Source organism: Notamacropus eugenii, chromosome 1 (assembly GCF_028372415.1).
Source record: "Notamacropus eugenii isolate mMacEug1 chromosome 1, mMacEug1.pri_v2, whole genome shotgun sequence".
NCBI classification, from domain to species: domain Eukaryota; kingdom Metazoa; phylum Chordata; class Mammalia; order Diprotodontia; family Macropodidae; genus Notamacropus; species Notamacropus eugenii.
In genome coordinates, this window is record NC_092872.1 from 651,189,265 (window position 1) to 651,713,535 (window position 524,271).

Consider the following 524,271-nt stretch of genomic DNA (forward strand, 5'->3'; position numbering starts at 1 on the left):
TGTGTCCAACGTGATCTTGTTTGGACTAGACACAACAAGCAAGTCTACAGCTGTTTTGAGTCAATTCTGTTTGCTTTTGATTTTCATTCTGATTTTATTCCTGGTTTATGACCCATAAATTAACAGATATTTATTTGACATATATGAAAGGCTGTGGATGTTATAAAGCAGGAGAAGTCACTTTCCAGGTGAATCCCATTCCATCCAATCCAGTAACTATTAAAGGGTTTCTGCTTTGTACAAGGCATTATGGTAGGCAGGAGCAGCTAGGTGGTGCAGGAGTCAGGAGGACCTGAGTTCAAATCTCACCTCAGACACTTGACACTCACTAGCTGTGTGACCTTGGGCAAGTCACTTAACCCCAGTTGCCTCCTCCTGGGTCATCTCCAGTCATCCTGATGAATATCTGGTCACTGGATTCAGATGGCTCTGGAGGAGAAGTGAGGCTGGTGACCTGCACAGCCCTCCCTCACTCAAAACAAAGTCAAGTGCAAGTCATGTCATTAATTTCTCTGATGGTTTGGTCTTCTTTGGCAACGAAAGACGAACACACATATGGTAGGCAGGGGTAGGTGAAGATAAAGATTCCCTTTTACATTTAATGGGTGCTTTAACAGGTAATTAAATAAGTATACAACAGCATTTATGCATCGTACAGTATAACTTTTGGAATTCAACTATATGAACTAGGTAAAAAACCAAAACCAAATCAACAATTATTCAAATAGTGCAGGCAATTCTACAGCCATACCATCCTATCACTGAGTATATGTATGCCAAAGAGTGAGTGGGAGCTCAATTTGCTCCCCAGTACTCAATGTCAGGCCCTACCTTGGACCCTGACCCTCCCTTTGCAGGGCCAGAGGAAGAGGAGGACAATGAGGAGGGGGGATGGGAAGTAAGGAGAATGGAGCGGGGGCGGGGGGGGGGGGGGGGGGAGATGATGGTGAATCATTTAACCCCAATATGGGCAAAACTATACTTAGAAGCTATCTTGAAAGTTAACAATCTGGTGTGCTCACTTCCCATTGTCCCAACATGTCAGAGGCTGTTCCTTGTGGAGACCCACTGTGGAGAGAGGGTAATTTTGACTAGATGAGGTTTTAGCTTTACGAACCAATTTTAGAACCACTAAGATATAATTCTACTGTGCATGATACATGATGATTTGAGGAGGAAGGAGAGAAAAATAATGAATAGGGTGATTACAAATGACTTCCCATAGGAGATAGCACATGAGCTAGGGGATTGTTTCCCCCTAGACAATTGATCTGCATGGAAAACCAGAAGACAGGTCTTCGTGCCTGGTCCTCTTCAGTAGTACAGACCAGTATGTGCTGTCCATTCAGTGCTTACTCCACCTCTCACGTGCAGAACCCAACACCAGAGAGGAATCTGGGGTATCATCCCATCTCCTTGTGCCTCTTTCAGGCTCTCTGGTTGTGATTCTCCTCTTGGTTCCGCCCTTATATGGGTGGTGTCCCAGATTCTTATGTTGGTCTAGGGTTTGGCATGAATTTATATGATCAGATTATAACTCAACTGCCCTCATTCTACTCCAGGAAAACCCTACTTCCTCATTCCACCCCTGACATTTTATTAGAAGTCATTTACATTCACAAAGATTTATTGTTTCAACTTTTACTCAGAATTTTTGAACCAAATGAGAACAATTTAACATGTCCCTTGTCAGTGTGATCTTCCTCAGAGCTGGCATCAAGCCCTCTAGGGCCATAGAGCCTTATAGATCCCCAATCTGGAATCTCTAGTTTCCTCTATTATCTGATGACCATGGGAACTTGTCTTTAAATTGCCCCCCACTCCCACCCCAAGCTGTATGGTGGGGGCAGGGCTAAATCTATGATGTTTTCACTCACCCCTTTGCTCGTTTCCCAAGCAAGGAGCTGGTAAGCATATTTTCATTCATGGCAAAACATCTATGGCTGATTGGTGTCTAGTCTACTACATTCACTTGAGTCCTTGGAGTACCCTGAGGGTCTGTCCCAGAGAACAGGAGCAGAATAGGCAGATTGTGCCTGATGCTGCACTGGAATCTCTACTTCTTACAGATATTTTAGGAGTACTCTAATTTGGGCACAGAACAAGGATAAAGAGGAGGTTTTCCTTCACAGGGCACAAGTGGCCTGAGTATCCCAGGCCTGTGCAGGTGATGGGAGGTTATCAGGTTTTACTAACAGAACACTACTTTTAACTCCCTTCCCATGCATTCAGCTCAATTCTGTTGAATTACCTGTCCCAGCTTCCTCTTCCATGGCCATGGGAGCTTGGTTGGCCATCTGCCTTTAACTTGCCCCTTCTACTCCCATCCCAAGCTGTGCGGTGGGGGCAATACTACATCTATGACATTTTAACTTACCTAAGGCTTGGAGAGATTCTTAGCATATTTCTCCCATCCTCAGTAGACAGAGCACTAGACCCAGAATCTAGAAGACCTGAATTCAGATCCAGCCTCAGACCCTTACTGTCTGTGTGATCCCCGGCAAATCACTTACCCTCTGTCTGCCTCAGTTTCCTCATTTCAATGAGATACTTTCCGGAGCTGTGAGAATGAAATGAGATAATATTTGTAGAATGTTTTGCAAACCTTAAAGCACTGTATAAATTTTTATTGTTATGAATCCCCTTATTCCAACTGATTCAATAACTATTAAATTCATGAATAAGAACTAAAAGAGCACCTAGTCCTTAATCATCTAGGGGTTCGTAAACTTTTTGTGTGTGTCACAGACCTTTGGCATCCTGGTGAAGCCTAGGACCCCTTTCCAGAGTAACGTTTTTAAATGCATATACTAAAATAAATAGAATTACAAAAGACCCCAATGGTATTGAAACAGATGAATATAATTTTTTTTAAAGTTCACAGGCCCCAAGTTAAGATTCCTGATCTAGTCTAATGCCTTCATTTTTCAGATGAGGAACTAATAGGCAGAGATGTTGTAACTTTCTCCAGGTCATATAAATGTCTAGCATTTTCAAGGCTCTGTACTAGGGGCATGGAATATAGAGATAAAATGAGGCCCTATGATATAGTATAGCATAAAAAACATATGTATGCATATGTGTGTATACGTGTGTGTGTGTGTGTCCCTGACCTCAAGGAGTTTATAATCTGATATGAAGCATAAAGCATATAGGTTAATATCTGTAATACAAGGGAGAATACGATTGGTGCACAAGTTTGGTGCTGTACGAGACCTCCTTTAACCACTCAGAGCTGGCAACAGCAGAGGCATCCATAAAGGCCACGTTCATCCTTGTTCTCTAATTCTGGGGCAGACTTCCTCTACTCAATCCAATTCCATTCTAATTTTCCAGCCTTATGTCATGTTATTCTTCTCCACAACCTCTATACTTCATCTAAATTCTCTATCCCTTAAGAACATGTACTCTCCTACCTCTGCTCTTTTGCTTACTTCTCCCCTGTTCATGAAATATTCTACCTCTTTGCCCCCAGCATAGCCACTGCTTCTAGCTAACCACTGCCCCCAAGATCCAGTTCACATATTTGAATAGGTATGTTCTTGTACTCAATCACAATCATATCATTCGTTTAGCCCAAGACAGGACCACAATAGCTAGTCAATTGGAGGGCAACATGACCAGAATGTTTAACCATGGAACCATAGAAGAGACCTCTCCCTTGTTACCTAATCCCTTGACAAATCCCTTCTGTCTTTTTAATATTCATGATTTCTCTTATCGAATTACATCTTTACGCTATAAAAATCCATCTTGCTTTCTCTGTAGTTGTTCATTTCTCTTTGAACTTAGCCCTCTCCATGAGAGGCATCAATCTCAATAAATGCCTATACTTGGATTAGAGGTGGTTTGACTCTGAATTCTTTGAGATGGATCCACCACCGCATGTCGTGAAACCACAACAAGATCTCCCCAAGTCAACAGCAAAACAGAAAACAGAGAAAAAAATATAAGTACATATGTGTATGTATAAATATGTGCATTTATATATGCATATGAATATATGCTGTTGGGTATGAGATAGCTCAGTTCAACCAAGAGAGAGTCCCAAATCTTGCTTAAGAGAAAAAAAAATTCCCTAAATCTTAATGTAGCAAACTGATGAAAGAGACATGATAGAGATTTTCAGTTCCTCTCATGTTGATTTCTCCCCAGAATCTTTCTCTTCCTTCAGTAACCTGAAGAGTGGTTAATATTGTGTATCTTCTTTCTCAAAGTTTGAAGCCAGGAAAACCTCAGATCTCTTTCTTCTCTTGCCATTTTCTTCCCCTCATACAGGTGTAGAACATTGATCTCCACCAATGAGGGGAGGGTCCCATATCAATAGGCCTTGGGGTTCAGGTTGTATAAGGAACTTTATAACAATGAATCCTATCCAGAAATAGAACAGGCTACTTTGGGAAGTACTTGGGTTGTAAACCTAGAGCTGTTCAAGAAAAGGCTAGATCAGTAGTGTTGAATTCAAACAGAAATGGGGGCTACTAAACCATACATAAAGATCGTTGTGAGCCATATGTTGACTTAGATAGCCACACATGTCTATATAGTCTACATTACAAACCTTGGGAGTGTGGTGGAACATATGTAGCTTCATAGGCAGCATATTTGACACTTTTGGGCCAGATATCTGCTCACTGGTACAACTATAGAAAGGATTCCTATTTAGGTATAGTTTTTGGAATAGATGACCTCTAAGATCTCTGCTAACTCAGAGATTCTAGGCTGGTTATTCCACATTTGGGGCAATGGATTCCTCAATGGATTCAAATAAAAAAAAATCCATTTAATAAAAATGTTGAAATATCCCCAGGTAGAAATAATTTCCAAGGCATTAAAAAGTTCAGCAAGGTAGAAGCAGAAAAAAGCAACTAGAAAGGAGATTAGACATGGTCAGTAAAAAGGATTCTTGGGATCTCATGAGCTCCTTAACACTTCTATATTCTTCTTGCTTTTATATTTGTCTTGCCCAAAGGTTTAATACTTGGTCAGTCCTCTTGGGGGTAAAGTTAATGCTTACTGCTCCAGGTCTCCACCACTGTTTCCTTGATCACAACAGTCCTGGTGTTACGGTCTCATGAGGTGTTAACCCATTCTTTCTCATTTCTGCCAGTATCTGGGACATGTAAGGAAGAGGAAAGTAGGCTAGTAGCTTGAGAAGTTAAGTAGATAGAAGGAAGAATGACTTAATTGCTCAAGGGATGCTGATCCCTTGTTAATGGGACCTCAATTTGTTATCTTCTGTTGTCCCACATCCCATTTATCCAGAGGCTAGGGATAACTTTGGCAGCAACTTTCAACATTTCTTTGAAGGCCTTAAGGTGCTCTTTCTCAGTGCATTATCTTAATCTAAAACTTTGTGTCTCACTGAATTTAGGTTCATCAAGAGACTGTAACTACAATGATTAAATTTTGGAAAAACAGAACTTAGTAGTAAACATTAAGGAAAAGGAATTATTGGAGAAGACATATCAGTGATGTAAATTTTGTGCAAAAGCATAGAATGATAGAATCTTAGAGCTCAAAGCTACTTTATCGTTGATATTATCCAACCTCCTTGGTTTATAAATGGACAACTTTTAATCTGTCAGACATTGTATGCCTCTCCCCACACCATGTGGCATAGAAAGGAGAGAGATAAAGTTTTATCATCAGTACTCTGGAATCAAAGATTGCTAACTATTGATGAATTTAGTTATAGTCTTAACTGGTGACAGAGGCTGGTCTTTACAAGACCTCTTCTACACTTATAATTAAATCTTGAATGGACAAACCTTGTTAATTATCCTTAAACTTCCATGATTTGGGGAACATGTCTCAGCAGGCAAATTAAGAAGATAATTTGGTGGGGAGCTGTAGGAGGTGAGTGCAGAAGGAAGTATGGAAAGAAGTATTTATCAAGCACCAGACACTTTGCTAAGCACTTTACAAATATTATTTTGAGGTGACATTTGGCAGAAATTTTGGGGAGGGAGAATGGAGTCAGTCACTGGGCCATCACTGCCATGGCTCTACTGCCTTTGCAGCTATCTCTACACCCTGTGAAGGGTAGTGCAAGTGGTAGAACCTGTTTTGAAAGGCAAACATAAAAGAGTTTATACAGGTATGATATATTTAGGAGACCTGTCAGAGTAAATGTATGATAGAGAGGATTTATCCAGGGCCCAAGAGTCAAGGTTTTTTGTTCTATTTTCAAGTCCACCTCCTGCCTCCCATGTAAACAAAGAAGCAGATCAATACCTATTTTTTTAAGGTAATCTCCTATTTGTAGACAGTCCCTCTTCATCCTGGGGTACTCCCTTCCCTCTGGAACCTTTAATCTATAGCAGGGGTCTCCAAATTTGTTAGATCATTGACTCTTGACAGGAATTGGTAAATTGGCCAATTGATACTATACAACAGAACTGTCAAACGCTCAGGCCAACGCTCCCAAATGCAGCCTGAACTAGATTAAAATATAATTTGGAAATATTTAACTAAATAAAAATGCAATAAAACAGAGATAATATTACATTTTAAAACTAAATCAATATGGAGTATGCAGGGATCCTTATGGCCCCCCCTTTTCTATTTGAGTTCTATACTCCTGCTATGATACATGCTTATATATATTTTTGTTTTCCTGTTAGAGTGTAAGCTCCTTGCAAATAGGAGTTAATTCTTTGTACTTGTATCCCCAGCTTTTAGCACAGGGCCTGGCAATAAATACGTGTTGATTGATTTTGAGAATGTGACTCATATATATATATGTATATATGTGTGTTTGTTTACTTATAAATAATATATGCTGACTATTGTTCTTAATGCTGTGCATAATAAAAGCTATATAAGATATGAATTAAAAATGGATGAGCTAAGGATGATGTAATATTTTATCACAGAGTCACTAGGGAGCCACTAGACCTTATGATATGGTCAGAACTACATTTTAGGAAGAGCTCTTTGGTGACTGTGTGGAGGATGGATTGGAATGGGGAGGCACTTTTTAAAATGAAAATGTATTTTCCGTTAAAAGATATTTCTTTTCTCTCCCTCCAACTGTTCAAGTCTTTCCTCCTCCTGAAAAGAAAAAAAGAAAAAAACCCTTGTAATGAATATGTATACTCAAGCAAAACAAATTCTTGGATTGACCACATTGAAAAATGTTTGTCTAATGATGTGTATTCAGTTCAGCACCAGCCTGGTAGGAAGGAAGGAGCATTCCTTCCAATATTTCCCACACTGGTTTTATTCATGCAAAAACTTTTAAATTTTATATAATCAAATGATTCATTTTATTCTCCTTTGAAATCACAGTTAATGATTGTGTAGACCAGAGTTCTTAAGTCTTTTAAAGTTGTTTTTTACAATATTGTTAGGTAAATTGTTCTCCTGGTTCAGGTGACTTCTCTGTGCTGTTAGTTAATAAAAGTCTTCCTAGGTTTCTCTGAAATCGTCCCTTTTGTCCTTTCTTACAGAACAAGAGTATTCCATTATATTCCTTAAACCATATTTGTTCAACCATTCCTCAATTAATGGGCAACCCCTTTGTTAATAAAAAAGCTACTATAAATGTTTTTGCACATTCAAGACCTTATCCTCTCCCTTTGATCTTTTTCGAGTACGGACTCAGTACCGGTATCTCTGAATCAAAGAGTATGCATAGTTTAATAACTTTCTGAGCCTAGTTCCCAAATTGCATTAATGTGCTTGCTTCCCCATAGTCTTTCCAACATTTATTATTTTCCTGTTTTGGTCAACTTTGCAAATCTGATCGGTATGAGGTGAAACCTCAGCATGGTTATTTTTTGTATTTCTTTAATTAGTAGTAATTTGGAGCATTTTTTTTCATATAGCTCTAGATAGCTAGGTTTTGTTCATGTTCTTTGACCATTTATCATCTGGGGAATGGGTCTTATCATAAATTTGAATCTTTTCCTATATGTCTTGGAAATGCAACACTTATCAGAGAAACTTGATGCAAAGATATCTCCCTGGACCCCAGACACCCTGACTCCACCTCTTTGTGGACACAAGTAGATTGCAGATTTTTTCAGACTTTTCTGTGTATTTTATGCTGATTTTTTTCCTCTTTTCTTTTTTTGTCTTAAACATATTATTTGTTATATGGGAAGGCTCTGAACAGTAGGAGGGAAGCTTGCAGAAACTATGGTGATGTAAAAAAAAGACAAAATGCATAAATAAAAGTTTATTTAAAAGCACAAATTTCTGTGTATACAATATGCTCATCATAGCTTTAGGTAGTTCATTTGTATCTCCTTCCATTTTATGCCCAGTCATAGTTATACTTCTGTATACACTTAAGTTTTTTTTCCTTAGTCATACACTCTCCACAAAAATTCTTTTCCAATGACTCATTCTGGCATAGAAGTGACTTTTTGTTCCCCAAAGCTGTGTCATCAGAGCACACATTCTGATAGCTTTTACCAAGCTGGAAAGGTTCAAGAACAAGACCCTTGGCAGACCATTTTTCTGTTATTTGCAGAGCATGGATCTGGAGCTGGGGAAACCTCTGAAACTGTATAGTTACTGCAGAGAGGTTTATTGCTAGGTTGGCTTCAGGGTGGCAGATTGATTTTGGTCTCAGCTGCACCTAGATGGTACAGCAGATAGAGCACTGTGTTTGGAATCAGAAAGACTCATCTTCCAGAGTTCAAATCGATCCTTACACACTTAGCTGTATGACCCTGGGCAAGTCATTCAACTCTGCCTCAGTTTCTCATCTGTAAAATGATCTGTGGAAGGAAATGGCAAACCAAGAAAACCCCAAAATAGGGTCACAAAGAATCAGATGTGACTGAAAAACAACAAAAGAAAAAAGACAGTAGTAGAAAATCTAGTAGATCCATAGAGAACTGAAATCTTGGATCCTGGAAGTCTTTAGATATAGTCACAGTTAGGGTATATACTCTGCTGTCCTCATTTCAGGTGTCTTCACGCTGGATTTTCCAAGTTTCTTTGACATTCTTATGGCACTGTGGAATTCCTCTACTTAAAGTCATCATGGTATGGTAGTGAATTGAAGGACAAACCTTAGAGTTGGGGAAGACCTGGGTTCAAGTACTGCCTCTAACACATACTGTATGACTATGGACAAGGAGTCTGACATCTTGCAATCTCAAGTGACTCTCTAAGACAAGGGTTCTTCATTTTTTTTTCTGTCATGGATCCCTCTGGCAGTTTACTGAAGCCTAGGGATTCCTTGCAGTAAGGTTTCTTTAAAAAAACCTAATTGAGGAAAATGCTAAATTTCAACTAGAGATTAGCGAAAATAAAGATTTTTTTTTTTATTCACTCATGTTCACAAACCTCTGAAATCTGTTCATGGACCCAAGTTAAGAATCCCTGTTGTAGCGTAACAAGTTACAAATAATGTACAAATCTGCCCTCCAGGAGGAAGTCCCAACATGAATAAATAATTGGTAGGTTCAGAAAAAAAAAACATAGTTGAGTATGTCTTCTTATAAGCAGGCCTAATGAAAAAGAGAGGGGAGTAAAGCTCTGGAAGAGAAAGGGAAAACTTTGGGATTCTTAGAAGGATGGGTAAAAGAAGGAATAGGATGGTAAGAGGAGAAGATAAGATAACAGGGATAGGGTAAAAAGAGAAACAAAAAAATAATGAGAAAAATTAGATGGAGGGAAATTCACAAATAGTAATTGTAATTTTGAATATGAATGGGAGATTTATAGTTGCTCTCTTTATGGTGGCATAGAACTGGAAATGGGCAGGGATGCCCATTAATTGGGGAATGGCTGAACAAGTTGTGGTATATGATTGTGACAGAATACTACTGTGATATAAGAAATAATGAGCTCAATGATCTTAGAAAGGCTTGGAAAGACTTGCACGTAATCTATCTATTTCTATTTGTATCTAATGGTAACCATCTACAGGAAGGGTGGGGGAAAAGGAAGAAAAAAAGGAAAAAAAGAAATTTACATGATAACTTTATTATACATTTTAAAAGGAATAAAAAGTTGTACATAATAGATTGGCAGTTTTATGTGCAATCTTTTTTATTATACTATATTATGGAAATGTTGATTTTATTCCATAAATTAAAAATAAAATAAATTTAAAAAAGAAAATGGCAAATTTTGATTCTTTCTATTAAAATGCATTTGGAAGCTATCTGTGCACTTCAACTAGAATAACTCCGATTTATATAACATTCTAAGGTTTGCAGAAGGCTTTCCATGTGATACCTCATTTGATCTCTTCATGCTTTCCCTGACCTTTGTTGTCATAGCTGCTTTCTCTCAGTCTCAGGGCCGAAACAAAATGTGTTGATATTCCCTAGGGTTTATCCTGGAAATCCGTTTTCATAAAGATGGCTCAAGCTTCCAGATTGGGTTAGAATTCAGTGACACAGAATGGTTTCAGTGAACTACAGGGTAGCCTCTCTAAGCATATTCTGAGAGCTGATACTGGATGCTTGAAGTAGCCTTTACCCAGTAGCAGAGACAGAGGTACCTGAGGGTACATAAATAGCTCAGAGGTGAATGGGGCTCCCTCTTTGTGTCTCTTTGGATGAGCACACTTAGAACAATACCAACACGACCTTTCAGAAAACAAAATGTAGCAGCAATTCAGTTTTATTTTCCTAAAGAGAAGCATGAGGGAGTATGGGAAATATCTAAGATTGGAAAACTCGTTGCTATGTTTTTCATTAATTTTTAGATTGGTGAGGTCTGGCATCTCCTTCCCTCTAAAATGTCACTGTTGAAGCTAAGTGCGCAAATAATGAGTTGCAGTAAGCTGGCTGGATCACTTTGGAGACTGCTGTCATTCTCTTCATGTCTCCTGTAGTTAAAACAGTTGTGATGCCCAGGCTTGGCCACTAGCATAAGCTGAGTCACACTGCAGAATCTGCCAACTGAGACAATGAAGTTCCTCCTCCCCTGTTACTAAAATCTGACAACAGTCAGGGAGATGAATGGCCAGGATCTAAAATGTATTTTTTTGGAGTGTATTTTAATGAACGTGAATGTAGTGAATAGTGAATATTTAACTTACCTGGGTGGGTGTTATATTAAAACATCTCTCACTTGGGAAAAACTCTGGATTTGGAGTCAGGGGATATAGGTTGGAATCCTAGTTCTATCAGTTACTAACTTCCTTGCCAGTCTCAGTTTTCTCCTCTGTAAAATGGGGAGGGGTGGTAAGGAACACTAGATAGAACACTTTAAATGGAGTCAGGCTATCTGAGTTTGAACTCTTTTTCAGACATGTAGTAGCAGAGTCATCATGAGCAAGTCATTCAACTTCTCAGAGCCTCTGTTTCTTCATCTGTAAAATAGGGATAATAGGGATAATAGGACTTTACTTATTTACCCCATGGGGTTGTTGTGACAATCGTGCTGAAGTGTCGGGTAGGAAAGCATTTTGCAAACCTTAAATGTGATTTATTATTATTACAAGTATCTCTCCCTTACTGGGCTTGTTTACTTAAATGAGGGGGTGAGATTAGATGATTTTACCTTAGGATGGATAATAAAGAGATGTTACTAAGCCAGGTGCTCTATTGAAAGCCCCTTTTACGGGGGAAGGGAATTGAATAGGAAGAATATTTTGTTGCTAAGCAATATAGTTCTGAGAAGCTTAGATCCCATTTGGCTCAAGATTCTATGACCTTTCTAACTTCCCGGAGAGCTTGGCAAAGGATGAATTTTTATTGTAGATATTTAGTTGTTTTTCCCAATACTGCCACTCATTCCGTCTGAGTTATAACTTGCAATTCTAATGTCCAGGAGTAAGCACTGTGAAATGTACCCTAGGTAAGCAGCATGAAAAGGCCCCTGAAATCTAATTATTTAGACAAATTCAACTGGCGAGGTGGGTGGATGGGTGTGGGGAGAGTCCTTGGAGAGAGAACTCAGGACACAAGGCCCTTCCTGGCAAGGGAGAGATTTCAGAACATTGTCCCGTAAGTGGGAGAGACAGAGAATCCAGGAAACCTCAAGAATGATGTCAGTTCAGTTCTAGAGAAGGGCTAGGTAACAATTCTCCTTGAGTATGACTACTGACTGGGAGTATGGAGGAAGGAAGAGGCTTCCTATTTTAACCAGTTAATTTTGCTAAGGTTCTACGTTCAATTTTCCTTACCTATTGGAGGAATTCAACTGCTGTCAGCATCCTGGATCAAAGCTCTGATCACCCTGCCCTAGTTATAGCTGTGCCACTTGGGATTAGACTGCTGTGATACCCACAAATATTTCATCAGTGCCCTTATGACCTGTTCTTATTATCTTGCCAGAGGTATGAATCTAAAGTTCAATCATTTTCATCATAGAAGTAGAGCAGAATTCTCTCAAGCTAAGTCATCATAATAGCTAACATTTATATAAAATCCTTTAAGATTTTCAAAGCACTTTACAAATATTATCTCAGTTTATCATCACAATAACCCTGGGAGATATGTTATTATTATCCCCATTTTACAGATTAGAGAACAGAGGCAGAGGAAAGTTAAATGACTTGGCTAGAGTCCCACAGCTAGTAAATGTTTCAGGCTGGATTTCAACCCAGGTCTCCCTGACTCTCTGACACCAATGTTCTATTTAATTCACCATCTCACTGCATCAAATTTTTGTTATATAAGAATCTATAACACTTTAGGATTCATGAAGCACTAACCTCTTAACAAGCTTGGGAAGCAGACAGCCTTGAAGCCAACCATGTGATGAGGGCAGCTGATCTGGGGCAAATGGAAAAGAATGAAGCATCTATTTGTCTCCCCATCCATGTCTCTTCAGGGTCAGGCTGTTTTGTCTAGTGCTTGGAGTTAGTACTTTTTTTGGTATTTGTTTGAGGGATGGAATAAATAATAAAATAAGTAATCAAGCTGAAGCACATGCTTCCTAGGATAGTTTTACTGGGACCAACTTATTAGGAAATGCTGAATGAAAGCAGTTAAGAATCTACATGGGTAAGAACTGATGGCCTCAACACTCCATAAGGTTTCCCAGATTGTGCTGTTCCTGTGTTAACATCCTAGTATTTAGAAAAGCTGTGCCGTCATCATCAAACACTTGAATTGAATGCATCCTTGAAAGGTCAGCTAGTCATCCTTCTTTCCTTATATAGGTCCATGATTTAACCATTCCATATTGATAGATGGAGACCTTGATGAAAGAGACCTTTGGCAAATGATATTACAAAAGCTTCCTTGAGAAATTTAGAACATCATGATTTTAGGCTCTTTGTTTTATGCTCTATCTTCAGCTGAGAGAGAGAAGTGTTACTTCCCAGCCTCTGAATAATCTCCATATATTTCAAGGCTTCTTTTGCCTAGCTATCTGTCATGGTCTCATGTGCTGCACACAATCACAAAGTGTCTGGGATGCTGTTTTGAGCTGGGCCTGACTCAGGCCAGGCCCATGGTCATTTATATCTGATATTGAAATGAAGTGAGACACTCACAGGTGATTTACTTAGCCATATCAGGAGAAGGATGCTCAACAAGATGAGGACACCCTAAGCTGATTCAACTGGGCAAAGGTCCCCTGTCTCTGGGCTGCCCATTTTAGTCTACCAGTGAGAGCCCATAAAAGCTCACCAGAAACTTTCTCTTGGCTCTTTCATAATTAATCCACCAGGAAGTGATGTAAGTAGATTGTGTCTTTGGTACGAGGAGCCAATTAAATTTTAAAGATGGTTTCAATACCTTTTAAGGAAAAATTAGCCTAACTTTCACAGGGGTTGGGGGTAGGAGACTGGAGTAGTAAGGAGATTGGGATGAGATAGATACTAAGTGCTCTAATTGACTGGTTTACATTTTCCAAAAACATAATAGTGTTTAAAGAAAGTCACAAAATACTGCTCAATTCCTTATTGTTCTGAAAGGTGATTCCAATCAGGCATTGCCAAGTGGTTGTCCTCATCTTAAGCAAATATTAACAAAATAGATTTCAGAGGTCTGAAATCCCCAGGACTTAGTCTTATCAGAGATCAGATAACTTTAATTTTTTTTTTTCAAAAAATGGTTTGTGAAGATACTAACCATTTGAATTGCGTTTCATATTTATGGGCAGAATCAACAAAAGGAGACTTACTTGACCAAACAGGTTGTTTTTTTTTCTAGCTTGGACTGTTGTTATAGTATCAGTATCAGTGATACTATATATGTATATGTATAGTGATCAGTGAAAGAAAAGCTACTCAGTCATATCCATGATGACATTTCTCCAACTTCACATTTATTATTGAAAAGCTCAGCAGTACAAGAAAATTCTTTCCTCTGAGGGTACCTATTAGTGACTTGCTGATTTGGGATTTCAAACAGCTTTAGTTGGGAGGCTAAAAGAAAAGGGATCTAATACAAATGTTGGGTGTATATTGGATTTTTCCCCCGTGCTATACATTTCACAATTGGGTGTATTTTTTTTCAAAAAAGAATGCTTCATGTTGCAAAATGTTCTACTTTTGCTGTTTAAAATGTTTTTTTTTTAATAGCAATGCATAGACCCCATTGAATAGTTATAGTCTATAATATAATGAATTTATCCTCTCATCTTAAAAGATCTTCTGTGTCTTGCTTCCTCCTTATTTTCTCAGTAAAGTGTTTTCTATTGAGCTATTAGAGGATGTTCAGAGACATACTTAGGAATTCTGGCACCTGGGATCTGGAGAGAACCCAAGGTCAATGTAGGGAAGGGAATATGCAGGACCAGGTTGGGGAAAAACTCACTTGGGTTGTGGGTAGATCTTGGGATTACACCACTTGGACTGGCTTTCATTCCCATTGCTCCTAATTACCTTCCTCTGATCCACCTGTGATTGGGTGCAGCTAAGGGAAAGACTTAGAGAAAGCTGTCAGTTTCCCAAGGAGTCAGACCTGTACCCCACTGCAGTGCAACCAAGACCCTTGATTCTCAAAACCTCATCATCCCTGCCAAGATAGTTGGGAGGTGGGTGTGGCAGAGAGAAGGAACATCAGTTGTCTCCCTTGACTCCAAGGCAGCATTCACTGATTCCAGGACTGGGGGCTTGGTCACTTGGAGTGGTGACCAGCCTGTTGAGTAACCAGGGTTAGTTGCTACAGCTGTGGGGTAGTGGTGTCATGGGACCAGTGGTAACGTGGCCCAAGTCCTCAGCTCTTCCTCCTACACTCCAAGTTCTTGATTTCCCAATTGTTGATGTCCTCCCCCCAAATTTATATTGAATTATGTTGTTTGTATATGTTTGCATGTATAGTGCATGTATTAACTTTATATTTATGACATATATTTTTATGTGTGCTTGTTGTCTCCCCCAATGAAATGTAAGCTCACTGCAAGTAGGGACTGTTTCATTCTTTGTACTTATTTCCCCAAGTCCTAGCACAGTGTTTGACATATTCTAGAACCTTAATAAATACTTACTAATTGATCGATTGATTTGACCTCTACCTTCTGGGTTCCTATGATGGCCTGTCTTGCTGAAGTATCTTGGGCAGAAGCTGACAGTGAAGCTTCTGAAGCTCTCCTGAAAATCTTCCCTTCTGCTCACCTTGGGATAAGAGAATCCAGAAGGAATGGTGTTTGGTTTTTTTTTTTTTGGCTTCATTTTGTTTTTGCACTAAAAGATTGTGCCTCACCTAGAACTTGCCAAGAGCTAAGGCAAAGAGGGCTTTCTAATGATAGTAATTTTCACATCTTACATGACTCCCCTGCCCAGATCACTGTACTTACAAGGTCTTGGTGATGATGCGAATGGGATTGGAAACTGTGGAGAAGAATCTTTGGGGGGGAATTAACAGCTCTATAGATAGAAATAGCTGTCATAATTTCAGTTTGCTGAGGCTTTGCTATGAGATTTCTGAATAAATGGATATGCTCTTAAAGGTCCTGCTAGAAGGCAGGAGTGACAATCTACAGTACCCAGAGCAGAAGTTAGGGTCAGGCAGACCCATTTTAGACTGGAAACAAAAGGACAACACTCTTGATGATCTGCTTATTTTTAACATATAATACCAGTTTCTAAATTGTCTATGACTACCTCTTGGGGGAGGAAATGGTGTCCCTCTAAATTGCAGCACATGGGACCAAGCACTGCTTTTTTACCTTAGTTCTAGCTTTGGAGATACTTGTATATGTGACTAGAAAATGTCCATAGATCCATAAACTTCTATGTCTTTGGCACTGTAAGGTGGTATACAATAATTCCAGTGAAAGCCCTTTATTATTCAGAGATAGTTGAACCCCAAAGCCTAATTACATGGAATAGCTAGTACAGCTGTAGAGTTTTAGGGCCTTGATTATGACATGCATACACAAGTCCTTATGAATTAATTACCCTTACCTATGGGTAGCCATCACCACTGTGAAAACTCTTGCTTTTGAAATATTTCTCTGCTCCCAGCCCCCATGATGCACCCAGCAATCCTAGAGGCCTCAGCTCTCTACTTGCTGTCACCAAGGGCAGGAGGGGACTGGGACAGCAGAGGCTAATCTCACTATTGGAGCTGCAGCTACTGAGAGAGGGGGTTGCCATCGCCAGAGCAGTTACTTATTACCTCTGGAGGTAATGGCTTCTCCCTCACTGGAAGTCTTTAAGTAAAGTGAAGGTAACAACTTGTTAGATATGTGCCTGTCTCCCTGCCTGCTTCCCTGCTTCCCCCCTGCCTTCCTTTCTCCTTCCTCCTTTTTCCCTCCCCCGACCCTGCAGGGATTTTTGTTCAAGTATGGATTGGATTAGATGGCCATTAAAGACCCTTTCAACTCTGAAATTCTTTGTGTGTCTGTGCATGCACATATCTATGTTTGTATAACTGTATTCCTGCTTTTCTCAGTTCAAAATTAGCGTACATTTTGTTCCCATAGGAATGATGGTGGTTAAATTCCATATACTTATGTACTTATTTTACATTTATATCCTAGAGATGATTGGTTAAAGAGGCTTTTGTTTAAACAAACATAAATTTATTTCTATAGGGAGATATATTCTAAATTCCAAATAATTGACTTAGAATAAACTTTTGGGATGTATCTTGTTCATATGTTAGGTATTGCTATGCACATACACAAGACCATTGTTTAAAATCCCAGGGGCTATAAATGAAAACTTAGAAAATAGGCTAATCCTATTATTTGCCTAGCCTTTCCTAAAGCATTACATGAACCTTGAATTTCACATAACAAATGCTTACATAAGCTTATGTGGATGTTTCCGTGTTTATTATTTTATAGCCAAAGTTAAAACATCAAGTAATTTCAAGAGTGAGGCATACAATGTGTAGTTTGGTTTATTCTTGTTCTCTCCCTCTCCCTCTCTCCCTCTCTCCCTCTCTCCCTCTCTCCCTCTCTCCCTCTCTCCCTCTCTCCCTCTCTCCCTCTCTCCCTCTCTCCCTCTCTCCCTCTCTCCCTCTCTCCCTCTCTCCCTCTCTCCCTCTCTCCCTCTCTCTCTCTCTCTCTCTCTCTCTCTCTCTCTCTCTCTCTCTCTCTCTCTCTCTCTCTCTCTCTCTCTCTCCCTCTCTCCCTCTCCCTCTCCCTCTCCCTCTCTCCCTCCCTCTCTTTCTGCATATACATGTGTTTTTTTCCCCTGAGTCATTCTCCAATGCCTAAATGATTTATATTTTTGAAAGCCTAATTGGCAAAGAGTGAGTAATTTGGTCTTTGGGATCCTTGTTTGTTCTAGGGAATCAGCATTCCTGATGCTCCCAAAAAATCCAGAAAGACGGCTGTGTTAAGAATGCCTGACTGATCAGCTGGTGCTCTCTTTATCTGTGCTCTGAGCCTGACTGACATCTCTGAGCACTTTTGCATCTACTCAGCCTCAAGTATGTGACCTCATTCTATAAATATCAGCCCTTTACTAGTCCCTGTTGTTCAAATTAAAAAAAAAAAAGTCCATCAAATTTTTTATCCTATCCAGTCACAAATATATACTCTTGTCAATCAAAGGTATTCCTGTATTTGCCATGAGATTTAATCCCTATTTTGTGAAGTCCAGCACATATTAAATCATACTGGACCTGGAACAGAAAAACAAAAATGAAAAAAAAAAAGGTTATTCTTCTTCAGTAGACCAGACAGGGCCCACATCTTTTTGAAATTGTGGCTCTCACAGGGCCTAGAATGAGACTGAGGAAGAAAAGAATTCTCTTTGGAAAAGTATTAGCCTAAGAGATGCATCATGTGTTTTAGCTCATGAGTCTATATTTGTAATATAAAATAAGATCATTTGTGGGGGAAGTAGTGGTTGGTCTTCTTTTGTAAGTTGTCATTGGATAAATACTGGAATTTAAGAGGAAAAATAAATCCCAATGTTCAGATTTTACCCTTTCTTGGCCTTTCATTTGGGTACCCCATTTCAGGTCCAATGGAGATTATTTCCCCCCATTTTCCTCTTACATACTGGCAATATTTGAACTCAGGTCCTCTTGACTTCTGCACTGGTGCTCTATCCACTGCACCACCTAACTGCCCCTGGAATAGTGAAGAGTCAGGAATTCAGCACTAGGATTTCCTAACTGTGACTGTATGTAAGTGATTTATCTCATTACATAACCATCTAGAAAATGACAATAATGATACTTCCACTAGCAACTTCACAAGGCTATCATGAGGAAAGCACTTTGTAAACATGGAGGCATTGTAGAAATGTACTTATTAATGTTATGGGTTTTTGTACCACAATAGACTACCACCTCCCTGAAGGCAGGGACCATGCCTTACTGAAACTGTCTCTTCCAGTGCATAGTGCAGGGATTTGTACATAGTAAGTGCTTAATAAACATTTGCTAAATGAATGAACGATAACAGCCTACAAATCTGACAGAACATAAAACAGAATAGAATAAGTATATTTATTCTTAGTTAGAAAAACCAGAATATGTTGTATTTAATAAAAATGAGTCATGGGTATTCTCTGGAGATGCCTCATGCCTAGATTCTGCCTCTAGGCCTTTTCCCCCCTCTTGCGTTCCCTCATTGTCCACAAAAAGGCATTGATTGATCCCATGCTAGACTATGGGAAGCAACAAAGGTAGTATTTGAACCCAAATCTATTGATTTGCAAATCAGTGGTCTTTTTGGCATAAACTTTGGGACCCTTCACTCATATCATGGTCCTGCTACTGAGCTCCTTAGCTTATCAGTATGCCTTTTGAAATGAAATACTTTCCTTTCAACCACTTTGTGAGGTAGATAGTATATGTATCTATAACCCCATTTTACGGATTAGAGTTCAACACAGTGTTAGGACTAAAAATCCGGGTCTCCTGATTTCAAGTGCTTTCATCACATCCTGCTGCTTTGGCTAATGTGATAGTAACATAATGCTGCATTGGTGGGACAAGTATAGCAAACAGTCAGTGAATCCCCTTGGATTTGAGTGACTCATGGATTAACCAGTTTGGAGTGGGATACAGATTAAAGTTTTGTTGCATCTGTCACAGATTCTTGTAGGATTTCGATGATCACGTGGGAGATACCTCGTGTCTAGGGAGAGAGCACTAGGGATTCATTTTGCAAGTCAAGTGCTTTTTAAAAAAATCAACAATTGGTATAATGTTATCTTATATTTTCTCCATCGCTCAGTCATTTGTGTGACCATAAAGATGTGGCCCGCTATAGCAAATTGGAGTACTACTCTAAATGCAGAATAAAACACTTTCAAAGATACAACCATTATAACACAAATGTGTTTTGCTAAACTATGTTTTGTTTTTATAAGGGAGAGCTCTTATTTGGGATGAGTTGGTGGGAGGAATAAGGATAATGATACAAGAAAAAAGTAGAGAAGAAAGAAGAAAGTGTCATGCAATATTTAGAAAATATACAGTGGAGATGAAGGGACAGAAGAGATCATGGACAAATCGACAGCACATAGACACTGTTGGTGCTACCATAGAAATATAATGTATTTGAAAGGAGCATGCTTTATGGAATAGATTCATGATTTTATTATAATCCTCGTTTTCTGGCCTTGGGTTATGGAAATGTTTGTGCTTGTTGAAGAGTTTTTAGTTTATAGTACATTTTAATTGCCCATCTCTTCTCTACTCATGTTTTCATGAAAGATACTCGATTATGAGCATAGGCCATTTTCATAAATACTTTAAAGGGATACAAAAAGCAGAATATGACTGATAGTTGTTGATATTTCTTCAGTCTCAATTTTTTTCTTCTTTTTTGCCAGAACACAAAGCCTTGAGATTATTCTATTGAAGTCTTTCCTTCTGAGATTTTCTTGAGAATCACTAAACATCTTTAAAATGATGTCACCTCCAGACTGGATCAAATCCAGCCCACTTCCTGATTTGATCTTCTTAAGTGCCATTAGAGCTTGTTCCTGTAGAACATCAAGGTTAGAGGTAGTAGATTCAAAATGCTGTTTTCATTATCACTGCCAATGAAAAGAAATCATTATGAGTAATTATAGTGCGCGTTTACATTGTACTTGATAGCTTACAACAACCTTTTGAGATAGGTGGTTTAATCAGTATTATTCCCATTTTACAGTTAAGAGATCCAAGACTCAGAGAGAATCACTGACTTATTTGTTCAAGGTCATCAGACGAATGAGGCAGCATTGTAATTTGAGTCTAGACCTTTTCCTGCAACATGTCATGAATCATAAAACATCTACGGATAGGTTCTTTTCATCCTCTTCCCAATTTCATCCACATGTAATCTTTATTGGGTAATTTTTCCCTTGTGTGTTTTTTTTAATGTTTTGCAAGGCAAATACTGTTGCTAGTCTTCTACCCTCCTCCTACACGGATTTTTGCTATTGAGATAAACTTATACTGCCTTTGGCTCCCATGTCTTTCAGCTCAACAAGAGAATTAAGAGTTTGCTGAATGCAAATGGTTCCTGAGCTCTTTTATCCTCCTTGTCATGAGGACTATTTTCATGTTTGTTCAACTCTATTAGGAAATAGATAATGTCAATAATGTCTTACTTTTCTTCATTTTGGGGGGATTTTTTTGAGTTGACATTTTTAATCAGACTAAGTTGGAACTGGTATAGTTGTACAGTTTTATATTTTTTCTTCCTTCTAATTTGCTGTTTACTTTGACCTTTGCTCTAGCCAGCTGATGATTTGATTGAAAAGATGGCAGTGATTTCAACAAAGAGGCAAGGTGGCAGTGGTATGGTGGAATGCATGGTGGATTTTGATTCAGAGATCCTAGGTCTGAATCTCAGCTTTGTTACTTATTACATTAGTGACCCTAGGCAAGTCACTCAGCCTCTCTTCATCTAGATGCCCATAAACTGGGTCCTCTGTTCCTCATTTGTATAATGAGGTCAATCAGCTTTTATTAAGTGCCTTTTATTAAGTGTTCCAGGCATTGTACTAAGCACTGGAAATATGAGAAGAGACAAAAGACCATCTCTGACCTCAATGAGCTCACATTCTAATGAGTCAAACTAGATAGCATCTAAAACTTCCTCTAGCTCTAAATCTATTATCCCATGTCAGCTATACTTATAGCATGCCATTTCTATCTTAAGTAAGACTTAGTTAATTTCATTTTTAATGATGCCTTTTGATAGTTGCTAAGTTGTGTCTTCCAAAACCCTTTTTGAAGAAAGTATTCAATAATTGCACCATAAGAAATGACAAATATGAAGACTTCAGAAAAAGTTGAGAAGACCTAGTATGAACTGATGCAGAGGGAAGTAAGCAAAACCAGGAGAATAATTTTATACAATGACCACAATAATGTTGAGGTAAACAACACTGAGAAACTTCAGAACTCTGATTAACTTAGTAACTAATCGTGAAGTAAGTCTCTTGCCTCTGATCAGAGAGGTAGTGGTACAGAGTCAGGCATTCAATTTTAATAATCGACAGTATATTCATTTGTTTTGCTTCATTATATTTATTTGATACAATAGAAAATTCTATTTGAGGATCTATTGTGAAATATAGTGATGATAAAAGTGACAGAAGCATCAGTAGAATAAACCCAATACACTAGGAGCTATTCATAATGTGTATGTAAAGTTTCTGAAGTGTCTAAAAGTCTTTGACCTCTCATTTTTTTTGTTTTGAATATTTTTCCACATAATTTTTACAGTTCTTCCTTTCATCTGCATTTTTATTAAAGTCTCTGAGTATCAAAGTACATGTGGACCTAATTTGGAAGATTTTATCAAGTTTTCCATAAACCTCAGTTTCTTCATTCTCCGCAATTATATCTTTGGTGGTCTGTTTACTTTTGCTTATCATAAACACGTAAACACATCATAAACACCTGGCAAGGTGACCAAGTATTACATGAAATGATTTTTCTGTTGCCTTTGGGCACATGATGGAACTGACATCACCATCTCCTTTAATTTATATTTCTCCATTTAGTTGTGATTCTGTTCTCAGCAATGAATGTTTAAGAGTAGGTTGCAATCACTTCCGTAATAATTTATTTACTGAGGTTCATCATAGACACTTTAAGGCAAGGTGACCAAATACTCTATGAAATTATGTTTCCTATTGCCTTTGGGCAGATGGTGAAGCCAACACCCTCATCTCTTTATTTGTGACCCTCCATTTATCTATTTCTTTTGGTTTCATTTAAATCAAGAACATCACTAGAGATGTGGTTTATTTCCTCCAGGAGCATGTCAGTTTATTGGCTCTGGGACAAAGATGGTGAATTGAAATTATAAGCGGTTAAGTTCATGTTTATGTAGTCTAAGCACTGTCTACCTCCTTTTCATCACACTGCCTCTTCCACTGAGGACAAAGGGAGGGACTGAAGAGACTTCTGGCCATTAAACATTTTTGTTTCATGTGTGGTCAAAAAGTCAATCACTTGGTAGATATCTTAGTGGAAATGAACCTCTTTTCCCTTTGCTGGACTGGTCTTCCCATGACACATCAATACTATGGTCTATTTTGTCAGTCCTATACTTAAGGCCTTTCAACTTGGTAGGGCATGCCAGAGCTTATGCTCTGTTGCTACAGACTTTAATTATAGTATATTAGTATATTAGTTGTTATTTTAAATTAAAAGTTTGATAGATTCAGTGAATTTGAATTCCCTGTTCTCTGTCTCTTCCACACAAATCTCCTTGATTCTTTGGAGAAACTTGGGACCTATTTGGTCCTGACTGATCACTGCCTCTCCCAGACCATTATTTCAGGAAAGCAAGCCCCTGAATCCCTTCACTCTCCACTCTCCCATCATTCCCTTCACTTTCAACTATTTTATAACTTGGCATAAATTCTTTCCTCCCCTTCTCATCTCTCTATTTGTGGAACAATGAGCTATGATTAAATCAGCTCTACCATTGTTCCTGGATAGGATACATCCATTTATGCCCTCTATGGTCCTTACTCACCATCCCAGTAATTTTTAGGACCAAAATACCCCTCCCTGGCCACCATTCCTTTTTGTATATTATTTCCCTTATTAGAATCTATGCTCGTTGAGGCTAGACTATCTTTCTCTCTATATTTGAATCCTTGTATTTCAGTGCTTAGCATGGTTTCTGATACATATTACATGTTTGATGGTGGATTTATTTTTTCCCCATTCATTTAGGTGCTCTGGTTTTCAATATATTCCTTACTTTATGGGTACCTAGGCAGCTAGGTGGTACAATGGATAGAGCTCGGGACCTGCAGTCAGGAAGACCTAAGTTCAAATTCTATCTCAGAGACTTAGTAGCTGTGTGACCTTGGGCAAGTCACTTAAATCACTGTTTCAGTTTCCTTAAGTGTAAAATTAGAATTAGTAATAGTACCTACTTCCTAGGGTTATTGTAAAGATAAAATGAGATATTTATAAAGCTCTTTTTATAGTGACTAGCATGTAGTAGATGCTTAATAAATGCTCGTTTCCTTCTTTTGTTAATATTAACTTTAAGTCATAAATGCCACAGAGAAAACTTTGCTGGACTTTGCAAACTTTGTATAGTATATTCAGGGAGGATTAGCACCTCTGGTATGAGGGCTTGCTGAGCCCTTTTTGAGACTTCTCATCCACCTTTTGCATTTACCTGTCCCACATCTCTCACCGTGGCTCCAAGAAGCTGTAGCATGCACAGCAGCCACACCTCAGTAAAACTGTTTCATCAGATGGGCTAAACGAGGTTGAAGATAACTGACAGGTCTCAAACCCATCAGTGAGGTAAGGGGATGTCTGTCCCCAGCATGGAAAGACTACCTCAGCAGAATGGATAGATGAGCACAATTTGTTCCAATGGCATGAAAGTAGATGACACAGGTATTGTGGAGTGCTTGGAGCTTGGTCAGACATATAAGACACCAAGGTCATCCACTGAATCCTGGGCCATAGCTAGTCATTTTGACTTTTTGTCCTGCCACTGGATTTCAATGAGAGAGACTGAGGCCTATGACTTTGTGCAACTCTGACTCACTTAAACCCAATTAATTGGCAAGTCAAGACATCACCCCATGATGTCATCGGTCTTCTTCTCAAAGAAAGGACAAACAACAACAACATTAATTTTAATTTCTTTAGTATTTTAATGGAGAAGCTTACTCAGGCTTCACAAATATCTAGAGAAGCTACCACTTTTGATAACACTAAAGTTTCACAATTTATAGCTCTCCCACTTTGAAAACGCTATGACAAATTTGATTCATAAAGCACCTTAAATAAGCAGTTATCAGAAGATATTTGGGGAAAAAAATAAGACTTTTGGCCAAGTCTTAATGGTGCCAGTTCAGCCACTACAAGGTAAGAAGGAAATAATTTCAATTTAGTTAATGGCAGAATCAAAATCCCTAGCCAGAGAGCTGTCACTACCCAAATGCTAGTGGCTTACATCTATGTGCTTTATGAGGTGTGTTTATTACGAGGTAAGTAGTGCAAGTATCTGCCCCCATTTTAAGGCTAAGGAAACTGAGGTTGAGCACTATGTTAGAACTTTGAGCCCAGTGGAATCCTCTGATTCCAAAGGCTTCTTTCCACTGCCCCACCCTGTCCCAGCTGATGCAACCGTAGCACAACACTGAAATGGGGAGACAAGTTGCAACAAATGGCAGATGAATCTCTGTGGGTCTGAATGACTCACAGAGTAACCAGTTTGGAGAGGAGAATCCAGATTAAAGTTCTTGAGGGCTTGATGTGTTTAAGGAAGTAATGCTGTTCCTTTGGAATGTGATGGCAACTAAGGGTCACTGAGGAGCCAAGGTGAAAAAGGGAGAGGGAGTTGCAGCAGCAGTAAATCCTGTAAAGAGCAGAGGAAAGTGTTTCTGTAAAAGGTTGACTAGAACAAAGGTTGGGCAAGAGCAAGGAGCTCCAAATAGGACAAAAGTCAAAATTTATATGACCTGAGATAAGAGTGAGAAATGAAGGATTTGTTAGGAAGAAAGGAAAATTCATCCTTTGTGCTGTCTTTGCTTCCTTAGAAAGAACAGCTGAGCTTTGGTTCCCCATCCCAAGTAGTACCTGGAGTGATGGCACTTTGAGAGATCATAGCAAAGATTTAGAACTGGAAGGGAAATTAGAATCCATGTCATCCAACAGTTTTAAATCTGGAGTCCATGAACTTTTTAAAAATGTGTAACTGTATTGCAAAATAACTGGTTTTGTCTGTAACTCTATGAATTTTACTTTATGCATTAAAATATGTATGTATATATAGAACACATGTATGCATGTATGTATGCATCTTTGTATGTATATATTTCTACAGATAATCAAATGGGTCTAGGACACAAAAAATATTAAGAACCCTTGTGTCACCTAACCAATTCACTTTAAAGATGAGGAAACTAAAGACCACAGAAAATTAAATGACTTGCCTAAGGACACAAAGGTAGTAAGCAGCACATCTGGGCCAGGTAAATCCAACATTATATTGCCTTCCCACTGGAAATGCTAGACATATCTCATAGAAGAGAGATCAGTGTAAAAGAAAGTTCTTAGCTTATTAGGCCTATATCTTCCCTATACTTCTGCTTATATGATGTTTATAAAGGATCAAATATATTCTGAAATAGTGGATAGAAGACTGACTTTGGAGTCAGGGTGAACTGGGTTCAATCCTGCCTCCAATACATACTAGCTCTGTGCCTGTAGGCAAGATAAATTTTGTGAAATCATAAGGATGAAATCTGATATCTGAGATACAAGAACTGATTCAAATATATAAGAATGAGAGCCATTTTCCAATAGGTAAATTGTCACTCTAAGACCAAATATTACTTTACCTGTATCTCTTTTTAAATTTCTATTTTTCCATATGTTTTATAACATATATAATTGTTCTACAGCAATACATGTATACAATAGATAAATTGACTCTGTGGGTGTGTGTATACGCAAACTTTTTTTTGCTAAGATGTTCAAGATCAAAAAGTTCAGAGACCATTTCAATATGCTGCCTCTCCTCTATGTTAAATAGTATAAAATCATAACTAAAAACTATATACTTTTATCCACTGTAATGGGAGAATTTTTTAATCCTTCACTTCACAAGTACTATAAATGTGAGTTGGAAACTGATCGAGTCATTAGCTAATAAGGGAAATTCGGTTGGCTAATCTTTCTCCCTTTAATCAAAAACCATAAGGGTATCTCTGACAGATTCTAAAATGCCTAGTAAAGCTTACCTTCTTTCTCTGAGGTCCCTTCTAACCAAGATTCTGTGATCCTGATCTCATAAGTCTTCTCTTCTCTAGGATAAACATTCTCATTTCCTTTAGTTCATCCTCATAAGACGTGATCTTAGAGCCCTTTGCCATCCCAGTTACCTTCCTTTCTACACTCTCCAGCTCATCATTGTCTTTCTTAAAATGGTATCCAGAACTCCATTATTTCATCTTTATCTCTTCTTTTTAAATGTTTATTTTTGTATATGTTTTGTAATATACATAACTATTGGTCTGATCAGTTCATAGAACTATATACCATGATCAAGTCCTTTCTTATTCTGGATACTACATCTCTGTTAATGAAACCTAAGATTAAATTAGCTTTTTTTAGTTACATTGTTGACTCATCTTCAGTTTGCAATCCATTCAACTCCACAGAGATTTTTTCAGACAAACTTCTGTCTAGCCATGTCTCCCCCTTCTTTTACCCATGACACTGATTTTTTAAAGCCATATTCTGTTTTGTCTGTGTTCATTTATAGGAAGTATTTTAAGATGTGTGAGCCTTGTCATCAGTGTGACTAAGACATGAGCAAGACAAATGTGGCACATGGAGCACTAGTGTTGATTCTTAAATAAATCAGTGTGTCACTAGCATATGAATGAAACTTAAGTCTATGTTGACTCTCAAATGGCCTACAGTACAAGCATGTGACAGTGACAAAGACAACCAGAAAGAGAGAATAGAGTCTCTGACTCTGGGAAATTCCAAACAACAGATTCCATGTCTTTTTTGCAGCTGACCTAGTGATTTTGACCAAAGGATCAATTATTCATTTGGTCCCAAATATAGCAGATATTAAAATGCAGAGAATGTTGCCAGCCATCTTGATTGATGTCTCCTCAGTGGTAGGCAATGGTAAGAAAGAAGTAGATAAATTTGAGTTGGCTATTGTTAGAAAACCTTGCACACCAGAATTCAAGAACTTTGAGCTAGAAATAGGAGGTTAAAGATCAGATGGCATCTACAAATATTTATCATCTGAGACAGCTTTCTAATTGTTTACTAGCAGAAACACTTTCACTTTTGCAATATGGATTATACAATTGTACAAGTTTGATGAATTTTCCCCTAAATCGTTGGAATCATTGTAGAAGCATAAATACTATACTTGAATATTCTTCAAGCCAAAAGGTTTTTATAGCTGATTTTCCATAAATATGCTACAGCATTCTGTGATGAAACACTTGTATTTATCTCTTAATTTTGATATTGGTTACACATAATTCACTGGTAGCAGTAGGGTTTTAAAGAGTAGTAAGGATAACATCATTGAAACTTCCTTTCATAACATCTTGTTCAACCCCCCAAATCCTCCTAATATATATATACATCCCTCCTCCTCAACCCCCATGAGTTTTTGAGAAGAAAATTTTTAAAACTGTATAATTCTTTCCTTGATCCTTTTTCTGGTTAGAAACAAACACAAAACTGCCCAAAGGTACCCTGATAAATGTGTTCTATCTTTTGCTAAGGGTTGTAACATGTTCAGTTGAAGGCCTTTCACACTGGCTTCTAATTGGAGAAGAGCAGAACCTGGCACCACTCACTACTCCTTTTCCATATCCAGCTGTTTTTCCCTCTTCTACCTCCTAATTTCCAATTCTTCAATTGACCTTGGGCTGGGAGTACATGGAACCATAAGTGCCAACAGTACAACTCCAAGTCTGTGAAGAGACACAGACCATGAACTAGGGTTGTAGGAGGTGCCTGGTCCTTCCTCCCATGAACCAAAAGTATGTCATCCTCCAAACTCAATGTAATACAATTTCATAGAATTTTATTGTTCACCCACTGTATGCAAGATATTGTATTATGTATTGAGAGAGATATAAAGATAAATAGGACCTGGTCCCTGCCTTTCAAGAAGCTTATAGCCTAGTAGAGGAAATGGCAAGATATGTACTCAAATAAGTATAATACAAAGCAGAATTTAAGTATATGAGATAGGTTCAAACATATAGGTTTTCATTCTAATGACTCTAGAAAAACTGATGGAAGGAAGAAATGTAAAAGCCTCTGGGTTGTAATGAATGTAATGAATTTTAGATTCTGAATATTAAAACCACCATGTAAAGAGGCAGCAATCATAAGGGCATAGTGTTAGACTAGGAGTCATGGGACTTGAGTTCTAGTTTTAAGTTTCCAACTCACTAATTTTATGACCTTAATTAAGCAAGACACAGACACTCCCAACCTTAGTTTTCTTAATCTGTAAAAAACAATTTCCAAGTCACTCTTCTCTAGTAAATGGAAAACAAAATTCATATAATCATGAAATTTCAGGGCTGTAAGGGACTCTTCAAGAATATGATCACACAGTCATAAGTCTAGAGCTAGTAGGGAACTTTGAGAGACAATATGGTTGGAGTTGAGAAGACCGAGGCTCAGATCTCATACCAGACACTTGTTGTATGACCCTGGGCAAGTCACTTAGCCTATGTTTATTTGCCTCAGGTTCCTCATCTATAAAATGAGGGGGTTCAATTACATGACCTCTAATATTTCTTGCCCCTTTAAATCTGTGATCCTAGGAATGAAAGTTGTTGTGTGACTGTGGTTTAGAATCAGATACTTGCCTCTAGATTAGTGTATATGTAGTTAGATTAGTGTATATGTAGTTACTATGGAGCAAGATAATTATTTGAACAGTGAGTTTCATATTTTTGCAGGATAAGAGAGAAGAACTGACAAGAAAAATGGTGAAGTTTAAATCTAAAGATCTTCTTTATAATATTTTTAGCTAGGTAGATATGAATTATCCTGATCATCCCCCTTGTATGTTTAAAATGTATTCATGCCTTCCTTCTTCAGTTTAGTTGTATTGCTTTGTAACACATTTTTGTAGTCCAGGCAACATTGCTTCATTTACTAGCTTTATATTGGCTTATATAACAGCAACAACTGTGGCAATAATAATAACTAGCATTTATATGGAACCTACTATGTGCCAGACAGACACTGTGCTAAATGTTTATTTAATTACTAATTGATTTTAATTTTAATTTAATTTAATTATTAACACTAAACATTATCTCATTTGATCCTCACAACAACCCTGGGAGGTAGATGCTATTAATATCCCCATTTTACAGTTGAAGAAGCTGAGGTTAAGAGAAATTAAGTGATTTGCCCAATGTCACATAGCTAGTGGGACAATTTCTCGATGAAGAAGTCTTTCTAGGGTGAATTTTTTTAAGTGCAATGTTTCATCCATAGTAAGAGATGAAATACAGTATATCTACTTTGAAAATGAAAGTAATGACAGAATATGCTTTAATAGAACTAATCAAATGAACAAAACTAGGGTCTATATGATCCTTATGACCAATTTTTAAAAATGTTGGATGACGTCAGGGACATGTCAGAGAGAGGCTGCTAAAATTATAACAAGTTCTAATCCCCTTCTGAAGGAAATCCTAAACACTTGTTGAGAAGTATACCCTTCTTAAACCATAGTGTGTATTTTTGTACTTCTGTACATGAAATGCATATATAAGTAGTGTGTGCTTACTGGGACTGGTATTTGTTGGTTTCAGTATAGGATTTCTAGTTCAGATGCAGAATAATCAGGAAAAAAATTTTTCCTTTATTTTCTACATATTCAAACATTGCTTGGGGAGAGTTAACATTTTCTTCTTTTTTTGTAACTGTTGGCATTTATGATGTATTTTGAGAACCTTAGCTAAAAAGACATTAATCCCAAATGTGATGCAGTGGAAAGAGCACTGAGTCCAGAGACCTAGGTGCAAGTTTCAGCTCCGCCATTAACTAGTTGTGAGGCCTTGGGCAAGCCCCACCACCTCAGGAAAATGTTATTTAATTGATTACTTGAGAGACTGATGGCAGAAGCAATGGATATAAAGTCAGAACAACTTAGTTCAAACCCAAGCTTCTGCCATTGGCTCAAGCCCCCATTGATTGTATTCTCCCAATTTTAGAGGGTCCTCTGCATCCCAGTTCTACTTAACTATTAACAGTCAGATTAGCTTTTAAAAAGAAAGATTTGCTTCAAAGGTATAAAAGGAACAATCTGACAACCCCCCCCCCCCCCAATATCTGGGGAGGTATAATCCCTCCTATACCAACATACCATATATAATCTCCCTTATAGTTCAATCTCTGGGGAGAGGAGGGGAAGGGAATCATAGCCCTAACCTAACTTCTATATAACATCAGTCTCACAGAGTTCAGGTTCAAAGCCCCCCTGAGCCCATGTTCCAGCAATCTGGTTTCTCAGGGTTTCCTTGCTGAACCCATAACAACATCTTGCTTGGAATCCTGGCTTCAAAGTTACCATGATTTGAGCTCCTGAGTCCAGGTACTCCTGTACCTAGAAATCATAAGGACAAATGAAACTGCCCTAAACCCTAAACCTGTTTCTCAAGACATCAAGCCTTAAAGTGGCCAGAGGAAGATGGATGTTTTCTCCACACTCAGCTTAGTGCATGATGATCATCCTGTGGTACATGAATAAGACCTTTACCATTGGATGCAGATGGAAAGAGAGCAAGACTGTCCCATTCTGGTACTTTTAAAGACAGCCTGTTCTGCCTCTGTAGCCAAAGGAAAGAGTTTGCTTCCACCCACAGGGCAAGGGAACACAGAAGCTTTCTCTCAGAAGGAAGTTTCTACTCTCTCCCACATGGGTTCCTCCAGCTTGGGTGAGCCAGACATGTGCAAAGCCCAGCTACAATCCTACATAGTTGTTGGTGTGTTGAGTTCCCCATTAGATAGTGAAAGCCTTGAGAGCAGTGACTGTTTTTTGCTTAGCACAGTGCTTAGCACATAGTAGGTGCTTCTTTAATGTTTGTTGACTTGACCTAGGCCTCAGTTTCCACATCTTTAAAATGAAAGGGTAGACTTAAATGATCATTGGATCCCTTCTGGTTCTCTGAATCTATGAGTTCTTTCTTCCCTCTCTCTGTCATTCTGTGGACACGTGTAAGACAGTGGAAGATGGAAGTTTAGGAGGCTAACTTGGAACTCAAGGTAGGGAATCATGAAATAGGTACATGGTGGCAGATAAAGGAAACCAGAGACAGAATCACACATAAATAAAAAGGGAGTGTAGTCTCACAGACCACAGAGAAACAGCGTGACAAAATGCACCTGTTGATGGACAATAGACATTCCTTACCTTGTTTGTTTTTGTTTAAACATATTCTACCTTGACTGTGATGAGCAAGGAGACTTAGAGGTCATCTAGTTGCATACCCTCATTTTAGAGGCCACATAACTTGCCTTAGGTCACATGACTCTGGGAACTGAATATGGATACCGGCTGCCAAAACCACCATTTCCCCCACTGTACTAGCTGCCTTCCAAATAATTATAAAATGTCTTTTTTTTGTCTGAGGCTCTGTGATACTTTTGTCCTATAACCTATATTTGATGTCCATTAGTCAGCAATATTTAGGAAAGTGATATGTTTTATGTTCCATCATACTTAATATCATGTGAGGCCAAAGACCCATCTGTAAAATGAGACCACTGGACTAGATAACCCAGAAAGGACTGCCTATCTCTAAATCCTATGACCCTGAACAGTGAAATGGACAGGACAGAATTTCTCAGACTAGAAGAGCTAAGACCTTTTTTTTTCTCCATGAGAGGGATGGTAAAGGGAAAAGAAAAGGGGAGAGAGTGGGCAGCGAGTTGGATGAAAGAGCTGTTAGGGAGAAGAGAATGTAGCGTATACTTTAAAAGTAAGTCTACAGAATATGTCCACTATTTCCTTGGGTATTTACGGAAGCGTGGATAGCTTTCTTCTCTACCTTCCACCCAATTACACAACCACCAACTCCAAACCCTACTTCCCTTTTACCATCCATCATGCCAGTAAAAGTTCTTGTGGAATTGTCAGTTTAAGAGGGGGAAAGGACATGGACAACTAGGTGTTAAATTGGATTTTTTGTTTCTACATTAAGTTTGACCCTCTTGACTTTGGGGCAAGAGTTAACACTTATCAATTTTTAGGCCCACTGATCTCTGGGTTTGTGAAAAAAATCTCTGCAGAAATAGTAAACTACCATTTGATCAAATGAGATAATATCTGTAAAATGCTTTGCAAACCTTAAATTGTGCTACAAATGTGAGCTACCATCATCATCATTATAATTACTAGTTACATTTTTAGAAATATATTTTTCCTGAGGCACTTGACCTAATCCAAAGAGACTCCTAAATTAACGAGTACCTTATGTGCCGTGTAATTTACCCAACATTTATTAGGTACCCATTATGTGCAAGAAATTATGTTAAATAATGAGGCTATAAAAACAGAAGATGAAATAGTCAAGCATTTGAATGAAACATTCTCTGCCTTCAAGAAACTTACACTCTGTATAGTTCAGAGTCTATATTTCACGCAAATGGAAGGGAATGGGAAACAATGTAATCTGTCCTTTCAGTGAAGTTTAAAATGAGTTACTGCACAGCTGAATTTGGTGATCATCATGAAGATGGACATAGGTAAATCATCTTTAAAAGGAGGATAATAGTAAGAACACCTACCTCAGAGAGTTATTGTGATAATATGTTTGAATCACGTTGAAAATGTGATAATATGTATAAATCACTAAAAAATATGTATAAATCACTAAAAAATGCTAGTTTCTACTGCTTAAGGGAAGACTGAGGAGTAAAATAGAACCAAAGAGAATAGAAACTGACTCCATTTTACAATTAATCAGCACTTTTCCTATAGGAGATGAATGAATTAACAATCTATATCAATATAATCACAAGCAGGGGTCTTATTTTTGTTTTCTTGGCTGATACTGGGTGAAGTAGTTATGGACCCAGGACACTCTCATTTGTATGTTGAACTTCTACCTTATTTCTTATTTTATATGTCAGTTATGCAAAAAATACTTTGTTAGCCATATATCATGCCCATTGCAGAGCCTTGAAATTGGGAAAAAGCAGTGGAATTTCTTAACTTCTTTGCAAAAAAAATTGAATTGTGAGCTTTAAAGAAAAGAAATTTTCAGAAAATGAAGGTAAGATGAAAGGGTCACTACAGAAATACTATTAAAGGGACAGAGTCTACTCGTGTATTTATGGATGTGTGGCTATGTAACTCATACTTTAAAAAATTAATTTTTGAATGGATATTTGAATTCATTGACTATTAGGGGTAAACAAATGGGAGAGAAGGTGACAGGTTCTTTTTAAATAAATCTCTAAGATAGGAAGTTTAAAGAGAAAGGAGGACAATTCTGTGGATAAAAAAACATTTAGAGTTAGGTTTAGTTCTAATTCATTCAGGAAATATTATTGAGAACCTCTGTACCAGGCCAAAAGTGCTTGTCTGTCCCTCTCCTCCCTTCTGCTTTGCATAGAGGGTTATCGCTGACTGGCTTCACAAAGACCAGCTTCAGGGGGAACAATGTTTGAAAACAGTCAAGTCTATTTTTGGCACAGGGGCAGTATGGGAGAATGTGCAGGGAGAGAAGGCAAATAAGATACAAAAGGACGAGACTAGGCGTAGGAAGGGAAATGAAGAAAAGGTGGAAATAGGAAATAAAGAAACATAGACAGTTTGGAATACAAACACTGATTCTGTATAAACAGAGGTTTGGGTTTGGGTTACAGCTGGCATACATGATTCCTTGAAGGCTTTTAGTATCTATGTTTCATCATAGAAAGGAATTTCCAAATTTGTAGCTTCCATTTTTGGCAGAGCAATTTTCCCTCATTTTAATCAAACAAATTATTTCCTCTCCTGTGTTTCCCCAAAGCTTGTTACTCTATTGCTTCATGTCAGGGTAGGGTTAAGGAGAGGAACAATTCCATTGGTGGATCAGAGAATTGTGCAAGTAAGTTAAATGATTACACCACAGGAGGTGGAATAAAGCTTGTTTGAAGGGAGCAGTATTTATTTCTAAAAGCTGTTTGATATTTCTTAATGAGCATTGCTAGTAAGAAGGGAAATGGAATGAAGCTCCATTTTAGGCAAACTCAATAGGTGAAAATCCCATTTTAAAGGAACAGGTAAATTAACTACACAAGAGGACTTACTATAAAAAGTCCTTTAAATAGCAAGTTCCACTAGAACATTTAAAATAATCCCATTTGTCAAAATTCAATTTACTCATACATTTTTCAGGAACACATCCACAATAGAGGTGAGACCCATTCTTTAAGACAATCGAATGAGGTTTATTTCACAACTAATGTTTCTAAGAGCTGTTTTAGACAGAAGTACCATTACATTCTGAATTGTGGACAGTGAATCAACTTTCCATCTACTGACTCCACAAAAACGTACACAAGGTTTAATGTGCAATAGCACTTGGATGCTGAAGAGTCCTATAAAGAAAACTAAAAGCAATTAAATAATATCTAGTTTTTTTTATAACTCTACTTTAACAATATTATCTCATTTAATCCTCACAATAATCCTGGAAGATGGGTGCTATTATTATCTTTATTTTTGAGATGAAGAATTTTATCTTAAAACACAGATTGGTTAAGTTATATGCCCAGGGTCACACAACTAGCAAGTGTCTTCAGCAGGATTTGAACTCAGATTTTCCCGACTCCAGGTCTAGTGAGCTTTCCATTCACCACCTTGCTGCCAAAACATACCTTGTATGTTTCATATACTTAGCAGTTATTTTATAAATATTCTGTACATATTTCTATATGTACATGTATTCCCTGTTAGAATATAAATTCCTTGAAGGCAAAGACTGTGCCTTCTGTCATTGTCTTCTCCAGAGATATGGAGTAAGTGGCACCTGATAGGTGCTTAATAAATATTTGTTGATTAATTGATTGATAATGATCTATTTTTTTAAACTATTTAGGTTTTAAGAGTAATGATTTTGCTGCAACCACAAAACATTGTTTTCAGTTTCCACACTGGTTTTTCCTTGTCCTTTATTTTGTAATCAGCTGTTAATTTACTTCATGTAATCACTGGAAATTTCCACAACTACGCTGATGCATGTGAATGGTATGATAGCAGAGTCATAACAATGTGACTTACTGAGATAGAAGAGGGACCAGTGATAAGGCTAGAGTGGGAATTTTCAGATCCCACCACATTTTGTAGAAGGGATCGCATATGTTCCTCTACAGAAGTTCTCTGATGCCTTATCATGGCCTAGTGCTAGCCCTTGGTTCGGGAAGATTCTTTCAGCAGAGTTAAGCTCTGGAAGGTTCTGTCCAATTAAATTGAGTGGGAACCTGGTGATTCATGTATGTGTCCAAGGACCAGCCCAGACCACTTCAGAGTGGCTCATTAGCAGTGTGGCTACAGGTTGTGGAAGGAATACACATCCCAACAAAACCACCTAAACTTGAAGTATGAAAGTACTGTGTGTGTTACATATTTCTTAGTTACTCAGTGGCTTTGAATATTATTGTAGGACGTAATAAATTTTCATTAGTACGTGAGCCCAGCAAGAATCCCCAGAAATCAAATGAGATCCCAGAAATTTAACATATAAATATGTTAGCATATTGACCATGCACATTTGTTACAAAACAAAGGTTTTGTTTTTCTTTTTTTCAGTTGAGGAGGTAGAAGAGACAGGAAATAAATACTTATTAATTGAAAAAAGTTAAATTCAAAGTAAACAAATATATCGGCACAGTTTTAACTGAGTGCCTTTCTTCCAGAAGCTGGTTTGGTAAATTCAGCCTTTCCTCAAAATATGATAACCAAGATACCTAACTTGAGATGCTAAACTCTCCTTCCTTCCCAAACTCTTGCATTTGAAAAGGACACCAGAAATTAAATTCATGTCTTTGGTTCAATAGTTTTCCTCGACTTGCCTAGGGTCCTAAATAAGCTGCTAAACTAGGATTTGAACTCAGGTCTTCTTGATGCTGAGTCCAAAGCCCTAACTACTATTCTACACTTATAATACCTTCTACTACTAACACGAATAAAGCATCTTTCGGATCTTTGTGCTTTTACTTCATAAATCACTCTATCTATCTTACAGAACTATATGGAGGCAGCTAGGTGGTGCCATAGGGCACAGTGCTGAGCCTGGAGATAGGAGTTCAAATGTGGCCTCAGACACCTACTAGCTGTGTGACCCTTGGTAAGTCACTTCGCCCTGTTGGTCTCAGTCTCTCATCTGTAAAATGAGCTGGAGAAAAATATGGCAAACCACTCCAGTATGTTTGCCAAGAAAACCCCAAATGGGGTCATAGAGAATTGGACATGACTGAAACAACTCAATAACAACACAGAATTATATATTTTAAAAATTTGATACAAATCTATTTTAATTGTTAACTTTTAGTTAGACTTAACTATAAAACCAATTAAAGATACTTTTAGAAGACATTTATAATTTTTACATCCCTTCTATTTATTATTTTAATTTATGTGATATAGTTCTATGACATTGATATGCCATAATTCCTTCAACCATTCCTCAACTGTTGTACATTTAGATTTTTTCCTATTGTTTACAATACAAATAACATTGCCATAAATAATTTTAATAGCTCTTTTAGAGTACATTTCAAAAATGGGATCATTAGGTCAAAGGATATAACTAATTTTTTGTAATTCTTGTCTACTCTAAAAATTTCTACCAATTTGTCATTCCACCAGTGAAGTATGAAAATAACTATTTCTTCCATAACTTCCTATTATTACTAAGTTTTGTCACATTTAGATATTTTTGATAACTTCACGGGTGTGTGGGGGAAAGAACCCTGCTCTTATGCCTCATCAAAGGATGAAGATGATTTGGGGTTCTTGAAAACTATACTGGTGGAATATAATTATAGATTACACACTACTAAGAAAGGCTTTGATTACCATCCTGATAATGTAGTAGGTCTTTGGCCAAGGACCAACCTAGCTCTAAGTACAGAGTGTTTCATTACCAATAGATTGGACTCTAGATGGAGAATGTTTTGGCCATGGCCACTCATGAACCAAAGAAAGTAAAACATGCACTGTTCTATGGAAAGGCTTTTCCCACTCTGTCATAAATAAAAAAAAGAATGCATCATATCCTTTTAAAATCATTATGATTATATTTCATTTTATTTTTTTATGTCATGCTATTTGTTAATTTTATGAATACATTTCATTTTGACACAACAGTCACTCCTCAACAAATACCCAAACAGTCACCACTCTTAAGAACATTTTCTCCAAACCGTTTATCTATTGTTAACAAAAAGGAGAAGTTGTGCCCTTTTAACTCTGATGGTGTGATACTGGCATAGACTACTGTATTGGCCAGATATTGATTGCCTCTAGTTGGTGACTTTGTTTTATGTTGCTGTAAATATAACCTGCCTCTTGGCCAAGCCCAGGGGGATTGATACAGAAGCTTTGCTCATGATTAGCGATGTGGCTTACAACATTCTCCTAATTCTTGGAGTGGGGTGGGGGGAAGGGTCATGACCTTTTCCTTAAATTTAGTGAAGCTGGAGGAGATTGCATTTCTTGTCTTTCCCTTCTAGAAGATCATTCAAATTCAAGGGCAGGGGCAAATTGTTTTTTTCCTCCTACTTCTGAATTTAGGGGATGTTAGGTAAACCTTCCCCTCCTCCCCCACCCTACTGCAACCAGCGGGCAGGTAAGAACCTTAGCTCCTCAAGATAACCCTGTCAATGTCCTTGTAGGCTGTAAATAAAGGCTGGCAATATAATAGTATCTGACATCCATATTGCACTTTCAGATTTGCTTCAAGTGCTTAAAATTCATTATTTAACTGGAGTCTCACAAGAATGCTATGAAGTAAATAGTCCAGGCATTCTTATCCTCAGGGCAGCTCGGTGGCAGTGGATAGAGTGCCAGGTCTGCGATCAGGAAGACCCAAGTTAAAATTTGACCTTAGATACTTACTAGTTTTTTGACCCTGGGCAAGTCACTTAACCCTGTTTGCCTCAGTTTCCTCATCTTTAAAATGAGCTGGAGAAGGAAATGGCAAACCACTCCAATATCTTTGCCAAGACAACCCCAAATGGGCTCACAGAGAGTCAGATATGACTGAAACAGTTAAACAACAAAAATTCTGATCTTCAGTTGACAAATGAGGAAACAGAGGCTCATAGTTTAAGTGACTTGCTTAGGCACGACATTAAACATTGAGTGTGGGTCTCTTGTTCTACTTTCTCCATTTTACATTTCTTCATATAAAACTTTGTCTGAATGTTTCATATTTGTCTTTATGCTAACTTTTGGGCCTGTAGTTTTGTTTCCAGTTTTTAATTGTCACAAATAGCAAGCAATCTTATCACAAACATGCTGTTATTACAAATAATTTCAACTTTTTGAGAGCAAATATTGCATGTAATTTACCTTTGTGTCTAGGATCATTGGATCACAGTTTTAGACCTGGAAGGAACTTTAGAAGCCAGTGAGTCTAATCCTCTCCTTTTACAGAGGAAAAAATAGAAAAATAGACTGTTAAGTGATTTGCCTAAGGTCATATAGCAAGTATCTGAAATGAGATTTGAATTCAAGTCCTCTTCATGCTCTAACCACTACTCTACACTAAAATACCAGAAGCAAATTCAGCAAACAATTGTTAAATACTTTCTATCCATAATATACTGTGCTAGGTACTGGACAGCTAGATAGGGCATTCATGAAGCACTTACGTGCCAGGCAGTGTGCTGGGAATACAAACACAAGAAAGCAAGACAATTTCCCCTCTCAAGGGGCTTATATTCTAATGAGGGAAGACAACACATTAAAATGGGTTCTAGAAAGCAGGGAGAGGGCCTGGCAAGGAGACTTTGAGGAGATGCTTCAAGGCCTGAGTCCCAGGAAGATAAGGCTATCAGAGGTGGACGAGCCAAGTTTGAAGTCTACATTTTTAGTAGGGTAGAGATGGATAAAAGGAGTGCTCTGTCAGGGAGATTGGTGAGAACCTGCAGATAAACAGTTAGCAGAGTCAGCTTCATGTGGTGTATAGTTTCCTAAATAGACTGGTGACCATATAATTCATAATTCAGAGTTGTGAATTATGAGCTATGAATTATGAACCCTGAGCACATGGGGTCTCCTCCCTTATACCCTTCCCTGATAAGAGTTGTGTGTGTGTGCTTACTCTTCTCCGCAGATACGGAATTCCTTGATGGAAAATTCAGATTCAACTCAGGTTAAATTCATGTGTTTGCTTTAATAAGTTAGTGCTTGTGAATTAGTATTATCCATCCCCCCCTTATTGCTAACTAAATGGTTCTGTTTAATATCTAAAAGTTTCCTTATTGTGAATTGCTGCTTATATAGATGGAAGCGCACCTGTGAGGCCTCAAATACTAAAGTGGTGAGCAGTATGGGTGCTATCTTACTCCCTTTCCAGTTTTTCGTTTAGGACCCTGAAAGAATTTAAGTATTATCACTTGGTGGCTCTTCTGTGGGTGCCTAAACTTGACCACATGACAGCAGATTGAAGTGAGAAAGCTAGCCCAGAGAGTGACTGGTGTGAGGCCCTGTGGTCCTACAATCTTTATATCTGGTTTCGGAGACAGCTTGTTTCAATATTTAGATTTCAAAACAACATGTGCAGAAAATCTATATTCACCAAAAATACATTGTGAAGGAAAAGCTGCTGCTAGAGAAGACCTAGGGCTTGGAAGAGATATAAACTTAATGTACCAACTTCCCATCCTTTAAACTAACCATAGGCCAAAATGAACAGGATTGGTGCTCTGGCAGCTCCTCCAACCTGGAAGGTGAAAATGGAGCATTTGCTCGAGAGTCCTGATGAAGACAGAAGCAGTTTAACAATGGCTACAATACATGGTAACTTGCTTAGGTGGACACTGCCATGAAGATGAGAGATGAGCTGAGTGGAAAGATCTGACCTTGTACTTGAAGGTCAAGTTCACCTCCCTGGTTATAGCTTTACCATGGTAGGTTTTTTATTTTGACTTCATCTTTTGGTAGCTGACCTCAGGGTCAAAAAGGAGAACTATTTTAATGAGTCTTTACCTCAACAAATAGCATTAGCAGGATATTGGGCAACATCTGTCTGGTTTTGTCATCACCCAGATCAGAGTTTTACTAATATTTATACTCAGGTAACTGGGATTTCTTGCCAAATGGAAAAGTACCTGAGAATTGGGAGGTAAGAATGGAAATCATATTATAAACTTCAGAATGAACTTAGATGTTCATCCCTTCTTTATTTGCATGCTAGAACTTTTGATAATGCGTACAGTGTCTAAATGCTTTGTTCTTAAAAAATATATGATTTACAACTTTTTATATAAAAATGCAAAAAAATACTATTATAAGTGACCAAATTAACTATAAAGGACATGAGGGAAGATGCTATCTGCATCCAGAGAAAGAACTGATAAATAGAAGTACATATAGAATGAGTATACATATTCATGTTTAATGGTAGCCATCTCTAAGGTGGGAGGGGGGAAGGGAAGAAAAAATGGAAAAAAGAAATGTATATGATAATTTTATTATGTATTTAAAAGGAATAGCAAGTTGTATATAATAGATTTGTAATCACATGTGCAATCATCTTTTAAAAAAATTAAGTGTTATGGAAATTCTTGTTTTATTCCATAAGTTAAAAATAAAATAAATAAAAATTTTTAAAATGCAAATTTAAAAAACCTCTTTGAATCTAAATCCAATTCTGGTCTATCTTGTTTGTAGATGGAATCAATTTTAATGAAGTTATGCCCCTTATCTTAATCTCAATGTTAAAAAAAAAAAAAAGCTCTCAGGTACTTTATAGTTTTATAGGACAGATGTGAATGATAATGATAAGATAATTGTTGCCATTCAGTTGTGTCCTGCTCTTCGTGACCCCATTTGGGGTTTTTCTTGGCAAGATGCTGGACTAGCTTGCCATTTCCTTCTCTAGCTCATATTACAGATGAGGAACTGAGGTAAATGGGATTAAGTAACTTGCCCAAGGTCACATAGCTAGTTTGAGGCCGGATTTGAAGCCCTGAAGATGAACCTTCCTAATTCTAGGCCCAGTGCACTATCTACTATACCACCTAGCTCTCCCTAATAATGAATGCTAATATTTATATGACACTATTTGCCTGTACTGAAGTAAGTGCTTTACATTTATTATCTCATCGATCCTATCAACAACCCTGGGAGGTAGGTGCTATTATCCCCATTGTATTAGATGAAGAAACTGACGCAAACAGAGGTTAATTGACTTGCCCAGAGTCACACAGCTAGTAAGTATCTTGAAACTGGATTTGAACTCAAAATAAATATAAGTGTAAAACATATAAATATACAATCAAAACAATAAAAATGGAAGATTTTTTTTTGTGTTGTAGAAATCATTATATTGGAGTTCCTTTAAGGTCACTAGAGTCTCAGAGATGGTTCTGGAATATCCCAACTGTTCTTTTGAGTATTCTTGTCAAAATATCTCTTAGAAATTGGAAAAGTGGGATGAGAACTATCCTGGGTTGGCAAAGAGTCTGGAATTTAGGATTTATTATTGATAAGAAATTAAGTCTCTAAGCACAAGCAGTTGCAGTTTTAAAAATTCAAAAGCAATTTTATAATCCACTATCTCAGATATGTAACAATGTGTTCTTAGCTCTCAATATAAAGCCAATAAAATGGGGGCAGAGGAAAGAATATTATCATTTAAAAGCAAGCTATGCTATCAGTGAGAAAGTACATTTGATGCTCCATGAAATTTGGAAGTTACTAACTCAGCTGATTCGCTCCTGGAAAAATATCTTAGCAAAATAAAAAGCCAGATTTCATTCCAGAAGGCCACAAGAAAAAAATCTCTTAGGCACAAATGAAAGATTTATAATATAAAACTCAACACAAAAACCATTATTCATGCTGCATATTTTTTGGAGAGAAAGTGATATAAAATGACATTCACCCAGATTTATGAGCCCCTCACAATAATGCCAAAACTCACCAGAGAATTCTATTAGCCAGTATCTGGAGATACCCCAGCAATTCTCATTCTACCGAATACCTTTGAATTCCTTGGCCTGCCCTTGTTGTTGGAGAAGTGGGAGGCATGACCAAGGTGGAAAAGCCTTTGAAATAACCTCTCCTGAATGTGATCAGTCCATCATTCCACCAATAATGTACCATGATGTTTCTTTTTTCCCTGAGGTCACAATGTAAAATACTCAGAGCTTTTTAGAATTTGATTCTAAGTCAGATATAGCTCAGCCTCAAAAGGGTTTTACCTGCTTCTTTTCCTCCATCTCATTATGGAGATTGCTTACTCCATAAGTAATGGAAGTACCTTGATTAGACCTGTAACTGGTTCTGGTCTGCTACCTACATGATTAGGAGAAGCCTTTTCAGTTGGCTAGGTAAAAATTGGAAGTGCCTACAAAAACAGACTAGGGGCCAGAGGCTCAGTTATTCACCCTTAAACTACATCAGAGGGAAATAATGCTGCAAGAGTAGGGGCCTTGGAGGTGGAACAGACCAGAGAGTGACCCTGAAGGTAACAGAGGAGTAGGGCTTGGGCTTCTGATGCTATGATGGTTTCAGGTAGGGACTTAATCGATAACTGAGCAGGCCTCAGACTGGAGTCATCCTCAGGGGTGGCAAGGCAGCTAGTGCATAGGTGGGGTAGACCAAAGAGTGAGCCAGAAAGGAAGAGAGTGAGCCCTAAGAGTCAAGATGCCCTAAAATTCAAGTCTTGCATCTGATATACACTGACTATGTGACACTTGACAAGTTACTTGATCCCTTAGAGGCAGCTAGGTGGGCAGAGTACTGGGCCTGGAGTCAGGAAGGTCTGAGTTTACATCCAGCCTGAAATATCTATGCAGCCTATCTGCTTACTAACTGTTTGACCCTGGGCAAGTCACTTAACCTCTGATTGCCTCAATTTCCCCAACTGTTAAATGGTGATAATAATAAGAGCATGGATCTCCCAGGGTTGTAGTGAAGAACAAATGCGATAATCATTATAAAATGCTTAGCAGAGTACCTGGAACATAGTAGTCTCTATAGAAATGTTGGCTATTATTATGTTTATCTTAGTGTCCCAGGCCACTCTCTAAGACTATATAAATTTCAGAGAAGGCAATGGTCTGCGTTGGTAGAAGAAATTCCTTACCAGGAACTCACTTTACTGATAAAAGCACAGGTTCAGTTTTTAAAAAATGAACAGACTAGGTTCTTGTCTTTGAGAATATTCTATTCTAGTAGGGATGTCAGTACAGGAACATAAATAACCAAGGTGCAGTTCAGTATGTGGCAAGTGTTATAGGCAAGAGATCAAAATTAATTCCATGGGAAAACAGAGAAAAGCAAGATAGCTTTTACTAGGGGATCGAGGGTGACCTCATTCAGGGTTGTTGAGTGAGTCTCTGAATGACGTGTAGAATATCAAATGTGGGTGACTGTCTGGGAGGACGATAATATCACTGACACATATAATAATAATAGTATACCTTTGCAGAGAACCTTTTATTTATTTACTCATTCATTCTCACAATAACCTGGGGTGGTAGGTGTTATTATTAACCCCATTTTACAGATGAGGAAGCTGAGATTCAGAGATTAAATGATTTTGCAAGGACCACACAGTTAGCTGATGTTTAAGGTGGGATTTGAAAGTCATCCTCCCGGACTCCAAGTCCAGAGTTTTATTTGCCATACCATAGATAAGTAGTTATGAGGATCATCGAGGGAAGGGACCTCAGAGACTATTTTACATAACTTACTCATGTTAAGGTAAAGAACTGAAGAAAATATAGGTTAAGTAATTTGTCCAGAGTCACGCAGCTAGTAAGTGTCTGAAGCATCTCTTTCCGACTCGAAGTCTAGCACTCTATCCATTCCCCTTCTTATCTGTCTTATTACTGGTATGATCTTGGGGAAGTTACTTAGCCACTGTCTGCCCCAGTTTCCTCAAATAGGAAAAATTTCCTCAAATTTCCTTCCTATAGATATAATAATAGCACCTACCTCCCAGCTTTGTTGTGAGGATCGAATGAGATAATAATTGTAAAGCATTTAGCCTGGCACATAGTAACACTATATAAATGTTAATTATTATTTCTATTAAATGCTAGCAATTATTACTGGTTATTAAACAAATGTCAAAGGTCAAATTTGAACATGGGTCTTCCGATTCAAAATCCAGCATAATTTCCACTGTGCCTTTCTTCTTCTCAACAGAAATGCTGTTTAGTTTTGCATATACTGAATTTGAGGTATCAATAATAGCTACAAGATATGTTCAGTGGGCAGTTGGAAATGGAAGTCTAGAGCTCAGAGGAGGTTAGAGCTGGAAGTATAGATCTGAGGGTCAGTTGTTCAAGTTAACACTTGTAGTCATGGGAATGGATGAGATGACTAATGGAGAAAGTATACACACACACACACACACACACACACACACAGAGACAGAGAGAGAGAGAGACAGAGACAGAGACAGAGAGAGAGAGAAAGAGAGAGAGAGAAAGAGAGAGAGAGAGAGAGAGAGAGAGAGAGAGAGAGAGAGAGAGAGAGAGAGAGAGAGAGAGAGAGAGAGGAGAAGACAAAGGGGAGAAGTTTGGAGAGTCCATTTATTTAGAGAAAAAGGAATAGGAAAGAAAAAGCCAGAAAGAAAAGGGGAAAAAAAAAACCTAATATAGTTTGTTGTCATGGAAGCTAAGAGAGCAGAGTTTAAAGAAAAAGCAGTCAGCAGTATCAAATGCTTCAGAAAGGTCAAACAGAATGATGATTGCTAAAAGGTGATTTGACTTAGTGATTAGAAACCTGGTCATGGTTCATTGTTAAGAGGGCATTTTTTTTGTTCCTCTTAGCAGTGATGGGAAAGTCAGTATAAGATACAGAAGAATGAGAGATTAGGAAATGGAGGCAGCCTGTATAGATTTTTATTTTAAAGAAATCTGCTGAAAAAGGGAGGTAGAGAGATGGAATATGTCAGCACACTACAAGAAACAAACACAGTAGAGTAAGGTGGTGGGAGAGTGTAGGTGGAACCATGCATAGATAGCTCCTCTGGGACAGTTCTGCCTGTGGTTGTAGAGAGTATTTGGGTTGAGTTTCTAGCTTATTGCATCAGTACTCCTTAGGGATGCAAAAGGCAGTGTATTTAAGGGTAGGGAGTTGAATGATTAAGGTTCATATATTTTCAATAAATTGTCTATAGTTCACAAAGAAATTATACATAAGAATCGAGTAAGAGCAAGAGCCAAGCGAGACTTGTAATTGAGACCTTTTTGTTTGTGTTTCTGTACTTTGCTAATTGTCTTCCACCTGGAAATTTTTTCCACCTGAGAACAAAAGTATGGGAGTCACGGGATGTATGTGACTTCTGGATATTTGTGGTTGTCACTGTTATCTTAGCCATCATCATCATCGTTGGCCATGATGTTCCCTCTCTTGGAACTGTGTGTATTTTAAATTAAGATGATGGCTATCGTTAAAAATGTTCCCAGTGTCAGCAGATAGATTCTGTCCCTAAGAATACTCCCATGAGCCACTCTTTCATCCTAAGGGCATGCCTGTGCTACACATTACAGAGCCTTGTCAATCAGAGGTTAAAAGACTCTGACAAGGATAATAATGTCTGGGGGTTGTAGGGTCAAGGGAAAATTGTTTTCTTTTAATAACATGGGAGCCGTTAATATAGAAATAAGTTTTGCATGACTTCATATATTTAATCCATATCAATTTGTTTGCTTTCTTAAGGAGTGGTGTGGGGTGGGAGGGAAGGAGAGAATTTGGAACTCAAAATACTCAAAAATAATAGTTAAAATTTTTTGACATATAATTGGGAAATAATTAAATGAAAGTATATTTTTAAAAATAATAGTGGAGCCTTGATAATATCTATAGTCACAGGGAAAGGAGCCAGCTGAGAGTAATTAGACTTAAAGATGGAGGGGTGAAAGGGGATTTTTGATATGTTGACATTCAGGAGAGGGTAGGGAGGGGAAAGCATCAAGGAAATAGATATAGGGGTTAGTTTGTAAAGGAGAAGGAATATTTCCTCTGTAAAAGGAAGGCAAAATAAGATGAATGAAGAGTCAGATAATTTTTTATTTGAAGAGAAACCAAATTAAGGAAGCTTATTGAACCTTCTCTCCCTACCCCTCCTCCCAACCATAGCATTCTTTAACTGTTTCATGTATGTGCCTCTTGTTTCAACTAGATAGCGAACTCCCTGTAAATGGGGACTCTCTTTCTCTTCCAGTATTTTGGAATTCTCCCATAGTGCTTAACATAGTGTTTAGTACAACAAGGTAAAAACAATTCATGATTTATTAAAAGCAAATGCATTTGAGAAGGCTACCATAACTATATTTTCCCCAAGGCAAAATTCCCATTGCATATATTAGGATTTTTCTGTGTAGGGCTCTTAAAGCTAATGGATTCAATATGAAGAGAGGCTTAATAAAATTTCTACCAGAAGAATAAGCTATTCATATGCATGTAGTTGTATAATAAATATTAGGAGCAATCCAACTTTCTTTTGTAATATGGTGGCATAGATGATAGAGCACTGGGCCTGAAGTCAGGCAGATTTGAATTTGAGTTCTGCTTGTGACACTGACTAGCTGTGTGACTGTTGGATTAAGTCCTTAACCTTTCTCAGCCTTAGTTTCCTCATCTGGAAAATGACGATAATAATAATACCTACCTCATAGAGTCATTGTGAGGATGAAATGAGATAAAATGTGAAAAGCACTTGGCAAACCTAAAACTCTAAACAATGTGGATCATATTTCCTCCAAAATTTTTATGCTTTAGTACTTCCAAACAGATGGCTGGTGTAGAAAATTAGACAGTCTGGTTAACAGCTACTGAGCATTCAAGCATAGGAATCCATGGATTGTTGTTAATAACTTTAAATACATACATATATGTGTATATATATATATATATACACATACACAAATGCTTAACATATATACATATATATTTAAAGATCTACTAATCTCAGAGATGGTTTGTAGTTACCATATATGTAGTCACCATATGGGCAGTCCTTAGTTTATGAATGAGTTATAATAGAAAAAAAATCATTTGGAAATTGGATGCTTGGAACTGAGATTAGATTTTACCTTGTAAAATCTTATTAATGGCTGCTAGTTTTCCAAAATAACCCATTAAATCCCACAAATGTACTAATAATAGTCCTTTGAATCCTAGGTCAGGGAATGGAATAGGAAGGGAAGAGGTCTCATGTGGTTGACATAGGAGGAAAAATAATGTTTCTTCTCACTTTTGTGGTACAGAGCAGACCCACGATAAAATTATGAAATCGGTGGTTTGCTTTTGGCACCTCCCCATCTTCCTTTCTGTATCTCCCTTCCACATATTGGTGCCTTTTCCTCCTGGCTGTCAGAACCCTTTTGCTGCCCCATATCTCACCTGTAATATCTTTACTATGTGAGAAAGGACAGGTAAGTCTCCATTCAAAACCCTCATTTTTCTAGTGCATTTGAACCCAGCTAGATTATAAGGAGAGTAATATGATTAAATTAATTTTAGTTTCATTTTTAAATGACTCCCTCTTATTAAAGATATTTAAATAGAGCATATCTTGTCAGAGACGTGAATAGGGGATTCATGCATGGAATATAGACTGGGACTTTATAGTCTTCCAAGGTTTCATTCCACATTCTCTTCCTGGCTGTACTTCTGATTCTCTGGACTTTACTCCCCAGCTGCCTTCTCACTCTGGAACTTCCCTCAGTACCCTGGGGCCTTTTCACAACATCCCTCTGCTCAGGCCCCCTTACCTCTTTGATGAGTTCCTACGGAGAGGGCAAGTAGAAGGGTCTCTGTTTTGGGGAGGTGTCCAAGTCAACCATTCTTAATTCCTCTCCTGCTCATGTTCTTGAGTCTCTGGACTTAACCATCTTCTCCCCCGACCCCTCCACCCCCAACTTCTTTCAGCTCCCTTTTGTCTCATATTTTCTACTCCTTGAGGGCAGGGAACTAGCATTCTGCTTGTATTTTTCATTTTGTTATCTCCCTACAGTATCTACCATGAAGAGTCTATGATATTAATTCACCTTAGCGTACAAATTACTAATATTATTATTATAAATCTACTAGAAGTATTTGTATTTTTTTGAAACAAAAAAGAGGTTTCTTTTTTTTTTTAATTAAATTAAATTTATTTTTTGTTACATTTTAAGTTTGGGACTATCTCCCTCCCTCCCTCCCTCTCTCCCCAACCTATTCTAGAGAAGGCCACCATTTGACATACACACATGTATACATGCACACACATATATACAATTTATATATATTATATATATATATATACATATGCATACACACACATATAAAACCATACTATGCATATTTCTGATTATCAGCTTTTTCTCTGGAGGCAGATAGCATCTTCCTTCATAGGTCCTTTGTAATTGATTTGAGTATTTATAATACTCAGAATAACAGTCATTCAAAGTTATTTTTAGAGCAATATTGCTATTACTATGTACAACATTCTCTTGGTTCTCCTTGATTTACTTTTCATTATTTTATGTAAGTCTCTCATGTTTTTCTAAAATCAACCTACTCATCATTTCTTACAAGCATGGTAATATTCCAGGGGACGGTTCTTAACAGAAATAAAATCTCTGATTGATGGAATGTTAAGCAGGGTAACAAAGCAAAATTAACAATTTCAGACAGTGTGGAGGATGAAATAGAGGGGAGGCAAGGATTAAAGAAGAAAAACTAGGCCTGGGAACCTTCCAGCAGAGTCAGCTTTCTTCAGCTGTTCCTGCTTTTCATAGATTTCATTTCTTCTGAACAAACAGATTCTCTATAAGCTCTAAGTCCCTTCCCTCTCTCCCCCAATGTCTCTCAAAACAATGGATCCTGGGACAGTAATTTATAGGGGTGGATGTGTGACAATGCAGATATTTGAAATTCAGGGTCTACCTATAATTGTCTGAAAAACTTATTTCTTCTCCCCCCCCATATATGTGTGTGTATCCATATACATACATACATGTATATTCAAATATATCTGTATGTATATGTGTATATATATACATACATATATATATATATGTATATGTATATGGAAAGCAAATGATAAGTAACTCCAATGGTAAATGCTTCACTTTCCATATTCCAAAACAGAACTCATTCTCTTTGCCCCAAACCTTTTCCTCTTCTCCACTTTCCTTTTACTGTTGAAGGCACCATCATCTTGTGAGTCACCAAGGCCCACAACCTCAGTGTCATCTTCAATTTCTCCTTCACACTCACCCCACATATCCAATCTATTTTCAAGTCTTGTTCCTTCTACTTTTACAACATCTTTAGTATGTTTCCTTTTCTTTAGTCACACAGCTGTCACCTCATGCTTGAACTATTTGATTCTTAGATGCCTCATGCATCTCCTCACTCCAATCCATCTTCCACTTAGCTACCAGAATAATTATCCTGTCATGCAAGTCTCCCCTAATAAACTCCAGTGGCTTGCTATTGCCTCCAGGATTGAATTTAAAATATTGTGGCATTTATATTCCTTCACCCCCTGGCCCTTTCCTATGTTTCTAATCTTCTTGAAGTTCACTTCCCTCCAGACGTTCCACAGTCCAATGACATTGACTGATCCATCTTTATGCTGACGATTCACAAATCTACCTCTCCTGTCCCAAACTCTCCGCTGGCCTCCAATCTTGAATTTCCAACTCCCTTTCAGATGCTTTGAACTGAATGTCCAGCATACATTTTAAACTCAATATGTCTATAACTGAACTCATTTTCTTTCCCCCTAAATCCTTACTACCTCCTACCTTCCCTATTACTATAGAGAGCAACACCATCCTCCCAGTCCTCAAGCTCAAAATGTAGTCATCAACCTGGATTTCTCACTATCACCCCTCCATATCCAAGACCTGTCAATTTCATGTTTTCAACATCTCTCAAATAAGTCCCCTTCTCTCCTTTGACACTACCACTACTCTGGTACAGGTACTTATGTCTAGACTATTGTATTAGTTGCTGGTGGGTCTGACTGCCTAGACTCCCCATTCCAATCCATCCTACATTTACCCATCAAAGTTATTTTCCTAATGTGCAGGTCTGATCATGTTCTCAAAAATCTCCAGTGACTGCATCTAGGGTTAAATACAAAATATTCTGTTTGGTATTCAGAACCCTTTATAACCTATCTTTTTAATCATCTTACATCTTATCCCATGCATGTACTTTTTAATCCAATGACACTGGTCTCTTGGTTGTTCCGTGAACAAGGCACTGCATCTCTCAGCTCTAAGCATTTCCACTGGCTGTCCCTCATACCTGGAATTCTTGTCCTCATGTCTACTTCCTGGCTCGCCTGGCTTCCTTCAAGTCCCAGCTAATATCCCATGTTTTACAGGAAACTTTTCCCAATCCCTCTTTCCTTCCTTCTGTTAATTATTTCTTATTGATTCTGTCAATAGCTTGCTTTATGTATATATATATATATATTTTTTTTACATGTTTTCTCCACCATTAGACTGTGAGCTCCTTGAGATCAGGGCTTTTTTTTGCCTCTTTTTGTATCCTTTATGCTTAGTTCAGTGCCTGGCATATATAGGCACTTAAATGTTTATTGATTGATTCCTGAACATGACATTCCATCTTTGAACTCCAGGCATTTTCACAGGATGTCACCTCCCTATGCTTGCAATGTTCTCCTCTTCACCAACATCTCTTGACGTCTCTGGTTTCCTTCAAGACTCAAATTCCCCTCTGTGCAGATGTCCTTTCCCTCTGAGGTAACCTTTCATTTACACTGGATATGTTTTGTAAATACCTACTTTAACATTGTCTCTGGCACACAGTAAGTTCTTAATATATGCTCATTGAGTGCCTGGGTTATCAGCAAGGCAACTGTAGAGTTGATTGTAGGTAGGGCATTATATGTACTCTAAGGGTAACTACCAATGTGCCGTCCATTGCACACACAAAACACAATGATAAACTCTACATATAATTACAACAATATAGCTCTTCTGTTTTCCAGGTACTTTTACATCTGTTGACCCATTTTATTCCCACAGTCACCATGGAAGTTTGTCTTGTGTCCAGCTCTTCATGACTCCTTTTGGGGGTCTTTGGCAAAGATACTGGAGTGATTTGCATTTCCCTCTCCAGCTCATTTTTACAGATGAGAAAAGTGAGGCCAATAAAGCTAAGTAACTTGCCCACAGTCACACAGTAAGTGTCCGAGGCTGGATTTAAGCTCAGGTCTACCCAACTTTAGGCCTTGTGCCCTTTCCTCTGCAGCATCTAGCTGTCCTACAAAGGAAGGTAATAATGCTGATGATAGAGAGCAGTTGTCTTTAAAATTTGCTAATTACTTTACAAATATTATGTCACTTTCCCCACTCATGACGAGGCTGGGAGATAGATGCTATTATTATACTCATTTACAGGTGAGGAAACTGAGGCAAACATAGGCTAAATGACTCACCCAGGGTCACACAGATAATGAGGTCAAATTTGAATTCAGTTTTTTCTAACTCCAAGTCCAGCTCTCCATCCACTTGTCCCCAGGGAAACCAAGGCACAGAGAAGTAGTGATAGGATGTCTAACTCCAAGATCCATTAGACCACACAAGCCTGATCCCTAAGCCTATCAATGAATGTTATGCTCATAGGGGGAAAGGCAGAATTTGTCTTTATTTTGAGGAACTCAACTCTTGCTGGGAGTGCTAATTCCTTAAATAACACTGACTGCAACTACATGTTGACAACAACAACCATGGAGAACAGCTGTTGATACTTAGAGAAACTTATTTGTGGAAATAAGAACACAGTATGTAGAATGGTCCTCCACTAGTGAAAAGGTTTGAAACAGTGGTTCACATATTCTCTATTAGGCACAAGTACATAGTTTCCAAAATCAGCTGAATTACTGATTGTAAAGCTTTTTGATGGCGTTACCAGTAATTTGTTCTTTTTTTCTTTCTCCTTTGCTACTTTTTTTTTTTTAACAAGGTGGTTTTCTATATCTTTTCTCACCTTTGGTTGTTTCTCACTCCATGATCCTATCCCTGCCCGATCTTTCATGTTGCAATTTTCTCCTACACTGGAGCTGGATCCAGATTTGTTATCCTTACTTGGCTTTACCCTCCCTCCTGTCATCACATTCCCATGGTTCAACCTCACTGTAATTCCTCATTACTCTGCTTCCTTTGCAAGAACAAAGTGACTGGCCAGAGACTGTGCAGTAAATAGAGCTGCCAAGCCCTAAAAAGGCAAGGGTCCCTTGGGTGCTAAGTTCCAATGCCTGGTATGCCACTCATTGGCATCATTGTTAGGATTGCCTATCTCAGATCTTCCTGCTATTATTTCTGAAAGAATAGATGGGTGGGAGTAGTGAGTTCTAAAGTGAATTCAGTTTACATCTTACAACTGATTTTCCTGGAGGTAGAGAGAACATCTAAGAACTATTGTTATAGTCGGCATTCATGCTACAAGTTATCTTTGTTTAAGCAGTAAAGGATTCTGTAGATAATGAGTACATCTGCTCACCAGAAAATATTCTTAGTCATGTAAATATTTTCTTTTACATTTTTTCAACTAACAATCATTTTAAGTTCATCTGTTTCTCCTCTTATTGCCTCTTAGCTTTGAACAGATTGTTTTTAAAAAAATGAAAAATAAAGCCTTCAATATATAGCTATATAGTGTGGCCATACAAATTATTATCCATGCTGGAAAATATATTTCTTTCAACTTATAATTATTACACTGGCATTTGTTTCCTATGACTTAAAATTTTCCCATGTCTGTATATTTATCCCTCTTTGCCTCCCATTTATATCTTCTTTTTCAGGAGGTGAACAGCACATTTCATTTTCATTCTTTTGGGGTTTTCGCATCGTATTGATCAGAGTTTTAAGCTCTTTCAAAGTTGGTTTTCTCTATAATGTAATCATTGCTTACGTTGTTCTCTTTTTTCTACTTACTTCACTTTGCATCAGTTTATAGAGGTCTTCCCAATTTCTTCTGAAACTGTCAATTTCATCATTTTTTATGGCACAATAATATTCTAACTCTATTCACATACCACAGTTTGTTAAATCATCCCCCAATGAGAAAAGATACTTCCTTTAGTTTTCAATTTGTGGCTACAATGAAGAGATACTATAAATATGTTGTTTGTGTATGTGTGTGTGTACAGATATCTGTATATCCACCTATCTGTCTGTCTGTCTATCTATCTATCTCCTTATCCTCTTTCTTTGATTTATGTGATTTATTTATACTTTGCAATAGTATAGCTAGGTCAAAAGGGACATAGTTCCAGATTGCTCTCCAGAATGGCTAACCCAATTCACAGTTCCATCAACAGTATTCTAGTATTTTATCAGTGTTTTATCAGTCTCTTCAATACTTTTCTTCTTCCTATGCCACCTTTCCCAATTGGATTAGCAGTTTTAGCCCTCCATGGCACTCCTGTGTTAATAACTGATACCAAGTAGCCTAAAAAAATTGGAAAGTGGAACAGAACTTACTTTTTATCCCAATTGGCTCCAGGGTAATCAGTGGGTTCCCAACAAGTCATATTGAATTGAAGAGTTGGTTTTCTGTTTATGAATAATTCAAGACCCTCTTGATTCAAAACTAATTTGTTCCTTTGAGAAAGGGGAACATTGACTATCAAATATGCAAAAGCACAATGTTGCCTCCTTTTGAGGGGGAACCTCAAAATTGCTTTAATTCTTGTTGTTCAATTTAGTGATTTGAAGCATTTTTTTACAAGTATGGATAGTTAGACTATCTTCCTTTGAAAATTGCCTGTTCATATCTTTTAACCATTCATCAGTTGAGGAATGGCTCTTAGTCTTAGAAATGTGAATCAGTTCCTTATCTATATTGGATATGAGACCATTATTGTAAAAGCTTGTTGCAAAAATTTACCCCCCCACCAGTTAATCTATTTCCCTTCTCATTTTTACTACATTAGATTTGTTTATATAAAGTCTTTTAAATTTTATATAGCCAAAATTGTCCATTTCATCTTGTGTGTTCCTTTTATCACTTGTTTTGTCATAAAATATTCTCTAGCAAAAGATCTGAATAGCAATTTCTTCCTTGATCCTTTCATTTGCTTATTATTCAACCTATCCAGTTGAAGATTATCTTGGAAAATATATGAGATGATGGTTTAAACCTAATTTCTGCCAGACTGTTGTCCTCATGAAAATATTTTTAATTATGGTCATTTATTAGGGCAAAGTTGGATTGGTTTATTACGTGGGGTCTTATGAGATTAGAGACCCAAAGATGCCTAGCACAGTGCCTAGTATATAGTAGGTGCTAAATAAGTGCTAATTGATTGATTTCTGTGGTTTTCTACTCAGAAAGGAAACCCTTTGGCTATTTCATTTCTCACAGAGTCCACAGCATTTGATAGTTAGCATTATCAATGTCTTAACTACAAAGAACACTAATTTATTTATTCATTCCTTTCTTTAATAGGCATTTTATTAAACAACCATTCTGTGCAAGCTACTATTCTAGGTACTGGGATATAACATATACAGCAAGGGACTAGAGTTAGGGATTTTCTACACATAGTGACCATTAAGCAATCAGCAAAATGGGCTTGAGGAAAAACAGTCATCCTCCTGTGTGAAAAAGACAACAAGCATGAACTAGAAGTTAAGCCAAGTCAGAAGCTAGGATTTTCCAAAACACAAAATTTCTAGGCACTGATAAGGAAGAAAACACAGGGCTAGAAAAGAGAACCTCAATGTGGAGGACTGCCTGGCTCAAGAGGGATACTACTAGAAATGGCTGTGAAATTACTTTATCTTTCTCCATATACCTTTCCAAAGCTCTGAATTTTTATGGTAATTTTTCTTATTCCCAATGTCTTTCCTGTTCTGACATGCCACCATGGTCACAAAGCAGGTTCCTCAATTTCCTCATGACTAAGTAGTGCCAGGCAAGTTGTGGATTTGAATACCATCTCTCTTCCTTGAACTGATCCCTGGACTTTAAGGTAAAGGCTCAGTGAAATTCTGTTGATGGAAGACTTCTACTGATTCTGATCTGCTCTGATACTGATGTCCTCTCCTCATGTGAAAAGGATCTTCTAAGATTTTATAATAAACTTTTTTTTAACCTTTAAAGACTCTAGATTCTCCTTGCCTGAACTTTTAACTTCACAGACTCAGAAGTGTATAGTGGAAAACATCCCCAAGATATCCCTCAGAAGTTCTCTTAGGATAGACCAATTTCCCTAATGAATATAGAAGATTTCCCTAATTAATATTGATGCAAAAAATTTAAATAAAGTACTAGCAAACATTACAGCAATATATCACAAGAATCATATACTATGACCAGGTGGGATTTATACCAAAAGTTCAGGACTGGTTCAATATTAGGAAATCTATCAGCATAACTGAGCATATCAACACATTTGGTTATCTCCACAAATACCGAAAAAGTATTTCACAAAATGCAACCCTCATTCCTATTAAAAACACTAGAGAACATAGGAATAAAGGAAACTTTCCTTAAAATAAGTAATTTTATATAAAACCATCAGCAAGCATTATCTGTAGTGAGGATAAGCTAGAAACCTTTCCAATAAGATGAGGGGTGAAGCAAAGATGCCCATTATCACCTCTATTATTTATTATTGCAATCGAAATATTAGCTATAACAAGAAGGCAAGAAGAAGAAATCAAAGGATAAAACAAACTATCAGTCTTTGCAGAATATTTGATGGCATACTTAGAGAATCCTAGAGAATAAACTAAAAAACTAGTGGAAATAATTAACAACTTTAGCAAAGTTGCAAGATACAAAATAAGCTCACATAAATCATTAGTATTTCTATATATTGCCAACAAAACCCAGCAGCAAGAGAAAGAGAGAGAAATTGCATTTATAATAACTGTATACAATACAGTCCACCTGCCAAGACAAATCCAGGAACTATAGGAACACAATTACAAAACATTCTACACAAATAAAGTCAGATCTAAACAATTGGAAAAATATTGATTGGTCATGGGTAGGCCAAACCAATGTAACAAAAATGATAATTCTACCTAACTTAATCTATTTATTCAGTACCATGCCAATCAAACTACCAAAAATTATGCTACAGAGCTGGAAAAAAGCACAAAACTCATCTGGAAGAACAATGGGTATATATAATATATGATATTGAAGAATCAATGAAAAAAATCTAAGGAAGGTGGTCTAACTGTACCAGACCTCAAACTGTATTAAAGCGGAAATTATCAAAACAATCTGGTACTGGCTAAGAAATAGAGTGGCGTATCAATGGAATAGATTAGGTACACATTACATTGTAGTAAATTACTGTAATAATCTAGTATGTGATACATCCAAAGATCTAATCTTTTGGAATAAAAGCTCATTATTTGACAAAAACTGCTGGGAAAATTGGAAAATAGTATGCAGAAACTAGGTATAGATCAATATCTCACACCATATATCAAGATAAGGACTAAGTTGGTATAAGATTTACACATAAAGGGTGAACCATAAGCAAATTAGGAGAGCATAGAATATTTATTTCTTATATCTATGGGTAAGAGAAGAATTTAAAACCAAATAAAATATAGAGAATGTTACAAAATGTAAAATAGGTAATTTTAATTATATAAAATTAAAAAGTTCTTACACAAAAAACCCAATGCAACCAAAATTAAAGGGAAAGTGGAAAACTGGGAAAAATTTTTGCAACAGGTATTTCTGATAAAGGCCTCATTTCTCAAATATATAGAGAACTGAGTTAAATTTATGACAATACAAGTCTTTCTTCAACTGATAAATGATCAAAGGATATGAATGGGCCATTTTCAAACAAAGAAATCAAAGTTATCTATAGTCATAAGAAAAGATACTTTAAATTACTTTTGATTAGAGAAATACAAATTAAAACAACTCTTAGGTACCACCTCATACCTACCAGAGTGGCTAATATGACAAAAAAGGAAAATGATAAATGTTAGAGGGGATGTGGGAAAACTGGGACACTAACGCATTGTTGGTAGAGCTGTGAACTAATGCCAGAGAATGATTTGGAACCATGCCCAAAGGCCTATAAAACTTTTGATCCAGCGATACCACTACTCACTCTATATCCCAAAGGTGTCAAAGGAAAGGGAAAAGGATCTATTTGTACAAAAATATTCATAGCAGTTCTTTTTGTGATGGCTAAGAATTAGAAATCAAAGGAATATCCATCAACTGGGGAATGGTTAAACAAGCTGCAGTATACGATTGTGATGGCATATTATCATTCTATAGCAAATGACAAGCAGGATGACTTCAGAGAAATCTGGAAAGACTTAAATGAACGAATGCAAAGTGAAGTGAGCAGAACCAGGAGAATGTTGTATGCGGTAACAGCAATATTGTATGATGAACTGTGCATGACTTGGCTATTCTCAGTAATACAAAGATCTAAGACAATCCCAAAGGACTCATGATGAAGTATGCTATCCACCTCCAGAGAAAGACCTGATATTGTCTGAATACAGACGGAAGTATGCTATTTTTTGCTTTCTTTCATTCTTTTTCTATTATTCAAGTCTTCTTATATAAAATGACTAATATGGAAATGTTTTACATAGCTGCACATGTATAATGGATTGAATGCCATCTCAGGAAGGGAGGAAGGGAGGGAGAAAGGGATAGAATTTGGAACTCAAAACTTTAAAAAAAAAGTTTAAAAATTGTTTTAACATGTAATTGGCGAAAAAATAAAATATATATTTATGTACATATGTGTGTATATATGTATATGGACATATACATATATACACATATATTCTCTTAGTCAATCTGTATGTCTGGAAAAGGCTGGGCACTAAGATTATTAGCATTCCTCTAGGTCTCCTGGATTTAGGGGATGCCATAGCAACATTGTTCCAAAAGTAATTTTCTTTTATCTTCTACTCTTTAATTATGTTCCAATTATGTTCCAAGGCTTGCCTTTCATATTTTGTCCACCCCTAAATCCCACCTCCCACCAGTTATTCCTTACCTGGCAATTGTGCTCATCCTTTGTTGCTGAAGAAGACCATCCCATCAGAAATGATGACATGACTTGCATTTGACTTTGTTTTGAGTGAGGGAGGGCTGTGCAGGTCACCAGCCTCACTTCTCCTCCAGAGCCATCTGAATCCAGTGACCTGGCAGTGCTACCTTACTGGTATTGGTAATGGGGCCTAGACTTGGTAAATATAATCCAGAGAATTTCTCCCTAGTAGGAAATGAAATCTTGGGAACCTTTTTCCTCAGGCATGCCCACTGCATGTTTTGAATGTGCCTTTTCCAGGTAGTCCTTGGCAGATGAGTGTAACTTTTTTCCTAGTGAAAATATGGATTGTGCCAGTATTGCAAAGAGATTAAAATAAAAATGTTCTAAGATAGTAACAGAAATGTGATGAAAATATGGTTTTAATGAATGTATATTTTCTATATAAATATCATTCACACGAGATAAATGCTATAAATATATAGAAATATGATATGAAGATGCATTAACTGCAAAATGCTGTATTTGAAAAGACATTCTCTGCCATTAGGATTGGTGTTTTTTCAGGCCAAAAATATAACTCAGGAATTTTGTTGTTATGGTTATTTGTTCATCTTCAGCTATGTCTGACTCTTCGTGACCACTTTTTTGGGTTTAACGAATATACTAGCTAATCTCTCCTCCGTATTGTCATTTACATCCTTTCCAGCCTATGCTTATTGATTTATTTAGAGTTCACTACTTTGAAATCCATTTAATGCAGTAGTTCACAACTGGAAGACACTTAACTTGTGATAAAAACTTTTTGTTTCAGTCTTTGCTCGTTATAATCTCTCCTAAATGAATGATTCTGCATTTCAACAAAAAAGTAAAACACCTATTATGGTGGGGGCCACTGTGCTAGTTACTATGGCAAAAATGAAGCAGTTCCTGCTTTCAAGGAGTCTACATTCTACTGAAGTAAAGAGGGGGGAGGGAATGCAATGTATTTACACAGTAGTAAATATGAAGTATATAAAAATAAATACAAAACAATTTTGTGGGAGAGACAGAAACAAATAGAGAAGTAGGGAAAGGGTTAACTTGAGCTTAGTCTTAAAGTGAGTTATGGATTGAAAGTAGGAGAGGTGAGAAGGAAGAACATTCCATGCACAGGGAACAGCCAAAGCAAAGGCAAAAAAGTAGGAGATGGTAGCCAGTTGGAATGGTCTGCCATTTTGAGCAGAATATAGAGTACTTAAGAGTAAGTAATGTGAAATAAGTCTGGAAAGGTATGATGGAGACATTGTCAGTCTGTCAGTCAATTAACATTTAGTAAGTGCCTACTATGTGCCAAGCACTGTGCACCATGCTAAGTAATGAAATTAGAAAGAAAGGTAAAAGATGATTCCTCCTTTGAAGGAGCTCATGCATGTAAGAGTATGGGAAAACCTGCCCCAGGATGTCATTCTTCAATGTCGTACAACAGAGTCAATTGAGCAGGAACAAATATAAATAAGTACGTACAAGTATGCTATATCCAGGATGAATTAGAGAAAATCAACAGAGGGACGGTATTAGAATCAGGGAGAATCAGGAAAGGCTTCCTGTAGAAGGCGGGATTTTAGCTGGGAGTTGAAGGAGTCAGGAAATACAAGATGTGGAGATGAGAAAGGAGAGAAATTGAAGTGTAAGGTATAGTTTGTGAAAATGCCCCAGGTCTGGGGACGGTGTGTGTTGTTTGGAGAACACTTAGCAGATCAATGTCACTGGACCACAGAATACTTAGAGGTGAGTAAGATAGAAGACTGGAAAGGGGGAAGTGGAGAGTAGGTTATAAAGAGCTTTGAATGCCTAACTGAGGATTTTATATTTAATCTTGGAAGTGATAGGGAGCATTATTGAATTGACAGTAACATGGACAGAACTGAAAGAACTTTAGGAAGATTCATTTGATAGTGAAATGAAGGATGGACTGGAAGGGGGAGAGACTTGTGGCAGGCAGGCCAACTAGCGGGCCAGTGCAATAGTCAGTGGCGATGAGGACCTGCCCCAGAATGGTGATCTTCTGAATGGAGAGAAGGGGATGGATACAAGATGATGTTATAGAGGTAAAAATCAGCAAAAATTGGCAACATATTGGACATAGGGGCAGAGGATAAATCAAAGTAAAGGATGATTCTGGGGTTGCAGTCTTGGGTGACTTCAAAGTGACAGTACTCTGGACAGAAAGAAGGCAATTGGGAGGAGGGGTAAGTTCAGAAGGAAAGATAATGAGTTCTTTTTTTGATATGATGAGTATGAGTGTCCCATAGGACATACAGTCCCTTATGTGTCTAGAAGGCAGTTGGTGATGTGGGACTGGAGCTCAATAGAGAGATGAGGGTTGGGTGTATAGATTTTGGAATTATTTGAATAGAAATGATTGAACTCATGGGTTCTGGTGATGTCACAGAGAGTATAAAGGGAGAAGAGAAGAGGGCCCAATAAGGAGCTCTGAGCATATTTATATAGTGGGTGGGAAATGGATTATGACACAGGAGAATCTGGAGGGAACCGTGTCATAAAAGCCAGTTTAGTTTATTTTTCACTAAGAAGTATGGAATTCATTTCAACCCAAATGAACAAATATTTATTAAATGCCTCCTCTATGCAAGACACCCCTTTAAGTGGAGGGGATACAAAACCAAAAAAAAGTTTCTGCTTTCAGGGACTTTTATACTCTTCTGGAGCTTATGCTTTATTCAGCATCAGAGATCTCATACTAGAAAAAAATAGTTTATGGAGGTAATAGGTGTAGAAAAACCTTTGTCTGAGATCAAACCTTGTCCATCAGAGAACACCTACTGGAGAGAAACCTTACGGATGTAAGAGTATGGAAAAACTTGTCCTAGAAACACATGCTTTAATAGAGTACAACAGAGATTCCACAGTGGGGAGAGACGCTGAAGGTAATGAATGTAAAAAAGCCTTCAGCTATAGTTTGTAGGGTCCCTTAAACTATGACTGACACAATTCATACAGAGAATCTGATTTGTGGTTTCTATAATCTGCTCCCAACCCTGACTTTTTTAAACATATAAGGCTGTATATAAGCCTATTTGTTTCTTAGAATTTTATAATTCCAAGTGTCATTCTTCCTCGTTGGGGAATGTAAATGAACTGAGATTGCTTGCTAGAAAATAGGAACATTATATACATACACAAACATAACTATATTAATAACTAAGATCTTTCTCCCCTTGTTAGGATCTTTGTGTATTGGAAGTTTATTTTCCTTCCCTTTTAGAACCTGAGTTAACATTTCTATGTAAGATGTCTATGTAGAATCCTAAGAGGAAAAGCCATAAACCTTGAGGAGGGGAACCTGCCTCCTCAAGGCCACATGTGGGCCTCTAGGACCTCAAGTGTGGCCCTCTGACTGAATCCAAACTTCACAGAACAAATCCCCTTAATAAAAGGATTTGTTCTGTAAAACTTGGACTCAGTTAAAAGGCTGCAGCCAAAGACCCAGACGGCCACATATGGCCTCAAGGCCTCAAGTTCCCCACTCCTGTGAGGTCTTTGATCCTGTTTGAGAGATCAACTCAAGACCATTCAACTGGCACTGACCCAGAAATTTAAGAGGAAGAAACCTCTGAAAAGACCTTTGTATACCTATGGAGTTTTAATTATTTATTGCTTTGTTTTTCTTTCCCCCTAGAAACCTACTAAGGCCTCCCTTTGATTCTCCAATTATAACATCCATAGATAATGCCCATCTGAGTCCAAATGACCCATAGTACCAGGGATCATAGATACGATCCTCCACATCTCTTGTTAGAAAACCTTGAATAAATTGGGAAATACTCTAGTCTCCTATTTCCATTTTCCCTTAGCCAATACTGGACTCAAAGATCCCAAAGTATAAATCTGGAAGCAGAAATAACAGATAATACTTTATGCTCCACCAGTTGCCATCTTGGACCTCTTTCTTCTAAACAAAAAGGGAAACTGGGAAGCTTATTTGAAGGAGTTACCATATCATCACATTACCCTAATTTGAATGCAGATTTGAAGATGTGGTGGGCGAAAGATGAAATGACTGAGGAAACAAAGGTTCTATCTTCCAAGTGTATTCATTTACTAAGCAATAAATTCCAGTTGCCTAACAAATTGGGTCCAGGTCCCTTCTTCAGCTTAGGACTGGACCTCAAATACAGGGAGGGGGACAGACTTTTATACATTAAAAATAATGAATGGATTAAAACCAATAATTAAAAGGAAATAACCAGGATACAACATTAGGTAATCTGATTTCTAACTGATGGAAAGATTAGAGACTTTCCAAGTTGGGAGAGGGAGAGTGAACAGGTGTTATTCCCTGAAATCAGAAAAGGAGGTATTTTCTCCCTCTACCCCCAAGTGAACAATTCTGTGAACAGTCAAAGCAGCGTAGAAACAATAACTGATTGATCAGTATGGGGTCAGTTTTCAGATAAGACACATGGATTGCTTGAGATATACAACTGTAAGAAAACTCCTTGCATCAATCCTGGGATCTAAGTGGGTTTCTGGTTAGCATAACCTAGGTCCTTCATTAAGGGTCTCTAAGCAGCAGGTAGAAGTAGTCCAGCTTCCCAGCTATGCAGGGCTAGATTCAAACAATACAATATCACCCCTCAATAAAGTTGACTTGCTATACTGCTTTATTTGACCATGCTTCCTTGTACAATAACTTAAGTATTTCGAACCTTCCTAAGTCAGCATGTTTCATTTTCAACTTTCTTCTAAAGGTATGTTTTAGAAAAAAAATTATTGTAGGGTTTTGATCAAATGAGTTCCAATCATAAAAGGTTTAACTTTAGATTTATCTTTATAGATAGAGACCAATACTTTATTGGAGATGTAGTTAAAAATGAAAATGGCATTTTCTTGGAAAATGCAGCTAAGGTTTGAAAGTAATAAAGCGTCACCTCATTTTACTAAAATGTCCTGCTAAAATGCTTACAATGAACATTTTCTATTCTTTTTAAAATTTATGTTGTTTTGCCATTAAGTGAATATCCTTTCCAGCTGAACCTGCCTCTTCTAGCAAATTCTGATTTTATTGCCTCTGTGTCTAAACTTAAACACTTTTTTTGTTTATTCATTGCTTTCTACTAGTGTTACCAAGAAGGTCAGCATATTACTGAGAAAAGAATTGTTACTGTGGTTTCTTTCTTTTTGACTAAGTGCTGAAGCACAAGAGTATTTTATGAAAATCTAAAGTCAACTGAAGTTATTTTTAAAAAATCTATTGGATAATATTGTGGAAAATTTTAAAATATTATGAAAAGCATATTTTAGTTTCCTGATGATGCTGAAGGATGGAGAAACCTGTATGTGGCTTCAAATAAAGAAGAGGTTCCTTCTCATGAGACAAAAGGAAAGATAAGGCTTTGTAGTTAGATCAGGGTTCAGATCTTGATTCTTCTACTTATTTCCTGTGTGATTTTGGGCAAGTCCCTTACTCTCTTTAGGCTTCAGTTTTTTCATTTGAAAAATAAAGAGGTCGGACTAGATGATCTCCAAGCTCTGCTCCAGTCAATCTGCAAGCCTTTACTAAGGCACCTACTATGTTCCAGCCAATATTTTAGGTGCTGGGGATTCAAAGACAAAAGTGAAAGGGTTTAGACCCTTAAGGAGTTTACAATCCAGCTAGAGGAAACAATATGTTCCATTTCTCAATCTATGTGCCTCTGAGGATAGAATTAAGCAGACACTTCATACTAGATTGGGTAGCTCAAAGGTCCAGTGGAGAGAGTGCTGAGCCTGGAGTCAGAAAGACTCCTCTTTCTGAGTTCAAATCTGGCTTAAGACACTCAGGAGTTACGTGACCCTGGCCAAGTCATTTAATAATCCTGTTTGCCTCAGTTTCTTCATTTGTAAAATGAGTGAGAGAAGGAAACGGCAAACCATTGTAGAATCTTTATCAATAAAAACCCCCAAATAGGGTCATAAAAAGGCAGACATGACTGAACAACAAACAAAAACAACAATAATTCTTACTCGATTATTGCTATTAAATATGGGCCCAATTTAAGAATTGGAAGGTGAAGTGTAACATAATCAAGGTAGAAAAACTGGTTTTTACTACAAAATATTTTGAATCTTCATAATAAAACTTCAAATGATAAACTTCATAGAGTAATTAACTACAAAACCTCAGATTTAGCTAAATATTTTGCTACAGAAAAATCGCTAAGTACTTTGAGAATTTCCAGAGGTGTTTGCCCTATGTTTATAGTAAATTTAGAAGTCACACAGTAGATTTTTAAAGACAAACTAAGCATCAAAGCCATTATTGATGAAGGGGATATTTTAAGTTGAAACAGAAATGTATACATTCTCCTTCACTTTATCACACTGAAGATAATTAACTGTTTTTTTGTCAGTGCTACAAATGTGATTAAATTTTTAAAAAAATTTCTAGTGTATTTAATTAATTGAAAAAATATCTAGTAAGTTTGTTGAAATGCTTAAGCAAGCTTTTTTCATTTAGTCAATGTTTCCATTTTCTACCATATTATTTTATAATAAATTTTGGATGAATTTTCACTCAAGTCTGATTCCAGACCCTTTCTGCTGAGTCTTTGAAAACTGGAAACCCAAAACTAACCCAAACTCTCATAGGTCCTACCAGGCTGGAAAGGCTTTGAGTCCAAGCAAGATCAAGGACTATGTGTATGCCATTTGGGCACATCTGGAGACACTTATTTTCAGAAGACTGATTAAAGGGGAATAATTTTAATTTTCCCCACAGCAACTCACAAAGACCTCTCCTAAGGCATAAAAGGGTTACAATCAACAGTTGGAGAGAATCATAGATCCTGGAAGTCAGTATTGAACTATTTCTTTCCAGTCAAACACCACTGAATACTGCAAGTACTCCATTGTTTTGTTTATACTGCATGATTTTCTTTTCTTTTTCTTTTTCTTAAATTAAAAAAAAATTCTTGCCCATACTGGAAGTACAAAGGCTATTCACAGGTTATCCTCACTCTGATCTGTACAGGAACTTTGACGTGCTTCAGTTTCTGATCTGAGCCAATTTCTGATCCTGCTCACACAACCCAGAGTCATCATATTTACTGCAAATTTAGTGGAAACATCTTATGGGCCTAGTTCATTGTAGCTCAAAAGATCTGTCAGCCTCAGTAGCAGGGACTACAGGCATTAGTAGATATGACTAAATAGTTCATAATTTTCTAAAAACTTCTAATTGACTAAAAATGTTTACATTTGTTGTAGCCTTAATAGCAACAAGGGATGGATTGTTGTTGTAGAGTTGTTTTGGTCACATCTGACTCTTCATGTCTCCTCGTGGGGTTTTCTTGGCGAAGATACTGAAGTGGTTTGCCATTTCCTTCTCCAGCTCATTTTGCAGATGAGGAACTGAAGCCAACAGGGTTAAGTGACTTGCCCAGGGTCACTTAGCTAATAAATATCTTAGGCCACATTTGAACTCAGATCTTCCTGATTTCAGACCCTGTGCTCTATCCACTGCACCACTGGACTGATAACAATATAGTCATTAATGTTGTCATTATTACATTATGATAATCTAGTAGTATTTATTTAATTTTTATATGAAAGTCAGATTGTGTGGATTCTTCCTGAAACTGTTAGAAGTACAAATCCCTCATTACAGTTACCCTCTCCTTCTTTCTTGAAATTATTCCTCTTTGTTTTTCCCCCCTTTCTTTTCTTTCCTGTAACTTGTGTATCAGATCCTAGTCTCTGGTTCAACAGATTGGATTCAGACTTAAGGTCCTCTATCTGATAATTTCTGATAATTCCTATGCTGAATGACCTCACTCAGGGTTTCTCCTTAGAACATCAGTATCTGGATCCTTTTATTTCGTTATCGCATTGCCCTTCTCTAAGATACTTCTGCCTGATTATCTATGCTCAAAACTTTCTTTGTCCCCTCATTTATCCTTAGTTTAGGAGAGACTGACTTTTAGGGGTCAAAAGTCTGCTCTCCTACATAAAGGATAGAAACAAAAAGAAATCACCCTTTTTATGCCATATATACTTGTTTACCTTTCTTAGGTTTCATAGTATCCCAGAATTTTAGAGTTTGGAGGACTCTCAGTTGTGAGTTAGTTAAACCTGTACTGGAAGAGAATCTCTACAACAAAACATCAGATAAATGGTCTTTCATCTCGTTAAACCTATCCCTCCTCAAATCAGCTCATTCTATTTTGGATTACTTCTAAAGAATTTTCCCTGATGTAAAACCTAAATTTTTCTCTTTGAAACCTCTAGCCATTGTTCCTACTTCTTTCTTCTGGGCACAAAATGACCAAGTCAAAACTTTTCAATTGGCAGCCCTTGAAATACTTGAAGACAGCTATCATGTCTTCCCTCAGTTTTCCCTTTTTCTGGCAAAATATTCCCAGTTCCTTCTACCCATCTTCATATGGTATAAATTCAAAACTCTAACATCCTAGCTGCTCTCCTCTAGACACTCTTCGATTCATCAATTATCTTCCTAAATGGTGCTGCCCCAGACTGAAAACAATACTTTAGAAGTGGCCTGACCAGGACAGAGTACAGAGGGACTACCATCTCCTTATATCTGGAAGTTATACCTCACAGTTCATGATTTCATTATCCATTTTGACCATTGTATTGACTCATATTGAACTTGCAGTTCACTAAAACCCCCAGACATTTTTAGATGGACTGCTATCTCGCTATGTCTCCCTCACCTCATACCTTTGAAGCCAATTACTTTAACTTAAGTATATGACTTTATATGTCTTCTCTTATATTTGATCTTTATAATTTAGCCCAGTGGTCTAACTTAGATCTTTTAGGATACATATTCTGTCATTCAATATGTTAAATATCCCTTTAAACTTTGTGTCATAGGCAGAAAATTTCTTTTTTCTGATAAATTTTCATTTGAAAAAAAAATCAGCTCAACTCTAGCTTTCTCAACTAGAATGATTGAAGCCCACCTTTCCAGTCTTCTCACATCCTACACCAGGCCACATATTTCTCAAATCAGTAACACTGTCTTCCTTGTTATTCCACAAAAAAAGAGGCACTCTATTTTTCTTCTCCAGGATTTTTTTTTTTTCTGACTGTCCTTCATGCTTGAAATGCTCTCTCTCCTCATCTCTGCCTTCTGGCTTCTCTGGCTTCCTTCAGTTTCCACCTAAAGCCATATTTTCTAAAGAAAGCCTTTCCCAACCTCTCTTAATTCTAGGTGTATCAGGAAAGGCTTCATGCAGAAAGTGGCACTAATATTTCATGAAGCAAAAGGGAGTAGGGAAAATAGTCCAGGAATGGGGTGTAGGTCCATACAAAGGCACAAAGAAGAATATAAAGTATCGTGTATGAGAATCAGCAAAAAGTTCAATTTGGTAAGACCTCAGAACATGGTAAGGGAAATAATGCATAATGAGGCTAGAAAAGTAGATTAGGATTAGATCCTGAAGGATTTTAAAAGTCAAAGAGAGAGGCTAATATTTTATTTCAGAGACAAGAGGGAGTGACTGGAGTTTATTGCATAGGGAAGTGACATGGCCAGATCTGGACCTAAGGAAAATCACTTTGACTCTGGCGTGCTCTCCCCTCCCCCAAGGTTTCAGGTGCAGACTCTTTGCTTAATGATTTTTTTTTCCTGGGAGGTCAATGATCCTTAACCTGTCTTGCTAAATTCAATCTTCAAAGTCTGTTGCTTTGATTTTCTGTCCTTCCAATTTTGTTGATTTCTGATTTTGTTCTAATGTTTCTTGCTGCATCTTTGTATTTTTGTGCTTTATTTCTGCCATTCTTTTTCATGGAAGCCATGGTTTTGTTAAAATTTTCTGTCTTCTAGAAACTGTTAACTCTTGTGATCATTTTGAACTCTTCTTTAAGATATGTAATTTTGTTCTTCATTTTATCTTTCACTGTCTTACAGTGTGGTATTGTTGAAAGAACTGAAAACTGAACTTGAATTCATGGTACTGAAGTCAAATTTCAGGTCTGCCGTAGATTGCTTCTTTCACCTTGGGCAAATCACTTTATTTCTTTGAGTTACCTCTCAATTTGCTTTTCAGGGCATGGACTATGTGATTTCAAAGTTCCTTCCAGTGTCATGTTTCTGTTTTTCAAAAGTACAGTTATCCCTTCTACATCACACTTTCCTTATTGTACCTTTCCATATATCACGGGTCAGCATAAGAAATTAAATTGGAGTTTTTGGGGAGTTTTGTGGAAGCTGTAGATGATACAGTTTCTAAAAGTTTAGAAACTCAGAAATGCATAAAATATATGTATGGTATTATATAATATCAACAGATTTTATCTTTAGTACCATAATAATTCAGAAGGGTCAAAAAATTTTACATGGATTTTCCAGATCGTAGGGGCACTGTGCCCTTACCCCAATAATGTGGAAGGGGCAACTGCAGTTTACCACATTCTAGGCTTCTCAACCACATTGGAGGTTTTTAGCAGTTGTTCTATCCTATTTTCTAGGGATGTAAGTGTATCATTCCTTCTTTCCTTTTCTTTTACCTAACAATATTTTTCCCTTTGCATTAGTGAGTGAGTCAGTAAGTATTATTAAGTACCTACTATGTTTCAGACAGTGTGCTGCACTCCCAGGATACAAAGAAAGGTAAAAAACAGTGTACCTGTACTCAAGGAGCTCATACTTAATGGGAGAGCCAATATGCAAATTACTGTGCTTTCAAAAAACATACAATGTAAATGGAAGTTAACCTCAGAAAGACTGCGTTGGGGCAGGGGAGAACAGGGAAAGACCTCTCACTGAAGATGGAATTCAAACTGAGTCTTTAAGAAAACCTTGAGAGTTAGAGAACGGAAGCAAGAATGAAGAGCAAAAGCCATTGAAAAGGTGTGAAGTTGGAAGATGAAGTGCTATATGTGATAAACGTGTGACAAATAGTAAGTGTCTCTTCATGAGTTGGTCCCTTCTACCTTTCCAGTCTTCTTAAACCTTAGTCTTCCACAGACTCTGCAACTGAGTGACACTGATCTCTGTTACTTAGGTATCAAGAAGAAGTCCCTGCTCAGGGCCTCCTGAAGGACAATGCAGAAGAAAGAATACTGGATATGGAGTCATTGTGTGTTCAAATCCTGGCTCTTCTCCATACTACTTAGGTGCCTGTAGGAAGATTGTTGGACCTCCTGTTCTGTACCTATAGAATAAGGGTGTTGGATTAGATGCCTTCAAAGATTCCTTCTAGTCCTAAATCTGTTATGCTGACTGTCAGGTTTCCTCTCAGTCCTGCATACCCGAGGAGATGGCTCCTACTTCAGTTCCTATCTTCTCCACTCTTATTACCTTCCTATTATAATAAGATGGTGAAATTTGTTATTGTTCAGTCATTTCAGTTTTGTCTGACTCTTTGTGACCCCTTTTGGGGTTTTCTTGGCAAAGATACTGGAGTGATTTGGATACTGGAGTGATTGGAGAGATTTCCTTCTCCAGTTCATTTTACAGATGAGAAAATGGAGGCAAACAGGGCTAAATGACTCACCCAGGGTCACCCATCTAGGAAGTGTCTTAGGCCAGATTTGAACTCCGGTTTTTCTGACTCCAAGCCTGGTGCTCTATTTGATGTACCACCTAGCTCCCTTCTAGTGAAATATACCTTTTTCTCTAATTGGTCTGTGACTCCCCCAAAATTTCCAAAAGTAGAATCTCTCCACTGCTACAGTCAACAAATATTTCTTGAGCAATTTACCAGATAGAGGCAGGGTTAGGTGCTCAAGGACAGAGGTGTCAAATATGGTGGCAGCAGGATGCAGCCCACAGAACACCCGTGTGTAGCCAAATCAGATTAAAGTGTAATTGGGAAATATTTAACAAAATAAATAAAAATACAACGAAACATAGATGATATTTGTATGTGTTTTTCTAAGTCAACATGTATCCTACAAGATCCTTATGTATAGTTTAGTGGTCTCTGTTTCCATTTGAGTTTGACACCCCAGGCAAAGGGGACAGTAAAAAAATAGAAGACGTGATCTTTGTCCTCAAGTAACTTATCATTTAGTTCAGTGGTTCTCAAACTTTTTGGCTTCAAGACCCCACTAACACTCTTAGAAATTATTGAGAACCCCCAAACTTTTGTTTATCTGAGCTATACCTATTGACATTTCTTGTATTAGAAATTAAAAAGTCTTAGTATTATTACTACTATGACATTATCACACGATATTATTATTCTGAAAAGTTTTGACCTCACAGACCCCCTGAAAGAGTGGGGTTCCTGGCCCAAGCTTGGAGAATCATTGTTCTAAAGGAAGCAAAATCAATATTCAGGAAGTGATTAGATATCTAAATAGCCCAGTAATTTCGTAGGTACTTAATAAATTCTTGTTGATTGATGGATTCACTAAACCACTTGGCTAAAGTGAAGTCTGGTTCTAGGTGAACCTGTCAAAACATTTTATGTAATTTCTGACTTTAAGCTCTTATCAAGGAAGCAAGAAAAACCTTGGTTCAATTCCCAATTTCTTTTTCTTATTTTTTGAGAAGAGTTATGTTGACAATACCCAAGGAAAAATTTTTTGCACTTACTATTGAATAAATAAAGTCTGCAATTCCCATACAAGACCCTGATCCAGAATCTTCCATTTTAATAGAGAATTCTGAAAATTTAGATAGGAGAGTAGTCCCTGAGCAACATGTATTCTATGGAAAAGCCATATGAGTGAAAAATCAATTTGTAATGAATTTGTGTGTATATTTTAAGTGCATTTTTGGTGATACTTTTAACATTAACACCACCTACACTTTCAGTTAAAAGCTGCTCAGAGCTCAGTAGAAATCCCTGATTCCCTCCTACAACATATCTCAGTTTAGCTTTGGTGTGAGTTGTGGGTGGACCAATTTAGGATACTTGTGCCCTCTATCCAGAATAAACACTCCAGTCATATAACATGGGCAACACTGTATAAAATAAAGGCTTAATTTAAACATATTTAATAATTATATAAGTCAAAGAAAAGTGAACAAATTCTAGAACACTTTCCTTAATTTCTTTCCCCCATTTAGCCCTTATTTCCCAATCAGGAACTTGGTTTCTGTGGTTTCTTTATTGATATTACCTCCCTTTGTCCTATTCTCAGTATGATCATCCTATTTTAAGTGCATTAAATAAACATTAATTAAATGTCTACTGTGTACACCAGTACTTTGTTAGATGCTGGGAGAAATATAAAGTTTAGATAAGTTATAGTCCTTGCTCATATGGCACTTACAATTAGTGGAGGACCATAACGTATAAAGAAATAACTGAGAAGCATAATAATGTATGCATAAGAGAAAATACAAAGTGCTATGGGAGGTCCAACAGGAGAATGACCTTTACTAGGTAGAGGATTAGGCAATCGTTAATAGAGGAGGTCAAGTTTCAGTTGGGCTTCAAAGGATTGTGGGAATTAAGCAGGCAACTCTAGAGGTTGTTGGTAGAAGGGCCTTGGAGGAGAATGTGGGTAAAGGCAGGAAAGAAAAAGGTGCAGGACAGGTCCTTTTGTATCTGCATAGTGACAAGAATAATTTGGCTGCAGAACACAGCGTTAAGGAGGGACATGGTATGGATAAAGCAAGAATGGTTGGGTGGTGATACAGCAGTCACTTAACCTCTTAGCTTTTGTTTTCTTATCTGTAAAATGGGGATAACCATACTTTGACAATCTATGTTGTTGGGCTGAGGGAACTGAAATTGATAAACTAGAAAGCTGACCAGAGGAGCCCTTGGACTCCCACAAGAGTGAAGAGCCTTGAAATCAAGCCATGAAGATTAGTTAAAGGAGCTAGAGGTATTTAGCCTAAAGAAGACTTGGCTATGAGGGTAGGGAGTGTTGTGATAGTTATCTTTAAGTACTTAAAAAACAGGGATGCTGAATGAGAATAGAAACTCACATTTAAATACTGCTTTAAGGTTCCTAAAACACTTTTTCTTCACAACAACCCCAAAAGTAGGTACTATAAGTACAGGGTGGTCCAAAAGTCTTTTGAACCATTCTGTATTATTATCTCTGTTTTACAGATGAAGAAACTGAGGCTCTGAGAGGTTAAATGATTTGCTCAAGGTCAGATCTAGAAAGGATCTGAAGTAATAATTGAACCTAGTTCTCCACCAGGGCAAAATTAGGAGATGTGAATGGAAGTTACAGAGAAACATATTTAGGCTCAATATAAGGAAGGAATTTCCTAAAAATTAAGCTTATCAAAAAATGGAATGAGCTGCCTTGGTAGTGGTTTGCCTTGTATGGAGATCTTCAAGGAAAGAATGGGTAATTATTTGTTGGTAATATTGTAGAAAGGTTGTTTATCCAGGCATGCATTGGACTGAATGCCCTCTGACATCCCTTCTAACACCATGATTCTGTGATTCTGAAATAGCTATATGGATCACAAAGTGTTAAAACATAAATGCAAGTTTCATTACTATTATCATCCCTTAAAGACCACCTAAATTTGCAGTTATTACATGAAGATTTCCCTGACTATTTTAGACCACAACAGTTTCTCCATTATCTGAGTGTTTATGACATTTATTATCTGTCACACACCTTTTGTATTTGGTAAAATACTGTTTTATTGTTTTCTGGTATATAAGTCTTGTTTTTTCAAAAAACCTGTAAATTTTAAGGTTATACCTCTTAAGAATAGCTTCTTTTAACTGATAAGTAGAAGTATGTACGGAATGATTTCATGTTATATATTTATATATATTATACATATGTACAATATACATATATTAGACATATTTTTGTCTCTAATAGTAGCCATCTCCAGGGTTGAGGAGGAGGGAAGGAAAAGAAAAAGAAAAAAAAGAAATTTACATGATAACTTTATTCTACTATGTTGTGGAAATGCTTGTTTTATTTCATAAATTAAAAATAAAATAAGTAAAATTTTAAAAAAGATAGCTTCCTTTGGTTATCCAGGCTCAATAATTACTTGAATTGGGTCATTGGTATGTTTCACTTATGTAAATATGTATTAAATAAGACACTAATTCAATTAAGATGCATTATAAGTTATGTTATATATTTATTATGTATAGTATCATGTATCATATGCATGTTTATTAAATATCATATTGCATTATATTTATGTGTTAAGTAAAACACTAATGAGAAATGAAGTCAGAATCAGTCCCTACCTTTATTGTTGTGATACACAAAGCATCTCTCTTTATTGTACTTACTAGATCTGACCAAACACATACAAAATAAATTGATGCTGGAAATAAAACAATCATGAAAGCACTGAAGGATAGTTTTACAAATTGTCTCAGGGAAGGAAAGATCTGAATAGAAGAGTAAAAATATATGACTGGGCACCATGTAGAGAGACTTTGTACCCGAGGAATAGAAACTTGACCTAAATACAAAGGGTGTTAATGAACTGTTTGAGGATTTGTGGGAAATAAAATGAATTGCTGAAAGCAAAGAGGCAGAAGAAGGGACTTGCTGCAGAAACATCACTTCTAAACCTGAAGTCGTATTTGGTTCTAGAATTCTGTTGTCTATCTTGCCGCATTTTTATCACTGCTAGTGATAGTAGAAACACAGGAACCGTGGTGATGATGGTTTTCCAGTAACGCACTGAGGCAAACAGAGATTACATTAAGAGCTCCTTATATAAATGCTGATGTCACCCATGGCCCTGGGCCATCCATGGGGGTGAGTTGGGCTCTAGCTCTTGAATCAGGTTCAGTCTTGGGGAAAATATGACCCCAAAGATGTGTAGTTAGGCTTTTCTTGCATTCTGTGAGTTCTCAACCTTAGAATCACAGAAAAAAAATCTCTTTAGTAAAGCTTAGTTATTATACATATATAAGGTATCTCCAAAAGAGATGAACAGACGTTATTCTAAAAAAGTTGTCCAGTGTATAAAGTAGTAGATATCAGGTCTGAATATGATAGCTATTTATTTCCTCTACCACAAAAGAAATAAATAGCCATCGTATTCAGACCTGATATCTACTCCTCCTCCTCCTCATAGGATGGATGCATTAACATTTTCTTAAAACATAAACTATAAACTATCACCACGTTTATATTCTCTAGGAGGGAGAAAAGACTTCTAGGAGAAGGCTGGTGGGACCTCTGAATAGGCATTTCACTTTGACCTCAGTCTTTAGGGTCCAAGGAGCTATTTGGTCTTCTGACCAGGCAGGGCATGCTTTTTATTTTCTTTGTCCTTTCAGCTTCCAGGGCATCCTATCAATGGTCATCTGTCCTCTTCTGAAAAACTGTATGGTTCCCATCAGGCATCTGGAATTCTCAGGCTTTCAAACAAATTCACAAGGTAGCCACCCAGGTTGAAAAGAGCCATCTTTTAGAATTGTTGTTTGGTCCCCTGTGCTCAGGGAAAGAAACAGACAGTGGACAAGCCTTGAGGTCTAGTCTTTGGCTCACCTAAGCAAGCACATATTTTCACTGCCATGTTTGTATAAGCTGCCAAAGCTTCTGCTGGAAAGGGGAAGAGAAAGCCTTTCCCTATCCTCACTGGAAGTCCAAGAGAGAGAGCTGGCAGAATCCCAAGTGACATACTCAAACTAGAGGAAGTGAGAACAGAGTATTTGTCTTCTCCTTTTATAGCCTACGCAGTAGCCATGCTCTTCCTGGCCTATTTAACAACCCTCTTTGACAAAGCACCCAGTTATGAAAACTATTAAAGGATTTCACCATTGTCCTAGAGTACAAGTCCTTCAGACTACATCTGTATCCCTATGGAGCTAGTGCACACATGTCTACCCCCAACAGAAGAGCAAAGTAGGTCCTTGCTATGCTAATATCCTCAAAGGCCACAAAGAAAACAAACAAATAAAAGAAATAAATGAGACTTAGTCTCAAATGTCCAATTTAACACTTGTGAAAAATCTGCCTTTATTAACTTTCTCCCTGAAATTCTTGAACAAAAAAGTATTGATATAAAAATCTTAGTCTGAGAATTCAATATTTTAGTAACAGAAATACTGTTGCTGATACATAACTTGGATGCATATTTAGAAACATTTTTTTAACAGCTTATTCACTTTTACTTCCCCCTCAATTTAGGACTCTCCCTGTCTCCCTCAGAAATATTGAGTCATTTCCTCTCTTTAAATACAAACATTCTTCTATTTACTTTAGTTGTAAATGACTTATTCCCCAAAGAATTAGGTAATAAAATGTATTAAGATTATAATGTAAAAATTTTGAAGTCATGTAGTATCACCATAATTTATACTAATTCATACATTAAAATTAGTCCATCTAGATTTCTGATTTTTCAATGATAGTTTCCTCTTTTTGAAAAGGATCTTTAAGCATATGCAGTACTTTTTTAGTGCATCTTTTAAAAGATAGTTTATAGGAAGAGAAGAAATATTCTAGGAATTGAAGCTAAAATGATATTTTTTTAAATTACTGAGATAACCAACTCTGTTATTTGTAATATAGATATAAAGTTGGGGGTTGATCAAGTAAATAGATCAACTTACTCTATCCCAACCCAGCTAAAATGTTATGCTCTGATACTTTAACTAGGTGCTACATAGAAAAGAAACATGTGATATGAAACTGTAAAATATATATATATAATGTGTATGTGTGCATACATACACACTTCATCTAGGACTTTTTGAGTAGCATTTCAACTTTGGCTGAAATGAAAAAGCTCTGCAGTCAGGATGCTTTATCTTTTGACTAATATATCTGGCCTAGGCATTGGCTTTAATATTATCTTCCTCAAAGTGTTGCCAAGTCTACTCAGCTTTCACATTTTCTTTAAAAGTGAGAAACATGAAGCCAGGGAAAAGCAGCTCATCTAGTTAAATATATGATGATGCTGCATTCTCTCTCTCTCCCCTCCTCATCTCTGACTCTTTGTCTGTCTGTCTCTCCTCCTCCTCCTTCTTTTCCCCTTCCTCCTCCTCATCTCTCTGTCTGTCTGTCTCTCATTCTGTCTTCCCTCCCCTCCCCCCACCCCGTCCCTTTGTCTGTCTGTCTGTCTGTCTGTCTGTCTGTCTCTCTCTCTCTCTTTCTGTTTTTCCCTCTCTGACTTCCCAAAGTAGCAGGGGTAGGATTTGAGCCCAGGTCCTTTGACTACAAATTTAGCACTCTTTCTACTGTGTTTTCCTCTCTGAGAGCCCTTACAATTCTAAAATTCTTTGACGGTAAAACAGCTATCCTTTAAAATAAATCTTCAAAATATTATATTTTCTACTGATTTTCTTCAGATATCATGTATTATCTGAAAATAGCCAATTATTCAGTTCTGTAGCCAATTCCGAGCAATGATTTAGCGTGGACTTGTATGAATGTTAATTTTATTTGTATTACTACCAATGCACATATACAATAGAAAGAGAGCCGAGGCCCTGGGGTCAAACGTCCTGGGTTCAGATTCTGCCTCTGAGGTTACTCTGTGTCATTTTAGGGCAAGTCATGTTACTTTCCTAGGTTTTTTCATCTGTAAAACAAGAGGATTGGATTGGTTTGCCATAGTAGATGGGGTGCCGTATTTAAATTCAGGAAGACCCAGGTTCAAATCTTGCCTCAGACATTTGCTAGTTGTGTGATTCTGGGCAAGTCACTTAACCTCTCCTGGACTCAGTTTCCCCACTTGTAAAATCAAGGGGTTAGACTCAATGGCTTCCAAGCTCCCTTCCAGTTATAAAATCTATAATCCTATGACAAGATGGCCTCTGTGGTCCCTTTCAGTTCTCCATCTGTGATCCTTTGACCTCTCAGAGGTAAAAGAATTCATAGCTGATGATGAATTGTTTTGGTTCAGTCCTTTTTCAGTCATGTCCAAGTCTTTGTGACCCCGTTTGGGATTTTCTTGGCAAAGATACTGGACTAGTTTGCCATTTCCTTCTCCAGCTCATTTTACAGATGAGGAAACTGAGGCAAACAGGGTGAAGTGACTTGCCCAGGTTCACATAGCTTCTAAGTATCTGAGACCAGATTTGAACCCAGGAAGAGGAGTCTTCCTGATTCCAGACTTGGCACTCTATCCACTGCACCACCTACCTGCCTCAGATGATGATAAAATATATCATCAAATGCAATCTTAAGCCATAATTCTAAGGAATAAAAAAAAAAGCACACTATTTACCTCCTGATAGAGAGGTGATGAACTTAAAATGCAGAGACATGCATTTTTGGAAATGGCTAACGTGGCCATTTGTTTCACTGAACTACACAGCAATAACGAAAGTTTTCTTTTTCTTTTTAAAAATTTGCTCAGTAGGGATTAAAAAGGACAGATGAATAAAAATGCTTGTTAACTGAAAATTTTAAAATTTAAATTAAAAAAATTGGATCATAAAAATGTAAGTTGTTTTGGAAATTTTTTGTACCTACTTAGGAGGTTGAGTTAAAATGTAAACTCTAAATGATGCCATAGCATAGAGTACCATGCAGTTTCCCCTTTCTGAAGGATGAGTAAAGGACTGAGTAAAGAGAACTGTAATATTATGAAACTGACCCTTTGATTTTTGGTAATGATGAATTTTATACACACATATACACACATATGTATGTATATACTTACGTATGCTTTTTGTCCCTTTCAAAATAACACTTTAAATGTTTATCTGGATTTTAAGGCTATCAAAATAATAATTGTTATTCAAAATTATAATTAAATGTTGCTTAGTAACACAAATATTGCTAATACTTGAATGAGAATAAGCAACTGTTTTTCATGCTTATATACTCATATAACATCAGAGATAGGCAAAAGATATTAGTGTGCTACTTCCTCCTTGCTTAAATAGCTTCTTAGTTCCTTAAAACAGAGCATTATTTACTCAGATACCAGACTATGATTGAAACTGGAGTCTGGATTAAGAGAACTGTTGGGGACCTTTATCTTTGTGGTGCCAGTAAGGTCACGGGCATGGGGGAGTGTCCTCCTTGTCTGCCTTTTGGAACATATCATCCTGAAGGTTATTCCTTTCCCTCTCCCCTTCTCCCTCCACCCCAAATTTATTTCCACTTTTTTTTTTAAATCAGCTTACAATCAAATTTCAGTGAGTACCCCATCATCTTCCAATGAGCTTTTTGCCTGAATAGCAGAAACAGCTTCAGGAGTTACAGGAAGATGGTTAGAATGCTAACGGAGCATCTCTAACTGGACACACTATTTTTTCCATTTCAACACTTAAAAAGTTCTTTCTAGACTATAAAACAGAACTAAGTAAAAATGGAAATTTTAGTTCACCTAAACACATAGAAGTCCAAAGAGTTCTTTCTGAAAGGGAGAGAGAAATTTGGAATAATGCCTTCAGAGAGGGACACGGATAATGCTTTGATCTGGTCTAGGTTCAAATCCTACCGCTGATTCTCATTGGCATATGGCCACAGATAAGTTACTCACCTTTTTGGGGCCTTTTGCAAATCTTCATTAAAAGTACACATTCTCTTCTTGAAATTAAATTTGGGATATATAGATGCCACACAAGCAGATAGCATGTTAACTGAAGTTAACATTATGGCTCTGGGTTTCTGGGTGGTGGTGTTTTTTTTTTAATTTTAGGAACACGTTGTTATTGGAACACAACACTCCATCTCCAAACTCCTAGCACTTCCACTGGCAGACTCCCAAGCCTGGAACTTTCCCTCTTCATCTCTGCTGCCTAGCTTCCAGGTTTCCTTCAAGTAGCAGCTAAATCCCCACCTTCTGAAATCAACCTTTCCCAGGAATCTTTAATCTTACTGGTGTCCCTCTGAAACAATCCCTCATTTATCCTACATATATTTTGTCTATACACAGTTTTTTTGCATGTTGTCTCCTATATTAGAATACTGTGAGCTCACAGAGAACAAGGACTGGTCTTTCTGTCTTCAGCACAGTGCTTGACACATAGTAGGTGCCTAATAAATGCCAATTGACTGATTGAATTTAGAATTCAAGTTAAAATTCTCAAATAGAAGTAAAATACAATATAATGTCATTGTTTAGTCAATTCTTGGTTATAAAGTGACTGCTAAAACATATTATATATTGGTATAATATAGGATGGATAACAAATATATTAGTTAACATATAATAGATAATATAAAAATAAGAGGCAGCTTGGCATAGTAAGTAAAGTGCTGAGTTTAGAATGAGAAACACAAGTTTAAATCCTACTTCCATTTACTAAAGTGCCTCTACCTACCAAATTCACTTAGTACTTGTGATCTTGGAAAAGTCTCAAGGTCTCTGTCCCTCAGGCAATTCCCTAGGCCTTATGTACTAAGTCAAAAACTACTTGAGAACTATATTGGTATAGAAGGGCAGTTGGGTGGCACAATAGGATGAGTGCCAGGTCTGGCAGTCAGAAAGACTCATCTTCTTGAGTTCAAATCTGGCCTCAGACACTTACTAGTTGTATGACCCTTGGCAAATCATTTAACCCTGTTTGCCTCAGTGTCCTCACATGTAAAATGAGCTGGAGAAGAAAATGACAAATTACTTTAGTATCTTTACCAAGAAAACCCCAAAATATGGCCATGAAGAGTAGGACACAACTGAAAAACAACTGAACAACAAAGCATTGACAGAGAGTTCTCTAAACTGATGAAATCATAAATATTTAGGATGTTGTCTAGATCCTGAGATTTTTCTCTCCCTATTTATATTTTAGCCATTTCACTGTTTTTATTAGCAACTTCATCGCTAGACTGATCTTGGTCTATTCCACACTTATGAAATGTAATTTCTCCTCATCCGTATCTGACTCAGTAGAGATATCTAGGGTTTATATGTCTAGGGCCCAGGGGTGGGGAACCTGTGGTCTTGAATCTGAACCCAGGACATTTGACCCCAGGTGTGGTCTAGGCTCTCTGTAGTTATTGAGGTAGGGGGTATGAGAAATTCCTATAATGTGTTGTATTTTCCCTTTTTGTGGACAGGAGTATGTTGTTTTTAATCTTTGTTAAACCCTCAGTGGTTTGTGGTACACTTATCAAAAGGGTAGAGGAACTGAATTTGGATGGAGCAAGGTTAGAGAAAAGAGTCATTTTGGCAACTTATTAGCAACTCTGATAAAAAGTCTGATGAGGGAGAAAGTTGGAGCCATTAGTTTATGTATTCTCTATCTAGTTTTAACTTAATCAGTTCACCCTATTATAAAAAATATTAGAGCTAACTACTTCAGGCACTTAAAAACTCCATTTAGTTTTAAAGTTAATTTCATGAGGGAACTGGAAAGACTAAACAATGATCATACAAGAATGGGATCTCTGGGGAAAAAAGCAAAAGAAATTTTTTTAAGCTTTCAGTAGAAAAGGCTGAGAGAAAATAGTTTTCTTTAAGTTTATGGGAGACTGTAATGCAAAATGCCTAAAATTGATTGTGTGAACTCATCAGTGCTGACTATACACTGATAAGGCTAACACTTATCATTGCAGGTTGTCTCCCCCATTATACCATGAATTCCTTGAGGGCAAAAACTATCTTTTGCCTTTCTTTCTATTCCCAGAGCTTAGCACTGTACCTAACACACTGTAGACACTTAATAAATACTAATTGACTGACTGATTCATCAATGCACACTGTCAAATTTGATTGAGTATTCAATAACACAAACATCACACCCTCTAGGAACAATCACCAACTTCATTCCTAAAGATCCTGGTCATTAGTCTTGTATCTGGTGTGAGGGAGAAGGCTCCCTTTCTGCCCAGCCAGAGGCCATGTGCCTTCCTCCACGATGGCATTCTTGTAAATATCTATCATATGGCAAACAAACATGGAATGCTTAAATTTCCAAGTATGGGGAAGACCAGAATCTACTAGATGAGATCTAGGAGCAGGCTGATTGATGTCTGGTGCCCCCAGTAAGTTTTTATGATTCTAAGGGTGGTGCTAAGCTACTTCTCAGTTCTAATCAGTGATTGTTCTCTCTAAGGGTGGTTATAAACTACTTCTAAGTTCTAATTAGTGATTGATTACTGAAGTTAATGATGAAAGGAAACTATCAAAGCTTTGGTTTCTCAATGTCTGTCATGAGTATTTATCAGCTGTTTATAAGTTTTGGGGAATATACACAGTCATTAGCAGTTGTTTACCAGATATGAGGGACACATATATCATTGCCAAACCATACTACTCATGTCAGTCTGTCAACAAACATTTATTAAGCACCAGGTTCTATACTAAGTTATAGGAATATAAATTTGAAAAAGAAAGATGGTTTCTGCCATTAACCATCTAACAGTCTAATGGGAGCATAACACACAAAAGAAAGCAGGAAAGGGGTGGGGTGATGTCTAGGGTAGGAAGGTATCCAATTCTGGGTAGGGGATTTCAACCAAGTGGGAAATGAAAAGATGGACTCACCTTAAATGGAGGTTCTGGGTGAAGGGAGCCATCAACCATCATGACTCATTTCTTCTTTAAACTGCATTTTGGGTGCATTTCAGACTACTTCTAGCTTTCCTCTCCTCTGTCACAAAATCTAATACTCAATTTCTCCCTAAGGATGAGAACTACATTCTAGCAGAAAGGATATTCTCATATAAAGAAATTAGTATGTCAGGAAATGATTACTGTTTTTGGCTAAGAGAGAATTCCTATAGTTGTCTGGATAATAGAAGTTCCACATCACTTATTATTTCAATACTATTCCCTTATTCCAAGCTTAGGATGTTTCCTTAAATATTTACCTATATTTTCCTTCTATCCAACTAGTCTATAATGAACTGTGATAACAATAATGCTTCTTTTTCTATCTCTTTTGACATTCACCAAAATGCTCTCAATCACACATCTGCCATCTGGTTCCTGGATTTCCTCACCTAATTTTTTCTGTTAATATTTACTTAATATTAATATTTTAATATTTCCTTAATATGTTTTCCTTTTACAACTTATCTAACTTGCTCCTTCTAGAGCTCATGAGTATTCCACTCATAGGTCTCATATCACCAAGTCTCAATAGTGCCTATGAGGTCAAATTTCCTACCTTGCATTAGTTTGCCTTACTTCTTACCCATACTATATGAATTTCTGTATAGTTACTTGGGGCCATGGATTTTTATTGCTGGACACTTAGATTCTGTCTTTTGAGAATTTAGGGACTTCTTGACTTTTTCTCTTGATACATTTTCCCCACTCTATGGAACCCAGTTTTGTTGATAAACACAATTTTCTCCCTCCCTCATTCTTTTCATTTTTTATCCTTTGGATGAGATTTATGTTCTAACCAAATGCATCCAATCCTTGTTAGACCTAGGTTAGCCATTCTTAAATTTTAAACTATGAACCAAAAATATAAGCTCCATTTTCAGACATTTTTGCAACCAACTGTTAATTTTCCAAATCTGTCTTGCTTTTCTGAGATCCTTGCCTTTCTTTGAAGGCAAGGCATCTCAAGGATGATTACAACACTTGCCTGTGCAAGGTTTTCAGTTTCTTAGGCAAGACTTCATAATATTTAACAATACTCTCTGACTTTCTTCAGTCTGTGTCATTTGGGCTCACATAAAACACTGAAAGTAGTAGTAGTCATTAGGTTTATCAAGTGGGGTCTAGGGGTGGTTCTCTGCCATGTACTGGATACAGGCCCTGAGAAGACAGTAAACTCTTATTGTTATCGGCTGACAAAGAGCTGCCTCGGACCCCTCAGCACGGAGCCTCCAACCACCTTGACTCATTTCTTCTTCAGAATTCTTCTCTTTAAATCTTTTTTCTTCTGAAAATTGCAATTTTTAAGTTGTAAAAACATTTCTTGAATGTGTGCCCATTAAACATGTCGGATTTTGAGTTCCTCTCCTTTCTTCCTCTCCCCTCTCCAATTTTCAAGAATGAATTCAGAGAAACTTGAGAAGATTTATATAAACTGATACTGAATTAAGCAAGCAGAATTAAGAAAACAAAATAAACGACTATAAAAATATGTTTAAAAAAATGAACTAAACACAGTGTTATTAGTATAACCAAGAAGTTTGGCTGAATTGAAAAAAATGTACATCATACTCAGTCCTTTCTTTGAAGAGGTGGAAGACTACAAGTATGGAACATCACATATATTGTCAGACTCAAGTGATGTGTTGAATTTTCTTTTAGCTAAAGTGCTTCCCCCCCCCCTTTTTTTTTTTTTTTTAAATTTATTGTTATGAGTGATAGCACCCTGGGTAAGTGAGAAAAAAGGGATATATTTAGAAATGAAAGTGATGTAAAAACAAAAGATCTGAATAAGATTTTTTTCACAAAGAATGCTTTTCATACCAGCATCATAGAGATAATGAATAATGTAGCAGCCTAAAGAAATGTCTTACTATTGGAGAACAGAAATGATAGGAATTTTCCATTTGAATGACTGATTTACTTGTCTATTCTACGATTTCTTTTAACTCCTGTAGCAGAGGGGTAATGCCAATTTGCATGACTGGGCAAGATAGTCATACATATCTATAGTTCCATGTTAATTATAGTTAGAATGTAGAGTTCAAAATTCTAATGCTAAATTCATTTTCATAAATCAGTACCTTTAATTATATTTAAGATTCTAACTTAGGGATCTTAAATTTGCTTAATTTTGTTTCCTTGTAAGCATTTAGAAAAGTAGGGGAGAAAATACAAATTTGACCTGATAATTTCAAATGTGAGTACTGCCCAGCCATACCTCAAGGAGACCCCTTCCTCTCTCTTGTGTTTCCTTGACAACTACTTATTGCCCTTCATTGACTCAGGGCCATAGGTAGTTTACACACCTCAGTTGTACCCTTGGGTTTGGCCACTCGAAAAAGGCTACACCTTCAAGGGGGTTAGACATAAAGGAGGTTGGGGGAGAGAGAGGTCAGAGAGGCTACATGAAGACATTGACTCTCCAGTAAATGATGCAGTTCCAGGGATAATAGTGGTGGAGAAAAGAAGCAGAGGAAAGGACTGCAAGAAATCCATGGGGTGAACTGCATATGTCAAGAACATAAGCTGGCAGCAGTGGGACGCTCACTGGAGGAATTCCTGAACCAAGTTAAGGATCTGGATCAAGCTGGATGCTTCCGTTGCCAAAGTCAAGAAACAATAAGGCACCAGGCCATGATTAGGAGGAACAAACCCAGACTTTGACCTTCACTGTTATTGTGATTGTGGGGCAAGTTGGCTTTCTAGCAAGCAGCTAGGTGATGCAAAAGATAAGAGGACTGGGTTTGGAGTCAGGAAGATCTGAATCCAAATCTAGCCTCAGAGTTTTGATGCTGGATCACCCTGAAAAAGTCACTTAACCTCTGCTGGCCTTAGTTTCTTCATCTGTAAAATGGAGATAATAATATCCCCTATTTCTCAAGGTTGTTGTGAGGATCAAATGACATAGTCATTGTGAAGTGCTTAACCCAATGCCTGGCACACATTAAGTACTATACAAATGTTAGCTTACTATTATTAATAAATCTAAAATTTCCAGCTCTCATGCTCTAGATAGTGCTCTAACTCTAAAGTAACCATCCAGACCCCTAGGGACCCTTTGCTCTTGGAAGTGGAGTACCCTAGAAGTACCATTAAGTTAGGGGGGCTATTTATAAGTCCCATCAAAGCTGAGGATCACCTGGAGGGAGTGAAGGAGGAAGGGAAGGAATAATGGGAATATAGTGGGGGATAGGTTGGCAAATGTTTAATAACTAGCTCTCCAGGGAAAAAATGTACACAGGATGAACTTTGAAACTTAATCTTTTTTTTTAGTTGAACACTTTCTGTGAAATCTAGGCAATCAATGAAACAATAAAAAAAGTCCTGATTTGTAGCATTTGCTTTAAATAAAAGTTTCTCGAGTCAGTTAATAACTGGTTCCAGCACATCCTTGATAAGTATGCTTTTCCCTTACGAGGAGGTCCCATACATTGTAGTCCTATAAATGTAAATGTGAAATATTGTTCTTCTGCCATGTACTCCACTTGAATAGTCTTTGAGCATCTAGCAGGGGTGGGGAACCTGTAACCTCGAGGTCCTCAAGTGTGGCCCTTTGACATATAAAGGCTCCACTTGAGGACCTAGAGGGTCACATGTGGCCTCAAAGTCACAGGTTCCCTGTCCCTGACTAGGGTTACTATATACAATACAGGGTGTCCCAACAGTCTTAATGGAGTTTAAATCTTTAGTAGGTCATATCTGAAATATGGCTCAGCTCTGGGCGTAACCTTTTACCAAGGGAATAGATAATCTGGAATGTGTCTAGAAAAGGGTGAACAAAATGGTAAATGAACTTGATAATATGCTGTATGAAGATTAGATAAAGGCACTAGTAGTAATATTTAAATCTTTTCTTTTTCAAGCTAGAGAGAACTTAGTAGCAAGTTTCAAGCATTTGGGCTGTCATGTGGAAGAAGGATTAGCACTGTGCTAAGCACTTTTTACAAATATTATCTCATTTGATCCTCACAACTCCTAAAATTTTACAGTTGAGAAAACTGAAGCAAACAGAGGTTAAGTGACTTGCCCAGGGCGACATAGCTAATAAGTGTCTGAGGCCAAATTTGAACTCAGGTCTTCCTGATTCCAGGCCTGGCACTCTAGACACTATACTACTAGCTGCCTGTAGATTTAGGCTTGATAGAATGAAAAACTTCTTAACAATTATAGCGAGGTAAAAATAGACTGGTCTTCCTTAAGAGATTGTAGGACCCCTCTCACTGGAGTTTTTCAAGAGGAGCCCTTGTTGAGTGTTGGACTAGATGACCTCTGAAGGCCTAGAAGGCTTTCTGTCTGTAATTCTGTGACTTTTGTCACAGAATTTGACTCTAAGCAAGGTAACTTCTCCCTACCCAGAAATTTATACCCTGGTATCCAGGACAGTCACTTCATTTCCCATTCTTCATGGTACCATAGCAAAGTATCAAGGTAGCACAGCAGATAGAATATTGGAGGTTGAGTTGGTTGTGGTTCAATCATGTCCAACTCTTCGTGACCCCATTTTGGTTTTTTTTGATAAAGATACTAGAGTGGTTTGCTATTTCCTTCTCCAGTTCATTTCACAGATGAGGAAACTGTGGCAAACAGGGTTAAGTGGCTTGCCTAGAGTCACACAGATAGTAAGTGTCTGGGATCAGATTTGAACTCATAAAGATAAATCTTCCTGATTCCAAGCTCTTGGCCCTATCCATCACACTACCTAGCTTACTTGGAGTTAGGAGGATCTGAATTGAAATTCTGCCTGAAATACTAGCTAGGCATATGACCCTGGGAAAGTCATAACTTTTCTTAGTCCCAAACTCCTTATCTATGAGATGATGGTGGAAGCACTTACTTCATAGGACTGTTGTGAGCATCACATTAGATAACATATATAAAATGCTTTGCAAATCTGAAAGTGATATGTAAATGCTAACTATTTTTATTATTATATCAGACAGAACGAATCTTAAGCAGTTCTCTGATACAGAAGCCAAACCAGAATGTTTAGTAGTCTGTTCATACTACAGTTTTTTAATTCTGACAAGATAATATCAAAGATATGTTCACTCAATGAACACATCAGAAATTATCATGATTCATCAGTCAACAAATATTTTATTGTGTTTAATAATGTGCCAGACAGAATTTGCATTTGGCTTTTAGGTATTCCCATATTATAGAATATGAAAGCTGTAAGAGACCTTAGAATAATTTAATCTGTTGACTGAATTTTACAGATTTGGAAACTAAGACCCAGAGTAAATTAACTGCCCAACTTTGTAAAGTTAGTAAGGGGCAGAGCTCAAAGATTCTAAATCCAATGGTCTTTCCACCATATTCCAGCTGCTTCTCTTCCCATATGCTTACTAGCAAACCAAGTAAGCTGATTCCAGATGTTTCTGTGGAGTAAAAGGCAATTTTCAAATGATTATTATTGCTACATGTTTTTGTCTGTTACAAATTTTGTGATTTTTAAGCTCTCCTCATATCTTTTAGTTCTAGACACCAATTACCATTTATTCCTTACTCCTTTATTTAATTATACTATTAACAGTATGCAGATTCAATCATACTCTTAGGCACAAGTCAAATAATTTAATTTCTTAGAAATAGCTGAAATAATAGATAATCAAATATCACATGTAGCATCTTATATAAAATTATATATCATCATCATAGTTACAATTGTATTGTGCTTTAAGGTTTGCAAAGTGCTTTACGTGTATTATCTTGTTTGATCCTCACATCAACCTATAACATAAGTGGTATTGTTATTCTTATTTAACAGATGAGGAAACTGAGGCTTAGAGAGGCTAAGTGATTTGCCAAAGGTCAGTCTGACCTCAGTAAATGTCTGAGACTGAATTCAAACCCAGGTCTTCTTGACCCCAAGTATATCACTCTTAACCACTACTACAGGTGCTTTTGTTTTTCCATTTTGTTTTTGTTTTTTGGTAGGGTGGATAGGTGGGGGACGATTGACGGAACTGTGTTGTTTTGTTGTCTTTCTGTTAATTGCTACCGACTATTATTACAATGATCATTTTCTATGATGTCAATTTTTTTTTTTTGGTAAAACTTATGGATGAATGAAGACAAATCATCCTTTGAGACTATTTCAGTTGGAGCAAATGCAAAGGCAGACATGTGACTACAAGAATCTTACATAACTAAGTTGAAATTGATAGATGAATTGCTTCCGAAATTTCTTATGCTGCATCACTAATCCGTATACATAACTGAACATTTCAGAAGGATTTTAGCAGTTCAGGTTAAATTAAGGTTCTTGGGCAGAGGGTGGGAAAAGTTGAACTGCCACTATGTATCCTGTGTGCTTAATAGAAAAATCCATTCTACTAAAGAGCTTTTCTTCAGTACATTCTTATATGTACTTGTGTGCCTACATGTGGAATATATATGTGTGTGTGTATGTATATATGTACATATGAGAGAAATTTATATTTTTAGTGATCTGACACATTCTCAAAAGGATGTGTCCTCAACTTAGATGAACCTGCTAATGTGGATTGTCAGCCCACCCATGGCAGCCATTTCTATATGAATCCTGTCCATGTTTTTCCAGAAATTTACTCCAGGGGATCCACCTAACATGTGAAGGGCCTTTCCCACTTTTTCTGACTTTGTGTGTGAAGATACTGGTGGAGCACATGGGGTCTTTAATTGAACTATCAGACCAGCCTGTCTTCTTTTTTCTCGTTTTCATTTCCCCAATGATTCCTTTTACTTAGTTTTTCTTTGAAGATTGTTATTTGCTACATGTTGGAGTTCTTCATACCTATCACGTCTCATTCCATGACCCTCTGATCATAATATTCATTTTTAATTCTTCCAACATTGTGATATTTGACATCTGGAAGCATTACAGCAACACTAGTTGCTATTAAAAAAAAAAAAGATGTACCTTTGCTTCTGGAGAAGATTGGGCTTTAAAGAAGCTTTGCAATTTCCTAAAAGCAATTCAGGCAGCTCTTCTGATTAATCGGGAGGTCAATTCATTTTTCATTTGTATTGTCTTTCCTGGATATAGGTACTGATAGATAAGCTCTAGATGTCCCTCTCACTGCATGGTGTTATCTGGTTATTTATCCATTTATCCAGCTTTTCCTGTGTCGATTTTCCCCCCTTTCAATTTGATGAATAATTTATAAATGTATTTCATCAGTTTTTAAAAATCAATTCTTTAGCATGTCTTTTCTTTAAAGGGAAAATTTCAGAATCATCTTTATATCACTTCCTCTCTATCCCTGCTCTCCTCTTGCCTCCTCACCCTAGTTATAATCAGATACATTTTCCACAGAATTTTAGGGTTGAAAGGGATTTCAAAAGCCATTTACCTGGAAAAGACTCTGTCTATAGTATACCTGGCAAGTGTGCATCTGGTTTTAGTAGCACCAACATGCTATTCACAGGTCTACTGCACCCATGAATGTGCTGGCACAATTCTGAGTTGCGAAATACAACAGACTCTCCACATGGAAGACAGAACCAAAACATTTATTCAGATACCAGAAAGCCAAATCCATCATAGTAACAAAGAAATGTATACATAATAACAATGCAGAGGGCAACACCATCCCCAAGCCTTCCCTCTCTTAGGCTTCCCACCAACCAGCTTCCTTAAACAAAATCACAATCTCACTCAAACTGGCCAGCTGCCTTTCCCAGTTCTGATTGCTCTCTAACTTCCTCTCAGCTCTGCTCTAACCCCACTTCTTCCTGTTCCACCCTTCCTACTCCACCCCTTCCAGTTCCATGTGACTCAGGCTTCCAAGTGATTTAAGCAGGTCAAATGGGTCTATTAATGAATGAGAAAAATCTTCCCATTAAGAAGCAAAATTACATTAACAATAAGCAAAAATGCATTATCCATATACTTTCTAAAAAGGGCTCTAGCAAAGGGGAAACTGAGGATCCCAAATTAAGCCTATGTTTGCCTCTTTGTAAGTTTCACCCATGGCTCCTACTTTTCTGCACTCGCAGTCAAGCAGTGACATCGCTCCAGGGGTTCTCCGTTGTCTCCAGGATCAAATAGAAGATGCTCTGTTTGGCATTCAAAGCTCTTCATAACCCGAATCTTTACCTTTCCATTCTTCTTACCTCAGATGACACTGGAGGAGACAGTGAGGCTGATGACTTTGCACAGCCCTGTCTCACCTAAATCCAATTTACTTGCAAGTAAAGACATCACCCTGCTGATGTCATTAGTCCTGTTCTAGAACAAAGGACAAACATCAACAGCTGTCTGCCATGTACTTTTCTATCCAGTGACTCCATTTCTCAGCTCCGAACATTTTCTCTGACTGTCCCCCTTGCCTGGGACACTTACCCTTAATGACCTTACTGGCTTCCATTAAATCCCAACTAAAATACCATCATTTACCAGAAGTTTTCCCCAACACCTCTTAATTCCAGGGCCTTTTCTTAATTGGCTCCTATTTATCCTGTATAGAGCTTGCTTTGAATATCTTTATTTGCATGTTGTCTACTTCATGGGATTGTGAATTCCTTGAGGGTAGAGACTATCTTTTGCCTATTTTTGTATTACCAGTGTTTAGCACAGTATGTGGCACATAGTAGGTGCTGAATATATATTTATTGATTGATTGAAGGAGAACAAGTCTGTCTCTTCTACATTGTATGGAATCAAATAGTTGAAGATAGTTATCATGTCTGCAGTCTCTTTTTCTTCTGCTAAGAAATATGGTGGTGGATCAGTGGAATAGATTAGGTACATAATATATAGTATTTGAGAAAAATTGCTGGGAAAACTGGAAAGCAGTTTGGCAGAAACTAGGCATAGCAACCTCTCATACCATATACCAAGATAAGGTCAAAATGGGTAAATGATTTAGACATAAAGGGTAATTTTATAAGCAAATTAGGGGAGCATGGAAAAATTTACCTGTCAGGTCTATGGATAAGGGAAGAGTTTATGACCAAACAAGAGAAAAAGAAGATCACAGGAAGTAAAATGGATAATTTTGATTACATGAAATAATTTTTTTTACACAAACAAAACCAATGCAGCTAAAATGAGAAGAAAAACAGTTAACTGCGAAATACTTTTATAGCAAGTTTCTCTGATAAGGGCCTCACTTTTCAAGCATATAGGTAACTGAGCCAAATTTATATATATATATATATATATATATATAAAAAGAACCATTCCCCAATTGATAAATGATCCAAGGATATGAACAGGAAGTTTTGATTAGAAGAAATTAAAGCTATCTGTGGTCATATGAAAAAATGCTCAAAATCACAACTGACTAGAGAAACGCAAATGAAAACAACCTTGAGGTACCACCTCACATCTATCAGATTGGATAACAAGAAAGAAAAAGGAAAAGGCAAATGCTGGAGGAGATATAGAAAATAGGGACACTAGCAAATACCATTATTGGTGGAGTTGTGAACTAGTCCAACTATTTTGGAGAACAATTGGCAACTATCCCCAATGAGCTATAAAACTATGCCTATCCTCTGACACATCAATACTACTACTAGGTCTGTATTCTAAAGAAATCAAAGAAAAAGGAAAAGGACATATATGTACAAAAATATTTATAGCAGCTCTTTTTGTGGTGGCAAAGAATTAGAAATTGAGGGAACGTCCATTAATTGGAGATTGACTGAACAAATTGTGATATATGATTGTGATAGAATACTATTGTGCTGTAAGAATTGATAAGCAGGATGGTTTTTAGAGAAAAACTGGGAAGATTTATATAAACTGATGCAAAGTGAAGTAAGTAGAACCAGACCATTGTATACTATAACAGTAATATTGTACAATGATCAGCTGTGAATGACTTAGCTATTTTGTCATACAATCATCCAAGACAATTCCAGAGGACTTAAAATGAAAAATGCTTTCTCTAGAGAAAGAACTGATAGAGTCTGAATGCAGATCAAAACATCCATTTAAAAAAAAAACTTTTTCCCCTCTTTTTTCTGTCTGTTTTCTTTTGCAACATGGCTAATCTGGAAATATATTTTGCCTGACTGCACATGTATAAGCTATAGCAAATTGCTTGCCTTTTCAATGAGTGGGGGAGGGGTGGGAGGAGGGAGAGAATTTGGAACTCAAATTTTAAAAAAAGAATTTAAAAAATATTTTAAAAAAGAATTAAAAATTGTTTATGCATGTAATCAAGAAAAGTTAAAAAATAGATAAAATAAATTCAACATGTAACTTTAAAAAAGAGTATTCAGTACAAAAGGCCTCCAAAGAACTCTTCTATCCATCAGAGAATCTAGTATTATGCTGGGCACACAGTAGGTGCCCACTAAACATTTGTTGAATTTATTTTTAAAAAATGTTTTATTCTGAACTTAATACCAAATAAGATGAGCATTTTCATATAGAAAGAATAGAAAAAGAAGACTGTACATGATGCTACAAATATATATGCTTTACAGATTGCTCTTTTTAAAAAATATGTAATAAGTTCAACATGTTATTTAAAAAACAACAAAAAAACCCTGTGCCCAAAGGGCTAAAAAAAAGTGCACACCCTTGGACCCAATAATACCGCTATTAGGTTTATATCCCAAAGAGATCAAAGAAGAAGGACCTACATGTCCGGAAATATTTAGAGTAGCTCTTTTTGTGGTAGTAAAGAATTGGCAAGTGAAGGGATGCCTATTAGTTGGAGAACGGTTGAAGAAGTTGCTTTGTATATGTTTGTTTGCATGGGTCCCTCATTATGTTGTAAGCTCCTTGAAGGCAGGGACTGTCTTTTGCCTCTTTTTGTATTTGTGTTTGTATTTGTATTTTTGTATTTGTGTTTAGCACAGAGCCTGGCACGTATTAGGTACTTAGCAAATGTTTATGGAATTAAATTCTCTGAGCTAAACACTCCCATTCCTTCAACTGACCAACTGTGATATAAACTGATATCTCTTCACAATTCTGGTTGCCTTTTCACCTGTCTCCTAAAACTGTTTTTAATCACTTAAAAGGCAATATCAATGGGCACTGAAGTGACAAGTATTAAGGGCTATCTGGCTATGCCATGTCCTATGCTAGGACCCTCTCAAACTTAGAGCCTCCTTCTCTTCAAGGTCCAGCTTGGGCATCACTTGTGCCATGATGATTTCCCTGATCTCTCCATTCTCTAGCTGAAAGTGTTTTCTTTTCTCCTCAAATTTTCTTCCAGTCCTTTGAATCTCTCTTTTGTCCTTTTCACAAACTAACTTTGTATTCTACCTGTGTCCTTCTTGTACTCCCTGCTACCTCTGCTGTCATAGAAAGAGCACTAGTTCTAATTTCCAAACTTTGAGCAAGTCATGAAATATCCCTGGCTCTTGGTTTGCTCCACTGAAAAACAAGGGAGTTGGACTAGATGGTCCCAGAGGGCTTTTCTGTTGTTCCAGATCATTGTTCTGATGACAAGGGCAGTGGTGTTTTTCATCTTTTTATTTCCACTATTTAGGACAGTAGTTTGAACACAGTGGACCATCAATCAATCAGTCCACAAGACTTTATACTGGGCTACGTACTGGGGATACAAAACCACAAATGAAAGAGCCCTTGCATCTACATGTCCCAGTACATAGAGAAAAATCCAAAATGAATATGAGATAACTTAGGTGATGAGGCCACCGGCCCTTATATGCTTGTTGAATTGAATCTTTGAATTAAAGGCAAGTTACAATTGTGGGAAAGTCCTGGGCCATAAAGTTTCATAATTTATGTTTAATCTGCCTTAGAGAAGTGATCTGGCCAAGTAGAGAAGTTTATCATATTCACATACATGAAAAAGGATACATTCAACATTCCCTCTTCCTGGAATGAAACTGCATAGTCAATTTCAGCCTTAGTCAAGATCATTTACAAGAGTCATCTTTTGGACATGTTTGAGTTTTGTTTAAAAGATCATTCTGAATAACCAGCAATTCCCAGTGGCAAATGAGGGGGACACCTTGGAAATGAAGACTACATTGGAAACAAAGAAAATCTAAATTCCTAGCTTGGATACGTTGGAACCAGTTTCTCCAAATTTCAAGCATTGTAGAAAGTGAAAAGAGGGCCAAGTCCCCTCCTACAAATAAAGTGGAGCACTGAATGCACCCCGAGCTTCAGACCCCTGCAATCCTCAGCAACGTTTAATGACAAAACTGAGTTGGCTGGGAATGTAACGGGAATCTAGTTAGCTCCCAGACACAGGCAAAGGTCTTCCCGTTCGGCTCCCACCCTCCGCCCGGATGACTCATCTACCCATCATGTGAAAAGGCCAAGCGCAGGCAGGATGGGCTACAACGTCCTGGCAGGGAGGGAACCGCTCGTTCTCTCCTCCCCCCCCTCCCCCCCGCCCTCACCCCAAGGCTTTGGCGTCTTCTGTCTGCATCCCAGGTCACGGACTGGAGGGCACAGAGATTTCTTGAATATGGGGGTTAATTTTGGGGGGCTCCTCAGTGAGAGGAAGAAATCACTTTGGCATTTTTAAGTCTTTTAAGTCTGTCTTGTTTATTGAATTAAAAGACTCTCCCCGCCTCCAGGATCCATTACACCTATTATTTTTTCCAGTTCCGTTTTCTGCGAGGGAGGATTTTCCCTTCTCCAAATGCCTCCCAGTCCCCATATCGGGGTACTTCTCCCACCCTTTAACCGATAAACCTGCCCAGTCCAGGCAGCCAGCCCTAGCCCAGGCCAGCATCCCCAGGAGGCCTGGGCCAAATCCCCTGGTCCCTAAGCCCCTCCCATGGAACTTCACTCCCCTCCTCCCCTCCCGCGGCTAGAGTGGGGCTGCAAAGCCGGCCCCTTGGTTCCCCTTCTCGTTCTCATTGGACAGCTCTGCCCTTCTTTCCCCGGATCCCACCGCCTATTGGCTCGTGCTTTTCGCAGGCCCGGCCCTTCTTTTCGAGCCCCGCCCCGCCCCGCCCAGTGCCGCGTTTCTCCCCGCCGGAGTCGCGCCAAACTGGGCGGAGAGTGCCTTGGCTCTGCCATCTCGCCTCTCTCCGCCTTCCTCCTTCCCTCCCTCCTCGGTCTGGGCGGCGGCGGGGCCTGGGGGCTGGTGGGTGGCGCGGCGCAGCGCAGAGCAGCGCAGCTGCGGGCGCCGAGGCAGGAGGAGCCGACTCATTGTTCCGCAGCCGCCGCGCCCCTGAGCGCCTCTCTCTTGGAGTCTCTCAGTCACTCCCCGTCTCCGTTCCTCTCGGCGCTTTCCAAGAGAAAGCCCTCCCCGCCCCACAGCCTCCCTTCCCCGTCCCTCAGCCCGGCCGCAGCAGCATCCTTCCCAGCCCGGCCATGGAAGACCTGGACCAGTCGCCCCTGGTCTCCTCTTCGGGCGCCGCCGCGGGCCCGGCCCGGCCTCAACCAGAGTTCAAGTATCAGTTCGTGAAGGACCCAGAGGACGAGGAGGAGGAGGAGGAGGAGGAAGAGGAGGACGAGGACGAGGACCTGGAGGAGCTGGAGGTGCTGGAGAGGAAGCCGGCCGCCGGCATGACTGCGACGCCGCCGCCGTCCAACGCCGCCGCCGGCGCCGCGCCCCTCCTGGATTTCGAGAAGGAGCCGGTGCCGCCGGCCCCCCGGGGACCCCTGCCCGCGGTGCCCCCCGCAGCCGCCGAGCGGCAGCCCCGCTGGGAGCCCAGCCCGGTGTCCTCGTCCTCGCCGTCCCCGCCGCCCTCCGCAGCCGCTGCCGCATCCTCGGAGGAAGACGAGCCTCCTTCCCGCCCCCCTCCCCCTCCCCCAACGGCCGGCGTGGGCCCCCACCCAGATCCTGCGCCCCCTGCCTGGACCCCGAGCACCCCGGCTCCGGCCGCGCCCCCCTCCACCCCGGCCGCGCCCAAGCGCCGCGGATCCTCGGGCTCTGCCGGTGAGTGAGCGTCCGGCCCGGGGGGAGGTGGGGGAGGGGGGTCCCGCCCGCTGCCCTTCCCACCTCCTTGGGTGTGGAGCCCCCTTTCTGCCCCCCGAGAGCTTTGTCTGCCCCTGGCGGGAGCGAGGTCGGGGGAGGAGGGTGGGGCCGGGGGGGGCGATGGTGGTGGTAGTCATGGTGGTGATGGTCAGCCTGGCCTCCCTCCGACTTTATTGTCTGCGCCTGGGCGGCTGGGGCCATGTGCGTTCTGTGGCAGCCCCGCAGGGCCCCCACACCCTTCCCTTCCCTTTTCCCTCTTTGTTCCGGGCCGGGAGAGACCTCGGAGGATGCGTACATGAAGGAATGGAGAGGGGGGGCGGGGGGGTTGGATTTTAGCGTGGTGCCCGGACCCATGCTGGGGAAGGGGCGCCCTCCTGCCGCCGCTGCAGCCTGCCCTCGGCGGGCCCGCCTCTGGCTCCGTGGTGCCGGCAAGAGCGCCCCCAGCGGTGCCGAAGGGGCGGGGGGGGCCGTCGCCACCGCCCAGTTCTCCCGGACTGATGCCTATGATGTGGCGTCTGTGCTGGCAGCTGCTGGAGCCCTGGCTGGGTCGTGCCTTGGCAGGAGGGGCACACCTGCCGGCTGTCTGCCGCAGCGTGGGACGGGCTGCGGGAACCTGTACAGGCGCATGCGGTCCCTGAAAAAGCCAAAATGGTTGACGCTAAAAGACGAAGCAAAAAGCCCCCGAACCTGTGGATTCTTGGAATAGAACCAGCCAATCGAGAAAAATAACATTTTTGAGATGTCAGTGGTTCTTTGGGTAGTGGTAGATTTAAAGCATTTTTCTTCCTGTCCGGGCATTTGAACTGGTACTTCTCTTTGCAGCATTTTATTATGCAGGATTTTTTTTTATGTTGGATCGATTGGTAGCAATGAATTCTTTTTAGTTTAAAAGACTGAATTCTGTAAAGCTTGTGAAGATTACTTCAACTCTTATTTGAATACTTGAATATGTAGTACTTTTATTTTTTATGAATCTTCCATCTTAGCCAGGAGTTCCTTTTGAAAGGAAACTTAAGCTTGTTAAAAACTCAAGAAACTTCATTTGTTTATTGGCTTGGATTTTTTGATTAATACAAGATACTGCTGGGAAAGGAAGCAATTTTATCAGTATAGCAATTATGTAGGTGGTCAAGAACTAGCCATTGTAATCTCCTGCAGAATTTATTAATAAAACCATAGAACCCGTCAGGAGTTAAAGAGATTACCAAGATATTAACCTCATCTTACAGAAAGGGAAAACCAAGCCTCGGAGGAAAAGTGACTTGTTCAAGGTCACACTGTAGTATTTTTTTTTTTCCCTAATGAGAAACTAAGAAAAGACCTCTTTGAGTGTTTTGTATTTTGCTCAGACACAAAAGAAAATGTTATTAAGGTGTAAAGGATATCCAAATAATGAGGCTAGTCATTCACCTTCCTATATTTTGTATCAGAAACTTTTGGTTGTGGAGACTATCAGATATATTTGGGAGATGTCGGAAAAGATGGAAAAATAAAAGTATGAAAGAGAAGTAATTTGAAATATGGAGACAGTATACCTTAGACAAAAGAATATTATTTAGCGATCTTACAAAGACTTTTGGAAAGGAACTGAACTTATGAAAAGTGATTATTGATAAAACTCTCCTAGTATCCTGCTGACTTATGGGTTCAGAGGGCAAAAAGGGGAAGACTTGCTTATTTGGAGATGACCTTTATTCAGTTCTGTTTTATTAAAGATACACTGTGAAATATGCTGTGAGAGAGAGATACAAATTGAAAAATGACACAGAACCTGCCCTCTAGGAGCTTAAATTGGGGGGGGGGGGTGAGGAGGGGGGTGACATGAGGAATATGCAGATATTTGTAAGAGTGACATTAATATGACAAGTCCCACATAAATGAATGCCTGCAAACAATATTGAATCGAATTATAAAAAACATTACAGTCATCTTCACAGTTAGTGTTTGCCAAAACCAAGAGCAATTTATTTGGGAATGTTGTTTGTTCTTTGTTTCACATAGTATCATGTTTTATTAAACTAGCCCTGAAATCCATGGAAGTGTATAGAATTTAGAGCTGAATGAGACATTAGCAATCATTTACTTCATTTTATAGATGAGGAAACAGGCCCATAGTGGGTGTCAAAGGACCTTGCTCCACAAACACATAGTAAGTTAACAGGCCTTGGATTTGAACTGAGATCATTTCCCAATATAAAACTTTTTAAAAAAAACTATACCAGTTTCCCTTTGTGCTTTTATAAAGATTAAGTATCTTAAAATGAAAAGATATTAAGAGTAATAGTCATCATTATTACTGTGCCTGAATCAGATCCCAAGAACCATATCCTGAGATGGGTTTGAAGTGTTGAGAAGGGCTTGTTGCAGCTAGATAGAGTCAAAGATATGTAAGTCTGACTTAAAATTCTGCATTTGGAATTCTGACCTGTGACTTCTAACTCAGAAATTGTGAGTGTGGAGTAAAGGTGTGTAAGCAGGTTATCTTTTAACTTAGGCCTTTTACCTGGCCTCATTGCTTGGATGCCTTTATTGTACTGTTAGGCTCTCATAGCCTTCTTGCTTGTGTGTTCAACCTCATGGGGCTTTTTTTCCCGTTAAACACAATCTCTATTTCTCTTCTTCCCTCCCCCCCCCACCCCCAGTTTGACGTGGAATTCTGAGTAGCCTTCTGAGGATGACTCATTATTTTATCCAGTTTATATTGGTTAGATATTTGTAGAAGTATTTTTCCAAATAGGAATGATCAACTGCATTGTCTCTTGCATCATCCTGTGTATAAAATGGTGCCTATATCCTGAAGCATAGTGATAATGACCATTACAACTCTATTTTAGAAGAACTTTTAAAAATTTACCGAATTATATAAATTTGAGGCCTCCCAAAAGCTTTTCCTGGGGAAACTGTTCATTTTTTGACAGGGTAGTAATGGCACAGATATTAAGCTTTAACAACATCTATTTGTGGGGAGGGATGTCATTGGGTTATTTACTCAGTGTGGTCTACTTTTTCTAACTAACTACTAATGCATAATACTTTTGTGCTTACTAGGGGCTCTGAATCACTGACTCCTTCATCCTTGAATTGTCTTTACCTCACTTTATAACTTAATTCTTTTTTATGCTTTTTCTGGAATTTTGTTAAAATAAAATGAAGTTGTGACCCTTTAAGGGAACCCAATGACAAAAGTAGAATGATTAAACTGTAACATTCTAAGACACTGGCAGTAATTTAATGGCTAAGTTTTATCTTCACTTTTGAAGGTCATCAAGGCCTGGAACACTTTTAGTCTTAATTTTCCTTGACCTGTCTGCAGTATCTTTCACCTACTCTTTTTCGCTGTTATTCTTGAAGCCATGTGGTTTTTTCTTACTAGTATTCTTTTCTTTCCTTTGCAGTTCCTCTTTTTCTCTTATCAAATTTGAGTGTTGTCCAAGTTGTAGTCTTAAACTAAATGTCCTCTATATAGTATATTTCTTCAGAGACTTTCTAAAATTCTTTTATCTCTGTAGTCATTATTTCTGTAGAGAACTTTCCAATTCTATATTTAGTCACAATTTTTTCCTTAGACTTCCTAATTCTTAGTTATATATACTACTTATCTTCAGTAGGCTTGCTTACAACATCTTTGGGACAATCCATGAGTAGGCAGAATGATATAGTTGATATGTGTCTCCTCCTGTCTATAAACATGGTTTTGATTTCTTCTGTTTTTATATATTCCTGATGAACTTACACACAATTGACTGTTCCACTGTCAGTTTAAGAACACTATATCTAAAACTCAGCTGGTTGAAATAGTGAAAAGGATACTGAATTTGAGATTAGCAGGACCTTGGTTCAAATCTAGCTCTGACAGTTGCAGCTGTGCAAACTTATGTAAGTAACTTTATCTCTTAAAGCTTTAGTTGCCTCATATTTACAGTGAAGATAATGTTAATGCTTTTCTCATGACAATTCTGTGAGCTAGATAGTGTTTTGTAAACATTAAAGTGCTACAAAAATGTTGAGTAATATAGTGTTGTTGTTTCAAAACTAGCTCCCTCTGTTCATCTTGCTTGTTGTACTTACTGATATCACAATTCTCTATCAGTCTTGAAACATCAGTCATCTTTATTAATTTAGCTCATATTTTTCAATAGACAAATAACGTTCCAATAGAAATGTTTTAGGACAAGTCACTGTCATGCTATTATTCATTTGTATTTGATGTTTACTGATTGCAAGGTGGATAACATAACTACTTTTTTTTTTTTTAATTAATTTATTTAACTTTTAACATTCATTTTCACAAAATTTTGGGTTACAAATTTTCTCCCCTTTTATCCCCTCCCCTCCCCAAACACCAAGCATTCTAATTGCCCCTATGACCAATCTGCTCTCTCTTCTATCATCCCTCTCTGCCCTTGTCTCCGTCTTCTCTTTTGTCCTGTAGGGCCAGATAGCTTTCTATACCCCTTTACCTGTATTTCTTATTTCCTAGTGGCAAGAACATTACTCGATAGTTGATCCTAACACTTTGAGTTCCAACTTCTTTACCTCCCTCCCTCTCCACCCCTTCCCTTTGGAAGGCAAGCAATTCAATATAGGCCAAATCTGTGTAGTTTTGCAAATGACTTCCATAATAGTTGTGTTGTATAAGACTAACTATATTTCCCTCCATCCTATCCTGTCCCCCATTACTTCTATTCTCTTTTGATCCTATCCCTCCCCATGAGTGTCGACCTCAAATTGCACTCTCTTCCCCACGCCCTCCCTTCTATCATCCCCCCCACCCTGCTTATCCCCTTATCCCCCACTTTCCTGTATTGTAAGATAGGTTTTCATACCCATAACTACTTTTTATAAATGAATACAAGTATTGAGTTGCACACTCACCTTCTGTAAGCTTCCTATAAACATTTTTGGGGTAGTCCATCAATAAGATGAATCATGGAAATGATACATGCCTCATGATTTTGATTTCTGCTACTTTTACTACTAGAATCTTCATGCTTTCCCCCGAAATGTCTTTGGTTTGTCCTTTCTCGTCTTGACGGTCCTTCCCTCCTGGCCATTTTGTAGTTCTTTTTATCTTCAACATACTGGCTCTCCTGGGATATTGAAAGAATTATAAGACTTCCTGTTCTTAACTGGCTAACAACCTGATGAGATAAGATGTCCACGTTAAAAGTCAAAGCAGTATGTAATCATCCTCTTAATTCATCCTTCACGTAGCTACCAAATGGATATTTCTGAAATACAGATCTAACTGTGTTACTCCTTTCTCAAGAAGGTTCATTGGCTTCTTACTGCCTGTAAGATATAAAATCAACCAATTTCTTTGGCATATAAAGTCAAAGGAATCCTTACATAATGACTAGTCTGGCACATGATATCCATCTGTATCTGTGCATTCTGCCTGGAGCACTTTCCTTTTTCATCTCTACCTTTTGGAATCCTTAGGTCTCCAAGTATCATCTCATGTGAGATCATTCTTATTAACATTCTTCCCCATCCTCCAAATTACTTTGTATCTATTAGGATAATGTCTGGAGCATGGTAGGTGCTTAATAGATTTTTATTAAATTTAATTGATATGATATAAATGAGTGATAGTATATCACATAACATCCTTTTGTTTATCCTTCAAACTTCTGAGTGACTTTTCTATCTCCTCTCCCCAGTTCTGGTATTTGTGTAAGGGCACAAGTTTATTCTTTCCATAGCTTTCATAATTTTTTAGACTTAGATTACATCCACTCTCAGGTTTATCAAATTGCCCATCTTAAAGAATTTGTTTTGCTTTGTATGAAAGGGATAGAATTGTTCTCCTAGGAAAAATGACAGAATACCAGATTGATAACATCTATTGATAGATCCACTAATGAGATTTTTCCATTTTATCTGAGATAGTTTATTATTTAAAGAGTATAGATTAGATTAACAAATTTTATGAATGATGGCCCTTGGTTCTAATTTATTTGAGAGAGAAAAAAAATCCAGGAATACGTATGAAAATTTTCTTGCACACATCCTCATTAGAAAATTATATGGTTACCATAATAAACTTGACTCTGATTTGTAGAATCATAGAATTGTAGAGTTGGAAGGAGCCTCAACATCCATCAGGTGCAATCTGTACTTGAAAAGGAATTCTCACTAGAATATATCAGATAATTGGTCTTCTAGATTTTGCTTGAAAGGAGGAGGAACAGATAAACTTTCAAGGCAGCCTTCTCCATTTTTTTAGACAGCTGTAATAGGAATGTTTTTCCCCTCCTCAGAGAACAAATTCAAATTTGCCTATTTGCTAGATATAAACAAGTTTAATTTCTCTTCCACATGTTTCAATACTTGAAGAGAGTTTACATCATTCCATGACACCTTCCTCCCCCTAACCCCCATTCTAAACCCCAGGCTAAAATATTTCTAATTCCTTCAACCTATCCTTATATGAAATCCCATGCTGGGATCATTTGAAAATTTTAGTGGGCTGCAGTCTCAGTTTGAATTAGTATTATGATAACCTCTAACTACAAAAGAGCTAAATTAGGTGGAAAGACAGGTGAAGTATGTCTGCTGTAAAGGAAAATCACCACAAAATTGTATTTCTTTTTAGTAGAATAAGTATATAAAGGTCATCTTAAATTATCAGGTCACATTTAGAGTGTTTAGTAATACAGATATACTCTTGACATATATGTATGATGATAGAATTTTTCTTATAACAATTATAATTGTGTTTATCATTAATTTCCCTTGTGATAAAATTTTTCTAATGTAACATTCTCACAAAAATTATTAAGTATTTGCCATTGACTAAAGCCAGGAATACAGTGAATTCTAATGCTATTTTAATTTCTTAAACTTAAGTGCGTTAGTTTTTCCCTCATACAGTGAATTTCATTCATAGAATGGTTCCCCCCATGGTTTGGTTAAGAGTAGAAAAATGCAGATAACTAAAATTCATTTGTCTTTACTGTCATTATTTTACATCTGTGTTTTAAAGTAGAAAATACTATTTCGATTAGTGGCCACCATAGAGAATAGGTATTTTTTCTTGGTATAATGATTTGACAAACATTTATTAAGTGCCTGCTGTGTTCAGAACTGTGTGCTAAACAGGGAGGGAAGTATAAATCTTACTGTTTTTACATGATCCTTGTCTTCATGGAACTTAACAGTGTGGTAGAAAATTATAATGTACATTGACATTTGTAATATATAGTATTATGCATTGTTTCACATATATTAGTTGTGAAACTCTTTATGAAATATAATATAATAAAAATTCAGATGTGCAATGTTCTGCATCCATATTTGGTAACTGAATATGCAAGATGGAGAAAAAAGAATCAAAAGATTTTGACATGGGAGATTAGATGAATGATACCATTGTTAGCATACAAAAGGGAACTTGGTTTTGAATGTATTGTGTTTGAAGTTAGTGTGTGAAGTTAGTGCGGCGTTGACACAGAAGACCATGCCATCAGAGAAATGATGACATGACTTGCACTTGACTTTGTTTTGAGTGAGTGAGGGCTGGGTAGGTCACAAGCCTCACTTCTCACCCAGAGCCATCTGGATCCAGTGACCAGATATTCATCAGGATGACTGGAGATGACCCAGGATGAGGCAATTGTGGTTAAGTGACTTGCCCAAGGTCACACAGCTAGTGAGTGTCAAGTGTCTGAGGTGAGATTTGAATTCAGGTCCTTCTGACTCTTGCACTGGTGCTCTCTCCACTGCACCACCTTGCTGCCCCACTTGAGGTTAGTAAAGTGTTTCGAAAGAGATATTATACAAGCAGTTGGAGGTACTATTTTCTAACTTGAGACACACATAAGGGCTAGAGATAGAGATTGTGTGGAAGGTAAAGTTGAAACTGAATGATTTGACATTGCCAAAGGAGAGAATGTAAGAGGAAATACTAAATATTGCACCTTTGAGATTACCAACTTCTTTTTCCTCTGAGATCCATTTTGATAGCTGTAAATGGCAGAAAGTTAGTCTTAAGTGACATTCCTTTTGGTATTGTATTTGGTTTTTCTAGACCTAAATTCAAAGGCTTTTGTTTCCTTTTTGATTGCATTCTGAGACATCGTTCATGTTCAAATGTGTTTCAGTTCTAGTTCCTGTCATGATTTTCAAATGCTGTTAGGGCATAATTGTATTTTTAATATTTTCCATTTGTTAAGCCCATCAGGTCCAAGTGGTATATGTTATGACATTTGTAAAGCTGGTTAGTCCCTCAGTCCCACATTCAAGTTTGAGCTTTAGGGATGGAGATTCTGGGGAAGAAAAGGGAATAAGATGTGGAAGTTGATAATGTCAAAAGATGGACTGCAGTTGATGTAGACATGCACATTAGCTTTTTTTGGGTGGTGTGTTGGGGTGGGGGGATTTTTGTTCTCAAGTTCTGTGACTACTTCCTGCAAGAGCATAGTATCCTTGGAAATCTAGAGGGTGATACTTTTTCACAGTTTTCTGACAACTTTTGGAAATCCGGTACTTGTGTCCCAGATAACTTGTATTTAAATTCTAGCATTGGTTGCATTTAAAAGTGAAAATTTATTTGGGGGAGGGGGTTTGTAATTTCCTGAAGCTTAATGAGTAACATTGCTTTTACAATTGTGTATATCAGTACCTAAAAGCAATAAAGCTACATTTATTTAAAAATAATATGTAATTCAAATTTTTGACAGAATAATTTCCCCATCCTCCTCCTGAATTATTTTACTGTATTTCATTTCAGTAAGAAGGAGAAATGGATAAATATAAAACTGCCTTAAGGATTTGTTGGGAACCCATAGCTCTATTAGTTTGTTATTTGGTTCAGTTATTCAATTTCCAAATCTCAGTTTTATCTTTGATAATTAAAACAAAAGAAATATTTTGAGAACATAAAGAATTGGGTTAGACCTGTGGTTCATCCCATCTGATTATCATACCAGGGGGCATGTTATGGTTAGGAACAGCTGATTCCCTCGCCCTTAGAAGATGAAGATAAATACCCAAATTTAAAAAATGAAAAGACTGAATAAGCTAAAACTTTCCTTGAAACTAATTTAAAAATCATTCATAATATAGTGAATAAAGTACTTTATAAGCTGGAAATGTGTTATACAAATGTGACCAGTTAGTCTTTTATTGAAATTTCTTGTTATTCCTTACTAGAAATGGAAGTCTGTTGTGTTACATAGTACTTGATTTTTTTTTTTGTCCCAGATTTTTTTCCAGCATCAAGAGGTATCTAGTTTTCTGGCATGCACCTGGCTATTGTAGGTGCATAATAAATGCTTGTATATTGTTTGGAGAACATATATATTCACTCTACCCATGTCCTCCATAATTTTATGTGTAGATTTTCTTCATATCTGTACTCAGTCTCAGTCTTTACAGATTTGAGTCTGGTTTTCTTAATGTGTCGTTTAGGGCAATTCTCTTATCTTCTTGACCATTTTGGTTCCCTACTTTTAGGGGAGCTAGGTGGCTCAGTGGATAGAGTGCTGGGCCCCGGGATCAGGAAAGATTCATCTTTCTAAGTTCAAATCTGGCCTCAGACACTAGATGTGTGACTTTGGGCAAGTCATTTAATCCTATTTGCCTCATTTTCCTCATATATAAAATGATCTGGAGAAGGAATAGCAAATCTCTCCAGTATCTATGCCAAGAAAGCCCCAAATGGGGTCACAAAGTCTGACGTGACTGAAAAAATGACGTAACAACAACTTTCAGAGATATTTTACTAAATCCTAGATCACTGACCATATCTTTACAAAGTTGTACTCCAGGTGTTAGGAACATGGTATTATAGGTATCATAAATCACATAGGTACAATAATTAATTGAGAAGAGTGATGCCTTATCTTAAAATGTTGATATTTTAGTTTATAAAAGTTCTCTAACCCATACTTCAGTACGTATTTTAAAAACATTTTAAACACTTAACATTGCCTTTTTGAAGATACGGATTGTTTACATAAAATTTCATTAAATTTAACTTATATTAAACATATAGCTATATTTAAATTCTAGGTTTAATGTGAATTCATAGCCTTTTTTTTTTTTCCTAGGTTTTTAGTCTTGACTTTTTCTGTGTGGATGTTTGTGTCACAGTCTTGTGCTATTTCATTATGAATCAAACACTTGCTTGCTTCCTCTTGCTCCCAGTCTCCTTCCAACTATCTATCTTTATTTCTGCTGAGGTTATATTGTATTTGTTTTTCAGATGAGACCCTTTTTGCTCTTCCTGCTTCATCTGAGCCTGTGATGCACTCCTCTGCAGGCAAGTTCTTTCTGCTAGCTTTGTGTCCTAAGTATATTCTGTCCTTTGAATCTTTCATCTCATTAACCCTTTACAGAATAGTTTATGTTTACTAAAATTTAGCTTGAGTCCAAGAATATTTATATGTCACACTGTAAACTTGTAGTTTATATATTCAGGCTTCTTAGATGGCAGATGTTAAGAGGAAATGGGCAGATTAAAGGTAGTTGTATGGGAACTCTTGGACCTTTGATTTACACATTAACAATTTTTTCCAAATAGGTATGTTTTGTGACACATGAAACACTTTAATTGTTTCATTAACGTTCTTAATTGTATTTGTAAATGAATGCCCAGATTAGATCATTTAATTATCTAGTTGCTTTTTTGTCCCCTGTTCGCTGCCAATCTAAACCTCCTCTTTTCTAAAATTCGTTAAAAGTAATTTTCCTTACTTGTTAACACTTAAGTTGTTTTCTAATCTTTATTTCTATCTTTGCATTGCATGAAATTTCTTCTGTAGCCACATATATAATTTTTTGGTTGCTGGGCAGTAGCTTTAATTCAGTCAATAACTATTAGTTTTTAACTCAATTAATGTGCTTTTTATACTGTCATTTTAGCTAACTATAGATGATTTTTTACTAATACTATTTTGAATCTGTCGTAAAGTTTGCATTAACTTGTAAGAACACTTGCATTCTCTAACTTTCCTTTCTGTCCATGGTCACAGAAAAAGTTATGAACTTGAAGGAGCAGCCAGGTAGCACTATATCGGCTGGTCAAGAGGATCTTACGTCTGTACTTCTTGAAACTACTGCTTCTCTTCCTTCTCTGTCTCCTCTCTCAGCTGCTCCTTTTAAAGAACGTGAATCTTTTGGTAACTTTCCAGCTGTATTATCTACAGAAGAAATACACCAGACTACAAATGAAGTTTCTAAAGAATCCACAGAGAAAGAAAAAACTCCAGACAGAGACTTAAGAGGATTTTCAGAGTTGAAATATTCAGAAATGGGATCTTCATTTGAGGGGTTGCAAAAAGCAGAATTAAGCTTCAAAGAAATTGCTCCAGAGGAAATATTAGTGAAGGAACAAGATAAACAAGAGAATTTAGTCAGCGAGACCCCCCAGTGCCAACAAGAGTTGCCAATAGCGCTCATTAAATCAGAAGATAAGGACAAAGTTACCTATTCTGAAAAAACAAGATATGGTAAGGAAAGCGGTAGTGAAAGGGAAGTTACAGTACCTTTCAAAGAAGATGCTCCTCTGAGGGAAGAATATGTAGACTTTAAACCATTTGAGCAAGTGTGGAAAGCAAAAGATATTTACAGTGATGAGAGTAATGTAGAAGATGTTCGAGGTAGTTTAGAGAGCAAATTGGAAAGTATTGTGGATGAGAAATATGTTGCTGATAGCCTTAAGAAAAAGAATCATGACAAAGACAGTGAAAGCAGTAATGAAGATACTTCTTTTCCCAGTACGCCGGAAGCTGTAAAAGATGTTTCACAAGCATATGCTTCTTTTGAACCTGATGCGGTAACTGAATCTCATCCGAAAAAAGTTTTCCCTCTCTTAGAAGACCAAACTTCTGAAAATAAGACAGATGAAAAAAAAATTGCAGAAAAGCAAGCCCAAATTGTGACTGAAAATACTAGTAGTATCAAAGCAACAAACCCTTTTATTGTGTCTGCACAGGATCGTGACAGAGACTATGTCTCAACAGATAATTTATCAAAGATACCTGTCGAAGTTGGAGCAAGCATGCCAGAAGGTCTTACTCCAGATTTAGTACAAGAAGCATATGAAGGCAAAATTAGTGATGCTACTTCTACCAAACTGGCTTATGAAACAAAAATGGATTTGGTTCAGACATCTGAATCTTTACAGGAGTCACTTTCTACAGCCCAGCTTTGCCCTTCATTTGAAGAATCTGAAGCTGCTCCTTCACCAGTTTTGCCTGACATTGTTATGGAAGCTCCGCTAAATTCTGTAACTCCTGGTGCTGGTGCTTCAGCTGTGCAGCTCAGTTCGACACCATTAGAGGCTTTTACACCTGTTAATTATGAAAACCTAAAACTTGAGTCTGAAAATCCTCCACCATATGAAGATACCATGAAAATGCCCTCAAAAGAGGTACCAGAAATAAAAGAAGAAAAGAAAGGACCTGAATGTATTAGTCCAATTGTTGAAGAAACAGAAGCATCTTATATTTCTATTGCATGTGATTTAATTAAAGAAACAAAACTTTCCACTGAATCTGCCTCCCCAGATTTCACTGATTATTCAGAGATAGCAGTGAAAGAGAATGTTTCACAGCCTATGCCTGACCTCTCTGACTTGGTGGAAGACTCTTCACCTGAATCTGAACCAGTTGATTTATTCAGTGATGACTCAATACCAGAAGTTCCTCAAAAGGAAGATGAAGCTGTGCTGCTTGAAAGAGAAAATTTAATTGAAACTTCACTATCATCAGTAATAGAGCATGAAAGTAAGGAAAAACTCAATGCATCACCTGCTACCATGGGAAAGCCCTATTTGGAATCTTTTCAGCCAGTTCTGGATGCCTCAAAAGCAGCCACTGCTCTGTCATCTGAAGTTACTTTCACGGTGGTGAAGAAGGAGAAAATTCCTTTACAAATGGAGGAACTGAATACAGCAGCTTTTTCAGATGAAGACTTATTTGTTTCTAAGGAACCAAAAATAAGAGAAGCTGAACTCTTTGCCGATTCTTCCCCAATTCAGATCGTAGAAGATTTCTCTATAACAGTCAGCTCAAAAACTGTTCCTCCTGCTAAACTGGCTAGGGAATTCACTAATATAGAAGTATCACCAAAGGGGGAACGTGGTAATTTCCAAGAAGTAGTGAGCTCTTCACTTTGCTCAGAATTGCCCCATGACCTTTCTCTCAAGAATGTACCCACTAAAGTTGAAGAAAACATTCATGTTTTACACAAAGCTCCAGATGGAGTCTCCCAAGACATGCCTGATGTGTCCAAGGGGCTATCGTTGCCTACAGATGTTTCTGCTTTGCCCAGTAAGGCAGAGATAGTCAGTATAGTGAAGCCCAAAGTTAACTTGAAAGAAGCTGAGGAAAAAAAGCCTTCTGTAACAGAAAAAGAAAAAAGATCACCATCAGCTATATTTTCAACAGAGCTGAGTAAGACTTCAGGTAATCTTGTGACACTTTGTGCTTACTAACCAGCATTTTTCTCAACTGGCATGTTATGAATTTTCATGATACATTTTACTACATTCTATCTAATGTATTTATTATGATGCTTCCTTGGAACTTTCATATGAATTCTTAATCTTTTCTTCTCTCTCCAACCCTTCTCCCCCTCCCCACCCTGTTTTGGTACTTCATAAGTTTATTAGGTCAACACTTGTAGACTCAATACATATTCTTATCTAATTAAAACAGACTTTTTTGGTTTGCCCATAGTAAGGGCTATTTTTTTAAGACCTAGTTATTTAGTTCTTTTATAATAAAGATTAATGCCTCATTTTTAAAGAAAGAAATCTTAATTTACAATATTTTAAGTTGCTTAGAGTATATATAAATTAGTATTTATTAAATGCCTACTATGTAACAGAAAGTATCCTAGGCACTGAGGATCCAAGTACGAAGACTGAAATAATACAATCTTACAGTGATCTTACTTTCTAATGAGGGAGGTAACAAATGTGTATATAAGTACAAATAGTACACACACACACAGTGAATAAATTCAAATATACACAAAGGATTTAAATACAAGGTAGGTTGAGAGGGGAGGTCATTAGAAGCTTCCAGGATCAGGAAAAGCTTCATTCAGAAGATGGTGCCTGAGTTGCATTTTAAAGGAAGAAAGAGTGACCGAATGAGGTGGAGGTAAGAAGAAAGTGCATTCCAGGCATGGATGATGGCCATTGCAAAGCTGGGGATGGAGGATCATGAGTGAGGAATAGAGAGAAGGCCATTGTGAATGGATCACAGAATATGGAAGAGGGCTTAATGTTCATTGAACCTGGAAAGATAGGTTGGGACCATGTTGTGTAGGGCTTTAAAAGCTAAATAAAGTTTATTCTTTATCCGAGAGGCAATAGGAAGCCACTGGAGTTGCTTAAGAATGGGAGTTATGTGGTCAGATCTTTGCTTAAGGAAACTTACTTTTCAGTAAGATATATGGTATGTACTAGAGAGGGGAGAGACTTGAGACAGGGAAACCAATCAGGAGATTGTTGCAGTTATCTAAATGAGAGGGAATAAGTAAAGGCTTGATCTAAGGTGAGAGCTGTGTGAGTGGAGAGAAGGGGGTTAGATGCAAGAGATGTGGTGGAGGTAGAAATGGTAAGATTTGGCAACTGATTGAACATGTAGGGTGAGGGAGAATGAGGAATCCAAGATAATACCAAGATTTTGAACCTGAAACGCCAGGGTTTAGGGCAAAAGATAGTGAGTTTGGTTTAACAATGCTTAAGATATCTCTGGGACATCCAATTTGAATGGTCCAGTAGGCTATTAGTGATGATGGGACTGAGGCTTCAGGAGAGACACAGGTCATGCATCTATAGATGTGGAAGTTAATTTGTGTAAGAATGACAGTTAAACCCATGGGAAATGATGCTATTACCAAGAAAGAAAGTGAAGCAGGAGTTCTTAAAAAAACCTTTAGGCCTCTTTATCAGTCTGAAGTCTGTGTTTTTACATGCATAAAGTAAAAAAAAATTACAAAGGAAACCATTTATATTAAAATAGTTATCAAAATGTTAAAGAAATAGATTTGTGGATCCCCTGAAATCTGTCATTGGATCTTTAGGGAGGTGTAGGTCCCAGGTTTTGAACCCCTTTGTAGAGGGCGAGGAGGACCCAGGACAGAATCGTGAAGAACACCCTAATTAAGTGTAATAACCATCTCTTCTGCCACTGTAAGGAAGATAGCTCATTTTAGACAGCCAGTTAGTCTTTATCTAGTGTCTACTATGTACCAGGCACTACAGTAAGTGCTTGGGATACAAAGAAAGGTACAAAGGCAGTCCCTGCTCTCATGTACCAGGGACTCTCATAGACTGATGAGAGAAGCAATGTGAAAACAACTTAGGTACAGGTAAGAAATATGCAGGATAAATTGAAAACTGAAGGAAGACACTAGCATTAAGTGGGATAGGCTTCTTGTAGAAGACAGGATTTTAGCTGGGACTTGAAGGAAGCCAGGGGGTGAAGATGGAAGAGGGAGGGTATTCCATGCATGGGGATAGGCAGTGGAAGTACCCAGAGTTTGAAGATGCAAGGTCTTGTAGGAGGAACAATAAAAGGAGACCAGTGTCACTGAATCACAGAATATGCTGGGGGAAATTAAGATAATAGAAGACTGGCAAGGTAGAAAGGAGCCAGGTTGTGAAGGGCATCAGGTAGATTTCACATTTTACATTTGATCCTAGAAGTTAGAGGGAACTACTGGAGTTTATTGTATGGGGTATCAGAGGATGGGTTGTTGATATTGGTGGTGGTGGTAGTGGTAGTGACATGGTCAGATCTTTTAGGAAGATTAATTTGACAGCCAAGTGGAGCATATTCTGAAGTAAAGAGACACTTGGGACTGGAAGACCAACCAGCAGGCTATTTCAATAGTCTGTGAATAAGGTGATAAAGGCCTGTAATTGGTGGCAGTGTCAGAGGAGAAAAGGGTGTGTTGAGGTAAAATCAACAAGACTTGGCAACAGATTGAATATGGAAATAGGGAGAGAGAGAGAGAGAGAGAGAGCGCAATTGGGGATGACATATCACCATTGTGAGCCTGGATGACAAGAAGGATCTTGGTGCCCTTAACAATAATAGGAAAGTTAGGAAAGGGAGAAAGTTTGGGCAGGGGAAGAGGGGAAAGATGAGTTCAGTTTTGGATATGTAGCGTTTAAGATGTCTATGGGACATGTGTAATAGGCCGTTGGAGATTAGGAGAGAGGTGAGGGCCTGCATAACTAGATCTGAAAATGAACAGCATGGAAATGAGAAATGTAGCCATGGGAGCTGAGGAGATCATCAAGAGAAGAGGACCCAGGACAGCCTGGGAGACACCTGTTTTTAGCAGTCATGGCTTGGGTGAAGAGGAAGCAGAGGAAACCAGGAAGTGGTCAAACCGATGGGAAGAGAAGCAAGATTGAGAAAGTCAAGGGAATATCAGGGAACACAGGGTGACCCGCAGTGCCAGAGGTGTAAAGAGAATTGTAGAAGACACCATTAGATTTGGAAATTAAGAGATCGTGTGTAATTTGGAAGAGAGCTGTTTTGGTTAATGATAAGACTGGAAGTCAGACTAAAGAATCTTAAAAAGATAATCCGAGGAAAGTCCTCAAGGAGTTTAGCCACAAAAGGGAGAAGAGATATGGGATGATAAAGGGAGGATTTTTAGTGGATATCAGACGCTGGGGCTAGTTTGTAGGCTGTGGGGAAGTAGCCTGGGGTCAAGAAAGGATTAGAAATCTAGGCGCACTCCTTGTGGAAAAACTTTGAAATTCAAGTTACTTTTTTCAGATAATGATACTTTTGATGTTTTGTATTTTTAGAAATGTTTTTGAAATCCATTGCTTCTAGCCTTCTAAATAAAAAGCTGTCTTTTTTTATCCTCTGGGGGAGAAATATGTGGGAGAGTGGGTATGATTGGAGGGAGTGGAATAAACTTGTGCATGTATCCTTGTTAAGAAGAAGGGTCTCCTCTTCATGTGATAGAGGAGATAATGACATACATAGAATACCAGATACATTTCACATGATACAGTGGAAATTTGGAGTTTTTGGAATTTGGAGTTGGTGGAATTATTTTTGAATCCTGGCTTGTGTGACCTTGGGCAAATCACTTCCTTTTTCAGGCATCAGTTTCCTTCTCTGCAAAATCAAGGTTACATTTCTAAGCTCTCTGCTAACTCTAAAATGAACTTTCATTGTCTTGTGGGTATATTATGACTAAAGATAGAAATCACCTTATTAAGCTAAAGAAGAAATATAGTGTTGAATGTTACAGAAAAGTTCTCCATAAAGGGACTATTCATTAAGGCAGATTTTTTTACTTTTTCATAATTACTTGACTTTCATTATAACAGTATTAATGAGATTAAGGAAGGAGGGAGACAAATGTTTATTATGTTCCAGGCACTGCACTAAGTGCTTTATAAACATTACCTCACTTGATCCTCACAATTGCCATGTAAGGTAGGTGCTATTATTATTCCCCATTTTACAGATGAGGAAACTGAAGCAGACAGAGGCCAGGTAGTCAGGATCACACAACTAGTAAGTATCTGTCAGATATGCAATCAGGTCTTACTGACTGCAGGCCCAGTGCTCTATCCCAAATCCCTGAATTGCATGAAGATGAAGATCACTAAATGCACTCTGTGTTAGAGCAAGTGACTATTGCTTTGTTTTAAGACTGAAGACCATGTCTTGTTGGAATTAGAGGACCTGAGTCCTGGTCTTCTCTCTGCACATTATTCCCTGGGTGGTCTTGGACATGGCAATTCTCTGAACCTCAGATTTTTCACCTGTAAAATGAGACACTTATACTAGATGTTTTACTATACCCTGTGAGTTTACTGTATTGAATTACTCCCTTCACCCACATGCACTCCCTTGCTTGCTGTCTTTCTTTCTTTAAGCATTAATAGCCAGTTAAATGTTGTCCTTGAAATCTCTTGCCCCCTTGTTCTTGTCTTCTCCAACCCCAGTCTTGAATTACTCTTTAACGGCTTTGCTCTCCTTCTGTTTTTTTTCCACTCATTTGCTACTGAATGGTGCTGTTGGGAGTCAGGTAACTAACTGTTGATCGTGAACACTACTGTGCTTAAATCAAGGATTCACAGACCCCTGTGAATAGATTTAAGTGGACCTATAAACTTGCATGGAAAAAAATTACATCTTTGTGGTCCTCTAACTGATATTTAGCATTTGTCAGGAATGAATGTTGGCAACAAATATTTTTCTAAGAATTGGTCCATAGGCTTTACCAGACTGACATTGGGTCAGTGACACAAAACTATGAAGCCCTGACTTAAAGTCCTGCTTTTGGGAAATAGAATAATTCACATTTCTGTGAATGTTCCTACTGAGCTTTCAGCTCTTGTTGACAATGGCTGTTGGTGTGGGGTAATTATGTGGAGAAAAAACCACATTCTTAATCCATAACTCAAGCTTAAGGAATTTTTATGATGTGTGGGGGAAGCAGGTACTCATCCTCATTATAACCTATAAGTCAGCTTTCTTAGACATTGTTAGTCCCCAGATGGAAATTTTGAAGCAGAGTTTAGGTAAGTCTTAAGTGTAACAGCAGGAAATTTCTAGGCATGACAATTCATTTCCATGCTGTTTGGGAAATTGTAGGGATTGGTGGTTCATTGTAAAAGGAAGGTTTGGGATTTGGGGAATTGATGCCAAGTTTTCAAAATACTGCAAAAGAAAAATTAATTGCTAAGTAGAATCTACAACTACTAACTTAGGTAATATATGGTGTCCCAATGCCTGGTATTCCTGCACTGACTTCTTTATCTTCCTCACTGAAAGTTTCCTGTGGTAATATACATCTTTAGTTTTTCAATGCCATTCTTGGTATTTGAAAATGAGCCTATATATTTAATATCAGCAAGACATCTACATGAAGAAAAAGCTAAATTAATTGGTCACATTAAGATTGAACTCAGTAATCTCTTGTCAAATCAGCTAACAATAAAATTTGCTTGAATGAAACTCCCTTTTATGGAGAACTTTTCTGCTGTACTCAAATCTAATTTTTAAATTTTTGTTAGAAAAGGGTAAAGTAATATAACCTAACTAAACACTAAAGCTAGGAATTTATTGAATTTAATATTGAGCTTTATAATTTGTTCTCATTTTCTATACTTGTCAGTTGGCAGTTGTTATTGTAGTGTACTATAGATGGAGGTGTGATTGAGGAACAAGCTCTGCTCTCATGTTGCGTTATTTTCTCCCAGGCTCTCATGCCTTATGGTGTGGAGGTAACTCAGGGTTCTTAAAAACTATACCAGCAGAACTCAAGCTCTGCCAACTTGGACAAACTTCAAGGACAGTCCCAATGACAGACTGTACCTGCTGATCAAGGACCAGCCTACATACAGGGAGACTCTTTATTAGAAAGTTAGCCACTAGGTGATGCATTCTTTAGCCATGGAGACTTAAAAAAAATATGCAGTGTAAAATGGTCATTAATTCTTGGCAACTTTATTCTACTTCCATACAGACTGTTATATGTGTTGGAACAGGGGTGAAAAAGGTGTAAAGAATAAGTTTCTTGATATGCAAACACCAAGTTAATACATGCAATCTTTGTCTACCTACCAGCGCTTTAGTACTTTACTAGAGGAATCCCACATGGGTCAACCTTTCTGAGGTCAGTGAAATTTAAAGAAAAACGTAGTTGTAGCTAAATGGAGCAGTGAATCATAGACTATCCTGGTGAGGTGAATAAAAGAATTGTTGAAGTTAGTCATTGTTTGCTAAAAGGCAGCAGGAAAATATCATTTCATGGGATACTTGGTCATCTTGCCTGGTAATGCTCATGATGAGCATAAGCCTGGGTACCTCCCTGAAGATAGTTGTACTTTCAGTTGCAAAAAAGATGAAGTAAGGAAATTAAGTTACATAAAGACCTTGACAAGGCCTTCCTAGTGAATCAGTGGATAGAGCACCAGTGCAGGAGTCAGGAGGATCTGAGTTCAAATCTCACCTCATATACTTGACACTCACTAGCTGTGTGACCTTGGGGGAGTCACTTTACCACAATTGCCTCATCCTGATGAATATCTGGTCACTGGATTCAGATGGCTTTGGAGGAGAAGTGAGGCTGGTGACCTGCACAGCCCTTCCTCACTCAAAAAAAAAACCAAAGTCAAGTGCAAGTCATGTCATCATTTCCCTGATGGCATGGTCTTCTTCGGCAACGAAGGACAAACACACACACACACACACACACACACACACACACACACACACACACGTTTAATGTGAAGGTGGCCACAGGGGAAGATAGCAAAACATTACGGAAATTACTTGGGAATTAAGAAATGAAAGTATACAAAGGTTTGTCTCATGTTTTCCTCACCCACAGATGGGGAGAGTCAGAAGCTAATGGTTGTGGCAATTGCCAAGTAGTCCCCCAAAAAATAATAAAGTAAGGGATATTTTAATAGGATATAATTGAGTACTGACATGAGAATCACCTGGCTCTTGGCTCATTTAGAAACACTTGTCTGCATTCACCTCTCTTTTTTCTCATGCCTGACAAGTACTTGTTAGAATGAAGGTCAAAATCAGTTGAAGCAGGAGAAAGGATAAATAATAGTATCCATTATATGTAGGGTGTTAAAGTTTGCAAAGTGCTTCATTTGGTAGAACTATCCTGTGAAGTGAGTACTATTGGTACTATCCTCATTTTATAGATTAGAACACTGAGTAAGTAGCACAGGCAAAATTCACACTAGACTTTCCAGATTCCTATTCCTGTGTTCTTTTCACCTTAACAGCAGGATAATGCTGCATACCTCGGTGACTCTGACTTCCTCTGTTTAAACAAACTATTGGTTTTGAGCATTATAATTTTTCAGAGAAGCATAAAATCATGTAAAATAATCATGATGAGACCAAAAGGAGTACAGAAATTGTCTTGCATGGCAAATTCTTTATTTCCTTGCCAAATGGAAAACTATGGGCAACAAATTAGAACGTAGGTTATTCTGAATAGTGTGGAGGAGGATAACTGAAGGTTACAAGCAGTATTGCCTCTATAAAAGGATAATCAGAGGATGCAATAACAAACAGCTTTGTGTGAGATCCCACCTCCCTCTAGCCTGATCATCTTGAACATTGATAGAGAGAACTGGAAAAAGAATTTTGAAATGGAATAGATTGCAGCATATTCTCATTATTGATAGTAGTCACTCCACCATGTTTAGATTCCACTATTGAATGTGTTATGTGATGAACTTAATGGTACACTGGAATGAATATTGGCCCCTCCCTTAATGAGAGGAAGGTTCCTAGTTCAAATCCCTCCTCTAATGCTAACTACCTGTGTGACCTTGGGCAAATCTCTTCTCTCCTGGGTCTCAGTTTCCTCATTTGCAATATTAGAGGGTTGGACTGGATGGCCTCTGAGTTCCCTTTGAGCTCCAAATATAGGAATGTATGAACTTAAGAAGATGAAATTGAGAATAATGCTTGTACCTGCTCGATAACACACAGAAGATATGATGCATATCAAAGGTGGGAGAATAAAGGTACTTAATTTTAAAATTGTCTCCAAGGGGAAAGATTTTGGAAAAAAAGACTGGAAAAAGATCACAAATGATATTACTTTAAGAAGGCAACTGGTGACATTGTGTCTTGGAAGAGTAGGATATTTGGAGTCTAGGCTAAACATGTACTAGCCATTTAGCACCCCTGAACCTGACCAGCTACTTCACTTGCCTGGATCTTAGTTTTCTCTTGCTGTAATGAAAAGCTTGGCCTAAGTGGTTGGGGTGGGGGTGGGACTGGGATGATTTGATGTGTAGAAGCTACTAATCCATACATGAGGTTCCCTAAGGGTCACCTCTACATTTTGTTTTAAAATATAATAGCTACAGTTTGTCATATTTTTATTTATTTTGTTAACTATCTCCCAATTCCATTTTAATCTAGTTCACTGGGGAATGTTGGAGGCAGTGATTTGACACCTTTGGCCTAGATGTCCTCCAAGGTTTCTTTTAGCTCAAAAGTCTGACACAGTACCAACCATCCAAACCATGAAGATTTTGATGTACAAATATCAAAGATTTTGGTACAGAAATATCAAATATGATATATATATCCTATCAAATATTCAGTAAACAATTGCTGATAGATTGATTTGGTGCTAGTACAGTAGACAAGGTTTTAATAATTCTAGACAACAAGCAGTGTGGAATGGAGAGCTGCTGTTAAAGAGTCAAGAAGTCCTGACTTTTAAAGTACTTTTGCTGTTGAATCATTTCAGTCATGCCTGACTCTTCATGAATTCATTTGGGGTTTTCTTTGCAAGGATACTGGAGTGTTTTTTTGTTTTCTTCTCCATCTCACCCAGCTAGTAAGTGTCTGAGGCTAGACTTGAATTCAGGAAGATATCTTCCTGACTTCAGGCCTGTTACTCTATCCATTGTGCCACCTACCTGCTGGTTCAAGTAGTACCCCCGGCAAATACTATCCTTTTGACCCTAGGACAAGCCACTTAATCCAGTGCTCCAGACAGCTCTCTGGTAATAAACTGCATGTTTCCTATCTAATTTGATGTACAGAATTGCCTTATTTAGAGTTCCCCACAGAGGTAAAAATCACTGATTATAGTTCTTCCAGCATTTTTGTCTGTTTTCAGAGTTTGAAATGTGAAGCTTCGTAGTTGTTTAAATATGCATTTCTTCTTTTATTGATTAAAAAAATATATTAGTAATTCTTTTTTAAAAATTTAATATATTTTTAGTTTACAACATTCAGTTCCATAAGCTTTTGAGTTTAAAATTTTCTCTACCTCCTCTCCTTTCTCTGCAATCTGATATAGGCTCTACATATACATACTTATTAAACATATTTTCACATTAGTCTGTTGTAAAGCAGAATTAGAACAAATGGGAGGAATCATGAGAAAGAAAAAAACAAAAAAGGGAGTAAATAGTATGCTTCCCATCTGCACTCAGACTCCATGCTTCCTTCTCTGGATGTGGATGGCATTTTCCATCACTAGTCTTTTGGAGTTGTCTTAGATCCTTGGATTGCTGAGAAGAGCTAAGTCTATCAGTCAGTCATTGCACACTGTGGCTGTGACTGTCAACAATGTTCTTTTTGTTCTGCTCATTTTGTTCAGCATCAGTTCATCTAAGTCTTCCCAGGCTTTTCTGAAGTCCACTTGCTCATAACTTATTAAAGCACAATAGCATTCCATTACAATTCATATACCACAACTTTATATATACCATTCCCCAGTTGATGGCTATTCTTACAATTTCCAATTCTTGGACATCACAAAAAGAGGTGCTATAAATATTTTTGTACATGTGGGTTCATTTCTCATTTTTATGATCTCTTTGGGATACAGCCCTAGAAGTGGTATCACTGGGTCAAAGGACATGCACAACTTTATAGCCTTTTGGGCATAGTTCCAAAATGGTTTTCCAGAATGGTTGGATCAGTTCACAACTCCACCAACAATACATTTATGTTCCAATTTTCTCACAGCTCCAGCATTTATAGTTTTCCTATTTTGCCATGTTAGCCAATCTGATAGGTGTGATGTGGTAGTAATTCTTTTAAAAACAGTTCCTATCCTTTTACCAGTTATCTTTTGAAGAATGATTTGTAGTTATGTTTATGTTAATTCCCTATGTGTGTTAGATATAAAAATTTATTAATGTTATTTAATGAAATATTTCTCCTTAACGGCAGTGTCTCTACTTCATTGACTTTGTGAAAACACTTAAATAATTTTATATCATCAATTTTGACTCCACAGTCTCCTGCTTGATTAAGCATTCTTGTGCTCTATTTTTAAAATATTGCCTTTCTTTTCCTCTCAGGTTACATTCATTTTGAGCTTATTGTGGTTATATGGTATAAGATCTTGGTCTCAAGTGGAATTTCTTGTCAGATAGGAAGTCTTTCCCTATGTTCTTGAGTTTATGAAAGACTGGACTATTGTTTTTGTAGGATAATAGAGTTTTCATATTTATTCTATTTGTGTGACCTAATCATGACCACTAAATCTGCCTAACTTATTTAAATTTTCCTTTATTTCTGTAAAGAATGGAAATTTCTTTGATTTTTTTCCTCTTTTTTTTGTTAATATTGAAACAATGTCCACAAGAGTTACCAAGGGCTTTCTATTTATCAGACCCTTGCTAAGTTCTGGAATAACAATAATACTTATAATTGGTAATATTTATATAATGTTTGCTACGTACCAGGCAATGTGCTAAGCACGATACAATTTTTGTCTTACTTGATCCTCACAATAACCCTGAGAGATGGATGCTATTAATATTCCACAGGTGAGGAAACTGAGACAAACAGAGATTAAATGACTTACCCTGGAGCCAGGTCTTTTGACCCCTGGCCCACCAGAAAATGTGCCATCTAGTCACCTTTATATACAAATATAAGTATTTGGTATACAATATATATGTTCCTGTATACAAATATAAGCATAAAGCTAATTTCTGCCCTCAAGGACCTTACATTCTAATTTGTCAAGACAGTACATAAAAGAAATCTGTAAAAGGAGAAGGGAGAAAGACTGAAGGTATCTCCATTTCACCCTCCATGACAGGGGGAAAGGTCCAGAGTTCAACCTGCTGAGAAATGAAGACGATTGGCCTGGGCACCCTCTCTAGATAGAAGTTCTGAAAGGAACCATCCATTCAGAGGGAGAGGCCGCATGAAATAGTTATCTAGGGTGAAGAGGTTTCTGGGGTATAGTAGATAAGTTAGAAAGTACAAACTAATGAGATACGAAGGGCATAGTACTGCATAGACATACTGGTGATTTGTGTAGATTTATTTTGCATTCTAGGAATTGTAGCCATTACCTTACTTTCTTTGATTCACAGTTTCCTGTGTTATCTGCAGATAATAGTATTGCTGTCTCTTTGCTTGTACAGGGTGTTCCTGAGGTCTGTCACAAAAGTTTTACATACAGTAAGACTCTCCGGGCACCGTGTATTTATCCTTTAATTCTATCCTTCTATTGCTATGGTTAGAATATTTAGAACTACATCAAAGAATAGTGGCATGGAGGCCATTTTTTGCTTTATTTGTTTATATATATCATATTTAAAAAGAGCTCTTTGTGTATGCTTTTCCTATTTCTAACATAAATGAGAACTAAAATTTTCTTTTTGTGAGCATTGAAACAGTTGCATGATTTAGGAGAGGCAGTGTTGTACAGGAGGAAAAACTGGAGTCAGAAGACATGGACTCATATCCCACCTCTGACACTACTTGGGTGATCTTGTCAGGTGACTCTGTTGGGCCTCAGTTTCTTCAGGAGTAAAAATGAGGAGAGGTTAGTTTAGGTGTTACTGAGTTATGATTTATTTTGGTCGATTCTTTACTGTGTACATGCTAATCCCCCATATTAATCCAATTTAGTCACAATGAATTATTTTCTAGCTCTTTGCACCAGTATCCTTAGTGAGATTTGCCTCTGTAGCTTTAGCTTCTCTGATCTTGGGTTTGGATGTTGAGTCCATATTGGTTTCACAAAAAGAAGGAAACAAGCATTTATTAAGTACCTACTATATGCCAGGCACTGTGCTAAGTAATTTACACAGTGTTTCATTTGATCCTCACCACAACCCTTGGAGGTCCATGCTATTATTACCCCACTTTACAGATGAGGAAACTGAGACAGTTTAAATGACTTGCCCAGGGTCACGTAGCTAATTTGCTCCGATTTTGAGTTAATTTTTTGGAGTGTTTAATTATATGCTCTCTTGATTGATCCTATTAAAAACTGTCTTAATGCAGATTTTCAGAGATTAAAGTTTTCTTCTGAGGACCAGCTGATTTAACTGTTTTTATAAATTTCATTATTATCATTTTTCTTAACCTATTTAATTGTTTCTATTAACTCATTCATTCAGGATGTCATTATTTAGTTTCCATTTAATATTATATCTTTTATTCATATTTTCTTCCATCACATCGAATTTTTGCAGTATTCTGTTCATCTCTATTTTCTTTGTTTTTTTACAATTAATTTATTTGACTGAAAGAGGAATGTTAAATCTACTACTGTTTTGTTACTGTTGGTTATCTTTTTGCAGTTTACTTAGCTTTTTTATACCATCTATTTAATTTTTTTTATTGTCTGTGGTGCCCATGAGAATAATGTAATTACTCTTTTGATATCAATTTTTATGATTGCCTTATCCATGATTGCAGTGCTTCTTTTGTAATCACCAGAAATAATTTTGGTCCATTCCCTCATTTTTACTCGATTTTAAGATTGAGGGAAAGGTATTGACTTGAAAGGATAGAGTGAGATTGTTTATCAGAAGTTCCCTATACTAATGAAGTCATAATTCTGGTCAGTATCCCTCTGTGTATATATATTTTAAAAGTTTTTCTTGTTTGCAGAAAATTGTTGGTTAAAAAAAAATATTCAGGTGTTTAATCCATTTACATTTAGGGTTATAACCAATTATATTTTTTCAGCTATTATATCTTACAACTATTATATTTCTTTCTTCCCCCTTTGTCAGTATTTAGTCTGTGCATGATGTTTTCTTTGTACTCGTCTGATCCTAGTTTCTCCTTTATTATCCTCCCTCAAGTACCCTGCCCAGTCCTAATCTCAAATTTCATCTCCTGTCTCTTCTCCTGTCTCTTCCCAGTTCTGATAAAAGTATGGTGCTTAATCATCCTTATCTTTTCTCTTCCTGCATCATCTTTTTGCTTCATTTCATTGACATTAATTTATAATATTCTCTTTCAAGAATTGTTGCTTTCATTCCAGCTTGTTTCCCTTTCTAGGTTATTCTAGGATTTCTTCCCAGAATATAAATTCTCAAAGGAGGGAATGGTACTGTTGAGAGTGCTCTGAATCTTACGAGTTCTGGCCTATTCTTTCCCCTCTTCAATTGTCCTTTTTGATTTGATGTCATGGAATTCTCTTTTTGAATTTATGTCCTCTTGTTCAACCTTCTGAGCTGTCCTCCCCTAATGTCCTAACAGTTTTTTCCCCTTAGTTGAGGTTAGTTCTCCTAAGTTATGAACTTAACAAATGTTGACAAAAAAGGAACATTTCTGTACACAAAGAATAGAAAAAGATATGTAGAAGTACTTGTTCTAAGTATTAAAGATAACAGTACCAACATTATCTGTGTTCCTTTGTGAACTTTCTCTCCATTTTAAAAATGTTTTAAGGGCACCAGTTTGTTAGGTGAGAGATGAAACCTCAGTCATCTTGCTTTATGTTTCTTTTAATAGTGAGGTCTCTAGCCTGTTGACACTCCCTTTTCCTTCTGTCTCTGTCTGATTTTTTTTTTTAAATAAATGAAATTAAAACAAGTAAAAAGACTTCCCTTCCTACACGTTTACCTTTATCTCACCCACATGAAAAAAATATTTTGTTTCTTAGTCTTTCATTACGATTTGAACATGTTTAGCTTGTATTTAGTCAGTTTGCTTTTTTGAATACACAGTTCAGCTTTGGGTTCTTTTTAAGGAATGACTCATTCTCTCCTTCTACTGAATGCCCTATTATTTTCTCTGATTAGTCTGGTGGGGTTTTTTGGTTTTTTTTTTTAAGGATTTTTGAGGACCTAACGGAATCTTTTTTTGGAATAGCATTCCAACTTTTCCTTTGATTTTCAGGCAGCATAGTTCAGTGGAAAGCACTGATTGAAGTCAGAGCACCTGGTTTGAAAATCCTACCTCTCAACCTGTGTAACATTGGATAACTCACTTAAATTCCCTGGGCCAGTCTGTAAAATGGGGATTGGACTCGGTGGCCATTGAGGGTCCCTTTTAGCTCTAGATCGATAGTTGTATGTTTTTTACAAACTAGGAGCAATCCTGTGTTATGCTGATTTGTCATCTCTTTGGGAAATGAAAGCATTCTTCATGGTTGCTTGAAAAATTTTTTGTTTGTTGTAATTTTAAAGTTAAACTACAGAGTTTCTTGGTAAATTCAGCTTGGAGTATCTGTTGGGGGTCTCTCAATCTCTACTTTGTTACCAGTATTTTTGGGTAATATTCTTGTATGGATTCTTCAAGCATAGCATTCTTTTTTCTGTAAGATCTGTTATCCTTAGATTATCTCTTCATGTCCTATCTTAAAGTTGTTTTGTATAACTTTCATGAGTTCTTCCAATCAACTTTTAATTTTACTTTAATTTTAACTTTAATTTCTGCCTCTGCCATTTTACATTTAAATTTTATTTCTTTTTTCAGAGAATCTCATTTTGAAGTCTCTTTGTCTTTTATTCTACATTTCCATAACTTTTTAATTGACCTTTTCCTCTAGCTTTATTTTCTGTACTCATTTCTTTGACATTTCACTTAGTTCTTTGTTCTTATAAAATAATTTAGGCTGTTCTGAGATTGGCTTCAGTTTCATTTCAGAATTTCTCCTTCCTTTGCTTCAGAGTACTGATTCGTTGCTATGGCTTTTTCCTTTCTGTTCTTTTCTCCTTAGTCGACCTTCATATTTATCAGTCGCTGCTACTTTTTCCTGTGGTATCCTTGCTATAATCATGTTTCTTATTGCCGGTCATTTACCTTCCCAGCGCTTGCTGCCTTTTGCTTTCTTCTCTGACATGCCCTACAGTTGGATGAGATCTGTGATCCACAGGGAATATGGGGTTTTTCCGCTTGAAATGTTGTTTCAGGGAGACTCTAAAGACTGCTAGAGTTGAACCTATTTTCCATCTTTTCCATATCCACTTTTTTGGGGGCTCTGCCCTCCTTTCTGTACCTGACTTAAATCCCTATTTGACCTTTGGTTGGCTTGGTTATGAAGGGATTGAGAGGAAGGTCCCCCCAGGATGCTGCTGAAGGGAAGGTTCAAGAAGCCATCTTTTATTTCTTAGGCTGATTGGCTTTTTCCTTGTGGTCAGTTTTTTCTGTTTTCTTTTTCATTTCGTTGCAATTTTTGCTACTTGTTCTTTTCTTATTTATTTTGGAGGAGGGGGAGGACAATTTCTATCCTATATTACCTCCCTCTACTATTTTCCCAGGACCACCTACTTTTCCCTGATGCTCTTAAAAAAGAAAAAACCTGAACGGTGCCATTTAAATTTTTAGTTTAAAATCTTAAGAAGAGATTAGGAACTTGTGGTTGCTTATGTTAAAATTATATTGTGCTTTTTCAAATTGTTAGCTGGTCTTTGAAAATATCAACTATCAGTATGAGATTAAAGATATTTAAGACCTATCAGAAATCAAAATTAAGAGAACTGCTTTAATAAGTTGAGTAGAAATATCTAAAAATAGGTAATTCATCTATTGAAGATACTGTTAAGTGGTTTTTGTAAAGAGTTTAGAACAGAGTCTAGAGCTAGCCACAGGAGTGAGTGACAGTCAGACTTGTGCATTAGAGGTATTATTTTGGTTGGAGGATAGATTGGAGAGATTTGAACCAGGAGAGGAATTAGGAGGCCATTGTAATTGCCCGGGGCAGGGGAGGTGATGAGTAACTAAATTAGGCCTCAGCATATACAATAATATTTTACATGTTATTTGCTATTAGTTATTTGTGCTTATGCAACATATTCATCCATTATGTGTGTGTAAGTCCTCTTGCTCTCCTTTCCCACTCCCAGAGGTTCATGAGAACAATGACCATATAGTAGCAAAATGGCATTTTTTTCTCCCTGTAAGAATTGCATGAATTGAACAATTTATTGAAATGATATGTTGGAAAGCTTTACATTTATGTGAATTTCTCTACTGTATCAACTGGCAGAAGCATCTTTTCCCCTTGTCTATCCTTTTTCTTTCTTCTCCTTATCCAGTTTGCACCATGTTCTTGTTTATAAGTAGAAATACCAAAATAAACTTGTGGAGTTTTAAGTAGCCTCATGGCTCCTCTAGAAGATAGGTTTTGGTGCCCTCTAGTGTCTAAGGTAGAAAACTTCTTGTGAAGTGTAGTCATACTGTCAATTAAAAAACTTGCCCAACAAAGGCTAATAATTTTCTAAAAAAGAATATTAGATTCCTAGGATTTAGAACTGGAAATTATCTTCAAGGTCATCTAATTAAATTCCTCTCATTTTATAATTGAGGACGGATAAGCTTAAGTGACTTGCCTTTCAGGTAGTTAAGTAGAACAGCTAGGAATTAGAGTTGAGGTCTTTTGATTCAAATCTAACTGCAATTTTCTCTGTATTATCCTACTTATACTTTGTTGTATTTAGTACATACCAACAAATCCTTTCTGAAATGTCTGATTTTTAAAATACGAACAACTTGTATTTCAGGCTGAGTAATTGAGTCATTTTGTTACATTATTATGTATTCTTGTGAGCTCCCTAAACCTATATACTTTAGAAATATGAAGTAAATAATGCTTTTCATGGGAATATATAATTTAAAGATACTTACAGGTTTGCTTTAGATTATATAGCACAGAGATAACATTAAATTGTTATCCTGTTAAATATTACCTTTCTAATTTGATAACTTGTAGCTATTAATGTTGATTCTTTACATAGTTTCATGTGAAACTATTCATATTACAACTTGGTCAGATTTTATTTGGGGCTATTAACTTGAACTAGAATACCTTTGATTGAAATACTGTTTTTAAATATATTACATAAAACTATAAATTTAGAGCTGGCAGTGGTCATCTGAATGGCCCACCTTCTTTCTCTCCAGTTTTACAAGTAAGGAAACCTGATCACCGGTAGTAAGCACAAGAAGTAGAATTTAGACTTGCATCTCTAAATGCCGTATTCAGTACATTCCAGTTTAATACTGTTTTCTCTCCACTCATTAGTCAAAGCTGAAGTTTTCTAACTCTGCCCATAGAGGGTGTTGTATGACTGCATAAAACATGGCTTTCTTTTTGAAAAGCTTTTTTTTTTTTTTTATTAACAAAAACATAGCAAATGAACCATATCTGTGTCTTTCCTTAAAAGCGATCTGGAAGTGTACTTTTAACATTTCTGTGAAACAGTATGGTTTTTTTCTTTTTGGATTCACATTTATTGTAGGGTACCAGTTCTTAAACTCCTTACAGGTATCTCAGGTTGCTTTTACATTTATTAATGAAGTTATTGAAGACACCCCTCTCCCAGCCAAATAGACTTTGTGCATGTGGGTATAGCTATTGATGTTTACCATATTAGAAATTAAAACATTCCAGCATTATTATGAAAATAATTTTAGTCTTGTGGACCCCTCAAATGGTCTAGTTAGGAGACTCAGAGCTATGTGAATAGTTTTCTAAATAATGAATAAGCTTTATTTTATTTAGGCTCTAACAATGATATATTAAATTTTGTGGTTCATTAATTTGTTTTCTTTAGTTTAATAATCTCTTGCATTTGAAATTAGACAGCTGTGGACATCTTCTGGTATAATTACCAACCCTTAGAACTCACTTGAAAAAGTAGTTGCTTTCTCCTAGAACTCACATGTCTTTTAAAAATATCTTTAGGATGAAACTAATATAAAATGTAACAAATGTAAAGTAATTTATATTCTAAATAATTGTTGACTTTAAGCCAAGAGTTTTGTAAGGATGGAATCCTTTGGTCACTGATAAGGAAAACTGAAAAGTAAGAGATTCAGATATTTATGTAGACTTTTAACACTTGCAAAATAGAAATGGAAAAATGCATTATGTGTATCATTCCATTTGATCCTCACAATAGTTCCTGGAGGTAGGTACTATAACTTTTATTTCTCTTCATTGTACTGATAAAGAAACTGAGACTCAGAGGACTTATGAGGTTTAGCACTGATCACCTAGGTAGGAAGTATCCCAGGCATTCTTCTCCAGCTATCCCAGATATCCTCTCAGAGAATTTGTCAATGTTTTCCCAGAATTCTTTAGAGAGAAGCAGTTTCAGATACACCCACCCTGTCTAACTTTATTAATCTTGTCCTAAAAACAGTGTTATGGGAAAGATAGAGGAAGTTGCTAGTTCCAAAAGAAGAGTGTTTTTTTGTATACTGTCAGCATCAGGGAATATGTGACCTTGCAGCTTAAATGTTGTGGCCAAATGATGTTATGAGGAGGTTTCACAATGATTTGCTTGTGGTTTAATTTTAATATTCCAGCTCACTTTAAATATAGTGTAGCTAGAACCCTAAACTAATGAAGATTATATTTTAACCTCATTTTGCTCTCCAAATAAAGTTGTTAATGTATGGTTTGTAACAGGAATATGTTGAAGGTTAGGTTGTTTATGCCAGAGATGTCAAACTCATTGGCAGCCAGTGGCCAACAAAACTTCTGTGTGCAGCTTTAAAATGTAGTCAGTAAATGTTTGACAAAATAAAAACACGGCATGACGAAAATAATATTAGTTTCATTTTTCTAAGTCATTATATGATTGTCAGAGATTTCTATTTGAATTTGGCCACCTCTGATGTATAGGTATACAGGTTTGGTGGGATGGTTGCTGTGGAAAGGTTGCTTTTAATATGTTATAAAAATGATTCTTTGCATGAAATGCATTCTTTTATGTAAGAATGAGTTAAGGAATGTTAATAGTTTTTATTTTTATAGCACTTTTAAGGCTTGGATAGTGTTTTTTTTTTTTTTTAACAAAACAACCCTGTGAGATTAAAGTAGCCTATCCTCAGAAGAGGAAACTAAGCCCCTAAAAGGTTAGATAAGTGGTCTGTGGTCACATAGCCACTAGATGTCAAAGGCAGTATTGGAATCCAAGTCTTTTAACTCCCAAGTTCAGAGTTCTTTCTACTATGCTATGACAGAAGGACTGATTTTTAAAATCCCTTTTCAAAGAAATATTAGGGGTGGGATATGCAGAGAACTTTGAACACCTTTTTAAAAGAGACATTCCTGGGGTGGAGGGGAAGTCAGGTATCCTCTCTGGAGTGTAGGTAGCTCTCCAAGGCTGAACATTGCAGGGAAGGAGCCATTTCGAATTCGTAGAGGGTTTCCTCATCTGGGATTTTCTTGTGCCATTGAAGTAACAAGGTTAGTTAAAAATATGTAAATTGATTTGGAGTGAAATAAGCAGTCAGGAAAATAGTATGCCTAGTGCCTGCACAGTAGTGCAGATGTAGGAACCATGGGGAAAGTGTGATAATGACTACACTGTGACCGAGATATAGTTCATGAGACATTTAGAAATGAGTGTGATGTTAAAACAACATCAGTGAAGATAATTTCTAAAACAGCCATTAAAAAGTATCAGGATTTTTGGATGTACAGGTTTGCTCCAATGTGTTCTTATATAGTTTATAAATTGATATGGAATATCAGAGGTTCAGATTGGATCCTGATACTTTTTAAAAAGCAGTACCATTTCTAAATCTTAAATTTGAGATATGGTCTGGCAACATAGTTCTCAAGTTAAAGTCAGGTTGCAAAATATAAAATATAAATTTATGTATTTCTTTTTACTGGAGGTGAAACATCCCTTAAAAGTATTTTGCATTATTCATATTTGGTAGGTGGGAAAGCAAGAAATGAGTCATTGGTTTTTTTGTCACATCTGATATTTAAGGATTTTTCCAGCCCACATAATTCTAGGAAGTTCCAGAAATGTTCAAATTTCATTATAAGATTACTGAGTGTGGTATCTCAACAAAAATGAACTTTCAATCATAGATAATATTTCACGCAACACTGTCATTTCATGTATTTCTTTTAACTAATTTTATGACTTGTAAAGGTTAAATTTTAATTTTAAGTGTTTGTCCAGTGTGCTTACTTAAAAGTAATTAGCTATATATGACAGAAGCTTATATAATAGTATATATTCTTCAGTAAGGTAAAAGCCTTTTATTGATTTAGTGAAACTGAATTTACCAAATTTTACAAATTTTGACATAATTTGAAAGGATTTGTGTTTAAATTTTAAAAGTTCTACAATAAATCTTTGCATGTGTTCTCATAGAAGCTTCCAAAGGTTACTAAAAGGATTCTTAGCATGCAAATTTTCCTTTCCTCTGTAAAGAATTTGTCAGTAAATGAATCAAAAATTTGTTTTAGAGCGTTTGGATTGCATTATGCTAAACTATACAGAGACCATACTCCCATAAGTGCTATCCAATTTATATTTTAAATAAAGGACAAAATTAGCTATTAAATGTTATTGAAGGAAATCTGATTTCTAAAATGTGTCAAAAATAATAGTAAAACAGCATTTCACCATTAAATTAGTCTTCAGAACTTATTGATTCTGAGTAGCTCCATAGATACACTTAAGTATACTAGATGCTAAATGTTTAGCTGTAATGAATTTAGAGCAAGAAGATTTCTGCACTTGACAGGTTTGAAATGTAAACTCTGTCTCTTCTTTGGATCAGCCCATTTTAATTGTATAAGGTACAATCCTTGTGATAATCAGGTTATAATTTAAACTAAGCCTGAATACCCATATCATAATGTAACAGTCTGACCAAAAACAGCATTACTCAGACATAACAGATATGTGTCAGTAGCATTTCTGCCGTAGGGAAAATGAGATTTCCTTTATGTAGATTGATAGTCTTCCCTCACCCGACTAATAGGTTCTTTTTGGTCTGAGCAACAAGCCCGTGGCTAGAACAATAAGCAGATTGAACGCAGGCATTAGTGCTGAGGTATTAGTAGCCTAGTTACAGATTGCACTGCGTCAGTCTGCTCCACACCCAGAAGGCGTCAGGTGACACCAGTCCTGCAGCAGTGCAGCACATAAGACTGCAGACCTCTGTGGAGGAAACTGATGTTTTGTATCCCAGACAGTAGGTTTTTCTTTCTGCAGCTTTTTTCTTGCTATGCATAATTGATAATCCCAGCTGTCAACTAGATATTTTGAAGAGCCATGGACAGTCTGCAGAAGAATTGGAAGGACAAGGGTAAATCGGCTTTAAAATTTCCTTTTCTTATGCTTTTGTATGTGACCAGCCATGTTGTTTGGGGATTGCAGCTTGCAGGTTAGGTTTTTCGATTGAAAATGAAACTGAAAAGGCTTGAAATTTATCACCAAATGTGCAAATGGTAGAGGATTAGAACATAATAGCCGGGCAATGTATGTTCATACCTTTTGCTATTCACTGTAAAATGGCTTATTCTAAATATTTCATTGGTATTTGGTTTAGATTATTGCTTTAACCTTGTATTGGTTGATCAGTGTAGTTCTAAGCTGATTTGTTCACTTTACTGGTAACTTATCTTTGAATTTTGGTATAATTTATCTTTGAATTTTGGTAAACATTTACATTTCTGAATTAAATAGGTATCATTGAAATTCTGTTGATCTCATTTTCTTTTGACGTTTTAGATGTTAACAGTGTTATTGCTAAATCCCTTCTAATCAGATTATAATAGTGTTTTGAAACCTTAAAAAGATGATTGGCAAGAGCTGTTTTAAATAAATGTCTAGACTTGATTCATTAACCTTTGTCTTTGTAATAACCAATCAGTGGTCTCTATCCCTTTTCCTCCCCTCCTAAGCTCAGACCCCTTTAAAGTTTTCAGCTTGTGTAAGAATTTAACTCATAAGCTTTTATATTTTATAACTAACTGTAAGTATGCTCTTAAGATTTTAAGTTTAGTTAACTAGTTAAATGCTGTTTAAAGGAGAAAGCTTAAAATGATAAGCCTTAAACTTTACCCTTAAAAATTGATAGAATTATTTAAAGAAGGCCTTGAAGAATGCCTTCTCAGAATTGTCTGATTATTGAGTTAAGCTAAATTAAAAATTATCTGAATATATAAATACAATGGTAAGGAATCATTAAGGTTTTGCAAGTATTGTAAGTTGGTCCCAAGAATAAAATACCTTAAATCCTGGCACAGCAGGGTTTAGGTGATTGTGGGTAGGATAGTAAATCATGGAGAACTAATAACCACAGCACTAACTGTGAACTTTCTTCCTGGCTTAATTTGGTAAAAAAAGAAAATATGGGGGGAAATGGTGAGTGTGAATTCATAGTCAGTTACAAAATTGAATTTTAGGAATAAAAACAATTGAGCCATAGGGCTATACCTTTTATGTTAATTTACAACGTTAAAAGGAATTCTTTTCCTTTTAATGAGGAGGCCCATAACAGTGAGAAATATTATCAGAGACTCTTGTTTTGATGAATTTTTGGAGGGGATAACACAGTAGGAGTAATACCTTTGTGGAAACTCCATCCACTGATGCAGATCATCCACTCCTGTAATTTCTAATCTTAGAGAGTCGCCTGGGGACACTGAGAATTTTTAAGAGACACCTCACTCAGGGTCAAATAGGTTAATAGGGATCAAATGCAGAACTTGGAACCAGGTCTTCCGGCCTCTAGTACAGCCTTCCACTAAGTCACATACTCTCAAGGATGATGGTAGTGACCATAATAAATATAAGCCTCCACCCCAATAGGTGAAAATTTATGTCCAGCTCTGTTAAGGTATGTAATACCTTCATATTAATCTGTAATGCCAGATTAATAATTTGGAGTAAATCACTTCACCATTTTCAACTATTTAATAATATTGTAAGTTTTTAAGTTATCACTGTTAATAACTTTTTTCTGAATCTGCGACACTGGTGAGGTCATGAATCCAAATGAAACCTGCCCGTAGATTTTAAATTGTTCTTGAATTCTTCGTTATTTGTGCCAAATCAGACCCTTGGCTTTTGTTTTGGATTGATTTTTGGACAAAGGTACCTGTGTTGGGGTTTGGATATTTCATTCTCTGCTTTGTAAGATTAATGATTTCTGGTGAGAATAAATCTGTCCTAAATACATCTCACGGCTTGAGATGCCCCCCCTCCCCCCCAAATTAAAATAAAAAGTACTTTTGTTGTTATAGAGGGACTGGCACATTCATAGCAAACACCTTACCAGAAGAGCCAAAAAAGTATTGGCCTATCTTTTTTCTTTCCTGTCTTGGTCAGTATTTTAGTTACAATGCATCCGATGATAGAGCTTGAAATATAGAAAAGCTATTTCAAATAAAGTAATTGAGTTCTCCCCTCCCCCAACAGGCCTGTTACACTTTTATTGCCAAAGTTTCAAAGTAAGGCCTTGAGAGAATATATTTTATTAATTTGTATTGTTCTTACAATCTCCTGTCTGGATTTTTATTCCCTTGAAGTGATTCAGACCTCACTTCTGGGTTGGATTACATGCTTTCCAAAACTATGATGTTTTACCTAAAATGTCTATGACAAAATGAAATCTACATTGCTGTTATTTCAGTCTGTAGGTGATTGTTTCTCAAGAGGCTATAAAATGCAAGAGGTGCTTAATGATACAAAAAAAGTATAAGAATTAATTCTAATTCTCAGGGACGATTTAACAGGAAAAAATGACATGCACATAAAGATAAGTGGCGGTACAAGAAATAAATATTCATTTATTTGATAAATGCCAGAGGAGTGCTTCAGTCATTAAAGTGCTATAGGAATTCTAAGAAGTTTGTACTCTAGCAGAGTATTTAGAGATGGAGTAGAAATCAGTCAGAAAGATAAGGGAAAGTAATCAGGACTTGTGAGAAGGGAGAAGGGCAGAATTATCTGGCTTTATCATGCTGATTTTGTAAGATAATATTGGGAAATAAGATTGGAATTATATAGTGGAAAGAGCACTGGACTGAAAGTCTCAGGGAGGTGGATACTGAAAAAGTAAAGACAGGAACAGATGATGGATGTGAGGCCCTAGGAAGGACGAAAGAATCAGAAATGACAAAAGTTATTAAAAGGCCTTGAGGGACATTATTATACAAACAAAAGTCCCACCACTTCAGCAGGCTAACTCTTATTGCCTCATGCATGGAGAATAGCCCACCTGGCCAGTAGCCTACTGGTAGACCTGCCAGCCTCTCCCCATCCAATCCACTCTCTATTTAACCTCCAAAATGATTTTCCTAAAGTGTAGGTCTGATCATGTCACTCTTCTCCTTCCCTCCCTCCCTGCCCCCCAATTCTGCAAACTCCAGGCTCCCTATTGCCTCCAGGATCAAATACAAATGCTCTGTTTGGCATTCAACACTAAACCCAGCCTCCTCCTACCTTTCCAGTCTTCTTACTTACTACCACTTACTGTTCAGTCCAGTGACAGTGGCCTCTTGGCTGTTCTATAAACAAGACATTTCCCTCTCTCAGCTCCCCATTTTCTCTGGCTGTCCTCCATACCTGGAATGCTATCACTTCTTATCTCTGTCTACCTGCTGGCTTTCTTTAAGTCCCACATAAACACTCCATCTTCTCCTGGAAGTCTTTGCCAATCCCTCTTCACTCTAGTGTCTTCCCTCTTCATTATTTCCTGTTTATCTTGCATGTTACATGTTTGTATGGATTTGTTTGTATGTTGTCTTACCTGTTAGATTGTAAACTCCTTGAAGGGAAGGCCTGTCTTCTGCTCTGAATCTCCAGAGTTTTGCACATGGTGCCTGGCACATAGTAGGTATTTAATAAATGTTTATTGACTGGTAGGAAAGCTAGTTTCTGAAACTGATTTTAGAGGGATGATGACGAATTTAATTTTAATTTGTTGAGGTTAAGGTACAGCGTGTTGTTATCTGAGTGAAAATCATGCACCAGGGAAGTGGCTATGTGGAGCTCAAACCTGCAGAAAGAGAGGATAGGTTTACTGGCTGACTGCTAGGTCCTGTAGTAGATAAAATGCAGGACTTGGGAGCCAGGAAGACCTGGGCTCCAGTTTTGCCTCAGACAGTAACTATATCTGTATGACCCTGGGCAAATTTTTCATCCTCTGTCTGCCTCAGTTCTGTCATCTGTAAAGTGGGGATCATAATAGCACCCACCTCAGGGTTATGTGGATCAAATGAGATCGTGGTAGTAAAGAGCTCTGGAAATCTTAAAGTGCTAAGTACAAGCTAGTTGTAGTGGTGGTGCTGGTACCAGTGCTGATCGTACTGCTGTTGGTGATCACAATCTACGAGTTCCACACAAATGATTTTTGAAGCAATGACATTTTTAAGTCTGAGCGCTGAATCTTGGGGAACACCCACGTTCGAGCAGCAGCAGTAAGAAGAGGAGCCATTAAGGGAGCAGTGAAATTGGTGAGAGGAGGACAAGGAAGGTTAACAGCACTAAGAAGTAGTGAGCATGTTTTAAACAAAAGGCTGAGGAAACAGCTCGGCTTTTTGGTAACTAGTGAGTGAGTCTGAAGAGGGGAAGCACTTCTAAAATAAATTTATTTTGATATGCTTTGACGCAGGTATATTTTCAGGAGTTTATTTCCCCTAAAAGCCGCTTGTGAGAGCAGGGGTCTCAGATGCTGTTGAGAGGAGCTACTGTATTGAAGCTTAGAGTTCCTCTGTGTGTATGTGTGTGTGTATTTATTTTTGTGTGTACACGCTGACTATGAAACTCACCCAAGCAGGGTGGAGGATGTACTTCTGCTGGTTGTATTATTGTTCCCCTATTGGGAGAGAATACTCATATTCAGTACTTTGGGAGAACTTGGTGATGTAGAAGAAACCTCTTTGAAGATAATGCAAATATAGCATTGGAGTGAGAACTCTTGCCTTAAATTCTCAAGCTTAGTTTTTAGAATCCTATTAGATGTCTTCTCCAGCTAATAGAGGAACATAATGTTTATATGCAAATTGTTAAAACTCTTCAGTTGAATGGGAAGTTTTTATTTTGTCAGTTCTTGCATGTAGTAGTGAAGAATTTTAAGGGGGCGAGCAGTTCAGCAAAACTAATTGATCAACTAATAGTAAATGTGTTTCATACCCAAAGGGGGACCCCCATCCTCCTCTGAAAAGAAGGGAGGGAGATGTTTTCTTATCTCCTCTTTGGGCATGGTTGTTCTTTGTGATTTAACAATATTCTGTTTTGTTTTTCTTTTCTTTTATGTTTTTCTTGTGTTCCTGGTTCTGCTTCCTTTGCTTTGCATCAGTGCTTATGTCTTCTTATGTTTCTCTGTTTGCTTCATATTCATTATTTCTTCCATTCTTATAGTATTTCATTACATTCTTGTGCCGCAGTTTGTTTAGCCTTTCTGTAGTTGATTTAGCTCCCTCATTTTATAGATGAGGAAACTGAATTTCTGAGAGGTAAAATAGCTTATGTGGTATGACATAAGGTTAATTGATTTGGAACCCAGATCTTTAATTCTGCAATTGTCTTACCACCATACTACTTGCGTATGTGACTTCATATTTTCAGTGATGGAGTGGCAGTCTTTTCATTTTTACTCTATTTCTGCTTGAGCTTAAATAGCAAGATTTTTAGAAATGACACAGTAAAATGTTTTTATATACCAGCTGACTACACCTTTTTTTTGTGTGGTTTTTGCTCTGCATTGAAAGGTATGTGACACCGGTGTAGAAGAGGCAGGTTTGACAACTTCTGCTATTCAGCTGTGTTCCAAGGTCATACTAAAATCTCAAGGGGGTTGGGGGAAAGCTGCCTCCCGGGCCAGGAGTGAAATTTTTATCCATCCTTAAGGATTAGTTACACTCTTGGCCTTGGAAAGAACATTTAGTCAGAGTATGGAATTCAGACTGTCCTCTGGGTCTCCCTGGGCTCTTCTTTCATTCCCTTGCCCCTTGGGCTGCCCATACCAGGATTTGGATAGAGAGGAAAGAGTTGTGGAATGAGAAACAACAGCTCTATATACACTTGTACTTTGATCATAAATTTAATTGGGCTGCTGCTTGGGGCACATTGCCCCTCTCCCTCACTGTTCTAGAACACTGAACTAAGGTCAAAGTTTGCTGCACTGCCCTGCAATATAATGTAAAAAATGTTTTAGATGATATCTGAGATGTACATCAAGGGGTAAGTAGACTGAGTATACCTTTAAAAAAATGTGGTTCTCATGTTTTTAGCTTTTTTTTTTAAAGTCAAAATTACACTTAATGTCTTTATGTGAATTTTTAGTTGGTACTAAAACACTGCTGCTTTGACTTCCCATGATATATTACTGTGACCTTGTACATATTATTACATATTATATGTATACATTTAATCTCAAAGAACTTTATAGATGAACAGCATTAACCTGCCAAATTTTTATGGGAGAAAGAGAGAAAGAATTCTAATTTAAAAAATCACTTTTTTGGGATAGGAAACTTGCTGTACTAGTGTAGACCTCATTCTATACATGACTTATCTATAAGTCCTAGGAGGTTGTCCAAGATGCCAAGGTTGTGATTTATTTGGAGTCACACAGTTAATAAGATCCAGATCTTCTTGATGGCAGGCCTAGCATTCTATCCCCTACAGTCAAATGCTTGGAAGTTTAAAAACCACACATGCCTTCCATTCCCTAATGTTAGTACAACCTCTGTTTAATTAGTGCACAATCCAATTTTGAGTGCTTTTATTTCCTTGTTTTTGATCAGTATTATGAGAGGTTCTCAGCTAGTTTACAGAGGTTCTGTACTAGTTGTTGTTAAATAGAGTGTCAGGAGTTTTGCAGAGCAGAGCAAAATGGAAAATCATTTTGTTGAAAGAAATGTTCTCATATTTGTGTAAATGAGAGCTAACTTTATAAGTGAAAATTGTTGAAACTTGAATCTGGGCTAAGGAACTAGGGACTCAGTATCATTAAAGTACTAAGCCACATGATAGGTTTAGAAAAATGAATGAATTAAAAAAACCTTTTATTAATCACTCTGTGCAAAGTATTTGCACTAAGCCCTGGAAATAGGAAGAGAAAAGCAAACAGACCTTGCTCTCAGATTGGGGGCAGAACCACTAGTTTTAATTGTCTGGGTTTTTAAAAAATACTTTATATTTCAGTAGAGTAATTAGAAAGTAAAATCCTGAATTACTTTATATCCTGTTCATTGATACTTTTTAATAAAATGAAACTGGAAAAAATAGGGGGAAGGGAAAAATAAAAGAAAATCTAGAAAAATACATGAGCTGACATTATTAGGGAGAAATAACAATGTTAAATTTTAATTGAGGTGAAAGTTGATGGGAATCTTATGTTCTTTCTTTAGGAGAAACACGATCACTGTAAATGAAGAAGATAAATTTTGTCTTTCTGTGCTATATTGTAGCTTTATCTAATGGTTTTGTTGCTGAATTAGATGTTCATTTAAAAATTAAATTGAAAGTTATTAATGTGTTCTAAAAATTGAAGGTTAAAAATTAATTTTAGGCATTCTAAAAAGCTATTTTCCTTAGTGGAGTGATGAGTAGAATGTTTGAGAAGCGCCTGTGAAGTACTGGAACATCAATTTTAAGTTGTGTCCAAATGAGCACAGATAAAGTTCTAACGATAAGGCAAGATTAAATCAAGGGATTAGGCATTTATGTGGGGAAAGACTCAGTCACTTGTATCATGAGTTTGCTTTGAATAATGATAAGCAGTAATTTTATAAAAAAGGTTTGTTCTCCTTAGAATATCCTTTTCCTGGTGACATTAGTTATTTCTACAACTAATCTAATCTCTTTGTGAGTATAGTGAAAAAACTGCTCAGGAGAGATCTGGGTTTAACCTTTTACTTTCTTCATCTGAGGAGGATCAAATAGGAGTAGTAATACCTGTAATGCTTCCTTTATAGATGAATATATCAGATGTGATAAATCAGGTAAACAGGCAGCTGGTTGGCACAGCATGCAGAACACTGAATGTGGGCTCAGGAAGACCTGCATTCAAATTCAGCCTCAGACTCTTATTAGCTATATGATACTGGACAAGTCACTTCACCTCTGTCTGCCCCAATTTCCTCATCTGTAAGATAAGAATAATTATAGTGCCTGTTTCCCCGGGCTATTGTGGGGATCAAATGATAATATTTTATAAAGCACTACATAATTGATAGCAATAGTAAAGAACAAGATACTATATAAATTTCATTTTTACTATTTTTTCCACGTCCTTTGAGGCTTTATGTCAGTGGTCACTGTTATATGTCTTCTTGGATTTTCAAGGGATCTTGAATGATAATAGATACCTTGATGGAAAAGAACCTTTGAAGTAGTATTTTTATTCTACCAAATCAAATGCTTAAGGAAAAAAGAAACTAAAATGTAAGCACAATAGCATCTAATTCTCTGCATCTTAGAGTCACTGAAATGAAAGTAAGATGTTTCCTATGGAACATTGCTTGCAAATACCTGTCTTTTATTTACAAATCACCTTATCCCAAGTATGGCTGTGGAGATGATTCTCACACAATTTTATATTCATCTGTACCTTTTCATCTAAAAGTAAGCATATAAGTAAGTAGTTCATGTTCTTTCACTTTCCTTTTTATGGTTTTAAGGTCTGAGCTATCCTTTTTTCCCCTATAAGCCCTTGGTATGTTCCCCTCCACAATTGTGTTACCTCCAGCATGGATCTTCTCTTTATTACAGTTGGTCTAATCCAGTGGTGTTGATCAGATAGAAAAGGGACCTGTTAATCTGTACAAAAGGATCCCTGTAGGACTCATTGATTTAGTTTTAAAATGTAGTATTATCTATATCTTCTTACATTTTTATCCTATTAAAAATTTCCCAAAATATTTTAACCTGCTTTGGACAGCCCTCAGGTGGAACATGGAGTGCCAGTGCCTTCTTGTGTCTTTCCCAACCAGCTTTCCTAACTCCTTTTGTATTGTCTCTGCCTTTAGGTTTTAAGCTCTTTGAGGGCAGGGACTATCCTTTTATTAATTATTTCATTATTAATTGTATCGTCAATGTTTAGTACAATCCCCAGCATATAGTAAATGTTTAACAAATGTTATTGGGTAGTTTTGGATTTCTGTGCTTGATGGATAAATCAATTAAATATTTGTTGAATAAGTTGATTTTTTTTTTTTTAAGTTACTTGACTTCTTGGCTAGGCTTATAAAGGGAGAGATCCATGTTCACCAAAGGTGTTTTCCACGGTGATTGAGTTCAGTGCAGAGTTCATGTGGAAGAATTCCCAATTGATGATGAACAGAAAATCCAAATGTTTCTGTTACAGATAACATCTTGGTGATTGAATAAAGTCCTAGATCATTTCAGAGACTTCTGGCCTAGCCATCCCTACTTTGGGGTGGAAATAGAAAATTAATGTCTGTTGCCCAGAATATGCTGTATAGTTGGGTGGACTACCTGTGACGCTTCCCCATCCATAAAAATGAACAAGGAGTTGGGCCCAGAATTAAACAGGAAGAGAGTAGATTAGATTGCTTTCAGGAAATTACAAAGCCCTTTAAATAATACAAACAAAGATTCATGATTTTTGTGGTTATGTATATTTCATTGATTTTTGTATATTATTTTCTTGGTTTTGATTCACTCTGCTTCTCTTCATATAAGTTCTCAATGCTTTTCTGGATTCTTCCCACTTATAAGTCTTACATTGCGTTAATATTCCATTATCATTATATTCATGGACCACAGTTTGTTCAGCTGTTTCCTAGTTGCTAGGCTTCTGTTTTGTTCCTGGTTCTGCTGCAATGAATATTTTCTTTAATGCTGTTAATTAGAGAAACTTTTCATGAAGCAACATATAAGTATAGATAGGTGGAATAATGCACAGTGCAAAATTGATTCTACCTGAGATATGGTATTGGACTTTATTAATTAAAGCATTACATCTTTATCAGATGTACCAAGAGAGGTTTCATTATTTACAATTTCTTTACCTTTTCCTTTTGAGACATGTGCTTTGCGTGTGAGGGAGCATATTGATGCTTAAGTATTTTTAGGATGAAACTTAAATGTGACTTGACAATGAAAGCAAAAGCTTCAATAAGCAGCTGATTTGAGACAAAATGTAATTGGATGACTTTTGCATTTAAGGCATGCTTATTACAGGAACTATTTTTAGTTATGCCAGATGACAGTTACCAAATGTAGGCAGCTGCACTTACTCTGAAATGGTCCAGGAAAACTTATTTTAAAGAAAAGATTTCAGTGCACTGAATATGCTACACTATTTGCTTTAGAAAAAATTTTATTCCATTGTGTATCATATTATCAGTTTCACAGATTTATATTTTTTCTTTGATAAACAATAGCAGTTAAGAAGGAAGTGAGGATTTTAAAGATCAGAATAGGTTCTTACAGAGGAAAATTATTTGTGTTCAGATTTAATTAAAATCAAATCATGTTGTCTGATTTTCAGAATTTCAGAAATTGATATGGCATAAATTTTCTGCATAGTAAGTAACAAATATTAGTTTAATTTGACTCAGAATAAATTTCAGTAGTATATCATCATTAGATTATTATTTTTTCTGTTTTGTTTAACTGTTTTCTGTTCTGATTAACTCTTTGACATAGTAAAAGCTTTCTCCAGTGTATGCCTACTTGTAAAAAGTAGGGAGTTGGAGTAGATGACCTCCAAAGGGCCCTCCCAGGTCTAAATTTCAGTTCTGTTTGCATCTTAATTTTGGCCAGTTCAGTTATTAAAAGAGGCTAGCTGTAAAAAAGGAAAATGCCTAATAGATCAAACTACTTTTCTGAAGAACCTTGCTTAGATATTCATTGTCAATTACATTTTACCTTAGAATATCAGGCTGAATCTTCTGTTAGAGATAGGGCCTGACTTAAATGCTCAGTTTTGCCTTGATCTCAGTATAGATAGAACTGGTCTTCTAAGTTGGGTTCAAGTGTGTAAATTCCCTTTTCCTCCTTGCTGCTGCTGATTTCTCTCCTGCCATTTCTAAAGCATTCAGCCCTGTAGATCCTACCATTTTTCCATCTCACTCAGGCTCTTCCATTCTCTTTCCTAGTCCATTTTCTCCTACTTCTTACATCCCAATGTTACCTCTTTCTTCACTCTTTTGCAATTCTAGCAACTCTTTACTCCCAGCAGCATTAACATTACCCAGTATGCCATGAAAAACACATTAACAGAAGGTTCCAAGATTTTTGATAGATTTTTGGTTGCCTTTTTAAAATAAGCTATAAAGAAACCCAGCATATACGTCTTTTATATCCCTGTCCTCCTACCTCTAGAACTGTGTTCTGTCTCTTGCCATCTACCTTGTTCTAGTTTAGGTCCTGTTGAAAACCTCTTTCCCAGTTCACAAAAAAACTTTGCCAATGAATTGGACCTGAAGTGTATGGTGTGGGAGAAGACAGGAGTGGAGAATGCATGTGAGATTCTATCAGTCTATAAATGCTTAGTTTCATACAAATATTGTTATACTAGTCATTTGGGTTCTATATTAGACTTTTTGGGGGCCAGGCCTGGAACTGAATTACCATTTATAACAATGTTTCTAATGAATAAATGGGCTAGAAGTTTCAAAAAAAGATGGAATTTACAAACCAAAGTTGAAAATACCAGCAAGGCAGACAGCAGTTGGGGAAAGACCTGCTATTTGCCCAGCTATCTGAGACATCCTAGAAGTAGTTATTGAGTAAATAATAGGGTATGAGAGAGAAATGAGCTTGGAATAATTGAATGTGACTGGCGTAGATGTTGCATCTAGGAGAGTGAGTGAATGGGAAGGACTAGTACCTTGAGTGACCTTGGAGCCATTGTGGGGTACGTACTAAGTGTCATCTAGGGCAGGTAGATGGTACAGTGGATAGAGGACTGGACTTAGAATCATAAAGACTCATCTTCATGAGTTCAAATCCAACCTCACAACCTTATTAGTTGTGTGACCTTGGGCAGTTCACTTAGCTCTGTTTATGTTAGTTCCTCATCTGTAAAATGAGCTGGAGAAGGAAATGGCAAGCCACTACTCCAGTATCTTTTCCAAGAAAACCCCAAAGGGGGTCACAGAGTTGGAGACAACTAAACAACTATAACTATAAAAAGTGGCAACTAAAGCCAAACAGGAGTAAGAAGTGAACACCTATTAAGTTGGATGGTGGGAGTAGGGGACCTGGTTCCCTGTGGAGCATTACTAACATTTTGGGGAGTGAGGGGATGAGCCTTTGGCAGATAAGAGATATCCAGTATAGTTATGAGCTTCCAATAGTCTTTAGGTGGGAAGAGGGTTTTCTGTCATTTACCTGGGCAGAGAGATAAGTGATTGAGTGGCCCTGCCATAAAACTTTCAGAACATGCCTATAATCCTAGTTCTGCATGTTATCTGTTCACAGGCAAATAGCTTAACATTTCTGTAGACTAGACTGTTTTTCATCATTGCTCTCTAGTGTTTTTTTTATAAGACAATGAGACAGCAGCATTTTTACTCAGCTATTTTTTTGATAGCCGTTGTCAAATCTTTTCATATAGAACACAAGGGCATAGAAGACATCTTGATTTTATTTTTACTTTCTTAATCATAGCTAATATATGTCATAGGCTAAGTGTCTATTAGCAATCAATAAATCAGTAGGTTAGGCTTGTACTGACCTAATGGTTTGGTTTTTTAACTATAGCAACTATCTTCCTTTGAGAATAATTCATTCTGTAGTGCAGTGGTAGAGAGCTGGACCTCCGAGTCAAGACCTGAATTCGAATGTGACCTCTGATACCCACTAGCTGTGACCTGGGCAGGTCACTTAATCTCTGTATGTTTTTGTCTATAAAATGGGAATTTTATAGCACCTTCCTACCAGTGTTGTGAGGATGAAAACACATAATAGTTTTTAAAGGACTTTGCAAACCTTAAAGCTCTATGTAAATGCTAGCTATTATTGGGCCTCACGGCAAGATAATCTTGAATTGGGCAGATGTGTTTACTTATATGTATATATAGATATACACACAATATATGTATATATACTGTATATGTATGCATGTGTGTATGCACATCTTCTCCTTTCATCTCTTCCTCCACTCCCAAGAATGTAAACTGCTCAGATTCATAGATGATAAATTTGGATCTAAGAAGTCAGTGATTCTAATTTCCTCATTATGCAAATGAAGTAACTGAAGCCCAGAAAGGTTAAGTGGCTTACCCCAAGTCATCTGTAACTCCTGTCTGGTGCGGGAGTTAACATCAGATCTGTCTTATGCCGAGTTCATCATTCTTATCTGTGGACTATTTCAGTTTTGTCTTTGTATCCTCTAGTGCTAGACACAGTGTCCTACATATAATAGGTGCTTAATTAACATTTATTGAATTGAAGTTACTTGCTTTAAGTTAAGCAGTTAGTGAGAGCTGCAATTAGAATCCATGTCTGGTATAGATAAATCTTATAGGGGGCGGAGCCAAGATGGTGGAGTGGAAGGAGGGACCTGCTCTAGCTCTACCCCCATAGCCCATAAAATACCTGTAAAAAATGACTAAACAGATTCTAGAGCAGCAGAAGCCATAACTCTTATATAGAGGCATCTGGTGGCATGATGAACAGAGAGTTGGTCTTGGAGTCAGGAAGACCTGATTTCAAAAGTGACCTTAGATACTTTCTGTTTGACCCTGGGTAAGTCACTTAACTCTTAGCACATAATAGGCATCATGTAAAAGCAATTCCTTTCCTTTTTCCTTTCTCTCCCCTCACAGCCACTACCCTAGTTCAGGCTGTCATTGTGTCTCACCTTCTAATTCTCCATTCAGCTGGTAGTGATTTTCTTTAGGTCACCCCACCTCCCTTCCCCAGCTCAGTAGTGCTGTCTCCCTGTTATCTTCAGGATCAAATACAAAGTCCTCCATTTGACATTTAAAACTCTTTACAACCTGAACTCTTTTTACCTTTCCACTCTTTATATTTTATATCCTCTGTGTACTCTGATCTGGCCACACTGGTCTACCTGCTGTCCTTTGCACAGTGCCCTCCATCCCTCACCTCTCAGCTTTTGCTCCAGTTTTCTTCTTTGCTTGATATGTTCTTTTTTCTCACCTGTTTTCCTAATAGACACTGCACAAGCCTCGATTTCTTTCTGTAAGAGGAGTTTCCAGAACTTAGCACAGTGACTGCCACATAGTAAGCTTAGCATCCTTACCGACTCTTTCCCAGGCCACTGCCCTTTACGTACCAAGCCCCCATTTACCCGAAAATACAAGAATTGAAGTCAATCTCACTTAAGCTTTAAAACAGGCAGAACCTTTTCTGAGTCTTATTCACTATCATTAATGTTGTAGATTTTATTTCTCTTTAAAAAAACCTATTAGATTTTCCTTTTCTCCTCATCTGTTTTTTACTGAGGTTTTACTGTATATTCTATTTATGGTAATGAGGATAGTGGGGAAGGACTCTTGTCTAATTTCTAATTAAGTCATGCCATTTCACAGAATCCTACAGTCTTAGCACTGGAAGAGAACTTAGGAGGTAATAGCTAGTTCAGCCCATGCACACTTGAACAGAAAATCACTCTTCAACCTCTTCCTAACATGTTGTTCAGCTTTTGTTTGAAGGCCCCTAATACTTCACAAACTTAAATCCTTTGCACAGTATCATTAGGAATTTTTTCTTTTGCATCAAACTTGAAATTTGTCTTTTTGTAAATTCTATCCATCACTTCTAACTTCTTCCAGATGAGACCAAAGTTTTGCTTCCCTTTCCTCATAATTTTGACATCATATGTGACTAGTTCAATATACACCCATGACTTCCTAGTTGCCTTACTGCCTTTCATGCCCTGCCAGTCCTCAACTTTGGATCCACATCTACAATTCTGCTTCTTTACTGACTTGGCACTTTATTTATAAAAGTTAATTTCAGTGGGTGGGGAAATTAATATTACCGCTTGGATGCCCCAGTGACTAGAAAGGAAAGGCAGTTAGGAATCTGCCTGTGGTACTGGTTCCTGTTGTTTTAGAGAATTCCTAAACGTTCTCTTAACTCCAATTACCCTGGTCAAAAAAGAAAGGGTTGGATTTTCACCCTGTTTCTTATTCTTTTCCCTCAAGTCCTAAAATTAACTAGTGGAATGGGGCAGAAGAGTAAAAGGGGGGAGAAGTTGATTTGTTTCGGGGAACTTGGAAAGCAGTGTATACACATAAACCAGGATGTTGAAACATGCTCAGTGATTCTTGGTGACTTAAGCATACAAATAATAATAGCTAGCATTACATAGTGCTTTAAAAGTTTACAAAGTATCTTCTGTACACTCTCATTTGAGCATTAACAGTAACCCTATGATAGAGGTGCTACAAGTACTATTCTCCCCGCTTTATAGACTGGTAAAATGTGGCTTAAACGAGTTAAGGTTGGGTGCAGGATTAAAAACTGGGTCTCTCCTGTCCCTTAGGCCTGCATAGCACATTACCTCCAAAGAGTTCAGTGTAGTTAACTATTGATTTTTTTTTTGTTTAGTTATTGCCTCACTTAATTAAAAGTAACTTTGTAAATATTTTAAAAACCTGTTAGCCTAGACTAGTGTTGAGAACTTTTGACCTATATGTTCCTTGGAGTGAGTACAACAGTCTTATTCATAGCTGTTATTTTTAGGTAGAATGTCATAAATTTGTATTGATTGAGTGTATGTCAGGGTTCATATCATATGAAGTGTAAAGCCTTGATAAATCTGAAATAGGTTGTGATTTTTTTGTTGTTTAATGAAATTGAATAAAAACTCATCAAAAAATGATGCCCATTACTAGAGAGATATCATGAACGATGAAAATTTGTTTAATCACTGTTCCTGAAAATTGTGAAAGCAAGTGCTTTCAGTAGGCTTAAAATTTGCAATTGTATCTAAGATTACTTTGAATTCTTTTTTAAAAATACATTTTAGGTTTAGTTTACTTTAGTAGCCATAGATTTTTGTGTCACTTTTATAGACTCAACAATACTTATCTAATAGATAAAGCAAGGCATGCTAATTTTAGATTTTTTTTTAATTTTTAGTTGTTGACCTTCTTTATTGGAGAGATATTAAGAAGACAGGAGTGGTATTTGGTGCCAGCTTGTTCCTGCTACTTTCGTTGACAGTATTCAGCATTGTGAGTGTGACAGCATACATTGCCTTGGCCCTGCTATCTGTGACTATCAGCTTCAGGGTATACAAAGGAGTGATCCAGGCAATCCAGAAATCTGATGAAGGTCACCCATTCAGGTGAGATGATTGCCTTGTACAAAGCATATTTTTTGTAATATTATGTATGGAACATTTTGAGACTTTGCTGTATGTTGGTATTATTAGAATACTGGTATTTCCATTGTCATAAAATCCTGTAGGGCATGTATTCTTTTTAAAAATTATTTTAAAAATTAAAGTCCATGGATTTTATATTTTCTTAAAAGTAACTACAAAGAGAAAACAACTCCTTTATTGAAGTTAAGAGCTATTGATTACTTGAAGCATATATTAAATTAGCATTGATTTCTTTGCTAGAAATACGTTTTTCTTTTTTTAATAAGTATTTCTTAGAACAGACAACACTATTAAGTTGATTATTTTTTCTTAAAATGAAAGTATGTTTTTCTGACAGAGTTAGCATTAGCAAGAGCTTAAATTCCATATAGTCACTTAGTATAGTCAATCTTATTGAGTTTCCTTTTCCACTTCTTTGCCGACTATAACATGCCAGTTACTCCCTCTTTGTTCTTACTTTGGCATGATGATATAAGACCCAATACTTTCAAATTAAGTCCGAATCCTTATTTCTCCCTAAGAATTTATGTAGCACTTAAGTTATTTTGAAATGTGTTATATTTTTATGTAACTATAAAGTAAATTCCATTAGGACAAGGACCAGATTTTTTTTTTTGCACTTAACATTTTTTTTAATACCAATAGATGTTCATTCATGTGTTAGTAACACAGCTGTTAAACTATGTACATAGAATACTGTTAAATTGCTGTTAATTGATATCTTTTCAGTCTGTGAAATATAATTTCTTTGTAAAAGACTAATGATTAAGCTCACTGACCTTTCTTCAATATGTATATGTAATAAGGCTGCACAAATCCTAAAAGTATATTATGTTGTCTGTTTAGTATAGAAACCTCAGGTCTGTAAAAACTTTAAGGGAAAATGTTTATAATGTATAGATAGTTAATTATATAGATCCACAACCCTAAAATTAGATCTTTTTAAATGGGAAAAAACTGAAAAATGAGTATTGTTGTTAGTTGTGCTCCAGTTCTGTGCAAGTAGAGTTGGGAGGAAGCTAGACTCTTAGTAGGGAAATTAGAATCTTTGGTTTCACTTCCTTTTACCCTTAGAAGCATTTAATTCTCAGATCAGAGGCTCTTCATTCAATTATAGGTCATATACAACCTACATTAGCTGGTTTTAGCTTGCTACGTAATTTTGCCCTTTCCTTGCTTACTTCTTCTCTTGGGGCAGACTACCCTTCATAAGAAATAATATTCCTCTTGCTCATAGAGAGAAAGTCTAACTTCCTCTACTATAGTCTGGTAACCTGGATCCCAAGGACCCAAACTGAATTTGTCTCAGGTGCCCAGATTCCTTCTTAGAGCACCACATGCTAGCAGTGGATTGATACGGCATCAGCTGTGTAGATTTTTTATCTTTATGTGCCTTGGTCACAAACTGGTCTTTGAATTATATTGATTGAACAAAAGGTTTTCATAAATAGACATTAAGTTCCTTAAGATACCAATTGCTTAGGTATTTTAATGAACAGTTGACATATTTAATGACTATGTAGTCAGTGAACACATCAAAAATAACAATTTTTGATGAAGAGGGCATAATAGACTTTGAGATGTAGGATATTAAAAGCTTTCTAATTAGTATTCTATATTCCAGGAGGTGCCCAAAATGCTTTGAAGTATAGAAGTCATAGTGAAATTCCTTGAGGCTTTTTTTTCGCTTTTTGTTTTTGCTAAAAGTTCACATCATTGAAAAAAAGCTATTTATTTGATGAACTACTTATGAAGTGGTAAATTGAGAGAATGCTTGTGTCGGTCTTATTTTGTTCTGCTTTGCTTTGAAATTGAACAGTGAAATAATTTGTTAGCTTTATTTTCTCCCTTAGGGTCTTTTTTTCAAAATTTGACAATTTTAACCTATGAATATATAAAAACATCTGTCTTAACTGTTTTACTAGAATTGATATTATATATTTTCACGCTTGTGGAAATAGATTATTTTATTTATAAGTTTATTTGTGGAAATAAATCTAGTGACAGAGTCACTACTTATAACTTATCTAAAAGTTTGAAATTAAAAGGAGTAACTTGGAAAGAAGTAAATATGTGTTAGGAAAATTTATTGAGATTTCATATTGTTTTTTCCATGACTCAGTACATGAACGAATCTCAGCACATTGGACCATTAAAAACCTTTCCTTGTGTTTCATGTAAAGATATTATGTTTATTTAGTATTAGAATTTTGTTTATTGGTATGTTTTCCCTCGGATATATTTGTTACTAAATTAACAAACATTAAATCTTTCAGACTTTGAACTTGATGAAGTTCGCTCACTAACTGCTAGTGTATTCCTTTGCCAGGGCCTACTTGGATTCTGAAGTTGCAGTATCTGAGGCGTTGGTTCAGAAGTACAGCAATTCTGCACTTAGTCATGTCAACTGCACAATCAAAGAACTCAGGCGGCTCTTCTTAGTTGATGATTTAGTTGATTCTTTGAAGGTAGGTTTTTTTGTCTCTGCACACATTTCTTATTTAAGATTTGGTTTCTAGCTGGTTGTGATTCTTGTATTAGAAGTCACTAATATAGGAGATTAAAATAATATCTCAATTAAAGTTGACCTTTATCTTGTATAAGGAGATAGGGATAGGCACTAGATAGTGATTTCATTACTAGAGGGAAGTCTTGGATGAGGAAACTACTTTTGCTGATACAAGTCAGCAGCTCTTCTGCAATCTGTAGTCTTGGAGAGTTGCCCAGATCCTTGAGAAGTTCTGGGACTTTTCCTTTATTGCTCAGAGGCTTGACTTACGCATAAGTTTTTTAATCTCCAAGTCCAGATCTGTGGCCTCTTACCCAGTTATCCTCATTATGGCTGAGTCTACAAAGTCCTTTTTGTATTCTTTATCATATCATGGAGCTGATCCTTAGTTCTGCTGTTCTGGGCTTCTAAGTATAGTCCTAGCTTTCTAGCAAAGGAGAGAGGCTCATCTTTAGTCTGCTGCAACTGACTAATTTTATTTTTACTCTAAAAACTAGTGAAGCAACTGAAAAAACAAAATGGTCCCCAGGCCTGTACTTTGGTAGTGAAGATGGCAAAGGGAGACAGAAGGTTCAGAAGCACAGTTTTTAGAACTTTTATAAACATTCATTAGTTACTGGTACTTGGAAATCTTTGTTCATTGATAAATAATTGTATACAATACTGAAAGAACTGAATTTTATCGTTTTTTTTAAAAAATTGATTATTTAGTAATACTTACAAATATTTTCATTTTTCAGGGATTTGTATTATTATGGGATTTGATTTGTATTTTTCTTTCAGTTGTGTCTCTTTGTGACCCTATAAAAGGTTTTTTCTTGGCAAAGATGCTGGAGAGGTTTGCCGTTTCCTCCTCCATTGATTTGTATCTTATCTAAGTAAAGGAATACAAAAATAGAGAACTCCATAGAGTTCTCTCTGTATGGCTGTGCATCTTCTTTAGTAGATAAAAAAAAATTTAGCTTGATTATGCAGAAATTTAAAATTGCCTTGTGAAAAGCCGTGATTTTAATAATAGGGTTTGTTTTACATGGACTGATCATAATGAATTTCTGCAACTGAGAGATAACAGTAAATCCATTTTGTTTCATCTTGATCATAAAACAATAGACTTTTAGAACCAGAAGGGATATTTAAGAGATTGTCTAATCCAGTTATATCATCCTAAGGAAGCCAAATGCTTTTTCTCATGGTACGCAGCTAATAAAGTTATTTGTGGAACCAAGACTAGAACTCACATTTCTAGACTGCCATTTTTTCCCCCTCACCAGCGTGCTGCTTTTTCACTTCTTGGCCAACTTAGAAGACCTGCTCACCTTCTCTTCTCTTCTTCTACTCTACCTCAAAGAGTTGAAGTCTTAGGTGCAAGAAAAAGCAGATCAGTCTGTAAGGATGGGGAGACCAGGGTGTTGTTCCTGTTTGTGTGACTGTGGACAAGTCACTTCTTTCAAACCCTCATCTGTAAAATGGGGATAATAGTATTTGCAATGTTTATGTTATGGGGCTGTCATGAACAAAGTGCTTTGTTAACCTTAATGATGTAAACAGGTAACGTGCTATTGTTATTGGTGAAGAGTCCAACTAGTTAATTCTGTCCCTTCACCCCATTTTTTGATTTACTCATTCTCCTCGGTAACTCAGGGAAAAGATAGTGTTTAGTTCTAGTTATTGAGTTGGGTGAGTGCTATTTTTTTAGTGCATAGTCTTGTGCTCAGTAAACCTGAAGGGAGATGTCTTTTGAAGTTCACTAAGCTTTATTGGGGTAATAACTTTTTGATAAATAAGAAGAGACAAAGACTGGTTGGGGAAACCTTTAAAATCCCTTCAGTTGACAGGATTTTTATTGTGAAAAAGTTTTTAACACTTAAAAACACCTCAAGTAGGCCTTATAAGTTTTCTTAATCTTTTTTATTCTAGCCATACTTTGACTATTTAGAGTCTCACATGACTACCTAAACTCCCCAAAGCTTTGAGTTACTTCTCAGAAATTAGTGAGTAGCACACACATGTAAGTCTTAAGCAGTGGAAATTTAGTTTCCTTGAGTAAGGAGTTAGGTCTGCATTTTCCTTGATAATGCTTTTGGATGTATGTACAATTTAACCATTGTAATATACTTTTTGAAGCTTGGTAATGTTGAAAGTTTTTTCTTCCCAAGTATGTGCATGATGTAGCGAAAAGAGACCTGGTCTTGGAGTCAGAAGATGTGAGTTTCAGCTCAGGCTCTTTTATCTCTAACAGTATGTGACCTCAGGCAGCTCACTTCACATATCCTTAGTTTTTTCATCTTAAAATGAGGATAATATTTGTATTTCCTTTCCTCACTGAGGATATTGTGAGGAAGGCACACTGTAAACTTTAAAGTACAGTAACTGGAATGCAAGTTTATTATCATTACCATTACTACTGCCCCACTCCTAAGTTATTCATTGCAGAAATTGAAGATTGTAAGCTGTAGCTATCAGGCCTTTGGATCTCAGTGAAATTATTTCTGAATAGGACAGAGATGTAAGGCACATAAGCTGTTCAGTAAATGAAGAGCCAATACAACTACTTTGTTTAAAAGATGGTCTGACAGTCATAGCTTAATAGTTTGTTTTAGACTCCTTTGTAGCATCCTCTCCCCTTTGTATGAAATACACCTTATCTGTTAGTGATTTCACCGAAATGTTTGAAAAGTAGTATATTTTCCAGAGGGGCAACTTGGTTATAATTTTTTAATTAATTAACTTTCCTTTTAAAAAAGGCAAAAATATTTTTAAATGAATTAATATAATAGACTCTTATAGTCAGGAGTCCTAGAATACATCTAGTCCACCAGAACAAAAGGGTATATGGGATTTTGAGGTTTTGGGGGAGGTTTTGATGGTAATATAACTTCTGCATAGAGCATGTATGAAAGGGCAGCAGTAGGAAGATACTGTTGCAGGTTTTAGAGCCAAGTAGAGGTGGTTTTATTTATCCTGATAACCTTTGCCAAGACCTAGTACAGTGCTTTACACATAATAGATACAGAAATATTTGCATATATAAATGAACAAATGTGGCATGACCTTGCAGAATCCTCCGAAAAAACAGCTTTTGGAATGTATCAGTCAGAGATTGGGTGACTTAGCAGAAATGTTGTAAAAGGTGACTAAGTCTATAGAAATATTGTGAAATTTAGGAAGCCAAGAAACTCTCTATAAAATATGTCATTAAGTACAAACCAAAGGTCAAGCTTCCTGTGTGTTTGTTCTGTGTGGAAATGATTGCTGCTCAGCTTTGGTTATCTTAGTGGCATATAGACATCAGCCTTGTCAGCCAATGAAGACTCTTTTCTGCATGTAACTTAAAACTTTTGCTAATGGTAGAGGAGATAACTTTCCCATATAGATAACCTAAAAACCTTTGGGTGAATCATGTCTATCAGACTTCTTGTGTAGTTAATCGTAATTATTTTCTAATTGTCATTTATTTTTAAAAGTTCCATATAAAATACAATAATTAGGGTGTTGAAATTTTTATCTGTGGCAGGGCAAGAGACAAAATAAATATCTTCAGCGAACTTAATGTGAAGATTTTGTTAAAGGAAGAATATTTGAAATGACTGTTTTATGCAAATACGATTATAAAGAACAATTCAAACATAGGCCTTAGAACTGAAAGGGACTTTAGGGTCTGGACTGGCATCTAGCCTAGTCTCTTCAATTTACAGATGAGGAAAATGACTCACCCCAGTAAGGTATATAGCTAGGCAAGGGCAGCACCAGAGCTTGAACTACAGCTTTTCTGATTCCAAATAGGTTGGGTTTTTTTCATGCCAACATGGGGGGAAGGGAAACAGGCAAAGCTCATATAGAGAAATTGCTTCTAGGTAGGTTCCTTTTGATCCCGTTCTCTTTAAGGAGAAAAGAAAAAATTTTGAATGCTACTAAATAGATTTGGTTTTTGTTCATTCAAATTTTAAAAAGCCAGTTTTGTCTGTTTTGTTGAAAACTTTAAAAAGCTTAGAATAATGGTGTGAGTTTTGCTTGTGAAATCATGCAGGGATAAAAGTGAATTATGCAAGTTCTGACTCAGCTTTCCTAGGTTTTCAGTCAATAATTGATTTCCTGTCTAGATTTTGGCAGTAATTTTTTTAGTAGCATAAATCCTAGCCTCCTATAGTTTTACTTGAGTTACTGGTTTGTTTGTTGGGCAAGTATACATTAGGAAGGAGCTGGTTTGTGACTCATTTGGATGTCCTAAAAGTCTTAGTGCAGCTTTTAAGCTATTAAAGTTTTATTTATTAAAGCTTTCCTTTTCCAGGGTCTGTTACAGTGCATTGCACAATGTTCACATATTATCAATAAACAAATTTAACTTTGAAATGTGATATAACTTCAGTATCCTCAGAAACAGTATCATGTGGAATGAATCAGAGGTGGGGTGACTGAGCTAAAGTATAATATGTTTAATACTATTTCATTCTAAAATGTAGTATGTTTAAGCTTAATAGCTTCTAAACTGCACTAACACTTTTTGGACACCCTGCGTAAGTAAATGGTGATCCATTTAAATTTCTGAAGAGTAGTTGAGTTGCTCTTGACCTGTGGAGTCTTGACCAGCACATTACATTTACATTTTTAAAAAAATTTATGGGTATGGTAAATAACTACAAATAAATTAGACTAAAAGTGACTCTCTTGTTCCTTTATAATTGTACCTACTTGTTCCTATCCAGATTCAAAAAATAAATGAGATTGTACATATACCAGATTCTACAACAATGATTATAAATTCATAATCTTTTGAAGTGAAAAAATCTTCAAATGAAGAAATAGGAATCTTTTTAATGCCACAAGATGATGACTCCTCATCTTTTCAAAAAAGTAATATTTTGGTTTCCTGTTGCTTACATTTTGAGAATCAAAAAAGGTGAAAGTGGACCTGACCTTATCTTCCTTGAACATGATCAGAGTGTTTATATAGTGCTACAGAAAGATACCTTTCTGATAATCTTGGTTAGTATAAATTGAATTTGTATGTGTCATACCAGAGAAAACAATAATCAGCTCTAATCTTAAGAAATAGAATAGTGGTTACTTACATTTATGAAGACTCTTTGGGCAGCAAGGTAGAAACCCCAGTGTAGTGGACTTAAATGAGGATAAAGTTAAGTTTTGGCCCTGGAAACATTTTGGAAAGGCCCTCAGAAACCTTTTCTAAATCAAAATGATCTATTTGCAAATAATTATGGAGGAATATGATAACTGTGGCTAATACCTCCTCACAAACATCAGAAAGCTGTTGAAGGAAAAAGATGAAGTCTGAGAATTTGGCATGAGATTCAGATCACACACAAGAGCAGTTGTAGAAAGTTCTAAAGAAAGGAAAACCAGCAAGACAGTGAGTGAAACTAACCTATAGGTTTGCTTGGTCAGTGGGAAATGTTGGTGTTGGAGTCTAAAGCCCTGGGTTCCAATAGCAGCCCTGCTTCTTAACTGCCTTTATTACCTTGGCATATAAGGGTGAGCTGCAGGAACTATGGAACTTGTCAATAAATGTAATTTTAATAGACAAGAAGAAGTATAAAGTGGATTAATAATAAGGATGGATAGCAATGAGACCTGTGCTTTCCTTGGTATAGATGTGGAAATTTCCTCTTTCAAGGCAGGGGAAGAGCCTTTTCAGTAACCTGAGAGGGGTTAGATGATTTGCCCAGGCTCACACAGATGATGTGTCTTGGGGGCAAGATTTGAACCCAATTCTCCTGACTCTGAGGCCAACTCTCTACTATACCCTGTTGCCTTCTTGTCTATAAATAACAAAGTAAAAAGAAAGAAAAATGAACAAAAAATTCTAACTAATTGTATATATCTATAAACATATGTACTGATAACCCTGAAACAAAAAATACATATGTTTATATTGATCATAATCTAATAAGATCAAATGAACATGTTTGTTCTTATAACCTCTTTTAATTTTGTGTGTATGCATTTTGGGGACATGTGGCAGTAATACTAGTGACACTGCTTCATTTCACTGTGTGCATACTATGTTTTCTTTCCCTCTCCAGAATTATCATGTCTATCCAAAGAAAATTTTAGCTGGAAAAGCATGGACTTTTATAACATGATATTTGTTTATAAGGTGAAGTATATGTTGGAAATATGAAATTTTCCACAGAATACAGTATAATCCACCAACTTGCTCTGCTGAAGCATCGGGCTAGATTGGTGAATGTGGTGGTATTTGGGATTATCTCAGTAGAAGGGATTTTTCAAGTTGTGATGTTAAACTGAGATAATAAATCTCTGAAGTCCTCTAATGCTAAGGTGTTTTGATGATGGTTAGAAGATTTTTAAAAATCTAATTATTCATTGATTAGAATTCTTTTAATGGTCATTTGGAAGGTAAAATTAAGCAGTTTTGAAAACACAAGAACCCAAACCTTTTAAGGTATTATTTAATGAAATTTTGCTGTTTCCCTCTGAATATACTTGATGTTATTAGACTAACTGCTAATACTTCAGTGGATTCAGCATTTTACTGAATTATTATTCTCTTTCAAGTGTAAATAATATCCCATTTAAGTCTGCACATCTTATCTGGTTTTTGCACCTATTTTTCCACAAGTTCTTCTTAGCCGCTAGTGTCTTCTCCAGGTGTTATTCTTCTGTTCTTGCGCAGGCTGTATGAGAAATGCACCTTTTTCACTCATGCATGTCTTGATTGATGTCTCTTGAATTACATATAGTCAGGTCATGTTTGGTGATGCCCAGAAGCCACTTAAATTTTTACCCACAAAGTTGTACTGTTACCACAACTCTAGATTGCCAAAGGTCATGCCAATAGTCCAAATCTCTCATGAGTTCTGTCAAGCTGAAAAAACTCTGAATGCTGGCCCAGAAACAGATGGTGGCTGTAGCATGCCCCAAAGTGCCTCTTGAATTAAATGGCAGCTTGTCTGGTAGGTGATGAATTCTTTGGTGCACAACAACCTGAAGGCTACACCTGGGTTATTCCTTGAAAAATGGTTGTGAAAAAGCTCTTTTTTTCCTCTACCTACAGATGTTTGACTTTCTGTCATTTTCTGAATCACTTCCATCTTCTACTGCTCTTCCCCGCCTCCTGCCACAGGAAAAAAAAAATACCCCTGGAGTGCTTTTGAGCTTGGATTAGCAGTTCTCATTCTGTCCTTCATGTTCTATATGGAAACCCTAGCTTTTCAGGAGGGACTTTAGTAATCAGGTGACATTTGAGCCTTTGGACCTCTGCCTGAGAGTGACTGATTTACGTGGTCCAGGTGTGAAATCTTGAGATTCTCTTTTTGCGGGTTACAATAAGGCCTCATCTATGTTCTACGTTCCTTAGTGATTAATTACTGAATTGCTATACTGAGTCTAAACACATACTCTAATGTATGTTGTGTGATTGTAAATATATCAACAATGGCTAAAGTTACCTCTTGTCCAGTGTTGGGGGTTAATTGTGTTTCCTAATGAACTTCTGTTTCATGATAGACAAACACAGATTTGTGGCACCATGGCAAATTCACTGAAGTGTATGGTATATTTTTAGCTAGTGTAGCTATTTATTGGGGGAAGGGAGGAAGGTGCTGACTAGAGCCATGAGAAATCTTTCCACAAGTAGTTCACAAATGCTAAAAACATGACCACGTTTCATTTCTTGACCACTGCTTCACTAAGTGAGAGAGAATTTTTTTTATTGTAAAAGCTGCTTTTTTTCACTTTTTAATGTTTATTTATAGTTTTCAACATTCATTTCCACAAAATTTTGAGTTCCAAATTTTCTCCCCATCTCTCCCCTTTCCTCCCCCCCAAATGCCATGCATTCTGATTACCCCTTCCCCCAATCTGCCCTCCCTTCTATCACACTCCTCCCTTCTCTTATCCCCATCTTTTCTCTTGTCTTGTAGGGCAAGATAAGAGTGAGAGAGAACTTGAAATTCTGGTATTCAGGCCTACATTCAGTTCAGTTAGTTACAGGAACAACTAGACACTGCTCTTAACTCCTGAAGCCACTTTTCAAATCCAGAATAGCAGAATACAAAATGTTTTCTTGGTTAACTTTACATATGTCTCAATTGCAACGGGGATTTATCAGCTTTCATTTTTTAGATAACCTTGCAGATTCAGAGTTGAGGCTCATGAGTTGTTTGTGTTCTTCCCCTCCCCCCCCCCTTTTTTTCTACTGTCAGGGTTGTTGTGATGACTTTTCTAAACTGTAAAGCCCTAAAGCAGTAGAAAGAGTTCTTGTGTGTAGTGACTGTAGAGTGCTTTAGTGCAGTGGCATGGTGAGAGACTAAGTGTGGCAGAAATAGTGACTGGATGTTTGGGGACTTTGAATGGACTATGGAAAGCAAACTCTTCATGTGTGAAATGTAATAAAAACAAGACAGCGTATTGACAAGTCTACCAGAATGTAAATAGAATCATAAAATCTTAAAAGTTGGAAAGCTCCTTAACAATTATCCAGGCCAGTTTCTGACCCATGTAGCTTTGGTCCTGTCTTCACTTGCCTTGCCATGGCTATTCCATTGTTAAATAGCTCTAGTTTGTAGCAAGCTCTTCACATTAAACAGAAATCTACTACCCACTGGTACAAATTCTGATTTCACTGAACCTTTTAAACTGTTTGACTTGTCTCCTATGTACATGTCAACTTTCTGTGATTGTGCCAGTAGGTTACTTCCTCTGTCTGTGCCAGTATTCTTAACTCTTTTTATCCTTGGACCCTTTTGTCATTCTGGAGGAGTCTATGCAGGATTTTAGTTATGACTTTAAAGGAAGCTGAGGGAGGTCAGTAGTTGGAGGAAGGGGAGAGGGTTCCAGGCTTGGGGGACAGATGTGTACTGAACATCCAGTTTTACTATTCAGTATTGGAAGTCATCAGAGAACCAGATCAGGTATATTTGAGAGTCATTGGCATAGAGATGGTAATTAAATCCACAGGAACCATTGAGGTCATCAGGGGAAGTAGGATAGAGGGGAAAGAGAAGAGGGCCAGAACTCTGTGTGACTTCTTGAGGTTAGAGGGTATCATCTGAAGAAAGATCCAACATAGGAGACAGGGAAGGAACAGTCAGATAGATAGGAGGAAAACCAGGAGACAGTAAAAGCCAGAAGAGAGTATCAGGGAGGAGTGATCAGCAGTGTTAAAGGAAAATGTCTGGGAGGATGAGGACTGAGAAAAGGCCATTGCATTTGGTACCTAAAGATCATTAGTAACTTTGGAGAAGGCAGTTTTGATGGCATGATGAAATCAGAAGCCAGATTGTAAGGGGTTAGTAGAGGTAGAAGAGAAAGTGGAGGCACCTGTGCTACAACGCACAGAAAAGAGAAATAGGGTGATAGCAGGTGTGGAAGGGTTTTTTTTTTTCAGGCTTAGGGGAAACTTAAGGGATTTGCAGTTTTTTTAAGTTGGCAGTAAGGAGATGCTGAAGAATTGTGAATTGGTTAATGAAAGTTGTGGATTGGAATGATTAATCTTATATTAATAAAAGAATATTAATCTTATGTAAGATATAGGCTGGATTGGAATAGGGAAAGACTGTAGAGTAGAGGTTGTTTCATTCTTTGTATTTTTAACCTTCATGTAATGTCTGGAACACAGGTGAGTCTTAAAAATGCTTCTTAAGATTCATTAAATTATTTTAGGGTGAAATTACGAAATAGGGGAAACATTTCTCTACTTGATTTCAATTCCACAAACATTGTGCTACCCCCAGGCTACAGTGATAGTTGTCACTATGCATGTTGCCTCGACTTTTGATACTCAACACTTTCTCAGCCCCCTCAGTTGTCTCTGCTCTCTGATTGGAGGGATGGAGAGCAATTAACTCCTGTCAAAGTCTTCCTTTTATAGTAGAGGGCTCTGAACTTTCCAGGTATCTCTTCATTTTCCATCAACGATTGTGCTTAGTTTTGACTCCAGTATCTTTTGTGTATTGTCTCCCCCTCCTATAGGATTGTAAGCCCCTTAAGGGCAGAGACTGCTCACTTCTTTGTATCCCCAGCACTTAGCACAGTGCCTGGCACACAGTTGGCACTTAATAAGTTTTTACTGAATTGAAATGGAAGTATTAATAATAATTTAGTAGCTAATTCCTAAAAATAACAATAAATGAATCGGAGATTGAGGGTAAAGTGTTAGTTTTGTCTCCCAAGGTGAATGGGATGCATAGGTAGTACTCTTCATAATCTCAGGGAAGCTGAGGTAGCCATTTGCATTGACATTATCTGTGAGAAAGCAAATGCTTGAATGCACAATTAAGATTGGAAGCAAAATGTTCCATATGTCCTTAAAATTTTATCCCAGATGCCTAGTTTGGCATACCTCCAAACTAAGTTAAAGGTACTTTTTTAGTGAGTTAAAAAAAAAAAGATAATGCTTCTCATCTAGTGCATAGGAGTTGTTTTAGAAAGATTTTAATTCATGAAAGAATGACTACTGAAATTTTGCATTGCTTTTATACTTTTTGTTTTTCATTTATAGTTTGCAGTATTGATGTGGATCTTTACCTACGTTGGTGCCTTGTTCAATGGCCTGACACTACTGATATTGGGTAAGTCTATAAAATTATTTGGGGAAATAATTATAATTATTAAATACCGGAGAAAAGGAAAACACTGGTGTAGGGAATTCAGATGTTTAAGTAATGGATTTATTTCTTTTAAAGTTATGATTAAGCTGCTAGTCCTTCAAATCACTGTCAGCTTTGATTTTTTTCATTTATAAAGGTACACTTAGCATTAGTGGACCAACTTGACCATAAAAAAGTGCCTTTACCTGACACACTCCATAATTTTCCCTTCTTCCCTTAATTAACCCCACCACAAAAGCAAATGTCCTCTGACTAAACAATAATTCCCTCTCAGCAGAGGTCCTTGCTTCAGATTTTATAGAGCAAATAGAGGTCATATGATCCCGTGTTATTTTCTTCCTTTACTCCAGTCTCTGATGAAGAGTTGTTCTCCATTGTCCTCTGTTAGCTAGATCTTGTACTCTTTCATCCCCTTTCAATCTCTCCATTGCTAGAGAGAGCTCCTTCCCTAATCCTTAGCTCCATGCCCAGGTCTCTCTCATCCTCAAAAACAAAACAAATTCGATCCTACCATCCCCTGAAGCTGATATGCTAAATTTCCCCAGCCCAGGCTTTCACAGTCACATTCCTGAAAAAAGCTGTCTGTTTTTGTCTCCACTTCTCTCACTTTTCAACCCTGTGCAGTTTGCCTCCTAACTTTATCGTTCAGTTTAAATTGCTATATTTGTAAAGTGCTTTGCAACTTCAGATGTTCTGTAAATGCTTGCTATTGTTATTATTTCTAAAGTTAGCAGTTACCTCTGTCACATACACACAAAGGCCTTTTCTCAAGTTCTCATCTTTCTTTCCTGTTTAGCCTTGCCTGCTGATCTTGGGCAGATTCATCACCCATGACTTTAGGGGGAGTTATGCAAGTCTGTCCTGGGCCCCCTGTTTTCTTTTCTGTCATGTCTTGTCTTCCTTATCCAGGAGGCTTCCAGGCCTGTGCATCCAGCTCTCATGTCTCTTGTGACCAGTAGTCCCACAAGACCCACTGCTCTGCTGGATGTCTTAGGAGGCGGGGGGATGGAGGAAGGGGATGTCTGTATCAAGTACTCGTATTCAGAGAATCACTGTCGAGTTATATTCAGACTTGTCACTTTGAAAATTTTTGTGATTCAGCTGTCACAGAGTATTCCAGATATGAGTTTAAAATTCTGTTTCTCCATTACAGCTCTGATTTCACTCTTCAGTGTTCCTGTTATTTATGAAAGGCATCAGGTGAGTTTAAAGTAGAGGGCTTAAGAGAATAATCTCATATGGTGTGGGGTTTATGATAAGTTGTAGAAAGCCTTAATGAAACTATTTTCTAGGCATCTAGAGTTGTAGGACATTCACTTATCTTTAAGTTAACAGTGCCAATTATATCTGTCAACCATTTTACCTTGTGTTTGCAGACCCAGATTGATCATTATCTAGGACTTGTGAATAAGAACGTTAAAGATGCCATGGCTAAGTAAGTATTCCAGTCTTCTTTTCATAAAAAGACACTTTTGACTTAAAGTTGTAACAAAAATGTCCATACTGAGTACAAAAGGATGGTTTTTAGCAACAGCTTATTCCCAATTATTTGCTGCCAATACTGCTAAAATGAAATTTTTCTCTTATTTAGATCTTTCTTTTATATTTATGGCCATTGTGTTTGTAAATCCAATTTATAAGAAGAGAGTAGCTAAAAAAAGCTTATGTTTTGGCAGCTTAAACCTATCATTGTTGCAATGTATTTCTCACGATTTTATTTCAGAAAGAAAGACGACAATGGTCTTTTAAACTCTTGTCTTTAGAATTTTACTAATTTTTTTCCTTTTCACTTGTAGAATCCAAGCAAAAATCCCTGGATTGAAATGCAAAGCTGAGTAAAATCAGCAGCAAACACCACTAGGAATTCATCATTCAGGGGGAAATTTTCATTTGGATTCCATGGGGAGGGTCGGGGGAGAATGGAGCCTTGACATTGCAGAGCAGTCTCACAGATCTTTATTTTTTAGCACCGCAGTGTTTGAGGAAAAATACTTGTTTTGACTGCCATGTGTTTTGTCATCTTAAGTATCATAAGCTGCTATGTCTGGACTTCAGCTGTAATCATATTTGTTTATCCTTTGTGAGGGACTGGCTCTCACACAGCGATCTGAGAAAGCTGTACATTGTGCTTCTTTGGAGGTAGTCTTGCTGTGTTTCAAGAAGGTGTATAGCAGGTGGAACTGACAGGAGAACCCTTTCACAGTTTGTGCCCTGTGTATGGTCTGTGTAGAATGATGCAGATTTTCTAAAATGAAATGTTTAGAAGAGATCATACCACTAAAGCAAGAAGGAGAAAGCTTGCCTTCTTGGTATGAATCTAGCTGTTATTGTGATTTTACTGTTTTATTAATTGCCAATATATATAAATATATATAGTGTTTCACAAAGCTTAGACCTTTCAGCTGCCCCACAGTGCTTGATATTTCAGAGTTGATGGTTCTATGAGTAGCTCTAAATCACATAAGCTAGAAGAAGAAACTATATTTCTAGGAACACTACCATCCATTTTCAACATAAAACACAATTCCATGCCCATTGAAAGTCCACAACATACACTTCATTGCTCAAACCTATTGTAGTTGATTTCATCACACACTTGGGATCTATGAACTGAATCTAATGCTGAAAAAAAAAGTTGTTTGGAAATATCAAACATTGTTATGCAAGAAATTACAAATTAAGATTTATTCAATTGCGGTTTAAGCTGTACCTGAACTAAGTCTGTGGAATGCATTGTGAAATGTAAAACCAACCAAGTATCAATAAAGCTTAGAGACTTAAAATATTTTTGGTGTCTTGTTACCAATTATTCAGCAGTTGTTTTTGCTTATTTTTGTTTTTAAATAGCACCTTAAACTGAGGTCCAGTTGTCTACAAATTTGGGGATTCTTTCTACTGTTTGCTTCAGTGATTGGATGGGAATGTTCCCTTCCTAGCTTCCATTAAAGCTCACAGTCCAGCTCCTAGAAGAGCAGTGTCCATTATGTTTTTAGATGTACCACAGAGGCCAGACAACATGATAGAAAAACCAGTACAGGAGATGGGCTTAGGAGGAATGGGAGTGGGAATCTTGCCTCTGATAATAGCTGTGTGGTTTATGCGTGAGTGGTCAGTTGGTACACCTGAGCCTGATATCTCCTCTGTAGAATGAGAAGGATAATGCCCCAAGCCCTTACTTCATGGGGTCAGATGAGAATGTGGGGAAAGTGCTTTGTCTCCAGCTTTTGCACTACATACAGGTTGCCTGTTAAATTTAAAATGAGTCTATCAAGTTGTTGACAGTAAAAGTCAACATTGAAAATGTGTATGTAATCAAATTTATTTGACACATAACAAAAATGGTTTCAAATTGTGTTTTTTAAACACTAAACAATTGAAAAATAAATTCATGCGCCAGTATTTTAATTTACAGGATACAGTGCAGGATTTATACATAAAATCATACCATATAAATGCTTACAAATGATATTTTAAGTGTTTTCCTGACACACACAGACACTATTGCTCTTATAGTTTTCACATACCACCATTGATCAGTTCATTGTATTTTCACGTTTATTTCTATTTAAGGTACAATCAATATGAAAGGCCAACAGTAGTACAACATAGGCAAATGTGGTGATCACCCAGCATCGCCAGTTAAAATGGTTACATTATTAATATGGGGGTGGGGGAGATTAAACTAGTGAAGACTGCATAGGGACTCATTGTGGATCTGACAAACTAATTGTATATTAACATAAGGCATTAATAAATTTGGCATAGAAAAATAGCTTAATGAATGATGTATATCATTGAGAATGCTGAAGCACTTGTGATGTTAGAATCTTTATTCCTTAATTGAAGATATTTCATTTTGCTTTTTTGTCTCAACATGATAAAATAGCCAATAGCTCTTAAATTTCAGTAGTTTAGTTCAGTAAATGTATAAGGAATAGCTAGTGCATACGTCAGTACTGCCAGTCAATACGGTGTACTTATGCCTTCCTTCCCTCTTCATTCTTTGCCCTACCCTGTACTCAACAAGCATTTAGTAAGTGCCTTCTTTATGCAAGGCACTAGGTTAGGGCCCAGTGGTCCATTACTGACCATGGTTTATTTTTACCAGTAATGGATTACAATATAATCTTAGATGGTGTGGTTTGGGAAAGTGTTAAACAAAACTCATTTTATAAACCTGATAGGCAACTTTTAAGTTTTTTTTTTTAATTACCAAGACTTAAGTTGTATCAAGTACCTCAGGGGCTTAGAAATTTGTCACACAGGAGTTTTTGTTCTGGCCTCTTCCTGAAGCAAGATAATGGACCAAAAACCAACAACCCTAGCTGAAGGCTGCCTGCCAATTTTGAGAGGTGAGGAGTGAGAAGGGAAGGAGTGGGAATATGGGGAAGACTGAGATTGTTTGACCTTAGCTGTTATCACTCAGGAAATTGAGGCAGCAAAGATTTTAATTGACACTTAGCTATTTACCATCAAGCATAGACTGGAACATAAAACAAGTGAGTTTGGAGTCCATCGTGTGCCTCTGAAGCAGCCTTTTTCATTTTTAGAATTTTTGAAAAGTGTGATTTAGGATCCAGCCTATTTAGCGGACTAAGCTTAATGAAAATCTCAGTCATTCACCATCCACTCCACCCCTTCTGCACTAAAATAACAGTAGCTCACCTGGTTCCATTTTTTCCAAAGCAGACGGACTCATGTCATCCCATTACAAATTTTGTTTAAAAAAAAAGCAGGACAGGAATGAGAAACTACATATCTGCTAAGGGTGTTTGGTTAGCCCTCAGTTTTAAAGTTATAGCACCATATGTAGAAAGCAGGTATTTGTGGGAGGTGAGAGTAGCCCACATGACTCAAAACTTTCAAAGGCACTTTATGGATATAAAACTTTGCAAATAAAACATTAAAAAATTAACCTTTTTAACTTTTTTTGTACATGGCTCATTTGGTTTTTGAAAGTGTTTAGCTTTAGTGGAAAACTGTACTTTCAGCATTCTTTTTATCCCAGTGCATATAACTTAGAATTAATCTTGTTCAAGATAGTGATTTTGAAAAGGTGAACATTGCCTAAAAATGTGTGAAAACAGGACATAAAACATACTTTTAAGAAGTGACAACGTAAAGTAAAGCTATGTAATTGTTAGGGCAACTGAGGCTTAAAATTTTGTCAGTGGGCTACGTTATCAGATAAGATTTTAAGTGTGTGTGTGTGGTGGTTTGTATTCTTTAGGATTAGGGGCCACCAAAGTGGTTTTCCTTCTCCATGGGATTTATCAGTTTTGCAAATTCCAGGTTGTTAGAGTGATTCCTTAAAACACCACAATTGTGACTGCATCCTCTTACATCAATCATTTCCAAGCACCTGAAAAGGTAAAGAGGCACCTGGCCACAGCCTCTGAAGTGCAGCAATAATGTAATAACATTTCTTCAGGTTTTATGGTTTTTGTTCTTTGTTTTACAAACATCTCCACACGAATATACTAAAAAAAGAAAAAAAAAAGACAAATTAATTTATATTGGCAATTTTTCAACTGCCTAAGAGTCTATTGGGCAGCCAAAATGCAAATTTGCTTTGTTAGCTTTTCTTTTGTGTAGGTGGGGGACTGTTAGGAAAGAGGGTTTTTTTCTAACATCATTTGGGTGTGAGAGCAGTGCCTTCCGTCATGCCTTACAAGAGTTTGAATATCAAGGCACTTATTTCATTCCCTCAAGGCTTATAGCCCACTGTGGGCCTAACAGAAACCACCTTGTTTTTCCCTGTGAGGGTAAACTACTTACATCTACTTTTCCTCATTACTCAGGCATCCAGAAATTATTTAGCTGCCATGACATCCCATGTTACATAAGCTTGTACATCCCATGATATGTAAGATGGTTGGTTACTAGTATTGAGTCATTTTTAAAGGTTTGCTGAGTGCTGAGCACTGACCAAAGATGGAAGAGATAGAGAGCCTATGACCCTTCAGGCTGAGAAGTGATCTGGCCTCTCGGTAGTATTACAATTTTTAAGTAGGTTGGGGAGAGGAAGTGATGCCCCCCCCCCCCCCCCAAAAAAAAAACAAAAAACCTTGAAACAACTAAAATCCAAATGGCCTATCCTCCCTCATCAGTCCATGCGACTTGAAATATGCTCATGTTGTAGTGAGGTACATCATCACTGTAGGTCTCTTTCAAATACAAGTGAAGTGGATTAAGCTAGTCTTTAGTAACATGGGCATTCATTGGATGAACTTCAAGGGTCCCCCACTAAACAGGAAATTTCACTGAGTGCCAAACATAGAGGATATAAGAAAAAGGTCAAAGGGTTTACTATGGTTCTGGGACTAGGTTGAAAATTTTCCAAAGTATGGGTGCTCTGGGGATACATAGGGATCCTAATATCCTGCTGTTATGCCATACAACAAGCAGTCAAGAGGATGTGTTTAAGCTCATTCTAAATACCTTGACTATAATTTCGTGAACTATCTTAATTTAAACTGATGAACAATGCATATGCTTAGACGTCTGGATCCAAGGCCATTTACCCTCCTGTTTATCTATAAAGTTACATCCTAGATGCTATCAGCCCATGGAAGTCAACTAACCGTTTTAGATGAGCTAGAGTCAACTTGAAGGTACGGGGCTGATAACTGCATTCATTTGGTCACATGACCAGTGTTAACCAGTCACATGGCCCTTGGGGTACCCAATATTCCAAGGTTACTTTGAAGCTGTCCAAAGCTCTTAGAACTGGATTGGGACCTTGGACTTAGGTGCTACCATTCTCCATAAAAACTCAAAAGTCATCTACTGGCCTAGTTAATGAGCTCAGGCCTGGTGAGACTCAGGAGGCAGTCAGAGACCTGGTAGAAACAATCTCAAGAGTGGACCTAGGGGACAGAAGAACACCTTTATGAAGCCTGCATTATAGGTTACCTGCAGTCATCTCCTCCAGTACTGATCACGTACTTGTCATCATGAGAGAATCGGATATTAGTCACATGAGCCGAATGACCAAAGTAACGCTTGTGTTTGGCCTGTAAGTGAAAGTTAACACCAAGGAAATTGGATAAGGGTGTTGGGAGTATCCCTATCCCTCCCAGCAGTCACAAATACCTCAAAGCCGACTTCTAGGATCTCCCCAATTTTATGCCAATTTCCTCATTTACCCATAATACCACTTGGTCTGGTGACTTCTTCCTGTCTTTTTCTCTCTTGCTCTTCTCCAAGCCTTCTGTCTTCTTTTCCACTTTATTTCCCATATGTTTTACTTAGTTGACCTCTCCATACAAATAAAATTCATACCCTTTATCCCAGAAAGTGTACTTTCTATGATTATAGGGATATAAAGAGCTTCTAAGGCACAACTGAGCAAAAGCTATTTTTGTTGCCTCCAGCATCTTACAAAGCATCCTCTAAATTTAGTTATTGTCTCATCTCTTGGCTATAGGGGGATGGACCAGATTACTCAATGCTGTATATTCATTGTAAGGAGCTGCATATTGTACCCTAAAAACTGGCTTAAAATTAGACCCCTGATGGGCCTTTCATTCTTTACCCCTTAACTCCCGCTCTGCTCCTGAACATCTACTCCCATTCCTATGCATACCATGACTTGTGTACCAAAGGTACTAAGTAGTTAAAAACCCAGAATTAGCCAACTAGCTAATAGGCCTATAAGCACCAGAGAATTTGGGAAAAATACCCAGCACAGGCAGCTACATTCCAATGAAAACTCACAAATTTTTCTGTGCATGGAAAATCAAAAAGTTTCACCAGGCCAAAGTCATCACCAGTGGCAACATTCAGGCCAGCATGGGTCACACAGGCACAGTTGACATCAGCTTTGTCTGCATTTCGGGGCCAGATCCCAATGACTTCATCTCCTAGAATGCTATTCCAACCAGAAAATAGCATGAAATGGGAATAGGGATTGAAAAGGCACATGAGTGAATTTCCTGAAGTCCCTTAGGGATAACAAAGCCAGAGTAAGAGGAGAGCATCTTTTTATCACAAAACCCATTTTCCTTGTTCTTATTTTATAATTCTAGTCTGTAAACTTCTGAGGACAAACCAAAGGGCTCTGAAATTCTCAGTTCAGTTTTACCCACACAGTCAAGTTGACTAACAACCTCTTATTTTCCTTTTCCCTCTCAATTTTTGCTAATGCAGCAGTCTAGGAAGCAATGCTTTCCTCTTCTCTCTTTTCCGTTAACTAATATACTCGGTCCCTGCACAGTACACTCACTTCTGAGTATTTTCCTATATTGTTTCCCCACTTGATATGTTGAAGTCCTAGAACTAGCACTCCACCTCTACCCCCTACTGCCTATATAGGCTGTTATTCATCTTTTTTTCAGTTGTTTCTGACTCTTCATGACCCCATTCAGGGTTATCTTGGCAGAAATACTGGAGTAGTTTGCCATTTCCTTCTCCAGCTCATTTTACAGATGAGGAAACTGAGGCAAACGGTTATGTGACTTGCCTTGCGTCACACTGCTGGTAAGTATCTGAGGCCAAATTTGAACTCAGGAAAACAAGTCTTCCTGACTCCAGCTCCATCACTCTATCCAATGTATCCCCATGTAGGGGCAATGTGCTGGACCCCTAAAATTAGATCTTAAAAGAAAAATGTAGAAAAATACTGAAAAGTAACATTTATTGTAGATCATACCCAGATTTTATATCCAGGTTGTGAAGAAAATTCAGCCTATATTTGATTCAACATGGTAATTCTGGCAGCTAGGGACATTTAGTGGACCGTAAGGCTCAAGTCCTTGGGTCTGAATCTGTTGGGGAAAGTTATTTCTCCTGTACTCATTAAAGAGAATGGATTTCCTGTAAGAGTGGATTTCAAAAGAGCAAATTCTCATTTCAAAACTTTGGGCAAGTTCAGACTTAGGAGCCTAACTGATCCTGAGATAAGGAGAATACACTGTGATATTTTCCTTGGAGGATTTACTTTGAATTACCTTGTCCAGGTGGCCCAGGTGATATTCTCGACAACTGTGGCATCAGTCACCTGCTTCCCCAGTGGAACTTCGTGGACCTGACGCTTGTAAGACCCTGTTGAAACCTGCAAATGAATAGGAACCCACAGTGATCAACTTTTTTCTTGTCTGACACAATTTTGCACTGCTAGTGCATTTTCCCCGAAACACCTACCTAGCCTCAGCTCATTGAGGTCATCCAAGAGCTCTGTTCTTTATCCCAGGCTAAGTTGGAGCTAAGAGCTATGAGCTAACCCAGAGAGCTAAAGTGTCTGTCACTACATTCATCCTCTCAGAGGTGATAATAGCTGTCATCCACTTTACTGTGTTAATCAGTGTAATTCTAACAACCACCATAGCACTAGCTGGCGTTTATATATATTGCTTTAAGATTTGCAAAGCTCTTTACAAATATCCCATTTGATCCTCACAACCATCGTTGGAGGTTGGTGCTGTTGTCCTCAGAAGACTGAGTCAGAAAAAGGTTAAGGAACTTGCCCAAGGTCACACAACTACTAAGTATCTAAGGCAGGATTTGAACGCAAGATTTCCTGACTCCACTTCTAACACTCTATCCGTTGTGCCACCTAAGCTAGGGGCAGCTAGGTGGTGCAGTGGACAGAGTACAAATGCAGGAGTCAGGAGGGCCTGAGTTCAAATCTCACCTCAGACACTTGATACTCACTAGCTGTGTGACTTTGGGCAAGTCACTTAACCCCAACTGCCTCATCCTGGGTCGTCTCCAGTCATCCTCCTGAATATCTGGTCACTGAATTCAGATGGCCCTGGAGGAGAAGTGAGGCTGGTGACCTGCACAGCCCTCCCTCACTCAAAACAAAGGCAAGTGCAAGTCATGTCATCATTTCTCTGATGTCATGGTCTTCTTCGGCAGCAAAGGATGAGCACACATCAGGTAAGCTAAAGAAGGAGTTCCTAACTTAGGAAATATGAGCTCATTTTAAAAATATTTTGATAACTATTTCAATATGTAATTAGTTTCCTTTGTAATCCCATGTATTTGTTTTATGCATTTAAAAACATTATTCTAAGGAATCCCATGGGTTTCACCAGACTGCCCAAAGGGTGCATGACTCTAAAAGGGTTAATAACCCAACTCTAGACAGTGACTGCTTTCTTCAGTAAGTATTTATTGAGCACCTACTATATGGAAGACTCTGTGCTTGCACAGTGGTGAAAGCAGATGTCTCCAAGCAAAAGAGTTGTTTTCTCATGGAGGATATGTGACCTGAATTATCCAGGAGGTATTCTGTGCAGGAGAAAATTTGATTTTCAGGTTTTTTGCTTTCTTTCTATTTTAAGTACTCTGGGACTCTTTAGGGAAAATCTGAACATTTTTGCCATTGTTGTGGACACATCAAAAGACATCATTCTTTCCCCTTTTGCAATGGAAGCTTCAAAACCAGGCCATTGGGGGACCCCCACTATTTGCTGAAGGTGTAGAAGATCCAGATGCATCCTTTTCCCAGCTCTTCATCTGCTTCCTCCAGGAACACTACTAATATGTTTTCACAGTAGAGAAAGCTCCTTCTTTATGTGCCTAACTCTTTCAAATTCAGTCTCAAAGAAGGATGAGGCCAAATTCACAGGAATCTTAAAGCAAATGCCACTCTTGGAATTGATTAGTTTGAAACTGCAAGATTCTTATCAGCTCCTTTTTGGCAGTCTATAAATGAACAGGAGGATTTAGGAGAGATAAAGGAAAGGAAAAATTTCAGATGCCAGAAGTTCTTGGTCTCTGCTTTTCATAGACAGGGACTAATAAAACTTAATTTCTCACTTTCTATAATTATAGTAGATGAAAACCTATTCCACTAAAAGGATTCAGGCTATCCCAAGGAAAATCCTTTAGCTTCCTTCATCTAATCCTGAAATAATTCCTCTACCCTCAAGCCTATCCCTTACTGTTGGACCCTTGTTCCATGTGGTTATCCCTTCTTTCCCAGTCCTATTAAAAAAACAAAAAACAAAAAAACTAACAGCCTTCCTGTAACCTTTCTATTCCATTTGACCACTCTCCCATCTCTCTCTTATTCACTGCTAAATTTCTTGAAAAAGTTGTCTATTCCTGATACCTCCATTTTCTTACTGCCCACTTTTTCTTTAACTTCTTACAACTTGCCTTCTGCAATCATCACTTTCCTAAAGGTCACCAGTGTCATCATTGTAAAATGCAATGACTCATTCCTGGTCCTCATTCTCATTGACTTCTGATACTATTAACTGCCTCCCTCTTAGATACATTTTCCCTCCTTGTATTCAGATATCCACACTCTAATTCCTCCTTTTTTGTCTTTGTCTCTAGCTCATCGTTTTCTTCTCAAAAATCATTACAGAGTGTGTCCTCGGCTTTCTCTTCTCTCTGAATTCTATTTCTTGACAATCTCATTCACTCCCACAGTTTTAACTATCATCTCTCTACAGCCAGCTCCTAAATCTATCCCTCTTCTAAGTGCCAGACAGGCATCTCCAACTATCTGTTACTTAGTCTTCTATCTGCTATCTGCGAGTCATTTCCATGTGTCCATCCTATTGGTACCTTAAGCTAAATATTAAAAACTGAGTTCATTATGTTTCTCCCCAAACTACTTCTCTGTATGACTTTATAACTTCTATCCCTATTGCTACATCACCTTGGCTCACCTCGGCCATGGAACTGCTGAAGAGAGATTACTAAATCAACACTGTCACAAGAGACTGTGAAGAACCACCAGTATTTGAGTCTTGCAGGGTAATTGAAGGAGGAGGAAAGGTAGATCTTTCTATTGGTAGTAATATCAGTTGTTGTTCATCTTTTTTTAGTTGTATCTGACTCTTCATGAAAGTATGTTTCATTGTTCTCATAAGCCAAGAAGGATCATTTATAATTACTGAAAAATTAGCAGTCTGTCCTCTAATAATGTCTTAAATACATCTGTATCACCATGTATTTCTCAAATGCACACAGACACCATCATGATAAATAAATACTTGTTTGGTTGTGTTCAATTCAAGACCCTTTGGGAGTTTTCTTGACAGAGATACTGAGTAGTTTGCCATTTCCTTCTTCAGTTCATTGTACAGGTAAGGAAACCGAGGTAAACAGGATTAAGTGACTTGCTCAGGGTCACACAGAATCTTATTGCAGAACCTTACAACAGTTTCAGTTCTTTTTAGAGAACAAATCACTTCATCTCTCCCCTCCGTGCATTAGCACAAGCTGTCAGAAGTGCCAAGAATGCAAATGTTCTAATTTTTGAGAAAGCAGAAAAGAATGAAGTCAGCAGACTATAGACCACATTATTGCTTAACTTAGATTTCTTCCAATATTCTAGAACTAAAGGGTAGTCATTAATAGTTCAGTGTCAACTTGGAAAGAATACATTCGAGTTTCCCAGGCATCTGTGCCTAGCCCTATACCACTTCAGTAATTGGCATATAACTGCCAGATGATATGCTAATCAAATTTGCAGATTGCTCGAAGCTGGGAGAGAGGGCTAACCCACTGGATGATAGAGTCAGAATCCCAAAAGACCTTGACAGGTAGAACATTTCATATTCAATCAATTGCCAAGTCTTGTTGATTCTACTTGCACGACATCTTTTACATCTACCCCTTCTTAGTCACACAAACACTGCCATCCTGGTTCAGGTCCAGATTACCTCTCTCCTGGGGTATGGCCATACTCTCCTATTTGGTTTTCCTGCCTCAAATCTCACCCCTCTCCATTCCATCCTCCCCACAACCACCAAAATGACTTTCATAAGGCAAAGGTCTGGCTATGTCACTCCCCTTCAAGGACTCTATTAGCTTCAGAATAAAAAATAAACTCCTCTGACGTTTATTCACTATTATTATTCACTATTTGGCTCCACTCTAACTTCCTAGGCTTATTATACATTTTCCCCTTACTTATTCTACAGTTTAGTCAAATTGGACTTCTTGCAGTTCTGTATTTTTTGTACATACTTAAATATGTATATCTGCTGCCTCCTCTTTTAGAATATAAACTTCTGAAGGATAGAAATCCTTTCATTTTTACCTTTGTATTCCTAAGGCCTAACTAGACCCTGGCACATAATACTCATTAATAAAAGCTTAATAGGATATTTAAGAAGATAACATGTGATAGGGATAAATGCAAAATCATACAGTTGGGTTAAAAACATTAACTTCTCAAGTACAAAATGGGTGAGGAATCGATAGAATTCATCCGAAAAATATCTAGTGACTTAAGTAGATTTCAAGCTTGATGTGGCTCCTCCAAAAGCCAATGCAAATGCAGTCCTAATGGGTTGCCTAGGCACCAGATCACAGAGAGTTTGGAGGCCCTTCCCAAAAAAATGGAGAATTGTTGAACTAGGCTAGAGTATTCATAGACACCTAGGAAAACAAAATTTTGGAGTTCTAGTAAACTAAAGCAAAGGACTTCCACCTAAGTTTAGGGGTATCAGGCAGGGAAGTCAGAGAGGCATGTGGATAAATTTGCAGACTAGAGCACAAGAAAAGAAGAATGATGTATGGAAGGAGCAAATTAGAGCTCAGGCAAGGTTGAATTGATGCTTGTGGCAAATGGTGATATTAAAGTCCAATCAACAACCTTCTTCCTCAAGTTTTTCACAGCGCACAATGCTGAGAAAAATTCACATTTAAAGTTATATATAAAAATATTTCTTCAGCAACAATCACCCCCACCCCATGTCTGCCAGGTCACCTATGAGGTGAGCATAGCAGGGGAGAAAAGAGGTGCTGAGAACCCCAGCACAGTCTTTTATACATCATTTAAATATTAACTAACACAATAAATCACATGATTATAGTGATTTTTGCCTAAATCTATAATTCTGAGGTTTAAGAATGAGAGAAGGGAAGTAAGTTCATAGGAGAAAAGATTTTCCTGGTTTTATTCAGACAGGGGCCAAGCCTATTAGAGGAATAATCATTACAATAATTTTAGTAATTTATTGAAAATATTTCAGAGCATACTCATTATATTGCCTCTGTAGCCAGAGAAACAGGCAGTTAGGTGGTGCAGACAGAGCACTAGGCTTGTGATCAGGAAGACATATCTTCCTGAGTTCAAATCTGGCCTCAGACACTATAGCTATGTGACCCTAGGTAAGTCACTTAACCCTGTTCCGGAAGTTGCAAACCACTCTAGTGTCATTGCCAAGAAAACCCCAAAATGGGGTTTTGGAGAGTAGGATATGACTGAAAAAATGGAATGACCATCCAGAGAGATAACTAATAAAAAGACAATCCAGTAGTAGGGAAGGGTGGGTATTGGCAGAGTGGTCCCAGAGTATACCTGAAAGATATTATGATCATATGCCCACACTCCACAGACAAATATAGTGATAGGCTATATTAAGAGAGGTATATCTTCCAGGAATAAGAAGGTTCTGCTGTATCCTCCCCTGATCCAACTCCATTTCAGGGTTGTATTAATTTTTGGAGCCTCATTTGAAGAAGGACATTGAGAAGTGTTGGGACTGGAAGCTCAATTCCGTGTGGACAGTCTCGGGCAGGTAAAAGTAGGACTTCTAAATCTTAGAGTCTTACGAGGCCCTCCATGAACAGCGGGGGTTCGAGAAGGTCAGACCGAGCTAGCTCGGCTAGCTCGGGTATTTCCGCCTCTCCCCCGGAGATACCTGATGGGTGGAGTCTCCCTGCCCTCGAGGTCATCCCGGATTGGAGCACACCTAGTTACCTAACAGCATGGTATTGAGATGCAAACTGTGTGGCTGAAGATTAAGTAGGATTGAGGAAGCCAGAAAGCGCTCTTAGCACGTGTGGAGCCAAAGAGAAAAGTAGGGCTCCGCTTCTTTTCTTTCCTCTCTCCCCTCCCCCTCTCTCCCCGCTTGTACTTCTACTTCCAATCCCTTAAGCTTAGCCTCCTTAGGAAATCTCCCCCTCTTCCTCCTAAGGAAGATGTCCCTGCATTTGTAACCCGGACCCTGAAATAAAGCTCAACCCCTGTTTGACTCTGGAATGTCCTTTCTCTCATACGTTTATCCGGTTTGGCCAACCGAAGACCTGGACAGGTAAGAAAGACTCGGGTAGCCCAATACAGGCCTCTAGGCTTGGCAAGAAGGTGTAGGGCATCAGGAGGAATGTGGATAGGGGACCCATGGCTTGTGGAGAGGCCATATGATGATCACTAGAAGTGACGGCAAATAATTAGTCTGGAGAAGAGAAGATTTGGGGGAAGAGGTATGATAGCAGTCTTCAGGTATTTAAAGGATTGTCACAGGGAAGTGGGATTAGACCTGTTCTGCTTAGCCTCAGAAAGAAGAATTAGGAATATGGGGTGAAAGTTATGAAGAGGCAAATTTAGATGGACATAAGGAAAATCTCCCTTACAGGTAGAGCTATCCCAGGGGCATGGTGGTGCGCACTTGTAGTCCCTCTATGAGGAAGCTTGAAGATGGTGGATCACTTCAGCCCAGGAGTTCTGAGCTTCACTGTGCTGAGGCAATTAATTAGGTGTTTGTACCAGGTCTGGCACCAATATGGGGGCTGAGTAAATGGGACCAGGTCAGAAATGGATAAGGTCAAGGTTTTGGTGCTGATCAGTGGTAGGATTATGACCATGAGTGGACAATGCATTTTCAGACTGGATTACATAGGGTGACTCAGTCTAAATATATACATACATACATGCATACATGTATGCATATATGTATGTGTATATATATGAATATATATTTTAAAAGTGTTTTTTCTTTTAAAAAATAGAGCTACTCAAAAGTAGATCAGTCACCTCCTCAGTAAAAATGACCAAAGTCCTCCAGCCAATGCTGGAAAATTGGTTTTGTAGGTGGTTTTTTTTTAAAAGAATTGATTGAAGATGACTTGTGAAGTCCTTTTTGAATAAGATTCCTTCTGATTTCTTATAATTGATCTGGTTATGTTATTCTATAAAATCTTCAATGACTGTAAAATAAGGTACAGATTGCATGGCACTCAAGGCTTTTTACATTTTGATGCCACCCTCCTGGACAGGCATCCTAATGTGGAGGAAAGAATACAGAAATTCAAGGTTTGAATGCCCACTCTGCTACCTGTATAAATTAGACAATCACTTAACCTCTTGAATCTTTGAACACTCAATTATAAAATGAAGATGGACCAGATGATATTCAAGGTCCCTTCAAGTTTGAAATTCTATGATCCAACCTTTCCTCTTCATCTCATATCTTAAAACTCAAACTGTGCTGCTTTAATAATCTCAAACTTGTAAATTTTTAATTTCCATCTCTCCTTCTCCCTGGTACCCCCAAAGCTCTCCTTCTGTTCACTGTGACTTTAACTCATCCCCATTTTTCCATTCTGTCCTCTCTACCTTGGCCTCATATTTCATTTTCAAAGATTCCTCAACAGATTCCTTAGAATGAAATCCCCCTCCCTACCACCACTATGCATCTCTTCTTGTTCAGATGACCACTGGATGACCTGCTGTCTTTACACATGCTGTACGTGCCCCATGTATGTACCTCTTAGAATGCCAGACTTTCTTTAAGGCTCACCTACAAGAAGCTTTTCCTTCTCCCTCAAGTTGTTAATGCTCTCCCTCCACTCAAATTGCCTTGTGTCAACTAGTTACATGTTGCATCTCCTTATCAGACTGTGAAGTCCTCAATTGCAAAGACTAGGTTTTAGTGGGTGTTTCTTTTGCCTTTGTATCCCCACCACCTAGCATAGTGCTTTGTACATCAAAAACTCTTAAATGTTGGACTGAACCGAATTTCATATGTATGCTTTATTTTCCAACCCTGAATCATACCCTTCACTTTCACACCTCTGTGCCTTTGCTTGTATGGTTCCATATACTTCTAATGCCCTCCCTTCCCTTCATGCCTGTTGAATTCCTACCCATCCCTTAAAGTTCATCTCAAATGACACATCCCCCTGCATTGTGTCTTCTCTGATCAGTCCCTGTTATTAACAACTTTTCCCCTCAACATAAGTAAAATAGCTCTTATTTTGGTACCATGTATTACTTTGTAGTTATCTGTTTCTGTCTAGACTGCTCCATGAGGGCAGAGATTATGTTTTTTTATCAAAATTTTATATCTCCTAGCATCTAACATAGAGCTTTGCACAAATTAAGAGACATCCAGGTGGCACAGTGGATAGAACTGGACTTTGTGTCAAGAAGCCTTGACTTTTTTTTCCCCATTGCATAGCTACCCATTATAATCCATCTGAGACTCCAGTGAGACAAAAAAGAGAAAATATTGTGAAAGAAAAAACTCAAATCAAGCATATCATGATACTATTAGAATAATTTTCAAGACAGTAAATAATTCTCCCAGTGATAAGGGATGAAATCGGTTGCCTTTTGGAAATAATGAACTTGTTATACCAAATCTTGTAGTTAACAAATTCACTGAGTACTGAATGAGAAGTTCTAGCTCTCTTGGGGAGAATGGGAGGAGGGATACAATAGAAAATACAGATGATATAAAAGTAAGCGACATCACCAAAATGGCAGGGAGTCTTAGTAGAGAGAAAGGTGGCCTTTAAAGCATGGAAAACCTAGATTTAAGTCCCACTTCCGTTACATATTAGTTGTGTGATCCTAGGAAACTTACCTAACTTCTCAGGGCAAGAGAAAACTCTTCAAGAGTAGAAATTGAAGAAAAGATAACTTCCTGTATTGGTAGAAGGAGTTTCTTCCCATGGAATTTTCTCATAACATTGAAATCATAGGAATATTGATCATAGCTCTATCCAATCCTATTTACTTCTATTGTATCCTATACTATTCTATCTGTGTATGGAGGCCTTGATTTCTAATCTAGCCTCAGACACTTAGTAGCCATCTGACTCTAGGCCAAGTCACTTCATCTTTCTCAATCTCATTTTCTCATTTGTAAAATGGAATCATAATAGTCTTTACAGGATTGTCATGGGGAGCAAATGAGATGATTTATGTAAAGAATTTGTGAACTTTAAAATACTATGTAAATGCTATTAAAATGCTATCTTATATGATTGAAGTAAACTTAATTCAACTCAATCCTTAAAGCTAAAACATACCTGAATGTATTTGCTGTCAGCTGAGAAATCCATCTGAATGACAAAGCTTGGGATGTCTTTGCAATATCCAATTCGGTTCAAGTTTGTGCCTTGGGTGAGGTCATAGAAGTCAACAGTGTGTTCTGATGAGCCCACGGCTAAGTAATGGTTGTCTGGGCTCATTCTAGAAGAAACAAATCAAGGGCATGGTCAGTGGGGAATAAAAATCCAGGGGATAGTTTTTAGCTGGTTTTGAGAAGAGATTCAAAATCTGCTCTCACTTCAATCTGATAGATTTACTTAGTTAAGTCTGCCATGGAACTCTCTCTTGTTACAAACAACAAGACAGTTCCCAATATCATTTGTGGTCAATTCTGTCTTGTATCCCTACTCATAGTTACTGGATCATTGATCTAGATCTAGAAGAGGTCTTAGAGATCTTAGCTTGCTCCTAATGGTTCAATCATCTCCATTCAAAACCTTAAAATTCAATTATCTCACCATTTTTATAAAATGACATTGATTTACCAACCCTTCTTGTCTTGGCTGAAGATAGAAAAAAAAATTAGAAAAAATATTATGTGCCCCATTAAAAATTAGAAAAATAGAAAAAATTAGACAAAATAAAGATAAGATTCAAATGTAATCCCATAGTAATAAAGAGAAAATTTATGTAGTCTTTTGGATAATATTGTTATCTAAGCAATGATATATATCTCAACAAACTCAGTAGACATTATGAAATTCAATTAAAGTGTATTTATAATTTGTTCTGTTTTTCTTTCTTTCTTTTTATCAGTGACAGCATAAGATCCATATAAGCATCTGGTCAATACCCAGCTGACTGTTTGTCAATTTGACTGACAACTGAGTTCTTTCTGATGCCCTCTTTTATTGGCCAAAGCCTGTTTATAGTGACTAGAATCATGTCACCCATTAATACCTGATATCCTGAATAGCTGATTTCCGATCTCTTTTTTTCCCCCAGACTTTCAAGCTGTTCACCAATAAGATAACAAATTCTCCATTCTTCATGCCAATGGCTACCATGTCTCCATCAGGGCTGTAGGCAGCACACCTGGCTGCATGGCCCAAGTTGACCTTGTTCAGAAGTTTCTGCAAAGACATAAGCAATACTATTTAAACACCATAAAACTTCTTCAGTTGGTAATTCAAGGAAAATGCAATAGCTAAATCTGCCTTACTGTGATATCCCCAAGACATCGATTTCTTACAGAAAACTGTAACTAAATAGCTTGGCTATGTAGAAAGTTCTGTTAGAGGAGTGTCCTCACACCAGTGCACCATCATGAATGTGTTCTAGCTATCAGTGTTGGTGTCTGATCTTCTACTGAATGGACAACTCCATAAAGGCAGGAATTCTTTTCTATCTAAACTTTGCATTCCCCTTAGCATTCAGTGTAGTGTTTGTCACATGGCAGTGGCTTCAATAAATGATGAGCGATGACTGCCTGGCTCATAGTAGGCACTTCATACTTGCTGATTAATTAAGTGATGAATATATGCACGAATGAACTCCAGGTATTCATTCTGCCACACAGCTAGGTGGCACAGTGCACAGAGTACTGCACTTGGAGGAAGGAAGACCTCCGTTCAAATCTGGCCTCAGACACTAAGTGGCTATGTGATGTTAGGCAAGTTACTTCACATTTATCTGCTTTAGTTTCCTCATCTGTAAAATGGGGATAATAATAGCACATATCTTCTGGGGTCATTGTGAGATTAGATGTAAAAGCATTTTACAAATGTTAAAAGAACTATATAAATGCTAGCTATTATTATTGTAATATTGTAACATTATATAATATTTAAATATTTACTGTACTTTCTTCTGGAGACATAATGTGAAGATGTAACGGTGGCAGACAGAGGTCTAGCTTAAATTCCACCTGTGGAATTCCAGGCCAGATTTCTTCCTTCTTTAACAGTGCTTGGTGAATATACCACACCATTCAGTATATAATGATGCTCTTCTGAATTGTTCCCTAATTTTTTGTGTGTGGAAATCTTGTCTTTCCAACTCAATAATAAGTTCCTTGAGGGAAATAATTGTATTATGCTCTCATATCCCTCATAGAATTTAACACAGTGTACAGTCTCCAGAGCCTTTTCTGGTTGCCCTATTTTCCAGATGTTTAAGTTTGTCTATATCCTTCCTAAAATGTAATACCTGGAAGTAAACACAGTACTCCTAGATGGCCTGACTAGGACAGTGTATAATGGAGCCATGGCCTTCTTATTTTGGACACTAAGCCTCTCTTAATCCAAGTTAGGATGGTATTAGTATTTATTGGATAGTACTAATATTTTGGCTTCCCTATTATACTTTTGAACCATACTGAGCTTGAAGGTCACTAAAGCTCTTAGGTACAGAGTAAGAATCACAGAATCAGACTTGGAAGGGACCCGTTGGCCACAAATTTCTTTTTGGTTAGTTCCATTTTTGTATGAACTCTTGGATAGTCATGTCTCCCTTAATTTGCAGTTATGAAGTTAATTTTAAAAATATATTTGTAGAAATTGTATTTAAAGAAATACTCAAATGGATCTGTTACCCTTGGAGGATGTTGTCTCCAGGGATGCATACTGCAAGTCGTCTATGCCTTCCAATCCTGTGAAACTTTTCTCTTCATCACATTTCAATTTGGACTCTGTTGGACCTCATCAAATGAGACAATATCTATAAAGTGCTTAGCACAGTATCTGGTACATAGTAGGTATTTCTTAAATACTTTCCTTTGCTATCCTTCTTTCCTATCTCTTTCCTTCCCTCCTTCTCTCCTTCCCTCCCTCCTCCACTGCCTTTTTCCTCCTTCCCTCTCCCTCCATTCTCTTCCTTTCTTCCTTCTTCCCTTCCTTCCTCTTTTCCTTCCTTCGTTCCTCCTTTCCTTCCCTCCCTTCCTTTTTGACTCCCTCCTCCCTTCCTCCCTTGTCTATATCTTTCCAGAAGTTGAGGGGTCATTCAGTGCCAAGGGCCTTCCTCACTTTTCCTTGACATCATGAGGATATCACCCAGGCTATCCATTGGCCATCTCTTACACTCACCAGGTGATCAGCCTATTTTTTAAAATCATGTTTTTCTGATGACATACTTTACTTCGGACCTTCTTTACAATTGCTTATTTTGCATTGTTACAGCCAGAGCGCACCCACCCATGTGGCTATTCGTTGCTCTCTGAGCAAAACTCCTTTTTCATTCTTTTCAAAACAATGTTTTTTCCACAATTCATAACTACACAACAGTACTTTTTACATGGTTACAGATCTCTTCCAGGAGGTTCTGCAATGTTCCAAGGATTGATGCAACTAGTACTATGTTATCCACCAACAGGAACATCTGTAAGACCTCACTATCTATAAGGAAACAACACACTTCAATTTGGACTCTGTGTTGGATCTCCTCGATAATACTAAACCTTGGCAAAACCCCTTTGGCAAGAATATATCTCATTTTATTTCTTGTCTGGTATTAACAACAAGATGTTTGTTGTTCAAAGTTATCTTTTAAGGAATCTTGAATAATTTTGGTGAATGGATGGGAAGAGATATTTAAGGTGGTGTTTTGTTCTTTCAAATCAAATACTTTGTTATGCTAAATAAACAATAAACATGTGGGGATCTTATATTCTTGTATTTTTTTCAGCTGTTCATATGATGGTAAAAATATAGTCTGATGTGGAAAATGATTTCTGAAAGCCTTCCTGTAATGCCCTCATTATGGATACCTTTGATGAATAAGTAGATAATTCTCATAAAAATTTATTTAGATGGGAAATTTTAAATCTATCCCTAAATTTCTTCTTATTTGATTTGACCTATTATTCTAAATTTTCAAGATCATCTTGGATCCTGACCCTATTGTCCAACATTAGCCATCTCTCCCACCTTGTATCACTATCAATTTTTACAAAAATGGTTACATCACTTCATTTCACTCCCTGCTCTCAGGTCCCATCCTAAGTCCTCCATGGCCTTGCTAATCACTTTCTTTCTATGTTAGAGACCATGCTCTGAAAGAACTTCTTTCTTAGGGCCTCATTGCTCTGATTGGTGACTTTCAACTGGACCATTATTTCAGAAAAGCCCAACATTATATTTGTTTCACTTTCTATTTGCAGCTCTCATCCCATCTACTCCACAACTGGTCACTTTGTTGCCAAGTGAACACCCTTTCCTCTCCTCACCTCAAGCCCCTAGTTTTAGAACCATGAATCATGATCAAGTCAACTGTCACTTGTTCTTGAACAGAGTGTGCCAAATCTATTCCCTCTCATAACCCTGCTGTTTATGCCTAGGGATTGACTAGGGTGCTCCTCCTCCCTGGACTCCACCACTTCCAAATGGATATTGCCTCTCCTGCTAGAATACAAGTTCCTTAAGGTCAGGGACTGTCTTTGTTTTTGTATGTGTATCTCTACCTCTTAATACAGTGCTGAGCATATAGTAAGTACCTAATAAGTTCGTTTTCATTCATTCGTCTAAGCCATCGATAAAAATGTTTATTCTTTTAAAGTCAAGTATGGACTCCTATGGTGGTCCACCAGATGTCCACCAGACATCATCAAACAGACTACCTTTAAAAAAACAACAAGTTATATCCTAAATATATATATATTTTCCTAAATAAGTAAAAGGTAAAACAGACTATTCTTCCTTCAGGGAGGAAGCACTGGTGTCACTCATACACATCCCAGTCAATGGAATTGCCCTTGAAGGAGTATGATACTGGACCAATTTCTGAAATCAGACCCATTTGGAAAAGCAAGCAGCATTACTTACTTTGTCTGCTAGGTCCCAGATCCTAGCTGTACCATCATTGCTGGCCGAGATGAAAATATCCTTGGTAGGATGAGTGGCCAGACCCCAGATCTCCCCTTCCATGTGTCCATCAATCAACATGTTGGAAGCAGCATTTTTTTCTCCAACTTCAATTATTTCTCCATCTTTGGTTCCCACTAAAATTTTTCCCTATTGAAATAAAAATGCAGCTAAAATAAACTTGAGGAGATATGCTAAACATCCATGGAATTAAAAGAGAAAGTCAGGATTCCCCTTCTCCTCCCCAAAGCTACCTTAATTACCCATAGTGGCATTCCAAATAATCAAAAATCCACTAGTTTTTATCATTCACTTTCTTCTTGTTTTCTTATCTGCTTTATTCCTCAACTAATATTCTTTGGGCTAGTTAGAATAGTTTTCATCTATTCACTTCACTCATTCATAGCTCAGGTGACATATTTTAACTTCCCGCTACCAATAGGTCATTTTATTTCCTTGGGTTTTCCTCATTTCCCAAACAATCCAATTTGATTAAATTCAACGCAAAAAATTTTTATTAAGTGCCTACTCTGGGCAAGGAACTGAATTAGGAAAGCAGGGTCCTTCCCCTCAAAGAGCTGAGACTCCAGAAGAAGAGATAAAACAGAGATTCAAATAATTATAATGTTAAAATGCTAAAGGGAGACATAACATGTAATAAGAGTTTTGAGAAGAGAAAGATTGCTCTTTTCAAGCATTGGGGGTAAACTTTAGAAAGAAGGGTATAGTAGGAGATGGTATGAAAAGGGTTCAGTGAATTCAGAAAATTATGATTAGAGTAGTCTGGCTAGAACATGGTCCTTCAAATGGTAGAGAAGCCAAAAGGGGAAATTCCATTGATGTCTGATTCTCACCAAGGAGAAATTGGTTATTAGGGGTAGAAATGATGGGAACCTTGAGAGGAAATGACCACTCTATCTTAGAGTTTTTGACAGAAAGGAGAAAGCTAGGAATGTTCTGATATGCACCTTAGATTTTGTGAAAGTAGATTTCACAGGGTTCAGAGAAAAGTTTGGAAGGATCTCATGGCCTAAAATTATTCATTATTAGCTAGCATTTATGTAACATCTTAAGATTTTGCAAAGTGCTTTAAAAATATTACCTTATTTTATCCTCATAAGAACCCTGGGAGGGAGGTGCTGTTATTATCCTCATTTTACAGATGAGAAACTGAGGCAGAAGGGTTAAGTGACTTGCCAAGGGTCACACAGCTAACAAGTGTCCAAGGGAGGATTTGAACTCAGTTCATCCTGACTCCAGGCCCAGAGGCCTTCTATTCACTATGCTACCCAGTAATCTCAGGGGAGGGGTTAAGTGACTTCCCCAGTGCCACTAAGCCAGTATGTGTCAGGGGTAAGATCTGAACCCAAATTTTACTTCTCTTTTCTCTACCAATAAGAATATTGTAGAACGAGAGAGTACATAATAAACATGACTGATAGAGAGCTGCTAGACAGTTTTAGTAAGGTAGTAAGCTACCCTTGATAAATAGCAAGAGGAATGAATGTCACTGCCAATCATTTTTTTTACCACCAATCATTTCTGAATGATAATGGGGAAGAGGAGAGGTGCTGCAAGATTGAAGAAGGGCAAACATTGGTCAGACTTTCAAAAAACAGAAGAGATAATCTTTAAGCTACAGGCCAATGAACTTGACTTTTCTTCTAGTCAAAATTCTAGAAAATATTATTGAAGAAAATAGTTATTAGAACCTAGAAAAAGAAACAGCAGTCACAAAAAACCAGCATGGCTTCATCAAGAATAGGTCATGACATCTAATTTCCTTTTTTCATTGGTTTCCTAAACTAGTACTGTAGATGGAATAGGGGTGGATGGAGAGGTGGGTGGAAATATTGTAGTTAAAGTTTATCTAGATTTTGAGTTTGCTGTAAGGAAAATCTTAAACAATCTGAGTTATCCAGCAGTTAGAAAATAGTAGATTCTCTCTCCTGTGAGGTCTATAAACAAATATAAAAGGAATTTTTCTTTTCCAGTTGGAGTAGATGGTCACTGACCTAACTTTTAACTCTAACTTCTAACTCTTACAACTCATGATTATGTGATCACAGAGTACATAAAAGCAAAGAATGGAAAACTAAATTGGATCCAAGTTGTGAAGAATTTTAAGTGCCAAACTAAGAAGTCTGGGACTTCTGTCTGAGTTACTTGACTATACTTGCGAATACCTTTAGCCTGCTTATATATTCACTGTATCAAGGAGAAAGAAGGATGCTATCACAATTTTCAGGATGTTTTCCATGTGAAAAGATAATGCAGGAATCTCAGTGTACATGATTCTATATTTGTATGTTCCCACAATATCTAGCTTAGGGATTGGCATACAGGGGTGCTCAACATAATTGATGATTTCAATGTCATCCTACCCATAAGGAAAGAAATACATTGGTTAAGCTGTGTTAGGAAGCTGATTCAACTGGCTACTACTACCCATTTTTTGCTATTTCAGAAAATCATAAGTCCCGTCTTTTGAGGCTAATTTATCTTTTTCCAGTGTCATCTATTATAAACATTCCTGTTCCCCCAAACCATCTTTCTTAATCAAGTTCTTGAAATTTCACTTGGTCACTCTGGCCAAATAGCTACAGCCCATTGGCCTGGAGAGTACACTCAGTAGATCAAAGACCTAGTTCTTAATTTTATCAGATTTTCCCATTACGTCAAGCTAAGGTGATGTTGTTATTGTTGTGTGGTGAAATTAAGTATAAAATCAACCCCTAGACTTGACTAAAGGCAAAATCATCAACTGTTTATAAATTCAGAAATACAGAAATGGAAAGAACACTGCCCTAGCAGTCAGGAGGACCTGGGTAGATCTGCTCCTGACTAGCCACATGCCCTTGGCAAAGTCCCTTCACCCTTGTGGGTTTCATATTTCCTTGTTCATAAAATGAGAGGACTGAACCACTCAGATCCTTTTTAGCTCAGAGATCATATATTCCCATATATACTTAGAGAAAAATCTAAACATTTTCTTGACTTTCATTTCTGTTTCTTTTTGAATAATATAATCATTTGTAGCTAAAACAATAGATTCAGTTACACAGTACGGACTGGGAAGTTTATGAATTTCTTGTGAGACTCACCTGCCTTTCCCCTGCTTTCCACTAAATACTTATTTGCCTATGAGAACAAAATATGTCTCTTTTGGAGATGCAGGGTGCCATTATCACTTTATATACCATAAGTATCTGCCAGTCCTGAGTTATGACTATGGTGGATTCAGTACCAGCTATGTTTGAGTGAGGGCAAACTCTGATCCCCAACTATTCCTGGTTTTTATTTAGTCCTGGCTTTTTCCTAAGCTCAGTGGGAGGACCTGGGATGAAAGGAAGGACAAGTGAAGATGTTACTTTCGTCTCTACTTACTTTGCCTCTACACACTGAGCGCACACATTCGACCAGCTGTCCAGTCTCTAGCTGAAATGCCCGGCAACGCTTCATCTCCTGGTCCCACAGTTTCACAGCTCCTCCTTCTTTGGTCCTAAAAGGGAGTATTAGGAATACTGAGAATAAGACCCTCATCCTCACCCCCCACTTTCCATTCTCTTTACTAATCATTTCAGCAAATATGCAATCAAATTTTGATTCAGCTGGTCTTTGATAAATAATTGGCACATCTGAAAAACCATTGTCAAGATTTTTTTTTTGTGGGTTCTACTTTGCTGTTAGTTCATGTCCCTTTCAAGTCACCATGTAAGTGTCTAAGACAAGACTGAACTTAAGTCTTCTGACTTTAAGTTAAAGATATTCTATTTTGAGAGAAAAAAAAACATAATCTAAGAGAATCAGACTCTGGCATCTCCTAAATTCTGTCCTCTCCATTTGCTTCTTAACCTTGAAAGAGCTCCAGTAGGGAGTATTTTGTAAACACTAAAGAAATTCCATTTGCTTCAGGAGTCCCCAGTTATCTTTCAGGACCCTTTTACAATTAGAGAGTCTGCTATTCACTCAACTATCTACATCCAGGGTTTCTGAAACCAAACTCTACTGATCCTTCTGTTCTCTTACATCCTCATGGATCGTTTGATCTAGGAACCTCTTGGAGAACAGCAGGAATAGATCTCCTTCCTGGACATGAGAAACAGGAGAATGAATATGCAAGCATCCCTCCAGAGAAAATGCACATGTCCGAGGAAGACAGTTGTTGGCAACCCACCTCCCAGAAAAAGAGAGAAATAGTATATTTCTAGAAAATATATAGCTTACGGTCTCTCTTTTCCACCAGTGACTATCAGTCCATCTCGAAGAGTTGTATACATTGTAAAGACTGGGCCTGTGTGAGCTTTGGCCACCAGCCTGATAAGAAAATGGTCCTTCCAGACATAGACATCTCCGTTTATGGCGCCAGTGAAAGTGAGGTTGTTCTGGAAGCAAAACAAATGACCAATTTTCAATGCCAAAAATGAGCATGATGCCTTGAATAGCTATTTTCTTCATTTGCTCCGTTTCAGTAACAAACAGAACTATTTATAAGCAAATGCAAAATAAAAAAAAAAGTTCAACTCTTGAGCATCTGTCAAAATAAAGGCAAGTAAGTAATAGATGCAGATCATCCCGAACCAAGGATAATACAGAAATTCTTTAAATTTGCTTTTGGAATGCACTACACATTTGCTCATCTTTATCAGCCTATCTTGCTAATGATATTTTTTCCAGATCTCCGTTAAAATGAATTTTCATCCCAGGAGCATATACCAGCTGACAGGAGGGGAAGAAGACCTAGATACATGCTAGAGCACAAGGGAAAGCCATTTTGAGAGTCAATATTTTCTGTGGATGATCTATAAAGTAAATTTCCCCTGGGTCATCAAAAAAGTGAACATAACACAACGAAGCATCAGCTGGCTGAAAAATCACATCAGTTCCAATTTCACCTGTTCCTCACCTGTATCTACAGAAAGGTAGCACCTGCGCCAAAGCCCCCACTGGGTGAAAGAGGCTGATTCAGGACAGAAGAGACGTTGCAAAGGGTTGGGAATGAAGCCAATCATGATTCAATGGAGGAAATCATTTCCCCAGAGTACCTTTGTGTACCTTTCCTAACTGCTAGCTCAAAAAACTTTGAATTGTTAGAATGTAGTCATCCACAGTATGATTTTTATAGATATGAAGTTGAAAGGGACCTCAGAGGTCATGCAGCGCTTCTTAAACTGTGGGTCATGACCCTATTAAAAATTTGGCAACAGTAAAAGGTTTCTGAATGTGCAACAACCAAAAATTTATTAAATATCAAATGTGTGATGAATCTGAGGTGTTTCTGGCAGCGCTTGCCTGTGCTGCGCCATGTAACTTCACTACAGCCTTGGTTCTGAACGCAAAGCATGAGCATTTTGCACTGTGCATGCCGGCACATCACACACAATGTCGAAGAACACTGCTGAAACATTAAAAGGGGTCATAAGTGGAAAAAGTTTAAGAAGCCCTAGACTAGATTCTAGTCTAACCCCCTTGTGTTACAGATGAGGAAACTGATACCCAGGCAGGTTAGACTGTCATACAGTTGTAAGTGTCTAAGGTGAGACTTGATCCCAGATCCACTGACTTCCTTTGTACCACTAGCAAATCCAGGTTTGGAAGTAGAAGCAAAGGAAAAAAGCCCTTTGCCCTGGGAGAAACTTCCTGTGTGACACAGGTACTACTAGGAGTCTTGAAGATGTCTCCTGTTGACAGGGCCAGTTTTAAACCACAGGAGTACAGCGTTTGAACTTACAGCACCAAAGGCCACAGAGAGCATCGTCTGCATTTTGGCACCTTCCATGGATCCAATCACTCCTTTCTTGTAGAGCAGGGCACTGCCAGCCAGGGTCCAGAACTTCATGTGCTTGACCCCCACAGATACAAACTGTGTATCAGAGTCTGGACGGAACTCAACCACAAATATTCTCTCGAGGTGGCCCCCTCGGCTGGCAACTTTGGCACCTGCATTAATGAGAAACGTCAGTTAGGTTGTTCTCAATCCTCCTTTACCCAAAGCTCTCTTTCCGAGGAAATCTCACTTTCTGTGGTTTTTACTCTTTAACTCAGCAGTGAAAGGAACTTCTGCAAGAATGTCAAGGCCTTTCTACACTAGTCATCGGTGCGCCTTTAACATTGAGCATATGTTGTATTCTTCCTTTATCACAAAAAGGCCAGAGATCTAACTTAGCTGCAGCGGAAATGCTATTCCACCAGGAAGAATACTATTCTAATAACAGCTAACCTCTCCATACCCTTATTATGTGCAAGTCACTGGGCTAAATGCTTTACAAATACCTCATTTCATCGTTATAACCCACTAGGAGGTAGCATTATTATCCCTATTTTTTTTTTTACAGCTGAGGAAACTGAAGCAAACCAAGGTTAAGTGACTTGCCCAGGATCACATAGCTAGTATCTGAGGTTGAATCTGAACTCAGGTCTTCCTGACTGCATGCCTGACACTCTATGCACTGTGCTATCCAGTTGTCCCAAAACTATCCTGAGAATAATCAGAATAATAGCTTGCTAATAATAGTCATAATGGCTAATATTTATATAGCACTTTTGCGACTATTATTTATTTTATATAGTTATTTTTATATTTATTCTGTATTTATGTAGCTATTAATATATATAGCACTATTTGCTATTATTATTATTAATTAATGTTTGCAAAGTGCATTGATATCACAGTTGATCTTCATAATACTCTGGGAGTTAGGTGCTATTATTATCCCCATTTTATAGATGACAAAACCAAGTGAGGTCAAGTGACTTCTTCAGGGTCCTACTGCAGATAAATCTGTGTGTGTGTGTGTGTGTGTGTGTGTGTGTGTGTGTGTGTGTTCGTCCTTCATTGCCGAAGAAGGCCATGTCATCGGAGAAATAATGACATGACTTGCACTTGACTTTGTTTTGAGTGAGGGAGGGCTGTGCAGGTCACCAGCCTCACTTCTCCTCCAGAGCCACCTGAATCCAGTGACCAGATATTCATCAGGATGACCCAGGATGAGGCAATTAGGGTTAACTGACTTGCCCAAGGTCACACAGCTAGTGAGTGTCAAGTGTCTGAGGTGAGATTTGAAGTCAAGTCCTCCTGACTCCTGCACTGGTGGTCTATCCACTGCACCACCTAGCTGCCCAGATGAATCTCTAATTAGGATCTAAAGTCTAATCCAATTACAGTCTAATGTAATTAGAATCTAATTCTAGCTCTAACCTGAAAATTTAAGCTTGTGTTGAAGCTCTAACCAAAAAAGACAGTTATTCTCTTTACTTTTGCCTATGCCCTTATTTTTCTGTGTGATCGTTAGATAATCATTTCACTCCTCTAGTTCTCATCCAGAAAATAGGAGTAGAAAGTTTTCCTTGCACAGAGTTCCTGGAAGTGGAAAGAAAACACAGCCTCAACTTTACCTTCTTGCCATCGCCAGACTGTGATTGTATGCTCAGGGTCAACTCCTACTGACACCAGGAGTTTGCCAGTAGCACTGAAATTGATGTAATTAACCCCTTTTGAATGGAAACATCGAAGCATTGAAAGTGTCTGCTTGCTCATTGCATCCCATATGTGGATTGAAGGTGTAGTTCCTGAGAATTGAAGAAAATACAATAAAGAATTAAGGTTAAAGGATACTAAAGTCACCTGTTGATTTAAATTATAAACTTAGATAGTAGAAGCCTTATTTTTAAAAAGGAGACTAACTTAAGGGCAATTCCAGCTTGATATTAGGATCAAGAAGTCAACAGCTATTAAAATGTCTGGTAATAATTGGAAGAAAATGGGAAAACTTCTGTTGCTCATGGAAAGACAGATACTATGTAACTGACAAACAGTCATGGAGGATTTTAGACAAAGAAAAATCTGGGATGGTATATGGTTTGTATCTTCAGTTTATCTTGATACAACCAGCTGACATGAAACGTTGACAGGGTTTTGCTGTGTAGGTGAAAACTACTCACAGATGAAACCGCCTTACCTGAGATTTCCACAATATCACCTGCATTGTGTGAGCAATGGCAATGAGGAAGCGCCAAGGGAAAACAATAGCTAAAATAAGTCATATTTCTAATACTGAAACACTCAACACCAGCATCAGAAAGCACAAAATTAAATTATAAAATGGACATGAGCTCAATGAAAACAAGCAGGAATATTGGCAAACTAAGCTAAAAACATTATCCTTGAAATGACCGAGTGAAAAAGAATTTTTTTAGAAGAACAAATGTGAGTCTGTCAGGTCCACATTTGTAGCTGGTGGGTTCCCAGGGCACAGCTGTGTCAGGAACACTGATTTGGAGAGGCTCAGATTGAACTCCTCCTTATCCCCCCCTCCAGACCTCACCCTAGCAAACGATGTATTGTAATGACGGCACCGTTGCCAAGTGGAATCTCATAGGTTTGCAGATCTTATCAGCATTTCATTGCATATTTTAGGTCTGTTTGGATGGAGTTGAGAAATACTCCACACATATCTTTGGGAAAAGAAGTAACATATTTATTGTGGATCCATCCAGAAGACATACTTAAGTAAAATGTTCCAAGTCACCAACCTCAACAAAGAAAGAGTAAAAGGGGAGGTGACAAAGACCCAGATTCCATATATGAAATGAAAACAAAAATCCATCATTTCCAATAAATCAGTGTCCCTGATCATTTGGGAATATAGAATTTCTTGGTTAATACAGAGAATCTCCTACCTATCTGGCTGGTGGCTACCACATTTTTATACTTAGGGTGTTGGTTTACAGTCAAACAGAGAATGTCATCGGTGTGTTCCAGATAGAAACTCTGGCTTCCTAAGGAAAAAAAAATAGAGAAGACTTACTAGCAACACAAAAGACTTTTTGGAACAACCATTTACAAAATATCATTTTTTTGTATTAGAAGTGACTGTAAAAATATGAAGTATAAGATAATGGTCTCCAAACACGGCTCAAAAGAAGAGATATGACAGGTTACTTGAAGCCTATTTCTTAGCAAAAGGTCCATAGATGTGGCACAATGTACATGTTTTCAGACTTTTTCTATGTATTGATTGTGCTGATTTCTTCTTTTTTTTCTTTAAAAATACTATTTGTTATATGGGGTGACTCTCATATATGCATATGATGGGGGAAACTCTAATGACATAAAAAAACAAAGACATTCACAAGAATTAATTTTAAAAGATTATACTCTCATTTGCAAGTAGTCTACTGGAGAACTAACTGATTAAGCAACAAATATTTATTAAAGCCCTTCATAGTCTGATTCCTTCCTACTCTCCAGTCCTTTTTGTTGTTGCTTGATCATTTTCAATCACGTCAGCTTCTTTGTGACCCCATTTGGGGTTTTCTTGGCCAAGATACTAGAGTGCTTTGCCATTTCCTTCTCTAGCTCACTTTACAGATAAGGAAAATGAGGCAAACAGGGGTAAGTGACTTGCCCAGAGTCATATAGCTAGTAGGTGTCTGAAGCCAGATTTGAACTCAGGAAGATGAATTTTCCTAACGCCAGGCCCTGTATTCTATCCATTGTACCACTTACACCTCTGTCCTCTCTGACTGCTTCTTTATCCAGTGACACCTGGCTTCCTTGGGGTTCCTCACCCAAGACGCTCCATGTCCTGACTCTGGGCATTTTCCTTTGTGGTTCCTCATGCCTACTCTCCTTCCTCATCTTCAGCTCTTGGTTTCTCTAGCTTCATTTAGGTTCTAGATAAAATCCAACCTGCTGCAGGGAACTTACCCTTATTCCCCTTATTGCTAGTGTCTTCTCTTGAGGATTATCTCCAGTTTATCCAGTTCATATCCTGTTTATACATATTTATTTGCTTGCTATCTCCCTATTAGATTGTGATCTTCTTGAGAGTAGGAACTGTTTTTGTCTTTCTTTGTAGCCTCATTTGTTAGCATAATGCCTGGCATAAAGTAGGTGCTTGATATTTATTTACTTGTCTTGATTTATCTCACCAGGTACTATATACATTGGAGACACAAAGACAGAGATGAAAGAGTCCCTGCTTTCAAGAACTTATATTTCTGTTAGAGTATTCAACACACACACACACACACACACACACGCATAAGCACACACACCCCAATTAATATAAGCTTGATGTGTTCTGCACATATATGCTCTTTGGTACTCTTTCCCTGGAGAGTGAACAAAATTTCTTTAAATCCTTTCTGCTTCTTGATCTTGATCCTTAAAAGCACTAAGGATTCCAAAATAAGAAATATCTGAGTACTTCTCCAGTTTCAGGAATGTTGGGTCCAAGCTTCCCAAAAGTCTCTTTTAAGGGTTGACATCTCAAAAGACCATTTCTAGATAGAAAGCAAAGCTGATTCAATAATTTACCATTTTCCAGATACAAACAGATGTCTGCTATGGGAAATGTAGGAAATGATAAGGAAAAAAGTCAGTTGACTGCAACTAATTAATCCTTCCTTATTGCTGAGAAGGCAGTTGAAGGGAGCATTGGAACCAATCCTTAGTACTAAGGATTCTAGGCTATGCATTGATGGTAGTCATGGGATGGATCTTAGGTAACTTACAACTTCTCTGGGTCTCAGTTTCACATACATGAAATGAAGGGACTGGACTAGATGATCTTTAAAGTCCCAATTATAAAGTTCCAAGATCCGCTATTTTACTAAATGCTTCACCTCAAAAATGACAATTATAAAATAAAGGCAAATTTTGTTTTGCTCACACTGATAATTCCTCTTAGAAATGAAAAATTCCTGTTATTTTCCATATACTCTCCTCTTTTCCTCTGAAACTATTAACTTCAGCACAATTGATCTAAGAACAGAACTCTCAAGGATTCCAAAAGAACCATTACCCTCGCATCTGAGGTCTGTTGTAAGAGTTGACTTGGACTGAGATGGGGGGCAGAAAGAGGCTTCAATTTCTTGAAAATGTCTCTGAGTATGTTTCAAGAGAAAGCAGGTGGGATAAACTTGGGGCAAAAAGGAAAGACATAAAGGAAGATTTGGCAAGGGATTAAATTAAATTCCTATGACAACCACAAAAATAGGATAAATATAAAGATATTCCCGAAAATGATGCCTGTGTTTCGTATTATGAAGGCTAGTCTTCCTCTTAAATTCTGAATTTCCAAGATTAGACCCCATTTTTAATTACCTGTGGAAAGGTTTTGAACTATGCCTGCTGCTGCAGTGTGGAAGATTATATCGGCACCATCATTAAGGTAATGCAGGTTATTACGACAATCAAATCCTCTATAGCCAAAGACGTGATCTAAAGCCAGCTCCTACATTTATGGACAAAAATAAAAACAAAAATAAAAAAACAAAAACAAACCAAACAAACAGAGAGACACCAGAGAATGAAAGAATAAAATAATGTTAAGTGAAAACACAAGTATGCCTCAAGAATTATTTGGCAGACAGTTTGAAATATCAGTTGGCAAAAAGTCTTTCTTCTTGAACAATTTAGGAGAAAATAAAGGATTCCATTTTGCCATCTGTGATGCTACAGTTTGTTGGTTAAAATGCAAAATATCTTCTTGGTTTTTTAAACAAACCAAGTTTTTCTCCTGTTCTGATCTAATGTCACATGCAGTTTTATATCAATAAAATGCCCACAACCTTTAAATAAGTGGAATCATGGCATGAACTTAGAGGGGTTCTCAGATGATTCTGACAAACAGAACAGAAAAATACTGTCTATGCCATCTTGATTTTTCAACTGTGAACTTAACCTAAATGCATTGTCACTTTAACGGACAGTAGCTATGATTACAAGTCAAGGGCATTTTCTTTCTGTCTTGTCCATGCAAACAAGGAAACCTGTCAGCTCTAAGTCAATAAGACAGCATGTATCAAATTAAGAGCAAAACATCTGAATCCCCTCACCTCAACCAGTTTCTTTTTTTTGGTGATATTATTCTTCTGCAGTTTCTCTGGCTGGGGAGCTGCCCTGCTCACTGGTGGCCTGAAATAGACATTGGCCAAGAGAAGCACCACAGTTAGCGATGGATTTTTAGAGATCTTCCCATTCAGGACCACTAGCTGCGGGCAAGTGTGACCTTCTGAGATCACTTGTCCCATTTATTTCTCTTCTCCCTTTCTCTTTCATTTTGGGCTTAATGGTAGCAGCATAGGCTTGAGGGATCTCCCCATTCCTAAGCTACTCACTTTAAAGTGAAATGTTTTGAGGTAATCTCTGTTTATTATTTCTTACTTTTTCTATCGGAGAAGCCAGAAAGAATGAATGCAATTTCCAAAGGTTATTAACTTAAGACTATGGAGTGGACTGACTGGTCATGGAGAAACTCTGACATCCATTTAGCAGAACATACTTGAGGAGATACTACACTTTTCCATTATCTACTGTCTACGTATCAACATAAAGACATACTCTTTGTTTCCAGGAAGTCTCAAAACTCCAATTTCTATTCTTATCTACTTATTTTAGGGATAATGGCATAAGTTCAAGGGGGATGCAGTCAATGGAATTTTGAGAACCAAATATTTGTAGAACATGGATAAAATTCTAATCATCCAAAAAGGCAAAGAAGATTTTTTTAAAAAATAGTTTTGGTTTCAGTTAGTTATATGGCAATTAGATAATTTTACTCTATAAAGAATATGCCTGATAAGAAATTAAAATTTGCTTCATTAAACATCTAGGCTAAAAGCTCATTGTCTGTGTTCTATAGGAGGCTTAGGGTGTTACAACAAGTGGGGGAAGAATTTTGCTAAAAGAAGATTCCTTTATTCCTCAATTCATTCCTCAAATTTACTAAAAAACCAAAATAGTCTTAGCTCATATCTGGGCCCACATCACACTTACAAAGTCAAACTATTCATTAGCACTCCTCAAAAGCTATTTCATTCATCCATTTGGAGGATAAAATTTCACACAAACTAATCGACAGATTCTGTAATGGGATTCACCCATGAATCAAACATGAATTCCTTAAAAGTGAACCATTTTGAATGTGCTGTGTAAATAATTCAATAGTAATAATTCAATGTAGGCATGTCCTAAAATTTGCTTCTGCAATGACACAGAAAGAGGAAAGGTAAAAATGCTAAATCAGCTCATTCTGTATTCACTAAATACATCAGTTAACTAGTCTTGTGATACGTGAAGAGAAAATATTACCTGGATCCCCTTGTAAGCAGCAAATAAAACCAAGTGAAAAACTTAGTACAGTAGAGAGGAGCATTGGCAAATCATTTTATTCATGCACAAGCATTTGTCAAGGGAACAGACATTCCTGTGTGGCACAAACCATGCTTTTCAAGCATGCCAGCAAAGGACTAAAACAGAAACGAAAGAGTGCACCAGTCTACAAATGCAGAAAGCTCCTACCCTGGCGTCACTGGGCAAACTCTGCACTAAAGCGCCTACAGAATAGGGAGAAAAAAGGAAGCCCTGTCAATGCTTCCCACACACTGTACGTGAAGCTACTAACGCCTCCTATGGACTTGGGTTATTTCTGTGCGTGCTGTCGACAAATTGTTGTTGTCAGAAACATAATAACATCCTCCTGAATGCTGTGGATAGTTTGGGACAATGGAGGTTTTGTTTTCGATTCAAATCTAACTCATAATTTAGCCTAATAATTTCCAATGTTTACTAGTAGGCCAACTTGCTCGCTGGAACGGTTTGGCATTTTTTTTCCCACTGGGGAAAACAAGACACCTTTATTTTCTCTGAAACTGTTCAATCAAAACAGATTACGTAATTGTCAGTGATAATTGGACCAAATGGTACGATAGTAACCACCAAATGACGGGTAGAAAGCAATTCTCTGCACAGCTACATCCCCAGCTCACGTCACTGGCAGCTAAATCGAGGGAAATCAGGATGCTAGGGGCATACTATTTCACACAGTTAGACACTTTCTATCTCCACTTTAATTGTCCCTTCCCATGACGTCTGCTCTTTTTTCTGTTTTAGTAGAACTTTCAAATGAAATTCCTGGGTTTACTCTTTTACCTAAGGATGTTTAAGTATATGATAAAAGCAAGCCAGGGATTGTGATGAGAGCAAGAGGACAGTATGGTTATGGCATGGTTCATAAAGAATTATTTGATAATTAAATACATGGTTTATTTTCAAGAAACACACAGGCTGTGGATATATATGTACATATATGTATATGTATATATACATATATAATCTATTTAGAAAGAGTATGCATACAAGCACAAATATCATATATTTATATATACATGGATGTATATATATATACACACAAAGGCATTCAATGCATTTTTCACCTTTATATTCATTTAAAAAACTGAAATGTAAAGCAATATCAGAAAGTTTTTCTTCTTTTTTTTTTTCACAAGCATATGATCAAAGCTATATTGCTTCCAAACTGAAGATGAGAGGGGCAAGGGGAAGAGACCTGCATTGTAGCAAATTAAGCAAATTATAAGTAATTACTCTTTGGGATTTTTTCTTCATGAAAACTGAGTTTTGAAAATTCATGGAAAACCTGAGCTTTTCCAGCGTACTGTTAATACTTACTTGACAATTCCCTGCCTCCAAAGGAAAGCAAGTTAAAACATAATACAAGTATTAAAGCCTTCTTTCTAGTTATCCATAAAATTTCAAACACTGGATACTAAGAATTATTCAGTGGCTCTAAATCTGTGCAGATTTAGACTCCACCAGAGATGTGGCCTTGTAAAGGCTGCTCTTGGTGGGTAGAGTAGGGTAAGGGGGAATTCACTCAACTTAAACCAATGAACTTTTTTGTGGTCAGTGGGTTACTCCAAATTCCACACAGGGCAAGAGGTAGGAGAGCAAAATGCTTAGTTAGGGCACGTAAATGGCAAAAGTGCACAAATAGGGTAAGAATTATGGTGGTAGAAGGATGAAGAAAAAAGAAAGAATAGAAGAAAGAGAGAAAGAAATTATGGAAGGAAGGAAGAGGAAAAAGAAGGAAGAAAGAACAGAAGGAAAAAATCTTTATAGGAAAAATAGTGGGTCTCAGAGATATGGGAAGAAAAGGAGTGAGAAAGGAAGGACAAAGAGGAAAGAAAGAGGGACTTTACAGGAAAAAGAGTGGTTCTCTGAGAGGGGAGGGAGGAAAAGGATGTGAGAGAATTGTTTCATCAAATACTCAGCATAAAGAAGATAAGTAATTTAGCAAGAGAAAATGAAACAAAAATAAACACAGACAGATTAGAAGAAAAAAGAAAAGGTAGGTAAATCATAGAGAATACAAGAAGAAAGTAAGAAAAAGTAGACCCAGTAAGGGTTTAATTCTATATTTTGTCTAAAGCTTAATCTATTATATTTCCATAGTGAACCTTCCTCTGGCTCAGGACTGGAGCATGCAGTCTATGCAAATGGGCTAGTGTGGCACTCTTAAGAGCCCCAAGGTAAGAAGAGGCAGTGTTCCTATGGTTGCAATAGCCCACCCACAGGCCATGCAGAGATGGATGGCATAGTCAATATTGGAGCAGAAGCATGGGCATAGTTGAGATGATATTGACTTCCAACAGCTCTGTTGCTAAAACAGAAGACTTGAACTCCCTTCAAGGTAGACACAGCTTTCATAGCCCCAGCGTCTGGAACAGTAGAGGTCATTTAGTGCCACTCTCTCATTTTACAGATGAGGAAACTGAGACCCATAAGAAGGAAATGGTATGCTCTAGATATACAGGTAGTAGGCAGCAGTGCCAGGATTGAACCCACATTCTTTGACTCTAGATGCAATACTCATTCTATTCCTGAGCTGCTTTTTGACTCGAGTTGGTAGGATGTTTTCCCTAAATCTGCTTCTCTGTAGTATCTACCCATTTCTCCTAGTTCTACCTTGTATTCAAGTAGAGAGTGTGTATATGAATTTCCTTTTGTGTGACAACCTTTAAAATACTAGAAAAAGAGAGTTGTCATGTCTTCTTAGCCCTTGCTCCCACATTTTCTAATCCAGGCTAAACATCTTTGATTACTTTAACTAATCTTTATATGGCATTGTCTCTAGATCTCTAAAAATCATAGCTGTAATTCAGCTTGTCATTCCTAAAATGTGGCTTCTAAAACTGTGAGTGAAGATGTGGTATACTGAAGAGAGTGCTGGCCTTGCATTAAGGAAAGTCTTGAGTCAAATCTCACCTCTCACACTTAATAACTGCAGTCAATTTACCGCCCAATCTTGGTTTCCTCATATGTAAAATAAAAATAATCATATTTGTAGTACCCACTTCAGGGAGCTAGGTGGTGCAATGGATAAAGTGCCCAGCTTGCACTTGGAAAGACTCCTCTTCAAGAGCTTAGATATGACCTCAGACACTAGTTGTGTGACCTTGGGCAAGTCACTTAACCCAGTTTGCCTCAGTTTTCTCATTTGTAAAATGAACTGGAGAAGGAAATGGCAAACCACTCTAGTATCTTGGCCAAGAAAACCCCAGATGGGGTCCTGAAGAATTAGACACAACTGAAATGACTGACAACAAATTATCCATTTTGTAGTACTACTATGAGGATTAAACAAGGCAATATATGTAGAGAGCTTCATAAACCTTGTAGCAGTATACAAACGTCAGTTGTTAGTATTATTACCTGAATATAATACTCCAAATGCAATCAGGATAGAGCAAGTGTGGTAAGACTATCTCCTCCCTTGTTCTGACAATGATTTTCTTAATGCATCCCAATATCACATTAGTTTGAGGGGCTTTTGGGGGAGGGGTGTCATGACTCGTTCATCTGGGAGTACACCAGAATCCTCAGATCTTTTTCAGATCCACTATTTACTATCTATGACTCAGCTACAATATATTTTGTAATTATTATTTTTTAAATCTAAAAGTGGTTCTTAAATTTTTATCTCATAAGATTTGCTCCCTCATTCTAGTCAGTTGAATTCTCCTTCAATTTTGACCCTGAAATAGACTGTTGACTATATCTGGTATATGTTGGTAATTTGATAGGCATGCCATCTATGCCTTCCTCCAAAGCAGTTTTAAAGCACAGGGACAAGGACAGATCCTTGAAGCACCTCACTAGAGACTTCCCTTTAAGATGAAATATACCCTGTGAGTGGTCTATATTATGACAACAGATGATGGGTGATTGCCCAGGATTAATATAACATTTAGAGTTAGAAGGGATGCTGAAGCCAGCTCATACTAGCTTGCAAGAGCAGATTGTTAAATTTTGAGTGTGAGCATTTGTGCTTTAGAAATTGGCCGGTGCTACAAGGTGGGACTTGATTTATTGTTTTCCAGCCTTAAGAAAATGATGGAGAAAATGTCAATAATGGAGTTTAAACTTAAAAGTATGTTGTGCATACTTTTTTTTTAAATGGAGAGCCAGTTGTTAAACATTTGCTAGCACACCCTTGGTCCTAAGAAATTATTTAGTTTATTACTCTCGTTTTATAGATAAATGAGACCTAAAGTGACTATTTCCCCTTCCACTTCAAAATGAGAGTGGAGCTAACAAATGGAAGAATTGAGACAAATTTGCTATATGTAATATACATTTGGAGGAGAGTATGGAGCAAAGGGTTCATTGATAGAGAACAAATTATAGGGTCTGAATGGCCAAGAAATTGATCAAAATCCAAAGAGAAACCAACTGGAGAATCAATAGGGGAGGAAAAGTATTGAAAACAAAGGAAAATGAATTTCCACCAAGCTTTTAAAAGAGAAAAGGAAGTGTGGAGCATTTAGCAATTTTTTAAATGGGAGAAGTCAGGCAATGTATAAAAATCATCCCTCAGGAAAAGCCAAAACAAAATATGGTGCTCAAAATCTAAGTTGTGGGAGAAACTATTCAGAGGTTTTTTCAGAACGTTTTGTGAAACTTCATACTCCATCCTATTCTTGGGTGTGAATGCTTAACATACAAGCATACACAAGCATGCATATGTTCAGTTAGTCTCCAACATGATCGCAGAGAGGTCCATATCCAAACAGGTTCACATTCCAATGTCTTAGGCATGCTCTGCTTCCTTAACCAAAGGTAATTAGTTTCTTTTAGAGCTTTCTTCACTTCCTCCAGGGTTATAAAAGCTGCTTTCATTTTCCCTTCACACTAAAAAATGTAAAGAATGATGGTGAAATCAGATGGGAATGAAGACTGTGAACTCTGCTGGATAAACCTATCACCTTGATGTGACCACATGATAAAAGGCACTGGAGCTGAAATGATGAAGAATTCTTTACGATCCAAATGAGCATCCAATGATCAAGCGAAAGAGGATGAGATAGAAGCTTTTATACCAGATTTGATGGGGTTTACCAGTTAATCATTAACAAATATTTGCCAAGCATTTATAAGGCACTGGGCTAAGCCCTGGAAATACTAAAAAAAAGCAAAAATAGTCCCTGACCTCAAGGAGCTTACAGGTATGTAAGCAGCAGGTATGTATACAGGTGTGTTCCAGGTCCTCAAGAGAAGGTGAAGGGAGGGAATATGCATTAATTAAGCACCTACTAATGTGCTTGACAAATACTATCTCACTTGATCCTCACAATAACCCTATGAGGTAGGTGCTATTATTATCCCCATTGTACATATGGGAAAATTGAGGCAGAAAGGTTAATTTGTCCAGGGTCACATAGTAAGTATCTGATGCTGGATTTGAACCTGGGTCTTTCTGACTACAGGCCCAGCATTACTCTATCCACTGTACCAGCTGTCTATGGCCCCCAACTGGCCAAGGCATGATGTTCTTTAAATGTTAATGTGTTAATGTTCTTTTTTTAAAAAAAGTCAGGGAAACCCTCCATTTTAAACACTAACATCATTTTAAGCAACATGTGAGCTTTTAAATATATATGTCTACATATATATATCTATATGTCTACATATATATACATATATATACATATAGACATAAATCTCTTAAAGCAATATAAGAGCCAGAAATGCCCATTTAAGTTTACTTTGGGAATACCCTCTCAGTTATCAGATAAGTGGCCTATAATGCTGAGAAAAAGAAAAATAGTAGTCTGACATTGGAAGCAACTATGATCTCAGATCCAAGTATCTGAATGACCAGTTAGGTCCTTGATTAGAAGAAATATAAACCAACAGTTCAAATTTAGAGTACGCTCCTGTGAATACAGTTTGTCTTCTTCCAAATGAAAAATGCTTATTACCTATTTGAGGTACTTTTTTTCCTACTGTAAGGGTGGAGATTGAATGGATCCATCAATCAAATCAATCTCACTTAAAGTAGTCGACTAGACATTATATTTTGATACCTCTGTCATATGAAAACATGTCCCTATTTAACCAATCATAACTCTTTGACTAAGTGTGGGAAAGAACTTTATCAGTTTCGATGTCCTTGAGAGCCACTGGGTGAAATGGAATGACATTGCATAAAAATGTTTTCAGATTGGTTGAAAAAAACTTGGTCGTGCCTTATTAACCATTTCTAAAATAGTAGACAAGTTTGGAACCTAGAGATTAGAGTCTGGCAGCTTGGTGTGGATTACCTTCCAGCCAACTCACAGAGAAGAAAAGAGGGGAAGAAAACAGACTTGGAGGGGGGAAAAAGAGACCTGATCTTGACCAAGACCTTGATCTTGGTCTCCTTTCCCCACCCCCTCACTCTTGGAGATAAGAGAAGTTTATGAGCTTCACAGAGTATGGGAGAATTCAGATTTCCCATTGGAATCCTAGGAGTGTCCCTGGAACAGCTGATGGCAGTGTCTGTATCACGAACTGAAGACAGATTGGATGCCATGAAAAAATGCAGATTCAGAGCTCTACCAGGAACCCAGCAGAAATGTTACACTATACTTAATGGTAACATCTTGATGATTCTGTCAAAAGGACTTCTAGGAGCTGGATGCCACCTCCTTTGACAAACATGCTCTCGGTTTGGTTCAACATTCCATGATACTCTGTACACACTTGGGGCAGAATGTTTAGACTTTATGGGAACGGTTCTTCTCTGACCTTAGTAAATATTCCTAACTAAAAGCTAATTAACTCTGGCTGTCTAATATCAATTAATAATCATGAGGATAAACACATAAGTGGGGACTTGGAGCTACAGCATTAGGAGAACTTTTCAGTCTCTCAAGGATACTGTTAGATTTGTGAAGGAAGATTTAGTCAGTCAAGTTCTGGGAACCCAGGCTGATCACTGAATGAGAATTGGGTGAGAGCAGCCAAAAAGTCTATATGTACTAGGCTTGGCTGGATAGATACTAACTGATGGAGTGCGATTCCCTAGTTTTGCTCCTTCCCTCCTAAAGTTTGACACTCTCTCTGTAATTTGTTTCCTGGTGTCCTCTTCAGGGTAAAACAAAACAAGGTATTCCAAAATTCATAGTAAGTTTAAATCCTTTTTATGATACTAAAACCCTAAAACTATTCATTGTATAGATAACATTGCTTCAAACAACCCAGAAAAGGACAATAGAAAATGAATAAGTAAATTCAGTTCTAAATGTCACTTAATCTTTTTATTCTAAAATCAGATCACTATTTTAGAATTTCAATGGAATTATCTAGCTAGGTAACAAATTTTTTTCTTTTTTTTCAGGTGGGGGGTGGGTTTGAGCCTATGATTTTAATGGTTTGGAAACTCCTAGTAAGGAAATTCCCTCTATTCATGTAGACCAGCAACAATTAATCTTAGGGAGTCATCTGGGGACACTGATAGATTAAGTCCAAGTGTGGTTCCCAAGACCTTTCCAGGAGGTCAGCAAAGTCAGAACTATTTTCACAATAATGCTAAGGCATCACTTGCCCTTTTCACTCTCGTTTTTAGCCAGGAGTTTTCCAGAGACCACACAACCTGTGAATGAAAGATTTAGCTGCAAACATGAACACTGAATTAATAGCTCTTCTGCAGAACTGAACCTTTGCCTTCCAAGCAGATGAATCTACGGACATGGTTCGACTTGCAGATTTGCTTATATCAAGATCTTTTATATGAATGTTTGGCAACAATCACAAGAGGTGCTGAAATATTCACTGTTGAGCAACTTTTTTTGAATGTCATGGTTTATCCTGGAGCAATTGTTGACTTTTGCACTGATTGTGCAAAAGCAATCGTGGGAAAATCTGCCCGGTGACTTAGCACACACGAATCAATGTGTGGCTCTGTGGATGCTGCTCTACTGGACATTATATCCTTCATTGCCACGAACTCTTAATACAGCTAATATTTAATAATATTTAGCTAAAAAAAGATTCCACCTTTACCTAAGAATCTCTTTAATGAAACCATAAAAATCATTCATTTTTATTAAATCTCTACTCTAGTACATGTCATTTTTCTGTGAGATAAAAGGAGAAATTGGTATAAAACACTTCTGAGGCATACTGAGGTACATAGATGATCTCAAGGAAAAGCACTTGTGTGATTGTGAATTGGGAGCTGCTTTTTTCATGAAACATTAATTTGATTTGAACTGACACAAAATATGGTCATTCAGACTTGAGTATTTGGCAATTTCTTGGAAATGAAGAAAGTGAGCTTGTCACTTCTTGGGAAACGACTGACAGTAGTTGTTGTCATTGATAAAATTCAAACTTGCAAGTGAAAACCAGAATTTTGGAAAACATATCTGCTTCTTAGAATCTAAAGATTTTTTTCTGATGAGATTAGTGGCAATGATGATTATGAATGTGATTTTTTATGTAGCACAGTGAAATGTGTCAGCATTTGGAAGATCTGCCTAACTCAGCTGAACCAATATTTTCCAAGTGATCAAATGTATGACGTTATAAAGTCATGCATGGTAAAAGTCTACTTAAAATGCAAGCTAGTGTAATGGATGGTAATGTAATGAAGTGTGAAAAGTTCATTGATATGGTTTCAGAGTCCACATTGCAACTAATCTTTAAGATACTACTATTTACTTAGTTTTAGCAGTGTATCAAAGAATATCCAGAGTTATATGGAAAGTCTATTAAAATACTCTTCCCTTTTCCAAGTACTTATGAATAATCAGATGATATTCAAACACTTCAACCAAGGCAACATATCACAACATATTGAATCCAGAAACAGATATGAGAATCCAGTTATATTCTCTTAAGCAGAATTAGAGAAACTTGCAAAAATGTAAAACAATGCCATTCTTCTTACTACAATTTGTTTTAAAAAATAAAATTATTTTTCATAAAATTATGCTATTTATATTAACATGTAATGAGTGTTTTAAATCATTGTTTCAAATGATTCATCAGCCTTAATTTATAACATTACAGATATCAATAGCTATAATCCAAGAAAGCTCTTTGGGGTCCTCAATAATTTTATGAATGGAAAGGGTTCCTGAGAGAAAAAAATTTGGGAACTTCTAGATTAAGTGACTTGTCCAGTTTCACACAGTCATGATGTATCAGAGGCAAGATTTAACTCCAGGTCCTTTTGATCCTGGGCAGCTAGGTAGCACAGTGGATAGAATGTTGACCCTGGCATCAGGAGGACCTGAATTCAAATATGACCTCAGACACTTAGTTGCATGACCCTGGGTAAGTCACTTAACTCCATTTGCCTCAGTTTCCTCATCTGTAAAATGAGCTGGAGAAGAAAATATCAAACCATTCCAGTATCTTCACCAAGAAAAGCCCAAATGGGTATCATGGAGAGTCAGATACAACTGAATCAACTCAACCTCTTTACCCCATTATGTATTATAACTTTAATTCTTTCTAACACAATTAAATCAGTTGACTGATGGAAAGCAGATTTCTTATCATTCTCTACCTGTGTTTTAGAATTGTTCTGAGGGGATGTCTCCTAAAAACTGCATAGAGAGATGAATAAAACTGGTTGGCAAGATGGGAATGTCACATATGTAGAAGTACTTTGGAGTAGATGGTTGAACTTGCATGGGGGTGAAATGTATCATTTTTACATGTTTATATTTGAGCTGAAGCTATTCCCAAACTGACTGTTGCCCAGATCCCAATGGATACTAGATAGCTTTTGAACCCCTGGCCCACTCCCTGTTTCCTAACAGTCATGAGATAGACCCATTTACCATCCCCTACCTCCACACTCTTGCAGACATGGCCACTCACACACTTTGGAAGATCAAGCCTTAAGCCTAAGAGATGCACCCCAGGGATGCCTGGGCTTTTCACTGTGACACTGCATCCTAAGAAACACTGAGCACATCTCAGCTGCCCTGCAGCTGAACTCTCCTATTATGTAAAGTGAGCTTCTTGAAAACAGGGAGTGACTCACTTTTCTATTTGTACTCTCAGGACTTATCAAAGTGCTTGGCATATAGTAGGTGGTTAATAAGTGCTTTTTCATTTATTCATTCATTTATTTGTACCACATACTGTACTAAAGGTTCTCTCTACAATCAACAATGGGTGCTGGCTGAGCCCTTTGTCACTTTGTGGAGCAAATACAGGATAGATACTCCCACCTGAGTTTAAAATTTCAAGACAGAATTGAACTACTGATGACTAAAGAGCTAAGGAAATGGACCACACTAATTGAAAAGGAAGTGACAGTATCCTCTCTTTTGGTCACTGATATATACTTGAAAAGATCTGCAATTTCATCAGTGTGAGTATTTCCTCCTGTGGGGCAGATTGCAACCCAGCAATGCCTTCTGATCCTCAGCAATTCTCTATGTTCTTCATAGGTCTTTGACAGACAAGCTACACAACATGCTACAGGCTTTTCTCTAGCTCATCATATGTTTCTTGTATTCCAGTGTATTCCTTGGGCTGTCCATCCATATTCCCTCCCTTTTGGGCCCACTTCTCTTTCTGATCCGATACTTGCGTGAAGGTATCCCTTAGGACATTTTCTGGTGTATTGGCCATTGTTTGAATATATGCTACTTGCACTCTCTACAGGAAGTCGTTGAAAAAGAATGAAATTACAAACTATTTCAAGGACACAGAAGACACTTATGAAATATTCTGTGACATAACTTAGGTAACTTAGAATATCTAGATTAAAGAAGACCATACATTCTATTACTGAAATCAAGGTTTCCTCAACATCTTTTGGCACTAAATACAACTGTTTTCTTCACTTTTCTACTTGGCTTATAGAGATGTGAGAATGAACATGTGCATGAGATTATTAGTAGAATGTGCCCTTCCTCAGCAGTCTTGGAAAGTAGATTCAACTTGCTTTCCATTAAAATGCTGGACTTCTGGAAATAAAAGAGATTTTAGAGGTAATTTAGGCCAGCTCCCTTATTTTACAGATGAAGATACTGAGGCACAGAGATGAAGTGACGTCTAAAGTTATATAGTTACTCAATAGTACAAATAGGACCAGAATTCAAATTTCTTTTTTCCCATTCCAGCCTTTTTTTCCACTTGAGTTATTTTCTCTTTATTGAGTTACTTTCCATTTGAGTTATTTTATTTTTATCTTGGTCATTAAAAAGATTTCAGATTCTATCTCTAAGCCCTAAGTCCTGTCTCATAGAAGCAAAAAATGATTTGCTAGATTCCTAAGATGCATATAGCGTGACTTTGAACTGCGTAAGATTGTGTAGGACATTATCTAGGTTGTTCCATCAAGTACAGTGTCTGCTCCTGGGGCTCTGGCCCCATTAGACCACTCCTACAATCCTCTCCAATCAAACCTCCAACTCCTGAAATGCAGAGGTCAAATAAAGAGTATCCTGCCCTTGGATCAGGAGAACAAGAAGTGAAAAGATGAAAGGGAGGAACAGAGGATTTATGAAACAATATAGAAAAGAAGTAGGAGAGAAAGGACAAAAAAGGAGCAGGACAGGAGGAAGAAAATAAAATGTAAAAGAGCAGAAACAAATAATTATAAATTATTTCTTTTGCACACACTAACAATGAAAAAGACATTTCTTAAGAAGTTTCTGGAGTTTGCTGAATATGAAGAAAATCTCATATGATTAAACTGATTAATAGATTAAGTTAAAGATTTCAAGTGCTTTGAAATTGAGACAATATTCCAACAAATATTATCCAAAAACATGCAAAGTACAATAAGATACATGTCAAACTCAACACTTTGCAATGATAGTCTGTATAGGTCAAGAATTTGGTTGCTCTTTGCCCGGCCATCTCTTGTGCCAACGCGACTATGTTTCCCTAGTGAGACTCTAAGTTGTTTGAAGGCAGGCAATTCCATCCCTTGAATTCTATACTACAACTAGGCAAACAGTATGCTTTATATAGAATCCTGATGTACTCACTTTCTCCTTAAACTTTTTGCTAGTGTATGGAGTAAGTCAGGCTAAAAATCAAAGACATAATTTTTGTATGTTTATTTATATGACAAAATTCTGGGTTCATAATATCATAAATCTAGAGTTCTCTTCATTTTATAGATGAGGAAACATGACGTCGAGTGACTTACTTGGAGAGACTTCAGAGATCATTTGAATGTTAATTCAAGATCCTAGTATCTTTATTTGTATGAATGTATGACTATAAGGACATTTTAGGCCTATCAAGGGCTACAGGAAGAGACCTTAAATATATCTGTGATGTTTCCATTCTGCCCAAAACCCAGAATTCTTACCATGCTGTGCATTATTAGAAAAAATTTATTTTGATTCTCTACATTAATGTTTTAAGTAGATAGGCTAAACTAAATAGTTTAACCTAATGGTTTAAGGACACCAATATACAAATTAGCAGACCAATTAACAAATGCTATTAAATATCATTATGTATCTAATTTGCATTTGGAGTCATTATCTGTTTTTTTCTTGAATAACTGATTTAAAAACTCTCTCATTACCTTGAGCAATTGAAAATGGCTGTTGCTCAGTGATCCATCTGGTCTACCCTCCCACTCGACTCCATATTTTGTCCTACGCAGTGATTGTTTTAAACCTTTTTCTCCTTTTGTCTCCAACTGTAGTGCCATCTTCAACCCTTAGAGAAGGTGACACAGTCTCCTATTTCACTGAGATTGAGGCCATGTGATATGAACCCCTTCAATCTTCCTTTCCATCCCTTAAAATGTCTAAGCAGTTCATCTTATTTAATTCTTGTTCACGGTTTCCTTCCTTCTAGAAGAAGGATCTATTCCATACAATTGGGCCTTCTTCTGGTTCTTTTGCATATTCTTGTATTACCTACATAACTCTTGGACTGTCCATCTCAGTCTTGTTATAATAATCAATCAATTAATCAATTAGTCAACAAAAGTATGTTAAGAACCTACTATGTGCCATGTGTGGCACTGGGCATACATACAAAGACAAAAATGAAATAGTTCCTGTCTTCAAGGAGCTTCCATTCTCTCCATTCCCCTTCATTTTCCAGTCATAAATGTCTTTATGGTATCCTTTATGTCACATCTTGTCTAGAACAGCAGCCTGCTTATACCCACCTGCACCTTTTCATTTGTTACCCTTTGGGTCATCAGCAATTTTGGTCTTTTAAAATCATGGTGTTCCATGATTATAGTCACACAGTATCAGGGAAAAATATTGGTATCAAAATGATGGTGTGTTTTGGCAGCAATAAATTCAAGGTGCTTAAAAATGTTAATATTTACAAGGTGCCTGAACTTCAATGTTCCTGTATGGGTGGGGGAAGAATGCCACCTCTACCTGAAGCACAATTTCTTGTTGTGATGGTTGTTCACTTTTCCTCCCTGATACATTTCTGGAAATAAAAGCTTTCGATTATCGTTTGACCTGGCAGACTCGTCTGATCTTTCCTCAAACTGGGTATGTCTAGCATATGGACAACACTGTAGGCTTACTCTGCTTTAGGCAGAGTGTTCCTATGTGTCTAGGGAACTTCCTTTCTATGTAAATAGCCATTACAGCTCAAGAAAAGAGAATTGGAAAAAAAGAGTCACAGTGATATAATGGAAAGAGTTCTAGTCTGGGAATCAGAACTTTGATCAAGAATCTCTACCTTTTTGTGAATCTAGGCTACTTCCTTAATTTTTGAGCCTCAGTTTCCTCATCTGTCAAATGGGAATAAAAATTCTTTCACTCCTTCCCTCAGAAGGCTACTGTGAGACAAGCACTTTATAGTTCTGAAAGCGTTATATAAATGTGCTCGATATCTGTTTGCTACGTCTAGTATGAGCCTGTATAATAGTAGATTGTGCCCAATAAAGTAATACTATATGAAGTAATATTATAGAAATAATCATAGAAATGTATTAATTATACAAAGAAACATATAAATCATATAAAGCAACGTTATATAAACATATACACATACACAAATTATGTAAAAGTTCAAACTCATGAGGACCATGTTTTATATATAAATATTCTGGGACACTTGGATCCTGTGTTGACTTATCTATTCTTTTGTTATAGAGCAGAGTTGAGAAAGAGGATCAATTCCTTTTCATTTAGGATGTTACCATTCTTTATAGCAGTGCCCTACCCTACCCCTAAATCAATCAGCTGTGAATACGGGAGATAAAGACTATCTCTGCTTGGCACAAAACCTTCCTTGTGAATTAAAAAGTACAGCATAGCTATAGACTCCAGCAGGGGTAGGGAACTTGTGGCCTCAAGGCTGCATGTGGCCTTCTAGGTCCTCAGATGTGGCCTTCTGACTGAGTCCAAGTTTTACAGAGCAAATCCTTTTTACTAAGGATTTGTGAAGTTTGGATTTAGTCAAAAAACCATACTTGAGGACCTAGAAGGCCACATGTGACCTTGAGACCACAGGTTCTCCAACGGTGGAAGAAGTCTGGACTGGCAATTAGGAAGCTTGGGTTCCAGTACCAGTTCTGACATTAGCTATGTGGCTTTAGGCAAGTCACTTAACCCTAATGTTCAATATGAGAAAAACAGAGTGACGATCTTGGCCTGAAAGTTCCAGAGGTTTGGTTTAATGAGTGACAAACATCTAGGGCATTCAGGAATGATCTATTAAGTGGCTTCTTTTATTCAGTTTTTATCTGGAAATCTGGTATCATGCAGATATGACCCAAATTTCTCCTGAGGGCAATTGTAAGGACCCCTTTTATTTGTTTGCTCTTTGTCAGATCGATATTAGCATTATTATGGTGTCTAGCTAATAAGTACCTGTAATAGAGGAGGTATTATGCAGGGCACAGTGCATACCTTTTCAAGATATCACCAAGATTTGTTTCGAGTAACTAGATCAAATGGAAAATAATTAAGTTTAACAATGAAATGTTCTCAACAGCTTTAGAAATGCCCATTGCATACTCATAGCTCCACTGCAAAGAAAGCCATTTTGCCCCCTTTGAGATAAATGACAAAGCAATCCCAAAGGTCTTGACTGCTTTCAAGAAGGTGGAATGTGGGTTCATCTGGAAGACTGATAAGGTCAAATCTTGCAAACAAAATTGCTTGAAAATTAGCCGGAGGAAAAAGAGTTCCCTGAGAACCATGATCTTGATTCCATCTTTCTAACAATAATAATTGGCATTTATGCAATGCTTGGACATTTGCAAAGTGCCTTCCGTATATCATCACGTTTGAATCTATGAGGTAAAGACTAGGGGCATTGTTACCTCCATTTTACAAATGAGGAAAATGAGACTCAGACAAGTTAAGTGATTTGTCAATGATCACACTGCTAGAAAGCGCCCGAGGCAGGATTTGAACCCAGCACTTCCTGATTTCAAGTACATCCCTGTTCTTCCTATATACTACACCATACCTCACCTTACATTCATTGGGGTTCATTAGTGTTTGCTCCCATAGATATCAATCTCCTCTGAATTCTTAGGGAAATTCTTATTCATGAAATACACTTGATTATGCCTCTACCAAATAATCTTGAGTTTTAAAAATTGCTTTTCACTATATTTTTGATTAGCTAGCTCTTGGTCTGTATTATTTCCAGAGAGGTCATCAGAACGATGACCTCTCTCCTCCTGCCCATGCCATCAGTACTAAAAAGCAGTTTTCTTCTTGAAACAAGAATGTAAATCTAAACAGGCAACAGGATGATAAATTTCCATTTTCGTTCTGTCAGATAAATGAGGTTCCATTAAGACTTTGTATTTAAACAAGAAAAATTGAACAAGTCATTTGCATCAAAATGCAGAGCAAAGCCTTGGATGTTTGCTAGATGCTTTAAAGATGCTTTAACTGGGGCATGAAAAGCATTAGAGAGAAAAGGAATTGATAAGTCTTGGTATAGGTTAGAAATCAGGTTGTATTGATTAAAGAACAGGAATCTAATAAGACTTTGTTTGATAATATATGTTATGGCCAGATGATTTGAAGGCACTAGAATGCAGGCGTGGTTCATTTCTGATTCTGATCATAGTCAAATTGGATCTAGGCAGAAAAATCTGATGAAATGTACAGTATAGTTGTTCCTATAAACTACCAACATTACTCCTTCTCCTCCTCCTCCTCCTCCTCCTCCTCCTCCTCCTCCTCCTCAACCCATTTGATTACATTATAAAGATTTGGTCTTTGACAGGTTGTAAAATTTTCTCTAAAGAGAAAACAATTAATTTAGGAAAACCAAGCTTCTAAAAAGTTAGAAGTGAACCCATACATCTACCTGCATGAAAATTCTATTTCTCTGATTTTTCTTAGACATATATGACTCCCTCAAACCACACTATAATTAGAATAAACTATATTACACATGTTTCTATTAAACCTTTACAGTCTTAAAAATCAAACTTGAAATATCTCATAAAATTGAAAATTGAACAGACTTAACAAATAAACTTCAAAATACACTTTTGCCATCCACAAAACAACCATTCTTACACTAGCATATGGAACTACATAGAAAAAGGGAGAGAAGGAAGTTTCATTTTTGTCTGTCTATATTTCAACTTAATACTAAATAGAGATTTGTTTAGAACAATAATTAAATACAAACAACAAAACAAGTCTATTGTTTGTATGCTAAACAAACAATATATTGGCCTTACAAATTTCATCTTTGTTCCTAGGCAAACAAACTTTTAAATATCACAAATGGTTGCTGTCCTTTGTGCTTGAAGGGGACCAAAATGACATCCCTATTTTGGAGTCAAGGTACAGTGTATCCAGCTGTGGCTGATCAGAAGCTCAGAAGGCTCAAGCACAGGTTGGGCACAAGTAGATCATAAGAACATTTAGAGTGGAGATGTCTCTAAGTTTGGGCATCTCACGTTTCAATGACGAGTTTTTCAACTATCTTTATGGCATAGTTACTCTATGGTACATGGCATCACTTACTATGTCATACTTTATTATAGTAAATAGAGTTCAGGACTTGGAATCAGGAAAATTTGGTTTCAAATAGCACCTCACTAGCTTTATGACTGTAGGTGAGTCATTTACACTCTTTCAATTTCCATTTTCCTTCTGTAAAGTGGGTATAGTAATAGCACCGAATCCACCTTGTTGTATCAAGTAAAATAACGTATATAAAACACTATTCAAAACTTAAAAAGCTATCTAAATGGGAACTATTATTATTAAGTGAAACATACTTGAGGAAGTCCAAGAGGAAAAAAAGTTTAGAAAGAGAATAAAAACGATGTTATAATAACATATAAAGGCCTTCAATTTCTTTGAAAGTGACTTGGACTAGAGGCAAGTCACCGGTTAATCTCTCCCCCTACTTCAGTTTTAATATGTCCATATTAACAAGTTTTACAATTCTCTTTTCAGAGAAGCTAAAATGTTTTGGGAATTATCTTAACAATCCTTCCAAAACAGCCTATTAAAAAAGTATGAAACAATACTAGCAGCCTCCTTTTATATATGAAGAAAATTTAAAAAAAGGGAAATTTAACTCAGAAGGCCTGGAGTGTCTAAAAAATCCCTCATTCACCTTTGACGGTAAAATGCTATTTGAGGCCCAAATATTTTGCCCAGATTGTTCACGGAAAGTGAACAGCATGGAAGAAATCAAAGTTATCTATATATTTGATTCTGGTTAGGTCCACGCTGATAAAATGTACTTCCACAGTTCAACAAATTCTCCTCACTCAAAGCCTTTCAGAACCGGGCTCACCCTGGAAGCCTTTCTTGTTTATGCATCATATTTGGTGAAGATTCTGTGGAGGTTGTGGAGATCACTGAACCAGGACCAAAGCTGAAATAAGACGTCCTTCTAATATCTTTCCTTAACCAAGTGAAATTCTACAACCATACTCTGTACCTCATGCAAGAACCTTGTCCAAGGGTGGGGAACCTGCCGTCTCAAGGCCATATATGGCCCTCTAGGTCCTCAAGTGCAGTGTTTTAACTGAATCCAAACTTCATAGATCCTTAATAAAAGAATTTGTTGTGGAAAACTTGGACTCAGTCAAAAAGCTGCACTCCAGGACCTAGAAGACCATATGTGGCCTCAAGGCCGCAGGTTCCCCATCCCTAACCTAGTCTTTTGTCATTATGCTCCTGGTGACGGATGATTCTCCCTAGAAAGATTATTCTTGTAGAATATGTCTATGCTCTTTATAGGAGTGTATGCATATTAATAATATGAAACAATTGTTTTTATATGAGTAAACAAAATTTATTATTATTTTGACATAAGTTTCATTAAATATACAAAGACATAGTTTTTTGAGCCCTATAGGGATGGGGACCAAGTCTGCGATTTCAGTGGTGTAGAGCAGGAATCAGCCAACTGTGGCCTATCAGCCAAATTCAACCTGCCACCTGTTGTTGTGAGTCTACGAGCTAAGAGGGTTTTTGTTTTAGTTTTTACATTTTAATCATTCTGGGTTCTAGGGCTGTACCAAAACAGGCAGTGAGCTGGATTTGGCTCTCAGGCTGCAGTCTGTGGACTCCTGGTAGAGAAGATTTTCAGATGAGGGACCTTCTAACACAGGTTGTCCCCTTCTTTGAAACTTATAGAGATGTCTTAAGAATGAGTCAACTAGACCCAGCATAGGTCAAAGGCAGGGCTTGAACCCAGGTCTACCTGGCTCCAACGACAGCTCTCTATCTATTGTACCATGCTGTGGGTTTGAAAGGGTTCAAATGACTATAAAAGTTCTTTCTAGTTTCAGTACAGTCTTCATATTACATCTTAAATGTAAGATCCTAAACCTAGATAATTTCAACTGTTTCCTTAGTCCTTCTCTACAGTGGCTTATACCCACTACATGACCCAAAATAGCTTCTATTATAATCCTCGGATCTGTGGTTAAATTAGAAATGAATGAAGAAAATCTTCAGTGAAGGAAACGAATCAGTGTCCTGGATACTCACCACAACCTAAGTGGCCATTTTCAATATTAGAAATATCCAGACAGTAAATAGAAGAAACTGTGTTATTGCAAATTCAAAGGCAAGTAATAGGATAAATGTAATGGAAGGATATGGTGAACACAAACAAACCATAGACTGTCATACCTTTCCTCCATTGAAATCTCTTTCAGCTGTTGGTGTGGCTTAGTACCTTCCATTTCCCTGATGCTTACCGCGTAGATCTTAGTGGTATAATCAATGGCCTTTTCCCTGGCAACATCACTGTCATAGCCTCAAATCACAAAAGTGACAAGATTAGAAACTGCAACTTTGGTGAGGAAACACATGAAGAGATATGGATAAGCGGGGAAAACCCAAATCAATTCATTTATTTGGGGTGTGTGACTTACCTCCATCCTCCTCAGCGTCAGTATCTGACTCCTCACTATCAACCAATTTACTTTCCTGGGTTCCCACAAATTCTCTTGTCCAGATCATCAGAGCAGTATCAGCGCCGCCTACAGTTAGCAGTACCGAATCATTATGTAACCATCTGACGTTGGTGACGTGGGCCCCATGCCCCACATATTTCTTGAATTTTGCATGTTGGCCCTGCAACACAAGGAACCTACAGATTACCCAGGTGGCTAATCTTTTGCTTTTCTCCTCCTATTTACTCCTTATTACTTTCCATCAAAATTTCTTCAGGACATAATTTTAAGTAAGCAGCTTGATTAAGGAACTACTTTGAAAATTATATGAGCAGAAGTTGTGGTATCTGTTACAAACCACAAACGTTAAGAAAGGCTGCCACAACCCAGAGATATTTAAATGAAGTAGGTCAGAATGAAAGCAGATAATTTAGTCTAGTAATTTAGACTTCTATAGGCATAGGAGCATCTTTTTGCATGACTAAAAACAACTAAATACATGAAAAAAATAGTTTTACTCAGATAGTAGAATCTATTGGAAGCATCCAAAAGGTATAAATTTAGTGTGAAAGTTTGTTTTTATTTTGATCACAGTTCCTACAGATCATTGATGTTGTAAGATACTGATTCCAGGGGTGATCCCAATTGCCTCTTAGGCTAGAGGTTTATATCCAGTCTGTGATTAAAAAAAAAAAGCTTCTGTTATAACTTAAGGTTCTTGAAATGAGCAAATAAAATCTTCCTTAATGAAGACAACAGGATTATCTACTAGATATTATTTATCATGAGTTCAGAAGTCATTTCTACCACCAGACATTTACGGATGATAGAGATAAAGATATAGTGCTAACTGCAACTTAGAGAAAAGATAAACACAATGAAGAGCAAAGACCTGAGGCTAAAAATGAGCTGAGGATGGCAAAAAAATGCTAAGGACAACAAGAAGAACTTATAAAACCTTTGTTCAAGACATGAAGAAGATCAAGGAGATAGAAGGCCTGATGTCGGTGGATGATGAATGAGAGAAGACAGAACCATTTCACTTTTATTTTAGCAAATGATTTTCAGATTAGGAACTATAGTAAAAAAATGGTTTCCAAGGGGTTAAAACACAACAAGTGAGGAGATGGTTAGAGAAAACCCTGATTCTCTTTATGAATTCATTTCATTGGGATTAAATGAACTACATTTCAAAGTAGAAAGAGCTGGAAGATACAATTGCTAAACTGCTACTGTCACTGAACTTTGAGAGATCCTAGGGAGTAGAAATTGGAGAAGGGCAAATGTGCAGATTTTCAAAAAAGGGAAGAAGGTAGATTTTTTAAATTAAAGACCAGTGAACTTGATATTATATCATGGTAAGGTTTTAGAATATACTAAAGAAATGGTTTGTGACCGGAATCACTATTGATTGGAGAAATACAAATAAACACAATTCTGAGATACTACCTCATACCTATTAGCTTGGCTAAGAGGACAGAAAATGACAAATGTTGGAGGGGATATGGGGAAAATGAGACATTAATTCATTATTGGTGGAGTTGTGACTTGATTCAATCATTCTGTACAGTAATTTGGAACTACACCCAAAGAGCTATAAAACCAAGCATCACAATCTTTGATCTAGCAATACCACTATGATGCCTCTATCCCAAAAGAGATAAAAAACAAAAAGGAAAAGGATGTATATGCATAGAAATATTTATAGCAGCTCTTTTCTGGGGGCAAAAATTAGAAATTGAGGAGATGTCCATCAATTGGGGAATGGCTGAACAAGTTGTGGTATGTGATTATGATGGAATATTATTGTACTATAAGAAACGATGAGCAGGATGCTCTCAGAAAAACCTGGAAAGACTTGCATGGGATGATGCAAAGTGAAACATACTGTGTATAAAGTAACAGCAATATTGTAAGAAGATCAGCTGTGAATGACTTAGCTATTCTCAGCGATACAATGATCCAAGACAACTTTAAGGGACTCATCATGAAAGATACCATCCCTCCTCAGAGAAAGAACTGATGGTGTCTGCATACAGATTAAAGCATACTTTTTAAACTTTATTTTTCTTGAGTTTTTTTGTGTATATGTTTTCTTTCACAACATGGCTATTATGGATATGTTTTGTATGACTACATATGTATAAACTATATCAAATTGCTTGCCTTTTCAATGAGAGGAGGGAGGAAGGGAGAGAATTTGGAACTCAAAGTTTTAAAAACGAATGTTAAAAATTGTTTTCGCATGTTACTGAGGAAAAAGAAAAGAAAAAAAGGAATGGTTTGTGAGCATTTAGAAAGGGAAGTAGTAATTACTAAGATCTAGCATAACTGCAACAATAATGGGTCAGGCCAGATTAACCTCATTTCCTCCTTCACAGAGTTGATAGTACAGAAGATCAGGGGACTGCTATGAACATAACATACCTAGCCTTTATCTAACAGTACGTCTGGTGAGGCTTGGACTGTCTGTCTTTCCAGGGGGTCTATGTCTCTAAAGACCCTAGTGTATTTCTTCCTAGCTAAGAAAAAGAAGAAACTATCACAGGATTGGACTGGGGATTGATATGTTTAAGAGAAATCTCTCTTGAGAGATATTCAGAAAGAGACACACAGACAGAGGCAGAGACAGAGAGATAGACAGAGAGAAAGGTGGCAGCAATACCAGCAAATGGAGGATGTTTTCCAGAAGAATGACTCCTTAGTATCTTAGCCTAGGAAAGCTAGAACACTTTTTCCCCTTGGTTCCCCACTTAGTTTGTGAGACTCCAGCAGTGTTTTATTATGCCTACTCAGAGAAACTGTTGGAACAATGGTACATTTGCTCCCCTTTCCGTTTCTTTTTTCTGTTTTATTACTGTATGCAATCAATTTTTTTGTTGTTATTCAGTTGTTTTCAGTCATGTTCTACTCTTTCTGACTCCATTTGGGGTTTTCTTGGCAAAGATACTAGAGTGATTGACCATTTCCTTCTCCAGCTCATTTTACAAATTAGGAAATTGAAGCAAACAGGGTTAAGTGACTTGCCCAGGGTCACACAGCTAGTATCTGAGGCCAGATTTGAACTCAGGAGATGTTTTTCTGATTCCAGGCCTGGTACTCTGTCCACTGAGACACCCAGCTGCCCTATGCAATCAGTAGCAAGGTTTATTAGTAAGTGTCCCTTTGATATTTTAAATTTTGCTTACAGGTTATTTGTATTTTTTAAACAATGGTTTTTAAGATTAAAAATAAGATAATTTTGATGGCATCCTGAATTGCTAATGGAGAATGTATGTGATTAGGGAGGATGTTGTGGAAATCTGTGGATAAGTGGTTATATCAAATTCAGTTATCTGGAAAATCTCCTTTCCAGTCTGAAAGTTTTAAATACATCACTTGTGTGGAGGATCGGAGTCTTATGAATTTTGTTAATAATCTGTATTTTTATACCCTGTAACTTTGTAGAGAGGAGAAGCTATGAGGATCCTGGGCCCTTGCCATGGATTAAAACCCCCATGAACTAATCTTATCCCCAAGGAGTCAGGTTGCTTTGTACCAGGGGCTTTCTCTATCTTCAGAAGGTGAGATAGGGGAGGAGTAGAGGCAAAAACTTTAAGAGGCCATGCATGATCTGAGTGGAGTTCAGTTGGTGGAGATAGGCATGGTCATGGAAAATCAATTTCAACAACTCCTAACCAAACTGTCCTCCACAGTGACATCTGCTGGGCACCACATATAACAAAGTGTCTCAAGTAATCCTTGTGTAGAAGATGAAAGAGAGGAGAACTCCATAACAGTGCAGGTTAGCTGATTCACAGTTTAGTAAATGACTATACCCAAAGAGTAGTCATCAATGGGTCAATGTCACCTTGGAGGGAAATGTCTAGTAGAGTACCCTACAGATCTGACTTTGGCTCTGTGCTATTTATCACTTTAATCAATGAATTGCATACAGACAATTTGCAGATAATACAAAACTGGGAAGAGTAACTAACACATTAGATGAAGATCCAGAAGTTCTTGACAAGCTAGAATCAATCAACTGATCAATCAAAAAGCATTTAGTATGTGGCAGGCACTGTGCTAGATACGAGGGGCACAAGGACAAAGATGAAAATAATTCCTACTTGCAAGGAGCTTAAAATGATGGGCCACATCTAATATGATGAAATTAAATAGAGATATGTGTCAAGTCCTATACAGTTCAAACAATCAACTTCGTGGGAGGATGAGGACAGACAACAGTGTGCCAAAAAAACCCAACACCAACCCAGGAAGTTTTAGTAGATTGTAATTAAATGAATTAAGTCAAGTAATAAAGTCAATGAAGTGAACGGTGTGACATGGAAGCAAAAAGAATGCTACTCTGATGCTAAGAAAGGTATAGTGTTCGGAATGACGAAGGTCTGATCTGGTAAAATGTCATTTGGAGTACTGTGTTCACTATCAATACATTTTAGGCATGGCGCTGACAATTCTGAGCATGCTCAGTGGAGGAAGAGAGACCGGGATGGTGACTGGAGACCATGCCATACAAAGATCAATTGAAGGAACTGGGAATGTTTACCTTACAAAAGAGAAGACTCAGAGGAATCGAATAGCAGTTTCCAAGAATTTGAAGGGGTGTCATGGAAAAGGGATTAGACTTCCCCTGCTTAGCCCCAAAGGACAAAATTAGAAGCAATGGGAAAAAGTAAAAAGGCAGATTTCTGCTTGATGTGAAAAAAAGTTTCCTCTAGCAATTATGAATTAGATTAAGGGCAGATATGGAAGGGCAGATTAAAGGCAGATATGGTGGTGGTCTCTTTCGCAAAGGGCAGGGAGGGATGGTGTCAGAAACCAGCTGGAGTACAACTGAAAATTGGCCCATGCGCTTTCTTTGGCATATGTGTTGAAGATTGGTCTAATACGTATTATTCAGTAAGATAGCTTCTTTCCTTGTTTTTACTACTCCTTGGCACTGTCAGGCAATTAAGAAAACTTTTCAGAATATGCAGGAACCATTTTATGCGCCATACCAACAATTTATGAAAGAGTCAACTAGATTTTTATAAGTGCCTAACTTAATCCCTTGGTCCTTAAGGAGCAGTCAATGACACTGGGAGATTTCTGGTTTAAGCTATTAAAAAATTATTAGTAGAAGATTCTTCATGTATCATAAGTAACTGTGAAATCAAAAATGAATTTGAATAAAACAAATAAAATCATAAATGAACTAAAACCATAATTTAGCATGTTGAAATATACTATAATATAAAATATAAATCATATTCTAAAGATAAAAATCAATAAGATAGAGTATCTGAGTGATTTGTGTGACTGAACAAAAGTGGTCATATACTATTACTTACCTTTACAGGATATGAAAATAATTTTACAAAACCAAAGTCATCTCCTGTGGCTAAAAGGGAACAATCTTTGGTAAGACTAGCAGCATTGACATCTGTCACATCGCTATGTGCTGGCCAGATTCCTTCACAAGTAGGACCCAAAACACATGTCCACGTGTCCCATTCTATCTTCTCAATCTTTAAGAGAGGAGGGAAAAGAAAATCAATACATTTGGAACAAGATATTGTCATGTTTCATTTTCAGATTGGGAGGGAAACTTTTCAATACTAAGTAATCCTTAATGACAATCACAGATTTCCAATGTTTGTGTAGTTCTTATGTTTTATCCCCACACTCTTTTTCCCCTTTCCCTTCATTATCTCATTCAGTTTTACAGCTTAACCTATTGTCTATTTTTTTTTAAAAAAAGCTTTATTGATGTGTTTTGTTTGACATTACAACCATTACAGATGACTCCTCCCCTTTGTGAGAGGTACTTACAACAAAGTAAAACAATTAGGTAAGACATCACCTGAAAGATAATATGACATTTCACAATTACAGCAATCCTTCCCCTGCTTCTCTATGTTAAAAAAAAAAGTTAGCAGAAATGTATTTTCTCTCTCTTTCACTCCCCATTGCATTAGGAAAAAAAAATGGATTGGAGCAGCTAGGTGGTATAATAGAGCACCGGCCGTGAAATCAGGAGGACCCTGAGTTCAAATCCAACCTCAGACATTTACTGGCTGTGTGATCCTGGGCAAGTCACTTAACCCTGATTGTCCTCCCCATAAAAAGAAAGAAAGAGCCCGACTGCTTGATGTCTCCCATACTTCTTCCTTCAGTATTTTTCTTCATGTTTCTGTGTTTGCTCCTCTTTATGCCTCAAATTCCCTTCTCCTGATTGAAATTCAATTTTTTTCCAGCTTGAATGCCATAGTCTTCATGACATCCTCCCTGTTTGCTCAGTCAGTAATACTTTGCCCTCACACATAATCCAAATATTATTTGGTTCGTGCCTTTACTATGCAGTTCTCATGTATTGTTTTGTATATGTGCATATACCACCTGCCCTCTCTCTGAATTGTGAGTTCTAGGAAGGAGGTGATTAGCACCTTAATTTTTTTCTCTGTCTTCAAAGTGATCCAATGCTTTGTATGTATATGAATTAGGGCATTAATGGTTGAAGTGATAACCTAAGCTACATAAACAGCTTCTAAGAAGTATGTCCAAGTCTTTCTAAGATCACAATATGATGTTAAACTTTCAGATAAAAACTGAAAGGGGTAGCAAAATATTCAGATATTGTGATCTAGACCAATGTTCTCAAGATGCCCGCAGTATAGCTATGCATGATGACTATCTCTTGATTTGTAAAACATGTGATGAGAAGAAAACTACCATGAATTTAGTAACACTTTTAAAGGAATCTATATTTTATTTTGGGCAGTGGATAGAGCACCGGGCCTTGAGTCCGGAAGATATGAGTTAAATTTGGCCTCATACACTTACTAGCTGTGTGACCCTGGTTGGAAAAGTCACACAATCCTGTTTGTCTCGTTCCTTCATCCTATAATGAGCTGGAAATGGAAAGGGCAAACCATTTCCGTATCTTTGCCAATAAAACCCTAAAAGGGTCATGAAGAATCGAAAGCAACTGAACAACAAGTATTTTATTTATCATAATGGTATCTGTGTACATTTGATAAATAAATAGTGATACAGTTGTGTTTTAAGACATATTATAAGACATATTAGATGGTGTGCTGGCACTGGAATCAGTAGGGCATGAGTGTGAATCCTGCCACAGATACTTTCTAGCTATGTGCCTCTCTACAAATCATTTAACCATTTTCAGCCTCAGTTTCCTCATCTGTAAAATGGGACTAATAATTGCATGTTATAATAATGTTCTATAAATGTTAGCCATTATTGATATTATTGGGGATAGGAAATAGACCTGCGATTTCACTGATACAGGAACTCTCCTGGACTAGCTTCTTGTATGAGATATGAAATGTGATTGCAGAATTTTTCTTGGTTAAGGAAAGATTATTAGGAGGACTTATTGGTTCAGCTTTAGTCCTGGTTCAATGATCTCCACAACCTCCACAGAATCTTCATCAAATATGATGTATAAACAAGAAAGGCTTCCAGAGACAGATGATCTATATCAGAACTCCCAGGTGAAGAAAGCCCTTCTACCAGTATAAGTTGACATCTCTTCTGAAACTTATGGTCTTAGAAAATAAATGGGAAAATATTTGTAAAGCACTTAGCACAGTAGCTGGTGCATGGTAAGCACTTAATCAATTTTTATTTCCTTTCTTTCCCACTTAGAAAGTTGTCCAAATCACTGGAAAGTTAAATGATTTACCCACAGTCTCACATCCAGTATGTGTCAGAAGTGAGATATGAGGCCAGGTCTTCCTGGCTTTGAAGCTGGCCTTTTTTCCACTCTGCCAACCTACCTCTTGGCTACATTATCAATATCATTATTTGGTGAGTCCACAAAATGGATGTTTGTTTATTTGATGCATTAAATATGGTAGATTTTTGTTGGAGTTAAATTATGTCAAAAAGGTCAATGCCTGGCACACACAATCATACATACGCATACAACTATATGTATATGTGTACAAACAGATGCAAATATATACATGTATTTGTGTGTATATTTATACACCTGTGTTTGTGTATATGTGTGTGTGTATGGATTTGTAGATCTTTGCCACAACTTTACAGCCTTCCACGACACCTTCAGCTCACTGCTGTAGACAACGTCAGAAAACTGGGTATTTGGAAAGTGTGCAGATAATGGACTGGAGTTTTCATTTTTGGATCAGATGAATGGTCTTGTGTAAGTCCTAATCTAGGCTGTTTTGGGTGTTGTTTGATGCATGGTCATGCCGTCAGCAGTCTCCTCACTTCCTGTTATCACCCCACCTGCCAAAGTCATAAGATTTTTTCTTTCTGTCTTTTTACTGCCTGCTTAATTTACTTTATTCCCTGAAGAGGGCTATCATGTGGCTTTATACAGCTGTTCAAGTTATATTGGCTTGTATACAAGTTTTGAACTTGGAAAACAGTTTTGCATGAAATGCACAGATGGGAGATCTGCAGTTAGTAGAAGCAAATTCCAATAACAGGAAGGCTTTGATTCTTAGCAATAACCAAAAGAAGTGGCACTAAGTTTTCCTGGGGGATTTGGACTTGCTCATTTTCATTCAAAATCTGTATCTCAGGCATTATCGCTCTTTTTAGAGAAGCACTTTAAAACACTTTTAAAATAACTTTTAAAAAATTAGGAAGATGTAGCCAAAATCAAAGCTTAGTCTGCTCCCTGGGGAAAATTGCAGACTGTTATATTGCAGTAGCATGGAGCCTAGAATTCTCAGTTCACTCTCCTTCCTTGGAGGTGTACAGCCTGGGCTGTAGTCAGAGTGTTGTGTGATAATGGGATGTGTGTCGATTTCAAGTTCCTTGTTCCTTTGGCTATGGGTTCTGCTCTGTTCATATGCTTAGCACCCTGCTATGAAAATTGTAGTGGACTGAGCTGACAGAATGCCATTTCGGAGTTTGTAAAGAGTGGACGGGGATGCTAATTTCCTCTTGCCTTTCCTAAGTTTTGTGCAGGTATAGTGGGGGCCCATTTTTCCCACTGGATTATTAGTATTGGATCTCTTTGTCAATAGCCTTCTTTCTGAAGAAAAAAGGAAGTTAGGTGGTGCAATGGATAGAGCACTGGGCCTGGAATCATGGAGACCCGAATTCAAATCAAATCTCAGTCACTTGAATGGATCTTGAATGAAAATGAGCATGTCCAAATCTCCCAGGAAAACTTAATGCCATTTCTTTTATTGCTAAGAATCAAAGCTTTCAGGGTACTGGAATTTAGCTTTTACCAACTGCAAATTTTCCATCTGTCACTTATTAGCTGTGTGACCCTGGGCAAGTCACTTAACCTCTGTTTGCTTCAGTTTCCTCATCTGTAAAATGGAAATATTAATAGCACCTGCCTCGCAAGGTTGTTGTGAGATTCAAATATTAAAAATAATACTTGTAAAGCTCTTAGCACAGTGCCTGGCACACAGTAGGTCCTTAGTAATGTTTGTTTCCTTACTTCTAGGCACCAGCCACCGAGCTAGATACTGAGGGAGAAATTCTACGTTCCATCTCTGGCATATTCACTTCCTTTCTTTCTCTAAAGTGGCTTCCCTTTGCAATTGCATAAAAGATTGGCCCTGGTAAAAGGGCCAGAAAGAGTCGTAAGCCTTGGAACTGTTTACCCTGTGTCAGACCCATAGAATAGGAAGGTTTATGGAGGGGGTGGCTTGAATGGCATCCCAACCTGAGTTAGCTACTCTGTGGACACAGGCAGTGACTAGAAGAAGGGAAGCATTTATGTGTTGTTATTTTTCCGTTATATCTAACTCTTTGTGACCTCATTTGGGGTTTTCTTGGCAAAGATACTGAGATGGTTGCCATTTCTTTCTCCAGTTCATTTTACAGATGAGGAAACTGAGGCAAACAGAATTAAGTGACTTACCCAGCTAGTAAGTGTCTGAGGCCAGATTTGAACTCAGGAAGATTTCTCTTCCTGACTACAGGCCCATGCTCCATCCACTGAGCCACCAACTCTCTCTAATTAGAAAAAACTTTCATCAGAGGAAGCAAGTGCTCATTGGATACCAGTTTCAAAAACTGTGATAAATAATATTAAAACATGGGTCACCCAAAATGATAGATGGCACCCTCTTCCCCAACCCCTCCAAACTTAAAATAGCTTTTAGAACCAGAAGGGCTTTTAAGAGATGACAAGCCTTAATGACAAGTCTTCAGTCAGAAAAGGTATTATCAATCTGGTTCAGTGGCTAGAGGACTGGAGTTAGGAAGATCTCAGCATAAATTCTGTCTCAGATAATTGCTAGCTATGTGACCTTAGACAAGTGAGTTAACTTCTCTGTGCCTCAGTTTCACCATCACCCTATATGCAACAATTCACAATGCTAAGATTTCTAGTCATTCCTCATAGCCATCAGTTAAATTGTACAGTTAAATTAAGTATTTTCAAAGACCCCTTTTCTAGAAATTTCAAAAAGTGACTATGGTGACTCAAGAACTTAACTATTTAATCTGGTTCCCAAATCATGAAAGATGCTACATACTATAATACTGTTTTTTTTTAAAATCCCATAATCATAGACTTAAAGCTAGCAAGAGCTTAAAAGACAATTTAGTTCAAAGCCCTCATTTTACAGATGAGGAGAAGTGAAGTGATCTACCCAAGGTCACAGAAGTAAAAAATGGCAGAGCCAAGATTTGGCCCCAGGTCTTTTGACTCTGAATCTAACACCTTTTCCACTGGTCCATATTCTTTCCTGGTCAAGTTCAAAGAGCACAGATCTGGAAGGAAGATGGTGCCTAGCTGCCCAGTTTCATTTTGTCCCCTCAAAATGGAGGAACTACAGGCAACACAACTAACTTTCCTGAACTGAAGTTAAAGGGAACCATAGGATCATGGATTCTGACCTGGGAGGGATCTTAGAGTGGGACCTTATGGTGTTCTGCAGCACGGAACAATTAAGTGACTTGGGAGAGAAATAAGGAAGAAAAACTAAGGAGAAAAACAATTTTTGACCTTAGCAACTACTTTTCATTAATCCTGTTGCATTTGAAAGTAGTTAAATTTAAATAATGTAGCATTACAACCCACTCTACTCTATATTTCTTTAATATTTGCTATCTAACAATTTCAAAGCATTTTACACACTAAAAATTTATTAACGCCAAATATCTTTGGGTTATTTTATATACAGGTAGGTTGGCAAATTAAGGAGGAATGAGGGTAAGCTATTTGTCCAATGTCTCCCAATTACATGACTTTTAATTACTGATTTCCTGCCCTACATCTTTCTTTACAAGTATGAATATTTTGAAAAACACAATACGTAAAAAGCATTACCGAACCTTAAAGCACCATATTGTCTTGGTTGTTCAGTCATTTAGTTATGTCTGCCTCTTTGTGACCTTGTGAACCACACCGTCCATGGGATTTTCTCGGTAAAGATATTGGAGTGCTTTGCCATCTCTTTTTTCAGTGGATTCAGACAAACAGGTTAAGTGACTTGCCAAGGGTCACACAATAAGTACCTGAGGCCAGATTTGAACTCCTGTCTTCCTGACTTGAGGCCCAGTGCTCTGTCTACTGAGCCATCTAGCTGTCACTTCCCTCCACCCCCAAGCACCATATAAATGCCATAAAAATGCTTTCTCTCTCTCCTCTTCCTGTTCCCTCTTTATTATTATTATTTCCTTCCATCTTGTCCAAAACTATATAGCAGATGAATAAATCAGATTCTCTTATGGCCTAAAGTAAAGTAAATTTGACAATTCTGGACAAAAGCCGCATTCACCATCTTTCCAGGTCATTCTGATTCAATTGAATATACTGAAGCTGTAGTTCAGGTAGGGTCTGAAAGAGTTAACAGTTTCCAAATGAGCTTAACCTACAATCAGGTTGTAGCTCAGTCAGGGGAAAAATATGGCTCACTGATTTCAAAAATAGCTTTGTGGAATAGAAGAGTTATGTGGGATTGGAAGGAAAGGAATCCCTAGTGGCAAGCCTTAGATGAAGAAAATAAAAGGAAAAAAAATCCTCTAATCCTAATTAGTAGCAGTAGACTTGCAAGAAAGGAAAAAGAAAATGAAAGAAAAATGGTCTTGCTGTACTGGTGATATATCAAATAAACTGGTAAGAGATTAGGGAAAGGACAGTTTGAAGCATTCCTAATCAAGAAATCATTGGTTCAATTTTCATTTTTTCTTGTTTCTTTACATCAGTAGTTATAAAAAATGCATACATTAAATCTTCATGAAATATTGAAATTAATCTTGAATATGTTAATTACCTCTGAAGCTCGTATTACGTGTCTTTTTCCTCTTGGGGCTTCGAAAAAGAGTTGTTCTTTGGCACCTGAGTTGACTTGTAACAATTTTCCTGTTTATTGTGGAATGAAGTAGACAGAACATTTTAATTCCATATTTGTTACAGAATGATAAGCATGCCTCTTATTATTTTGTTTATTTTAGTCAAAGGCTCAAGTTGATTCTCAAAAAAAAAAAATCTATTGAACGCTGTAGTATCAATGTGGGTTCACTCCCTTGACTGCAAATAACCCCACAGAGGCAGCTTAGAAGTGACCTGCAAAATACTGCAGAATCAGGCTTAAAATGTTTTATTCACTAGGTGTTGAAAAGGAAGCAAACACTCTGTAGAAGTTCAAGATTGCCACAAATGTATGTTTTCTATATTTGTATGTTGCCTTCTAACACAAAGATAAAGTGAAAGCCAACCGGCATTGGCAAACAGATCCATGTTCTAAATGAGATCTGGGGTGTGAACTCTCAGTTCGTCTGTTCTAGATGAATCTAAATTTGTACCTTAAGGCTTGCAAACAGTGAGGCAAAGACACACCAAACAGACCATACATACCCATTGCTTCTCTTTTATTTCTAAACTCTGAAAAGGTCATGTTTGTGTGCTAGAACAAAATATTGACCACAAAATGATCTTCTAGTTCAAGGTAAAATTAGAATTTTTGATTCATGTGAGGAATTACCTCTTAAATTATCCAGTCTAACTTCTACCACAACAAAGCTGTTTCTTACTCAACAATATTTTGTAGATTTAAATGACTCAGGGTCAAGGGCTTCCTCTGTCTTTGTGAAATGTCCCTTAGGAAAAGATTATATTAATATAAAGGTTTTCCAATTGACACATATATATCCAATGAATTTAGAGGTCAAACAGGTATTAGCTGGTCCTGGAAACATGGCCTCCAATGTGACTTACCTCAAATATAGTCTCTCTTACAAATAGCAAACTCCAAACTAAGTTCATTTAGTTGTTGCCAATGTCCAGAGCTTGATGAGGTACATATACTAACATGATGAGAATGTGTCTGTGTTGGTTCTGAAGCTGTAGACAAACTTTAAAATGTGGTTTCCAGGACTGGGAATGGTGGTTGACAGCACTCTTCCCCATGTTTAAGGATAGGGACTATACCTATGATTTTATGGAGTGAAGGAACTCCCAGGAAGGGAAAGCTATCCCCTTCTCTGCAAGTTATAACCTTAGTGGGCTGCCTGGAGCACCAAGAAGGAACTGTCAACCTTACATATCAGAAGCAGGAGGTTAAGCCTAGGGCCTCCTGATTCGTAGGCCAACTCATTGTCTGTTAGAGCATGCGATCTCTCTACCATGATTGTATTATGGAAAAGGAAAGGAGAAAATGGAATTGCCATGACTTTTGCTTCTTCAGCACTAAAAAGAATAATTAATATTTCCCCCAATGAGCAGAATAAATCTGGAAAGAAATTTTACAGTTGAACATTCTCTAGAGGGACTGCCGAGAACTAAAGCTACTTAAAAAGGAAGGTTTGAAAAAGGACCTCAATGAAAATATTCTTTGAAGACATTCAGAGTCAACCCCAAGTCATTCATAGCCATTAGCATGGTTGGGTAATTGGAATTCTCTGATACCTCACGGTACTTTTCTATTTAATTTCTTCCTTTACATAATCTCTCACAAAAGCTCCTTTAAAATATCCCTGTGAACTGGGTTGGATGTTAACTTTTTATTCTCCTTACTGTTTTCTGACATTGGCATTCACATTGAGTGAAATGGACTAAAGAGAGGGAATGGAAAAGAAAAATAAATCCACAGTAATGCACAAACTATATAATGGTTCCTAAATACCAACCAAGAGTTATTTGTATTTTCAGTTGTCACAAACAATACTTGTGCCTGGGCCATCATAAATCAGTGCAGGGAATGGAATGTGTCAGATGCACTGCTGAATGCTTTTTACAATTATCTCATTTGATCCTCAACCCTTAATCCTTAACCCTTCAGGATAGGAGCTATTATCCAAATTTTACAGCGGAGAGAACTGAGGTAAACAGAGATTAAGTGACTTGCCCAGGGTCATGTAGTCAATATGTTTCTGAGGCCGTATTTGACCTCAGTTTTTCCTGTGCTCTATTTACTTATTACTAGCTGTCTTATCAAGTCCTGCACACCCTTGAGCCTGGCCCATGGTCCTGTAGGCTGAGTCTTCAGTTTGATGCCATGATGCAGAGGCCACAGAAGACCAAGGTGGGACTGGGAAAAGTTCAACTGGAGTCTGACCACTGGTGAAAAGAATTGGGCTATTTGGTGGGGTTTTTTTTAGCTAACTCATTTTGCTCCCTAGGTACTAAGCTCTATTTTTTTCTGTTCTTGAAGGAATAAATGCTTTTATAGTGCTTTTAGCACCCTGATCCAAAGCCCCAAATCTCCCAATATTGAAACGACCTTGTATATCTTTATACTCCATTCCCTCAAAGTCTTCACAAATATGTTCATTAAAAATACCTACCTACATATATAATATTAGAGTTAGATTCCACATTTATTTTCTGAATAAATCTGCTAATATATTTCTAAGTTTGGAACTCAAAGTGTCAAACCAAATAGACCAAAGAAAATGGGTATGAAATGATATCTTAGGCAAATCACTTAACATCTTAATTCTCTAGGCAACTCTCTGAGCCTATCAGTTGCAAAAAAGGTGCCACCTCGCCAAGGAGTTTCCCAAACCAGTGAAACCCCAGGTCCTATGTTCTATCCCATAAAATGGGCAAAAGGTTTAGATCCAGGTTGTATTTCATACTGTCATTTCTAAAAATAAAAAAGGAAGGTCATTCTGACCCTGCAGAAGGACGAGATTTCGTCTTATCATTGGTGGTACCCCTGAGAGAACCTCTGTCTCTCGCTTGCATTTCTAGGTCAAACACTCTTCAATTTTTCTTAGGATTACTGGTTGCTATGGGTAACAGAAGAGTTATAGCATGAGATTGATGCCACTTCACTGACACAGGTCAGTAGGCATGCGCTTTTATTTGGTGTGATAGAATTAGAAAAATGAGGCATATCTGGACACAGAATTTTGTCTGTTTGCCTCTCCCAACTACAATAGGATGTTGGTTTATGAAAATCAGGTGTTTGACTGTACAGTTGGGGCCTTTCCATGAGTCAATTCAGTTTAATTCATTTCAACAAGCATTTAAGTTACTATTTTGTGCCAGGCACTATGTTGTTCAGTCAATCAGGGACTGCATTTAAATGGGAGGTTAAAGGTTCAAAAATCCTAATGTAACTAAAGTCATCACCTTGAAAATTAGCACTAAACTGCCTAAAATCCAACACACTCCAGAGGGTCTGGGCTTTAGTTGTTTGTTCTTAGTCCAATGCAATCCCTTCCAAATCAGACTCACAGAATCTTGGAGTTAGAAGGGGTCTCCAAGTCACTGGGTTCAACAAGAATCTTCTCTCCTACATACCTGACAAGTGGGCATCTAGCCTTTGCTGGATGCTTGGACATGAGCTAAAAGACTTAATTATAAGAATCTTAAGTTGCTGAAAATGTTGCATTCTGTTGAAAATCAGCCTCCTTAAAAATATTTGCAACTAACTTCTGGATTGCCTGACTCAATTCTTGGGCTCTAAATATATGAGTATGATGTTTTCCAAAGCCCAAATCAGGAAATATGACTTTAAAAAGGACATTTCTTTTTGTAGAGGCTCATCTGTTTAAAAATAAGAGTTAAGGGTATTGCACTTTAGAACTTTTATGGTTGGTTAGAGCTCCAAACCTAGATACTGTGATTAAAACCATACTTTCTTTCTCTTGTCTCTGAAAATCTTTGGCTGCCATGCTGATGAAATTAATGCAGACTTTTTATCATAATAAGGATTCTTTTTGTCACGACAGCATGACCCATACAGACTATTATTCCAAATCTGAGTGAGAAAGGAGGGAAGGAGTTTAACTCACATCAAACTGAAGTGGATTAATATGCATAAAATGTCTTAGAATCATAGGCTTTTCTATTTCAACCACCTCCTTTTACAAACGAGGATACTAAAATAAACCAGAACCATGTGCAAGTTCCACAAGTAGGATTAGCCTTGGCTACCCAGGAGGCAGCAAAGTGTAATGGAAAGAATGCTGGATTTGTAGTCAAATACCAGACCTGTGTTCAAATCTTGGCTCTACCATTTAATAATTAGGGGACATTAAGTACCTCACTTTACCTCCATGGGCCTCAGTTTTCTCATCTGTAAAATGAGACTGTTGGACTGGATGGCATCTAAGGTCCTCTCCAGCTCTAAATCTATAGTAGTGTGATTTCAGAATTGGCATTGTGATAGACAACATCTTTCTTGATTTGGGAGCTAGATTAGCCAATCAAGTTCTTGACTCACCATGTTCACTTCTTGACAGAATGTATTTCTAGAAAGGAGGACTCTGAAAACGCTTAATACAAGACAATATTACTTCACAGTTTAAATGATGGATTTTCTAAGTGACTGGAAAAGGGAAGGAAAAAGCATTTGTTAAGCACTTCTTATGTGCCAATTATTGCCAAGCACTTTACCAATATTTCATTTGACTGTCAATGGGTTCACCTGAACCCATCCCTCTTTGGAGGCACTCAGCATGGTGTACAGTTTGAAGCATTCACCTAAGACCTAAGTTCAAGATTAGTACCTGTTCTCTCATGTCTGTATGAATGTGATGGGAAATCTCCTGCTCTCCTGCTGCATTTGCTGGAATTGCAGTAAATTCTGATAGGACAGACTTTGTCATAAGCTACCCTCTTTTACCTTGTAACGTCTGAGAAACAGATCAAATTCCATTAAGACAAATGCTATCATAATGAAGAATTGTCAAATAACAATCATTTCTAAGTCTTGGCTGAAAAGTCATACTTAAAGGAGTTATCAAATAAATATTTTCCTTCCTACGAGAGGAAGACAAGATGGATTGGTCACCTGGCAAGATGGCCAACCAGAATCCTTCACTAGTATCCTTGCAAAGCCAAAAGAAAATGGGGAAGGTCTTTGGCATATTGGGTGGAATTCCTCTAGTGAACTTAAGAGAGGACATGGCCAAGGGTAGAATAGGATAGGCAGGCATAGATGGGGTATGACCTGCCTTGCTGAAGGGAACATTCAAAGTGAGGGCATCACCAAGCCACCTGATGTTTCAAAATACCATCCCAGAATAACAAATGGACCTTCATTTAATGCTAAGAACTATAGTACAAAACCACTGAGACATGAACTAAAAATAAGCCTCATTCTCTAAGGAGATAGGTTAACATAAGGATATATAGAGGAAGAGAAGGAGGAATAGGAAAAGACTGTTTTACAAATGTGCATACAACATGAAACAGAGGCATGACCCCAGGAGGTGTGGGTATCCAGGGCTGGCTTGGGGGTAAAAGTAATTCTCTAATTCTTCAGTCCAGGGGTGGAGAACCTGTGGCCTCGAGGCCACATGTGGCCCTCTAAGTCCTTGAGTGCAGCCCTTTGATGATTCAGGGCCTCACTTGAGGACCTAGAGGGCCACATGTGGCCTCAAGGCCACAGATTCTCCACCCCTGCTCTAGTCCTTATGTGGAAGGTGAAGGTGAAAAGAGGGGACAGGAAAGGATCATTCTACAGATGAGCATACAACATGAAATAGAGGCATGGTCCTGGGGAAATGTGGGTGTCAGGGGCTTGTCTGGGGCTAAAGGTGTCTCGTTAGTTCTCTTTCAGGGTTGATTGCCAGTGGCTTCTTAGGAACCTGGGAATGGTCTGAAAAAAGTCAACAGAAGACAGAAGCAAGCATTTTTGTAGGGAAACATCTTCCAGAACTCAAAGGAGAAGGAGAGAGATGGTCATGTTTAGGCAGTCACCAGAAATCTTAGCAATCCTCATCTCCAGAAACAGTATGTATCTATTGGACATTTCATCTAAAAGCATATACTGCCATGATTCTGGAAAATCTTTTACCTCTGAAATCCCAGTCGATATGTGTAATATAACTTGAAGCGCCCTTGCAGATCCCAACTCTTTTGCTAGTGAGTACATTGTAAATGTCTACAAAATTGTCATGGGATGCCACGGCCAGGTATTTCCCTGTGTCTATGAGAGAAAAACAGGCCATTAGTACCAGATCACTCTATATGATAACTCACTCCCAAGAAACAGGCATTTTCAAATGTAGATGCTTCCCAATACAATCTACCTTATTATCAATTACATTATAAATCTGTGATTCCAAAGAAGAAGAATAAGGGGAAACCTGTACCTTTGGAAAATTTGATATCAGAAATCATCTCCTTCCTGTGGTGAAAGGAGACCATGTCTTCCACGGTATCAGCATTCACAACTAGGAAGCTCCCATCATTCAGTCCAACTGCTAAGGCTTTCCCATCAGGAGAAAAGGCACAGCACCTCCCACCTGACAGAGAAAATCCAAAAAAGTATTTTTTTCTTTTATTTCACAGAACTTTTCTGTCAATGAAACCAGATATTTGAGGCTATGTACCAAAAGAATGCAAGGTCATGGCTATTGTTGTTGAGGTGTTTTGGTTATGCCCAGTTCTTCATGACTCTGTGTGAAGTTTGCTTTGCAAAAATACTGGGGTGGTTTGCCATTTCCTTGAACAGCTCGTTTTACAGATGAGAAACTGAGGCAAGCAGGGTTAAGTGACTTTCCCAGGGTCATATAGCTAGTAAATGTCTGAGATTCGATTTGAACTCACAAACATGAGTCTTCTTGACTCCAGGTCTGGAACTCTAGCCCCTGTACACCTAGCTGCTCTGGAGTTCAAGCATTCAAATTCTGAATCTCTGAAGATACTGCCTTGTGGGACCTGATGATGGTTCCAGAATTGGAAAGGGAACAAATGTCAGAGATGTACGTTGAAAAAGAAATACACAACCCAGCCCATCTAAATTGTATCACACTGTTTATACTACATAATACTAATGACATCTATAATAGGATGGGTTTTAGACAGTTCATCAGAAACATAAGATAATGAAGGTTACCTTTTTTGAGCTTCCGAACAGCCAACATGCGGTGTTGGGATGACAGTTCCCATATTCGAAGAGTTTTATCATCACTCACCGTTGCACAGATAGGCAGGAGAGGGTGCGCTGCCAGACCCCAGACTTCTCCCTCCATATGCCCCTGTTTGAAAGGAAACAGAATGAGGGGAATTGATTTCATAGTTCTTGAAATTCTAGGCCCCATTTTGAGGCTCCAAATTCTGCAGAAATACAAAAATTCCAGACTCGTTCAACTCAACTACAAATACAAATACTTAATAATTCAACTCAACAAGCATTTAGGAAGTACTTTGTTCTAGACTAGGTCTGTGCAAAGCCTCTGCTAGGTAATGGGGATGTAGAGATGGAACTCAGTCTGCTTCTACTGGAGGAGAATAGAGGGTATATAGATAAGTAAATTCAACATAATACACACTGATGCAAATACACATATAGATAGATACATACAATACACATTTATGTATTACACACCAATAAATAAGAGCAGAGAGGTTGGGGAGGTGTAAAGAGTCACAAAAAATGCTGAAAAGGTATCAGAGGTGGTACCTGAGCTGAGCCTGGAGGAGATCTAGGAACTTCAAGAGGAAGAAAGGCATTCAGGGCATGGGAGATAATCTAGATAAAGTGACTGAGATGAGAAATGGAATTCTGAGAAGGAAGAGTTGTATATGATTCTAAGGCTGTAACCATGGTGGTGCCCTCTTTAGGAACAGAAAAGTTTGGAAGACAGGTGGGTTTGGGAGGAAAGATGGTGAATTTTGACAAACACCTCTTAGGTGCCAGCTGCTGGTTAGATGGCCAAAACAAAACTATTCCTGCCATCAAGGAGTTTACATTCTAGGAGTGGTGCTGGTAACATTATGTACAAAGACAAGAAAATACAAAAGTAAATAGAATTAAGACAAAGTAAATTCAAGAGGGAGAGTGCCCTAACAACTGAAGAAACTCAAGAAAGATCTCATGTAGAAGCTGATACTTTGAAGGAAAGCAGGGATTCTAAGAGGTGGAGGTGAGAAGGGGGAGCTTTACAAGTATATGGTCAATTATGCAAAGACCTGGAGATGGGAGATGGAATGTTGTACACAGGTTATAGCTAGTAGGTCAGTATGCTAGGAATGGCAAGAGTGTGGAGGGGAATGATGTCAAACAAGGCAGGCTAGAGCTGGACTGTGTAGGGCTTCACATAGCAAATTAAAGATTGTGTGTTTTATGTAGGAGACAAGAGAAAACTACTAAAGACTTTTTAGGATGGTCAGATTTAATTTTAATTTTAGTAATACCAGTTTGGCAGCAGTGTCGAGGATGGATTGGAAAGAGAAGAGAGTGGAAGTTGGAAGACCAATGAGAAGACTTTTTGACTTAATCTGGATAAAAGATAATGTGGGTTGGACTATATGACCTCTAAGATTCCTTCCAGAAGATAATATGAAATATCTCATTGGAAAAACAACTGACCTGGAAAATAGATCCAGGAGAGATAATGTAAAAATTATGGGGCTACCTGAAAGCCATGATCAAAAAAAGAGCCTAGACATCATCTTTCATGAAATTATCAAGGAAAACTGCCCGGATATTCTAGATCCAAAGGGCAAAATTAACATTGAAAGAACCCACCATCACCTCCTGAAAGAGATCTGAAAAGGAAAAACTCCTAGGAATATTGTAGCCAAATTCCAGAGTTCCCAGGTTAAGGAGAAAATATTGCAAGCAGGTAGAGAGAAACAATTTGAATATTGTGGAAATATAATCAAGATAACACAAGATCTAGCAGTTTCTACAGTAAGGGTTTGAAGGCATGGAATATGATATTCCAGAAGGCAAAGGAACTAGAATTAAAACCAAGAATCACCTACCCAGAAAAACTGAGTATAACACTTCTGGGGGAAAAATAGTCATTCAATGAAATACAGAACTTTCAAGCATTTTTGTTGAAAAGACCAGAGCTGAATAGAAAATTTGACTTTCAAACACAAGAATCAAGAGAAGCATGAAAAGGTAAACAGGAAAGAGTAATCATAAGGGACTTACTAAAGTTCAACTGTTTACATTCCTACATGGAAAGATAATATTTGTTGTAACTCTTGAGACTTTTCTCAGTAGTTGAGTAGTTGGAGAGATTCTATACATATAGACTGAGGGCACAGGGTGAGTTGAATAGGAAGGGATGATATGTAAAAAAATAAAATTTAGGGGTGAGAGAAGACTATATTTGGAGGAGAAAGGGAGAAATGGAATGGGGCAAATTGTCTCTCATAAAAGAGACAAGAAAAAGTTTTTTCAATGGAGGGGAAAAGAAGGGAGGTTAGAGGGAGAAAGTGAAGCACACTCTCATCACATTTGGCTCAAGGAGGGAATAACATGCACACTCAACTTGGTATGAAAGTCTATCTTACAATACAGAAAAGTAAGGGGAAAAGGGACAAGTGGGATGTGGGGGGATGATAGAAGGGAGGGCAAATGGGAGGAGGGAGCAATTAGAGGAAAACACTTTTGGGGAGGGACAAAGTCAAAAGAGAGAATAGAATAAATGGTGGTAGGATAGGATGGAAGGAAATATGGTTAGTCTTTCACAACATGACTATTATGGAAGTCTTTTGCATAACTACACATTGCCTATATTGAATGGCTTACCTTCTCAGTGGGGATGGGTGGGGAGAAAAGAAGGGAGAGAAGTTGGAACTCAAAGTTTTAGGAATGAACGTTGAGAACTGTTTTTGCACGTAACTAGGAAATAAGAAATACAGGTAATGGGATATAGAAATCTATCTTGCCCTACAAGAAAAGAGAGAAGATGGGGATAAGGGAAGGGAGGGGTGTGATAGAAGGGAGGGCAGATTGGGGGAAGGGGAAATCAGAATGCTTTGTGTCTTGGGGTAGGGGGAGGGGAGAGATGGAGAGAAAATTTGGAACTCAAAATCTTGTGGAAATGAATGCTGAAAACTAAAAATAAATTAATAAATAAAATTTAAAAAAAAGAAGTTACTGAGAGGCAGACTTAGACTTAATGGCAGGAAACCATTTCCTAATAATTAGAGCTGGTCACAAGAGGAATGCCTTGCCTAAGGAGGTAATATAACATGTCCTCTCTCACTTGAGGTCCTTAAGGCTGGATGATCACTTGTTGGCAACACTGTATTGGGGTTCTCAGCAGGTATGGGTTGGGTTAGGTTGCCAATGAGTTCCCTTTCAACTCAGATACTATGAGAATTAGTTAATTTTTACAATATAAGTGCATTACATTATTAGCTTTTATCAGCAGAGAAATGTACAATAATTTCAAGTATACTAGTTATGGTTCAAATACAAAGGAACTACTGATTTAACAGATGGAATATTAGAATCCCTCAAAAAAAATAGCTAGCTTTTACCCAATACCTTAATGTTTGTAAAGTGTATTACAAGTAATGTTTCATTTTGTCCTCACAACAACCTAAGAGGTAGATGCTATTATTGTCCCTATTTTATGCATAAGAAGACCAAGGCAGACAGATTAAATGACTTGCTCAGGGTCACATAGCCACTAAGCATCTGAGGTAGAATTTGAACTTGGGTCTTCCTGACTCCAGTCCCACACTCTATCCACATCACCACCTAGCTTCTGCAAGAGAACTTCATAAAGCTGAAAAGTCATTTGAGGCACAACGAATAGATTCTATATAAGAGTCCCTTAGCACACACACTCAACTGGCAGAAAAGGGGTCTGAAATCATAGTTTTAGGGAGATTTCCAGCAGGAGAAGATGTAAATGATACTTGATAATACGAAAAGCCTGAAGTTTATTTACACTCATGCAGTCAGTTCATAAAAATTCTACTGTCGCTTAACCTAAAATCATGGAATTGTTCTTTACCCTAAGGTTATAGGTTTTGTGACTTCTATGTCCATTCAAACCAGCCATTGATGTCTTCTTTTGTTTTTTTGAGACTAGGTCTCCGTATTTTGCCTTTGTTGGAAGTGCAGCAGCCACTCACAAGCCCTCAAAGCAACAGTAATTGGGAGGGGAGCTTTGACCTGTTCTATTTATAGCTTAGATTAGCTTGCCCCTCCTTAGACAGCCTGGTTCCCACTCCACATTCTTAGGAACTTGCTTTAACAGCACAGTCTCTATCAGGTTAGTCCATTGCAACCGAGAACTCCTGAGCTCAAGCAATCCACAGCCTGGATCTTGCTGGTAGCAGAGATTATAGGCATGGTGTGTACCATATTTGGATCCTCAATACCTATTTTAACCTGATGTTTGCATTGGATGGGGAAGTGAGAGGAATTAGGAAGTACTACACAGGGTGATTTACTTTACACCTCACTATTATTCAGGATAGCTTTGTATGAGTGAGTGGATGAGAGTACCATACCTGAACAAGCAGTGTCATTGGGCCACTCTTATCAATTTCAAGTATCTCTCCATTCTTGGTCCCTACTAGGATATGTCCATGTCCCAAAGTGATGGCACGAATTGAAGGATTGTCTTCCAAGAGCAAACCTGGATGGAGAGAGGAAATAGTATTTGACAGTATTAAAGATGGGAGGAACAGAAATATTATTGAGTATGAAAGCAGTTTTTGATCATTTTCTAGGTGTGTGGCCATTACATCTTTGCTGGTTCTACCAAAGGGCATGAGATCTGAATGAGTAGAGAGTGATGAGAGTGGATTTGGGAAGGGTTTTTGAGGTCCATCAATAGCAACCAATTCATAGGAATGGAACCATTACTACTGTGTATTTACAAGTGGCACCTTTAGAGCTAGTTGATAATGCGGATCTTTTAATAGCGTAAGTCTTCAAGCATCTCTCAAACATATCATCCCAGAGTTCCACAATTCCATCTTTTCCACCTGTTACAAAACCCTGTAAAAGCACAAATGCAGAGCGTGTATAGACATCAGTCTTTCAGTATGAGAAATTTAATTTACCTTTAAAATAACACACCCATTTGGGAGAGGTCTTTTTTTTTTTTTTTTTTTTTTTTTACAATTTGCCATGTTTTTTCAAGCACGCATCAATATATTTGGTCCCACAGTCACCAGAAATTCTAGTTATGATATTCCATAGAGTTTTAAAAAATGCTTTTATATTTATATTCAATCCAAGGAGAAAGCGGACGCATTTCTCATATAAGCAACACATTTTGTCATATAAAATTATTTTGGCCTCAGTTTCTCATTTATAATTGCAGGGTATTGGACTAAATGAGTTCTTCTAGATCCAAAGCTAGGGTCTTATGGTCCTGGTTTCTCATTAGCATATAATTAAATGTCACCAATTTCCACATTAATTAAAATCAGGATTCATCTTTTGAAAAACTGGCAGGCAAACTGCTTAACAGATTGGCTATTTTTTAAAAAATTGTTATCTTTATTTCTTGATCAAGGCACATGATCTATTGGTATCATCACTGAACTTTACTTTTGGCAACTTACCAGAGCACACCAACTGTCCTTATTCATAAGTCATTTCCTTTTTTTTTTTTAAAGCAAAATACCAGGCAACAACCAATTTTACTCTCTCTGAGATACTCATTTTAGTGCATTTCAATGATGATAAATAGAGAAGAGAGAAGAGATATTGTAGATAGAGAGCTATGCTTCATACCAGTAAGATCTGGCTTCAAGTTAGGCTTTCTGACATGTACTGCCTGTGTGACCCTAGGCAAGTCACTTAACCTAGGTGCTCTAGGCAACTTTCTAAGAGAATGTGCCTATCTGCAGTGCTAAGAGGTTCCTCATCTGGAATTTGTAGCAATGAAATAACACTCCTAGTGTCATCCCTTACCAAAAAGTAATTCCTAGAAATTTACGAATGGAAATACTACCATCTTTATTTTTTGATATGGAGTTACTTCCTCAAAGTCAAAGGATGCTGCAAAATTCCTATTATTTCTATGACTTTGCAATTAAATTTGCCAAGTGATAAAAAAGTAAATTAATATTCCCAGAAGAAACCACAGCATAGTGGACAGAGAGCTGCCTTTAGAGCCAGGGAGAAAGACCTCAGTTCAAGTCATACCTCTGACACATATTGGTTATCTAATATTGGGTAAGGGTCTTAACCTCAGCACAGTGCTTGGCACATAGGAAGCTATGAACAAATGCGTGTTGACAAATGCTTAGAATGACACTAAGTCTAGGCAGCTCTCTAAGACTATAATCAGTGTCAACCTGCCTGGGTAGAGGAGAAATATTTTGATGTAAGAGGCCCACATCCCTATCTTTAACTCTAATGTTGGTGGGAAATTTTTATTTTCTAGTCTTTTTTTAAAAATTCCTATTTTTGACAAAAATTAATTTTTTAATAAGAATAATATGGTCATAAAACAGTTATTACAGATTAACATATGGGAAGAAATTTTTTTAAACTGGGATCAACCACGAGTTGGACTGTGCACACGTAAATGTCAACCCTGAAAATCAGGTTTGACCTGATTAGGACTGTTTAGAGACTCAGACTGCCTGGGGCTCTGAAAGCCCTGAGTTGGCTGGACATCCCAGCCAATCAGGATTACAGAAACGATTTTTGCTTGCAAAATAGGTGAGATAGATTGCTTACATGGAGCACTTCAGAGCAATCTTTCTGAAATCTGTTCAGAAGATGGGGCAACTTGATAATTTCAAGCAAAATGCAAATAAGCTTTACCACAGGATTTCTATCTGGAAAGGACCTTAGAGGTCATCTAGGCCAACTTTTTCTATTTCAAAAATGAGGGAGCTAAAGTCTGGCAAGTTTAAATACTTGTTCAAGGTCACAGAGGTGGCACAGCCAGGATTTGAATGCTAGTCCCCTGACTCCAGATTTAGTACTTTTTCCATTGCATAATGCTGCTTGGAGTAGGAATATAGGAGGAAGGCAGGTAAACTTCAATCCAGAACTTTTATTAAGGGTTTAAACTTGACAGTCACCCAAAGAAAATGGGTTGGTCTAGTCCATGGGGTCCATTTTTACAGTATAATGGGAACAACGAGTAAAACAACAGATAATTCTGGTTCTTTCCCTATTCTGTTAAAATAGTCTTCTGAACTGGCATATAAAGATTTTCCCATGAATTCTTAGATAAAAGGACTCAGAGAGTTTTTTGGCAATGTTTTCTCATACTGCACACAAATTTTTAAAGACAGGTGTTATGCAGATGGAGAAAGGCAAATAAAGTGAGAGATGTGAAGAAACAGAGCAAAATTTTTTAAATCCCAAACTACATTTTTTCCCACTTACTCCTACCTACTATTTCCCAACCTGAATGATCAACTTGTACTTTTTCCAGATGCCTAGGTTTTGGGGGTTAGCCTTTTTTTTTTTTTTTTTTTTTTTTTAGTATTTCTTCCTAATTCCATTGTGTAATGGGAAAAAAAATTAATTGGCAAAAGATTTTTAAATAATATACTATACCTTATCTAATGCATGCATAGCAAAAACAGGCCCATCATGAGCTTTCACAGTCTTAAGTAAAAGAATATCTTTCCAAATAAAAATGTCTCCAGTTGCAGCTCCAGAGAAAACCAGGTCTTCCATTCGTCCATAAGAAACAGACATCATTGTTTCCAATTTCCCAACACTGCCAAAAATTCCTCGTTTAGATGTAAAGCCCCCACCTGGAATTGGAGGGGAAAAGGTTTCATTATATTTCTGATGAATATCTTTGATATTATCTTCAAAGAGCATGTAGGATAAATATTAAGTGGAAAATAAATAAATGCTAGGTGAATCAATTTCTTTTGAAACAGCTTTGAAAAATGATAATTCAGTAAGCAGAAAGAAATGCCAATGGAGGAAGTATTCCAGGTACGTATGTTAAAAAGTCAGGTTTCAGTCAAGGTTAAAGGTTATAGTATTTAAGAAACCACTGTAAGCAAGGATGCTTTATGTAAGTTTCTCCATATATTCTTTAAGAATCTCAACAAACTGAATAGGCAATAAAAACAGAATTCTGCACCTGTGTAAATGTATTTCCTACAGCAACTTATTGTGAGAACGATGTGTTCTTTTTTATGGGAAAGTTATTAAAATGAGCCTATCAGATTTGTTACTCTGCGTCATTCTTTTTAAAGTTATGATGATGGTAGAAAGCCTTTCTTGATTGCTCTGGTGGTTAAGTATTCTCTTACTCCCTAGTTATCTTGTATTTATCTCCAATTTGTGCACAATTTGTATTCCTCTGTGCAACGTAAGCTTCTGGAGAGCAGGGACTGCTTCATTTTTGGTGTGGTGTGTCCAAAAGCTTAGCTTATCACAGCGCCATGCACACAGTAAGAAATACATATATTTTATATCTTATATATGGATACACACACATATGTATATATACATGTATGTGTGTGTGTATATATGTATGTGTATACAACCTATATACATAAGTAGGTATATGCATATATGTTTCTATGTATGTATTATGTGTGTGTATGTTTATTAAATTGATCCTACTAATGAGTAAAAAAGGCAGACTATTGCTATTTTGATAGGGTATCAATTATTTCATCATTAACATCATTCAATTCATTTCAACAAGCAGTTATTAAACACCTGCTGTGTACCTGGTCCTGGGCTAAGAAGTGGAAATACAAAGGTAAAACATGAAATTGTCTCTGCTCTCCTGAAGTGAACATTGTGCTGGGAAGAAGCCACATGTACATAGAGAATTAAATACAAAATAGGTACAAAATAAATCTCTACATATGGGAGAGGAGCACTATAAATGGGGAAAGCAGGGGTGAAGCACGTGAGTGGAGCCTGGAATGGAGCGAGGGATTCCAAGAGGTGATACGGGGGCCAGGAACTTTCCAAGAATGGGAAACATGGAGCCCGGACGTGGAATGTTGCGATGAAGGCACCTGAAGTAGGACAGTCTGGATTGAATGTACTCATTGAGAGGCAGTCATGTGAGACCAGCCTTGGAACACTCAGTTGCTTCTTCCCTCTAATTGAACGGCTGGAGGGTAGAACAATAAATTCTTCCCCAAACTTCCCTTACTAGAGGGCTCAGAATTTTCCAGTTAACTTCATTTCCTGCCTGTGGCCCTGCTTGGTTTTCAGACTCCCGAGCATTATACCCTTCTGGAGTGTCCCCGTCCCAATGCTTTTCAGTTTCTTTTTATGTATTGTTTTCCCCCAATAAATCATAAGCATCTTATGGACAGATGTCTGTCTTTATTGTCTTATTGTCTTTCTTTATACTTACCTTATTTATATAAAAAGCATTCTTGAATATTCCATATCTGCAGCAATTAGTAAAGTGTGTGGTATATAATAGATCCTTAATAAATATTTATTGATTATTAACTACTGACCAGATTGGAAAGATGAGTTGGAGGCCAACTGGTAAGAGCTTCAAAGGTCAAATAGGTGAGACTGTATTTTATTCTAGAGACAAAAGGGAGCCCCTGATGCTTACTGAGCAAGGGGGACGAACATGGTCTGTCCTGTGCTTCACAAGAGTCATTTTGGCAGCTCTGTGGAGGATTCCCTCCAGATAGAAGGAGCTAGAGTCAGAGAGAGTAATATGGAGACCTATTGGGAAAGTCTGTGTGAGAGGGGGTGAGGCCTGGATTTAGGAGACTGCCATACGGGTGGAGAGAAAGAGAACAGATACATAAAGATGTTATGGAGGAGAAGCAGTCTCACTGACAGGGTCCTCAAGAAACATTCACTCAATAACCTCTAATTATAAGAGACTGTGGATTTAATTAGTGCTCTGAAAAAGAACCTTAGGAGCACTAAAAAGTTCATGTATCTCCCTAAAGTAAGCTTTCTACTTCCTTAAGTCTAGTATGTAAAGGAGGGTTGAATTAGGAGTCTCTAATGAACTTGGTGACAACCTGACAATACCATGGGGCACAGACCTTTGTTCAAAGGCATCTGGGCACAAATATGTCCCTAGACGGTGTAGGCACGCTCACTGGTGATGTGACGATTAGGACACAGAGAATTTCTAGTGATTGGCTCCCTGAGACACAGAGGAAGAGACTGTTACCAGAGAAACCATTCCCTTTCTGGATCTGTAAGTGAGGTAATAGACCTGGGCACTTTCTCCCGCTTTCCCCTTCCCTCTCCCTTTCTCTCTTTCCTTTTCTCTCTTCCAGTCCCTCCCTCTCTCTTCTGTCTTTTTTCCCCTCTCCCTTCTTTCTCCTCCCTCTGTAAGGAGAAGCCAGAATGTTTTATATGTTTGGTAAGTGTAAAGAGAGACAATCCCTGCCCATTAGGAGCTTGTAGACTAACGGGGGAAGATAATGCGCAAAAGGAAACTGAAAAGAGTGGGGTTGGGGATACTCCAGAGGGGCAGAATGATCATGCAGCCTGAAAACCAAGCAGAGCAACTGATGGGAAATGAAGTTAGCTGGGAAATTCTGAGCCTCCGGTAAGGGAGTTTTGGGGAGGAATTTATAAGAATGAGTATTCTTGAAATCAGAAAGTTTAAATCCTATCTCAGACATATTATCTGTGTCAGATATTCAATCATGCAACCCTGGGTAAAGTAACCCTCTCTGGCCTCAGTTTCCTCTTTTGAAGATAAATAATAGCTTATTTCACAGGGTTCTGGAGAGGATCAAAGGAGATAATGAATGCCAAGGACTTTGTACAATTAAGTGTTACAAAAAAGTCAGCTATTATTATCATCTGTAGAAAAGTAACATCCACACGGCTTTCTAGATATTGAAAAATCAATCATGTCATCTCATAGTTTCACATTAAGTTTCAGAGTGATATTAGGAAGAAAAAATGTCCACATACATGTTCAACTGCGATTAGAGAAAGACTTGCTTTCTTCCTCCTAACTACTAACACAATAATAATAATAAATTCAGACAATGATGAATTCAAAAGAAGTACCTGCTTGTTGCCAGAATTTGATGTGCTTTATCCCAACGGTAACCAGTTTATCCACATGATGCGGGTTGCACTTCACTACAAAGATCTTATCTTTATGTCCTCTGTAAAAGAGAAACAGGAAAAATGCTAGGTTTATCAGAGAGAAAAAAAAGATGTTTAAGTTAAATAATAAACAGAATATTTTAAAAAATATTTCTCATTTTGGGCCATTTGTTTAGCCTAACTTTTATTATGAACATTTATGATGCACATATGGGGCTTTGGGAGGAAATTAGGAATTCACACATAGGTCCGTACAAAGTTTTAAATGGATCAGTCAATGCTTCTACTTCATTGTATATTGGAGTCATTACACCTCACCTCAGTGTTGATCAATATTTTCCTATAGACATATAGATGGATAAATAATACACATCAATCATCAGTTTCTTCTTTTTTCTTTTGCAGATTACCAAAGAACATGCTACCTCATGGCCAACCAAGGCTCCACATTGCTAGGATGGTCCTTGAACAACAGACATACCATCTGTTCTAGAACAGAAGGTAATATGTGTGGCAATGCAGAGACACATGGTGGGAACAAGTAGTCTGTAGCATACAATTACCAATATGCTGTGCGCAAAAAAAAATGAGGCCAAAGGTATCGTTCAGGCATATACAATCAGACTGAGGAGGTAGGCAGGAAAGAGTTATTAATTATAGGCAGAAAGCCTGAGTGCTGCACTGATTGCTACTCATGGAGAGCCACCAGTATAATTGATAGATCATCTAGGGAAGCCTTAGGGGAGGACAGAGACAAGAATTGAACTGGATGGAAAAAAGTGAGGATAGATTGCAATCTGTGCATTCAGTAGAAATATCCAAATCAATTAGATTTTAGATCTCTCACAGGAGTCTTTTTCTTGCGTAATGTCTCATTTGATTTCTGCAGCCTGTTCTTAATTTGAGGTGTCACTGATGTATGAATTTCTGACTGTAGAAATAAAACTAAGTGATGGCCCAAACCCCTATGTAGGATTGGACCAATTTATTAATTATTGTACACTGAAACCACCAATGTAACCCCCATTTCAGGAGACTTCCTAACTGGAAGAAAAGCACATTAAGGGTATTATAGTATTTTCTTTCTTCTTGGATACTGAGTTAATGTTTTAAAATCTCTCTTATCTATAGGTACACATACCACCTCCCCCTCGCCCACATGCACGTATATGTAAAACTGTAACCTCTTAGCTTGCTTGTTTAAAGTTCAACAAATCCCCACTCCCCCCATTGTATTTTAACTTGTAAAAAGCCTTCAGCCATCACCTCCATTTTAAGGTAAGACTAGTTTTTCAAGGTCACCCCTTGGCTAATCATGAGAGATTGCATAGTACAGGTCTCTTACACAGATAACAACTACCTGTGTCTGAGGATGTTGAAGACATTCATTATTATGTGTCAAGGCTTAACAACCCAAAAGACAAATCAGGAGTTCAGAAACACTCCTCATGAACTTAATCATCTGCACTCTGACCAATTAGTGTCCCTAAAACCTTAAAAGTTTAGGGTTACAGTTAGTAAAATCAAAGTATCAAATCAAAAGTGAGATTTACTGTAAAACATCAGAAATAAAGCTTCCCCTCTACACACATGTATACAAAAGAACCCATCCTCAATTTGTACTGAAGATTCACTGTTGTCTCCCCAGACGTGAGAGCCCACTGTTAGCGTGGAGACATGAAGACATCACAGATCTCAGAGGAATTTTAGGGGCAGGAGTGCTCTAGCACCCTTCTCTATAATCTTGTGACTTGGTCAGAATCTGTTACTCAGCCAACATATCAATACACCTCTAAAAAAGGGAGAGCAGAGCCCACTGCCCAACTTACATCCCAAAGTACCCACTATGCTCCTTTATTCCTACTCTCCCTCATCCCTGTCCCCCAAATGTTTCAGTCCAGAACTACTAGCCCCTTCCACTGTGTTTTCCATTGCTCCCCAGTTAACAAACTTTCATCTTAAATTTTTTCCTTTCTCACTCCTTCCATCTTGCACTCACTGAGATTTCCCTTCCTCCTGGTAATATAGCTAGGTGGCATAGTGGAGAGAGTGCCAGGGCTGGAGTAAGGAAGACCTGAATTCACATATGAATTACAGTGGGATCCTCACTAAGTCACTTAACCTCAGTTTCCCCATCTGTTATATGGAGATAATAAGAGCACCTGGCTTACAGAGTTGTGAGTATGAATGAGATATTTGTGCTTAGCTTAGTGCTAAATGTTTAGCACAGTGCCTGGCACACAATAATAGGCATTATATAAATGCTTATTTCCTCCCCCTCCATGACACAGACTCTCTGTCTGCCCTTTCCTGTAATGGTTGTACTTTTACTTCCCTCCACAATGATCACAGTGAGGAATCAGAATATTCCTTGCTCTCCCTGGCCACTTCGAGACTCTCCCTCTACTATCACTATCTAGTAACCTCTCTTCCTTTGAGTTTCATCCCATCTGAATTTATCACTCAGTCAAGATTCTGATACCTGTTATCTATAGAACCCTGGGACACTCCTTCCTTCCTCAGCACTTGGCTCACAGTTTTTTTCTTCTCCCCGTTTGCCCTCAGGATAGTATAACATACATATCAATACTCCCAAACATCCTAACTTTCTAACTCCTCAATTTACTCATTTCACACGACCTGCCCCACTCACCTCAGCAATACAAAGAGACGGCTATACCTTTAATCATGCCATCATTCACAACTGTTCTATACTCATGAACTCTGAAATTCCTTTATCTGATCATAATCTTTTATAAATTCATCTTTCTTTTTGTCTTGTGACTTGTATCATTGTTCTTTATTCTCACTGTAACCTCTAATTCCTCTACCACTAAGTTCTTTCCCAGGCCATCACCCATGTACTAGTTCTACTCTCCTTCTTCTTGACCCCTTGATGAACTGGCTCAATTAAAAACTCCTCTACACTCAAATCCTTTGCTCCCCTATACTGTTGCCTATCAGACCATGCCAAGCCCCAACCTTGGATTCCTCCTACCATCTACCTTCTTTGCTTTTATCTCAAGAAAATCACAAAACTATCCTTATTTGGTCTACTACAAATTTGTGTTACATAATCTCAACTGGGCTTTCACTTAAACAAGGCAATTATACCACCCTCCCTCCCCCCAATTTATTCACCATCCCATTTATCACTATGACAATTTGAAACTTTATTATCCCTTCTCAAGTGTCTCATGGCATGCCCCACTTCCACTCTGCTGAAGGCCTCGACTCCTACATCACTAAAAAAACTAGCTCCCTCTTCTCCTCCCCCATATCTCCTCCTTTACCCCTGAAAAGTGTCTCTTCTCCCTGCCAAGGCAAACACCTCTATACAAACCCTTGGAACCATTCTACCTATCTTCTCTAGAAGATCGCTCCCTCTAACATTCCTACTCTCACTATCTTCAACTTTTCCCTGCCTACTTGGGTTGTTTACCTGTTGCCTATAAATATATCCATGTTCCTCCAGCCTTAAAAAACATACAAATGACAACAACACCCTCACCTTACTTCATTTAACCATCTGTGATAGTTATGGTTAGTATTTCCTGGACAGCACCAAGTTGGGGGAAAGAGGGCTCTGTTTTCCCTTTCATGGTTAAACTCCTTGAGGAAGCCATCTACAATCAGCAAATATACTTCCTCTTTAATACACTTATAAACCCTCTGCAATCTAGCCTTCAGCCTCATCATTCAGCTAAAACTGTCCTATACAAAGTTACTGATGATGTCATGATTGCCTTTTCTCAGTTCTTATCCTTCTTGATCTCTTTGCAGTCTTTGAAACCGTCATCCTGCATAATCTCTCCTTTCTAGATTCTCATGGCCCTGCTCTCCCCTGGTTCTCCTCCTAACCATTTCTTTTCAATCTCTTTTGTGGGATCTTCTTTCAGGACCACTATGAATCAGCCTCTTCTTCAATCCTCCTTTTTTCTCCCTCTATGCTATTTCGATTGATTCCTCTGGGTTCAGCTATCATATTCCTTATTCTCAGGTCTATTTAACCAGTCCTAACCCCTCTCCTGACCCTCGTCTTGAATCAACTGCCTATTGTACACTTCAAATTCAACACAGCCAAAACAGAATTCATTATCTCCAAATCCTTCCTTTTCAACATTCCCAGTTAATGTTCAGAGCACCACGATCTTCACAGTCTTAACAGGTTTGCAAACTCAGTGTCTTCTTTGATTCCTCATTTGTACACACCTACATTTTAATCTGAAGTCAAGTCTTATCATTTCTCCCTTCACAACTTCTCTTGTATATGTTCCCTTTTCTCCACTCACGCAGCCACCACCTTGGGACCTCAGTTACCAAAGTGACCTTAAAGTAAAGTCTGACTCTTCTACTCAACAAATTACAGTTGTTCTAGGATAAACTATAAAATCCTGTATTTGGTATTAAAAGTCCTTTACAATCTCCAGGGGTCGGGAACCTGTGGCCTTGAGGCCACATGTATCCCTCTAGGTCCTCAAACAGCCCTTTGACTGAACAAACTTCACAGAACAAATCCCCTTAATAAAAGAATTTTGTTCTGCAAAACTTGGACTCAGTTAAAAGTCTGCACCCAAGGACCTAGAAGGGCACATGTGGCCTTGAGGTCACAAGTTCCTCACCCCTGTGTCACATGGACTAAAGCTCAATATTGGCTAACACTGACCTAAGAAATGAAAGAAAGGGCATTTTGCATTAAAGAACATTTACATTAGCCATCAAATTAAAATAGTAAATTACATACTGCAACGTAGATCACAACTTTCTATAATTAAGTACATGGTCTTCAAGAATTGATGTTACCAAACAGGTTAATGACTCAAGCTGATATAATACTTTAACATTAGTGTACAAATCATCTTCCTCTTAATAACCTTATGAGGTTGTTATTGCCAGTTGAGAAAACTGAGGCTCAGAGAATCTGAGATTGGTTCAGGATCACATAGGTTATAAGATTAAGAGCTTAAGCCAAGACTTGAGCCCAGGTCTATTAACTCCAAGAATGGAGCTCTTTCCACTACATGGTACTACTGTCTCTCTGAAAGATATTTCTTTCTTTTATTTCTATTTATAGTTCTGAGTGAACAGCTGGTTAGCCATCCACAGCTGTGGAAGGCTTTCCAGATGGAAAATAGCACAATTGTTTCTTTTGAAATCCAGACATATGCTTTCCCTGAAATTCTCAACAAATGCAGTTGGCATATTTTCATAGACTGAACCAATTAAAATTCAGTATCTTAAAATAAGAGAAGCCAAGATGGAAAGCAATGATCCTCCTTAGAACCAGGGGTGGGGCAAGGAGTATTAGGGGACAAGGCCATCTTCTAGAGTTGTACTCTACTACTAACTTGTTCCAGCTTCCTAATACATATACTTCTTTGTCCCTTTTAACTGGACTTTGTCCTGTTTTTATTTTTAATCATCTCATTTTTTATGTTTTGACTTTGCAAGTTGCCTCAAGTCTTTTTTTAGAAGCAAGTGAGGTATAAATTATTAAGTAAACCCACAAACATCTATAGCCCAGAGCTTAATCACCAACAATTCATAACTAGTAACCTAAGTCTAGCCCATCCATATTCAACATCTCTAGCACCCTGGAACTATATATATTCATTCGTTAGCTTGAATTACAAAATCTATATTTAATTTTATGTAAAAAATTTTATGACCAAATGAGTGTCACAGTTTAAATTCCTTATTTAAAAATTATTATGGATTCAAGACAGAAAATTAATTAAAGTGTGTGGGGGGTGGGGGAAGCAAAGGGACACTGCCTCAGGTAACAAATTGTCCTATTAGACCTCTCCTTCCAATTATTTTGGCCTGTAACCAATGCTGGGTGAACAACTAAGCTAACTGTAAGTAAGGGGTGGGAAGCAATGTTTTGGGCATAGCTGATTCAGCAGGGAAAGAGCATGAGATAAGGGAGGACAGGTGGCATGTAAACAGCAGTCATTCTTGAAAAGTCTATTTATAAGATGGGTAGATTAGGGAAGCAATTTGCCTCCTTTGAAACTCAGCAGCAGATGTACGCCGATGGGGGCCTCTTATGTAGCAAGCACTAGCCTAATGACAAATGGTACTTCTGGCTTCAGTGACTTTGACACTTCTTAAAGTAATAAAGCAAGAGGAAAAGCCAAGGTGCAAAGTACAAATTGGAGAAAAAGGAGGATTTGTCTCTATTGGAAATTTTTAAATGGTGATAACAGCAAGTGTATTAAAAGTTGAATGAAACAAAAATAACTCTTATCTGGAAAAAAATCAGAATTTTTCAATTCTCAGCCACAGAGACTGTTTAAAGCTGGATCAGGCATCCAGTAAAGTGCTGCAAGCTGTTTGCATTTAATGTGTGTGTGTTGCTAACCCCATAATTCTTTTAACTTCTTAGAGACTGAAGACGAAATCTTGCAGATAAAAATCAACTATTGGCCTGTGGTGGACGGTGACCTCAGAAGAATTTTTTATCATGCTTGAGTAGCTTCTTACCTTGTTGTGGCTACCTTTTCTCCTTTTTTCCAGTCCCAATATACAATACTGTGAAAATCATCTAAACCAACAGACACCAGACATTTCCCATCAGCTATAAGAAAACAATGTAAACGTCAATGGACAAGTTTCTTTAATGAAAAACAGAGGTTTGCAATAACAAAAGAAAAGAATCTGAAACGAACCTAAGGAAAATCATCAGGCTTGAAGTAGAAAGGTGATAAATCTATTTACTATAGATTTCACTGAATAAAGCAGCTGACTAGGGTTAGCTGAACTACCCAACATCTCATAGAATCTCAGCGTTAGGGGACTTCAGAAGTTATTGAGTCCTGTGCAGACCTGATCACGAACCAACTTTTGCCTGATGAACTCAAGGAAGAGGGAGAGAGAGGGAAGTGCTTTAAAATATTTTGTTTGATCCTCAGAACAACCCTAGGAGGGAGATGCTATTATTATAACACTCATTTTACACTTAAGTAAACTGAGGCAGACTTGCCTAGGGTCAAACAGCTAGTAAATATCTGAATCTGAGTTTGAACTCAGGTCTTCTTGACTCCAAGTCCAGCATCCTCTTTTCTGCCCTATTTCACTTAGAATAAAGGCACCCACTACTTCCCATGGCAGCTCTAATTTGTTTTTTGAAATTTAAATTAAAAAAGTGTTTTCTAAGTTTAAAGTAACCTCTTTTCAACTTCCACCCATTGTTCCTCATTCTGCCTTACTGGGCCAAACAGAACGAGTCTAATTTCATGGGATAGCCCTTCAAATACTTGAAGATCATGTCTACCCTCAGCCTTTCCTTCTCTAGGCTAAACATCCCAATTACTAGTTACCTTCTATAATATGGACTTCAAGCCCTACACAATTCTGGTTGCCCTCCATTGGGTTTTCTCCAGCTTATCGAAGACCTTCCTAAAATGTGATCCTCAAAACGCTATTCAGATCTCCAAATGTTGTCCTATAAGGGTAGAGTACAATAGCATTATCACCTTCCTACTCTGAAATGCAGTGCTTCTCAATGCTGCCAACTGGAATTCTTGGAATATGAGGTCCTCCATATTTAATTAAATTGAATTGATTATCATACTTCTGTGCCAGGCTTATTATCACTTTCTTGAACTCATCTAATTTCCTGGTATATTCTGATGACAATACTACTCCTGATTCTGTTTCCGTTGACCTTTCTCCAAATACTCTGCATTATATTTCCTTTTCTTCCCAGGTTCCTACATTTTCTCAATCTTGTTAATGCATAATGCTATCCACCCTTTACCTATCCTGTAATAAATAAGAGATACTTTTCAGAGTCATATTCTAGGCACTGACCTCATTCAACTAAGCCTTGGTGATACCTATGAGGTCAAATTTGCCTCCTTGTGTTAGGATATCTAGTTCATCTAACTTGCTATCTAGGCTTCGTGAATAAACATTGTGTGTAAACATCTGTGGCCACAGCTTTTAAGGGTGTCTCCTTTCTTAATTTCTCATGACTTTCTGAACATTGGCAATGCCTGCCTTTCATCTTTAACTAAAAAAACACCTGAGTTGGTGATACTTATTTGTGGTCTCTTTTTGAAACTGCAGCCTTAATTTCATAGAGAACACCAGAGGTCCTCTAACAGCTACAGAAAGTATCTGAATTAGTGATCCTGGGGAAATTATTAGCTGTAGCATATCTCTCCAAGACATAAACACTTTAGATACTCCACAGAAACGACATCTATTTTAAGTGTTAAAAGATTATTACATAATTATATTTTAATTTATAAGACACTGGATTCTGCCTCCATTTCTTCAGAACTCATTCATCAAAGCCTTGTAATTTTTCCTCTGTTTTTACCACTTAAAAATTTGTTTATTGGTAAAGTCCTTTTATTCAGATTTAATCCTTCTTTGGCTATCATCTACTGAATAAAGGATAAATATTATACTCTAACATTCAAAGCTCTCTACGTTTGGTTCCAACTTACCCTTCTAGATTTATTTCACATTACTGCCCTTGTTTCCACTCAACATTAGAGCCAAACTAGAATACTTACTAAATTCCATTACAGTTCTGCCCTCTCCTATATTGTAACCTTTGCTCATATTGCTCCCTATGCCTAAAATGGATTTCCTATACCTCTCTCTCTTTCTATACCCCTTCATAATCTCCGTCTGTTGAAATCTTCTCTCCCTTTAAGACCCAACTTGGGTGCCACCTTCCTCATGTAGTGTTCTCTCTCTTCTCATTTTCTTCTTTTTTATTGTTGAGTCATTTTTCAGTCATATCCAACTCTTTGTGACCCCATTTGGGGTTTTCTTGGTAAGGATACTGGAGTGATTTGCCATTGCCTTCTCTAGTTCATTTTACAGAAGAGGAAATTGAGGCAAACAGGGTTAAGTGACTTGCCCAGAGTCACTCAGCTGGTAAGTGTCTGAGCGTAGATTTAACTCAGGAACATGAGTCTTCCTAACTCTAGGTCCAGCACTCTATCCGCTGCATCCCCTAACTGTCCTTCCTCTTTTTACGAATCAGCTTCTTAAGGGCAACTACCTTGTTTTATATCATCTTTGTATCCTAGAATCTCACACATAGCTGATGCCCAAGGTTTGTTGAATTTAATTTAATTTAAGTGAAATGGAAGCAGTAAGTGCATGAATATAAATCTTCCTTGGCATATAGTGAAAATGCCTTCCTCAGTTTCCCCTTTCAGTATCTATATTATGAAGAGGATAATTGCTTAAAATCCAGCCAGAGCTCTCTGGCTGCAGGGGTTGTTGTGAAGGGAGCTATGATTAATATTACCTGGAGTCAACTTAGTTGGCCCCTTTTTCCAGGACACTGAGTAGTGAGACATTTAGGTATTTGCTCCATGTGCCAAATGGCTCTTCCCCAATCCACCCTGGAATGAATCTCTCTTTTCTTAATATAGAGGCACCTGTCTGAATAGACTCTTCCACTCCTCCCCTAGTCACAGATCTTTCTGGTTAGACTGTTACTCTGACACATGACCTAAGTCTTGGGGCCTTGCTTGGGCTGTGACTGTTCCCCTTCTCTCATCTCCCCTCCCCAAAACTGCTGTGAAAAGTATGCTGGTGTTTCCTCTGTGAAGGAACGCCCACTATAGAAGAAGAAAGCAGAATCTAGGTTAAGTAAAAATTTTCCACTCTGCTTAAAATACTCTTCTCTAGTGAATGAAGCAATTAAGAAATTGCATTAACAATTTCCAGGGGTCTAACTCACTATCAGAGAGTGAATGTGAAAAGAATTTCAGCCAAAGGGACCTTGGAGAATTATCTAGTTCACTCACTTTACAGATAAGGAAATGCTACTTTCAAATATGCTAGCAGTGATTTTTAGCATAACTATCTGAAATCATGCAGAAATATGTACGTGTCATGAGTCAGCAAGGCTTAGGTTGAAATCCAACAAGGACAAGTACTAGCTTTGTGGCCTGGACAAGATACTTTCCCTGCCTGAGACTTTGTTTCCCTCTCTGTATGATGGAAATTATTATTAAAAATAATGTCATCATATATTATATCATAATTATTATAATTACATTCTGAATAATAGTAGAAAGCTATATCTGTCATTATGTGACTATCATAATTAATATTAATAATAACTATTATTCCAATAGTACCTACCCATTTTATGGGATCGTAGTTAAGATCCAATAAAATAATGTATGAAAAGCATTTTGCAAATCTTAAATGGGCACATAAAGTCTTTTATTATTGTTAATGTTATTTTCTCTAGTCAATTATTATTATTATTAGACCTTAAATTAAGCAAAATTTTCCTTAGAATGACAAGACTGACATCTATTTTTTGACTGCAAAGAGAAATGATGAATAATGCCATTCTAATCATTCCCAGTTACCCCTTTCACAACTCTGTATCTTTCCACACACTTATAATTCAAGATGTTTCCCTAAATGCATATTTCTCTCACTCCCATTTTCATTGATGTTACTGATGTGTTCTGACATACTTCTAAGTCTCTAAGCTCCTTGAAGAGGCAGCCTTATCTCACCCTTCTGCTCTAATTCCGCCTCACCTTGAGTGCAGCTTTCTGCTCACTGTTGGTTTTCAAATAACATGGTTGATCCTGACAGAACTGAAGATGAAAATGATGAGGAAGCAAGCCCTCAACTGCTACAGAAGGAAAAGGAAGTGCTTTGGGAAAAGCTCTTTCCTCTTGTGTTTATAATGCTCTGTTTTCCACTCCAAGGACTGTGTATTTATTGTCTATATTTATTGCACCTTTTTGCATTTGTTGTTTCTACTTCAAAAGAGTAAAAAGTCCGTGAGAGGGGGCAGCAAGGTGGTATAGTTAATAGAGTGTTGGACCTGAAATCAGGAGGACCTGAGTTCAAATCAGTCTTGGCATTTATTAGATGTGTGACCGTGGGCAAGCCATTTAACATAAAGGAAGGAAGGAAGGAAGGAAGGAAGGAAGGAAGGAAGGAAGGAAGGAGGGAAGGAAGGAAGGAAGGAGGGAAGGAAGGAAGGAAGGAAGGAAGGAAGGAAGGAAGAAACAACTCCATGAGAGTGATCAAATTAATATCAACTGTTGATGATACTGGGGGCAGCTGGTGGTGCAGCAGATAGAGTGAGTGGCCTCGACTTAGGAAGACTTGAGTGTGAATGCAGCCTCAGACGCTTACTAGCAGCATGACCTGGGCAAGTCATTTAACTTGTGTTTGCGCAGTTTCCTCAACTATAAAATGGAGGTACCTACCTCTCAGGGTTTTGGGAGGATCAAATGAGAAAACCTGTAAAAAGCACTTAGCACAGTGCCTGAGACATAATAGACTCCGTATAAATCCTTATTCCCTTCCCCACAACAGTGACTGACCCATAGTTGATGCCTAATAATATGTTATTGGAGGGATTTAGTCTAAGATTTGGTCTTTTTTTCTGACCAATTCTATTTTTAAATATAAATGCACACAACAAATAGATAACAAACTTGAGATTGTACAGAAATTTTGCTCAATTAATGATTATAGTGTTAATGCCAATGATAGCAACTAAGTATTTACGTAAAGCTTTAAGGCTACTACAGTGTTTTATATGCATTATTTAATTTGATTAATATGTCCTCAGGATACAAGCTTATAAAAATGAAAGATATAGCTTTTTCCTATGAACAGCCTCTGTACCCACAGCATCTGGGTCATTGGGTCCAATACCATGCACACTGTAGAAGCTCAATACATTCTTGATGATGATTTAGAAAAAAAAGTTTCACATTTCCTCAAGATGACTTATAGTAAGTGACATTTACTGCCTCATTCATTTTTCTCCCAGGAGAATTTCTGAAGGTTGGAGCCCCATCCACCACAGTAGTAAGAGACTTCAAAGTTAGCCTCGCTGTGATGCCCCTTTTCTGTCCTCTATGAGTGTGACAGGAAACTGTACTCATGGATAGGTTCTTTAACCTCTCTCTTATTCAGAGGCATTTTTTCTTCCGGCATCATGCAGACTTAGGCTGTGTTGACATGATAGATAATAAGCATTCAGTTACCTGGAAACAGGGAATGAGAAGACTTTGATTTTTTTTTTACTTGCATGTGAAACATTTCCTATCAGTTAATTGGTGTTTTTTTTTTTCACGGTCAATTATATTCTGAAGGGATAGGTAATGTCCTTTTTATACTTTCTAAGCTGGTGCATATTAATTATGCATGTTTTTTCATTGTTCATAGAAATAAACTGAAAGCTTATAATGCCAACTGTAAAGGGCAATTAAAAAAAAAGAGCCTTTTACCCAACAGACAAGTAAGTTGGTCTCCTACCCAGGGTTCATAAAATATACATAGATTCTCTGAATTAGATATTGAGAGAGTAAGTTATCTGTTTAATGGTGTGTTTGTCTAATTTAAAGCTATTCTGCTGTGCCCTTTTTTTTTGTGAGTGATATTCAAGATACTAAATTTTTATAGAGTTAAACTTTTCTAATTTAGGTTTCTGTCCTTGTAGGAATAATTGCTTTACTAACTGCTAGCACAAACACAAATATATGCTACTTTTTTCAGTTCGATATGGCAAATTCACACAGGACATTAAGTGTCCTAAGTCTAGTTCTTCTTGACCCTGTAATAATAATAGCTAGCATTTATATGTCACTTTAAAGTCTACAACGTGCTTTAAATACATGATTTTATCTGGAACTCCTAATTCTGTGATATAGCTACTTAAAAAAAAAAGACCTAGACTGGAAATCTCATTCTTTAGGGACCTCCTGGTATAGAAAATCCCTTCATCAACATATATGTGCAATCTATTGGTAATTTACAAACTAGAAAGTTGCCTGGGGCACTGAGATGTTCAGTGATTTTCCCATGATAACACAGCTAGTGTCTGTTAAAAGATGAACTTGAAACTTGATATTTTTTGCTTCTGATTTAGCTTTCTATTCATGATACCATCCTGTGAACTGTTTTGTATAATGACGATAATAATAATAGCTAGTATTTACATAGCACGTTATGGTTTGCAAAACACTTTACAAATAATACAAATATTATTTCATTTTATCTTTACAATGGGAATGGGTGCTATTATTATCTCTATTTCACAAATCAGGGAACTGAGGCCGAAAGATTTAATACCTTGCCCAGGATCATAGAGCTAGTAAGTGTCAAAGGTGGGATTGGAACCCAGATCATCTTAACCTCAAGTCTAGCACTAGTCACTTTGCCACCTAGCTGCCTAAGTGAAATATTTTGAATATATTATATATTCTTAATATGCTGTATATAATATTTTAATATTAATGATTAATATTAATTACGTTATTGATATATTTAATATATAATATAAATATTTTGAAATACAAATTGTTTTGATAAGAGATGTCTTCTTATTTATATTAGTAAAGTTCTAGAATCGATAATTTCTTATACTTGAGAATATAATTTTCTTAAATTAGATTTCCCTTTATGTACTATAGTTTAAAAAGTATATAATTTTCCTGCCTTAAAATTCTCAGATAGTTTCTATGTATTATCGTTATGTATGTCTAGTCAAGTAACATGCATACTATCACGTCAATGACTTGACAACTGAATTGAATTCATACATGAGTTTTGACCACAAGTGCCTTCAGGATGCTGATTTACATGCAATTAATTCTTAGACAGACTGAAATAAATGACTAAGTCCTGTTCACATGCTTAATCCACGCAAAATCCATGGTCCCACCACTCTGGATTGTGATTTGAGCATGTTCATATTACTTATGTTTCCCATGAGTATAATTTCTTTGTTTTTGACTTTACCTTCATTAAGTCTAGGATTCAAAGCTGCCCCAGAGCCTAAGATCACTTTCAATGGGATAGAAATGCAGTTTTAAAAAGGTAATTGAAACAGAGTGAGTGGGCTAAATTCAACCCATTAGAATTATCTGGGAAGCTAATTCGTAGATCACACTGACAGTATTTCCTGAAAATATAACTTAACATTGGTTTCTAAAATGTTTAGCAGGATATGTTTAGCACTGAACATCGTTTGGTTTCTAGAAGTTACATAACTTTCTTAGGCAGCTAGGTGGCATGATAAGAGGGGACCTGGAGTCCAGAAGATCTGAGTTCAAATCTAGCCTCAGACACTTACTAGCTGTATAACTCCAGTGCTCTGCCCAAAGGAAGATAAATTTGGATCCCTGAAACCTCACAATATATCTTGGGGTTTATGGACTAGATTTCTTTCTTAAGGACCATCCCTTAAATCCAATTCACCATTCGCTGACTTGCCAAAAACAGGTCCCAACCCAAGTCCCACCTGGTCATTATCTGGGTGGATGGCTCAGAATGAATGTAAAAAGGAACGGTTTCTTTTTCAGCCAGAAATCCTGAGGGTCTTCTTCTGCCAGATGGACTTATTTTTTTCTGACTAGGTAAAAAAGACAATTCTTTGCCTCATTTCTTACCTAGCCTTAGTCGCTGAATGGGCAACACCTCAGTCAAACTGATCCTTGGGAAAGACCTTAGCTTAAAAAAGGTCACAGTCTCCTACTGCATCAGGGGCTATCTTCAGTCGTCCTGATCTGCATCTTGCCACTGGGCTCAGAAGAAGAAGGTAAGACTGGTGACTTTGCACAGCCCTCCCTCACTTAAATCCAATTCATTTGCAATTCATGACATCACCTTCCTGATGTCATCGTCCCCTTTGAGAACACAGGACAAGCAATAACCACAACCCCACTTTGGTTTGCCTCAGTTTTCTCAATTATAAAATGGATCATAACAGCATCTACTTCACAGGGTTGTGAGGATCAATAATATTTGTAAAGCACTTAGCACAGTTCCTACCACATAATAGGTGCTTAATAAACTTTTATTACATTCCTTTTTGCTTTCATTTCTGACTTCAACAATTCCAGTTCTTTCTTCTATAGCAAAAATAAAAATAAAAAATCCTGGCTCCCTCCATTTGGATTTTTAAGCAATATTTACAGGACTGATTTTTTCAAAGTATATTAGAGATTAACTTTCTTGATACATTCTTTTTTAATTTTGAAAGAAAAATAGTGTAGGAAGAATATCATTCATTTTGTATTTGTATTTATGTGTATATATCATATAATATATAATATAGTATAATATAATAAATATCATATAATACAACATAATATTATATATGTATATACGTGTGTGTATGTATGTGTATATGGCACATAAATATGTACACACATATATACATATATTCAAGTTCCCCAAGTAGCTTAAAATTGCACTAAGGCTTTTGGGACGTTATATTTGGGAGGTAAATGTTCAGTGCCATTCCCTGTCTCTTCCCCCTTACCCCCACAAATTTCTCTCCAAAGCATCTGTGCTATGGAGTGTTCATGCTCAATGGGTATCTATATCTTTAGTTGGATATACTGCCAAATGGAGGTGGTAGGCCTCACTGACTTGGAGAGCTAGAATGTATGCCTTGGGCTGCTGCCAAACATTTACAATGAATTATCTCAACGGTAACAGCTCTTTGGATTTCACAAGGCATGGGTAAGTGCACAGCACTTACATTATCATTCACATTTTTTTGACAGTACTCAAAAGACCAGATGTTCTATGAGGTATTCATATATATATACAGCTCCCACAGAAAGTCACAAGATTAACCTATTTTCTAGTTTCCTGTAACTGATACACACAGGGAATTTATCTTTATTTGGAGACAGGTATTAACTAAAATATGAGGATTTTTAAAAATCTGGCCAGACATAATGCTCATTTTTAAATTCACATCATGCATAATTGCTGCTTACCTGAGAAATCCAGAGCACACACACCTCTCTGATGCTGTCCCTTTAACAGTGACAAACATTTTAGAGTTTGTGTGTCCCATACATGGATAGCAGCATCTCTTCCAACCTTAAATGAAGGGTGAATGTTATTATCTACTTTACAGCAAATCTTAATCATTCATTAAAGTCATTGAACTTCAATGTCCTCCAGCAGGAAACTGATGATACCAAAAGTCATGCCAACAGAGCACAACCAGGATCTACTAAACTGAAAGGTCTTGAATGATGATGAATGCAGATTAGTCATCTCAGGACCAGTCCAGACAAGTTCAGAAAGACCCATTACCAGAAGGTTGGCCATTGGGATATTAATTTTTTTACCACAGCACCTCGTGAAGAAAGTCTACTAAGGTGGAATGGGGTTTCCACCTGCATCAGCAGAGGTAGACAAAAATAAGTGAAAGTCTACCATAGAAGACTTTACTCATTTAGTCTTAAAATGAGATCAGAAATCAAGAACCACATTCTTGAAAAAGACTCATAGAGTGGGAGAGACGTAGAGATCATCTGATCCAACCTCCTCTTTCTACAAATGAGAAAAATCAAGATCTAGCTAAGCTATGTGACTTGGGATCACAAGTGGTATAACAAAAATGGAGAGCTAGAAGGTAATCTCCAGAATCATCTGGTCTGAGTCTCTCTTTTTGAAGATAAGCAAAGGGAAGTCCAAAGGTGAAGTTACTTGCCAAAGGTCACACACAGCGAGTGGCAGAGTTGTGATCTTGGTTACTATGCTAAATAATGGCAAGTCTTCTGATTCCTAGGCTAGGACTATTTCCACTTACGTCATGTTTCTCTTATCCATAGAGAAGTGTAAATAACCTGCCTTACCTCCTCTGAGATTCCCAATTGGTAAGTCTAATATTTTACTTGTGCACCCTCTCTCAGTCAGGACAGCCTACATATGAGCTGGAAAAAAGCCAAAATGGTATATCCCTTCAAAATAATAGTACTGTTGAATGGGGGACCCAAGGGAGAATATTACTTGGCTCCTCTTACTGGGAATTTCTTTTTCCTGGAAACTCAACCCCCATCATTCTACTGCTTCTTTAGGAATGTGAACTAATCTTATACTGGTTCCTGATAACAGAGAAATGAACAAACCACAGTAGATAAGTAATTATCCATTAAAGTGCAACAAAAAAGACAGAGGTCATCACTGGGTAGCTGTTACACCCAAGAATGTGCTGGTGAGCTAGCTAGACCCATTTCAACACACAGCTCATGGGGACTTTACATTTATTTCAAAGAATGTCAATAGTCAGCCTTTGGTTTATTTTCAGTTTTTAAAGAGATGGACTTATTAAATATTTATAAACTGAGCATAATCTTACTCATAAGAAAGATGAAGAAAATAAGGAATACAAATGCAAATTACTATCAGCATCTCATAAAATTAATCATACCCACTAATGAATATAATGCCTAATTTTTCATTGTAATTGCAATTACAAAGCAACCAGCCTACCAACTCCCAAAACTTCCAACAACTGTATCTCACAGCCCTTAAAATCTTTAGTGTTTTGTTATCCCATTTTGGCCTGTGAAAATCATGCAAAAAATATGCCAATTCTTTGGAGTTTGCTGCTCAAATACTGAACAATCATTGGGATATGAATTTTTCCTAAAGTCTCATTTTTAAATTTACCAAAAGCATGAAACTCATGTAGTATTAAACAACACATTACAAATGGGAAAAATACCGTCAATCATATGATTGTGTTGCCAAAATGAAAGCAAACAATGTTTGGCTGATTTTCTGACACATCTGAATTAGACTGACTAAAATGATTACTTGTTCTAGCAAGGTACAGAAAGACTCAGTTTTGAGGGATGATTTAGTTTCCATTCTAGCAATCCAAAAAAGATTCAGGTAAAATTTGATTTCACCATAAAACTCAAATGATAGATTAATGGAACTTTATATTGTTTTCTTAGAATACCTGTAAATGTTTGTCACAAATAATTCTGGTTTACAAATAATTTTCATATATCTTCCACAGGGACTATATTATCTACATCTACATCTGTGTCTGTGTCTATGTCAGTCAGTCAAAAAGCATTTATTAAGTATCTTCTATGTGCCAGACACTGTGCTAATCATTGGAGATATCACAACAAAAAAAAAAAAAAAAAAAGAAAAAGGAAAAGACAGTTCCTGTTGTCAAGGAACTCACAATCTAATGTATTGTTTGTTTCTTTGTCTCTCTATGTCTAAGTCAATGCCAATTTTTATGTCTCTGTTTCTGTCTGTCTGTCTATGTCTATGTGTCTACGTCTACCAGTATTTGGGATTAGGATATTCAATAAGGCTCTCACTAAATAAAAGTGCTTTTCATCTATCTATAACAATGAGATGATCAAACAGATATTCATTATGACTCATTTTCAGGTTCATATCTGTTAATAGCAAATTTCATAAAATCTAATATATAAGCTCAATCCAAAATGAAAGGCATTCCTTTTTTTTTTTTTTTTTTGAGGGTAAAGGGGAAAAATAATGCTCCAGGTCTGTGCAAGAAAGATATCTACCTGTCCAGTAGCTACATAGTCTTTCACTGGATGAATAGCTAGGCTGAGGATGTCATCATCATGTCCAAGATACAATCTTTGGGAGTGTTGCTGCCTATTGTACACAACAGCGACTGCCGCAATGTGGTAGACCACCTCTCCAGTTTGGGTGTAGAACAGATTATTTCTACAGTCGTAGCCTCTATAACTGGAACAAATATTTTGAAAAGTCCACAAAACACATAATTAATTGAACAGGAAAATAAATTGAGAAGCAATTCTCAAAAAGCATAGGCATCATATAAAATTATTACTGTCACCAGTGGAGCAGCATGTGTTTCCACCATTTGCCAGGAGGATATAAAAGGGAGATAGGCTACTGTCTAGCAATGGAGGGAAGAAATAGCTGCCCTAACGTTGAACATGCTTAACAAACATTGCCATGAAGGGCACAGATACAATAGAGGCAGAGAGCAAATGGAAGTAGTGGGGGTTAGGGGGAGGTAACTGCATAAGTATATTCTTCTCCCCTAGGGGAAAAGTATAACTGAAATATGAGAAATCCAGAGATGATTACATTTAACAGGGTAAAGTGATTTCAGAATCTGAGAAATTATTTCATCATGCCTTGGGTAGGTAACCTAAAGTTGGACTGAAGAAACTGGACATACCACAGTCTGAGGAAGCAGGATTTCCAAAGATATGAATAGAAGACACGGTCAAAACTACCATCTTTAAGAGTCAGGAAGATGACTGTGCATTACTCTACCATAGGTGAGGATGTTTATTATATGACACTGGCAGTGTATACATTCATGCCTTGAGTGGGTACAAGTAAAGAAATAAAAAATGAGGGAAAGAAAACAGAAAAGAGATGAGGGAAACCACAGGGGGGGCACCATACCCATGAATGAACTGTAGCTTCAAGCTGTCCTCTGGAGCTTTTTCTCTTTTAAGGAAGGGCACAGAATGGTTTTTCTCTTTACTTTGTTGTTTCAGCTGAGGTAGATCTTCTTTGTAAACCTTAAGGAAAAAGGGGAACTTTTAATTAAAAATCCTTTGTCTGGATTTATAAAGAATGATTTCTTTTTATTGTTATCAGGAAATTTTTATTTCTTCAAAACCATGTTTACTGAAATGATTTAAGGGACAGATATCTGCCAAGATGTAATCCTTGGCACTGATTGGCTCTCAGACTACTTGATTTGAAGTTTAATTTTTTTTCTCAGATATATTTTATTATGTACTTTGCTAATGGCAACTTATACTGAAAAGTACTGAATGTAATTACTAGCAAATTCTAAAATACAGTTATGAAAATGAACGAGTAAAGGATTACAAAGACAATTGTTTTATTGTCATAATAGAAAAGAGTTTTCAAGGAAACTCTCAATGGTTTTAATTAAAATGCCTGAGATTTGAAACTCATGAATCCAAGGAATGGAGTTCTCAGAATTTCACATTGAAATTATCTTCATTTTTATTTTTCTAATATGTTCTAAAAGGTCAATATTTGAGTTTTGGTATTAGATCTACTTAGCTTAAGCCCTTTGCCCAGATTCTGTATACTGCCCAAAGGTCAATTTGATGCCATTTATTTATTACTTATTGTGTGAGTACTGAAGTGAAAGCAAGATAACATTTTATATAAACTGATGATAAAATTTTATCAAATAAATGTTTCTAATCTATATGATATTCTGAATTCATTATATTTTTTCATTAAAAGAAACAAGGAGCATAAATAGATTGCTGATATCACTCAGGATTTGATTATAATCGTAAAAAAAAATAACCAGGCTAGTCATTCTTCTGCCACATCCAGAGTCAGTAATCTGAGTCAGGAAAGTTTGGAACAAGTCACACATTTGAATTTCTTTTGTTTGAGTCAACTCATCACAATCAACCTCTACTGGATATATGTCCATATACATTTGGTGCTTCATTCTTCCACACTATTAAATCTAGGTCAGAATACTGAACTGGAATCAGGAATTTAGATGCTACCACTCATTATTTGATGGGCTCAACCTTTCTGAGTCTAAAATTTTGACTAGGGTAAAATAGGGCAGTAAGTGGTGCAGTGGATAGAGCCCTGGGTATGGAGTCAGGAAGACTCAACTTCTTGAGTTCAAACTTGGCCTCAGCCACTTACTGTGTGACCCTGGGCAAGTCACTTAACCTTGTTTGTTTCCTCATGTGCTAAAAGAGCTGGAAAAGGAAATGGCAAACCAATCTAGTATGTTTGCCAAGAAAACCCCCAAAGGACTCATGAAGAGTTGGACATGTCTGAAAAACAACAAAATAGGGATGATAATCCCTAGACACTCAGGAATTTTGAATACGTATGTGAAATAATATGAGTTGTGTTTTGGAAATGAAAGCTAGATATTGATATGGAAATATACAAATACAATGCATTTTTTTCTACACTAATTTTGTGAATCTTTTACTTGAATTCTATTATAGTTGAGGAAACTAAGACAGAGGTTAAATGGTTTGCCCAGGGTTACCATAGCTGATAAGTGTCTAAGGCAACATTTGAATGTAGATTTTCCTGATTCCAGGCCCAGCACTGTACCTACTGTGCTATGTAGCTTCCTCAAAAAGATAAAAAGAGATCCTACTTTTATCAACATTTAAATAATGTTACAGATTCCTCTGGGTTCTATGCTTTCTCTCTCTTCTTTCTTTTTCACATTAAATATTTCTTTTGTTGAAAAAAGATCTATAACCAAAACACACTTAATTTGGGCATAACTTCCTAATATATCCATTAAAATAATTTTTAACTCTAGAGATCATGTATACTTTGTCTAGGATTTTACTCTAATGAAAAGATGATAGGAATCAGGGCAGGTCAGGATTATAGGTTACATTACAAACCACAAATGAACATGCTTCAAGACAAAATTGTACAAAGGTGATGCTTGGTTGTTATTGTTATTTTTAAACCTGGGGTTTGGGTTTTTTTTTCCAAATAAATATACCAAAGTAGATGCAGGAAAACCCAGGAGTGATGGGCTAATCCTTGAAATCTCTGTCTCACTTCCACGTTGATCCTAGTAAATTGCATGATATGACAAAACTTATTTTATTAAGTGAAAATAATAGACAGTATTTCTTAACTTCTTTCCTAACAATCCTAAGTATAAGGGCCAGACACTTTCTTTTTTTGCAATTGAGTTAAAGCCAGGGTAAATCATCTAATACCACCCCGACTGACCTGGCGTTCATAGTTGATTTGAGCTTCTTGCTCTATGTCTGAGTCCAGCTCTGGCACATCTGATAAATCCGAATCTGATTCTTCACTATATGAATCATTGCCACCCTCTGCAAAAACAAATAATGCTAATTATCAAATTGCATCTCCAAACTTAAAAAAAAATTAAATGGAATTTTAAGTAGAAACACTACAATAAAATTCTCCCAGTTGAGGAAAAAAAAGCTAGTAGACCAAAAAGAAAAAACTGTCATTTAAAGTAAAATCTTTAAACCTTGGTTCTTTAACATATTGCTAAGTTTTAGTTTCATTGCTCTGTAGTACCAATTTTATTTCAGGAGCTCTGAATCACTCCCCAAAACCAGAGTAGGCAAATTCACATATGACTATGAGCTAGAGACTCCAGGGGCCACAGGCTCCTTTTGATGGCTAGAAAATGACTTGGCTCTGGAAAAATGTAAGAATTTCAAGTCCAAGTAGATGGAAACAAACATGATAAGGTAGTCCAGCTTTGTAGTTCATAAAGTAACACCCTTTCTTCTTCTGTTTAAATACCTAATCTAGTGCCAGCAATGGCTTGTGGCCTAAGCTTACCACAGAATCGCTTCCAAAAGAACATTTCATCACTTTTTTTTCCCACTTTTATAGCCCATCTGTCTTGGTGATATCACAACAAACATAAATAAAGATGCATAAATCAGATTGCAACCAGTGCTTTGCTAGTCATCAAGTCCACCAAATATTCATATTATCATCACCACAAATTACACTAGTTCTAAGGCTAACTGGACATGGAGTGTTTGGTGGTTGTTCCTGACACTGACATTCCCTTCAGAAATGACATTCTTCATGACTCCCTTGTACTTGTAGCTTGGATATGGCATTAAATAAATATTTCTAAAATAATGGAAATAACTCATTGATTTGTAATAGTGATTCTCAAAGCTAGAAGCCTGTGTTTTTGTCTGTTTCTTGTTTTCTATTCTCCAGATTGATCAAAAATACTGTAGGAGTTGAATAATTAAAATACTTATTAATAAATGTTCATTGATGACTTTTTACATATTGCGCAAATGTTATAGCTTTTAAAAAAAATAGTGACATAAAACAAATGTTTTTAAAAAGTGACAAGTTTACCTGGGGGTGCTGAATCAAGGATACCATTGGTCACACCTTCTGGAATAAACCTCCACTGAAAAACCGAATGATCAGCACCTCCTGTACTCAATACCCACTGAAAATCATGTGACCAGCGAACATTCGTTACGTGAGCCGAATGGCCAACATACTTCCTAAATTTAGCTCCTGAAACAGACATATGGAAAAACACAGTTATGTAAATCGTAAGCTCATCAATCAAATTAAATGACAGCTACTCACTTGGAGGAAAAAAATCTTTACATATATTTGAAAGTAATTCTGCCAAGAAGATAACTGATGTTCAAATTAATACCAAAGGATGAGTAGTTTAATAGATTCTATCCAGCAGGCAAAATAATGATATTGATTTTATTCAACAAAGAATATGGATTTGTGAAAGTGAAAGGATACAGAAGTGGGTGAAATCCTGTCTGATGAAGAAGCTGGATTTCAGCAAAGCATTTCACAATCGTTCATGGTATTCTTGTGGAAAAGATGGAGATGGGTGAGCTAGTCAGTTATGTGACTTTACAATAGGGGTGAATGGCCAGAACCAAAGAATAGTTCATTGAAAGCGCCATGTTACCTTGGAAAAGAGTCTGCCTCTGTGCTGCTTAACATTTTTATCAAAGACAAATAAAGGTACAAAGTAGCACTGACTGATTATGGGAGGAAATAATGACAATAATACTGATCATAGACAACTAGAGAATTCATACAATAATAACCTTAATGATGACTGCAATCATTTATGTGAGCTGCTTGTGTTGCCTCTAGGGTAATGTAGGCTTCCTAAGGATAAATAACTGTTTCTTATTTTGCTTTTGTATCCCCTGGCAAGGATTTCAGATGTGCTGACAATACCAAGCCAGAGGGAAGAGCTGACATATTGGAAGACAGCAAGGATCCGAAAAGATCTTGACACACTAGAGAACTGGGCTGATTATAATAAGATGAAATTCAATAGGGATAAATGCATTACACTTGGGTTAAAAAAAATCAACTTCACAAATACAAGATGGAGAGGCAATTGTTGAAAAAGATCTGGGGCTTTTAGTGGATAACAAGCTCAAGGTGAGTCAACAATGTGATATAGTTGTCCCCCAAACTAATGCTTCATTAAGAAAAGCAATGAGTTCAGAACCAAAGATACGCTAGTGCCATCCTACTTTGCCCTGGTCAGGCTAAATCTAGAATAATGTGTTTAACGCTTTGTGCCACAGTTCTGAAAGGACATTGATGATGGAAGAAGGTCTAAGGAAGGAAAGCTAAGTTGCTGAAGGACCTGGATATCCTGCCATAGAAGAACTAATTGAAGAAATGGATTGTAGATGTATAGCCCAGAGAAGACTAACAGTGGATAGAATAGTTATTTTCAAGTATTTGAAGGACTGCCATATGAAAGAGATATTAGACTCATTCTATTTCATCACAGGTAGCAAGTTGAAGAGGCAGTTTAGGCTTGATGTAAGGAAAAGCATCTAATAATAAGAACAGTTCCAAAATGGAAAGGGCTCTTTTGGGAAACAGTAGATTCCCCCTCACTGGAGGACTTCAAGCAAAGGCTGGAGGACCAGTTGCTGGGCATTTTTGTAGTGAGGGTTATTGTTCAGATATGTGTTGGATTCAATGGTCCCTGAGGTCCCCACCAACTCTGAGACTGTGTAATTGTGTACATCTGTTCTTGTCAGCAAGTTGGGCATTTTGGAAAGTGTTCATTCTTCCCACAGTTTCAGTGACATTTAATTATAAGACTGCCAATGTGTTGAAAGGTTCTTAGTGAATTTTAAGGAATTAAGAAGTTCCCAAGCTGCCTGACTTACATTCTGAACCTAATTTACTCATCTAGTAGGATCTAGCCTATCAGATGAAATTTGGAATTTGGTCAAATTTTTTTCAGTATGTTAAAGTTTTCTTCTGTCTTCATCCTAGTATTCTGTGAAATTGATGTCCATTTGTCAGTCAGTCACAGGAGCAGTTATATTATTTGTGATGCGTAAGCACTGCTTTAATATAAGGTTGCTGTTTTTTTTAGCAGCTTTTAGTTGCAAAAAGCTTAATGAAAAATGCATTTGTGATTCTTAATCCTTGGTCAATTTTTTTAAAAAAAAAAGTCATGTGAAAAATCACTCAGCCAGTAGTGACTAATTCTCCCAAGATGAGATTTTAGGTCACTTAACTGAAAATTCTCAGAAAAGTCATATTTAAGCAATACTAATGATCATGAAGAATATTTATCCATGCACAATAAACAATCAAGGCAATTATTTGGCAAATTGGTATAAAAACCTACATCTGTCTAAAACAGAGTAATGTTGCCTTGATCTTTTCCTAGAGCTCAAGATATTGAATGTGGACCCTTACTGCACATGGATCCATGATTTATATATAGCACTGATTTTAGCATGCATTCAATCAAATGCATCAAATAATACAACACAACATAATTTCTAGACTTTAGTAAGAGAGCTTTGCATGCATTTACTCTGCATTTTTCATAATGTAATAGGAGTTTGAAAACTGACTGACATCCAAGGATTTCTGGTTCAGTGTTTCCTTGTGACTGTTGCAGCTCAGCTCTTATAGTCTCTTCCTTTCTCTCAGTCTGCCCTCTTGTGGTCTTGTGTGTATCCCCTTAAGAACTCCTAGGTGTGACTCAAATCCACCTCATGGCTCAAAGATTGCAATTATCCCCAAAGGTTCTTAGGTCTTGTCTCTCTGAACTGCAGAGCACAGAAAATAGTCTCATAGAGTCAGAGTTACTAGGGACCTCAGAGCTCATATATTCCAACCAACTCATTTGATAGACGAGGCAAGTAAGGGCCAGAAAGAAATGATTTTTCCAGAGACACACAGATAATAAGTGGCAGATCCCAGATTCCTAAATCCAATGCTCTTTGTACTACACTAGGCTGTCTCTCTCTTTCAAAGATAATAAGCAGAAGGGCCTAAAGACATTTTGTAATGAGAGGGGAATTTATGACAGAAAATAAAAGGGATTTACTTCATAATGTGAAAATTTAAATTAGGCTTTTGAATTATAAACCGGTCAGTGACAACTCTGGTTTGAATCCTTATGTCTTTATGTGCAGAGCCATTAAGAACATTTTCAGATACGTTGAGCAGTGAGTATTCATTCAGTAGGTACAGGACAGATATACAACAAATTTCATTTTTGTGATTTTAAAGGATAAATATTAGAAAAAAAAGATCAGTGGTTCTCATGAATTGGTCCCAAGAACAGAATGTCTTAGTTGTCATGCATAGATATTATCTGTATGACATGGTAAAAAGCCAACAAAATATTAAGCTTTGCTTCCTTGGATGCAAAATTATAGTTTCTTACCTTTCTTTAGACAAGGAAATTTAAATAATTTAACCAGTCCAAAGTCATCTCCAGTGACTAGCACTGAACTGTTGTAATTAGCATCTACTGAGTTGATATCAGTAATATCATTATATTTGGGCCAAATGCCACTCACTTCCGGCCCAATCACGCAGGTCCAGGCAGTCCAGTGAATCCCTTTGATTTCCTCTTTACTTGTTAAAGGTTTTCCAGCTGAAAAGAATGAATCCACTAGCTAATTATTTCAATAAAAAGCCATAATTTTGATTTCATTAATGTATATTTTTGTCTCTTAAGGGCTCTTAAGGACTTGAAAAACTTTTCTATTTCAGCAATCCAAGAAAATATAGGAATCCAATTCCTTTATATGTTAATGAAGTTTTTTTTTCCTTCTGTTATAGAAGAAAGCATCTGTAAGCATCTACCCAGCACTCAGCGCAGGGTCTGGCAATTAATAAATGTTTATTTTTTTTTGATTGATCGATGAATATGTATTCTAGATAAGGAAAGTAGACATCTGTCATAATACTAAACGTCCAAATCTAATTAGCATCATCATTCAAAAATAGATGGCATAACAATTTGTCATAATAATGAAGCTGATTTTGTTGAATTATGTGTCTTTCCAGTTATAGTTAGCAAAAAATACTACTTTTAAAAAAAAATTAAGTTTATTTGAGAGGCAGTATGGTATGGTGGTTTGAGAGTGGGACTTGAAGTCAGGAAAGCCCTTGGTTCAACTCCTGCTTCTATCATCTACTATTGTGTGACCACTTAACTTCTGTGAGCCTCAATTTTCTCTTCTGTAAAATGGGGATAAAATTCTCTCTTAACTACCCTACAGGGTTGTCATGAAATATTCACTCTCTCTCTCTACCTATATACATATATATATACATATACATATATTATGTGCATATCTAATACACACATAATCATATACACATACACAGATATATATCTATATAATTTCAGCAATTATTAGCTTTTTCATGCTCCCTGAGTAACAGAATTTTAAGAAGTGATTAACAGACTAAGGTGATTTAGATAATCAAGAAATTACCAGAAGTTAAGATTCAGACTCATACAAATGAGTCCTTTAAATAAATTTGCCCCCTTAAATTTAAACATTGCTCAAGGAAAGATATTTTATTTTCCATTATACATATGTTTTAACATGAGGCAATTAAATATTAGTTGTATATGTACACCTTATAATACCCACGCCATATTCTGGTTCTGGTATAGCATACCCCCACCACCAAATGAGTACTCTTTCAGCTGATTCATTTCATCAAATAATTATATTTTTTTAAAAGCTTCTAATTATGAAGAACATACATAGAACTAAAAGGCAGACTAGGAATGAGATCAACTAGGTGGTTCTATATTGACCTGAGGTTATTCCATATTAGTGAAATCAGTTAGTTATTTCCCCTAGAGGACCTTGTGTTGGCCAAGTTCCTCATTAAGATTAGCAGAAATCGATTTCCCTGCTCCCTCACTAAATAGCTGTGTAACCAAAGGCAAGTCACTTAACTTCCCTGAGCATTTGATCCCTCATCAGTAAAATGGCAAAAGTCCTTTCTCAATCTCTCAGGCTTGCTGTAGGGAACATGGATGATAGATTAACATGAATTACTCTATCCATGCAAGTTGCTGCTATTTTTTTAAAAAGTATTTTATTTTCAATTCATGGAACAAAACAAGCATTTCCATAACACAGTGCAATAAAAAAAGATGATTGTATATGAAACTGCAATTCTACTATGTACACCTCTCTATTCCCTCCAAATATCCGACAGTTATCATGTAAATTTCTTTTTTTCTTTTTTCTTCCTTCCCTTCCCTTCCCCACCCCCACCTTAGAGATGGCTACCAGTAGATACAAATATATATAATTATATATGCATAACTATATATTTATGTACACATGTACACATATACATATACGTACACGTATATTATATATGTATACTTATATATGCATATATAATATGTATAGTTATATGTGTAATTATTCTATACATTATCAGTTTTCTCTAGTATCTTTCTTCGTATGTCCTTTATTTTAATTTGTGTATTTATAATAGTCAAAATGACTTAGTCACTCAAAGTTGTTCTTAAAACAATATTGCTCCATGCAGTCTGTTATCATTTATATCATAGTGACACTCTCAATGATTTACAGTAATTAAATTTATAGTACTTAAAACCAGATAATTTAAAAACTTGAGCTAATTTCTTACTGTATTCCTACTTCCTAACTATTTGTGAGAGAGAATGACAAAGTAAAATTAACTGGTCTTATCCATCCTACCCATATTTTGGAGGAGATACTAATGAGTAAATAAATGAGCAAAAAGGCAAGTAGCAGGATAGAGAAAAAAGGAGAAACAAAGGGCATGGGAACTTACAACATGGGTCATCAACTCTTTAATAGATGAGAAGGGTTTGCATAGTCATTTCTGGCATTACTTACATGGCATCTTGTAGAATAACCGTTCTCCTGCACCATCATTGGTTTGTAAGTATTTACTATCCATAGACCAGTCAATGTGTGTAATAAAACTAAAAGATTTGTTACATTCTCCAATTTTTTTATATCGTTGAGCCACAGCATAGATATCCACTGGGCCGTCATTGGACCCTACTGCAAGATAAGAACCATCCGGAGAAAATTTCATTTCATGAATTACTTCCTTTCGATCTTTGATATGAACCACTTCTGTCATATCTCTGTAAGAGTAAGGAAATAAATAATCCTGTAAGTTGGCAAACCCAAATATATTTTTAAAAAACATTCACATTTTTAAAAAACATTCACACAGAGAAAGGACCTTTAAATGAGAAAGAAGTTTTCAGAGATGTAAGGACTTTGAGGAAAGGTATTGAAGGACTTCCTTGAAAATGTCTAACTTAAAAAAAACTAATAATAAAGACTTTAAACCATCACTTACATTTTAAATCAGTGAAAATTAAACCATTTTGTTTTAATGTTCAACTGTATAATGCTTTCCCATAAAATTATTCATTTACAAATAGCAAATTTGTTTTGACCTTGCAGAATTATCTGATTTGAAAAAAATTCCACAGGTAATGGAAAAATACCAGTAGACAGTAGACACAAAAGTAATCTGTCTTTTAAAACTTTAGGAGTATGCAGACAGCATTGCTTAAACTGGATGGCATAGCACTACTGTTTTAAAAATTCATAAAATATACAAAAAGAACCCCCCCCCCCAAAAGAAGGAAATTGCTTCCAAAATGTTGAATTATGTTCAATGCAACAATCTTATAGACATTTAATCAATATATAAGAAATATTATTATAATATAGACACTGAATTATCTGAATTACTTCTATACTCTGATCATATTTGAATAAGTTTCTACTCTCCCTCAAAACTTCAACAATGTTGCTTTCTTCCATATTAAACATATTATGATTGACAAGTGCCCCTTGAGTCAGACAAAGACTCTTCCATCAAAACTAAAAAGACCTGCATAAACAACATGCCAAATATTTTCTTCAACTGACTAGCTTTCTGCAAGTGTCATTATTCATTCTGATCAAAATTAATTGCTATCATAAGTGGATATTTTGGAATATCTTTGCTTAGAAAATCCATCGAATAGAAAATTTTGGTTAATTAACCCCACAATTCTTTCACACATCATGAATCAGAGAAAGAGAATGTTGCATACCAATTCAATAGTGAGTTAATTGTAACGCATAATGAGAATTTAATGCAATAAAGTGTGCCAAGATTCATTTAGACAGTGTGGGGTGTGGGAAGTGATGGAGGATTTTGCTTTATAGCATTATCTATGTGTACAATAGCATGAAGTAGTAACTTGCAGCTAGTACATGCAAATAACAGAAAAAGAGCAAGATCCAAAAGACTCAGTCTTCTTCAACATGATTCGATGGAATCTTCTCATCCAAAAGTGATCAAAAATAAAATTTAACTCACATTTAACCCTCAAGTCAGCTATATTGCTACCATATCCAAACTGCTCCTGTCTGTTCCACAAACGTGACATTCTGTCTCTCAGTTCCAGGCATATTCTCTGGCTGTCCTCTGTGCCTGGAATGCTCTCCTTCCTCTTCTCAACTATTGACCTCCCTGGGCATTCTTTTAGTCCCAAATCAAATCCTACCTTCTACAGAAAGCCTTCTGACTCCTCTTAATTGCAATGTTTTTTCTCATGTAATGCATCTCCTATTGCTTTGTACACATTTGTTTGCATGCTGTCTCTCCCAATAGATTGGAAGCAATTTAAAGGTGGGGACTATCTTTTACCTTCCTTTGTATCCCCAGCACGGTGCATGGCACATAATACGTATTTGATAAATGTTTATTGAATGAATAAATGAAATCCTTTCCTAATGGAATTTTGGATTTTTTCTTGACTCTAGTATACTATTCTATTCAAATATATTGGTACTTTAAAAATTTAGGTACTTAAGCTTAAGTACTAGGAAAAAAAATCTTAATTTTTTAAAATGAGCACCATCATGAATTCTTAGATGTACCTGACTCGGAGGACAATGAAAGACCCGTCTTTCATTCCCAGTGCTAACTGAGATCCATCTGGGCTGAACGATACACTGCGTACTGCTTCTTCCATATTACAGCGGGCAATCAAGGCGTGATCAGCAAGGCTCCACAATCTAAGCATAAGAGCAAAGTCAACTCATCCCTTCTCAGTACCAAATTTCTAAAATCATTGACCTACCCCAAAATTCAGAAAATCATGGATCTACCCAAAAGTTAGAAACTTTATCTAAATTACATTCACAGCAAGTAACTTCATTCCTACTTCCTGCAGTATAGTTCTCCCATCAGTTTCCTTCCTTCCTTTCTGTAAATCAATGTGACAGGCGGAATATCCCTCAGGATTTCTGCAAGTCATTTTCACCACTTGAAAAATCTTTTTTGTTAGACAACACTGACAGAGAATTTGAGATGCCTGTATAAATAAGTCACATGCACTACATACAATATTTTTATTTCTCTTTGGAAATACAAAATTACTATTTTGGGGGGCAAAGGATCCATATATAACCAAATACTAAGTACTTAAAATAGGAATTCTTAAACTTTTTTATGTCATGGCCCCTTTCAGTAGTCTGATGTAGACCCCCTCTCAGCATATTTTTTGAATGTATAAAATTATATGCATAGAATTACAGAGGGAATCAATTATTGAAATGCAGTTGTCAAAATGTTAAAAAATTTAAAAAGTTCACAATGAGAAACTATGACTTAAAGGAACAAAAGTATAAAAAGTGGATGAGTAGTGTTTGGATTTAGATTAGGCTTCTGTTTATTTGGACACATGTTGATTGAAATGTATATAGGTCTTATTTAAAACACCTTAAAGAGGAAACACTTTTAAGATGGGGAGCATGGCTCATAATTTAATCATGCTTATGTAAGAATTTTACTGAAAGGAATAATGACATGCCTATCAAAAATAGTTTCAAGCCTGACTGTAGAAAGTCCTATACTCATAATTATCAACAAAATCTTGGTGAATAGCTCCCTGGAAGCTAGTCATTGACTAGTCTATTCAAAGAGAGTTGGTGTAACCACACTGGCAAATTAGCAAAGGTACTTTTCAATGGAGGCTGAACTCAAGGTGCCAATAAAGCTAATGTATAGCTTTCATCAGTGACAGACACAGGCTTATCAATTCAAGTCAAAGAACTTAGTTCTAGACTATTTGGGATAATGTGGGAACCAAGAACTGAACATATAATATTTAAGCATACAAATATAATTTACCTACAGTGACATTTGCCTCCTGGCCTGTTATTAGCAATCTACAGTACAACTTCTGTTACACTTAGGCCAAAGACATTGTCTATAAGGAGAGAAGAGTTTTTTATTGAGTAGTTTACAAATCACCAATGGGAAAGGATAGAGTGACTGAGAGGAGGGGTGGGGAAGACATAAAAAAACAAAATTATTCCTACCCAAGTTCCCATGAATAACAAGAGTCAATTCAACATCTCAGTACAGGCAATGTAGAGGAAAGGATAACAATTCACTCACATCAAAGTTTCTTTAAGTGTGTTTTGCCATCCTAAATTACTGTGGGTGTCTTGATTACAGCATGGGAGACATGCTATTACTAACAGGCCTTTGGCTGTGTACTTAATCAAGTCTGTGCTGGTCCACTTTCTCAGAAATTTTGGTGTTATCTGTATTATCCTTGTTTGAAATTCATAATCTTGGGCATTTTGAGATGAGCCCAAAGGGTTACTTCAATGCTTTAAGCACTCTAGTAGTATTGTTTTAGGTAGGAAAAATAGAAAAACAGGGGAAATGAAACAATTTGAGAAAGGGGACCATAAGCAAATCACACATTCAGTTTATCTTTGAACCCACAAAATAAAGGCACTAACTCTACATTTGAACTGTAGGAACTGATAAGATTTTGGTGTTCTGTAGAGACTGTGAAGATATTTCAATGAGCATACTGTTAGTGCCTTCAAGAGTTCACATTAGATGCAGACTGGTAGAAAGAGGCAGTGATCACAAATGCAACTTACACTGTCTTATGCCAGATGACAGGGAGAGAGATAGAGAGAGAGACAGAGAGAGAGAGAGAGAGAGACAGAGACAGACAGACAGAGAGAGAGACAGAGAGAGAGAAAGACAGACAGACAGACAGACAGAGAGACAGAGAGAGATATCTGGAGTAAGGAAGACCCCAAATCAAACCTGGCCTCAGTCTTTTCCTAGCTATCTGATCCAGGTCAGCCACTTAATCCGTCTGCCTTCTTTTCCTCATCTATAAAAGGGAGATAATAACAGCACCTACCTCCCATTTTATCTTGCTAATAAGATCAAATAAGATAAATTTGTAAAATGATTTGCAAACCATAAAGTGCTATATAAAAACTATCTGATATTACTTGCTCTCAATTTTAGGACAATGTACAGAGTCATACATGCTAATTAATTAATAGAAGCAAATGCTTTGTGTGTGCTGGAGAACACTTTTAAGATTAAAGTCCTAAGGGATGATGAATGAGAAAGGAGGCTCTACTTGAAGTGTGCATTGAGATAAAATTGGAACCCATTAATTACTCTGAGACACATCATGGCATAGCAAAAGTCCAAGAGAAAAATATGGTTATGTCAGAGCATTAGCTCAATGCTGTCAACAAGAAAGAAAGCTGGATTTCAACCTATGATATGTCTACTTTAGATCAGAGCTGACCCAAAGGGTGTCTGGGGTGACCTAGAGCTGGCAGAGACAATTGTAAATTGTATGAAATTTCAGTGTGAACATCTGTATCTTGGAAACTACAAATCAGGGCTTGATTTATTTTTTTGTAGACTGTCTAGACTTAAGAAAATGCCAGAGAAAGGGATAATAAAGCAATTTAAACTTAGAAGTGTGACATTAATTTTTAGATAATTGGTTGTTTACTGGCACATTTACCAGTACATTTTTATGTTGAGTTGTTTTCAGTCACGTCAGACTCTGTGACCCCATTCAGGGTTTTCTTGGCAGAGATACTGGAGTGGTTTGCCATTTCCTTCTCTAGCTCAGTTTTGACAGATGAGAAACAAGTGACTTACAGCTAGTAAGAGGCTGGGGCAGAATTTGAACTCAGGTCTTCCTGACTCCAGATCTGCAACTCTATCCACTGCATCACTTAGATGGTGCCCAACCCTGGTTTTAAATGACTGAATTGAATAAACCTTCACTTGAGAGTGAAATCCAAAGAGTTATATTCAAAAGAAAGGCAACTGAAACCAGCAAAAAGCATATTATTCTTGAATTGGCAATCTTAATATCTGCATCTGTAGATTTAAGTTTGCATTTCTTCTTAAGGAAATGAAAGATAAGAGGCAATGAAGCTGAGAATCAAAAGGGACCATGTGGTAGAACTGAGAAGGTGAGAGTCAGGAGCAGCCTTACCGGACGGATCGATCATCACTGCCTGTAACAGCTAAAGGTTTCTTGGGATGGACAGCCAGGGCCCAGAGCTCCCCTTCACAATGACCTTGCATGATCAACATCGGCTTATCTCTTTCTCTCACTATCACTTCAAATATTTCACTGTCCTGTGTACCTGCTAAAAGTCGATCTGCTTTCCAGCAAACACTACGGATGGACAAACCTGCAAGAGAAGAAGATAGTTTTACTCTGGTTGCAAAGAGAAGTCAAAATGAAATATACCTAACGTTAAAAGCACATCCTATATTGAGCAAGAATCACTCTAGTGGGGATAAGCAATCCAGAGCCATAACTGGGAGAATAGAAGGGCCTAAAATTCTTTTAGAAGGAGGACCCTATTTAGATAGCCACTTAAAGACTTTCCTGACTTTGAAAAGAGTTTTCTTTTTTGAAAACATTTTCTTTTTGTTCTGATGACTAATCTATTATTGTTACAAAAAACTTGTGTCTGGTTCCTTTTCTGACTTGAGATAGCTATAAGTTTTTACAAAATGTATTAGTCCATCATAAATTGAAGGTTAGCCAAAGATGATGGGAAGTCCTTTTTTGTAAAAACCCAATGTTCTTTTAAGTCATTTCCTTATTATTTTCTATGAAAATGAAGAATTATTTACAACATGAGGATATTAACATTGTTTTAATAAGGTATACACGGGAGATACTATAGCATAGCTTATTATCATTTCAGGCAGGTTTAGCATGAATTTTATTGAACCATATTATCATTTTGATGGGTAAACAGATGTATTGTGTCCCAGAAATATGCAAATGAAATACTAATTTCAGTCTCAAAATATCACCAGACATTTGTCTCAGAGAATTTTATTCTACAAAGGAATAGTTCACTGACTCAATGTCTGCAGGATTTGCTTTTAAAGGGTCTATGTACCCTTTGTTCAAATGCATCCTTCTGGTTCTAAATTAGCAGAAGCCCTTTTATGAGCATGTGCTTACATCGGAAATTTAAGCAATTAAAGCTCTGGAGATCTAATCTCATAATCCCTTGTTACTTATGGCACTCCCTATTCCTGCAGTGTCCTCCCCTGCTATTGCCACATACTGAAAATCTACCCACGCAAAAGTGGAATGTGTTGCCTCAAAAGGTAAAGGTCTCGCCACATCTGGATGCCTTTGTTCAAGCGAAGACTTAAATGACCCCTTGTCAGGTGTGTTGTAGAAGGTACAGGTTGGACTTAATGACCCCTGAGGTACTTGTGAACTCTGAGATTCTGTGATACCTAAATTTCCCAGTTGGACTCAAAAGTCATGACCTCCATATAGCCTTGCTGAAAACATGGCCAGTCCAAAGTGAAGTCTCCTTCCTTTGAACTCTAATAATCATGATCACAAGCATTCTTATAGAGGCTTAATAGTTTACAGAGTGCTTTCTTCAAACATTCTTAGGATGGAAGCAGTGCAAATATCACTGTATTTCATTGGTGAGGAATTAAATAAGAGGCTTGCCCACTGGCATATAGCTAAGTGAGTGGTCATTCTGACTTGTAAGTCAGGTGCTCTGTCTACTGCTTTACAGTCTCTTCTCCAGACCTTTGCCCTTTAAATTTCATTTGTTCATTTGTATTTATTTTCTCATAGAATAAAAGTCCCTTGAACAGTAAGTGTAAGCACAGTAATAACTCATGGTTATACAGCACTTGAAAGTTTACAAAGTATGATCTTCACCATGACCCTTGTGAGGTGGGCCGTGTAAGCATTATTACTCCTGTTTCAAAGATCTTTCAGCAAGCATTTGCTGTATTAAGTATGTCATATGGGAGAGTAGTCACTGTGCTAAGCACTGGGGACAGGGAGTTAAAAGCAAAAAAAAAGTTTCTGCCCTAAAGAAGGAGATAACAAATAGGAACAGAAGTATAAAACACACACACACACACACACACACACACACACACACACACACACACAGAGTAACTTGAGAAGGGACCGTTCTCCCAATTACCCAGCTCCATAAATTTGGTTTCATCCTCTGCTCTGCTGTCTCTCACCTCCCATACCCAATCTGTTCCCAAATTTTAACATTATATCTTCATCACATTTTGTGTATATATCCTCTTTTCCCTGTTCCCACTGCCGCCACCCTAGCTCAGGCCCCCATTACCTCTTACCTATACTATTTATTGCTTCCTAACTGGACTCCCTGTCTTAAGTATTCCTTCTCTAAGCCATCCTCCACTTACTGCCATGGCAATTTTTCTAACTTACAGTTCTGACCATGTCACCCTCCTGTTCAATAAACTCTAATGGATTCCTATTACCACCAGCATCAGATATAAACTCTTCTATTTGGCATTTAAAGTTCCTCACAACCTGGCCCTTTCTACTTTCTAGTCATCTTCCTCTTTATCCCCTACATGCATTCTATCATCCAGTGACAGTGGTTTACTTTTTGTTCCTTACACGTAATACTGTGCCTCTCCACTGGCTATCTGTCATGCCTATGATGGTTTGCCCCTATATTCTGCCTCTTAGTTTCCCCATCTTCCCTCAAGACTCAGCTCAAATCTTACCTTTTGCAAGAGGTCTTCCCCAGTCTCTGCATGAGCTGATACTTTCCTCCTCAGATTATTTTACAGTTAATCTGTATAGGTCTAGTTATTGACATGTCATCTTTTTTGATTAGATCTCCTTGAGGGGCTGTTTTTACCTTTCTTTGTATCCCTAATGCTTAACACATCTCCAGGTAAGTTATTAATAAGTGTTGACTGACTGACTGACTGATGTAGGAGCTTAAGAGAAAAAACTAGGTCCAAATATACAGATGATAATTGAACCCATGGAAGCTGATAAAAATCACCAACTGAAAAAATATATAGAGGAAAAACGAGACAGCCAGGACAGAATCTTGAGGCACACACACAATACATATGAGATGGATGATAAGCCAGAAAAAAGGACTGAAAGAAAAAAAATGAATAAATAGGAAGAAAAAATCAAGAAAAGGAAAAACCTAGACAGGAGTGAGTAACCAGGAGTGGAGAGTGGTCAACAGTATCAAATGATGCTATAAAGGATTGAGAAAATGCTGTTAGATCTGACCATTAAGAGATCATTGATAGGTTGGGAGAGAGTAGTTCCAGGTGATCTGTGAAGTTGGAACCTAAGTATAGATGTCGGTTTGTTTTTTTCAAAGAGTTTGTCTGAGAAAAGGAGGAGGTATAGGATGACAGTTAACAGAGATGATAGGATCTGCTGGAGGGATTAAGGATGGGAGAAAGAAGTATGTTTATGAATGTTGGTAGCAGGGAAGGAACCAATAGATAGTGGTGGAAGATGAGAAAGAGAGAAGTGAGATGATATTGGTGGGAATCTGCTGGAGAAGATGGAAGAGGATGAGTCATGGCTACTTGGTTTGGCCTCAGTGATAAGAGGCATGAAGGAGGAAATACTTAGTGATGATATGAAGGAATTGTGGGGTGAGGGGAAAGGGAATAGAGAGAGAGCTTTCTTGGGAAAGCATGAGGTGAGGTCTTTGGTGAGAGGATGCTGTGGGAGACTTGTGTAGAATAGAGAGCGTTTAGAAGAGTCACTGTAAAGAATGCAGTAGGGAATCAGGGACAACTAAAACAATTATTTTGCTGCAGTGAGAGTCCGGTTGAGGTTGGATAATAGAGATTTGTGGTGTATTCAGTCAATACAGCACTTCCTTCAGCTCAGTTCAGTAACACAGGAGTAGCAGAAGAGGTGCATGTTGGGTATAATCCAGTCCTAGTGTTTGGAAAGATAGAACCAATGACAGAACAAAGGAGTAAGAGGGTCGAGAGGGAAGCATAGGATATAGTTGAATTGGTTCGCTGAAGGTTCAAGATTTGAAAGGGATGAGAGTATGCACAGAGTAGGGATGAGCTCTGAGAAAGTATCAAGAAGTGGAGGGATTGGAAAACAAAACAAAACAAAACACTGAGATTCATGACTTTCTCAAGGTCACCCAGATAACAACAAAGGCAAGACTTGAACTTGGGTTTTTCCATCTTCAAGTCCATTCATCTTTCCACTCTTACCGATCTTTGTATCCTCAACAGAGAGTATATTGTCTTATGGTACAAAGTACCATAAGACTTAAGGCTGACTGCAGGACTTGATGTAGGCTTAGCTATGCCCAAAGCAGTGTCTGAGGATCAAATGAGATAATATTTATAAAGTACTTTGCACAGTCCCAGGCTCATGAAAGGTGCTTAACCAATGTTTGTTTCCTTCTCCTCCCAGAGAGGTAATCTAATGCCATTTTATTGACAGAAGTGTTTGCATATCTTATATACGTAGAGTCACTGCCAGGAATTATATCCTCAATTTATGAAGTCATTTTAATGCATTTGTGTGTCTGTTTCTTTGCAAGATTTTGTTACAATGTCAGTGTGATATGCTATCCTGCAGAATTTTCAGAGTAAAGAATATGCATCCCAACAAATCAAATGAAACTACTGATTGATGCTTAATTATGTTCCATCATCAATATAATCATCTAGTCAAGAAACAAAAATCAACATTCATTGGATATGTGGTATCTGCAGGGTACCATGAACAGTTCTGGAAAGACAATGGATAGAAGACACAGTCCTTTTAGTCACAGGCTCATGAGATCGTAGCTCTAGAGCTGGAAGAGGTCTCTAAGGTTATCTAGTTTAATCCTTCTTTTTATATATATTTTTTGTATATATTCAACATCTCAACTCCCTTAGCTTCCTCTCTACTCTGACTGGAAGGCTGGATGCTGGAGCACTAAACACCCCGTAAAACTTGTCTTTATTGAGGGATAGGAATCTGAACTTTCCAGCTAACTCTACTTCCCATCATTGTCTCTGATTGGTATGGACATCCATGTCCCTAGGCCAGGTACCCTTTGTTTCCTTCACTCTCCTCCCCACACACTCTGCTTTCTAGCTTCCTTTTGGGCATTACTTTCCCTTGGAGGGCAGGCACCATGTTTCTTTTTCTTATTTGTACCCTGCAGCATTCAGCACAGTGCCTGGCACATAATGAATGTTGACTGAATTATATATGAGGTTTCTGAGGACTAGGAAGTTTAAATGGGTTTCCCAAGATCTTAGAGAACCACGGGATTCAAATACAAATCTTTTGAATCAAAAGCTAGTGCCTTTTCCACTGTATTGAGAAGAGAGTATATACATATAAAAAGATATAGCCATCAAAGTAGCATATAGTATAGTCAATGCTAAACTAATGGCATGGACTGCAGGAGTTCAGTGAAGGAAGAGGTTGCTGGGAGTAGGGAAGTTCGGGGAATGTTTCAGAGAGAAGGGTGGACTACAGTTAGTCTTTGAAGGAGGACTCATATACATTGACAAAAGAACGGACTTTTCAGATAGGTAGAATGTGTTGATGCATGTGTGTATATATTTATATCTATGCATTAACAAAAGCCATGTAGCATTTCCTTAGTGATATTCCATTTATAGTAACACTTTACCTTGTTATCTCAGGGCAGAGATTCTGTTTGCCCAAGTGGCCAAATTACATTGAATTGGATTCTAGGTCCAGATTATATAGTTCATTCCAGACTGCAAAGATCAATTCCTTCGGTTCTACTCAGGATCCCAAAAGAATATTCCAAAGCATCCCCTCCCAGTGGGTAGACCAGTTTAGTCACACTAAGTGGAGGAGCCAAATAACCAGTTTAATCACTGAGGTGGGGGAAGAGGGGGAGGTTTCCGGAGGACTGTTACATTTACATTGCCTACTTAACTTAATCAGCAGGATGTATCCTCTCTGCCTTAGTCAGAGACACTCATCCACCCACATGTGTTCAAGCTGGAATGCTCACAGTCATCTCCCTCTTTTCCCGGCTCTAATGTTGGTCAGTTTAAGACTTCCAGACACCAAGATAATCCACAAAATTCATCGTCTTCTGACTTAAAATCAAGAGGTGATTATTAGGAATCAAAATTACCTTGATGTTTGTCCCGAGAAATCAGGATTCAGTCCCCAAAGAATGAAAATTCTTCCAAGACAGAGACAGTTTTGTTTTTGTCCTTGCATCAATGCTGTGCCCAATTCAGGTGCTTGGTGAATGCCTGTTATCATTTGTTTCACATTAAGACTATGGATGTTTTAATGTACTAGAACATTTACTTATATTCTTCTGATACCTTTGTATGGTTCCCCTCTGAAATCTAAGCGGTAGTTTTCTAAATGCAAGAGGTAGTTAGGTGGTACGTTAGGTAAGATCATGCTAGGTTTAGAGTTAGGCAGATCTGAGTTCAAATTTGGCTTCAGATACTTAACTAGTTGCGCAACTCTGGACAAGTCACTTAGTGTTTGTGGCCCAGTTTCCTCATCTATAAAATTGGGACAATAGTAGTACCTACCTTCTAGGGTTGTTGTGAGGATCAAATGTGATATTAATTCTAAAATACGTTGCAAACCTTAAAACAGCATATAAATGTTAGCTATTATTAATATTATTCTGTCAACTAGTATTCATTAAGCATTCACTGTGTGTCAACATAAATACAGGCAGAAGGAAAAGCAATTCTTAACCTCAAGAAACCTCAAAGAACAGAAGGAACCTCAAGGAAGCTGAAAAAAAGGAGGGGGGAAAGTATCTGGCCCAGTTGCATGCCAGAGGAAGGTATAAGTGAACTCTGGAGAGTTCAGCCAGGCCTGAGTTGGACCCCTTCCTTAAAAGAAGTTTTCTCTGACAGAAATATCCCAGAGAAAGTTCTCTGAGTGATGAAATTCTGAAGAGATTTTGACATCATCTTTATATGTTTGAATCAATTTTTAACTGTTCTGATATTAAATGAGGAAGATATAAATCTTATTTTCCCAAGGAGGTGTGACAAAACTTAACAGTTGCTTCAGAAAATGACTGCCTTCTCCCTGTATCTGCTCCAATAAATTATAATACGATGAAGTATTGTTTGGAACTCAGTTGAAAGCATACAAATATTGAGGGAAGAAGAAAAAAATCAGGCTGTTCAGTTTTATAATCTAAGTATTTTCATAAAACATTAAAATATTTCATTGCCAACATGAACCCATGTACCCTGTTCTATGGGGGCTGAGTCTTGATTTCTCGGGACATTCACCAAGGTCATTTTCATTTCTTATAATCCCTTTTTGATTATAAATCAGAAGATGGAATTTTGGGGATTATCTTAGTGTCTGGGCAGCACACAGGGCTAGGAATGATTTTCCCTTTCAACTTCATTTCACTAGAAGCGCCATCCTGCCGCCTATATTTTAGCAGTGTAAACTGAAGGCATTTTAAGAACACTTCACCGAAATGATGTGGTGCCAACACATCTTGGAAAATATTTCTTTGCTAACATGAACCCGTGTGCCAATTTCTTTTTCAAGAAATGTGTTTTGGTCCGTGCTATTTAGAGCTAGCCAGCAGATGGTGCTAAAGAGCAACCTCCTTTATTTTATTTTATTCTATTTTATTTTAATTTAATTTAATTTTTTTTAGAAAGCTCCCCAAACCTTCAAGTCTTAATATGTGCTTCCCAGCCTCTTATCCCTGCCTTCCATTCAGAGCATGGTCTGAAGCATACCGTACTTCCAGCATCCTCTGCAACAGTAATAAGAGTTGTGAGTAAGAAGTCCCAAATATTACCACATACCATCCTTCTTTTCCCAGGGACAGGGCTGCTTATTTCTGTTTTTATTTTGAAGTCAGGCTAATGAAATTGACCATTTGGTTTCTATATCTAACAGTACTTGGCAGGAATGAAGCATTACGCTATAAGAGTAGCTTTGGGAGATTACAGGATCATAGAATGTCAGTGGGTAAGGGGGCTCCAGCTCCCATCTCCTCCAACCTGGCCTTCAAGGACAATTCCTTGATAATAACATCTAATCTTTGTTTGAAGACCTTCGGTGAGGGGCAGCCACCATATCCTGAGACAACCCATGCCCACTTTGAGCATAGCTCTGATTGTCGGATAGTTTTTCCTCATTTCAAGGCCCATTTAAAAAAAAGTTTTATTGATCCATTTTGGTTTTATGTTAAAAAATCCTTTTACAGATTCTTCCCATTTCATGAGAGGTCTCTTGTAAAAAAGTCAAACAGTTAAGCAAAAGTAATAGATGCTACAGTGACCTCATCTGAAACTGTAGGCAACATGTCATTTGTCTCTTGGCAGTTTCTATCTGTTGTTCCTAGTTTTGCCCCATGGTGCCCAACAGAGCAGTCTAACATCTTTTTGGTACAAATGACCTTCAAATGATGAAAGAAAACAATTCTGCCACCTCTCCTCCCCTCTCTCAATTCAGTATCCTGTTTTCTAGCCTAAACCTTGAGAAGGATTCTGTCAATTCCCTTTCTCCTTACAGTAGCAAGCACAGAGGAGGGAATGGCAAGTTTTAAAAATAGAAGTTTTTTTTTTTTTTTAATGCAACTGGTCCCTAAGAAAGGGCCGCTAGGTGACATGGTGGATAGTTTTAATCTTGGAATCGGAAAGATTCATCTTCCTGAGTTCAAATCTGACCTCAGACAATTACTAGCTATGTGACTCTGTTTGTCTCAGTTTCCTCTTCTGTAAAATGAGCTGGAGAAGGAAATGGCAAACCATGGGGTCAGGAAGAGTTGACGTGACTGAAATGACTGAACAGCTACAATGACAACAACTCCAGAATAAGGAGATGGGGGTTGTGGGTGGAATATGCCTTAAGCCGCTGGTTGCCTACTAACACCTTAGCTACCAGTGACACTTCAGGAATAATTAGATCACAAATATAGAGGAGGCAGCATCACTTAGCCTAGGATAGTGGATAAAGAGCTGGAATCTGAACCTGGTAGACCTGGGCTCAAATCCTTTTTCTGACCCATATTAGCTATATAACCTTGGGCAAGTCACTTATCCTTTCATTGTTCTAGGCAACTCTCTGAGGCTATAAGTTGTACAGAAGTTGATTACCTGAGGGGGCAGAGAAAATTCCTCCTCAAGGATCCCCTTCCACCCCTAAGACACCAAGGAACCACACTTATGGTTCTGCTTCTTAACTCTAAAAAAGCAATGCTTGGATAGCAGCTAAGAGGATAAGGGTGGTTGTGGAGGGAAGCAGGGAGAAAAGAGGGAGCAAAGGGAAATGGAAGGGGGTTGGAGAGCACCAAAGATAACTTTCACTTTCTTTGTAATTTCAACCTGAGTATGCTGCTTAAAATCATCCCATGTGCTTACATACCCCTGCATTAATACAATTATCTACTCTACTGAATTATTGTCAGTCAGAACCCAATAAATGTACCGTACATCAGCCACATTTCTCTTCAGCAGACATTGCTACTGTACATCTTTTTCTCTAGATGGGGTAAATAAAAGGCAGTTCTAGGCACAGAGAAGGTAGTGGTTCAATAAAAAAAACTTGTTGAATTGAGCTGAACTGAATTAAGTATGTTTATCATCAATAGATCATCAAGTTCCAGACCAACCTGAAAGTCTATGTAGCAATGGTAGTCTGACCTTCTATAAAGCCAATATTGACTTCTTGTAAATATTCCTATCCAGCTTCTTAAGCAGTTTCATCAGCATGATGAAATCAGCTTGACTTTAATTCAAACTTAAATTTAAATGGCAAGTCAGGATAGCCACTAGGATGGCCTATCAATAATTAAGGACTTTATTGTAATGACTCTGTCATACTTAAAATGGATGAATGAACAAGATGACCAAGGCTGCTGCACTGTGGGGAGCTTAAATGAGACAAGTGAGAACAGAATCAATCAGTAAGTCAATCTCAGCATCTAGTAAGGGTCAGACCCAGTGCTAAACGTTGGGGATATGAAGAAATATAAGGACAATCCCTACTCTCATGGAGCTCAAGTACAAGTGAAAAAGAAATACTTTAAAGGAACAGTGAGGCACAACTTCAAATTAAGGTATATAGCAAGGTGAAGTCTTAGAAACCCTACCAGCCCCAAATGAAAGAATAGATACAACCACAAACTAAATAAAGCGTAATTATCATGTGAAAGGGCAGAGCTGCTGGTCAAATACATAGCCCACCCCAACTTTCTCATCTCTTGCTCACTTTTTAATCTGCTTTCATTCTGGCTTCCAATTCCCTCACTACTAAAAGTGATTTATTCAGTGTTATCCATGATTTGTTGTAGTTGTTTAATTGTTTTCCAGTTGTGTCCAATCTTCATGACCCCTTTTTTGGAGTTTCTTGGCAAAAATACTCAAGTGGTTTGTTATTTTCTTCTCCAGCTCATTTCACAGGTGAGGAAATAAAGACAAATAGGATTAAGTGACTTACCCAAGGTCTCGCAGCCAACAAGTATCTGGGGCCAGATCTGAACTTGGGTCTTTTTGACTCTAGGCCTGGCACTTTATCCACTGTGCCACCTAGCTGCCTCATGAGCCAGTTAGTATCAATGGTTACTTAACAGCTCTATCCAGTGGCCTTTTCTCAGTCCTCATTCTTCTTGTCTTCTTACTTCTGACGCTTGTGACAAGCCCCTCCTCCTGGCTACTCCTTCCATAGCTTTCCTGACTCTGTTTTCTGCTAATTATTCTCTTACCTGTTTGACTTTTCCTAATTCACCTTCAGGGGAGCATCATTTAAATCTCAGTCCCTAACTGTGGGTGTAGCTCAGACTTTTTTCCAGAACATTCTTCACTTCACTCTCCATCTTTTCACTATTGGTGATCTTGTCCCCTTCTCTGGGTTCAATGATCCTTCTCTATTTAGATAATTCTAAAATCTAGATCTCTAGCTCTTCATCTCTCTCCCAGATCTTATATTCATCAATGACCCACTAAGCATCTCCAACAAGATACATCTCACACTCAAGGGAACTCATTATATTTCTTGCTAAACTGACCTTTCCTATCAATTTCTCGATTTCTTTTTAGGGCAGTAGCATTCTTCCAAAAATCACTCAGGGCTGAAACCTCAAGTTTACCTCTTCACCCTCCCTCATTCTCCATATCCAAATATTGGCCAAGTTTTATTCACTGTAACCCTAAAAAAATCTCTTAGGTCTATTTATTCCCTTTTGTCTACTCATATAATCACTATCCTGGTTCTGACTTTCACTTCTCTCCTGATTAATTGAAGTAACCCCCTAACTCCCTTCTTGCTCTCTTACCACCCCCTTTTTAAATATATTTCTCCCCTTTCCAAACCATCTTCCATGTCACTGCCAAATAATCTTAATCCATCAGTCTAACTGTCACTCTCCTGCTCAAGTTGCTTAGGTGGCTCCCTGTCAACTTCAGGACAAAATAAAAACTCTTTATCTTACGAAAGCCATGGACAATCCAGTTCCATACTGTTTTTCTGGGCATTTCACATTATTCTCCCTCAAACACTTTACATTCTAGACAAATCAACCTGTTTCTTACCTTACACAGTCACATTTCCCTCCACATACTTTATGATCCAGCAAGACTGACCTTCTGGTTCACACTCAATATTCCATCCCTGACTCCAGCCTTTTTCACTCCGTCTCCCATGCATGGGATGTTCTCCTTCCTCATCTCTGCGTCCTGGCTTTCCTGGCTTCCTTCAGGATTCAGCACAAATCTCACCTTCTGCATGAGGACTTGCCCTGCCTCCTCCTGATTTCTGAAATGCTTCTCCTCATCTTTACCTCTTAGAATCCCCAGTTTCCTTCTAGGCTCAGCTCAAGTACTATCTTCTACACTCCGCCCCTTTGCCCAGGCTTTTAGTGCCTTCTCACTCTGGAAATTATGTGTATTTATCTTCCCGTCATTCCTCTATTCAAAAATCTTCCATTGTCTGTTGACTCTAAAATATAAACTCTCAGGTTGGCATTTAAGGCAAGCCAAAATCTATCTCCCACCTATCTTTCTGGTATTATTTCATTTTACTCCTTCACGTGTTCTCTGTGTTCTTACAGTTCTGTGTTTGTACAATATTTGCAGACTGTTCTTAACAGTTATTTCCCACACATGACATCCCGTCTCCCACCTCCATGCCTGGGGCACAGATATGCCCCCTATGTCTCAGCAATCCCTCCTCACTTCTTCCTTAAAACTCCCTAGCTTACTTCAGGCTATGATAGCTGCCAGTTCAGCACAAGACCTTTCCTGAGCCCCCAAATTACTTTTCCCTCTTGATATTACTTTGTATTATGTGCATATGCTTGGCATTTAGTTACCTACATATTTCATGTCTGCATAAGATATTGAATGTAAGCTCCTTGAAGTCAAGGACAATTTTGCTTTTTGACTTTGTGTCCCCAGAAATTAACATAGTGCTTTTGCACACAGTAGGTACTTAATAAATGGCAAATGAACTAAACTGGTAAGGGGATATGGTGACTGCCGTCAGTATCATCTTCCAGAAAGAACAGCAGTATTCAGAATCAAGCCAATATGATAAAGAAGGTACAGTTTATTTACCAAAGCCTGTCACGGAGCCTTTAGAAATGAATTATTCCAAAGAAAGATCTAGTCAGTCAGTCTTTTACTCGTCTGACACCACTTCCCACTTTGTTTATCTCTGAAATGCAACATCACACCGTACGTGTTTCTTTGCTGAACACCTCACGTCACTCTAGTGCCTACATTGTGTTTGCAGGCAGCTCCTTACAGCTGGGAGCAGAATAGCTTGCTGGCTCTGGCCAGCCTTGGCTCTGGCATTCACTGCTCCAAGACTACTGAAGTCAGAATTGTACATTCATTTATCTACAGTATGAAATAACTTGCACAGGAAAGCATAACATAAGAGGAAATGGCAGACGAGATAGGGAAAGAAACTTTAGAGATGAAATAGGATGGGGGAGAAATAGATATAGTGAGAGACCCACTGCAAGAGAAAAGAAGGAGGATAGAATGTATCTCTTTGATCTTTTTATATGAGTTCTCTCTGAGCAGGGATTATGTATGGATTTTTAATATCTATACAATACCCAGAAGATTGTAAGGAAAGAAAAGAGATAAAGCAAAAAACCAAAATGAATAATGCCTTGAGAAGGACAAATACGGAAGATACAAAGACAAAATGAAAGAGCCTTGACCCTCAAGGAGGTCACATTCTATTGAGAGAAAAAAAATACATAGAAATAGAAGCATATACTAACATATATGTAATGTATATCTTCATATGCATATGTGTGTATATGTGTATATATATATATAACATAAACTTTATGCATACATATATATATATATATATATATATATATATATATATATATATATATATATATATATATATATATATATATAACATAAATCCAAGGGATTTTTTCTTAAGTGGGGGAAGGCACTTGTAGCTAGGAAGGATCATGAAAGGCCTTATATAGGAGATAGAATCTCTGCTGAATTTTGAAGGAAGTTAGAGATTCCTAGAGGTAAGAATGAGGAGGGACTGTATTCCATTCAAAGACGTGGAGATAGGAAGTAGAATGAATGTCTTGTGCGAATAAGACCAGTTGGGCTACACCGTAAAGGGCAGAAATTAAGGCACTGAAAAGCAGGAAAGGTAAGTTGTAGCCAAGTTGCCAAAGACTTTAAATGTCAAAGAGAGGAGTTTATATTTGGTCCTAGAGGCAGGAGAGCCACTGGACTTTCCTGAGCAGGAGAATGATATGGTTAGAACAGTGCCTTAAGAATGTCACTTTGATAGCTGTGTGAAGGTGAAACTGGAGGAATGATAAGTATGAGGAAAACCAAGAAAGAACCAGTATGATGAAAACTAAAGAGGAGAGACCATCTAGGAAATGTGATCAACAGTGCCAAGTGCACAGAGGACAAGAAAGGTGAAGACTGAGAAGCGATCATTGAATTTGACAATTAAGCCATCTTTGGTATCTTTGGAGAGATCAGTTTTGTTTGAGTGATTAGGTCAAAAGACCTAATTATATAGCATCAAGATATTACTCTCAAGAGGAAAGGAAATGAAACCAAATGAGTACAGACTCTATATTCTAGGACTTGGGCTGTGAAAGAGAGAGGAGATATTGGTATGTCTCTAAATGAAAGGAAGGAAGGAAGGGAAAAAGGAAGGAAGGAAAGAAAGAAAGAAGACAGGAAGGAAAGAAAGAAGGAATTAAGGAAGGGTGAGAAGAAGGGAAGGCAGGGTAAGAGAGGGAGAGATAGAGGATAAAAGGGAAGAAGAGGAAGAAGGAAAAGAAGGAAGGAGGGAGGAAAGAAGAAAATGAAAAGGAAGGAATGAAGGAAACAAAGAATAGATGTATGCATATGTTTCTGGAAGGCAGTGTTCAGCAACAGAGTCTGAGGAATGTTGTTACTCCATTATTACTTAGATTATCATATTAAGATCCAGGCCATGCTATTTCAAGACTCAGCCTTGCCATTAGCATAATGACTGGACAAATATAAAAACTCAACTCTACCTCCTCACCACTCACTCCACCAACCCCTTGCACATTGCTTCTATGTTCACCATTTTATCAAACATGATCTCTAAAAGGTTACCAAATATTTCCTAATAGCCAGATATAATGGCCTTTTGTTCAGCTCTGATCCTCCTTCCTTCCTCAGTAGCTACTAACTCCTTTTGAATGCTACCTTCCCCCTTGGCTTCAGAGATCCCTCATTTTTCTGATTTGTCTCATATCTGCTCTTTCTATCACCTTCACTAATTTGTCACCCTCTTCTTGACTACTTAATGTTCCCTGAGTTCTGTCCTCAGACCTCTTTTCTCTCTACATTCTCTCCCTTGCCCATCTCATTCATTCCCACGGTATAAATTCCCCCTTCTTTGATGACTACCAAATCTCTCTCCCTGGTCTGGGTCTCTCTTTTGAGCTCCAGATCCACATTTTCGATTGCCTACAGGACATCTCCACCTGCACATTCTAACAGCACCTTAAAATTGAGCTTACTATCTTTCCTCCTAAGCGTGTTCCTTTTTCTGATATCGCTAGTTCTACTGTTGCCACCATTTATGCAATGTCTCATATTTGAAACTTTGGTCTTTTTTTTACTCTTTTTGCAATCAGTTCCCAAGGTCTATTGATTCTTTTTCTGCAAGAACTCTCACAACTATTCCTTACTTTCTATTCATATGGACACCACCATAGTACAATCCTTCATTGCTTCTCGGTTGGCCCATTTCTAAAGCTTCCTGGCCCATCTTTCTGTTACCACTTTCTTCTTCCTTTACTCCAATCTTTATGATATTTTTCCAATGCATAACTCTGGTCTGGTCACTCCTCTGCTTGAGACCTTTCAAAGACTGCCTGTTGTTTGCTATTCTACTTCTGGCTTCAATAGGAAAGGGGATGAAAGAAAGACTTGAATCAAAGAAGTAAGAAAAGAAGCAAGAGAACTAGCTAGTATTTATATAGCCCTTCAAGATTTATAAAGCAATTTACATGTATTTTCTCATTTTATCTTCATATCAAGCTTAAGTGGTATAGTGGATAGAGTGCTAGGCTTGGCATCAGGAAGTTCAAATTTGGTCTCAGATACTTTCTGTATGATCCTGGGCAAGTCACTTAACCTCTGTCTGCCTTAGTTTTTCCAACTGTAAATTGGGGATTATAATAGCACCTACTTTCCAGAATTGTTGTGAGGATCAAATGAGATACTATTTATAAAGTGCTTAGCACAGTACCTGACACATACTAGGCACTTAATAAATCCTTATTTCCTTTATCTGACAATTCTGTAAGGTAGGTACTATTTGAAGATTACTAACTTGATTCCCAATTTACAGATGGGGAACTGAGGTCAAGAGAGTTTAAGTGACTTACTCAGGATTGCACAGTCAGTAAGTGTCCAAACCAGGATCTGGAACTCAGCATTTTCCTGACTTCTGGTCCTAGAACTCCCTACATCTACTATACTACCTACTTACCCAATGTAAATTGAATCTTGGAGGGCTCTGGAATTCTGAAGGTCAAAGATTGAATTTGAGGAATGGAAATTTTGTAGTCGTGAAGGAGGAATTTAAGGATATCATGCTACAGGAGAAAGGGGAGATCTAAGGAGAAAAGCTAGAACTGAAGGAAAAAGATTCCAGGACAAGGAGTATTCAAGCAGAGAGAATTGAAAAGGAGAGGAAGAAAGAGAAGGAGAAAAGAAGAGGAAAAAAAGAGAAAGAGGGATCAAGGAGAAGAACGTTGTTAAGACAAGTAAGATAAGGGAGGATGTTCATAAGTAAAGACGAGAGAAAGGAAATTAAATATGGCTGTCCAAAACCTAATAAAGTGAGAAAATTCTAATAACAAGTTACTCTGCTCTGGAGTTGGAGAACCCCTCAAAGCAATACATCAGTATTTGTTCTTGCCAGGGAAGCTTCTAGGAGAAAGGTCTTTTAGAAAATATAGAGAGCCAGGAGGAGTTTGCAATGGCATTCATAGGGCGTATGATATTTTTATTTCTGCCACAGCCAAGTTATTAGTGAATATGCTCAATGGACTAGCTGCTCTCCCTTCTAAGAGAGAAAACTAAAAGGCCTTAGAAATAATTTTACACACTCCAGATTATCATGGAAAAAGAAATATTCCATTAAAAGTAGAAGGGGTTCAATATTAAACAAAAAAGGATCTGGAAAAAGGAAATGCACGTCAAGAGGATGGATGTGGAAGAACGTGACATAGAGGAGAAAGAAGATAGCCATTGCACACTTGGAGCATAGCAACTGCTATTGAGCTCTTCCTGAAAGGGGAACCTGTGCCTTCTGAGGAGGAAGTAGTTACTTCTCTTCCAAGGAGTATGATGAGGGTCTACAGTTGAGTAATTATCAGAAGAAGAAGAGAAAGGTAGTGATGGTTGGAGACTCTCTGCTGAGGTGGACTGGGACAATGCTCTGATGACAAGAGAATGGAATGCCATCTTGCCAGAGCACAAATTCCAGACTTGGCAGAGAACCTCCCAAAGTTTATCAGAACAGATGGCTGCTACCTACTTTTGGTGATTCACCTGAGCACAAAATGATTTGGCCAGATGGGAAATGCAAAGAGCACTGCTAAAGATTGCAAAGTGTTAGGCAACAAATAGAATACTTGAGGGGCACAGATGACATTTTCATCATGAGTGCCCATCAAATGTAAGAGATTGAAATGAGGAAGACTTGAGAGGTGAAACTCAGGTTAAGAAGATAGTTATTGAGAAAGCAATTTAGATTTCTAGACCATAACTTAAAAGATTAAAATGGAGAGTTCCTGGCTAGGAAGGGAATGCATCTAACTAGGACTAGTAAGAAGATGTTTACCTGGAGTCTTACAAAAATTTAATCCAAGGGGTTTTAAATAGAAAGTGGTAGAGGGAAAGGAGAGAAGGAAACAAACTGCCTGTACATATCCACCATGCTAGATACCATAGAGATTAGCTAATCAAGGTGGGAAGAACGACCAGAAAGATAGCTAGAAACTCATGTGGAATAAAATCCAAGAAACTCATAACCTAAGACATCTATACACAAATGCAAAAAGAATGGGTAGCACGCAACTTTGATCATCATATCAGTATCACTGCGACTTGGTGGTGTGAGTCTCATAATCAGAACATGGCTCTGGAGGAATCTGTCTCATTCAGAAGAAATGACAAAAGCTACCCTAAATCAACTAATTCTTTCAATTAATTTAAAGCTCATTAATCTTAAGAGCATCAACATATATTTGAAAAGTAGTAACATATACATGAACGAGACATATTCTGTTTACATCTGAATGTGTATTTGCATATTGATTACAGTGAAACAATTTTCCCCGTAGGCACAACTAAAACATCAGCATTATACAGTTGTACACACAAGACCAAGTCATCACACTGAATATTTTGTTGGCACTAGACCAAGTTCAAAATGGCAGTACTCCATGCATTAATGAAATGAAGAGTCCTTGCAATAACGCTCTGGACTCTAGGGGTCTATGGCTCACAGGCTGAGAAATATTGAACTACATGCTTGCTAAGGTCCTTCTTGGCTCTCAAATTCTACCCTGCTAGGATCCACACGTGCAATATGAGCTCTCATCCAAGTAGGAAGAGATGTTTTGGTTTGCTTAAATTTTCTGCAGCAGAGCTTTATCTTTTCTAAAGTATATTTGATGTAAGGTAGTCTGAGGAAAGGAATGTTTGGGTATCACAATGGGAAGAGAAGGCACAAAAGATGGGAGTAGGGTTAGAGCTGAGCTAGATATAGAGGGAGTGTGGGAAGTGGAAGGAAAAGAAAAGGATTCTCCTCTAGGGGGAAAGTGGTTCTGAATCATTAGGAACCGAGGGGCAGGAGGTAGGAATTGGATAACCACAGAGCATGAGCAGTACTAAGTACAGAGAAGGGGAGTTAACTCCAGGGTTCCAATTAGAATGACATGGGGGGAGCTCTGCACATCCTCACTCAGAGTTAGGGCCCTTTCATATGATTACAGTGTGAGAAGGGTGGATTCTTTATTTGAGAAGAGACATATCAATTGTTACCATAATCATTTAAAATGTTTACTTAACAAGTATCATTCTGTGCAAGCCTCCATACTAGGTCACAGAGAAAGAATGGGAACATGCCCCCAAGGGAGGTATATTCCAGCCTCAGGACCATGACGGGATCTTCCAGGGCATTGGTCAGCTGGCCAGTGCTGAGGGCCTAAGGAGAAAGTCAGCAAAGCCCTGGTCTTGAATCCCCACTCCCATTTCAGGTTGTGCATTTCAGTTACTTTTTTTCCTTTTCTGTCTCAAATTCAACACATTTGAATACATATACTTTTGCTTTGACATTACAGTAAATCTGATATTACAGTAAGAGAATCTCTGAATCCAGCCTCATCACATCTATGAATTATGCCGTTTTCTCCAAGAACTCTAAACCAGAATCAGTAGTCTAAAGGCATCATTCCCTCTTCTCTCTCCTTCATGTTGTAGTTATACCACTTGGACCACCTATCTTCCTCCTTATCTCCCTATTTTCCCACCCACCAAGTACTGATTGCTTTCTAGAGAGAAGGTAGAACATAGGAAGAAAAGAGAGACATACACTTAGACCACATGGGACTATACCATGATACTTCTCTCTATATGGTCCCTGCCAAGACTACATTGGACTAAGGTCTAGCTCACTGCTAGATAATTACTATGATCAGCAGCAGGTTGGATCCAGGATCTGGTCTATGGTATAGACTCTGTAGATCGATCTCACTTAGAGAGCCTGGCTCCACTGGTTTTGTGAAGAAGTCTCCAATGTGGGACTGCCCTCTCTTTAGGGGGGCAGTATTAAGGGGGTTAGTATTAAGATTTGACTTTGTCTTTCCTAGGATCTCAGGGTAGGGGTGTCCCATGTGAATGCAAGCGAAATAGCTCTATCCTCCAGTCTTGGATGAGATCTGCAATTCTAGGGAGCACTTTTAAATAGGACAAAACAAGTCACAGAGCACATCAATGAATCACTCAATCCCTGAGTCATTTCTTAACAGTGAATCTAGCCTAAAGGAACTAAAATCTTTAAAAAATTGGAAAAGTGTCAATTGCTTTGTGCTACAGATTGTTAAGGGTATTGTACAATTAAATAGAATATAAATCACTTTAGCTGAAAAGCAAGTTATCGGTTATACTAATAGGTTATAAAATATTTAACCTTATGCTATTTAACACTTCATAATTTGTTGGTAAGTAATGTTGCATGTGTTACCTTTATATCCTTGCTCAGTTTCCCTGAGATCAATTTTGGTTATTGGTTTGAAGTCAATATCCCATAATCGTATGCACCCATCTCGACCACCAGTGGCAAAGCCCTCATCACAGGCATACATGCTAAAGATTCCAGCCTGTTGATCAAATAATGTGATTGTTAGCAATTCAATCATTCTAAAAATGGTTTGTACATATCTTTTCATCATTAGACAAAGGAAACATTCATTCTACTCAACAGTTAGTAGGTCTAGATAGCGCGCATTCTTAGACAACTTTGTTTGGGAAGGAAATATTCCCCAAATGAAAAAATGATCTAAACAAATCAGAGAATCTACTTTATCTGAAGTAATCCTTCCCAATTTTAATATTTGAAAGCATATTATGACCAACATTCTGTAGTACTCACAACTAAAGTAAATTTGGAAATAGTGAATACTCAATGGTTATGAAACTACTTTTATAAAGAACATTAAGTCAGTCAGGGGACACAAATAAATTGCTGCCCAAACTAATCAAGCAAAAACAAATAAGTAATACAAAATGTTTTTATGAATACAGAAAGGCCTGAGATATGATTAAACTAGTTCAATCAGATATCACTTGAAATCTAATTAGAACTGAAAGAATGAATTGCATTTTCTTGGGCAGGATCAAAACTACATCTGTAACAGTCTATTTTTTGTTTTTTGTTTTTCACTTTTGAAGCAGATGTACAGATCACCATGTTTTTCACATTAAGTTTTCTTCAGTATGTTTAAGACTTCCACCAAAGTAAGGTGGCATCATATGATGCTGCACATGGTTCATTCTACTAGCTGATTTTTTTGCAAATTTGAAATGCAAATGTCTGGCCCAGAGGTGGGGAACGTGAGGTCTCAAGACCACATGTCGCCCTCTAGGTCCTCAAGTGAAGCCCTTTGACTGAATCTAAACTTCACTGAACAAATACCCTTAATAAAAAGATTTTTTCTATAAAACTTGGACTCTGTCTTCAAGACCACAGCTACCCCACCCCTGTTCTGATCTACTGACCAAATGAATTTACTGATGGAAGTATTCCAAATACAGAAGATACTGTATTTACTTTTAGAAGATCATATGGAAGACTTAGGAAGTGAGGGGATTGGTCCATGATATAGAAAACAAAAGCTCAGTGTCAACACAGACCAATTTTTTTTGTATTATTTAGAACTGGGCTTTCCAAAGAGTACACGTAATAGTCTCTTAATTTTCAAGGGTATGTATTAGTAAAGGGCAATATGAAATCTTCCAGGGGACAATGAGGTCCAATAAGTTTGGACTACGCATTTAAACAAATTTCTGTTCGCTACAAACTTTTTCAAAGGCCTTTCCCTTCCATATTTTTTCTCTATTCTCCTTTCCCCAATACTCATCAATTAAGCACTTTCTATTTTAGCAACTGGGATCATCATAAATTAAAAAATCTAGAATTCAAGATTTGGAGGTTAACCATTTTCCTATCTGACAAAAGAGATCAGAGTGGTAAGACAGCACTGTCCTTCTGTTTCTATCCTGTCAAAAGAAAAGGCTGTCTTAATTTTGTCTGCATAAGCATTAAGAACTGACATGACACATGATGTGGTAGAAAAGCTACTCATCTAAATTTTCAGAGTATTCACAATGAACATCACTAAGGTCAAAATGAAATAATAAGAAATAATAGCCCTTTAAGGTTTGCAAAATACTTTACAAATATTATCTCATTTTGATCCTCACAATACCCCTGGGTGGTAGGTGCTACTATTGACCCCATTTTACAGAGGAGGAAATTGAGGCAGACAAAAGTAGTCACAAAGTTAATAAGTGTCTGAAGCTGGCTTGAACTCAGGTCTTCCTGACTCCAAGTCCAGTTCACCTTGTAGCTGCCTAAAAAGTTATGGATCTTATTTCACAGTAAGATTAATTGGTGAAATAAAATGTAACTAATAAAAGAATTATAAATACCAGAAGCCTAGTATTCAACAAAAGGTACTGCTGATTAACAATGCTAGTTATAAGGCCAATAGCTCCAGAGAATGTCATATAAGTTATGACCTTGAAATGCATTTTCTCCTCAGTTACTTGGGAAATAGTTATGAGACATAACAGGAGTTCAATTTGAAATCTAATCCTTCATTTTAATGTTCTTTTAATTCATGCTGAGTGCTCATTGAGGTCAGTGTAGTCCTAAGGAGCAGATCAAAAATACAGAGGTTGAGTCTTTCATGACTTCCCAAACTATCCCCTCATGACACTTACGCTATGAGCTCCTTGAATTGTGCGGACTAAGTTTAGCCCTTTCCAGACATAGATATCTCCGTTTAAAGCACCAGAATAGGTAACATCTTCTTTGGCACACGAGAGGCAAAGGATCGTCTGCAGATCCCCTGTTTTGCCAAATATTCCTCTTTTTGCAGTCAGTGCATTTCCACATAGTGTCCAAAACTACAGAACAGAAACAATAGATTAAAAGCCATCTTCAAAAACACATGATTCCAGAGTCTCTCATCACTGATATCTATTCGCTGGAGTTGCATGGCATAAAGACATAGGGAGCATCGTATCTGAGTTATTGAGTTCATGGGGGAGTGAAGTCAGAATACTCTGCATTCTTTTAACCAGATACTAATAGTATCACTATGCTAAAAATCTGAAGCATCATTAAAAAAGTCTTCTGTGGCAAAGAATTACAATAATCATTAAACTTCATATACTGATTTAAATTTCACAAAGAGTACTTCATGCGTCATCTCATTTATTCCTTATAAACCTGTGTAAAAATAGTTATATATTTTCAGTGGTTTAGTAATTAAGGAACTAGTGCTGTTTTCATTTTAGCAATGAGTTACTAATGCTTGTCAAATTATTTCACTTTTTAGTAGCAGGAAAGTCAATAACCTCAAGGAATTAGAGTAACTCATAAGTCAATTAGAGTTGATTCAAAGTAGATGATGGATCATAAGGGTTTTTTTTTAAAAAGAAGCTCATAGCACTTCAAATATGCCCATATTTTCAAATGAAAGGTTAGCTGGTTAATTACAAGTACACTGAAAGTTGGAAAATGTGATGAGGTGTGATGGAAAGAGCACTGGATTTGGACTCTGAACACCTGCTCGATACCAGTTCCACTATTTTCTGCCTGTGTGAACTTGGCAATTCACTAAAACTCACTAGGTATCAGCTTCCTCACCTGTAAAATGAAGGAGTGCTACTTGACTTTTGATGATGGCTTTTGGGATCCCTTCCCACTCTATGATTCCAAAGGTTTCTTTTAAGTAAATTTCTATGCTTCAAAAGTCCCAATTTCTCTTTTATTCATTATTGATATAATCTCTCAGAGATAATATTAATTATCAGTAAAGTATGTCAGTGTGCAGAAATGGGAAATGCTGCTGGTTCATTATTATTTTCCTTTCATTCTTTTTTTTTGGTGAGGAAATTGGAGATAAGTGCTCAGGGTCACACAGCTAGTAAGTGTCAAGCGTTTGAGGCTGGATTTGAACTCAGGTGCTCCTGATTCTAGGGCTGGTGCTCTATCCACTGAGCCACCTTGCTGACTCTTTCTTTTCACTCTTAAGTGGTATAAATGGCATAATTTTATTTTGAAAAGGAGTATATCATAGTAGATAGTGCCTCTACTCCTAATTTCCAAATTTCGAATGTCACCTTTGATACAGAGGGGCTATGGGACCGTAGGCAAGTCATTTAATCTCTCATTGACCTAGACTGCTTCCAGAAACTTTAAGTTGTAGAGCAGTTACTGATCTGCATTGATTGAAGTCTCTATGGACTTCTAGGCGCCATCATTGCAGTGGGGATACTATGGTTCTCAAAAACTACAAAACCAGATCATTTACAACTAATAATGAAAGTAGGACAAAAAATAGACAAGAAATACAACAGATGTTCCTAATGTTCCTAAACTTATCCATTCTCATCACCAATGACAGTGGAAGCACCACATTTGATCAATAAACACCTTAATCCCTAAAGTTCATACAAAATCCTGGTTTCTATTTTCCACCTGACTTGGGAAGGTGAGAGGTGAAAGAGTTCTGGCTTGTGCCCCAGTAACACTTGGCCCTTGAGAAAATTAAGATCAGCTGTACCTGACCAACAATGTACAGGAGAAACCTGCTTGTTTGGCACATGTTTAAAGACAATTGGGGGGTAGACATTCATGGTATTTTGAAAAGGAGAAGTTTCTAAAAAAAGTGGAAATGAGACAGATAGTGTTATTACCAAAAGAAAAGAAATGGAAAAAACTTCAGAAATTACTAGTTTATGAGTCCTCCTCTGCAAGTTCTTTATAAGAATGGTCTGTGAGTGGACAGGCACTGACAATGAAGCTAGAATCAAATAGAAGGCAAGCAAGCTGACTCACATTTGGAAATATTAGATATTGTGTTATTTCATAAATAATGCGTTAAATATTAGATAATTAATATTTATAAATGATAAATATCGTAAAATAAATGAGGAAAATATTAAATACGATTTCATGTGCAATGCGTTAAATATTAAAAGACCTAGGGGAAACCCTCCAGCATGATAGATAGAGTCTCTATGGAAGCATATGGTCAAGAATCACACAAGAGGAGAAAGTATGGATAGGGTACAGTGGAGAGCACTTCTGCATGGATGATAGCAGAGTGTCTACATGATGCAAAACATCATGATCAGAACTGAAAATATTAGCTATTTATCCAAATATTGGATAAATATGTGATTCTACGCAAGTTACTTAACCTCTCATAGCTTCAGGCAATGCCAAGACTAATTTTCCACAATGGTAGTTCCTATAGATAGGACATCACAGGTCTAATTTTGAAAACAAAGTTGCATATACTCTGCTTGTATAAGACACATAGAGAGAATTATGGTCAGTTCTGAGTGTCATAATTTTAGGAGGAGCATTGACAAGTTGAACAGAAACCAGGAAAATCAAGGGCTTCAGATGGATGCCATAACTAGCACTCACTTTAGGAACTGAGGGTCTGTACTCTATAGAAGAAAAAATTTAGAAAGGACATGATGACTGTCTTCAAATACTGGAGGACTGTCATATCAGACTACATAAATATGAAGATTCAATGATACATCTAACCTATCAGTGCCAAGTCAAGATGGTTTGCTGACTCATCTGCAAAAAAAATGGAGAATCATCAAATGGCATCTCCTCTGTTGTAATCATTTCATGTTGGGAAAACCATGGGTGATAGTTTAGGGTGATATTCACTTGCTCGAAGTAAATAAGGCAAGCATTTTTATTTGCACTGTTTGGACTTCTTCAGTCTATAATCATAGATCATCTAGTTCAGCTCCTAAAGGGCCTCTCCTACATTAAAAATGCACAATCTATGTGTAAAGGTTGAAAAAGTCTAGACAATGTCAACAACTCTGTTAGGCTTGTTTGCTTCAGATTCAGTGAAGCATATCACCCCAAGTTGTTATTGTTTTTCAAGAGCTAATTTCAGATAATTGTTGTTTGATTGCTTGAGTGCTGGTAATTAGGCAAAATATGCAGGAATTTCATGCAAGGTCTGTCAGATTTTTTTATCCATATTTATTTATTTATTTGCCAACTGTGGTGCTTACCTTTGGACTAACTGCAATGATTCAATAAAAGAGATAATTTTAAAATGCACATCTGACAATTGAATACATAAACTATGAACTGTGACGATTTATGGCAGAGTCTGCTGGATTTTTTTTTTTTTTTTGCTAATTCCTTCCTTAGAACAAACTCTTCAAGTTGTAGACAGACAGAAGCAAGGGCCTAGCCACTGGGGGTTTCTTTAACTGGACCTAGCTCACTGGCAGATGCTTTCCATTTGTCTTACAGATGAGTGCCTGTTTTTGTTCTCACTAATGGATGTCTGCTAAAGTATAATTAATGAAACTGACAAAAAAGAGGGTCCCTGAGATTTTATAAATGAAATTTTAAGAGCATGAGGCATTTCTGCTTTTAGATAAAGTGGATTAAAAATGTGAGTTAGCCAAGAAAGGAAGGAAATGGAGAATAAAAGAGAAAGCATTGTTCGAAACAAGCATTTTACCTTCTTGGTATCCAAAAAATATGGTTTGGGGGTGTTTTGTTTACATAAAATTAAGACAAATGAAATAATCAAAGGAATAGTTTCTAAATTATTTAGTTTCCTGGAGTTCTTTGAGATGAGTTACAGCAGTTCAATTCAACAATAACTCAGCAAACATTTGTTAAGCACTGATAATGTGCACACGGTAAAAGCAGGGGAAATATTTAGAGAAGTCTCTAACTTCATAAAGTGTATAGTTTAGTGGAGTGCACCTAAATAATGGTTCTAGAGAAATATATATGTATTTTTTATTCTTCCAGGTTATCTATAAAAGTATGAAACAGATAATCTTAATTTGCCACTTATGCAAGACCATAAATGTGATTTGGGAATTATTTCCTCAGATTAAATTTGTTAAATAAACAAAGATCACAAAATGTGTTCAAAGATACTAGGGGTTGGTAGCACATCTTGGACCTCGCAACCATGTATGGTACATGGTAAGGCTTGTTCCACCCCTCATTCTCTTGCCACCAAAGCAGGACGGACAAGCTGGAGTAGTAAAACAGACCAAAGGATGAGCATAAGGATTGTTTCAGCAAAAGGCTGGTTAGTGAATGCTTTCCCACTTGCCAGCTGCCTGCATCATCTCATATAGTACTGTGCTGCAGAGAATTGTCAAAAATTTCAGCCTGGAGATGAGGAATTTGATGAAAGAGTTCTTCAAGCACAATTTTATACCGAAGTCTGCAGTTTCAGGAAGGAAGATTACTAATCACAGTGAAGGGGAGGATATTTCTGAAGCAATAAAACAGTATAGCCCCCATTGAATTAGAAAATCACAAAATGTTAAGGCAGGGAACAAACCTGGGAGATCATCTAAATGTGAGAATCTGCTGGGAAAAAAAGCCAAACAAATTGGGAATGGCTAGCCTGAAAAAAAAGTAGACTTAGCATGAAGCATCATAACCATGGTCCCATATTTGAATGGTGGCCATGTTGAAGAGAGATTACATTTGTTCTGTTTTGGTCCTAAAAGGCCTGAACCAGGAGCAACAGCTAGAAGTTGTAAGCAACCAAGCTTGGACTTGACGTAAGGAAAAAAACTTCCTAACAATTAGGAAAAAAAGCGAGCTCCTTCAGGAAGGAGTGGGTTTCTTCTCACCAAAAATTTTCAAGTAAGATCTAGGACTATGCCACCTCTTTTCCCGCAGTCTTCTCACCCTAGAGATTACCTCATTCCTGAAGCCCTTTTCTCTAGTTGGTTACATACTGCCTGGAACCTCCATTTTAGGAAGTACTCAGGTCAGCCATGTTCACTTCTGGCTCAGGGTTGCTATTGACTGTCTGGACTTCCATTTCCCTCCAGCAGCCTTCTCACCCTCAAGATCCCTCCCCTACCGCCATACTTTGTAGCTCTCCCTTTTACATGTTGTCTTCCCCATTACCATGTAAGCTTCTTGAGCTAAAGGACTATATTATAATTGCTTGTATTTACATTCCTAATGCCTAGCATTGTGTCTGACACATGAGTAAACACTTAACTGATGTTCTGTCTATCTATTGATCAATCTGTCCATCTATTCCTTCTTCCATCTATCTATCTACTCCTTCATAAATCTATCAATCTATGTATTCATCTATCTGTCTATATATCTCTCTATAGATCAAAGTCAACACTTAATAGATGCTGTCTGTCTGTCCATCTATCAGTCTGTCTATCAGTTTATCTGTTCATATGTCTAAATCTCTATAGATCAAAGTCAACATTTAACAGATGCTCTGTCTCTCTATCAGTCTATTCATCTGTTTATATATCTCTCTATAGCATCAGTCAGCACTTAAGAGATGCTCTATATATCTGTTTATCTGTCTGTCCATCTGTCCATCCATGTATGTATGTATGTATGTATGTATCTGTCTATCAGTAGGTCTATTCGTATCTAATTCTCTATAGAGTCAAAGTCAACACTTAACAGATGCTATATCTATCAGTCTATCTATTCATCTGTCTATATATCTCTATAGTGTCAAAGTCAACACTTACCAGATGCTCTGTTTATCTGTCTATCCATCTGTTCATCTACCCATTTATGTATGTATCTATCAATCTATCATCTGTCTGTCTATCTATTCATGTCTAACTCTATAATTCAAAGTCAACACTTAACAAACGCAATATCTATCAGTCTATCTATTTATCTGTCTATATAGCTCTATAGAGTCAAAGTTAACACTTAATAGATTCTCTGTCTATCTCTCTATATGCCTACCAGTCTGTCTATTCATCTGCATAACTATCTCTCTATAGATCAAAGTCAACACTAAACAGATACTCTGTCTCTATGTCTGTCTATCTCTCTAAGTACTTGTTGAGCTTGTTGTAGAGAGGATTTTTTTTCTAGGTCCACATTGTACTAGATTGCCTCTGGGGTATCATAGGTACCTTGCAAACTGAGATAATCTGTAAATTTCCCTTATCCTTTTTTATTTAAATAGGTTAGGAAGATGATGTCCAAAGAAATAAAGTAATGTGTTTAAGATCATAAAATAAATTAGTTCATTCCTTTCTCTTTTTTTTTTGCATAGTTATCTACCAACCTTATGAACTAGGATGATCTATGTAAAGTCAGAAGTAAGGAATGTTGGTTGAGTTAATTTTATTTTCTGTGTATGTAGAACATGCTGGGTAATAAAGAACAGAATGGCTCCTTTTTTTGTCTTTTCTGTTTGCCTTCCTGTCTTCTTGCTTTCTTGGTACAGTCCAATTAAAAACAAGTGTCCTTGAATTTCTATACTGACTGCAATATGGTTCCTGTCTGCTAAGAAAACATTTCATAAGATCAAACAAAAAATTTTCTGGTTTGACATACACATAAATATATTTCCCAAACTTTTTAAAATTCTGTTTCACAGAATTTAAAATACAACTTCTCAAAAAGGTGTGCTGCTGAAACTATTCTGAGCTTCCCTGTTTAATATTTAATTACATAGAGTGCCCTTTCCAATGCCTGCTGAGTGCTTTATTTCATTACATTATTTTGCATTTCTGAAAGTCTGCCTTATCAGCTGGAATGAGGTACGGATAGGTGAAAGATAGACAAAAGCACCAGAGAATTAAGAAAAGGTCTCTGCTCCCCCAAAGATGAATACTTAGCAGTTCCTTCAAATTCCCAAGTATTTGCATAAAATAACTTCACCTGAAATCTGTTCAAAATAAAATAAAACATGAAAGCAATAAAACTAATTTTACCTTAATATGTTTCACTCCACAACTAACCACTCTGTTTGGCTGATATGGATCCCAGGAAATATCAAAAATCTGTTTGGGGGGAAAAGCATAAAACATTATACCAAAATGTTTAAAATTTCTATTTTGATAATCCTTATTATGTACTAAAATCTAATTAGTTCTTTCATGTTTCCATATGTTAGGTTCAGTTAAATGGCACACAGTTTTATATTAATTCAGTACTTTAGAGCTTAAAAAATGAATTGGGTTAGATCAGGAATTCTTAACCTGTAGTCCATAGACCTTATGATAAATCTCAGTGAGTTTGTGAATTTGGATGGGAAAAATTAATCTTTATTTTCACTAACCTTTGATTTTCTTTGTATTCTTATGTATTTTATTTTATGTATATAAAAATGTTATTCTGAGAAGAGGTCCATAGCTTCACCAAACTGCCAAAGGAGTCCATGACATAAAAAAAGTTAACTTAGATGAAGGAAAAATCCAGTGACTGTGTCACATGTTCCCTATTTTCTTCTTCCTACTTATTGAAATCTTAAGAGTCTCTTGAGTAGAGAAATAAAATCATTTAGATACAGGGGTGAGGAACCTGCCACCTTGAGGTGACATGTGACCTTCTAGGTCCTCAAGTGTGGCCCTTTGACTGAATCCAAAATTCACAGAAAAAATCCCCTTAATAAAAGGATTTGTTCTGTAAAACTTGAATTCAGTCAAAAGGCTGCACCCAAGGACCAAGAAGACCACATGTGGTTTAGATCCAACTGATGGCATTTTTTGTAAAAATATAACAAAAAACCTTCAGATATATTGACAGAGGAAATGCATTTAACTACTAAAGTACTATGGCAATTCACTAGTGGTGTGTTTAAGGTTCTATTTATATAAACAATATGAGTAGATTTTGTATTTTTCCAAATATCTTAAAACGCTTCTGCAGAATTTGCTCTCTGTAAATAGCTACAGGTAGTACTAGTCTCCTTTTGGAGATGGAAAAAGCAAGACAGAGAAGTTAACATCAGAGCTAGCAATAAAACTCATCTTCTATCTTGTGATTTAACCATTTAAGCAATATGGAAGTTAGTCACGGCATATATAGGGGCAGTAATATTTATGTTGGATCAATAACAAAGATTAATTTAATCTGTAACCACCCTGCAGAAAGAATTGGAAAAATAATACCATAAAATATACTACCATTACCAAAGAAATGTAAGACCTGGAAAGGAGGTGAGTTTGTCATGTAGTGAGGATAAAGCCTACTTGCTCCATTGGTACACATGTAATATCAAAAGATATAGAAATCCCTCCACATATTGAGCAGATCCTTTCTGGGGGATTTAAGAGAAGACACATAGAAGAATCATGGATAGGTTGCAATATGCACTACTGTAGGGTTTACCTATAGTAGTAAGATCACAGATATAGTCCCTCAAAATAAATTCAAGCTCATTCCACTTTGCATTTGCTATCCTGCCTGGTTTCAACTCTGCAGAACAAGATATCCCTTGGTATTGATTCTGACCACTACCTCTATGCATTTCTTCCTTCTTTTGTATGTTGTCTCCCTATTTAGATTGTAATGTCCTTGGGAGGAGGGACTGCCTTTCTTTTTATTAATTGTATCCCCAGTGCTTAGCATAGTACCTGGCATGAATTAGGCACTTAATAAATCTATATTGGATTGGATCATATTAGAAGTACAAGATGCTACATGAGACCTATTCTGATCACCTCTTCATTATTATTGTCCTCCCAATTATGTTGTACTAACTTTGTGTACATATATACACATGTAATGTTTACTTATTTGTGCACATGTTGTTCCATGTAAGCTTTATAAGGGCAGAGACTTATTATTGTTTTATTTATCATTATTTGTAAGCCTGATACTTTGCACAGCATACAATGATGCTTAATAAATGCTTGTTGAATTAATAAATGAGTACAGACTATGTGGTCTGTAGGAAAGATGTGCTGAAAAATCAACCTGATTGGCTAGGAACTATTTACACTTTTACTTGTAAATGAACACAAAGTAGATAAAACTATATATCCAAGCAAATGAAGGAGAACACACTAAGAGAAAAGACAAGACTAAAATTATCTTCAGAAAAAAATTCAGAGGAATTTAGAAGGAAAGAATTTTAGAATAGGCTCATAGAAGCATTAAAATCTTTCTTTTGGTTAGATTTTCCTAGTTCTGAGTATTCTTCACAATTTCAATTTTCTATATCCATGCAAAGAGAATAGGCCAATATTGACATTTGGTATTGATTCAATTTATGCTACAGAATGGAGTTCTGGTGTAGGAAGAGTGCTTAAGGCACAAATAAGAGATTGTAGTATAACAATATAATTGTTTATAGTCACTAACATGCAGCTTGTGGGTGTGTACAGGTTATATGTAGGTATATGTGAAAGGTAGACTGGTGCCAACAAATCTGGAAAACTCAACAGTGACCGCTGAATTGGAAAATATCAGTTTATGATTCGATCCTAAAGAGGGGCAATGCCAAGGAATGTTCAAATTACTGAACAATTGTGCTCATTTTACATGTCAGCAAGGTTATACCTAACATTCTGCAAGCTGGGTTTCAGCAGTATGTGAACTGGGAATTACCAGAGGAGCAACCTGGTTTTCCAAGAGGCAGAGAAACTAGAGGCCAAACTGCCAACGTTTGCTGAATTATAGAGAAAGCAAGGGAGTAACATAAAAACATCTACTTCAACTTCATTAACTACACTAAAGCCTTGGTTTCTGGGGATCATAACAAAATGTATCAAGTCCTTAAAGAGAAGGAATACCAGATTATCTTACTTATCTCCTGAGGAACCTGTATGCAGGTCAAGAGGCAATAGTTATAAACCAAACATGGAACAACTTATTGGTTTAAGGTTAGAAAAGGAGTATAACAAGGTCATATATTGTCATTTGATTTATTTAAGTTATATGCAGAGTACTGCGAAATGCCCAGACTGGTTGAGTCAAAAGCTCTAATTAAGGTTACTGGGAGAAATATCAACAATCTTAAATATGCAGATGGCAGAAAGTGAAAAGAGATTAAGATGAAGGTGAAAGAGGAGAGTGGAAAAGTTGGCTTGAAGCTTAACTTCAAAAAACTAAGATCTTGGAAAATGATCTCATCACTTCCTGGCAAACAAGGGGAGAGGAAATGGAAGCAATGTTAGATTTATATTATTGGGTTCAAAGATCAATGCAGATGGCAACTGTAGCTATGAAATTAAGACACTTGCTCCTTGAAATGAAAGCTATGGAAAATCTGGACAGCATACTAAAAAGCAGAGACATCATCTTGTCAACAAAGGTTCATATAGTCAAAGATACGGTTTTTCTAGTAGCAATGCATGGCTGTGACAGCTGGACTATAAGGAAAGCTGAGTACCATAGAATAGATGCTTTTGAATTGCGGTGCTAAAGAAGAGTTTTGAGAGTCCCTTGGACAGAAAGGAGATCAAGTCAGCTAATACTTAAAGAACTTAATTCATGTTATTCATTGGAAAGACAAATATTCAAGCTAAAACATAAATACTTTGGCCACCTAATGAGAAGATGGGGCTCACTGGAAAAGACCTTGATGTTGGGAAAGACTGAAGGCAAAAGGTAAAGGAGATGGCAGAGGATGAGATGGATAAATATTGTCATGGAAACAATGAAGATGAACTTGGACAGAATTTTGAGAAATAGTGAGGACCAAAGGTGCATGGGATCATGAAGAGTCACAATGACTGAACAACTAAGCAACTATAAGGGTGGTATGATTGTAAGGGCAAGTAAAATTAGGATCTTTTGCTGTTTTTGTATAATCAAGTGCCTGATTGAATCTTGTCTTTATCAATCAAGAGTCTTTACTAGGAGTAAAGTACAGAGTTTCTTTAACCATAAACAGTATATGTATTTGTACTGCTAATGTGATTAAAGATTCTCCTCATCCATTAATGGGCCTGCCCATTAAGCGGAGTTTGATTTGGGAAGATTTGTAGGAACACCCACAGCTTTTGTTAATGAGGCACTGTTTCTCAAGGGTTGGGATGTCCTCTGGCTCTAAAAAAGGTATAAATACTTTGGGGGTGAGGTTTTACTTTGAGGTTTAGTTTTTAATAAGATTTTAGTACCAAATGAGGACTCTGGGAAGCCTCTAGGGAGCTGCCACCCCCCCACCCCCCACTTTGAGAATCCAGAAGTCCTGCTTCCCTCTCTGGTAAATATGGTCAGACAGTCTGTTGAATATGGTCAATTGTCTGTTGAATTCAGGCAGAGGAAGCCATGTCTGTTGATCTTTTGATTTCTCTGTATTTTCTTTGAAATTCAGGGTGCTGACTCCCAGAACTGACTGAATGATATATGTACTTGGTTAAAGGAATGATACATGTGCTTGATTAAAGTGATTGTTAACCCCTTGAACGTTGTTTTCCTTTTATGAATGCAGATCTAAGAACCTGTGATAGCAGGCCCCCCTGTGCATGTTGGGGTGCTTACTGATACAATAGTATATAGAGCCTAGGAGTCAGATTGTCCTGGCCCTAAGTCTTGCCTCTGATACACCCTAGATGTGTGATCATGGGTGTGTCTCAAATTCTCAGCACTCTTAGTTGTTGATTTGCATGGTAAAGTGCATTTCCTCATCAGGAGTTTGCGGAACCAATGAAATAACCCTTCTTGCCTTGACTTTCTTAACTAATCATCATTTCCACTTCTATCTTCATTGGATACTACAAAGGAAGAGTCCAAATGTGGGGTTTCTGCTCTCATTTCTGATGAAAATTAATTCCCTACTGAATTGCCAACTGATCCATTCCAATGGATCAGTTTACCTCCTTCTAGTTTCATCTATGAATGCTTTGAGAGGACTTAGTTTATAAGATTTCATTGCCAGCATCCTCCAGACTCATCATTTTTAGCTATTTTATGAGACTTCAGGCTACTTTAATTCATTTACCATCTTAGGTATTTCTAGATGGAGAAGCAGGTCCCGTGTACAGATGCCAGTCCTGGTTATACTTCTTTTACAAGTATAACATCCATTATAAATTAATAAATTGAGATTCTGGCTTACATCAGCCTTCTGTTGTTTCAGTTGATATGACACAGTTTGCTGAGAACTATTCACTCCAAACCTCTGAGGTAGAAGACCAGATCCTCATAGCACAAGTGAATCAAGGTACATTACTAACCCAAAGGGACCATAATTCTAAAATCCATAATTCTCCCTCTGTATAAAATGTTCACCTTAAAAATGAGAGTATATTCAATATTTAATGAGTCTTTCAGCAGGGACATCTAATTAAATGAAAACACTTCAATGGTTCTGTGATCTTCTTCTGTGATTTGGCCCCAGTGCAGATGGGTGCAACCTACCCATACTCTCTTCTCAATTTCTGTGATTCTTCCTCAATCCTCCATGGAGGTTGTACTTGAGACTTTAAAAGGCCTCTCTGGCTCTTTCTTTCTTTCTTTCTTTCTTTCTTTCTTTCTTTCTTTCTTTCTTTCTTTCTTTCTTTCTTTCTTTCTTTCTTTCTATCTACCTTTCTTTCTCTCTCTCTTTCTTTCTCTCTTTCTTTTCTTCTTCCTTTCTTCCATCCTTTCTTTCTTTTTTGGATACTAGGGTAGTCCTTCTGTCATCACTCCTTTCCAAAATTTGAATGACTCAATATCTTGTCTATCACACATGCCCTTGAAGGTGTATTTTAGGATATTTTTTGAGGTTGATTAATTGTGAATACTATCCTGCACCCACCAAGCCATTGTAATTGTCTCTCCTGAGATTGTAGTTTTCCATGATTTACCATTAACAGGAAGATATCGATGTTTAAAAAATATTACATATAATATATGCATATATAAATATATACTATATGTTTGACATCAATATGCATCATGAAGGCATTAAAAGCATGGCTCAGTTTCCTAAACTGACCCACCTCACTTTGGGTGACATATTAAATTCTATTCAACAAACTATATACTACATAACAACTCAAGGTATTAATAAGATATATTTTAAAAATCAACCACTGTTAGAAATTCAAAACAGTGAAGCAAAAAAGTGAATTATTCAAAACATTTTTGAGAAATATAATTCTTACAGACTGAAAGTAGTTATCCTATTGCCTCTTGCCTGATTGCATACAATTACTATTAAATTGTATCTTAATTGATTTTAATAGGAGCTCTACACAGACAAAAAAAAGACACTCAGGGGTCATTAACTATAGGATAACTTTATTTTTATGACATATATGTGTATATGAGAGGCATGGTGGACAGAAAGCTAGTCCCATAACAAGAAGCCCTAGAAGCATTGATTACAATGAGATTCATCAAGTACAAGTCAATTAACCTTATATGGAGGTGGTTCTTGCCAATTCCCACCCATCTACTTGTCACCTTGATCCCATTGTCCTGTCTCATTCAGGAACTTGTCCATTTGATCATATAATTTTTTGGTTCTAATTTTCCTTATCCACTTGTCCTTTTCTTGCTACCTATAAACCTGCTCTGATTTCCATCCTTTTAAAAGCTTCACTTCTATCATTTCTTCAAGTTGCCATATTTATTTTTCCCTTCACAAACTCCTGGGTGGGGGTGGGAAGAACTATCTATTTCCATTAACTTCACTTTGTCATCTCTTAAACTCGTTGCCCAGTTCCTTGCAATTTGGCTTCCATCCCCACTACTCTACGGAAACAGTTCTCTACAAGGCTCTTTACTGTTAAATCCAATAGCTAGTCTTTTCTCATTCTTCATCTTTTCCTATATATCTTTAATGTTTGACACAAATGACATCAAATATATCCTTTCCTCTCTTGGTTTGGATACTGTTGTCTCCAAGTTCTTTTCTAATCCATCAAATAAAAATTCCTCTGTCTCTCTTACAAGTTCATTATCTATATTCTGCAAAGGTATATTCTGGAGCTCCGCCCTAGGCCATCTCTTCTTCTCTTTCTACACTGTAATAGATTCAATTATCATCTCCATGCATATGATGCCCTATTCTATATATCTAACCTTTATCTCTCTCCTGAGTTGCAGGCCTTGATCTCCAACTGCCTGTTTGACATCTCCACTTGGATGTCCCACAGACATCCCAACTCAGTGTGCTCTCCACAGAATTGATTCTCTTTCTCTCAACCCATGCTTCCTCCTTCCTTTTGTATTTCTGTTAAAGGTACCACCATCCTTACACACCCAGGCTTGCAATTTAAAAGTCACTCTCAACTCTTCACTTTTCCTGAACCCCCATATTCATTTAATTGCCAATCCTCATCGATTCCACGTCCTCAACATCTCTCTCATCTGTCCTCTCAGTCATATAATAACCACCCTAGTCTAAGCCCTCATCATTTAAAAAAAAAATTATTTATTTTATTCTGAACTTAAGAAATGAAACAAGCATTTCCATAATATAGTAGAACAGAAAAAAGATGGTTGCACATCAAACTGCAAATCTATTATGTACGAAACTTGCTATTTCTTTTAGCTATATAATAAAGTTATTGTGTATTTTTCCTTTTTTTATTGTTTCTCTTTTTCTTTTCTTTTTCTTTTTTTCCCCTCTTTACTTTTTCTCTTTTTCTTTCCTCCTCTTCTCTTTGCCTCTCTCCCCTCCATTACCATTAGACACAAATCATCACTTCTTAACTAAACTAGAGCAATCACCTCTAATTTGTCTCCTTGCATCCTGGTTTTCCCCTCTCCAATACGTTCTCCACACCACTGCCAAACTGACATGCCTAAAGGCCAGATCTCACCATGTCATTCTTCAATTTAAAAATGGCTCCCCATTCCCTTTAGATTAAATACAACTATTCTCTTTGATATTTAGAATGCTTTGCAATCTGTCTCCAGCATACCTTTTCCAGAAGATATGAGTTTAAATCTACTCTCAGATTCTTACTAGCTGTGTGAACATGAACAAATTGATCAACTTCTGTTTGCCTCAGTTCTCTCAATTGTAAAATGGGGATAATAATAGCACTAACCTTGCAGGGTTTTGTGAGAATCAGATAAGATAATATTTATAAAATACTTAGCACAGTGCTTGGCACACAGTAGGTACTATATAAATGCTTATTCCCTCTCCATCCCTTCCCTATATGCAATTCATTTCCCACCTTTGCATCATTGCAAGCATAGCCTATGCCTCATGGCTTAAATGCTCAGTTCCCACTCTTGAAAATCTTAATTCCTTTTATGGCTCAGCTCAAGTCTCACGTCCTTTGAAAGGTCTTTCCAGTAACCCCAACTTTTAAGTACTCCCTAGTTCCTTTTTATCGCTATCTATTATATATGCATATGTAATGTGCATGTATATAAACATACATATATTTATGTATTATGCCTATATTATATATTTAATTATTAGTGAACATGTTGTCTTCTAGAAAATGTAAGCCCTTAAGAACGTGGACTGTCTCATATGTGTATTTCTATCCCCAGTGCCAGTACATGGCAAATAGGGAGGTGATTAACTAATGTTTGTTGATTGATTAACTGATGGGAAAAACATCTGTATACCTTTAGCATACTTTCATCAAAAAATGAATTAAGGCAATAACTTTAAAAAATTTAAACTTGTAAGAACAAAAGACATTTCAAGAATTCTAAAGACATCTTAGATATACACATGTACACAAAAAGAGATTTTTGTATATTTTCATTATGAATGATTCAGGGCAGTATAATTACCCTATCAGAATGACCAGTCGCTGTTGCCAGTAGTTTCCCCTTCTTCCAGTCCCAAATACAGACTGTGTTTTTGGCATCCAATCCCACAGAGGCCAAACGCTAAGAAAAGAACAAGACTCTTGTCAGTTGGAGATTATGACAAAGATTAGTTTTTCTGCTCAGAATATTATGGCTGCAAGGCAATTTTTCTAAATTTATGCAAAATTAAGACAAAAACCAAAGATAACACAGTGTATGTCTAGCATTAATCTACGCTGAAAATTCAGTAATAACTGGCAAAGGTTGTAAATTGCTACATGGCAAGCATACGTATAGTGAGCTCAGCACTGTGAATACAAATAGAAAAGTAAGACTTTTCTACATCCATGCTAAGACTACTTAGAGCTCACATTCTAATTGGGAGAGACAGCTTCTAGAAGAGTTCAACTGGGAGGTGGCTAGAAAGGGCCAGGGGTCCTCAGTTAGGCTCAGTGGAAGAGCAAAGGGCAAGGTCCAGAGTCCCAAAGGGCATCTGTTGGGCAGGAGGGATACTGATGAGATCTCAATGGGTAGCATGGGGATGCAGGGTCACCCTATATATTATTATATATTAATATATAATATACATATTATTACATATTATATATATATAATATTATATATTATTGCACAAATTAAAGTTACCAGATATCAGTGCCAATCTTGGTTTCATATTTTTCCCAAAAAATTTCAGCTGAAATCAGTAGAAGTCATAAAGGCAGGCAAACTGAGAGTAAAGTTTATCTTATATACTTAATTCAATATTGGATTAAAGAGTATGTTCTGAAGTCAAGAAATCTAATAAAACTGTTGAAATTGAAGGAGCAAAACATTATGCCTTAAATTTTCTTCAAAAGAGCAAGAGAGAAGGGAAATATATAAATGGTCACATACATTATTCTAAATTGTTAATAATTCACATACATTTAAGAAACTAAAAAATAAATTATACTTAATAAAGCTAATTTGGTTTTCTTGCCTCTGGTTTGAACTGTTTAATTAGGATCAGAATTTTTCTTCCAATGAAAAGTATCAATTCAGAAAGATCACACATAATTATGTGCAAAATTAAAACCAAATAGGTCATACATACACACACACACAAATATATAATAGAAACCTCTAAAAATTAAATGTTGGAGAAGAACACCTACATAGTGAGGCAATGTGATAAAGTGGGAAAAGTGCTGAGTTAGGAATAAGGAAAGTGATGGGGTCTAACCCAGGATCTATCACTGCTCACTAGGTTAGTATTTGATTTCAGGCAAATCATCCTGTCTCTTGGTCTCAGTGTCCATAGCTATAAAATGTAGGTGATCGTTGCTTCTCCTACCCCACCCCCACCCCTGTCCTCCTAGAATTATTTTGAGGAGTGATTGAAATAATACATGTGAAAGCACACGGTAAACATGAAAGTATGATCCAAATATAAGTTGTTACTGCTTTTACTTGGGGCCCTTCCTTAAAGATTGGTCTCCATTGGAGATATTCAGCATATAAATAATACATAGTACTATACATTTTTAGATAGGATATTAAAGATTTATTCAGGGCTCACTCTGAAATTTTTTTAAGTTCTCCAAATTTCCATTTCGGCCACTAGAGGGAATGACTAGATGATCCCATTTTCTCACATGTGATGTATGTGAAAGTGGGATAGCTTTTACTGCAAAGCTTCCTCAGGCATAGTGGATAGGAAACTGGTCTTAGAATCAGGAAAAGACCAAACTGACCATGAGCAGAGTCACTTAACTCCTCAGTTGCCCCACCCGATGGCTCTTTAAGACTATAAATTAAAGAAGATCCATGGATGTGTATTGGTAGAGCAGGTTCCTCACCATGAAAACTTGCTATATTGATAAAATCACAGATCTGGTAAAAGAAATTTTAAATGTTTCTTTATAATTAAGTATGAAGTGGACCATGTTTTTCATTTACTCCTTTTTCCATTAGTGAAGGGAATGCCTATACCCACAAAATGACAGATTATTTAAAAAAATAAAGTATTATTTCTGCCTATATAGGGTGACCCTGCATCCCCATGCTACCTACTGAGATCCCATCAGTATCCCTCCTCCCCAACAGATATCCCTTGGGATTCTGGGCCTTCCACTGCTCTTCCACTGAGCCTAACTAAGGACTCCTGACCCTTTCTACCACCTTCCAATTGAACTCTTCTAGAAGCTGTCTCTTCCAATTAGAATTTGAGCTCTAAGTAGTCAGAATAGACTTGGGAAAAGTCTTGCTTTTCTATTAGTATTCACAGTGCTGAGCTCACTATACATATGCTTGCCATATAGCAAGTGCCTTATATATGCTTCTCCATGCCATATGTCTAATAAGGGCAAGAATGTAGACTCTGCCTCACCCACAGTAGCATCACTTTCTTCTCAGAAGCAATGCTCAACCCAGTGCCTAGGTCCCACACAACTATTGTAATGTTTGGGAGATCTGGGCCTGAGTCCTCCAAATATTTGGGAGATACAGGTTCTGTATCCATGCTGTCTTCCTCAACAGTAGTATGGTATCCTAATGGAAGGGCATACCCTGTGTAGGATCAGGGGGACTCTTTTCTTAATTTGCTGTGCTATTTGATTTGTTTTGAACTCATGGATTCCTAATTTGGCTGGTAAAAATAACAACACTCGTGGTTTTGAGTGACTGAAATATCTGGTAGCTTTTCTAGTCACCCATATGTGAGGGGGCATCTCAGGTATTAGTCTTTAAAAAGAAAATCCACAAAAACATTATAAATAAGTGAAACCAGTTTTCACAGAGTCAGAGTTGTAAGGGACCTCAGAGGTCAGAGAGTACAGCTGGATCAATGCATAAATTCACTCACTGAAGTCCTCTAGAAGTAACCATTCAACCTGTGCTAGGGTACCCTGGAGTCAGCTTATTCCATTACTTGAATTAGAAAAATCAAAAGGAAATCGATTTAATACAAATTTCATTTAACATTCCTTTAACTAATTTAAAGGCATTTTCTATGACCTTTCATTGGTTGTGAAGTGACAAGCCATTTGTCTTTTTCTAAATATTATTGGATCCCATTGGACTCTGACCAGGGAATAAGTGCAGGCCCTGAAGCAATAGGCAGCAATGAGCCAGGAAACGCATCATGGGAAACAACTAGAAAGATGTTTTCATCTACTGGCAAATAAGTGCCATAGATTGTTTGATTTCCCCAATAAAACAAATCTAAAAATAAAAGTTGGGATTCTAACATAAAATAAAGGCAAGAAAATGAAAGTCTCATCTCTCATCTCATTTAGTGAATTTTTTTAAAGATACTATAGAATATATGTTGATAAATAAATGTTTAGGAAAACATGTCCGCAAAAACATTAAAGTAAATATGCAACAGCACTACAGTAAATACTGAATCTCCCCATCTTTTAAGTCTGTGTGTGTGTGTGTATGGCTAATGTAGGTGAAAAATCAAAATAAGAAGGTAGACACTTATATGTAAATGTAAGTACATAAACTGTATACAAAAATGATCTCATACTAGCCCAAGTTACATGGCTATATAATATACACCCTGTAGTAATGATTTCTATTTACATGGCACTTTAGGATTTTTAATGAGCTTTACATACATATCTCATTTGGTCCCCAAGAGAACCTTGAAAAGACATTATTATCACTTTTACGGATGAGGAAACTTGCAGCTCAGAGGCTTGAGCATGGTCACCTCATTGGGAAGTCAAAGATTTGCCTTTGACTTAATTTGCAATTTTGAATCAGTGACAGGAGTCAAATTCAAGTCTGCCCTAAATACAGATCTAGAACCTTTTCCAATATAACTGCTTTGTTTCTCATCTTCAGGCATTTTCCAGTCGTGTCTGACTCTTCATGACCTCATTTGGGGTTTTCTTGGCAAAGATACTTTGCCATTTCCTTCTCCAGCTCATTTTATAGATGAGGAAGCAGAGGCAAACAGGATTGAGTGATCTGCCCAGGGTGAAACAGCTAGTAAAGGGCTAAGGCTGGATTTGAACTCAAGAAGATGAGTCTTCCTGATTCCAGGCTCAGTATTCTGTCCACTGTGTCACCTATCTGCTTGTTCCTCATCTACTGACAGAAAAATGTCAGGATAGAAATAAAAAATTTCACAACAATGCTATTGTTTGGAAAATTCAACAAAGTTGTTCAGAAAATTCCAAACAAGACATCTCCTGTAAATGCAATACATTTCTTGGAACCTCAGTCTCATATTATTCATTTTTCATATCCCTACATTCTAGTCAAATTCAGAGTCTCACTGTTTTCAGAATATGCCCTCTCCTTTTCTGCCTTGCTCATGTATTCCTTATTCCTTCAGTGTCTTGGATCACTCACTCACACATACACACACAAGTATACACACAGGCAAACATATTTCTGTCTAAGGAAAATCCAAACATTTTTCAAGACCAACTTAAATATTGCCATCTCTAGGAAGCTTTCCTTCATTCTGCTAGCTGAAAATGATCTCTCTTTCTTTCCTCTGAACTCTCAAAGACATTTATTCATACCTCTAAGGCAATATCCTCCCTTACTTTGCATTATTGTGTGTGTATGTATACGTGTATGCATGTTTATCTCTCCTCCAAATGTCCTCGTCTATATAGCCACCATAGTTTACCCTGATTCAGAAGTCAACAACTTTCTTGGGGAGAACAGTACTAGGAAGAAATGTGGTACAATGGATGAAATGCTAGCCCTAGAGTCAGAAAGAAATGAGTTCAAATCCTGACTCAGATACTTCCTAGTTTTGTGATACACTTAACTCTTATTTGCCTCAGTTTCCTCAGCTGTAAAATGAGGATAATAACAGCACCTACCTCTCGGTGTTATGAGGAGCAAATGAGATAATATTTGTAAAGCACTTAACACAGTGCCTGGCAATAGACTAGTTGGCACTATATAAGTACTTAACTTCCTCTTCCCTTCCCCTTATATCTACTTAACCCCATATAATCTCTCTAAAGAACTGCCTTTGAGAAGCAACTTTGTGTGGTAGAAAAAGAAAGGGTCAGTCTCCTAAACGTGAAGACCTAGGTTCCAGTGCTGCTTCTGACACATACTAGCAACAAAGAACTTTATTTCTCTAGGTCTTGGGTTTAGGCAACCCTGTAAGACTATAAATTTCAGAACAATCGCTGATCTATATAGGTAGAAGGAATCTCTTTACCAGTCATAGATCTGGAACCCCTCAAAATCAATTAAAAATATTAAAGATGCTATCACTTAGATAACCACAATTCTTTGAAAGAATCAGTAATGAGCTTGAGCAAAATATAATAAGAGGGTAACCAAATTGTTGGCATACATACACAAATGTGTATGTATGTATATGTACACACACACACACACACACACACACATATATATATATATATATATATATATATATACACATAAAATCATGTGCTCATGGGATTATCAGGAAGTCACAAGGCTTGTTTCCTAGCCATTCATTATTCTTCTACTAACTAGCTGTATGTCCTTCAAGTGACTTATTTAACCTCTGGGGACCTTAGCTTCCTTACATCTACAATAAGAAGATTGGACTAAATGATTCCTATGGTCTCTTCCTATCCCAACATCTATTATTTCTGTAATTTTGGCTATTTCTCCACTTTTCAGAGGAATCACAACTGTCTCAAATAGATAAAAAATCGTTTCTGTATCTACTGAATTTCAGAGAAGGAGATTTTGCAAATCTCCTTAAAATCCAGTTCCTTTCAGTTACAGAGTCCCATCTACATATTACTGTTCTCTAATCCTCACTGTTAGGAAACATAAAGCAAGCTGGCTGGAAGAATCAAAGCATTCCCATAATGAGCCCCGTTCCTCTGCAGTCTTGTTTTCAGTCCTAGGTAGCTGTTTTCTAGGAAGCACCAATCACAGAACCTCCATAATATCTATGCTGCTTTGAGGCTTACAAAGTGGCTTGCATGCATTATCCCATCTGATCCTCACTGCAGTGTGGTAAAAGAGGTACCATATTATAGGTACTAATCCTTTTTTACTAACAGATTAAAATAAAAATTATATTTATAATGTAATATATAGTATTACAACTATATAATATAAATATATAGTGATTTATATAATTTGATGCTGTATATGTCATATTGATATGATACATAATGAATGTTTTAAATGATTCTTATTATTTGTACTATTATTTCTTTTTTCCTGATGACAAAGTGAGGCTCAGTGATTTGCCCATGGGGACGCAGTTTATGAGTGTCAAAGGTTGAATTCAAATCCAGGTCCTTCATGGCTCCAAGTCCAGCACTGTCTCTGAAAATCTAAACTGTTTTTAGGAGCTCATTGTTGGCTGGTGGTAGCTGTCCTTCATTCTCAAAGAGGACCAAAATGACAGCACTGTGCTAGAGTCAAGTTTCATTGTGTCTTAACTGTGGCTGATCAGACCAGTATGAGCTTCCAATGCTCTACTACAGGTTGGGCACAAATAATCCATGTGAACATTTCGGGGAGATACTTTAAATTTACACATCCTGTGTTTCCTTTGAACTGTTCCAATTCTGATTTGCCATAGGAAATAGATTGTCCTGTGACAATCGTGGAGGAGGAGTAATTAGTCATTGCTGGTAAGAGCTTACAAGGCCTTCCAAAGTCTATTTCCTATACCTCTTCAATAAAGAGAAACGTGTCTTTGTTCCCATTCTGGTTTAGACTTCCCTCCAAACTAAAAGATGGCCACCTTTATGGCTTTTGCCTCTGCTTTGCATAATTATAGTCTCAACCAGAAAGGTCATCATTACCGAAGTATTTCTGCTCACAGCCCTTTCATCAAACCAAATAGACTGTAGGCAAATAAACTGCTTTCTTTAAGCTATGACTTCAAAACTACTGAAAATTAGAAGATGGAGACCATAGAGAAGACATTTAAAAAAAGACGTAAACCGCAAACCGTACCTGTCCATCTGAATCAAAAGCCAGACAAGCGATTCCATGTGTATGTACATCTTTAAGAATAGAAATAGTCTGTACATTATAAGAATCCCAAATGCAAATGTAAGGATCCTTCCCAACTTGTCCAGTTGCAACCAAGGTTTTATCTGGGTGTAAGGCAAGGCTGAAAAAGAGGAGAAAATAAAGTCTAGGCAATACATATAACGGATCCAATCAGTGCAAAAACTCAAAGAAAATGTTTTATATTCTCCAAATTATTCCAATTTATTTGTCACTTCTCTATGCCTATAATCTCAAGAGAAGAGGTATTGCAACTGTAACTAAAATATCTGATTAATCTAAATAACAATGTTTAACTTAAGTGAATACAGACAGTACAATTCAGCGACGGGAACATTTAGTCAAATTTAAACTGGTGGATTGCCATGAACAACAGATGTGACTATTTTGGTTATATCTGGTTCATTTGAAAGGCTGATCACTCCTCTATGTCAGTTCTGTAATTACTGTTGTTGACTATATTTGCATACTGATTTTGAAAATATTGTTTACCTTTCAAGCCATCTCATGTACTTTTGATAAAATGCTGACAACTTGGAAAAGTGCCCCACTTCGAGTTAATTAAGTCTGTCTGCAAAACGCTACCAGTCATTAGACTTGTTATGATAGCAAAGCTCTGAGAGGTCACGGAGTCACCTGCTGTTTCCATGTCTGTCACCAAGGATTATGCATTTTTTTAAATGAAAATGTCTATTTTACATAAATCGCTATACCCCCAGAACTTCAAATGGATGTACTTAGGATTTGGTGGCAATTTTCCTATCAAAATAAATCTTTTTCAAGACACTAAATTGTATTTGCAGAAACCTCTAGTAGGAAGAAACTAGAAATTCAATGATTGTTTTGAAATTCCTAGAAGGAAAAATCACCCAGTTTCTAAATTCGCCAAATAGACAACAGATTATAACATTTCTAAAAAGAAAAAGAAAGAAAGGAAAGAAGTGAGAGGACAGAAAGGACAGAAAGAAGGAAGGAAGGAATCAATTAATCAATAAACATTATCAAGAGCCTACTATGTGTCAGACATTATACTAGGTACTAGGCATACAAAGACAACAGTCCCTGACCATAAGAAGCTTACATTACATTTGGTAAAACAACACCTACACATATTGGGAAGGAGAAAAGGAAAAGAAAGGAAGGGAATAAGCAACTATTAAGTGCCTACTATGTATGAGGACCTGTGCTAAGAATTTTACAAATATTATCTCATTTGATCCTCACAACAACCCCAGAAGGTAGGTGCTCTTATTATCCCTGTTTTATAGTTGAACAAACTGGAACAAACAAAGGTTAAGTGACTTGTCTAAGATTGCACAGGTAGGAAAAAAATGAGGCTGGATTCAAATTCAGATCTCTTGACTGCAGACCCAGGGTTCTATCCACTGTATCACCCAACTATCTCAAATATATTATTAAATATATTTACTTATATTACATAAAGTAAATTCAAAATATCTGCAGAGTAAATACAACATAATTTTGTGGAGGAGGCAGTAGCATCTGGGGGGACCAGGCAAAGCCTCATGTGGGAAATAAGGTAACGAGGTGGCAAAGTAGATAGAGCAACAGGTTTAGAGTCAGGAGGACCTGGCCTCAGACCAGCTGTGTGACCCTGTGCAAGTCACTTAATCTGTGCCTCAGTTTTCTCATCTATAAAGGAGCTAGAGAAGGAAATGGCAAACCAGTCCAGTACTTTGCCAAGAAAAATTCAAATGAGGTCACAAAGAGTTGGACATGACTGAACAACAACAAAACATCAATATTGTATGATAAACTGTGGATGACTTAGCTATTCTGATCAATACAATGATCCAGGACAATCCCAGAGGACTCATGTTGAAAAATGCTATCCAGATCCAGAAAAAGAACTGATGTATATGAATGCGGAATCAAAGCGATTTTTTCAGTTTATTTTTTTCCTGTTTTTTATTTTACTTTTATTTTTGGACTATGTCTTCTTTCACCACATGACTAATATGGGAATAATGTTTCTCATGATTACACATGTATAACCTTTGTACCGTTGCAGTCTTCTTGAACTTCACTCCTCTCCATATACTCCACCATCAAGCTACCCTGGCCTATTTGCTCTTCCTCATACACTCTGTCTCCCAACTGGCTATCTCTAGCTGGGATCAGAGAGACTAGACCAGTAGGAGGCAACATATACAACCAGTAGTGATGGTTATTCGTGGAAAGAAAGTTCAGGAAGTGTAATCCCTCTTGGCAGAGAGAAGTGCTGCCCATGTACTTTACAAAGGTACTGACTCCTGGAGCTGAACACAGAACTACATTCAAATAAAATTTCTTGGGGAGACTACAAAGAAAGAAAAGGGCACTCAATAATCAGAAGTTTTGAGTTAACCCCTTATCAAATGTGTTCTCCACATATGTGCTTCATTATCATTGTTCTTTAAGTTTGTGTCCACTTTCTCCAAGGATCCTGTGTGTTTTTGTAAGAGAATGTGTCTCAGACTTTGAGGAAGAGGGTGTTTTTGTCACTACTATTCTTGTTATATTATTTTAGTAAATATTTACTAAAAAGCTAATTGTTTCACTGGTTGTTAATGGAAAGCACACTGATAGGGGCTCATGATTGATGGTATTAGAAACCTTAGACCCTCATATTGATGCCTAGAACCTGGAAAGTTATAACAATTGTCTTCTGGGGACATAGCTACCAATGTGAACTGGAGGTTGAAGAAGTAGCCCTGGGAGAAGGAAGGAACTGTGCTAGCTTCTGACTTCTCTGTTCCCTTTTTTCTTTTCCTTCATTTGTCACTCTCTTTCCCCCTCCCTCCACTCTCTTATTTCTTACTCTCTATCCTGTTCCTGATATGTGTATTGAAAGTTTTAGGGGCAAGGCCAAGATGGCCAAATAACAACACAGACTTCTAGAGCCCTCCTGCCAAGCCCAGCCAAATACCTGTAAAAAATGGCTCTAAACAAATTTTGGATCTGCAGAACCCACAGAATGACTGAGTGAAGCAAATCTCCAGCCCAAGACAGCCTGGAAGGTCTCAGGGAAGTGTCTATCACACCTTGCTGACAGCAGAGTGCGGTCCACCATGGGCCACAGTGGCACAGACGGGACCTGAGCAAACCTCAGGGAAACTGAATCTCTCACAACTGTGTCAGTTTCCAGACTTCAAGGCCCCAAAACGCCAAGGACAAATTTGAAAGTCAATGGAAAAAGCCTGGGGGACCAGTGCAGGAGAGTGGAGTGGTCCAGCCCCAGCCCTAAGGTGGCAGGGGGGAAGGGAGCAGAGGAACCCACAGCAGCCACAGCAGCAGAAGAGTCACAGACAGCAATTGTTTCTGGAGTTCTAGGCCAACAGACTGTAGGGAAATTAAGCAGCTGACAGTACACCTCCCACCACCACCCCCCTCCATGCTCACTGAAAGCAGAGATCTACCTTAACAAAGAGCTCAAAAGTCAAGTAAATGGCTGGGGAAATGAGCAAAAACCAGAAAAAGAATGAGACTATAGAATCTTACTTTGGTGACAAGGAAGACCAAAGCATCTAAACAGAAGAAAACAAGTCAAAGCTCTGACATCCAAAGCCTCCAAGAAAAATATGAATCGGTCTCAGCCCATGGAAGATCTCAAAAAGTATTTTGAAAATCAAGTAAGAGAAGTAGAGCAAAAAATTGAGAAGAGAAATGAGAGTGATGCAAGAACATCAAGAAAAACAAGTTAACTGCTAAAGGAGACCCAAAAAAATGCTGAAAAAAATAAATTTTAAAAAATAGAGTAATCCAAATGGCAAAAGTAATCCAAAAAGCCAATGCAGAGAAGAATGCCCTGAAAAGCAGAACTGGCCAGATGGAAAAGGAGATCCAAGAGCTCACTGAAGAAAATAATTCCTTTAAGGTTAGATTGGAGTAGATAGAAGCTAATGACTTTATGAAAAATTGATAAATTATAAAATAAAACCAAAGGAATGAAAAAGCAGAGAATGTGAAATATCTCATTGGAAAAACAACTGACCTGGAAAATAGATCTAGGAGAGACAATTTAAAAATTATGGAACTACCTGAAAGCCATGATCAAAAAAAAGAGCCTAGACATTACTTTTCATGAAATTATCAAGGAAAACTGCCTTGATATTCTAGAACCAGAGGGTAAAATAAATATTGAAAGAATCCACTGATCACCTCCTGAAAGAGATTCCAAAAGAAAAACTCCTAGGAATATTGTAGCCAAATTCCAGAGTTCCCAGGTCAAGAACAAAATATTACAACCAGCTAGAAAGAAATAATTCGAGTATTATGGAAATACAAACAGGATAACACATGATCTAGCAGCTTCTACATTAAGGGACTGAAGGGCTTGGAATATGATATTCCAGAAGTCAAAGGAACTAGGATTAAAACCAAAAAATCACCTACCCAGCAAAACTGAGTATAATATTTCAGGGGGAATAATGGTCATTCAATGATACAGAGGACTTTCAAGCATTCTTGATGAGAAGACCAGAGCTGAATAGAAAATTTGACTTTCAAAGACAAGAATCAAGAGAAACATGACAAGGCAAACAGGAAAAAGAAATCATAAGGGATTTTCTAAAGTTGAACTGTTTACATTCCTACATGGAAAGATCATATTTGTAACTCTTGAGACTTTTCTCAGTATTTGAGTAGTTGGAGGGATTATATACATATAGACAGAGGGCACAGGGTAAGTTGAATAGAAAGGAATGCTATCTAAAAAATAAAATTAAGGGGTGAGAGAGGAATATATTGAGAGGCGAAAGGGAGAAATGAAATGGAGCAAATTATCTCTCATAAAAGAGGCAAGAAAAAGCTTTTTCAATGGAGGGGAAAAGGGGGAGAGGTGAGAGGGAAAAAGTGAACCTTACTCTCATCACATTTGGCTTAAGGAGGGAATAACATGCACACTCAATTTGGTAAGAAAATCTATCTTACACTACAGGAAAGTAGATGAGAAGGGAATAAGTGTGGTGAGGGGTGATGATTGAAGGGAGGGTAAATGGGAGGGGGGATAATTAAAAGTAAATACTTTTGGAGAGGAACAAAGGTAAAAGAGAGAATAGAATAAATGGAGATAGGATAGGATGGAGGGAAATATAGTTAGTCTTTCACAACATGACTTTTATGGAAGCTTTTTGCATAACTACACATGCATAACCTATATTGAATTGCTTTGTCTTCTCAGTGGGGATGGGTAGGGAGGTAGGAAGGAAGAGAAGTTGGAACTCAAAGTTTTAAAAATGAATGTTAAAAATTGTTTTTACATGCAACTGGGAAATAAGAAATCCAGGTAATGGGGTATAGAAATCTATCTTGCCCTACAAGAAAATAGAGGAGATGGGGATAAGGGAAGGGAGGGATGAGATAGAAGTGAGGGCAGATTGAGGGAAGGGGTAATCAGAATGCACAGTGTCTTTGGATGGGGGGAGGGAAGAGATGGGGAGAAAATTTGGGACTCAAAATCTTGTGGAAATGAATATTGAAAACTAAAAATAAAGAAATAATTTTTTTTTTAAAAAAGAAAATTTTAGAAAATTCAGTTCAATTCAACAATTTTTTAAAAAACATAACCACTGTGTACTATGTGTTACAGGGCAGATATGGGATAGCCTCCCATCCTTTCCCTATGTAACTTATTTTCTAATAAGGGGGCATGACACATAACTACAAAACAAAATAAAAAGCATACAAAGTAAACATAGAGTAGTTTCAAGTGATGGAGCAAATCATTCTTGTTCAGTCATTCAGTTGTGTCCAGCTCTTTGTGACCCCATGGACTATAGCACATCAGGATCTCCCATCTTCCACTATCTTCTGAAGTCTGTCCAAGCTCATGTTCATAGCTTCCATGATATTATTTATCCATCCCATCCTCTGCCATTCAATCTTTTGTGTTCAATCTTTCCCAACATCAGGATCTTTTCCAGTGAGTCCTGTCTTCTCACTATGTGACCAAAGTATGTAAATTCAGTTTCAATATTTGACCTTCCAAAGAATAGTCTGAATTAATTTCTTTAAGTATTGACTGATTTGATCTCCTTGTTATCTGAGGGACTCTCAAAGGGACCACAATTTGAAAGTGTCAATTCTGTGGCACTCAGTTTTCCTTACAGTCCAGCTCTCACAACCATACTTTGCCATTGGAAATCACAGCTTTATTTTGTTAGCAAGGTGATGACTCTGCTTTTTAGTAGGCTGTTCAGATTTGCTATAGTTTTCCTTCCAAGGAGCAAGTGTCTTTTAATTTCATGGCTGTGGCCACCATCTGCAGTGATCTTTGAGCCCAAGAATATATACTCTGACACTGCTTCCCTTTCTTCTCCCTCTATTTGCCAGGAACTGATGGAGACCAGTTGCTATGATTTTAATTTTTTTTTAATATTGTGCTTGGAGTCAGCTTTTATACTCTCCTCTTTCACCTTTATCAAGAGGCTCCTTAAGTCTTCTTTACTTTCTGCTATCAGAGTGGTATCATCTGCATATCTGAGATTGAGGATATTTCTTCTAGCAACCTTAATTATGTCTTTTGAATCATCCAGCTTGGCATTTCACATGGCATTCTTTACATATAAATTCTCTAAATGACAACATACAACCTTGTAATACTCTTTTTTCCAAATTAAACCAATTAGCTGTTCATATCTGATTCTAATTGTTGCTTCTCAATCCACATAAAGATTCCCCAGGAGACAAGTTAAATGATCTGATACTCCTCTTTAAGGACTTGATACAGCTTGTTGTGATCCACACAGTCAAAGGCTTTAGGGCAGTCAATGAAGCAGAAGTAGTTAGTTTTCTGGAACTCCCTATAATCTAGTGAATGTTGGCAATTTGGTCTTCAGTTCCTCTGCCTCTTTAAACACCAGATGGGGGGATAAGGAAAGGCTTAATATAAGAGGTTTCAATTGAGACATACTTTGAAAGAAGCTAGGGATACTGAGAGGTGGTGGGGATAAGGATGGACAACTTATGGAACACCAGCCTCAGGTTGGAGATGGCCATATCTTATTTCAAAGGATCTTCAGGATAATGGGTAGAGTGCTATAGGCTCCATGAAACACAGTCTATAAACCATGTTCTTAGGCAAACTGTCATCTATATATTTTTTCTCTTAATGCTTATTTCCTGACTTTGAGAAAAGAAAAAAAATCTTTGTTCTCTAAAGGGGATTCCCATGAAGAGGTGGTTTACTAGGGCAATTCATTTTTAAAATAGGGATCAAAGAGACTTAGAAGTCATTCATACATCCCAGATCCTTATTTAACAGCAACACATAGTAAATGTTCTTTTGTGTTAAATTGCTATTTAGGTTAGAAGAATTTCTATTTTTAGCTACTCTTGCTTTTTTCCTGTTAAAAATTGTTAATAAAACTACAAACAAAAAATTACGCAAAAACTTGTGTCAGAATTTCATTTTGCCAAATGTTCTTTTACTTTTTACACTGAAGAGGACTGTAGTCTATGGACACTTGCTTTTGATGTCTTTCACCATCTCTCTGAATAGCTTAAGGGAATTCAGTTCTTTTTCCTTTTACCAACCCTGAAGTTCTCCATTCTCACTGCAGAGGGATTCCTAATATTGCCATTTGTCTACTGCTCTATATAGATAGAAAAAAACACGAAAAACCCCACCAACTTTCCTTTCTTTATCTTGCTCTTTGTTATCTCTCCACCAATTAGTGTTAATGTGTAACAATAAAAAAAAAAATCACTTTCCCTTTTGTTTGTTTACGCTGACAGGTTTCTATGTGTCTTTCAAAAATATAATTATATTTTCTTATGTTTAAAATTGTTTTTATTAAATATATAATAATTTTGAGTATATAAGAATCAAAAAGTCTTCTGGAAAAATTATAATCACTGGGTTTGAAAATCATAGTAATACAAATTATCAGTATTGGTCTAGTACTAAAAAGATTTTTTTTTAATGAATTTTTAAGATGCTGTCCAAAAATCTATTCCTTCCTTTCTTACTATGTTTCTGTTTGCTACTACAAAGAAGTAAGGACTTCTAAAAATGGCAGTTTCAAAAAACATCACTAAAATTTTATATTAGAAGCCATTAAAAAGGCATGTACTTATATAATGATAGCTGGCTTTAAATAGTGCTTTAAGGTTTATATTTTTAGGTACTGCATATATAGGAACCAATTGCTACTCTGTGCTAAATTGGAATCTTCTTCTGCATGCCCTAAGAAGTATTCCAAGCCCAAGAAAAACAATTATGATCATTTTTTTTTTCTGGGAATTTTAAAGAATGCTTAAATTTTTTTTTAATTGAAATAGGAACGGAATAGTATTCTCTCACCATATTTAAATGCTTGGGGTACATGGTAACTATGCAATAACATAGGGTATCATATGAAAGAAAACTATGTAACTTGTAACTTCCTTTCCACTTTCCTTCCCTCCTTCTTTCTTGCCCTCTTTCCTTCTCTCTTTCCTTCTTTTCTTCCTTCCCATTTTCCTTCCTGTCTTCCTATTGAGTCTCCCTATCTTACACAAGCTGAAAATGAAGAGGCCAGTTATAAGCTTGAACTCACTGTTCATCAGCACAGAAGCTTTGACCTGCTCTGTTTTCACCTAGGCCAATTTATTCCTCCTTTGGCCGCCTAGTGATCCTGTGCTCCCAAGAGCTCACTAAACTGCTAAAATCACATGATCCACCAGCTTCATACTCCTCAATTACAGTCACTACAAGCATGTGCAACTACACTCAGCAAAGGAAAGATTTTTTTAAAAATAAAAACTTTAAAATGAAGTTCTTCCTTCTCTTCCATCTCCCCTGTGTGTGTGTACATATATGTGTTTGCATCTTCTCTCTGCGCCCAAGATGAATGTTTTAAAAGAAATGCTAAGGATTCATTAATAACAGTTCTCTGGTCTAGTTACAGCTCCATGACATATACGCACTTAACTAGGAAAGTTATATCTTGGATGAACTAAAACTGTCTGATGGAGCTTTGTCTTTCTCCTTGCACCCATGAAACACAGGTAAAGCATTCTTCTGGCAATTAGACTGTTCTACCTATCTAGAAATGCTACTCTGCAGAGGAGTCATTACAGGTTGGAGAAGGAAAAACAACAGTTTTGTCTAGAATTTATATTTTTCCATACCTAAAACATATTGTTATTGCCTTCCAATATGACAATTGATTTGTTTTTATGATATGAAGAAATGTGTTGTCATTTCCCCATATGTTATTTTTCTGTGTGTAACAGGAATTTGAGAACTGACTGGCATTCTGAGATTTATAGGTTAGAGGATCAAGCAAGATGTATTTGTGGTTGTTGTTCAGTTTTTTTTCAATAATGTCTAACTCCTTCATGACCCCATTCAAGGTTTCTTGGCAAAGATACTAAAATGGTTTGCCATTTCCTTCTCCACTTTATTTTACAGATGAGGAGCAGAGGCAAAGAAGGTTAAGTGACTTGCCCAGGGTTACACAGCTAGTAAGTGTCTGAGGCTGGATTTGAACTCAGGTCTTCCTGACTCCAGGCCCAGGACTCTAACCACTACACCACTTAGCTGATATCTATGTCTATACATTCATATATTTTTCTGTCTAATAACATTGACACTCACTAGCTTTGTAACCTTGGGCAAGTCACTTAACCCCAATTGCCTCATTCTGGGTCATCTCCAGTCATCCTGATGAATATTTGGTCACTGGATTCAGATGACTCTGGAGGACAAGTGAGGCTGGTGATCTGCAGAGCCCTCCCTCACTCAAAACAAAGTCAAGTGCAAGTCATGTCATTACTTCTCTGATGGCATGGTCTTCTTTGGAAATGAAGGATGAACACACATACATATATGTATAATTCATGTATATATTGCATGTTTCCTGAAAAACATTTAATGTTATTTTTTTACAATCCTATTGAGATTCTCTTTTCAAATAAGTTCAATTATGAAGCAGAAAAGCTATGAAAAAAAACTGAGATTGAGTCCACTGAGCACCTTTCATCCAAGCACCAGAACAGTCATTCAGGTAGAGTTATTTATGTCAGTAACTTTTGATTCTTCTTTTTCCTCCCAGCTCTTGAATATGAGCAATCCTCAAGCCTTGGAAACCAGCTCTCTCCTACCTTTGGCTCTTGCTCTACTTTCTACTTTGGAGACTCTTCCTTGACCAAGACTTCCTTCAATGTGCTGCCTCTTCCTACTAGAATGTGAACTTGGGGGAAGGGATTGTCCAGCTTTGTATGTTTTGTCCAGCACTCAGAACAGGTATTTGGTGCAGAGTTTTAACAGCAAGGACCCCAACATCCACAGGAGGGCCTGCTATGCAGGTTCTTAGACCTGCTTTTCTAAAAGGAAAGCAACTTTTGAGGGGTCAACAATTTACTTTAATCAAGCACATATATCATTCACTTAGTTCAGGGGAAAAAGTCAGCACCCTGAACTTCAGAGAAAATACAAACAGAGAAATAAAGACCAGCAGATAGGGCTTCCAGCTGTCTGACCATAAGCAATACATACATCACAGATCAACAAACAGATCCAACTGCCTGATCATTACATACATACATAGTTACCAGAGAGAGAAGTTCCAACATTGGGGTTTTCAAAGCTGGGCAGCTACCCAGAGTCTTGTCTGGCCAATCAAACTCTTCCAATGAGTAAGTCCTAAAGTAGAATCTCACCTCAGAGTATTTATATAATTTTCAGAGCAGAAGGGCATGACTCCTTGACCCAGTACCTCAATAGAAATTAACAAGAGGTATTGAGGTTTATAAATGGCAGGGAAAGATCTTTAACTCTTCCCCCCACCCACCACTAACCTTACATTAACCACCATTAGTGAACAGTTCAATACTTTTCCCTTCATTCATTCATTTTACTCTCTCCAGTGGCTACAGTTATCCCCTCAATTCAAATGTCTTTTAAAAATAAGTCTTCCCTAAACTCTAGCCCTACATTTCCAACTGTCTTTTAGACATTTCTACCTGGACTCACCTCCTCAGGCTCAGCATGTGTAAAACAGTACATAAAAGATTATAATCAAAATTGAATATCATCAGTGTATGACAGAAGTAAAAACTAAAGGAGCAACCAAGTGAACTTTCATTGGTCACCAGCTGCTATCCTTACCATATTTTCTGTACCACCTCCATATACATATATTTTTATAAAATAATGACAATAATCATAGCACTAATACAGTATCTACTATGTGCCAGGCATTGTGTTAAATAAATACTATACAAGTATTTCCTTATTTGATCCTCACAAAAAGCCTGGGAGGCAGATGTTATCATTATTCTCATTTTACAGATGAGGAAACTGAGGCAAGCAGATGTTAAGTGACTTGCCCAAAGTCACAGAGCTAAGCAAGTGTCTGAGGCCAGATTTGAACTCAGGTCTTCTCTACTACAGAGCCCAGTGCTCTATCCACTATGGCATCTAGCTGCCTCAGGGAAGTAAATACAAAAAAACCCCAAACTCAAACCTACAACTGTATTTTGTTTTTGCTTTTCTCACACACTAATATTCTACTTTATATTAAAGTCATTTGTGAATGTATTCTATGATTCTACTGGAAGGCAAACTTGTCACATTTGTAAATAAGACTCACTTTTTTAAAATTCCCAAAGCAAAGCTAGTTGTGATCACAGGGGTCATTTAAACTGCCTGGATCTGTTTTCTGTTGTGTCAAAGGAAGGATTTCATAGAGTCTGAATTGGAGGAGCCTTCAGAGCCTTCTAGGCTAACTCCTACCTGATCAAGAACCCAAAAGCCCATTCAGCTTTAGGATAGATCTAATGGTGAGGAAGGTTTGCCAAACATCAAGCCTACATTTACCTGTTTGCATTTTCCCTCCACTGCTTCTCTTTTTACCCTTGAATCAGGAATCTGGACTAGATCTTGAAAGTTCCTACCAGATCTCATTCTATATTTCTATGATTCAGATAAGAATAAGCACTTACATAGTACTTTGAGATTGACAAAGCTCTTCACAAATACTATCTCACTTAATCCTTATGACCACCCTAGGAGACAGGTACTATTATTATCCCTGTTTTATGGATGAGGAAGTTGAAGTAGACAGCAGGTAAGCAGCTTGCCCAGGATCACCCAGCTAGTAAATACCAAAGCCTAGATTTGAACTCGTCTTCCTGATGCCAGGTCTAATGCTTTAGCCACTGTGTCGCCACTCAGTTAGTAAGCTGAAAAATCAAGCAGCAAATCTGTATGTGACTCAGAAAGAAATGAGAAATACTTAAAACAATTAACTGATGCCTGTGAACTCTGATGATGCTGTGTGACTCTGGTTAACGAAGTCCCACAAGTACTACTCTCTATCAAGTCATCCCCTGAGGACTTCTTAAACAGGCCTGTTCAATGAATGGGTGTTACTTCATCCTAAGTGAGTACCTGAATAGGCCTTGGCCTAAAGGGGCCAAGGTCTCCCATGGCATCCTGGGCCATCTCCAGTCATCCTGAGGAATATCTGGTCACTGGATTCAGATGGCTCTGGAGGAGAAGTGAGGCTGGTGACCTGCACAGTCCTCCCTCACTCAAAACAGCCAGCACAAATCGTGTCATTATTTCTCTGATGGCATGGTCTTTTTCAGGCAACAAAGGATGAACACAACAGCAACAAGTGAAACATTTATAAAGCTCCTACTATGTGCCAGATACTATGCTAAACATTGGGAATACAAAGAAGGGCAAACAATAAAACAAAACACAACAAACTCTGCTGTCATGGCACTTATAGTCTGTAATGAAATTGAAGAGGCAAGTACTTTCAGATTTCTGTCAATCTCAGATCTTTATAGATTTATGTAGCATCAGATCACTAATGAGCAAATCTTAATTTCAGATCCTCCTATCTTGTGTACATGCATTATTAATGTCTAACATACAATCAAACTATTGTAAACAGATAAGTTAAAGGATGGATGATCTAATATATTTTTAAAATTTTGTCAATTATTCTGTTAAAGTGTTGGGTTTCCCTATGACTTCAGAGTTTGTTGAATTTGTAAATTGGTGAACTAGACCCTTGAAACATATTTAATTACTCTCCATACTAAAAGTAGATACATTATTCTAGAAGGTGAATATTCTAACAACAGAAATAATGAAGGTAGTGAGAATGTTCCTTTTTACCAAGACACTAGGCCAGATGGATCCTTTGATGACTTCTCTAAAGTATTTAATCAGACCTCCCTGAAATATATGGCTGGTAAATTTAATTATCCTAAATTAACAGGACTTCTGCCAGACCCAGTGTAGCCCTAGAAACCTGAGTCATGCTCAGTGCTTTGTAATTTCAAGCTATATCTCTTCATTTTGAGAGTTATTTGTAAAACGCCTTCTGTTGATCAAAAGCATTTGACCAAGAATAGATGCTCTCCCAAAAACATCTGAAGTTTTATACATGGGGCATATGTACATACACATATAGGCAGCCAGGAGGCATAGTGGGAAAAGTGTCCGGCCTGAAGTCAGGAAAACTCATCTTCCTTTATTCAAATGTGGCCTCAGACACTCACTAGCTGTGTGAATCTAGGCAAGTCCCTTAACCCTGGTTGCTGTAGTTCCTCATCTGTAAAATGAGCTGGAGAAGGAAATGGCAAACCATTCCAGTATTCTACCAAGAAAACCCCAAATGGGGTCACAAAGAGCCAGACAACCGAAGCGGCACAAAAATATACATATATATGTACGCATGCCTGTGTATGTATATATACACATATATATACATATTTGCATGTCGTAATAATAATTATAGCTATTATTTACATAGATCTTTAAGGTTTATAAAGCACTTTATAAACACCATCTCATTTTATCCTCACAACAATGCTTGGAGGTATAGATGCTATTATTATCCTCATTTACAAAGAAGGAAACCAAAGAAGACAGATTAAATGCCCAAGGTCACACAGCTGATGGGTGTCTGGGTTCAGACTTGAAGTCATCCTCCAGAGTCCAGGTTCAGCTCTCTATCCATCGTAAAACTGGGTATATGTAGTTATTCGGATATGCATTAGCTTCATCTCTATGGAAGTTCTACCTGAAGCCAGGTTTTCAGAGACTATGCCAATTCAGAGCAAGCTCCAGAAGGCCTGACCAAGCTAGAAAGCTTGATTATACATGGACTGTCTAAGGAGCTGTCTTCCTAAATGTAGAAGGCTTATAGATAGATAACTGAACCCTAGATAAAGAATCCTCTGGGGCATTTTCATTGGTTGTCTGTCCTACCTGAACCACTGTCCTTCCTCATCGTTGACTCATCCTGCCCAGCTTCCTTCAGTTCTCAGAAAAAATCCTACCTTCTGTTGGAATCCTTTCCTGATCTGTCTTAAATCTAGTTCCTTCCCTCTACTGATTATTTCCAATTCATCTCATATACATAAAGCTTCCTTGCACAGAGTTGTTTGCATGTTTTCTTTAGACTATGAGCTCTTTGAGTGGAGGTAGATATTGTCTTTTGTTCTTCTTTGTATCCTTAAAACTGGCACATAGTGGGTGTTTAATACACATTTATTGACTGACTGACTCATAAAGTCTGTCTTCAGTGTGGAAGGGTTGTAGTCTTTATTGGTGGAAGGAATGCCGATACTTATGAATTCTCAGATCTTTAGCTATATTAAAATGTAATCTTGCAGAATTCTTTCCTATTTTCTATTTATGGAAGACTTTTTTTTCTCTTAAGTTATTGATTGAAGTTTTAGATCTTCGACAGAGCTCTAATTTTATCCATCTATCTATCTATCTATCTATCTATCTATCTATCTATCTATCTATCTGTCTGTCTGTCTGTCTATCTATCATCTATCCATCATCCATCCATCACCTATCTACGTACCTATCTACCTGCAACAATATCCTCAAGTAGCTCTATATCATCACTTTTTTTAATGATATTGATGTGGATGGGTTCATCCATCACTACATATATCTCACACAATCAATGCAGATGTATGATAAATCGGGCCCAGAATTGAGTTAGAAAGGGACAGAACTTAATTGTATTTGGGAAGGTGCCCAGGACTATCAGTGATCCCAAATCATTCCCCACTACCAAAGCTCATCTTTTTAGTAGCAGTATTTTCCCAGTGATACAAAAATTCTGTGAATCATGGAATGTTGTGATTCCAGAAGAATTAAAATTACATTTGACCAAGTATGTGCTGGAGTCAACTTGACCCAGTTTGCAAGAAGTGATTGTTAAATTTTCAATGTGAGCACTGACACCTCAGAAATTGGAAGTAACACAAATGAGGGTTTTATGTATTGTTTTGTTGATTGTCTAGACTTAAGAATGTGTTGGAGAAAATGTCAATAATGCAGTTTAAATTTAATAGTGTATTTTGGCTTTTTTTTTCAGAGAACCAAAGGTTAAATATTTACCAGAACATCACTGCATATAATCCACTGAAAACCACTTGGTGGGAATGACAGCACAAAGAGACTTGTCCTGGTTACTAAGTAATTTAGCTGGAGAAGTCAGGCGTAGAATTTGGAGCATTACCGAATTCTGCCCAAGACCTAATCCACTGTTAATAGGTTTCATTGGATTTAGGGCCAGAAGGGTTTTAAAGATCAGTTTGTCTATGTTTCCCATTTCACAGATAAGGAAACTGAGGGACTATTTTGTTATTTTTATCACTTTACTGCCTAGCATGGAGTCTTACACATAGGAGCTTAATAAATATTGATTTAAATCGAGACCCTAAAAGACTAGCCCCGGGTTAAGTAAGCAACAGAGCTGGTATTTAAATTTGCCTTTCATGCAGTAAGTAGTTGCTTAATACTTTGTGGAACTGACCACAAATCCATTGCTATTTCATTTGTGCCACTTCCTTTAAAAGTATTCTTTTTTGGTAACAGTGATAATTAATGTACATAGAAGTGTTCATTATCCTCAGTCCGGTTAACTTTATCAGTCAAAACCTGTTCAATAATAAAAAAAGGCAGAAAGTTAAAATTTAACATTAACCCCCATCTCTGCAGCACTTAAGAATTTACAAATCTCCATCAACCTTGGGAGGTGGTAGATAGTGTGAGTATGATTATTCCCTTTTTATAGACAGGGAAACTGAGACTCTAAGAGATTAAGTGATTTGCCCATGGTTAAACAGTTGGTATTTGAACACAAGTTGATGCACCCCAAGTCCAGCACTATTCCTACTATGGTATTCTGCCTTTCAAAAAAGAAATACAAGATTGTGCATTATTTGTATATTTCTTATCTTGCCTTGAAATGTAAGTTCCTAACCTTATAGTTTTGGTTTTATACAAATGCGTGGTCTCTATTAATAAAGTCTAACAACATTTGGACATTTTTTCAGGATGCTTTAGACTTCAACTTTTTATTTCAAATAATCGTGAGAATTGAGATTAAATATATTTCTTTCACCTTTGAGGATACTCCTCTAGATTCCTTTACTGTTGGTAATCACCGAAGAAAATGCTGAGGGAACTATTTATTTATATACATTTCTATAAGGGCTTGATTTAAAACCTGGCTTTGTTTGAAAAAAAAACAACACGTAAATGCACACATGCTGAAAATGTCGCTTTTGTGTCATGTCCTGGAAATAAAGCAGACTGTTTTTCATGTGAAACAGGTCAGGAAGATAAATGATTCCAAAGACTGAAGTCCTAAAGGAAAACCTCTGAAGAATAAATAAATCCAGACACCTCTAACCAGAATGCACCAGCTGAGCTCAATTCTGAGAAACCTAGTGAAAAAGCCAGGACCCAAATCAAATCAAGCTTTATGAGCAAAAGTCAGGGCAAGGCACACATGCTTTTTACGCTATGCCTGAAGCAGATACTCAAATATTTGTTTTTTGCCTTTAGGAATCAAGTCTGTTCGACCTTAAAAAACACCACCAGGGCACCTCTTTTACTGATACTGTTATTTTTCATCTCTCTCCCAACCTCTCTCGGAATTCTTCCTCACTTCACCTGATAATACAAACGTGATCTTTCCCTCCCTGAGATTCCATAAGAAACAAATCAAATTTTCCTCCCAGAGACGGGGAGATGAATGTCCTTCTCTGCAACGTCTCCTATTTCTATGGTAACAGGAGCTGGAATCTCCTGATGGAAATATCCTTATGTATTCAGAGAGAAAACAATTCTTTGAAGACTTGATTAATTTTATTTTTGCCATATGTACAAACAAGAGCCTTATGTTAGATGGAATGCCAAATGAAATGCAGAATAAGCAATCTTGTTTGGAATGGCAGAAAAACATTTCCGAGTGAGCGTGAAATGAGGTTTCTGAAGCAGAGACCTTCAGTGAAAGTACTGAGATTTTTGCAACATTAATACTATAATGTTGCTATTTCAGTTATAATGATTTACAAAATTGATGGTTTTTTCAGGAAAGAGAAGGGGGAGGTGATTTAATGCACTGATTACTGGAAGACAGTTCTCAAATGTAAGAGAGTAGCATTCTTACTTCCTTTTGTGGGAAGAGCCCAAGGAGCTGTGAGGGGGCGAGGAAAACAATGAACAGTTTAATAATAGTATTTTCCATTTCTCTAGCTTCTTTTGCAGAAGGTGCCTTGGTAGGTAGGAGCTGAACTCTTTACATCATAGAAGGAGGAAAAGTAAATGCAGTGGTCCTTTTGTCTTACCATTGACCTCTAGTCACTCTGCTCTGAGATTTGGGTTTCTATCTAAGAACTAATTCCTAAGGCTGGTCTAACTCAGTGTTACATGTATCAGCAATAGGTTATATTGATCCCATCTCTTTATTTTGAGCACAGCACCTCATTACCTACTCTGTGTATAGAAGCTTTATACAAATATTGTCACCTATTGACTTGATAGCATTAATTAATTGAAAAGATTTTTTCCTTTTTTTAAAGCTTGGTTTAGTCAGTAAAACAACATGAAAGAATCCTGGTTCTATTTCTCCTGGTGTAAACTTATTTGGAGACCTATAATGTGTTGCTGTTTGTTAATAATTTCTTTCTTTTTTTCTATGAAGCATAAGAGACCATGATTAGATGTGTAGGAGAATAAATACTTTTCTTGGAAGAGTTTTATTACCAATAATAATGATGATAACTGATATTTGTATAGCACTTTAAGCTTTACAGAGTATTTTCCTTGCAACGATTCTTTGAGAGTGAAAGTATTATCATCCCTATTTTACAGATGAGGAAACTGAGAATCATCGAGGTTGTGTGATTGGCCTAAGATTTTATAGTAAGTTGGTGTTGGGACCAGTATTTGAATGTAGGCATCCTGTCTCCAGGTCTAGGGCTCCTTCCACTAATCTACATGGCAGACTTGTTCTTGGGAACCATTCTAATGAATTTTATTTAATTTAATTCAACAAATATTTCATTCCTATTATGAAGAGTATAATTTAAGTTTCTTGAGGAAACTTAATTCTCCTTGTATCTCTAGCTTCTAACAGAGGGTCTTAAAGGTAGTAGTCACTTAATAAATGTTTTTTAAGCTGAATTAAATTGAGCATAAGATGTTAGGTGAATTGGGGATAAAAAAAAGGAAAGAAAGAAAGAAAACCAACAATGTTTGCCCTCAAAGAGAATACAATCTAGTAGGGGGATAATCTTGTCATTTCTACTTCCACAACATCTCTTAGATATGTTCTCTCCTCTAAACTCACAAAATCATCATTCTAGTTCAGGACCTCATCATTTTTTCATGGGAACTACTGTAGTATATCCTCAAACATTTTGTTCCACTCCAATCTGTACTCCACACAGCTGCCAGTGATTTTCTTAAAGCTCATGTTAACCATGTCCTCTTACTAAAGAAACTTATAGTAGCTTCTAATTACCCCCAAGATCACATATAAATTCCTTTGTTTGGGACTGAAATCTCTTCACAGTGAGCCTGACAACATCCTGTACATAGCATGTGCTTAATAAATGTTTAATCAATGAAATTTTCACTGTTTGGGAGGTCCTGGTTATTTCCTCTCTTACTTCCCCTTCATAACTGTGGCAGTACTTTCTCATCTCTTCCTTTATTACCATTACTCTGCCACACACCTGTCAGGATTTTCCTCCTTCTAGAATTTTCCCTTGTTCTGTCTCCTATAATCAAATAGTAAGCCTTTAATCAATCCATCAAACCTCCAGATTAACTAAACCTAAAGAGCCTAGGGACTTATCTTCATCATTCTTACACTAAGATGAGGGTCAAGAAAGCACCACTGTTTTCTTCTCAGTTGGTTTAAAGCGTTCATTTTATGGTTAATATTGCCTGACTTCTGACCCCATATTTCTTCCTTGAACTTTGACTTGGATTATGCTGTGATCTCTGGCTCTGACCTCTAGTTGGGCTCCCGGGACAGATTAATAATTCCAATTTCATTTGGTTCCAGTTCATAAACTTTTTGTCCTGGGGTGTAACTTTGCTGTTGGCCTGTGAAATTCTGCCTTGGTCAGTAATAAGGCCTTTTCACTTCAGGTGATTTAAAATATAAAGTCCCCAAGCTGTTGGAGGGAAGTTACTGTTACCTCATTTTACATAATGAAGAGTAATGATTCTGAAATACTGAAGGATTTTTGCTTCAAACGTCCCAGGGTTAGGTACACAAGTTTCAGTTCTGCCATTATTTTTTAAAATTCCCATCATCTATTCTAGAAATCACAGTAAGAGAAAAGTAGAATTCTGCCTACCTATTTTTCATATACTATATCCACTTTATTTACATAATTCTTATAATAAGAAATGAGAAAATATGAAATTTGACATGTGTTTTATTCATCCACATATTTCTTCAAAAGCATAAGACTATCATGATGAAAATCCCAAAGTCTCAAAGCCCAACCAAGATACACTGTAAAACTTGATGGTGTATTATTACACTTGTAAATTCAATTTCTCTGTTCACTAAAGTGCAAAATAAAACACCTCAAGGTTTTTGCTGTCAGTTTTAAATGGTTGTATTTTTTATTCTTTGAAATATATATACAGAAAATATGTTTTAATATAGGGAAGGAAAGGTCTTCTGATACCAAAAGCACTGCTCATGTTTAAACACCAGCTCAGTGATTTTCCCCATACTTCCTGTTAAACACAGATGGTTCCATGTAGGAGAAGGCAGCTGCCTCTGTAAGAAACTGTACTCTTACTTTCTTCCACTTCCTTTTTTCACTGTCCACATAGAATGTCCTTCTCTAAAAGTATTCAAATCAAATGAGGGAATATTTGCAAAATGCTTAGCACAATATCTGGCAAATAGTAGGCTTTATATGAATATCTTTACCTACTTAGTACCTTGTGGGCAAAATATAATGAGTTGTGTTGTGTTTACTCTTATTAAAATATATTGACAGAGGAAAGATGACTGAAGATTCCTTCTATAAACAAAGCAAATGAACACAGGGCAAGCCTGAAAGTGGCCGCAAAACACCTGAATGATAAAATTAGGTAGGAATTAAGGCTAGCATTAAGATCAACAATGAAAAGAATATGGTTACATCAATTAACAAAGTGAAAGGAGGTTTTCATATGTATTTCATATTGAAAATGCCTACATACAAATATGAAATTTGTAATGTGCTAATAACAGTGCCTGGTACCTGATAAATGCTTGTCTTCTTTCCCTTTTTTCCCCCTACTTTAACAGGTACAAAAAAATGCTATTAAGCCAATGAGGGAATTTGTTTTTCTTGACTATGCATTATTTGTTATGAGAGTTTTGTTTCTTTTTTTTTCAATTGGGGTAGGAGAAGTGGGCAGGATAGGAAATAAATTCTTGTTAATTGGGATAAAAAGTAAAATGAAATAAAGGTTATATTTAAAATATAAAAATGCTATTAAGCAATTATAAGTAAGGAGGATGTGATTATCTTTCTTAGTTTCTCAGGATCCATGGCCATGGCAATGTCTAGTTTCCAGGTATTACATAATAAATCTCAGAACAGCCCTAAGGATTCTAGATAGTAATTCCTAGAATTATAGAGACAGGAAGTCCTACTGAGGCAGCACCATGAGATAAGGGGTGACATAACTGATATTTGCTTTGCTTGCACCAAATGACGATATTGCTAAAGTTAACCTGTGAGGCCATCGTTGGCAATATGCCTTCTTTGTCTGTTGTCCTATAAAGCAAGTGGGCACTGGTCAGTGAGGAGAGAAAACAGGGGGAACCCATAGGGGAATTTGTGTGTGCCTTGACCAGCCCCTATCAAGGCTTGAGAGGATTTAGGGTAGTGTACAAACTGTACCTATCTCAATTGATCCCACTGTGACATAGGGGTAGTTTTCTCTCCCCTTCTTGCCAGCCCCTGTGAGAAGGGGAATGCTGTAAGAGTTAGTGATCCCCTTATCAGCAACCCTTTTGAGAAGACTAGACTAGAATGAAGATGATTATTAACCCCTCCAAAGGTGTCTGCCTATCTGACAAGATCAAGAATGAACCTGTTAGAGGCTGGAGCCCCAAACTCCAGTGCCTCCTGTATGTTGTCTGTGAAACAGCAACATCTAACTAAACTTCAATGAGATTTGTTATTCCCCAAATTTGTTTTTTATGAAACAAGGACAGGTATCTTTAATATATGAACATACATTTTGTTTTTCAGAGTAGAATCACAGAATGTTAGAGCTAGGAGAACTCCAGATTTTGTCTATCAATGTAACCCAATAGGAATAAAATTGATTCTTGCAAATAATAAGTAAGGAGAGGTTGCTCAGATTCCAAAAAAGAATTAAATATCAGAGCTGGAGGAGACATAGGAGCATCTGGTCATCTTACAGGGGCCCAGAGAATTTGAAGTGACATGCCCACATCATAAAGGGAGTTTGTGGTAGATAGGAGACTAGAACTCAGGTCTCCTGATATTCAGATCTGTTTTCTTTATGCTATATGATTCTGCTGGTAGTATGATTCAGCACTTGAACTCATATACGTCTATACAGTGACCATAAAACCAAGGGAAAAGAGGTTAATTAGTCTAAAAAATGGCTATTTTGTCCATTCAGTGTTAAAAAAAATAAATATGGAGACTTCTTTTCCATCACATTGACTGGTAGTTTCAGCACCAGTACACAGTCTATAATCGTGATTTTCTGAGAGAAAATTTTAAAATCTAATTTTTACTAGACAACTTTTATAACAAATTGGTGATATTTACCTAGTGTTTTAAAATTGTCAAGCACTTTATATACATTATTTCATTTGTGCCCCACAACTAGGTATTATTATTCCTGTTTTACAAACAGAGAAACTGAGGCTTAAAAAAGTTAATAACTTGTCACTGGACACACAACTAGTAGGTCAGTGGCAATATCTAAACAGAGGTCTTCCTCACTCTAAGTCCAGCTTGCTACTTCAGCTGCTCTACCTCTCTGCTGAAGTTTATAAAGCAAAAGTGAGCCAAAGTTTTTCTGGATGTTAACTTAGTCTTCTGAGAGCATTTTTTGTCTTTAGAGAAAAATGGCTATGTCATGGGAACACCCCAAACCACCTGTTCTGTGAATTTCATGTGAAAAAAATTACCAAATGATTGAGCAGTCACAAGGTATAATCCCTCAGTATTTTTGTCAATAAGGCTAATAGTCCTTTTCATATTACCATATGTGTATTTAACTAATTTAAATAACTCGGAATTTTTTAAACGTTTCATTATAGAAAATTATCTATTTTTGAACTGATGCTAAAAGAGATAAATCTATAATTATATGATGGTATAACTGCTACAACAGTTCATAGTGACTAGAAAAGTATAAAATAGTAATTAAATTACATAAAAAATATGATTTAACATAAAAACCAAATTTGTTGGAAACTTAAAATATGAATTCTTTATTCATGACAAAATAGGTGAATTAACCTAAAGTCCCAAATATATTTCTAGTGTAGGACTTACTTGCTAGCTTTGACCTAATAGATTCTGTCTCAGAATTTATCAGGTTTGTCACACTTTTAATCTGGCTTTGAAGCTTCTGGGAAGGAGAAATAGGAAGAAAATCCATTTTGCAAAACATGTGCAGGGTGGGGGAGGGGCAGATAGTGTCTAGCATAGACATATCGAACTGGGCATCAAATACACATCTAAGACTCAACCAAAACAGAATTTGTCATCTCTGCCCTCAGCCCTCTTCCCTTCCTCCCTTTCCTATGACTCTCCCTCAGTGAGTTCACAGTCTAGGAGTCATCTTGGATACATCTCTCACCAGCTGTATCCAAGCTGTTGCTAAGGATTATCAATTTCATCTTCCTAATATTTCTCAAATATTTTCTTCTTTGACTCTGCCACTAACTCTGGTGCAGGCCCTCATCACCTCACATAGAAACTAATTTTTTTTTTGCTTCAATAATGTTTTTTTCCAATTTATTTACTTTTAGTTTTCAACATTCACTTCCATAAGTTTTAAATTTTCTCCCCTTCCCTCCCCACTCCCTCCCCAAGATGGCATGCAATCTGATATCACATAGGAGCTAGAGCAGTAGCCTGTTGGAGGGTCTATTCACCAAAGTGATTTTCCTAAAGCACAGCTCCGATTATGTATTTTCCCCTACCCCCCATCAAATGAGATAATATTTGTAAAAGCTGTTTAGCACAGTTTCTGGTATACAGTAAGTGCTTCCCTTTTTCTACCAATGCTCTAAACTCCAATGGCTTTTCATCAACTTCAGATCAAATACAAAACTCTGTAGTTGGCATTGAAAGCCCCTCATAACCTAAGACCGTTGTACTTTTCTCGTCTTCTTACACCTTACTTCCTCCTGCATATTATTTAATCCAGTGACACTAACCTCCTGACTGTTCCACAAGCAAAATACTCCATCTCATTTCCAAGCATTTTCTCTGACTGTTCCCCATGCCTGTAATACTCTCCCTCCTTACCTCTTCCTACTGACTTCCTTGGCTTCCTTCAGGTCCCAACTAAAATCTCATCTATAGGAAGTCTTGCCCAATCCTTCATCATAGTTTCTTCCCTCTCTCATTGCCTATTTATCATATTTATAGATTGTAATATATTTGTTAGCTTGTGTAGCAGCCAGCACCCTGACACATCAGGATGGCCTGCTAGCACAAGTTGTTAGATCTGCTTTTCTAACTTTTGAAGGGTCAACAATCTTCTTTAATCACATAGACCAACAGAGAAAGTACAAGCGGAGAAACAAAGACCAACAGACAGGGCTTCCAATTGTCTGACCGTAAGCAATACATACATCACAGATCAACAGACAGATTCAACAGTCTGACCGTTACATACATACATAGTTACCAGAAAGAGAAGCATGAACATCTGGATTTTCAAAGGAGAAGTGGGGGGGTGCTCCTTAATAGCTACCCAGAATCTCATCTGACACAAAAAGTAAGTCCCAAAGGCAAAACCTCACCTCAAAGTATATGTGCATATATCTATATATCTATAGTGTGTGTGTGTCTCACACACACACACACACACACACACACACACACACACACTTTTCAGAGCTGGAGAGCATCACGACCCTCATGACTCAGTGCCTCATTAACAATTAAGAAAAGGTGTGGGCCTTCCTACAAAACAAGCCTCCTCTAATCAAGCTTCCCTTCATGGGCTCCACCTGAGGTCTATTAATTGGCAGAGAAGCTCTAACTCTCATTACAGCTTGTTATCTCAAATGTTTGATTGTAAGCTAGTTGAGGGCAGGGACTATCTTTTTCCTCTTTTTATATCAGCAGCACTTAGCACAGTGCCTGGCGCATAGGACTCAATAAGTGCTCATTCACTGACTGACTAGTGAGACATCCTAGGGTACTTTCTCCCTCTCCACTCCCTTTCTCTAGGACTCTGGGAGTGCTGGTGCTGGTGTTGCTGGTGCTGGTGCTGCTGCTGTAGCTGCTATATTGTGGCAAGTCAAACTGATGGTTTGGTGGCTAGGGACTATGGGGGCTGACCAGTATGGTTTGAATTGCCAGGGCTGCCTGAAATCCAGACTACTTTTCTCTGACCACTGGAGGGGGGTAGCTCAAAGCCCTGTAAATCTTATGTAAACTGGGATGTCACAGACAGCCGTGTCTTTTTTCTTGCTCAGTTTAGGGAGGAAGAACCAGAGAGCCAGGGATACACTCCTTCTGGGCTTCTGGTCAAAGTATCCAGTGCTCATGTCATTTATTTTCTGATGGTCCTCCTTTGCATTTTTCTGTCTGTCCATGTTTTGATAAATGAACGTTTCAGTGACCACCTAAGTCCTGTTTGTGTGATTAATGCTGAAACGGAATAGTTTTGTGGAAAGGTGTTTGACCCTTTAAAGATTTAGGAGACAAAAAAGAAGAAATGAGAAGACACTCCTTGTTGCTTCTTTGCAGGAGTGGGGGCTATGGGTGTAGAGCATTGCATTTGTTGTCAGGCTTTTGACATGTGGCTAAATTTTATTAAACTGTTTTCTTCCCTTTTTTCATTCCTAAAAAGGGTTGCTCGTTTGGAGATGGAAGAAACAAGGGTACACTGAGAAATAGATAATATAAAAACAAAAAAAACCAATAAAATTATTTTTAAAAAAGAAAGAAAAGTCAGTAATAGTCCCAGATAACAACAGACCTCTCTCCTTTTGGTAAAGAGTCATGAGACGACAGGGGTAAAATATTGCATTCATTGAGAGATGTACTAAGTATATGTTAAAAAGTAAAGTTATTAAAATTATGGCTGGGAGTTGGAAACAGGACTGTGAGCATACTCAGGAATTATGTTGCTGGAAAAACAAAAGGCATCAACTAAACTTATTTTTTAAAAAAAAAGAAAAAAGGGATGGGAGACATTATCACCTTTGCTTATGAGCGAAATTCGGAGGAAGAATTAAAGAGATCACTTGGATTCTTATAAAAAAGAGGACACATAATCCTAAACCTTAAGTATCCCCTAGATTAAAAGGAAAAGCACTGAAGTAAACTCAAGCCTGGAAAGGAAAAGGTTCACTTGTGGTGAGCATTAGGATTGGGGTGGGGGGTGGACAGCGCTTTCAGCTTTGCTCTGGTACTGTGTCTGCTGTTAACTTATCCTGAGTCAGTTTGTCTGCAGTTAGCTATAGCTAGTCACCAAGTAAGAGTTCTCTTAGTAACTGAGAAAATGTTTAGTTCAGTTCTACACCTCATCCATAAAGGTTCAAGTTATCCATGAAATCTCATTCCAACACTATTACACATGGGACTTTTATTCACCTTATACATTATATAGAGAGACTTACTTTCCTTTTTTCACTTTATAATTCTTAAATTAGGATTTGTTTTCCAAAACAATTTAAAATTACTGTTACCAAATCTCTATCTTTGGAACTAAAAATTAATGAGTTCTTCAATATAATTTCATATTTAATGAGAAATCTTAGGATTGACATAACCCTTTACCTGCCTTGCCATGTCACTGATAATGAAGCTAGATATCTACTTAAACACATTCCAAACTTCCCAAAAGATAACTCTTTTCTTGACTTTCTTCAATGTAACGATTTCCTTTGTCCTAAGGTACACAATAAGGCAAATGGAACAAAGATTTATATAGCACCTACTATGTGCCAGACACTATGCTATGTGTTTTATAAATGTTATATTATCTGCTTCTCACAGACTGTGGATGACCCACATTCCCAGCTTGCCAAGAGTATGAAATTTTGATTGGTTCATTTTTTGCATTGTGAAGAATTTACCTGTTGGGGGTGTAAGCTCAGTTCCATGTGGACAGTCTTGGGCGGGTAAAGGTGAGAGCTTCTAAACCTTAGAGTTCTCATGAGGCCCCCCAGGAAACAGCAGGGAATTGAGGAGTGAGATCTCGTGCATTTCCGCCTCTTCCCGTGAGAAACATGATGGGAGAGAGCATCCCCGCCCTCGAGACTGGCCCGGATCTGGGCACACCTATTGTTATCTAACAGGCACGGTATTCAGGTGCAAACTATACGGCAGAAGAGCTTAAGTAGGGTCAGGAAAGCCTGAAGGCGCTCTTAGCGCTGAGGGGCCCTTACAGGACAGAAGGCCCCTTTTCCTCTCTTCGCTCTTCCCTCTCCCCTCTCTCCCCACTTCCACTTCTGCTTTCATTCTCTTACTGTAAGATCTTTGCCTCCTTGGGAGATTTCTCTCTCTCTCCTAAGGAAGAGTTCCCCCTGCACATGTAACCAGGACCCTGAATAAAGCCTAACCCTTGTTCGACTCCAGAAAGTCTCTTCTCTCATATGTTTATCCGGTTTGGCCAGCCGAAGACCTACGATAGGTAAGGTAAGACTCGGGTAGCCCTCAGGCCTCTAGGCCTGGCATTTACCCTTTAAGAGATCACTTTCATATCATAGGACTAGGAAATTTGTCTGAGGATTGGCAGAGATAATGGATTTTCCTATGTATTTCTCATTCTGACTACTGCTACTCCCACTCCCGTCATCGATGGGGTCTTACAGCAGAAGCATCTTCCTGTAGAAGATAGCTATAGGATTTCAGTTTCAAAGAAAAGTTGAGTTAGTGAGAGAATCTAGCTCCCAAAGTAGGAATCCTAGTCATGAAATGACTTGATTTTTAACAAGTCCTAGGATATGGGCTCCTTTTCCTTCCAAAAGATCATTATGTTATCTAAGGCCAAGATTTCAGGGAAGGCTGAAAACAGAGACTGTACTACCAAAGAACAAAGATACTGGACAGTGAGGAAGAATGAGAGAGACGTGAGAAGACATCAGGGGACCCAGGGAAACTAGAGGTACATGTTGCTTGCTATGTATTCTCTTTTATGTATAGCTTTCCACTTGGTACCTCTATGGTTTTGATTCCTCTTGCTGACATTGTATGTATTTATGAGATGGTGCATCCCAGATTTATGGGGGAGACACATTTTTTGTTACTGTTCTAAATATTCCATTTCAGTGAATGTATTTGCTTTGAGCTATTTATGTGCTCTCACTGACTAGAAAAAATGCAAATGACTCCGGGAGACTGATGAGCTAGAATTTTAGGAATATAGACCCATAGAGTACATTGAAAAAGGAATCATTCTCTAGCAGATCCAATCTTAGAGTAAATACAGTTAGGGGAAAGAAGTTCCAGAAGGAGAGCTACCCTTAAATCTTAGGTTTTAAAGAATTGTGGTAGGGATGAAGGGACAGACAAATACAACTAGGTTTCTGACTTCAAGAACCTCAGGATCTCTTTGTAGATTACATTACGTTAATTGCATCAAACTTCAGAACATTGAAGAGCCTTCTGAATGAGACTCTGAATCACTTGAAGTTTGACCTGATCATGCATATGAGAAACACCAAATGGATGAAGAATGCCAGTTCAGATTACAACCCACATTTGGATAGATAGACTAGAGAATCTGTCCATAAATCTAAGTGCCTCCTATGGGCCAGGCACAGTGCTAACCTTCAGAGATACACAAGGAGGCAAAAGACAACTCCTGTCCTCAAGGAGCTCACAATTTAATAGGGCAGATAACAAGTCAACAAATATGTAAAATCAAGCTAACTGCAAAATGAATAGGAAATAATTAAGAGAGGGAAGGCACTGCAATGAAGAGATGTGGAGAAAGACTTCCTGTAAAAAGGGGAATTTTAGTTGAAACTTGAAGGAAGCCAGGAAAGTCAGTAGGTAGAGTTGAAAAGAGGGAGAACATTTCAGGCACAGAGGGCAGTCAAAGAAAACGTTGAGAGGAGAGAGATGAGTTATCTTGATCCTAAAACAGCAAGGGGTCCAGTGTTGCTGGATCAAAGAATAAATGGCTTGAAGTCAGATGGAAGAAGCTAGAAAAGGGGGTAGAGGTTAAGTTATAAAAGACTTTGAATGTCAAACAGGGGTCTTTGTATTTTATAGGTGATAGGGAACCATTAGAATTTACTGAGTAGGGGCATAACATGGTCAGACCTACACTCTTTAGGAAAATCATTGGCTTGAGGATGGAATAGAGTGGGGAGAGATCTGAGGCAGCAGACCCACCAGCAGGTTATTGCAATAGTCTAGGCATGAGTGATGAGGACCTGCGTCTACAGTCCTATAGTCCTAGGAGGTGCCTTTCCTCCCTCCTCCCCTAGGATTCCATCTTTGATTCTTTGTTCTGAATGGGCCCCTCCTCCCATAACCTTGTGTTGAACTTAAATAATAAATGCCAATTTATAACCCTGAAAAAAAAGTGGTGGAAGACATTCAGAGAAAGAACTATGGAATTGTAATACACAGTGAAGCAGCCTATTTTCTCTTGTGTTATGTTACGCTTTGTTTTTTTCTCATGGTTTCTCCCATTCATTTTAACCCTTCTATGCAAATGACTAATATGAAAATGTGTTTTATAAGAATGTATGTGTAGAACCCATATAAGATTGCATGCCATCTTGAGGAAGGAGAGGGGAGGGAGGAGGAGAAAATTTAAAACTTATGGAAGTGGTTGTTGAAACTGAAAACAAATCAATAAAAAAAAAGAAAAAAGTGGTGGAAGAGTGGGGGCAGTGTCAAAGGAGAGAAGATGGTGTACTCAAGAGAGAGTATGGAGGTGAAATAAATAGGCCTTGGAAACAAATTGGACACATGAGAGATAGTGAGGAATCCAGGATGACTCCTGGGTTATGAGTCTGAGGGACTGGAAGGATGGTGGTACCTCACCAGAAGCAGGAAAGGGTGGGGGAAGGGTTTAGGAGGCAAGAGTATATGTTTTGGACATGCTGAGTTTCAGATGTCTATCCAATTCAAGATGTCTCAAAGTCAGTTGGAGATGTGAGATTGGAGGTTAGCGGAGAGGTCTGGGCAGGGGAAGTGAATTTGAGAATCATCAGGATATATACCTGGGACAGATGGTACAGATGGACAATAAGTTGGATCCAGATTTGAACAGGTGGAAAGGAGCAGGTTGAATTGCCTTTGGAAAATTGCAGAGTTCCTATAATGACCTCAAGTTTCCCAAGAAAGCAAAAACCCAGCTTTTGAATGCCAACATTCCACTAGTGATGCTGCATGGCAAGATGGGGAGTATAACCAATTTTTCAAGCATTAAACGTAAATATCACACAGAGAGAAGTGAAGGGCATATGGCGGGATGCAACACATAAGAGCTATCCATTTATATAGAGCTTTCGTGTCTGCAGAAGTGTTTTACAAATATTATCCCATTTGATCCTCACAACCCCCTTGGAAGATAGGTGCTATTATGATGTCCGTTTTGTAGATGAGGAAATTGAGCCAGATGGTGGTTAAGTGACTTGCCTAGGGTCACATAGTCAGTGTCTAAGGCTGAATCTGAACTCAGGTCTTCTTGACTCCAGGTCCAGCACTCTATCTAATATGCCACCTAATTGCTTCAACATATAAGGAACCCTGAATTTCAGGAATAAAAGACGTCATCACGGAATTATATGATAGGAAGACCAGATGAGCTAGTTACAAGGCAAAGGCAAGGGATGACAGGCAGACAACCACAGGGCCTCACTAACACTCTCACCATGGGAGAATGTTGGGTAGACCCCCTAAGGTGAAGTTATGGAAAGGAATGGACAAGAGTCACACTGGATGGGCAGGCAGGGACATTGCTAACCACATCATTGAAGGGAACTTCCCCATCAGTGAATTCACAGGTCCAGTTGGGTATTTGAGAAGTAAAAAACTTAACGTGTTGGGTATAAGAGATATGAACAATGTAATGTATTCTTAGAATTTAAGGAATGGAGAGGTTTCTCCAGTGGAGGGAGAGGGGGAGGGAAGGATTCATGGAAGAAATAGCATGAGCCAAACCTTGAAGTCAGGAATTCAAAATATCAAGGTGGTGAGGAGAAGGGCAAATGTGGAAAACAACATGAGAAGACACAGAAAGGCAGGACTCAGTCAGTCCACCAGCATTTTATTAGGTGCCTGCAAATGTGCCAGACATTGTACTAGGGAGGAGAAAAGTAAGGATTGGGTTTAGCAGGGATGGGTAACCTATGGTCTTGTAGGTCCTCAAGTTTTACAGAACAAGTCCTTTTATTAAGGGGATTTGTTCTGTGAAGTTTGGATTCAGTCAAAGGACCATACTTGAGGACCTAGAGGGTCACATGTGGTCTCGAGGCTGCAGGTTCCCCATCCCTGATAGTAAATAGAGGATAGTAAAGAATCCAGACTGGCTAAATTGTAAAGTATGTTACAGAGAGTGGTGGGATGTTGGAATGGAAAGATAGTTTGCAACCAGATTGTGCGGGTTTTCAAATGACAGACTAAGAAATTTAGACTTTAGTAAAGCAAATGGAAAAGACTGAAACTTTTGAGCAGGGGACTAATGCAATCAGTCTACACTAGGAATTAAATTCAACAAACATTTGTTAGATTCCTTTCACAAATAAAACACGGTGCTATGAGCTGGAGAAACAAAACTTTAAAATGCCACAGTCCCTGTCCTCAAAATGTTTACATTCTACTGGAAGGAAACACATGTATACAAGTAAAATAATATAAAATGATAGAAACAAAGAAGGGATACAGAAGGAAAAAAACACTGCTCTGGGAAGATGTGAGGAGGGAATACTGTTTTCAACTGGGGAGGGGGGAAGATGGAGATCAGGAAAGAATTCACGGAGGTGATGCCTCAGTTGGGCCTTGAAGGAAGATAGATAGAGATGAGGAATGACTATGTTCCAGGTATGGAAGATGGTCTCCGAATACACAAAGGTAGGATATGACAGAAAGTGATTCAAGAACAACTAAAGACTTAGTAGTTTTATTTGTCTAGATAACATGGAATAAGTGAAGCAGAGTAATGTGAACTATACCTAGAAAGGTAGGTTGTAGCCACATTGTGGAGGATCTTAAGTGCCAGGCTGTACTGGACACTAGAGCAAAGATTTAGAGACCCTATGGCTCCCTGATATCATGGTCTTTCTTTGTAAAAAACATAACCTGTGAGTAGTCCAAGCTGCCTGAATGGTGACCCAGCCAGTTGGGTAACAGCTCATCCTCTTCCTCTCCCTCTCCTCCTCTCCAAAGGAAGGTAAATTCTGATGACCAGAAACTGCCCAGTAAACTTGGGGTTTGCTCGCTAGATTCCTTCCTTCCTTCCTTCCTTCCTTCCTTCCTTCCTTCCTTCCTTTCCTCCTTCCTTCCTTTCTTCCCTTCTCCCTTTCTCTCTTTCTTTCTTTCCCATTTCACTCATAGATTGGACCACAATAGGTCCCTGCCCAAGCTCTACTTAATGGCAATATTTTAGCCCTCCTGGCTCAAAGTGAATGCCAGTAGTAACTGTTTCTCTTTTGACCAGAAACCTGAGAGTCTTCCCCTCCCAGTTTGATTTTTTTTTAAATCAAAGGGTCCATCCCTTGACTCACTGCTTTAAGAGGTCTATTCACTGAATGAACATTACCTCACTCAAAGTGAGAACCTGAACAGGTTGACCCAAAAGGGCTAGGGTCTCCCATTGCATCCTGGGCCATGTCCAGTCATCCTGATGAATATATGGTCATTGGAACCAGATGGCTTGAGGAGAAAGTGAGGCTGGTGACCTTGCACAGCCCTCTCTCACTCAAATCAAAGTCAATGGCAAGTCATGTCATCATCTCCCTGATGTCATGGTCCTCTTTGAGAATGAAGGACAAGCACATGCAGCAATAAGAACCAGCAATTGGAAATCCTTGCTCTAAAATGTTCTAACTTCCTTTACCTTGAAATTTGGTTCCAAGCCATCTTTCCATTCCAATATCTCCCTACTCTACATAATTTACTTTATACTTCAGCTAAACTAGATTCATTACTATCCTCTAAATCCAATATAGGAATCCTATAAATCATCTAGCTCTTTTCTTCATTTAATATAGACTTCCCTAAAGAGACACATACAGCTGGCAAAGCCAGGATTAAAATTGAGGTCTTTATACTCTAAATGAGCTGCTTGTTCCACTGTATCCCGACTCTGCCTCCCAAAGATTTCATATTTTATCCAACAGGCAGTAAAGAATCTTGCATTAGCAACATAACTATGGAAGATTTATGAAGGGAGGATCATAGAGGGGAAGAAACTATATTAGAAACTATTGCCCTCCTCTCCAAGGCAGTTTGGGAAGGAAGGTACTAGCAGTTACAAGTCTATTAGACTAGTCCCAGTAAGAGGTGATGAGGGACTTTACTAGGATAATAACTTTGTAAGTAAAGAAAAGGGGAAAGATGTGAGAGAGAGGGTGGAGGAAGAATTGACTAGACTTAGCAGCTGATTAGATAAAGGAGATAAGAAAGAACGAAGAGTCAAAGGCGACTCCAAAATTGTAAGTATGGATGATGACAGTGGTAGTGCCATCAACAAAAACAGGGAAAGTGGAAGAAGTAACAGGTTGAGTTTTAGATGTGTTCAATGTACTGATGGAGAAATCCGTGAGGCAAATTGAGGTGTGGATCTTGAACTAGGAGAGGTGATCACAGATGGCTCGATAGATTTGGGAGACAGAAGTACAGAGGTGGTAAAAATTAATGGGAACTAAGAGGATGAGCAAAGGTGTGTGTTCATCTTTCGTTGCCAAAGAAGACCATGCCATCAGAGAAATGATGACAAGACTTGCACTTGACTTAGTTTTTGAGTGAAGGAGGGCTGTGCAGGTCACCAGCCTCACTTCTCCTCCAGAGCCATCTGAATGCAGTGACCAGATATTCATCAGGATGACTGAAGATGACCCAGAATGAGGCAATTGGGGTGACGTGGCTTGCCCAACATCACCCAGCTAGTGAGTGTCAAGTGTCTGAGGTGAGATTTGAACTCAGGTCCTCCTGACTCCTGCTGTATCCACTACACCACCTAGCTGCCCTGAGCAAAGGTAAGAGTGTAGGTAAATGTAGATTTAAGATTGGTGATACTTAAATTCAGGAGATGGAAAGAGGATGATGAACTAGAATAGAAAGAATATTGGAAAAAGTAGTATCATGAGGAGAAGAAAGTATTTAGGAGGCAGAGATGTTCAACAGTGTCAAATGATGAAGCAAGATGAAGGAAGATGAAAAAGCCATTGCATTTAACAGTTAAGGGGTCACTAGTGACCATTGAGAGATCAGTTCTGTAGAGGGGTGGTTAGGAACCAGATTGTAAGAGATCAAGGAATGAACTGGATTCTGTGAATATGAAGTAAGTAAAAAATTAGGTTACTCTTCCTAGAAGAGAGAAATAGCATGATGTAATTTGAGGACGGTTTTTTTTTTAAGGTAGGGGAGAACTTTTATGTTTATCAGGAATAGGGAGGAGCCAATAGAGAGGGAGAGACTAAAGACAGAGGGGTAAAGATCAACATAATAAGTTCCTTGGAGAGATGGGAAAAGAGAGAACCAAATGAATGAGTTAACCTTGGCAAAGAGAGTCACTTCATCCCTGGATCCCAGAATGAAGAGAAGGCAAGAAAAGGTATAGAGGTTTTGAGATATAACTGATAAAGGAGTTATCAGTGGTCTCAGTCTTAATTAACAAGGGTATGGTGGGGAACGGATATAAAATTAAATGTTCTTAGAAGTAGAAGGGAGCTTGGTGCTCCTTTAGTCCAACTCCCTCATTTTACATATAAGGAAGCTGAGGCCCACCCAGAGTGGTTAAGTGACTTGCCTAAAGTAGTAATGAAAGACCTAGAATTTGAACCTAGTTTCCCTAACTCCAAATCTAGCACTTCTTCCATTCCACCATGCTGGTTGAAAGACGTGAGAGCACAGAAAAAGTTTGGAATAGCCTTCTCTGGTGAATTCCAGGGAGAAAATCAGAGACTAAAGGAGGTGCAATGGTGAGGAACCAGGGATAATCAGTAACATGAACTGGGAGAGAATCTGGTAAGCATGGTTTGGGATAATGATGAGGTCTAAGATATAACCACCATAGCAAGGTTGAAATATACTTGTTAGTCATGTGACTCTGGGTAAGTTACTTGACTTCTGTGTTAGTTTCCTCATCTATAAGATGGGATAATAATAGCAACTATTTCACAGGACTATCGTGAAGACAAACTGAGACACTATTTGCAAGGTACCTTCCAAACCTTAAAGCACCACGTAAATGTTAGTTCTTGTTATTCTCTCTTTAACATTTAATAAATTTCTAATTCTTTACTTTGGTACTTTAAACAAAATCCTTACAAATTTTTTTTCTGGACTTATAATTTTATCAGTACAGGGAAGATCTTGCAAGGAAACTCCCTCAGCAGTTACAGATTGGTAAATGTTCTAGATTTGAGTCTTCAGGAATGACCTGGTACACTGACAAGTTAAAATGACTTGTACTGGATTACATGGTAGTTTGTGTCATACATGGAACTTAAACTTAGGTCATTCTGCTTAGAAAGTTAACTCTCTCTTTACTAAGCCATATTTTATTTCTTGATACACAAAATAAACATGAAAATTAAAATAGTCATCTTATTAGTCAATAGAAAATATTTCTATCCAAGCAATATGTCTCGCATATCTAAATAAATTCAGAGTGATAGGATCCTAAGCACATGTAAATATGGTGGTCTGTATTTTTTTAACTCTTTATACATAATACTAACCTTATTCAAAGACTGATTCTCTTGATACATTCTCAAAGGATCTTACTTGGTTTGCATAATTTCAGGGTTTCATTAGGAAGATATGGAAATGCACTAGCACCAGCATAGCACTGATTTTGACTTTACTGATTGTTGCTAAAGTTAACTGAACCAAAAAATGCGTTCCAGATTTTAAAATAACATGAAATTTACATAAAATTTTAATAACATAATAACATTAAAACTTCAGTTTCAAAAGTTCAGCCCCCTTTAACTAAAGGATGTCCATGAACAGAAAAGAACTGTGAACTCTGGTGGTATATGAGAAGATTGAGGAAGGGAACATACAGAAAACAAGGATGCAGATTTCCCCATCTCCATCCCAATTTTAACACCTGATAAGGTATTTTGAGATTGTAGAAAGGTGACAGTATGATAGACTGCAGAGGACCTCATATCTTACTCAAACACTCCATTGTGGCTTAGAGATGCACCACTCTACCAAGAGATAGAAAGAATTACCTCTAGACTCTCCCTCTCAACCCAGGAATTCACAGAGGGACCACCAGAGTACTGCAGAGGGGCAAATTAAAGACAAAGTTCAGAGGATGGAACACAGGGGAACCCCAGAGCCTTCTGGACAGTTCCAGTGCTCCCTGCCTAAGCCCAACCTAATCCTGGTCTCTGAGACCAGGGCTGTAGAAAAGTTTTGGGGACTTTTGAGTGATCTAGTAGGGAATTAATTCCCCACCTAAGCTAAAAAGCACTTAAGCATAGTCCAAGTCTTCTCCAAACCCTTGGCTGTCTGCCTGAGCCTAGCTCAACAGCACTGGGGCAATTCTGGGTAGTTCTAGGATAGCACTCCGACCTGAGCCAAACAGAGCTTAAAGCCACTGTAGTCCCAACAGAGTTGGCACTCATCATTTGCCTAACAGAGACTGGGTGTGTGTGTATGGTGGGGGTGGGTGGGTTAGTCACAGTAAGTGAAAAGTGACCTCATAAGGAGTCCAGGTAAAGCCTGGGGGAAGAAATGTCCTGGATGCAGAGACTGTGTAGGAGTATCAGGAGAAAATAAAACTAGATATACAGGATGGAAAACCTAAGGAGGAAAGAACGAAAAAAAACCGACACCTTAGAACAGATGGCAGAAAACCTCACTCAAAAACTGAATACCTTAAAAATTAGAATGGGTCAGACAGAAAACAACAGTGAAATAAGAAAATAAGATATAACAAAACAAAACCAAAGGACTGAAAGAGAAAAAAGACAGAAGAAAATTTAATAAATATAACTTTTAAAAAATAACTAACCTAGACAACAAATCTACGAAAAACATTCTGAGAATTATAGGAATACTTGAAAACTATGATAAAAAATCTGGATACTATATTTCAGGGAATTATAAATGAAAATTGCCCCGAACTCTTAGAACCAGGGAGTAAAGTAAAAACAGAAAGATTCAACTGGCTACTTATGAAAAGAAGCCCCCAAAGGAAAGCTCCTAAGAATAACACAGCCAAGATCCAGAACTTCCAAACCAAAGGAAAAATAATATAATCATCCAAAAAGAAAGAGTTCAAATATCAGGAAGTCTCACACAAGACTTGTCAGCTGCCACTCTAAGAAGAAGAAAGCTTAGGATATGATATTTCAAAAGCCTAGAAAGAGAAATTTACAACCATGAATAATCCATCCAGCAAAACTAAGTATAATCTTACAAGGGGAGAAAATAAGTCTTTAAGATAACCAATTGTCAAGTATTCCTCACAAAAAAGCCACAACTGAATAGGCATTTGGAGTGTTGGCATTTAGAGAAACACAGAAAGACAAATAAATTTCTTTAACTTAAAGAGGATGAAATATTTATACATTATTGGTGGGGAGGGTAAGAACCCTTATATCTTTAAAGGTAATACAAAAAAAAGCTAAAATGACAGAAGCTCTGTGGATGGTTTTCTTCTGTTTTAATGGTCTTCAGAGAAAACAAAAATGTGTGGGACAGGGATTATACTGTGGAGGAAAAGAGGAAGAGGGAGAAAAGTCACTATTGCATAATAGAGGTGCATAAGATAAAGAGTATATAGTCATAGAAGAAGGAATGAGGAGGAATGGTCATCCCATGAATCTCACTTTCATCCAAATTTGGTTAAATTAAGGTTGAACACAAGTACACACATACACACATAAAAATTTCAGTATAGGAAAATATTAAACTCAAAATGGAAATAGAAAGGAGCAGAGACAAAGGGAGATAAGAGTTTATGAGGGAGGGCAGGATTGGTAAAGGAAGTGTCATAAGCAAAACAACCTCAAAACTTGGAAGGAGTGACATAAAGGGAAAATTAAAAGGAAAGGAAAAAAAGAGTAAAAACTTGAAACCAGGAGTAGGATAAAGAGAAAAAAAGTTTAAGCAGAAAGGAAACAAGTTGTTCCATTTTTAAGATCACAAGTGTCAGACAAACTCCCTCTCCTCTGTCACTTTTTTCCTTAGAAAGGAAGTGGAAGCAAAGAAGAAAAAAGTTTAAGAGGACAGGATCAATTATATGTACAATTTATATATATATATATATATATATATATATATATACACACAATTAATAATCATAGTCATGAGTGTGAATGGGATAAACTCACCCACCAAATAGAACAGGGTAGCAGAATGGATTAGAAAGCAGAATCTAACAATATGTTGCTTATAAGAAACACAACTGAAATACTAACATTCACATAATAGAGCTGAAATAAAGGATTGGAGCAAAATCCAGTCTGCTTCCCCTGAATTAAAAAAAGCAGAGATAACAATCATTTCAGATAAGGTTATTGTAAATATAGATAACATTTTTTAAAGTGGGAAAATTATGCAAAATAAATCATAGATAATAAATCAATATTAATAATTTTATATATTAAGCTAATAACATGTCAATTCTCATAGAAAAATAACTAAATTAGAGGGAGAAATAGATAATAAAACTATTATCATGGGGACCTTTCAGACCTAGACAAAACTAACCAAAAGATGAAAAAGAAAAAGTTAAGGACCTGAAAAGAATTTTGGAAAACTTAGAAATTATAGATCTCTGGCAATTTCTGAGCGGGAATAGAAATTAATAAATACTTCTCTTTGGTATATAACCTTTACAAAATTTTACCATGTATTAAGAAATAGAGATCTCACTAAAATATGTAGCTAAGCATTAACACTAAACATAATTTAGTGATAATAATGCGATAAAAATTATATTAAATAAAGATACATTTAGAAATACCCACTACTTTTTCTTGCCCTGGTATGCATACAATGGCAGGTCTACTGCCCCTAGGCACAGATCTTCTTCCCTCAGGGGTAGGTCACCTGGTTCTGGGATCAGAGAATTAGAACTGTCAGTTTCCTTACACAATCCTTACACATTCTTACTCCTGTCCCAGCTGGATTTGCAAGCTTACCTTTTTGTTCTCTTAGTACTGGGATGGGAATCTCTGTCCAGGTGCTTGTCACCTCTCTCCTGAACTTTTGCAATAGCCTTCTACTTGTACTCCCTGTATCATCTCTTCCTGTTCCAGCCCATCCTCTACACTGGGGCCAAAATGATTTGTTTTTTGGTAAATAGTACTTTATTTTTTCAATTACATGTAAAGACAGTTTTCAATATTCATTTTTTATAAGATTTTGAGCTCCAAATTTTTTCTCCCTCCCTCCCATCACTCCCCAAGATGACAAGCAATCTGATAAAGGTTATATATGCTCAATCATGCAAATGTATTTCCACATTAGTTATTTTGTGAGAGAAGAAACAGAACAAAAGGGAAAAAAAGTCACAAAAAAACCCAAAAACAAACAAGTGAAAATAGTATCCTTTGAGCTGCATTCAGACTCCATAGTTCTTTCTCTGGATGTAGTTAGCATTGTCCATCATAAATCTTTCGGAATTGTCTTGGATCACTGTATTGCTGTGAAGAGCTAAGTCAATCATAGTTGATTATCATACAATGTTGCTGTTACTATGTACAATGTTCCCTGGGTTCTGCTCACTTCACTCAGCATCAGTTCATGTAAGTCTTCCCAGGTTTTTCCTGAAATCTGTCTGCTCATCATTTCTTATAGTACAACAGTATTCCATTACATCCATATACCACTCCCCAGTTGATAGGTATCCCCTCAGTTTCCAATTCTTTGCCACCACAAAAGAGCTACTATAAATATTTTTGTACATGTGGGTCCTTTTCCCTTTTTTATGATCTCTTTGGCATACAGACCTAGTGGTAAGGGTATTGTTGGATCAAGAGGTATGCACAGTTTGGTTGCCCTTTGGGCATAGTTCCAAATTGCTCTCCAGAAGGGTTGGATCAATTCACAACTCCACCAACAATGAATTATTGTTCCAATTTTCCCACCTCTTCTCCAATATTTATAATTTTCCTTTTCTGTCATATTAGCCAATCTGATAGGTGTGAGGTAGTACCTCTGAGTTGTTTTAATTTGCATTTCTTTAATAGTGATTTAGAGCATCTATAGTTCTATTAGCTCTATCCACTGAGCCATCTAGCTGCCTCTTTCCTCTGTTGATTACCTCCAGTTTATTTGGTATATAAATTTTTACACGATTGTTTGCATAGTTGTCTCCCCTAAATGAGCTCCTTGAAAGCAGAGCTGAGTTTTTTGTTTTGTCTTTTGCTTTTTTTGCCCTTCTTTCAATACCTAGTACGTAGTGCATAGTAAGCACTTAATAAATGCTTGTTGACTCATTGTACAGTACCAGGGAGTTCATGTTGATATGAGGTTGTGCTTCTAGATCCCTTGGGAAAATCCTGCTATTCAACTAGGTAAGGACATCATAAAAAAATCTTTGATTTTTACAGTCATTCAGAAACCATACTATATACCAGTAACTATACACTAACAACTAAGCTTTGAGATGACTCACAAGAACATTTTAAGTCTTTAAATTATTTGTTATAAATTTAGTTTGATAATCTCATTTCTGGTGCCCTTAACCAGCACAAAGGAACCCCAAATAAATAAGAAATCATTACGTTTGTGTTGTAGCAACCAACAAAGGAAGATTTTAAACATACTACACATGGCAGAAAATTTTATATTGGAGATTTTATATATAAAATTAATATATGCATCAAACTGGTAGATTAGTAAGTGCTCATTCAGATCACTAAAGGATTCAACACTCTAGTCCACGCTGACTTTTGTACTTAATCACATATAATCTTGACACAATGGAAGTTCAGATTCTTCAGTATCAAAACTATTGATCTTGTGCTCAATGTCTCCTTTTCTTTCTGGACAAATGGAACAGTCAACTCTGGAAAATTCTACCTCCCACTTGACCCTTAGTGACTTTATGGGATCCAATCTTTAAATCAAATAGGGAGGGAGATTCAGCACATCATTCTGTGTCTACCTTGTCCCTCCTTTGCAAAGAGTAAACAATATCCATTTAACAACCTTCGCTCTCAGGAGTCACAAAGCACTTTGTTTTATATCTCTAATACATTTATTATATAATAAAGAAATAGCTGTTCCCAGAGAATAGAGTGCAGGACTTGGAATTAGGAAAAACTAGGTCCTAATCTCACCTTTGACACTTATTAGTTATGTGGCCATAGAGTTTCTGTTTCCTTCTCCATCAAATGTAGTTCGTAATACCAATAGTACATCCTTCACAAGATCATTGTGAAGGATATATTGTATATAAAGCACATTAGTAGTAGTCTTATGATTATAGTTATTTCCAGGTCTTATACCTTATACCTTGATTGACTTATTTAGAAATCAGCTCTGATTAAAACAAAGTAGACAGGCAGGAAACACTGCCCATAAGGTATATTGCCTACAGATGGTGTAGAGTTGAGCGGGACACTAGAATGTATTTACCTTTGCCACCACCAATAGCTTGACAGTATCGTGTCCCAGAGGAGGCAAAGTGGTATAGATTGATTTCAGTTATGTCTGCACAGCACCAACTAGTGATAAAGAACGCATGGAGAACAGGGCAAAATTGTTCAGTTCCAAAATACTGTTGAAATTTATGTATACAATGGAATATTATTTATTAATTGTTTCCTTTCTGTAAGTTGAGTCTTCATATCCAAATTGTAAATTTCTTAAAGGCAAGAACTTGTGTCTAAGTCAATCAACATGGTATCTATTAAATGTTAGTTCTATGAAACAGCACTGCATTATATTTCTTTTGTAGCACCCATGCCACTTGGCACATGTCCGTAGGATAGGATATGGAAATCACTTTTCTTCTCTCAACGTAAACAATACAAGATTGGAGTATGGGTCAGTTTTCTAATCACCCTTATTTATTGTTTAACTTTCAGCTTTCTGATGAGTTTCTTGACTGCATCTCCTGGATGATACTGATTCTTCTCATGAGCATTTACGTATCTGATCTGTGCAAGGCACTGAAGATAACAAAAACGAAAAAAACCTATTCCCTGACTTCAAGGAACTTTATCATTCTCTACGGGGGATAAATAAGCAACATACAACCAAATAACATAACAGTGACAAAAGGAGATGTGGAAACAAAGTGTTTTAGAAAAACTGAAGAGAAGGAAGGATCACTTTCAGTTGGAGGAATAATAATGGAAGTCTCCAAGAAGGGAATGGCATCTGAGCTGGATCTTGAAAAAAGACGTGATTTCCAAGAGGCAAAGCTAAGGAGGAATTATGTTTCAGGCAAAGGAATGGGTTGCAGAGAAATACAAGGAAAAATGACCCAGCAGACATTCAGCTGAACTGGGAAAATGTCAGTAATCCAGTTTTGTTTTGTCAAGGAATGCATGGAGAGAATGAAAAGCTATGCTGGAGACAAACTATGCACACTTCAATGCTAACTGAAGACTTGGATATTTTATCTCCTACTGTGCTGAATTTTATGTGAAATAACACACTAAAAACACGGCCAGCGGAACAAAGAGACATTGACAGGAAAACTTCAGGACGCCACTGGGAGCTCTTTGGTGGTACTGAAATTTCAGGGGTGATAGTCATTTCGACCAAGACGTTGTTCTCCAGATAACTCAAAAGCTCCTTTCCTTCTGATTCTTTAATCATCACAGCAACGATATTTCCAGTTCCTTTGTGGGACATGGAGACTACCTTTTCTTCATCGTTGTAGACGACGGCCGCAACTTCATTGTGGAAAGCTGCCCGGGAGAGTTTCTCCAGAAATGTGCAGTTTCCCCTCCGCAACAGCGCAATCCACTGATTCAGGTCCGGAGGGACTTGGAAATGGGTTTGAGGATCGCAGCCGTGGAGACTGGAGGCTCCTTGCAGCGGCTGCGGGGCCAGCAACCGCCCTTTCACCTCCACCTGGAGCGAATTTGTACCGTAGCGGGCGTGGTGGATGAAGAAGGTGCGGGGACCACCCTGGCCAGGCTCCTGCACAGTCACCTTGATGAGGGCGCTGTGGGAAGCCTGGCTGGCGCTGGCCGCCCAGGTCAGCCCGAGACCCCAGTGCAACAAGGTCACCATGGCCAGGCCGGTCTGCCTGAAGGCCCGCGGCTCCTGCCTAAGACCACCGGACATGCTCCACACGTCACTCTCCTCGCTAATGGGACCCAACAACCTCGCAAACTTGAGCAGGAGTTAGGGGTCTCTCTGGGTCTTCTCAGGGGGCAGCATCTGTCACGTAGCTCAGAAGGGCGCAAGACCTGTGGGCAGACACCAGTGAGCGTAGGTGTGCGGAGGTTGGGCGTAGTGGCCGGCTTTTGGAGAGGCTTCTGGTGGGTCCCCGCCCCAATCTCAAACCCTCCTGCTTCAGGATGCTCCCACAGCAGGAATGCTTTCCTAGAATCCTGCGCGAACGTTTGGCAGAGAGGACTCTGGCCACATCGAACTTTTTTGAAGACCTTGGGAAGGATGCCCAAATGACTTGACAGGAAAAAGGCTTCCTAGAAGCAAAGCTGCAAATTTTTCAAAGGTCAGAATTTGAGTCATTGTCAAAAACAAGCGCCCCTCCCTTTCCCCTTTTTGAACCACTGGGTACCGGGATTTCTCAACTTCGTGTGGATGAAAAACCACATTCATCAAGCACATTACAGTAACATGTGGACCTTGCTTCCAGCAATCTGTTTGGTCAGAGCCTGGTGTATAAGAATGAATACTCTAGGCCTGGCATTGACAAGGTAACTTGAAGTAATCTATTGGTTCTCAATCATTTAACTTATTTTGTGGTCTTCTGTTAGGGTTTCATCCTGGAGAAAGAGCTGCTTTTTCATTTTCCATTTACACTTTCAGAACAAATACAAAGATTCCCCCCAAGACCGAACTGAGAAAACTGCTTCCCCGAACTCATGAGTGATTGATCTGACCTCCTGAGGCTGCAGTTTGTCAACGCTTGGTAGATGGTTTCCTGGGCATCCACGTTGCTCTCTTTAGATAGCTCTCCATTTTCCTCATTGGCATGGTTTCACTTTGTGACTTCAGAATGTCATTCTTGATAGTCTTGCATCCCTTCTGAGGTGAATTTTAATCTGTAGGAATTTACCTGCCTTTTCTCTAGACTCTTTGGAATCTGTTCTAAAATCTAGGGTACATGCCAGGCTCTTCCTAGCTTTACTCTGCTTTTCCATAATAAATTCCAAGATGAAGTAGTCCCTTTTCCTCCAAGTTCCCATCATTATTTGTTGAAATAAATATTACCTTCCACACAGCATAGCCTATAGAAATATTCAATACGTATTACAGTATCATGAAATTTTGGAGTTGGGACTTTTGAGGCCATTCAGTTGAAAAGATAGCTGAACAAGAATTTAATTTGATTTTTTGAATATGCTTTAGGCAAGAATTAATGTCAGTGTTCCTAAATAAATTCTGCTAGTATCTTTCAGATATGACTTAAGTTACTTTTTAGTAACAAATTTTTTTAGGAACTCAAACTTTTTAGGAACATGTGTATTGTATAAAGAGAAGTACACCTAAATAAGGAATATTCTGCTTTACCTTCAGGAAAGAATTAAGTTCTCTAAAGCAATTGCCATCTAAAAAGAACTCTAATGTGGTGTTTTGAATATAATAAGGACCATATAGGAAGAGTCAGCATGATTTTTTTTCTTTTTTTCACTATTTTTAGAAATGATTAATGAGATTTCTCAGGATGCTATGTTCCCTTTCCCCTCCCCCAAATAACCCCAATAACATCAAACAATTAGGGAAACTGTCCGCTGACCTAGAATTTTTTCAGATATTATTTGTGTAATGGATGAGGTTTATACTGCAAAGTTGTCATTTCTTTCTGAAGTCTTGCAAAAAATTTTTCTTCTCTGTAAAAATGCTTAAAAGGTCACTTAAATAGTAGGGCAAACACAGCAGGTGAACTGAAGTATCAAAATATAGAGAGACAACTTGACTGGTGCATTTCCGAAATGGTCTCCAATACCTAATTCTTCTTGGCAAATCAGATGACAAAGGCTGCCTCTCATAATTGTCTCTCTAAGACTTGTTTGAGAGGAAAAGAGACAAGAACTGGTGACTTGGGAAGTCAAGTTATGATCATTCATCATTTGGAGTTTTTTTTCCTCCCAACTAAAAACTTCAGATTCAGTCACATGAAGACATGTTTGACAATATACTTTCCCCAGGATCTAGTCTTCAGTAGTTTCCTGGTGACTAGTGGCTGGAACAGATTAAGAGATAAAGCCATACAAATGTAATTCTCACTCTTATGAACCAAATTCATAACTAAATAAATACAGCACTTGTACTATGTGTATTTATATTTAATATCACTAATTTGTTCCTTTGTGTTCACAACCTCACCAGGGCCCAGGAAAATAAGATGGATTAATATTGTGAGCCTCATTGTGCTGGTCATAGTGAGGGATATAGAAGAATCATGAGACACAGTCCTTACTTAGTAACTTAGCTGGATAAATTTGACTAACAAGCATGAAACAATCAGTGAGCATTACAAAATAATTCATAAGCTATAAAAATTCATGTTATAAAAAAGCTATACCTTGTAGAGATAAGTTATAACATTGGAAGGCATACACTAGGACAACTATGTGGCCCAGTGGATAAAGTGCCAGGCCTGGACTCAGGAAGACTCATCTTCCTGAGTTCAAATCTGGTCTCAGACACTTATTAGGCAAGTCACTTAAGCCTGTTTGCGTGTTTCCTCATTTGTAAAATGAGCTGTAGAAGGAAATGGCAAATCATCCGGCATCTTTACCAAGAAAACCTCAAATGAGATCATGAAGAATCAGACATGACTGAAATGACTCAATAATGGCAAAATAGACCAGAAGTAATATAATGGTGCAGAGAAGAGTGACACCAATGTGAACTGATGACTCATGAAAAGTTAATTAGACAGATAACTAAAAGTAATATTACATATAAGAATTTCTATTTACTTGTCCTTGAAAATGTCTAGTTGCTGCCATTTTTATGGGTACCCAGAAAAAATTTTTTTAAAAATTAAAACCTATGATTCAATAGCCTACTATGATAACCATGGACTTGCAGATATATTTTCAAAGATCCTCCTACAGTTTAATTAATACTATAAAAGTTATTTCTAGTGCCTAAGAGGTCATAAAGCCTCTTTGCTATTCCTGTCTGGTACTAAGGTCAACAATATTTATTGATGCATAGCTTGCCACTCCATTTCTTTAACAAATGCTTATCATTATTAAGTATAAATCTGAGAATGCCTATCAACTAATCAAAAACTAATCACTGAACACCTACAATGTGCTTAGAACTGTGCTAGGCACTGTGGGTAACACAGAAGTAGAAAATGAGGCCCTGGGCTCAATGAGTATATAATATAACTGACAGCATGGTTCAGTAGAAATAGCCCCAAAGATCCTGTTTCAAATCACTCCTTCATCATTTACTATATAACCCTGGGAAAGTCATTTAATTTCCCTGAGTCTTGCATTCTTGATCACTGAAAATGGACCTAATACAGTAAAATGGAGCTGCCTACCTCAGCGAGAATCAAGAGCACTGGGCTTGGGCTTGGAGTCAGGAGAGACCTGGGCTGGAATCCTGACTCTGATATACTCATGTAAAGACATAGATAGATAAGTAGATAGACAGACAGACAGACAGGCAGGCAGGCAGATGGACGGACGGATGGACGGACGGATGGACGGACGGACGGATGGATGGATGGATGGATGGATGGATGGATGGATGACTGGGCAGATCACATAACCTCTCTAATTCTCCATTTTCTAAAATCTGTAAAATGGGAATAATAACACCCTTACTATTCACCTGATAGGGCTGTTGTAGGGATTAAATGACATATGTAAAGAAATTTGCAAAACTTTTAAAGCATTATATGTGCATCAGCTAAAATGATAATGGAGATAATGATGAGAAATAGCTTTATCACTGTAAGATAGTTTGTACATAAATATAAACTATTTAAGAGTCATTCTCCGAGAGCATTTTATACCTGCCCGATTGGCTAAAATGCCTGAAGCAACAAATGCTGGAAGAGATGTAGAAAAATTGGGACACTAATTCATTGTTGGTGGAATTGTGAACTGATCCAACCATTTTGGAGGCAATTTGGAATTATGCCCAGAGTTATTAAACTGCCTATACCCTTTGATCCAGCAATGCCACTACTTGGTCTATTTCCAAAGATGATTAGAGGAAAAAAAAGAAGCTATATATTCTAAAATGTTTATAGCTCTCTTTGCGGTGGCAAAGAAGTGGAAATTGTAGGGATATCAACGGGTGAATGGCTGAACAAGTTGTGGCATATGATTGTGATAGAATACTACAATGCTACAAGAAATGATGAGCTCAATGACTTCAGAAAAACAGAAAGATTTACATGAAATAATGAAGAGTGCAGGGAGCAGAACCAAGAGAATATTGTACATAATAACAGCAATATTGTTTTAATAATGACTCTGAGTGAATAAGTTATTTTGGTTATTACAAATACCCCAATTAACTATAAAGGACAGATGAAGAAAGACACAGTCTGCATCCAGAGAAAGAACTGGAGTGAAATAGGAAAATGTATTGAATCATTTTACATATACATATACCTATTTGTGTCTAATGGTGGCCATCTCTAGGAAAGGGTAGGTGGAGGAAAGAAAAGAAGAAAAAAAAATTTACACAATTACTTTGTTGTATATTTAAAAGGAATACCAAGTTGTACATAGCAGATTTGCAGTTTCAGGTGCAATCACCTTTATTATTATACTATGTTATGGAAATGCTTGTTTCATTCCATAAATTAAAAATAATTTTTAAAAAAGTCATTTTCCAATAGATAAATGGTCAAAGCTCATGGACAGGCAGTTCTCAAAAGAAGAAACACAAATTATCATTAACTACATGAAAGAGTGTTCAAACTCTCTGAAAATCAGAGAAATACAAATAATTCAAAAGGTCAAAAGATTACTTAATTACTAATTACTCAATTAGCCAAGATAATTTAAAATAATAAAATGCAATCCTGGTGGAAAATCAGGTATGCAATCATACTTTTGGTGGGTTATAAACTGGTATGAAGATTTTTGAAAGCAATAAGGATTACGCAGTTAGAGCTACAAAGTTTTTGATACTCTTTGGCCTAGATAAATCTCACCATGAGTTTTATACCCCAAGTATGTTAACAGCAAGGGAAAGGTACTCATCTTCACAAAAATAATCCTAACAGTATTTATTATATAGTAAAAAAAATTAAAAACAAAACTCAGGGAGACCACCCATATCCAACAATTGAGAAATGGTCAGACTAACTGTGATATATGAATGTAATGGAATATTATAGTGTCATAAGAAATTGCAGGTATGATGAATATGAAGAAATATGGAATGACATAAGGAGTGAAACAGATTAAAGAGAACAGAACTCAAATAATGATCTATATATTCTAAATATGGAAGGAGGAGGAAGAGAAAAAAGGAGAAGGAAAACAACAAAATCTGGAAAAATATACAGAAAAGGAAAAAAATGCTTTAGAAGGATACAAGGAAACAAACAGGGAAAGCTTGTTTTTAACTTATTAAATCTACATTTTAAAAACCAGTTCTAAAAAGTGGAGACTGATCATTTCACATATACTTCATTCATTTGTCCCTATTTGTATATTTGAATATTTTAAGATGACTGTCACATTTACCATAAAGATTTCAAAAAAAAAATATTTAAAAAGAAATATAAGCTCTTGAGATAACAGCAAGACATCTGCATCCAAACATCCTGGAGGCAGCTAGAAAGCGATGCCAAAACACACTCAGGTAAAATGACCAATAAAGTGAGAACATATTGAGTGGTGTGTCTCAATTTATTTATGCTTTCACATGGATGAATTAAATGTCCATTTGACTAATTGACAAAGGAAATAACCTCTTAAGGAAATGTTGGATTCTTAACTATAATTTTTATTAAGTGTTGGAGAAAAGGAAATCAATGTGTGGGCAATTGCCAATTTATGAACAGATTGTGTTCTATAAGTTCATTTGTAAAGTAATCCTTAATGGAACAGATATGCTAGGTGAGATATTGTAGCACAGTGGAGAGAGAGTTGTTTTTGAAGCCATGAAGACATGAGTTCAAATCTCACCTCTGGCATACTGACTGTGGTGATCCCTTGGTAGCTAATTTAACTTCGTAGTATTCTACTCCACTCTGTTAAGACTATAAGTTGAAGGGAAGCTTGCATTAGCAGAAGGAAGTTTACTCACCTGGGAAGAAACAATACCAGTGAACTGACAGGGCCAATCCCTATCCCATCTGATAGTCCATGCACTATAGATGCAAATAGAAAGTCAAGACAGTTTTTGGATGTCATATACTCAAATTCAAGGAACTTAATTCTTTATTTGTTGTTGTTTAGTTGTTTCAGTTGTGTCCAAATCTCCATAACCCCATTTGGGGTTTTCTTGGCAAAGATATTGGAGTGGTTCGCTATTTCCTTCTCCAGCTAATTTTCTATTTGAGGAAACTGAGGCAAACAGGGTTAAGTGACTTGCCCAGGGTCACACAGCTAGGAAGTGTCTGACATCAGATTTGAACTCCAGGCCAGGTACACTATCCACCTAGTTGACAATATTGTTCCCCTATATTTCTATATAGAAATATTTATATAAATGGTTGGGCTTTCAACTTAGCTCAAAAAAATTTGTTTCCTCCATAATATAGTTGAACTATATTAGATATAAAACTGTACAAGTTTGAATTCTGGGTCCTGGGAGTCTTTTGATGCAGGAAGAAGAGGAGAAATGTACCTTCTTCCTTTCCTAGACTTGAAATAAGCCCCAGGCAAAATTTTTTAATGGAGGAACTTGTTTTGGACACTTTCTTGAAATTTCCCTTTTTGGGCTCCTTTCTCATTTTCTACTATCCTCCTCCCTAGTATTTTCTAGGCATTCAATACCCTCAGACTAATTTAAATTCCTAAATGTAGCACCCTACCAAAATCTGCCCATTTTCCAGAAGTATCTCACCTCCAAAATTAATTGTCTTCACTCCATTCAATCAAAGCTCCCATTTCCTTAGTGCAAGTAATCCCCAGGAAGGAAGCAATCTAATTGAACTCATTCACATTAAAATTTGAATGATTGATATTGGCTTATAACCCTCCCACAAGTATTAGCCTTTTAATATAAAAGGAATGCTCCTAACCAAATATATCCCTGATTGGTGGAATTTAAAGTAGCATAAAAAATGGAAGTGGGGGGTCAAAATCAGGCAGTTAGAGAGAAGGTATTTTGGGGACATTGAAGATAACTAGAGAATATAGGTAAGTCAGATGTGGCTGGGAATCTCAGGTCAGTAATCCCAGTCTTTACTGTCTCGTTCTTTGTGACTTCCCTTCTTCCCCCACCTCATAATTCACATATTCTCTAAAAGCTCCAAGTTTATTTCCCAAAAGTTTCCATCGCAATAGCAACTAGGACTTCAGCAGCAGGAAGGTAAGATGAGACAGGGATGACAAAAGACATTCATAATTATGGGAAGGTTGTTCATAGGTCAGAGACTCATGTATTTACCTAACTGCTCAGGAACACGTTTTTGTGGTTGTTCACTCATTTCAATTGTGTCTAACTATTAGTAACCCCATATAGAGTTTTCTTGGCAAAGATATCGGACTGGTTTGCCATTTCCTTCTCCAGTTCATTTTACAGATAAAGAAACTGAGGCAAACAAGATTAAGTCACACCGTTAGTGTCTAAGACCAATTTTGAACTCAGGTGAGATGTCTACCTGACTCTGTCTCTACTCACCGCCTTACCTAAACACCCCAGGAGCACGTGTAGGTGTGTATATAAGATAAACTCCATCTACTTTTGATTCTTTGATCCCACATACTTTTAAAAAATCTAATTTATAAGAAGTATGCTTTTAAAAAATTTTTAAATTAAAAATTAAATGTAAAATAAAATTAAATTTAAAAATTAATCAAAAATTTTAAAATATTTTATATATTGAACAATGTATATATATTATATTAGGTACATATTAGTGCATATAAATGTAAGTATAGATATGGATATATATGTCCCAAGGCATGGTGTTTTTTTTAAAAACAATTCAGTTCAACAAGCATTTATTAAAGGTCATTTATAATCAAGGCATGATGGTAGGAAGTACAGGTACAACGACAAAATAGTCCTTGCTCTCAGGGAGCTTACATGTTACCTGAGGGACATATGTGTAGGTGTGTACATATATATTATATGTGTGTGTATATATACACATATATACATACACACATGTATATATATATGTGTGTATATACACATATATTATGTGTGTGTATATCTGTAAATAAATACAAAGTAATTTCAAGAAGTAGAGATTCTAAGACCTGGAGGAATCCTAAAAGTTGTCTTGTAGGTGGTGTTACCTGAGCTGTGATTTGAAGAAAGTTAAGGATTCTAGGAATGAGGGTAGAATATAAGCGGTCCTGTTTGGTCATGTGGATCTTGATATGTTGATGGTATATCCAGACAGAAATGTCCAGGAAGAAGAAACTGGTATCTAGGTTGAGGAGAGAGATTAGGGCTGAGTAAACTTGCATGGCAGTAGCAGCTAGGACTCTAATTCCCAGCAGGCTGCACTGTTTTTGGATTTCTCTGACATCTTCACCATGCCCTAGGAAACTTCACCATCCTGCAAGATGTCATCAGCTTTGGTACTCCAATCTCATCACTCCCCTGCTCCCTCTGATTGGAGGTTGGAGCCAGGACCTCTAAAACCTTCATTTAAGGGGGGTATCCAGCACAACCATTTCCTCATTCCCCCCCTCTCCCCGGTTGAACTACTTTTGGACATTTTCAACTTCTCCTTTCTGTTCCTAGTCTCCCTTTTTAGCTTTCTTTTCTGCCTTATCTTCCCCCATTTGATTGTAAACTCCTTCAGGGCAAACTGTATTTTCAGGGCTAAGCACAGTGCCTGGCATATAGTAGGTGCTTAACGAATGTGTATTGGCTGACTGATGACCAAATAAATTTGGGAGCCACCTGCACCAAGATGATAATTGATCTCATTGGATCTGATTAAATCATCACAGAGGAGCCTATATAGAAAGACGATAGGTCAGAGCCTGGTGGGTGCGACAACCACAAAGTGGGCAGAAGAAGGAGGATTTAGGAAAGAAGACTAAACAGGAACTGTCAGACAGGTTGGAGACCTGAGAGAGAGCAATGCCAAAGAAGGTAAGGGCAGAGAATGGGATGACTGATGTCAGAAGCTTCAGAGAGGTTAAGCAGAATGAGAATTAAAGAGAGTCCCTTGGATTTAGTCATTACATGACCACTGATAACCTGGGAGAAAGCAATTTCAGTCAAAGCTGGGGTGGAAGTCAAACTATTATGAAGTGAGGAAGTGGAGGCAATGGTGCAATAAAACTACTTACCTCTTTGGTTGCTAAAAGAGAGAAGAGATATGGGACAACAGCTTGAGGGGATGGCTAAGCCAAGGAAGACTTTTGAGGGATATGGGAGTGGAGGAAGGGTATTTTAGATAGCAGGTAAAGAGCCAGTAGAGGAGCAGACATTAAAGGCTAGAATGGAAAAGGGCAAGACTGAAGCAGGAAGAAATTGGAGGAGAAGAGAGCAAGTAAGACCAAGACCACAAGCAGAGGGTTTGATTGGGACAAGAAGGACCACCTATTAGAGCCTGGAGCATGGGGGATGATGTCAAGGGATTTGTAAGCTTCTTGAGGAGAGGGGGTGTCTCATTTTTGTCTTTGTATCTTCAGTGCCTAATACGGGACCTAGCACATTTTTTGTTGCTACTGAGTCATTTTAGTCATGTCCAATTCTCTGTGATCCCATTTAGGGATTTCTTGGCAAAGATACTGGAGTGATTTGCCATTTCCTTCTCCAGTTCACTTACAGATGAGGAACTGAGGCAAACAGGGTTAAGTGACTTGCCCAAGGTCACAGAGCTAGTTAAGTATCTAAGGCTGACTTTGAACTTGGGTCCTCCTGACTTCAGGGTTGGAGCTCTATTCACCTGGCATCTAGGAGGTGCTTAATAAATGCTTATTAAATTGGAGTGACTTGGAAGAACAGAATAGGAGAGAACTAACTCAGAGTGAATAGTCTCTATTTTTTTTCCAATGAAGTACGAAGTGAGAGCTTCTCCTGAGAGGGAGAAAGGAAGGAAGGAGGAAATGATATGAGGCTTGAGGAAAAATGAAGAGGCTTGGAATAATTCTAATGACAGTGTGATAGTTAATTAAGGAAAAATAACAGAATTGCCTTGCAAGAGGGAAGGCTCAGGTATGATTTAGACATTTAGTCCATCAGCACATACATCTTGGATAGCCACTACAGATGGGCAATGAGCAGTGTCTGGAATTGAACAGGAGAAAGATTGCATTTGGGAAATTGCACATCATAATCCTAGGCTGTAACGGTACACAAAATCTTAGGGAGTCACAGTTGATAGAGTACTGGACTTGGAGGTAAGAAGAACTTAGTTAAAATACAGACTCAGATACTTGCTAGCTATGTGACCCTGGGCAAGTCACTTAACCTCTTTCTGCCTCAATTTCCTTACTTGTAAAATGGGGATAATAATAGTACCTATCCTTTGGGTGGTTGTAAGGACCAAATGATAAAATATTTATGAAGTGCTTTGTAAACCTTAAAGGGCTATACAAATGCTAGCTTTTTCCCCCTCAATTTTTCAAAACTAGCCATATATATATAAAAATATCTAAGAAAGGTATAATTAGAAAATTAAGTGGACTGATCATGTCACAAGATTGGGGGATAGCAGATGGAGAGTCTACATTGGGTGCCCACAGAATATTATTAAAGAACCAGAGCAGGGGTGGGGAACCTGTGGCCTTGAGGCCACATGTGACCCTCTAGGTCCTCAAGTGCAGCCCTTTGACTGAATCCAAACTTCACAGGACAAATTCCCTTAACAAAAAGATTTGTTCTGTAAAACTGGGATTCAGTCAAAAGGCTGCACCTGAGGACCTAAGAGGCAACATGTGGCCTTGAGGCTCCAGACTCCCCACCCCTGAACTAGAAGTCCTTCAGCATATTGGATAGCTCTCCTATAGACACAGACAAGAAAAGTAAGGATGAAAAAAGCATGAATGAGTTATAATCTAAGCCACTGGAGGAAATGTATATCACATCAGGGAAACCATGGCTCTACTGAGGTACTAAAAGTAACAAGTTCTAGGGATTTAGATTCATTTCCCCTTCTTCTTCATGATATGTTTCCTTTGATGATCCAGGCGCAAGGACAACATCAGGATACATTGACCATTCTGCTCATCAATATATCCCTTTTTCATCTAAATTATGCTTTTTAAATTTAATTTATTCTTTTTCCGAACTTAAGAAATGAAACAAGCATTTTCATAACAGAGTTAAAAAAAGATGATCATACACAAAATTGCTAATCTACTATGTGCAACTTTGCATTTCCTTTTAAATATACAATAGTCATCATGTACCTTAGTTTTTTTCATTTTTTCTTCCCTCCCCCAAATTATGTTTTACCATGTCTTGTCTTTCTTTGGGATCCTCCATCACCCATCACAGTACTAAGCATACAGTCAACATTCAGCAAATACTTTTTGATCGATCCCTTTCCCCTGAGATGCTGATAAAAGCTTAAACTAGCAATAAAGTTAGTTTTGCTGTTCAATCTTTATTAAGAACCTTGACAGAATGACCCAAAAGGCAGCATAGTAATGTCTAGAAAGAGAAATTGACACCAAGCTAGATACTAGCTAGCCCAAGAGACATTTAATGAAGCAGTCTAGACATGAAAGGATATAATGTATCAAGATCAAGTATTGACTTTTGCCTGGTGCCATAGAGGGGAAAAGAAATATTCACTGTCGAAAAGGGGTAAGGAAGTAGAGATTTAAGATCAGTGTTGTTGTTTTTTTTTCCATTCCTGTTATTTATACTTTCTTGGATTGTTCAAAGAAAAAAATAACTTTTGGGTACTTTAAAAAGAACGTTAATGAAAATGGGGGTGACTTTTAAGGGTTCTAGCATAGAGGGTATGCCTATAAAAATCACCAGCTTCAATAAACTTTTAAGAGAAAGGACCTATTGTTATTTTTAGAGTCAAGGCAGCTAGGTGGTACACTGAATATAAAACTGGACTCAGAGTCAGGAACACCTGAGTTCACATGCAGTCTCCTGTACCTAGCTTTGTGACCCTAGGCAAGTCACTTAACAACTCTGTCTGCCTTAGTTTCCTCATCAGTAAAATGAGGATAATAATAGCACCTAGCTCCCAGGGTTGCTGTGAGGACCAAATGAGATATTTGTGAAGTGCTTTGCATGTCATAATGTGTTACATAAATGCTAGCTATCATCATCAAGGAAAAATAGATTGTTCCTTAGAAAATGAGGCTAGCATGGTATTATGAAGGGCCTGGAGTTATAGCCTCAGTCCTAAAAAGCATTCTTTGTTGATTTATCCAGATCATTTTAGATAATTTGGACTTATCTCTGCAGACTCCTCCTGCTTGATATACAAGCCCTTTGAAATCATAGGATCATGAATTAAAAAATGGAAGAGACTTTTCAGGTTGTCTAAGGCAACCAACTCCTTCATTTTGCAAGTGAGGAAACTGAGGTTCAGAGATGTGATTCTTAACTATAATTCACTCACATAGTAGGTGAAAGAGAGAGAGAGATTTAAACTCTACTCATCTAATGCCAAACCCAGGGCTGCCACATGCTGCCTCAAATGGGTAAAGATAAGGGGAAAAATCTGTTCTTTCTTTAAAGTAAACAATATATTATCAATCTATGAAACTTTAGTAATTCTTCCCTATAGTTTGAATTGCATTAATAGACACAGAGTGTTAACAAACTGTTTAGTTTTGGGGTAGTATTTTTGTTGAATGCTATTATTTAAAGGTAGTTACTTCAAAACCATAAGTTTTTTGCAAGCTGCCTCCAAAATATCTGATACAGCAGAATGTGAGTACCTTTTTGATAAACAATCTTGAAATGACCCAGGAAGAAGACATACTTTGCTTAGCATACTTCGACATACTTTGCTTAGTGTTAATATGTGTTCATTTACTAATAAAGCATTTATTCATCACATAATCTTATTCATATCACATCTATGGACAAAATAGAATATGGGAAATTAATTTAAGATTGCTCCCACCCCTCTGTGTTTCCTGTAGGTAGTCACATCATCTCTTTTCCAGGGAAATAAACTGCAGTAGCTAAGGTCTGCTACTGTTGTTTTCACTTAAATCTTTAAATTCTAGTTATGAAAATGCCTCTACCCCACAAGGTTCTAATACTGACTTAGCATAACTATTAAGACCTCAATAATTTGTGTGCTGAAGTAGTATAGAGGGAGAAGAGAAGAAGGCCCAGGAGAGAATCCTTTGGGACACCTAGGATTAGAGGATGTGATCTGGATGAAGATCCAGCAAAGGAGAGTGAGGAGTGATCATGTTTAGAGGATAACCAGGAGACAGCAGTGTCTCAAAAACCTAGAGAGAAGAGAATATCAAGGAAAGGCTAATCAACAGTCTCAAAGACTGCAGAAAGGTCAAGGAGAATGAGGACGGGGTGGGGGGGAAAGCCACTGGATTTGACAACTAAAAGATTATTTGGAACTGGAGAGAGTGGTTTCAAAAGAATAATTAGGTTGGAAGCCAGATTATAAGGGGTTAAGAAGTGAAAGGAGAGAAAGTGAAGGCATTTATTGTAGATAGCCTTTTCAAAGAGCAGAAGAGAAAGAAATAGACAGTGGAGATGAAAGGATCAGGTAAGGTTTTTCAGGATGGAGGAGATATGGACATGTTTGTAGGCAGTAGGCAGTGAGCCAATAGACAGGCAGAGACTGAAATAAATAACAGAGTAGGGATGACATAAGGGGCAATCTGTTGAAGAGTGGAATGGGTTTTTTGAGCAGGGAGAAGGGTTAGCCTTGGTAATGAGTGAGGCCACCTCATCTTATGAGACAGGGTGGAGGAGGAGATAATGGCAAAAAGCATATGAGCATCATGAGATGGGAAAGAGGAGGAAAAAGGAAGCTCAGAGCAAATGACCTCAATTTTTTTCTATAAAATATGAAGCAAAGTTCTCAACTGGGAAGGTGGGGAAGAGGTAGGAGGTTTGAGAAGAAATGAAAAGATTTGGAAAAGTCACTGTGCAGAGTGGGATAGTGCGGGTATAAAGGATTCCTTAGCAAAAGTAAGGGCACTGTTGAAGTTGTATAACAAATTTGTAGTGGACCCAATTAGAAGAGTTGTGTAATTTTCTCCACCTTCATTCAGCAGCACATGTTAGGAGAGAGGCGCTAATCTCAGCATTTTAAAAAATTACAACTTTGGAAGTTATCTCTAGAAGAAAGATTCTATGGTTCTTTCATTTGAATTTATGCCACATATTTATATCTAAATGTCAATTTACTTCAAGCTAATAATAGATCATCCAACACTGAAACTTGTAGTGTCAATGAATAGTCTACAAATAACTGTTAACAGAGTAAATGTCAATACCAAGATAATTTCTTTTTAAAATTTTTTTTCCAAGATAATTTCAATCAAGTCTCTGTACTATTGCTAGAAATTTATTCCATGCTTAATAGTACAGCTCAGGGTGCTTTTTCCTGGGAGCAAATTTGCAGTTAACTACAGTAGTATTCCCTGGGCTTGGAGTATTACTCTTCATATAATTAATACAATATTAATTGTATCCTTACAGAAGTTTTAAAGGCATGATAAGATATATTATTCACCATCATTTAGAATATCTCCATATCTACATCAAATCATTAAAAAATATTTTTGTTTTAAAATGCTTCATCAAGAACTACAAACTCAATCTTCATCATACATCAATGATGTTTCTTAGGTAAATGTACTGAAATTACTACTCTATATTATTTTGCATTTTGGGAAATTACTCATTCAGCATGGTGGAATAAATAGTCATTAGGGAAGAGCATTGGGTGAATAGAAGGACATTGGATGGGTCAAAGGAGGAGGTTGATCTTGGGGACTGCTAAGGTCCTTTACTGTTCTAAATCCTAATTACTAGATGTAAGTTCCTCTTAGATTAGAGATCAAGATTATCACAATGCTCTTGTACTGCTTTACTTCAGCCCAAGGAAAAGATCTATCACTTTCTCACCTAAGTGTTGATGGATCACATAAGAAGTAATTATCTTCAGTTATTTGTTGTTATCAAAGTTTCCCTACATTTCTTGGCAGGATGGCTAGACAAAAGAAAATCCAATAAGGGTTAGGAAAGGGAAAAAAGGAAAGGTAAACATAAGACAACATGGGAGTAAGAAAAAATGAGGAATAAGTCTTCTAGATTATATCTCCATTGGACAAAGTACACTATTTCTAAGTTAATAAAGAGCTCAAAGGATCCTTTGAAATCATCTAGTCAATTCCTTTACTTCACAGATATTTTTGGACTATTTTGTCTTTATTTCCTTTGTTTAAGCACATGTTCTCCAAGACTGCCTTTTATTTTAACACGACTGTTATGCTACCTATAGGAATTAGACAAGGATAACAAGAATCTGTTCTTATGCTTTCAAAGATCTGTGATTTCATTGGTGTGTTATTTCCTACACCAATGTAGGTTACAAACCCTGTACATCTTCTCATCTTGTGTGATTTTGTACATATTTTCCCAATAACCTTCAGGAGATATAGTCAACAAAAACATATCACTGGAAAAATAAAGGAAACAAATGATTAAAAAATAAGACAGAAAAACAAGAGAAGAGGAGAGAGGCACATTGTGATGGCAAAGCTTAGTTACTGCATGTGTTTTGAGAAATTTAAGCCAGTGGCAAAAGGAATACCAAAAAAAATCCCTTTAAACATTATATTGGAAATGTAGTCACTTTCTTTGCTTTGTCATCTTTCTCTCTTTTTTCACTTTTTTCTTAGGATCAGCATCTATCCATAGAATTTAAGGACTGATCTACCATAAGCCATTTTATCTGCAGCATCCCATCATGTGTCTTTCCCCAACCAGATTCCCACTTAGTTGCATCACTGTGAAAGACTATGATGAATTCACTACCACATGACAGCCAAAAATATCTGGTGAAAAGCTGATCTAGTAGAGTTGTTGTAAGTGAAGGAACTAATGCTAGCCCTTTAAGAAATGTTGGAATACGAAATATGAATAGTTTTCTTGGAGATGAAATTTCATACATTAGTGAAGTCTTTCTTATATAATGTGTGGAGGTGCTCTTTTGCATCTTAGCCTATTAAGGAGTAGGAGTAGGAGTATCCTGTCCTGCCACTTTTAGAACATAAGCACTTTAATGAAAAGAGAAAAGAAGCCAAAACTTGAATCATTGGATCTAGCCAACAGATTTCAGCCTTTATTACACTTGTCAGAAGCTTTTAATTTTCATTAGTTTTATAAAGAATGGAGCCTAACACACATCTACAAAAGGATAAATATGAAAACATTAATTTGCAGGAAAGAAAATCATTCTGATTCTGCAGGAATATTTACAAGATTTTAACCTCACTGACAAGATCTCCTAATGCATTTTACCATTTCAAAGCAAAATAAATGAAGCTTTCATATAAAGTATAGAGTGGGAACAGTTCTATCTACTCATATAACCAATGGAACTGAAAGTACCTGAATCAGCTTAGTGAAGCAATTGGTCCAGTCAGTTTTATTTCATTAACCAATTTGGCTGTTATTTTTTTAAATGAATTGTTTGAACAGACTCCATGTAGGTCAATGTAACTTGAGAGCACTGGAAATTTATTGGGAGTGTAGGGTACAGAAAAGGTGAAGCAGAGAGTAGCAAAGATAAACTTTATGTCATTAATTTGTCTAATACTCGTTGTCCCTGTAGATTCAGCCTACTAGGTTTTGTTGGGGAACTGAAAGTGAATTTCTAAGAATGAAAAGACATTTCTTATTTGGTTTAATGCATCTCAGTAACTGTTATAAGACTTCTAGTCTTCAAGATTCGCTATGAGCTCCCTAGGTGACTTTCCCAGGGTCATGTATATAGTATTTGTTCAGAGATGGTACTTGACCCCATAATCCTGACTCCCCAGCCAGCTCTCTCTAACACACATGTAGTCCTTAATTAAAATTTGGTAAACATTTTTGATACTGAAACTCTATCAGAACAGTGGTTCTCAAGGTGATGCTTGAACAGGAAAGACGAGTAGAATTTAGGTAGAGGAGAGGAAAGAAAGCATTTCAGAGTGGGTGTGGGAGTACTCACTGGGAGTGAGTACAGCCCCTGAAAGAAACAAGTTGGTATGCCTGACTAGGGTGGAGACTGAATGTTAAGATGCAGTGGAAAATTATGTATGATGAGTACAAGCTGATTTAATACTTTTACATTAATTTTGCTTTGTTTAAATTTATGTAAATTTTATTAGCATATTTTAGTGGGTTTTGTAAGACACTGACCACCTTGAATATTAATGAGGGGTTTTTTGTTGCCTTAAACAACTGAGTATTTTCTTATCCACAATTTTTTTTTATTTCAAAAGATGTGTGATGTCATAGGTATAAGTACTTCCTCCACTAATTCAGATCAAGTCTTTCACTCTTTGGTAAACAGTCATTATGAATTCTTGTGGCCAAAAAATTCATCACTTAGTGGCCAACCTTCTGATGATAATCCTTGCCAGGATAATCATCAGACAACAGATACAATCTGCCACCCCAAGTCCACACTTCAAGTCTTTGGAGTTTGTTAGGATCTTCTGGGGCTTGCACTTAAATGACATGACTTTTGATAACCCCTTTCTACCCCTACAGCATGATAAGAAATGGAAAGTAGGACTTTGGTGGAGGTTCCCCAGGCCTTTCCTTTGAAATAACCCTCTATGGTAACAGGACAACAACTTCACAATCCTGGGTAGAGGATGCTGTTATTATTCCCATTTTATACATGAGGAAACCAAGGTAAACAGAGGTTTACAGACTTACACAGGGTCACACAGCTTATAAGTGTATGAGGTCAGATTTGAACTTAGATCTTCCTGACTCCAGGCCCAATGCTCTATCCACTGCTCCACCTAGCTGCCTTAGGACAAGTAAAGGCAATGATCAGGTTTTATCTAAAATTTGTCATCTCCCAACATTCCCAGTGTTTCACATATAATCAGTGCTTAATACCTGCTCGCTGAATTTAATTGGTACGGCCATCATAAGTCATCACTGCTTTGTACTTGCAATTCAATAGTATATCATTACATGCTCTCACGATTCCTCCTACTAGTTATTTCTTGTATTTTATGACTCCATAGTATTAACACAGTAAGTTACACTTTCCAGTGTGGCTAATCAGTGTAATGAAATGCACTCACGATGTGTATGCAAGACATAAGTGTAGCACAGGGCCTAAATTCTGGACGTTATGATGCATTATTAATGCTTACTGACCAGTAGGCATATGCAAAAAAGGTGATTATAGTATTCCTCAGTTACATGAACAGTTTCACAAAGAAAAATTCTTTTCCCTAAACATTGCTATTGAAAAATCATCAAAAAAGTTATACACAAGTGAATGCCCATAATTCATTGGAAGTTCATCACCAACCCCAGCATACCTAACAGAGTGGTGTCATACAGGAGACTTACAAGTCTCAACACTCCTAGTGCAACTTGAATCAGGTTAAAATGAAATTGGGAAACATTTAACAAAACAAAGTATAATAAAACATAGATAATGTTAATAAGTGTTTTTCTAGGTTAGTATGTGCCAGCAGAGATCCTCATGCAGGAGTTAGTGGCCTCCCCTTTCTATTTCAGGTTGACACTAATTTGATGTAAAAGGTACTCAATAAGTATTTAATGTTAAATGAATCAAAGAATGAAGAAAAAAACAAGATATGATTTGTGTTATTTTCTTGTAGCAAATTCAGCACACTTATGAAAATACGTAGAAATTCAGCATTTGAAAGATTTTAAAAGTCATTTGAGAATGGCTATTTTAAAATAGAAAAATCAGGCACTGATATTGGAGATTTGCTTCTCAAGTGCTAAGTTCCCTGAGAACAGGCATGATTTCTACTTCTATGTAGAGGCTAGTCCCCTGCCACTCAATTTTTGATGATGGCATGCTTTTTGGTGATAAAGACATCAAAGAATAAATAGATGGCAAGCTACAGGAAAAATATAGTTATAAAACTATATGCTATAACATATAGCCAAATATATACATACATATATAACTCATAGTTATAAAAACACCATATAAATGTGAACTGTTATTCTTTTCCTCCTCAGTGTTTTAGAACCATATAGGTACTTCAGTTATGGCTGAATTGAATTTGTTATCTGGTGGAGTAATTATTATTTTGTATTTTCATCAATTGTTATAAATAATATTCCCAATATAGGAATATAATGTATAATTCACTTAACAGCATAAAACCTTCTGAATTTAATTGGTATGGCCATCTGATATCATAGTTTGATATTTCAAACTAGGTCATGAACTAGCATTTAAGTTTCAATTTCTTCCATGGATCTGAGAGGTAATCTAAATATAACTTCAGGATAAAACTTAATTTGATATTTCATGACATTTTACTAACATTTTCGAAAAACCATTTGGTATTTCATGTATTAATATCAATTTCATTTACATAGCACTTCATAGTTTGTAAAATATTTTCCACAAACTAATCTGTGAAATAAGTAATGAAAATATTACTTATCCCCATTTTGCAGATGAGGAAATGAAGACTCATAGAGAATAACTGACTTGTCCAAGATGACTTGGTTGTTAAGCAAAGCCAAGTCTCAAATTAATTAATTCAGTCAAAATAGTTAAATTGGTAGGACCATTAAAACACTGATTATTAGAGAATTATACTCTGGAGTTGTCAGAGTTGTTATTTCTGACATTTTACTCTAAATACCACAAAGTCACCTAGAAGAGAAAAGGGAAATCTTACTTAATAAATTTAATTTTGAAGTTTTACAAAAGAAAAAGAATTAGCTAATAGACGGGAAATTGTTCTAAGTGTAGGGGAAAGATAACATCAAGGAAATTCAGAACAGGAGAGGAACATAGGAACAAATTAAAGTAAATTCTCTATTAATCAGATCTGACTAGCCAGAGGAATCCCTGTTTGCCAAAATTTTTTTCACTGTTCTTTAAAAAAAAAAAAAAAGAGGTAAATAATTAGGGAATTGAACTAGGAGTTTGTGAGAGATGATCTCTGAGGATCTCTCAGGAGTGAAGCCTCCTCAAGCAGCTAATTGTTTCTTGTCCTGTTGAAACATTTGCAGCAGGTTGACCTTGTAGAAAAAATGTTTCAACATATTTTGTACTTTCCCAGACTACTCCTTATACTTTCCCAGACTACTCCCTATACTTTCCCAGACTACTCCCCATACTTTCCCAGACTGCCTTCTGTACTTTCCCAGCCTTCTCCCTCTTGTTTTTAGGCACACAGCAGGGAGAAATAACACCTCCTCCCCCTTTTTTAGGGTTAATGGTGTGAAACTGTTTTTGTTCTCTGTTGCTGGGATAGGATACCCCCCCACACACAATAGATTGTACCTTCAGGGCTTGCACCAATGAGCCCTGAGGAAGGGGGCTAGGGAGGGGGATTGCGGTTAGGGCCTATATAATCTGCTGAGCTAAACACAGCTCTGCTCTCTTCAGTTGGTGCCATCTTTTGGGTGCTCTGGGGGAGCCCTTTCTTAAGAAAGTCAATAAACGAACTGTTCTTTCTGCTAATATCTCTGAGTTTCTGATTCATTGGTAAAGGTCTCTGTTCCTCACACAAGGTGATTTTTAAAGTCGTTTCCCATCCTGAATTCTATAAGCCTATGAAAAAAACCTGATGTCAGGAACTTACTAAAAACTTCCAGAATATGTTAAGGGACCAACATAGTTTTGAGCAAATCTCTTATATTCTCTAAACTAGAAAATTAAAATGATAGCCTATATGATAGTAAGACCTAGAACAAATGAGATAACGTATGTTAGGCACTTTGTAAATCTTAAAGTCATATATATATACATATGTATAGATACATACATACATATATATGGACATGAGCTAATTGTGATTATCAAAGAAAAATTAAAGAACATTTCATACATTGTGCTTACAAACATGGGAATTTATGTCAACATATTTTTAAAAAGTTTTTCAATATCAGGAATTAAAAAAGAAAAGGCTTGATGCATAACCCTTAGGTAATCCAAAAAATTAATTCACTCTATTCCCAAACTTCTTAGTAAATGAAGCTATGTGCAGAGAGCAGAAAATTAGAAGAAAGTGGGGGATGGGGAAGAATGTTATAGCATCTTGATGAGAGGAAGATTGGGAGTTTGGACTTCACAATAAAAGGTCAGAGAGACCCAGTGGAGTTATTTAAAACTGGTTATGAAGTAGTCTGAACAGTGAAAATAGATTATAACCTTGTCAGAGGAACTGAATGTTAAAGTGGAAAAAAGATCAGAAAAAAGAAAGCAGCAGGAAGGACTCAGTCATTAAGACAAGATGTGACAATTGACTCCAGAAAGTACGAATGACAACTTGACTCTAAAAATAGATTTTTTAAAATATGTGAATATGATGGCAATAAAAGAGTAATTTATTAACTGCATGGATTTGATTAAAAATTGTAGAAATTTAAAAAAATGACCCCAATTCAGGTACCTGGTATCCTTTTTACCTACTGCAATACTTTGTGATATTTCAAATTATCTCATTCATTCATTCTTTTTTATTAAATGCCTACTACGTACCAGAAACTATGGTAGAAACTGAGGGTATAAAGACAAAAACAAGATAGTTCCTGCCCATAAAGAGTTTATATTCTAAAGTGGTTGGATGATTGGGTGAAAGAGTGGGGGAGAGAAAAATATACATATAAGTAAGCAAATACAAATACACACACAATAATTTAAGGGGAGATAATGATAAAAACTGAAGAGGTACAGAAGAGCTTTGGGTGGGAAGTGGAACCTAGGTTAAGGGCTTCTAAGAGGAAGAGGTAAATTCCAGACATAGGCGATACTTTGTACAAAGACACGGAGGTGGGAAATAATACATTGCACTTAGGGAACAGCAAGTTGGCCACTTTGGTTGAAATGGAGAGAACATGAAGAATAATAATGGGAAATCAGTTTAGAAAAGTAAGTTGGAGAAAGATTATTATACCAGAGAAAACAGTTTACATTTTATCTGAGAGGTAAAAAGAGAGCCAATAAAGCTTTTTGAGGAGGGAAGTAACACGCTTAGACCTGAGCTCTAAGAATAATTGAAGTTCCAATTTATATCACATATCCCAAGAGTGATATAAATGTGATTTTAACGTAACACAATTTAATATTTCATAAAATATAACATGACATTTCATTAAAATCTCCTTTAAAAGTTGTTTAATTCAAATATAGATGTATAAATATGAACTAAAATATCAAATAAGACTATTTTAATCAGAATATATCACAGTACAAAAATATTTAGTCAGTGGTATGGAAATTTATGATATAACTTTAAAATAGCATAACTTCACTGAAAAATTTTTATTGGTTTGTGTCTAATAAGCAACATAGCAGAGAATACTGTTTGGTATTAAAAATTAGAATCATCTAATGCCAGAATCACAGAATTTTGAAGTTGAAATAGACTTCAATGGCCATTAAGTTCAACCCATGTGCTCTTAAAAATTCTTCCTGTAATATACAACCAGTTGAATATTATTAACATTGAATTCAATCCAACCATTTACTAAACATTTATTATGTTTGAGTTTTGGTTAAAATGCAGCTACTTGGCAACAGAATGAAAATAAAGGAGTTTTAGAGGTTAGAATATGGTGGGGTGACAAGCTTAAGGCAGATGTTTCAATTACAGATTGGGGAAAAAACTAGCAATTTATAAAATGTTTAAGTGACAAATAATACTTTATGTTGATAATTTGTACATATATTTCATATGTTTTAAAATGAAACAGTTACTAGTTTCCTTATTTCTTTATAAGTAGTTTCTAACTTATTCCTCAAGTATATTAGTGGACAGCTATGTGGCACAGTGGATAGAATGCTGGACTGGGCTGGGCTGGGCTGGGAGACTCATCTTCCCAAATTCAAATCTGGTCTCAGACACTTACACGCTGGGTGACCCTGGGCAAGTCACTTAAACCCTGTTTACCTCGGTTTCCTCATCTTTAAAATAAGCTGAAGAAAGAAATGGCAAACCACTCCAGGTATCTTTGGCAAGAAAATGAAGAGTAGGAAGCAGCTGAACAATCCCATATTAAGGGTCATGTAAATTTACAGTTTCTTCATTACTTATCAGTAAATTTATACAATTTTCTTGGTAACCATAGAGTTAGCTTGAAGTAGAAGTGGCAGGAAGTGGGAGCAGGGAAACAGAATGGTGGGGGAGAATCTTTAGGCAACAGCTGGATCAGACCCACAGTTTTCTATAGTTTTCCAATTTTACCTCAGTAGTGGTGGCTTATATTTTGAACTGTCTAACCTTAATGCTTTCTGAGAGCATTTTATCTCAAGAAATACAGGTGCAGACAAAAAAACTCTTGAAGCATAGACACAAACCTGACTTAGTGGACCTCAGGAGAGAAGTTGTCTCCCAGAAAGCCACGAGAATGCCAAACCAAAGAAGACTCAGTCAATACAACTCCAAGGAGGTACTCAACCCACCACCAGTGTAAGATCATTGCCACATTGAAAGATACATTTATTCCCCAAAGCTGGGATTGCACATGTGCAGGACTATGCCAATAACACTAATGAAAGTGTGTGGGACAATCTAGGCTTAAGAGAAGAGAAATGAAAAAAATGATGCTTACAAGCATCATGCGAATGGGAGAAGGGAGAAATGAGCCTCTGTGGATATGAAGTCCTGTTTTTCTAGCTGAAGTTGGAATCCCCAGAGCTGCTAACCAGAGCTAGTGCATCAAATAAAGTAGTTTGATAAATCTAGGCCTCTCTTCCCTTCAAGGGAAGTGAGGGGTCAGGGAAGAACACAATCAGTTTCTACCATGGTGATTGGCACAAAATACATATCTAACAAATGTCTAATTAAACTGAATTAACAAACTGAGATGAAGGAGCTGCTTATCACCTATAATTTGTAAGAATGCATCAGACTTATTAAAAGCATAAATCTAAGGAAGCCAGTATAACAGATTCAATCCCAGTGTGGATTAATTAACTTAGTGTTTCCCAAAATTAAGCACCCCAAAAGCTTTATGATCATCACAAAATGTACATCTGAACCAGCCTTTCTCTCTCTCTCTCTCTCTCTCTCTCTCTCAAAAGTCCATGCCATTCCTCTCAAGAAAGAGCAAAGGTTGAAGAGCTCAATGTAAATCCAGCACGACTGGAAGAAAACTATGAAGTATATATCCTATAGCAGTGCTAGCCTCATAAATGGAAAACAAAAATCAGTATCACTTTTCAAAGATTTTTTTCATAATTATTCATTATTATAGCTAATCCTTTTTTCTACCCACAAAAATCCTAAAAATATTGACCTGGGTTAAGCAGGATGGTTAAATGCCTCATCGTTACAACAAGCCACCTATCAAATTGTTCCAATAATACCAGCGGCAGCAAAATTAAAATTAGTAGTCATGTCATGTATGAAGCAGGCTTACTCATATACACTGTTCTTTAGCCCAATTTCCATTAAACTAAAGCTTTTAAGCTGAACCCTTCCCTTTATTCATGTCTTTTTTCCATATTACAGCCTGGTTGCAATTATTCTATTGGGGTATTTTTTAGTCTATTTGTGGTATCTTCCCTTAAGTATTTTATTATAACTCATCTTAGAAAATGACAAAATTACAGTTCACTTAATTTGTGTTTTAACCTTGAATTCACCTCTAAATCTTTAATACTATAGAAATTATTTCCTTGCTTACTGAGAAAAATGAAATAGAAAAAGGGAATATAAAAAGAAATAAGAAATAAAGGAAGCTTTATTAGCCATTTCTATAATGGTATGGACAATGACAAAGTAGCCAAAGGGGGTTGGGAGCAGAAAGTCAATTATTTTCCTCAGACAACCATCCCATCAGTAGTCCAACCATGTAGCACTAAAGCTACAAACATAATTGTACGTGATGCATTCTAAAAGCCAAATAAAATAAAAATCTGTCTGGCTTCTGAATCTCAAAATAATTTACAAGGCTTATATATCCATTTTGGTAAATTGGTTATAAAAAAGATTATAAACAAAATAATTTTTAACCACATCTGGTCCTAATTAATCTTCAGCATTTTCATGTGTTAATACTGGCTTTTCAATAAATATTATAACATTTCAGTCAATGTTGCAGTACCAATTATTTCGTATAAAAAGGTAAAGTTGAAAGGAAATGTCATAATCTCTCCCTAATTCTACCATGAACTTGCTGATATGAGTTTAAGAAAAACCTCTTCCTTGCTCCATTAATTCTTCCATTAATAGTATTTACCCCTTTCTTCACAAGTGGAATATACTACCTTAATAACATCAGTCTTCTAAACCTCTTTGAATTTTCTCAGTTGAAATAAGCATAAAATTATAAGCCATCATTCATTCTAGTTACTACAGTTACAGAGTGCAAATCACATACATTTCAGTTATTAAGGATTTAATACAAAAATAATTTTGCTCCTTTAAACAATGCACTTCTACTTCCTCTCTTTTTTTCTCTTCCCTTTTTCCCTCCCCCCCCAGCAGGAAATGCCCATGCCCACAAATATTGCCCATCCTGAATGTCAGCATCACATGAAGCAGTGGGATGAAATGTATGCAGATCATGTAACTGTCTAATGGAGACACTCAGAATTGGGAGGAGGAAAGCAGTAGCAGGGACTTTCAGATGTCAAACACAACCCACTCTTTCAGACAAAATTGTCCAAACCTCATAGACACAAGAGAATCTGTTTTCCTTTTTACAAAACAAGCATTGTAGCCTCCCAACTTGACTTATTTCAGTACTCAATAAACCTCAGCAATAGCTAATCAAAATCTTACATGCAACAATTAAAGCCTGTTTTTCTCATGTAGGTTCTCTTGGGAATTAACCCAAAGTTTCTACACCCTCCCACCTACTCTGAGGTCAGCTGAATTTTTAAACATTTGTGGATATGAGCTAAGCAAATCAATCTTAGTCTTAAATGCACCTACCTGACATCAGACATTAGAATGAAAAGTAGAAAATCCATCAATCTGAAGTTTTCAAATATCTAAATGATTGGCATTACAGAGGTAAAACATCTAAATGAATGATGGACTTTGTCACGGTTTCTACTGGATATTCTAGCATCCTGTGGGTAGATCCTGAATGATGCATGGAATTCCTTTCTTCTATTCCTCCTAGTAAATATTTCAGGGTTGTTGGTCCATTGAAATTTCAGAACTATTCAAAAGTAAGATTCAGTGAAATCAAACTACTAAGCCAAATATCTTTTAGGAAAAGTCCATTTTGAAACTTTTAGCAACTTAACTGTGAATTTTCCTGATTATAAAATCTTCTACTCTTTAAATGTGAAAATAATTTATTTTATGAAGAAAATTCAGTAGAAGGACTTACCATCATACTTTCTAACAACAATGAAAACAGTCCTCAAATGGAATGAGTTGCATTGGAAAATAGTGAGTTCTCCATTATTGGAAGTGTTTGTGTTAGGTGACTCTCTAACAAGGTTGTTGAAAAAGAGATTTCTATGTATGGGAGGAAACTGAACTACATGATCATGAAAGTCCCTTCTAACTCGTAAGTGTCTGTGGTTCTATATTTCTAATACACGCAGATAGCTAAGTATAGAAGAGAGATGTTGAATGACTCAGTTAGGGTCACACAAAGATTCCAGTTCAATGTCTTTGTGTTTCCTAGGGCATCACTCTTACTACCAGGTAATGCTGACTATAATAGGATATGATTCCAAAAAGAGTAAGTAAGTTACAGAAAATGTATTTATTGCTTCAGGGATAACATGCAAGTTTCTTCTTCAGTCACATGTCACTTTTTTTTTCTTGAATTGTACCTAAAGATAAGTGACCCATATTTAAAATGTGCAAGTGAAGTGTGCTATTTAGCAAAATCATTCTAATTCATAAAATCCAGCTAAAATATAACAAACATCACAAGTTGCTGAACACAAGTCAATATGAAAAAATTCACAAGGAACTAAATTCTCTCAGAAAAATCATGATGTTGATTATCTATAACATTTAAACAAAAGAAATAAAAAAGGTAGAAACTTGGTTGGAGGCACAGGAGAGGCATAACTGCCACAATACAGAAGGTATTAAAGTAGGTCAACACACATGAGGCTAATGTCATATATGGATGGAAATGCAGTGAACTCAGACGAAAGATGGAATAATGTTTTTACTAACTGGTATTCAGAAAAACGTTGGGATATTTTAATATACAGTCAAGGTAGCAGGAACAGAATGATGATTCCAGCACATTGGGCCCCTAGTTCCATTCCCTTAATTGTATTAAAGGATTGACACACTGCACTGATAAAATGATAATCATGAGTTTTCATCTGTTCTTATAATCACTATAAAGATGAATAAGTCACTTCTCAAAAAGCCCTGTAGTCTTCTCTCGATTGCATGGCAAAGGAGTAATTTAAAAAAGGACCCCTTGGCAAAATTTTATTGGGGTATTCAGAATTCAAGTGTATGCTACTGCCTACAAAGAGTGATTTTTATAAATGACTCTGGAATCCCTGAATTACAGACTCTTTACACAAATAAGCAATGATGATAAATTTTTCCACCAGCAACAAAGAACTGAAAAGTGTCAACCTGTTACAAAAATCCAGCTTTTACTGAACTGGATTTAAAGGGCAGTGAAATCTGAGAATATAAGGGCTGCAAAGGAAATGAAGAGTCCAACAGAAGTTGATATCTGGGTACATTCACAGATTTCTGTGAGTATATATACACAGTCAGTCAGCTAAATGTAAGGATTAACGATGCCAGACAAGTGCAGAAAAGAGAAACCATCCAATTCCTATGATAATACCCTGGGCATTCTTTCTCATAAAATTTTCATTTGAGCTTTCACGCTTCATGGATGAATTACAGATGGGTACTGGTGAAGGCTGGGTTTTGTTTCTGTTATTTACTGTGTTTATTTCTCTTAGCTGCTCCCACCCCCAATCATTTGTATAGGGACATAAAAAGCAGAAATCATTGTGTACTGAATTCTATAGTCCTAAGTTTTAATTACCACACAACCAGAGGGTTCTTCACATTTTACTGTACCTCATAGGGAGCCAGTGTGCACACAAAACCATGGAATATATTTACAGGCTGTATTTTTCATACTCAATATATCAATTTACCTGTGCTCTCATCGTTTTGGGTACTCTCTCCAACAGTGAATACAATAACCCATCCACGCATTCACATTTTGCATGCTGCTTGTCCACATCCTCCCACAAATTTTCTATAGGAATGGGGACAGGGGGAAGTGGACAGGGAAGAAGGCAGAATTCTGGAGACTTATTTTTAATATTAATGCTACATATATAATGACTGCTACATCACTATTATACATCAATCTTGCTACTGAATCAGCCTACTTCTTTTTTTGATCAGACACATTTTGTCTGACTTCTTTCACACAGCTCACTATTTGTAATAAGAGGCAGGTTATTTATGCCCGTTACCCTTTTGATCAACACAAATTTTGAGTCTAGAGATTATGGTATTCTATAGCTCATAAACATACAGAAACCACTGGAAGAATTACTGGGTTTTGTGTCAGGGAATAATTGGAGATGGTTGAAAAAAATTGCACCAATACCCAAATGCAATCCAGTCTTCTATCAATGTCTTACTCAGTTCTGAGTCCTGCAGTGCCTGTCAAAACGTATATGTACCCAATTCTGGAGGACCAATGATGAAGCAAGCTGCTCACCTCCAAACAAAGAGGTGATAGACCCAAAGTGCAGAACGAGACGTACATTTTCAGACACAGCCAAGGTAGGAATTTATTTAACTTCACCATGCATATTGATTAGAAGTGGTTTGTTTTCCTTTTTTTTAATTTGAGGAATAGGAGGTAGAAGGGAGGAGGGGTACTGATAGGATTGTCAAAAAAGAAATAAAAGATGGTGCTTGAAGGATTTTTTAAGTGCACAAAACAAAATAAAAAGATATCCAGAAGGAAATAAGCATAGAGGATAGTTTTGAAAGTTGCATGTTTAATTTATTATTTTCTTAAAAGGAAAAGCAAGCTATCTGTAACAGTGACTCAGTTTCACATACAGTTCTTTTTCTATTCTACTTGGTAGCATGGTAATGCTCATTTTAGTTGGAGTTTGTTAAGTCTGGACTTTTAAAAAAAGACAGCTCAAGTTCCAGTGTATTCTATGAGAAGCCTTTCCTGACCCTGCTGGCTATTAGCGCACTCCTTCTGAAAACCCCCTTGTATTCTCTATGTATTTATTATGTATATATTCGCATATGTTCCTGTTGTCTTCCTTGTTAAAATGTAGATTCCTGGAGGATGAGGACTGTTTTACTTCTGCCTTTGTCTCCTCAGCACTTACCCACAATGTCTTGGCACACAGGAAGGCCTTGTCAGATGCCTACTGTGTGGTTACACAGCACCGTTCACTGGAGCCGATGCTGCTTCCAGGTATATCTGCCAATCAATGTCACTAGGTAGCTGAGCCACAAATGATAACTGATAAAAGTTATAGTTGAAGTCATTATTTGCCCAAGAGCACAATCTCATCATTACTTCTAAAATCAACCTACAGCCCAGAATATGGGTTTTTTTTTTTAAAAAATATGGGTAATTTTAAATAAAAATAAATCTCTTTAAAGATGAACCAAGAAACTAAAATGCAAATTGATCTATTCCCATAGTGAGTATATCTTCTCTATAAAATATGTTAGAACTTTATGGTCTGGCAAAAGGCCAGAATATAGTGTTCCATTGTTTCCTTGGGTCATGTGGAATTTCAGTTGCTATTATGCCTTCATTCATTCAACAAGCATTTCAATAAGATTTAGATGTAAACTCTTGTAGCCTGATGGCTGAGTGTTATCATAGCATAAACCATTCCAGAATATCTTTAGTGTCAAAATGTGGAAGATATTATCATTTTTATGAATAATTACCAACTTACTTTTCTACTGGATGTTCCACATGGTCCTGATTAGCAGCTGAGAGGAGATATTTCAATCTTTAACACAAATCTCTCTCTCTCTGTCTGTCTCTCTCTCTCTCTGTCTCTCTGTCTCTGTCTCTCTCTCTCTCTGTGTGTCTCTCTGTCTCTCTCTCTGTCTGTCTCTCACCAGTTGGTTCACCCCTCATTCTCCATTTGAAAAGGAAACAGCAATCAGACTATCAGGGTAGAAATGTGGGCAGTTTTCCTGCTTGTTTTACAGGCCTTTACCATCCCTCAAAAGTCTGTTAGAAGGTATCTACATAATACCAGCAACACACTCATCCCTCCCACCACTACCATCTCCATACGGCCAACTGAATTTGCCTTAAGAAGTTAATTTCAGGACACATTTCATGCTTCTTGCCCCAGCCAAACATTTAAAAAAGCATTCTCTGGGTAAGAAGCATGCTAATTATAGCCTTGAAGATGAATTTATAAGAGAAGAACAAAGAAAAGTATCAGAAGAGTTTACAGAATGGAGATGTTGGTATGGTTAAGACCCTTTGAAATGGATGTATATGAAGAAAAATTATTCATCATGGGGGGTGAAAATAGAGGAGGCAAGATATAAACAAGAGAGGTTAAGGACAAAGCTAATCAAAGGCTAAAGCAGGGAAAGGGCAGTTTAGAAGCAAACAGAAGAGAGACTTGTGGGTGTAAGAACCAGAGAGAACAAAAGGCTGATCAGGGTAGTACACTGGTATGTCAGCTGACCTGAGCCCCTATATATTTATATCATGGATATGAATAGAAAGAATTTCATTTCTTCGATGTTCAAGGGGAGCTCTAAAATGACTGAAAGTTACCTAGTGGATAATTAAGTGGTCAAAGCATATACAAGAATAGTTCTCAAAAGAACAATTACATACTATAAAGGACAAATATGAAAGATTATTCCAAATCCCTAATATGAGAAGTGTAAATCGAAACAACTCTGGAGTTATAATTCACACCCAGCAAATTAGCAAAGATGTCAAAAGTTGGAAATAGTCAAAATTGGAGGAGTTATATGGAGACAGGTACAGTGATAACACTATTGGTAAAACTACCAATTGGTCCAACCATTCTAGAAGCAATTTGAAATTATTCTCAAAAAGTAAATTAATTGTCCATACCCTTTGACTCAGAAATCCCACTACTAGGCATACACACACACACACACACACACACACACGTGTGTGTGTGTGTGTGTGTGTGTGTGTGTGTGTGAAACCCAAGGAGAGGTAGAAAAGTCTCACATATAGAAAAATATTAACAGTAGCTCTTTTTGCATTAGCAAAGAACCAGAAACAAAGTAGATGCTCATTAATAAGGAAATGCCTAAACAAATTATGGCGTATGAATATAGTGGAACATTGCTGTACTATAAGAAAGGATGAATATAAAAATATAGAGAAGCATGGAAAAGCTTATATGAACTGGTACAAAATCAAATAAAAATAACTGAGGAAATTATGTACAATGACTACAATATTATTAGTGGAAAGGATAAAAAAAGAAACTTAAGGCTATACGAATATAATGAACAAATTTACTCTTAAAGAAGAGATAAGAAAATACATTTCTTCTTTGTAAAGAGCAGTAGCTATGAAGATAGAACACTGCATATTCTATCAGACTCTGATGCTAGTTTAGCTAGACTGCTGTTCTTCCCTTTAAACAAATTCTTGTTGTAAAGGATGGCTCTTCAGATAGGACTGAGTGGGAAGAGACTATATTTGAAAAAAAGGTGATAATGCAAAAATGAAAGATCAACAAAAAAAGTTAATCAATTAATAGGAGGTAAAACTATATGAGAACACAAAAGGGGGATTCTATTTCTCTTAGATTCTTTTTAGTGCTCAAATTCTATATTCTGTGTTCCTGGAGAGTCAAACAAGAGAATCAGGCTTGAATTGAGTTGACTCTATTACAATACAATGTATCTGTAATTTCCATACTGGTTTACAGCTTATGGAATGCATGCTTACTGTCTTAATCTAATTAAGCTTGGAGAGGATCATCACTAGGTTGGCTATAATAATCATAGTTAAATTTACATAGGTGTGTATTGTGCTTTCTACATGTTCTTTTTGATGACTTGCCCAGGGACACACAACTAGTTAGATTCTGAGGAAAGATTCAAACTCAGGTCTTCTGGACAAGTCCAATACTCTATCCAGTACACCCCCAGCAACCCTAAAGTGAAGAATTATCGAGACACAACAGCTCTCAAACAACATCGACTAAGGTATAGAGGGTTTGGGACTGACACCAGTGGAGGGAAGACCCATACTGAAACAATTACAGATCCTTTAAAATATTCAAGTTTATAGCTTAGAAACCCCACCCCCCACCAAATATTATCACATTACTGTAATTTCTTTTACTATACATGTGTGACATTGCTATAGAAAGGAAATGGAAGAAGTTGTCACTGTCCTCTCTGGGTATTATTAGGATGCCCTTATAATTTACAGAATTCTTTCTTGGAACCAATGAGTAAGGGAGAGATCAGTCATCTGCTGTACGTTGGAATCAATACAAGGAATCAACAGAATTTTCCGAAGTCATGGATAAAGAATCATAGAACTAGATCCAGGAGGTAGCAGCTGTAATCTAGTTAGAGATGGACTCTTGACCTCTGTGACTCCTAGAGTCAGGTCTCATGGGTGAGGTCAAAACAGGAAATTACTGTAGCCTAGAAAAGTGCCTCCAGAAAGTCTAGAGAAGAAAAAGTGATGACTAAGACAAGAAGTAGACCCATACTTGTTGGTCTGTGCCAATGGACTGTGGATAGGAATATGGAATAAGGCCTGAGCCACATCTAGCAGTTGTTATATAATAAAATAGTGAAAAGAAATTGATTGTAGTCTATCAGTTTATTTTTAAAATATCCAGAGGAATTTGATATGCTATCTTATAAAAGTAAGTACATTCCAGTGGTTGGTGAATGTAACTAAATCTCAGCATAGTACAGAGATGAAAGAGGCAGGAAAGTATACTGAAAATAGCACAGTATGATTTTTTTAAAAAACAGCCTTCACCGACTTCGGAGTCGAATGTTGACTGTTACTATCCACTCCTTAAGAATAAGTCTGCATAGTGTCAGATGCATGGGTTTTTCATCCATTTCTCTGATGCCTGTCACTTTGGCAACATTAGGGGCCAGCTCTGACAAATACATCAAAGTAAAAACAGATTTCCTCTACTGCAGTGTTCCTATGTAGAGTTATGGCAAAGATCTCCTGACATGATGGCTAATTCATCAAGGACTCTGGACAACCCAGCTGATTATATATGCTTGTCATATTGTCTCATTTCAGTCTTTGCTAGTTTATTTGTATATTTCTCTCTAAACCTGACATGACAATCACTTCATCTATGTACTGCTGTCCCACTGAGATATCTTTTCCAATCTCTTGGACAGCCTGGTTCTTGATTACCTGGTTTGGGACTTAGATTAGAGTTGAAATCTATATAGTCAAACCTTGTGTAAGTATAAAGTTATTTATGACTTGGACAGGAAATGAAAACTGTCTCTTGCTATTTCTATAAAAACTACAGCTAAGAGTCTCATAGAAGGCAACAATGAAGAAATGGGCTAGTTCTTTGCTAACACTATCTCGTTATCTTATTTTATATTATTTTGCTTTATTTTTTGGAGCCTAGATCTCCCCATCTCACCTGGGCTGGAGGTACAACCTCCAGGACTCATGGCTCTGATCCTACTACTGATTGGCATGGAAGTTTTAACCTAGTCTCTTGGTGACCTAGGCCAGTCTGGCACTCCTTAGGCAGCCTGATGGCCCCATGCTCCTAGACACTAACCATATTGGTCATCTAGTACAGATACCCACTCAGCATAGCCCTACTGCAGCTTGGAATTCAAGTGACCAACCAACTCTAGCCTCTCCACTAATAGGAATACATGCCTGTGCCAACATATCCAGCTTCATCCCATTCTTTTTAAATGGATCAGAAATCATGCTACAAATATTAGTGACCTTCTTTTGGTATTGTGTAGAAACAGACAGGAGGCAACTATATGACTCAGTGGACAGAGTGCTGGGCCTGGAGTCAGGAAGACCCAAATTCAAATTTGACCCCAGATACTTGTTAGTTGTTTGACCATGGGCAAATCACTTAATCTCTGTTTGTCTTATTCCACTGGTGAAGGAAATGGAAAACCATTCGAGTATCTTTGCCAAGAAAACCCCATGAACAGTATGGTCCACAGGGTCAAAAGGAGTTGGACATGACTGAACAACAACAATTTCTACATAGCATTAACAAAACACATATTTTGTTTCAATGATTATTATAGTCCATGAAGTGGACAAACATATTTTCTAAGGTAAATTAATGTTTTTTTTGGAGAAAATCAACTACCTGCCTTAGAATCATAAAAGGGACCCTAGAGATCATTCACCCAATATCCTTATTTAACAGATGAAGACACTTATTCATCTACTTGGTGACAAAAGTAGGGCTAGAGCCCAAGTTCTCTGACTCCCTTTTTCAATACGCTTTCTATAATATGGGGTATCCCCAAAGTCTTAGTGCCATTGTAGGCTATATATCTTTAAAGCTTTAATAGTTTTAAACTACACTAAGATTTTTGGAATACACTGTATTATTCCTACAAAGCTGATTTAAAAAGAAAGGTTGATTTAGTGGTCCTATCTCTCTGAGCCATAAATACATAGTGAAGCTTTGGGGTATAAATTAGAGGAAATGGCATTGAAATTCTTTGGGAGTCATCATGTAATCCAAATTACAAAATCATGTTGTGGAATAAGTTACAAATATTGGTTAATATTACCCTGGAAAGATGTATCTAATGAAAAACTCTCTGTTCTCAGATCTGTTGTGTTCAATATGTTTTATCGGTGACTTGGAGAAAGGTTTAGGTGGCATGTTTATCAACTTCACAGTTGACATGAAGTTAAGAAGAATGGCACATTTCAGAAATGATGGATTTAAAAAAAAAGATCTCAAGAGGCTAGAATCTTGGCTTAAATCCAACAACAGAACTTTCAGTGCAGATAAATGTTAAGTCCTACACTTGGGATAAAAAATAAATTTGCCTGCATGAGTACAACACAAAGAAGGTATGGCTAGCTTGTGGAAAAAAAGTCCTAAGAGCTTTAATGACCTAGTTCATGGGAAAACAAGCTATATGGGCAATAAATTGAATATGAGTCAATAGTGTTACATGACAATCCAAAAAGCCAAAATTATGATAAGCCACATTAATAGAAATACAGTATCCATGAAGTGATAGGTGAGAGTTTTGTTGGATTTCTTCCTGGTGAAACCACAATTAGACATTATATTAAGCTATGGATATCACATTTTAAAGCAATATGGAGCACATCCAGAGAAGGATAAATAATATAAGGGAAATACTAAAGCAGTGGCAAAATTTAGCTTGGAAAAGCATGGTTTGAATATGGCCAGAAAGTGATGCAGAGGCCCAGATAAGGCCAAGATAAGGTTAATGTTCACCTATCAGAGCCCAGGACCCCTGAATGGTTCTTACAGGAGGGGGTTGAAAAGAAAAGCTCCAGTGAAGACAACATGGTCTGGAAGTGTGGCTGAGAAACTTGCCACTTCAACAGCTCCTTATCAAGGAACCTTCTTTTAGGCTTGTCTATCAGGTTATCTCCATCTGAGAATCTATGATTCACCATATTTCCTCAGAATTATCAACATCTAAGTATACTCAGAAAACTTAGAATCTTCAACTATTAAAAAAAAAACTTGCTGAGATAAAAATACTAAAGTTTCTGCAAAGTCACGTGATCTTTACTCCAACAAAAATCCCATGCAGATGTCTTTCAAATGGAATTTTTAAAGAATATTTTTCCAACATCTTTGTAAGCGTAAAAATATTTACATTATCACCATCCTTACAACTTTTCCTTTCCCTTAATTCCCTTAGAAGCCACCCAAAAACTGAATGCTTCATTGATTGAAATGAGCATAGCAAAATGATTCATGTATGATGTGGTTTTCTAGAAAGTCAGATATATTTACAATGTACTTTTACGCCCAATTTTGGAAATAACAAATGCTACCAAGTCTTGATGACATTTAAACATTTGAAATAACTGACATTTTGTAACATTTTAAAGTTTATAAAATGTTTCATATGTATTAGTTGTACCTAGAAAATATACACCAGTACATAATAGGAAAACTGGAAAAGTCATACTCTACCGAATCTCCATAAGAATTTAATTTTGGTTTAGCTGCAGATTTGCCTGTTTTGCACATCATATCACACACATTAGGTTGTCAAAATAGTCTGTAAATTTTAAATTACATTGTAGCGTACCAGTTAACATTCTATTTTGACATCATTATCCAGAGCATATTCAGAAGGCTTCCAGGAAATGGAAGACAGCAAACACGTTCCACAACGATCTACCTGAGTGCCCTCTGCTCAAGGAGAAAATAACTTCAATGAAAAGAAAAAATGAAGACCACTAAGAAGGTTTTCTCCCTAACATGATATAAAGGGGGACTATATTACTAGGGTATCATTTAATAACCTAAACTGTGATTTTTAGTTACTCTTCTGCTAAAAAGGTATGCTTATAATCATCATAACACTAAGGACTTAACTCTTGTCTGTGGTATTAATGAGGTACAGCATAGATAAAATAACGTAAATATAGTCTCCACTTCCTAAAAGCTCACAATCTAAGATCATATTTAAGCATAACTAATATATATGTGAGCATGATAAAATAAAAGTGGTAGATCAATATATAATTAGATTGACAAAACATATTCTAAATTTTTTTTTATTACAAACCCAAATTTTTTAAATACAAAGCAGTCAGTGGGTGTTTATTGAATACCAACTTGGTGCTAGTGAAAGACACTATAAGGAATACAAAATAAGTACAAGGCATGACGTCTTCCCAAAAGAAGCTTAAAGTGCAGCTGGAGGACCAAGATTAAAATACAGTAATTAGAGAACTATATAAAATCGTATATAATTAAGCAATAAGTTATGTAGCATAGACTACAGAGGTAAATATAGTTCCTAACCTGACTTACACTGAGCTCTCTAGTTCATCTTGAACAGCCTGAAACTGGTTAATGTAGACTATTAAGAAATTGTCAAAAGCTTTATAAACTTTCCTTTTTTTCCCCTTGATCTTCCTTCACCTAACTGCTGACTCATAGCATAGTTTCAAAGTAAAATGTTCCTTCTGTCCTCTGAGAAACTGAATCAACAAATTTGTAATTCTCTCTTTCTTAGTTCCAAACCTCTAGCCAGATATAATACTTCTGCAAAACATCCCAGTGTTTCATCATATCTCTTGGTTCTCTGAGGATGTTTCCCAATCAACAACCTCCTCCCAACTACATTCTGAATAAGTACACCCAGATTAGCAAAAGTCATGGTTCCATTAACACCACCACCACCAACAACAATATTAATAACAGCATGTATATAACATTTTAAGATTTGCAAAGCTCTTTACCTATGTTATATCATTTGACCCTCACAATAACCCAGGGAGGTATGTGCTACTATCATTCCCATTTTACAGATAAGGAAACTTGGACTGAGAGATGTGAAACAACTTGCCAAGGGTCACATAGCTCATAGGTGTCTGAGGCAGTATTGGAACTAAGTTCTTGACTCTTAAGTCCAACACTACCCATTACACCATCTAGCTGCTTATATAAGTTATAATGACAAAGTACACATTTAAAATTACGAAAGGTAAACAGATTTTTTCCCTTTTTCCAGAGAAAAAGGCTTCAGGCTCTCATATAGGAACTGAAGGAGAGTATGGAGATACGGAATTATTGTGTGTGTCTATAACACAGAGCTAGAAAAGTTCCAACAACACAGCATGTCTCAATACAGCTCTTGCCTGAAAAGTCTAAATAGCTTCACTCTCAGAGTAATGGTCAGGCTCCCTGTGAAGGCTGACTGTACCCAAATTTCTTCTCTTCCAACCACACGTGGCTTCTTGTGGTCTACCATTCTCCAACTCCATACATCATCTACGCATTTTGTCAGGGACTGAGTTCCTCTTCAAGTCTGATTTTGCCTGGACTGACTTTTGGGGGCATTATCAATTATCACCAACCTCACCCTAGACCATTTTTTGATACGTTCAGGGGACCTGATCCTACCTCATATGGGAACCTTTATCGTTTAATACTTTGTCATTAGTCTCTTTTATAAGATAAGAAAATCAGTTCTGTGAAGCATCAAGTCACCCTGAGGGAGAAATACGCCAGTCAATAGGCCAGCATGTGCCAGTCAAGTTAAACCACCACCTTGACCACTATCTACTCTCAGACCCTGATGGGGACAGCCCAGGTCCTTGAGTTGAAGACCCCTGAAAATAGTGACATTAAATAATGACATTAAAGAAGAGGCATTAACATCCACATTGCTGCAGCATCATAAGATCAGGAGACTTTTTCATCTGAATCACAGCTGCAATCTTCCATATGTATTATCTTCCTCATATGAATGTGAACTCCTTAGGAAATGAGATTGTCTTTGTATTATTAGTATTATATATCCTCAGCACTTAGCATGGTGCTTTGCACATAGAAGTGCTTAATAAATTAATTCATTTATTAGGTTCTGAGATTTCAAGGACTCACTTTTTTACAAATAGCATTGAACCACCAGTTAACGCTTAAAATCAGTTCAATTTATTATCCAAAACTTTCTTTAAATATAGTAACATTTCTTTAAAAATAATAACAATTATTATCAGTTGCTTTCTTTAAAATACTACTCTGGATAGCTTCCAGCATTTACATTTGCACAAAAGCTGAATGATCAAGTATAATTAGGTATTTTCCTTTTTTTTTCATTCTGAGACAATTTGGTTTTGAAGTGCAATCTTCTTTCTTGCAAATTCATTAGATTTTAAAGAAGCAGCATTGCTAGGAGAGTGTGTGTTTGACTTGGATCCATAAAGACCTGTGCTCAAATCTCAACTTTGACATTTACTGATGGTAAAGTCACTTAACCTATCTGTGACTGAGAAATCGCTATAGAATCTATCTATCAAGTCACGGAGTTGAGATTTCTGTTGATGAAGAGCATTTCCCATGATGATAAAATCATAGATCCTTTATCTGTTAGATTTTCAAAGAAAATATGTTGGAAGGCATGAAAAAAATCTGGTTCCTTTTATAAAGAGAAAAAGCAAGTCTCACAGCAAAAACATTAGATACTATTTAGTTCACCTATATGTGTTGTAGTAATTCCTTGATTATCAAAATGTCAGAAGCCCCAGAACATAAAAATTGACTAGAAATTTTAATGGAAACACAAAGTGATAAACTTATTTTAAAATAAACAATTTTTCAAATAGAATAGGTTAAATGGGCGTTCACGTCACAGGAAGATCATCTAAAGAATGGCATGTACAAGTTAGCAAAATTCAAAATACTCAACCAACATTTGTTAAAGGCATATGACATACAACAGCACACCATGCTATGTGCTGGCCGTAATGTATGTAACTCCTATCCCAAGGTCATTGGTATGGGACTCTCTCCTTATTGGTGGAGAGGAAGGTGTTCTGGATGCAGGGTGAGGCAGATCAGAGGGTGTGAGAGGCTAAGACTTCAGTTCCCTGTTAGTTCCCTTCTAGTCTACTTTGGAACCTCTTCAAGTGCGGTTCCCCCCTTTGGGGATTCATCAAGTTTCAAATCTTCTTCTGGTCACTTGGGGGGTTCCTGGCTTCCAGCTCTGAGAGAAAAGATGGAATGTTCTCCTTCCTCCACTTCGACCACTTACCTCCATGGTTTCTGTTAGTTCCCACCTCCTACAGGAAGCCTTCCCTAACCCTTCTTAATTCCAGTGTCTTCTTTCTGTTAGTCATTTCCTATTTATCCTGCATACAGCTTGCTTTGTATACATTTGTTTGCATGTTGTCTCCCTTGTGAGATTATAAGCTCCTTGAGGGCACAGACTATTTTTGGCTTCCTTTTGTATCTCTAGCACTTAGTATAGTGCCTAGCACATAACAGGCACTCAAATGTTTATTTAATTGAACTGAATTAAAGAGGTCCACCTCATTTCATGTTACGAAAGGAAGACTCTGGGAAGCAATGAGAGGAGCAGGTAGTCTCCATCATGTCACATATCCATCTTGCTACTCCAGAGACTTCAGGAAGTTTTCCCCATTAGGTAAGATCAAGGATACCCTTTCTTGATTAAGCCATTGCACTCCCAAAGGGAAAATGAATACAGAGTGTCACTTATCCTTAAGAGGTTTACAATCTAGGAGAGAAACATTAGCCCTTAAAAAGCTTATTTAGTGAAACAAAAGGTTTGGCAACAATTATGTTAAGACAGAGCGTGTTCTTAAAACCAAGTTCAATTATCCAGCTCTTATTAAATTTTTACAGATTTAGACCCTCTTTCATTCTCTTCTCTCTGGAAATGAAGGATCTCACTATATAGATAATCAACTTCCAAGTGCTGATGTCAGCAATAAGCTGAAGATTACATGAACTAAAAATTCTAAATGCAAGCATAATTTCATTCTAACAGATTCTAACCTTCATTCTAAAAGTTACACAAAGGGTTGAGAGAATGGATTTTGGATAGCTTTACCAATATTGGGCAATTATTGTGTGAGCATTCCCCTTTTATTCTTGTGAATGTGATCTTATTAAATATGCATTGACTTTAACTGGTTCTCAATCAAAGGTATTTAATCAAAATGTACATCTCTAAAAGACAGCTTAGCATAGTGATTATCATGCTAGCTTTGAAACCAAGAAGACCTTGGTTGAGGTCCCTCTTCTGATATATATGGGCTGTATGACCTTGGACAAATTACTTACTCTGTCAGTTCTCTAGACAACTCTCTAAGTATATAAGTGCTAGATAATGTACATTGGTAGAGGCAGCTTCCTTATGTGGGAGTTCTTGCTACCAATACAATTACAGGTTGGGTTCTTATTCCCAATACTTCTATTATGTCCATTTTGTACCAACTTGTCATATTAGAGAATTAAAAGGAATTGTATTTTCATGCATTTGTAATCATATCTCCACTGATTAAACTATAAACACTTTTAAGGGACTGTCATTTTCATCTTAATATACTCAGTGCTTTACACATATTAGATTCCTAATAAACATTTGTTGAACTGGATTATTTTTAAACAGATATCCACAGTACTCACCACCCACAGCCTCCCTACAAGACTGATCCATTACTGCTGTTCTCTTTATCACTCAGCTAAAACAACATAAGCATTTGTCTATTCTGTAGAATAGTTATCTAGAGATCCTCACTAAAAATTACTTTTCATTAAAATAAATCAACAGGAAAAAGAAAATCAAAGCAAAATGGGAAAATGAGAGTCAGAAGCCCCCAAAATGTGAGCCCCAATAAAACCCCCTCAACAAAAACTTACAGAAATACTGAAAAGAAAAAACGCCTCTAGAAAAAAGAATCAGACACAATTTAAGATTTAAGATTTTGTGGCATAAGAAAAGAAATGACAAAAGCATTTATGGCATTTCCAACTTTAGAGAGGATTCTGGGAAGGTGGTAGAATAAGGCAAGAAATTACCTAGCACTCAAATTCTTCCACAAATAGTTTAAAATAGTACCTCGAAGTGGACTTCAGAGTGGCAGAAATAATTAAAAGTAAGCACAAAGCAGTTGTCCAGTCTAAGACAGTTTGGGAGGACATTGGGAAAGACCTGACCTCCCAGGGTAGTAATCTGGTCTGATTAAAGAGCGGATATCTCCGGGCAGATACCATCAAATCAATAAACAACAAGCCCTGGGCACAGCTATGTTGGCAGTAGCCTCAGCTTCAGGAACTTCCACCCCACAGATAGTATAGGAGGTCAGATTATAGTTAAACTTCAAAGTTCTCAGGTCAAGGAGAAAATATTACAAGTAACTAGAAAGTAACAAGTTAGACACTGTGAAGCTACCGTCAGGATAGCACAAAATTTAACAGCTTTTACATTAAAAGTCTAAAGGGCATTGAACATGGTATTCCAAAGAGCAAAAGACCTGGGTTTGCAATCAAGAATAACTTGCCCAGCAAAGTTGAATGTAATCCTGCATAGAAAACAGATGGATATTTAATTAATTAAATGACTTTCAGGTATTTGTGAGGAATAGAAAAGAATTGAATGGAAAATCTGATCTGCAAAAATCAGGAGAAATATAAGAAGATAAACATGAAAGATGTATTATAAGGAATTTAGTAAGGTCAAAATGTTTATTCTTATACAGGAAAATGTTATCTGAAACTCTTAAGAATGTTATCATTACCAGGGTAGTTTGAAAAAGCATATAAAGATAGAGGATAGGGTAAGGGAGGGACTTTTAGATGGGCATACAGATTAAGAAATAATAAGACAGCAAGGGGAAGAGATAAGAAAGGGACTTTTAGAAGAGTTGGTAGATCAAGAAATAGGAGGGTAAGAGGAGAGAATAAGGGATGAAGGGATGAAGTCTTAAAAGTATGAGTAGACTAGGAAAGAGGAGGGCAAGGGGAGAGAATAAAGGAAGCATTCTTAGAAGGGGTACAAATTAGGGAGGCAGTGGTCAGAAGTAAATGAGATATCTTAGGGATAGGGTAAAAAGGGAGAAAAGGATAAACAGTAAGCAAAAATTGAATGGAAAGAAATATGCAGTTATAACTTGGATGTGAATGGAATGAATTTACCCATAAAACAGAAACTGATAATAAAATGAATTAAAAACCAGAATCCAACAATATGTTGTTTACAAGAAATACATTCAAAAATAAGAGATATACATAGAATAAAAATAAAGGACTGGAGTAGAATTTATTATGCTTCAGCTAATGCAAAAAAAAAGCAGGAATAGCAATCATGATCTCAAACTAAGTTTAAGCTAACATAAATTTAATTAAAAAAGACAAATAGGGAAACTACATTATGATAAGAAGGTACCATAGATAATGAAGTAAAATCAGTTTCAAACCTATATGCCCCAAATACTATTGCATCCAAATTTTTAAAGGAAAAGCTAAATGAATTACAGGTGAAAATGGATAGCAAAGCTATAATAGTGGTAAACTTGAACTTTTCCCCATCTGAACTAGATAAATCTGATAAAAAAATGAGAAAAAAAATTAAGGAGATGAATAGATTCTTAGATAAGCTAGAAATGACAGATATCTGGAGAAAAATAAATGGGAATAGAAAGGAATGTACCTTTTTCTCAGTGGAAGGCTAGGTGGTACAGTGGATATTGCACCACTCCTGGAGTCAGAAGGACCTGAGTTCAAATCTAGCCTCAGACATTTACTAGCTTTGTGACCCTAGCCAAGTCACTTGAAAAAAAAAAATCTCTATCTGCCTCAGTTTCCTAAGTTGTAAAAATAATAAGATAACAAGAATACCTACCTCCCATGGTTGTTTTGAAGATAAAATGAGATAATATTTGTAAAGTGTTTTGCAAACCTTAGAGTGATATAGAAATGCTAGCTATCACTATCATCATCATCACCATTAACGAAATCAACATTTGGAGACCACAACAGGAGAAATAACAAATGCTGAGAACTGATCTAGAACAGAGGTTCATAATTTGGTCTATGAACTTGGTTTTTTAGTAGGACTATATTTCAGAAGAATTGGTTTTCCTTTGTAGTTCCTTGTATTTCATTTTATGTATTTTAAACATTGTTTTGAGAAAAGAGCCGGTAAGTTTCATCAAATTACCAAAGGGTCCATGTCACAAAAAAGGTTCAAAACAACTAATCTTTAAGATCAGACTTCTGATTTGCCAAATGGTTCCCATATCAGAACACACCAAAAAGGAAAGATAAGCAATATTATGTAAATACAAAAAATCCACTGCATATCAATGAAGAGAAATCCAAACTTTAACTCTCCAAGGTAAATTATCCCTACAAGCACGAACTGGAGTGGTAAAAAAACAAGCAAACAAAAAATCCTTTCACCATGAAGAAAAAAAGTCATATAAAAAGAACCTATTAGGAATAACAATTTTTTTCTTAGGAAAAAAACTAGAAAGGAACCACAAAGTTGGAGCAGAATATTTGTAGAAAGACATAACTTGGACCCCAAAATCAGTTTCTCAGTATGGTTTGCAAGCAAAAGGAAGATATTAAAAAACCATTAAGCTTTCCATAGCATGAGTAGATTTATCTATGAGAGTCAATCCTTGGTGCAGGTGCAGATGTTTCCTCCCATATACCATTCTAAGTAATTTTGTAGGAGCTGATTCCTGGCTATTCATGACTGAGGGGCTACGTGATATAAAATTAATAGAAAGTCCTGAAGATGCCACAGGCTCATACAATATCATGACAAAAAGTCTTCTAAATGGCTGTAGAACCATAATGATTGATGACTCAGGGTTTGCTGAGCTTGAAATGAATATGCAAAAAAATGGATGACAGCCCCGCCCCCAAGCTCTCTCTCTTTTACTTTGTAACTAAGAGGAAACAAGCTTAAAACTGAACCAAAAATCATGTGAGTCAAGTATTCTAGAGTATTCTGAGAAAAAAGTCCACAAACTTCACTAATCTGGAAGATGGGTTAGTGGTATCAGCCATCTTCATTATGACCACATGACAATGACAATCTCTTCTCCTCCCCCTCCCCCTCCCCCTCCCTCTCCTCCTCCTCCTCCTCCTCATTCCTATTCTGCTACTGCTGCTTCCATCTGAGTGACCTTGGGAGTTTAGAAGATTCAGTGGTCCCACTGAAGGTCAGGGAGGAAAGGGCAGTAACAGCAGGGATCACCACAGCAGCAGTGCCCACTAACAATGGAAGCTGATCTACTTAGATGTAAAAAGATAGTCACCATAAGTAAATGGTAGCTTTAGGGCATGTGATTCTTCAAATCGGAGAATGTTGGCAAGGGACTCTTGAAAGGCAAAGGGCCCTTGGAGCCCTGCAGAGTGGTATGTCTAAGGAGAATTTCATGAGGTCTCTATGAAGGGAGAATTCAAAGTTAGGTGCCTTGTCTCACTTTACACAACTCATAAGGGTTAGAATGAGCACTCAAACCCAACTCTTTTCATTCCAAATGAAGTGCTCTTTCCTTTACAGGATACCTGCTTCCACATAAAAATTGACTGAAAGAACTAGGAAAGTTTATCTTGAAGAAGACATAGTATTGACATCTATAAATACTTAAAGGACGTTGAAAAGAAGAGAAATCTGACATTCTGCTTGGCTTCAGTGTGAGAATTAAGAGCAATGGATCAGAGTAATAAACAGGCAGATTTTGGTTCAATACAATAAATAATTTATTATAGGCAGCTAGGTGGTACAGTGCACAGTATGCTAGATTTGGAGTTGTAAAGATCTGAATTCAAACTCTGCCTCTGATACTTATTTAGCTGTATGATTCTGGGCATGTGACTAAAACTTTCAGTCTCTGTTTCTACATCTGCAAATATGCATAATAAAGGAGAAGAGAATAAATATTTATAAATATTTTATAAATATAATCTCATCTATATGTACATATATGCAAACCTTAAATTACCGTATAAATACTAGCTGTTATTTATAACTGTTAAAAAATGAAATGAACTGCCTTGTTAGGTAGTGAGTTCCCCATCACTGGAGCTGCTGAAGCAGAAACTTGTGCATTATGTGTCAGAAATGTTACAAAGGGCATGCAAACAAGCTTTAGCTAATGAGGGGACTGTAGGATTTCTAAAGTCCCATTTGCTATGAATGTGCTTTCATATTATCTAAACAAGTGAAGTCCTAATGAATGCTTTATTAATACAACAGAAGAAGAAAAGGAAGAATGCTGGATTTATATGGTTTTTTGTCAGTGTTCTTTAAGTCAGAAACACTAGCTTTGTGAAAAGAATAAAATGTTTTTTCTTTTAATTTAAAGTTCAGGCACATATAAATGCTTAGTGCACTTCTTTAAAAGTTCCCCTGTTTTTATTATATCCAACTTAGTGTCTAAATAGGCCCAGAGCAAGTTCATTTAAGAGGAAAAAGCACTTTCAATCAAATTGTGGTAAGATATAGCAAGGAGGCTACCTATTTTTATATCTTTATGATTATGATTACAAAATATGACTTGGACCATAAGGCCAACATTAAAATGAATTGTACATTCACAAAGGAAAAATGCCCTTAAGAATGCCGGTGATACGCTTTGAAAATTAAAAACATCAAAGCCTATTTTCTTACTAGTTAATATCAACATATACTAATAATAGTTTTCATTTCTGTAATATTTTCCTAAAGGCTAATAATAGCTGGCATTCCTAGAGCTTTCTAAGTTTTGCAAGGTACTTTACATATGCTATTTTATTTGCTTTTCGCAATCCTGTGAGGCAGGTGCTATTATTATCTTCATTTTACAGATAAGAAAAGTGAAGCTGAGAGTGGTTCAGTGTCTTACTTGGGATCACACAGTTAGAAAATTTCTGGGGCAGGATTTGAACTCAGGTTTTCCTAATTCCAAGAGCATTTGCTATGCCATCTAATTAAGACCACCAGAAACTAAATTTGGGTGTTTTTTTTCTATTTAGCTTGAGTCAGCAAAGCAGGGCTTGATTATTTATAGTTTTGCTTTCCAGTTCACAAATAACGCTACCTTCAGATTTATAATAGCTAGCAAAACCATTTCACAAATGAGGGATGTTGTGATGTTATTGCTTTGCTTTCGCCTCTTTCAAAGTATAATTCATCTTCTCAATGGAAAACTGCTGCAGAGTGCAGAATTTCCCAATCGGGAGAGGACTTACTGTCATTGAACTATGTGACCACCCTAAACTGAAAAACAAGCATGTAAAATGGCATGGGATTAATTTTGTTAGCATAAATACCAAAGCCACTGATAGCAAAATTTAATATCTCTGAAACTAATAAACTAATAAAAATGACCAATTGATATTCATCCTATCAGCATGATTATCTCCTTCAATTATTTAATTATGACACTGACTTCTACCATAGAGGTAGAGGGCTAGGCTTGGACTCAAGAAATATGCAGGATGAAATTCTCACCCTGAATTGTTGGTTTTGTCCTTCATGCTCATCAAAGAGGACCCAAATGCCATCGCTGTGTTGGGTCAAGGTACAGTGTATCCATCTGTGGCTGATCAGACTAATATGAGCTTGGAAGGCTGTACCACAGGTCCAGTACAAATAGTCCATGTGAAATTGGGAGTGGAGATGTCATTAAACTGGCCCGTCTCACATTTCTTTTGAGCTACTCCAATTCTGCTTTGCTCATAGAGCATAGCTCCTTCTTTGATGTGGGCATGCCATTCTGGGTGGTGTTGTGCTAGTGTTGCCCATGTCTCACAACTGATTCCAAATTTATTCAGAGTCACCTTGAGAGTGTCCTTGTATCACTTCTTCTGACCTCCATGTGAGTGCTTGCCTTGTGTGAGGTCTCCATAAAACAGTCTTTTAGGCAAACTGTATTTGACATTTGAACAACGTGGCCAGTCTGTCAGATCTGCATTCTTTGCATTAGAGCCTGAATGCTTGGCAGTTTGGCTCAAGAAAAGACCTCAGTGTCCCATACCTTATCTTGCCAGGAAGTCTTCAGAATCTTCCTAACACAATTCAAATGGAAGACATTCCGTTTCCTTGCATGGCCCTGGTATACTAGGTTTCACAGGCATGCAACAATGAGGTTGGCACAATGGCTCTGTAGACCTTCAGTGAGTCTCTCAAACCCTTAGCTGGCTCTGGTAATGAATGAGTTAACCTCATCATCTATATCTGTATCCCTGGAAAGTATACTGCTGTGGTAAGTGAACTTCCCTACAGCATTCAAAATTTCTCTTTTTGCTGTAACAGATGGTTTCACGTATGGAAGGTGTGGTGTGGCTGGTGGAGAACATGTGTTTTCTTGGTGTTAATTGTTAGGCCAAAATTAGCACAAGTAGCAGAGAACTGATCCATACTTTGTTGCATCTTAGCCTCGGATTGAGTGCACAATCATCTATGAACAAAAAACCAAACACCAACTCTCTACTTACTGTGAGGCAAGTCCCTTTGCCTCTCTGAACCTCAGTTTCCTCATCTGTAAATTAAAGATAATAACATTTTCACTTCCTACCTTACAGGATTGTTGCAACAAAAGTGCTTTGTAAATCTCAGGCTGTTATAAAAATGTGAATTTTTATTGCTACCAGTCGTGACTTTTCCTCTACCAATGTCCCAGACTGTGTCAGCCAGTAAAGCAGCTTTCTTAAAACACTTTGAAACAATACATGAAAATCTGGCAAAATTTTTCTGGCAAGGACACTCCAGCTCTTTCCAAGCAAGTCTTCCTAATGCTATCATTGAGGTCATAGGATTTAAAACTGGAAGGGATATCTGAGGTCGTCTAGTCTGTCCTCATCTTACAGATGAATAAACTGGATCTAGGGAGGTTAAGAATATCCCCCAAATCACACTGCAGTAAGAATCAGAGCCCATATCCACACACAGAACTTCTAACTCCAAATCCAAAGGTCTTGTCACTATACCATGCAGGTACCATACAGAGGGGATTGCTTAGCAGAGGAAGGAACATTCACTAATTTACTTTCTCTCACAAGAAAGGGTATATGAAAAAACACAAGAGAAACAAACGATAAAACCTGGACTGTGAAGGACAATTTGAGCAAAAAATGATGGAAACTAATGGTAACATATAATTATGCTAATTAGCTTCAGTCATAGAAGCAGGGACCATGATCATAAAAAATGACATAATCACAAAATATTTGAGTGGGAAGAGACCTCAGACACCATCCAATACAAACAGTATCTGAACAGGAATTATTTTTACAAGTGGTCATCTATTCCATAACTTCCAAAGTAATCTATACTGAAAATTTGTTACTCTTAAAAAGTTTCTCCTGGGGGTGGAGCCAAGATGGCAGACTAGAAAGATGGACCTGTAGAAGCTCCCCCCCACAGCCCATATAAATACCTGTAAAAAATGACTCTAAACAAATTCTAGAGCAGCAGAAGCCACAAAACGACACAATGAAAGAGATTTCCAGCCCAAGACAGCATGGAAAGCCAACAAGAAAGGTCTATCGCACCATGTGGAGTGCAGTGCAGCCCAGCATGGGCCACATGGCAAGACAGGACAGGACGCTGAACAGGCTTCAGGGAGCCACCAGTGGCAGCAGTTCCCAGATTGTTCAACCCACAAATGCCAAACACAGTTTCAAAAGTCAGTGAGAAAGCTCCTTCACCCAGGAGAAAGGAATGCAGTCTGGACCTCTGGAAGCAGCCACTGCAGCAGCAGCTGCCCTATTTGGAGCCCTTTGCCTAAAGCCCCTAGTGGAATTGAGCCACTGATCTGAATCTCAGCCCTGAGAGCAGCCCTGGGATGAGGAGGAGTGCTGGCCTAGTGCAGCTGGAGGCAGTTGTGGAGATTCTACTCACAGATTCTGGGTAGAAAAGTTTTTGGTTGCTCCCAAACCCATGTGCAGGCAGAAGAGGAGTAAACTCCTCTTCCTTGATTGTGTCACCTTGGAGGAAGTGAGAACTTACAGGTACCCAGAGTATACCCTCCTCTTGACAAAGGACTCAAAAGTCAAGTAATTGGCTGGGAAAATGCCCAAAAACGGGAAAAAAAATAAGACTATAGAAGGTTACTTTCTTGGTGAACAGGTATTTTTTTCCATCCTTTCAGATGAGGAAGAACAATGCTTACCATCAGAAGAAGTCAAGGCTTCTGCACACAAACCTCCAAGATAAATATGCAATGGTCTCAGGCCCTGGAAGAGCTCAAAAAGCATTTTGAAAATCAAGTAAGAGAGGTGAAGGAAAAATTGGGAAGAGAAATGAGAGTGATGCAAGAAAATCATGAACAGCAAGTCAACAGCTTGCTAAAGAAAACCCCAGAAAAGCTGAAGAAAACAACACCTTTAAAAATAGGCTAACTCAGTTGGCAAGAGAGGTCCAAAAAGCCAATAAGAAGAATGTTTCACAATGCAGAATTAGCCAAATGGAAAAGGAGGTTCATAAGCTCACTGAAGAAAATAGTTCTTTCAAAATTAGAATGGAGAAGATGGAAGCCAATGACTTTATGAGAAACCAAGAAATTACAAAACAAAACCAAAAGAATGAAAAAATAGAAGATAATATGAAATATCTCATTGGAAAAACAACTGACCTGGAAAATAGATCCAGGAGAGATAATTTAAAAATTATGGGACTACCTGAAAGTCATGATCAAAAAAAGAGCCTAGACATCATCTTTCATGAAATTATCAAGGAAAACTGCCTTGATATTCTAGAACCAGAGGGCAAAATAAATATTGAAAGAATCCACCAATCTCCTCCTGAAAGAGATCTGAAAAGAAAAACTCCTAGGAATATTGTAGCCAAATTCCAGAGTTCCCAGGTCAAGGAGAAAATATTGCAAGCAACTAGAAAGAAACAATTCAAGTATTGTGGAAATACAATCAGGATAACACAAGTTCTAGCAGTTTCTACAGTAAGGGATCGAAAGGCTTGGAATATGATATTCTAGAAGTCAAAGGAACTTGGATTAAAACCAAGAATCACCTGCCCAGCAAAACTGAGCATAATACTTCAGGGGAAAAAATAGTTATTCAATGAAATAGAGGACTTTCAAGCATTCTTGATGAAAAAGATCAGAACAGAATAGAAAATCTGACTTTCAAACACAAGAATCAAGAGAAGCATGAAAAGGTAAACAGGAAAGAGAAATCATAAGGCACTTACTAAAGTTCAACTGTTTACATTCCTACATTGAAAGATAATATTTGTAACTCTTGAGACTTTTCTAAGTATTTGGGTAGTTGGAGGGATAGCGCACACACACACGCACAGGGGATAGGAAGGGATGATATCTAAAAAAATAAAATTAAGGAATATGTTGGTAGGAGAAAGGGAGAAATGGAATGGGGCAAATTATCTCTCATAAAAGAGGCAAGAAAAAGCTTTTTCAATGGAGGAGAAAAGGGAGAAGATGAGAGGGGAAAAGTGAAGCTTATTCTCCTCACATTTGGCTTCAGGAGGGAATAACATGCTCACTCAATTTGGTATGAAAATCTATCTTACACTATAGGAAAGTAGGGGAGAAGGGGACAAGTAAGGTCAAAGAGATGATAGAAGGGAGGGCATATGGGAGGAGGGAATAATTAGAAGTAAACACATTTGGGGAGGGACAAGGTCAAAAGAGAGAATAGAATAAATGGGGGGCAGGATAGGATGGAGGGAAATATAGTTAGTGTTACGCAGCATGACTATTATGAAAGTCTTTTGCAAAACTACACATATATAACCTATATTGAATTGCTTGCCTTCAGGATGGGTGGTGAGGGAGAAAGGGAGAGAAGTTGGAACTCAAAAGTTTTAGGAACGAATGTTGAGAATTGTTTTTGCATACAACTGGGAAATAAAAAATATAGGTGATGTGGTATAGAAATCTATCTTGCCCTATAATAAAAGAAAAAAGATGGAGATAAGGGAAGGGAGGGGTATGATAGAAGGGAGGGCATATTGAGGGAAGGGATAATCAGAATGCAAGGTGTCATAGGGTGGGGGGAGGGGAGAGATGGGGAGAAAATTTGGAACTCAACATTTTGTGGAAATGAATGTTGAAAACTAAAAATAAATAAACATTAAAAAAAGAAAAAAGAAAAACTCAGCATAGTCACATTATAAAAAGAAAGAAAGAAAGCTTCTCCTTACAGAAAATCTAAATCTTTCTCTCTATAACTTCTAGTCACCACGCCTGATTCTGTCCCCTGGAGTCAAACAGATCCTGTCCCATCCTTCTCCCATATGACAGCCCTTCAAATATGTCTCCCCTAAATCTCTACTTCTACAGGATACAGATCCCTAATTACTCCTGCTGATCAATTTGTCCTCCTTTGGACATACTCCCACTAATCAATGACCTCACTAAAGTATGGTGCTCAAACTGAGCATAATATCAAGAGGGCACCTAGTTTTATCTACCCGGAGGTTGGATTATGCAGTGAGCCCTGGGGAGGGGTAATTAGCTTCCATTTGCCCCTATCTCCTTAAATATATCTAAGCATGAAAAATACTACAGAGGAGTTGAGGATTCAGTGACTTGAAAATCATGTGAAGAAGCCCCAAATTTGGTTCCATAAGAAATCAGTGAACATGATCAGTGTAGCTATCCAGTTTTTTGTCAAGACATAGGAGCAGCTACTAAAAGTCTAATTTTTTTCATATTATTTCCAATGAAAGATAACATGCTACTTGGTGGACTGACAGTGTGCATGTTATTCTGAATTTTCTCTGAAGGCCTTCTCACTTCTGAGAATCTGTATTAAAACCTGTGCTTCTGGGCCCTTGCACAAAAGCAGCACTTAGAACAGATAAGAGGATGAGGTAGTTCATGTCAGTCAAGAAACACTTATCAATAAATAATTCTGCTTTAATATTAATGCTTTGGTACTTATTAACAAATATTTGTTGGGTGGGTTATGATTGCAAAATTTATGTTGCCTATAAAGTAGGAGTTACTAAAAAAAAAAAAGCCAAAGTATTAAGGCAGCAGTTACCATTATAGATCTGTCTAGCATTTGAGTTTGAATAAAATTTATCCCACTGCAGAATAACTGCTCCTTCCTAGGTATTCATAAAATAGCATTATGGAGCAGGGGTAAGGAAGGGAAGGAAGACTCAGTAATTCATGTCTGTTCTTTCTATAATAATATTATACTTGCAACATTTCCTATAAAAGAATATATTTCCAGCAATTTTATCAGTAGAATTACCAGCACCAAATCCATCCTAAGGTTATCATTTCTACAAATTCCCTGAGACTCTGAAGAAATGCAGAAATAACCTATTCAGCTAGCTTCAAGGGCAAACTGTTTTAAACTAAACTCTTGAACTGAACATTCTTAACGATGGAGTTCCAAATATTGATGGTAGCTACATACACAGCAGGTAGCTTAGCAGGAAATTACCAATGAGAATGCTACATGACACTGAAAACTGTGGGCATAATTATTGGATTTGCATTTTAAGAGTGATGAATCTTTTAATTGCCTCATAAAACTGCCATTCCCTACATTTTCAGAACAGTTGATGTTACTATGCATTGAGTCTGGATATGGATAGTGCTGGGCTTAGAGTTCAGGAAGACCTTTGGTCAAATGCAGCCTCAGGTATTTACACTGGCTGTGTGACCCTGGGTGAGTCATTTAACCTCTGATGGCCTCAGTTTCCTCAATTGTAAAAGAGGGGATAATAATAATAATAATCCTTACAAAGTTGTTGTAAGGATCTAACAAGATATTAATTATAATGTACTTAGTATAGTGCCTGGTACAGAGTAGGTGTAATATAAAATTTATTCCTTTTTCTTCCCTTATTTTAAGAAAAGGAACACTGCAAGATGCATTGTTAACAAGTTCTTAGATAACTTTTTATTTTATATGGACATATTTTGCAAATTTGCAAAATTAATATCTGATTATAACTGTTTGACAAATATTATCTCATTTTATCCTCACGACAACCCTGTGAGATAGGTGCTTTCATTCTCCTTACTTTACAGATGAGGAAAATGAAGCAGACAAGAGGTGAAATGATTTGCTCTGGGTCACACAGCTAGTATCTCAGGCTAGATTTGAAATTAGGTACTTCAAATCCAGTACTTTATCCATTATACCTCCTAGCTGCCTAACTGACAATATTCACTTTTTTGGAAGTATGCTACTTCATCCTTTAGGAAGGACTCGCATATGCTATATAAACAAATATACATAGATAGATAGATAGATAGATAGATAGATAGATAGATAGATAGATAGATAGATAGACAGACAGACAGACAGATAGACAGATAGACAGATAGATAGATAGATAGATAGACAGACAGACAGACAGACAGACAGACAGACAGATAGACAGATAGATAGATAGATAGATAGATAGATAGATAGATAGATAGATATAGATATAGATATATACATTACATATACACTACATACCAAACTGTAATATTCTTTTGTTTTGACCCATTAATATACCGAGAGTCAAAGAACTTACGTTCAAATCCTAGCAATGTAACTTATTACCTATGTAATACTGGGCAAGCCACTTAACCTCTCTGGTTCTCAGTTTCCTTATGTATAAAACAAGCGGGTTGAAATAGATGACTTCTAAGGTTCCTTTCAGCTCTAACAATGATAGCTAGCATTTAGGTTTGCAAAGCACTCTACATGTGCTAACTCATTTTGTCCTCAAAACAACCCTGGGAGGTAAGAGTATTATTACCATCCTCATTTTACGGATAAGGAAATTGAGGCTGGGGAGGTTAAGTAACTTGCCCAGGGTCACACAGTTGGTGAGAGACAGGATTAGAACACAGTTCTTCCTGATTCTGACTCTATCTACTGTGTGACCTAGCTGACTCTTTCTGAACACAAATCTTGTAGTCAAAGGTTATATCAGGTTCATATTTAGAAAGTAGCACCATCCACCTGAATAACCAGACTGTATACAACTAGAAAGGTAACAGCAATAAAGGGTGAACTGTCACTACCCTCCCACCAGAATCTGCAACACACTAAGTGGTATCTCCAAAACGTAAGACATACCACATATCTATCAAGTGAAGGAGATGAAGAAAGGGAGAGAAAGAAAGGAGTCTTCTTTCCTGGTTACCTTTAGCATTTTTTGAAACCCAAATGAGAGACACCCTCAAAGCCGTAAACTAAGAATGAATTATAAATTGTGTTGTTATCACAAAGGCAAAATGTTACATTTCAAGACAGGTCCTGATTTTGTAAAGTGCAAAGAAAATTCAACTAACTTTAGCTATATTTTCCTGATTACAAAGGATGAACTGATCTCACAACTAAGTGACACATTTTATTTTCACTTCATCTGATAATAATAATTTTTAGAAAATCAACCACAGAGAAACTGAATCGTCAATATGAAATATAAATCAATACATTAAGACCTCATTTTTTTCTTTCAAATACACAAATGTGATATCAATCCCTCTCAAAATGGTGAGGAACTTGAGTCTTCAAAAAATGTTAATATCCTTGTAATACACTTTCTGTAATCTTTATTAACATTCAACAAGACAACAGCTTAAATCAACAAATAAATACATACAGAAAGTTTGTGTTAAGCATTTGCCATATGGAATGTACCATCATACAAGGATAATGAAAGCTATTGACAAGATTCCTGCAAGATGGCGGGGTGGGGAGCTTTGAGAGTGGATGACTATCACAAAATCATAGAGTTGGAAGACACCCTACCTGTCAAGGTCAGTTACCTGACAAATGGTCACCCAGCCTTTGTTTGAAGACCTCCAGTGAGGAAGCCCCACTACTCTCTGAGGCAGCCTAGTTGGGGATAGTTGTAATTTTAGGAGGTTTTGATTTATATTCAATGAAATCTGTCCTTTTGCATTTTCCACCCATTGCCCTTAATTCTGCTCTCTGGGGTTAAACAGAATAAATTTAATCCCTTTTGAATGGCCACTCTCCTGGTTCCATAACTTTTCTTCAGAAATAGGAATACAGGATTTGGTTTGTGAGCTCCCCCTACTGGTAATGCTATTGGTAGTGGTTGTGCTACTATCCCTTCTCTAGTTCTGGGTTCTTTCATTCAGCTTCTGTACAAAAAGGAATACAAGTTTCCATTTGTCTCCTGGTTGCTACCTCTGGAATCACCAATGAAATGCTTTGATTTTTAAAGCTACTGCTAACTACTGTAAGAAAGCACACATGGACTTAAGTAACAATGTGGAAAAATATAAAATTACAAAAAATCTCAACAGCTGACATAGGTTTTTCAGACAACTGTACCTGAGACTAAGCCCTATTCATCCTTAGTTCTCCTTCTTCCCTGACTGACTCCACTCTGGATATTATATAGAATAAATTAATTTCAAGACTATTTTAATTGCATTGCTATTCATAAAGCTCTGAAGTTCATCATGGCAAGACATCCGTGCTTAATATATGGTTATTGACAACACCAAAAAAAATAATCCAAACTGATTGCCATAAAGCTATACTGACCAAGGTTGGACCCAAAGAAAGAGATATGAGAACACACCTTAACCCTCACACATTTATTTGCAGAGGTGGGATACAAAATGTTGCATATAATGTCAGACTTGTTCAGTGTGTTGGTTAGTTTTGACGAATGTGTTTTCCTTGTTCTTTTTACAAAATCTTTACTATAAGGGATAGTTGGGAGGGGTAGAAGAAAGGATATAGTGAGGAATGTAGAGGATAGGAGGAAGGAAAGGAAGGAAGGAAAAAAGAAGAAAGGAAAGAAGGTGCAAATACAAATTCATAAGCAAAGGAATTTACATTTTGATGGGAGTACGAATTTAAGTAAAAGTGGTGGCCAAGGAAAAGTGCAGAAAGTTACAGGGATGGTGGGTAGTGCTATAGGGTAATTGACTGTCGCACTCCATTCAGGAAAAAAAAAATGACAGAAATTATTGGATCATCATTCATGATTCCAGAACTGGAAGGAAAGGGAAGAAAGAGGTAGAGGCAAAACAATTGGTGGGGAGGTGGTGGAGGAAGAAGTCAGAGAGAAGAGAGTAGAGTACTTCATCATCTACTCATCTTTCTAGACTAATACAATAGCCTGCTGGTGGGTCTGTCTGCCTCAAATTTCTCACCTACTCCAGTCCATCTTCCATTCAGCTACCAAAATGATTTTCCTAAAGAATAAATCTGATCATGTCATTCCTTACTCAGAAAATTCCACTGACACCTTCCTTATCAGCTCCAGGATCAAATACAAAATCTTTCATTTAGCAATCAAAGCTCTTCATAATCTAGCCCCACCCCTATCTTTCCAGTCTTCTTACACCTCATTCTCTAACATGTATATTTTGATCCAGTAACACTATAGCTGTTCCATGAATAAAACATTCCATCTCATCTCCTGGCATTTTCTCAGCATGGAATGCTCTCCCTCCTCACTAGGTCCCAACTCAAATCCCATCTTTGACAAAAAGTCTTTCCCAACCCTTCTTAATTCTAGTGCCTTTTCTTTTTTAATCATTTCCTATTTTTCCTGTTTATACCTTGTTTGTATATATTTGTGTGCATATGCTCTCCTCTAGTGGACTGTGATCTCTATGAGGGCAGGATCTGTATTTTTCCTCTTTTTGTATCATCAACACTTAACACAGTGCCTACCTGGCATGTAGCAGGTGCTAAATAAATGGTTGCTAATTGAAACAGTGAGTGAGTGAAGTGAAGTATGCCTTGGGCTTTCCTGAAGTGATTAGTAAATATTTGTTAAATTCACTTGGAAAATGTTCATTGAGCCTTGTAAAAACTATGGCCAATTAGATAATTAACCTCTCAGAATTTAGGTTGGTCTTCAAATAATAGGTATATGTAGTCTATCACCAGCTTATATACAAAGTCTTTCCAGTTTGGTGGTTGGAACCTGACTGAACTTGTTTTCTGCTGCCATAGTGGAGTACCCAGAATTACTTTCACAGGACAATGAGGTCATCTAACTAGGACTTCAGTGGATCTTAAAACATTTTTTGAAAATGAACTTTAATGAACAATTTTGAAACTGATAGACACAACTTTGAGAATTTCGAATAACACAATGACCAACTAAGGGACCAGTGATGAAGAATGCTACCCACCTCCTGAAAGAGAGGTGACAGACTATATATGCAGAATGAAACATACATTTTTGGACATGGCCATTTATTTTGCTTAATTATTCATATTTGTCACAAGGGTTTTGTTTTTCTTTTTCCAGTAGTGAAGGTAGGAGAGAGAAAATAAATGCTTGTTAATTGAAGAAAAAAAAGAAAGAAAATGTAAGTTTTGTAAAAATGGTATGGTACTATAACTGTACAATGATAATAGCTAATTTCCACCTCAAAATAAGGAAAGAACTGATTGCCCATAGTCTGGTCCAGATTTACTTAGAAATAAGATAACAAAAGTATAACTATAAGAATGAAAATAATTTTTCATACTAATTATCATCTTCCTTGTCATACAATCAAAGATGTAGAGAATATTACAAAAATGTATTTTTGTAAAGAATTAGAGGAAAATGCAGCCTTAAAGGCTTCTTTCTCACACATATATTAAGACCACACAAGATGCCTTAATAAATACTACAGTGATAATGACAAGTGAGGCATAACTCTAAATATGAGATATTTGTCCTATGACCAAGGAGTCAGTATACTACTGGGAGAATTAAACCGTATTAGTCTTGACATCCTTGTTAAAATAAAACCAGGAGACAAAAAGAAGGGTGTACTTAAATGAAGGGAAGGCTCTCCTTAGAGAGGCAAATAAAGGAGCTAACCAGGTTGGTTTTTACTGGGCATCAATGGGTAATAAAAAACCCCATTATTTCAGGGGATATTTGGCCATCTCACATTGCAGTGCTTATGAAAAGTGTTTATAAAATGGTCACTACAAAAAGAATTACAATTTATTTGCTATTGTTTGTTATGGGAAAGGAGGAGGTAAAGAAATTCTACAAGAGACTTTATAAGATACTACAAACTCAATTAATACACACGTTGATAACTCAGTCCACTACAAAGCAAAGATAGATTTAAGTGAGAAGGTAAAAATGCATATTGAAAAATATAGTTCAGGAATAAAGAATGGAAAATATCAAAGACTTTTAGACTATAAAGCAACTTCATGTTTATATATCATGTATATTTCTGTCAAGGAAAGATTGGTAGATACTGGACACAGAAAGCAGCAAATAACAGCACAAAATAAAATAAAATTGATTATAATTTAATGGACAGAAAATGTCTCATTATCAATGGTGGAGTCATTTCTAAATTGTCTATGTTTAGTCAGATTCCCAACTTTTTAGAATAAAATCAAAATTAATAAATTAATATAAAAATTAGTCAAGTTAAATTAAAATCAAAATTAATAAAAAGCTAATAGAATGAAAATAATAAAAAGATATGGCAGATAATTAAAATAACTCTAATGTGTGATTTTTTAAAAGAAAAATGGAGAAAAAGAAAGTGACACCAACAGTAACAATCTCAAAGAGAAGATCAACCAATACACACCACTTTCCATAACAACAGAGCCAAAAGAGGACCACGAAAAAAATTACCTGAGTCACAAATCATTTTATAGACCTGTCAGGCCAAAAGTCTGAAGTAAGCGTAGGTGGAAATTAACTAAGTGAAGTCATAAAAAGGACATTTAAGTTTGAAATTAGAAGGACAGAAACAGATGATAGATGGAAAAGATCTATAAATATTTTAAGAACAAACTCCTTTTGCCATCAAGGACAGTGGGGCCACATTTGGACTCTAATATTATAGTCCTAGATATGCTCCTTGAAAAAATGGACATAATTTAATAATTAAGCACATAGGTATTTAGTAAATGCTTACTGAATGAATGAGTGAATGAATGAATGAATCCTGGAAAGATACTAAAGGAAATTCAGACATTATTACCCTTTCCCCAAAATAACAAAGAATCAAAATAGCAGATAATCCAAAGAGCAATGGAGAGACCTATGGTGGGCATAAGTAGGTTTCATATATTTAATTTATTATATGCAAGAATTGGTGTGGAAAATAATGCAGGATATATAGATTATAAAAAAAAGTGGACCAATCATGGGAGTTCCCTCCCCTGTTAGACTATAAACTAACTCCCTGACGCTGGGGTCTGCTTCATTCTTGTCTTTGTATCCTTGGCATTTAAGATAGTTCCTGGAATCTAATGAGCACTCAATAAAATTACATACTTTACAAATATGAATAATACCATAAATATAAATACACCATAATAAAATATCATACTAATATAATAAAATACTTATTGATCGATGTAAAAGAAAACAGATATCTAGAGTAATGTATTAGTATCTATAAAATGTAAAAAATATCTTTAGGAAGGCTTAATCTAGTATATTAAGTAGATTTTCAATTGAGATTTTATGGAAGAATATGGATCAGAATCACGAAGGATGAGGTGTGGATAGTGTACAATATGCACTAATGGAGAGAATACCCACAATCATGAGAGGTGGCTATGGAGGAAGTCATTGAGATATTGTAGCATCAAATTATTAATAACATGCATATTTCCATGAAAGCAAAAAAAAGTACCATGTTATATAGAGTAAGCTTTTAGCTTCCATGCCAAAGTCATTGATGCTGAAATTCAGAATATACAAATTATCATTGAAAAAGTAATGACATTTTTCCATATGCCACACGGGAAAATTAGTCTTTAAAATCACATCACATAATTTAATTTTAAAAGGATATCTGAATTATTTTGCCTGTGTGAGAACGTAGTTAAAAAATATTTTGGCAGTACATGGCATAACAAGAATTGTGTTAGCAAAAAAAAAAAAAATTATGCTGCATTACAGAAACAGAAAACATCTAAAATGTATCCAGACTTGATAGTCTAGCCATTAAGCCACAGAAGTGAACATCAGTATATCAAAGCTGATCACCTGGATGGAAGTCACTGATAGTCCATTCCCTAAAAAGGTGACCCCAAAATGCCAGTACTATTAACTAACCCACAAGAGTTTTTCCTTTGAGTTATTCCTGCATGTGCTTACAGACAGACCCTAATGTTTCTCTCCAATGAAAATGTGGAACAAAATGATGAAGAAAAATTATCAAGACCTTGTAGCCACTGCAAATTTTAAAACATTTAAGTATGTATATATAATATATATAATTAATATTACCATCAATCATTTTAAAACTTTAACAGCATTTTATCAAAATATAGCATGTGCATAGGATCCCACAGCAAAGTAAGGGGAAAACCTTAAGCTTCCCATCTGTCTGTGTGGGATGGCTCAGGTCCCTACATAAATCAATTACTCAGAGGCCTCTCAAAGTGATGACAGAAAAGAGATTTATTCGATTCTCGAGAATCTGGACAATCCTACAGCAGTTCACCTGGAGTAGGAAAGCCAAAGACAAAGAAAAGGCAGTGATTTATATAGACTCTAATGCAAGTCCCTCCCCCCCACTGACCATTATTCTCATTAGCTGAGAATATGATCTTACATTCTAGACATGAAATCTAACCAATCCCTTTTGAAATGAAGACATTGAAGAATTAGGTAAACTTTATCCAATCATTGAGACCCTAATGTACTACACAGTTTTATATCCTTATATGGAATTATTCTGTTCTAAAAATATAGTAACCTTGAGCCTCTCAGTCTTACCTCACCCCTGGGAGAATAACTACAATCTGAGAAGTCTTCACTAAACCTATCCCACTCATGTCTCTACCAATTTACTTGTTTTATACTTTCTTTGATAGTCCCACAACAAGATCAAAGCCTGTGGGCTTCATTTATAGCCACAGTCTTTCAAACTATACAGAACTGTGTACCCAGATGAATGATCCTAAGGTGGAGGATTTATTGGAAGATGTGGCCAAGAGGTTCACAAGATGAAAAGTCATGGAGAGATTGCAAATTCTACATCATGGAATAATGTTCTCATGTCAACAGGATCATAAATCCTTGAAAATATTAAAAGAGAGTAAACAAGTTAAATATATAAGTTCTTTACTGTGAGAATAGGTATATAGCTTCAAAGGATAAAAGCAAATGAAAATGAGATCTTAAAGAGAGGAGGTAGGCACATATAACCCAACCTGCAACAATGAAACAGCTCTGACATTCAACTGAGCACAAAAACTTGTTTTCCCACCAGCTTCTGTGCTTAGTTTCAACACTTTGAAGGTCATGCCTCCCCCAGGATAAGCTCATCACCAAAAATCTCACCATCATGGAGAATGTTTCAGCTTGGGTACTCAACACCTCCTCAGTCCTCTCAGTTGCCTCTCCTCCCTGATTAGAGGGCTGAAAGGCATTGCAAAAGCTCCTCCTGACACCTCCCTGTAGGGGCTTCCAAATTTCCCAACCAGATTTTCATTTCTTACCAGCTGCTCTGCTTGATTTTAATTATACAAACATCATGCCCCAGGTACAACAGGGACCCTTTAGTGCCCCACCCTCTTTGCAGTTTCCTTATAAATACTGTCCTTCCTCATTAAGTTGTAAACTTCTTGAAGGCAAGGAAAATCTTTCTTTTTCTGGTTTGTACCTCCAGCACTTAGCACAGGACCTGGCAAATAGTAGGTGCTTAATAAATGTTTATTGACTAATAGTGTCAAAAGAAGACTCAGGCCAAGCAAAAACTATACCTGTTCCCACCTGAGAAGTGGGGATATCACACACACATACACACACACACACACACACACACACACACAATCAAATAATCATGTCTAAAAATATATTACTCTCCTACTGAACAGGATTGTAAAAAAAAAAGAAATAACAAATCTGAGATTCTATGAAGTTTCTACCCAATTTAAGCACTATGAATATCCAAGTAATTTGAAAGAGATTAGGTTGTAATAACTAGGTGGCCTAGAATGAACTCACCCTAAAGCTAGGGGAAGGAGAATGAAGTTCAGAAACTTGAGTTAAATTCATGATGTGAAAATGACTGTTTCCATACTAATTAAACACATGATATATAATCTTTTTGAGTTTTCTAAATATTGCAATGAAACACATTTTTATTATCCATTTTTCTTGGAATCTGTTCATAGGATTATCATGTTTTTGACATTACATTCTGTCCTAGTTTTCAAAAATTAAGTTGCATACTCATTCTAGCTAGAAAAGCAACAATAAAATGCTACAGCCATCTTCTTCAATTATGAAGCTTGCATGACTGACCCAGAAAACTTTCAGGCTAATTGCACCAGCATGGAACAACAAGATCCCAACCCAGCTGTGTTTTCGTTGGGGCTGCAAGATGCATTTATGAAATAAACCCACAAAAAAATTTTCTACATAGTAATAAAATCCAATTGGTCATGAAAGAACTGCTTGTATGTGTTTGTATATCACTTAGTTTCTTTCCTTCTTTAACTAACTTCTTTTTCCTTTGGGTGGGTGAAGGTGGGGGTGGGGACAAGGAAGAGATAGGGCTTTAAGGTAAAGCAGTCCAATCGGGACAGCTAGCTGGCACAGTGGATCGGGTGCTTGGTCTGGAGTCAGGAAGACTCATCTTTCTAAGTTCAAATCCAATCTCAGACATTTATTAGCTGGGTGATGCTGGACAAGTCAAGGAAACCTCTTTGCTTCAGTTTCCTCACCTGTAAAATGAACTGGAGAAGGAAATGGCAAGTCACTCCAGTGTCTCTGCCAAGAAAATCCAAATGGAGTCACAAAGGGTTGGACAATAGTCCTATTTATTTTTGTCAGAAAAATTACAAATCTCTCTCTGAACCTACTCTGAAGTGCTCTGGATTCTCTAGGGAGTTACTTTCTTACAATCTCTTCTACCCTATACTAAGGTTCACTATAACCATACCAAGGACTAAACTCATTTCTGTGCCCAAGGTGGTTCCTTCCTGTATTTATATGTTTTCCATGACTTAAAGCAAGGAAATATTGAATTCAGTAATTCCCTCAAACATTCATTCATTATATATTTACATTAGATTCAAATAACCTTTATATTTGGAAAATAATCTCTGACCCTTAACATCAGATAACAACCTCTGGAATGACCAATTGAAACAGACTAGGTAATGTAGAACACATAAAATTTGAATTTAAATCTTTCTCTTTACATCAACAATGCAAGCAATCAAGATCGCTTCTGTGAAAATGTTTATATTTCAAATACTGTAAGCAATCGCTTGCGTTTTTTGGTTTGTTTGTTTTTAGACAACTAGATCCAACATAGAATATATTCTCTACTTTTCACCAGCAGTTCTGCTTGGTCTGGTCTCCGTACATGATGCCCTATCCCAGATGAACTGATAACTTGAAATCTCATCACCATGCTGTTATCTCAACACCTTTTCAACTCCCTCAGTTTCTTCTCCCTTCTTATTGGAGGGCTGGAGGGGAGAGCACTAAACTTCCCTCTCAGTTTTACTTTATACAAGGACAGAGATCTGTATTTTTCATCTAACTCTCCACCTTCAATTAGTAGCTCCGGGTTTGGACTCCATGCAATATGATGCCCCACAGCAGGTCCCCTCAGGTCCCCTCCCAACCTTTTTAGTTATTGTCTTCCCCCATTAGATTGTAAACTCCTTGAGGTCAGAGACTTTTTTCCTATTTGTATCCCCAGTCTTTAGCATAGTGCATGATAGGTACTTAATAAATATTTATTGAACTGAATTGAAATTGAATGTGTGAATCAATCATCAATTAAGCACTCACAAAGGCTCTTGGACACTATGCTAGGTACAAAAGGGAAGTAGTTCCTGCCCTCCAAGAGGTTTATATTCTACTAGAAGAATGCAAAATGCTCATGGGCAAATAAATACAGGATATACAGAAAATAAACATGCAGTGATTGGGGGGAAATTCTGACAATTGGGGCAATTAGGAAAATTCTGTTGAAGGAGGGGACACTTGAGTTCAGTCTTAGAGATAGCTAAAAGTTCCAAAAGTGAGAAAGCACAACCCAGACAAAGGCTGAGATGTGGGAGATAGAACAGCATGAACCTAAAAGTAGGTCAGTTTGGTTGGAGCATATAGTGCATTAAGGAAACTAATGTGTAATTAGGCTAGAGACAGATTGTGAAAGATTTTAAAAACAAAACAGAAGGGTTTGTATTTTATACTAAAAGCAATATACCGCCACTAGTGCTTCTTGAGCAAAGAAGTGAAATGGTGAGACACTGCTTTAGGAATATAAATTTGACAGCTATGTGGTACATGGGTTGGGGAAGGAAGAGACTAGATACAGGAAGACCAATTAGGAAGCTATTGAAATAATCCAGATGAGAGATGCTGAGCATAAAAGAGAAAATACCTTATTTTTGCAATAGTCAACAAGCATTTTATTAAGTTCGCTTTAGGAAGATCACTTTGGTGTGTGAGTAGAGGATGGACTGGAGTGGGGAAAAAATTGAGACAGAAAGATCAAACAGAAGACTATTAGAATAGTCCAGATATGAGGTGATGAGAACCTCTACCCAGGTAGTGTAGCATTAGAAGATAGAAGGAGTCGTCTATGAGAGATGTTACGAAGGTAGAATTGACAGGAGTTAGCAATAGAGCGCATATGGGGGGTGGGGATGGACAAGAGGGTGAGGAGTCAAGAATGGTAGCCTGGGTAACTGGGTGGATGATGGTATCCTCATCCATAATAAGAAAGTTTGGAGGAAGGGAGGTTTGGAGAGAAAGATAATGATGAGTTCAGTTTGGGACAGGATGAGTTTAAGATATTTATTATTTACAAAAACTAGGAAAACTCCAGGCAAATTACAGAACTAGAAGGGAACTTCATGATTATAGTCCAATCCCTTCACCAGGAGTCAGGATTTTACAAAGGTTGACACACACAAGTCCTTATTCTTCAAATCTATAAGAATTTTTAGTTACATATTTCCTATGAGTTAATTTGTCAACCCAAAGTCAAGAAGTAATGTCCTTCTGCCTAAACCCAGAACTCCAATCAAATCTTTAGACAAATGGAGAGGAAAGAGAGCTGGCTTTCTGATTAGGAGTCTCTGGACCCAAATCCTCTATCCAAAATTTATTTTGTGATTATGAAGAAGTCACAAAGTCTCTAAGCTAAAGTAAACCATCAGTAAAATACATCAGTAAAAAAGCTAAAGTAAAAAAGCTTAAGTAAAGCATCAGTAAAATGGTAATAATATCTATAATATCTCAAGGGTTAATGTGAGATCCAAATGAAATTATATTTGTAAAATGATACTTAAATATCAGCTATTGCTATTATTTGAAGAATTCCATTTTTTGCCACAGGCCTTGCCATACCCTGGATTTTTCCTGGGAAAAATGATACAGATGCCAGAAAGAAAGATCAGTTTCAATCCATCTTTTCAGTTCAGATCTGTTCAGGCCTGGTTCAAGGTATTTAAATCAGCCTGGACTTCCAAGACTTATTCTTTTTTTTCCCTTTAATTTTTAAAATTTTGAACTTAAGAAATAAAACAAGCATTTCCATAACAAAGTAGAACAGAAAAAAGAGAATTGCATATTAAACTACAAATCTACTATGTGCAACTTGCTTTTCCTTTTAAATACATAATAAAGTTATTATGCAACTTTTTCCCTGTCCCTCTCCACCTAAGAACTGCTACCATTAGACACAGAACTGTATATATATGTGAAATCATATTAGATATACTTCTATTTATTAGTTCTTTCTCAGGATGCAGAAGGTATCTTCCTTCACAGGTTCTTTGTAGTTAATCTGGGTATTTATAACAAAATGATTTTGTTGCTCCAAATTCTTCTTAAAACAACACCATGGTCACTTATATACAATATTATATACAATATTTTCTTGGTTCTGCTAGTTTTGCTCATCATTATTTTGTGCACATCTTTCCATGTTTTTTATAAGATCATTAAATTCATAATTTCTTAGAGTATAGTAGTATCCCATCACAATCATATACCACAACTTGTTTAGCCATTCTCCAACTGACAAGTATCCCTGTAATTTCCAGTTCTTTGCCACCACAAAGAGAGCTACTATAAATATTTTAGAACATATAAGTTCTTTTCCTTTCTCCCTAATCATCTTTGGAAACAGACCTAATAGTGACATTGCTAGGTCATAGGCAGCTTTTACCAAGATTTATTCCTAAGAGAAAGTATCTTACAGTGGTTCATGAAAGGTCTCCTTTTCCCAATTGATTTTCAGATCAAAATTCTGAAAATAGTTCAAAAGACAGACCTAAGCTTTATTAAGCTTTACCTCCTCCTGATAGTCAAATCTAATAAGAAAAATTAAAGAAAATAGACTCTGAGGTAGGATAATATGCCAGTCGATAAGTTCATCATTTTAATAAAGATTTTAGAGTCTGAGGCTAATATGAAGGGCATCATGTGATACCAAAAATATCACCATAATTATTGAGAATTAAGGTTAATGATAAAAAAGTTTTTAGGTACAAAGAGATGGCTATTTTTTGAGATTCAGTGCATTTGGTTTGGTACAATTAATAATAATAATACCTTAGAGCACAGATTCTTAATCTTTTATATGTCATGGATCCCTTTGGTAGTCTGGTAGCACCTACAGATCCTTTCCCAAAATATTGTTTTTAAATGCATAAAATAGATACGTGAGATTACAAAAGAAAGAAATTATATTGAAATATTTCTTATTGGACTTCTTCAATTAAATGTGTCATAGACTTCTTAATATCAGTATGTCCAAAACTGAGTACATTACCTTTCCACTCTCCCCCAAACCCTCCTCTTCTTTTCTGAACTTCCCTATTAATATTGAGGATACCACCATCCTGTCACTAGCACTTACAAGCTAGCTTTTATTCTGAATTCTCACTCTCTCCTCAAATTCAATCTGTTATCAAGTACTATCAATTCTTCTATCTTCACAACAGCTCTTTTATATGCCCCGGGGCAGCTAGATGGTGCAGTGGATAGAGCACCAGTGCAGGAGTCAGGAGGACCTGAGTTCAAATCTCACCTCAGACACTTGACACTCACTAGCTGTGTGACCTTGGGCAAGTCACTTAACCCCAATTGTCTCATCCTGGGTCATCTCCAGTCATCCTGATGAGTATCTGGTTGCTGGATTCAGATGGTTCGAGAGGAGATGTGAGGCTGGTGACCTGCACAGCCCTCCCTCCCTCAAAACAAAGTCAAGTTCAAGACATCATTATTTCTCTGATGGCATGGTCTTCTTTGGCAATGAAGGACAAACACACATATATATGTCTTATTCTTTCTTCTGATACTACTACCACCCTGGTATAGGCCCTCGATCCCCTCACATCTAGATTATTTCAATAGGCTTCTGGTTGGTCTTCCTGACTCAAGTCTATCCCCGTTGCAGCCACTTCACAGCTGTTAAATCACTTTTCCTAAAATACAGGTCTGACTATATCACTCCCTTTCTCAATAAACTACAAAGGTTCCTTAACACCTTCAGGATCCCATATAAAATAATCTGTTTGGCTTTGAAAGCTCTTCATAATCCAGCCTCCTCCTATCTTTCCAGTATTCTCACTTTATTCACCCCAACATATTCTCCAATCCATTGACAAGACTCCATTTCTGGACTCTGCATTTTCACTGGCAGTCCCAATATGCCTAGAAATCTCTCCTCATCACCACCTCCTGTGTTCCTTGAAATTCCAATAAAATCCAGCCTTCAGGAAGCCTTTCCAGTCCCCTTTAATTCTAATGGCTTGTTTCTGTTGATTATTCCCAATTTATCCTTTATATATCTGATTTGTACATAGTAGTTTGTATCTATCTTGTCCCTCCCCTCCCATTAGATTGTGAGCTTCTTGAGAGCAGGGACTGTCTTTTGCTTTACTTTGTATCACTAGCACTTAGCACAGTGTACGTAGTACATAGTTGGTTGGTTGTTGTCCTTCTTTTTCCAAGAGGACCAAAATGACATCACCATTGTAAAGTGAAATTTCAGTATGTACGACTGTGGTTGATCAGACCAATATGAGCTTGAAATGCTCTACCACTGGTTGGGCACAGATAGTCCGTGTGAATATTTGGGGTGAATATCCCAAATTTGCGCATCATGCATTTACTTTGTGCTGTCTCGATTCTGCTTTGCTCAAAGAACACAGCACCTTTTCTTATGTGGATATGCCATGCTGAGCGGTCCTGTGCCAGTGTCTCCAATGCTGCACAGTCAAATCCAAAGTTCTTGAGAGAGACCTTGAGAGTGTCCTTGTATCGTTTCTTCTGGCCATCATGTGATTGCCTGCCCCATGCAAGTTCTCCATAAAATAGTCTTTTTGGCAAGCATACATTTTGCGTTCAAATAATATGGCCAGCCCATCAGAGTTGCGCTCTCTGAAGCATAGTATGAATACTTGGCAGTTCAGCTAGAGCAAGGACTTCAGTGTTTGGTATCTTATCCTGCCAGGTGATCCTCAGAATCTTCCTAAGACAGTTTAAATGGAAGTGATTCAGTTTCCTGGCATGGTGCTGATAGACTGTCCATGTTTCACAAACATATAACAATGAAGTCAGCATAACGACTCTGTAGACCTTCAATTTGGTAGTCAGTCTAATATGTCTTCTCTCTCAAACCTTTCTTGGGAGCATCCCAAACACTGAGGTAGCTCTGGAAATGCGTGCATCAACTTCATTGTCAATGTGTACATCCCTGGAAAGCACACTACTAAGGTAAGTGAACATCCACAGCATTCAAAACTTCTCCATTTGTTATAACCAATGGTTCCACATATGGATGGTGTGGTGATGGCTGATGGAGCACCTGTATAGTGTGTAGGGTGTGTTCAGGGAGGACCAGTACCTTTGGTGTGATGGCTGCCAAGCCCTTTTCAGGGTTCTTTTCACCTTTGGAGTCCACCTGTTCCACCTAACTCTCACCTGTGGCTCCAAGAAGCTACAGCATGCTCAGCTGCCACACCCCAGTAAACCGTTTCAGCAGACGGGCCAAACCAGGTTGAGGGTAACCAAGGGTTCTCAAACCCATTGGTGAGTTAGGGGGGTGTCTACCCCACACATGTGAAGACTTCATCTGGTGGAACAGGCTAATAAGAACAATTTGTTCCAACAGCCAGGAAGGCAGATGAAGCAGGTGATCCTGAGCCATAGTACATAGTAACTTAATACTAAAGAGATTAAAGATCTTACCCACCCATTAATGGGCCTGCCCATTAAGTGAAGCTTGATTAGGGGAGGCCCACACTTTTTGTTTATTTTCTAATGAGGACTCTTTTCCAGGGTTATGATGCCCTCTGGCTCTGATAAATGAATAAGTACTCTGAGGTGAGGTTTTACTTTGGGGCTTACTGATTGGAAGTGTTTGTTTGGCCAGAGGAGACTCTGGGCAGCCATTAAGGAGCTCCCCTCACCTTTGAAAACCCAGATGTTGGTACTTTTCTCTCTAGTAACTATGTATGCATGGTCAGACAGTTATGTGTCTGTTGATCTTTATTTGTCTGTATTTTCTCTGAAGTTCAGGGTGCTGACTTTTTCCCCTGAATTAAGTGAACGATATATATGCTTGATTAAAGTAGAATGTTGACCCTTCAAAAGTTGCTTTCCTTTCAGAAAAGCAGATCAAAGAACCTGATAGCAGGCCCTCCTGTGTATGTTGGGGTGCTTGCTTTTACAAGTAGGCACTTAACAAATGCTTGTTGTCTGATTGAAATACAGGTTTATATATGTGTGTATGTAGATACACACATGTAAAAGTTCCTAGACCTGGAAGCCTGGAAAATATCTTTAAAATAGTAGAAATAAGTACCCAATTTCAGACTGAAGTAGTTAATGAAAACTTGTATCTAAGCCAGAATCAATTTAATTGAACATTTATTCCAGCAGGTTGCTCTTGGAGAAAGTGGTAGTATAATTTCCTTTTTGCTTATTTGGTTCAGAAACACACCATGCAAAGTGAAAATTATTTTATCATTGTGTTTTCAGTCTCCATAACTGTATTATTAAAATCAGAATCTTCCTTCTTGTTTTCTTAACTCACTTCACTCCCTTCCCTTTTTCTTCTACTAAAAGTTAAACAATAATTGCCATCTACTTCAGGTTGGCTTTTTAGATCAAAAAGAAACTACAACTCCCTACATAAAGTCAGATAAAAGCCTACCAAACATATCTATCTGATGATATCAACAGAAAGGACAGCATGGTATAGTGGAAAGAACTCAATATTAATCCTTGGCTTTGTCACTGATTCTCTGTGTGATAGCCTCTCACATAGCCTCTCTAGCCTTCACTTTCCTCAACTATAAATTTAAGGAGTTGGAATTTATATCAGAAGTCTTTTTCAGTTTATCTCCTATTTTAAAAAAACCCATCTCATTAATGTAATCAACTTAGGAGAACTGCCTTGAATTTCCTTGTTACATGTTTAGAATCCTGCTTTGGAGAGTCTTTCTTAATAGTTCACAGTTTCTTTTGAACTATAAATCTATATGAGAAATTGTCCTAAATTCATCTTTTAAGATTGAAATCCTGAAAAAATATTCACTGATGTCTCAATATAACTCCTTTCCAGAAAAAAAACGTAAAAATATTCAATGCCTTGGCCCACTAATAAGTAAAACTGCATTTCTCTCAAAGAATACAATGTAATTAAAGTGCCTTTTAAAACTTAAGGTACAAAACAAATGTTAGCTACTATCATCATCATCATCATATATTAATTCATTCTCTGTAATTCTTATCCTTCAAATTCTCTTTATAAAATAAAGGCAAATCCCATTACAGGTAAATCAGAAGAACATGGAACATATTACCTATCAGACTTACGTACAGGAGAAGAATTTATGAACAGACAAGAGATAGAGAGCATTGTGAGATGTAAAATGGATAATTTTGATTATATTAAACTTAAAAAGTTTTGTACTAATTAAACCAATGTAGCTAAGATTAGAAGGAACGAAAAAAATTGGAGGGAAAATTTATAGATGATTTCTTGAATTAAGACCTCATATCTCAAATATATAGAGAATTTTGCCAAATTTACAAGCATATGAGTCATTCCCTGATTGATAAATGGTCCCTCCCTCACCCACATTAGGAAAGGCCATACACACACACACACACACACACACACACACACACACACACACACACATGCATCACCATACTATCCACATCCAGAGACAGAATTGATAAATAGAACTGTGCATAGTATGGTGATGCATGTGTGTGTGTGTATGTGCGTGTGTGTAATCATACTAGGCATACACACATGGTCTGTGTTAAATGGTGGTCTTTTCTAGTGTGGGTGAGGGAGGGAGACAGTTCATAACTTAAAATGTAACAAAAATAAATTAAATGTTAAAAAATAAAACAATAAATTGTGGGAAAATAAAGAAAACCTCAGCCCTATAAGGACCTTGAAAACCTTAAAGAGTAAATGAATGCCTATTTGGTTCTTTGAGCCAATTGGTCAAATGACCATTATACAGAATCACAGAATTTGGGAATTGGAGGGACCTTAGCAGTCATCTAGTCCAACCTATACATGAAAGGAATCCCCATTATAACCTAACCCACCAGTCACCATTCCGTCTCTACTTTGAAGACCTGCCAAGTAGGAGTACCCAGCACCTCTAAAGGAATCACATTCCACTTTTGTACAGAGCATTCAGTTATAATGAAATCCACACAGATTAATCAAAAAAATATACAAAACAGTGACAAAATCAAAGTGACTGACATATAGATTAACATAATGAGATAACTGTGTCCTTTTATATCAAATGTCAGAAAACTATATATCATGGGCCAAATCCAGCCCACCTTGTATTTGTCCTGCCTATGAGCCAAGAATGGTTTTTACATTTTTTAAGTAAAGTTTCATTGTATTTTAAAATGTAAATATCATTCTTAACAGGCAGACCATACAAAAACAGACTACTCACCTAATTTGGTCCATAGGCTTTTGTTTGCTGCCTCCTATTCTATATGGCTGAGTCATAGAATTAAACTCCCAAACACATTTCCCCAACAGCCTCAGCCTTAAGAAAACCATGGATATTAAAAAGAACACTGAATTAAGTGGTGCAGTAGATAGAATACTGGCCCTGGAGTCAAGAAGATGTGAATTCAAATTTGACCTCTGATATTGACTAATTGTGTGGCCCTGGGCACGTCACTTAATCGCTATCTTCCTCAGTTTCCTCATCTGTATAATGAAGATAATAATAGCACCTACTTCCCAGGGTGGTTTTGATGATAAAATGAGACAATACTTATAAAGTTCTTTGCTAACCATGAATCACTATATTACTGCATAGTAGTTGTAGCAGTAGCAGTAGTAGTAGTAGTAGCAGTAGTAGTAGCAGTAGTAGTAGTAGTAGCAGCAGTAGTAGTAGTAGCAGCAGTAGTAGTAGTGGTAGTAGTAGTAGCAGCAGTAGTAGTAGTAGTAACTAAAAGTTCTGTTGCTAAATAGTTGTGTCACATCAAGTAAATCACTTCTCTCTGAATTCCAAGGCTGTCGTCTATGATGCAGTTGACAGAGTTCTGATCTTGGAGCCAGGAACACCTAGCCTTGAATCCTACCTTTAATATTCATTAGCTGTGTGACAATGGTTGTGTCACTAAAGTGATCTGAGCCTCCATTTCCTTGGTTGGAAAATGGAAATCATGACACCTATAGTACCTGCCTCATAGGGTTGTGGTGCAGTTCAGATAAGATAATGTATCTAAGGTGTTTTACAAACTTTAAAGTGATAAATGTCAGTTATTATTATTAAAATAAGGCAGACTAAATCATCTTTAAGGTTCTTTTCAGGTCTAACATTCTGACTCTAGAGAATAATACTGAATGTGGCTAGATTCTTATTAGCCATTTTCAACTTTAGAGATGACCACAAAAATTGACAAATTAATACTTCAGTTATTACTATGAAGCATCTTTTCTTAGCTGCATTTAACAGATGAAGATACCATGACAGAAAGATTAACTGAATTTACCAAAATATAGAGGAAATTTACAACAGTTTCAATTGCAGTTCTCGATTATAATTCTATGACTTTCAATTGTTTGCTGAGTCAAATCAAGGGAGTTAGATGGGGAATGAGGAGGAACATCTGAGTATTCTACCTTTTTTACAATGATGTATAGTAAAATTTAATGTAATTTAATAATGAAGCCAGTTTGGGTTCCTTTTGATAAAAAGTTGTATCAGTCAGTGAAGTGGATGAAAGGACAAATAATATCCAGGGTATTTCATTGCACTGGGAAATAAGTGAATTTACATTTATGTAAATGCCACATAATGTGGCAACATGTGCCCCATTAACTAATGTGTCCTAGAAACAAATGATTTTAGTCAAAGGTTCTAAAAAAAATTTGGCAATAACTTTGGCAATAAAATTGTAAATGGTATATAATTTGATATTCTGAACTGTTTGAAAGGTCATAATCATTCTCTGTTGGGAATTTAAATTTTCTGTATTTAAGTATGAAATTTAAAATTTTTGCATCACTGAATATGAAACAGAAACAAGTTCATAATCAATAAATGTCCACCTGATGGAAGAGAGTTGTCTCAATTCTCAAGGCTCAACACTGAGTTAGCAGTAAAATGACTTGCCAAATTCAAGCAGAGTTTAAGGGCATCTAAAAACATCAGGCTCAGCATACTCAAATAAATGACATTCTATTTACCCCTGACTCTGGCAAATGTTACTTCATGTCGGCAGTATTTTAAAGGAGCTAAACCCTCCCCCTTCCCTTGTGATACAATAGCATTGATCAATTCTGCCAAGCAATGCAGAGGAATTCCTTTGAACAGGTGTTTAACACGTAGTGTTGCAGATGCGTTTGGTTTTGTTTGCTTCTTTTTCCTCTGAGACAGGGAGAAAGTGCTTCCACACTTTTTCAGTAGGCTGGGTCTTTAAGGCCTTACTGAAGCCAGGTTGATAAGGGCAGTCCTAAGCAAAATTGTGAATGTGGTCATTTGTTTCTTTAGGAGCCTTCAGCTTCCCTCACTTACTCCCTTTTCTCTTCATTGGTACCTGATCCCTCTTCTCCAGGCATCCAACATCCCTATTCCTTTTGTTAATCCTATCAAAACCTGTTATCAGAAAAAATACTTCATATTAGGTCATTTAATAATCATAATATAATAATCACAGTAGCTAACATTTATATAGCACCTACTAGGTGCCAGGCATTGTACTAAGCACTTTATAAATATTACCTCATTTAATCTTCCCAACAATCCAGAGCAAGTACTTCTTCCTACTAGGGAAACCCCAAATGTCAGCAAGTAGGTGGGAAAGGTAATGTATTAAAGGTGGGGAAACTTTCTAGGAACCCTGAAAATGCCAGATAGGCTGCCACCTACTTTACCTATAAATAGTGCCAGGCCTGCTTTGGTACATTCATTCACCTCTCCAGATACTATTTTTAAGAACCTGGGTTAGGTAGAAAAGTACCTGTTTTAAGGCTACCTAACTATAAGCTATTTACTGATTTTTCTAATCTCTTTGCAAAAGGATAATTGTCAATAACAACTCACATTTATATAACACTTCAATATTTACAAAACACTTTTTCTCCCCACTCTCAATTAGGTAAAGTAGGAAAATGAGACTGAGATTGAGTGACTTGGGATCATAGATCTAGAACTGGGAAGATTCTCAAAGATCAGCAGGGACTGTCCTGCTTTTGCTCGTTTTTGTATTCTCACTATTTAGCATAGTACCTGGAAGATAGTAAGCACTTAATCACGCTTCACCTAAGTGTTTAATAAATGTTTTTTAATTGACTAATTATTGATGGCAGCTAGACCCCAGAGCATTTATCTATCACCACGTAAGTAGTAAATAGAAGGGAATCAGGAAGTCTTTGATCTATAGATCTTTATTCCTGAGCCACATTTTCTAGCACATTTATTTCACCATCCTCACCTATTTCTACCTTTGTATTGAGGTTATCAAATACCAAAGTATATGTTGATTTGAGTTAGAGAGTATTATGTTCTTTTAGAATTTCTCTCATTGCAACAGACAATGGTGCACAAAATGCAGTTATTTTCCTAGTAGTGTTTGTGCATATATTTACCAGGAGCAGTGCAAACTACAAAACAAGATAACTAAATATCCCTAGAAATGATGCTTCCTATTGCCATAATATTTTGAATGCCACTTCTGCTAAATGTGACGCCAGTAATACTTGTGGCACTCTGCAGTGTAAGCAATCCAAATAGGCTCTTGTACTGCCTTCTGTAAGCCTATGGAGTGATATTATGGTACTATTAAATATCCAGAAAAAGAATGTAATATCAGAGTTGATTAGTAGGTAGCATGCCCATTGATAAAGCAGGCCAGAAACCACCTCAACTCCTTTCTGGCATATCTATGCAGTAGCCTTTTTAAAGGCTGCAGTATCCTCATGGCCACCAGAAAGCTCAATTGGCACTTAGCTGCTCCCTACTACCAGGAAATCCATGCTTCATACAGACAAGACTAAGCAATAAAAAACCATTTTGGCTAATTTGGAATTATCTAGTAGATAGAATATATTTTTAAATTATCTAGTAGAGAAAATATATAATATAAAAAGATTAATTTTAAAATAGACTATATATTGATACATTATAATTGATGCATTATACATATTATTACATGTATATATACATTATAATGTATCAATATACAGTCTATTTTAATATTAATATAACAAAATATAAAAAATTGAAATCTACAGTCTGTTAGAAACCCTAGAGCCTCCATATCTAGATTTCTTCTCTCTCTAGTCAGAACCCTCTACATTTATCATAGTTAGCCACTCAATATAGGGTGATCATAAAACCATTTTGCCATTGAACATGGTAAAAATGAAAGAAAAAAAATTAAGTGCCTATATATGGAGCTACCCATGTGCCATAATGTCCCAAACTTTTTCCTACTTTGCCCTCCAAGATCTCTGAGATTGGTGGAAAGAAATTTCCAAACCATTCATATTTATAGAAAAGGAATGAGAGGAAGAAATGTGTGTGAAGAAATGAGATTCAAATGACAAGGGAGAGCAAGGGAAGAGTGTTGGAAGATACCAGTCTTCCCACTACTTGTTCACTACTCAACAGAATTTTCAATAGGTACCAGTCTCAGAATTCAGGATTCTCACTTTACATACTACAGTCTCTGTCTCTGAACTAGTTTTTGGATCTCTTCGGTAGCACTAGTCTTCAACAATCTCAGTCATCAACTGGTAGAACCTTGGCTCCCAGCAGCAACATCTGGTATTACAATCACAACCACTCTGGCCAACTTCAAGGAAGCCAAGCAATCTCTAACAAGCTATAGATGTCCTAACGACACTCAGCAAAATTGGCTCCAAAAGTAGCCACCAAATGACCCAGTCCTTTGCAAGACAGTCAGAAAATCTGAAGCTCAATGGTTGCAGAAAAAAAGGGAAGAAGCTAGTTTTGTTTGCCATCATTTAGTTCTCATATTTTCTTCTATGCTTTCTTGTAGCTACCTGCCCTAGAGCTGCTCAGTAAGATTCCCAGGAAGAAAGATATATTCAGATAATCAGAAACTATTTTTCTATTCTCTCTCTACTTGACTATCATCACCGAGGGCCACGAGGCAAGCATTAATTTGAAAAAAGATAAGAGAGCACAGCCTGTGTACAGATTACATTGCCTCTAGGCATACAATAAAACCAACTCCTTTATTTGTCTTTTCAAGGAGAGACTGTGAACTACTCTTCAATTTAGCTATAATTTCCTTCTGTTTTATTTCACTTATAACAAGAATACTAAGGTGATTTTGATCAATCAACAAATAAACAAGCATTTATTTCCATTCATAACCAAATGGCCTCTTCATGTTTAGCTAGGCTAGTCCTCAAAAGTCAGATTTAGTCTGTTACCAAAATCATAAATGAAACCTTTCTGGCATGGTTGAACTTGTCAATGCTTATATACAGTCTCTGACATCTACAAAAAGATTGTAATAACTGTAATTTTGTATAAAAACATGTCACTCACTTTGAATGAATGAGTGGAAAAGGTTTATGAAAAACATTAAGTACTTACTATGAGTCAAGCACTGTGCTAAGCACTGGGGATCAAATTTGAGGCAGTTACTGCCCTCAAGGAGTTTAATCTAATGGAAGAGACAATACATATAGGAGAATAGCAACCGGTGAAAGGAGCTATGGTCTGGGAAGTCACAAAGATGAAGACTGAAACAACAGAATAGTCAACTGGCAAGTCATTTTCAGAAGCAAAGGTAGTACTGATTTCTACTGGCATTCTGGGATAGTGAGGAATTCTTTTACATTCCTTAGTGCCAATGTGATATCAAGGAGTATCTGAATCAAGGGGATTGATTTTAAAAAGGAGAGTCAGCTTCCTGCCTCCCTCTCTTCATTCCTGTCTTGAGATTGTGTATAGCATGTAGCTCTCTCTCCTCTCTCTGTCTCTCTGTCTCGGTCTCTCTGTCTCTGTCTCTGTCCCTCTCCCTCTCCCTCTCCCTCTCCCTCTCCCTCCCTCCCTCCCTCCCTCCCTCCCTCCCTCTCTCTCTCTCTCTCTCTCTCTCTCTCTCTCTCTCCCCTTCTTGAAAAGGGAAAAATGGCTCCTTCACTCCACCAGAAATGTTTAACTGGTCACACATGACAGTCAGCCATGTTGGTTAGGATGAACTTGAGACTGAATCTCAGAGGTCAGGGCTGCTGCTTCCATTCTGTGTTTCTTTCCTGAGCATAAAAGACCAAGCAGAGATCCGAAATTGAATACATCCAGGCTTGTAGCCATCCTTATAAGTTCAAGAAGTCAGGACTCAGACCCTGGCATAGCTTGCAGAAGACATGGACCTTGGAGGAAGATAGTACAGAACCATATGAAAAGGTGAAATGTTTATTCAGGAATCAACCAAATGTTTGTTGTTTTAAGTATCAGTTTCTTAGGAGACTATAACACTGTTCTTTGTTATTCAGTTGTTTCAGTAACGTCTAATTCTTTGTGACTCCATCTGGAGTTTTCTTGGCAAAGATTCTAGAGTGGCTTGCCATTTCTCTCTCCAGCTCATTTTTCAGATGAGGAAACTGAGGCATACAGGATTAAGGGGTATGCCTAGGGTCACACAGTTAGAGTCTAAAGCTAGATTTTTAAATCAAGAAGATGAGTCTTCCTGACTCCATGCCCAGTACTCTATCCACTGCACTGCCTAGCAGCCCTAAAGAACAGTAGCTATAAGTTATTACCACTGCTTTTTTAAGTCTTTTGTCAGTGCATGCTTATGAATCTCTTGTGTCTAGCATTCTTTTTGTACTGAAGAAATAAATAGCTGTCCTATATATTTATATTGCATATTGATTACATTAATATATCCCTTCCCCTTCGTGGAAACCCTAAACATAACCGAAACCTAAGCTTTAAGTAATTTTCCTGGGGCACCAGAGTAGTGGCTTAAAGAGCCTGAGTTTGAGGGTAGAGTGATCCCTCTCTTTAAAACTCAGACTACACCAGGACTGCACCAGATCCATACATGCATGGTTCCAGAGGGAGAGGGACCTCTTAGTAAATAGGGAGTACTCAACCCTCTGGGCCAAAAGCACCACCAATAACAATTACTTTTATTGTTATGTTTATACTAAGCTTTATTTTCCACCAAAATAACCCTGACTTCATAGATACTTTATTTGTAGGAAATTTCCTTAAAACAGGGATGAAAATGAAGGAAGGCAGAGGGCAACAGGCATGGGAAAAGAATGGTCAAAGACAAACTTTGCAGCCTTCATCATTATATATGTCAGCCCTTGCTCATATAAAAAGAAAAATATGGACTTTCCAGCTCTCAGTGTTAGATGGGGATTTCTATAGCCTAAGGAAAGGGTGTATGTAACTCTGTGGAAACAAAGTCACTCTTAGGTATATTTATGCAAGAGTATTATCTTCCTTACCAATTCATCCCTACAAAAAGAACACCTATTCCAATTATGATTTTATTGTGAAACACTCTTGGAAATGAATATTTTATGAAAACTTAAATATTTATATCCACATTTTGATGTTTCAAGGGTAAGGTGATGCAAGGTAAGCATTCAGAAGAGGTTTTCTAAATGGAAAATGTTAATCATACTATGTTAATTTTCACTAACTCTTATTAAAGAATTGCTATGATATTTAAAATCAAAATTCAAGATATTATTTCTGAATAAAATAAGTGAAGATTTATTGCATGGTCATAATTTTCTTGTATATATCTATCATTTGGGGGCATGAGTTTTTATTTAAAATGAATACATGGCTAAATGAATGTTCCAGATGACACAAAAATTCTCTTCTGAATAAAAACCTAATTCCCCGGAATTCTCTTTCTGAAAGAACAAAGGTAGATTCATATCTAAAAGAATATTTTGTACTATGGAAACACAAAAGATAATGACTTTTCTCTGGGGAACACAATGCTCTGGGTTTGCAACTTTTTGTTATAGCAGATAGAATATTTAAGGGTCATTTTTATTCTTGATGTACGTTTTCCCCTCATATTCCTTTACATATTTCGATCATGCACCAGTGAACTTTATGTTGCAATGATATGAACCATTTCCTATCAAATCATTAATTTCTACTGCTGAGAGACTACATATTTTTTTAATCCACAAAGAACTGCCAAAGATTCTTCCTACAGTGTTAAAAAATTGAGGCCATTCTCCTAACATTCCCTCTTTTGCTCTCTTCCTTTGATCTCACATCACCCAGGTGCCTTCTGTCACCCTTCTTCTTCACTATTCTCTTACATGAAGAGGTGGCCCTTCTCCTTGCCAACACAAAACTTTCTACAAGCACAAGGATCTCATTCCATCCTTTGTTCTCTTGCAGATTGCCTCTGCTGTCATCCCCACTCTCACTTATTTTCATTCTCTCCGTTTACTGACTTTCCCTACTCCTCACAAACATGTATATTTATCCCCCATGTTCAAAATCCTTCCCTCAATCACTATCCCTGTTAGCTATTATCCTATGACTGATAAAGGATACATATACGTGTTAATACACATATACACAATAGGTATATATATATACATATAGAGAGATATAGGAGAACATATAAAATACATATACATATATAATACTGCCTATTAGACATCTTGAATTAGATGTACCATAAACATCTTAAACTAAATGTGTCCAAAACTGAACAACCTTCCCCCCAAAATTCTCCCTTCTTCTGAACTTCTTTATTACTCTTGGATGTTACCACCCTCAACCAAGTCTCTGAGGCTCCCAACTTAGGTGTTATCTTGAATTTTTCACTCTCCCTCAGTCCCTACATCCAATCTGTTGTGTAGTCCTACTAATTTTGCCTTCTTAACTCACCCCTTCTCTCCTCTGACAGCCATCACTTACTAGCTATGTGACCCTGGGCAAGTCACTTCACCCTGTTTGCCTCAGTTTCCTTGACTATAAAATGAGCTGGAGAAGGAAATGGCAAACCAAGAAAACCCCAAATGGGTCCATGAAGCATTGGACATGACTGAACAACAACAACAACATAATTCATTTCCTGAATCCAAAGCATTTTCACTTGCTGTCTCTCATGTCTGGAATACTATCGCTCCCCATCTTTACCTCTTGGCTTCCCTGGTGTCCTTCAAGTCCCAGCTAAAATCACATCTTCTACAAAACACCTTTCCTTATCTCTCATAATCCTACTGTCTTCACTTTGTTGATTATCTCCAATTTATGCCTGTTTGTATACAGCTGTTTGGCTCATACTAAACTAATATATATCGAGTAACTGTTTCCATGAAATATGTGGAAAGATGGTCTCTACCCACAAGAGCTCATAATCTAAAAGGAAAAGATAACAAACGTTTACAAACAAGCTATATTCAGGACATAATTAACAGAGGGAAATAATTAACAGAAAATAATTAACAGAGGGAAGACATTAGAATTAAGAAAAGCTGGGAAAGGCTTCCTGTAGAAGATGGCATTTTAGTTGGGGCTTAAAGGAAGCCAGGAGTCAGAAATGAGGAGGGAGAGTATTCCAGGCATGAAAGACAGCTAGAGAAACTGCCCAGAACCCATAGAGGAGCTGTCTTATTCTTGAAATAGAAAGGAAGCCACTGGCAACTGCACTGAAAAGTATGAGGTGAGAAGTGAGAAGACTAGGAGGTTAAGTTTTGAAAGACTTTGAACATCAAATAGAGTATTTTGCATTTGATCCCAGAGGTGATAGGGAACTACTGGAAATTAATTGAAAATGCAGGGGACATGGATGGATCTGCTCTTTAGGAAAATCACTTTAGTAGATGAGTGGAGGATGGATTGGAAAATGGAGAGACTTAAGGCTGACAAATCCACCAGCAGACTATTATAATAGTCTAGGTGTGAAGTAATGAATGCCTGCACAACAATGGTGGGAATCTTAGAGAAGTAGTCATATTTGAAAGATATTACAAAGGCGGAAAGGACACACCCTGGCAACAGATTGGATACGGGAGGTGAGAGATAGTGAAGAGTAAATGATGAAAACTAGGTTTCCAGCCTGAGGAACTGGGAGGTTGGTGTTGCACTCAACAATAATAGGGAAATTAGGAGGGAAGAGAGTTTAAGGTGAAAGATAATGGGAACAGTTCTGGACATGTTGAGTTTTAATATGTCTACTGGACATTCAGCTTAAAATGTCTCAAAGGCAATTGGTGATGCAAGACTGGAAATCAACACAGAGGTTGGAACAGGATATGTAGATTTGAGAATTGCCAGCAAACAGATAGGAATTAAATCCATGAGAATTGACTAGATCACCAAGTTGAAGCAATATAGAGGGAAAAGAGAAGAGGGTCTACAACAGAACCCTATGGGCCACCTATGATTGGAAGGCATGATCAGGAGGCGGATCCAGCAAAAGAAACTGAGAAGGAACACTCAGATAGGTATAAGGAGAACCAGGAGAGAGTGGTGCCCCTAAAATATAGAGAAAAAAATAGTATCAAGAACCAAGGGTGATCAACAGTATCCAAGGCTACAGAGAAGTCAAGGAGAATGAGGACTGAGTCAAGGCCACTGAGTTTGGCAACTGAGATAACTGATACTTTTGGAGACAGCAATAGAGGCAGAATGATAAGGTCAGAAGCCAGATGATAAGGAGTTAAGAAGAGAGTGAGAGGAGAGAAAGTGGAGGGACCTATTGTAGATGGCCCTTTTTGAGGAGTTTAACCACAAAGGGCAAAAAGACATAGGGTGATAGTGGGACAGAAGTCTGAAGTAAGTGTGGGGTTTTTTCAGGTTGGGAAGACATGGCTATGTTTATAGGCAGTAGGGAATGAGCTATTTGACAGGAAGAGATTGAAAATAAGTGATAGAGTGGAGATGACAAAGGTGGCAAATGTTGGAAGACATCAGATAGAATGGAAGTGTTTGAACAGGTAGAATTTAGCCTTGGTCAGAAGTTAAGATAGTTTATTAGTTGACATTACTGTTATCAAAAGGGAAGAAGGAAGACAAGATAAGGAAGAAAATGACAGTATTTCTATTTTCCTCACACCTCACACTAAATTAGAAAGGGATCAAGGAGACTTTTCCAAAATCTCATTATCAGGAATAAGTAACCCCTTGTATTTCCAAATTCAGGATTTGAAATTTCATATATCTAAAATGTTGCTTGTTCCCAGCTACTAGCACCCAACCCAAAGGTCCCACTCAGTGCTACTGTTGCTCCTTCTGTTTCAGAAGAAATGAAAAAGTTAGCCCCTTAGAAGGAAACATGAGGAGTTATCTGAAGCAGCCTATTCATCCTGAAAGCTCATTTCAGATTCCTCAATTTTTCGCAGTTTAAGTGTAATACACCCCTGCAGTCTCTTCCTCTGATTGGTTAGTTCCCCTCAGAACCTCCATTTTTCAGAATGTATCCAGGTCAGTCATAACTTCTTTTTTCTCTGAGCCTTCTCTATGTTGCCCCTTACACTGATGCTTTCTCTTCTCCCCTCTGTTCCCTTAAGCTTTTGAAGCTTTCTTTTATGTGTTATCTTATCTCATTAGAATGTAAACAGGGGATGTTTTTCTTCTAGTTTGTATTTATATTCCCAGCAATTAGCACAGTCTTTGGCAGGTAGCAAGAACTTGATGAATGCTTGTTCATTTGACTTGATTTTTCTGTTCTCAAGGCTTTCTAGATCACAAACCTCAGGAGTAAGGCACATCCTCTAATATCTAAAGAAATAAAGTTAAATTAAAATGTCAAAACTAGACAGGCAAAAAAATTAAACTTTTTAAACTTCTCTTTTATGAAAATGAAAGAAAAATTCAAAAGACAAAATTTATCTGAGGGTTTCTGGTTTGGGGCACTTGATTCTGAAATTTAACGAGCCACAAAACAAGATTTTTTTATTATACAAAAAGTAAAATCACAACCCTCAAGATAACTCAACGTATCTCCTTCATTGCTAGACCATGGAAGAATGTCAGTATAATAAAATCAGTTCTTAAACATTCATATTTTCCATATTTATTGAAATACACATATAAGTAGAGAAAGAAGTAGGGATACATGAAACATAGGAAGAAATAGAAAAGGAAAAAATAATGAAGAAAAGCCAATATCTGATTCAAGAGTGATGAAGTAATTACCATAATTATTTGCTACCTATGGCCTTAGCAATTTAGAAAGAAAGAAAAACAGAAAAGATTCTGGATTCTGCTCCATAATCCCAGCTGAAAGCAAATTTTCCTGTTTCTTCTCCACACATCAAAATTCCCCCACAAAAACTAGATTTGAGTTCTGGTAAAATATCTTTCCCAATTTAATTGTTATTCCTATCAATTTATTTCATCTGAGAATTGAAGACTGGACCTGAAAAAGAATACAAATGCATTTAGCATATGCAGTTTGGTAGAAAAATACCAAGGTATCATTGAAGGATTTAGTTGAATTTTTTAAACACACAAAATCTTTTTTTATTAGATATGACCACCAACTAGGTAATCTAGTTGGATTCTATAATTTTGGGAGAGGCATCCTTTCAGACCACAGTAAATAACCATAGGGAAATAAAGTTTTATAACCTATTGGATTGCCCAGCTCAGGACATTAAAAACCTTATTACCATACCACTTTTTGTTAATATCACTCTTTTTATGCATTTAACACTTCTAGAATCATATGAGAGTTGGAAAGAATGTTAGAAACAGTCTAATGCAGTAGTTCTCAAGGTTTTTGGTTTTAGGATCCCTTTCTACTCTTAAATATTATTGAGGACCCCAAAGAGTTTTTGCTTCTGTGAATTATTTCTAACAATATTTACCACATTAGAAATTAAAAATGATAACATTTAAAACTATTAAGTCACTAAAAATAATAAAATCATTAGATGTTAACATAACAAATTGTAAGTGAAAAAATAACTATTTTCCAATTTAAAAAACAAAGCTCCTTTGAGTAAAAGAAATTTACTGAGAAGAGTAGGATTTTTAAAAACATATTTTTGTAAATATCTTTAATGTTTGCCTCCACGGAAGACAGCTAGATTTTCATATCTGCTTCTGCATTCAATCTATTGTAATCTATTGCTCTGGTTGAAGTACATGAAAAAAAGTCCAGGCATGCACAGATGCATAGTTGGAAAAGTGGACAGAATTATCATTCTTCTTGTTACCTCAAGAGAGTGCTTTGAAGGTTCTTGAGGACCGTAAGGGATCTGCCAACTTCATTTTGAGAACTACTAACCTATTCCGACCCCTTCATTTTACAGATGAGGAAACTGAGGCCAAGTGATGAAGAGTGACTTGGCCCAAGGCCAAAGAGCTAGGCAACAGCAGAGCTGAGGCTAGAACCTTGGTCTAGCATGGGAACTTAACCTTTGTGTCATGGGCCTCTTTGGCAGTTAGATTGTTGTGAACATCAAGTAAGATGAACAAAGGTTCTCCAGAATATGTTTGACCAAGATTACAAAGAGAGCTGGAAGATTTGGTTTTAATTTTTGAAATTATATCAATTTTGTTTTGCCATCACATTTTCTTATATGCCCACCTTCCCCAATTGTGAACTCTCCTTTGTATGAAAGAATCACAGACATAGCAACCCAGCCTGACAACAAATACACAATTCCACACCTGTAAACTCCTATCTCTTTACAGAAAAAAAGGAAGGGTGTTTCATCATCTGTTTCCCTGGAAAAGCTATCTTGATCATTACAATTAAATGGAATCTGAAGGCTTTTCAGTGTTGTTTTAGTTCACTTTTTTTTTGTAGAAATTCTGCCTGCTGTTCTCCTAGTTCCGCTCACTTCATTCAGCATCAGTTCATATAGATATGGAAAATGTTTTTAGAGATACCAGCAAACAGAAGCTAACTTAAATAAGAGTGACAATCCCAGGAGCAGTTACAACATTTGTCATCTAATTTATTATTTGACAAGGAAATGCAACTACCTTTCCATAATATTGCAGAACTTAGGACTGCTGAAACTAAACTGAATGAGCATTTATATAGTGCCTGCTACAGATAACAGATACCATTGGGCTAAGGGCTTTACTTGTTTAATCTTCACAACAACCCTGGGGGTAGGAGCTATTAGTAGGCCTATTTCACACAGCTACTAAGTGTGTGAAGAAGAATTTGAACTCAAATCTTTCTGACTCCAGGCCCAGCACTCTATCCACTGCACCACCTAGCTGCCCGAAGAGACTAGTCTGGAAAGTTGCAGAAACAAATGCTCTTCCTAAAGGCCTTTTGTCATTAAAAAAAAAAAAAGTTCTATTAATTTAATAGAAGGTAGAGTGTGTATTTATTTAGAAACCTATTTATATGTAATATACACCCACACACAGGCATACTTCATTGTATTGCACTTAGCTTTATTGAGCTTTAAAGATATTGTATTATTTTTTACAAATTAAGGTTTGTGACAATTCCACACCAAGCAAGTCTATTGGCACTATTTTTCCAACAGCATGTGCTCACCTCAGGTCTCTATGTCACATTTTGGTAATTCTTGCAATATTTCAAACAATTTTTACTGTTATCTGTTATGGTGATTTGCGATCAGTGTGCCACTAAATGTGCCCACATAAGACAGCAAACTTAATCAATAAATGTAGTGTGTGTTTTGACTGCTCCTTCAACATGCTCTTCTATGTCTCTCTCCTCTTCCAGTCTCCCTATTCCCTGAGATAAAATAATATTGAAATTAAGCCAGTTAATAACCCTGCAATGGCATCTAAGTGTAAAACTAAGAGTCAGTCTATGCAGCAAACCTCATTGCCATCTTAAGAAATGCCACAGCCACCTCAACCTTGAGCAAGCATCACCCTGATCAGTCAGCAGCCATCAACACTGAGGCAAGACTTTCCACCAGCAAAAAGATTATAATTCACTACAGGCTCAGATGATGATAAGCATTTTTTAGCGAAGAAGTATTTTTTAATTAAAGTATTATTTTTTTTAGATATAATACTACTGTACACTTAATAAACTAAAGTATTGTATAAATATAGCTTTTATATGCATTGAAAACCAAAAATTTTGTGTGACTCACTTTATTAAGATATTTGTTTTATTGGGGGTCTGGAACCAAACCCACAATATCTCTGAGACATGCCTATAGTATCCACTCTATGTTAAAGTTTCAGGCAAAATCTACTTGCTAAGAATGCTTATTCAACTTGTTAAAGACAATTGGCATTGATTTGCAGGGTAAGACAACAAGAGGCAAAGGAACCCAGCTAAAATCAGAATGAGAGGTCATCCCTCTCAACCACCTCCTTTTTCTCTATGTAAATAATTAAAATAAAATGCCCTAGTAGCTTCTACATTGCAAAGCATATATAGATCGCACATAGTGATTTTTTCTAGTGGGGGGTGGGTATGAAGGGAAGGAGTAGTTAGCAATGGGCAGCAAGGACTTTAAAGGTAGGAATTTTGTTTGAAGGAGTTTAGCATTGTGCCTAGCATATAGTAGGCATTGAATAAATATTTGACCGATCGATTAGAGGAACTGTAACCATTCATTTTTTTACTAACATACTAGCTAACCAACATATCTGATACCATTATTAATGGAGTTGATATGGTGCTTTTTTTAAAAAAAAGTGTTATAGGTGACTTTTGCTTTCTTACATCATATTCATTTCTGAATATACCTTTCCAACCCATCTAGCCTTCCCTTATGAGAACAAAGTACATCAGCAAATACAAGTGAAATATCTATCATGTCTAATGGTATATGTGACATTCTATACCCATAGGGCCCCATCTCTTCAACAAGAGGAAGAAGGTGCATTTCCTCCTCTAGTCTTTAGTGCCAAATTAGTCCAGTATAATTACTTGTAAGTGGTTTGGTTTCTTTTTCTTTCTTTTTTTGTTCTTAACATTTACATATTTGTAGCCATTATGTGTATTATTTTCCTGGTTCGCTTACTTTACATTTCTTCTAAGCCTTCCCATGTTTCCCTGAATTCCTCATATTTATTGTCTTATTGCATGATCATGTTCAGTTCTGAACACTATAGTTTAAGAAAGACTGATAAGTTAAAGAGTATCCAGAAGAGAGTAACCAGGATGGTGAAAAGCCTTGAGTCCAAGGAAGGAAGATTGGTTGATAGAATAAGGAAGGTTTAGGCAGGACAAAAGAAGACCAAGGAAGTCCTTTGAAAGCTTTCTTCAAGTATTTAAAGGACTGTCATGTGGGGAAGGGATTAGATATGATCTGTTTGGCCCCAAAAGGCAGAACTAGGAACAATGGTTGGAAGCTGCAAAAGAGACAAATTTAAGTAGGCTTTATGTCAGGAAAAACTTCCCAACAATTCAAGTTCTTCCAAAGTGGTATGGGTTACTCCAAGAAGTGGAGACTTCCTACTTGGTAGTCTTCAAGAAAAGGCTGGACAATCAGCTGTTGCATACATTATAGTGGGGATTCCCTTTAGATGGGGCTAGATGGATGCTGAAGGACATTCTACTTCTCAAATCCTATGATTCCATTATATTCATGAAGCACAATCCCAATCAAATTGGCATGAATTTCCTGTTCTTTGCAACCATAGGAAAAAAATGTTGCTATTAATATTTTGGCGTATATTAAAACTTTATTTCTATCTTTGGTCTCTTTGCAATACATTCATAGCAGTAGGATCTATGAGTTAATGGATTATATTCTAATCACTTTTTTTTTTTTGTATAACTCCAAATTATTTTCCAAAATGGTTGGACCAGTTCACAACTCCACCAACAGTATATTGGTATTCTGGTCTTCCCTTAGTTCCTCTAACAAATAAACAATAAAATCTTTAAGGATAGAAAGCAAAAAGGGAAATAAGTCTTCTCTTCAAGGAGCTTACATTCTAGTGCATAATACAGCAGAAAGAACAGTTTATTTGGAGTCCAAAGACCTGGGTTTGAATCTCACTTCTACCACTTACCGCCTATGTGACGGTATGTCTTAGTTTCCTCAAGTTATTTAATCTCTGTATGTCTTACTTTCCTCATTTGTAAAATGAGTACCTTAGAGGTCCCTTTTGTCCCCTAATCCATATGACTGTTTACATATGTGTGTGTAAATTTCCTGCATCTTAGATATCAGACCTTTATCATAGATAAGTGATGCAAAACATTTTTTTCCCCAATTAGCAGTTTCCCTTCTTAAACTAGTTGCATTGATTTTGTTCATGCAGAAGCTTTTCAACATCAGGTTGTTCATCCTTTGTTTTCTAAGAGGACCAATTATATCATGTGGCAGTCTTGACTTGCATGAGAATTAGATTTAAGTGAGGGAACTTCATGTAATCAAAGTTGTCTGTTACAGCTTTTGTAATCTCAGTTCTTTGTTCAGTTAAGAATTCTACTGCACCTTCATCCATTTTCCTCCAATTTTTTAATGAGGTGATCTTTTATATTTAGGTCACTTAGACATTTGGAGCTTATTGCAGTAAACAGTATGACATAATCTTTATGATATCATAGTACAGTACCATGTTCTTCAAGCTGCAGTCAATAGGGTGTTAATAACCTGAGTAAGAATTCCAGCCTCCTTGCCTTCCCTCCTGCACACTTTCTCTTGTTCTATGGATCTATATAATTATGCTGTCAGGAATATGGTTATCTTAAAGTGAGTGGATGTTAAGAAATAAAAGCAGATAATCATAAAGGAATGATTAACAAAAGTGTAGCAATAATAAAATTATAACTGTCTATATACACTATAATCTACGGTCACATCTACAAAGTAATTGCTATTTGCTAGCACACCCTAAATTTCCTTTGCAATCAGTTGTTTCATACCCATGTAAACAGATCAGCAGGATACAATGAAAAAGTCACATGAGTGGCCCCAATGTTCAGATTCATCTGTTTATTAAGGAATTCATTATCTAACCTTTTTAGGTTATCATATTAATGTTAATTGTGTATACTTGCCCAAACCATTGCTGTCTATCCAAATCAAATATGTACAGTGGTAGGACTAGTCCCATACTATCTTAATCATGATTAGTCAGGCTAAAAGCAAGTTAAGGATATTTTTAAAGTTAAATATTACCAATAATTTTTTCATTTTCTTCTTTCTTCCTTTTTTTCTTCCATCAAGCCTTCCTTTTTCTCTCTTTTTCTTTTCTACTTTTTTCTATTCTTTTCGTTTTAGAGACTGAGTTTTTACCTATTTAAATTTATTATCCTTTAAGAAGCAAAGCAGTAACACATGATGTCATTCTCAATACTGATTGGCACAGAAATTTTGACCTATTTTTCCAACCTTGGCCAGTTTGGCAGCCTGGTAGTGCAGACACCTATTAGTTTTGAAAAATTAATAGTGCAAAGCAAAAAGTAAGGCCCAAGTAAACTACGGAGGTAATTAAAACTGTGGGGCAGCTAAGTGGTGCCACTCTAGTATCTTTGCCAAGAAAACCCATAAAAGGGTCACAAAGAGTCAGATATGACTGCAAAAATGACTACATAACAACATCAACAACAATTAAAACTGTATGAGTTCAATTGCAACTAATGTGGCCATGGAAAGCTTCATGGAAGAGGTGGAATTTCTTGGTCTTAAAGGATAGATAAGATTTGAATAGGTAGAGAAAATTAAGAGATCATTTTCACATGAGGGAAGGTGCTAAGACAAGAAAGCACAAAGCAGATATAGAAAATAATAAGTGGACTATGTCTGAAGCAGTAAGTTCACATAAGGCTGAAAAGGTCAGTTGAGGGCAAAAGTTTAAGACTTTGAGTATGAAACTGAATAGTAAGTACACTATTCTGTAGACATTCAAAGTAGGGCAGCCTCACTGAAGGTGTGAGCAACTAGTTAGAGGTTAGTTTCATTCTATCCTCCTTATGACACCGAGGCAAGGTACTTGTTTCAAACACAACCAAATCTATTTAAATATTTCAACACTCCTCCCCTTTACCCCCCTTCTAGTGATGCAAGCTCCCAACTCCTCCCCTTCTGAGCCAAGAGAAGGCCCTTCAGGGCTGTTATAACACAACTGCTACCCAGACATTGGCAGCAGCAACTGTGTATATATTTTCCATAGAAAGTACCCCTCTGCTAGCATACCCCCTGTTCCCTAGATCTCTTTGTGGTGGTGACAGCTGCCATTTATAGGGTAGAGTCTGTGCTCTGGGGCAGTGACCAGTGAGTAAGGGCTCTCCTTCTCTTTCTGTTATGGGTGGGAATGCATGAGTTGTTCAGGATGAGCATGCTTAGGTGACTTGTGATCTGCATCTCAGAACACTTTACATTATCTTTTCTCTTTTTAAAATTTTTAAATAGAATATAATATTTTATTATCTATATATCTAGAATATTCTATTATTAATAAGCATTATTTTTCTCTCCCTCCCATCTCCCCATCCCCCAGTGAGGAAAAAAAAAACCCTTGCTACAGCATATATGCATAGTCAAACACAACAAATTCCCACATTGGCCATGTCCAAAACTGTTTCTCATTCTGCATCGAGTTCATCATGGGTAACATTTTTCACCACTGGTACTCTGGAATCATGGTTGTCAATGATCAGAAATCTCATGAACCCATCCTTCCTCAAAACCTCCTTATTCCTGTCGAGGACAACACCACCCTGTCAGTCACCAAGGTTTGCAATAGTGATGTCATCTTCTGCTCTTCCTATTCCTAACCCCATATATTCAATCAGTTGTCAAATGTTGCCATTTCGTCCTTTGCTACATCTGTTACATCTGTCTCCATCGTTCTACCCACACAGCTCAAGCACCACCTTTCACATGAAACTTTTCCTGATCCCAGTTGTTAGTGCTCCTCAGCCCTAACTACCCTGTATTTAACTGCTTTATATTTATTCTCTATGTCCCAACATAACATTGGGTCCTTGAGAGTGAGGATTGTTTTATTTTTTGTATTTGTATCCCCAGCAACTAGAATATAGTAGGTACTCAATAAGTGTTTATTGATTGGTTAATTGGCTTTAAGAGCTCTCTTATTCAAAGCATATTTAAAATACCTCAAATTATTTTACTTAGTTTCTTCTATGTTAGCTTTATTAACAATTCCCTCTAATATGTTATCTGGCTTAAAAGGCAATCAGTAAAAAAAAGAAAAGAAAACTAAGCCTCCAGGTCCAATAAATTACATTATTCCTAGTACACTCACTGTAAAAAAAATTGTCTTAAACTTACAGCCTATCACTGCACCAATGGACTACAATTTGTTCTGCCAAATCCTACATTATTACTAGGCATCAACTTAATTTTCAGAGATGGCTTGATTTCTTGAAATGGGATGTTATCAATATTTATTGGGCTGGCTTTCTAGCTTACAATATTCTGAAGAAATGATATGATAATAAAGCAACAGTAGCTGTAGTATATGAAATGTATCTACTTTCAAAATAATACGAAAGCAAAATATGATATAGAATGATATTAATTATCTTAATATATTTTATTGAATCAAGGTAGTCAAACAATGTTAACATTTAGAGTACAAGAAATCTAAAAGATGACTGGTGGAAAACTTGAAAATGCCCTTATTTGCTGGATAATTTTCAAAATATTATGGAAGAATTGTACTTATGTGACTCAGAAATTAATCAAAATCTATAAAAGATAAATCTATAAAAGTATTTTCCCCAACATATACATGCATGTATTACTATTATATAAACTGTTAGCAATTCACAACATGGATTTTAATCATATATCTTGTTTCTGAAATTAAATAGCAACTGCATATTAGAGCTCAAAATACTGAGGATTAAAAAGGTGGGGGCAAATCATGTGCCATTACTCTCAGTAATAAGTAAGTGAACATAGAACATAAAGTAAAATAACAACATAAAAGTATGACAATTGTAAAAAAGAAATCTAGGTTAAAATGTAACCTGTTATTTGTGTTCAATCATCTTCCTTTTTTTATTCTTATGAAAAAGAGATTATAAGCAGAGTACAGAAACCTACTGCTGAATTTACTTAGACCCAATCAAATATGCCAGAGAATTTAACAATAAAGTGATATTTCTGAATACATACACTCTTAAAGAAACCTGTGTATACAAGTCAGAAGATAAACTATCCTTTTTTTTCTTTTTATAAATTTTAGTATTTCCACAAATAATTTTGGGGTACAAATTATTTCACTTTTTAAAAAAATCTGATAATTTAGGGTTGAAAGGTTTCTATAAACCCCAATCAGCCCTATACTGATACATCTCCAACGGTCCAATTAGCCTGTCACTACAATGTTTTACTGCAACTCCACCCTCACCCCATCTCACTGTTAGAAAATTGCATTATTGTTAAGGTTTTCCAACATTTGAAAACCCTTGATTTAGGGGTCCAATTTCTCAGAGTTCTTCAATTCAATAATGTTAATATCATTTAATCTTAGGGACTTCCTAGTACAGTAGAAAACCTCTGCATCCCCAAATAATCACATCATTATGAAGATATTGTAATGGACATAATGCCCTAAAACATACAACAAATGCATAATATCTTTACATTTTTTTAACATCCAATCATTTCATTTAGTTGTTCACATATGTGACTTTAATTATAAGCAGTGCAGTCAAAGAAGCAAAATCTCAGGGAGGGAACTTATTGCAAATGTCCAGATCAGCACCCCTTCCATTAACAGGTTGTAGGCACAAGACCTGTTCTATCATATGCAATATGAATGAAGTTTCAAGTGTTATTTCTCTCAAAGAGTGAGAACTCTAAGTAATAAAAATCCTGAACTTTGAAAAATCAAGACTCTAGCACATTTTATATTTTATATCATTAATTTTCCAGTTCTTTTGGTCTCCAAACATAATGAGAATAACCATAATATGTCTCAACATAGCACCAGAAATACTGAAATATAGGCAGGAAAAGCAGCCTAATTCAGTATCATACATTGCAATGGGAAAATATGCTCTGAACTCAAATTATGACTAACTTTTTACACTGATTAACCATTTCACTGCTGCAATGAAACATTTTTAAAAGGTCCCTATGGCAAGATAAGACCTTTTTGAAAATGCATACAAAGTAAATAAGTTTATTTTAGAATGTGCCAGTTTAAGAAGTATAAATAGTAAAACACAGTTTCTCTTAGTTTTATTTCATGTTCCAATTTCCCCTATTGGATGTTACTTCTTCTAGCTGGAAAACCTTCCTTAGCTGTCAAAAGCTGAAAGAAATTCCCTTTGAAAGCCATCTGGGCCACACCTTGCTTGGTCACCCAGGAGCTATGAAGTTGGAAGAAAACATTTGTTTTGGTTGCAACAGGGAAATGAATACCAAGATTCAGATTAATTCTTTCCACAGTTTACTATGATGAGTCCCTAAACTGGCCAGTCTTCCACTTTTACTCTACTAACAATGTAGTGCCATCAGCTACCAGATATTGGTTGTTTTAGGGTCTGGCAGGTAGGATGTGGTGTGGCCCAACAGATGCCAGTATTTAATAACCTTACTGGCGTGGAAAGACCCTTTTAGTCTCACCACTATATTATAAGAAATTCAAATATTGCCAAGTAAAATATTGTAGCATAGTATTTTTTAAAAACAAACTCCACTTCCCTGAAGAAATCCTTCAGATTTAGAGTGATGTAGAAAAGGTAACAAATTTTCTCTCTCTCTCTGTCAAAAATAAATCTGATTAATTAGATTGCCACTCTGACAATTTTCTAAGTGACGCCTAAAAGGTAACAGAGGTAGTTCAAGTTTGTGGTACTATTAACATGTCCTATCTTTAACCAATAAAGGGGGGAATGGGGAAGTGTTTAAAAGTTACCTAGGATCCCTCCACTTGTAGCAAGAATGAAAAACAATAACAAATATCAACACACTTACTCCTTAGAGACTTGGCATCCCTTAAGAGAATGAAAGGAATCAGTGCACACTGTCCCCCACACCACCACCCTCCCTCTGAAACACTCGGCCTTGAAATATGCTTTTCTGTTGTGCCAGGCTGTACCAAAAGGATTGGTTTTCATGACTTCCAGACCTGACCGTGAGAAAAGACCGGCTGATTCATCTTGCCCTGTGCCTTTTCCAGCTTCCAACCCCAATCTACTCCTCTTACCTGATAATGTCGTCGTTGTGTCCCAAGAAGAATTTCTGGTTGTGCTCACGGGTGTTATACACCACCCCGACTCCAGCCACGAAGTAGACCACCTCCTTGCCCGCGGTATAGTACAGGTTGTTGCGGCACTGGTGACCCCTGTAACCGTAAACCCACTCCAGCCGAAGCTGGCATCTAGGAGCTGTCCGATCCGCCATGATAACGCAACCCCACTCACAGACACACACACACACAGACACACACTCAGCGGGTTTGGGTCCTCTCCCTCCCTCTCGTCCCCCACCTTGCCTAAGGCTCTCGCTGGGAAGGGCTCGGGGCTGCGGCAAGGCTGACACTCTTCAACTGGCACTTGGAGATTCTGATTTCCAGGAGGAAATGCATCCACAGCCCCGTGTGCCCGCTGCCACCATAATCTGCTGCTGCTGCTAGAGATGAGCAGCTGCTGCTGCCGCTGCCGCCGCCGCTCCGCGGGTTTGCAACCCCAGACACTTTGGGGGAGACAGATGAAATGGAAACACTCTGTGGGCTTGGACGGATACTGCTCCAAAGACAAAAGCAACTTCCAGGTGCCGCCGCCACCTGCAAGGTCTCTCTGGCTGCTGCCCCCTCTCGTAATTGGCACCGAAAGAGCTTCTTGGGGTTCTCGCCCCTTCCCAAACACACCTTTGTAAAACAGAGACCTATATGTTCAAACGCTAAGGATAGGAATCGGTCTGTATGTTTAAAGTTGAGGAGGGATGGGATTCTGCAGCAATCCCCTGGATTTATCCGGTGACCACTTGGGTTTTACCGGGAACTCTTTCAAGCTTTTCCATCATGGTCCTTCCTTTCCAAATTGTCCATCAACATCCAGGATAAGTGAACGAGAGAAAAATAGAATTAAATACAATGACTAGATTTCACACACAAACACACACATAAACAGTCACCCAATCTAACCAAATGATTCCCAAACTAACCCTAGATTACAGCTCCTCCCTACTCCCCACTGTTACAAAATATGTAACAAATCATGCTGGTTGGTGGCTGAGCTAGCTGGTAATGATTTAGAACATCTCCTGTTCTCTTTCAATTAAAAATGACCCTAAAACCAAGACAGAAGTCGAATGGTCATTTTTGAAGGAAAAAAATACATATATTTGTTCAAATTCTATGGGGTTATTGTTTTTAATCCACATTCTTCTCTCCCTAGATCTGTATGGGAAAAAAAAATTAAGGAGCTCCAGCTTCCATGCACTCGCTAGCCTCCAGAGATTAAAACCAAAGCGCCATACGAGATTCTGAATCTGAGGAAAGAGAAACAGGAGCGGTTTTGGAGTGTGTGTGTGTGTGTGTGTGTGTGTGTGTGTGTGTGTGTGTGTGTGTGTGTGTGTGTGTGTGTGGAGAGAGACGGAAGATAAGGAGGGAGGAGAGAGGGTGGGAGAGAGAGAGAGAGAGAGAGAGAGAGAGAGAGAGAGAGAGAGAGAGAGAGAGAAAGAGAGAGAGAGAGAGAGAGAGAGAGAGTGTGTGTGTGTGTGTGTGTGTGTGTGTGTGTGTGTGTGTGTGTGTGTGTGTGTGTGTGTAGAGAGAGAGAGGGAAGATAAGGAGGGAGGGGAGAGAGAAGAGAGAGAGAGAGATTAGACACTGACACAGACTACTCCTGGGTCTGAAGAAACCGAACCATTGCGAACTGGACACTAATTAACCTTTCCTACAAGCCCAAGCCTTGGCGTGAGGTGCGGGGTGGAGGTACACTGGCTGGCTCTGAACCAGCAGTTTGGGATGGGGGTGGGGCCCCAAATCTATTTACAAGCTGACAACTGCCAGGCTTCACCGCGATGTCCCCGTGCCCGTCGTGTCTCCGTGCACCCCTCACCTCTAAGTCGTGCGGAGCCCCTCGCTCCCTCCAAACCGCCCTTCCCTGGGGTGCAGCTAAGGTGGCGGGCACTGAGAGGGGCAGTGAATCTGCCCCTGGCCAATACTCATTCCCCACCACAGGAGTTGCATTTCCCCCCCATCCAGAGTTATAGCCAGCCTCCCTCCCCTCTCCTCTGGGTTCCCCTGCCGCCGGTGGAAAGGGCAGTGCCCGAGTCCTTGTGCTTTAGAAGGCACGCAGACCCTGCTCCCTCCCTTCCCGGCTCCCTCCCGCTCGCCTCCCGCTCCGCGATGGGGGCGGCGGGGTCTGATTAATCACTAGGACAACGAGGGAGGGACGTTCTTTCTCCGGAGAAGGCTCTGGGGGGAAAGGGGACAGAAGCGAGGGAGGAGGGGCTTAGGCGCAGGCGTCCTTAGCTTTAGAGAAGCACGGCCCACTGGTTACTAAGACAGCGCGGCGCTTGGAAACCGCGACGCCTTGCCTCCATCCAACCAAGAGACTTCTTTGTGTCTCGAGGGATCCTGGGAAATGTAGTTCCAAGCGGCCGAGCTTACCCCCCTTCTCTGCTGGAATGGTGCAGAGAACGCCCACAAGTCCCAGGATTCGCAGCGGTTGGAGCGGCGTAGTGCGAGGGCGCTCTGGGGACTGAAGGTATCTGGGTGGGGAGCTACGCGGGCCGAGCGCTTCTCCAGAGGGGCGCGCCCTAGCGACCGCTGCCGCTGGAGGCCTGTGCAGGCTGGGGAGGCTGGAAGGACCCAGAGGATGGAAGGAGGCTTCGTCCATATTGGCCCGAGCGCTCTTCCTGTGCGCTCTCCCCGCCCTCCTCGGGAAGGTCACTCTCCCGAGGCCTCTCCTGACGTGACGCTCCCAGAAGTGAGGAGCGCGTTTGTTCTCCATCGTTCGCTTTCCTCTTTCATCCATAAAGTGAGTTGGGTCAAAACCACCCTAAGGTTTAACGTCCAACTGCAAAGTGGCAGAGAGGTGGCAAGATGGGAGATCAGGCCGGAGGGCTTGTGGGAAGTAGGAGCGCTGGTGCATGGTTGGTGGAGCGGTGCTCCCGTTGTGGAGAGCAGTTTGGGATTGTGCATTTTGCCTTACTGTTGGACTCTGGTCAAATCAGGGTCTTGGGTCTTAGTTTCCTCCCTTGTAAAATAAAGGAGTTGGAATAAATGGACTCAGGTCATTTCTCTTTAAAATCTCTGACCCTACAAACCCCTCCCTAACTAGTTGGGTTTCTCAGGAGAAGTATGTTTTAGAATTAGAAAGAATTTAAGCCAAGAACAACTAGACTTGGTGCTTGAAAACAAGGTGAAAAGAAGGCAGGTGCTGGCAGAAACTTTTTTGATAGGTTCCCTAAGTGAAATCAGAATCTCATTTGTTTTATTAGACTCCCTGGGTTAGGATTCAAAGTACAGTGGTTATAATGTAGAAACAGTAAGAATGGGCTTTTGACACAGTCATTTCTTCTATCCCTTCTACACAACCAATCCTTCCAATGTGGTGATTCCTTGTCCCTGCTTCTTTCAGTCTCAGTCTAGTACTCTGCCCTGATGGGAAGATTCCACGAGGACCCTGGTCTTACAAATGAATTAAGAGATATTAGAAATGAAGCTGGGAAATACAGCTATCTGTCTTTTCACTGAAGCAGCAAGAAAGAGAGAGGAGAAAGTCTATACCAGGCAAGTTAAACCACCACCAGCATCACCACCACCTTCCCTCTGACCTTGATGGGAAAGGTCCAGGACTGGGAAACCCAAGAGCCTTGAAAATAGCACTACTTCCAGCACAAACTTCATAGCCATCATCCAGGAAGGCAACTGCTGTGGAGAAGGGACCAACCAGTCCCATCAGCTTTGAAGATGGATCCTGTAGATGATACAGTCTAGCTACTGAAGATCCAGAAAAGAAAGTTCTCATTACCAGTCTTTGGCAGTGTCAAATATTTCAAAATTAGAAACTGATAAGACTGTTCTGAGAGAAATGGCATTTAAGAAGAGGCATAATCATTTGCTTTGTTGTCACACACTAAAAACAATGGAACTTTTCTGTCTGACTTATAGCTGAAACTTTATGGTTGTGTTGTCTTCCCCATTAGAAAGGGAGCTCCTTGAGAATAGGAACTATCTTTCTTTTCTGTTTGTATCCCCGGTACTTTGCGTGTAGTAAGTGCTTAATAAATGTTGTATTTATTTTTTCTATCTTTAATGTGTAAATAGTGGACGGACCAATGATGCCTTCAGGTGTCCTCATGGAGTTGTGGATAGAACTGGAATAAAGAGTCAGGAAGGCCTGAGTTCTCATGTGTCCTCAGACATTTACTAGCTGTGTGGCCCGGGCAATTCACTTATTCTCCCTTGGTTTCAATTTCCCCGACTATAAAACAGGGCTAATAATAGCACCTACCTCCCTGAGTTGTTATGAGGACCAAATGAGATCATATTTGTAAGGTGATTGGTATAGTGACTAGCACATAGTAGGTACTTAATAAATGCTTATTTCCTCTATTTTCTTTTTTCCTTCCCTTCCTTCCTTACCACCCCTTGTGAGAAGATATTATCATAGTTAGCTGACAGATTCCTTTACATGGAAGAGGCTAGGGAGTCTGCTTCTGGGAGAGTCATGATTACCTGTAATTGGAAGTACCTTGGAGCAATATGGTGCATGTAGACGTTCTGTAACTGGCTCTGGTCTAAAAACCATGTAGTGGGGACTAGGAGCCTCTCTGATTAACTTCATCTTCATAGCCAGAACTAAAGATGCATTCAAAAACTACTAGCTGACCAGAACCGTTGCCATCTCTCTTCCTCTGACTTCTTCCTGCCTGATGGTATCCAGTGAGAGGAGAGAGACAATGCTGTCAAGGGGGAGGCATGGGGCCTTCTTTATCCAAGGCCAAAATGTGACCAATTCTGGGGCTATACTTTTGTTCTTTGATTTGAAGGATATTGAAGAAGATTATGACCTTGTAAACACTGAGAAGTCAGGAGAGGGTCCTGAGGTCTGGGTATCAAGTCAAAGTTTTGTAGCGAGCTCAGTTTTGAGACCTTAAGGTGTGACCTACTGGGCCTGGTCCAGCAGCAGTTGACACAGAGACTCACCCAGCAGCAATGCTACATTTGGATGTGAACTTGACAAGACCTGTGCTATGTAGAAACTATGTTAAGTCTGAGCTCACTCTCCCCACAGACTGAGATGATAGAGCCTCTAGAGAGTCTGACTCCAAAGATCTTGGGGGTGGGATGTTTGGGAGAAGAAATATTTACATTCCTGTTCTTGATATATTTGCAAAATAATTGTCCATTTGGAAAAGTTAATTGATGTTACATTGTTAAATAGAACTGGAGTACTGGTCACTAGTGGCAAAAAAAAAAAAAAGGAACAATGAAGGGTAAAACTAGTCTAAAGAAAACTTGGTAAGACATCCAATTAAACAAAAATATACCAAGAATATTCAAGGATGAAGACCGAGAAGACAACAAGCAGAAGAAAAGATTTGCAAAATTTGTTACTACAATTTCTGTTCTTTAAGGGTAGTAGAGGCACCACACTTGGACCATAACATCACAGTCCTTGAATGGCTTTCAGAGGAAGTAGAAATGTCATTAAAGAGAATAAAGATGAAAAAGGCAGCTAGATTTCATCAAGCATATATAGAGGAGATCCATGCTGAAGACAATATAATTGTGAAGCCATTGAGGCACTGATTTACAAGGTAGCTAAAGGATAAGAAGGTACCAGAAGTATACAAAAATTTCAGAATATATTGATACCAAAAAACAGTGACAGGACATCAACAAATACCAACCTATATGCCTCCTCTCCCTTCTATACAAAATCTTTATGACAATCATCCATCCACAAATTAAAACCCATCCTGCAGGACAGTAGTAGGGATCAAGTTTTCACCAACAATATTCAACATGGACCACGTCAACATGCATCTGAATGGATACCCAGAAGAGATTGTCCAACAGTGTGTATATCTGATGCATACAAGATAGCTGGACAATAAGCCTGTATATCTGATATATGTATAACTCCTACAGAAAATATAGCTGGACTCTGGGCCAAAAGTTGAAAAGAAGGATAGTGGGCTGAATTGTATATAGTTGTTTGCATGTTGTCACTCCATTAGACTGGGAGAGCAAGGACTGTTTTCTTTTTTCCCTTTCTTTACATCCTTAGCACTTAGTACAACATCTGACACATAGTAGATGACAATGAATTCTGGCTGATTTGTTGACTTTTGGATAGGTTGAATTATTACAAAGTTTGTCTGACATGAAGCCTAATTTGAATAATTTGCAACTTCCATTCTTTGCTTCTCATTCTGTCCTCTGGGACCAAACAGAATACACCTAAGCCCTACTCTATGTGAAAGCTTTTCAAATACTTGAATGCCATAATGTTCCACCTGAGACTTCTCTTTTCCAAGCTAGACATTCCCAGTTCCTTCAATCACTCCTAAAATAAAATTTACTGGAGGACCTTCATCATTCTGGTGTCCCTCTTCTGGAAACGCTCCAGTTTATCAATGTCTTTATTGAACTGTGGTGTCTAGAACTGAACAAATAATCCAGATGAAGTCTACTAGGTACAAAATATAGTGAAAGATAAGCTTCTCTTAATATAGGCCATGGCTTTGTTGTAGGTAACCCAGGTCTGGAAGAAGCTGTAGGTTGTCATTTAGCAGTTTAAATGTATTTCATTCTATGCCACTCTATATTCATAGTTGTTTGGTGGTTTGTGTGGCAGATGCCATTTTACTGTCTTCACATAATTAAGGTTCTTCTTTAATGTACAACAGAGTCAGGGGTAAAGTTGAAATTTCGCCATGGGATGGGGGCTTAGAGCTATTCTGATTAGGCAAATCCACACCAACCATATCCTTTAAACTAACACAACAAATATGACCTCTCAGAGAGAGGCATATCTGTGGGTAAAAAGTTGTCCAGTCTCTTAAAACCATAGGGAGTCTTGTTCTCTTCCAGAGGTCCCTCTGGTTTGGGGTATACTACCCTGTAACTGCCGGTGTGGACCTTTCTAGAACCTGGCTTTTATTACTGGAAACAGGATCAGGTTAGGGGTTAGCAATGCCATGTAGGTCTTGGCTCTTTGACTTAATAGATGGGTTCAACCTGAAAATTAGGGCTACACTCATCAGATGGGATGTATATATATGTATATGTATATGTATATCTACCAGTTATAGATATACTATTTCAATCTCAGAACCTTAACTAAACCAAGACAAACAATAATAAGCAGGCAGATATGTATGTCTCCTTGATAACCTTTGCTCCTAGGTTGGATTGAATACTATCCAAAACATTAATAATGACTGAGATTTATATGACCCTTGGTATAAGCTCATTTAAATTTTCAAAATCCTGTGGAATAGAAACTAGAAGTATCCCCATATTACAGATGAAGAACCTGAGTCCTAAAAGGTTGTAACTGGCCCATTGTCATCCAGCTCAAAAATGTCAAAGATAGGATTTGAAAGGAGGACTTGGAGTCTGTTTCTTTAAATCCCATATTAGACTAACAAAAAAGTATGACATAAAGATTGACAATACCTTAATGGGGAACAGGGTATGAAATGGGGAAAAAACCTGGTTGATAATCTTTTAGAGGAAACTATGTGCCCCTTGGACAAGTTGCTTAGACATGTTTCTGGGCCTGTTTCCTTCTCTATAAAATGAGGGGTTTGGATAAGATGGCCTCTAAGGTCCCTTCTTGCTCTAGACCTACGAACACATGATTCAAAGAGTCCTTACAGAACTTTCATTCATTAATTTATAACCATATTTTCTCCATACAACAATTTTACAGATAAATGAAATACTAAACTTGATGATCTTAGAGGCAGCTGGCGACATGGCAGGTAGAGTGCTGGGCCTGGATTCAAGAAGACCTGAGCTCAAATCTGAGTTCAGAAACTTACTAGCTGTGTGACCCTGAGCAGCTCACTTAACCTATGTTTGCCCCAGTTTCCTCACCTGTAAAATAGGAATAATAACATCATCTATTTCAAAGGGTTATTGTTAGGATAAAATGAGATCATAATTGTAGAAAGCACTTAGCACAGTATCTGGCACATAGGGGGTGCTTATTCCCTTACCACCACCCAATGCTCACCATTTCCACTTCTATTCAAGCAGTAAGGTTATTGGCTCAACCTACAAAATTTTCAGCCTCCCAGTCAGCTTTTTGTGTTTCTGTGGAATTACCTTATGTTGGGATACAATGTGATATCATAGAGGCAGTGGGATAGAGTGATAAGCATGTTAGACTTGGAGTCTGAAAAATTGGATTCAAATTCTACCTCCAACATTTATTAGCTGAGTGACCATAGACAAATTGCATAATCTTTCTAAGCTCCATATTCAACATCTGTAAAATGCAGGTAATGATACCTGTAGTCAGGGGTGTGCTGGAACTAGCTTGTACTGGCTCACAAGAGCCAATTGTTACATTTTCAGCGTGAGCATTTAAATCTCAGAAATCAGCAAACAGGACTTGATTTATTATTTTGCTGATTATGTAGTGGCGAAAGTTTTCATAAGACAGATTAAACCTTAAAGTGTGCTGTATGTCCATTTCCACTCCCAGAGAGCTTGTAGTTAAATAACATTTACCAGTACAGCCTTATTTTGAGGACCAAATGAGATGACTTTGTAAAATGCTTTGTAAACTTCAAAGTACAACGTAAATTCCAGCTATAATATTCTACAATCCATACTGCAACATGAGCTGCCCAACATCTCTTCAAAGGATAAATTGCCTGTAGCGTATCTGCCATGCCAACCTCATTACAGAGCTCTTCATTTGCCACGCAGTCGTGGAAGAAGATTCTGTATATTGTCCTTTCCATTTTTTGGTGGATGACTACAAGCTTCAGCATTTCAACGGGGCATTAACAAAAATCGCTATGCTTACTTGCTTTGAGCAGAGGTCAGTGGGGCAACTGAAAATTTAAAAAAACTATCGGAAATGCTAGCATTCTGCTGCTATCTGTCAAGGATGAAAAAGTATAGAATTCAGTTGAATTACTTGAAACAAGTTGTGATGGACTAAAGTAATGAGAATGATTTATACATGGGGCATATATGGTCATTCTCAACATTCTGTACATTTTCATTATAATGATAATGTAAGAACATAACAATAAATTGCTATTCTACTAGAGGAAGGAGCAGCTACAGTAGACCAAGCATATTTCTGCAGGCAATTTAGTTAAGAGCACTGAGGCCCTCAAATTTGAGGTTCAAGATGCCCGAAAGACACAAAAATAAAGAATGATTGGGGGTGATATATGGATGTTTTGCTATTAAAAATATTAAAAAGATTTTGGTACTGACACATCTTGACTTATATTGACAAAATCTTTATGAGTATTATGAAAAAATTTACAGACCTATGGTGAGCATCATTGGTGAAAATATGTGAATATAGCACTCAGACTTTTAAGTGACATTCTACAAAATACATCTTTATAGGCACACAGTTGACTGGAAGAGGAAAGTATGGGATTTTACTGTGCTCATTGCTAGTTGTCTATAAAGACTATTTGATCAAGTAGAGAAAATGCTAACTTAAGGTTCTCTTCTAACAAGGAATCTCTGTGCATGTTTTAAAATCACAAAAGATTCTTTGACAGATGCTACAACAAAGATATATTTGAAAACCTTCATATTAGTTCATTTAAGTTAGTTAAATCTGAAACATAACTTCCTATGGACCCAAAAACAAATGAAAGAAGAGAATTTTGTTTTATCACATATACAGATGAAGAACCAGTAAAGAAATTATTAGAGAAATTATATAGTTTCACAGTTGACATTGTGCTATAGTGAACAAAATTTTGGACTTAAGAATCAAGAAGACCTCATTTCAAATCTTGTCTCTGACATTTATAAGCTGGGTGACAAGAGGCAAGTCATTTAGTTTCTCTAGGCCTTGGTTTCCTTATTTGTAAAGTGGATATAATAGTTCCATTTTCTGTTTTACAGTATTGTGAAGCTTAAAAGAACACAAAATAGCTAGCATTCATAGCACTTCGTATATGCTATCTCATTTGATCCTCACAGCTACCCTGGGAAGTAGAGGCTGTTTTATTGACAGGCAGTTGAGGCAAAGAGAGAAAATGCCAAAGGTCACATAGCTGGTAAGTGTTTGAGGCAAGATCTGAACTCAGTCTTTCTGACTTCAAGTTTGTCACTCTATCCACTGCACCATCTAGCTGCAGAAAAGTAGAGAGACCTATCCTCACTAAAGGAGCTTGGCACCATCACCCAGGACTCCAGCACAGAGTCCAAATGACAGAGGGATTCTCTATGGGTCATAAGGTTATCCTGCTTTAGTGCTGATTGCTCTGAAACATTGCAGAGCCTCCTACCTGAAATTCATAATTGCTTAACGGAGTTTGGTCAAATTCTCCACAAGATGAAAAATGCCTATTGTGCAGACCTATATAGATATGAGTAACCCCTACTAACTGTTAGGTTCCACTCTATGGGGCAAATTTATACCAAAAAGAATTAGCCTTAGTCATTCACCTAACATTGATTATGTGTCTACTGTGTGCTAGGCATTTCTTGTAATAATGTGGTTATAAAATGGCTTATGATTATGCCCCTGGTTAGAGAGTAAAATTTTCTAACAGGTTGGGAAGTTGAGGTCCCAGTTTTCTGCTAGGAGGCATCACTCTCTCTTTTGTGACTCTCACATCTGTCCCATGACCTCATGCTACAAATAGAAGGATACCAGGCAATTTAAGGACAGGGTAAACCACAGGTGTTTATGAGAATGCATTCTTTAGCAGAATTTTTAAAAACATATTAAGCAATGGTATTGCAGATAGAATTAAGAGCTATTAGTTACTACTGTTCATTTTCCTTTTTTGTCCCCTATGAGGATCCTATCTAGCTACCAAAGCAAACATCTATTACACAAAATAGAATCACATACCTCTCTGTTCATGTAGGTGTTATCTCTCATGGTCTTAACGAAGGGAACTGCAGGTGTCATGGTCCCTTCTACCTCAGTCTCATTGCTCCCACAGGGTACCTACCAATTCTCCTTTTCTCTCAAGGGCCCTCAAAACTCCCTATGCATGTGAAAAGTCCTTGCCCTCCAGGCCTGGCCTTATAATAACTTCCTCTCTTTCCAAAATGGGTCTTTGTGGCCAGCCAAAGCTTTCCAGTGGTTGTTACATATACATTTAGATAAATATACCATGAGGGTGATCTATCAGTACACAAATCTTGGACAGACATTGCAAATGGACAATAAAACTGGTCCAGAATTTAATAGGATGGAGAAAGCAGGATGGATTGATTATAAGAACCTGTATAGTGTTTTCAGTGCTTCTCCCTGAGACAAACAAACAAAAAAATCCCCCATTTTTCTGATGTTAACCTTCTTGTGTTGCTATCTGGCATTCAAATCAAGGAATATGATAATCCAAAAGCAGGCTGCAATTGAGAGAGCACAGTGGCTGTGAACATGCGGCAGTATATTACTAATACATAAAAAAATGAAATAAGAAATATCACTTAAGATATGACAGAAAAAGCAGGTAAGACAAAATAAGGGATAACGGACAGAAAACCCTGTTTGCCTCAGTTTCCTCATCTGTAAAATGAACTGGAGAAAGAAGTGTAAACCACTCAACTATCTTTGTCAAGAAAACCCCAAATGGGGTCATGAAGAATCAAAAATGACTGAAACAAGTGAACCACAAAGTTTAATGAAAGCTTGGCAAGTCTAACATCAATTACTTAATCGTATAGCAGTTAGAGGAACCTATGCCTCACTCCCAGCTGAGTTGTCCTCTCAAAACGACTTACAAAAAAATCAATCTAAGAAGTTTGGGAGGGGCAGCAAAGGGTTTGCTCAGATATTACAAATGGTCTTAAGCAACTTTGGGGACACTATGCCCCAGCAGATGCTATAAACATTCATTCATTCACACATTTTTTTGAGCTACTATAACCATAACATTCTGCTGACCAATGGAGATTACCTTAAGGAATCTATTTAGAGAAATATATCTTTAAGTCATATTTGAACATGGTTTACTAAAAGCATTCTTGTGTACCTTAATGAATGGCCCCCATTTCAATGTAATAATGCTTAAAAACAACTTTTAGTAGACACACATTTTTAAGATATGACTTAAGACTTGCTAATGTTGGCATGTCAGATAACCTACTTCTTAGTGGATAAGAGGTTTTCATGCTTTTAGTAACAAACTGTTGCTAATATTATTTTCCAGTAAATTCCCTATTTTGACATTTGTGGTATCGTAGAAGGAGAGCTTAAAGCTGGAAGGAACCTCAATAGTCATCCAGTTCAATCTATACCACCCAAATAATACCCCTTTAATATATATATATATATATCTGACAAGTGTTCATCTTCTATTATTGTTTCATTTAGGAAATACCCATTGCTTTCTGAGAGAGCCCATTCCAATTTGTAAATAGATCTAGTTGTTAGGAAGTTCTTCCTTATATGAGTCTAAGTTTGCCTATTTACATCTTTGACTCATTGCCCTCATTTCAGCTACTTAGGGCTAAGAGGAACAAATTGCAGCCCTCCATCACATTTTTTCATGTGATTAACAGAATCACATCATTTGGAGCTGTAAGGGACCTCAGTAACCATCTGTTCCAACCCCTACCCCTAAATAATCCCTACTATGACACAGCCAACAAATGGTCATCCAGTCTGTTCCTGAAGACTTTCAAATCTCTTGACAAAGTTCATTATATTTTTGGAGTGGTCTAATTGGTAGGTCGAATGGTGCAGTGGATAGAGCTCTGGGGCCTGGAGTAAGGAAATCTCACTATGTAACCCTGGGCAAATCACTTCACCTGTTTGCCTCAGTTTCCTCATCTGTAAAGTGAACTGAAGAAGGAAATGGCAAACAACTCCAGTATCTTTGCAAAAAAAAAGATGGTGTCACAAAGAGTCAGACAAGACTGAAAAATGACTGAACAATTGTTAGGAAGTTATTCCTTATATTAACAGTTCTTTACAACTTCTACTCATTGCTATTAATTCTACCCTTTGGAGCCAAACAGAACAAAACTAATCCCTTCTCTCTATGATAGCCCTTTAAATACTTGAAGAAGTAATCATGCCCTCTTAAGTCATCTTTTCTCAAAGCTAAGTGTGCTCAGTCCTTTCAAATGCTCTTTATGTGACATCATTCTAGCAGTCCTCTTCAAATTGGGGCATCTAGAATGGAACTCCAAATGAGGATTGTCTGCCAGATGAATATTCTTCTCTGTCTTCTCTGGACAGAGAATGAATGAATTATCACCTTCTCATTCCTGTAAGCCATGTCTTATAGTCCAAGATTGTGCCAACTTATTTGGCTACCCCATCAAAATGCTGACTCATGGTAAGATTGTAGTCTACTAAAAACCATAGGTATTTTTCAGATAGATTATTGTCTCTCCATCCCTTATCCTGTATTTATGAAGTTGATTTTGTGAACCCAAGTGTAAGACTTTAAATTTGCAGTCACTGAATTTATCTTATTAGATTCAGCCCAGTTCTCTAGCCTGACAAGATTTTTTTTGATGCTTACTTGGTCATCCAGTGTATTATCTATCCCTTCCAGCTCTGTGTGATCTATAAATATTATAAGCATGCCATTTATAACATTATCCAAGTCAGTCAAAAACAATTATCATGTCCTCTGCTCCACTTCTGATCTCCCAGTCTTCTCTTCTCCAGGGTAAACATCCTCAGGTCCTTCAATCAATCCTTTCATGGCATGAACTAAAGACACTTTACTCAACATTAAAGTTAAGACCTGGGTTTCAATTTTATACATATGTTTATCTATGTACATATATTTGAATGCATGCATTTATATTTATATATATAATACATATATACACATATACATATATATAATACACATATACATATATATATACATGTATTCTGACTGAAGTTTAAAAATAAAATCAGGACTGGCAATAAAGATATCAGAAAAAGTTGACTTCAAACCAGAAAAGATAAAAATGGGCAGGTTAAGGGTATTATATCATGGTGAAGGGCAGAATATAAACAATATTTATTAATCTTTCAGCACATTGCTTCCCCTCCTTTAGATACTCTTTAATTTATTAGTATCTTTCCTAAACTTCCTTTATAAATATAAGATAATTAATCCCAAAGAGAAATATGAAAAATTGGTCATGAGGTTGAAAGCAAATGAAGCATTTTAAATACATCACATGGCTTAGCTAAAGTTAATTAAGAAAACATCTATGCATCCTGTAATGGTTGTTAGTTCTGGAACATTGAATTTGACTTAATTATATTTTCTTCCCCTGTGAACCTTATAAGCTTAATCAGTATGCCCCCTTCTTCCGTTTATAACATGGAACACCTTATTTGCATGATTACAATTATATCTCTCTACATTTTATATATTTCCTCTCTGGACCTATTAAATCTGCTAAGGTAGCAAAATTGTACTGCATTTCCCACAATTTGCACTTACTTCTCATAAATGCTTGGTAATTGTCCCATAGTTGGCTTTGAAATTTATCTTCAAGTCCTCTAAAATGGCAAAATAAAAAAACAGCAAAGAGTCCAGTTCTGGTATGACTCCTTTAATAACATAAAAACATCCCACTCATGGCTGAAAAGAGGTGAGAGAGAAGTGGAGGACTGAAGGGATATAGTTATTTAGCTGGAAGTCTCCAGAAACAGTAGGAGAATGAGGGAGGAGAGGAAGCCTATCCATTTCTATAAATTATGCCAAGTTATTGCTACATGTAGAACTACAGACTGTGGCATCTGCCACCAATTTCACAGGAAGCAACAACTGGGCAAACTACCTCAAGTATTTCCAAACTTTAATACGCTGCCCTTCAGCTGCCAGGCAAGTCCTCAATGCAAGGAGCCAATCCTTACCTTAATAGAGAAGGCTGTCAGTAGTCCCTTCATCTCCCCAGTAGCCAGAAGGCCCATAAGGTACTACACCCTCCCCTACTGAAGCCAATGCAATCTTCAGCCAAAGGAATTTCTCTTTTCCCCAAAAGGCTCAATCTCCAACTCTGCAGAAAGAATCAACAATGTCCCCTAATGTCAACACAGACTGCCTCTAAGCTAGCAGGGAAGGCAACAGCTACTCCCTTCCTGAATACCGATAGTTCATCTCTAGTTCAGAGGTCATTGTTCCTACCTCTGGAAGGGAAAGGAGAGGAGAATAAGTATTTGTACATACATACACACACAAATATACCATATATATATATATATATATATATATATATATAGCACCTACTATGTGCCAGGCACTATGCTGAGTATTTTTACAAATAATATATAATTACTACAATCCTGAGATGTAGGTGTTGTCCTTATGTCCATTTTACAGTTGAGGAAACCATGGCAAGGGTCAGCTAGGTGGTGGAGTGGATGGGGCGCTGGACCTGTAGTTAAGAAGACTCATCTTCCTAAGTTCAAATCTGGTCTCAGACACTTATTAGCTATGTAATCCTGGCAAGTCACTTCACCCTGTTTGCCTCAGTTCCCTCATTTGTAAAATGAGCTGGAAAAGGGAAAATAGCAAACCACTCCAGTATCCTTGGCAAGAAAACCCCAAATGAGGTCATGAAGAGTTGGAAATGACTGAAACAGCTGAAGAACAACAAAGTGGAGCAAACAGAGGCTAAGTGAGTTGCCCAGGATCACACAGTTAATAAGTAGGTGAGGTCAGATTTGAGCTCAGGTCTTCTTGACTCCAGCTTACACTGTCATGTCACTGGCCTAGAAGGTAATGATCTGAAAGGTGATAGTTATCACCTTTAGTTCCAAGAGCACTTCAGTTGAGCTTCCTACCTAGAATTCCCCTTCCAAACCTTTTTCAACTACTACCACCTAAATGAATACACTGGAATCCAGAACAACTACCTAGCCTCTACACTTCTGCCTCATCCTGAGAGGAAGGAGTCACAAAATGAATAAAGTAGAAAAAGTGATAAGGGGGAAATTAATAAAACATAGAGCGACAGAGATCTATAAGAGCAACATAGTAAGTAGACTTCCAGCATTCCACATCATGCCTTAGAAAGAAAAGCAAGAAAAATAAAACTGACTGAACAGACAATGAACAAGTCAAAGGAAAACTTGGACATTAAAGAAATTCTGCAACATAAAGGATCATAGGAATAAAACAACATTAGAAATGTTGAAATGTCCCTAGAATAGATTCAAGAATAAAGGATAAAATAAATCAATAAATTCTTTTGAGGGATTCAATAAAGACTCAGCTCACATTAAAAAAACATAGAAAGTAATAACAATTAAAAAACAAAGTAATGGAGAAGAACTAAAAGCGTCAGTTAACAGCAAATGGTAGAGTAAATATAGAACAAAGATTATTGGACAATGATAAATGAATTTTAGAAGCACTTAATGGATATGAAGCTAAAGTAATAGATTTAAAGAAGAGCAAGAAGTTTGAGCATTAAATTAATCAGCTTTTCACAATATATTGAAAGAGAAAAGAGACACTACATTTGAAGAGTTAGAGAAAATGTTTCAGAGTGGACAAGATTGGTAACTCTCTAAAGTTGAAAAAAATTCAAAGAACACTAGCACAGAGAAATACTAAACATAAATTATCTAAGCATACAATTGTTAAATTTCAGTTTTAAAGACAAAGAAAGTTTCCTTCAAGCTTTGAGAAACTAAAAAAAAGTAATTAAAAACTACCAAGTAAAATATCATCAGAATTTTTTTTTAGAAACATCAGAATGATGATAAACCCAGACAAAAATATTCATGATATAGGATTAGGTCCCCAAAATAATTTATCTTTTAAACTTTAGCATATAACTTTAATGTAAAAGAATGTATTTCAAAAATCATCAAGACACTCTAAAATAATTTGTCAACAAGGCAAGGCAACAAGCAAAAAGAAAGCCAGTTCTTGTCCTCAAGAAGCTTTCATTCCAATGAGGACAGCCAACATGTGTAAGGGAGCTGAAAAGCAGTGAGGTGGGGTAAAGGAGGAGGAGAGTCAGAGGGATATGATTTGAAGTCTGGAAAGTCAGAAGCAAAGCCAGGAGGAATAGAATAGAGGAAGGCTGGCCTAAGTCTCAATCCAAAATGGAGGTCCTATGAAAAACTCTCCAGTGGGAGAAGGGGGCCCAACATGGCAAAGTATGAAAAGACTGTAGGAGCTGAAAGAAGTTCCAGGGTAAGTTGGCAGTTGAGATAGATTAGCAAAATCGCAAAAATCAGAAGCAGATCCAGAAGGGGAACAAAACCCAAACTAAAAAAAAAGAAAGACTGTACGTAATAGGGCAGGAATTATAGATCTACTGAAAAATAAATATTTGCAAGAAATATCATAATTTAATTCAAAATAAGACCTATAAATTTCGCAGCATAATGAGATCAAATTATCAGGTTTGATTTTAAAATATGTAGTACAATTAGCAAGTAAGAAAAATGTTTAAAATAAGTCCATATTTGTAAATAAGCTGGCATTTGAAACAAATAAAGAATGATAACAAGAGAAGGATATGAGCACAGTTGTCCAAAAAATTTTGAACTATTAAAAATCTTATGAAATAATGGTCTAAATAATTAATAATAAGAAAATGTGAATCAAAATAATGCTGAGGTTTTCCCTCACACTAAGAAAATTGGCAAAGATGACAAAAAAGTATATTTTAGAGGGGTAGTGGAAAGCCAGGCACGCTAATGCATTGCTAGTCAGGCCGTGAATTAGTTGGACCATTCTTGAAAGTAGTTTGGAACTGTGAAAAAGGGTGATTCGAATGTGTGCACTCTTTTATCAAATAAGATATTTGTAAAAAAAAAAAAAAGTGCTTAGTACAATGCCTGGTCAATAATAGGCATCAGATAAATGTTTATTCCTTTCCTCTTTCTCCCCTCTTCTTGAACCTTATCTAGAGATTCCACTCCTAAGCATATTCCCTAAGGAGGTCAGTTGTCAAAAAAAGAAGAAGAAAGGCCCCACGTACAACAAAGTATTTATAGCAGTGCTTTTTATGGTAACAAAAAAATTGGTAGATGTCCATGGAGAATGAAGGACTAAAAAAATGGTGGTACATAAATGTAGACACATAGACTTATGTGAACTGAACCAGAAAAAACATGCCATGATTACAACAACGTAAACAGAAAGAGCAATAAAACTAAATTCTATGAGATTATAATGACCCCTCTTGACTGCAAGGAATAGATAGAAGAAGATACCCCTACCACCACCCTTCTCTATAGAGGTGAGGGGCCATGATGTAGAATGCTTCTTATAGCATTCATCTTTTTCAATACATTGGTTGGTTTTGCTTAACTTCTTCCTCCCCGTCTTTTAAAATTCTTTATTATAAGAGGTGGCTCTCTGGGAGGCTGTAAGAGAGGAATACATGGAGAAAAATAGGTTATGTGTCTTCCTCACGCTTCCAAACCCAGTCACTAGCCAAGTCTTATCAATTCTGTTTTCACAATGTCTCTCACATCTGTCCCTTTTCTTCTGCAATAGTATCCTAATATGGACTCCCAGCTTCTATCTTTTCCAGTTCCATTCTCTTCACAGTTTCCAAAATAATTGGAAGGGAGGAGAGTATAAAAAGACTGGAACCAGATTGTAAAGAGTTTTTTAATGCCAAACAAAGGACTTCCTGTTTTATCCTGGAAATAAGAGACACTAACTAAGAGACTTTTTTGAGGAGAGGGCAAGTAACATGCTAGTCATACATTTAAGATGATAGTGGACCCCACATGAGTAGTGAGGCCCACATGCAAAGGGGATAGAATGGGGTCTCTCCTTATGTGGCTGGGAAACAGAATAGATATCTTTAGCCTCTTTTCCCCCAACCATTCTTCAAGGGACTCTTTCATTTCTACCAGCAGTACATCTATCTGCTCCCTTAAAGATTGTTTGTCCAGGAAATATGATCAGGTACCATCTAATTTCTGATCACTTTGTAATTTTGGGGAAAGGGAGAACATTATCTCTTGTGTTCAAGGCTTGACCCCTTTCCTGTCTAATGCCACTTCCACAATGGACACACATAGTTTTAGCAGAGTCCATTTATCCAAATCATAGCAAAACAGCAATCAGAGAAGGTTTACGTAAAAGACTATGCCAAATAATATAGAGTGAAGGAGCTCTCCCACTGGAAATGAGATAACTCAGCTCAACCAAGAGAGAGAATCCTAGATCTCACCCAAGGGGAAACTCCCCAGAATCTCTAGAGTAGCAAGCTGGAGACTAGGACATGTTGGAGACTGCCAGCTCCTCTCATGTCTTCCCAGTCATTTCCTTCAGTAAACTGAAGTGGATTTGGCCTTTTCCTTCTTCTCTCTCAAAGGTGGAAACCAAGAGCTCCAGAGCATGAAGAAGACTTGAAGCTTGATGCATCCCTAAAGGGGATTTACTGACAACTGGAGCTCTTTCCTCTCATCCATTCCACCCCATTCTTCACACAAGGCAGAGCCTTCACCCCCATCAATAAAGAGAGAACCGTATACTGATGGACTTTGGAACAGGGGTTACATACACTTCAGGGGAATCACTTCAAGAATTTTGTGGAGGACAAATTGGAGTAGAGAGAGATTTGTGATAGAGAAATCAATTAGAAGGCTATTACAATAGTCAAGACAAAAAGTGAGGAGGGCTTGAACTAGCCTGGTAGCTGTGTAAAGGAGACCTGTATGAGAGATATTGTAAAGGTAGAGATTGTGAGGATTGACAATAGATTAGATTGAGGAGAATAAGGGTAAAGAGATGAGGATTATACCAAAATTGAAAACTTGGGTTACTGGAAGAATTGTAGTGCCCTCAGTAATAAGAATTTGTACAAAGAGAAGGGTTTGGGGCACAAGTGAAGATAATTCTGTGTTGAATACATTTAGTTTAAGTAGTCTAAGGGATATCCATTTTGAAACATCTAATCACCAATTGGTGATGCTGGATTGAAGCTGAGAAGTGGGTATTGGGAGGGGGAAGGAATAAGCATTTATACAGTGCCTACTATGTGCCAAATACTGGGCTAAGTAGGGCAGGTAGGTGGCATGTGGACAGAATGCTGGACTAAGAATCAAGAAGACCTGAGTTCAAATCTGGCCTCAGACACTTACTAGCAGTGTGGCCCTGGGCAAGTCACATAACTCTGCCCCAGTTTCCTCATTTGTAAAATGAGCTGAAGAAGGACATGGCAAACCAATCTGGTATCTTTGCCAAGAAAACTCCAAAAGGGGTCACGAAGAGTCCGAAAGGACTGGAAATGATTAAACTAGAACAACTGTGCTAAAAACATTACAAATGTTATTTTTTTTTTTTGATATTCACAACACCTCTTTGAGGTAACTGCTAGTATATTCCCATTTGACAGATGAGAAAACTGAGATAAACAGAGGTTAAGTGACCTGATCAGGGTCACACAGCTAGTTAAGTATCTGAGACTGTATTTGAACTCAGTCTTTCCTGACTCTAGACCTAATACTCTATCTGCTGCATCATCTAACTGCTTAGGAGAGAAATTAAGATTGGGTAAGTAGATTTGAAAATCATTTGCAGAGAGATAGTAATTGAAATCATGAATAATGATGAGATCATCGAGTGAGAGTATGGACTAGAAAAGAGTATCAGATAGCCCAGAGTCACTGATGAAGATCTAGCAGAAGAGATTGAGAAGTGACAAGACAGGTGGAACAGCCAAGAAAAATCAGCATTAGTAAAACTCAGAGAGGAGGGAGCATAAAGGAAGAGTTGGTGATTAATGGGTAAGAAGGATAAGAATGAAGAATAAGCCGGTGGATTTGGTGATTAAGAGATCATTAGTGACTTTGGAGAGAATGGTTACAGCTGAGTGATGAGGTCAGAAACTGCAGGGTTTAGAATGGAGGGGAAAAGGGCTGATACTGAGTACAGAAAACCCATAACATGAGAAAACATTATTCTCCTTTTGCCCCTTTCCCATAGTAATATTTATTTGGCCAATGCATGAGTTTTATGAGGAGGAGTATTTTTAATTTCCTCCTGAAGATGGCGACACTAGACTGTGTGCTAGTCTTTTTTTTTTTTTCTCTTAATGTTCTTAGGGGAAAGTTCTTGTAAAATAGTAATATTGAAGTATAAAAGGATATATATCATTAAAACAATATGAAAAATGCAAAAAAAAGAGTAATGAACATTCTATACAGGACTGTACAGAGGAAAGCAGTGAAAATAGATAATTGAACTCTCTGCATAACTGGAAAAGTTATTTTTCTGATCTCTGGGTTATTTTTATTTTTGTTTGGTTTTTAATGGGTATTTTTTTCTCCTGACTTGTTTTCCGGCAGCAGCAGTATCCACAAATAGGATGTATGAAGTAAGAAAGGGATTATTTATTGTAACAGATTAAATGATTATCTATCAAAAATGAATTACAACATACTCTTCCATTCCAGGCATTTTGTTCTTTAGGGCTGGTCAGTGAAGTGTGTCATTAAATCTTCTGGGTACATTTTTTTTTGTTGCGATTATCCACATCTACATGGATAGAAATACTTTTTGAAGCATTTGTGGGAAACTCACAGATTCATTCATCTAGTGCTCCTGAAAGCTTTTCTTTTTATACAGCACTGAAAAAAATATAAGGATGTTGTGACCATGACAAGTAGAGTAAATTAGTCAAGAAACATTTCAATAGCCATGATCCATGAAGCTGTTCTGAAAAACAAATGAAGAAGTTTGGTTGTCATGGCTGGCTAACACCCAGATGTGGGGAAAACAGCAGTGTTTAGGGCTAACTAGGAAATATAATAATCTCAACTTTCTTCAGACACAGACTAAAATGTAAACTTGTTCAGATTTTTACTTAAAAAAAACAAGCTTTCCTGATGTTAATTTACATTTGGGTAATTTGTTGGTAACATTCCAAAGATTTTTATTGCCTTTTAGTTCTGAAATGTGAATCAAACTTTGCATGAAACATCACAAAATATTAGATGAAAATGTTTTGGAAACCATCCCCTACCCCACCCACCCCAGACTAAGTTTTCACTAGTATATCACCAGTCTCGTTTGAAATGAAATCATTTTAAGCGGACTTTGGTAATTTGCACCTATAATCTCTTCAACTGGGGAGTTTGAGAAAGGTGGATTATTTGAGTTTAGGAGTTCTGAGTTGTCCTTGGGCTAAAATTGAGAGGGTACCCAAACTGACCCAGGCCAGAATAAGGAGCAAGTAAAAACTTCCACGTCAATCAGCAGTGGAATCAGTCGTGTAAGTGGACTCCACACTTCTGGCCTGAGTGAGAGGGGGAAGCCCAGTTTTGTCATCCTCCTCCCTAAAAAAGAAATAATTCTTGACAAATATTTTTAATTTCCACTCACACGTAGAGTTTACTTAGTAATTATTGTAAACAAGATATGCCATATAGTATCCTTGTACTTTTAAGAATAATAAATACAGTGGGATGGCAGAATTCTTTTCTAACAAGCCTTTTCTTTCTGAGTTGGTTTATTCCCACAAACTGGCATACTGGCAAACTGAAATCTCCCAAAGGCAGTTGCTCTCTCAGGGCTTTAGGGATAACTATGTGAGTGTCTACTCCCACTCCTTGAGCTTTTGCCCGTCTATCAGTGTATTTCCCAGTATTAGTAATTACTCTTATTTATCTATATTTAAACAGATACTAAAATTACTAAATATATTTGTTGTTGTTAAGCTATTTTAGTCATGTCCAATCCTTCATGACCCTGTTTGTGGTTTTCTTGGCAGAGATACTGGAGTGGTTTGCTAAATATATATGCTACATTAATAAACAAGAGAAATAATAAACATAAGACATAAAAATATTTATATATGTATGTAGATAGAGATAGATTTATACATACTATCTATAATATTTTTGGCTATGACCAATATTACTGCAAAAGTTACCTTAGACTCTTAAAATATCAACAGATGATATTTTAAGCTGGCTCATTTTTACTTGTCTAGAAACTCAGTATTATTCCATTTCTTGTCTCTCCCTTCTCTGATCTCTTTATTTCTTTCCTCTTTGTGTCTTCTTTAGCTTCTCTCCAAGCTAATACTTTTGATAGTCTCTACAATTTATCAAAAGTCCTCATAGATTAAAAAGTCAAAAATACATTCATTCTCTTTGACTCCATACAGAAAGGTATATAGTACAAATTTTTTATAGATCTTCTTGGATCACAGATCACCTATCTTTTTCCTTGCTCATTTCTCATCTGTTACTCCCAACTGTCAGAACCAAGAGTTATTTTCTTAATATTCTATTGGCAACTTAAAATTGCAGTAACAATAGCTGTTTTCATATGACTCTTAAAGAGACAGTAATAATCTCAGTACCTTATTCAAAGCAAGAATGACATTTGTCTTTGCCTTTGCCCCTTCCAATCAGCAAAATTGCCAAAATCTAAAAGGGGCAGCACCTTACACATTTATGCAGAAGTCATAAAATATTTTTATTATACGAATTATCTCATTTGATCCCCAAACAAATCTGTGAGATAGTACAAATATTATTATATCTATTTTATAGATGAAAAAACTGAGATCCAGGGAAATTATACGGCACTGCCCAGTAACAATAGCTGACATGTATTTAATGCTTTAATATTTACAAAGCATGTCAGTCATCTCATTGGAACCCCACAGCAACCCTATAAGATCAATACTACAGACATTATTGTACCCAGATACAGATGAGAAAGTTGAAACTCTAGGATGTTAAGTGACTTATTTGTGATCACATGGATAATAAATAGCAGGGGTAAAATTTTAACCTAGGTCTTCCTAATTCCAAATTTAGCCCTCTATCCATCAGATCAGGCTGCCTCCTAAATAAAAATGCATTGTGTTCAAACAGAGCTTCAGAACTAGTAGGTGTCCGGTTTCCTGAGAGTTCTTTGTACAACACCATACTACCCATTTAAAGGAGACTTTTAACCTTCCCCATCATTATCCACTCATTTGTCTTTCTTTTTTGATATTATTAATTTAGTTTGGGACCAAGTAGTTCTTTCAACATTCATCCCCTTCATTGTCATTTATCTACAAAACTGTCAAAATACTTTTCCAAATTAATGGCCAATATGCTTAATCCCAGGTGAAGAGGTTTAGTTAGTCTGCTGATCGTCCGTTTTATGATTCCATCTAACAGTCTCATTTATCTACAAGATCCCAATTCTCTTGCCAGCATCCCTTGACTAATGAATCATTCATCTGCTGTATAGAGTTGTCCTTTGAATTTAAAATAAATGGCTTTTTACATGGTGTAAATTTTTCCCCCATGTTGTATTACTTGCCATCGACACTGAAGAGATGACCTAGCATTATGAGCTAGGATTCTAGGGGAACTTCAAGAGGCTTGAGTTAAACCTCATACTTCCAAACTACCAAGCATGACTGCTGTGAACCAAGAAGCAATGGGGCAGACCTAGAGTAGATTGAGTTAACTGTGCCTCATGGTGCAAAGTGGAGAGGGTGCCCTAACTAGTCCAGGCCAGATAATAGAACAAGTAAAACCTTCCATGTCAATCAAAAGTAGAATCAGTCCTGTGAGTGGACAGTGCATTTATTTGTGACCCAGCTGTAGGTCTTGTGGGTTACGTAAAAGCAATTTTAGAACTTCAGTGGAGGAGCTCCTAAGACCACTGGGAACTAACTTCCTTGCTAACTGCTTTTAATTTCCTTGCCAGGGGTTTTAATATACATTTTAAAACCTTGCTGAATCACTTTTTACTGCCTTGGAAACTGCTTTTACCTGGGGATTGTCGGATATATTTGTTTTTCAGTAAAGGAATTCTTCACCAGAACATTCAGACTCTGGGTGACCTATTATACTAGACATGCCAGCATGACATGCCATACTAGAACCACAGGAGGGACATCTGATTTGTGCCAACTCTACTGCCAGGCCTTTGAATGAGATGGCAGACATGCCTGTGGCCTGTGGCCACAGGCAGGGGGAATCAAAAGAAAGCAAAATGAATAAGGATCAGGAGAGGCACAAGGAGAAGCAATACTCTAAGTCCAAAACAGTTCTGGACTCTCCACTATGGCAGTGGGAGAATTCACAGAGATACTTGGGTCTCTCCTTCTGCCCCCTCCCCTTCAGGAAGAAAGCTCAGTCCCTGTAAAGCAGAAGACACAAATGTGAAGAGGAAAGCAAATCACTTTCCCCCACCCTTCCACTCTTATTTTACTATGTTATGGAAATGCTATTTTATTTCCTAAGTTCAGAATAAAATTTTTTAAAAATTTAAAAAATAAAAAAGGAAAGCAAAAATCTTAGAAAGATTCTATGAAAGTGAAATTATCTTCAACTGGAGTTCTATTGTCCCATAAAAAGGTAGTGTTACCTTTCTCACCAGTCCAAGTGCCTGAGACAGATTCCACTGATGTAATTGTGTATCTTCAACTGTTAGGAGAGACTTTAAACATTATTGGACACTACCAGTGTGAATGGTGGCTATTTATGGAAGTCTGTCAGTGTTTCTAGATACTATTATCATCCGTGCTCTCAGCTCCTTGGCATGTCTGACCATACAAGTAACCTGCATGACCGTTCTATGTAGGACCTGTCAAATACATTAGATAACATTGCCTGAGCCATATCTGGACATTGACTGTGAAGGATCCTGGGACATAAACTTTATCCTACCCTATTGCTGGTTCATGTATACTATGTGGATTATTATAGGTCCCTTTTACTGACTTCTAGGTTATATCAACCTGGAATTTTTCAAATTTTCTGTCCTTGGACATTTTTCCTGACTATCTCCCTCTCAAACACACATACAACTTTGGTTCTGTTGTGTTTTATATTGTGTCTTTGTACTGTCTGTTTTCCATTCCTAGATTCCTATTCCTCCTAACTTTTGCCTCTTAGACTTCCTGGCTTCTTTAAAAACTCAGCTCAAATCCTACCTTCTGCAGGAGACCTTTCCGAGTCCCTGTCCCACCCCCAACTACCAGTATTTTCCCTTCTGAGATTTTCTTCCATCTTGTCTGTTCAGGCTTTTTTCAGTCATGTCTGACTTTTCATGACTCCATTTGGAGTTTTCTTGGCAAAGATACTGGAGTGGTTTGCTATTTTCCTCTCCAACTGATTTTACAGAAGAGGAAACTGAAGGAAAGAGGGTTAAGTGACCTGCCCAGGGTCACACAGCTAGTAGTGTTTGAGACCAGATTTGAGCTCAGGAAGATGAGTGTTCTTTACTCCAGGCCCAATACTCCATCTACTGTACCACTTACAGATCTTGTGTATACCTATTACTTTATGTGTTGACTTCCCCATTAGATTGCAAACTCCTTGAATGTAGGAACTGCTTTTTCCCTTTCCTTGTATCCCCAGCACCTAGGATAGTAGATTGAGCATAGAAAGTGTTTAATAAATGTTTGCTAACTGGCTGATCTTCCCAGGGACAGTGGATTGGGTGACTCTAAAAGATCCATTAGGATATACTGGATTTAGTGGGTCTCAATCTGGCTACAGCATCCTATACTCAATTCCTTCATTTTAATTATTCTTGTAATAAGAAACATCACAAGTTTGAAATTTTAAGAAATGTTTCTTCTGTTATGAAAATTTTTGTACTTTAGCATAAATCCCTGTCATGATCATGGGATTGCAATAGTCCTGTGACAATTGAAATCTTCCATGTAAATTATAAATAACAGGTCACCCTTGTATGTCTGAACTCATTGGCATACTTTACAAAGAGTTTCAGAGAAGTCAGCTTTCGACTTATTTTATAACAACTATATCAGATGAAAATGAGTCCAAACTTCCCAATTAAATATTAATGGAAAATATGGTGATAGCTTACTGTCTTAATTACATATGGCACTTACCCTAGGTTTCCTCTTAGGAAAACTGTACTGCGTCCACATACTTTGATAAAGATAAAGTTCTGAATTCATTTCCAGCTGAAACATCAGGAAGATCACTGACAACCTGCAGTACGCATTGGTCTCTGAGCTATTAATAAACAGATGTCAACCCAATGCACCACTGTCCATCCGATCTAACATCTGTACCACAGAGGCTGGAATGCTGGCTGCTCCAGGCAGTCTGCATCATATTTCTGAAAATGCTGACAGATTGTTTCATAGCATATAGCCAGAATGCTGTATCCCTGACTCCTGTGCCAGCCCTGCAGCCTGAATTGTCTTTGTAGCAGCAAATTTCTGGAGGGTTAGTCCTTTTTTTAACCTCTTTCAATCTGTGATTGTGCCTGATCACTGACACAGGAAATTAAATCATTGCTGAGTTTTAATTAAGATCCGTAGGTATAGATATTTGGGTCAAGGAATTTTATAGCTTGATTGACCATTTCTTATATCTCACTTTTATATAATGGTTCATAGATTTTGACCAGGAAGGGAAATTAGAGGTCAGTCAGTCTAATCTGCTCATTTTACAGATGAGAACACTCATTATAAACTCCTTGGATGCAGGGATTATTTTTGCCTTTCTTTGTATCCTAGTGCTTAGCACTGTATTTGGCAAATACTAACCACTTAATCAATCAATCAACACTTATTAAGCACCTACTGAGTGTCTGGCACCATGCTAAGGCTGGGAATACAAAAAGAGGCAAAAGTCAGTGACTACCCTCAAAGAGCTTACAATCTAACCTAATAAATGCTTGTTGATCAAAGCCCAGAAATTTTAATGATTTGTCTTTAGCCTAAAAGGGCCAGGGTCTCCCATTGCATCCTGGGCCACTTCCAGTCATCCTGATGAATATCCAATCACCAGACCCAAATGGCTCAAGGAGAAAGTGAGGCTGGTGACTTTGCACAGCTTTCCCTCACTCAAATCAAAGTCAACTGTAAGTCATGTCATCATTTCCCTGACGTCATGGTCCTCTTCAAAAATGAAGAACAAACACAACCATTGAAGTTAAGAAATTGAAATATTCTGACTTTTTGAAGGTCATAAAGTTTTCCTCTATTAAAGGATGAGAAGAAAAAGAGACAGTGATCCTCTCCTTCTGTTCCACCAATGTACTTTCCTCTCAGGAGCCTGGCTGGATCTACCCTTCCACTAGGCTGGTCTGCTATTGGAATACTTGACTGCTACTAGTTTGCTGCTTTATGCAAACCCCACAGAGCATGACTGATTCTCTTCAATCAACCATAAGAAATGAATTATGTAGCATTATCTGCTGCCATTCAATTCAAACCTTTGACTGACTGATTGACTTAATTGTGGCTTCTAGGAAATATTAACATCTAGTTTATAACTTTGATTGATTGGTTCCCTAACCATGAAATCAAAGAGATTTCACCTGTTAAAAACATCAATTCTTCAAAAACTGTGAAGCACCTATTATGTGCTCAGCACTGCGCTAAATGCTAGGAATAAAAAAAAAGCAAGAGACATTCCCTTTCAAGGAGTTCACAATTTAATAGGTATCAGGATATAGAGTATTTTGTTAGTTATAGTAATTAGGACTTCTTTTACATTTATTCAGTCAATGATAATAGGAGTAATCAACTGAGTCTCCCAGAACCATATGCAATACCTTGGACCACTTCTGGAGGACTTAAAGGATTTGGTGCCTTGGAATGACACAGCTCCCACGATATCAGTGTCAAAGAGGACTAGCTATTAATGCAGGAAGAATAGTTCATTAAATAGACCTTAAAAAAAGTGACCCCATCCTTTGGTGACCTCTCTTCTTCCCTCTTCCAGCCTCCAGAATGTTTGGTATCTTCCTTTCCATTATCTTTCTCTCTTTCCTCTCCCCTCCCCCATAACTTCTCATGAGGAGTAGAACATGGAGTAGAACCCTCTGCTACCCTTAGTAGTTATGGTGCCTTCAAACAAAATAGATGAACTTGAGCCTCTGGTTGCATTATTTTACTTTGTGTTTCTTTCCCTGAGCATAGATAACCAAACTGATCATGAGAAATGGACTCTTGGATAGTTACCCGAGGAGATCCTGAGTTCCTCAGTCAATGCCAGATATACATTAAGATGACCTCCTTGGACTGAATATGGTGATTCTTGGAGAAGACAACCACATGGACAAGAAAGAGTCCAAACCCTGGCCTGGCTTCCTCTTAAGACATGGAACTTGAAGAATGTCAAGGTGTCAAACTCAAATAGAAATGGATCCCTGGTCACATATTGGCTTAGAAAACCACAAATTAATATTGCCTATGTTGTATCATACTTTTATTTATTTTGTTAAACATCTCCTAATTACAATTTAATCTGATTCTGGCCACAGTCACTGGACAGCTTGAGGTCATGCGTTTGAAGCCTCCATGGAAGAAGACAATAGTTAGGTTGGAAGGTGAGATGCATATTGAGTAGTCCCATAATATATTTCATATTTGGGTGTTTTAATTATCATCCTCCTGAAGAGCATAATTGTATTTGTATAATTCATTTTTAAGTCTTTGTTAATTATGCCTATGGATTGAGAATTGGGAGTTTTTTTGTTTTAAGCATTTTTTTTGGAGTGGAAGGGAGACAAATAAGTTGTTCTCTGCCCAACCTTCATTGTGTGTTGAGTATCTTTCTACTCCTCTTTTGGGGAGCAAATCATGGTCATAAGATAAACCAAAATTTTAGAGAATTTGTAGTGGAGATCAAGGATAGGGGTGCAAAGAGCCAGAAAATTCAAGAAAATAAGCCTCCATCCTATGCTCTTTTCTGTTTCATTTTGGAGAGAGAAAGGCAGGCAGGTGGCAAAGTGCACAGAGTGCTAAGCCAGTAGTCAGGAAGACCTGAATTCAAATATGATCATAGACACTTATTAGATTATAAAATGGGGATAATGAGAACACTTATCACTTAAGGTTGTTGTGAGGATCAAATGAGATATTTGTAAAGTGCCACTTAGTACAGTGCCTGGCACATTAATGATAAATGCTTCTTTCTTTCCTTCTTTATACCCTTTGATTTAATTTAGCCTTGTTTAAACATGAATTATTTTTAAAAGCTATTGAAAAGAAAAAAGGAAAATGCACAACAGTAATATCAACTATAATAATCACCCAGAAATTAAACCAATATAAATTAACTGCTACAACAAAGAGATCAAAAGAGCCCAGAAAGCATCTTCATCAGCAAACATTGGGCTTACTTGCTAAATGGAGAGAGGTGACTGCCAAAGGTGACACTGGGTTAAAATATAAACTCATTTATAAAATCTTACAAAGGAGGATAATGGATGATTGTAAGCAGTTACATCTCATAAAACAGGGGAAAGTAGAGGGCAAAACCAGTCTAAATAAAGCTTAGTAAGATATCTAAAAAACCAAAATCATCCCAAGGGCATTTAAGGACTGAAAAAAAAAAACAACAAATGTAAGAAAAAATGGAAAAGATTTGCAAAAACTATTATAACAAACACTTTTTTCCTTCAGGGATAATGGAACCACTTTGGTTGGACCCTACCATCAGTCTCTGAAGTGGTTATAGAGAAAGGAGAGATGGTATTAAGAGAATAGAGATGGGGGAAAGTGCTGGATTGAATCAAGTATATTATAGAGGAGACATCCTGAATGACAGTATAACTAGGGAAGAAGTAGGCTTGCACAAACAATATTCACTGATGGACCATGGCTTCATCATCTGATAATGGACCAAAAGATGTAGATAATAATAGGGCTCATCTTTATATAGCACTTTAAGATTTACAAAGCACTTTATAAACATTACCTAATTTTTTTCCTCACAATAGTCCCAGGAGGTAGGTGCTATTATTACCCCCATATTATAGATGAGGAAACTGAAGAAGATAAGGTTTAAGTGACTTGCTTGAAGGTCACATAGTTAGGAAGTGCCTGAGGCCAGAGTTGAATTCACAGCTAGCTCTCCAGTTCCAAGCCCAGCACTCTATCTACTCTAGCTACTGCCTAGCTGCCCCATATGATAGATGGGTAGATGTAATAGAAGTTTGAGAACTAGTTGGTCTCTTGAAATTTGTAGTCTATGGTAGTGAATGTAATGCTTGTGAACTCCCGTATCTATCCAAAGAGGCAACTTTTGACTATTCCAGTCTACCAATTGGAAAGCAGCATTGAACTGTGCTCTGGAGTTCTAGAAATACACACAAAATATGAGGGAGACAAATTGAGGGGAAGGTAGGAACCTCAGTATCTGAGCAGCAGCAGTAATTTGGATCAGTGTCCTCACCCCCACTCAGAACTTAATGAGTTAAGGCCTGAAGCATTAGTAGCAGAGGCCCAAGAGAAAAGAGGAAAAAGAAAAAGTCAGATTCAACAACTTCAGAGAAGAGAGAGATTGAAGAAGGCCATTGGCCCTACCAGAAGATTAGGGATAAAGATTACAATTTTCCCCAAATCCCGGAGGACTGAGGGAATTTCCAAGAAAAAATCTGTTCTTTCCCCAACATGGTCCATAGTCTTCTCATTCTTTAAACAAATATTTCTGGTAAATGGAATCATCTCTAGAAAATTGTTTCCTTGCTACATGTTCCCTCCCTTTTGTACGAGGGCTGTGTCAGTGGGAATAAAGTCTTTTTCAGTTGTTTCCAGCTCTTTGTGACTCTCTTTGGGATTTTCTTGGCAAAGATGCTAGAGTGGTTTGCCATTTCCTTCTCCAGCTCAGTTTTACAGATGAGGAAACTGAAGCAAACAGGGTTAAGTAACCTGCCCAAGATCACACAACTATTAAGTGTCTAAGACCAGATGTGAACTCAAGAAGCTGAGTCTTCATAAATTCAAGCCCAGAACTCTGTTCACTGCCCTAGCTAACTATCCCTTCTCTCCTTCCCGGGAATAAAAAAGAGCAGATGTTGTGGAGGTAGAATCGACAGAACTTGATAGCCAATTGGATATGAAGGGTCAATAGAGAACAGATTCGAAGCAGAGCAAGTGGTGAAGTTGGGAGGTAGGATAAGTTTGTTTATGAATAAGTTGAATATGATGTTTGGGTGGGACCTCATGGTGGAAATGTAATTAGGAAGGTGGCATGAAGTCTAGAGATTTAAAGAAAACTCATAGAAATGTCCATAGATTTGGGAATCTTCTGTTTAGATGTCACAGTTGAAGCCACAGAAGTGACTGAGAGGGAGAGGAAGAAGAATGTTTTACAAAATTGGTGACTTCCAAGCATTACACAGAAGAGAAAAAAGGGTCAGGCAATTTTAAAAATGCATACAAATGAACAAAAGGAACTGAACACACTTAAAGGTCAAATGGTCTAGATAAAGATTTAATGCTTACATATGGAAAGGGAAAAGAAAAGATTACAGGCATACATTGTTTTATTGCTTCACTTCTTTGTGCTTCTCAGATATTTGGATAAATTGAAAGTTTTTGGCAACCCTGTGTCAAGCAAGTCTGTTGGCACCATTTCTTCCAACAGCATGTGCTCAAATCATGTCTCAGTGTCACATTTTGATAATTTGCATTATATTTCAGACTTTTTAATTATTATTACGTCTGTTATGGTGTCTGTGGTTAGTGATCTTTGATGTTATTATTGTAATTGCTTTAGGTACCACAAACCATGCCCATATAAGACATAATTGATAAACGTGTTCTGACTATGCCACTGACCAACCATTCCCAGTCTCTCTGCCTCTCCTCAGGCCTCCCTATGCCCCAGACACTGAAATATTGAAATTAGGCCAATTAATAACCCTACAATGGCCTCTAAGTATTCAAGTGAAAGGAAGAGTCAATCAGTGCAGTGAACTTCTTTGTTGTCTTATTTTAAGAAAATACCACAGCTGCCTCAGCCTTCAGTAACCACCATCCCCATGGATCAGTCAGCAGCCAGCAGCACTGAGGCAAGACCCTTTGCCAGCAAAAAGATTACGACTCACTGAAGATTCAGTTAATGGTTAGCATTTTTTGGCAATGAAGTATTTTTAAATTAAGGTATATGTACGTTGAGGATTTTTTTAGACATAATACTATTGCACACTTAATAGTCTACAGTGTGATGCAAACATAACTCTTTTATATGCACTGGGAAACAAAAAAATCCGTGTAACTCTTTATTGTGATAGTCTGGAACCGAACCCATAATATCTCTGAGGTGTGCTTGTACCTTTTTGCCAATGGAAAGAAGTCCTTTGAGTTTCTTTTGGTTACAACAGAAAAAGTTTCCAATTTCCTCTCTTTTTTTAATCCCAGGATTCCCTGTGGCTATTGATGTCATTCCTGCCAGCAGAGGTTGCTGTGCTCAAGTTCATGGCTTATTAACAACTTCTGAAATGGGGAAAGATAACTTTACTTCAAAGAGGAAGCTTATAATGAAAAACTAAAAAAAAAAACAACCAAAAACCCACAATAAACACCAACCACTCTGAGTATGTTTTATAATTCACCTTGATCTTTTGGTCTTTAAGTGTAAGAGAAAGTTGGAAACCTAACTAGTTAGAGAAGATAGCTACTGCATATGAGGAGCTGAACACTGAACACAATCCTTTAATGAGTCAGGTTAGGTAAATAGAAAGTGAAGTGAAAAAAAAAGATCACATTCAGATGAAAAGGATAGTTCAGGCAGGGTAAAGCAATTACTAGGTGCAAATATCCCCACTGAGTAGTCAACAGAGCAAGGATATGGTGATAGACCTTGAAAGAAGAAAAGAGATTTTAGGATACTGATATTTTAAAAGTCAAGCAAACATAAACACATATTTTTTTTCCTAATAGGACCATGAATAAACAACCTCTTCATGCTAAGCCTGCTCTGAGAGTCAACATGCAGAGAGCACCTACTGGCCCATCATAATGTTTGCTCTCTAATGGGATAAAGCCACCCCTGGGCCAATACACCTGATCTGAGAGACCAAACAGAACAGTGCTTTCCCGATCCAAAGGATTAGTCCAAATATTAGAGGCTTCTGGGCCTTAGATGGACCCCTTGCATTATCCTAAAGACTTACCTTTGCAGACTGCACTAACATAAAAAGAGATGGATGTTTTATTGACTATATCACAGGGATGGGGAACCTGCAATCTTGAGGCCACATGTGGCCCTCTAGGTCCTCAAGTGCAGCTTTTTGACTGAATCCAAACTTCACAGAACAAGGGGATGTCAAAGGGCCTCACCACCCCATCGTGACCTCAAAGCTGACTTCATTCACTAATACCACAAAGTGAGGAATATGAAAAGAGAGATGAGAAGACCATTAAAACTGCTCCCTGTCCTGGCAAAATCTAAGGAAGTCACCAATTATTGGCTAAATTCAATCTATATTGGGGCATTTTGTGAGCATCATGAGTACTGCTACTCTGCATCTGCTCAAATCTTATCATCTTCACAGTTTCTCAACTTCAGATCCTAAAAGAAATCACTTCCTAGAACCAGAACATTGGTTTAAAATTACAATTTATACACATGCAGAAGACTGGAACAGACGACAGAAGAGGAAGGATGATAGAAGAATGAGCCAGTTTCTATGAGAGGTGGCCCACTCTGGCAGAAAGCTAAAGGGAAGAGTGAGAAACAGATCTGAGATCTTGAATATTATGCTGACCGGTTTGTATATGTTCAGATTTTTCTTAAGGATGATGCCAAGCCTAGAGGCCTGTATTGGGCTACCCGAGTCTTTCTTACCTGTCCCAGGTCTTCGGTTGGCCAAACCGGATAAACGTATGAGAGAAAGGTTGTTCCAGAGTCAAACAGGGGTTGAGCTTTATTTCAGGGTCCGGGTTACAAATGCAGGGGGGTCTTCCTTAGGAGGAAGAGGGGGAGATTTCCTAAGGAGGCTAAGCTTAAGGGATTGGAAGTAGAAGTACAAGTGGGGAGAGAGGGGGAGGGGAGAGAGGAAAGAAAAGAAGCGGAGCCCTACTGTCCTCTTGGCTCCACACTGCTAAGAGAGAGCTTTCTGGCTTCCTCAATCCTACTTAATCTTCAGCCACACAGTTTGCATCTCAATACCATGCTGTTAGGTAACTAGGTGTGCTCCAATCCGGGACGACCTCGAGGGCAGGGAGACTCCACCCATCAGGTATCTCCGGGGGAGAGGCGGAAATACCCGAGCTAGCCGAGCTAGCTCAGTCTGACCTTCTCGAACCCCTGCTGTTCATGGAGGGCCTCGTAAGACTGTAAGATTTAGAAGTCCCACTTTTACCCGCCCGAGACCGTCCACACGGAATTGAGCTTCCAGTCCCAACAGGATGACATTGTTACATGGCTAATTTTGGTAGCATGTATGGTATTAGGGTGGGGAAAGAATTGGTTTCCCTTCTAGACTAGTTACAGTAGTCACAAGAAGTAATTGCAGAGAAGATGAAGTGTTAACATGTTCAAATGAAACACAAATCTAATCCTTGCAAAGGAATTCTCTCTGATAGAATTAGAAGGATGGCTGGCTATACTGATGGATATTTTTTCAAAAGGAAACCTGCTAGACCTGCAGGCATTTAAGGAAGGAAGCAACTTTGATGAGTGTGACTCCTTGACTAGATATCAGATTTTCTCTCCCCTTCCTCTTCTTCCTCATTCTCCATGGAGCCTTGCAATAGAGGCACCATTTAGCAGGTAGCAGAGAATATGTACACAAAGAATTGGGTGCAGAAGACACAGTCAAGGATGTTGACCTCCAACAACAGAGAAGAGAGCGCCCTATAGATTCAAAAGGGAACTAGCCTTGACAGTTGAGAGTCAAGGTGTGGCCTCAGGAAGCCAAGTGGAGTAACTCACTGAACAGAGAAGGTGCCCAAGGCTTAGCAGAATTTTATTGTTCCGTCATTTCAGTCTTGTCTGATTCTTCTTGACCCCATTTGGGGCTTTTGTGGCAAAGATACTGTAATGGTTTGTCATTTTCTCCTCTAGCTCATTTTACAGATGAGGAGTCAGGCAAACAGAGTTAAGTGATTTACCCATGGTTACATAGCTCTTATATCTCTGAGATTGATATTGAACTCAAGTCTTACTGACTCCAGGCCTGAAGCTCTAGCCATTGGACCACCTGCCTGCCCTTGTAGCAGCTTATAGACACCAAAAGAAGAGAAGAGATATTGGGGATGGCATTTGTTCTTTACATAAGCTTTCCTACCTCTTTACTCTACGTGTGTGCCCACTGTTCTCACTAATGATGTGCACATTTATTGCAGAGTGTACCCTACATTTAGAGGGTGAATATTTTATTGTTCTTTATCTTACTATATTAAGTCAATGTCTTTACTTTGAACTAATTGTGTCTATTAGCCATTAAAGGTAAGATTACTGGTGGGGGGCTTACATGTGATAGTTGATGTAATGCAGACCCACAGGAGTATACTTAGAACCTGACTCAATAATCACTCCCTAGGGACTGTGTGAGCCAAGTAGGGGAGATAGCCCCAGAGGGGGTCCTAAATATTCCAATTCTGTTATTAAAGGCCAAGACAAGATTTAAGGGATTTCTCTCATCCTCTTTTCTCATAGTTGTTTCCTTCCAAGAAGAACTTGGAGGCAGAACCTAGTGGCTCTGGCTTCTTGAAGTATGACCATGCAGAACCTGGCAGAATTTAGGTAAAACTATGAATATGGAGAAGGAAATGGCAAACCACTCCAGTATCTTTGCCAAGAAAACCTTTTGTGGCTAACCTCCTTCAAAAGGTTAACTATGATAGATGCCTCCATTTTTTTTCTCCTCTCACACTCCTCTTAACCTCTTACAATCAGACTTGTGACTGTATCTTTCCACTAAAACTGTCCTCTCCAAACTCACCAGTGATCTCTTAGCTGCCAAATCCAATGACCCTTTCTTAATCCTCATTATGCTTGACCTCTCTACAACCTTTGACACTGCTGATCTCTCTCTTCTCTCCAGGTTTTCAGGACACCATTCTTTCCTGGTTCTTCTCCTACCTATCTAAGTGCTGTTTCTCAGTCTCATTTGTTAAATCCTTATCTAGATCATATTCTCTAGCCATAGAGGTCCCACAGGGTTCTGCCTTGGGCCCACTTCTCTTCTCCCTCTATATTATTTCACTTAGTGATGTAATTCATTAGTTTTCATGGATTTAATTACATCTGTATGTTGATGATTCTCAGATCTACCTATCCTGCCTCAAACTCTCTCTCAAACTCCAGTCTCATATCTCCAACTGTGTTTCAGACATCTTGAATTGGATTCCCAGTAGACATCTGAAATTTAACTTGTCCAAAACCAAACTCATTCCCCTTAACCTTCCCTATTAGTATTGAGGATGACATCATCTTCCCAGCCTCCCCTCCTCCCACCCCAGGCTCAAAACCTAGGAGTCATCCTGAATTTTGCACTACCTCTCACTCCACCCCCCCCCCCCCCAATATCCAAGATATTACTGAGGCCTGTTCATTTCAGCTTTGTAACATCCCTCAAATATGCCCCCTTCTCACCTCTGGTATGACCATCACTCAACTGTATGTCCTCACCATCTGATGCCTAGATTATCACAATAAACATGCTGGTGGGTCTGCCTGCCTCAGGTCTCTCCCCACTCAAATTCATCCTCTATTCAGCCGCCAAAATGATTTTTCTAAAGCATAGGTCCTACCACATCATCCCTCATCCCCCTCCCCCCCACACACACTCAATATGCTTCAGTGGCCCCCTATCACTTCCAGGATCAAATATAAAATGTTCTGTTTGGCATCCAAAGCCCTTTACAACCGAGCCTCCCACCTTCTAGTTTTCTTATACTTTGCTTCCTACCATATACTCTTTGATCCAATGACACTGTCCTCCTGATTGTTCCATCAACAAGATGCTCCATCTCTCTGCTCTGGGCATTTTCCCTGGCTGCCCCCCATACCTAGAACACTTTCCTTTCTCTGAGCTAACTACTGAGCTTCTTGGTTTCCTTTAAATCCTAACTAAAATCCCATCTTATACAGGAAGATTTTCCCAACCCCTCTTAATTCTAGTGCCTTCTCTCTCTTAATTATTTCATATTTATCCTGTTTATAGCTTATTTGTTTATTTTCTCCTACTTTAGGTTTGTGAGTTCCTTGAGGGTTTTTTCTTTTAGTGTTTGCCAATTTCTTTTTTTTAAATTTAATTTATTTGCATAGAAGAATTAAAACAAATGGAAGAAATCATGAGAAAAAAACCCAAAACATAACACAAGAGAAAATCATCTGCTTCATTTTGCATTCTGATTCCAGAGTTCTTTCTCTGGGTGTAGATGGTTTTTTGCTTCAAAAGTCCTTTGGGAATATTTTAGGTCCTTGCATTGCTAAGAAGGGCTAAGTCTACCAGACACAGTCCTCACACTCTGTGGCTATTACTGTGTATAATGTCCTACTGGTTTTGTTCATTTCACTCAACATCAGTTCATGTAAATCTTTCCAGGTTTTTCTGAAGTCCAACTGTTAATCATTTTTTAAAAATTATTTTATTTGTTTTCAGTTTTCTACTTCCATATATCTTAGATATTTTCCCCTCCTTTGCTCTCCTTCCTCCCTCCCTCCCCAAGATGGCATGCAATCTTATATAGATTCTATGCACATATTCTCATTAAATACATTTTCACCTTAGTCATGTTGCAAAGAAGAATTAAAATGAGTGGGAGAAACCATAAAACAAAACAAAACAAAGCATAACACAAGAGAAAATAGTCTGCTTCATTCTGTGACCCATTTCCACAGCTATTTCTCTGGATGTGGAAGGCATTTTGCATCAAGAGTCCATTGGGAATTTTTTAGGTCCTTGTATTGCTGTGAAGGACTAAGTCTGCCAGAAAAATTCCTCACACACTGTGGTTGTTGCTGTGTACAAAGTTCTCCTGGTTCTGCTCCTTTCACTCTTAAGTCTTCCTATTCATCATTTCTCATAGCACAATAATATTCCATTACATTCATATACCACAACTTGTTCAGTCATTCTTCAATTGATGGGCATCCTCTTGATTTCCAGTTTTTGACCACTGCAAAAAGAGCTGCTATAAATATTTTTGTACATGTGGGACCCTTTCCCATTTTTATGAAGTGATGTGTGTATGTTTGTCCTTTGTTGCCAAAGAAGATCATGCAATCAGAGAAATAATGATATGACTTGCACTTGATTTTGTTTTGAGTGTGGGACGGCTGTGCAAGTCACCAGCCTCACTACTCCTCCAGAGCTGTCTAAATCCAGTGACCAGATATTCCTCATAATGACTGGAGATGACCCAGGATGAGGCAATTGGGGTTAAGTGACTTGCCCAAGGTCACACAACTAGTGAGTGTCAAGTGTCTGAGGTGAGATTTGAACTCAGGTCCTCTTGACTCCTGCACTGGTACTCTATCCATTGCACCACCTAGCTGCCCTTATGAATTGATGTTGCTGGATCAAAGGATATGCACATTTTTGTAGCCCTTTGGACATAGTTCCAGATTGCTCTCCAGAATAGTGGGATCAGCTCACAGCTCCACCAACAATGAATTAGCATTCCAACTTTCCCACTTCTACTCCAACACTTATCATCTTCCTGTTTTGTCATGTTAGCCAATTTGATAGGTGAGATGTGGTACCTCAGAGTTGTTTTGATTTGTATCTGTCTAATAAATAATGATTTAGACCATTTTTTCATATGACTATAGATAGCTTTAATTTCTTCCTCTGAGAACAGCCTGTTCAAATTCCTTTGACCATTTATCAATTGAGGAATGACTTGTATTCTTGTAAATTTGACTCAGTTCTCTATATATTTTAGAAATGAGGCCTTCATCACAGACACTAAATTCTTAGTTTTGTGCTTCCCTCCTAATCATGGTTGCATTGGGTTTGTGCAAAAACTTTCAATTAATGTAATCAAAATTATCCATTTTGCACTTCATAATGTTCTCTACTTCTTGTTTGATCATAAATTTCTCCATTCTCCATAAATCTGACAAATACCCTTGCTCTCCTAATTTGTTTATAGTATCAGCCTTTATACCAAGATCATGTACCCATTTGGACTTTATTCTTGTGTATAGTATCAGGAACTAGTCTATGCCAGTTTCTGCCACAATATTAACCAGTTTTCCCAGAAGTTTTTGTCAAATAGTGAGTTTTTATCACAGAAGCTGGGATCCTTGAGTTTTTCAAATGGTAGACTGGTATATTCATTGACTACTGTGTCTTGAGTACCTAACCTATTCCACTGATCTACTCCTCTATTTCTTAGCCTGTATCAAATGATTTTGATGATTGTTGCTTTATAATACAATTTGAAATCTGTTATGGCTAGACCACTTTCCCTAGAATTTCTTTTCATTAATTCCCTTGATATTCTGAACCATTTGTTCTTCCAGATGAATTTTGATGTTATTTTTTCTATCTCTATAAAATAATTTTTGGTAGTTTGATTGATATGGCACCGAATAAGTAAATTAATTTAGGTAGAATTGTCATTTTTGTTATATTGGCAGGTAGACTCCCAAATATTTTATAGTGTCTTCCATAACTTTAAATGGAATTTCTCTTTCTATCTCTTGCTGTTGGCCTTTGTTAGTAATATATAGAAATGCAGATGATTGATGTGGGTTTATTTTGTAACCTGCAATTTTGCCAAAGTTGTTCATTATTTTAAATAGTTTTTTACTTAATTTTCTAGGATTCTCTGAGGATATCATCATATCATCTGCAAAGAGTGATAACTTTTTTCTTTGTCTATTCTAATTCCTTCAATTTCTTTCTCTTCTCTTATTGCTAAAGCTCACATTTGTAGTACCATATTGAATAACAGTGGTGATAATGGACATCCTTTTTTTAACCCCTGATCTTATTAGAAATGCATCTAGCTTGTCCCCATTACATATAATGCTTGCTGATGGTTTTAGGTAGATACCACTTAATATTTTAATGAAGGCTCTATTTATTCCTGTGCTCTCCAGTGTTTTCAATAGGAATGGGTATTGTGTTTTTTCAAAAGCTTTTTCTGCATCTATTGTGGTAATCATATGGTTTCTTTTAGTTTTGTTGTTAATATGATTGATCAATAATGCTGACAGTCTTCCTAATACTGAATGAGCCCTGCATTCCTGGAATAAATCTTACCTGATCATAATGTATAATTCTCATGATAAGTTGCTGTAATCTTTTTGCTAATATCTTATTTAAAATTTTTGCATCTATATTCATTAGAGAAATTGGTCTACAATTTTCTTTTTTTGTTTTGACTCTTCCAAGTTTAGGTATCAGAACCATATTTGTGTTATAAAAAAGAACTTGGTAGGACTCCTTCTTTGCCAATTTTCCCAAATAGTCTATATAGCATTGGAATTAACTGTTTTTTAAATGTTTGATAGAATTCATTTGTAAATCTGTCTGGTCCTGGAGATATTTTCCTAGGGAATTCACTGATAGCTTGTTCAACTTCTTTTTCTGAGATGAGGTTATTTAAGTATTTAACTTCCTCTTCTGTTAAACTGGCAAATTTATATTTTAAAAATATTGATCCATTTCACTTTGATTGACAAATTTATGGGCATACAGTTGGGCAAAGTAATTTCTAATTATTGTTTTAATTTCCTTCTCATGGGAGGTGAGTCACTCTTTTCATCTTTTATATTGGTAATTTGGTTTTCTTCTTTCTTTTTTTAAATCAAATTGACCAAAGGTTTATAAATTTTATTGGTTTTTTCATAAAACCAACTCTTAGTGTTATTTATTAATTCAATAGTTTTTAAATTTCAATTTTATTAATCTCTCCTTTGGTTTTCAGTATTTCTAATTTGGTATTTGCTTGAAGATTTTCAGTTTGTTCTTTTTCCAGATTTTTTAGCTGTATGCCCAATTCATTGATCTCCCCTTTCTCTATTTTATTTATGTCCACATTCAATGATATAAAACTTCCCCTAAGAACTGCTTTCACAGCATCCCATAAGTTCTGGTAGTCTGTCTCATTACTGTCATTCTCTTGAATGAAGTTAATGACTGTTTCTATGATTTTTTGTTTAACTCACTCATTCTTTAGGATTAGATTATTTATTATTATTTAGTTTCCAACTTATTTTTGGTCTATCTTTCCATAGCACTTTATTACATACAATTTTTATTGTATTATGATCTGAAAAGGATATATTGACTATCTCTGCCTTTCTGCACTGGATTGTGAGATTTTTATGCCCCTAGTACATGGTCAAATTTTTGGGTGTGTGCCATGTACCACTGAGAAAAAGGTATATTCCTTTCTATCTCCATTCAATTTTCTCCAGAGATCTATCATTTCTACCTTATCCAGAGTTCTATTCACCTCCTTAACTTCTTGCTTATCTATTTTGAGGTTAGATTTATTGAGTTCAGAGAAGGGGAGGTTGAGGTCCACCACTAGTATAGTTTTGCTGTCTATTTCTTCCTGTAACTCCCTTAACTTCTCCTCTAAGAATTGGATGCTATACCACTTGGTGCATATATGTTCAGTAATGGCATTGCTTCATTGTCTATGGTGCCTTTTAGCAGGATATAGTTTCCTTCCATCCCTTTTAACCTCCTCTCCCTTTTCTTTAACCTTTCCCCTCCTACTGCCTATAGGGCAAGTTAGATTTCTGTACTTGCTGAGTGTGTTGTTCCCTCCTTAAACCAAATCAGATGAGAGCAAATCTCAAGCAATGCTCATCTCCTTCCCCTCTTTCCCTCTACTATAATATGTTTTTGTGCCTCTTCCTGTGATGTAATTTGCCTTTTTCTGCCTCCTCCTTTCCTCTTCTTCTGTTACAATCCCTTCAGACCCTTTAATCACATTTTTTATCATGATATCATGTAATTTATACCCACTGCCTCTATTTATGTATATCCCTTTTAAATGTCATAATAAATATACAATTCTCAAGATTAACAAGTATCATCCTCCATATAGGGATGTCCATATGGAATAACAAGTTCCCCCACACACACACCCTGTTTACCTTCTTATGCCTCTCTTGAGTCTTGCATTTAAAGATCAAATTTTCTATTCAGCTCTGACCTTTTCATCAGCAAGGTCTGGAAATCCCTCATTTCAGTGAATATACATCTCCTTGCCTGAAATATATGCTAAATTTTTCTGGATAATTGGTCCTTGGTTGTAGTCCAAGCTCCTTTGCCTTATGGAATATCATATTCCAATCCCTCTGATCTTTTAATGTAGAAGCTGCAAGGTCCTGTGTAGTTCAAGATCCTAACTGTAGTTCCTTGATATTTGAATTGGTTCTTTCTAGCTGCTTGCAGTATTTCCTCCCTAACTTTGTAATTCTGGAATTGGCAACAATATTCCTTGGCATTTTTAATTTGGGATCTCTTTCAGGAAGTGATCGATGGATTCTTTCAATGAGTATTTTGCCCTGTGTATCTAGGACCTCAGGGAAGTTTTCGTTGATGATTTCTTGGAAGATATTGTCCACGCTCTTTCTTTCATCGTGGCTTTCTGGTAGACTAGTAATTCTTAGATTTTTCTCTCCTGGATCTATTTTCCAGGTCAGTTGTTTTTTCCAATGAGATATTTTACATTTTCTTCTATTTTTTCATTCTTTAGATTTTGCTTGACTGATTCTTGATGTCTTATGGAATCATTCGTTTCTACTTGCCCAATTCTAATTTTTAATGAAGTTTCCTTCAGTTAGCTTTTGCGCCTCTTTTTCCATTTATCAAATTGTTCCTTTTAAGGAGTTATTTTCTCCAGTTAGGTTTTGTATCTCCTTATCCATTTGTCCAATTTTCCTTTTTAATTCTTCAGTGAATTCTTTTTTCACATTTTTAAAACCATTGGCCAGTTTTTCTTCTACCTCTCTAATTTGGCTTTTAAAAGAGCTTCTTGAGCTCTTGTAAGAATGCTCTTTGGGCTTGAGACCAGTTCATATTCTCTGCTGAAGTTACAGATGTGAGTACAGTCTCAATACTGACCTCTTCGCATTTTGGTTTTTGTCCCCATAGTAATATTCTATGGTCTATGCTTTTCTGTTTTGCTTCTTGCTCATAATGATTGCCTTTTTCTTGGCTTTTAAAGTGAATCTCTGCTTCTGGGGCACAGGGGGCTCCATCTCACATTTCTTGTGTTGAGAACTTGAGGCTGTGTGTGTTGTGGTCTCTGGTTCTTTCAGCTAGAAGCTAAAATGCTACAATTTACCTGGTGCTGAGCTGGCTTGTGTGTGCTAAGGCAGAGGCCAGGTGAAGTTTTTTACCCTGAAGCCCACTGAGTGAGGTGTGGGGGAGGGATGGTCTGGCTGCAGGAGGTCTCCTCCTCCCCTGAGCTAGAGTACAGGCAGGCTCAGTGGCTGGTGAATCCCCTTCTGCACTGGTGTCAGGTAGGGACTGTCTTTTTTCTCTTTTTGAATCACCAGCATTTAGCCCAGTGCCTGAAATATATATTAGATGCTTAATAAATGTTTACCAATTGATTGCCAGGTACTGTGCTAAGTGCTTAGCAAACATTTTCTCATTTGGGGGGAGGGGTATGTGGAAATGAATCCCTAGCAGTGCAAGTGCAACATTCCTGTTTGGAGAACCCCAGACCTTGAGCTATCACTATTGGTCTGGGGGACTCCCTAGGTTTCTGGGGGTGAATAGGGCTCATCAGTGGAGGAGAAGTTGTTTCTCAATTGAAATCAAAGTGCATTTCTTTTAGAACAGAGTATGAACCACAGGGTGGCACTGTGAGTGTGGAGAACTGTATGTTACCTAAGGAGAAAGCAGTACTCAGTGGAGGGGGAAGGAGAGTGGATCTGGATTGTTTATGGCTCCTCTGAGCCATTTTAGTTTTTTACATGCTTACTGTGCAGTGAAATAAGGTATGCCCTCTCATCTGATATGTGGATTTGTGGTCTCATCTGTGAGGGGAATCCCCAGGGTGAAAATCCCCTCTCCTGAGGCAGATTGTCATTTGCTCTTTTGTAGAGAATTAGGGAATTGTCTAAGACACTGGGGGATTAGGTGATTTGCTTAGAATCCCACAACTAGTATGCAAGGAGAGAAAGAGAGAGACAGAGAGAAAGACAGACACAGAAACAGACAGAGAAAGAGACAGAGAGACAGAGACAGACAGAGAGGGATAGAGTGAACACTCAAATGCTTGTACTAAAGCTAAGAGTCCTTTTTCCCAAATCTAGAGAGACCTGGATGAGGGCTGCATTCAGATAATCCTAGTGCAGAACTTCTATGGAAATAAAGCAAATCAAATCTGAAATTCCCACAGGAAATCCTGAGCAAGGGCACAAATCATAGTGTATAGAGTGCTACAGGTGCTGTCAGGAAGAACTAAGTTAGAATCCTGCTGCACTCATGACCCCTTCACTTGCCTTTCAGAATCTCAGTTGCCTCTATAAAATAAGAATAATAATAACATCCATATTATTGGTTAACTGTAAAGCTCAAATGAGATAATGTATAAGTACTTTGAAAACTTTAAATCTCCCTATATAAATGTGAATTATTATCTATGTGACACCTCCAAAAATTTCCAGGCCAGACACACCCAAAGCTGAGATCTTACTCCATGTTTTACATGTAAAATGAACATGTTTTGCCAGAGGCAGTTAGGTGGTACAGTGAATAAAGCACCAGTCCTGGAGTCAGGAAGACCTGAGTCTAAAGGCAGCCTCAGACACAACTAGCTTTGTGACAGTGAGCAAGTCACTTCTTTTTTACCTCAGTTTCCCCATATGTAAAATGGGAAAAATAACTTCCCAGGGTTGTTGTGAGGATCAAATGAGATAATAACTGTAAGATGCTTAGCATAGTGCCTGGCATATAGTAAGTGCTGTATAAATGCTAGTTATCATTGTTGTTTTCATTATTATTATCAATCTCTAAAGTTTTCCAGTTCTCAGTCCTATGATCCTGCAGCACAGCTTTTCCTGGAGGAAAAACTCAAGACTTGGAGTCTGAATATAACTGAGATTAAATCTTGGTCCCCAAAGTTACTGGTTGAATGATCCTAGACAATTTCATCTCTCTGAGTCTCAGTTTCTTCATCTGGATGAAGATGATAATAATACTTATAAGGACTCTCTTAGGATTGTTATGAGGAAACTATTTTTCAAATGTTAAAGTACCATTTAAATGTGAACTATTAAGCATTGGCATCCTTCCACCATCCCTTTCAGCCCCTTTCTGAACAGATGTCTCCCTCTAGGCTCTTATACTATACACTAATCCTGCAAAGCTTTGCCCAAACTAGTTGCCAATAATTTCCCTTAAGGTGTTAGGTGATAAAGATTTGATGTATGACCCTTCCAGGGGAAATTTAGATCTTAATAGAAGGGCTCTTAAAGAAGAAAAGATAATTTATAGATTTAGTGCTCCACCTATCAAACCAAGAGGTTACTTTATAAGCTTAGACAAAATAATTACAAAATTCATGTGGAGGTATAAAAGGTCTATAATCCTAGAGGAAATTATGAAAAAACAGGTAAGAAGGAAGAGAAAATAGCACTTTTAGTCTTAAGCTATATTGCAAAGCAGCAATTTTCAAAGATGGGCAGACCTTTAAAATCCAAATGATATTAATCTCTACAGAGACAGTATGATGCAGATGAAGGAAAAGGACTTGGAATCAAGGGCTCTGTGTTCAAATCACGTTGTCCCTCACTTCCTGGGCAAGTCTCTTAATCAGTTTGGGTCCCAGTTTCATATGAACATATTCACGCACACACATATATAGGAATATGTGTAGGATGAAAAGGGTGGAGTAGACAATCCCTAAATCCCCTTGGCTCAAAATCTATGATGCCACAATCTGTCAAGTCCTGAAATAAATCAGACTCATAAGTGGAGGAATAAGGTGTCTTTAATCTACATAACAAGGTTGAAAACCTGTCACCCTGCGGAAGGTCTCATCGGGAGACTTACAGGAAAGGTTCTTATACTTTTAGAAGAAAAGGGGGAGAGGGGTCACATCAGGTAGTAAGGCCTGGTCATGAGATGGCAGTTGCCATTGGCACTTGGAGCAAGAAAAACCACTTCATTCTGGCTGTTTTGTCCTTCATGCCATGAATCCTAACAGAAGGGGGTAAGGAAACTACTTTTCTAGCTGTTTTGGCTCAAGCTGGCTTTGTTTTTAAGGAAAGGTCCCAGGGTAGGGACTTAAGGTGTGGCTCATCTGAACCTAGTTGGGATCAGTAGGAATGCAAGGATATTACTGAAATTCTGACTTTACTAGAATCACTAAGAGGGAGTGGCAGGTAATATTACATTTGCTATGAATAATTTTTCTGTCACATGATAGGGAAGGGAAAAGAAAGGGAATAAGCATTTTTATAGTGCCCACTTTGTTCCAGGCACTGTGCTAAGCACTTTTTACAAATATCATCTCATTTGTTCCTCAGAACAACCCTGGGAGGTAGGTGCTATTATTATCCTCATTTTACAATTGCTATAACTGAGGCAAAGAAGATTAAGTGACTAGCCCAAGAACACACAGCTAATGGGTATCTGAGGTTGGATTTGAACTCAGGTATTTTTGATTCCAGGCTTGTAATGTTAATGAGAGTTAGATCTTCCCCATCCATTAATAGGCCTCAGGTGAGTTCATTAAGGGAAGCTTGATTAGAGAAAGCTTGTTTTGTAGAAAGGTCCACATCTTTTGTTAATTGCTAATGAGGCACGGGGTCATGATGCCCTCTGGTTCTGAAAAGTGTAAATATACTCTGAGGGGAGATTTTACTTTGGGGGCTTGGAAGAAGGTTCATATGCCAGTATGGAGCACCCTCTTTTCCCCCCAGCTTTGAAAATCCAGATATTGTTGCATCTCTCTCTGGTAACTATGTACGTATGTAATGGTCAGATGGTTGGATCTGTCCCTTGATCTTGATGTATGTATTGCTTATGGTCAGACAGTTAGAAGCCCTGTCTGTGGTCTTTATTTTTCTGCTTGTATTTTATCTAATAATAGATTGCTGACCCTCCTCCCCTCAAGAGCTGCTTTCCTCTTAGAAAAGCAGATCTAAGAACCTGTGCTAGCAGGCCATCCTGGATGTGTCAGAGTGCTTGCTGCTACAAGCCCCAAGCTCTACCCACTGAAACACTAGCTGCTCTCACTAGATGCTCTGGTAGTATTCTGGGCATCATGATGAATACATAAGGTATTTGAAAGCAGAAGCATATTGCACTTGTAATACCCCCTTTCCTCGACAACTGACTCTTGTCCATTTCAGAAAACAGTTGGGGAATGAGAGAGGAAGTCATGATGAAACTGAAGCAGAAATACCTCTCACTTGTGCTCACAGTTTCTTTCTGGGTCTATTCACCCTTTTAGGGAAGTCCAGAAATGGTGAGACATCCCAAATGGAAACAAAACTGTCAGGACTGGAGAAAGCACACAGTCTCATGCTCTCCAGTTTTGACCAGATCCTGAATTACTCAAATATGGCAAGTTTAAAAATAAAAGGTGAGTTTTCATCAGTAGTTGGGGGCTCAGAGCTATGTAGGTAGGTGAGTAGGTGATCTCCAAGTCACCAGTCCTTTGACAATGAGTCAGTGAGGCTCCATGAAGAGAGGTTAGGCTGAGAGATAGAAAGTCAATAAACAAACTTTTATGAAGCATTTACAATGTGTCAGGCACTGTGCTATGTGCTGGAGATACAAATAAAGGCAAAAATTAAGTCCCTGCCCTCAAGTAGCTCATATTCTAATGTGAGAGAAAATATGCAAACAAAAATGTACATAGAAGATATACAATGTGGACTGGAGGTAATTTCACTGGGAAAGCTCTAGCAGTGGGTTGGGGACAGGGAGAGGTAACTAACTTTTTAGCAACCCCAGAAAGTTTGGCATTTCTTCCCAAAGGGACCATGTGCAAGCTTCCAGGGTGAGGGCAATACTTCCCAGTGAGGGGCTATCAATGCCACTTGGTGGTTAAATAATCACAAATCACTTTTCTTATTTCTGAAGCAAATGAGTTTTATACCTGCTATAATAGGGTTTTCCTGATAGACTAGCTATGTCATAGTCAAATAGAAATTGATCCCTGTGATCACATATTGACTTAGAAAACCACAAATCAATATTATCTGTATGGTACTATATTTTTATTTATTGTGTTAAAAATTTCTCAATTAGATTTTAATTTGGTTCAGGTAGCACCAGGTGACCTGAGTTTGACAAGTCTAGTGTCATATAAATAATATGAAAATAATCACAACCTAAAAAGATTAGCCCCTGACAAAGTCACAGGTATAGGAAATGGCAAGGATGATTCTGCATCAGAATCAAAATGATAGGTAAAGGCTATTTTTCTTAAAATGGATCAGCTATCCATGTTCAACTTGGACCCCTCTTCTATAATTAAAATCTATGCATTGGCAGAAGAACTAACTTCAAGTACTAGAAAGGACAGGGGCCAGGGCCCACAGACAAACTGAGGTTTCTTGTCCATGACACCAACTTAAAAAAGATGGATCTTAATCTCACCACTGCTAACACTTCTGAACTAGAGGGACAGTATGTACCTTTTAAGGTAGAAAGGTCTGTGAGAGCACATTCTATGCACAATTTCCAGCTCTCATTACTCAGCATGGATCCCAGGATCTATAAGTTGGAAGAAACTTTAGAGGTCATTGAGTCCAACCCCATCATTTTACAGATGAACAAACTGTCTGTGGACATTGGGTCATAGGCATTTTCAAATTGTTCTACTGTTTTCATTAGGGACAAAGAAAGGTCTAATCATGAGTCATGCCATACCTACCTGGAATAACATCCAGAGTCATTCAATAAGAGGCTATGATCAAGGAGGGTTTACAATGAATAATAAATTGTGCTTTTTGGGCTCTTCCTTTGTGTATTTCAGATGAAGGAAATATTTGCCCTGGAATCATCTCTGCTAAAAAGAAAGCGAAAACACCTCCAAGTAAAACAATTTTTTCTGGGCTTTATTTGAGTCCACTACATACTACTGCTGGGGCAGGGGGGAGAGGAGAAGGGGGCAGAATCAGGCCCTACAGTTGAGGGACAGCAAAAGTGACTGAAGATGTTGAATGAGACATCAAATAACATCAGATTGGGTTCAAGAGCATCCGAAGTGCAAGTTCAGTGAAAAGAAGCAAGGTTGAGGATTGACTATGCTTTAATTAACTACGTGCCCATGGACCAAAGCTGAAAACAGACACAAAGCTAATCAGGTGGTCAAAACGCTGTCCAATTTAATAGCCTATTTGGGAAGAAAAGCCTGACTCAACCTGAATTCTAATGTTGGCCTGAAATTCATGGATTCAACTCTCTTCTGGGTTGGAAAAAGGGAGAGGTGAGAGCAGAGAAATGATCAAATTCTATCTATGTAATGGAATGTGGGGGTGATATTGGGTAATACCACACAGGAAACAAATAATAAGAACATACTTCAACTGAAAAGCAAGGTTTCAGATATTGGAGACATGAACAAGCACACGCATTTATACTCTCGGCTATGCCATATATGAACGTGGAGACAGACATATAGCTTTAGGGCTAACCAAAGTTGCATTATTGATCATAAAGACCTAAATGGCACATTTATCAAATTCTTAGGTGACACAATTAGGAGGCATGATTAACAATGGATAGTGGAGTCTGGCTAACAAAAGACCTTGATAGGTTAGAATTTTTGGTCAAGTATAATAAGACAAAAACAAGGATAGATGTCATGCCTCACACTTGGGGTCAAAATTCAACTTCACAAGTGCAAGATCAGGGAGGAATGACCAGAAAGTAGATCATCTGAAAAAAGATCAGGATGGAGGGGAGTTAGTATACTCCAAGTTGAATATCAGTCAACAAGGTAATGTGGCAGCTAATGAAAGGTTAGGTTGACATGAGAAGCATAACTTCCAGGAATAAGAAAGTGGGAGCCCTCTTGTATTGTGCTCTGGTAAAAAACTATTTCTGTACCAGTGTTCATTTCTGAGCACTATATTTTGGGAGGACATTGATAAAGTAGGAGAGTGTCAAGGGCAGGGCAACCGTGATGGTAAAGATTTGCAAGTTCATATCATATGAGGAACTGGGGGTGTTCAAAATAGAGAACAGAAGTCCTAGGGGGATGATAGATGTCTCTCTGTATTTAAAGAGCTGTCCTATAAAAGAGGTACGGTTCTACATTGGCTCTTCTTTGACTCAGAGATAAGGACTAGGAGCAAAGCATAGATGCTGCATAGGCAAGGGTAGATTTTACATAAGGAAAAACTTCTAATAATTAGAGATATTGAAATATAGCATCAGATACCTTAAGGGGCTATGAAAACCTCTTGGTTAGAAGTCACCAAGCAGAGACTGAATGACCATTTGTTGAGTTTGTTGTATAAGGGACTATTTTTTAGGTATGAGTTGAACTAAATAATCATTGACATCTCTCCTGATTCTAAAATCCTTATATTTTATGAAGCATTCTTTGAAGGGCTGTCACATGGCAGAGGGATTAGATTTATGTTTGGCCCCAGGGGTAGAACTAGGAGGAATGAGGTGAAGTGCAAAAATAAATGAATGAATAAAATCCCTAAAAATGTAGGTTTGATTTAAGGAAAAAATTCCTTATAGTTAAATCTAACTGCCTTAGATCTCATTGGAGATCTTCAAGCAAAGGCTGGGTAACCACTGGTCAGGTGTTTTAGCTGGATCATAGAGCATGGCTAGTAGAAGGAATGTTGGATTTGGAGACAGGGAACTTTGGGTCCATTCCTGGTTTTGCTATGTGCTACCAATGTAACTTTGGACAAATCATTTAATCTTTCTAAACTTTAGTTTTGTCATCTCAAAATTGAGTGAGTTCTCCATAACTTGGAGTGTGCTAAAACTAGCTCGACCTGGGTCTCAAAAGCCATTTGTCAAATTTTCATTGTGAGGATTTATACTTCAGAAATAGGCAAGCATTACTAATAAGAGCTTGATTTATTGTTCTGGTGATTGTCTAGATCTTTCTTAAGAACATGATAGAGAAAATTAAGATTATACTTAAAAGTGTTGTCTTGGGTACTTTTTTCCCAGAGAACTCATTGTTAAACATTTGCCAACACACTGCTGTCTATAGCAATCTTTTGTAAAGCCATCTAACTTTATGTACAGAAGACAAAAAATTTGCAGGGCCAAAATTATCTAGAAAAAATATATTAAAACAAAGGAATACTTTTAAGACATCCCTATTCTTGTAGTTTATTGTATTGATAATGCATTTTTGCTTATTGTTAATATAATTTTGCTTCTTAATGGGAAGATCTTCCCCACCCATTAATGGGCCTGCCTATTAAGGGGAGTTTGATTAGGGAAGATTTGTAGGAAGGCCCACACCTTTTGTTCATTTTCTACTGAGGTACGGGTTCTCAAAGGCTGTGATGCCCTCTGGCTCTGAAAAATATATAAGTACTCTGAGGTGAGGTTTTATTTTGGGACTTACTCATTGCAAGTGTGTATGTTTGGCCAGATTAGACTCCAGGAAGTGGCTAAGGAGACCCCGCCCCCTTGAAAACCCAGATGTTGGTGCTTCTCTCTCTGGTAACTGTATGTACATAATGGTCTGACAGTTGGATCTGTCTGTTGATCTATGATGTATGCATTGCTTATGTCAGGCAGCTGAAAGCACTGTCTGTTGATCTGTATTTTTCTGTATTTTCTCTGAAGTTCAGGGTGCTAACTTTTCCCCCTGAACTAAGTGAATGATATATATGCTTGATTAAAGTGATAATCAACACCTCAAAAATTGTTTTTCCTTCTAGAAAAGCAGATCAAAGAACCTGTAATAGCAGCCCCACCCTGTGGATGTTGGGGTCCTTGCTTTCACATCTATGGAGACAAAAATTAGGAATGCAGAATGGGAGAAGTGCCCTTTTAACAATAACTCCAAAGGGCAACATTTTAAAATTTTCCACAATTTTCTTTTTTTCTTCATATCCTATTATTTATAGAATTCATTCTCCTAATCTCTTGAACAGGTAGCCTTTTCCTGGGGGATGCCATTCCAAATCCCTGAAACCTAAAGATTTCTTGTTTTCCACCCAAGGAGCCCATTTTGATGTGGTCAATATTAGATACCAAAGACATAATTGTGGAAGCAAAAACCACAGTTTTTTTCATTCTCCCTTTCTCCTAGAATCCATCATGAATCTAAAACAAAAGTATGAACTGCTAACAACTGAACCATGGAAGACCGCACTAAGTGCTCCACTTAGTCAACTCCATGAACATCAATATGCTAGGCCTGTGCTATTAACCCTCATTTTCTGCAGCTTTCAGAAAATTAGACATCTCTCATGCCTTCATTTTTTGAGCTCTTAATTTTCTATTTCTCAGCAACTGGTCTCTTTAGGGTCCTGCAGTCCCTATCAAGAGATGCAGCAGGGTGGAGCCAAGATGACAGACTAGAAAGACACACTTACATAGGGTCTCTTCACATAGCCCACAAAATATCTGTAGAGAGGGACTCTCAACAAATTCTGGAGCAGCAGAAGTGGAGAGCAACAGAGTAGAGGAGATGTCCAGCCCACAGTGACTTGAAAGGCCCACGAAAACATCGGTTGCACCAGGTGAGGAGTGGACCACAGTGCGCGGACCCCAGCCTAGCCTTGGCCACATGGCACGTCACAACGAGACTCTGGGAGGAGGATACTTACGGGTTGAATCTCCACTCCCAGCAGGGGGGCCTCAGATCCCTCAACCCACAGGCTACAAAAGTCAGTGACTGGGTTTTATCAGCTGGCCAGGAAGGGAGAAAAGCCTCCCCATAGCTCCAGCAGCAGGCAGCAGCCACAGAGCCTGCACAACAGCCTGTACAGACTGCTCGTTGTTGGAGCATAAAAACCCCTGGGGGCACTGAAGAGCTGAGTCTTACCTCAGCCCTGGGTGGAGGACCTGGCCCAGCGGGTCTTTGTCTCACACTGAATGGCAGCCCTGCCCATCCAGCTTATCTGAATATCAACCCTCAGGGCTGACTTGGTGGAACTGGAGGCTAGGTGGCTGTGGAGAGGTAATTGCTAAGATTCTGGACATAAAAATCCCTTTCTGCGTCCAGACCAGTACACGCTTGATCGTGCCACCTTGGAGGAACTGAGATCTCACAGATTCCCAGAGTATACCCTACTCTTGACAAAGGACCCAAAAGTCAAGTAACTCATTGGGAAAATGCCCAAAAAAGGGAAAAAAAAATAAGACCATAGAAGGTTACTTTCTTGGTGAACAGATATCTCCTCCCATTCTTTCTGATAAGGAAGAACAATGCTTACCATCAGAGAAAGGCACAGAAATCAAGGCTTCTGTATCCCAAACACCCAAAATAAATATTCAATGGGCTCAGGCCATGGAAGAGCTCAAAAAGGATTTTGAAAATCGAGTTAGAGAGGTGGAGGAAAAATTGGGAAGAGAAATGAGAGAGATGCAAGAAAAGTATGAAAAGCAGGTCAACACCTGGTTAAAGGAGACCCAAAAAAATGCTGAAGAAAATAACACTTTGAAAAATAGGCTAGCTCAATGGGCAAAAGAGGTTCAAAAAGCCAATGAGAAGAATGCTTTAAAAAGCAGAATTAGTCAAATGGAAAAGGAGGTCCAAAAGCTCACTGAAGAAAACAGTTCTTTAAAAATTAGAATGGAACAGATGGAGGCTAATGACTTTATGAGAAACCAAGAAATCACAAAACCAAACCAAAGAATGAATAAATGGAAGATAATGTGAAATATCTCATTGGAAAAACAACTGACCTGGAAAATAGATCCAGGAGAAACAATTTAAAAATTATGGGACTACCTGAAAGCCATGATCAAAAAAAGAGCCTAGACATCATCTTTCATGAAATTATCAAGGAAAACTGCCCTGACATTCTAGAACCAGAGGGCAAAATAAACATTGAAAGAATCCACCAATCACCTCCTGAAAGAGATCCCAAAAGAGAAACTCCTAGGAACATTGTGGTCAAATTCCAGAGTTCCCAGGCCAAGGAGAAAATATTGCAAGCAGCTAGAAAGAAACAATTCAAGTGTTGTGGAAATACAATCAGGATAACACAAGATCTAGCAGCTTCTACATTAAGGGATTGAAGGGCGTGGAATATGATATTCCAGAAGTCAAAGGATCTAGGACTAAAACCAAGAATCACCCATCCAGCAAAACTGAGTATAATATTTCAGGGGAAAACATGGTCTTTTAATGAAATAGAGGACTTTCAAGCATTCTTGATAAAAAGACTAGAGCTGAAAAGAAAATTTGACTTTCAAACACAAGAATGAAGAGAAGCATGAAAAGGTAAACAGCAAAGAGAAGTCGTAAGGGACTTACTAAGGTTGAACTGTTTACATTCCTACATGGAAAGACAATATTTGTAACTCTTGAAACTTTTCAGTATTTGGGTAGTTGGTAGGATTACACACACACAACACACACACAGAGAGACAGAAGGCACAGAGTGAACTGAATAGGATGGGATCATATCTTTAAAAAATGAAATTAAGCAGTGAGAGAGAAATATATTGGGAGGAGAAAGGGAGAAATGGAATGGGGCAAATTATCTCTCATAAGAGAGGCAAGTAAAAGACTTTTCAGTGGAGGGAAAAAGAGAGGAGGGGAGAGAAAAACATGAAGCTTACTCTCATCATATTCCACTAAAGGAAGGAATAAAATGAACAGTCATTTTGGTATGAAAACCTATCTTACAATACAGGAAAGTGGGGGAGAAGGGGATAAGCAGGGTGGAGGGGATGATGGAAGGGAGGGCATGGGGAGGAGGGAGCAATTTGAAGTCAACACTCTTGGGGAGGGACAGGATCAAAAGAGAGAACAGATGAAACAGGAGGCAGGATAGGATGGAGGGAAATATAGTTAAGTCTTACACAACACAATTATCATGGAAGTCATTTGCAAAACTACACAGATGTGGCCTATATTGAATTGCTTGCCTTCTCAAAGGGAATGGGTGGGGAGGGAGGGATGAAGAGAAGTTGGAAGTCAAAGTTTTAGGAACAACTGTCGAGTTCTGTTCTTGCTACTAGGAAATAAGAAATACAGGTAAAGGGGTATAGAAAGTTATCTGGCCCTACAGGACAAAAGAGAAGATGGGGACAAGGGAAGGGAGGGAATGTTAGAAAAGAGGGCAGATTAGTGATAGGGGCAATTAGAATGCTTGGTGTTTTGGGGTGGGGGGAGGGGAGAAATGTGGAGAAAATTTGGAACCCAAAATTTTGTGAAAATGAATGTTAAAAGTTAAATAAATAAATAAAAGAAAAATAAAATTAAAAATAAATAAAATTTAAAAAAAAAAAAGATGTCGCAATTCTTTTCCTTGGTCTCTGCCTTTCCCATAGGTATCATGTGCCAGATCAGCTCAGGAGCTGTCATGAGGGCAATGCCAGTGCTTTTCCACTCATTCCTCCTTTAATATATAAAAACTTCTTCCCCTGATGAGGGATGTGGGCTGGCTCCATGTGGATGCAATAAACTGCTTGTCACTGTATATATTTGCTTTGTAATTGAGGTCTGCAGCATATCTCAGAGTTTGGAAAGCTGAGGCTTGCTCCTGGCTTTGAACAAAGCCCACGTGAGGGCTGGCAGGAATAGATGGTGGGAAAGCTGATTTTCCATTGATATTGTCTATCCTTCAATAACCATCTCTAGCCTTGTCTATCATGTAAATAGTTCCCAGCATCCTATAATTCCAAGCTAAGCATTGATTGACTGATCTATCAGATTTACAAAGAGGAAATGGCCCCTCAGTTGGACTTTGATGGAAGGGTAGATATTGAACTGGTGAAGATGTATTATATGCACAACAGGTTTTAGGTCAGAGTGACACAGCTGGAAGGTTGCAGGCTTCTTTATTAGACCTATTCCATGTTTCTTCCTTCTTTCCCCACTTCTCTAGGTACTTCCCTCCAGGCTTCCCTGGCTTGCCTTTGGTCCTGACCTGGAAGTCTCTGATGATGCTCTGGAGCCTGACATCTGTGTCTGGTTCCTTTCCCTAATGCCTGCAGGCTGTCTCTTTGTGCAGATATGGATCAGCACAGGGCATTTACTATAGTTTCTTCTTGAATTTCTTGATCACTATTTTTTTCATCTCTGCTGGAATAATTGTGAAGAAGCTGGACTGTTATGCTCCCACTAACTCCATCACCTTGAAAAGAATTTCTGATGTGAGAGAATCAATAAAGTAGTGAATCAAGCAGGCTCAGGGTGGGATTTGGGTAATTTGTCACCCAGAGTACTTCAGAGGTTATTACTCACCCAGACTGCTCTTACCTTGCAACACATACCCTTACTGTGTCTGAGGTGCTCTATCCACTGTACCACCTAGCTGCCCCTAACTTGGAAGTAACCTCAGAGAGAAGGCACTAATTTGAACGAAAACCCCTCTGCTAATTATTTTTTATTTATCCTCTTTGGGGCAGCTAGGTGGTAACAGTAGATAGAGCACCAGTGCAGGAGTCAGGAGGACCTGAGTTCAAATCTCACCTCAGACACTTGACGCTCACTAGCTGTGTGACCTTGGGCACGTCACTTAACCCCAATTGCCTCATCCTGGGTCATCTGCAGTCATCCTGATGAATATCTAGTCACTGGATTCAGATGGCTCTGAAGGAGAAGTGAGGCTGGTGACCTGCACAGCCCTCCCACACTCAAAACAAAATCAAGTGCAAGTCATATCATTATTTCTCTGATGGCATGGTCTTCGCAACGAAGGATGAATACACACATAGGTTTAGAAGCTTTTCTCCCTGAGACAAAACTTGGAGGGATAACGAATGTACTGGTTGTTCCATCTTACTGCAATGCATGTCCTCTTTGTGCCTTATAGAGTGCCTTCTTTTCCATGAAGATGAAATTTAAGCATCATCTTCTGCATGAAGCCTGAACAGATCCCCACCTCCCCACAACCCTCCCAAACTACCTGCATTTAGCTACTCTGCATTTATTTCTATATATTCACTATGTATTTATGCTGTATATATAACATATATGCATCTTTATCTCCCCTATCCATATGTAAGCTTTTTATGAAGGATCATTTTCTTCTTTGTACTTGTATACCTGTACAAATATACCTTGTGTACTTTGTACTTGTGCACCTGACACAGTAACTGGTAAATAGTAGGTACTTAATAAATACTTCTTGATTGATTAGATGATAGTATGCAAAGGGATTCTAACAGGCAAAGACACTGGGCTGAACATAAAAAGATGAAATTTTATTTTATTTTATTTATTTAATATATATTTTTTCATTCTGAATTTAAGAAAGAAAACAAGCATTTCCATAACAAAGAATAGGGAAAAAAAGAGGATTTGCAGTGAAACTGCCAATCTATTATATACAACTTGTTTTTTTCTTTTAAATATATAATAGTCATCATGCAACTTTCTTTTCCCCCTTCCTTCCCCCCTCCTCATCCTAGAGATGGCTACCATTAGACACAAATATATGTGTGTGTATAAACATACATACGCATACATATACATATATGTATATGTGCAAAACCGTAATATATGTTATATGTAAAACCATACTGTACATTTTTCTATTTATCAGTTTTTTCTCTGGGTACAGATATCATCTTACTTCATGGGTCCTTTGTAGTTAATTTGGATATTTAAAATAGCTAAAATGACTTGGGCATTCAACGTTGTTCTTAAAACAATATTGCAAGAAGACAAAATTAAGAGATAAATGTAGCGTTGGAATTGGATTCAAGAAAGCAATTTGCACATACGAGATGAAAGGAGGCATGGTTCAACAGCAGTTCAACTGAAAAAGATCTGGAGGCCTTACTGTCCTGTAAGCTCAATAGGAATCAACAGTGTGATACTGCAATCAAAAAAGTTATTGTCATCTTGATCTGCACAGAGAGTTATACCTTCCAGGAATAAGGAGGTGAGTCAAATCCTGGTGTACTCTGCCCTGGTCAGATCCTATCTGGAATACTACTGTGTTTAGTTCTGGTCACTGCATTTTATTAAGGACTTTGAAGAGCCAGAGGAGATTGAAAGGAAGGTGACTAGAACGGCAAAGGGTCTCAGATCACATCCTATGAAGATTACTTGAAAAAAATCTAGGCGGTTTAGCGTGACAAGACTCTAGAGACATGAAGGGAGGGACATAGTAGGGTTGGCATGTGGAAAAGGGATTAGACTGACTCCTCTTGGCTCTAGAAGTCAGAACACAGAACAATGGGATAGATGTTGCAAAGATATACATTTAGACTTGATGCAGGGAAAAATCTTTCTAACAATTAGAACTTTCCAAAGTAGAATGGGCTACTTTGAGAGGCAGTGGGTTCTCCTTCACTGGAAGTCTTCAGACAAAAGCTAGATGACTATTTGTTGAGTAGGTAGCAGAGGGGACTGTTTTAGAGCTATGGGTTGGAAGATGGTTCCCAAGGTACCTCTCAAATATGGTGATTCTGTACTTCTGAGTCCTGTTGAAGGCAGACACTAGATTTTTTTTTTTTTTTTTTTTTTTTTTTTACATATTCTCTTAGAACTGATAAGAAGAAAACAGGAGCTCAAGGAGTGTTTCATAAGAACATCTCTGATTCCTAAAGCATTACTAATAAAAGTCTCTGGCTAGAATGGCAGAATTTCAGATATGGAAAAAATCTTAAAAATTATCTATCCAATCTCCATTTTAAAGATGAATCTATATGACAAAAAGAAAGGAAGTGACTTATCCAAGGTCACATGGACAGCAGTAGAGCTGAGATTCAATCTGACTATAATTTGGTTGGAGATTGAATGGAAGAGTGAAGAGTTAAGACTTCAACAGAATGAAAAGGTTGCTTGCTAGTAGCAGACCTTCCTTCTAGTAGTTTGGAAAGTCTATACAATACCAAAACAAGTTAATTCAAACAATTAATTCAAAAGATCCATTAATTCAAGTGGGGACAGGAGAAGGGTAGCCAAATGCCAACCCTAGCATGTCCCTCCCCTCATGTTCTCTAGAGTCTTCTTATCAGGCTAAACATCCTAGATTTTTTTTCAAATAATCCTCATAGGATGTGATCTGAGACCCTTTGCCATTCTAGTTACCTTCCTTTCAATCTCCTCTAGCTCTTCAAAGTCCTTAATAAAATGCAGTGACCAGAACTAAACACAGTAGTACTCCAGATAGGATCTGATAGGCCAAGCTCATTCTACAATTAGAGTAATTGTTTGCACTCATTTAGACAAACCAGCTGACTGAGTGAATTTTTCATTTTTCTACTGGTTTGTTTTGGTGGCATGCAACTGAGTGTCCTCACTTTCTACAACAGAGTACTCATCATGAACAATCCTCTCACTAGACTGTCAAATAATTACAATTCCATAAATGTGAGCAACTGTTACTATGTAACACTCCAAAGTGTTTCCAAAGTACTTTCCTTACTCCATGAATTTGGTAGAACAAGCGTATTTCATAGAAAAGAAAATGGAAGATCAGAGAAATTAAGCAACTTGGTGTATTACATAATTAGTCTTTAGAACCAAGACTTGAATCAAGGTCTAATTCCAAATTCAATGTTTTCATAAGACCATGCTATCCATATGTGTACACACACACACACACACACACACACACACACACACACACACACACACACACACACACACACACACACACAATGTTAGCAACCAACCCTTAGGGGAAAAAATGACCTTCCACATGAGTCTGAGCTGGAAAACACAAATGAAAAGAGAGGAAATCTGAGAAGGGTACACTAGGGACAGTAGGTGGTGGCGAGCCATGAAGTCAGTCCTTTTCAAATATCAGGTCCCTCTGTGATCTGAAAGGCAATAGGACAAGCTCATTCTACAAGACTCATTCAGCACAGTCATTCGCAGCTACAATTTTGGCTTGTGTGGAAGGTAGGTTTCTTTTGCTTATGCCCCAAATATAACGGAGGTGGCTCCAAAGCAGGAAACACTGCTTACTCTCAGGAAATGGTATCTCTTTTAGAGATAAACTCTCTTCTGTGGCTCCCTTCTTATACTCTGGAGGAACAGGCCTGAGATGCAATCACCATTTCTTCTTCGTTCTCTTATAACAGGACTATTCCCACAGAGAAACTCACTATGAAACAGAATGGCCTTCTCATTCTCTGTCTTTGTCTCTCTCCCTCCCCCTCACTCCCTCCGTGTGTGTGTGTGTGTGCAACACCAACTTTGTAGACTGTTCTCTACTGTGGACTTTAAATTATCTTCTTTCACTCATGATGAAAAATACTGTCTGCCTTCAGAGAAAGAACTGATAGATTCCAAATGCAGATTGAAGCACATTATTCTTCACTGTATTTTGGAGGAGGGGGGGGCTTGACTTTTCTTCCACAGATTGAATAATATGGAAATATGTTTTACATGATTGCACATGTATAACCTACATCAGATCACTTACTGTCAATGAGCAAGGGGGATGAGAAGGAGAGAGATAATTTGGAACTCAAAATTTTTAAAAAAACCCAAATGTTGGAAATTGTTTTTACATGTAATTGGGGAGGGAGGGGGAGAAAATATTTTTTAAAAGAACAAAAAAATCCTCCTTTCAAATAAAAGGAGTAAGAAGTCTCTCTCTAAACAGGTACCTCCTTTTCTTTCTCTTGAAAAAATGGGAAAGGAATAAGGTCTTGAACACCAGAAATCCCTTCTGTGAAGTTTTATGAACAAGCTTCATTTGTTAATCATGCCATCCCAGTCTTACGTCGTCACATACAAGTATCCCTAAAACATTGCACAATTCAAATGAGATAGACTTAGCTTTTGACTCTGCTAATTTTTCTCTCTTTCCTTTTCTCCCTCTCTCCCCTTCCTTTTTCCTCATAGGGACAGTGAATGAAGCCTTAGACACATAAACTGCCACGCCCTTTTCAGAAGCAAAAGTATTGCTGATTTGTTTTCAGTTTCCCAGAACCAGATTTAGAAGAAGGGCAAAAGAAAGGCCAGTGATATGGGGAAGTATGGATGCTGCAGAATGATAGGAAGATGTCTGTGAATCATGGTTGCATGGGACTAACCTGGATATGGGGAACTCTCACCAATCAGGACAAGGTGCCACTTAGTGTGTGTGTGTGTGTGTGTGTGTGTGTGTGTGTGTGTGTGTGTGTGTGTGTGTGTGTGTGTGTGTCTGTGTGTCTGTGTGTCTGTGTGTCTGTGTGTGTGTAAAACCCTCCAGTCCCCTACCCTGAAGCCATAGTGTCCAAACAGGTGAGAGAAGGGTAAGTGGATATATGTATACATTCATTAAGAGCCTGCATCATTGGAGTAGGGAACCATTCATTTGAATGCATGAATGAAAAAGCTTTTACAAAGTGCAAAGCACTCTATGCCAACTTTTAGTCTTAGAAAATAGCTTGAACCCAGGTCTTCTTGACTCTAAAACCAAGGCCCTGGCCTCCATCCATTTTATCATGCTATCTCTTTCAGACATGTGTGCACATATGCATATCAGATTGATCTATTTAATAAAATAACATGCAGCCATAAACATCGGGAAACTAGGTGACACAGTGTATCCAGTGAGTGGTAAGCCTGGAATCAGGAAGATTCATCTTGCTGAGTTCAAATGGGGCCTCTGATACTTCCTACTTGTGTGACCCTAGTAAGTCACTTAACCCTGTTTGCCTTAGTTTCCTCATCCGTAAAATGAGAAGCAAAAGATAAACTTTTCCAATATCTTTGCCAAGAAAATCCCAAATGGGATCTTATAAAGGGTCAGACACAATTGAAGCTACTACACAACATCAACATAACCAATTAATGCAAACAAAGAGGTAACTTACATGTTTATAAAAGTTCCCAAAGTAAGATTCCCTTTGTCAGATCCGTACTAGAGCACACTCTGGAGAGAACTGTTGGATTTGTTTCTAAACACCTCCATGGACATGACATGTTCGATAGGTTAATATTACATCAGACCCCATTTTAAGTCTGGGAAGATGAACTGTATCCCATTTTTTCAAGATAATTTAAGTGAGAATACAGCCACCACTAAAATAAACTTTGGAATGGATGAATGAAGAGTCAAAGATGTCAGCATTGTTTTCCCCAGATAAATAAGGATGTATC

The 524,271-nt window shown here is 37.5% G+C and overlaps 2 protein-coding genes and 1 long non-coding RNA gene across 7 annotated transcripts; 2 read left to right on the forward strand and 1 right to left on the reverse strand.

Annotated features, from left to right (window-relative positions):
• Positions 1 to 17,614: 17,614 nt before the first annotated feature.
• On the forward strand, positions 17,615 to 162,391 carry RTN4 (reticulon 4). Of its 5 annotated transcripts, none has more exons than XM_072635550.1 (9): positions 17,615 to 17,756; positions 105,948 to 106,004; positions 106,717 to 109,152; positions 146,259 to 146,466; positions 148,835 to 148,973; positions 159,498 to 159,567; positions 160,760 to 160,806; positions 160,983 to 161,041; positions 161,403 to 162,391. In XM_072635550.1, the coding sequence occupies exons 2-9, from the start codon at positions 105,989 to 105,991 to the stop codon at positions 161,443 to 161,445; spliced, it is 3,018 nt and encodes a 1,005-aa protein (XP_072491651.1). In that variant the 5' UTR covers positions 17,615 to 17,756; positions 105,948 to 105,988; the 3' UTR covers positions 161,446 to 162,391. The 5 variants fall into 5 exon arrangements, with proteins under 5 accessions (XP_072491651.1, XP_072491650.1, XP_072491652.1 ...); XM_072635549.1 differs by lacking the exon at positions 17,615 to 17,756 and adding an exon at positions 94,821 to 95,698; XM_072635551.1 differs by lacking the exons at positions 17,615 to 17,756; positions 106,717 to 109,152 and adding an exon at positions 94,856 to 95,698.
• Positions 162,392 to 163,143: 752 nt separating this feature from the next.
• On the reverse strand, positions 163,144 to 461,836 carry EML6 (EMAP like 6). The gene is made up of 41 exons (XM_072635548.1): positions 461,548 to 461,836; positions 323,502 to 323,661; positions 316,548 to 316,646; positions 307,841 to 307,909; positions 300,809 to 300,994; positions 298,548 to 298,683; positions 278,964 to 279,165; positions 275,557 to 275,694; positions 273,499 to 273,755; positions 271,017 to 271,229; positions 267,668 to 267,835; positions 266,534 to 266,640; positions 264,212 to 264,330; positions 263,329 to 263,515; positions 260,758 to 260,863; positions 251,489 to 251,582; positions 244,961 to 245,061; positions 241,526 to 241,728; positions 238,882 to 238,993; positions 238,501 to 238,628; positions 234,128 to 234,269; positions 233,382 to 233,534; positions 233,084 to 233,215; positions 227,105 to 227,193; positions 220,214 to 220,390; positions 214,860 to 215,061; positions 214,615 to 214,741; positions 194,281 to 194,359; positions 193,547 to 193,676; positions 191,116 to 191,214; positions 189,832 to 190,005; positions 188,168 to 188,376; positions 186,664 to 186,821; positions 185,824 to 185,938; positions 182,398 to 182,586; positions 178,541 to 178,713; positions 177,619 to 177,781; positions 168,558 to 168,661; positions 167,326 to 167,479; positions 166,522 to 166,622; positions 163,144 to 165,086 (listed from the first exon to the last, which is right to left on the reverse strand). Exons 1-41 carry the CDS (start codon positions 461,742 to 461,744, stop codon positions 165,062 to 165,064), a joined length of 5,877 nt encoding a protein of 1,958 aa, XP_072491649.1. The 5' UTR covers positions 461,745 to 461,836; the 3' UTR covers positions 163,144 to 165,061.
• Positions 461,837 to 463,907: 2,071 nt separating this feature from the next.
• Positions 463,908 to 467,895, forward strand: LOC140521010 (uncharacterized). Its single transcript, XR_011972750.1, has 2 exons — positions 463,908 to 464,326; positions 464,930 to 467,895. It is a non-coding gene; the product is annotated as an uncharacterized lncRNA (long non-coding RNA).
• Positions 467,896 to 524,271: the final 56,376 nt, after the last annotated feature.

Bases quoted from the DNA above. Each gene is read 5' to 3' on its own strand.
- RTN4 (XM_072635549.1), top strand. From the start codon at position 95,131: ATGGAAGACCTGGACCAGTCGCCCCTGGTCTCCTCTTCGGGCGCCGCC. The intron at 95,699-105,947 runs GTGAGTGAGCGT...TTTGTTTTTCAG, and splicing joins CGGATCCTCGGGCTCTGCCG to ATGAGACCCTTTTTGCTCTT. The intron at 160,807-160,982 runs GTGAGTTTAAAG...TTGTGTTTGCAG, and splicing joins TTATTTATGAAAGGCATCAG to ACCCAGATTGATCATTATCT.
- EML6 (XM_072635548.1), bottom strand. From the start codon at position 461,744: ATGGCGGATCGGACAGCTCCTAGATGCCAGCTTCGGCTGGAGTGGGTT. The intron at 300,995-307,840 runs GTAAAATTAGTT...TCTGTTCTGTAG, and splicing joins GTGGAGTGAAACATATTAAG to TTTTGGACACTATGTGGAAA. The intron at 186,822-188,167 runs GTAAGTTCAAAC...TTTTGCTTCCAG, and splicing joins TCTCTGTGGCCTTTGGTGCT to AACAACCTCACTTTCACTGG.